Source organism: Armigeres subalbatus, chromosome 2 (assembly GCF_024139115.2).
Source record: "Armigeres subalbatus isolate Guangzhou_Male chromosome 2, GZ_Asu_2, whole genome shotgun sequence".
Classification (NCBI taxonomy): Eukaryota; Metazoa; Arthropoda; class Insecta; order Diptera; family Culicidae; genus Armigeres; species Armigeres subalbatus.
The window spans coordinates 462254249-462762952 of NC_085140.1; the positions used below are offsets into that span (position 1 = coordinate 462254249).

At 39.5% G+C, this 508704-nt stretch overlaps 7 protein-coding genes and 1 non-coding gene across 15 annotated transcripts; 5 read left to right on the plus strand and 3 right to left on the minus strand.

The window, feature by feature from the left end:
- Positions 1-15776: 15776 nt before the first annotated feature.
- On the minus strand, positions 15777-16859 carry LOC134218342 (ovomucoid-like). Its single transcript, XM_062697282.1, is given in 2 exon segments — positions 15777-16208; positions 16547-16859. Coding segments are annotated over 2 exon segments (558 nt in total). The 5' UTR covers positions 16800-16859; the 3' UTR covers positions 15777-15903.
- Positions 16860-31636: 14777 nt separating this feature from the next.
- Positions 31637-88595, plus strand: LOC134213877 (EF-hand domain-containing protein D2 homolog). The gene is made up of 4 exons (XM_062693317.1): positions 31637-32371; positions 86777-86941; positions 87322-87483; positions 87560-88595. Exons 1-4 carry the CDS (start codon positions 32202-32204, stop codon positions 87645-87647), a joined length of 585 nt encoding a protein of 194 aa, XP_062549301.1. The 5' UTR covers positions 31637-32201; the 3' UTR covers positions 87648-88595.
- A 1677-nt stretch (positions 88596-90272) lies between these two features.
- LOC134210524 (uncharacterized) lies at positions 90273-92290 on the plus strand. Its single transcript, XM_062686562.1, has 2 exons — positions 90273-91784; positions 91910-92290. The coding sequence occupies exons 1-2, from the start codon at positions 90273-90275 to the stop codon at positions 92288-92290; spliced, it is 1893 nt and encodes a 630-aa protein (XP_062542546.1).
- A 51-nt stretch (positions 92291-92341) lies between these two features.
- LOC134210525 (uncharacterized) lies at positions 92342-95455 on the plus strand. The gene has a single exon (XM_062686563.1). It carries the CDS (start codon positions 92342-92344, stop codon positions 95453-95455), a length of 3114 nt encoding a protein of 1037 aa, XP_062542547.1.
- A 21950-nt stretch (positions 95456-117405) lies between these two features.
- On the minus strand, positions 117406-119994 carry LOC134213878 (zinc finger protein 287-like). Its single transcript, XM_062693318.1, has 5 exons — positions 119860-119994; positions 119655-119792; positions 117850-119582; positions 117673-117791; positions 117406-117608 (listed from the first exon to the last, which is right to left on the minus strand). The coding sequence occupies exons 1-5, from the start codon at positions 119928-119930 to the stop codon at positions 117447-117449; spliced, it is 2223 nt and encodes a 740-aa protein (XP_062549302.1). The 5' UTR covers positions 119931-119994; the 3' UTR covers positions 117406-117446.
- A 9267-nt stretch (positions 119995-129261) lies between these two features.
- On the plus strand, positions 129262-130464 carry LOC134213880 (histidine protein methyltransferase 1 homolog). Its single transcript, XM_062693319.1, has 4 exons — positions 129262-129420; positions 129480-129877; positions 129936-130186; positions 130249-130464. Exons 1-4 carry the CDS (start codon positions 129360-129362, stop codon positions 130409-130411), a joined length of 873 nt encoding a protein of 290 aa, XP_062549303.1. The 5' UTR covers positions 129262-129359; the 3' UTR covers positions 130412-130464.
- A 6706-nt stretch (positions 130465-137170) lies between these two features.
- Positions 137171-137244, plus strand: Trnaa-agc (transfer RNA alanine (anticodon AGC)). Its single transcript has one exon. It is a non-coding gene; the product is annotated as a tRNA-Ala (tRNA).
- A 658-nt stretch (positions 137245-137902) lies between these two features.
- Positions 137903-462249, minus strand: LOC134213881 (rap1 GTPase-activating protein 1). 8 transcript variants are annotated; one of them, XM_062693321.1, is made up of 6 exons: positions 461407-462249; positions 282724-282922; positions 150772-152445; positions 150189-150489; positions 149521-149894; positions 137903-140518 (listed from the first exon to the last, which is right to left on the minus strand). In XM_062693321.1, the coding sequence occupies exons 1-6, from the start codon at positions 461598-461600 to the stop codon at positions 140378-140380; spliced, it is 2883 nt and encodes a 960-aa protein (XP_062549305.1). In that variant the 5' UTR covers positions 461601-462249; the 3' UTR covers positions 137903-140377. The 8 variants fall into 8 exon arrangements, with proteins under 8 accessions (XP_062549305.1, XP_062549304.1, XP_062549311.1 ...); XM_062693320.1 differs by having other exon boundaries at positions 149521-149909; XM_062693327.1 differs by lacking the exon at positions 461407-462249 and adding an exon at positions 338347-339067 and having other exon boundaries at positions 149521-149909.
- Positions 462250-508704: the final 46455 nt, after the last annotated feature.

Here is a 508704-nt window from a genome sequence, read left to right on the forward strand (position 1 = left end):
TTGGCCGATTTCAACCAAATTTGGAACACAAATTCGTTATCTTAAGCAGACGATTTTATGGGAATTAGGGATGCTCTTTGGAAAAGAGGGAGGATGTGGGGGGAGGGGTATTGCTTAGTTATCGATCAACTCAATGTAACTTCTGAACCCCTTGGCCGATTTCAACCAAATTTGGAACACACATCCTTTATCTTAAGGAGACGACGATAGAGGGGTTAGGGATAACCTTTGGAAAAGGGGGAGGGTGTGGGGAAAGGGGTATTGCTTAGTTATCGATCAACTCAGTGTAACTTCTGAACCCCTTGGCCGATTTCAACCAAATTTGGAACACACATTCTTTATGTTAAGGAGACGACGTCCTTTATCTTGAGGAGACAACGATAGAGGGGTTAGGGCTAACCTTTAAAAAGGGGGAGGGGTATTGCTCAGTTATCAATCAACTCAGTGTAACTTCTGAACCCCTTGGGCGATTTCAACCAAATTTGGAACGCAAATTCGTTATCTTAAGGAGACGGCTATATGAGGATGAGGATGCTCTTTGGAAAAGAGAAAGAGTGTGGGGAGAGGGGTATTGCTTAGTTATCGATCAACTTAGTGTAAGTCTTGAACCCCTTGCCCGATTTCAACCAAATTTGGAGCAAACATTCTTTATCTTAAGGAAACGACGATAGAGGTGTTAGGGATAATCTTTGGAAAAGGGGAGGGTATGGGGGGAGGGGTATTGCTTGATTATCTATCAACTCAGTGTAACTTCTGAACCTCTTGACCGATTTCAACGATTATCGATCAATTCAGTGTAAGTCTTGAACCCTATGACCGATTTGAACCAAATTTGTATCAAATATTTTCTGTCCTAAGGAAGCGATTTTAGATCATTTTAAAAGAGGGAGGGTGTGAGAGAGAGGTATTGTTCAGTTATCGTTTAATTCAGCATAACATCTGAACCCATATTCTCTGTCTAAAGAAGACTATATCAGACCGGGTAAGAGTGTCATAGCTGAATGAGAGAGAGGATATATTTCTCGGGTACTTATTCAAAAGGACGTATGTGATTTTGTAAACAAAGATTCAAACGTCGTTTTGTCCAATCTGATAGCACTCCCACGCAAACCATCACCTCAGACAAGTAGGAGAAGCCTTCGGCTACATGTTGGTGGTGTTGGTTTGCGTGGGAGTGCCATCAGATTGGACAAATCGACATTTGAATCTTTGCTTACAAAATCACATACGTCCTTTTGAATAAGTACCCGAGATTTGTTAAACTAACAGTTTAGCATACCTTTTTATCGCATGGGTCAATTCAAACCAAATTTGTAAGCACATAATCTCTACCCAAAGGAAGCTATTAAAGAGAGGCTAGGAGGAATGCAGGAGGTTATTGGGGTTTGGTATTGTTTAGAAAACGAATTATTATAAAATCCCTCTTATTTAGTTCATCCGATGGTCTTTGACATTGTACAAGGCTCCGAAAACAAATTTCCCGAACTCCTCAAAATTGGAAAATCCTAGACAATAACATTTCCCCAAAAATAATACTTCCCGATATACATATCCCAGAATATGAGATTTCGCTGAAAATGACATATCCCTGAATGAAGCAGGTCATTAATATAACACTATTCGGCCAAAGATCATTCGACATGAAGGGCATTTGGGATAATTGGGTCCTAAAATGAAGAATCGATATTTGATTTTCTTTCAGGGAACGATGAAGGTAATCATCCTGAACGCGTCAGTTTTTCTTTCGGCTCAAAAAGCGAAAAGAACATTGCTTAATTTGAAATTGAAAAATGAATGAAAAATGCTTCCTCGACATTTTCGGTCTTGTTTGACGTACGAATTCAAACGCATTAGCAAAAAGCCACAGGGAACTTGACTCAACCTTTGACTCAACCTCAACCTGATGGTTCATTCGTTCTGAATTGTTGCACAGCGCAAAATTTGCCTTAAAATGTCTTAAACACAAAAATATTATTTTGACTGATATAGAATTTTACCAGAATTTTTATAACAACGGTTCAAGTATTCTTGACCGATGCACTATCGTTTGCAATCAAAACGAGGTAGGGCTTTAGGACCCAATTATGAACAGCATCAGAAAAATCATGCATAGAAAGCAAGCATTTGCTGGGTATAAAACAATGATTATTGTTACCCTTCATTGGAATAATGGTTTGCCCAGTGAAAAGCAATGGTTAATGTGTTTTCTTCTGGATAGTAGATATGAATGCTTCTTCAAAAGTAGGAATTTGCCCGGGATAAGGCAATGGAGGATGTGGTCCCTTCTTTAAAAATATGTTTTCGCCCGGAATAAGGCATCGGTGGATGTTTTTCCTTCTTTAAAAATAAACGTTTGCCCGGAATAAGGCTGTTCAAACTCACGATTTCTTCTTCAAAATCAGTCAATGTTTCCAAAGGCCTTCAAATGATGAAGTATCAATAAGTAAACACAATTACCCTGTTGACCAATTGGTTTTATTATTTACCGATTGTAAAAAAATCTGCGAACCAAACTGGCAATTCCGAGCAAGGCCGGGTACATAAAGCTAGTAAACTATAACCACCTATAACATTGATAATTATTTTCCGAAAAGACATTACACTTACTATAACGTCATTAAGCTGTTCTGACGTCGACTGTTGGCAATTTTGTTGAGTAATGTCCAACTACCCCATCCATGCTTGTGACGATTATGATGACACCGATGACGGCTCAGGATGGACCGGTAGGTATAGAAGAGATTGTGGGACCAGAACTGAGTGTAGAATACTGCTTTGGGATATGTACCTGTTGGAATGAGGAAAATCTTTACAATATAGTGGGATGGACGATAATATGAAGCCAATAGTGACCGTATCTGAACATTGCTGTCGTTGTGGTTAAGGACTCGTTACACTCCAATTCAAGCCGCTAGGTTGCGAAGGCCGACGGAGGTCCTTCGTAGCTTAGTTGGTTAAAGCACCAGTCTAGCGTACTGTAGGGTCATGGGTTCGAGTCCCATCGAAGGGAAAGTGGTTACCTCCAATACATTTTCCAAATCAATATCTTCCACATAACGTACATATTCACATATGAGTTTTCATAACATTGTAAATTAACGTCCAAGTCGGGTGGTTTAATCCCCGGAAATAGGCAATTACCTTTGATTGAACTTCGTTTAGTTTTTTTTTCGGAAACTCTAGGAAGAAATTATTTGAGTTCTAACGAAATTTCTTTTCAGCTTCATCCAGGAATTCTTTCGTTTTTTTTACGTTCATCCGGAAGTTTAAATATAAATTTCTTGAAACCTTCGGATGAGGGTTTTCACCAGTTTTCACCAAGTTTCTAATTTGGCCACTTTCTCGCATAACTCCAAAAATAAATAAATTTTCGAGGGTTTTGTTAGCTCTAACAGGAGATGTATCCCTCATGCTTCTTCACTGTTGAAACTGATCGATATATATTTTTTTAAATATGCATTTTCCAGGGTTGGCCAAATTAGGCACTAAGGTTACGAAACCCGGTACACTTGATCTATTTCTTTGAGATTTTTTTCGGAAATCACTTCTAAAATTCGTTCAGAAATTCTTTTAATTACTTTAGAGTTCTTTTGTAAATTCCATCTGGAAATTTCTTTGAAATTTCCTTTAGAAACTCTTCTAACAAAATTTCCGGAATAGCTCCCTGCAGAAATTGTATATTGTTTTACTAAAATAATTTCCGAATAATTTCCTGTAGGAAGCTTCTAAAGTATTTCCGAAGAAATTTTTAAAGATATTTAAAACGAATTCCTAAACGAGTTTCCAAATAAATTTCCAAAAGAATTCGTGAAGAAATTTTAGAAATTTTCTTAAAATTGCTTCTTTGAATTTTCAAAAGAATGTCTTGAGTAATCTCCAAAGGAATTTCTGGAATAATCTTCGAAGTTATTTCCATCGGATTTTCTGGAAAATTCCCTCAACTAAATTCCGAAAAAGTGGATGGAGGAATGTCCAAAGAAATTCTTGAACAAATTTAATGTCGGTAATGCCTTCAGGAGCTCTGGACATGATTGATATATAAGAGATAAACGATAGACAACAATATCAATATTTTGCACTTAAATATCATGAGAAGGTCAAGTGAGTGCGTGTTTGCTCTTGTTTCGGACAGCAGAACGAACTCGCTATTTGCCAAAATATTGTGTTCTGCATTGCGCGGCCGTCAGTGCCTGTTTTGTCGTGTTTCTGCTCAAAAGCAGATAGTTCGCGAGGCCGAGTGAGTAAACAATTGGTGCATGATCGGACGTGTTTCAGGTATGATTTAGAACATTCGTAAAATCCGAGTTTTTGGTTCTGTTTTTAATGTTCGGTGAATAAGTGTGCGGTTGAATAAATAATTTGCGTGTTTTGTATATGATGCGAAACATTTTTAAGATCCAGGTTACTTTGTCCTCCTTTGGGCAGTTTGTAAGTAAATTGATGAATATATTTTAATAATTTTTCAGCTTATACTGTTATTGACAAACGCTCTATATTATCGAATAGAGCTTATTCATTCGCTTATTCACCTTACCCAATCACAATAATTTTCTTTCCTGAGACATCTATGAAGGTAGTATGGGTTCCCTGCATCTTCACTAGTAGATGTTGAACTAACATTCCTTCCCTTACCTTCCGTGATTGTAAGGACGTGGCCAGGTATACAACTGCTACTGTATAGGAAAAGGTACTAATCCCAAGTACAACTTGCGACAATATACAGTGTCGTAGCCAAGTAAATTCAAAGTTGTCTTCCTTCACAACACCAATTCGCGTTCTTACGCATCAAGCTAAGAACACTGAAAGCTTGACTAAACTCAGTTGTCTCATCATGCCGCCCCTACACAGTATATGCTTTCTCTTTCTAGCTTATACCATTATTGTGTCTATCTTTTCTCAGTCCTTCTATTTCTGAAGCTTCCTGCCAAAACGAAAAACAACAAGCTCACATCCTGCGTTCTTTCAGAACCTTGCTATGGAGAACACTGTTATTGAGAAATAGCAAATATGTACTGCTAATACAATCCAGAATGAATTTGTTATTACACGCTCACTAAATTCCCTACATACAGTAGATTGCTCTGTTTGGGCATTGTATAGCCACCCACGATTTGTACAATCACATATGCTATGCTATGCTATGCTTAAATATCATGAGAAGGTCAAGTTATACCACAGAGTTATACTATTCGTAAGAAGTGATCAATCCAGTTTTCCGCGAGCGGTAATGGCCGCCAGCTTGCCTGCGGGTTAGTCTCTGATTTGACTTTTCTGGAGGTCAACTGCACCCACCGCTCCGAGCATTCTGACCAATGTGGCATATAAGAAGGTGCTGATTAAGTGAATTCAAGCCTTCTTATATACCACATTGATCAAAATGCTCGAACGGTGGGTGCAGTTGACATCCAGAAATGTCAAATCAGAGACTAACCCGCAGGCAAGCTGGCGGCCATTACCGCTCGCGGAAAACTGGATAGCATGTGCTATTGGCTTGTTCTTATCCATATCATATACACAGGATTTTGTTTTTACACGATTTTTTTTCGCTCGTATTTTTGATCGTGTGACTTCAATTTGCCACCAAACTGTCTGCCATCAACTGTCTGTGGATAATCGCGCTTCTATCGACCAAAGCAACGAAGTGATCCTAGAGCCTTCACATTCACTTAACGTACAAGACAGGCAATAAATATGTTTGCCTTTGGCATAAAGCCTGTTATCTTATCATGTTTTCAAATAACTTTCAAGCACTGAATAAGCCTATAGTGAAGAGATTATCCAAACTGAGTCAGAAGTGGTATATTACAAATCTAGAAGACGAGTTCAACTATTAAGAAACCTTTAAGGGTCCTTTCACAAATTACGAAACGCTGTAGGGGGAGGGAGGGGTCAGGGCGAACGATACGATCCATACACAAAAATTGAAGGTTCCTTACAAACTTTGTACCAAATAACACTTTGATAGTGAAAGAGGCGAAATACCTCGATATTGTTTCCTATGTGTATAAATGTCACATAAGTCGATGGTCCGTTTATTTTTAGTATACTCGGTAACAGGTGGCGAACTTATCTTCTTCGGTTGTCTCATTTGTAGTACTATGACTTCAAAAATGAAAAGCTTTGCAAGTAACTCCATTTGACGACAGTTTTCTTCAAGAACCAGATGTTTTGCAACAACTAGAAAATTATTCGAGTCTAAATATTGTTTTTACAAAATTCAAGGCTTGTGTCTAAATAACAAGGTATTTTCATTTATATTCATTTTAATCTGAATAAATACCAGCTGTCTAAGACGCCAGCTAAGGGTTGCGTACTTAGCTGGTTGTGTAGCCTGGGCACTGTTGTCCTTCTGACATCAGCTAGAGTGAGAGGGTGCGTCCTGTGGGGTCTGCCTAGGATGTGGTGGGGTTCGACAGTGGGCTCTGTTGAACTTCTATAAAAAGCTGCATGTGTCTCCAAGCAGGCCCTATCAAAGCGTCCGTGTGCCGCACAAAGCGCATCAGCCTAGTCCTGGTGTTGGGTGGGACTTTAAATAAATTTGACCCGACTGACCGAGCGTCTGTTCACCAAGGAGGTGCGGCTCCAACAGCGTTTGTTCTGGCATCCAGCGGCTGAGTATGAAATGCTGTTCCCCGGAAGTTATACCTAAAGATGGCAGTCCCATCCCAGTGGATAGGGAACCCTGGGCCAACAACCTACTGTTCCCGAAACATCAATTTGTTCGAGAATCCGATAATGAAAGAATACGGACTGATTTTACGGCGACGACTCTTAGCGCGAAACAACGGACACGAATAGGAACATGGAACGTTTTAACCCTAGCCCAGCAGGGTAAATTGGCACAACTTGCCAATGAGGCACGCCGCATGAAGCTTGAGATCCTGGGACTGAGTGAAGTCCGTTGGCCAAACTTTGGAGAACACAGAACGCCGTCGGAACAAGTTCTTGCTATATTCTGGTTTACGAGGTGAACACGCTCCCCGGCATCGAGGAGTTGGCTTCCTATACTAAGCGCTCAGGCACACTCTGCGCTTATGAAGTAGGAACCTATAAGTGATAGGATAATCGTTGCCAGATTTAGAACACGGAATTATAGAATTCCGAAGGGTGATATCTGTAGGGATTGAGAGGGGTATGAGTAAATATATTGACTGAATAAGAGGGCATATAGTCATGAGCACTAGATGCGAGAGGTGACAGTTCAACGAAGTGAACAATTGAGCATTCAGTTTTGTGATGTATTTCGCGGGAAGCAGTTGTGCTTCGGAGCTGCTGCGGATCGAGCAGCAGCTGGAGACGGCTGATTCGGATGCAGCTGTCTCCTAAGGACACGACAATATCAAGATCTGTTTGGGCGACTTCAACGCGAAGATCGGGTCCGACAACTCGAGCCATGAGCGCATTATGGGACGCCATGGTCTCGGAGAAATGAGCGAAAACGGAGAGCTGCTCGCAGAATTTTGTGGTAATAACGACATGGTGATCGGGGGATCGCTCTTCCCTCATCGACCGGTTCACAAGGTTACGTGGGTCTCCCGTAACGGCTTTACAGAAGATAAAATCGACGACATCTACATCAGCCGAGAATGGAAACGGATCCTTCTTGATGCACGGAATAAAAGTAGTGCCGATATCGCGTCTGATCATCACCTCCTCATCGGCGAAATACGCCTGCGCATTGCGTGAATTCGTCGGCAGGAGGAGAGAGTTGGACGACGGTTCAACACACGCCGACTGGAAGATGCCACGGTGAAACGGTCCTTCGTTGAAGAACTGGAGACGCGTGCTGCAGATATTCCGGAAGGTGGCAGCGTGGAAGACCAATGGATCGCCATCAAGAATCGTCACCAGCGAGAACAATCTGGGCGAACTGCGCACCCAGAGAAAACAATGGATCACCGATGAGACCTGGAGGAAGATAGAGGAGCGAAGAGAAGCCAAACCCGCGATAGAGCGATCAAAAACCAGAGGAGCCAAAGTCTTAGCCCGTCAACGATACTCGGCTCTGGAGAAGGAAGTAAAACGCTCATGTCGACGGGACAAGCGAGCGTGGGCAGACTCTGGCCGACGAAGGAGAGAGAGCCGCAGCAACCGGGGACGTTCGCCTCCTCTACGATATCTCACGACGCTTAAGCGGGGCGAAGCTGAATGCAACGATGCTTGTGAAAGACGCGAATGATCAGTTATTGACCGACCGAACTGACCAGCTGAAACGCTGGTTCGAGCACTTCGAACAACTTTTTCAAGTGCCAGCCAGGCAACCACCACCTCGGCATGATCTGCCTAGGATCCGACGTATAACACGCGTCAATACCGAAGCTCCATCACTGCTAGAGATTCAAACAGCCATCTAAAGCATGAAATCGAATAAAGCCCCAGGGCCCAGGGGTCGATCGTATATCAGCCGAGATGTTCAAAGCTGACCCCATGACTTCCGCTCAACTACTGCATCGTTTAATTCATAATATCTGAGACACCGCAACTTTCCCGTTCGACTGGATACAAGGTATCTTAGTGAAGGTGCCCAAAAAGGGTGACCTGACTGTATGCGATAACTGGCGAGGCATTATGTTGCTGTGTACCGTTCTCAAAGTTCTATACAAAATTATCCTAGCCCGGATTCAGGAGAAGATCGATGCATCTCTCCGGCGGCAGCAGGCCGGATTCCGTGCCGGAAGATCCTGTGTGGACCATATTGTCATTATTTTGGAGCAGGCCAACGAATTTCAAGAGTCCCTTTACTTGGTATTCATTGACTACGAAAAAGCTTTCGAGAATATGTAGGGCGCCCTGAGACGCAAGGGGGTTCCTGAGAAAATCATCGGCCTCATCGAAGCACAGTACCTTTTCGTGTAGAGCGCTGCACAATGGGGTCCTGTCCGACCCTATCCGGGTCGTAGCTGGTGTGAGGCAAGAATGTATTCTATCACCGTTACTGTTCCTCATAGTAATCGATGAGATTCTAGTAGATGCGGTTGACCGTGAACCAAACCGTGGGCTGTTCTGGCAGCCTATAACCATGAAGCACCTAAACGACTTCGAATTGGCTGATGACGTTGCACTCCTCGCGCAACGGCGCTATGATATGCAGAGTAAGCACAACGACCTTGCCGAGCGCTCCCCTTCGGGGCCGTCCAGAAACCACGTGGTCATATATGGGGGGAGGGGGGGGCTTGGAAAATGACCACGATAAGCCACATGGGGGGAGGGGGGTGTTGCTCTTGAACCACGTGGTTTTTTTCCCAAGCAACACATGCAACTTCGTAGAATTGAAAAAATATTAAAATAGGTTGTAAATGCGTTGTACCTAAGTTAGTTGGTAACCATGAGTTATAAATTTGTCCTTATGCTGTTCCCCATGTTTTTCTCTTCTATGTTATGACCAATGTTTCAATATAACTTAATAAAAACATTTAGTTAGAGATCAACAATAAAGTAACAGATTAACAACTTCAGAAAACAGTGGTAGTCATTACTAAGTAAATTTGGAACCACTTAACAACTGACAAATCGAAAAAGAAAGAAATACCAATTGTTATTTTTAAAATCAAGTTACAGACTTTTACTGAGAAGAATAAATAATAAAACTGGTTGAACTTGCAATTAAAATTCTTTATGCTTGTATTAACACTGAATTGGATATTATGCCAAATAAACATTATTATGGACATTTACAGCATATGCACTTATAATACGGAATGATGTAACAAGGAAAATTGCAGTTTTTCAGGGGAATTCCAATGAATGTGCCGTACGTAATCCTTCTCATTGCCATAGAATGCCAGCATCTTTTTCGTGCATCATCTTACTCGAAGAGTTATTAAAATATGCCTCTCGTTATAATTCCGGTGACTTTGCGATGGAAAGTAGACATTACCCGTGGTCCATCAACATTATCACCTGAAAAATAATCAGTTTGTTTCACCCGCTAAGAATATTGTATTATATTACTCACCCTCGTCTTCGGAAAGATTTACAGGATAACTATTTATTTCTCTTCACTTTTCCTGATTTATTCAATCAAAGATTAAACAAGATAAGATGAAATAAACTAAAGAGAAAAATGGTTGTGGATTTATTATTGTTGCAATGCAACTCAGTTATGCCTCATTTAATACGTATCTGAGTTGAAATTAGCCAAGTGTCATTTAGCAGTTACTTTAGTAACTTATATAGAACAAATCAAATCAAGCACTATGGATAGGGTTACTAATTCAAGAAAGAAAAATTAAGAAGTAATAATATTTGGTTTATGGCACATAACTGCAAAATTCAATTTTTTAGTGTAACTAATAAAGAGCATTGATTGAATCTCAGAGATAAGTTAACTGAAAATCTATTAACCATATAAACATCACAAAAAAGCTTTGTATAAATACATTAAAAACATTTTTTTTTTCATTTAAATTTTTGTTGCATTGAAATATTTTATTTCTAGATTCCTAATGTGCTTCTATTAGGGATATAGCGTAGCTGTCAACTCCGTATATGTAGATGCATCGTAGCAAACACGAATTTGACGTTTTCGGATATTCGAATTGTTTTGGGCATTCTAACATTTTCGGTTTGTGCACACTTTATTCAGTTTATTTATTTTCATGGGTTTTAACAGGGTTAACTCCTGTTCATGACTAGTTATTTTTTGACAGTCACGTTTCAGTAAACAATTTAAGTTGAATAAGCTATTTTTCAGCTGAAGAAGCCTATTTTTGGTTGAATAAGCGCTCTATTAGCTGCCAATCTTTGTTGGGGTGGGTGCACTATACGATTCAGAGGCAAAAAATCCTTTTTAGTCATATATCTGTGCATCGAATAAAAGAGTAAACATGTTTAAGTATGTTTTTTTTATGTTTGTCACGGGGATCATTGTTAGAGATTATGTTATTGAATCTTTTTTTTAATCAGACGTTCCAAATAGATAATTATATAACACTAGTCAACCCGGCAGACGTTGTCCTGCATGGTCCTAGGCGAAATTGCGAAATACTCAATACGAATCATTATTCAAATTTTTCACGATTTACTCAACTTTACTAATAATTTTCGACTGAGGAAATATCATATAAATCAGTCGGAAACTATAACGAATGTAACTGCTGAAGAAAAAAATAAAACCCATCCAGCCGTTTTCGAGTTATGCGGATACGAACACAGACCATTTAATTTTTACCATATACAAGAAGATTGTCTTTACTATTTTTTGTTTTCTTTCTTCAGACCAAGTTTCTTCAGACCAGTCCCTTCGAGTTGTTCCTAAACTTGTATGATTGGTGAGATCAGATCGATCGTATAAACATTTGGTAACCCTAGACACAAAAGCTTCAAGGAAAGTATGGCGAAAATATCAGAAACAAATATTAAAATTTTATACGATGATTTATTATTTTCCCGTGGGCGCGTGCGAAATACAAGACTTTTATATCCATGTTCACCAAAAATTTGAATCCGCAATTGAAAATTTTGATACTGAAGCTTATTATCAGCATTTTAAAAAACCTGATACTGAATTCATTTTATGTTATAAAACTTTAATCTGATACAGAAGCAATTTTTTTTCTTTCCGATAGGTGACTATACTGAAGTGACAGGTTAGTTTATTTACATTTTGCAATATGTTGTATATAAAGCATAATTGTGTTCCACAAAAATATCAAATGCAACATGGTTATGTTGTATATTGACTCCACCTCTTGCGCTTTTCCGTTGTAAATAGGTTATACAGAAGTGGTAAAACCAAAGATCTGGCGATTGGAACTGTTGTAAATAAATCACAGGAACTTATTTATAATTTTATGTGTTGCTTGGGTTACACGAAAAACTTTTGGTGAATAACAATAGCGGTGTAAAAAATACAAATCATTAAAATTTGATGATTTAATCATTAAACGCAAAGCGCATCTTAGGGCCGATGCTCACGTAGCGTCTTTTCAACTCAGCGTTAAAAAGACGCAGGTGTACATCGAGAAAAACCGGTAACGCAGCGTTGGTCGTAATGCCGATGCATATCTGCGCTATTTGACCATCTTAGCCTTAGATCCTTTTTCCATAAAAAAAAATAAACGAAAATACAGGTTGCGATTCAGTCTCAATTTCCACAACAAAAATTTGGAAAGGAAAAATGGAAAAATATAAAAAAAATTCGCCGCGCCGTGCAACCGCCGCACATGGTTCTTGGCATCACGCCGCCGACACTTTTGCATCAACGGACTGCAGCTACAAATTTGAAAAAATATTCATGTTTTTACAATAATCCAAGAAAAAAACTGATAAAGTGCTGGCATTCAGAATGATTTTTGAACAATTCTCCCTGAAAAATTTTGCTTTAAATTGTTAATGAAAAAAAAAAACAAAACATCTCCTCTCCGAAAAAAATTCCATGTGAATTCTGTCTGAAAATTCAAAACAGTCCCGTGGGAAATACATATATTTTTCGGTGAAAAAAAAAAGTTCAAATTTTCAGAAGTTTTTCGAACATTTTAAGGAGTGCACTTCAAAATGTTCAGTCTCCAGTTAGCTTTGCGAGCAAAGGCGTAGGGTTGCCAACCCGGAGATGACGAGTTCGATTCTCGTTCCTGTCTAGGATGTTTTCGGGTGGGAAACATTCTCGACATCCTAGGTATAGTGTATCCATCGTACTAGCTACACAAGATATATAATCGTGCAATGGCTGGCATATAAAAGCTTTCAATTTATAACTAAGGAAATGCTAATAGAACATACTAAGTTGAAAAGCAGACCAACTTCCAGTTGGAATATGGAGCCATAGAAGAAGACTTCTAAATTTTTCAAGAAAAAAACTCTTCTGAATTTCCGAAAGATATTAAACAGCCAATGCCACAGGAAACACTTTGATATTTCTGATGATTTTTTGTTTTTGGATTTTTTTTCAAATTTGGAATTTTGAAATGAAAATTTTTCGGAATACTCTTTTCCGAGGCATTATTTAGAATTTCCACGGAAGAGTCTATGCATTATTTTAAAAAAAATCTTTGGATTTTCAAAAAATAAATCCAAATAAATTCTAAATCTCGAGATTCTTGTTTTTTTAATTTGTACCATAAATTCTTCCAAAATTTCATCGGGAATTCATTCTTCTTCGGAAAGTCATTTTGATTTCTTTGTAGGTTCAGCTAAACATTGCTTTTAATCTTTACCATGCAAAGATGCAAAGGAATTGATTTAGAAATTTTAAGGAATTTCCACATCAGAAAATCTTTAAATTTTGATTTAATGTTTTAAGGAATTCCTTCAAAAGTACATTTTTTTCGTTATTTTCACTTGTAAAAACATCGAAATTTCCTCGGGAAATTCATTATTGGTGTTTCAGATGAACTTTTTTCGATTTTCTACTGGAATTCTTAGGAATTTCCATCGGAAATATTTTGGCATATTCCGAATAATTTGTTTTGGAAATTTAAAAAAAACTGCTGAAAATGTCTAAAAATTTCTTTTGGAAAACGAAAAAAATTTTCATTGGAAATTTAGAAGAATTTCCTTCGAAGATTCATTAAAGTTGCCCAGGATTTTGAAAAATTGATTATTTTTTTTTTAATTTATACTGAAACCTGTTAATACCTGTGAATATTGGAATGTAAACTAATTTGATGATTCTGAAAGCAAAACTGGAATTTCTACAGGAATGCTACTCAAAAGAAACAACAGTAGGAGGTTTTATTTGCATCTCTAAGATTACATATTAACTTTGTGATTCTCTGATAAATTTTTTGTTGTAAGAGTTCAGTTCAGATGCTTCGCTGAGGTTAATATATATTAAGAATTTCCAGTACCTCCAGAGCTACGGAAGGTCCCAAATACTCTTAGGAATCTATAGGGATATTCAGTGATAAACTTTATAATTATTTTTAAAAAATTACTGATAAAGAAATTTAAAAAAAAATATAATATAGGGATTTTTTGGAAAATTTCTAAACCATTACAAATTTTTCTCGAAATTTTTATAACATATTCGCGTGTCCACATTTTTTTGTATCCTCCTGATGCATCGAAGGTGTACGAGTTCTAGATATCCTAATACCCGATACACATTACAACATGATAACATCATCAAAATGTTCGAATTCATGAAAATTTATAATTTCCATGCTGGGTTCAGTTTGATTTTGAATCAGTTGAAATTGTCCATCTTCAAAATTGATCGGTTTAACCATATGTTTTAGTTACATAAGCTTTTTTTTAATTTTTGTACTTGAGAAAAAAACCACGTGGTCATAGAGGGGGGAGGGGGGGTCTGTCAAATGACCACGATAGACCACATGGGGGGAGGGGGGGTTGAAAATCTTCAAAAATGTGACCACGTGGTTTCTGGATGGCCCCTTCGGCAGGTTTAGTCATGAACGTCAACAAAACCAAATCGTTTGATGTAAACACAGTGACTCCTTCCAGTTTCACAGTAGCCGGGCTACCAGTGGAGAATGTTGAAAGCTTCCAATATCTTGGTAGCCAAATGGCGTCAGACGTCGGTACCAAGATCGACATAGGCGCACGGATCAAGACAGCAAGGGCTGCCTTTGCGAGTTTAAGAAATATCTGGAAAAACAGGCAGTTAAGTGAACGCACCAAAATACGAATTTTTAACTCTAACGTGAAATCTTTGCTGTTATACGCTAGCGCAAAATGGTGTGTATCAGTGGAGAACACTCAACGGCTGCAGGTGTTCATTAACAGATGCCTGCGGTATATGATTCGGGCCTGGTGGCCTCACAACTGGATCTCAAACACCGAGCTCCATCGTCGTTGTCACCAGAGGCCGATAGCAACAGAAATTCGGGATCGGAAGTGGGGCTGGGTCGGCCACACTCTACGTAGGGGCGGAAACGAAATCTGTAAACAAGCATTAGACTGGAACCCAGCGGGACATCGCAGCAGAGGCAGACCCAGAGGCTCATGGCGGCAAAGCCTCAATAAAGAAATAAAAGAAGTCAACCGAAATCTAACCTGGCAACAGGTTAAAGCGATAGCCGGGCACCGCTCAGGATGGAGATCTTTCAAGTCGGCCCTTTGCACCACCGGAGGTGTACAGGATTCATAAGTAAGTAAGTAAGTCTAAGACGAGTTTAGTACGTTCCATTTAATTCCACTACGTTTTGTTATCTTTACTGATACGTATTTCGACCTCAACTGTAAGTACTTAACTCGACTTAAGTATGTTCTAATATGATAAGAAAATAATTGTCAGCTCTTAGTGGAATGTCTCCACTTGTCATAAGACAAGTTCGTACTATCCCATTTAACTCGATTTCGTTATTCGACCTCAACAGTATTAGGCCGTCTTCAGTGTCTCGTACTTGTACGAACGCGTCTTATGACAAATGTATGAATAGGTCAAGTTGCTTAAACACTCGAGCACGATTACGCTTGTATTTTGCGCAACGCTGTCGATAAAAAGTTATTTCCCATACACGATACCTGCGTGGTGGCGTTGATATGATGACTCGCGAGCTAGAAGAGTCATAGAGTTGATATTTTATTTATAATTGTAAAAAGTTTAGTGTGTCAATTATATGCATTGGAATTTGTATAACATAACATCTCAGGTAATCAGAACAGATTGTTGCCCCGATTGAGAGCCACTTGTAATCAAAATTCTAAAAGATCTACGGATACCCAAAAATTGGTGGTTTAAGACGGAAGAACTTGTGTTTCGATATGCCTTCTGCCTGTTGCGAAGTGTTTTTATATGGGACACTGTATAGTAGTCGTCAATTTCCATAACAATCACTTTCGGATATCGTTTTTCTTTCCAAAAGGTAAATAAGTTATATTGAAAATTTTATACTTGTTTTTTTTCTGTTACATAGACACCAATATATCATTCACAACATATCACATTTCACCAATTGTTTCACATATTTTGTACATCAATACTCAAGGTTCCACATTTTTTCAATATTCTACAGGAACATTTTCGTCCACGTTATCTGCCAAAATGTCGCATGGTTGATCCGCAATTTTACTTAGATTGTTCGCTCTTCCCAAATCAGAGGCAGCTTCGCATCGTAGAAGACAGTCATTGTTGTAGGTCTTGAAATCGCTTCCGCAAACCGGCATGTAAATCCTCGGACACGCACATACTCCCCTCTGGGAGTCACTCCGAGCCTCCGCCATCAGCAGAACCAGTGAAAGGGCAAAAATACCCACAAATATTCCAGAACGGCGCATTATTCGTTATCGTTCTAAACGTTCTGCGCTTTTTGCAATGACTGAGTCATTAAAATCGATCAGCAATATTTTTATATGAATTCAACAAACCTAGAAGCTATCTAGAAATCACCCAGTTATCAAATCACCCAAGATAACGCTCACCGACGCAAAATGGTCTATCGGCGACGAGAGTGCTTCAAGTGTTCGACCACATGCCGGAAGGCGAGCGATAAGCCAGAAATCGATCGAATTAGTATGCACATACTTACCTACTTGTTTCACAACGAATCGAGAAAAAGAGCAAGGAGCAGCTTTTGAAGCACGGGGAACAAGTGAACAAACAATGAGACATTTACGGCTTAGATCACATATTTATTTATCAATCATAGTTCTGTATTGTCGCAGGATCCATCTCGGAGTTTCTTCAACGATAGTCTGGTACCGGTTGGAGTAGCCATAGCGCAGGTCAGGACACAATCGTTGGAGTAGGTAACATTGTCACTGGCGCAGACGGGTTGGTAGATCAAAGGGCAAGGACAGGCCGCCATCTCTGTGTAGATGTCGGCTTGGGCTTCCATCGAGAGCAGTCCCACGATGATCATGGACACCGCAATGGCAATTACGGAAACGGAGCGCATTATAACTTGACTTGACTTGGACGGTGAATTGTGACTTTCTAACTAATGCGATTCCGGAGATTTTTATTCACTTATGTGGCCAGCTTGGATTGGTATCTCGCTGTTAACCGATTAGATAAGATACCGGGGGAGTGTGGGTTTCCCTTGTACTTGGTGACCTCGCTAGGTACACGTAAACAAAGGGAGCGAATATTTGATCAACATTAGATGTTAGTAATAGAAATAGATAGAAACGACGCATAAGTGTTTCTAGCTATCTTGTCATAATAATGAGAACAGGGAATGATCTACATTTGTTTACAATTAGCTTGAATGATGAAAATAAATTATTTACTTTCGTAATTCTCCGTCTTAATGGTTTTGGCAAATAAGATTTTGTATGTTGGGTTGAGAAAGATACTTTGCTTAGATTAGTAGTGTTACACAGAGGGTTACGGCAAGGTGATGGTCTTTCGTGTCTGCTATTCAACATCGCTTTGGGGTAATACGAAGGGCAGGGATGGACACGAGTGGTACGATTTTCACGAAGTCCTTCCAGCTATTTGGCTTCACCGACGACATGGATATCATGGCACGTAACTTTGAGAAGATTGAGGAAGCCTACATCAGACTGAAAAGCGAAGCTAAACGGACATCATCAACACGTCGAAGACAAATTACATGATAGGAAGAGGCTCAAGAGAAGACAACGTAAGCAACACGCCACGAGTTTGTATTGGTGGAGAAGAAATCGAGGTGGTTGAAGAATTCGTGTACTTGGGCTCACCGGTGACCTCCGATAATGATACCAGCAGAGAAATTCGGAGGCGCATCACGACAGGAAATCGTACGTACTTTGGTCTCCGCAAAACGCTTCGATCGAATATAGTTGGCCGCCGTATCAAACTGACTACCCTAGTAACTTTTTGGTTTTATAATGGTTTTAAGGCACACTTGTAGGCTAAATTATGGTCTTCAAGAGTGTTATAAAACTAGACATGTTGGTTGGGTATTGTAACGGCCATTCGGTCCGTTACAGTCTTGTAAATATTTATAACAAAGTAATTTGATTTCATGTAATTATATAATAGTTTAATTTTCCTGTAAATAAATTTATAAATTTATAAAATAATGCCATTCCAGTACACCGCGTCTTTTTAAAAGCTCTTTTAACTATGATATCCCTCATGCTCGCAGAACGCTCAGAACGTTCTTGATCAACGTGCCCGACCATGTGGCGAGCGCGTGTGATTACGTGACCGGGTCGGGTAATGACCATCCACCTGGGGAAAATCCCAACAATGATAGGTTGCAATCCGAATAGATCAATTGCTTCCTGAACTTCGATCGTTAGGAGGGGGAAATGCGATACTTGACTTTGACTCGATCACTTTGATCTGGATTGTGGAAGAGACAGGAGTAATCCGATTAAGTTTCGCGTCGTGAGGTGATATTACAGGTGACAAGTGACAAGGTAGCCTCTTTGAATTTACTAATTCAAGTTAAAACTCTCTCCTAGTCATCAAATGGTCTACCTAATCAACCAAGTCTTTCCTGATGTGATCAGCCGCGGTAACAACCCAATTATGTCCTCCAAGTATTTGTCTTTCACTTGCGTCTCAAGTCCAGGCATATGCGATGTTGTAAGGTCTCCAAATTGTTCTGGAGTTTGAATCAAATGGTCTACCGAATCAACTGAGGCTTCCATGATGTCCCCAGCCACGGTATCAACCCAATTATGTCCTCCGAATATTTGTCTCTCATTTGCGTCAGAAATCCAGACATATGAGATGTAGCAAGATCTCCAAATCGTCCTGAAGTTTGAATCAAATGGTCTGCCGAATCAACCATGGCTTACATGATGTCCTCAGCCGCGGTAACAACCCAATTATGTTCTCCGAGTATATGTTTTTCACTTCAGTCTTAAACCTTCTCGACTTGAGTCGAGTCAAGTACGAGACACTGAAGACGGCCTTACTGTTGAGGTCAAAATACGTATCTGTCAAGGTACAATTAAGTGGTGGAATTAAATGGGATTGTACAAACTCGTCTTATGACGAGTGAAGACATTCCACTAAAAAGCTCAAAATAATTTTTTTAACTCCTGGACGTATAAAATGTTGTAAGGTCTCCAAATTGTCCTTGAGTTTGAATCGAATGATCTACCGAATCAACAATGGCTTCCAAGGTGTCCCCAGCCGCGGTATCAATTCAATTATGTCCTCCGAGTATTTTTCTTTCACTTGCATCTCAAGTCCAGGCATACGAGATCCAGGCCGTGGCCGTGGTAACAACCCAATTATGTCCTCCGAGTATATGTCTTTTGTTTGCGTCTCAAATCCAGGCATATGAGATGTTCTAAGATTTCCAAGTTGTCCTGGAGTTTCAATCAAATAGTTTACCGAATCAACCAAGGCTTCCATGATGTCCCATGCCTTAGTATCAGCTGAATTATATCCTTCACTTGGATTTTAAATATAGGCATATGAGTTTTTTTAGGATCTCCAAATTGTCCTGGAGTAAGTATCAAATGGTCTGCCGAATCATCCAAGGCTTCCATGATGTTCTTAGCATCGGTATCGACCCAATTATGACTTGAGTATGTTTCTTTCACTTGCGTCTCAAATCTAGACATATGAGATGTAGTAAGATCTCCAAATCGTCCTAAAGTTTGAATCAAATGGTCTGCTGAACCCACCAAGGCTTTCATAATTTCCCCAGCCGCGGTATCAACCCAATTATGTCATCCGAGTATTTTTCTTTCACTTGCGTCTCAAATCCAGGCATATGAGATGTAGTAAGATCTTGAGATGAGTTTAAATCAAATGGTCTACCGAATCAACAATAACTTCCATAATATCCCCAGCCGTGGTAACAATCCACTTATGTCCTCCAAGCATTTGTCTTTCGCTTACGTCTCTAATCTGGGCATATGATATGTTGTAAGATCTCCAAATTGTGTTCTGGAGCTGCTTTCATTTAGATGATTCTGTTAAAATAATTCCGGTCATGACAAATTTCTGCAATTTATGGGGTTTTTTTTTTCCTGTGTAATAACGAACGGAAAACTGTAGCACAAGCGCCGATCACGAAGCCTTTAGTTGATTTGTTGCAGAAACGAAAACAATTTACGAACGACCGACAAAGAATGCAGCACTCAAACTTTCAACTACACAGTGGCTGAGTAAAATTGTATTGCCTTCTCTTTTTATCCCACGGAAATTTTATTCATTTTATTTAATAGCGGTGGTCCCGCTATTGGCGGAAACTGAGTAAAATATCCGTGAGAAGAATAGAGACACTGAGAAGATGAAAGTTAGCGTGAACGACCGGAATGGCGATGGCAAACAAATCATCCTTTGAAAGAAGGGATCATATCTTCCCTTGCCTCAAACCGAGCAAATGCCTTGATTGAACAAATGAATTATATACTCTCTTGCCTTCACCGAGAAAATGCATCCTTTGAAAGAAGGAATTATATCTTCCCTTACCTTGAACTGAATAATGCATACATTGAGATAGGAACCACACTTTATTCTTCCTTGTGTTATGCCGGGAAAATGCATCCTTTGGAAAAGAAAGCGTATACTTTTTAAACTTATGAACGACAACAACTTTTTAAGACAATGTTTATATCTTCTGCAGAACTTCATCTGCTTTTTCATTGCAATTCCCGTTAAAATAAATCGTTTTTGCTCTTGAACACTTACAATTTTGCTATTCGAGTTTCCGTCTTTTGTAGTTTGTCTTAGCCAACGATCTACTGCTATACTGACCCAGGAGTAAAAAAATGTTGAGTGGAAAATGCACGGTGTCAGGCGATTAGGCCGAATGGTCATTAGGCCGAAGGTCATTAGGCCGAATGGTCATTAGGCCGAATGGTCATTAGGCCGAATGGTCATTAGACCGAATTAGAGAAAAGAAACAAAAGTGAAAATGAGAAGTTCTTTTTTCACTTCACCCCTTCTTCCTTATCCCTTGTTGCATCTTCCTTCTTCTATATGTCTTCTTTTTAATTCCTCTTCCTTTTTTTTGTTTTTCGCTCTTCCCAGCCAACACAAAGTCGCATATCCTAGCATATAAGTGTACAAGGTAGAGGCGATATAGGTGCATGCCTCCATTTGACTGCATGCAAAATGTACGTATATGGCCTCCACTTTGTACACTTATTCACTATGATATACGATCTTGTACATGCTGGGTTCCTTCTTCTTTGTTACTTATTTCTTCTCCTTCCTTACTTCTTCTTTCTGCATTTTTCCTTCTTCTTTCTCCCTTCTTCTTTATTCCTTCTTCCTTTTCTTTCTTTCTTGTTGCATCTTTATTTCTGTTGCTACTTTCTTCCTCCTTCTTTCTTCTTCATTTTTCCTTCTTCGCTTTTTTCTTCCTTCTACCTTCTTCCTTCTTTTTCTTCCTTCTTCTTTCTTCCTCCTTCCCTCAGCCTTATTCCTTCCACCTTCTTCCTTTTTCCTTCTGCCTTTTTCGTTCTGCCTTATTCCTTCTTCTATATTCCTTCCTCCTTCCTTTTTCCTTCTTTTTTTTTCGCTTCTTCCTTCTTCCTCCTTTCTTCTCCCTTCTTCTTTCATCCTCCTTCCTTCTGCCTTCTCCCTTCTTGCTTCTTTTTTCTTCCTTCTTCCTTATTCCTTCTTTCTTCTTCCTTCCTCTTCTACCTTCTTTTGTCTTTCTTTTTCCTTCTTCGTTTTGCCATCTTCTTTCTTATTTCTTCCTTCTTCTTCCCTCTTCTTTCTACCTTTTTTCTTCTTTCTTCTTCTTTCTTATTTCTTTTTTCTTCCTTCTTCCTCATTCTTTCTTCCTTGTTCCTTCGCCCTTTTCCTTCTTTTTCCTTCCATCTTCTTTCTTCCTTCTTCCTTCTTCTTTCTTACTTCTTCCTCCTTTTTCCTTTTTTCTCCTTCCATTCTACTTCTTCCTCACTCCGCATTACTTACTTCCTTTCTCTTTCGATTACTACAACTTGATACTAAAGTTTACTTAGGGTTTCTTGGTAGATATTCAAAGACAATAGCTTGGACTAGCGTGTTGAAGTGAAATAAAAACAATAAATCCATAATTAGCTTATCTATGAGCGAAAGAGAGCCTCTCTTTTGCACATACGACCTATTCTTAAAGCAATCTAGACTTCTCACTTCCCAGTACACATTCGGCCTAATGGCCATTCGACCTAATGACCATTCGACCTATTGACCATTCAGCCTAATGGCCTTCGGCCTAATGACCCAGCATCATGTTCAAGCTATAATAACTACACCCAATGGGGGTACCTCAATGAATGCTCGAAGGGGTACCTCTCAAGAAAAAGATTGAGAACCGCTGGGCTAGAGGATCTATCTTCTATACCCAAGCAACTACAAGTTCAGATTAGACTTGAGGATTGAACTAAGAAGTTCACATTTAGTTCGAATATAGCTCCATTGTTCATAAACCGAACTTAACTCTCAATTAATACTATTAATGAACTTGAAAGTTCAAAAAAAAGTTGCTTATTCCTCTTCATCTGAACTTTCAAGTTCACGACATGCTGCTTAAAGTATTTCTCCGAGCTTCTAAAAAGAAGTTTGGTTCAAGTACTAACCGAACTTCTAATCAGCTTGAAAATTCAATATTATTCCGAACTATATAGTTCACACCACGCTACTTTGGAACTTGTTCCGAACTTCTGCTATCAAGTTCTACGATAGCACAAACCGAACTTGGTGGCAGCACAAAAGTTCACAAAATAATTTTTGATGTAGTTTTTTCACTTCACAACAGGGATGTCAGGGGATATTTTCAAATGTCTTCACAGTCAAGTAAAAATGTCTTCAAATGTCTTCAATATAAAAATTACGATTATCAATGAGAAATTTCAAAATCCAACAGGTTTGTAATTTCAAGCATCTCCTTGTTTTTTGTAGCATCAACACTCAAATTGTTAGAAATCAAGAGAATATTCCTTCAAATCTTCACGAATAAGGGCAGTGAATTTCCCTTGGATTTTCTAATGAATCTAACGGATTTTTCTAACTGAATTTCCATGTGGAATTCCTCTGAGTTTCTTTTTTAAGAATTCCCTGAAGGTATTCGGAAGAATTTCCACAAGATTTTCTGAAGAAATTTTTGGCTGATGGATTTTTCGGAAGAATTCTTAAAGAAACTCCTAAAAGGTACGGAGGAATGGTTGTTAGAACATCTAAAGGAACTTCCGGGTGATATCCTAGTTCCATTAGCATGGAACTTGTGGAGGAATTGCAGAAGAATTTTCAGGAGGAATTCAGGAGGGATTTTTTGGAGGAATTACTGAAGGATTTTCCCTAAGAATTCCTGAAGGATTTTCCTGAGCAATTACTGAAAGGATTTCCAGTGGAGCTCCTGAAGAAATTTCTTAAGAAACTTCCGGAGGAACTTCTGGATAACTTTTTGGAGGAACTTCCTGAGGTATTGCTGCAGGAATTTCCGAAAGAATTGCTGGAGGAAATAACAGAGAAATTTCGGAGTATATTTCAGAGGTACTATTGGAGAATCTTTCGGCAACATACTTGGAGAATCATCAAGAGGAATTCCTGGAGAAACTTCCGAAGGGATTTTTGGAAGAATTTCCGAACGAATGCCGGCAGGAGTTTCGAGAGGCATTCCAGGAAGAACCGGTGGAGGAAGTCGTGAAAGAAACAATTTGTGGAGGAACGACTGGAGAAACGACTGGAGGTATTTCCGACGGAATTCTTCGAGGATCCTACGGAGAAATTTCTGGACGAACTTATGGAGAAGCTTCTAGAAATACTTCTAAACGAATTTCTGGAGAAATTTTCTGAAAAATATCTGAAGGAATTGGCGGACGAATTCCTGGAGGAATTTAAGAAATAATTCCAGAGAGGGATTTACTGGAGAAATTCTTGGAAGGATTCCCAGATAAAAATCTGGAAAAGTGTCCAATGATATTTCTAGGAAATATACCAAAGGAATTCAAGGAAGAATTCAATGAAAAAGTGTAACGAGTGTTCCCTGAACTTTCTACTGAGTCTTTAAAAACACTCTGGCGGATTTGTTTATGAAATTTCTCTGATTTTATTCATCAAATTATTTACCGTGGCAATTGTAAAAAATAGCCATCCAACACCAGAACAATTTCAATTTCTTGTCCACGTTCGTAAGAATTTTCGATCATGGATACTAAAGAAAATTTACTGAGAAAATTTAAAACAATTTCCTGTTGAAATTTAGAACTTTCTATGAAAATGTGGTATATGGAAAATCCGAAGAGACATCCCTAAAATTTCAAATATATAAATCCGGAGTACATCCCAAGAAAATTTAGACAAATTTCTTGTGGAACTGAAAAAGAATTCGTTGTGGTAGTACAGATGATTCCCCCGCAAGAACTTAGACAAAATCTTGTGGAAATTGATACGAATCTCCCGTTTAAATTTTGGAAGAATTCCTTTATTTGCCCATACGAAAAGATCAGATGCATTATGAAGAAATAAAAAAAAGGTTCTAGTACAACAGTTAAATATAGATTTAATCAAGTCATTGTAGAATTCTGTCTTTTTTGCCGTTTAGATTAAATAAGATCGGTTGGTTCAGAACGCAATGGTTCAGATGCAATGATCGAAGTCCTTTTTAACAGACACGTCGAAAACGCCACCGCTTCCAAGGAAAATTTAAACGAATGCTGCAATCGTAAATTTTTGAACCAGCACACAAAAAGTACGCATAAAAAAAGTACGTTTGACGTCTAAAATGTGTTGCAGTTATCAACCTTATCAACCGGCCAGTGTAAATGTGTTTTGGCGTTCAAGATTTTATGCCCGGGACATTAGCTTATTATGTATAACTTTTGTAATATTTATATACTCTGCATATAGAAGTCGCAGAATTTATAAGTTAGTATTCAAATTATATTTTCTATTCACTGGCTTATTGTTTTTTTTCTCCTTTATTTAAGTGATTTTTTAATTTTAAAATTAAGTTCATCACTAGCTTATTGATTGTCTTCAAGTACCTTTAAATAAGAAGATAAGTCTTCAAATATTTTGAAAAGTCTTCAAAATGTCTTCATGAAATACATGTCTTCACAGAGATTCAAATGTCTTCAAATTGAAGACATGTCTTCAAATCTGGCATCCCTGCTTCACAAGTACAAAGTTCTGAATAATACCTTGTACGAACTTGAGCATAGGCACACTGTTACAAAACAAAGTGAAACGTCAAACTGTTCAAAGCCCATATTTGAATATGTACGTTAGGTGGAAGATATTGATTTGGAAAATGTATTGGAGGTAACCACTTTCCTTCGATGGGACTCGAACACATGGGTTCGAGTCCCATCAAAGGGAAAGTGGTTACCTCCAATACATTTTCCAGGGCTTTGAGTCTACACGCGAAAAACATTCTGGGGGTTTCTTGGATGGTCGAGAACATATACTGTGAACGCATTGTAATCTAGGTGTCACTAAGAGTATCTACCAAATTTGGTTACGCTCATAGATTCAAAGGCCTTAACTCCCTTGGATGACCAAGAACATATACCGTGAACGCATTTTATTCTTTTCACCACTAAGAGCATGTAGCATATTTAAAACAGACTGGCTGATCTTTGGTTGCGTGTGTAGAGCCAAAGGCCTTCACTCCAAGGAATTCTTGGATGGCCAAGAACATATACCGTGAACGCATTTTATACTTTTTACCACCCAAAGGCCTTAACTCTAGGGAATTCTTGGAAGGCCTACGCATTTTAATCTTGGTATCACTCAGAGCATGTGCCATATTTAAAATAGAATGGCTTACCTTTGGTTACGCGTGTAGACCTAAAGGTCTTAACTTCAGGGATTCCTTGATGGCCGAGAACATATACTGTGAACGCATTTAAATCTTGGTATCACTAAGAATATCTACAATATTTGAAACAGGCTTGCTGATCTCTGGTTACGCTTATAGACTCAAAGGCCTTAATTCCAGGGAATTCTTGGATGGCAAAGATCATATACTGTGAACGAATTTAATTCATTTTAACACTAGGAGCATGTACCATATTTCAAACGGACTAGCTGACCTTTAATTTTGAGTGTAGACCCAAAGGCCTTAACTCCAGGGAATGATTGGATGGCCGAGAACATATATTGTGAACGCATTTAAATCTTGGTATTGCTAAGAGCATGTCCCATATTTAAAACAAAATGGCTGACCTTTGGTTACCCGTGTAGACTCAAAGGCCTTAACTCCAGGGAATTCTCGGAAGGTCGAGAACATAGACTGTGTACGAATTTTATTCATTTTATCACTAAGAGCTTGAACCATATCTTAAACGGACTGGCTGACCTTTGGTTACGCGTGTAGACCCAAAGGTCTTAACTCCAGGGATTTCTTGGATGGTCGAGAACATATACAGTGAATGCTTTTAAATATCGGTATCACTAAGAGTATCTACAATATTTGAAACAGGCTTGCTGATCTCTGGTTACGCTTATAGACTCAAAGGCCTTAACTCCAAGGAATTCTTGGATGGCTAAGAACATATACTGTGAACGCATTTTATTCATTTTATCACTAAGAGCATGTACCATATTTGAAACGGACTGGCTGACCCAAAGGCCTTAACTCCAGGGAATTCTCGGATGGCCAAGAACGTAAATTGTGGACGCATTTTAATCTTGGTATCATTCACTCGGTAAAAATATTTACAATGTACAAAATCAAAGCACACGCCTTCCTTCATAACCTTTTTGAAAAGGTGCAGTTTAAAATGGGTAGGATTTTCAGATATAAGCAAAATAAGCATAAAAAATATCACTGTTTTCGTACCCTTTTTTTTTACTAAAACCCCTCATTGCGAGGTCCCCGCCCACCTGTGGTCAATCTTAGGTAAAGTTCTGAAAGACGATTAAATTATCTTTCGAAACAGCCCAAAAATCCGGAATTGACCAAACAACCAAAAAGTTATAACAATTTCAATTTGGGGTTAATATGACCCCAGAGCACAGACAACGTAAGTTTTTCAATAAAATTAGACTGTAGCGTTTATTTTCAATATTTTTTAAGCAAATTTGCACGTAGTGGAAAGATCTCGGCGAGTTTTACCAAACTACCAAAAATTACAAAAATCGGTTGAAAAATAAAAAAATGGCAGCTTTTCAAAGTAGCCTGGGGTCATATTGACCCCAGAGCACAGACAAAAGGTTAAAGAATAAATCAATTTTGGACGACGCGAAGTTCCTCGGGTCTGCTATTACTGAATAAAAAAAAAACGCTAGACAAACCTACTGTTTCTCAAACGATCATGCCACCTCACGTTCTTTTACACTTGTCATAGAAGATATTTAATAACCTATGTAAGACTATTACATATAAGTTGCTGCAACCAAATCAATGTGATTTGTTCTACTTGGGAGCCGTATGGCTATATGATATCAGTGAGTGGAAAAAGTTTGGAAATATTGATCACAAGTGACCAAAAATGACAGGAAGTTATGTAAAAGTAGAGCAACATATTTATAGCGGTAATCATAAACATACATAATATGAAAAAATATTTGAGCTCTCTTAGTGGAATGTCTTCAACTGTTTAAGACGAGTTTAGTACTGTTTTCGTCAAGTACGAGACATTGAAGACGGCCTCACAGTTGAGGTCAAAATACGTATCTGTAAAGATAACCTGGGGCCCTCCTTAGCCGTGCGGTAAGACGCGCGGCTACAAAGCAAGACCATGCTGAGGGTGGCTGGGTTCGATTCCCGGTGCCGGTCTAGGCAATTGTCGGATTGGAAACTGTCTAGACTTCCCTGGGCATAAAAGTATCATCGTGTTAGCCTCATGATATACGAAAGCAAAAATGGTAACCTGGATTAGATACCTCGCAGTTAATAACTGTGGAAGTGCTTAATGAACACTAAGCAGCGAGGCGGCTCTGTCCCAGTGCACACTGGTTCAGAAGCCCCCAAAACGTGCGTTTTTTAGTTTTCGACCTAAAAACTACATTTTAGAGTCATGATGTCTTCAGAAGAGTTGAAGGATATTTCTTGGGCTTGCTTTTGATAAGAAAATATCAATGATCTATCCACCTTGAAGGGCGGTAAGGAATAAAAAATTTACGCAGATGTTCAAAAGCAGTGGTTGTTCTCTGCAATGTTATAAAGAATGTGAATTGGAACATCTTTTCTGAAGACACAATATTTGACAAACGGTTTTGTAAGGAATTAGAGCACGTTTTGTATGACTGACCCCCAAAAATCATATTTTGAGCATAACTTTTTAGAAAATGATTTTAGCACTATGGTTTATTTTAGAAAGTTGTGCGTAATGACAAAAAACATGTTTGTCTAGAAGACTACTTTGATCTATCTTGAAACCTGTCAAAGTTATTAAGGAATCTTTAGAAAAAATAGTCAATTTTCACATCAACACACCATGAATACAGTGACTATAATAACAGTGTCGTCAAGTGTCAGAATTGGAACAGAATCGTCTGTCAGTTCCATACAAATGCGCGTTCCAAACGAGCAGGAGACCTGTCAAACGTGGCACATGACGTTACTCTTCTTATAGGACTCTAACCATGAAATGCGGCAAGAGGCGGCAAGCCAAACAGCCACCATCTGAAAGATTCGGTTTTAAGCTACCGAATGCACAATGTTTTGTTTTGTTCCGTCGTGTTCCACTATTGTTTTGAATCAACTTAAAATAGTCCTTAATGTACGTTTTTCAGTACAACTGTAAACAATTAAAAAGTGGCTAACATGATTGGTTATTTATTGCATAGTAACAATCTCCATCAAGATGAAACAGCCACATTTAAGACAAACGGCTGTCATTTGTCGAGATTGTAACCATGCAATAAATAACTAATCATGTTAGCCACTTTTTAATGAATCGCCTGCTTCGAGCGTGCTTACAGCGGCACACTAAGAGTTAACTTTCCGAAATCAATATGGCGAAAGGTATCTAAGATTGGATTTCTCAAAATTAAGCACCTTAATCGAAAAAATATTTGATAGGCGACCTTCCTACACAACTGGTACCAAATAGTTTTTCGTGAAAAGTTCCTACTTTTGAGAAATCACGTCTTAGATGCCTTTCGCCATACAAATTTCTGGTGGTTAACTCATGCTGGTTATTTGCGCATATACGATAGCGCCTGGATGTGGCAGCGACGGGTAGAAAATCAGCCACAGCCATTCATTGTTTACGTAACAATTGTACTGAAAAACGTACATTAAGGACTATTTTAATTTGATTCAAAACAATAGTGGAACACGATGGAACAAAACAAAACATTGTGCATTCGGTAGCTTAAAACCGAATCTTTCAGATGGTGGCTGTTTGGCTTGCCGCTTCTTGCCGCTTTTCACGGTGTTTTGATGTGAAAATTGACTATTTTTTCTAAAGATTCCTTAATAACTTTGACAGGTTTCAAGATAGATCAAAGTAGTCTTCTAGACAAACATGTTTTTTGTCATTATGCACAACTTTCTAGAATAAACATAGTGCTAAAATCATTTCTAAAAAAGTTATGCTCAAAATATGATTTTTGGGGGTCATTCATACAAAACGTGCTCTAATTCCTTACAAAACCGTTTGTCAAATATTGTGTCTTCAGAAAAGATGTTCCAATTCACATTCTTTACAACATTGCAGAGAACAACCACTGCTTTTGTACATCTGCGTAAATTTTTTATTTCATACCGCCCTTCAAGGTGGATAGATCATTGATATTTTCTTATCAAAAGAAAGCCCAAGAAACATCCTTCAACTCTTCTGAAGACATCATGACTCTAAAATGTAGTTTTCAGGTCGAAAACTAAAAAACGCACGTTTTGGGGGCTCCTGAACCAGTGTGCAGTGTGGGGATGTAATGCCAATTAGAAGAAGAAAAGATAGAAAAACGTAGTGGAATTAAATGGAAAGTACTAAACTCGTCTTAGACCGTTGATTCATAATACGATTTATGAGATCAAAATAGCTTTTACTGAAGCTTGGAGAATCATTAACAACCCAGAACTCAACAGTAAGGTCGTCTAAGTCGAGTCAAGTACGATACACTGAAGATGTCTTACTGTTGAGGTCGAGAGGTGAAATTAAATGGAATTGTACAACACAACTCGTCTTATGACAAGTAAAGACATTCCACTAAAAGTTCAAAATAATTTCCTTATCAAGCTAAAATAATTTTCTATGTTTTAACGATTTGCATTTATTCAACATTTCTTTGTAACAATATGTATTGTCAATTTGATATCTTCTATCTACGCATCAACATTCAACGGAAGCGTGATGGTGGCTGCCCTTCCTCAAGGTCGTACCCCAGCATGTATGCTGCCAAACACGTGATTACACACATAGCACTTATACGACCTTGAACTGGCTTTTGGAGCATAGCAATCATATGCATCGTTAACGAACATGTAGACAATTTGCTTTATTTTTCCTTCTTTGCGCTGAAATAAATAAATTTACTTCCAAGAGCATGCTTCTAGCTTCTAGTTTCTTGGGGTTCAAGTATTTTTCAAACTCCGTATACGGTATGATAACAACGTAAGCACTAATACAGCATCCAGGCAGGTGGAACAGTCAACAATATAATTATTAAGAATTCTGAGACAGATGTTTGAAGTAGAGAGAAGTTCAGCACACGCTTTAAAGATCCAACATAAACCAATAAATGCTCATTATTTTAAAATACGTGCTATCAATTCTTCTTCTTCTTCAATTCTATAGACGTAAAAGACATAACGTTATTTTTAGAGAACCAACCTTCAACATTTTGATCACGTTTTATTTTATCTATGGTTTTATGCTCGGGAAAAATAAGTGATCAAACTTCTACAACTGTTTAATCAGTTCCAATTGAACATTACAACACAGGGAGTTATTTTATTAAAACATTTTAGCGTGCTGAGCGAACTGAGAGACATTTATTTGAGAGAATAGGTAAGCAAGAGCGCATAACGCAGAACAAACATGACCTTTCGTAGTGAAAAGAACACGTTGGTAGTTGAACTGCAGTTATGCACTTGCAGCTGCTTGCTTATAGCTTATGCGCATGATGAAATTTGGACTTTATTTAATGTACATACAACAAATTTATTGGCGGATAAAAGTCAGGTAGAAAACGAAGTAATAGCACTAGGTATAACAGTGACTAATGAATTCCTATCAAAGCTTTTGATTATAAAAATTGGAGAAAATATTCATAAATGGAAACCTTGTTTAATTTCAAATAATTAAAATTATTTTTTAGGTCAATCTCGCTTTTGGTCATCCATGGCGATCCAGAATCATCGATTGTTTGATTCATTATTCAAACTATAGATAGTGGATTCTATATAGATTATAGATACTACTATCTATGATTCAAACCAATGCGTTTGTTTCCGTTGTCGCTAGCGTGCTATATTCAATGTTCTCATTCCAGCTCTCTAGGGAGCATCGATAATAATAAAAGTAACTATAACGCACGCTAAAAAAAAAACAAAGTTAATGTTTTATGTTTTCCTTTTTCAAAAAGTTGTGCCGAGAGGCTATCCACTATTCAAATAAACATTTCAACAACTTCGTACCTAAAATTCCTAACTATTTGTGGCTATGCTCTATTGCTCTATGTACAGACATAACACTCGTAAATTTTCATCGTTCACTAATTTACTGGTCTATTTAAATAATTAATAGTTGGGCAATCAATCCTTCGGGGTAAAATTTGTTAAAAAAATATTTATATGAAATCGAACAGAACCACTTCGGATTGTTTTCGAGCGTATCTGTGGGGAGAGCACTACGTTTGCAATGCAGGCATGAGGCATGTTTATTATGACCGCGAGCAGTGAACGATGAGAGACGGAGAAGCCGTTAAAGAGTCGGCTATCGTTTGAAATTTCAGTTTTACTTCTACTTTCAACGGAGACGGGTGGTTCTCTTTGCGTCGGGTCCTTCCAAACAAATCAATGCCCATATTCATAACACTTACGAACGCTCTCGGGTCCAGCAATCAATTGTAGTAGCCTTGGGTAAAATAAAAACACAGCTTCCTTTGATCCGAATGTTTTACCAGGCTGATTGTTAGAAGCATTTGCATATCTACATGAACGTGTGACCTCTATCGGTGCGTACGTACATACATGGGGAAACAGAAAAAAGTGCAACAATAGTAAGTCAGCAAAGTTCATCTCCATCGTGTATGTGTCGAATGCAATTCAATTGAACTGCATCCAACCTCGACAGTCTGAGAAAAACTGATTCGAATAATTTAAATTGGAAAACGCGCAATTGGTAAAAAGAGGGTGGTTGTGTTAAGTGATCCTGCCGTGCAGTACGCCTACAGCTAGTTCTATCCTGTCGGATTCCGTTCGAGTGTGGTAGTAGTAAGGAGCCATATAGAAGAGTGGCTGCTATTGATATCACAAATAACAAAGGGCGTAATACAGAACAGTAGTGGGAAGAAAATGTCAGCAGAATCGGAACTATTCTCGGTCCTGAACCGCCGTCAGCAGATCAACGATGCGTTGGAAAATGGCGAAGAAGTGAAGCACACTTACCGTGTCGTCAATGTCTACACCGAATTCCACGAATTTACGCGGAAGGAAATTAAGGATTACCAGGCGACGTTCTCCAAGTGAGTATAATAATTATCTGTTATCCTTCTCGGCTTCCTTCTACTGCGGCAATGGCCATTCAAGCGTCGGCACTTGGCACGTCCCATCTGTCGGTATCTTCACTGGATGGAAGAATAGGCAAAAGCAGGATATAGAGATAGATGCGGATGGAACATAGGCTGCAGGTTGGTTTGTGTAGGTAGGTCAGGAAAAAACAAGTGGGAAATTTGTGCATCTCATGAGTTGGAGCTGAATTTTGTTTTCATTTCTGCGCACCACACAACATATGGTGTCAAGAATGTGTCGTGACATAATTTGAATCAAAGAACTGAAAACTTATTGATAATGTTGAACTTTTTATTAAAATTTCTAAACAATTAGTACCAACGTAAACCGCGTGTAATTGCATATCTGTCCCACATGAATAAGACACTCAGAAAAGATGAGACGTTTATGCGAATACAGGCAATAACAATATAGACATTAATTTTACATTTTCAACAAATAATATAGATATGCAGCAGCACATAGATTCAATTTGTTCATGTTCTAGCTCACAATGAATTTAATTTGATTATGGATTTTATTTGTTCCTTGGCATGGATATTGATTTTATATGTGCTGCGTGCATTTATGAACTTCATCAGTGATAGACTATGAATGTTTCACAATATCATTTACATATAGATAATTGGTTTATAAAATAATTGGAGCTCACCAAGGATGGTTTCGATCATTTAATGATTCAGTCATTTAGTAGTTTGTCAATAACTCAATTCAAAGAAAATTATTTTGAGCTTTTAGTGGAATATCGTCACCTTTCATAAGATGATTTCTAGGGTACTTATTCAAAAGGACGTATGTGATTTTGTAAACAAAGATTGAAACGTCGTTTTGGCCGATCTGATAGCCCTCCCACGCAAACCATCACCATACACAGATAGGGGGAGGCTTCGGCTACCTGTTGGTGGTGTTGGTTTGCGTGGGAGTGTTATCAGATTGGACAAATTGACGTTTGAATCTTTGTTTACAAAATCACATACGTCCTTTTGAATAAGTACCCGAGATTTTATATTATCCCATTTAATTCTGTCACTTGATTGTAGCTTGACCAGATACGTATTTCGACCTCAACAGTAAGGTCGTCTTCAGTGTCTCGTATTTCACTCGACTTGAAGAAAATGATCGCATCGCAGCTGAAAGCTTTACTCACCTTTACTGTTGAGGTCGAAATACGCTATACGTATACGCTAAAGTTTCAATTTTGTGGTGGAATTAAATGGGATAGTACGAACTCGTTTAATAACAAGGCATTCCAGAGGCTGAATTCTGAAATGTGCTGGTGGCTATGTTTTTCTACGACTATGTCCAATAAACACTGATCTTTACCATTTTTTATGTTGATTTATGGGATTGGATTGACATTTTTTCGCAAAGCTATATCAGCCTAGGGGGAATGACGGCTTTGGCAGGTTTTGTTCTATTATTGTCAGGGGTTTTTTTATGATCGATTATGCTCAAATTTGGCCTAAACATTCTTTGCATATCAAATTTCATAAAATTCGATCGACAAAAACCCCCCTGACAATAATAGAACAAAACCTGCCAAAGCCGTCTTTTCCCCTTCTTTATTCACCTATTTTTTTTAAATACGTGAAACATGGTGTCCCACATTAATAGGTACACTTAACAAAAATGCATTTTTTTTGTTTTCAAAAATTTACATGTAAGATAAAAGAACTAAACCATTGAAAACTTAATAATCATCGGTTTTCTAATCATATAACGCGTTTAAATGTAATTTACTTGTATGCTAATACACCTTTTTATTATTATTACAAGCACACTTGCTTTCAAACGCCGGGTTTCAACTCAAATTACATCTTTGATTTCATATATTTTCAAAATAGAAATAGTTCATCCTTACGACCTTCTTCATTAGAAACCATAGAAAATATTAGAATTACACCACTTGAATGTTTAGGATTTAAACCGGAGCTGTATTGGGGAAATTTTATTGACATTTTGGAAGTTTTTTTCAAACTATCTATCTATTTCTATTCTATTCTATATATATATAAAACTTAATGTTTGAATGTTTGTATGTTTGTATATATCTAGCAACTTTTTTCAAACGGGCCTAATTGATTCTGACCTTGATTTTTGGAACGGCGATTGTGCTCTTCATTCAAACTATTTCGGTGAACTTATGTGCCCAACAGGAAAAATAGATTCCGATCTAGTAGTAACGTCAGTTGTACCAAATATGCAGAATTAAGAGAAAATAGGCCGTTTCAAATTTCAAAGGTCAAATACAGTTACGCCTATTTGAAAAAAGTTCCTAGATATGTTTGTATGTATGTTCCAGCATAACTTCTGAGCCCATTGACCGATTTCAACCAAATTTGGAACACATATTCTTTATCTTGAGGAGACCACGGAATAGGGGATTAAGGGATGCTCTTTGGAGAAGGGGGAAGGTGTGCAGGAGGTGTTATTTATCAACTCAATGTAAGCCTTGAACCCTATGACTGATTTGAACCAAATTTATATCAAATATTGCCTGTCTTAAGGAAACGATTTTAGTGGATGCGGGTAGGTCGTTTTAAAAGAGTTGATCAATTCAGTATAACTTCTGAACCCATTTACCGATGTCCATCAACTTTGGAATCCATATTCTCTGTCTAAGGAAGACCATTTCAGACTGGGTGGGAGTGTAATAGATGAATGAGAGAGTTTAGTATAAGTTTTTATCGCATGAGTTGATTCGAACCAAACTTTTTAACACGCTTTCTCTACCTGGGAGGCTGGGAGGGACTTTTCTAATGCGGGAGGTTATTGGGGCTGGAAATTGTTTAGAAAACGACTTCTGAATCCTTTAGACATAATTTAAATTTTCTATTGTTTAGTTCATCCGAGGTTCTTTAACAATGTACAATGCTCCGAAAACCGATTACCCGAATCGCTAAAAAAAGCAAATCCTCGACAATAATATTATTTGCCGAAAATGATACTTCCCGATACACATATCCTAGAATATGACATTTCCCTGAAAATCGCATAATCCTGAATGAAGCAGGCCATTAGCATAATTTGTCATTTTGCCATGGAAGGGCATTTGGGATGATTATGAAAAGCATCTGAAAAACCTTTCATAGAAAGCATGCACTTGCTGGGTATAAACCAATGCTAATTGTTACCCCAATTATCATCATAGTTTGCCTAGTGGAAAGCAATGATTAATGTGCTTCCTTCTGGATGGTGGATGTGATTGCACTTTTAAAGTGGGCATTCGCCCGGAATAAGGAAATGGTGGGTGTGATCCCTTCTTTAAAAATATGTGTTTGCCCGGAATATGGTATCGGGTTCAAAAAGCTAGTCACATATTATTTTTAAATCATTGAATAAATAAAGTAAGCTAGCCAAACTTTGCTCAACATTTTTAAATTCAACCCTCGAATCCCCACAACAAAAATTAGTGCAACCGAAAAAAAGATTATCCTTAAAAAACGGGGTGCACCTAATAATATGGGATAGAGTGTAATACGTTGCTTAAAATCTTATAATTACTCAGTCTGTCCTAGAATATTTTTTTTGTGTCTTTGTTAAGGAGACTTTCAGTCCTAGTATCTGTTAATATACTTAACGGTAACAAAATATTAAGTTAGTCTTACTAGCGCATTCCGCATCCATTGAAACTTTAACAACAACGTGTAAGGGAGGGTTGTAGAAAAAAAAACGTTGCGCTAAAAATCCAGCATGATCGAAACCAAATAACTAATGATCGAAACCATCGCTTGTGACTCACCTTTATCTGAACTCACAGAAACGTGGAAAAATAGAACTTGAGCCTATCGGCTTCTAACAGAGTCAGCTAATAATCAGCTCTTCAGAAGCCTCTAAGAATTAAAAAAATCATACTTTGGCGTCAGAGTAAGGATTTGGGCACTAAATGCGGTCCAGAATAGTGATTTTTAATTTTCTATATGACTTAAAAAATGCCTAAAAGCGTAAAAAGCGACTTTCTGGTAGATTGTTTACGTGCTACCTAACAAGTTTTAGTGAAGTCTTCAACCTTGCGAAAAATCTTCTTTTTTCAAGCATTTTTACCTAGTTTAAAAATGTATCAAAATCGGTTTTATAACAGCAGGGATTAAATCCAAAAGAGAATGAGAAAGTCTCTTATTTATCATCGTTGTATACATATACGATATGTAGCATACCGCGAGAGATTTTTTTTGGCAAGCTGTCATGATAAATAACAAACTTGGGAGGCTAAGGGTAAAATCAGCAGTGATTCAAATCGTTCGGGGCTGGCAGTTTGAATATGAATCTGAAACATTCATTTTCCCAGCAGCTGTTCTAGATTCATTTTTTATACCAGTCAAATGTCAAAAAAATAAAACTGGTATAACGCTCCGTTCTATTTTCTGCAGATTTGAACCACGATTGAATCACGAGATTCAAATATTTTCCAATTGTTTTGGTGTATGAATGCGTCATTTTATCTACGGATCAATCCAAATTGCAATTACGGCGCCTTTCTTGGCGCCAACATGATGATTTCATTTAATTGAAAATTTGAAAAACATGAATAGAACACTGCTGGGGAAACCAGCGAGTTTGTTCTATTTGGCTCCAGATTCAAACTAGAATAGTGGTCGAAAATTTGGAATGAAACTGAATCACTCCTGATTTCACCCTAAACCTAATAATAAATTTCTTCTAAAAAGCTCCAAACGCGGCATTTCAACTTGTTCTACACAGCTGTGATGTACCCAACACAAAAAGAGCGATAGCAAAGCTAGAATCGTCACTTCTCTGTGGGGGCTGCCTGGGGGGCTGATTCGGAACAGTTTTTGCCTTTCTTTTATCGTTGTTCGTTATCTATTGAGAGCGATTTCTGCAAACTCTGGAGATATATTTCTGCCCCCCAAATGTGTTAAAAACCATTCTTCCTGACACATCAACCCCACCCATAAATTCCGAAATTAAACATTGAAAAAGAGGGGAGGGAATTAAGAGATTATTGACTGATTGTTGGAACAGATAGTGTGTGAGAAAAGAGCACAAAGCAATAGTTTACTATTGAAAATTATTGCACTTCAATAGTGATTTTGAAACTAAGATAAATCTGCAATTGAAAACCTATCATTTTTTCTTGTCGGTCAGATTTTTATTAATTGGTCGGGGTTTAGCCAAACCGCACTAAGCTGCTTTTTGACTGATTTGTGATACTTTGTTCGCAAAACGAAAACGGTAATTATTTCATGTCAATTCATGCGTACATATGAGGTCAGAATTGGGCAGAGTTCTGCCAAATCGCGATCTATAAAAACTGTTACACGAAAACTTTGGCAAAAAAATGGAAATTTTTCATTGGCGCTTGGTGCGATTTGGCAGAACTCTGGCCAATTCTGTCCTCATATCCTTATCTAAAATAAAAATGCAGTCCTACGTTAATAATTAACTCTTCAAACTGGCAGGATATTTTCCAGAGCACCTGTAGTACCTGTAGAGCACCGCTTTCTACGATGTAACTTTCAGTACGATAAGCAGACACACGCCTCAGCGCGTCCACTCCATTCAAATACCCAACTATGGTGGAATGCTGAGCTGCAACACAAACGAAATGTCCTTCCGCTGTTTTCTGCGTCATCGTTCCGAAGGAAACAGAGTGTCTTTTCGCGAACTTGAAGCGGAATATAACAGCTGCGTCTCTGCTTCCTTCCGTGAGTATATTGCTCTAATCCACGAGGAAGTAACAGCAAAGTCGTCAGCATATTGGCGGATTTCTAAAGATAGGAAAGGTGCTGAATCGATACCGTTGGAAATGAGCTTTGGCGACAAAGCGAATCATGACTTCGAAGCCTCTGTCGATTCAAATTCGTCTACAACACCAACTCTCCGCCACATTCCACGGAACTTTTAAATTCACTACCATCATGCGGTACCCGTTTTCCACGTCCAACTTTCACTGTAGCAGACATCACCCGTGCACTAAACTCTATTGGAAATTGTCTGCAGAAGGTTGAAAATTATCGCCCTATTTCTATCCTTTGCTGCCTGGCCAAAACACTGGAACTTCTGGTTCATGATAAAATGTACTTTGCGGCTAGACCTTTAATCTCGGATTATCAGCACGGTTTTGTGAAGAATCGTTTTACAACCACGAATCTAATGACGTCGATTCGTTCGAAAAAAATAAATCAAGTGGACAGCAAGTACGTGGATTTTTTGCAAGCTTTCGACAAAGTTTCCCATGAACTAACACTGCAAAAGCTTGAGAGACTAGGATTCCCTGTCTGGCTTCTAAAGTGGTTGCGCTACTACCTACGAGACAGACATGCTTACGTTAAAATAAGATCTGCAATGTCCAGCTATTTCGTAACTCCATCCGGGGTGCCGCAAGGTAGCCATTATGGCCCGCTAGTATTCATACTCCTCGTCAACGATTTGTGCCTCCGACTTAGTTCACATCGGATTATGTACGCTGATGATATGAAGATATACCGCATATTAAATTCATTGGTCGGCAGCGCGGCGTTACAGCAAGATATTGCCGCCGTCACAAGTTGGTCTACATCAAACGCTCTGAAATACAAAGTGATCAGTTTCAGCAAGAGCCGGACACCTTTTAACTTTTCCTACGCGGCAAACGGTGTTTCTTTGGAACGCGTAAAAACTATTGAGGATCTAGGGTTGTCAATAGACAGTGAATTGCGCTTCAGTTGTCCATGTAACCAGGATTACAACGACAGCTTTAGCAGTACTGGGTTTTATCCATCGTAATGTACTGGAGTTCCGCGATGCATACGTTATGAAAATACTGTACTGTTCGCTTATCAGGAATCCCGAGCAGGAGCGACGACCTCGTTTACAGAAATTGGTATGAAGTAGCCTTGCATAAGAGGTAAAACATCAAAAAATAATACCAAAACTTATATGCAGAACACTTGAGGCATAATATGCTTAGGTATTTCAATACCAAACGAATAATAATTGGTTATGCATTTGGCTTAAGTATTGTACATATTAGTTTTTGGTATTATTCCTTTGGTGTTTTACATCTTATGCAGGGCTAGTTAATAACAGAGTATGGTATCAATAACAGAATCATGTATTATTAAGCCAATTTCTCCTGCCCGGGATACCATGCATCTCGAATCGAAAGAGTCTAACGTTCTTTTATACGTTTCGCGTTACGTAGATTACCTCGATGAGACGATCCGTTTCACTTGCCCCCCTACGAAAACCGATGTCAGTTAATAAAGCTTGAGACTTTACGCCAAAGTCGATCTTTCCTTCAAAGGATGTTCGCCTTCGATATAATTGACAACCGGATAGACTGCCCAGATCTTCTATGTCGAGCGAACTTCTATGTTCCAACGCACGTCGTTCCCGCCAACGTCCCCTCTTTTTTACAAATCGGCATCGCACTGTGTTTGGACAAAATCACCCGTTGGAAAAATGTTTTATTATGCTCAACGATGTACCCTCTTTTGATTTCAATATCAGTAGAGACCGTTTTAAAAATAGCATAAGGCAATTATTATAAAATAGTTATAAAAATATCAATCTGTTCAGCTCAAGCTGAAGACGGAGAAAATAAATAAATAAATAACGCGTTGAGAATGAAGGGATTACAAGATTTTTTCAGAGATCGACACTCATTAGACAGCAGAACTAATTATTCTAAATTGACAATTGAGCCTTTCTAGGAACCTCATTGTGAATGAAACAGATTTACTGAGATAAACTTAATGAAATGTCATTTTTCACGTTACATCTAAATTTAAAAAAAGACGGAGCTAGTTGATGTCTTTTTCGAAGGTCTGTATTTGTCAATTAGTTAGTTTTAAGACTAATTCTGAAATAGATCACAATAATTATATGGTATATAAATAGAACTTGAAGGTAAGACAATATTCAATAGCTCTGGAAGTATCAAAGTAAGACTGATACAGATGTGTAAATCATAACCGAGAGCCACTATACTAGATACTAGTGGAGGAACTAATCACGTTTCACTACTATTTGTTGGTTCACTCCACGTCTATTCTTCATTTCACTTACCTAGTTTGCATATGAAAGTTTGTTAATTATATTTCATTCGAAATGTTTTCTAATTGCAGCAGATTTCATAATTGATACCCAAAACGGTAGACGGGTAATAATCCTTGAAATGAGAAAATGATCCATGATTTCGTGAATCCATCGTGTTTTCATGTTATGAAAATACACTATGAATATAATTCACGATTTCATCCATCCAATGCGTTACGATTTGGTTGTTGGGATTGAAAAAAAAACAATACCGGGCTCGAATTCGAGTCCACTTGGTGAGAGTATAGCGTGCTACTTCTCAGCCGTTCATGCTTCTTGGCAACGGAGTGTTCAAAGTATGATCATGCGTTTTGTCGATATTCATGAAATCATGATTTCATGATCTGACAAATTCATGATTTCAAGAATTTATATTCCATTCCCATATTGTTTCCGTGTACCCACAATTATTGGTACAGTGTTCCAATAGTTGCGATATTTTTTTGATATGCGATATTTTGAAACCATTTCATTGAGAATATCTAGGAATTGAGAGGGTTCATCGAAGAGTTGTAGCCCATCAAGTCAAATCAAGTCATCTAGGAATGAAATCTTTAGCTTAAAAGTCTTGGCCTGTTCCTACAAAACCCTGGTCACGTATCCATAAAAATTACTCAAAAACACTTTATCAAAATTTAAGATGGATCGCCCTCTTATTTCGTTCTTTTCGATGCCCTGGACAAAATTTCAGCCGAATTGGTCAACGTTTGGGCGGTGCAAAACTAGTTGGAAGTTTATATGGGGAAACATCGAAAAACAGTGATGTATAGTTAGATGGCAGCATATACCTACGATTAAGAACCATGATACTCATACAGTTCTTGCAGCTTAATACAGAATGTTAAGCTGAAAACCGAGAGAAGATTGGTGTTTACCCGGCGAGGATATTAGCATTTCTCTGAAGTGTTGTTTGAGCAAATTTCGTTTGTAACACACAAAAAATAAGTTCTTTTTTCCATACTAATTTGAGCCACCCTACTACGTAGGTCCTGTAGACGGTTTAAACTTTCTGGTGTTAGTCGATCAATATACACTAAATGTCCAGATGTGTACAGGACCCCACCATGCCATCAAGTGATGATTCCTTAGTCTAAAACAATGACGAGAAATGCTGTTCAACTTCAAAATATTAAAAAATACGATTTTTTTTATAAAAGCCATATCGATAAAAGCAAACCTCATTAAAAGCGATCTTGATTCAATTCATTACAATGGAAAAAATCATGCGGAACTTCCTCGATTTCACTGTTATTCTCAGAAAAAACACAATCATTATTATCAATCAACATAATAGACCACCATCATGATTACACTTGCTACTACTTACCGCATACTTGAATAAGCCGATGATTCCACTTACAAGCGGTTCTGTTGGAAGCATTTTCTTCCCTTTCAAATGGTGACGACTATGGCGATAATGAATGAGTCATTCACTGGCCACATTCTCCTTACAGAAAATTCACCCGGACAGTACCGGCCATCGTGTAAATAATCACCACTTTGAACAACCAACCAGAGTCTCCCCCTTTATTCCTGCAGTCGGTCACAGTAGGCGCGCGTTGTTGTTCCTCTATCCTTCCTGGAACAAAGAGATCTGTCGCACAGGCCATGCTCCAACGGGTGCTGCAATTGATGAATGAATCGTATGTTGAACGCACCTTCACGGGGGCTGAGAACATTGCTCCCCGTGTGTAGTAAATCGTGTTCAAAGTTTGCGTTTGAAATGTAGGAAACATATTATAGACTGAATGAAGGGAAACAAATTGTTATCAACACAACAGAATAATAATAGTTCAAATAGGGAAACGAATGGCGGTTATGTTCAATTACGCATATTGCACTGAGAGCGAAGTAACGGAGTGAGACTTACGGGTGACGATGACTCACGGTGCAACGACGAGTAATAGCGACGTCTATCAAAGTGCTTTCAGCAGTTCCAGGGAATTGAGTGGTGGGTTTTATTTACTGTGATCGCGATAGAGCGGCTTGTGAGCTTTCTCAGGTAATAGCCTGGTGTCACCTCTTCTACTTGCGACATCGGGATTTATTCACTGAATTTTGTGCAAAAACCGCACGATTGTCTGCGGCGACGGTGAGTCAGTCTAGACCTTATTGCTCCGGCGGCAACGGTGAGGTATGATCAACACGACCAGATGGAAATCAATCACATAAACCTGAATCAGTGTCGTTTATGTGTAAACAACACTTGCTATGACGGGTGACACGTAATCTTGTGTTATGACGATAATTCAGTAGACCCAGTGCAACGTTGTGTTGTCTAATGATAGACTGCTGCTGGCAGGATCAATCTAAATTATTTTGAATTATGCATTTCAAACTACATTTGTATTCATTTTGAAAATACCTTCTTCTTCTTCTTATATGGCTCTACATTCCAACTGGAACTTGGCTTGCATTTTTTATTAGTATTTCATCAGTTATTAATTAAAAGCTTTTCTATGCCCAACATTGTATGAGTATGTATCTTGTAAGGCAAGTACAATGGATACACTATGCCTAGGGAGTCGAGAATGATTCCCACACGAGAACATCCTAGACTGGACCGAGAACGGAACTCGCCATCTCAGGATTGACAATCCTTCGCTTTTGCTCGCAAGACTAACTGAAGACCCCGTTGAAAATATCTACGATCCTTTTTTTAAAACCTTAAATGTGGCTTACAACTTTTTTTTTAATCAAAACACATGGATTTTGCTGTGTAGTGAGTACAAAAAACAGCGTGTTCAACGGCCAATTTATTTTCCTTTATGATTTAAATTAGATTTTCTGTCTTAGGCCGAAGTCGAGTCAAGTACGGGACACGAAAGACGGCCTTACTGTTGAAGTCTAAGTACGTATCTTTCAAAGGTACAATAAAGTAGTGGAATTAAATGGAGTTGTCGTTCATGTTTTCTATTTTGATTTTTGTGGATTTGTCATAAACGCTTTTTTACAATTTGTTCACACTAGGGGAACTGTTCCGTTTTCCATCTCATTGAACATATATTCATCTCATCGCAAAACAGAGAAATACAGCACCAATCTTGTCGCTTCTCTTTCGGGAAAAAATCACAATAATAAAAAACAAATCATATTCCTCTTCATTGCTTTGTGTTTGATGGGATGGAAATATGGGAGCTATGAGATGAAGTGCCGAACCGTTCCCCTATGAATCATGGATTCTGTACAACTTGGCTAAAAACGTACCTTAATATTTCAATTATTTGATATGCCACATCAATTAAAATGATTTGAAAAATAAATATTATCAAAATAATTACTATTACTAATTACATTTTTGTTTTAAACAGGGTAAATTATTCGTTTTGTTTTGCTATACCCATGATGTTAAAAATACAAGGTGATAAATTTCTAATAATGTGTCGGCTGGTGCTCTCATAAAAGCAATCGATTCAACTTCCTACGTTTCTTAGCTTTCGAAAAGGAGATATTTTGTTGCACTATATTTTCAATGCTTCATTCACTTGATCCATTAGCTCATGCTAATAGTTCAATGGAAACCAATGGTCGTTGCATAATAATTAGCGGTATGTGCACGGAAAGGTCCTTCCCTTTCACCGAGTCGGAAAAGAAGGCGCACATGAGAGCCGACTCAAGGCCAATCAGAAGACAATTATCATCGATCATCAGAAGCAAACCGATTTTCCGATTTTGAAAAACCCTGACCACATAATGACGCGATCGTTTATTTTCTTCTTTTCGGCAGAGTTGAGTCAAATTTTCAAGGTAAGCGTCTCACCCGCACTTCTTGGCTCAATGACGGCACAGTGGCGGACAATGCTCTTGCCGGCTCATAGAAAAGCATCCATTGTACAACTAATTGGTTGATTGGTACGATCCATTTGCGTTTCAGTGACCGAAAGCTCTTGAACATAATATATGATGCATGTTGGATGTTACGACGGTTGTCGGAAGAAGATCATCGAGACTGAGAAAAATTGCGCCTATGGCCTACCCCATGGAACGAAAGTGAAGATGAAACGAAAAGTGTGAGATGAAAATTTGCATTGCTTTATTGGTCTTTTAATTAAAGACGGCGCGCGCACGCTGGCGGAATCAATCCAATCACGGCTGTAATCATTGATGAAATTTTTGCATTTCGCCTTTGGGCTTCAATTCCGAAGTTGCTTCTGGTGAACTTTTCTCGCGAACATCGTCGCCTTCAAAAGAATTTAAAGCACCTTAGTGCGGATGCAAAGCAGTATAAACAAAAGTTACAAAACTCCACTGCAGTAGCCCTTGAAAATTTGACTGAATTAAGCGTGAAGATCGTCGAAAATTTCCAAATCAAAATCCACCCCAAATTCTTTACGATCTGTACTTGTTCGAGCAATTAATATGATCAGTAGCTCCGATTTGAGCAGCGTATCCACCCCTCCGCAAACAAAAAGTTAGCGCCTATGGGGTGTAGTGAAATCCAAGGTTAGCACCGGTAATGCTTATGGTCAACATCGTTGTTTTGATTTCAGCGCGTGCGATCTACCGGCATTATTTTGTGTTAATTGTTCGTTCGCACTCGAGTGTTCCATTACTACAACTGCAACACTTTGTTCTAGTTGGTAATTTTACCTCGACCTGAAACCATTAAGGCAGATATGTAGACAACAAGCATGTTTACTAGAATTATGCAAACAATCCGCTACTTACTGTTAAGGTGATATCGTATTAGCAATCCTTGTTTGGATGTTGCTAAGCTGGTTTCATTCTTTTTACGGAATTGGATACGAGTTCGGTCGCGTTCAGCCACCCGTATAAAATGTTACTATTTCAGGCCCAAGCTACGAGTAAATATTTGATATGACTGAGGGATAATGAGAGTGAAACTGAAAAACAATCCAGCTCATTGTGGGTTTGGCGCAGCGGGAGATAAAATTACGCCATTCAGTTTTATTTGCATTCATCTTCCACTAGGAGTGAATGAGCTATGCGAGATTATGTATGAAGATGCTTAGATATGTGGGGTACAACTGATTTAAATTAAAACATTTTGGAAAATAAACCTCATTTGTTGAATAATACTTTCAACCTTCAAAATTATAATGAATTCACGTCACGTTCGTATATGCTTTACTAATTCTTATCCGTCACTAACACTGAAATCGGCACCAACATTTCAAAAGGGCGAAACTGCTTTTGTAAACAAGAGCTTCTCACGTCGCTTGTGTACTAATTTGAGCCAAAACACGCAATTCAACACCACTGATGGAAGCAGCGATTCCTCTTCTTTCATTCAATGGCGCTGGATTGCATGGGTAGGCACGAATAAGCCCGCCAGCGACGTGAGAAGCTCTTGTTTATAAAAGCAGTTTCGCCCTTTTGAAATGTTGGTGCCGAAATCAACATGTTTGTAATGTTTTCTGGAATTTTGTAAATATTGTTAAAAAATAGTAGGCCATCGTGGAAGTGATGGAGTACTTCTGAATCTTTTTGAAGAATTCTTGAAGGTGAGGTATATATATACTTAAAGTCAGAAATTCAAAACGAAGAAGGTGAACCGCAGAGTTACAATTTATGGACCGATCATAAAACATTTCGTGTCATGACTCTAAAACTGTCGCCATTGTTCAAATGTCTTAGAGACTATCCGCACACAACGTAGAAGGAAGAAGGGTACACGGAATCGCAAAATAACTCACTTTATGGTTTCTTTCACTCAAATCTGCCCTAGTGTGAATGAAGCTAAGAGTAAGTGAAATGGAAAAAAACTACCTATAAGTGAAGTAAACATTTGAGCTTCGTACTCAAAGTTGAGTTTTTGAAACCTTGTTTATGTACCTTATTTTTTCTGTGTAGTTTTCTTTCGCATTCATTTTGAGTTTTGAAAAGGCCCTATTGAATATTGACTATCATGATTTTGACTGTGACTATCTAAGATTTTGAAATGAGAATTTTTTGACATCTTAGTCACATCCCAACGAACTATTTAAGCTGAACAAGCTTGTTTTTTAGCTGAAGAAGCTAATTTGCCACGAAACAAGCTCTTCTTCAGTTTCCAATGTTTGTTGGGATGTGGTATTCTAGATACCAAAAATAACTTTTGAATGTATCACCCAACCAGAGGATGTTAGACTTTAATACAGCTCTGCATTATTCACATGCAGGTATTGTATAAGAACTTGGCATATACAAGAATTATATAGGACTGAGCCCCGCACTACCCTGTATAATGAAAAGAGGTTCAACACGTGTTAATATATTTTTAATTGCATCCTATTCCACAGCATGTTATGTATTTAACAAAAAATGTATTAAGATCTGCCCTGGATTTGAACCTAGACTTGTTTCGAGCATCCGCAAAGCGCACCCATGCGCTAGCAACTAAGTACCATTTAGTTACTTATGGGAGTGATGGTTGAAAGCAAACGTAAGCCACGGAAGAAATTCCAATGAGTCGTCTATATATAATCCCCGTCGAACTCGAATGATTCACATGTTGTTGTTTCGGATATTCTTTCCCCGCAAAAATATCCACAATGTCACATGGAGATCACCTAAACAAGAAACGGAAAACCAAATCGATCACGTTCTAATCGACGGTAAATTCTTCTACGACATCACGAACGTCCGCACTTACCGCAGTGCGAATATTGAATCCGACCACTACCTCGTTGCAGTATGTCTGCGCTCAAAATTCTCGACGATGTTACAACACGCGTCGAAGTCGGACGCCGCGGCTTAACATTGGGCACCTACAAGACGGTAGACTAGCCCAAAAATACGCGCAGCAGCTGGAAGTGGCACTCCCAACGGAAGAGCAGCTAGGCACAGCGTCTCTTGAAGATGGCTGGAGAGATATTCGATCCGCCATTGGTAGCACCGCAATCGCTGCACTTGGCACGGTGACCCCGGATCAGTGAAACGACTGGTATGACGGCGAATATGAGCAGTTAATAGAAGAGAAGAATGCAGCGTGGGCGAGATTGCTGCAACACCGCACGAGGGCGAACGAGGCACGATATAAACAGGCGCGGAACAGACAAAACTCGATTTTCCGGAGGAAAAAGCGTCAGCAGGAAGATCGAGACCGTGAAGAGACGGAGCAACTGTACCGCGCTAATAACACACGAAAGTTCTATGAGAAGTTGAACCGTTCACGTAAGGGACACGTGCCACAGCCCGATATGTGTAAGGACATAAACGGGAACCTTCTTACGAACGAGCGTGAGGTGATCCAAAGGTGGCGGCAGCACTACGAAGAGCACCTGAATGGCGATGTGGCGATGGACCTGGGGGAACGCGCGCAGGACATAATTCTACCGGCTCCGGATCTCCAGGAAATCCAGGAGGAGTATGGCCGGCTGAAGAACAACAAAGCCCCTGGGGTTGACCAACTACCAGGAGAGCTATTTAAACACGGTGGTGAGGCACTGGCTAGAGCACTACACTGGGTCATTACCAAGATTTGGGAGGAGGAAGTTTTGCCGCAGGAGTGGATGGAAGGTGTCGTGTGTCCCATCTACAAAAAGGGCGATAAGCTGGATTGTAGCAACTACCGCGCAATCACATTGATAAACGCCGCCTACAAGGTACTCTCCCAAATTTTAGGCCGTCGACTAGCACCAATTGCAAGGGAGTTCGTGGGGCAGTACCAGGCGGGTTTTATGGGCGAACGCTCCGCCACGGACCAGGTGTTCGCCATTCGCCAAGTACTGCGAATACAACGTGCCCACACATCTTCTATTCATCGACTTCAAAGCCGCATATGATACAATCGATCGGGACCAGCTATGGCAGCTAATGCACGAACACGGATTTCCGGATAAACTGACACGGTTGATCAAAGCGACGATGGATCGGGTGATGTGCGTAGTTAGAGTTTCAGGGGCATTCTCGAGTCCCTTCGAAACACGCAGAGGGTTACGGCAAGGTGATGGTCTTTCGTGTGTGCTGTTCAACATCGCTTTGGAAGGGATAATACGAAGAGCAGGGATTAACACGAGTGGTACAATTTTCATTAAGTCCATCCAGCTATTTGGCTTCGCCGACGACATAGATATTATGGCACGTAACTTTGAGAAGATGGAGGAAGCCTACATCAGACTGAAGAAGGAAGCCAAGCGGATCGGACTAGTCATCAACACGTCGAAGACGAAGTACATGATAGGAAGAGGTTCAAGAGAAGATAATGTGAGCCACCCACCGCGAGTTTGCATCGGTGGTGACGAAATCGAGGTGGTAGAAGAATTTGTGTACTTGGGCTCACTGGTGACTGCCGAAAATGACACCAGCAGAGAAATTCGGAGACGCATAGTGGCTGGAAATCGTACATAATTTGGACTCCGCAAGACGCTCCAATCGAATAGAGTTCGTCGCCGTACCAAACTGACAATCTACAAAACGCTCATTAGACCGGTAGTCCTCTACGGACACGAGACCTAGACGATGCTCGTAGAGAACTAACGCGCACTTGGAGTTTTTGAAAGGAAAGTGCTGCGTGCCATCTATGGTGGGGTGCAGATGGCGGACGGTACGTGAAGGAGGCGAATGAACCACGAGTTGCATCAGCTGTTGGGAGAAACATCCATCGTTCACACCGCGAAAATCGGACGACTGCGGTGGGCCGGGCACGTAGTCATAATGTCGGACAGTAACCCGGTGAAAATGGTTCTCGACAACGATCCGACGGGCACAAGAAGGCGAGGTGCGCAGCGGGCAAGGTGGATCGATCAGGTAGAAGATGACTTGCGTAGTAGCCATGGACCGAGCCGAATGGAGAAGACTCTTATATACCGCACAGGCCACTTCGGCCTTAGTCTGAATAAATTAAATGAATGTTTCGGATATTCCATGATGAGAAGGCGTTTGCATGTAATGAATAAAACGAATGGACCACCCCACTGGCATTCGTTTTCTGAGATCTTGTTGCCAATTGTACAAATCTTGGCAGAGTTAGGCCTAAAGTGGGCAGCGGTACAAGGTAAAGTCTTACATTGGACGGCATAGTAAAATGCCCACTTGCCTTTTTTTATACAAAATGGTCAACTTTGGAGCTTTAGATTTCGGTTGCCCGTGAATCGATTTCGTTGAAAATTTGACCAGAGGTCATATGGTCGGGGTTCTGCCGCACCAAGCGGCTTTTTGGCTAACTTATGATATTTTGTCCTTAAAAGGAAAACGGAAATCAATTCATTTGAATTCGTAGGTATACATTTGTTGTAGGATTTATCCTCAGTTATGGGGTTGAGGAATATTCGATACGATTTGTGATCAAATCAATCTGCTGATGGGAAGCTTAGGCAGAAAAAATTGGCCATTTATAATTTGAATTTTACCTTACCTAAGTTTCGACCACATTGATTCACAGGATAAAAAAATCTTTCGGTGTAACCAAAACTGAAAAAAGGTTTTAATTTCTGGAAGGAGATTGTGACTAAACCAATATTCGCTGACACACCTTTCATAACTCAAGTCGTCTTATGACAGGTGAAGACATTCCACTGAAAGGAGCTTAGTAATTTACCTTATAGCTTTTTGGTATAACTTGAAATGCTAAAATCATCTTGATTCTTGATTTTTTTTAGATGAAAGTAAACTGATGTTTTTTTTTTGTATATATCTTTATTAAAGAGACTTTCAGCCCAAGGCTGGCTCGACTAGTCGAAGCTGATATTTTTTCCCACGCTTGTTAACGAAGATATCAGTTGAATGCTTCCGCGTGGTTTGAAAGAGTTTTCGCCAATATTTGTGGCATTTTGCAAGTGAAAATTGCTTGCTTTATTTTCTGTTCGTGTAAATGTTTTAAGCAACTTGAAGGTGCAGCCCATTCGGGTTGTATGGAAAAGTGACGTAGGACTACGCTATACGAATTGGATAGCATTTGTTATTATAGTTTGTGTTTCTTTATTAACATTGAGCAAACTGATAGGAGGTCTATCTAATCAAGAAACCGAATAGCAGCTCTCAGTTGGATGGACTTTGAGTCTCCAACCGTGAAAAAGGGATTAACACGACTCATCGGTCGCTTCACCGGTGAAGCCACTCATCTGGCTTTCAGTGGAGGTCATCGGAATCCCAGGAGACACCATCCTAAAAAAATGTCCGAAATAAAGGAAAAAAAGTTCATTTGGGTTCTGCTGCTGTTTGACCACACGATGATTTATCGCTAAACTGCAACAGACGCCATCGCTGAGTTGAAATTCGACGCGCTACCCACGCCGTCCTCAGCGAAAATAAATTTTCTGCAGCAACAACACCGCACCGCAGGCCTTCACCGATGCCGAAGCTGGGACCGCTCTTCACGGAATCTCGAATAAAACGGTTTGCGCGCTAGTTGTTGGTTTGTTTTTAAGGGGTAATAACCCAGAAGGTCATTCATCCCTACGGTTCGCGCGTGCAGGAGAACAGCTTTTCTGTATCTAATAAAGCAAACTCATTAGCTACGCCCCTTCGTTAATTGTTATGGACGCAAATATGATGTGCACTCAGTCTTAACGATTAATGAATAGGCGGGGCCAATGGGCTTACTTTATTGAGTATATAAAAGCTGCTTTCCGGCGCGTGTAAACCATTTTGTTCGACATTCCGCATAGAGCGGTCGGCATCAGGTAACTGCTGAGAACTCATTCCGAAGGATTGCAATCATTTGGCAACTGATAGTGGTTGTAAATGCGCATCGAGCGTGAATCAGTTCTTTAGAGGACGGAAAAAAACGGAAGAGAGTTGATTCGTTGCTGCAGAAAATGTGTTCGCCGCGGTAGCTTCTAAAGACAATCAACAATAGAAAGTTAAATTTTTTCGCAATATTCTGACCTTTTATTTGTTTCTAATTGTAGAAAACAATAGCGACGGGCACTGTTGTTACAGCAGGACAAATAAATCACACAGATGTTGAATTTGTCACATGCTACAAAGCTGAAATTTATTATTCTAATTAGATGTTATTTTCCTTACAATGCAAACTATACACTCACAACTTTAGTGTGTTTATCGCATTAGCACGGCTAAACCTTTTATCTAATACGCCCGTGCTGTTTCCACTCGTGAATTTACTTTCAAACCGTCAGCACGACCGACTCAACAGGGACAGTAACGAACACTACGTTCAGTAACATGGATAAAAGTTCACAAATATATTCTCACGTAACACTAATATTGATTGGAAATGCGCATTTTCGATTCATTTCAGAATCACAATTTCATACAAGATAAAGTTGATCCTAGACAAATTTTCATCAATTTACAAAACATAATCGTTTGGCAAAACATAATCGTCGGTTCGAGCGGCAGCCGTCGATAAGTGGCAAATTTATTCACTGTGGTGACGTCTTCAGCGATTTGACGGTAGATGCTGTCGTCGGCGTAAAGAGAATTTGTTTTCGCTAGTTTCTAACATTGGTTTTGTTGCTATTAGTGATTCAAAACGCGCATTATTGAAAATACATAAATCGGTTCTTTCAGGGATCACTGTTTGTACAAAGAAAGTTGATCCGAGATAAATTTATTTCAAAGCAGAAAACAAAAATAAAATTTCTTCACCAACCATTGGCAAATACCATAGGTTCCATATAATTTTCAATAATCAACAAGTGGTTGTGTTTCATTATCTTGACAACTTCAACTCTCAACTTCAACACAACTCCCCTCCAATCACTAACAGCAACTAAGCAATTCCATTTTTGCAATCAACCCAATCAACTTTTTTCAGAAAATGCTGGTCCTTGGAAGAACCGATTTTCTTTCCCCAAATGCGCCTTTCTTATAACTAACAGCAACTTGCGTTGGAATTTCACTTTGTGCTGCTATTGTCCGAAGGCCACTTGATATTTTTTCGTTAAGACGCAACCATTTAGAATTAAATCTTCAGCATCCCACTGATGGCACTGGACCACAACAGACGCCATTTTTGTTATCAAAACCCTTTCTTCACATACAATTCTGATTCTGAAAAGTAAAGATTTTCTATTTACAATTTATTACGCGACGCATAGAATACACTATTTGAACACTTACCCAAGCTAATTCAGCTAAATGTAGTTATGTAACTACTGTTCTGATGTTGCAACCCATTTAAGTTGCATAATGTTCATTAAAGTACCCATTTCGTTGGTATGGAAAAGTAGGCCGTTTTATGACTCAACGGCGAACTGTAAACCAAATATTATGATTATTTTATGTCTTTTGTCTTTTTGTCTTTTGTCGAGTGCGTGTTGGCTCTTGTTTCGGACGGCCGAACGATCGCGCGATTTGCCGAAATTTGTGTTTTGCATTGCGCGGCCGGTAGTAAAGTTAATTAGATCAGTGCGTGTTGGCTCTTGTTTCGAACGATCGCGCGATTTGCCGAAATTTTGTGTTTTGCATTGCGCGGCCGGTAATAAAGTTAATTAGTTTAGTGCGTGTTGGCTCTTGTTTAGGACGGCCGAACGATAGCGCGATTTGCCGAGATTTTGTGATTTGCATTCCGCGGCCGGTAGTAAAGTTAATTAGTTCAGTGCGTGTTGGCTCTTGTTTCGAGTCAGCGGATCGACCGGTCGTCAAAGTTTAGTTTTGCTTTGTGTGTGTGAGTAAATAAATCAGAAAGTGAAAGTTTGTTTCTTATCCGGTCGTGTTTCTCCAGTAAGCGGATCGGCCGGTCGTCGAAGTTTAGTTTTGCTTTGTGCGGAAGGCAAAACGATCGGCCGGTCGCCGTAATTTTGCTCTGATTTTCACGGGTGAGTAAATGAATCAGAAAGTGAAAGTTTGTTTCTTCTCCGGTCGCGTTTCTCCAGTCAGCGGATCGACCGGTCGTCAAAGTTTAGTTTTGCTTTGTGCGGGTGAGTAAATAAATCAGAAAGTGAAAGTTTGTTTCTTATCCGGTCGTGTTTCTCCAGTAAGCGGATCGGCCGGTCGTCGAAGTTTAGTTTTGCTTTGTGCGGAAGGCAAAACGTTCGGCCGGTCGTCGTAATTTTGTTCTGCTTTGCGCTGGTGAGTGAACAAATCAGAAAGTGAAAGTTTCAGACAGCGAGAGTTGTTCCCATCCCATAGATCGCATCACTTACCGAAGTGAATCCAGATAAATTATCCTTTGTAACTAAAACGATATCCTATCCCTAGACAATCGTGGAGATGCAGAGGTGTTCTCGGTCTCTAGTAGCAACGAGAGTCGGACTAACAATCCTTCTCTTCCTATATGACCGTAAGGACGTGGCCGGCGCCGTTATTGACTTAAAATATTTGAGCTCCCGAAACGTGTACATTAAGAATGGGTAGCTAATCCCAAGCCCCATTTATTGTGTTCTCTGTACAATTCGCAAGCTCTAGTCAATCACGGAGTAGCAACTTCGAATTGTGCGTTCATAATGCTCATGCTCATGCTAATGATCATGTTGTCTTTTTGTCTTTTGTCTTTTGTCTTTTGTCTTTTTGTCTTTTTGTCTTTTGTCTTTTGTCTTTTGTCTTTTTGTCTTTTGTCTTTTGTCTTTTTGTCTTTTTGTCTTTTGTCTTTTGTCTTTTTGTCTTTTGTCTTTTTGTCTTTTGTCTTTTGTCTTTTTGTCTTTTGTCTTTTTGTCTTTTGTCTTTTTGTCTTTTTGTCTTTTTGTCTTTTTGTCTTTTTGTCTTTTGTCTTTTTGTCTTTTTGTCTTTTTGTCTTTTTGTCTTTTGTCTTTTGTCTTTTGTCTTTTAGTCTTTTAGTCTTTTAGTCTTTTTGCCTTTTAGTCTTTTAGTCTTTTAGTCTTTTAGTCTTTTAGTCTTTTTGTCTTTTTGTCTTTTTGTCTTTTTGTCTTTTTGTCTTTTTGTCTTTTTGTCTTTTTGTCTTTTTGTCTTTTTGTCTTTTTGTCTTTTTGTCTTTTTGTCTTTTTGTCTTTCAAATTTAAAAGGATGAAAAGATAACTTTCTAAATCAATTGGCAAAACACTCGCTTAGATCCAATAATGAACAACGTGTGAGGTGACTGTCAGTAATGGAAAGAAGTTAATTTCGAACCGTACCAACAGCAAAGTAAGCTGCAGATCCCAACTTACAAAATCTTCGACACATATCCATAAATATAAACACCTACCATACAATACGCACTTGCCGTCCACGCTCGCTCGCTATGTTTTAATTTATGTCTTACGATGCTCCGAAATGCTCTCCCGCAGATGGACAAATCGCTATTTTTAAAATCATCTCGTGCGCAATGCGAAGCCAAAATCAATAAAGCACTCTCAGTATGCAGCATCGAAATGGGCGGACACGTTTCATAATGTGGATTCTGATGTTTTTTATGTTCCAGGTCAAAGCGAACGGAATTGAACTAACATTTGTACGAGATACGTTAAATGTATATTTTCTTACGTTATATCGTGACTGACAAATTGAGTACTGAATTGGCTATCATCTTCGATTACATTCAATTGAACCATTGACTTCAGAGCTTGATTTGGTTTGATGATTTTGTTATCTCATCATGAACAAACATTTCACGATCGGATTCCCTGAAATGTTTGCTTTTCGATTTGCGATGGAAATTCCAAAGTCATGCTCATCTATATATTTTTTTTAGTTTTTATACAAAATTATTGAGTTCTTCCCTGCGTCATTTTCAATCGATACGCTAATCAATGCGCCACTTTCTAATCTTATATACATAAAAATGAGTTTCTGTCTGTCTGAACCTTATAGACTCCGAAACTACTGAACCGATGGGCGTGAAAATTTGTATGCAGATGTTTTCGAGGCCGGGGAAGGTTCTTAAGATGGTTCGAGACCCCTCCTCCATTTTGAAAGGGGGGCTCCCATACAAATGAAACAGCAATTTCTTTATAACTCGAGAATTAATCAGAGAATAAATCAATTTTAGGCGAAACGAAGTTCGTCGGGTCTGCTAGTTATTAATAAATTTCCTGCAGTTTAGACTAAATTGTCAAGAAGATGCTAATTTAGATAGATATTATTATTATTTATAACTGGGATGATCTAACATTTTTGAAATTCTATCTACGCTATTGCACGTGCTCCATATAACCTAGCCAGCTTGTTTGCTTTTCTGCAATAAACCTAGTGAACCAATGACCATTCCGACGTTAAACTTCGTCGATGGATTAAAAATGCGTACAAAATAAAGGCACTTCCGTCGCCCGACTGGTTGGCGATGGTCACACGTATCCGTTCGAGTGTTTCTGGATTGAATAGTTTAACCATTCTTACTGTTTGCTGATGTTATGGTTGAATCGTCACCTCACTGTTTCCGGCCGTCCAACGTCCACGCTAAGCGTCATTGTTTTCGAGTGTTTTACTCTTGAAAACCTTGTCACTCGCTGCGCACAAAAACGGCGATCAATTTCCTGGTTCCAAGGCGGCGTAACATTCAGTTTCAGGTGGCATTCTGAGTATCACAATCGAATCGTTTTAGGTGCATAAATTACGAGAGACAGTCTGTCTGATGAATGTGGCATTAGTGCAGGAACGCGGACGCAGCTACTAGCGTGGTGAATTGATGTCAAGTGGTTGTACCAATAACAAGCGGTGTGCGTCGTTAGTAGTAATCTCTTGAATAATTTTGATTGATTGCAATTTTTACTCACCTGTGCATCAATTATTTTTTGACAGCATATGAATTAACGCAGTACAATGCGTGTTTCGGAAAACTTTCCAATTTTTTGTAGGTAAGATTTGATTGATTGGGTTTCGGGCATTTACTGAGAAGTAATTGCTGGAATGTTTGAGGTGGCCGTTTTCTACGCGCTTCCCTATGCTGGACTATCCAATGGCACATAACAGAAAATCGTTTGCTCCACGATAGTGGACTATGAAACATTCAGTTTTTAGCGTATGGTCAGAGCCACGAGATCTATATTTTCTCCACGCATCTAAGTCTGTGATCGGCGAGCTGAAGGTGGTAAGCCTCAAGTCCCTCAGAGTTGTCCATTAGAGTGATTCAAATTTTGACTTTTTCGCTCCCCTGTGCTTAAACGATTGTTTTTGCTATTTTAATAGTCCTCCCAAATTTTTAGCTGATTTGGATGTAATTTGGTTGTGCACGTGCAGTTTGAAAGTTGTATGAAAATTACTATGAGAATTGCCACTTATGTAAAGGATCGTTTCGTGAAGCAGCCCAGAATATATTTGAATATATTTAACGCATCGTCATCATAGAATAGATCCTAAGCTGAAAGTCAGTTGTTGTTGCGATGCAATCTGACTTTTGAAAGCAAAATTATAAAGAAAACAGAAATGCTCATTATTGATATTGATGTTATTCTTTTACGTGTTAAATTGAATTTCCCACAATTCAGTATTTCCATAATAACTTTTATTGCCAGCATCAAATCGTTTAGCAACAACGACGATATTTTCCCTTGTTGAATTTCCTATGTTGTTAATGTATTTGTACATTTCTAGAGCCTAATGGGCATTGATGGGGAACGGTTTTTCACAAAAGTTACTGTTTTCATAGTAATTTTCATACAAGCTTCAAACTGCTTGTGCTCAGTCAAATTACATCCAAATTAGCTAAAAATTTAGGACGATTATTAAAATGGCAAATGCCATCGTTTAAGCATAGGGGAGCAAAAAAGTCAAAATTTGAATCACTCTATTGTCCATCCAGGATGTGGAAGAAGAAAATCCTCGGGAACACCTTTGCTTGGTTCACAATGGAGAAGGGTTTTGTGAAACGAGACGTTACTAAATGCTGCAGACTCTATGTGTAACTGAAAGGTGGGGTGTCGGGTTTTTGTAAAAAAATGCCATTGGTTACCCAAATAGAAGTCCAGTCGCTTAGGATCAAGTTACCACTAGAGAAGCCAAAACATACTTAAACTCCCAGCCAGCCGACCTTATTTGTTTAATAACAATTTTACCAGTCGATGACTGTCATTCAACAATCCACATTTTCATCTGGATAGCATCCTCGCCCAGATGGTCCAAGTAGTATACCAGGAACTTAATTCGGACCACAATCCGATGGTGGCTGAAGTTGGTTCTTTGGCATATTCAAAAACGACGGGACTACCACGAAGTGAACTGAGATTTATCGAGAACGGCATCTTGGCGGAGATGAAGATCTTAGTTAACGAATTGTATTCATGTATCAAATTATCTAAGAATGTGAAAGCCGTAGATGTCATTAACATCTTAAACTTGGAACTCAAGTATCTGATCAGCGAAAGTATCCCTGTCTAGAAGACTGGTACGGATCCATCTTCTCTCAAAAGCAATCGTTAAATCAGCCTTATCTCACGGTTATTTGAACTTTTTTGAAAAATTGATCTATCGCTAGTTATTTGTTTCATTTACCCTTCAAAAACCCAGGACGAACTAATTTTTTTTTAAATGTCTCGCATTCAGTACCTGATCGTCGGAATTCCTCACGTATTCGTTTGTGCTTAATGGGAATAGCTATATTTTTGTTCTGATACATTCAGACCAAAATTCCTGTTCAGATCCGAGTTATTGCTAAAAATAAGTGGGCGCGGGGGTATTTTTTCCTGTTATACGAACATAACCTCAATGCTCTGGACGTGTTCACGCCCGGAATTTATCAAATCAACCATCAAACCATCTCCAAAATATATTTGTAAAAATTTCTGGTTGATTCCGATGGTTTTACCATTTGAGTAGGGTAGGATTGACTGCATTCAGGGCCAGATTCAGAAGCCACAATGGCTACAAAATCAATTACAATGAAATATGCATGCGGAATTGGGCAGTGACCACTCAAAGTTTACAAATCAGTAGTTTTGAAATATCATTTTCAATTGACATTGACCTTCTGAAACTCTTACCAGGGCCGGATTTAGGGATTAAATGGGGGCCATCACACCAATTCCAATGTAGCTGGGTATGCGACTGCTCAAACTTCAAGAAAACACATAAGGAGCTCAACTAATTACAATGAAACTGGGCATGCGACTGCTCAAACTTTATTAAAATGCATCAGGAGTTCAAAGAATTCTGTTTGAATTTGAAATTGACCTTCTGAAATTTCGACAAGGGCCGGACTCAGGCGTCAAAATGGGGAGAGCAGGAGCCATAACACCAAAGGTGGTCAAAGAATGCTATTTGAAATAGAAGTAGATCTCCTGAAATGTCGACCAGACTCAGACTTAAGGGTCAGAATGGGGGAGGGGACGGAACATAACGCCGATTACAATCATACTGAGCATGCGGCTGTTCAAAGTAATAACTTATAACATCAGGAATGCAAAAACAACCTTTTAAATTAAAATTGAATGAATCGTCCGGAATAATGTCCAGTATCGCCCTTATTAGATCAAAGCAAAGGCATGCGATTACCCAAACTTCACACGATAACTTCATGAAATCGAAGTACGGTTGTCGGTTCTTTTAGCAAACATGTGAGCTTAGCCCAGGCCCCAGAAACAAAATCACAAAAATAAATAACAAATCAAATTGAATTTCTTTAGTTCTGAAGCGACCTACGAGATGAAGAACCGAAAAACAGTTATGTCTAATGTTTCATGTTCAATTTTGTCTAAAGTTTCATGTTGTTTTGCTAGCCGTTGAATATTAGATTAGCAGCGAAAATTAGAATTTTACTTCTTCATTGGGACCAATAAGAGTTAGAATGGCAATTTAATGACAAGCTTAAAACGAGGATGCGTATTTGAACTAATGGTACTCATCTGGCAATTTTGCCAAATAGAAACATCAAAAAGATATTTGTTTTGCAAAATTGTAGGTTGGTATTAGATGATTGAAAAATAATGTGCCCTGCTGCTACGGATAGCAACTCCGACCATCAACCTACTCACTTGAGAGCTGAATTTCATTAACCCATCTATTTCCAGAGACCAGTAGTGCCTCCTTAATCCAAATAGGTCCGATGTTGATTTCTAACTAAAGAGTTTTTCTTGATTCGGACAATAGCAAATAAGATCACCGATCTTCTAACTTCATAGCTAGATTTCAGTAAACTAACTAACCCATTCCAGGGATTATTGTGGTTCCTTTCAATCGACTCATGTCAGAGTAGGATTATTTTGACATGACGAAATCCAGTAATATTCTTTCAAACTAACAAACGGCTTTGGATTTTCCTTGATCTGAATAGGTTCGTTGGCGACTCCGGTCACAGGGTTTTTGATCCGACTAGGTTGACTCTCACCATCGACCATCTCATTTGATAGTTGATTTTTATTGACCCAACTAGGTCCAATAGAGGTTCAAAACTTCTGATAGGCCTGAAGGTCCCGAGTTTTTTTTTCATAGCTGGAATGAGTCGAATTAATCCGTTAGCGTTTAGATCGAAGCCTTTTCTAATTGGATTTTATTGACACAAAATCTCTTTCTTTGGATGGTTTTAAATCTTTGAGAAATTTGTAAACATTTCAAGAGTTCTTTTTAGGGCTTTTAAGTTATTAGCAATTGTTACTATGGATACAAATATAAAATAATGATCTTTTTTTTGTAAATAACAACAATGGTTTCGCCAAGGGCGCTGAGAGTCCACGCTACGGCTCTGCCAGCATATGCATATTTCAATGTTCGGTATTTTCAGCACCATCGGTGAAAAATTTAAATTTACCGACTAGGGTATTTGGCTCAAGTTGTGTCGTTTTTTGTTGTTACTTACGTGCTCACTGCCCCCCTAGCTCTAGTAGACTTTCGTAGACTTTTCAAAACCTCCCCCTCCTTGAAGTCTACGTAGACTTTTCCTAAATTCAAAAAATGTCATATTTGTTGCACAACACCGCATTACGAAATAATATGGAGATCAATCACGTGTGAAGAAATTCAGTTATTTAAATCCGTTTATACTAACATATAGAAACAAAATTTAAGTTTTAAGGAGAACAAATTTAAACTAAACAAAATCCAACACAACAGAAACCAATTTAGAACAAAATCAAATTTAAACCTTCGTTTACGGGTACTGAAACCGGATCTCGAAGTCAACTAATAGAATCCCCGGTAAATTCGATTTCTCCTAGAAGAGTGCACCACGCCGTCGATATTTTTGCATCGGCGTGCCGCTGCTTAAAATCTGCAACGCTACTGACTACTACTGTTTAAATTTTAGAAATCCAAAGAGTTTTAAGATTCCGAGTAAATTTCCGTTAGAATGGAAATTGCGAAGATTGCGAAGTTTATGGAAACCGGCTGATTTTTTTATGGGAAATTCCAATAATTTCCCGTGGAAATTTTGCACAATTTTCTTTGACAGTTCCGAAGAATCCTCAATAACTTGCAAAAATTCCGAAAATATTCTCGTGGGAATTCAGGAAAATTTTCACAAAGCTCGGCGGAGGGGTTTTCGTGATGTGTCGTTCAAATGAAAATTCTATATTGCATCCTCTATTGATTCTGCTTTTGGTTTTGTTGCTGTTCGTGTTTATAGAAAGGAAGGTTGAATCAAGAAAAATTGTCATCAAAGTGCAAATAATAATCTAAGGTGACCAGACGTCCCGCGTTTCGCGGGACAGTCCCGCATTTTCGCCATTTGTCCCGCGCTGAAAAGAGTCCCGCGAAATGTCCCGCGTTTCACTTATTTCAAGATAATGTCTCGCGAAATAAAGAAATATCTAATAAATTGCAGTAATTTAATAAACGTTCTTCAAGAACTTATAAGTTTCTCATATTGTCATCAAAGTCATTTGTATCTTTCCGTCTCCCACAAAATTATAACTGTGGTAGTGCAACGCTGAGTGGCAGCACAAGCACTCACTTAAAACACGTGTTTGTTGGTTTCCAATTTTATTTCGTCCTAAACTCTAGCGAGTTTGAGGAATTTTGACAAGCCTGCTTTGATATATTCTAGTGATCCTAGTCAAATCCTCATGGACACGAGAACGAGGATAAATATTTAATTGGATACCCACTAAAAGAACTATAATAAGTGAAATGGAAGATTTGAACGTGCTATTGAGGAATATTTTACTCAATCTGCAACAATAACAATGCTTTCAAAGTGAAGAACTGAAATCATTTCAAAATTCACAGAAATAATATTTTTTTTAGATTTTTCGGCTATACAGTCTGATTTATAAGATTTTCTTTTTAAATTTTGTCCAACGTTTCGGCATCGAATTCGATGTCTTCTTCTTCTCGACTTCCCTGGGAATAAAAGTATCATCGTGTTAGCCTCATGATATACGAATGCAAAAATGGTAACCTGGCTTAGAAACCTCGCAGTTAACAACTGTGGAAGTGCTTAATGAACACTAAGCTGCGAGGCGGCTCTGTCCCAGTGTGGGGATGTAATGCCAATAAGAAGAAGAAGAAGATTCATTCACAACAGAGGTGGGATTGTGTGATTGATCCAGGGCCAAGCGAGTCCCAGAGAGGTTTATCAAATTTTAAAGTTTTGACTTAAGCACATTTTTTAATAAAAACAAGGATTTAAAAAAATTTGTCCCTCGCTGGCAAAAAATATATCTGGTCACATTATAATAATCGCTTGGCGACGCGACGGCAGAAAGTTATCGACGGTAGCAGAATCACGAACATTCGTCAGACGCTGCAAAAATTAATTCACATGGTCGTCATCGGTAGCAGTCAAGTGAGACGGAACCACTATCTGCGGAATCTCGAAATAATGACTCACGTGCGCGAGAAAGCAGTAAATTCATTAGCCCCGCCCGTTTAGTAGTAGTAGTAGTAGTAAAATTCTTCTTTATTTACACATTTTTTTGTTTTACAATTATTTTTGACATGTACAGTGATCGGCCGGCTTGGCCCTCCAACTTCAATTTTAATTATTATTATTATTATTATTATTTTTATGTTTCTACTTTATTTTTAAAATATAATGTATCATGACGGCCTTCAGGAGGCGCTAGTGTGTTTTTTAAAATTTGATAACCTAACTACTATGTACACTAATATTTACAATAAAAATTTGATAACCTAGATTGGAACTAGCGCCCTAAGCGCTTCTTGGTCCGAGTGCAAGCAACGGACCTAAACTTTCTTTACACTCATCAAAGCGTTCGTGTAAGGTTTTTATTCCGGCCAGACGGTGGACCTCGGATGTTCTTGTCCTGGGAGGTGTTGAGGATCATCCTCAGGAATTTGTTTTGGACCCGTTGAAGTTTGAGGTGGTGGGTTTTAGCGCAGCTCTCCCAGACCGGCATGCCATATTCGATCACAGGGAGGATGATTTGCTTGTAGACAGCAAGCTTATTTTTCAGGGACAATGACGACCGGCGGTTGATCAAAGGGTACAGTAGTTTCAACAAGACGTTACACTTTGTCACCGTTTTGTCAACCTGTTGCCTGAAAATAAGCTTGCTGTCGAGGGTCAAGCCAAGGTAGCCGGCCTCATTGGCCCATTCCACAGTCGTGCCATTGAGGATGATTTTACAGTTCCCAGGCGGAACAAGCTTAGGGGATTTGGAGTGTGGGAAAATGATGACCTGGGTCTTCGCCGCGTTGATACAGATCTTCCAGCTGGTGAGGTACTCTGTCAGGGCATCCAGGCCTCGTTGGAGTTTTGCCACTAGCGCTCTGATCACTCTACCGTTGTAGACGATGGATGTGTCATCTGCGAACAGAGACAGAATGCCGCCTTCTGGAGGTTCTGGCATGTCGGAGGTGAACAGATTGAAAAGCAGGGGCCCGAGGATACTGCCCTGGGGAACGCCTGCGACGATGTTGTGCGCAATGGAACTCGCTCCGCTGATTGAGACCCGGAATGTCCTTGCCGACAGGTAATTGTTGATGATTTTCACCAGGTAGCTGGGAAGATTGTAGCGTTGTAGTTTGTACACCAGGCCATCATGCCATACACTGTCAAATGCCTTCTCGACATCGAGTAAGGCCATGGCGGATGTTTTCGAGACAAACTTGTTCCGTCTGAGGACGTTGGTAACTCGAGTCAGCTGGTGTACAGTTGACCGACCGCGTCGGAAACCAAACTGTTCCTCGAGCAAGATGTTGAGATTTTCGGCAGACTAGTAACCGATGATGAATAGCTTTTTCGAATAGCTTGGATAACCCTGAGAGAAGGCTGATGGGTCGATAACTTTTGGGGGAGGAAGGATCCTTCCCAGGCTTCCGGATGGGGATGACTTTCGCTGACTTCCAGGACGATGGGAAGTAGCTAAGCCGGAGACACTGATTAAAGATCAGCGAGAGGTGCTCAAAGAACGGAGCACTCATGTGTTTGAGCTCGAGATTCAGGATGCTGTCGAAGCCTGGGGCCTTCATGTTCTTCGACGATTTGATATAGGCCGTCAATTCGTCAGCTGAGATCTCCAACTCCTCCGAGAAGTCGTTGGGAATCAAATGGATGTTGTTAGCATGCTCGTTGACGGCTGCTTCGTGTGGACTGACGATGTTCTGCCCAAGATTGTGTGAGCTGACGAAGTGACGACCTATTTCAGCGACCTTCTCTGCAGGAGTTATCAAGCGATCCTTAGAGCCATTATTGTCTAGTGGGATCAAAGGTGGAATGGGCCGAGGCTTGGATTTTAGAATTTTGGTCATTTTCCAGAACGGCTTAGCATAGTCTGGGAGAGTGCGGATCTTATTCGAGAAGTCATTATTTTGAGGTCCACCATTCTGGCCTTGATAATTTTGTGATTCGATTGCAGCGTGCCTTAAGCTCAGGCAGTCCAGTACGCTGAAACTGCCTGCGAGTGACATTCCGCAATCGAATCAAATCTTTGGTGAGTGTATCGATGTTTAAGGAGTTGCTTACCTGCCGAGCCGTCGGTACGTGTTGCTCTCGGGCCGCCGTGATCGCCTCCTCGATAGCGCACAGCTGGCGGTCGATACTTTCCGGCGTCTCCGGACGCACCTCGTAGTCGACGGTGTTATCGACGCACTGCTGGAACCGCTGCCAGTTCACTCGGTGGTAGTTCCGCCGTAACTGCTGGTGCCGATTGACCGAGGAGCCCAGTTCCGCCACCACCGGATAGTGATCCGAACTGAGCTCCTGGTATACAACCGGCTGCGAGACGTGGTCACTCAGGTTTGTTACGTAGAGGTCGAGCGTTGCGTGGGCACCGGACCGACTCAGCCGAGTGGGGGAATCCGGGCTCAGGATCGTGTAGTGGCCTTCCTCCATGTCGTTGCTCCAGATGGTGCCGTTTCGATTGCCGCGACTGTTGCCCCAGGCTTGATGTTTGGCATTCAAGTCGCCGGCAATGATATACTGGCCTTGCCTCCGCGTCAGCTTGACGATGTCTCTCCGAAGGGCAGCCGATGATCCATCGCCGGCTTTGGCTTGCGTTGGACAGTACGCCGCGATGAGCGCGATTGTGCCCACCGAAGTGGTGATTTCGACACCGATGGCCTCGATGACACTGAGCTGGAAGCTTGGAAGCAGACGACAGTTGATGTTGTAGCGAAGAGCGATGGCCACACCACCTCCCTGGTCGGCCGGTCGAGTCGCACGATGCGGAAGTCCGGGATGTTGATGTTCACCTCCGGTTTTAGGTGCGTTTCGGTGATGAACGCCACGTCTATTTCCTTCTCCTCAAGGAAATCCTTCAGCTCGATTGTTTTGCTCTTTAGCGAGCAAGCGTTCCAGTTGACCAGGCCCACCCTAGCAGCCATTTTCAATGATGAACATGCCAAGTGTGAAGACCTGGTCGAATCGGGGTTTGCAGCCGCGCAGTCGAGTGGCGAGCTGCGCGAAGATCGGCATCAGTTGCTCCGGAGTGTACAGCGGGGCAGATTCTTCCGGTGGGACGGCTTCGTTCTCCGACTGCCGACGGAACCCAGGAGGAGGAAGCGGGGGCCATTCGCTGGTGGATGGTGCCGACGATGCTGGAGCTTGGACCGATGCAGCTGCCGCTGCCAGTCGCTTGTGCGGCTGTAGCGGTGGGAGTATTGGAATCACACGACGGGGAGCCGGGATAGCTGGAAAGTTCACCTCGTTGATTACAGGAACACGGTTCTTCTTCGGAATGGTCCTGGTGGAAGCCTTCTTCCGGATTTCCAGGAACTCGGCTCGCTTTGGGCAGCCCTTTGTGGTGGCCCGATGTTTGTCGCCACAGTTGGCGCACTTGGGATCGGCCACCTCCATTTTGTCGCACTCGTCCCTCGGATGGGGTTCGCCACACTTGTTGCAGCGCGGCTTCATGCGGCAGTTCCTGGTGCCGTGCCCGAAATTGAAGCAGTTGGTGCATTGCGTGACATCGCGGTGCACTGGCCGATACCGCTCCCAGTCAACGACGGTGTAATTTATAACGCCAACCAGCTTCAGGTCCTTCCAGGTAGTGGAGCCGTGCTCCAGATGGATCAGGTAAAGCTGGTCGCGATATTTCCTCGCCTTGTCGTGACGAGCGATCTTGTGGACGGCTACTGGCTTCAGTCCGCAACTTTCAAGCTCTGCTTGGAGCTCTTCCTCCTTCATGTCGTGAAGTCCTCGCAGCAAAGCCTTGAGCGGCTTCGTTCCGGGGTGGTCATGAGTGTAGTACTCATACTTGTGGACCTCGAGGAACTCCACGACGGATTGATGATGGTCCCTGTTTGCCGGCATCACTTTCACGCCCTCACTGCATAGCCGAAAAGTACATTTCAGCCCCTTAGCGATCAGCTGGCGAATTTTTGGGCGTAAATCCGGCGGATCGCCCTTCACAAACACGGGCGGGCACTTCTCCTTCCGCTCCGGTTGCACCTGCGGCAGCTGCGATTGCTGCTTCTTCCTCTTTTTCGGCGGATTGCCGGCGTCATCAAGCGGCAACGGCGAAAACACGTTGCTCTGCAAAAGCTGCTTGGAGGGGTTACCCGCGCCTCCAAGAGCAGTGCGCTTAGGCACTTTTCCAGCGACCGAATCGGCCACCAAGTCTCCCATGACGGGTCCGGGAGAAAATAACGCCAACGCGACAGGCGAAAACGTAAACAGCGAAAGAACGAGAAAAAACACTTCGAAAAAATGCGCGAGCAAAAAACACGTCCGTACGTGTTGCTGTCTCGACCGCCCGTTTAGTTTTCGTTAAGCGTATAAACATAATCGGTACCCATAACGAATAACGAAGGGGCGGGGCTATTCAGCTTACTATATTAGTTACAAGAAAGCTGCATTCCCACGCGCGCGAGCCATTTTGTTCGAGATTCCGCGGAGAGCGGTTCCATCCCAGCATCGAAGATAGGCCCCGTTCTTAGCATCAGCATCGGTTTCGTCGCTGCTAATGATTGGGAAGGCGCATCATTGAAGATAGATTGGTTCTTTTCAGGACCACATTTTGAAATAAGAGAAGGTTGAGCCGAGAAACTTATTTTCAAAGTGCAAATCATGATCGCTTGGCGACGGCAGAAAGTTTCCTACGGTAGCAGGGTTGGCATTGTGCATCTCGACTTGAAACGAGCAAACCATGCAATCTGTCCTACGGTAGAGCTGTCGAATGGAGATGCGCAATGAGGCCCCAGTATGACGAGCACGCGTCAGAAGGAGACGCTTTAAAAATAATTCGTATGGATGTCATCAGCAGCAGTGGAGTGATTTTTTGCCTTTCTCGTATACTAAGTATACGTAAAGGCTATAGGATCACTCCAAAACCGAACTTTTGATAGAAGGCTCGGAGACCCATAGTGTTATATACCAATCGACTCAGTTCGACGAATTGAGGTGATGTCTGTATGTGTGTGTGTGTACAAAAATGTGAGACACACTTTTTGGTACTTATTATATAGAATTATTCGATTTGCTCGCAACAAATTGCAGTCGACGCGGATTGCGGTCTAGTTGTTTCCTATTGAAAATTGGCGCGATCGGTCATTGCGATCCAAAGTTATTGAAAAAACATTGTTTTTCTGCCAAGGGTCCCCCCTTGGAAAAAAATATTTCAAAAACGAATTTTTTTTCGAAGGTTGCAGCAATGCATTCAAATAACCGCAAATACATATGAATTGATGGAAAAAGTAAAATCTATCCCCCTAAAGTGCTGTTTCGACCTCTCTTATGTGTTTTTCTTTTTATTTTAATGCGCGAGAAAGGCACCACCAACGCTAGGTGGATTGATCTGGGTTTTTTCTCAAGATTCTGGTTTGGTTTTTGATGCTGTTTGCTATTTGGACGACGCATCATTGAAAATTCGCATTCGGTTATTTTCAAGACTATCTTTCAAAAGAAAGCTGATCCGAGAAAAAAATTCTCCTAAATACAAAAAACAATCGCCTAGTGTTGACAGAAAGATCAATCGCAACGATTACCTTACGTCGTCCAACGGCTTCATTGCGGTCGTGTCTTGTACACAACCCTTCTGATTTTTTTCGTCGACTCTCTCTCTCGACAATCTCTAATTAAATGATCGGACACACCCTTGAATGGACTGGACATTATTTGAAATGTTTAGTATGACGATAATTATACGAAATAATAATTCGAAGCGACAATCATAATCTACTCTTTATATCCGTTTAGCATGAAACATGCAGGTTAAGCTAACTCCAGAAGTAGGCCAAACCCAAAACATTTTGCTTTACACTAAACCAGAAAAAATATTTATTTTTAAGAAACAATGATCTGCGATAATTTACTACCTCCAGTTTGAATTAACCGTAAAAACCTTCATCGTAGAAATTGTCGAAATATGAATAATCGACTTGCGGAGAGTTGACTGTTTTACTAGTAGCCTCATTGAAATTTTAATTCACACAACATCGCGTTAAGTGGTTGTAAAATCACCAGCGTGCATTTTTTTCTCTTCTGATGGACCGACTAATTAACCGGGCGCTAGTCGTATGTATGTAATTGATAGCAGCCGCAGAGTCAAGGGCTATTAGAGCCGCGTGACTTACAAGAGCGACAGGAAAACCGGCACGGTTTCGCTAGTTGGTATATCACTCATCCGTCAACCTCATAATACACGACCGCCGGTACCTGCATATATGTAGGCAAGTATCAGGATTTACTTCCCAACTGCCACTGTAGCCCACATCTGCTAACGGGCCCTTATGCAATCTACCCAAGCCTCGAGGCCTCGAGGAGAGCACCGTGTCTGAGTTAAAATTTTAATTTTCTGCTACGTCGGTCCCGAAGCCATCTATGGCCAATGCGTGACAGATTACGTGTAGTGTGCCTAACCCTGATTTAATCAGACTTCACTTGTTTTTAGCTGCCCGAACTAGCCGAAAGTGTCGTTTGACTGCTAATTGTCGCACGTCAATTGTGCAATCACGCTTCGAAAGATTTTACTTCTCTTCATGATTGTCACGTGACACACTTCGATGCTATCGAAGTGAGAGAAATGACGATCGAACAGCACTGAAAACAAACACAATGTAGGTATCTATGATTAATATTCTTGTCATGCGGTTAGTGACAGTTCAATGACTTACTGGTTGAAATGCTGACTATATTAATGGAAATGCAGGAATTCAAATTTGAAAGCACAAACCAAAATCTACATAACTGAGTTCTGGATCTGAGTACATTTCAGTAGTTTCAATGGTGACCAGTCGCATTGTTGATTAGATATGCGTCCGTTCAACTCATGTGATCTACGCTTTTCTTCCCGTTTCGTTTGTGTCCCATTGCAATGCGCAGTAAAGACCGGCTCTTGCTTAGATAATGTGTTGCGACCGCATGGAACCGCTCACGTTGCTTTACCAAAAATGTGTCAGGCATTGTTCCATAATCAGCACCGAGATGGGGGATGTAGGTATCTAATTGAATGCGGTTCAACCGGCTGCCAAGTCATTCGAGGGTTGTCCAAAACAAGAAAGGTTACGTTTGGACGTCGATGTCGCTGACTATGGAAAACATGATTTTAATTGCGAAATACTTCAGCTCGGCAAACGCTTCGATTAGGCGTCCCACTTTGCTCAGAGCTATACAGAAATCAAGATATTACGCGCCAACAAGTCCAATTCGTACGATGCCAAATTGATGCATAATCGCTTCATTTTAGCTGCAGCTCGATGCCGGCCAATTCGGGGGAAGAATTGGCACTTCAAATGGGCAAGAGCTGGGCAGAAGCTGCTGCGTGGGTCAGCTGGTCGGCTATTCATTTGGTTGCATAAAATTCCTGCTCATCGGCGGGTATAATCGACGACGATCATCGGAGCTATAATCGTCAAAAACAACAACACTGCGCCTAGGTTTGAATACGTGGGAAAACTATTGAATGGAACGGGTCTATTTTGTTTGTGGAGCTTTTTTTGCTTTGCGTGTGAGCATTTATCGCGCTTTCGTGATTACTGAAGGGGACTGATCTGAACTACTTATATGGAAATTTATGCGCTCTACGTCAGACGGCTTGTTGTGAGCGGAGGACTGGAAGGCTCCGCGGGGTGCTATACTTTTTTAAGGTTATTTGAAAGCGATCGCTTATGGGTTGATGCATGCAAAAATTTAGCATCGATGGCACCCAAGACAATGCATTCAATATTCAACTCTGGTTTGACCTCGTGCTAAATGCGAATTTAATTATTCCGTAGCCATGAAATGCATTAATGTTTAGTATTTGATTTTTGAACTAGAGTAAGATGCATAAGAGTGTAAATTTTCAATGCACAATAGGTGTTTGTGAACTCGTATTCATCTAGCGTACTGAGTTCGATAGAAGGGTATAGAGAAGTTGTTGTTGTCGAGTGGTATCACTCGATTTATCCGACTATTCTAATTTTTCATATTTACTCAATTATTCATTTATTTTTTCAATCAATCTGACAGGTATTTGTAAAAATAGTATAATATTCTTTATTCATATACCTAATTTAGATCCAGACACTTCCCATGAGTTTTGCTTTCTTCAACAGAACCTTTTACAAATATTCCGCAAAATACTTAAAAACTAAACTTAAATTATAATGTTGCACTTTGGATTTCTATTTTGATTTGAAACGAATAATATTAGTTCACGGATGTCTGCCAAATTTTGATTCTATGTGAAATTATAAAATATATTGCATTCGGAAAACATTTTTACCGTTTTAACTTTCCTAGTGGGTTTGGGTCTATTTTGGCCCAGAGATGATTTAAATACGTTGCTGTTTTGTAACGAAATGAGATAGGGTTTTGCAATTTTCTGACTTTCCTTAACTTTTGGAAACAAAAATTTGTGGGTGGTAATCAGCTTTCAGCGACCTCTAGGAACGCCACAATAAAAAAAAGTGACATATTGTGCAATGACCCCAACTTGAATTCAGTACCAAAAGTTCAATTTCGAACCGATTTTCAATCTTTTATAACCAAATTGAAGGTATGGATTCGTAATGCGGATGTCGTTACGGACTGATTTTTTCAGTTTGACCATTCTGATTCTCAGGAATCGGTTTTGAAAGGGGGAAGGGTCGTTTGGCCGAAACCCATTCGGCCAAAAGCCATTTGGCCGAATGGCACTAGGCCAAAAGTTGTTTGGCCGAATATACCATTTGACCGAACAGACCATTAGGCCGAAAGTCATTTGGCCGAAAGGGTCATTTGGCCGAAAGGGTCGTTTGGCCGAAAGGACCGTTTGGCTGACAGAGTCATTTGGCCGAAAGGGTCGTTTGGCTGAAAATGTGGTTGTATACTATTTCGCCGAAAAACATTCCGCGGAATTTTTTTTCGCGGTACGACATTCCGCGGAATGTATCAACTCTCCGAAACACATTTCGCTGAATGCACCTTTTTTCCGAAAGACATTTCGCGGAATGTACCTTTTCACCGAAAATCATTCCGCGGAATGCCATTCGGCCGAATTCAGTTAGAATAATTATCATTCAAATATTTACCGATTTCTGCTTAATTGCATGCAATCCGGACATTTTTTTAGATTTAATGCAAACCCGACCCGTTCCCGAGAATTTTTGCATTCATAAACCCGTACTCGACCCGAACTCGACATAATTTAATTATTTAAGCCCGCACAAAAGTTTTCCCCGGAAAATTCTAACAACGAACTAGCCTCACAATTAACCAAACTGAATAAAACAATTTTCAGTATTCTATTTCTTAAGCCCGTACCCGACCCGGACCCGATTTTTTTATCTCACAAACCCGTACCCAACCCGAAACCGATATTGTACTAATTTTCAAACCCGAATCCGGTGATTTGGGTAAGGCGAAGGGAGGGGTAACGCTTTCTTCAAATGGATGCATTTGCCCGGTATCAGGCGAAAGGTGTTAATAATACCTTCTTTAAAAGAACGCGTCTGCCCGGTATAAGGCGAAGGGAGGGGTAACGCCTTCTTTAAATGGATGCATCTGCCTGATATAAGCCGAAAGGAGTTGATAATGTCCTTTTTAAAAGAATGCGTCTGCCCGGTATAAGGCGAAGGGTGGGGTAATGCCTTTTTTTAAATAGATGCATCTGTCTGGTGTAAGGCGAAAGGAGTTGATAATGTCCTCTTTAGAAGAATGCATCTGCCCGGTATATGGCGAAGGGTGGGGTAACGCCTTTTTTTAAATAGATGCATCTGTCTGGTGTAAGGCGAAAGGAGTTGATAATGCCTTCTTTAAATGGATGTATCTGCCCGGTATAAGGGGCAATTGAAATTTTGAAAACTACTTCGACATATTCTGGGAGGCCTTCCTTAGCGGGAAGATGCAAGGCTGCCAAGCAAGACTATGCTGAAGAAGGCTGGGTTCAACTTCTGAGCCGGTCTAGGAAACTCATCAAAATAAAAAAATTCGACTTTTTAGGTACAAAAGTTTCAACGTGTTAAACGAATGTAAACAAAATGGTAACATGGCTTAGAAACCTCGCAGATAATAATTCTGGAAATGCTGAATAGACAAAGGCTATTATTATTAATATTCCGCGAAATGGTGCATTCCGCGAAATGGTACATTCCGCCAAAAGTCATTCGGCGCAAAGGTACAAACCGCCAAATGTCGTACCGCGAAAAGTTACAAACCGCCAAATGTTATTCCGCGAAATGTTGAACCGCGAAAAGGAATTCCGCGAAATAGTTTTCGGTGAAATGTTATACAATCGAAAATGTCGTTAGGCCGAAAGGGTCGTTTGGCCGAAATGTTCATTTGGCCCAAAGGGTCATTTCTCCGAATAGGACATTTGACCTAAAGGGTCATTTGGCCGAATAGTTCATTTGAAAAATGAGAAATTAGGAATGAGAAAAGAGACGTCTCACTCCTCATTTATCTCTTCTCACTGTAAAAAGTAAGAAGCGCGAAAAGAGTAGTGAGATGTCTCACTACCTACTTCGCACTACTCACTTTTCACAGCGAGGAGTGAGAAATGAGGAGTGAGAAGTGAGACGAAGTGATCGACGACGATCTATTACTCGATATCGAGTCATGGAAGCAAATTATTATGAAAATATTTTCTGGGTAACTGTGATGCAGTAACTCGAACTCGGGCCGTACACTAATTACGTAAACATTTTTTCTGGGTTTTTTAAAAACCCCTCCCCCCATGTAGGATTTTTCCAATACAAATCATTTTTATTTATATGGAACGTAAGAAAATGGCAGACTGATTCAAATTATTGGTGGAAGAGTGGATTATCGAAGCAAGAAACTTTCTTCTTTCGGGCAAACAAGAAGTCGAAATTTATAGCTCACAGACCAGTTTTGGTGTTAGTGAGTGTCGTTGCGTCCACCCATAAACGAAATCGTTTCAAAACTCCACAGAAAAAAATACTTAAAAGTAATCAGCGCGTAAATAATAAAGACGTGGAAAATACACTATTCTGGGCGTACATTAATCTTTTCCAACAAGTTCGCCCTAAATGTATGCAATTTATATAGCATTATGACACTTCTTTGTATAAAAAGTGACATAATGCAATACAAATTGCATACATTCAGGTGATAATATCTATTAAATTTACGCTCTTTTTAGCATTCCCTTTATGTGCATTACTTTCGTGTAAATTGCAACAACTTTTTCTATCTATGTGGCTACTTGATTTTATGAAACGGATAAAACCATTCCAGGATGGTGGAAAAATTCTCGCATGAGATTTGAAAACTACGTCACATGAAAAAGCCTCCTTCAGATTCTACTCTCTCGAAATCTATGAAAATATTGATGCGAAAAACATGGCACAACTGTCTTTATCTTCAAATCAAAGAGGAAAACCTTTGATACCAAAGAGTGGAATGACTACTAGAAAAGACCTGAGGGAAACTGACCGGAAGGAGTCTCTGATATGAGAGTCTAATATCCATGTCCCAGGCTAATGCCCACTCTTGTCCTTGAGTTAACTTTTACTAAATGATAAACAAATTATTGTTCTTTGGTATAAGTTAGTGCAACTAACACTTGAACTTCGTTACTAGTTGAATTCAAAGTGTCAACCATACAACACTTCTTGAAATTCGGCCCCTGAAATGAATCAACACAAATTATTGAATGATCTAAACCATCCTCGCTCATACACAAAGTAAGTGTTGGCATAAATAATGCACCACCTTGTCGGATTTCGATAAACAAAAACATCATCTCGAGTGATTGATTCTGTCCAATTTAGCGATTGGTTTACCTTCACCCTGGAACCTGCACCAACCATCCATCGAACAATAATATCTAAGGATTGGCCCCAATTCATCATCACATGCCAATCGATAATTTGATCGAATTGCTTCTGCTATCTTTCTTCGGATTAGAAACATAGACTACATCATGAGAAATTTCACAGTTGGATAATTATTCAAGAAAATAACGATACCACAATTAATAATTAAATGCTGATTTTAATTTACATTTTCAATAGACCAGCGCAGAAAAACTCAAATCAAACTGCTTATAGCTTCGATGTTTCAAAACCCCCATGTTGTAGCGTTTCCAATCCACCTCGCAAACTGAAGGTCGTTCAGAACGATAAACAAACCAACTTCGAAAACGAAGCCAATGTACGAGTTTGCTCTTGCTCATCATTCAGATACACGTTATTAGAAGCAAGCATCGTGCATGAACAATGTGGGTTACAAAACTCGAAACCGATTTGTTTTGCACATCGTTCTGGGTCAATGAGTAGTAGTGGATTAGTTTTATGGCCCGATCACGCCACCTTTCGTGACCTCAGATGGTGGGAGGGCTTATGTTTGTGGGTGCAAAACAGCCGTTCTTATTAGCCTCGGACCACGCGACTGACTGGGCGAAAGGTCAGTTTTCTCTATCGATCCAATTAGGGACGGCGCTGCATTTATTACGTTAGACATGTGAAAGCACGGACTAGGGAAACCCTGGAAGACACCGTGTTTTTGTGGCAGTAGAGCAAGAACCGGATTTTGGGGTCATGTTTGTTCGATAAGTAGAGTAGGTCCTTAATTGAAAGTAATGACATTAGCTTCGAAGACCCCTTACATAGAATATTATTAAAAAGGAAATGCACTTTTGGGTTTCTTTAGTCTCCAAAATTGCTGCACATATGTTCATGCAGGCTTCGAGAAACTTCCTGTTGTTCTGCTTCCCTTTGTACTTTGTGCTATCGAATGGTCTGTTTTGTTCGGAGCAACGCATTTGTGATAAATAAATCAACGCGGGGACTGGACGAGTGACTCAAGTTTTAATCACAGCAAACAGGTTTTTCATATGTCGATACCAGCATCTGCGGTTCTTGCAGACTTGATTGTTCTTCCTACTCGCCCACCCATACTAAAGCACAACTCGATTAAGCGTAGCGACCATGTGATCCTGGCGTGTTGTGTTGTTATTATGACAAAAACCACGAAACAAACATAAAAGAGGGATTTTGAAAGTAATGGAGGCAGTGCAGATCTTTTACGACGATACTGGTGCGTTGTCGGTGGACAGGAGCTGCTGGCTGGCTCCGTAGAAACATGACCTTTTCAAAAGTCGATTGAATCCTGTACAAACGATTGTGATTTGAAGCAGAAGATCATTGCATGTAGGTAAATGAACTGATGTTATCTGCACGTCGAGACTAAGATTAATGATTCAATTACTAAGGAGAAGAAGAATAAACTTCATAATGACTACCTCAGTTTTATCAACAAACACCTAATTGGATAATCAATCATTCAATATAAATAGAATCAATGGGCTTGTTCATATCGAACAAAGTAATATGAACGAATGAGCAATCAGGGTGTCTACTCATCAGTACAAACAAAATTCCCTGATTTTTCCAGGTTTGTTCAAGGTGCTTTTCATTAATTTCCAGGTTAAAGCAAACGCGCCACATATAATGTAACAAAACAATCAATTGAAACAAGTAAATATGTATTGCGAAACACGTTTTTTAAAAACATATTGGTGACTTCACAACATTTTTTCTCGCAAATTACTTAAGAAATTGTTTTTGAAATGCATCCAGGAATTCCTTCACAAGTTCATCCAGAATTTGCTTCACCAGCCAATCGAAATTCCTTGAAAGAGGGAATTCTAAGAATTTCAGAAATTCCTTTAAAGGGACTTCTTCGATAATTTCTTGAAAAAATACCTTCGTAAAACACTTTGGAGATTTCTTCAGATATTCTTTCAATTTTATTCGAGAATTCCTTTAGGAATTTCTTCGGAATTATTAATTAGGAACTCTTTCAGAAATTTATGTAAGTGTTGGTTATGTTATGTGATGAGTGTTGCCGAGAAATTCGTGGAATTTTAGTGTTATGAGTGAATTTTTTTGTGAATGGCAGGTAAAACTCGTCTTTATGTGTAGGTTTTCCATGTACAGTAGCGACTGCAGTAGAGCAGGGCGTGATTAGCCTCCACCACCCTAGAAGACCGCAGCCAACCACTCACCATAGTCCTCCAACCCAACACCAGAGGGCCAGAAGCACCATCGTCGAGCAGCCATGAAGGCGTAATTGGGTTGATGGAATGATGCGAGGTGACTGACCTGAAAAAGGAGGTCATGACCCTAGAATGCGGGAAACAAGCCTAAAACCGGTCACTTATCCAACACAATTCGAAGTGAACGGAATAAAGTTTTAAAGCTAGCGAAAGTTACCGAATTAGAAGAAGTGAGAGAGTTTGTGGAAAAAGACCAGGTGTAGAGGACGTCAAAACCCCGCCGTTTTTGTGGTTAAAAACCCCATCGAGAACCGCCATCGTACCCAGGTTCCATTGTCGGCCTGATTCGGCATTGTTCCGCCGATAGTCGATCGGCCATCTTATTGGCAGCGTAGCAAGGAGCGAGGGAGATCCCCAAGCCACCCCGGCGTTACCACCGGTAAGCCGCAGCGAGCCAAGTCGTCGGCAACAGAAGGAAGAAAGCCGTCGTCGCCGGCGTGAATGCCCTTGCATCGAAGGTTAAAGACAAGGAAGGACAGGAGTTGAAAAAGGAAGAAATGAAGTGGTGGAGTGCTGTCAGGAAGAGGGGCCCCGAGGAAGACAGGCACCATGCTGGTACGCCGTGTCGGATAATAGACAATGCTACACCCGCTGTAAGCCTACGCACTTGACTTTGCACCGCCGATCCGTTGGACATCATCCGCGATAAAGATTGTATTGCCAATGAAGCCCTTTGGCGTGCATAATCGACGTGGCTCGTAAAATTGAGCTTTGCCACACGTCTAGGCAGTGGGCTTCCACACGTCCCAAAACTAGCTCTCTAACGGTCTTAATTCTCAGGGCCGGCTAAAGAGGGACACAACGACTAGTGAACAAAACTTCAAAATCGACACAATTGCATGCTGAGAAAAGCGAAAAAAGTAATTAAAGATCGAGATACATTTCACTTATTTATTTGACTGAATGTTTTTCTTTTTGTTTTGATTTAGTGGTTAGTTTAGTGTTAGTTCCGTTGCGGCCGTTTGTTGTTGGTCATACCTTCGTAATTATAACTCTTCGTGCGAGATGTTAGGTGGCGGTTGGTTACTTTGCCGCCTGGAGGGGGGGGGGTTGGTTTCTTCGGATTGAAATTGAACTTGTCGTCCGGAGCTGGGCAGTTGCCGGGGAACACAGCCGGGATGGGTCTTCGGATGAAACGGAGTTTACGGATATCTGAGGGATTTGTTTTTTTTGGTGCCGGACTCGGGTGAAGTTCTGAGTTGCGCTCCATGTCGGCTGGTGGGCGGCCAGAGTCGGCGTCGTTAAGGAAACACGCCCTGTTGGTCCCTCAGCCACGAGTTGGCCGGCAGTTTGATGTTTGAATGGCTTGGTTGAACCCGTCGTCAGAATACAGCTCGTCGCCGAATGTCAGCACGGGTAGAAAATCGGGTCACTTGGTGGCATTGTGCCTCTCGAAAGCTAGTAACAGGGCCAGATACGCTTCACTAGATGCCACACCACGCCATTGCTGAAGGTGGCTGCCACGCGGAGGTCGAAATACTCGCGGACGCAATCCCGTGGAGTCTTGAATGCGAAATACCTCTCTTTCTTGGTGTCATGATCTCTTTCTGGTGTCAGCCTTCGTTTCCGCACGTGGATAGTGTAGCTGTGAAGTCCGAGCTTAGAGCGGTTTTACGGTTGTTCCGAATTTCAGCTCCAGTGGCTATTCCGATGTAGCGAGCAAAGCCCTTTTTGGATCACTTTTTTTTTAATCTTTGCGTCCGCACTCCAGAACGGCTTACCAAATCTCCCCATTCTCGGCCTCCCATTCCACTCCTTATTTTCTCGTCCTCTTCCCATCTCTCTTTGGCTTTCGCCCCGGATCTCCAAATGACATCTATGATACTCGCTCCTCCGCTCACAGGAGTGTGGTTGGCGCGTCGCGTTAGTATATGCACTGCTAAGACGGAATACAAACATAGAGTATAACTTACCTGTGTATTCCGCCTTATGGGTACTTCATGCGAAGTCTCACAGCATTAGGTTAATTATATAGGCAACTGTGTCGATATTTATTGTTATCATATTCGGTAACAGCGTCGATCATCACGCCCAGATGATTTTATAATCTCACGGAGTTAACTGTGCAGGTCCCTACGTTTATTCTCGCTTGCTGCAACCCATGGTTATTATGCACCACAACAACCTCAGTCTTGTGATGTGCTAACGCTAACCTCCTTGAATTGTGCCATTCTTCGACTCTGAGTCATGCTTCGGGAACAAACCTTCAACGATCCTGGCTAACATCTCCGGGGATTTCTCAGGAGGTTTGCTGTTGGTCCTAGCGATCACTATCCTGTATAAGCTGTATGCATTCCCCCATGGAGTATTATTGGCTATCCTACACAGCACTTCAAAGCTTCTCTCTTTCTACATTCGATTTCGTAGTTCAGAGCTCTGCTCGCTGTTTGGAACACCCGGCGTCTTTCTAGCCTTTTAGCTCTTTTAGCTCTTTTAGCTCTAAGACAGGTTCTGTGAAGATCAGCTATCGTGATCGTCCACCAGTGCACCGGTTTGCGGTTGCCGGTTGGCATAGTCCTCCTGGGCATTGTCACGTCACATGCTCGTGTTAGTACATCGGATAACTCATCACCACTAAGGCCTAGAGTCCGATTTTCCCACTGTAGTGGTTCTGTTGGGGGTATAGCTGACCATAAAACGTATTTCCTGATAGTTACTAGCAGTATACCCTTCGTGAAGCCTTCATACAGGCTCCACCGTCCATCCCGCGCTGCAGAAGGCCACATCGATGCATTACTCGTCATTCAGACCTCTGAACGTTGACGCTTGACCCTCGTTCAGCAGGATTACGTTCAGTACCGCTAGAGACTCTAGCAGAATATGACCTCTAGCGTTAGTGAACCGAGAGGCCCAATTCTTTGCCCACGCATTGAAGTCACCTGCTATAACTAATGGTTTAAGACCAGTTAGTCTCGCTACAAGATTATCTAACACCCTAGTATACTGCTCTTTGCTCCATCTTGGAGGACAGTAGCAGCTGCAAAAGTAAACTCCGTTTACCTTTACTATAACAAAGCCCTCATCATCAGGAGATGACACTATCTCCTGGATGGGGCACCTACCGCAAGTCCGGATGGCCACTATTCCGGACTTATCTGCAAACCAACTGCTATGTTTAGCAGGGATGCGGTATAAGTCGGACAGCAAAGCAACATCAGTCTTATTCTCGTGTACCGACTGTTGTAGCAGCGCTTGCGATACTTCGCAGTGGTTGAGATTTAGCTGAGCTACTTGCATGACCCAGCCCGTCTGGAGGCCGGACATGCCTGGCCACCGGATGGGTGTTTGTTGTCTGTGCCAGGACCACAGATAAAACACCTCGGTGCGGCCTGGCAGGTGTGAGCCTTGTGTCCTTCAGCTCCACACCTTCGGCAAAGCCGATCAGGACCTTTGCAGTCATATGACTTATGTCTGCAATCGAAGCACTTGAAGCAGGCATGAGGTTGTTGGTTTGCGCTCACCGAGCATACCGACCAACCCACCTTCAACTTGGTCTTCTTGGTGTCAGCCACAGGTACCTGGAATGAGGCAACCTGCGTTCCAGCATAACCTTTCCGCAACCGAATCGCGGTATCCTGGATTTCAACGCCACACTGATCTCTCAGTGCAGCTACCAGCTCACCGGCTTCGGTAATTTCGTCCAGGCCTCGGCATTGGATTACCTCTACTGGGCATAGGGCTCTCACCTGAACCGCATCACCCAGCACCTCTTCTGCCAACTTTTTATACGCGGAACTCTTCCGCGCAGCATCCCGCTTCAGGACGAGGATCATCTCGTCCTTCTGCGTTCTGCGGATGCAGTTGACATCATCCCCTAGGCCAGTGAGCTTTTTATCGCCCCGCAAAGCCTTCAGAACGTCAGCATAGCTCTTACCATCAGCCTTGACGATAATTGCTTCGCCTCTGTCTTTCCTGCTATGACCATTGGAAGGTGTGCCCTTTCCTCTACTTTCCACTTCCCTTCTTGGCCAATGGCGCCTTCGCCTCCTCAACCGCTTTTCGCTCTTTCTTCGCGGGTGTATGTATGTATTAGACCTCTTCATGTTTTCAAAAAGTATCAAAAATTCAACCGGTCAGCCCAGAATCAAAATTCTTATGCTAAAATAAGCCTCCTGTCAAATTTTCAGCTTATTCGGATAAAATTTCGAGGTGGCTCAAGTCGATTTAATGTTTTTGGTCTGTTTTCAATTTTGAAAAAAATCTAGCGAGAGATATAAACGCCGAAAACCATCGCAACAACCTCTGTGAATATTGCGATTCGTTCCGTTCACGTTTTGGCCATGTTAAAGTGATTTTCAAGCTTTAAAGTGCATAAAAACACTCTTCCCTAAAAGTCGTTGTTCTACAAAATTCTTGAATTTATGACAAATCATTGCTAATTTATTATATTTATTTTATATTTATTATATTTAGGCTGACCATACGTACCGTATTTAACGGGACAGTCCCGTTTTTCAGACCTTTTTGTGCTGTCCCGCCGTAATCTAAAAAATCCTCAATTTGTCCCGTTTTTTCATTGATCCTTAGAATTTGGCTAATTTGGCAGTGGCTTGAACGGAACCGGTAACTTGGTAGGCAAGAATATCCTGAAAATCAGGTCACGTCTCAACGTCAATAAAAATAAGCGCAAGGACGACATTCTAATTCCCAGATTAAGTTTATTTTATTTATTTTTCAATCTTGAGAGGTAGGTAATTCTATTTTATTTTTTAAATCTGCTTTATCACATATTTTTTAATCCTTTGATTCTTTTCGAAAGATTAAGAATTATTCAAAGTCTAAGGCGGTTTCAAACCAAGGGAAAATTCGGTCTTCCCGCACTTTAACCTTCCGGGACTCGCTCATGCAGTCCCGCTTCAATTGTGAACGAGGAGCGTGCTTTTTCGAAGGTGTTGTACTTTTTACAACGGCGCGAGTCCCGAGGGTTAAGGCTGGTTTACAGATCAGAAGCTTGTCTGCAAATTTTGCTTCCATATGGGCGAGATTCATGGGATTCCGTTGGTAGAAAATTAGAATTTCGGCCTAATTTAAAATACAATCCGGTGGAAATCTCCAAGAGTCCGAGCTGTAAAGCAGTCTACCAAATAAGCCAGGATCTGTTTTACTTTTAGCGACGAAATTGCATGAGTCTCGCCTTTTTGGAAGCACAAGGGGACAAAATAAACATTGGCGTAAATAAGGGGGGCCGGGGGGGGCCTGCCCCCCTCCAGACCTACTTGTGGCCCCCCCCAGAAAATTTTGAATAGTAATTCCAACTTAGTCAGTTTTTATTTCATTTACATATTTCCTACATATTTCTTAATTTTGATTATGAATTCTATAAACATATTTTTGTTGCGTTATCACATCTATGACCATTTGTTCAGCAAAGCATCGAAATATTTAAGTTAGAGCTCCGGGAACATTTTCTCGATTTTTAAGCTAAAATCAATGCCGCTCAGTTGCTAGCTTAAAATAATAAATTTGTTCTGCATTTGTTTGACTAGTATCCTGGTCGCAGAAACATAAAAACATAATTGTATTAAGATATAAATATTCCTGTTCTATTAAACTACCATCCACTTCAAAAAAGACTGAAGCAACTACATCAAAATGAGCACATGTACATACACAAATCCGGTCAATGAAATTTCGAACGACCATTCTTTCGAAAATCTTCGGGTTAATCGCAAAGTATGCCGCAAAACAGTTGATCAAATTCCTATGGAGCTTTTTGCTCTCGCTATATGGCACAGAAAAATATAAAATTATAAAACTTAAGAATCTTTGTTACAATGACATAAAAATCAATAACGCATTCCATTGAAAGTACAGTAGACGTTCGATAACTGCAAGTCATATAACTGCAATGCTTTTTAACTGCAATTCGATAGTTGCAACAGTTTTGCAGTTATCGGACCGCTAAACTTCAAACTGATGTCAGACTCAATAACAGCTGCATTGCGCTGCACATTTAGATGCACTTTTATTGCATCTGACGTCGATTAACAACCGTTTGACGTCTAGAATGCATTGCAGTTATCGAACGGCATTCGTTAACTGGAAAGTAAACATTTTGCAGTTATCGAACGGCTACTGTATTAGGACAAAACTTAGGCAACCTTTGCACTCACAACAGAGATTGCATTAAAGAAATATTTTTATAATCCTCAAAAGATCTTGTTCCATTTAATTTCTTGGCGATTTCATAAGGATCATCGGAAAACTCTTTTGTGCCTGCTTTAGTTAGAATTTGTCTTTAAGGATAAAAAAATTAGATTTAGAAACCAGTTCGTATCAGAAAACATTTCGTTTGCAGCCCAACTCAGATCGATTTGATTGCTTCTCAAGTCTCTTTGATTTTTGCCGAGAAATCTCTCCACTATTCAGCCTCTGACTAACTCTGACTAATGGAATTTATGACCCATAACATTCCAAATTTGTGTTCATCGGTACTTAACTATTTCAGCACACAGCATACATTTTGGAATTGCATGAATACTTATATTGATTAAGACAAAATTTCGTGGAATTTATTCCACATCTAAAGAGTTTCAAAAATTTCAAGTTCCAAAAAAAATCGAGATCTTTATGCATTAAGTAATCATGGAAATGCTTGAAAACTTTCAGAAATATACTCATATCGAATTTCATTTATAGATAATTCGAAGAAGATTCTTGAATCTTAGATTACACACTTATCCACATTTAGTAACATGGAGAAAACAAGTTGACACAGACACAGCGTTTTGAAGCAATCACAGCATCATTGGAAATCAATTGTATTATTCGCGATTTTTTTTATGTTAGTTCTAGGACGAATGAGCGATAAACTTAGTCAAACAATTTCTATTGCAATCCATGCGCACAGTGCTTTAAATCGCCTTTGAAAATTACATCCCACCAGCTGGTGCCATGCCCCCCCCCCCTAGACCGAGACTCTAGTTACGCCTATGAAAATAAATGGACAAGATTCCCAAGATATGAGGCTACTTTTACCGTCATTTAAATCAATTTCGATCAAAAAGGACTGTGGATTGATTAGATTTGACATGAAAATAATTAAATTACAATTGTTGAGATTCTTGTTATTCTTATCCGCAGATTTTCCCTCACTTATATTCATGGGTTTTGGCACGGGAAATAAATAATCCCACCCTATTGCTCTTTTCGCATTTGTCGTTTGACATTTTGAAAATTGATATATTGAAAATATTGAAAATAAAAATAAAGCCAATAAATTTTGAAATTTCCACAGCTCTTGAATGTTATCACACAGTTTTTGACATGTCCCGTTCTGCAAGTGCGTTTGTCCCGTTTTTCTCCGAAATGATCTGGTCAGCCTAATTATATTTATATTTTATTTAGAGTGGGGCAAGAGTACGCACTTAGTTTTCAATCGATCATGTGGCCCTTATGAAGCGAGCTTCTGCATATCAAATCAGTGTCGATGATTCATATACTCTTCCTTTATGTTACCCAGTGCAAAAAATATTGCGTACTTTTACCTCACAGTCCCAAAAAATATTCAAGTAATGGTTTTGACTTCTTGGAAAACCAACCGAATTGGTGTTCTGCACCATAAAGTACTGTACCATAAAGTAAAGTACCATAAAGTACCTATATACAATAGGTTATCGAAATGGTATAATGTTCACCTGATTGAACGTATATATGGTAATGAAATACTAGTTGCGAAAAAACAAATATTTTTAGCAAAATGACCAAAAAATTATCTAACTCCATATCTCCCTTGTTGTTTATTCAAATCGTTTACAACTACACATGCTAAAAGTTGGCCAGAATACCTGTCAAACTGATGCAGTGCTGCTAGTTTATCTATTTTATTACTTCAAAAAATCGAAAACGTACTCTTACCCCACGCGCACTCTTGCCCCACTCTACTCCATACATTCTGGGGGAATTGTCAAAACAATCTACAAAGCAATCCCTAAGCCTAATTGTTTTCCCGAATTACTTCTTAGATTTCTCCAGGAATTACTTTGAAGATCGCAAAACGTTTTCTGTTCATAGATAGAAGCAAAGATCCATTTTCAATACAAGTGTAGGGTAAGGTGGGGCAAGATTGGCCACGGGGTGAGATGGGTCAGAGCCGTTTTTGAACATTTTTAGTAATATAGTGAAAGTCTTATATGTAATTTAGGTGATGCTGTACTGATTGCTTTGAAATAAATGAATTTGATCGAGAATTAGACAATCTAAAATGGCCTAGCAAATGGGGTAACATGGGTCAGCACATACTGAATGGCATAGTTAATATTTTTTTTTTCGTTGCTAATTTAATCATTTTGAGGTTTTCTTCGAACATAATAGCGTTAATTTGTTAATTGAAAATGTATAATTTTTGGCCTTAAGAAAGCAATACACGAACAGCTTGTCATAAGAAATTTCAGACATGTTTTCATCAAAAGCTTAAAAATCTTTTTTTAATCAATAAAATCATTGGCAATAAATCTATCTATTTGTGTGTAATTTAATATTGTGAATAGAAACAGTATTAATTGTTGAATTGAAAGGGGACTCTGTTGGTTTACCGGACCCTTCCCAACATAGATAGGGGTAGATTGATAGCACTGCCGCAATCGTGAATAATTCCAGGGATCACGCAATTCCAGGCTTCTCGTTACTTGGTTGCATGCACAATTTATCACACATTGTTCGATAGTTACACATTTATTTAAACACGTAATTACAGATACATCATTGCCATTGGCGTAACTACAGGGGGGCTAGGGGGGGCTATAGCCCCACCTAGGATTTGGCTAGCCCCCCCTAGAAAATTTGTTACATTGTATAAGTATTGTACATATCTAGTCCACAGATTATATACGGGGGTAGATGCAGAGAAAGGATTGTCTTCATTATCCAATCCCTCTCTTCGAAACACTACAGAGAGTTGAATTTATTCGCTCAATTTTTTGAACTTCGAGCAATTGTTATAAGGCTTGCTCACGACAAAATCTGGACCCTTCAAACACGTTATAACTTATGAAATACCAAATCAACAAGTGAATTAAAAAATATATTATTTATTAGTATTAGTATTTAATGGATAATGGACAATTCCTTGAGATTTTCAAGTTTTTCCAGGGTTTTATGAGTAATTGTTATCTAAATCGAGCATATGATCTTAACCTTCCTAACTAATACCAATCCTAAAGGCTGCAGCGCATTTTAATTATCACTGTAGGATTCTTGAGAAGGGTTCGGTAAAACTCTTAGATTTCAAGTAGAGGTTACTAAAAGTTTAATAAGAAAGAACTTTGTATTCTTTCGGATGGATTTTTAAAACTCTGCATACTATTTAATTCTCTAAACTCATATTGTCGCTGCAGCAATGAAACAAGTGAAAATGTGTGAAATGGTTAGTTTGTTGTGGTCAGATCGCCGTTTGAAAGCTCGTAGGAATTGTCAGGCCTTTGAATTGAAAGCTGGCGAAAAGAGTTTAACTAACTAATATTTAATTTATAATGTATTCTAGGTTCGAAGCAAATAAAAAAATCCTTTGAAAATCAGGATCAAGGATTTTGGGAATCCTACAAGATTTCTAGATTTTTGAAACAGAGCTGATCGTCGATGAACATCATTTGAAATATTTAAGTCGTCCATTGATATCTGGTAGACCAACAATATACATCAGTTGAATCGAACAAAAATGGTAAACTTTCTGTCTTATGAGTGTTAAATTAGAAAAGTTAAAAAAAAGTTAGCCCCCCCTAGAATTTTTCATTAGTTACGCCAATGATCATTGCTTAAAACGCCATATATTTACAGGATCATGAACATATAACATTGAACACATTAAAATTTGTAATAGTTCTACTCAACTTTCCTCCATGATAAGCCAGAGCTTACTGATTTCCTAAATAATTGTCAATCCTTAGATGTTCGTCCTAGTGACGTCATTAACAGTAAAAAAGCCGAATTGTCTTACTCTTTATTCTCTAAGAGATGCTAGAAAGGTGATGGGAGAATTTCTACACGTTATCAGTGACATACGTAGGAATGGGTGAGGCAACTCCCGAACAGACTCATTTTGCTCCAATGTTTGACCCATCTTACCCCGGCATTTTTTGATTGATAGAAAAATAGACTTTTACTAATGACGCAAAATAAAATGAAAAGTGAAATTTTCGTTATTTCTTATCCTTGGCATACATATTTTTTTAGATCCAAGTTGAAAAAGTTAAATTAAAATGTTTTAGTTTTAGGCGACCCATCTTGCTCCATCCTACCCTAATAGTATGATTATTTTTGGTAAGGGTGGTTTATGTTTAAAATTTTCTCTGATTGTGTCAGAAATTTCCTGATAATTCCAGGTTTCCCAGGTTTTTTTTTTTCAAGTAGTAAACACCCTGGCAATAAAGGCAAATTAATTATATGAGCATGGTTTGATTCTTAAATGATATTCGAACAAAATATCGCTCACGTTACAACATTTGTTCATAACCAGAGTTATCTTTGTTACGTTGAAAATTCTGTTGCATTGAATTGCAATAGTATTAATACGCACAACATATTTTGAAGCAGCTGAGCATGAACTTTCACACAAAATATTTAATTAGCGGCTAAGCCACAGAAAACAGAACAACATGTTTGCACAACTTTCTCTTTGCCAAATATCATAATTAGCAGGTGGCAAACAATGTGTCATCCAGCGCGACATGGTAAAAAAAACGCGCGGCAAATCATTTGTGAGGATTGACAGTGACTCATCGTGGCGACCTACTTTTATCGGTATACTAAACAAACTTTTTTTTTTCAATTTTCTCGTCACAGATATGATGTCGGAAACGATGGCTTCCTGGACCTGCCCGAGCTTAAGATCATGATGGAGAAGCTGGGTGCCCCACAGACGCACCTCGGTCTGAAGGGAATGATCGCTGAAGTCGACGAGGACAAGGACGGGAAAATTTCATTCCGAGAATTCCTTCTCATTTACAGGTTAGTGACTAAGTTACTCAGTGAAAAAATCAATTAACGTTTATTCACTACTTAACAATTACCTAATGAAATTAATGATTAATTAATAACATGAAGATCGGCTGCGTTACATTACATTACTTAAATGCGACTGGATTTGGTCGCACATAAGTCACAGAAGCTCGTCTATGACAAGTGTGTTGCTCGCATAGCAATTACTTACTTAATTTTAAAATAAAAAAATCACTTAAATAAAGGATGAAAAAAAGCAATTATTTTTATCTTCGGAACTTGGTCTGCTTTTTAACTTTGAGTGTTTTTATTAGCATTCTCGAAGTTCTTGGAAAATAAAAAAAAATCCGGTCCCATGATTAAAACGGCGTTTTTTTTACAATTTACAGAAAAGCTCGCGCCGGTGAACTGGAGAGCGACTCCGGCCTCGGCCAGTTGGCTCGCCTCACGGAGATCAACGTCGACGAAGTCGGTGTGAACGGTGCAAAGAACTTCTTCGAAGCCAAAATCGAACAACAGCTGAGGACGAATAAGTTTCACGACGAAATCAGGTTCGCACCTCGCCCTAATTAAATTTTCAATCACGTTCCTTCGGATATTGATTGTCTTTCTGCGTTGTGTTTGCAGGCAAGAGCAAGAGGAGAAACGGCGCATGGAGGAGGAACGAATTATTCGACGGCAGCAGTTCCAACAAAGAGCCGCCGTTTTCCAGTGAGCGAAGAACAAAGCCACAAACATGCCAAAGTGTACGCGCTCGGCCCAGTCCCCGCTAATTAGGAATTCGTTCAGCGTGGTCAGAGTAGTGGAACCAGTAGAAGCGAACCACGTGGATGCTTGTTTCCATTATTAATACTTGTAAATCTGTAAATCTTTGTCGAAGGACAGCCTAGTTTGTAGCACTCCCTTAGAAGTTTACGATGTCTTTTAGATGGAATGATGTGTCATTTTATGTTAAGCGATGTTTTAATCTGCACTTCGGTTCAAGGAAAATTAATGTGATAGAGACAGAATCAAAGGAAATTGAAATGAGAGAAGCCTTACGTAAAGCGAAAGTAGTTAGAAAAAGATGAATGTGGAGCTCAAAAGGCCATATGTTTTGTTTGTCAGCAGCGCGAAGTCATTGAGAATCTCTTTGCAATTCCACAGTTTTACTTCTTGAATAAGTTTTACCAATTGCATATGATTTCACTTTACCACTAATGCAAAACCACAAGCTTCGTCCATTTTAAGAAAACAAACAGTATCTAGCATATCGTGTTAAGGGAACTCACAGTTGCACTCAAGTATTACCTACAGATTAATGAAAAAACTTTCTCTGCCAAGAGAGCTCACAAATAGAAAATATGAGATATATTTTTGATATCGAAGGATTTGAAGTGCTAGGAACTGAACCACAGATGTAGGAGTGCAAGTGAAAAAGGTTTTGAGCGTGCTTTTGCTGCTAGTGAACCGAAGGGAACCATAAAACTTCAACATAGTTTTGAAAACGATAGATCGTGCGTCAAAAAAAAAATGTTCTAAAGTGAAATTTTAGCTTAGTGTAATAGTGCTTAAGTTGTTTTTAAAATCAGTCATTGTAGATGTTGTATCAGTGGCATCATTGTACCGCAAAGTTACAAATAAATGTTCGTTTCGTGAATTGAAAAACTTACGACTGAATCAATATTGGATTTTTCTTTTCAATCGGTTTGTCCGTTCCGTCGTTATTAAGATATTTTTTCCCTTTCTCTAGTGCTCATACACTTCTAGCTATAGCTATAACCTGCTATAATCTGCTCCACATTGCCTTGGTTGATCGACCCTCACAATAAAGTGTTAAAGCAATCATAATGCCTTGTCTGTATAAGTTGTTTTCTTTTCAGGTACGCTTCCTTTAATATCTTTTATTTATTAATTGCCCGTTGCATCACTTTTTAGACTCTGCCGCAACTTCGTTTTGCTTTGAATTTTTAGCGTACACACCAATACATTCAAAATATCTTTGTACATAATTGTTTTATCATGTTGTTATTTATCGGACACACGTGTTTTTGTTTACTCCAAAAAAACAGCAAACAGTGTTAATTCATTTTTGTTTGTGACACGGGGAAAATATTCACGCAAATAATTTGTTCTCTCAACAGCTTATGTAACTCGTGGTTTATTCGCCTCCTCCACGTACCGTCCGCCATCTGCACCCCACCATAGATGGTACGCAGCACTTTCCTTTCGAACGGACGAGCATCGTCCAGGTCTCGTGCCCGTAGAGAACTACCGGTCTAATAAGCGTTTTGTAGATAGTTAGTTTGGTACGGCGGCGAACTCTATTCGATCGGAGTGTTTTGCGGAGTCCAAAGTACGAACGATTTCCTGCCATGATGCGTCTCCGAATTTCTCTGCTGGTATCGTTATTGGCGTTCACCAGTGAGCCCAAGCACACGATTTTTTCAACCACCTCGATTCCGTCACCACCGATAGAAACTCGTAATGGGTGGGTGGCTTACATTGACCTCTCTTGAGCCTCTTCCTATCATGTACTTCGTCTTCGACGTGTTGATGACTAGTCCAATCCGTTTAGCATCGCTTTTCAGTCTGATGTAGCCTTCATCCTCTCAAAGTAACGTGATATCTGCCACTTTTTTAAAATCCTTCGGTAAGATATGTGTAGAAGGCACTCGAAAAATCGCATCCATGCATGTTGTTCCGGCCGGAGTCATCATATTGAACTGAAATAGAAACATAAACATGAATAGTAATAAGTAGAAATCAAATAACAAATTAATTACTTACCGAATCAATCTGCACCATCTGCAGCATTTTGTTTTGATCTCGTTAGACATACACGTACAGTAGTAGTAGTCAGTTATGAGTTACCACTCACTTATACACTATTACGTACCGCTGTGAACAATCAAAAGTTGCATGCAAGAAATGAAACGGAGATAGGAATGTAGAAAGAAGAGTTAATATATACACAGATCGTACGCCTAAGAAGATGACTCGTCAACCTTTATAGTTCCTTATGTACAAAAATTCAAATAATTTAGGGACAAAAAAATATTGAAAATCACCTCAAACTGAATACGACATGCAATGAAAAGAATCAATAGAGACAAAATGATGCCATATGAGTCCATGGGAAGGGAAACGGTATAAATATTGTCCCAGATGCCAATGTAAAATCAGTTATCAAATCGTGATCAAAGTGAAATATACTCCATCCAAATCGTTATTCCAGTGTTCTTATTCGAAACCGTGATTCTGCAGCCGTGAACCATTGCCGGTAGTAAACCGTTGCCAGTACCAGTGACGAAAAGTAGTGCGAAAGGTCGACGCGAAAACATTTGGCGCTGTAGACAGGATGCCTTCGACATTCACCATGGAACAGCTAGTGCTGCGACGCTCCGCAGTGGAAGGAAAGTTGAAGCGGTCCACGACACGAGTGAGCAAGCTCAAAACGGACACGGTTTCCATCGACGAACTCAACGCTGAGCTCGATAACTTGCATCTTCTTTGGCAAGACTTTCGAGACCTGCAAATTTCCATTATCGGCCTCTGTGAGGATGCCGAGGCCATCGAAAACCACCTGGATTCTGAAGCCGAGCTCGAAAAGCGGTATATCTCGCTAAAAGCCACCATCACGCAGTTTATACGAGTGACCGCTAATCGAGACAATCTGCCGGGATCATCGCCAGGAGTTTCAAATTCGGTTGCCAGCCCGGAATCGAATGCTACGCTAGTTCCCCCCGAGCTACACCTTCCGAAGGGAATCCTCCCTACCTTTTCGGGAGACTACGGAGAGTGGAATTCCTTCTACGACCTGTTCGTCAGCTCCGTGCACAACAATCCGCGACTGACGAACGCACAAAGGCTGTTCTACCTGAAAACGTACACTACGGGAAGAGCAGCCGCCCTCTTGAAGTACATCAAGGTCGAAGATAATGCCTACGCCGGAGCCTTGGACATTCTGAAAAAGCGCTTCGATCGGAAAGACCTGATCGTTAATCATCATATTCAACGGTTCTGCGAAATTCCGAGCACCGTTATTCTTTCGGTGAACGGCCTGGGCAAACTTAACGAAACGGCTGAAGACGTCAAGCGGGCGTTGCAAGCGATTGAACGTGAAGATCGAGACTGCTGGTTAATTTACCTTCTCTTGGCTAAGGTAGATTCCGAAACCCGACAGCAGTGGTCGGATAAGATCGCTTCAAAGCAGACGCCTCCTAAGCTGGAGGAATTTCTGGAGTTTCTCGAGCAACGAACCTATTCGTTGGAAACGGCTCAAACTCCGACCTCAAAGCCAACGCTGAAGCATTCCGCTAAGCCGCAACCGCGGAGCTCAAGCTTCGTCAGCACCCACGAAGAACCGAAGACTCCCACAAAGTGCTCCGTCTGCAACGAAGGCCCGCACAGGTTATACTATTGCAAACGTTTCCAAGAAATCCCGGTTGCTGAACGGATTCGTTTGGTCAACCAGCTAGGCCTGTGCAAGAATTGCCTCTGTGCGTCCCACGGCAAAAATCCCTGCACTGCTGGAGACTGCCGTAAGTGCAAGAAACGACATCACACTCTTCTCCATGAAGGACCGCCGCTAGTATCTATCCCGCCACAGGGCAGTCAGCTCTCATTCGGAGTCACCAGTCAACTCTCGTACAACGATTGTTTTACCTCAGTATTTCTCGCCACCGCCGTTGTCGTTCTTGTCGACGCAAATGGTCAACAGATCCCCGCCCGTGCTCTATTAGATTCTGCGTCGCAAGCAAACTTCGTCACGGCAAATCTCTTGAAGAAGCTGGGGTTGAAGACACACAGAATAAACTTGCCGCTTAAAGGAATTTCCGGATTAATGACCAAGATTACCGAAGCCGTCAGGGTAGACCTGAAATCACGAATTTCCGACTACAACATCCGAATCGACTGTGCAGTTTTATCCAAGATTGCGGATCCTATTCCGCACCAATTTGCCGACATTTCTGACTGGGAACTGCATCCTGGCAGACCGTTGGCGGACGAAAGGTTCAATATTCCGGCGATATCGATTTGCTGATTGGAGCCAGCGTTTTCTACGACCTGCTTCGATCGGAACGCGTGTCACTAGGACCAAGCAAGCCAATCATTCAAGAGACCGCCCTAGGTTGGGTGGTAGCCGGATTCTTCGAGTCAACCATCTCCGCTCAGAAGGGACCAATGTGCTTTGTGTCCAGCATCGACTCTGAAGAACCATCGCTAAGCAAATTAGTCGCAAAATTCTGGGAGATCGAAGATTTCAAACCAAGCAAGCACCTGACGAAAGAGGAGAAGTTTTGCGAGGAACACTACACCCAAACTACAGTCCGTGATGCAACTGGACGCTATGTGGTGAAGCTTCCTTCGTACTAAACCCAGCGGCAATCGGAAACCGGTTACGCTGTATTGGCCCAATTCACTGCGATGCAAAGGCAGCTACAAAGAGATCCGGAGAAATACGGTCTTTACCATAAGTACATGGAAGCTTTCTTGGCAGCCAACCACATCTCAAGGATTCCCCCGGATCCAGATCATCCGAAGATCATCTATGTGGCACACCACGGAGTCACCAAAGCAGACAGCAGCACAACGAAGCTTCGTGTAGTGGTCAACGCTGCACAAAAATCATCAAACGGCCTGTCACTCAACGATCTGTTGGCAACCGGTCCCATCGTGCAGGACACGCTTTACAACCTGCTCATCAACTTCCGTTTGCACGCCGTTGTGATTACGGGAGACATTGAAAAGATGTATCTGCAGATACGTGTAACCGAAGACGACAGCAAGCTCATCCGAATGCTGTGGCAGGAGCCAGGACAACCGCTGGCTGAATACGGAATCAACACCGTTACATTTGGCATGTCTTGTGCGCCGTATCTAGCCACCAGAACATTGAACCAGCTAGCAGAGGATGAAGGTCACGAGTTTCCGCTAGCAAAGGATGCGATTGAAGACTTTTACGTCGGTGCTGCCACACGCGAAGAAGCGATCGAGAAGCGCCGTCAAGTTTCCGCCATGCTGCAACGAGGAGGTTTTGTCATCCGAAAATGGGCCTCCAACGACAAGGAAGTGCTGGCAGAGATACCTCCAGAAGACCAGGCAGTGAATCCTGTCCACACAGTCGACTGTCAAGACACCATCAAGACCCTTGGCATTCAGTGGCAGTATCGGGAAGATCTCCTCACCTTTAAGGCAGCGTGCGACCCCATCAAGGAGTATTTCACAAAACGTGAGGTACTCTCCACTATTGCCAAAATTTTCGACCCACTTGGACTGATTGGTCCTGTAGTCGTCATAGCAAAAATGCTGATGCAGGAACTGTGGAAGATCCAAGTCGATTGGTCGGAGCCGTTGCCGAACCAGTTCAACCACCGGTGGCGAACGTATTTAATGCACCTACAAGACGTCTGGCGAATCAGGATACCTCGTCGCTGCATCGGCATCAGCGACCCAGTGCAGTATCAGCTTCATGGCTTCTGCGATGCTTCGCTTGAAGTCTACGGTGCAGCTGTCTATCTCATTGCCATTGACGTGAACGGCAACTACAGCTCGTGTCTGCTCGGCTCGAAGTCTCGGGTGGCACCAATAAACAAGCCGTCTCTTCCTCGATTGGAGCTTTGTGCAGCAGCGTTGTTGGCTGAATTAGTCAAGGCCATGAAAGCATCACTTCGAATTCCAATCCATCGAACAATAGGGCATAGCGACTCAACAACCACACTAGCATGGATCGCCGGGGACTCTGCTCGGTGGAAAATATTTGTAGCCAACCGGGTAGCTGCAATCAACTTAGTCATCCCAGAATCGGATTGGAGACATGTACCAACAAAGGTGAACCCAGCCGATCTTCTCACGCACGGAGTAGCACCATGCGTACTAGCAACGTCTAAACTTTGGTGGCATGGACCAGACTGGAAGGTTATCACCGACACTCTAATCTTGCCGAATATTACCGCAAAGGAACGAGAAATTGTTGACAACGAAGTTCGACGTCAGCAGCCGATCCTCGCATATATTATGACGACCAGTGACGTGATCGATGATTTGGCTAACCGATTTTCGTCATACTACAAGCTAATCCGGGTGACAGCGTGGATAATCCGATTCGGAGAAAACTGTCAACTCGAACGCAGTCAACGGATTACTGGGCCTCTATCAGTAGCAGAAGTATTATCAGCGCGAAATCTCTTAGTCCGGTATACGCAGCACCAAGCCTATGCTGCGGAAATAACGGCACTGGAAAAGGGACTACAATTACCACACCGAAGCAAGATTCTTGCTTTAAGTCCATTTATCGAAAGCTCTCTCCTCAGGGTGGGCGGCCGACTCGCCAGATCTGATTTGGAATATAATGCGAAACATCCGTTAATCATCCCGGCGGAAAGCAGACTAGCAACCTTAATATTCCAACATGAACACATCCGCAACCATCATTTGGGACCAACCTCGTTACTTGCTTCCGTCAGGTCCTTATACTGGGTTCCACAAGGCAGAAAGTTGGCGAGGAACACAGTTTGGAGGTGCATCCCATGTCACAGGAACAATCCAAATCGTGGCATGCTACAGCAGATCATGGGACAACTTCCACAACAACGGCTAACTCAAGCACCACCATTCTACCACTGTGGAGTGGACTATGCGGGACCAATCACGTTAGTTGAGAGAAGATGTAGAGGCTCACCAACAACGAAAGGCTACATTGCCATCTTTGTATGCTTTGTAACTAAGGCAGTCCACATTGAAGCGGTTTCAAAACTCTCCACCAGGGCTTTCTTAGCAGCTATGCGGCGATTTCTAGCTAGAAGAGGGCATTGCGGACACATGTACAGTGACAATGGCACCAATTTCACTGGCGCTGTCAACGAAATGCGCAACTGGTATCGGAAGATAAATTCATCCGAACACAACAATCGGGTGGCAAATTTGCTATCAACGGGTGGAACGCAATGGCACTTCAACCCACCTGGCTCGCCGCATATGGGAGGACTATGGGAAGCAGCAGTGAAATCAGCAAAACATCATCTCAACATCGTGTCACGAAATGCTCGTCTCACATTCGAAGAGTTTGCTACGTTGCTCACTGAGATTGAGGGAATTCTCAATTCACGTCCCATTTCACCAGCTTCAAACGACCCAAACGATTTGCAACCACTTACTCCGGGACATTTCTTGATTGGGAGACCCATAACAGCAATCAACGATCAAGATTACCAACCAAGCTCCGACGAACCGTACGATGTAAGATTTCGCTACATTCACGATCTGCGTCAACATTTCTGGGATCGCTGGAGCAAGGAATACATCCCAGAGCTTCAAATAAAAGGCAAATGGCATCGAATGACCAACCTGGTGCACGAAAATGATCTGGTGCTGGTGAAACATTCGAAATTACCAATAAATCAGTGGATCATCGGAAGAATTCTTCGTCTGCATCAAGCACCTGACGGAAACCCCAGATTAGCAACCATAAAAACATCAACCGGCGAGATTGTCCAGTCCATCCATAATCTGAGCAAGTTACCAGTAAGTCCTGAAAATTAAAACATAAATTTTGGTGGGCGGCATGTTCCGGCCGGAGTCATCATATTGAACTGAAATAGAAACATAAACATGAATAGTAATAAGTAGAAATCAAATAACAAATTAATTACTTACCGAATCAATCTGCACCGAATCAATTGTTTTGATCTCGTTAGACATACACGTACAGTAGTAGTAGTCAGTTATGAGTTACCACTCACTTATACACTATTACGTACCGCTGTGAACAATCAAAAGTTGCATGCAAGAAATGAAACGGAGATAGGAATGTAGAAAGAAGAGTTAATATATACACAGATCGTACGCCTAAGAAGATGACTCGTCAACCTTTATAGTTCCTTATGTACAAAAATTCAAATAATTTAGGGACAAACAATATTGAAAATCACCTCAAACTGAATACGACATGCAATGAAAAGAATCAATAGAGACAAAATGATGCCATATGAGTCCATGGGAAGGGAAACGGTATAAATATTGTCCCAGATGCCAATGTAAAATCAGTTATCAAATCGTGATCAAAGTGAAATATACTCCATCCAAATCGTTATTCCAGTGTTCTTATTCGAAACCGTGATTCTGCAGCCGTGAACCATTGCCGGTAGTAAACCGTTGCCAGTACCAGTGACGAAAAGTAGTGCGAAAGGTCGACGCGAAAACACATGTAATGGAGATATTCCATCAATAAGTGTTCCTATCTCTGGTGTACATCCTTCTTCGAACTCCTAGAATATTTAAAAAAAACAAAACAGTTATTAAAAAATGTACAAATATTTCTTGAAAAAAATAATACCTCTAGGCTTGTCATAGCATTTGGAGTGTCTTAAGCTCGTCATTAATTGAACCGTTTGTTTGAGAAACTGCATATGTAACATTTTTGGCCAAAATGAGATTTTTATATATTCTGAATGCTCGTCCAAAAATACGTATTCTGGCAAAAAACGCAAAAAAAAAATTTTGTTCGGGAATGTATTAATTTTTTTTCTTTTTGTTTGAGAAACTACATATGTCCACGTACTTTGAAGAGCAATTGTGGAGTACTGTTGTTTTCTCGAAATAGTGTAAAATGGACTTATGCAGTTTCTCAAACAAATGATTCAATTCTTCTTCGTTCAAAAAGTTTGATGACCTTCCACGAGATGTTGAAGCCACTGGTTTTGGATCAGCATGATAAAATTCTTCTAATTCAAATTCTGTGTCAAGCCATTCCTCATTATATGAGTCAAAATAAGTTTTGCCTTTTTTCAAATTTCAAATGCAGATTTTTCAATTTTGTATGGAGTTGACTCTTTTTTTATTCATCCACAGCGAAGCTTTGGCAGATATATTCTAAAGCGTTTTCAACGCGATCTACCTGACGTTTCTTGTGAGCTCTAAATACTTCAATGAGTTGCCTATAATTCATGCTTTACCAAACACTAAGTACAAACTCTTCACGCGATTTACTTTCGCAATCAGAGCTCACTATTCACTCAGATATAAATTAATAAATGCTGTTTATTTATTTCAATATTGGTATGTAATATTTTTCGTTGTTTAATTATTTCAATGTTTCAAAATTAATTACTTTTTTTAGAAAAAGTGATCGGAATAGCCGATTTGCAACTGTTTAGAAAGAAAGGGAATTAATTCATGACTTCGCGCTATCGGCGTTCGGGCTCCTCGATTGTAAATAGCACCAACAACGGCATACACAGTGCACATCGGCAACAATCAGCGATGAGAGAGCATAGAAGGCGAGATGAGTATGGACTACCATCATCATCGCCATCATCATCATCATCATCATCGTCATCATCGTCATCATCATCATCATCATGCACGCCTAGAATGTGCTACGCTGTGCCAGAACATTCCATGTGCTTCTGGAACATGAAGCGTGGAGATATAGACGAATCCTAGTAAAAATAAGAAGAAGACACACGACGGTGTTAACTTTGACAGATCCTACAGCTCAGCATAGGGAGATCATTTTAAAATGCTTATAATAAATTCTAGACAAAATGTAATTAAAATCTGATTGATGTATGATACGGAAAAAGTTCCGAACTGTATGATAGATACATTTTTGGAAAATATTCAAAAAATTGAGATAAGCTTTGAGATATGTAATTCAGAACTTTTTCCGTACCGCACATCAATCAGATTTTAATTACATTTTGTCTAGAATTTATTATAAGCATTTTAAAATGATCTCCCTATGCTGAGATGTAGGATCTGTCAAAGTTAACACCGTCGTGTGTCTTCTTCTTATTTTTACTTGGATTCGTCTATAAATATGCGCGCGTTGCGCGTATGGTTTCAGTTATATTTTTACCTCGCGTAACGTGAAGCGATGTAATAGAGGTAATAAACTATAGAGGAAGATTGTCGCTGTCGTCACTGGCGAAACATTTTTTGCTGGCGAAGATAGGGCACTAAATGTCAACGAAGGAAAAATGAGTACGTTTTGACAGATAGGTACCCAACATGTTTGGGAACGATAACAAAGGGAACCGCAGCGACAATCGTCCTCTATGGTTTATTACCTCTATTAGCGATGTTCAGTACGTTTGTAATGAGTAAAGTGTATCAAGTGATATGAAGTGTTAATAAAGTGTGCGTTTCGTTAAACAGTAACTTGCCAGTGTTTGTCTTCCCGTCCGAAAAAGACGTTTTCGTACAGCAACCATAAGCAGCTGGAATTCGTTTTAATGCCTTCTGAGAGGATACAAAGAAGATCCAAAGAAGAATACGAGCATAGGTGTCGTGTTTTGGAGAGTACAGTAAAAACAGCGTGTTTTCTCTTCGACCGACTATAACAGAATGACGTTTTATTTCGTCGTATCAAGGTACATTGATCATAACAGGTGGGACAAAGTTATAGAGACTAATATAATAATAGATTGGCGATCTAACTACTAGTAGATCATAACATCTCTTCCTCCCTAACAACTGTTCTTAAACAGATACATAGTCTTAAACATACAGTACATGTTAGTGAGTTAGTGACATCATTACAGATTGAGCCTGTTTGGTGGCTTCCTTACTCTGGTTGATTTTCTTGTTTCTTGGCCAGCAGTGTCTGTTACTAGTCTAGGCTCTTCCAAAACCGGGTTGTCGTGATTTATCTTGGTGATAGGGCTTTGAGGGATTTCACTAGATGGAACTGGACCAGCTAAGGGCATATGGGGTGTGGAAAGCGAAGTTTCACTTGAGTGCTCAATAGCATTTCGGTTTTGTACCAGCGGTACGTTTTCATACGCGGAACTACACGTAAAAAAATAACCTTATATGTTATGGCAAAAAACCATTCGAAAATACTTATACTCTTCATTATGCCACCTAATCAATAGTCCCGTATCAAAAAGCTAATAACATTCATAAGTTAATGAAAAGTATAAGTTTCCGAATGTATGTGACTAATGCGATGTATAAGTTTTTTCTTATACATGTCATTAAGCACCTGCTTTGGCAAAAAAGTATTAGAAATATTAATAATAAACAACATTAAATTTTTTTACGTGTACGCTTAGGTAAACCATCAAACAAGTTTTGACTAAGGGACCTATTCGAAGCTGATCAACATGCCGCTTCCGCAACCTTCCGTCATCAAGCTCGACCATATAGTGTAACTTACCAACGCGCTCGGTCACAACACCAAAACGCCATTTTTCCGCAGATATAAAGTCTCTTGCCGCCACCCTATCGTTTACCTCGAATGAACGAACTGCTATCTCTTCCCCACGGGTAGAAGATCCATCTCCTTTCGTCGGAATCATCAAATCAATGCGTGACCTGATCTGCCTACCGAACACTAACATAGACGGACTGCGACCGGTTGAAGGGTGAACAGTTCGCCTGTATGCCATCAAGATATTCTGTAATTCCGTTGAGATTTCTGAGCGAGAACAACGCAAGGTTTTGATCTTGTCTTTGAACGTTTGGACATATCTCTCAGCTTGTCCGTTTGTTGCTGGGTGGTATGGAGCACCCATTTTATGGAAGATTCCGTTTCTTTTCAAGAACATCTGGAACATATCGGATGTAAACTGGGATCCTCTATCCGTGACAAGAACGGACGGTAAACCGAATGTGGCAAAAAATTCTCGCAAACGGTTGATAGTAGTATCTGTTGAAATATCTATATCTGGGATTATTTTCACCTCTGGCCATTTACTGTATGCATCAACAATAATCAGAAAAAAACAACCCATAAACGGCCCGGCAAAATCCGCGTGAATCCGTTGAAATGGCCCTGATGGTCGCTCCCAACAATGTACAGGAACTCTCGCTGGGTCAGTTCTTGTTCTTGCGCAATCCGGGCAATCGCGGGCCATATCCATGATGTCCCGATCAACGGTTTCCCACCAGCAATAAGACCTAGCGAGAGACTTCATGCGAGAAACTCCGAATTGTCCGAAGTGCAGCTCTTGCAAAACCCGCGTCCGAAGTGTTTCTGGAATATACACTCGAATTCCTTTCATCAAACAGCCGCTTTGTAGTGTAAATTCGGTTTGATCGATGCCGAATCTGTCACGACCCTCCACGCATCTTCCGGATTTCAACCCTTGAAGTAGGTTCTTTACGCTTTTATCGTTGCTAGTGTGTTCTTCCAACTCCTCTATATTTATGGGTAAAGTTTCTATCTGTTCGAGTTCCAACACATCAACTTCTTCTACCATTTTATTATTGACGACTACTGAAATCGATAAACGAGACATTCCATCGGCTTAGCATGATGTTTGGACGGCCGGTATCGAATTTCAAAATCAAACGACTCTAGAAAAACTGCGTAGTGTTGCATGCGTAATGCAGACAGCGTTGGAAGACCTTTATCTGGTGAGAAAATCTGGGTAACCGGTTTGTTATCCGTAACAAGTACAAATTTCCGACCAAACAAATATTGGTGGAATTTTTTTACGCCGTATATAATCGCGTAAGCCTCTTTGTCGACCTGAGTGTAGTTCTGTTGTGTAGTGTTCAACGTTTGGGAAGCGTACTGAATTGGATGCTCATTTCCGTCAGGGTAGATGTGACTTAGGACGGCCCCAACCCCATACGGTGATGCATCGGTTGCTAGCACGAGAGGAAGCGTTGTATCATAGTGTACCAGAACACGATCTGATTGCATCTCCGCTTTGACCCAGTTGAAAGCCAATTCGCATTTGTTATCCCAAATAAACGGTGTCTTATCTTTTAACAGATTATTGATAGGATATATCCGAGTGCTAAGATTCGGCAAGAACCTCCCATAGTAGTTTACAAGTCCGAGAAAGGCACGAACTTGTTCACGATTTTCAGGATGAGGCATTTCCTGAATGGCAGCTACTTTTTGCTTCGTTTTGTGAATACCGCGACGGTCAACGGCATATCCACAATATTCAATAGTGTCCACAAAGAATTCACATTTAGAAACGTTCACCCGCATGTTATGCTCGTTGAATCTACGTAAAACCTCCCGCAGACGTTCCAGGTGGGTAGCAGCATCAGGACCAGTAACTTTGACGTCATCCAAAAAAACCGAGACTCCAGGAATACCTTGTAGTATTTGGGATATTTCGCGTTGAAATATAGCAGGCGCAGACGCCACACCATACATCAGCCTAGTAGGTTGAAACAAACCTAGATGCGTGTTGAGGGTAAGCACTTGTTGGTCCTCTTCGCGAACGCCCAATTGCAAATACGTTTGCGCTAAATCTAATTTTGAAAATTTCTCTCCTCCAGCCATATTTGAAAAAAGTTCGTCGATTGTGGGTAAAGGATGCTCGTCGACTAACAGGTTTTTATTTACCGTTAGCTTATAATCGCCGCACAGACGCACTTTATTTCCAGACTTCATAACAGGAACCACAGGTGTGCCCCAGTTGCTGTGATTGACTTTAACTAGCACTCCTGATTGCACCATATCGTTTATCTCCCGCTCAACGACGTCGTGAATAGCAAAGGGTAATGGACGAGCTTTAAGAAACACAGGCTTACAGTTTTCTTTCATAGTAATGGAAGCTTCAACTCCTGTTATCTTACCAATTGATTCACTGAAAACCGAAGAAAACTCATCCAACAACAAATTTAAAGCACTGGGGAAAGGAGAACGTTCAACATTATTGACATTGGAGACAGATGTACCCATGATATCATTCCAACTCAATTGCAACGATCGCATCCACTCGCGCCCAAGAAGAGGGTGTCGATCTGTACTAACGACGAACAACCGCATAGACTTATTTGTTCCTTTGTACGAAACATCAACTGAAACCGTTCCATACACTTCGATTACATAATTAGGAAAGCTTTGATCACCGCGTGACTTTATCGAAATTAATTTATTGGCTTTTTTCGGTGATATTATCACCGAAAAAAGCCAATAAATTAATTTCGACGAACTTCGATTACATTCCCACAGTAACTGCGAAGCTCCATAGATGTCTCCTGAAGTGGGAGATCATGAAAACATTTGATTTTATCACCAAGACTCATCAACGACACCGGCGAGCCACTGTCAACCTCAAATTCAATTGGCACATCATTGAGTTTAAGTTCAAGGAAAATCTTTGACAGCGAATTGTCATGTCCCCCCTCTAACTAATGTCGTTTTCGTTTTTGCGGTGTAGCTACACTCGTGCTACACTTTTGCACCGAAAATGTTCGTTTTTGATTTTCGTGCTACACCAGTGTAGCATTTTTCTTGCACTGAAACAAGCAGTGTAGCACCAGAAAAAATCAGAGTGTGCCGTGTAGTGTAGTTTGTTTTCAAGTTTCTCACGTTGTTATTGTTTTTTTTTTGGTATCCAACAGGTATGCATAACAAACAAACCTAACTGCACTCAAAACGTTCGTTTTGCCGTGCAAATGCTGCACTAAACGGTGTCGCTACACCTCAAAAACGAAAACGACATAACATACATCGATCATGCAGATTTCATTTACTTCAATGTTATCAGAGTACTCATCCTGTTCATGTTCTTCGACCATATTGGTATTGAACTTCGGATACTTGTTTGCAATCACATTTCGTTTCACTGCAGGGGCATTATTAGATGTAAAACTGAGACAAACACGCTTCAAGTGTCCTTTCTTTTTGCAGTAACTGCAAACTGTATTTCTATGAACACAAACATTAGCCAAATGTGTCTCACTTCCACACCTAAAACAAGATCTGTTAGTAGTATTAGTTACCTTTACGTCAGCAGTACCAGCGGTTATCTGGTTTGAAGAAGCGTGTCGTTTCGATTTCCTTACGTCCATCAGATTTCCGTCCTGCATCCGTCGGTTAATCACATCGGCTCCTTCACCTGATGCCTCCATCGACAAAGAAATTTCATTGGCTTTCTCAAATGTCAAATCTCGCTCTTCGATCAGCCGCGTTCGAATCCGCTGATTCCGCACTCCGAATACTAATTGATTCCGTAAAGCTTTCGTAAGATAGGTCCCGAACTTGCAATGTTTCGCTTCTCGTTGTAGGGCGGTGATAAATTCCGGAATAGTTTCTCCTTCACGTTGATTTGTGGACCGGAATCTCCATAGTTCAACCATCTCCAGTGGTTCTGGATCAAAATAGTTGTCCAGCGTAGCCACAATTTCGTCGTACGATTTTGTTTCCGGCTCGGTAGGAGAAAGATGATCGCAAAGCAGGTTATATGTATCCGATCCCATATAGTACAGCAACATATTCTTCTTATTGGCATCCGGCACACCGAAAATTTGCATCGCACTCTCGAGGCGCTTTACCCAGCGGCACCATTTCGATTTATGTTTTTCGTATGGTTCGAACGCGAAGGTGGGTGGCACAGCAGGGGCAGTATCGTCATCCGAATCCGAAATTTTCTGTAGTCTTCTCTCTCAGCAGCAGTACACCAGCAAAACTTTCACAAAACTTCAGCAGTCAACCTCGTTCTTCGCAAGTGCAAATAGCACGACACTCTTCCCGTCTATGGTAGCAAACAGCAGAGATGTTTTCACGTAGTATTGGTAGAAGCAGCAATGATTTCACATCAGTCCACACCTTCTTTGTATTAGTAGCAGCAAATCATAACCTCTTTCGTCTTCCGCATTTGTCGAACAGAATTGCGAACTGATCGGCTCGTAGCGCTAGCGTTCCTCCCTTCAATGGGTTGTATCCCATCCGACTCGTCGCCAACTGTCGTGTTTTTGGAGAGTACAGTAAAAACAGCGTGTTTTCTCTTCGACCGACTATAACAGAATGACGTTTTATTTCATCGTATCAAGGTACATTGATCATAACAGGTAGGACAAAGTTATAGAGACTAATATAATAATAGATTGGCGATCTAACTACTAGTAGATCATAACAATAGGGCTGAAAGTCTCCTTAATAAAGACACATAAAAAAAGAAATACGTAGGGTTAATCGCTAAGCGAAACCACAGATAACAGATATTTAAGCTAGAACAAATTTTATTGAAAATCTATGGTATACCAGCCTAAATATCTGTTATCTGTGGCGAAACATAGAAGTTTTTGCATGAAAAAAAAATCCTTGTGTCGTATTTGGATGTTTTACGCCAACGCCATTCTACACTGCTCGTTCTGTTGGTGGTTGATGGATGGAGAAACTAGTCGCCGTGGTTGCAGAAAGCTTAACACTGTCCGAATATTTCTTCCAAACATTAACTGAGATGGTGTTTTGCCCTCCAATACGCGGCTAGGGGTTGATCTGTAGGCTTGAAGAAAAATCTGGAGTGATTCGGAGAGATCTTCCCCCTCGTCGATCTTGAGCAACGCTGTTTTAAATGTACCAACGAAGCGTTCGGCTTGCCCGTTTGATTGTGGGTGGTACGGAGAAATTCGGAAATGTTGAATATCATTCTTCTTACAAAATGTTGCGAACTGTGCTGACGAAAACTGCGTACCGTTGTCGTACCTGCTGTCCCATGGATATTTTTTAATTATTTAATTTAACTTTATAGGAATGTGAAAGACACCAAGATAAGGACGAATCTATAATGATTATGATTGATGTAATTGAGGATATGATTGAAGAAAGGAAATCTGCAACCAGACACCTGAATGAAGTGATACTCATATAGTGTAAGGCGGAATGGACTACACTAGACTCACTAAAATCAACTCCCTTTGCAGTAACCAATTCCATCTGACCTGAAAAATATATTCTATGCTATTGTCCACTATCTTGGTCAACTTGGAACCACTTAGCAGAAGAATAGGTTCACATACTTAATATACCTGTTGTTATCCCGCAGTATATTCATTGTCATTGTCGCTAAGGGGCCAGTAAGTCTCATACAGTATAAGTGGTCTGCTAAAGGTGGCGACATGTTGGTAGTAAGATACCTTCAGTCCAAGTTAACCTGCCCATTATGGAACGTACACACGGTCAAGCAGTTTGACCAACATTTACTCCACCTCTCGTTTATTCAAACATCCTTCAAGTTTTACCAACAGCGACACGAGCAATCAATTCATTCGACCAACAATATCACACACGAACGACCGAAGCGCCAACTTGAGCACCAACCATCAAAAAACTTCAACTTCAATACAAATGTTCAAACATGCAACTCAATACAAATGTTCAAACGTGCAACTTCAATACAAATGTTCAAACATGTTCGGCGAACCTTGACTCCACCCCCGACAACTCAAACCAAAATCAAAACGTTTTAATTTTTTCCAACCGAGCTGCCAACTGTCAAATGGTTGTTCGAACAACTTCACACACGTTCCAACAAAGCAGCAACCGAAGCGTTTTCTTGGGGGTGGAGTCAATCCCAAGTAACAATTCCCAAGCTTGTTGGATTTATTTAATTCTTATAGCGGATTTATTATAGCAATCACCATGGCTAGTTGCTCAGTTTTATTGGCACTCTTATTACTATCAATAAACCTCTCATAAATCTACTGAAAAAGCTTCAAACGTCAAATGCCATTTGATTTTATGAGCTGCTCTACGGTTGTTATGAAGAGCGCAATAAGTCATATTTTCAAAGCTCGATAAAAGCCACAATTTTTAGTCGTAATGTGGTCAAATGAATAACCGCAATAAGGATAGGGTAAATCACTACTTGGGCCTATGGACCCGATTCCCGGCTCACTGCACAGAAAACTAAAGATTTATACTTTTTGGAAGCCGTAGGTTTATGATTGATAATTTAAAAAAAGTCTCCCGTTTGTCTCGCACAATACTCAATATTTTTTTACCATTTTTTTCACTCCTAATTGGTCCATTTATAGAAAACAAAAATGTAGATTTCGAACATTCGCTCTCCGTTGCTGCACCACTGAGCCGAAGTGAATCTTTTCACTTTTGCAAAATAGTATTTTCATATAAACACCTACCTGGAAATCGCCACAGTACTCGATACAATCATTGGTTGAAGCTGTTAATCACCACACAATAATTCTAAACTCACGCACTTTCATCTTTTCTAGTTGTTCGTTTCACAAGAACTAATATAAACATATTAGAATACATTTGAAAATGTATCCTCAAACCAAACAAAAATTCACCTCGGCATAAGAACTTCTAGCCGCACCGTGCTGCCAAAAGGCCAGGATTTTTTTTAGTATGAAAAAAATCCTTCATCGTTCATAGTAAAACTATCTAATACGTTGACGCTATCATGTTATTTATAATTCTCTCGATTACAAAAAGTGAAAAAAATATAGTTTTTAAGCGTTTGGAAGTAATTTGAATGAGCGAATATATCTTTTCAACCAAATAAAAATTATTATAAATAATAACATCTGGCATCATGTCGACGTTGAACGTGCATATTTTTGTTTACGTCGCATTTTCTACCGTCCCGAGAGAGAATGAGAGTAAGATGTTGAGAGATTGAGCGAAATTTTGCTTAGGCCGGGAACTAGTTTGGAAGTGGGCCGGATTTGAAATCGCTATGACTGAAATTAGTGCTGGACATCGTTTATTTAAATCAAATAAAAGCCTTTTCAAACGATGTTTACCAAGAAAAGCTATTTTAAGCAGAAGTGAACCCCATTGCAGTATTGCACGGCCCACGAAATTGAGGAAAAATGCTTCCTGTCATAAATATCAATTAAATAATGCAGTCGAATGCATGTTAGGCCGGGAATGGGGTAAGAAACCCTATTTGCATTGCAAAGAGTTTATAAGGGTGTAAAATAAGAGCAACATTTTTCTGATCGGATTTCATGATGGCCATATTGGAAAAAATGAGGCACTGTCAAGTCAGTGAAATTTATCGCTGAAATCCATAATTAGATAATATTTTCGTCGCGTAGAACACTTCTCCTAGTAAATTGTTTAAATTTGAAATATATCAGGATGAAAAATCTACAGATTAAGTGGATATTTGCGATGTTGGTATTATAATTGATTTTAATTTATTGCACTAAACAACATTATTTTGCCGGCGCGTGGTATAGAGTCTTATTCTTTACCTAGCTTTCACCATAAAATTGAAAGCGCAACTATTTTTAACGACAGTATATTGCAAAACAAAGTTGAATAAATATTATTGTGTTTATATGCTCATCATAATTTGCATCATCAGTCCATTTTGTTATTATTTTTCCGTAATTTTGTTTCCCTTTTTTTCAAACCAATATTTTTGACAGCTGCCGCAGCCAAATTCCCTTTTCTGCGGTTGGTTTAAAAGGGGTTTCCAAATACGCTTATAAGATATTTAAAGTGGTCATCTAGAGAGGGCCACTTGGTCATACCTTACTCTTATAGAGGTCATCAGATGGTTGTCGTGTAATAACGGGTTTTATTGTTAGTTCTTATAATTTGATCGTGAAAACCAATTCAAGAGTGGAATAAAACTTGAAATGTTACTTGGGATGTTCGCCAAACTGCTTGACTGGTGTGTACGTTGCATTAGCTGCGGACACTTCAGCCGCCCTGGTAGAGGAGTTTTGTAGCACAGTTAGTGTCGAAATGCTTTTGGCCACATGTAGTTTATAGGAAAAGTATAAGAGGCGTCGATGTGCAAAATTATATGCAAAATGTCTCGCAAAAACAGACATAACACTCGTGAAATTATCATCGTTCACTGATTTACTGGTCAATTTAAATAATCATTAATTGGCCAATCGATCACTCGTGGCGTGGGCATCGGATTTGCTCGAGCTTGACGTTTGCTTACTACCGCCTTCTGGTGCGTGATTTGCCCAACTTAGTGAAATCAACAGATGTCGTTAGTGTGTGGACGACGATGAATTTGATGAGTGAATTTTCAATGTGTTATGTCTGCTTGTCTGTGCTTTCGGTACGACTTCATACAATGCGATATTTTAAAATTTTCACAAACCACCGAGAAGATCAATTCACACGACAGATGAATCTCTTTGCTTTACGTGATGCTTTCAGCATGTTTTCATTCTCGTCCAAATTGATACAATGGCTACAAATCAATTAGACATTGTCTAAGTGTCCGAAATTTAACGTGGACTGGCTTTAGTACTTTACCTGAGCTTGCGATGTTATTCGCCAAGTAATAAAACAGCCATAAAAATAGATAGAACACAAACTACAACCTAATAATTTATAAGGTACAGTGGGGCAAGTGGGTAAAGGAAATCGTATATTTCATGTTTAACAAGTCATAAAAGTCGAATATAATATTGAAATTGATCATATTTATGACATCACAAATCATCTATCCAATCTTTATATGCCCGCGAACAAGATCTTTGAAAAATACTTTTAGGATACAATATATTTGGAAAACAAAAAAATCGGTTTCAATTTTTCACTTGCCCCACATGTGGGGTAAGTGAAATAATGATTTTAAAAGAGGATTTTTCAATATAAGAACACATTTTCTGTTCATATATTTCATGCAAATGATAATTATACTGAATAGAACATAACTGTGATCTGTTGTGATGCTTTTTGACACTTCATGAAAGTCAAAGGGCACTAGAGTGCCTCCATTAAATGATTTTTATGTTTTTATATTTTCTTTACTTGAATGAATTTTTTGAGATCTAATATCTCATCTCCATTTGTGTCTAACACTTCTTTCTATTTCAGGTTTATAGTAAGATAATGAGCCTTGGCGATAATGCAGAGAAATTATCTTTGAAATATTCATCAAACCTGGAATCATATTGTGTTTCATTTACAATCCACTTATGATTTCAGTAGAAGAGTCTACATTAACAAATAAATAAATTTTATAAATTTCAACTAAATAAATCATAATTGTTGATATATTTGCAATAGTAGTGATTCTTGTATTTAAGCTATATAAATAACTTTTTTTCACGAATTATTTATCAAACATGGATTATTGGCACTTTGGGTTCCTGATTCAGTATTACCACGTATCACTGTAATAACCAAAAGATTCAATGCGTGCAAACAAAAACACAATGTTGATAAAAAACCCTGATTAATCCACCTAGAGGTGATGGCGCCTTTCTCGCGCAAAAAGGTAATAAATGTAGCCTATATATACGCTTACACCTCGATGGTCTACAAGAAAGGCAAAACAGTTACTCCGTCTAATGTTATGATAGAAAATTTACACTAGTAGACGACAGATGGCGCTGCCAAGAGTTTCTCGGATTTCCTATGTTCGAATTTTGACTTTCGGACAATTTCATAGTACTATGAAACTGAACGAAGAACATACTTACGCCTAAATGCGTGCAACACGAGCATCTTTATAGTACAATGAAACTCGATGAAACGATGAAACTCGAAATGGGAGCAAGCCACGGATAAACTTTTAAAATATTCATAGATGCAAGGCATTTTTCATAACACATTATTGTTCTATGTGACTATGTCTCATCACTATTTTAATATTATCTATTTTTTGCAATTTGCAATTATTATGAAATTCAATAGTGATCAACAGCGTTTTAGTCTCTGTCGGATACAACTTGTTGCAAGAAAATCGGTTAAGAGTTTCTATGTGAAAATTTGGCTAATGTTTTTATGGCATTTTGTGCACACACACACGCACACACATACATACACACACACGCACACACGGACAGACAGACATTTGTTCAGCTCATCGAGCTGAGTCGAATGGTATATAACACTATGGGTCTCCGTGATTTCTATAAAAAGTTCAAATTTGGAGTGAAATGATGGCCTTTCGGTACAACTTAGTTGTACGAGAAAGGCAAAAATAAAAATATAATCCAAACTGCTTGATTTATTGAAAAAAATCAGAAGGGTTAAATACAAGATACGACCGCCCGACGTAAACTACGTAAAACAGATCATAAGATAATTTTGATTAGAGCCTAGAGTGATTGAAATTTTGACTTTTGCGCTCCCTTATTCTTGAACGATAACATTTGCTGTTTTGGTGAACCTCCTAAATTTGCAACTGAATTGGTTATATGGTTATTGGTGAGTACGAGCAGTTTAAAGTTTGTTATGGAAATTACTATAGAAATCGCGCCGTATGTGAAAGATCGTTTCGTGAGGCGGATCATTAACTATTTAGGGGGAGATCCCCCAGCGCCGGACACCTCCCAATACCGGACACTTCTTAAAACGAAAATACTTGCAGAGGTCAAAGTACAAAAGGAAGCTATTGAAAAGGCTTCTAACGGCAAGGAATATCAGATCTTCATGTGATAAACTTTGTACAAAATTTGAAGTTGAATAAAAATTCTTCACACCTGTTTTGTTACACTTACTTCACAGAGAAACAGACGTCTCACTCAACATATGTTCCATCGTACACCTTTTTAACGGTTTATTTAACTTTTTGTAGGTGGTCAATCGGCCACCGATGGCGCTTTCATCGATTTTGCTTGTGTTTGACGTTTGCACATTACCGCCATCTTGGCCACTCACCGGGATTTTAGCATTGGGGGACAATGTTTTCGTGACGATGATTTTGATTGCATTTTGTTCTAAGTGAGACGTCTGTTTCTCTGTGCTTACTTCAATTCAATTGTTTCTTCTTGCTGAGAAAGCCACAGAAGTTACCAGAAACAAAATTGAAGAGGGCATTGAAAAAGGTGGGAATTTATTTGGATATAAAAAATTTTGCTGAAGAGTCAAATAAGCTCCACTAAAATTTTTCAATATTTACAACTTACAGCACGTGAAAAATATTACTATTTTGAATGATGTCTTTACTCATGTAACAGGAACTTAGTCACATTTGAACATGATGCAATAGTATCCGGTACTAGGAGACATTTTTCTGAATCGCAAAGTTTTTCACCAAAATTCATCGTTGAGAAACGTGTTCAAATGGTCAAATATAGTTTGTATGAATCATCAATGGTCAATAGTCATGTTTTGTGTATCTTTCTTCTATCTGTTCTTCCTTTGAGGCAATATAACTCACGAAGAGGATGACCGATTTGCGAGATTTCCTCACTAATCGATTCATATTGGGATCAGCTGTGTTTCTATATGCAAAAGGTTCCTCGTTTGTCGGGTGAAGATCACTGCGTCCAGATTTTAGGACTATTGTGATATACCCTTTTGCTGTGAAATACGCAAGTTATCTCAGTAACATGTTTGTCACTGAGATACCTTGGTGTCGACTGAACTCGAGACCATCTATTATTGATGAATAGAGATCCTGAGTTACAGTATGTGACTCCCCATTCTGGCGAGACTAGCTTTATGAAGCCAACCACGTCCTTGGGGATAAGATCCATATGTCAGCAGGCCCTAAAAGGGCTTGCTGAGAACTTTGAACCTACGTTGGGTGAGTGCACTGCAATAGCAGAGGATGTGTTCTGATGTTTCTCTCTCCTCGTCACAGAAGCGGCAATTTGAGGTTTGGATTGCTCCGATCTTTTGTAGATGGTATCTGCAGGGGCAGTGTCCAGTTATTAGACCGGTGTAGATGTTGAGATCCCTTTTGTTGAGACCTAATAGTTGTTGGGTTTTCTTGGGGTTAATCGTTACGAGCCTTTTGGATTGGCTCGTATGGGGAAGTGCATTCCAGTTTGATGTGATTTGACTGACCATATATTTGTTCAGTTCCATTTTTACAGAGCAGTCTGAGATCCCACAGAAGGGCTCAGGGCCAATGAACCTTTAATTAGATCCATTCCTGGCTAGCTCATCAGCAATCTCGTTTCCCTCTAGACCCGTATGTCCTGGGATCCAATATAGGTAGACTCGATTGCGTATGGATAAGTTTTTCAAAGCCAGAATGCATTCCCACACTAGCTTTGAGTTACAAGTGTAGTTATTAAGCGACTTAAGTGCCGCTTGGCTGTCAGAGAAAATACATATTTTTGCAAATCTATACTTTCTCCTCAGGCTTAATAACACGCATTCTAATATTGCATATATTTCCGCCTGAAATACTGTGGGCCACTGTCCTAAGTGGACAGAAATTTTTGTTGTAGGGCCATAGATTCCGGATCCTGTCAGATTATTCATTTTGAACCATCTGTGAAGAAATTTATAGAGCCTGTTGGAACGCTGGGTCCATCTCCTTCCCACTCCTGGCGGGAAGGAATGAACACATCGTAAGGTAAGTCATAATTGACTACCGTTTCCATCCAGTCACTACAAATTCCTATTGCGGGATTTATGGCAAATTCATTTAATATGCTGAGGTGACCCGTAAGGTCTCCCGACAGCAGTGTTTTTGTTCTCTTTAACCTTAGAGCACTTTTTCCGCTTCCAGCTTTATGAATTGATCTAACCGGGGCAGGTGAAGCATTGCGTCTAGGGCCAAAGTGGGTGTACTACGAACTGCACCAGTGATGGCTATGCAAGCGGTGCGTTGGATTTTGTTGAGCTTAGCCCTTGCAGCAGCCTCATTAGTTTTAGGCCACCAGACAAGGGAAGCGTAAGTTGTCCTGGGACGGACAATGGTTTTATATATCCACATGATCATACTTGGTTTTAGGCCCCATCTTTTACCAAGGGTTTTTGAACAAACCCAAAGTGTATTGAGACCTTTCTGCACAACTGATTGGAGATGAGAGTTCCAATTAAGCTTTGCGTCGAGTATGACACCTAGATATTTTACTTCACTTGAATAAACTAATTGTGTTTGATTCAAGAAAAGGGGTTTCAGTTGTACCTTTCTCCGTTTGGTGAAAGGGATAATGGAAGTTTTTGTAGGATTTATGCCTAGTTGATACTTTTGACACCAGTGAAAAGTGTGATTTAGGGCAGATTGCATTCTTTCCACTATAACACTTTCGAATTTGCCTCGTACAATAATGACAACGTCATCAGCATATCCAACCACTTCGAAGCCTCTTCTCTCTAAGCTGTCTAGAAGCTCATCCACCACCAGTGACCACAACAAAGGAGAAAGCACTCCGCCTTGCGGACACCCCCTTGTTGCTTTAACAGTGATGTATGAACCGCTAAGCTCAGAGGAGATTTTCCGATTAGCTAGCATAGCATGTACCCAGGTAACAATGCATGGGTCGAATTTTCTCCTCAACATTGCTGACCCTATAGACGAATAAGAAGCGTTATCGAATGCGCCCTCAATATCAAGAAATGCTACAAGAGCAATTTCTTTTGCATTAAGTGTCTTTTCGATTTTTTGAACTACCGTATGTAGTGCCGAGATCGTAGATTTTCCACTTTGATAAGCGAATTGGTTTTTTGACAAAGGCATTGCTTTCATAAATTTGTAATTTATGTACTCGCATAGTACCTTTTCCATAATTTTGAGCATTACAGAGGATAAACTTATCGGCCTGAATGCTTTGGGGTTGGTTTTATCTCTCTTGCCTGCCTTCGGAATGAAGACAGCCCGGATTTGACGCCAATCGTTAGGTATGTGCCCCAAAATCATACCAAAATCGCCTTAAAAATCTCAACCAAGGGTGGAACCAGTGTTTTCTCCTCTTTTTGGATCAACGCTGGGAATATTCCATCCATGCCAGGAGACTTAAATGGCTGGAAAGATCTCACAGCCCTCTCAACCCTGGCCCGAGTGAAAGCTTCCTTTGCAACCTTTATTGCGTATTTTTTAGATCCAGAAACCCATGATTGGATCTCTTGTGGATCTGAGACAACAATTCCAGTGCTTTGGTCGCCGATGCTCGACTCAGAGATTGAATCAGGGAAGTGGATCTTTAACAATTCGCTCAGTGTATCGCTAGGCTCTACAGTGAGAGAACCATCCGTCTTTCGGAGGCTACCCACACCATTGGAGTGGTCTTTTGAAAGAGTTTTTTGGAGTCTGGCCACTACGGGTGTATTCTCTATGCTTTCACACATTAGAATCCACGATTTCCGTTTGGCTGACCTTATTTCTTTGTTGTAGTTCGTCAGGGCCTTTCTGTAAAGGCTCCAATCGCCGGTTCGCTTAGCACGGTTGAACTCCCTTCGCGCAGTTTTCCTAAGCTTCCCAAGAGTTTTATTCCACCATGGAACGTCTCTACTCGAACTAGTTGATTTAGTTGGACAGCTCTCTTGGTAGGCGTTAAGGATTTTGTTTTTGATGGATTTGGACGCATCTTCCAATTGTGTTATGGACTTGATGTGACTTTCTATGATGTACTCTTCGGATCGTAGGATAGCTGAGTAGGATTCCCAATCAGTTTTCTTAGGATCTTTAAACGTTTTTTCCATCGTTAGACCCCTTCCCATTCGAAGATGATGTGTTTATGGTCTGACATTGATATTTCTTCAGAAACATGCCAGTTTTTTATTTTATCAGAGATAGACCGACTACATAGAGTCAAGTCCAAAACTTCCTGACGAATGGAGTTTTCAAACGTGGGCTTGTCACCAACATTACAAATGTCAATGTTCTTGGAAGAGAGAAACTGTAACAGGTACACACCTCTGGTGTTTATATTTGTGCTTCCCCATACGGTGTGCTGTGCATTTGCGTCACACCCTATGCCGAAGGGATGTGGTGGCGGTGGCGGTAGGCTACGTGCGCAGCTATTTCTGGAGGAGGTATTGCTTCCACGTCACCGGGGAAGCATGCCGAGACCACCAAGATCTCTCTACTCCCGCTGGCGGAAGGTACCTGCATCCTGACCGCTACGATGTCCCTTTTATGAATTCTGAAATTGGAAAGTATTTACAGTTGTTATGTAATAAAATAGCCGCTCTAGGAGAAAGCTGGCTGTCATCATATACCAACTTACATGAGTGTTGTGGAATACCTTGTATTCTGGATTTATTGACCCATGGCTCTTGAATGAGGGCCACGGTTAAATTCTCTTTGGTGAACCTCCGACAGAGCACACCCGTGGCGCTCTCAGCATGGTGGAGGTTCACTTGCAGAACTTTAGTCGCCGTTTCTGGGGTTCCCGCTTTTTTCCGGACGACGACTGTCCGGCTTTGGATGTTGCGGATCATCAGGATGTCGTTTGATGTTACAGTTTGGGTTTTCTCTCTTCCCTGTAGCAACCTGGCCCGCCAGTTTCGCCTCTGTGGTCAAACTGTCGATTTTGCACCTTTGCCCTGTTTAGATACCTTTGGTTTGGTACCACTAGAGCAGGGGGTCGCATGTAAGCTTCGAGCTTTTCCTTTAGAGGCGGACAGACTAGCCTTTATGGTGCTTTTGGGGTGAGATTTACTAACCTCGCCCGAACCGGAGGCTTCCTCAGATTTCTCTTGGGTCGGCCTTCCAGTTAGCCGAACCTCGCTTGAACAGGAGGCCTCCTCAGATTGCTCTTGGGTCGGCCTTCCAGTCGGATTGGCGGTAGCGGCAGTCGGTTGATCTGTAATCTTCCTTAGTTGGATTTCACCAAATCGGTAGTTGTAAAAGGTTAGTATATTTTAAAGGAAAAGTTGGGAAAATTGCCAATATACAATATTACGCATTGCAAGAAAAATTGAGAATCCTGTAAAATTCAAAGCGCCTCCAATTAATATTTTCCGGGTTTTTGATCAAAGGCGGCTAATGTTAATTTGTGATGTTTTGTTTATATTTATATTTACGACATTGGCATGTAAGTATAATCTAAAGAAAAACAAGGACGAAAGATTATGCCCTAGAGGCTCAATAACCCTTCCTTCAGTCATTGGGAGTTGTGCACACTTAAATCTAGAATTTCACCTCGGTAATATTTTTTACTGATTTTATTCTGTAAAAACATATTTATACATATTTATATGGGAGAAACGTTTTCCTAATGTGAAGGAACATGTACATGTGCACGAAAAAATATGCCTATATAAATTTCTCTTATTGAATTTTTCCAATAGAGGTAATAAACCATAGAGGACGATTGTCGCTGCGGTTCCCTTTGTTATCGTTCCCAAACATGTTGGGTACCTATCTGTCAAAACGTACTCATTTTTCCTTCGTTGACATTTAGTGCCCTATCTTCGCCAGCAAAAAATGTTTCGCCAGTGACGACAGCGACAATCTTCCTCTATAGTTTATTACCTCTATTATTTTTCCTCATCAGTTTGTTTTGTGTTTCAAATAAAACTACGACTGGAATACAAATAAAAATAATATTACAAATCACTCGTTTTTTTACAGATGCACCGCAAAAAAGTACCGAATTACTGTTCAAAAAGTACTGAGAAATCAGTGAAACTATTTTTTTCCCACGTGCAAGTTACCGGAATGTTCGGTATTATTTTACCGAGTGCTCAGTTGATTTTACAGAACACTTCAGTAAAATTTGACATTTAATCGGATAGAATGCAGTACCGAGGGCTCGGTTGCCGATTTGGTTTACCGAGCTGACTACCGAGAGCTCAGCTGTTGAGAATTCGGTAATTTGATAACCGAGCCCGTTAATAAAAATTAAGTGTGTCATGTGCCAACATGTTTGGGAACGATAACAAAGGGAACCGCAGCGACAATCGTCCTCTATGGTTTATTACCTCTATTATTCGAATTAGTATGGTAAATGCAACGTAAATTGCCTACATTTTGGCGGTTAAAAGCTTTGATGCGATTATATCACGCTACTTAAGAATTACTCAACTATGAGAGTAATGGATTGCGTCACGGCTAAATTGATTAATGACTTAAAGTGTGCATGTAAACAGCGTATTTGTTAAAAGAAAAATAGAAATATTATTCAAACCGAATGAGTTATTAACAAACAAAAACAATAGTGTCCAACTAGGAAAGTTTCTCCGTCGAATGAAACTAGTTGCACTCGAATCGGTCAAGTCCTTCTATATGAAACGTGTTTAACATTAAAAAAAATCCCGGGGCTACACACATCCACACACACAGACGGACATTTGCTCAGTTTTTCGAGCTGAGTCGATTGGTATATAACACTATGGGTCTCCGAGCCTTCTATCAAAATTTGACTTTTGGAGTGAAATTATAGCCTTCTGGTACAACTTTGTTGTACGAGAAAGGCAAAAATATTTGTGTTTATTGACACGCAAAACAACTTGTGCAAAAGATAAACTTGAAAGGTTAATGAATTTTTACTCTCGCATGTTGAAATGGTTCATTATTTCATGTTTCACTTATTCAACGTATTGATTTGAATGGCCTTGTATGATTGTGAAGTGAAATTGAATAATTCTGTGCTTCATCAGTGAAATACTTGCGTTTTTTCACTTACCCCATTTACCCACTTACCCCACTGTACCTTAGGCCTTATAGCAAATGTTATCGTTGATTGTCGTCGAACATGACATCGATACAAGATTCAACGCATTTTTGTGTCGGTTTAGATTAAGGTTTACAGGAACAAGTTGATGATTGAATACGTAAAATGTAAAATAGGATAAGGAATAGCCAAGATCAATCAAACAATCAAAAATTATAGTGATTTCTTGCGAGAGATGGAGTTTCTTATGTTACCCAAAATCAATTAAAATCTATCCACAACCACAATTCGCACTGAAGGCTGGACTATACAAGGAGGTATTCAACTGGTAAGTCCGTCGTTTCAATACAAGGAAGTAACATTGTTCGGACATCGAGGCCCTCTTCGAGTTCTTAGAGACCGGACGATGATTTGAGGTCATAGAATATGCGTAGTAGCGTTTTCAAGGCTCACAAATTGCGGAAACTAAAAGTACATAATACTTATGCGATTCAAAGATGCTAGAGGCAAGTGATAGTTATAATTTAAAGACGCATATGTAAAAACGAATAACAACTTATATTCTATGGTCAATTTGAGCCTAAATCAAAATTCCTCCACTGTCTTTTAGTTTAGAATGGCGACATCTTGTCATATCTGCCTTCAGTGCAAAATCCCTCCGACAAACCGGACACTGGTAGGGCTTAATTTTCATGTGAAATGATTTAACGTGCTGACTTAGACCTCCGCTTCGTTTGAAAACCTACAAAAAAGATGATTCCAGCATGAAAGAACTTGAATTCGGCATCAACAACATGAAGACAAACCTTCGGACAAAGTTTGCAGGTGTATTGCCTCGTATCCACGTGAGTCAACCGATGCTGGATAAGATTCATCTGTCCTCCAAACCGTTTACCACATGTCTCGCATACAAAAACTTTTAGACCTGTTGATTCAAATACATGTGAGATAATATAATCAATAATTGTAACGACTATTCTTACCTGTGTGAATGCTCTCATGAACCTTGAGACTGTTGTACGACTTGAACTGCTTATTGCACGTGGAGCATACGTACAGCAACCGATCTGATACGTTCACCAGCTCCAGCGCGGTGTCGTCGGTTTTCGTTTCGCTAGAAGCCGAATTCTCTACCCTACACTTCGCCAACTGAAAATGTTTCTTCAAGTCGAACAGCTTATCGAAAATTTTCTGACAGATGCCACATTTGTGATTCCACTGGTCAACCGGTCGATGGCTGGCCATGTGCCGTTTCAGATTGGACGATCTTGAATAGGTCCGTTCGCATAGCGAGCATTTGTGACGCTGTTTTTGGCTTTTAGATTGCACTTCAGTAGAGGAAGAGGACGATCTTGCTATCGACTTTCGGTATTTTATTGCTTGGTTTGCCTTAATTGATAATTTATTTCGTCGATCAATGCGTTCCAAACAGAACTTTAGATGGACCTGCTGCCTTATCCGGTTTGGAAACTTTCGCAAACAGAATATACAATTGAATTGAACAGTTTGTCGTAGGTTACAGGAAAATATGCGATGCTTGATGAGCTTTAACTGGGAAACAAATTTCCGATGGCATATTTGACACGAGTGTTCCAGTACTGGAGCGAAGACTGGTTTTGGTTGCTCATTTGGAAGTTCTACGTGTATCACCTTGATTGTGGCAGAATCGCCCAGTCTTATGGGCTGCACTGGTTCTGACAGTGTCGAGAAGATTTCGTCCTTGTTGTCATCGGCTTGTATTGGAAGTTTGGAGTAGCTGTGTTCATCCAAGGTGTACAATCCACATTGGAAGTCCTGATAGTAGCATGAATAGTCCTCATAATCTTCGTATGACTCCGCTGTGTCTTCTGTTTTAAGATTGATGAGTTGCGGAGTGACTTGTTGTTGGAACCCATTGTTTGATACTGAGGGCAATGTTATCTCGTACGGTTGAACTTCCTTGATCGTAGCACTTGTGATGTCGACGATAGGTGGATATAAATTTACTATTTCTAATATTTCACAATTTTTTGATTCACGAAATTGCTTCGAGTGTTGGCCATCATGGTTTTGGTTATTGAATAGCAGAATTTTATTCTTGTCATTCGTAACATTGGGATTTTTGATTATTAACGTGTTTTCAGGTGGATCGACATGCGTTTCTTTAGCTCTCGAGATTGAGTCCACGGCTTCTTCCTTGATGTTCAACAATGGCTCTTGTTTTATCTTCAGTCGTGCAGGTTCCTCCGGGGCTTGGAAAGGTACTTGCTCAAAATTGTTTCGACCATTGTATTTGAGTTCCAAATCCCCTTGAGCCTTAACAACATTATCATAAAATAATGAAAACCCATTAATCATTCTCAAACAGTGGCCACATATTTTCGAGGGGAAATAGCTGATCTCTAAATTTATGAACGGAAGGCATTTCACAATCACTGCGAAATGCTCTCGGTAGTCCACCAATAAGCCTTGACACCATTTACTGAATACAATCCCACACAATCGGCATGTTATATCAAGCAGATTTGGGTCATCTCCTGAATAGAGATCTTCAAGATCGGTGTCTGCCTGATCTAGCGGATCTGGTTGAGGTATCTCATGCTGGACTACTGTCTGCTCAATGGAATTTTTCACAGGTTCCTCAAATTCATCAGGTTTTGGTTGATTTATGTAGGAGGTGATCGTAGCTTGGGATTTTACCCGCAGTGATGGAACAGCTGTGTGAAAAAGATTTTTTCTAGAAAACAGTTAAAAAAAATGTTACTCTAAAATACTAATCTTACTCAACATTCCAAGAGACCACACCTACCTATAAACGCAATCCTTAAAATCAGATGGCTTGAAATGACGACTGCATATAGCGCTCCATTTGGTAGGTACCCAGTCAGATTCCCGGCCAGTAAAAGTGATCCATTTGTCTAACACTTCCGGTTTCTTCAGAGGAAATCTGAGGAGCAGGAAAATATTTCATACATATTGTTCTTGAATTTCGAATTTTACTTTTCAATACTCACTTATGATAAGAGACGTCTTCGGCGTGTGCGTATTTAAGGTCACAATCAGTAACACAACAGGACGCTGGCATTTTAATCTAAAAAGTAAATTTTATTTATTATTTTAAAACTTCTGCCATGTTTTTGTTTACAGGTCGAGAACACTGAAAACCAAAACTACCCAAAAGTGGGTTGTTTGCACTCAAAACCGTGGTTTGGGCCAATAACCCAAATTTGAGTAAAATGACTTTTCTGGCACTAGGTAGTTTGCCTTTAATCCCATGTAAACAATTTACCCAAAGCTGAGTTTGATTCATCCAATACTAAAGACACACTGATGGTACAAGTACCACGGTTATATACCCTAGTACATATTGTACCATGGTTTTCCACGTTGTACCAGCATGGTACAAGGTGACACACTAGTGGTACAACTTGTACCATGGTACGAATACCACCAGTGTGTCATTAGTACAAAGCGGACCTTGAACAACCCAAAATAGAGAATATTGAATATACTCAAATTTGGGTTATTGGGCTGAAACAGCCTCGGTGAGGTGTTTGCATCTTGCTCTAGTTTTGATAGCAATCATGGGAAAGAAAGGGAAAACTACCCAAATTTGGGTAAATTTTTCTGCGATATTCTCAATAGTGCGTATATTGAACTCAAAGTTTGGGTTGATTTATCTGTCCGTGAAGTAGATAAAGTTTGGCCGATGAGGCACGCACTGATGCACTGCCGCTGTAAGAGCAAGATTACCGGTGGTGAGCAGGGATGCCAGGGGATATTTTCAAATGTCTTCACAGTCGAGTAAAAATGTCTTCAAATGTCTTCAATAAATATCAAAATTATGATTTGCAGTGAAAAAATTTCAAAATCCAATGGGTTTGTAATTTCAATCATCTCCTTGTTTAATGTATCGTTTATTTTTTACGCTCAAAATGTTAGAATTCAAGAGAATATTCTTTTAAATTTCCACTATTTCCTTGCCCTGAAAATAAGGTCTGTACCTACAGGATCACGTAAAACTGAATGAATAAAATTACAAAAATTACAAAATTAGTAAGGGAAATGACTTTCCCATGGATTTTCTAATGAGTCTTTAAATATAATTCCAACGGATTTTTCTAACTGGATTTCCTTGTGGAATTCTTCTGTAGGGATTCGTAAAAATTTACCGTGAAATCTTCAATTTTCTGAAGAAATTTCCGGAAGAATTCCTGGAGAATCTTCAGGATAAATTCCTGATGGATTTTTCGGAGACTTTCTAAAGGAATCCCTGAAGAAATTTCCGGAGGAATTGCTGTTGGAACATCGAAAGGATTTTCTGAAGGAACTTTAGGATAACATGCTAATGGAACTTCCGGAGGAATTACAGGAGAAATTCCGGAAGGATTTTCTGGAAGAATGACTGAAGGATTTTCCTGAAGAATTCCTGAAGTATTTTCCTTTGCAATTACTGAAATGTCTGAAGAAACTTCTGGATAACCTTTTGGAGGAACTTCCTGAGGTATTGATCAGGAATATTGCGCAGGAATTTTCGGAAGAATTACTGGAGGAAATAACAGAGAAATTTCAGAGTATAGTTCAAGAGGTATTATTGTAGAATCTTTCGGCAACATTCTCGGAGCATCATCCAGAGGAATTCCTGGTGAAACTTCCGAAAGGATTCTTGGAGGAATTTCCGAACGAATGCCTGCAGGAGCTTCGAGAGCAATTCCTGGAAGATCTGCTGGAGGAAGTCGTGAAAGAAACAAACTAAGGAATTTCTGAAGGAGCGACTGGAGGAATTTCCGACGGAGTTCTTGGAGGTTCTAACGGAGGAATTTCTGGACGAACTTATGGAGGAGCTGCTAGAGATACTTCCAGGTACTTCGAAGAGATATCCCTTAACTTTCAAATACAAATCTGGAGAACATCCCATGAAAATTTAGACAAATTTCTTGTGGAAATAAACATGAATTCTTTGTAGGAGTTCAGATGATTTTCTTGCAAGAACTTAGAAATAATTTTGTGGAAATTAAGATGAATTTCCCGTTTAAATTTTGGGGGAATTCCTTTATTTGCCCATACTGGAATTATTATAAACTTCCAAGTTTATTTGAAAATAATTTCCAATTTCAATTCTCTTGAATTTTTATGAGCAATTCCTCGGACTATTAATGGGAAATTCTTTTCATTTTACACGATTTTTGGGGTCCAAAAATGAAGAATCGATATTCGATTTTCTTTCAGAGAACGATGAAGTTAATCATCCTGAACGCGTTAGTTTTCCATTTGACTCAAATATCGAAAGGAACATTGTTTACTTGAGTCAACCCTTTTGACAGTTAAAATATGGACCTGACGAATATGTCTTAAATAAAAAAAAATATTTTTACTGATTTAGACTTTTACCAGAATTTTTATAACTTCAATATAACTTTTTATAACTTCTTTTTATAACTGCAAACATAAACGAGGTAGGGCTTTGGGACCCAATTCTCTTTACTTTACACGAATAATTTTTTTTAAACGAATTTTTATTGATTTTTTTCTAAAATCCACGGAAAATTCATCGAGTTTTTCAAAATGTATTTTTTTTCTCGACGGGTATTCTGGGAATAACGAAAAGATCAGATGAATTATAAAGAAATTAAAAAAATGGTTCTAGCCCAACAACTCATAGTAAAATTCTGTCTTTTTTTGCCGTTCGAAATAAATTAGATCGGGCATTGCGTTCTGTTGAAATGATCGAAATACCTTTTTAGCAGACACGTCTAAAATGCCATCGCTACCAAGGAAAATTTGAACGAATGCTGCCATCGGGAATTTTTTAACCAGCACATAACTAAAATGTGTTGCAGTTGTCAACCTTATCAACCGGCTAGTGTAAATGTGTTTTTACGTTTGAAATTTTAAGCCCGAGACATTAGTCTATTATGAATAACTTTTGAAATATTTATATGATCTGCATACAGAAATCATAAAATTTATAAGTTAGTAATCAAATTATATTTTCTTTTTGCTGGCTTATTGATTGTCTTCAAGTATCCTCAAATAAGAAGGTAAGTCTTCAAATATTTTAAAAAGTCTTCAAAATGTCTTCAAGAAATAAATGTCTTCACAAAGATTCAAATGTCTTCAAATTGAAGACATGTCTTCAAATCTGGCATCCCTGGTGGTGAGTTTAAGCCAACCCCGTGGCAAGAGGTGCTTCTCAGCGTAGCGAACATCTTCATGAATATGTCCAGCATACACACTTAAAATAAATCGCAGATTTCTGTGAAATTTCACCGAAATCTCAACAGCAGAACTGTTCGGTGAATTATTTTACAGATTTTCTGTGGTTTTGACAGTTGAACAAAGGAAAAATCGCCGAAAATTTTGTGAAATAATTACCGAACAGTTCTGCTGTTGAGATTTCGGTGAATTGAAGGAAAATTCACCGAAATCTGTGAAATGATTTAAGTGTGTACATTTTGAAAAGTACTTCTTCCGAATCGTGCGTTTACAAACCACTAACCACTATCCACTTATCCAAAATATTGTTGGCTACACATTTTCAATTTGGTCAAAAATAATACCAGCTTTTTCGGTCATGTAAATATAATCCTAAAACATCTTTCAGCACACCATTTATTTCTTTTCAATTTCACTAATGAATGTTGTTAGATTTGCATCCCCGGACCATTTCAACTGTAAAGCTCGCCACAGTATAAACAATAATAATATCTTTTGTTTGATTTGGTGCGGGGGAACAAATTACGAAATATGATTTCGTGTAGCGTTTGATTTCACCTGTCGATTCACTCCAATTCGTAGGTTTATTATATTTTATCATCAAATAACATAATTCCCATGGCCAAAGATGTAAATCTTGCAAATTATTTTAAAAACAATTTTCAGATTTAACCAAAACAAATAGTAAACAAAATAGGGTAAAATGCCCAATAGTGGACCCCCTAGTAGCGGAATTTTGCTCTTCCTATCATATGGTGGGGAAATTTTCAACATATTATTTCTGCTTGATATCTTATAACAAGTTCTGCATCTCCTCTTCACGATAGATACATAAAACACTCAAATACACGACGTTATTCGTTGAAATTAACATTTTAAAGTCTGACTGAATTCGCCCTATAGTAGACCCCCTGGGGGTCCATAATAGGAAATTGCTTCCCTATAGTCGACACTTCATTTGATTTTCATGTCCCGTTTCGGGACGTTCTTCTTCCCTATTATGGACCCCCCAAAATATTCCTATAATGGACACTCTCGTGTTCATTTTTTATAGAATTGTAAAAAATCATATAATTTTACTTTCCATAGCATTTCCAATGCATGTAATCAAATCATAGAACTGTAAGGTAGGTTCTCCCGATGGAGTTTTATAACAAAATGTTTACATTGTGCTGTAATAATGCAAAAATGCCTGAAGGGTCCACTATTGGTTGGGGGTCCACTATTGGGCACTTTACCCTACATGATGTTTATTTTCGTACAATAACAACGGAGGGTAATGAGCTACCGTCCGTGGACATGGTGGCTATTGTCAAACCCCTTGTGATAGTATAGGACGCCAAGGGGGTGGTTTAAGCCGTTTGGCAGCGCAGTATCATTACTTGACACTTTACCGGTCGCTACTAAACGCGCTGCTATAACAGTAGCGTGACTGACAGGTGACCAAATTTGGTAGCGCGATAAGAGCGCTGCTATTTGATGAACTGTCAACTGTCAAACGTCACCGGTACGGAATACAGCAACCAAATTGAGAGCCGAAAATAGTGACCGATACGGAAACGAGTGACGAAACTAAAATGAAAGCGCAGCGCGGGTGATTAAAATGCTCGCGACCGATAATGATGCTCTAATATGTCAGTGATGACACAAAACACTGAGAAATAAAACAAACCAAATGCAAGTTCAAAATTATTTATTCACTGACAAAAAATCTAATCATATAGGTAGACCTGTGCAGGAGTTCATCAAATTCACTCACCCGATGGATTTTGACATTTGAGCGCAGCATTCACTCGAACAAAAGTTCATTTTGTGTTCATTATATGACCCGCTCAAACGTCAGATTTTCTTCGTGGAGTTTATTTTGCGTTGGTCTATGGGGCAGTGCGCCGAATGAACACTTTGACGTTTGAGCGGTGCGCTGTTTACTAAAAATGAACACTCTTTCATACATCGAGTTCATTCAAAATGAATTTCGGCACCGCTCAAACGTCAAATAATGAACCTATGCACTGCCCCATTATTTTGTGTGGGACATGTACACGTAAAAAAATAACCTTATAAATATGTTATGGCAAAAAACCATTCGAAAATACTTATACTCTTCATTATGCCACCTAATGAATGATCCCATATCAAAAAGCTAATAACATTCATAAGTTAATGAAAAGTATAAGTTTCGGAATGTATGTGACTAATGCGATGTTTTTTCTTAAACATATCATTAGGCGCCTCCTTTGGCAAAAAAGTATTAGAAATCTTAATAATAAACAACATTAATTTTTTTTACGTGTATAATGCGTACATTGATGAATATATTGTGAAAACTCCACGCAATGGAATAATAATTAATATTGGAGTTGTCAAATTGTGTAGGGGCGCTTCACATCGCATATCGCGTCTACTCTGGCCGGCACCTAATATTTAATTTCAAATGTGATCAGATTTTTTATTGAAAAATTCCAAATTTTAAAAAATGCTGCATTGAATGTCTTTCGTGTACTTATTTATTTAGCGGCTTTGACTGCAGTCGGTAACCGCAAAATTCTCAATAATTGGTAGAAAATACGCATTTCGGTGACCAACTGGGACTACCCAATAAACGGCTAAACCTCTTTTATTCATAAATGCGCATCATAGGTATATGTCAAAGATTGCGTACTTTTAATCCCTCCAAGAAATACGCTCATGAGTGAAAATAACGCATTTTCAGTAAACAAAAATGTGGGTGGTTTTCTTGGTTCATCGGAAATATTGGAAGGAAAATTTCTTTCAGGCCAACAATTTTAGTCATAGAACGGAACAACACAAAAGCAAACAAGTTTACATTATAATCTTTATTGAAAACTTATTTCTCTTATCGAAAACTTGAACAATAAACAGTTTTTAAACATGTTATTTACGAGGTCATTTAATCAGAGCTGGCATTCATGAACTCCATCAGTTTCGCACACAACTCATTGACGTGACGTCGGCAGCGGTTTGGCTTAACTCGGTAACTGATTATTTCGATTAGTTCTACGAGCTTAACCAAAGAGGCCGGCGCTTTATGGTTAAAATACAAAAAAACGTAATGAATGTATCAATTGCTTGCACAGCATCTGCACCAAGCAAGAACACTTGTTCCTCTGCATATATCATGTACGATTCGTCTTGGTTAATTAGATGCGGTGGTACTTTCTGGTCGTTCTCAAAGTCGTAGGCTGCATATCTTGCTAGCTGCTCAGCCAAAGCTGAAGCCGATACCTGAGTGAAATAAAGAATGTTTGTAATTCTATATACATAAGATAAAGTAATATGATTTCTTACCGAAATGAAACGAATCAATGGAGATGCAAGTTCTTCTTCGGGTTCTACTTCAATGACAGGAAGTAACACCTTTTCTAGTCAATCGCCCCATAATACGCAAGCATCCACGAATGTGATCTGCGAATTTTCACCTCGATTTTCACTGCGTGGTTTCACGGAACAAACCAAATCAAATGCAAAATGGCGATCACACTACAATGGAAAACGGTTTGGTACTATTTTTACGCATTTTTAGGTTGATGTGAAATTTATGAAAATGCATAATTTCCTACTCCCTATTGAGGAGTAAAAAGAAGTCATTTTGTGACGTATACAGGGCAAACTATTAATTGTGTGAAATGTACTCATAAAAAGAGTATTTTGCGGTTACCGTGTGCAGTCATGACCAGAGGGAAACGGAAATCATTTCATGTCAATTTTCACTTACTATTTATTGCAGACGCAAAAAATATTGCAGTCGATAACTACCATTCCGAGGGTTATTTTAAGAAAATACACCGACAATTTCTACACGCAAAAAAATGTTGCGGTCGAAACTACCATTCCGAGGGTTAGTTTAAGAATACGCACCGACGATTTTCAGCAGACAACAAACCCGTTTGATTTTACCATGCGCGCAGTAAAAATCAACTGTGGTAATGGTGGAAAGTTGTTACATGAACTGAATCAGTGGTGAATTTGTCCGAATACATGGTTAATTTAACTGAAAATTTGTGGTTGCTTTCAAAACATTGCGTATTCTACAAAATAGTAATTGTTACCATGGAATTTTTTTCTGTGTACACTGAGAAAAACGGCATGGTGATGACTACTATATCAAAGGTAAAATTAAAAATATTTTACCATTTGATTTTGGTAGAACGCAAAACGTACTTGAAATTACTAAAAAGAGCGGTCAATTCTACTATGCCTTCTTGAGCATACATATGTAGGAGATTTAACCATGTTCTTGCCGTTGCTACTATGCGTACGTGAATATCAAACATAGTAAAATTCAACATATAGCACAGTTCCTTCTCACTATGTTATGATTGGGGCATAGTACTTTCCACTGCTTTCATTTTGATTTCATTGTAAACAAAAATAAAAACGCATGTATCTAGAAACAATCATTTTATTCGCGATAAATTTCTAACATCCCCACAATACATAAAGATATTTAAATGATTCAATTTTTAATCTGGACGGAGCAGCACTATCAGAGTCCAAGACTTTGCGAACTGCCCAAAACAACATTCTTATCGGCAAGGAAGAATCAAAATTTTCAAAGACAAGAATGTACAGCAAAAAGCGGTTGCACTAGGAAGTTCTAGTTTATATTCCGTAGGATTCTGCGCTTTTATATAGCTGTTTGATTCTTTCATACCTTCCAAATTGTGTTCTTCCCATATGCCGCATAAATCGAGGCATAAATGTTGGATTTGTAGTTCACTAATTTTTAATAGAATGCCGTCTAATGAATTCTGCAGACTTATGATAGTTCTGGTGCCATCCAAATTCTGTTGTCGCCGATGTCGTAGTGATAATAAACCTGATTACAATTAGGAATTTGAATCGGAGAGCGCGGTAATACCATTGAGGCACCGGCTTCGATTTGTTTTCTGAAATGATGAATCATTTTATCAGATTTTTCACTTTCTCAAATATGAATGTACTTACCAAAAACGATTAAATTTTCAGCATAAATATTTGAATTAAGACAATAGTAAAATTTATGTCTTTTTCGTCCCGGTAGTTGGTGATATTGGCGGCGTGAAAAACTTTGACATTTGTTGTACTCGCGGTGGTAACATTGCAGTTGAATTTACTATGGAGATATTACTATACAAGAATGTCAATCCACATAGTAACGTGGACAATATAGTGGTAACTCATAAAAATATTGAGGTTCAGTGTACCATTATCATGCATGGTAAACTTAAGCAGATCTGTGTGGTTCGTTCTACCATTTATTTTTTATCAGTGTAGCAGAAAACAAACCCGTTTGATTTTACCACAGAGAAACAGACGTCTCACTTAGAACAAATTACAATCCAAATCATCGTCACGAAAAAAATGTCGCCCAATGCTAAAATCCCGGTGAGTGGCCAAGCGGCAACCAGATGGCAGTAGTGTGCAAACGTCAAACACAAGCAAAATCGATGAAAACGCCATCGGTGACCAATTGACCACCTACAAAAAGTTAAATAAACCGTTAGAAAGGTGTACGATGGAACATATGTTGAGTGAGACGTCTGTTTCTCTGTGATTTTACCATGCGCGCAGTAAAAATCAACTGTGGCCCATGCCGAATGTTGTCACCATGAACTGAAACAGTGGTGAATTTGTCTGAACCCATGGTAAAATTTACTGAAATTTCATGGTATTGTTGATTTACGAAGGTCGATGATCGAAGGTCGATTCACTTACCTATTTCAAACGTTCCCTTTTGCAGCAAGGTTTGCAAAATTCAATAAATGTTTGATAGATTGCCTTGTTTTTTGCTCCTTGTCTGTTAAAACAGATGTCAAAACATCGGAAAAAGAAAGAGAACTCCGAGTGAAACAGCAAAAAGCATGTGGCAGACTTGTCAGTTTTGACAGGTTTCACTATGAAAACGGGTGAAAACGGTGATTTTAACGACCGTTCAAGGAGCGACTATTTCGAACGGGGGTGTAATTAGGAAATCCACGTACAATAGTTTTGAAAACAGAGCGTTGTCTATGTTGACAATGCGAAAACTAAACATTTTTCGGTTAGGTTCATTATAATTCTGTTATGTCAAAATAAATTAACAGTGCAATGCTTTTTTTTCAAATATTTTATTTACGGCGGTACTGTTTTATATACTGGTGCTCGAGATTTTTACACGTCTTATTTATATATACTATCAGCTGATTGTAAATAAATCTTTGTACATGGAAAATGACAGTTTTGCCTCAATCCTCAACTCTGTGAATCGCACGTGTGATGGCATTTAATAAAATAACGTTGAATATCGTTCGAAAAAATGTTCAAGTTTTCTTTTAATCAACCTGATGAAACCACTGAAACGAATGATTCTGCAAAAAGTGAAAAAAGGGATCATGATGCAATGCTCATGGATTTACCTAATTTGCTTTACTTTCAGAACCAGAAATACATTCGGCCGGATATGAATGTGAAGAAGTGCTACTCAGCGATGAGCTGAACGACGGTATCAGCATCAACCCCGACAACCTGCATGTATTTCCAGCCAGCGAAGATATCCTTGTGGAATACCTGAATTGTTTATCCATACCGAAGGAGGAGCTCGGTCTGGACATTCTGTCGGCAGATATGGACCATTCCGATCTGGTTCCCGGTCGCTATGAGGGTGGACTAAAAGTGTGGGAGTGCACATTCGATCTTGGCGAACTGATGGTAGGAAATGAAAAGTACACTAAGCTGTTCAAGGGCGCGACAGTGCTCGACTTGGGATGCGGCGCGGGAATACTTGGGATAGTGGCCGTGAAGTTGGGGGCGTCCAAGGTGGTCTTTCAGGATTATGTAAGTGTTCTGTTATCATAAGGTTAACGCTTTTTAACTCATTAAAATTTATTTATAGAATAGGGAAGTATTGGAGAAAGTCACAGTAAAAAACTATTCTTGCAACTGTCGTGGCAGTGCTGGGGAAGCGGAGGAAAGAATGTCTGATGATGCGGAAGTGGAATTCTTCTCCGGCGATTGGTCTAGTTTTGTTGATCACGTTGAACATCAGTACGATGTGATAGTGACTTCCGAGACCATCTACAGCTCGGATAATTATGCGAAGCTAATCAATTTGTTCAAGAAGAAACTGAAACCCACTGGTGTCATGTAAGTAGCAACGGTGACATTTGTTTGCAGATTATGAATAGTATCTGATTTACAAATTTTAGATTACTAGCAGCCAAAACCTACTACTTTGGTGTGGGTGGAAACATGAGATTGTTTGAGAATGCACTGCAGACGGACGGCCATTTTTCATCCTCCAAGATTTGGGAATGTAAAAGTGGTGTCAAACGAGAAATATTGGAAATAACAATAAAATCAAATGCGTAACATATAATAATTTTCGCTATTTCAACATTCGTACACAACACATTTATAACTAAGTCTGCATACATCTTCAGTTAAAGTTAAAATGGATTGCTGTGCTGCATTTCAATGCGTTTAATTTGCGTTCCGAGGCATTCCACGGGGGCATGTCAGTCGATCCTGAGCGACCATTTCGAAAATATTTGAAACTCTGCACAGTTTTTCAATTTCATCTAAATCGTCATTTTTCGATATCAAATCTTCATATTGAGTCACGACTAACTTTTCAAAAGGGTGTATGTGAAAATGGTTCAAAAATATTTAAAAAGCTGCACAGCAAAAACGGAATGTTTGATTGTTATGATTTTTTCAGCAAAGTTAGACAACTAAATGGTGATTCTTAAGAAAATGTGCACAGCAAAAAAAAATTTTTTTTTGCCTTTAAAAATATCATTTTTGTCACAAAAACTCAAATATCTCAAAACCCTATCTTTTTTCGAACGTAATTTTTTTAGGGAAAACGGTCCATTATATCAGCTATCTACCATAAAAATTTGGTGATGGTAAACTAATAAACAAAAAAGTTATGACATTTCAAACATTTCACAATTTTCACATTTAGTAAAAAAAAATTTTTTTCTGTATAAGTTATTTCGAGAATTGCAGTTTGATGCAGATTTTATTGTTAAGGGACGTGATTTAAACAAGTTGTTTTCATGATATTTTGATTTAATTATTCATAGCATCTATAAGAAACTTAGACACGATCCAGTGTTGTGATCAAAAGTATTGATAGTGTCATAATTTTCATTGCACGTGACTGGCGAAAAATTCTTTTAATAGTGTTGAAACCTGTTGATAATAACGTTGATAGAAACATATCAGAAATGTTATTTTTAAGACAAAAGCTGCAAAATCAAAGATTTATATACACGTGTACGTCTATAGTTTACCTGCAAAATATATACCTCTTAGAGAATAGACTTTATGATCGGGAGGAAACGGGTATCTTCAACAACAACAAATGCATGATAGGTACATACCATGACAATGCTCACGAAAAAGCAAAAAAATACTACTACTAAGGTTGTTAAAGATCTTATAGTAATTTTTTCTTCAGTCAAACAAATGACACCAAACTAGTCAGTAAAAACTTAAAAGTGATTTTGTTTATTGGAATATAACGAACAACATGGGTAGCCGCTTTCTCAACTGTTGTAGGCCGTTTGATGGAAAAAGTGTTCAAAAGAGTTACGAAATCTCACCGAAAGCGACTGGTTATGCTCCAATGTCCACATTGAATACAAATTTACGCATTTGCGTCCTGCCGTCTAAACGTTGACAAAAGAGCAATCTGTATATCATCGGTTGAGCAGAGCGCAGGAAGTTCGAAAACGACAGCAACTGAGGAATTGCCAGATGTATCGACAACAACTGAGGAATTACCAGAAGTATTAAGTGCTGAGAGCCTTGCCACCGTACCATCAGCGAAATTTGTTTCAACAAATCAATCGGAAGATGAGTGTATCCAAAAGGTCAACATCGAACGCTTTAACGAGGGCATAGCTGGGATAAAAGTGACTCTGATTAAATGGAGTAAGATGGACTACGTTTATTACCCGGAGAAAAATACCGTAAAATAAACGGAGCTGTACGAAGAAACCTCTTCCAATTAGGACCTGATGATGTGGAAAATACAGACTACGATGAGGTAATTATAAATATGAAGGAAAGGTTCTCGAATGCAGCCACGACAAGGAAAGAAAAATTATTGATTTTGTCGATGCTGCCAAGTTCGTGGTCTATTCAGGATGCGATTGATGAGTTCAAAACCAATAGAAATACAGTAAAAGAGGCAAAACAATTGAAGAATAACTGTCTTTCAACCAAAAATACTAGGTCTAGTACTGCATTAAAAGATGAGACAAAAGAAATAGTAGTTCAATATTTTGAAGATGATGAAGTAAGTCGAGCTATGCCTGGTCAAAAAGATTATGTATCAGTAAAAAAAGATGGAAAGCGTCAAGCAATCCAAAACGATTAATGATGACGACTTTGAAAGAAGCGTACACACGCTTCAAGGAAATTCACGATAATATTAAAATAGGTTTTTCCTCATTTGCAAGCCTTCAGCCAAGGCAATGTAAGCTTCTTTCCAATTCAGGAACACATAATGTGTGTGTGCACAACCCATGAGAATATTAATCTTATTTTACATAGTTTGAAAAGAATCAATTTAACAAAGGATATTAAAATGTTAACTGGTAGTCTTTTGTGTGAAAATACAACATCAAATTGCTATCTACGATCTTGTTCGGATTGTCCAGATTCTTCATCATTGGAAAATACTTTATTCGCTGAGTTTGAAGAAAAATATATTGATCAGTTATCATTTGAGCAATGGGTGACCACGGATAGGTGTGACATAGAAACTATTGTAAAACCTGTAGATGAGTTTGTGTCATATTTTTGCTTGAAATTAGAAAGTTAATCCCTCACGATTTCATTAAAACAGAATAATCCAGCTTTTTAAAATACAAAAATACATTACAAAATGGTGAATTTTTAGTCATTTGTGATTTTTCTGAAAATTACAGCTTTGTATTGCAAGATGAAGTGCAGTCCCATCACTGGAACGTACAACAAGCTACAATTCATCCATTCGTTATTTATTTTAATGGAAGTACGCAAATTGAACACTTAAGTTTTATTATAATTTCCGAAGATTTAAGACACGATTCAGTATCCGTAAACTTGTTCATTGAAAAAATGATTAACTTTTACGCGTTGATAAGCATAAAGAAGTCAAAAGATATATTTCATGTCTGATGGAGCAGCGTCGCAGTACAAAAATCGTAAGAATTTTTCGAGCCTATGTCAATTTAAATCAATGTACGGAATTGATGCAGAATGGCATTTTTGCTACATCACATGGCAAAGGTCCTTGTGATGCTATTGGAGGAACAATAAAGCGCATGGCCACAAGAGCAAGTTTAGCCAAAGAACGTGAGCATCCAATTAAAACTGCGAAAGAACTTTTTGATTGGGCAAATCGTAGAAAAGAAAAGATTTAACCAAATTATCATTTTGTTTTACTACTACTGAAGAGTACGAAATAAAGGCTTCAGAGCTCAGCGAGCAATTTAATAACGCGAAAACGATCCAAGGAACCCAAAAATTTCACTGTTTCATTCCATTGTCGGAAAATAAAATTAAAGCAAAACTATACTCAAACTGTGCTGATAATAATTCAAAAGTGTTCAATATTGTACAAATTTGAATAAAAATAAATAAAAATAAGTATTAATAAACTGTTTTCATGATATCATAACCCATACCAAAATTCAAACCCAAAACTCTTAGAGTTTCTATAACAACATTATGTAACTGCCACATTTAATTTAATACTTAGGATAATATTAATTCATTTTATTTATTTATACATATAATATTTATACATATAATATACATAATATCGATGAATACATAAATATGGAATATCATACAAACAACTTGTTTAACTCACGCAAGGCCCTTAACAATAAAATCAGCATCATTCTTGAAAAAAAATACACGGAAATTTTTTTTGTTTGAAATGTCATAACTTTTTGTTTATTAGTTTACCATCACCAAATTTTTATGGTAGATAGCTAATATAATGGACCGTTTTCCCTAAAAAAATACGTTCGAAAAAGATAGGGTTTTGAGATATTTGAGTTTTTGTGACAAAATGATATTTTTAAAGAGCAAAAAATTTTTTTTTACTGTGCACATTTTCTTAAGAATCACCATTTAGTTGTCTAACTTTGCTGAAAAAATCATAACAATCGAACATTCCGTTTTTGCTGTGCAGCTTTTTAAATATTTTTGAACCATTTTCACATACACCCTTTTCGAAAAGTTAGTCGTGACTCAATATGAAGATTTGATATCGAAAATGACGATTTAGATGAAATTGAAAACCTGTGCAAAGTTTCAACTCAATAGAAAATCATGAATTAAAAATTTTCTTAAATTTTGATGCTGTTGCTTGGAATCGCTCCCGCAGAGCTCGTAGCATTTTGTTGAATGCATTGAAGAATTTTATTCTTCGCTTAACAGTGGATATTTATTAATAAATTAATAATCATACCATCTATCAGAGCTGCGGCAACCCACACGAGCTGGGAACAGCTTTCATAGTGATGGGCGATATGCAAAGGCGCGTGATCGGGTGGTGGCCGATCAATCAAAGAATGTGCAGGTTAAGGATCAAAGGCCGGTTCTTCAACTTCAGCATAATCAACGTCCATAGCCCACACTCCGGAAGCACTGATGATGATAAGGACGCATTCTACGCGCAGCTGGAACGTGAGTACGACAGCTGCCCAAGCCACGACGTCAAAATCGTCAGAGGAGATTTGAATGCTCAGGTTGGCCAAGAGGAGGAGTTTAGACCGACTATTGGAAAGTTCAGCGCTCACCGGCTGACGAACGAAAACGGCCTACGACTTATTGATTTCGCCGCCTCCAAGAATATGGCCAATCGCAGCACTTACTTCCAACACAGCCTCCTGTATCGGTACACCTGTAGATCACCACTGCAGACAGAATCACACGACCACGTTCTGATTGATGGACGGCACTTCTCCGACATTATCGACGTCAGGACATATCGTGGCGCTAACATCGACTCTGACCACTATCTGGTGATGGTTAAACTGCGCCCAAAACTATCCGGCATCAACAATGTTCGGTACCGACGACCGCCGCTGTACGACCTAGAGCGACTGAAGCAACCTGATGTCGCCACTGCATACGCGCAGCATCTCGAGGCAGCGTTGCCGCAAGAGGGTGAGCTCGATGGGGCCCCTCTTGAGGACTGCTGGAATACAGTTAATAAGGAGAAAGACAGGAACACCGTCTTCGAACAGAGGTCGTACAGACTGAACACTTAACACATAGCATAAGTCAACGGATAGGACACATAACAGCCAGTGGACCAGTGGAGAATTTTTCAATCACGAAAAGTTTCCTCCTTACCGGGGCGGGAATCGAACCCACACTCCATAGCACATGCGTCTAGACAATTGACGTCGCTAACCGCATGGCCATGAAGCCCATGAGCCAGCCATTAACGACGCAGCGGAGAACAACGTCGGGTATGTGAGACGAAGTCGACGGAACGATTGGTTCGACGAAGAGTGCAGACAGATTCTGGAGGAGAAGGACGCAGCGCGGGCGGTCGCGCTGCAGCAAGGTACCCGGCAGAACGTGGAACGTTATATACGGAAGCGGAGACAGCAGACCCGCCTTTTTCAGGAGAAGAAACGCCGCCTGGAAGAAGCGGAGTGCGAGGAGATGGAACAGCTGTGCCGTTCTCAAGAAACACGCAAGTTCTATCAGAAGCTCAACGCATCCCGCAAAGGCTTCGTGCCGCGAGCCGAAATGTGCCGGGATAAGGATGGGTGCATCTTGGCGGACGAACGTGTGGTGATCGAAAGGTGGAAGCAGCACTACGAGGAACATTTGAATGGCGCTGAGAGTACAGGCAGTGAAAGTCAAGGCAGCGGAGGAGATGACTACGTCAGTTCAGCGGACGATGGAAGCCAACCAGCCCCACCTTGAGGAAAGTTAAGGATGCCATTCAACAGCTAAAGACCAATAAAGCAGCTGGTAAGGATGGTATCGGAGCTGAGCTCATCAAGATGGGCCCGGAAAAGCTGGCTGCTACAAATTGATAGTCAGAATCTGGGAAACTGAACAGCTACCGGAGGAGTGGAAGGAAGGGGTTATATGCCCCATCTACAAGAAAGGCGACAAGCTGCAGTGTGAGAACTTTCGAGCGATCACCATCCTTAATGCCGCCTACAAAGTGATATCCCAGATCATCTTCCGTCGTCTGTCACCATTAGTGAACGAGTTCGTGGGATGTTATCAAGCCGGCTTCGTTGACGGCCGCTCGACAACGGACCAGATTTTTACTGTACGGCAAATCCTTCAAAAATGCCGTGAATACCAGGTCCCAACGCATCATCTGTTCGTTGATTTCAAGGCGGCATACGACAGTATAGACCGCGTAGAGCTATGGAAAATTATGGACGAGAACAGCTTCCCTGGGAAGCTTATCAGACTGATCAAAGCAACGGTGGATGGGGTGCAAAACTGTGTGAAGATTTTGGGCGAACACTCCAGTTGGTTCGAATCGCGCCGGGGACTAAGACAAGGTGATGGACTTTCGTGCCTGCAAACTCTGCAAAGATGGTGTTCGCTTCCGATCCGGCAGGTACGAGACGGCGTAGAGCGCAGCGAGCGAGATGGGCAGACTAGGTGCAAAACGACTTGGCGAGCGTGGGGCGAATCCGAGGATGGAGAGATGCGGCCTCGAACCGTGTATTGTGACTAAACCGTGACTAAACTAAACCGAACCGTGTATGTAGACTAAATAAATGAAATGAATCTGACTCAATTAGCTCACTTCAAGCATTTCAGAACCTATTTTCTGAGAACGTTAAAGCTAGTGATAATTGATGGAAACCATTAAATATTTAAAAAAACACAGAACATTCGTAAAGATTCAATCAAAGTTAATTGCCTATATTCCGGGGATTAAGCCACCCGACTTGGACATTAATATACTACAATGTTGTGAAAACTCATATGTGAATATGAACATTATGTGGAAGATATTGATTTGAAAAATGTGTTGGTTTGTCAAATAAATTGCGAGTGATTTGACTATGCGTCCAATTTGGGAATCTCGAGCTCATTCAGTAGCCGCTAGGTTGTGAAGGCCGACGGAGGTCCTTCGTAGCTTAGTTGGTTAAAGCACCAGTCTAGCGTACTGAGGGTCGTGGGTTCGAGTCCCATCGAAGGAAAAGTGGTTACCTCCAATACATTTTTCAAATCAATATCTTCCACATAATGTACATATTCACATATGAGTTTTCACAACATTGTAAAATCGTAAAAATGTTGGAAGACATGCTTCTTGAAAATGGTCTACGAACTCTGGAAGTGTAATGATTAGTCATAGCGAGTTTTATAACTTATCCGAGGATGTCCGAAAAAACCTCTTGAAATCCGAGAGGACTGCCGGGAAGTCCCTGAAATTCAGGTTTGTCCTACCCACTACTCGGAACGTGACCGCACCCCTGACCCGATCCATCAATATAGTAACAGAGCAGCAGACGCGAGGATCAAGCAGACGCGAGGATAAAGTTTACCACCCTTCACGAGTTGATATCGGTGTTGACGTTTCTTTGGTTTACCGGTGATCACCGACAACGCTATAAAAAAAAGCCAACAAGAATTCTACAGAAGCGAGGTAAATCACAACTGACTGATGATCAATTGAACACTTAGTAGTAGCTAAAATTTAGATTTCGAATTTAATTTTATCGCTATTCCTGTATCGAATTTTGGTCTTACGGTATTGCCCATATACTATTTTTTTTATGAACCGAAGCAAAGTTACGAACAATAGTAGAAAACGGCTTTCTTTCTCTCTATTCCCATAGGATAAGTACCCAATCGTTTGCATATTTTTCTAATATATGTTTAAAATATATATAGAGTCTATTTCTTTCTGATAAGTTTCATATGATTTCTCATTCACGTGTAGTATCGATTTTCTCCACTAGGTATGATTCTTAGTCCGTCTCGGTTTCTCCTATTCAGTAGCAGTATTTTCGATACACTCGGCTTCAAGTTTTTTTTTAGTTCCGTAACTAATCTGTGATGATCATATCAACCTACTCATGTCCCAATTGTTGCTGTTCAGACGTTGTCTCCAATCCTCTACAATAGCAGCTGTTTTAAGAATATGCTTTAACACTGGACAAAGTTTGTTTTCTTTTTTTACGATTTATGCTGCTGATACATTTTCATATTTTATTGTTGGTAATTTGGTTGCTGAGACATCGATTCGATTATAAGAGTTTTACGAGATTTTTTTTATCTTTCTATTGTATCTGTGTTTGAATTGTTAAAGTGCAAAAACTACGCTTTTCTGTGATTTTCGTCTATGACATTCACTGACTGAATCGTTTAGTTTTTCTTATGATTGATTTGCTCTATTGATAAGTTGATATGACAAATTTGCGTTTTCCAGAAACTACGGTGGTCAGATTAGAAGCTGACAATGCTTTCGAAAAGTTTTGCTCTTGGGACAGAGGATGGTCGATTTATGTTTTCAGTGTATAGTTTGTAGCTTTTTGGGAATGTTGTTAACTTTGGTATCAATTCTTTAAATGTTGCATTTGACAGTACTCGTGTAATTTTTCATTATTTCTTATGAGCTTGCTTTGGAAACAGCTTCATGTGGTATGAATTGTAAGTAGAAGGCAGTATTTTTCGTACAAAGATACCATGTTTGTTTTTTTTTGTTTTCAGAATAAATGTTTGATCAAAAACAAGTGTTAGTCTGATTTTGAAATAAGTTTACCTAGAAATTCAATTTTATCATAAGGCTCGAGAGTTTCTGTCTGTATTTAAGGTTTATAGGATTCCGTGAGTGCTTTCCATTTGTCTGATTTAATGATCATTACAATTGTGTATTGCACATAATATTTTCACTCAGTTGTGTATTATCTCTGCGCTTAGATTTGTCTTTGTTTCTCTAAAATCTATATGTATCTAAGTTCTAAAACATCTGGTAGCTTATCGGATTGTTTTTCAACATTATATTTTTGGTTTCCTTGGTTAGCAATCTCTCAGTTGCTGAATTTATTCACTTTGAGAGAAAGAGAGAGATACATGCACTCTAATAGCCCATTCTATTCGTTGGTGTCTACAAACATATTAAAACTGTAATGCATTCTGCTTAAAAATGAACAAAGAAGTAAATAACGTGTCGTTAAAATATCTCTCAATCGAATACGCTAAGTCCATTATTTCATGACCATAGTCAATTGTCGAATTATTTTTGATATTTATCATAAATACTTTCATAATAATTGACATTTACAGCGTTAATTCCCAATTATTCATGAGAATTTTGTATCTTAGGTTTGAAATGTCAACACGAAGATGAAGCGTCAAGCTAAAACATTTATATACAAATTTCGTGGATACGTTCTTCTCATTGACATCTATTTGAGAAACAACAGAGAGCGAAGCCGCTAATCGATCACAGTGCAATGATAGCAAGCGCAGCAACCATTGGCCCATCAATATTGCCCACCCGCGCAACCACGCTGTCCATGGCACACGAGGTGGAAAGCAAGGAGAACTAGATCGACACGCCGCGCTAGCGGATAGAGTCGGCTGGCTTCATGTCGTTTTAACAAGAAAAAATAACCAAACGTGCTACAATTGAAAAGGCAACAAAACTTACAGCGCTAGTTTTGATTTCAGAAGAGCGACTTCTTCCGAAGAGATTTCAAAGTGTTTTTTAATAGGTTTAGGGTAAAATAAATTAAAAAAGGTCTTTTTACAGAAAACACTCGCAAACGATAATTGCTCTCTCTTTACTCAACATGTATTAGTTTTGAAGGAAAATATAATAGAACTAATCTGTTTTTCCTCCCGTGAGGTGGAAAAAATGTGCAGGATTTTCGAGAACCCTTCTGAGGGGAGGGATTATTACTTTGAGGAAAAATACATTTTTGCTTGCGTTCTACGAGGCAGACGATGACAACCATAACGACGATGACGACGATAATCAGCACCAGTGATGGCGACGACCACGGTAACGATTACAAAAAAAAAACGAGATGGGGATTGTGTGTGGTAAGTGGTTGTTACCTATACGATTGTGTTTAGATGGAAGTCGGTTGATAAGAGCAGACAATGCACTTCTTACGCTTTTCCATCCTCCATCTTTATCGAATATGCCCTTTCGTATTGTCACGCCCGGCATGTGTGTGTGTGTGATTCCGTTTATGTGTGTATGTACGTATGTGCGCATCCAAATACTCACTATTGTGGCGACAATAATGGCCAGAAAATGAAAAAGTAGTGGGTGGTGGGAGGATGTTTTCCATTATTAGAGCTCGGCAACGGGGCTCTTTAGAGGGGTTCAGCTGCGGCGGCCGGCATATACTCTTTTAGTAGATCACGTAGTCGAAGGATTTCTTTGCCGGCAGCGGCCAGGTCACCTTGCAGGGATAGTTCTCGCTCCCGTAGTCGTTTAATGTCACGCTGGCAGGTCTGGAAAAGGAAATGAAAATGTTAATTAATTTGGTAGAATCCTTAAAGATTTAAAAGGATTGAGATTGTGTTTGGGCTTAGTTGAACGTCGAAGATTCCACAACTTCGGTATTACCGGTTAGGGTGTAATAATCAGGAGCATAACGATTTAATGCCGACGGTTAAGTATCCCATCAAAACGAATTTAAAACCAACAATTTTTGAAGTTCTTCTTCCTTCATTAAATGAAAAATTATTAAATTTTATACTTCTAACGATAACTAGAGAACGGTCAAGACTGGATTCAAAAGTTTTTATCATTGTTTTTTTTGTTGTAGCAGTTCTTCGATTACTCACTTACAGAAAGACAACTTGGCTTGAAAAGTCGCCGCAAAACAATTGGGAAATAATTTTTAGTTAAATGGGAGATTTGAGTCATGCAGTTTGCTGGTTCTGACTAATGAGGCAGGTGAGTTTTGTCTATTTTAACTCGCCTCTAATTTGAATCCTACATGTGTTAAATTTTAATTAAATGAATGAATTAAAAAAAATCACGGGGGCGGCACAATCTCGGTCGGCTTTATTGCAGTTGCATTGCATTGCAATGAGTTGGGTGGCCAGGGGCCATTTTACCCAAAGGCAATTTGGGATAACAACTTGGTGACCGATAAGTAAAACAAATAAACAATTAAACAAATTTTGATCGTTTCATATGTATGATGATCACTTGGCATAAAAATGTATATGGTATTGGTCTTGCCAAATTCCAAACGGTTGTCTGCCCAAAAACGGTTTGGCCGAAAATGTCATTTGGGCGAAAGGGTTTTACGGCAGAAAATGTCGTTCGGCCGAACCGGCCATTTGGTTGAAAAAGTCGATGGTCGGAACGGGTTGTTTGGCCAAACGATCAGAAATGTCGTTTGCTGAAGGGGTTATATGGCCGAATATGTCGTTTGGCCGAAACATAATGCATTATAATTTTAGATGTAAATAATGTAGAAAACTGCGAAATGAAACATTTGTAGTAAGAAATAAGGAGTAATAAGTGAAGAGTTAGATGTCATAATTTTTCACTTTACACATTTCCTGTCTCATTTCTCACTTTTCACAGTGAGAAGTGAGAAATGAGGAATAGGGATTGAGAAATGGAAAGTGTCACTCTCACTTCTAATTTCTTGGTTCTCTCTATGTGACCTATTTCCGCTGAACGAGCTTTCCGTTGATTTGATCACTTGTGTGCTGGCGTGCAGCTCCAGGCGTGCCTGACGAGGAAAGAGGCAAAGTCATGGCCTGTTATTCACTAGCCAATGTTGGCAACCGAACCATTATACGGATGATATTTGGATTATCCAATTTTATTATATCTCACCCTCACATTCCCCTTCTTCTCTCATCAAAAAAAGAAAGAAAATCATTGACTACGTTTGATACGATTTTCCAATCCATACGCAAGTGCATATTTACTAAACAAATTAATCCAGGCTTTCTCTGAGCCTTGTGAACTGTAAACTTTTTTTTATGTTCATGATCCTTTATCTGTATTCTTTCTTATATTTTTTTGCAAATATATCTAGCATTGCAATCCAAAATCAAATAGAATTCGAGCCGGCAGACCATATCCAATACAATTTTGATGGCGTTCAAACGGGATAAGTCAAAACAATATCGGTCTCCAAACATACTCTGTATTGGTCCTTCAAGCTTAAGTCAATTAGTCCGGCACTCTCACACAACACCTTTGAAATTCAAATTTGCAACGTTGCGTTCTGCTGGTCCACCGTATTAACGTTTCTTTGACGCGAACAATCCGCCCCTCTTCTACACAACCATAAAAAGCTGCAACAATCCGATACTCTTCCAGAGCACCTTCGACAACACAAGCAGAAAACCGATGAGAAAACAAATAATTTATTCCGAAAACAAATCATGTTCAATCAGAACCGATAAGAACAACAAATCATTCAATCTGGTACCTTCGACATTACAAGTGGAAACCAATGAGAAAAAGAATCATTTGCTTCGACGCTACTTCAGAATTCTGTCGATATTTAAACTGTCGATAAGTCAAACCGATAAGAAAACAAATAAATTATTTCAGCGCTCTTCCAGAGCGTCTTCGACGTCACAAACTAAAACTGATGGGCAAATCATTCAATCCGGTACTCTACCACAGCAGCTTATCACATCACACATCAAAACCGATGAGAAAATAAATCATTTATGCTGGCGCTCTTCCAGAGCGCCTACGACTTTTTTTAAGTCGAAACCGTTGAGAAACAACACATTTTTCAATCCAGAGTGCCTTCGATATCACAAACCAAAACCGACAAGCAAATCATTCAATCTTGCATCTGGAAGTCTTTGACATCCCAAGTCATCCCGATGGCCAAATCATTCAATCCGACGCTCTTCCAAAGCGTCTTCGACACTACAAGTCGAAACCGATGAGCAAATCATTTAAGCCGACGCTCTTCCAGAGCGTCTTTGATATCACAAGTCGAAACCGATGAACAAATCATTCAATCCGATGCTCCTCCAGAGCGTCCTCGAGATTACAAGTCGAAACCGATGAGCAAATCATTCAATTCGACGCTTTTCCAAAGCGCCTTCGACAATATATTGTATACAAGTCGAAACCGATGAACAAATCATTTAAGCTGACGCCGTTCCAGAGCGTCTTTGAAATCACAGGTCGAAACCGATGAGACAATCTTTCAATTCGACTCTCTTCCAAAGCTTCTTTGACATCACATGTCGAAACCGATGAACAAAGCATTCGATCCGATGCTCTTCCAGAGCTTCTTCGATATCACAAGTCGAAACTGATAAACAAATCATTCAATCCGACGCTCTTCCAGAGCGCCTTCGACACTACAAGTCGAAACCGATTAGCAAATCATTCAATCTGACGCTCTTCCCGAGCTTCATAACTGAAGCACATTTTGAGGGTTTCTGTTCCGGTATTTTCTGGAAAGGTGTCCTTCTGTGGAAAATGGCTAGCCTTTGATCATCGTTTGCGACATCTCAAACTTTATAATTTTGGAAAAGAAGATCAATGGAGTTAATTTTAAGCCTTAATGGACAAGTTGTACATTTTATGGAATGGTGCCCCTCGGAGGAAAATGGTCAGTTTTGATCATTTATGAAGCCTCGCTATGACATCTCAAACTTCATGATTTTGCAAAACAAGATCAATGCACCTAATTTTGAGGATTTCTGGACAAGTTGGAAATGTTCTGAAATCTACCGCATTGATGTTGACGACATTGTTATTCGACGTATTTAACATATTTTGGAACATTCCTGATTACTCCGAAGAAAATACCTATTTCTATCATTTTCAAAACTCAGCCTGTGGTATGTCAAACTGCATGTTTTGTATTCAAAATTACGTCAATAAAATCCAACTCAATGATTATTACATCCTGAGAAGGGAAAAGTGCTTTGGAGAAAAGGGCCGTTGTTGTACCACTAAAAAATCAATTTTACAACAAATAAAACATCATGATTTTCTTATATGCAAAATTATGAAGTGCAATGAAGCTATCGAAGTCCCAGAAACTATTTAACAAAATTTTAAAAGGGTGTTAGAACATTTTGTTTTTTTTTGTCATTTTTAACAGAACTTCAACGAGTTGCTGGGCAACCGAGGTAACACCAATTTCGAAACATGACCAACTTGCCCAAAGACCACAAAATCATGAAGACTGACATGTCGCAAGCGAGGATTCGGAAATGATCGAAAATTAACATTTTGTTCAGATGTAGGCTTCCCAGAAAATTCCGGAACATGTCCAACTTGTACAACAACCACAAAAAAAGCTACATCGATCTTGCTTTGTAGAATCATGAAGTATAAGAAGTCACTAGCGAAATTTTACATCTAATAGAAATGTCAATTTTTCTTGGAGGATCAGATTTCTAGAAAACATGTCCACCTTGTTCAAAATCCCCCAAATAAGCTCAGTCAATCCAGTTTTGCAAAATCATAAAGTTTGAGATGTCGCAAGCGTGGTGCAGCTGCAGTGAAAAAGAAGCATTACGTAGCGTAGATGATTACGTCGATAGCTTTAATACCGCGATTTATTCCTTCCTTTTCGCTTCTACCTGTATCTACGCCATTCGCAACACTCGTTTAAACCTAGTCTCTTTTTCAGGTAACATAGTTTTCGATGAATTTTGATTTTCTTCTCCTAACTTCTCTAGAACGCTGACAGGAGCAAAAGAAAAAGGATGGTGTGCGTATTCCCCGATGTTATTTTCCAGAACGCGATCCGGAGAGCTTCAAATCGCTTGAGTAACATGTTTTCTCGTTTCCGTCGAACTATTGTAGAGACAGACACGCGTCGGTATCGTCAGTTCGTCGCCTTCAGTTCAGGGTTGATGAGATATTGAGCTTAACACGGATTGATGAATGGCAGTGAATTGTGGTTAATGTTGGGGTCATCATCTACGAGCTACTGTTTGCAAGCTGTAAAAACTATATCTCCTCAGATCAACATGGTTTCTTACCCAAGAGATCAGTGTCCACAAACCTCATGCATTTTTCCTCTTTTTGTATACAAAACATTGATGCAGGTTCTCAAATCCATGGTATATATACTAGGGTGGTTCAAAAAATCGATTTTGCTCCACAGTGCTCATCTGATTCTTTACCATGTTCTGAGTGTCCTCTGAGAATTTGAGCTCATTTGGATTAAAACTGATTTAGCACAAGCCGTTTCAAGTTTGCATGCAAATTAGTATGGGGAAATTTATTTTTTCATTATAACTTTAATGACGCTTCCCCATTAGGCGCAGGTTAAAAGAAAACCTACACAGCTAAAAGGAATACTCAACAGCTTTCACCTAACGAAAATCGCATGTTGATTAATCGCCCCAATAATTAGTAATCGAATTTAATCTATACCGTAGTTTTCTGGAGCTAATTGCATAACTCAGCAACAGGCAACATTGCTGCTTGTGGCGCGAAAGATAGCACACACAAATTCAGGCTACTATGTTGCACTGCACATTTCAGTGATGCCCTCAAAGAAGTTTAACGATCATGACTAAAGATTCGCAACCTGTCTTAAAATCGATTACTAATTATTGGGACGATTAATCAACATGCGGTTTTCGTTGGGTGAAAGCTGTTGAGTATCCCTTATGCTATGTAGGTTTTCTTTAACCTGCGCTTAATGAAACGTCATTAACATTATAATGAAAAAATAAATTTCCCCATACTAATTTGCATGCAAACTTGAAACGGCTTGTGCTAAATCAGTTTAAATCCAAATGAGCTCAAATTTTCAGAGGACACTCAGAACATGGTAAAGAATCAAATGAGCACTGTGGAGCAAAATCGATTTTTTGAACCACCCTAATATATACTGATCTCAAATCAGCATTTGACCGAGTAGATCACAAGATATTACTTGCAAAACTGGACAAGCTGGGAATTTCTTCTAATCTTGTTGACTGGATGGAATCCTACCTTACTAACCGTAAGCTGAGCGTTAAAATCGGTAATCATTCATCGGAATTCTGCTCGAATAAGTCCGGCGTTCCTCAAGGAAGCAACCTAGGTCCACTGCTATTTTCAATTTTCATTAACGAACTGTCCAAGCTATTGCCCCCAGGCTATCGGTTATTCTATGCAGATGACGTGAAAATCTTCATGATAGTCAACAGTATCCAAGACTGCTATCTGCTACAAGAACTGTTAAATGTTTTCGTTGAATGGTGCTCCAAAAACAAACTCTTAGTATTGCAAAATGCAACGTCATAACATTTCACCGGAAACTACGGCCAATTCTACATAACTATACCATCTTGAATCAGCATCATGAGCGCACTGATTACATTCGTGACGTGGGAGTCATCCTCGATCCAGCTTTCTCATACCGACTCCACTATGAAAGCATTATATCCAAGGCCAACAGGCAGCTGGGTTTTATTTTCAAACTGACTAGCGAATTTCGTGAATTTCTCTATGTCTCCGGTCATTATACTGTGCACTAGTGCGCTCTATATTGGAATCGTGCTCCGTTATTTGGTGTCCATATCAGGCGTCGTTGGATTTTGAGATTTGAGGCTATTCAGAGAAAGTTTGTCAGACAAGCACTTCGGAATCATCCTTGGCGTGATCCGCAGAATCTACCGCCCTACGAAGATCGTTGCAGGCTACTGGGACTGCAGACATTAGAAGAAAGGTGATATATTAGCCAAGCGGTCTTTGCTGGAAAATTGCTGCTGGGTGATATAGACTGCGCTGAAGTATTGGGACATTTGAACATCTACGCACCCGAGAGAAGTCTCCTTCAACGTGGTTTTCTGCAGCTTGAACAACGCCATGCGGAATATAGCCTTCATGATCCAATCCGCTTCATGTCCTCCAGATTCAACCAAGTATTCCACATTTTTGATTTCAACCATTCCGGTGCTGCTTTTCAACGTTGTTTACAAGCTAGGGGCATATTACCGATATGACATAGGTGAGATTCTGTCCAACGATTTTAAAGTTTCTTTAACGGTGTTATATGATGTATTTTTTATCGATTGCTGTCGTCGCTGAGCACGCAACATCCTGACGTACCCTGATGACTATAACAGTAAAACTACGAATCTTAGTTTTAAGTTTTATTGTATGTACCACAAATTGTAATGTTTAAGAAAAGAAATGAGGTTTTTACGCCGGTTTGAGCAAGACATGTGTTGATGGTCTACTCAAAATGGCTTTTCCTCATCTTAAGGGTTCATTAAGCATACGCAGATGAAGTTTAATTAGAAATAAAATGAAATGTTGCAGACGAAGCCACTAAATGGGGAAAAGGTCCTTCATGTAATATAGATAGAAGATGGTTTCGAGGACCCGAGTTTCTTTATGATAATGAAGTAAACTGGTTCATGACCCTTGAAGAAGGTACGAATGAAAGCGACAAGGGGTTACGGGAGGGTTACGTATGTAGCTATATGGTAAAGCAATCTGTGTTAGATTCTGCAAGGTTTTCTAAATTCGAAAGAATATTACGCTCGGTGGCGTACGTCCTCCATTTCATCGATCGCTTGCGTGCTTAGAAACGTAATGGATTTATGGATACTGTTGGATTAACTAGTGCGGAGATTCAGAAAGAAAATTGTGGTTGATTGTACGGTCTGAAGCGTTTCTGAAGTATGGCCATGCCAATGATGAAACTGTTGTCAACGAGGTGCGTCAGAAATTTCACGTTCCACGTTCCACGACTGCGAGTAGAAGTTCGTTTGACTAGAAAACGCTGCATGTGGTGCCGCGTGTATAAGGCAACTACGGTGGCTCCTAAAATGGGGCCGCTTCCTTCAGTACGGTTACAACCGCATGTAAATCCCTTCACCTACGTTGGGGTTGACATTTTTGGGCCATACCTGGTGAAGGTGTCCGAAGCGTTTCGAAGCGATGGGTTTGCTTTTTCACATGCCTTACAATCAGAGCCATTCATCTTAAAGTAGTTACCAGTTTATCCACCGATGCTTGTAAGAAGGCAATCAGAAGGTTTATAGCTTGAAGAGGGTCCCCTCAGAAAATATACTCTGATAACGGTACAAATTTTGTTGGAGCGAGTCGGGAGCTGCACGATGGAATCAGCAAGATCCACTTCGAACTGAGCAGAACCTTCACGAACGCACAAACCCAGTGGCGGTTCAACCCTCCCGCTGCTCCCCAGCCTGGGAGAGAATGGTGCAGTAAAAGCGGCACTCGGGTGCGTTCCAATTGCACGGAAACTGGATTACGAATCCTTCGCTACGGTACTGGCAGCAGCTGATAGCATGGTCAATTCCAGGCCACTAACGTTTATAACTTTGGAAACTGCTGAGCAAGAATCGTTAACACCTAAACACTTCCTGCTGCTCAATTTGCATGGCGTACGAGAACCGGAGAAACGTCCAATAGACGCAGGGAAGGCGCTGAGGAATAGCTGGAATTTTGTGAAACACACGCTGGACAACTTCTGGCACCGTTGGGTGGTTGCCAACTATCATTCGACGACCGAAGTGGTTCCGGGACATACAGCCTATCAAGGTTGGAGATCTGGTGCTGGTAGTTAACGAGAATGTGAGGAGCCAATGGTTACGTGAACGAGTTATCCAAACTACTGCGGGAAAAGATGGAGTAACGCGGCGAGCTGAGGACGTTATCCGCTGTTTTGAAGCGAGCTGTGACGATGAATTGAAGCTACCGCCGAAGGGAGGGGCAGCCCCTCGTATTAGTTATAACGCCAGTTGGTAGCTGGTGAGCAACACTTCTTCTTCTTCTTATTGGCATTGCATCCCCACACTGGGACAGAGCCGCCTCGCAGCTTAGTGTTCATTAAGCACTTCCACAGTTATTAACTGCGAGGTTTCTAAGCCAAATTAGTGTGCAAGAACATGATGCCTGAAAGTCTATGGAATACAGGAAGTACCTTCTTGAAAAGCAAAACAGGAGGTTCATGAAAATACTGAAAGTTCTCTATGCTGCCGCTAACCGCAAGTCGAGCACATCTGTATATGGGCGTCCATATACTGCTGTGCTCGACTTGCGGTTAGCGGCAGTATGGCGGTTTTTTAAACACATAACGTTTGAAAAACATTTAGATGTTTAAAACAAAAAGCGTGACGAGGAGCAATGCACTTGATGCTTTTTCTCATAGCGTAGTTTTAGATTTCAGCGACTTCTTAAGGCTAGCGCCCCTGGTGAGGGTAAAAATGCCAAAAAAGCCTAGAAACCATTCAGCTATTAATTGTGGAAGTGTTCAATGACAATGACAATGTAATGTCAATAAGGTTAAGCTTTTTATTAAAAAAAAAACTCCGCCTTATTCCGGACAAAAGCGTGGTTCAAAAAAGAAACTATTTATCATTTTGCCACATTGGCCAACATTATTTAATCCTACGGCTTAATCCAAGAAAAGTTTGTCTTGAAAGATGCAGACATGCAGCGTCGTTGCTTTGCATCGAAAATAAATTCCAATTTTTTTAATCCTTCAAATAATAGATTCGTCATGTTTAGTCTCAAATTCACTTACCACATTCTGCCTGAGGAGATCCAATTTATCACACTTCAGCCGGGTAATTTCCTGCTTGAATCCGTCCATCTGCTGCACAACGTCCGGCGTCATCAGCAGCGTTCCGGCACCCCCCACGGTAACACCTCCCACACCACCACCAAGGCAGCCGGCCAGATTCGTGCCGCCGCTTCCAGTGCTGCTGCGCAGGTCCCGTGTGCTATCGCCCCCGGTGCTGCCGGTTCCGACGCTAACGCTGATCACGCTGCCACCCCCGTTCGTCGACCGTTCCGCCCGGTCTCCGTCCAGACAGAGCGAGCACGCTTTGGTCGTTGCGTCCGCCGAGGACATCGATTCCAGCCCGGTGTCACTGTCGATGTACGTCGCTCCGGCATCTACATTTGGGAAAACTTCAGTTCGTAAGTGAAACAATTTTGAAATCATAAACCGCAAAGTTGAACACAATTTTTGCCAATCAGTGAATAAAAAAAACGGAAATCGGAATGCGTGAGCAGTTGTTGTTAAAAGTTACAAGCCAGTAGCAAAAGAGAGAAAAATCGAAAAAAGAGATCAAACGCCATTAGTTATTTGCCATGAAGATCAGTTATTGTCATTCAGAATGGATTGTGGAATGAGTGATGAATTGGCGCGGCTATGTGTGAGACGTGCGTTTCGAAATCGGAACTTACCCATCGGATCCAGATCGACACTGTTCAGGCTGGAGTCGTCGCTCGTTTCGGACATTGCCACTGGGCCGTTGTTGTTGTTGTTGCCATTGCTGACGCCATTCGCCAGCCCTTTGGTACCTCCGCCATGATTGCCGCCACCTACCCCGTGATGGTTGTTGTTGGCTGCGTTGCTGTTATTGTTGTTGTTTAGCTGGCTCGGATTGAGCGAACAGCGCGATGTGATGTCCGGCGAAGAGGCCACCGAATCGTTGGGAGACTTCCGAGAGCCCGTTGTGCTGCTTTTTGACAGCGATCGACCGATCTGTTCCGGTGAGAACAAGGAGGTCAGTTGTTGATACGCATGAAGAATGAATAGAATACTTACTTGTCATAAGACGAGTTAGTACAATCCCATTGAATTCCACCACTTAATTGTATCTTGACAGATACGTATTTCGACCTCAAATGTAAGGCCGTCTTCAGTGTCTCGTACTCAAGATACAATTAAGTGGTGGAATTCAATGGGATTGTACTAACTCGTCTTATGACAAGTGAAGACATTCCACTAAAAAGCTCAAAATAATTTTCTTATCAGAATACTTACGTTAACGACTTGTCCCGGTCCACAGGGCACGTCGGAGATCTCCTTGGATTTCTTGATGGAGTTGTGATGCTTTGGATTGGTTTCGACGGTTCCGTTCGTGGGGTCGGAATTCTGAGAGCGAAGGCGGGCGTTCAACGCTTTCTTCACCGTGTCGATGAATCGGGATCCGGTGAAGCCACCTTCTGACTTTGGAGTTTCTGGGGTAGGAGAAGTGGGAGCTCCCAACAAGTCAGCTCCCAGGAAGTCGCGTGTTTTCTCCTTCAGTTCGTCTACCAAGTTTTGCAAAAGCGATGTTCTTGTTCGCAGTTCTAGCTGCGCGAATTTGTCCGCTTTGTAGCAGGCGTTCTCCGCGTTGATCAGCTTGGTAAGGAGGAATTCTTTCAATTCAGGTCCCTTCTTGAATACTGATGGTTGGGGGAGCGTAGGGCCGAAGAACGGCACATCGTCCCGAGCGGTTACTGAAATCTTATACCGACAGTTGGGTGTGTTGGGCTCCAGCGGTTGAACAACGATGAATGCGTGCAGGAAATGACTGGCGATCATTGCCGGCGAGAAAGGAGTATTTTCCTCTTGAAATACGATTGCCACGATGTCGTTTCCGATGTGGCGTTTCCGCTGAAGTTGCTGAGGATCACCTTCGGTATATGGTAGGAGCGTAGACACGTGGAACATGATCTCCCGTTCTTTGAACACTTCGTAGACAGCGGTATCGCCAGTATGACCATTTTGAATATCCAATCCACCTCGGTAGCCTTTGTGATCGCGGAGTCGTATTCGTTGTCCAAGTAGATCGAGAAACTCTTCCAGAGCTGGGGTTGTATCACTGTTGCAGAAGAGTTCTTCCTCGGTGGTTTGTCCGTACCGTTGATACAGAACGCCAAATTTGAAGTTCGTGACTAGCACGTGTTCGTCGTAGCTGGCGATCAACGTGGACGCTTTGGGACAGAGTACGGGCATGAAGCTATCTACATTTATCTGATCGTTCAGAAGCCGTGCCATCTTGATTGGAGATGGGTTCGACCCCAAACATGACGCTGGAATGATTTCGTGCATGGTTCCGGTTCTTAACCGGAGCAGTAACCGGATATGATCCTGATTGGCTACGTTCTCTGATTTGATGGAGAGTAATACTGGGCCAAGCTGGTCATCGTAGCCTACCAGATTCGAGTGCTCTCGCGAGATGAAAAACCTTCGGTAACATTTAGCCGTATCATCGGATTCGATCTTGCCCACCCGCCAGGTAGTGTGAGAAGGTATATCGTACCCCGCATCGTGATCAGTGCCATCTATCCAATAGCCCCCACTGTTCGGTATCACAATCATCGCATAGGGGGCCGGTTTGCTGAGATGGTCCTCCAGTAACCGCTGCAGCGGCGGAACCGCCGAAATGATCGACGAACTTTGGGAACTTACCGACGACTGACTCTGGTACTGGGGATGATGGTGAAGCGTTCCGCCATTCGAGAGCGTATGGTGCAGGTGCCCGCTGGAGCTGTTCGACAGCAGATGCGGTGACGCCGGCGTTGAGCTCGAGTTCGAGTGCGGATTCGACGACATACTGTTCGAGTGCCGCAGCAGCGATCGCGTCTGCTGCGGGATTTGTACGGTGAGATTGTTCTGGGGGTCGTTGTTGTTGCCGCCATGTGGGTTGGAGATTCGTTCTTCGCGGGTGTTCTGGAAGTAGAGGAAAAAGGAATTGGCGTTCGTTAAAAGAATATTTTTATAATTATTGTGATTGTTAAAAGTTTGGTGTGTCAGTATACGAATGGTCACGATGTCATAAAGATTTGAGATAACAAAGCATGTTCCAAATGATACAACTGACGCGTGACTAGATTTTCCAAAATCAAGAACTTAGTTTAAAGGCATATTCAATACAATATTAAACAGGATTTCACTCCATATGCGTACATGAGAGAATGAATGCAAAGTTCGATCACGTTCGAAGTTGACGAGGCTGTAGCACTCATTCATACATGATGATTAGTAATAGCAAGCGGTGATTGATTTGCGTGGCAAAATCGATCACCTTGTAGAAGGCTTCGCGCCCACTCACTGAACTTTAAACGTGCTGTGTTTGCTAATTTATGAATGAGTCAGTATAACGCCTACTATGATCCTGAAAAATAGATCAATAGATTGGGACATGTCTTGTAGAAACAGACAGGTCAGATGTTGCAATCAAAAAGGTAAAGTTATTGGAGAAATTTGAAAAGAGATTCTATACCTAGTTTCCATCTTTCATCGGTTGTTTGTTATTGGAAACAACACGTCCGTTGTCGCTGCCTAACTTAAACGGAGCGAGACAATGTTATTCACTGTTGACGGACAGAGGCATGATTATATAATCTATCGGTTCCATTGTTTAAACTAGCGACTTTTTTTTTAAATCGTTCCGCCAGTGCCAGTTGTAAACCCGCAGACCAGACTGTCGGTATCGGGGTATCGGTGAGTAAAGTAAACAAGTCAAATTTTCTACTGCATGTCACAGAGTTTGGCAGCTGCTGTTAGAACGAAGCGTAAATGAATAATGATGAATTGCCGACCAAATCTAAGGTTGACCCAAGGACGATGCCATGTTTATCGGGGTTTCCTCCCACATTTGCTTAGCATTGAATAACGTAACACAAGAAAATAGACATTGTTAGTTGAGGTCTTCGTTCATGGTCGAGGTATAAATAATACGATTTGTTCTCCTTCGTTCAAAAAATGTTGTTACAATTCTACATATGTTAATTTTACACAAATTTGTATTTCTATATTCCGAACATTGCACAAAAAGTTTGCAACTAACACTTTGCGTCAGTAATGATCAAAATTCAACACCTCATGAACAACAAGGAAAGTGTAATTCTCGGTAATGAAGTAAGCTGAGAAGATGATTATCTCAACGAGCCATCAACCAAGGCCCAAATTAGAACACATTACTTATTGTGGCCTGCGGTAAATCCCATGCAGTGACACGCCTGGCCATCAAGTCACAGAACGAAAGAGACCAGAAATAATCAGGTCGCTCACGTTGAATAATTCAATAATTGCGGAGGTGCGATTTATGCTGATTTGACGACACGCCATCAAACGCACCTCATATCGAGCAGAGATATAAGATTTCAGTGGGCGTTGGATAGCCCTCGGAACGGAACGGAGCGCCATCTTCCGGGACAATGATTATGAAGCGGATTGGCGTCACGTGGAGGAATTTATGCGCTGTATGTAGGCGATAATAGCATGTTGTATGACAATTACCGCCCCATATGATATGAGATGAAAATGATTGGTGTTTAACAGTTATGCGTCGAATCATTCCCGGCATTTCTGCTATCGTTCATTCATTCGTTTGCTTGGGCGGTTTACATTATTTATGCAAATTTGAATCGTGCAATGCTGAGGATTGATGGGAAAAGAGAGGAACGAATACCAAGAGATAGCAACGGCCAACATGCAATAGCGCTATTATGATACTAAAGTCTGCCGTGTGAATTTCTGAACCGTTTTCAACACTTTCCAGAGCGGCAGAACTTTTGCACCACACTCCATAATCATGACATTGCATTGCGTCGAAAATTCAGAGCCGGATGACTAATCAAGAGGGCCGGAAATTTTGGGATTAATTAGTAGTCTAACTTCTATTGCATGAGATTATTCATTTAAATATTGCCAAAAAAAACATCAATTCTGTAACACGAGTTTGAGTATTGCTGATTCGGCCCTGATTTAAAACATCCCTGACCAAGGCATGGTCGGTCGTCAGGTTATCTCAACAGGGTCCACCTAAGCGTGCTATCCATCGCAGAACAACTCGGCAGACCGTAACCGCTGAAAAAAAATTATAATTACTTTTTACTTTGGCTAAATTAAGCCTAACCACATTTCATTCGCAAGAGAAGGTTATCTGCGATGCGGAAAAAAGTAATGTTTTCTATCCATGCAACTCGGAAGATAGTTTACTGACGTTAGGTTGTTGGTCGACCGACCGAAACGCGAACGCCCTTCCACATTGTCCAAGGAGCCGGCGAGCACCGGTTCATCCGCCTACCATATTTTGCTGTGTGGAAAATCCATTCTACTCAGAAAGCGTCGGGTCCACGTCCAAGGCTAGGCGGCAGACATTGCAGATGTCGGCGTGTTGCATTGAGTAAACTCTGCATAATAATAATAACGATGGAACCCGCATTGCAAGACGCCATATAAAAAAATGAAGCAGAAGTGGAGTAGAAACAAAAGAAAGAACCTCTTTTGCTATCCGCAGCAACAACCGCCGACAAGTGCTGGGAAATCTCGCAAAAAGCCTCCACGATGGCCAACGACTGTCGGAATCAGCATAATCATAATTAAATGTGAGAAAATGACCATCCCCCAATGCAACGTGCGGACAAGTTCAGATCACCGGACAAGGCCTATTCTTGCTTGCCGCGTCTCGGTCAGAGCGGAACGTCTCGGAATAAATTCTGCGGTTTTCCTTCGGTTACGGTCCGCTGAGCGGTGAGAAAAAGTCAGCTTTTGAACCCCTTTGCTGAGCTTTCTTCACACTCGACCGGTCATAGCAAGCCGAAGTGAACAACCATCAGCACGGTGTTGGTCGTCGTCGTTGCCTTTTTGATTGACAGTGATATGGGCTACTACGATGACTGCAACAACTACTGGGGGAAGCATTTCCGTTCCAATAGACATTCGTTGGGTGACTCATAATCTTTTGTTCGTGGGGGTAAGTTCAATAAATTAATAAAGGTGCAATATTGAACAGGATAAGCCAAATGAAAACCAAACGAACAAACATATTTTCCCTTCGGCGTACCACTTGACATGGAACAGATGTTTGTCCCGGCTACAATGAGGGAGGAAACCAGTCGACCGTTTAGCAGTTTGTTTATTCGTCCTATCAAGAACCAAACTTTAGTTGCCGTTGCATTTCTGCAGCCAAGCCAACTGGAACCCAAAAAATATTCAAAATGAAAAATGAGCTTGGGAAACGTTGGAAACATGGCACACATACCCCCCGGCGGCAGCCGTTGTATTTCTCCTACTTTGAGCATAGGGATCGTTCAAAAATTACGTCCATCGTTTTTCGGCATTTTCAACCCCCCTCCCCCCCTCCTGTCACAAACTGTCACAAATAATTGACCCCCCCTCCCCCTGTACGTACATGTCTCATTTATATTTTAGCGATTACTGTGGTTTATCTTTTTCGTACACTATTTTCACAATAACATAGTGAGTTATGTCCCTTACTAACAGTTTGAATGTTTTTAAAATGCAAGTTGTTTCTAAAATGCTTTCAGTATTTTTTTCTTGTGGACGGACGTCACATAAGACGAACCCCCCTCCCTCCCCCTGTCACAAACTGTCACAAAACTCTGACCCCCCTCCCCCCCTCAAACCTTGGACGTAATTTTTGAACGGCCCCATATCCATTCTTGCCGTGCCTGAATGCTGGTATGCCTTTGAAAAGGAATAAATTTCCCACTATCGAATATGACACAAAGTGTCGTGGGCTTCTTCCCTTCAGCCTGTGTCTGCGGTTTCCGCTCGAAACGAACGAAACCACTTGAGCCCGCCTGAAAGGATATGTGGCGAGCTGCATACACAACGCAGAACTTCCGGCCGTGTTTCGAGTTTGGCATTATGTTCGATCCCTCATGTACAGACACGAACCTGTGCCGTCGTAGGTCGAAGCTGGAGATTGGAGACAGGTTGCTTAGATCGTTTTTTTGCATTCTTTGAACAGCTGAATGAGAAATTAATATCGTGCTCGGTCGGGCAAGGAAGGCGAGGATCCTACGGGGAAATGCAAAGCGGGTCTGCCGATACGTGAACGCGCAGAAATTAAAAACGATTCATTGGTCTAGGGGCGCTGTGTGTGCGCGGGGTGCACGATAAGTCTCCAAATTCTGCCGGCTGTACGTGATCCGGTTATAATTTGAAAGATCTTTGTCACGTTTGCGGCTTTCCCACTTATGTTGGCCACGTCCGCTGGTACATGGGATTCAATCAAACGGAGTGCCTACCTTCGTGTAGGCGGTTTTTTTTTTTCAACGGAGGCGGTGGTTGCGGTTAACGGTGACGGGGAACGTCAAGCGAATGGATTGTGCAATGGTAAAATCGATATAATCGTTCTTATGTATGCCAGCGTGTCTCGCTCTCGATTTTTATAGTGAGACCTAGTGTGTGGCGGTGGCGATAGGATATAGGTCGTGCGGCAATTTGTTTATCGCGTTAATTTCAAGATCCCATCAACGGTATCCAGTGGAAGTGTGCATGATGGAAGTGGGAAACGGTTGGCAGGCAGTTTGGCGTCCATTGGACTGGGTCAGTAGTCGGGAATATGAAACGGGTTGGAATAATAAAACAAGGACAGAGCGTGGATGTTCATGACTGGCACCATATCGTGCTCTGCATGCGATGCACATAATAGAAGCAATTTGACCAAATTCATGGTCGACAGCAAGAAACGGGGATTTTTAAGTGCTTTTGTGACATTTGATAACGGTTTATGGAAAAAGTACATTTTTTAACATCCAAATATTTCCTGAATCATAGAGAAAATCTAAAGCAAGCTTTTGACAATATTGTTAAACAAATCTTTATAAATATGATTGTCAACAGGAAGCTTCAAATGGTGCTGGTGCTAATCGGTCAATCGCTTTGCATACTTAGTAACAAATCACTAATGATTGAAATGAAGAAAAGAATTCAAAACTCTTGAAATTACGTGCGTCATTTCGAAATTTATTTAAATATGTTAAACTCCGATAAATTCGTGAGCTTCTCATGAAAATCTTTTTTTTGAGTGGGTTTAAGGGAGAGATTTGCAGTCATCGGCTCATCTCTGTTAGGAACATCGTATAATCGGAATATTTTCGGAACTCCGGAGGAAATCCTTTCGAAATCCCGCAGCTAATCTATTTTAAATTCCGGAGGAAATCCTTTCGGAGTTCCGGAGGAAATCTTTTCAGAATTCCGGTGGAAATTCTTTCGGAATTCAAAAGGAAATACTTTCGGAATCCCGGAGGAAATTCTTTCGGAAATTTGGAGGAAACTTTTTCGGAATTCCGGGGAAAACCCTTTTGAAACTCGAGAGAAAATTCGTTCAGAATTCCGGATCAAATCTTTTCAAAATTCCGGAGAAAATCCTTTAGGAATTCCAGAGGAAATCCTTCCGGAGTTCCGGAGAGAATCCTTTCTAAATTCCGGAGGGAATGTTTTCGAAATTCTGAAGGAAATTTCTCCGGAATTCCAGAGCAAATCCTATCGGGATTGCAAAGGAAAACATTCTGGAATTCCGGAGGATTCCTATCGAAATTCCTGAAGAAATTGTTTCGGAATTCCGAATAAAAACCTTTCGGGATTTCGAGGGAAACCATTTTGGAATTCCGGAAGAAATCTTTTCAGAATCCCGGATCAAATCCTTTCGGGATGCCGGAGAAAATCCTTTCGGAATTCTGGAGGAAATCCTTCCCGAATGTCAGAGGATTTTATTTTCGGAATTCCGGAGGAAATTCTTTCCGTATTCCGAACAAAAATCTTTTCAGAATCACGGATTAAATCCTTCCGAAATTCCGACGGAAATCTCGCTTAACTTTTCAAAAGGACCTAAGTAACATTTATTTCATGAATTAAGTTCAATAGCACAATCAACAGAACAACACGAAGGCTGTTGAATGCAGTATTCAAATTAAGTCATGAAAAAAATGTTACTTAGGTCCTTTTGAAAAGTTAAGCGAGAAATCTTTTAGGAATTCCGGTGGAAATTCTTTCGGAATTTCAGAGAAAAACCTTTTGAAATTCTGAAAGAAAATCTTCGGAATTTCGGAGGAAATCCTATCGTGATTTTAGTGGCAATCCTTTCGGAAATTCGGAGGAAATCAATTTGGAATTCTATTAGGAAATCCTTTCGAAATTCCAGAGGAAATCCTTCCCGAATGTCGGGAATTCTGCTTTCGGAATTCCGGAGGTAATTCTTTCCGAATTCCGGAAAATATCCTTTCAGAATCACGGTTCAAATCCTTTCGAAATTCCGACGGAAATCCTTTAGGAATTCCGGAGAAAATTCTTTCGTAATTTCGGAGAAAACCCTTTCGGGATTCTGGAGCTAATCCTTTTGGTATTCGGGAGAAAATCCGTTCAAAATTCCGGAGGAAATCTTTCCACAACTTCGGTGGAAATCCTTCCGGAATTCCAGAGAAAATCCTATCGGAATTCCGGGAGAAAGTTTTTGAAATTCCTCACGAATTCCTTTCGGAATTCCGGATAAAATCCTTCCGAAATTCCGGCGGAAATCCTTTCAGAATTCAGGTAGAAATCCTTTCGGAACTTCGGAGGAAACCATTTCTTAAGTTGGGAGGAATTTCTTTCGCAATATTGGATCAAATCCTTCCGCATTTCCGGATTAATTTCTTTTGAATTTCCGGCGGAAAACTTTGCGGAATTCCGGTAGAAATCCTTTTAGAATTCCGGAAAAAATCCTGTCGGAGTTCCGAAGGAAATCTTTCGGAATTTCGGAGGAAATCCTTTCGGAATTACGGAGGAAACTTTTTTGAAATTCCGGAAGACACCGTTTTCGAATTTTGGAGAAAATCTTCCGAAATGCCGAAATCCTTTCGGAATTACGAACGAAATCTTTCGGAACTCCAGAGGAAATCCTCTCGGCATTCCGGAGGAAATCTTTTCTGAATTTCGGTGGAAATCCTTTCAGAATTCCGGTTGAATTCTCTTCGGAAATGCGTTCCGGAAAAAATCCTTTCGGAAATCCAGAGGAATTCTTTTTGAAATTCCGAAGGAAATTCTTTTAGAATTTCGGAGAAAATTTTTCGAAATTCTGGAAATATTATGTCGGATGTCCAAAAGAAATCTTCCCAGAACTCTTTCGAAATTCCGGAGGAAATCCTTTCGGGATTCCAGAAGAAATCGTTTTGGAATTCCAGAGGAAATCCTTTCGGAATATTATAGGAAACTCTTTCGGAATTCCGGAGGAAAGCCTTCCGGAATTCTAGAAAAATTCTATTAATTAGAAACTTTTTTTTAGGTAGACTTAATTTTACAGTAAGGATGACTAAAATTTTAAGCGCGCCGGAACAAACAGAGCTACGCATGAATGCAAAATTCTTTACACAAAGTGAGCTCTGTTCTCATTTTTCATCTTTTTCACTTTTTAAATCAGTCGCAAGCGAACTATGTTGAGCCTTGATCTCCCTTATGCCAAGAAGCAGAAATAACATACTGGCATCGAACTAAACTCCCACTCATGAGATCTGGTGTTAAATTCACATGCTGGAACATTTTTTTGCTACATTCACTAGTTTTTTTGTCGTGTAAAATCCCAGATCCACATTCTCAAAGCCTTGTAAAAATAAATTTGAACGCAGTAATGTTTTGATTCGCTTGCTTATGTCGGTCTTTCGTGACACATTATTATAGGACTTTTTCATGGTGTGAATCCTTTCAAAATTCCGGATCAAATTCTTTCGAACTTCCTGAAGAAATCCTTTCGGGATACTGGAGGAAACTCTTTCGGAATTCCGGAGGAAATCCTTTCGTAATTCCGGAGGAAATCCTTTCGTAATTCCGGAGGAAATTCTTTCGGAATTTCGGAGGAAATCCTTTCGGGATTCCGGAGGAAATCCTTTCGGAATTCCGGAGTAAACTCTTTCGGAATTACGGAGGAAATCCTTTCGGAATTCCGGAGGAAATACTTTCGGAATTCCGGAGGAAATACTTTCGGAATTCCGGAGGAAATCCTTTCGGAATTCCGGTGGAAATCTCTTTAGAATTGCGGTGGAAATCCTTTCAGGATTCCGGAGGAAATCCTTTCGGAATTCCGGAGGAAATACTTTCGGAATTCCGGAGGAAATACTTTCGGAATTCCGGAGGAAATCCTTTCGGAATTCCGGTGGAAATCCTTTCGGAATTACGGAGAAAATCCTTTCGGAATTCATGAGGAAATCCTTTCGGAATTCAGGAGGAAATCCTTTCGGAATTCAGGAGGAAATCCTTTCGGAATTCCGGAGGAAATACTTTCGGAATTCCGGAGGAAATACTTTCGGAATTCCGGAGGAAATCCTTTCGGAATTCCGGTGGAAATCTCTTTAGAATTGCGGTGGAAATCCTTTCGGAATTCCGGAGGAAATCCTTTCGGAATTCAGGAGGAAATCCTTTCGGAATTCCGGAGGAAATCCTTTCGGAATTCCGGAGGAAATCCTTTCGGAATTCCGGAGGAAATCCTTTCGGAATTCCGGAGGAAATCCTTTCGGAATTCCGGAGGAAATCCTTTCGGAATTCCGGAGGAAATCCTTTCGGAATTCTGAAAGGAAATCCTTTCGGAATTTCGAAGGAAATCCTTTCCGAATTTCGAAGGAAATTCTTTCGGAATTTCGAAGGAAATCCTTTCGGAATTTCGAAGGAAATCCTTTCGGAATTCCGGAGAAAACACTTTCGGAATTTCAGAGGAAATCCTTTCAGAATTCCGGAGGAAATTCTTTTGGAATTCTGGAGGAAATTCTTTCGGAATCCCGGAGAAAATTGTTTTGGAATTCCGGAGGCAATAATTCTGGAATTCCAGAGGAAATCTTTTTGAAATTCGGGAGGGATTCCTTCCACAATTTCGGATAGAAGTTTTGCGAGCGTGGTGCTCATTGAAACTTCCGACGAGTTAACATCACTCAGATATTAGTTTAAGATAATGTTTAACATATTTAATTTTTTACTCATACATCATCGATCGTAACCAGCCCAAGTGAGCAAAATCCAAATGAAATCAACGTAAATAATTCGCTCTATTCGAAAGCACACTCATCGCCGCCGTGGCAATCGATGTAATTGGAACGGAAGGAAGTGACACTTTTCTAGCTTGCCGGTTACGATACGATGATAAAAATCAATTTGCGGAAAAGCATGTTGCACATCTTCGATGCAAGCCGCCCGCCGTAAACGGCAACAAGTACATACACGGGCGCATCCGAGGGAAAAGAACCAGCCAAGCAAAGGTCAATCGATGCGCCTGACTAGCTCCAAGCTCCAAGCATAGCTGAACAGATAAGCATAGATGTTGGGCGATGTTGCTGTCGTCGTTGATGTATATGATTTTTTTTTTTACTCTTTGCACCGCTTGGATGGATAGAACCGTGACTTGCAGTGGCAGTGCCACCCATTTGAGCACGTACCGTAGAGGCTAAGGTCAAAGAAATGACGCAATCTTAGTTTTCAAGTGGCTTGAAGCGGCTGGAAGGATGATCCACAGCCAGTCGTCGGGGAGTTGTTCGCTTCGGGAAAGCGTTTGACTTGTAATTAAGTTATGAGTATGGCTGTTCGTCCATGTAGGTAATTCCCAGGCCATCGAAGCTCAAGAATTATAAATGGGTGGCGTGAGGGAGTTTCTATGATGGAGATTGGCAAAAACGCATGACGACGTGGTCATCGGAGCGTGCTTCCTTCAGCTTGTCGTTAATCATCGGGTTTTGTGTACGCTAAGCATATTCTTTCCTCCGGACTCTTTGGTGCCTTTTAACTCGTTCGTTTGTTGCCTTTCATTTATTCATTATTTCCAGCAGGTTTTTTTTACGTTTGACGTGTACCATAGTGAACTACTTCGTTCTCGTGTGTCCAGGCACCAACGAACCGAAGCTGTGTTCTTCTGATGTATTCTACTCATTTTCCAGCTCGGTTTTCGAATAATGACTATTTAGCTACAATTTCAAGCTGTACAATTAAGTCTTAAGGCCTGGCTGTGGAAAATATGGTTCCTGTGTATTACACTCCTCCCATAGCTATGAAACAGCTTATGTGGTTCTCAACTATTGATGTTCTGAATAAAACGTAAAAAAAATCCAATTCAGATATTTCAATGTGAATAATTTCGTAGGATACTAACTATCGGCCTCATATAAATCTAAAATGACCTAAATTATTTGTATGAGATCATCCCGGCAAACATTTTTACCAGAATTGTGGGTGTTCCACAATTGGGCGCGAAGTGTATTTCTTAACCAGCACAATACACTTGAACCTGTTCAGCTTGTTATCCGTCGAAATATCGCGTGCAAACAATGTACTGAACATGCGGGATGACGCACCTAATCGGGAATCAAACTCATGTAGGTAATGCCCGTGCTGTTTACGTAAACACTGATCTGAAGCCTTGTGTAGCGAAGTGTGACAAATTGCGAACAGACACACTGCTGATCGTAAATTTGAGTACTTTTAGGAAAAAAATACTGATAAGGTGACTGTACCGAATTGAATCAGGCATATATTCGTTGTTTTTTCTAAATTTATTAGAAAAGATCAAAATATCACTCATCCATGTTCATTCACATCAACATATTCATTCATATTTATTACAGGTCAGACTTGTTCACCCGGAAATTCGAAATAAATTGTAAGCGAATTCTCAGAACAATTAATTTGTTTTATTTGGTTTGATACAGCATCTTATGTAATCCACCAGATCTTTAATTCTATATCTAAAATGCTGTTTCAAAGAGTATAATCAAATTCATGATTTGCCTAGGGCCGAAAATCTCGTAAATAAAGATAATTCAATTCAAATTAATGATCCCTAATATTTATCTCAAGTTAGACTGTCCAATTTTGCTCTTAATTTTTTTTATCTTATTCGTTTGTTCGTAAACTAGATGGATTGCAATTCGTGGCTTTCTTCAGAACTTATAATGACGCTGTACTTTGACAATTTCCCAACTTTCCCCAAACAAACTTTGGGAATTGCTCCGGAAGTTTCAACAAAACGCAATACAATTTTCTTCATAGTTTTTTGTTAATTATGGCCCATAATTTATGGGAATTGAATAATGGGAAAATAATCGAAAATTAAAATGTTAGAAATTTGAAAATCATTTCTAACGCCCTGACATCAACCGCACTTGCGGTACTCATCCGCAAGTAGTGGTAATGGATAGAACAGCCTGCTGCGGATGTAAGTTTCATATTTCACACTCCGTTCCCAGCCTGCTGCTACGACTCTTGTCGCTGACAGGGGGCATGTCGCCTTTTTGGTGCGGATAACGACGAAGATGAGATGCTGATGGATATGTGCGCTTTCGCGCCTGAGCACACTTAAAAACGCATACAAACAACTCATGATTGCGATTCTGCTAATGTCGTGTGCCCAACCCGGCCGGAAGTAAATTATCTTTTAAATATTTTAGCCATAATTTCATTTTAACGTTTGTACATGCTTTCTCGCGGAAAACTGGTCATCAACCTACATTTGGGACATGCACAACTGCTGTCACCGGGCAGCTATAAAATGTGGACCATAATTTTTAGTATTACACATTCACACATGATCGCAGTTAATTAAGTCGCTCCAAAAGTGTTCCATCAATAAAATTAGTATAATGTGATCACGCAGCATGATTTTCTTTCCTCGAAATTGGGAGCGCAAGTTAATGGTCTCTTGTGTCATATATGTAACATGCCCTACTGAAGCAACACGTGCAAGTTGACTAAAATGACACGCCGAATGTCGCGTCGGAGTAAAAATAGCTCTCCTCCTATTCCTGGTGGTGATGACGGTTCTTTTTTTCATGGCTCTTTCCCGCAACCAAACCGAAACCACACACATTTTTATTCACATATGTTATGTTTATTTGACTTATCGGTTGGCATGGGTAAACACAGCTGGTTTGGTTACATGTAGGTTCTTCTAGTTCCACCATGTCTGTCGGTGCGCGGCTTGGAATCTAGCACGCAAATCATCAAACGGTATTTATAGTCACTGTTCTAGAAAAAAAATGCGTTGAGCACCAGAGTAAATCAAACATATGATGCGTGCTGTTTATCGTTTTGCCCATAAAAATCAACGATCAAGGAAGGCGACGCGCGCAGACGTCGCCGAGGAGACGCTCTCAAGCGTGAAAACTATCAAAACACGCCTCCGCAAACACCAACAAATAAAACAATCAACCACCAGCGATTGGTTTTTCAAAAAGGGGGTGTTAAGCGTGCATAAGATTAACAAACTGCGGACAAAATCTTCCGCGTTGGAAGAAAAACACAGGCATTGTTTATTTGTGGAATGTCACATAAAAGCTGGAATCAAGTTAGCATTGATGTCTTGATGTATACTGAGAGGGTAGTAACTAAGACAGTGTCAATGTCAGTCAAATTAGATCTTTAAGTAGGGTACCATCACCGTCGAATTTTCAGTGACTTCAACCGACCGACCTTGCGAAAGATCAAGTGTTATGACTGTTTAATTTGATCACCGAGGAGAATGTAGTCATTCATAAGCCAAACAAATGCTAGTTATTCTAACTTAAGTATTTTTTTCACTAATGGACTTTAATGCAAAGGAAGCAGTTTAGTACATTTAGCCAAGGTCTAATATCAATTGAACGGTGTATTGTCTGCCAAATGCAGTCTCACGTCATTCATTTTTTTATTCGTTTGCACTGTTTTGGCATACTGCGATCATTTCGTCCAAAAAGAGGAAGTGAATTAAAAATGCACTGTCGCGTAACAACGTAGGAACACTCGGATGCAAATTTATGCTACAAATGGTTAATTTACCACAAATGACGTTCAACATCCAACGCTTTAGTGGCAGCGATTTAATTCCAGTCACAACAGGTAAAGCACAATGAAGAGAAACCCTCACAGCAAAACGCAACAAGTGAAACAGACAAAAAAACAACAGTAATTTTAATTGTTTGTTATGGTGCTGTTTTTTTCACTCCCTGCATGTGGTATTACCAACAAGGCTGCCACTACACAGTCGACCATAGATGATGGGTGCTAGGGAAGTTGGTTAGGGCACGATGAGCATAGAAAGTTTTGCGTCTGGTTGGCACTCTCTTTCGACACCGCCAGGCCAGGCCCAGCAGACACTATTTCAGCTCATCGATCCATTATTGTTTATTAGGACTGGGCGTGCGAGCCGTTTGTTGTTGTTGATACACACCATCCAATTGTGCATTTTACTACTATCATCAGCAGCATCCACTCGGAGCGCCATTATTCTGCGGCAGCCGAGTACGCACTCATTTTCATTCATTAGCCAGTAATTAAGCCACCGTTTATATTTTTCAACCTATATGATGCCCGGGTTATGTAAAACGAAACAACAAGCCACTACTCGGCACAGCTAAAACGTGGACTTGCTCTCGATCGGGATGGGAACACAAGGTTGTTAATGGTTGTAATAATAACAGTTGCTGTACTGATGAAGTGTATCATCTTTGAAAGGGCCCTCTATTGTTGTGCTGAATGCGATCTACGCTGACAGCAACATAGTAACCCGATTTATGACAATCTAAGCGGTTGCATTAGGGTGCTAATTAGTAGAACCTTGTATTTGTGAGCACAGCCACAGAAAGGTATTTTTTTTTCATTTTAAGCATAGCAAAATATGAAACTGTAGGTTCTTCGGAAATAGTTCATAGGAATTAAGGAGGACTCATCTTGATTTCTGAAGATTTAAAATGATTCCTGGTGATTTCAGAAATCCATGTACCTATTTGAATAAGGGGCTCTGCAAGTTCATCAGTAATCCACAGTATGCACCATTCCTGAGAATTATGCAAGATTATTACAATTATGCAGGAATTCTGTGAGATCTTGGGAAAAATATATTCTTTGCTGAAATTAAGGTCAATTTGATCAAGTTCAGTTTCTGACATACTTTTACGACGATCGATTTGTTGACACCATAATTAATAATCTTCAATAGACATCCTTCAGTTCGTGAAAAAATAGTCGAGGTGAGCATTCGACATTCAAGCGAAAATCGTCCCCGAACGAGACAAAAGCAATCCCCTCGAAGGTCTGCGTGGACGATCAACATACAGAACGTAGACGATCGACAACGACAGCCTAACAAATGTTACTTCTTGTCTTGATGTATTTGTTATTGTCCAAAACTGGTCTATTAGCATAGAAATTTGAAAAAAAAAAACATGATTACATCAATTTCACATTGTGATTTTTAATAATAAAATAGTTTCGTAAATCTATTCATCTTTTTTGATTTTTCAACATATTTAGAGTTTAAAAATTCTCATTCAATGCTGACTTATTGTAATTTTTTAATTTTCGGGGATATTTTTATATGTTCCGTATAAGAAGATGGATAAATCTTTTAGAGTGTACCATTTATCAATATAGCTTTCTATTGAATTAGGTTTGTTGTGGAAACATACTAAATTACAAATATTACAATCTTAAAAGGCTACGAGCAAAATCACGAAGGAAAAAAAATTACTTAAATGTCAATATTTTTTTTATAAATTTGTAGAATTTTGAAAATTAACTTTCAACCACACTGAAGTTCATATTATTGATCCACATCTCACCTGAGATGAGATAAGACATCTCACTGTCCCTTTTTGAAACCATTTGCCTGAAAAGAGCCTCGCTTTATTTTGTTATTGATTTCGTGGTGTAGCTAGTATTCGGAAATTTTTAAACTTCAGATTTGCAAGTAATAAGTCAACATGAACAAACTTTTCCATTTCAAATTGGAATGCGAAATTGAATTGAAAAAATGTTTTCACATTTCTGACTATGCAGAACATAAGGAATACAGTTTGAATGCTCAGCATTAGGTAATTATATATATAAACTAATTTGTCACAATAATTTTTAGTCAAGTGAAAAAAAAGGATGATCGCACTGGAACTGCCGTCGCGAGAAGCAAGCATAAATTATGAAAAGGCATTCAGTTCCGAGTTGTCTTATCTTATCTCAGATCCACATTAAAAACATATCAAAATCGGAACAAATGAAATCTACAAAAAAAAAATTATAGTTCCTCGTCTAAAGGCGGTCCTGGGCGTTACAGGGTTAACTTTGAATGAAATGATCGAGATAGGGAGGTTATCAAGATGTATAGAAAGCAAAAATTTACGTGGATTGAAGGCACCCATAAAACCATTGATATTGGGAGAGATCTCCATGTCCTTGTATTTGTCGAGTTTAAGCCTGAAAACAAGAGCGTTACAACATAATAATTAAAAAGAAAAACACAATGAAAAATAATGTTGAGACTCTTTTTCGTTTCGTTATTGTCAAAGCAGAACCGAGGACTATGTAAATTCTCTAACTTTTTACCTAATCGAGAGTTAAGCTGTTGAGAGGACGGTAATTCATTTAACGAGCTTGTTAAAGAAAATTAAGTGTGATTATTATAATTCTAAAAAATAGCGCCCTAAATCCTTCACAATATAGTCCGAAAATATCTTAATTTCATGCGTTTCTACTAAAATCCCTAATATTACTTTTATTTCTGATACCCCATTTTTTTTCCATAGGATCATGAATGGGCAAAACCTTTATCTAGTTCTAGAACGCTGAAACGTCAGTGTTCGGGGTATAAGTTATGTTCAGAATTTTCGTCAAAACGGTACAATTTTCTAATCATGGTGAAAGTAGATAAACGTGACCCTGTACTGTCCATTCAGAATCAATTGTCAGATTCCCGGTTTTTTCACGGTTGGAGGAACTGACACAAACAAATATTTTTTATATTTTATTCATATTTTTTATATTTTTCCAATCTATTCAATCTATATTTGTTGAGAGAGGACGAGTTGTTTTTATTTTCAACGAAATAGTGTTCAAATCCCATATAAAGAAAATGGAAACCGTTCTTCAGATTTCAAAAATATGAAAAGGAGGACCGCTAGTAATACGTGTAAATATCATCGCATTTGAACATCTCTGACTGAAAAAATGGCTTGTGGCGTAAACTGTGCATGGTGTATGGAACCGTATCCAACAGCTAAAGACCAATAAAGCAGCTGGTAAGGATGGTATCGGAGCTGAGCTCATCAAGATGGGCCCGGAAAAGCTGGCCACTTGCCTGCACAAACTGATAGTCAGAATCTGGGAAACCGAACAGCTACCGGAGGAGTGGAAGGAAGGGGTTATATGCCCCATCTACAAGAAAGGCGACAAACTGGAGTGTGAGAACTTTCGAGCGATCACCATCCTTAATGCCGCCTACAAAGTGATATCCCAGATCATCTTCCGTCGTCTGTCACCATTAGTGAACGAGTTCGTGGGAAATTATCAAGCCGGCTTCGTTGACGACCGCTCGACAACGGACCAGAACTTTACTGTACGGCAAATCCTTCAAAAATGCCGTGAATACCAGGTCCCAACGCACCATCTGTTCGTTGATTTCAAGGCGGCATACGACAGTATAGACCGCGTAGAGCTATGGAAAATTATGGACGAGAACAGCTTCCCTGCGAAGCTTACCAGACTGATCAAAGCAACGGTGGATGGTGTGCAAAACTGTGTGAAGATTTCAGGCGAACACTCCAGTTCGTTCGAATCGCGCCGGGGACTAAGACAAGGTGATGGACTTTCGTGCCTGTTGTTCAACATTGCGCTAGAAGGTGTCATGCGGAGAGCCGGGTGTAACAGCCGGGGTACGATTTTCAACAGATCCAGTCAATTTATTTGCTTCGCGGATGACATGGACATTGTCGGCCGAACATTTGCAAAGGTGGCAGAACTGTACACCCGCCTGAAACGTGAAGCAACAAAAGTTGGACTGGTGGTGAATGCGTCAAAGACAAAGTACATGCTTGTGGGCGGAACCGAGCGCGACAGGGCCCGCCTGGGAAGCAGTGTTACGATAGACGGGGATACCTTCGAGGTGGTCGAGGAATTCGTCTACCTCGGATCCTTGCTAACGGCTGACAACAACGTTAGTCGTGAAATACGAAGGCGCATCATCTGTGGAAGTCGGGCCTATTACGGGCTCCAGAAGAAACTGCGGTCGAAAAGATTCGCCACCGCACTAAATGTGTCATGTACAAGACGCTTATAAGACCGGTTGTCCTCTACGGACATGAAACATGGACAATGCTCGAGGAGGACTTGCAAGCACTCGGAGTATTCGAGAGACGGGTGCTTAGGACCATCTTTGGCGGTGTGCAAGAAGACGGTGTGTGGCGGCGAAGAATGAACCATGAGCTCGCCCAACTCTACGGCGAACCCAGTATCCAGAAGGTAGCTAAAGCCGGAAGGGTACGATGGGCAGGACTTGTTGCAAGAATGCCGGACAGCAACCCTGCAAAGATGGTGTTCGCTTTCGATCCGGCAGGTACGAGACGGCATGGAGCGCAGCGAGCGAGATGGGCAGACCAGGTGCAGAACGACTTGGCGAGCGTGGGGCGTATCCGAGGATGGAGAGATGCGGCCTCGAACCGTGTATTGTGGCGTCAAATTGTTGATTCAGTGTTATCTGTTTAGATGTTAACTAAATAAATGAAATGAAATGTGTATGGAACCGAATCCCAATTTGTTAGTAGAGTCATAGTTTTGGTAGAAGAAATTACAGCTGATTCAAATTGCAATCGTTTTACGTTGAGAGACTCCGACGATGACTCGGAAATAGCGGAATAAAGCGTAGTCGTCTGCTGTATGAAGATTGGCTTCCAGGAATGTTCTCATGTGTGTAATGTTCCGGTTGATTGATGCCAGCAAGGAGAACAAGATCAACATCTTTCATTCGGAGACTTTTACGAGGCAATTGCGATGACCAGGCATCTGATGCGGATCTGAATGGAGAATGGGCATCAAAACCACATATGAACCCGGTGAGCACGTTCCAGCACTTATTTTTATGCTTATATTATTGGATACTAAATACGTACAGGGCATCGTTTGCTGCTATTGCCGCGGATATTGTGGGAGTCCCAGGTATCCGGTTTAAGCTTTAGTTAGCAACGGTGGCTCTTCTTGACCTTCTATTCCCTGAGTAGTCAGTACGAATAAGGGCGTCCTTGTGAAGTTTTGCTGCACCTGTTGTGGATAGCTAGTACATCCCCATCCCCGAAAATCCTTTTTAAAGTACTATTATTCATAACAAAAAGGGCAACATTACGGAGCATGAGATCTGATCAAATTATTCGTAGTGCTACTTGTTCAACGCCCCCGGTTGGGTGAAGGGTAGAGGATGACATACACACATACACATCTATATTTGTTGAGAGAGGATTATGACTAGGAGAAAAAAAATGCCAAATTTATTACGATTGAAATCGAAAAAATAACGACGCAAAAATAATAAAAATAAAAAAATTCAGATTGTTTTCGACAAATTACTATAAAGTAGAAATGACTTTGACGATGGGATGGGAATTCTTTAAATTTATACGATACGAATTTATACGATGGGATTTTTCTCAAATGTTCTTCTCAATTATTTCAAATTTCCTTCCTCTCTTTCTTACATGTGTGTGTGTAGGAATCGCTTCAGAATCCATCAATATTAATTAAGAATGTATCTAGAATTTATCCCACGAGTACCGTTCATTCGAATATCTTCCTTTTCTTAGCTTTTTTAAGAATTTTCTTACAATTCTTATATAAGTTTTCTAAATGAAACCTTCACAAGAAATGAAAAGAATTCAAAGCATGCACTAGGAATTCTTCCAGAGTTCCAGTATTTTGAACATAAATAATTTTTAGAAACTATTCAATTAAACCAATCAAGAAAAAGTCTGCTCATAAATTCTTCTAATTCATAATGGAAAATGTATCATATGTATGATATGTAAAAAATGTATCATATGTATCATATGTAAGTATAATTCGTAATGATATTTATTAATAAGTTTAATCATCAGTCCGGCAATGTGTTGTTTTCGGAATTCCACGATATTTTTTGTACAAAAATTGTGCAAAAGAATTTCTTTAAAAGTGGGCTTCTAAGAGTTATTTCATAAACAAAATCTACCCTTGGTAATCGCCGCGGGTGAAGACCTTCATGTCAGTCCTTTACACCATTAAGGGGATCGGTAAAAGAAAAAAAAAACAACCGGGGTGCTCCTGCGCCAGGACCTCCTGACTGAGATGTGCAGAGCCGTTTCGTCAGCTCCCAGCGCCCTTGGCGAAACCTTTATTGGGTGCCCCTCTTTTACTTAAAAGAAATAAAATGCGATAATTTTATATTCGGAGAACAATTTGAATCTTACCAAAAAGAAGTAAAAAGAGATGGTTTATTGGTTTAAAGATACTTTAAATTACTTTCAATATTCAGAGGCGTACAGGTACCATAGATACATGAAAGGCTCACAGATAAAAATTTGTTGTGATTTTTAAATGTTTTTTTATGCACGTATTTGAAGTATGCAAATAAACATAACATTCAGTTGATCTTATTGTTCTTTTAAATCAAAATTATTTTAACTGTGCTTGCTTATAAAAAACCAATCAAATTTAAATGAATATTGAACGTCGTTGAATTTTCAAAATTGTTTGCTGTGTTTGATTGCGGAAAATACTATTAAAATTTTTTGAACTTTTGTGCAAGGTTTTGACGCACATCATGAACTTTGCAGAGCCGAGTTGATCAGATCATTAAAATTACTGAAAGTTCTTTACGCCACGATCATCTCTAAAGTAAATCACGAGGAAGGGAGGCGCGGCAACGCTAACGGACCAATTCGGATTAAGAAAAATCTACATTTTACATCTAAAGTGGGTCTGGCGATGTTTTGGAACCACTGCTGTACCTGATTGTATCAAAATCCCACTCTCCCAATCCCACATCGGACCTAGTTTAATCATAAAATACCTTACTTTGAAGTGGATTGTTTTGAAAGCTGGAATCGCCATAGGACCAAGGAAATTCAACTCTGGAGTAAGTCTTTGGATGGTTTGGAGACACTACTGGATCTAGTTGGGTCAATGAAATTCAGATCTGAATTAGGATATCGATGTTCGGAATCGCAATCGGACCTAGTCGGATAAAAAAAATCAAAATCTGACGTTGCTTGTTCAGTGGTTTGAAGGAAATAACGGACTTAGTTGGGTCAATTAAAACCAAATCTGGAATTGGGATGGCCTTATTGGATCAAGTTGATTTGTTGATTCGTAGATAAAATGACCATGGGATCTATTCGGATCAAGGAAATCCAATTCTGGATTGGGTCTGTTGATGGTTTGGAAGCACTTATGCACATAGTTCGGTCAACAAAATGCAACTCTGATGTGGTTTCTTAATTAATTAAACGAGCAAATTTATCTCATTTCTTCACAAACCCCCAACCCAAATTTTTAATAATTTCTTCACTGTTCAATCTTTACTGTTTTAAACCTAACGATTCCCGGAACTACTTATAAAGGCGTTGCAGTCTTGGATAATCAAACCGAATGTTTCAGATTTTTCCCGACGTTTATACTCTATTTCGAGTCTTCTTCAAGGGGCGAATTCTACAAGATCGTTTGTAGAATTCTCCCCTTGAAGAAAACTCCAAGTAGAGTCGAAACGTCGGGAAAAATCTAAAACATTCGTTTTGATTATCCAAGACTGCATTGTCGTTAGAAGTAGCTGCGATAGACCAACATCAGTCGAACTCTCTTTACCATCATAACGATTCCGAAAGTCCCTTAAAGGCTGTAATGTTGACCAAAAGATCGTTTGCAGAATTCTCCTCTTGAAAAAAAATTCCAAGTGGAGTCGAAACGTCGGGAAAAATCTAAAACATTCGTTTTGATTATCCAAGACAGCATTGTCGTTAGAAGTAGCTGCGATAGACCTACCAACATCAGTCGAACTCTCTTTACCATCATAACGATTCCGAAAGTCCCTCAAAGGTCGTAATGTTGACCAAAAATTCACCAAATACAATGTGGGTATCAAACTTTTTTTTAATAGCATACTCTCAGTTTTTTTTTGGCCTATCCTGAAGGTCCCTGAAAATCGGGAATAGCAAACAAAACTAAAACCACTCCATATAAAATGTTGATGTGGAAATAAAGAAATATTATTTGTTTGCTCTCTACCATCTTCCCACAAATCTTTGGACCAATTCATAGTCAGTTTGGTTATTACTTGGCCCGTAACTAATAAATTTGTTCTATAGAGCAAGCACTGATTTTGGCGTCCCCTGAAGGCTGGTGCCCTTGGCGGGGGTCAACATGGTCAACTGTGCGCTATGGTGCTGGAGATGTGTAATTCACTTTTATATAGGGGAACTGATTGTTGGAAGGGATAACAACAAAACACGGCACAAATTGAGCCGAAATTGCCTGTTTTGCGAATGTTATTGATATAGGAGCATGTTATTAATAATGGAACAGATACCCTAAGTGGTGAAGAACTTTAGAAAAACATCAACGAAAAAATATATGAAATAATTATAGGCCGCAGGGCCTAGTCGAAGCATAAAACATCTACATGGTATGGAAATGCATAAATTTCCTTCAAATAAAAAATATGAAATTTTAAAGAAAAAGTATTGTTCTTGCCTCCATGTAAAAAAAAATCTTTATTTAAATACGCGGGACTCTTCATGCATTTTTAGCTGTCTGTTTAAGTTCAATTTCAATTCGTAAAATAGGACAGAGCTTTATAAATAAAATCCGGAAATCGAATGCACTTTTACCGACTTTCTTTTCCGAATTGCGATTACTTGCCGAAAACTTTCATCAGTATGGTGCATACTTAGTTCCTAAGATTGAGTGAGCGTTGCCAACCCTGACTATGATTCAATAACTATCTGTGGGAAAAGCTTTTTAGTTCACCCCAGTAGTATGTTAAAAAATTTCTAGGTGAAATTCAGCGAAGTTCAGTTTTTTTGTTTGGCAGAACTTCCCAAGTAACATTTCAAGTTCTATAACACTCTTGAAGACCATAATTTATTCTTCAAGAGTTACAAAATCATCATAAAACCAAAATGTTACTAGGGTTGAATTCTTCTTCTAGCACAGAAGACAATAAAGATACCGATCCAGCTTACATAACATCTCTTCCTTCTGGAAGCTTAGTGTCGACCGCCGGACGATGCTGCATGATCGTAAAATGTAGCAAAAGCTGAGCATGAAAACTTAAAGCATGGTGGCCTCATAGTTATACGCTACAAGCCTGGAGATCTAACATCCGGCCAACTGGTGTAGTAGTACCTGTACAAGATGGACATCGTTATGTGGAAGTGTCAGTGGAAGCCAGTCTTATCTGAGCAGCAGGCAGTCGCCCATAGGAAGTTTGCTGAAGAGCTGAAAACAAACGCTATTCCACCATCCCCAACAGCAACAGAGAGAACATTATTGGATTAACCTCTAACGGAGGATCTAATTCAATAATTTTGTGGCAAAAGGAGCGGATGCGTTATTCAGAATAACTCTGGATAATCTTTTTTTTTATATTTTTGGGAATTTCCGAGGGTTTTTTTTTGATTTTCTAGAAGAAATTCATTTGTGTTTTAAGAGAAATTTTTGAAAAGAAATTTCACGGGTTTTCTTAAGCAAATTATTCTGAATTTCCAATGGAAATTCTCCGAGATTTCTAATGAACATCATGGCCTTATTGTTAGTGGTTCAAGAGGGGTTGTGTGAATGTCCTAATGCAAGTTGGTAAGTATTCAGTCTGTCTTTTTTTCAATTTGAGGAGCTTTCGTGAAAAAAATCTTTGGTATTAATGCTGTAAAAAAAAAATCCGGAATTTCGGTTAGATACTTTTTTAAATTTCAATGGACCTTTAGCGTAATTAAAAAAAAACAAGTTATCAATTTAAAGTTGAATTCGACAAGGAGTTCAAAACTGCTGTTTATTCACGTTTTTAGCCAGTAAGTAAATGTGGATAAGATCATAGTGCATAACCCGCATCTGTTGCACGCCACCAGGAATCGATTTCCTCAAGCGCATCTCCGTTTTGCATATCAATCATCATAATCAGCTGCCTCTGGTGGTGGTGAGTTAGAATCCATCAATAGAAAACTGCAGTGCTGGCTGCATCACCGCCGCTCAAGTTACCATCATTTTTCTTCACATTCTGCACACTATCGATTGCAACGGACTTGTGCAGCAGAAATCGGGCAAATGTCTATGAACTCCCGATGACTGACCCAGCGACCAAAGCGGATCCAGCCCATCCAACCAACGAACATATGCTGAGCGCACTCGAACGCGCGGAATTCATTATTCATCGGTCGGCAGAGTGGATAAAGCAGCCGATTGCCATTTCCAGCGTCATCATCAGCCAACTGTCAGTTATGGCGCATATCAATCGGTAGGCGAAACAACTGCGCTGCTGTTCGTCGCTCATTCCGTTCGGCAGCGGTGATTCTGACATTCCAGTAATCAATAATACCTCCATTAGGCTAATTTTCTAGATATCCAACACGTTGCTAACTACACATCCCGAAGAAGCGTATGATTGATCGGTTTGGGTGAAGGTGAAACTTCATGGACGAGGGTAACTGACCACGTACAGTGTTTGGGGGAAAGTTTGTACGCCTATTGTCGAAATCAATACTCCTCGAGGTTCAGTGGACGGAAGCTTTCCGAAATTTAGAACAATACTGCGAAAGGCAAATTACCATTTTGAAAGTTTGCTGCTCATTTCGTACCTTATTTGTGCGTTTTTTCGCATTTCCCCGCGGATTACCTCGACCGGTCAGTCGGTTGAGCGAGAAATCATGAATCATTTCGAAGCTCATCAGCCGCTCGCAGACCCTTTACCGTTGGAGCCATGCCAATCGCAGCCGACAACCACTTCAGCGGCCTGAGCTGGACTTTTGTGTCTGACCGAATGATGATTATGATTCGCATGGTAGGTAGCGGTAGTGATGATGATATAATTTAGCGCCGATTAAATTGATTTTCCGCGCCTAGTTCGCACATCTGCGGCTTGCTGGCTATGGCAGTGATCGAAGATGTATGAATACCAATAATTCGACTGTTTTGGAACGAATAATGACGGCTGATTTCGGAATAATATTCATCCGCTAATTTGAGTTGCGGCAGTTTCTCTAAATGCAGGAGAAACGTCAAATTCAATTATTTTCAACCAAAGCAAGCCGCGGATTTTTACAACCTTAATCAAATCCTTCAAGGAGATCAATCAACGAGCATCTCTAAGTACCGATTATAAGCAAATGATGAGACTAATTTTTACGTGTTTTCCTATTGGTCATGGCAGAGCGTGAAAATTTATGGCCCATGCTCGACATCGGCTCGGAAGAGAACACATATTTCACTGAAGAGCAATTTCGTTTGATGCATCCCCTGCAAGCATCCTCATTAGAAGGAGTGGTGGATCTCGACATTCGATGACGAGGACAGGCAGCTTCAACGAGTTGGGACGGGGCATAGATATTTGACGATGGACATAAACCGGTTGACTTGAAGTTTCGCCAACAAATTGGTTTTCGCTGAAGCGTGCCACCACCCAACGAAATGGGTGGCGCGCGAACGGTTTTATGAACCGAGCACAATGGTTTAATTTGACGTAATTGGTCAAAACACAACATACAGGATTTCGATCGATTATTATGGTTTCGTAAAAAAGTGAGAGATTTATCTGATCCACAGGACGGCGTAGGATAATTCGGACACCCGGGGTAAAATAGAAAAATCTTCAATCTCGGAAAATAACAGAATAAGCTTCATGTTACATTATGATGATCACTAAAAAGTGGATGAAATTTAATTTGTTTTAGATGTCAGATAGTTTGCAAACAAATGCAATCAATCAACAACATCTTGAAGGGAAAAATATATTATGCTCTTTTAGTGGAATATATTCAACCGTCTAAGACGAATTAAGTACTCTCCATTTAATTCCACCAATTATTTTCGATATTTTTGCAGATACGTATTTCGACCACAACTGTGTGGTCGTCTTCAGTGTCTAAGTGTCTAAGTACCAGGTCAAATATATTTTCCACTAATTAATAAAAACAATACGTTGAATTTGATTATTATTAATGCAAATATCAAATTTATTTACGCTGTCAAGGGTGCTAGAAAATGCTTTCTCTTTGATAACGTTTAATCAGTAGAACTCGATTCACCCTTTATCGTGTTACGAAAACCGGTTTACTATCGTTAGCTGTGAAACGTTAAAAAAGCTAAAACGTGTTTGGCAGCCGCTACAGATAAACAGTGATAAAACCAACCATTCGCCTTTGGCAATGTTGTTATATGGTCATAAATCGCGATAATGCCCGGCGCAGAAAAACTGCATTGCAATTCTGTCCACATGTTGCTGTTGTAATTTATTATTATTTATATGTCCTTCAATTAAAAAATCATTAAAAAATTGGGAACATTCAAAATGGATAAATCATCAAATTATTCAAAATAAAATCAATAAAATATGAATGATTTTGTGTGAAACTGGGAGGATTAGAGATTTTTTTTAAATTTTAACTTTTTAGATAAAATATTAGGATCTTTATTTTTTTGTTAAATATCTTGGCTGTGCATATGCACAGCATATGTTTCGAAATGGACAAATTGATATGAAATTTGCGAAAAAGAATCCACGTGTCTTGGAGGGACTCGAACCCTCAACCTCCTACTCTCTAGATAGGCGTGATAACCCCAACGCAGCAAGACCGCTTAAAGGTCACGTTTGCGGAAAAGTCGTCAGAATCCGAGTACCAATCTCCACCGCGGTTAGCTCTTTTTTTGCACATTGAACATCTTTCTGATGCTTGATTTGTCCAATCGTCACTGGTGCTTCACTGTTGTATATCCACAGTCAAGCGAGTGCACATTGTTTATTAAACGAGAGGATCGCACTCCATGCCCCCAGGAACTGTCTGGGCGGGACGGTATAGAATGCGAATTCAATCGCACTCTGCTGTGCCAAAGGCTTGCTTGGCTAAAGCATTTGATGAGTTTGATTGCCTTAACGTAAGCGGTCGCGTGTACTCAGACGACTAATGACGGTGAAAGACCGACACTTGATTACAATTAATTGCATATTATTCGGCAACTCGGCCGTACGAAAACCATTTTTTTGTTAAATATCTTGGCTGTGCATATGCACAGCATATGTTTCGAATCTTTATGTTTTTTAATTCAAACTATGATGGATGGAAGTATTGAGAATTTGTGGGAAAATAAAAAAAATCATCGATGGAATCAAATATTGTAGAATTCAATTAAATAAAAGTTTTTGACAAAATTCTTAGAATTCCGATAAAACTATTTTGGCTAATTCAAATCGCTTGATCAAAAACACGATTTAAAAAAAGTCGCGTAAAAACAGAATTTTATGTGTAATATTTGTTGATGACTAAAACATCTTATTAGTCGTTTGTAGATCGAGTTGTATGCCATACAGATTTTCCTTAATCCTACCAAAGCAAAAGGCTTGCTTTTTAGACTTTTGAATTCATGATTTTGCAGGAATCTTTTACGAGACGTATTTTTAGCAACAACCACGTTTCGCAGTATTAGAGGAGATCAGATGGACCTGCATTCTGGCACAACATTTGCAAGCGCCGTACCCCAAGGTTGTTAAGAACATTCGCAGATTTCTAAAATGCGGCTAATTTTATTTGCAGACTCAGGGGTCGGGAAGCACAGATTTTTTTTTCAAATTTGTATCTTGCCTCTCAAACCGCCAGAGATTGAAATTCGTTTCCTGGAAGGCAAGACTAGGGAAACCAAAAAGTGTGTACATCTTTCCCTTTTAGCTTTCGTATCTTCACGACAAGGAATCTTATTTTTGACACGAAGGTATGACTCCAACTATTAATAATCTGGCATTCGAAGGCTTACCAACGTAAATGGAGGAATTTCACAAAATCTTCGAAGTGCATGCAGTTTATGTAGAAGCAGATGGTGTTAGATGACTTGGATTCAAACCGGTGTCAACTGAACATCGATCCATCACTTGTAATGAATTCGAGAAAGCGACTTCAGCTCCCATTTTTTTTAGAGAATGTTGCTGAAATTCTGAAATATTGTCAAAATTCCAATCCCATGAAAATTGTGTCTGAAAAGGAGATAATTTTCAAAAAAAAAAATATGCGTACTCTTCTTAATTAATTCTTGGAACTGAAACAATGTGGGACCAAAGCATTTAAAGTGGAGACATTTTTTGAAGCGGCTTAAATGTATTTAGGAGATGACCTTAATTTTCTGGAGTCGGCGAAAAAGACTGGCGAGAGTTCCAGATTCCAGACTCAAAGACTGAACAAGTTCTTCTTCAAATCTTTTGTTGATTTTTGACAGAGCTGGAGAGCGAAATATTCAACACAGCAATTAAAAAACCCAACGATTACGACTGCGAAGAACTCTCTAAGTTCCCCATATTGTGATAATAATAAGGTTTTTGTTGGTGACTTTTATATCGAAAGAATATATACTTCGACTTGAAAAAGAAAGTCATTTAGATTAGGTTCCATTTCCGACTGTCTCCTCACTATGTGAAATGAACTCATTGAAAATCTTGTTAAGAAAATTATTTTGAGCTTTTTAGTGGAATGCCATAAGACGAGTTTGCACAATCCCATTTAATTCCACTACTTAATTGTACCTTGACAGATACGTATTTCGACCTCAACAGTAAGGCCGTCTTCAGTGTCTTGTACTTAACTCGACTCAATCTCGTTTTGTCAATCTCTCAATACAAGGGATTAATTAGAGGTTTATTGCCATGCACAACCTTTACTTGGATACCTCGGCACTGTGGAGTGACCGAAAACGTCAAAACTTATCTAAATGAGGAACGTTTTTCCAATACCATTCCACTAGCGGATGCAAAAAAGTGGACACGCAAAGTTTTTGAACACAGTTGAAAAACGCAGTGGGAGGAGATCGCAGCAAGTCATGTGCGCGGATGGTTACTTTTGAATTCGCTGTCACGTTTTTGTTCGTTTTCGTAAATTCAAAAATTAGATTCGAATGCTCAAGTTCTCGTATTTGTTAATTTCAATAATGTGTTAAGGGTTACAAAGTTCGCATTTGCATTTGGTACCGGTAATTGTAAAAATATCGGGAGGAGTGAATGATTGTATTTTGGACACTGAAATGTTTTTCCCTACTTTAGTTCAATCATCCGGAAATCATTATTTTGGGTAAATTGTTTCAATTTGTTTGTAGTGAAATGAAAAAAAAAATCGCGCTGGATTGCAAAAGCCTGATAGTTATGAATCTATTATTCGATTGATAATGGTAGCATGAACAACCCGACACACACATTCCTATAATTATTGGATGGGGTTTGAATTGCCGAATTAGGTTTTTACGATTCATACGATTCGAACGATGACAACAAAGCCTGGCGTAGTAGCTTGGACACTTAGCCCCAACTAAAAAATAAGAACAAAAAGAAGTACAGAATTATCATAATTTGTAAGCAAAATAACTCCCAACGATTGAAATACATTTAATTACTTGTCTTACAAGTGGTGGAACTAAATAGAATTGCACGAACTCGTCATATGACAAGCAAAGACATTCCACTGAAAGCTCAACATAATTTTCTTACATTCTATTATCATTTGGTTATGGTGATGATTTCTAAACAACATCTTTCCCAACTTTTCAAATCCGCAGGATCCATGAGGGCGTCGGTGAGTCGCTGGTTTCTTGTTGAGTGGATGCCATATCATCATTCCCTTCCCTTGTAACGGAGAAGATAGGCGATTTATTAAATCTTGTAACCCGCATTGCATTTGAAACATGAAAACGTTATGTCCATCAACAAACTTTTTCAATTAATTGCATATTATTGAGCAACTCGTCCGAAAGAAAACCATTTTTTTTGTTAAACATCTTCAAAATTTGTATTCATGTAAAGGTCCTGGATATGATCAACGGTATTTTTGGGAAATTTTTCAAAGTAGCTGACGGATCCATTATCCTGGCTTTTTAAATTATCTATGGAATCCGAGAGCTTTCAAAAAGTACGGAAAAGCCATGGAATTACCACGCTGTTACTTGTTATCACTTGCACTTTGAATTTTTTTTTAATCTATCATTTATTATGTATATAGATTGATTATACAACTTGGATTCCGACACTGTTCTTCAAATCGCAGAAAAATGAAATAGAGCCCAGATTACTTAGGTGGCTTGAATTTTATATCACGGATCGCCAATAAATTATAAAATTCAGGAGCTCCTCAAGGCTCTCATCTTGGCCCTCTTTTATTTATGTTGTGCATAAACGACATTTTCTTTATTTTCATGTAGTTGATGTCTAATTTATTCCAACAACATCAGGAATCTTTTTGAAAAGTGAAAGCCATGTTAACAAACATTGGAAGAGCATTGAGAATTTGCAACGTTTTGTAAATGACATGTAGGTTTACACCGCACCGACTCATCTGAAATCCCATCTAAACTAAACTCATGATATAACATTACTTCCATTTAGTACAGTCGAATTATATTACTTACGGAAGGTTACGTTATCATTCGCTAGAAGTTTCCCGCAGAGTTTGGCCACCGAAGGTGGTATTTCTCCTAAACTCATTATTAGAAAAATAACAACACTCACCACCTTGACGAACAGTGACCGTGAGCATTAATCAATCGCTACTAAAAGCAATGCCCCAGCGTGGCATGGCGTCGCTTTGTCGTAGTCATTATGGGACCTTGAACCAATTTTCCCTCCAGTAACTGGCCAGGCCAATCCCATGGAAAGGAAAAAAAACTGAACACGCTTCCTGCATTCCCTGCCGTGAGCCCGTGCTGGGTCACGTTAATTTGAGTAGACAGCTGACGACGCAGTATCTCCGTGACATGGGCGGCACTCCCGAACCGGCTGGAAACATTCAAGGTTGTATTGTCCCCGTCAGGATAGCAGGAGGACACCAATTGATGGGTGTTGAACTTTGAACGTAATAATGATTGCTAGTCGTTTAGAATTAATTACTAAGATAGAAAATTAATTAATGAAAACTTAAATCTAGAAATAAATAGGCTAAAATAAACTGTTATACAAATCATGCAAAAACATTGAACACTCAACAACCCTGTAACAGACACTAAACTAGTAAGGATGATACAGATAGATAATTAGATAACACACAACACATAGAAACAACACAAGCCGATAGAAGTACATAGCTTAAAGGTACACAGCCGGACCCTCAGTAGCCAATCGATCGTCATCGAATAAAAACGGTTGTATGAAGTAGCGTTTTTAATAATATAATCGGTTTCATCTCTGAATAAAGAACAATGTATATTTTCTACCAAATACGTAGTTTTTTCGCTTTTACGGGAGGAAAGTGATCCACGGAGTGTATATCGCGTCATCTAGACTTACGAACCGCAGTGTGATAAACATTTGGTGCCGTGACCAGGATTGGCGGTTCTAGAAGGCCATTTCTGTGGAAGTTTATTGTTCGGAGTGATAGGGAGTGATAATAGAAACTGCGCGGACATCTTTGAGGCATTATTTCTGCTGTAGTGCAAGGCGGAGATCTCACTCTCTCGATATCGAAAGCGCGCAATTTCCATGGTACATTCTACCGTGCGGTGAAAACACAGCCGTGCGACTGATGGGATTGTTTCAGTAGCAGTCATTGATAAAATACAAGGCCTATATTGCACATGCCACAGGTGAGTGGCTTTCCAAGAATCCATTGCTAGCTTGCTGGTGCTTGTTAGATTTGTTTTGATTCCATGTGCTGACTGTGAAATCGCGCTGCTCGGGATTTTGGAACTACGCTACACGATTGAATTGGAGCAATAAACCAGACATCTATCGGATCGAAGATCGCATATTGTCAACAGAGGTGAACCTCACTAGTCGCAGTTGGAATTTATATTACAAGGCCTATTGTTGACAGGCCTCAGGTGAGTGCCTGTCCAATTATTTTACTTGTTTTGGGTGGTGCTATATGGTACCGTTTTGTATCATTTCTCGGTACGTGTGATCATTGGCTACGGTTGGAGCAACTTTGTGGGTGGCTTGCGGAATAAGGAGTATAATCGCGACGGTACCTGGATTACGGGTCTTGAAAGCAGCAACGATTGCTGGGAATCAGTTCGTCCTGCCGCATGCAGAACCTTCATCACGTCTGAGAGCTTAGGTGGTCGACGCTAGAGGTTTGGTCCGCACATACGAGGTTAGTGCTATCGAACCAATAGGAATTGCTGGGTTGCTGTAATTTTTGTTGGCAAATTGCTATTTGAAGAATTTCATAAAAATACAAGGCGTGTTTAAGACAGGTGCAAGGTTAGTACCTGTCCAACCTTATCAATCCATTAGCCAGTGCTACTTTGGATATTCTTTACCTTTCTCGGATATTTGCTGGGCCGTTGGAGTTTCCTGCAGTACGGAACAGTTTGCTGCAATACAGTCTGCATTACTGGTTGCACATTTTCGCATCTTTGGGATAGGCCACAAATCGAAGTACGACGACGATCATTTCACGGTGGATTGCTGCTTGGGGGTTGGCGGAAGCTGATTTTAATTTTATACAAGGCCTTGTTGAGACAGGCCTCAGGTGAGTACCTGTCCAACACCCCCACTTGGTGAATTGCAGTGCTACTTGGTTGGCTTTCTTTCTTTTTCTCGATCGTCATCGTTCGTACTTCGAGTTGCTGTGCTGGTAGTGGTTGTGGGAATGTCTGAGAAGAAAATTAAGGAAAAGGTAAAGAGGCAGGGAGCGCATTATCGCATCATTAAAGCGACATGACCCAAAAATGGTGGTTTCAACCCCGAAATACATACGGGAGAAGTTCAATCGAGGCTGGATAAAATTGAGGCAAAGTTTGAAGAGTTTGAGGAAGTGCAGGAAGAAATTGCTGAGCTGGACGCTGAGGGTAACTACGAGGAGGAATGCAACGAGTCATATAAGGAGTTCGAGAAACTTTACTATCGTCTACGGGCTGCACTGTTGTCAAAACTCACACCAGAGCCTGCAGTTGCAGAGTTAAACAACACGCGGAATGGTCAAGCTTTAGGAGCACATACTGGAGTTCGTCTACCTCAGATTTCACTGCCGGAATTCGATGGCGACTATAAAGGATGGCTGTCGTTCAAATCAACATACGTGTCGCTGATCCATGAGTCGGTGGAGCTGAGTGATGTACAGAAGTTCCACTATCTTAAGTCAGCACTTAGAGGGGAAGCAGCCAAACTCATCGAATCGCTCACGTTAACCAACGAAATACATTATCGCCTGGGATAAGATCACAAAGCGATATTCGAATAAGTATCTTCTGAAGAAAAGGCATCTGCAAGCTATGATGGAGTACCCGAAGGTGGACAAGGAGTCGTCGTCGGCTATTCACGCGCTGGTGGACGAATTTGAGCAACGACTGAAGATTTTGAAGCAGTTAGGAGAGAAGACCGATCACTGGGGTGCCATGATAGTTCACTGGATGTGCTCCAAACTGGACATGCAGACGCTTCAACTCTGGGAAGACCACGCAGCATCAACTAAAGATCCAACATTTACAACTCTAGTGAATTTCCTGGAAAAAACGGACGAGGGTGTTGGAAGCAGTTTCGCCGAACATCGAAAAGCAGCACACAGAAGGTGGAGGTTAGACGTCAAAACGTGGTAGTGCATTCTGCTACTGAGAGCGATAAGACCGTTTCGATCTGTTGTTGTTGTGGGATTCGCATTTTTTGGGTCGGTGTAGCAAGTTTTTGAGCTTCACTCTGAAGGAAAAGTTGCAGTTCGTCAACAATAAAAGGTTGTGCAGTAATTGTTTGAAGTCGGGCCACTGGGTGCGTGATTGCAATTCAAAATTCAGCTGTCGTGATTGCGGTAAAAAACACAATTCGCTGATCCATCCAGGATTCCCTCCTAGTGGAAGCAGTTCCGGGAACATTGGCCAGCGAGTGGGGAAGGTGGAGGCTAAAGGGAACTCGAAAACAGTAGCAACAAACTTAGCTACAAAGGAGGTGGAAGCGGAGGACGAAGATACGGGAAGCGAATATCAAGGAGCGGTTGGATCATACAACGTAGGATTTAAGGACGGAAGAATAGCAAGTGTGCTGTTATCTACAGTCGTATTGGTGATACGAGATCAGCACGGAGGAAAGCAGTTGGCTCGAGCATTACTCGACAACGGTTCACAGGCGAACATTATTAGCGAGCGGTTATGTCAGATACTCAGTCTGAAGCGGCGTTCGATCAACGTTCCTATCAGCGGAGTCGGACAATCTGAAGCACGAGCGAGATTCATGGTGAATGCTACAGTCAGTTCGCGTGTTCAGGATTTCTCGGTTGGGATGGATTTTCTTGTTCTCCAGAAGGTTACCTCAGAGTTGCCATCTACCAGCTTACCGGTGGCGCATTGGAAAATTCCGGAGAATATTCGGCTGGCTGATCCAACATTCAACACCAGCAATCGAATCGATTTACTAATTGGAGCGGAACATTTCTATCGATTCCTGTTCGAGAGACAATCCAAACAGATTACGTTGGGACCAGGTCTACCGGTACTGATTAACTCAGTGTTCGGCTGGATTGTTACTGGGAAGGTTTCGGGGGCGCATACGGAAGCGGTTAGCTGTTGTTATGCAGCAACTCCGGAAAATTTGGAAGCACAGTTGCAGAAGTTTTGGGAGATCGAAAGTAATGAGGATCGTCCGGCCTGGTCGAAAGAGGAGCAAGACAGTGAAGAACATTTCTTGAAAACATTCAGCCGTACATGTGATGGACGGTACGTCGTAAGACTACCGAAGCACGTAAACTTCGAGCAGATGCTTGGAGAGTCACATGACATGGCATTAGCACGGTTCAGGAAACTGAACGATCACAAAGCGGTATTCGAATGAGTATCTTCTGAAGAAAAGGCATCTGCAAGCTCTGATGGAGTACCCGAAGGTGGACAAGGAGTCGTCGTCGGCTATTCACGCGCTGGTGGACGAATTTGAGCAACGACTGAAGATTTTGAAGCAGTTAGGAGAGAAGACCGATCACTGGGGTGCCATGATAGTTCACTGGATGTGCTCCAAACTGGACATGCAGACGCTTCAACTCTGGGAAGACCACGCAGCATCAACTAAAGATCCAACATTTACAACTCTAGTGAATTTCCTGGAAAAACGGACGAGGGTGTTGGAAGCAGTTTCGTCGAACATCGAGCTGAAAAGCAGCACACAGAAGGTGGAGGTTAGACGTCAAAAGGTGGTAGTGCATTCTGCTACTGAGAGCGATAAGACCGTTTCGATCTGTTGTTGTTGTGGGGATTCGCATTTTTTGGGTCGGTGTAGCAAGTTTTTGAGCTTCACTCTGAAGGAAAAGTTGCAGTTCGTCAACAATAAACGGTTGTGCAGTAATTGTTTGAAGTCGGGTCACTGGGTGCGTGATTGCAATTCAAAATTCAGCTGTCGTGATTGCGGTAAAAACACAATTCGCTGATCCATCCAGGATTCCTCCTAGTGGAAGCAGTTCCGGGAACATTGGCCAGCGAGTGGGGAAGGTGGAGGCTAAAGGGAACTCGAAAACAGTAGCAACAAACTTAGCTACAAAGGAGGTGGAAGCGGAGGACGAAGATACGGGAAGCGAATATCAAGGAGCGGTTGGATCATACAACGTAGGATTTAAGGACGGAAGAATAGCAAGTGTGCTGTTATCTACAGTCGTATTGGTGATACGAGATCAGCACGGAGGAAAGCAGTTGGCTCGAGCATTACTCGACAACGGTTCACAGGCGAACATTATTAGCGAGCGGTTATGTCAGATACTCAGTCTGAAGCGGCGTTCGATCAACGTTCCTATCAGCGGAGTCGGACAATCTGAAGCACGAGCGAGATTCATGGTGAATGCTACAGTCAGTTCGCGTGTTCAGGATTTCTCGGTTGGGATGGATTTTCTTGTTCTCCAGAAGGTTACCTCAGAGTTGCCATCTACCAGCTTACCGGTGGCGCATTGGAAAATTCCGGAGAATATTCGGCTGGCTGATCCAACATTCAACACCAGCAATCGAATCGATTTACTAATTGGAGCGGAACATTTCTATCGATTCCTGTTCGAGAGACAATCCAAACAGATTACGTTGGGACCAGGTCTACCGGTACTGATTAACTCAGTGTTCGGCTGGATTGTTACTGGGAAGGTTTCGGGGGCGCATACGGAAGCGGTTAGCTGTTGTTATGCAGCAACTCCGGAAAATTTGGAAGCACAGTTGCAGAAGTTTTGGGAGATCGAAAGTAATGAGGATCGTCCGGCCTGGTCGAAAGAGGAGCAAGACAGTGAAGAACATTTCTTGAAAACATTCAGCCGTACATGTGATGGACGGTACGTCGTAAGACTACCGAAGCACGTAAACTTCGAGCAGATGCTTGGAGAGTCACATGACATGGCATTAGCACGGTTCAGGAAACTGGAAAAACAACTAGAGCGTAACCCGGAGATGCGTTTGCAGTACAATGCTTTCATGCAGGAATTTCTCGATCTCGGACACATGAGGAAGGTTAGCGCAGAAGAACTACGGAAGGAAACGTCAAGGGTAACTATGAGAAAGAATTATTACCTGCCACATCACGCTGTGCTGAAGGAATCTAGCACTACGACTAAGGTCCGAGTGGTTTTTGATGGTTCAGCTTGCACGGATACTGGTTACTCGTTAAACGATGCTCTACTGAAAGGTCCTGTCATTCAAGACGAACTTCTAAGTCTTCTTCTGCGATTTCGGAAACATGAGGTGGCGCTAGTTGGAGATGTGGAGAAAATGTACAGACAAGTTCGGGTACATGAGGAGGATACCAGATTACAACGCATCTTCTTCCGGTTTTCTTCAGAAGAACCTATACAGGTTTTCGAATTATTGACAGTAACGTACGGATTAACACCTTCGTCATTTCTTGCAATCCGAGCGCTGCATCAACTTGCTATGGACGAAGGTACTCAATACAAGGTAGCTGCCGATGCTATAGTGAAGGACTTTTATGTGGACGATTATATCGGTGGAGCATCCAGCGTGGAAGAGGCCATCGCACTGCAAACTGAACTCGACACCTTAATGAAAAAGGGAGGATTTGCGCTACGCAAATGGTGTTCCAATCGTCCTGAAGTTTTGGCCGATATTCCGGCTGACCAACTGGGAACGAGTTTGTCAATTACTTTCCAAATAAGCCCCGATGAGAAGGTGAAAACTTTGGGAATCACCTGGGAGCCAGGAACAGACCAATTACGATTCTATTACGATGTCACCCTAAGCGAACAATCGTGGACAAGGAGAAGTATTCTGTCGGCCATCGCTAAACTTTTTGATCCACTTGGGTTGATATCTCCCGTGATTGTGGTGGCCAAAATGCTGATGCAAGAGCTCGCCCTACTGAAAACTGATTGGGATACGTCTGTTCCAGTTCACATTGAGCGCAAATGGAAGGAATTCCACTCTCAGATGAATAATATCTCCGAACTAGGAATAAGTCGGTTCGTTTTCGCTTCAAAATGGGTGGATATTCAATTTCACTGCTTTTCTGATGCGTCTACCTTGGCATACGGGGCTTGCATGTATGTGCGGACGCTGGATGAAGCTGGAAATGTAAGGATTGAGCTGCTTGCATCAAAGTCGCGCGTCGCCCCGCTCAAACGCTTGACGTTACCGCGACTTGAGCTATCCGCCGCCAAAGAAGCCGCTGCCTTGCACTCAAAAGTAACAAAGGCTTTGTCGATGGGAAATGTTCCTACAGTTTTCTGGTCCGACAGTACGATTGTGCTACACTGGCTACGAGCACCTCCAAACTCGTGGCAAACTTTTGTAGCTAATAGAGTATCGATGATACAAACTGCTACCTTCGCACACTCCTGGCGTCACATATCAGGAAAGGAAAACCCGGCTGACTTGGTGTCCCGTGGGATGACAATAAACGATTTTCTGTGCAGCAATTTGTGGAAACAAGGACCACTATGGCTGAGCAACACTGAAGATGAATGGCCGAAACGGACTGAGCACGAAGGCCCTCCTGACGAACAGCTGGAAGTTCGAAAAGTTGTTCATACCGTTGTAGTAGAAGATCCTCCCAACGAAATGTTCAGCTTACACTCATCGTTGTCTACTCTGCTGCGGATTGTTGCATATTGTCGTCGCTTTGCGTACAACTGTCGCAATCGGGACGATAGGAAGGATACACTCGCCCTTTCCCAAGAAGAAATATATTCAGCTAAAATAACACTAACCCGAATTGCGCAAACTGAGCGATTTTCTGTCGAACTGAAGGCGTTGCAGCAGCGGAAATGTGTCGATCGCAAATCCAACCTGAAGAGACTGTCTCCGTTTCTTGATAATCAGGGAATCATCCGAGTAGGAGGACGGCTACATTTCTCGAACGAAGGGTACTCTGTCAAGCATCCAGCCGTTTTGCCGAGTCAACATCCATTCACACAATTGGTTGTACAGTACTTTCATCATCGCAGTTTTCATGGCGGACCCCAATTAACCCTATCCGAGATACGGCAAGAGTTTTGGCCGATAAATGGGAAGCGTGTCGTCAACACCCTGCTTCGTAAATGTGTTCGCTGTTTCCGCACTAACCCGACACCTATTGATCAGCCTACAGGACAGCTACCAGCCGGACGCGTACGCCCTGGGCGGCCATTTCTGATAACCGGTGTGGATTATTGTGGGCCGTTTTATTTGAAACCACCTAGACGTAATGCGGCGCCCCTGAAAGTTTATATAGCGGTTTTTGTTTGCTTCTCTACAAAAGCGATGCATCTTGAGATGGCTAACGATTTATCTACGGCTGGCTTTCTCTCTGTTCTACGAAGATTTATCGGCTACCGAGGAATACCGGCCGAAATACATTCGGACAATGCTACGAACTTTTCCGGTGCGCACAATGAACTTAAAGCGCTCCACGAACTGTTGAAAAATCAACTCAGCCTCTCAGTTATTCGCAATGAACTTGCTCAACAAGGCATCGCTTGGATGTTTATCCCACCACGAGCTCCTAACTTTGGAGGTTTATGGGAGGCAGCCGTGAAATCCGTGAAAACTGCTTTGAAAAAAGAGATAGGCCTTCAGCAACTAAGTCACGATGAGTTCATCACACTTCTAGTGCAGATCTCCGCCATCCTGAATTCTCGTCCTCTGTCTCCACTATCAGACGATCCTACGGAATTCGAAGCTCTAACCCCAGCGCACTTCTTAATAGGCTCAGCAATGAAAGCCCTCCCAGAGCCCAATTTATTAGAAATTTCCACAAACTTCCCTTGACCACTACCAGCGAATCCAGCAAATGTTCCAACGCTATTGGCAACGCTGGAGCAAGCAGTATCTCACGCAGCTGCAGGTGACATCGAAGAATTTGCCGATAGACCTCCTTCGTATTGGAAGCATCGTCGTGTTACGAGAGGACAACGTGCCACCTCTTAGCTGGCCTCTAGCTCGAATTATCTGCCTGCATCCTGGTTCCGATGGAGTCGTGCGAGTTGTAACGGTGAAGACGGCGACTGGTGTGTACAAGCGGGCAGTCAACCGCATCTGTCCCTTGCCAATCGATGGTGATGATCAACAGGCCTCCAGGACACTGCACTCACATCAATCAAGAATATGTAATTTCACTTAAAATTTAATTGTTTAATGTTTTATAATGTATTTGAAGCTAGTTCAAGGGGGCCGGCAATGTTGAACTTTGAACGTAATAATGATTGCTAGTCGTTTAGAATTAATTACTAAGATAGAAAATTAATTAATGAAAACTTAAATCTAGAAATAAATAGGCTAAAATAAACTGTTATACAAATCATGCAAAAACATTGAACACTCAACAACCCTGTAACAGACACTAAACTAGTAAGGATGATACAGATAGATAATTAGATAACACACAACACATAGAAACAACACAAGCCGATAGAAGTACATAGCTTAAAGGTACACAGCCGGACCCTCAGTAGCCAATCGATCGTCATCGAATAAAAACGGTTGTATGAAGTAGCGTTTTTAATAATATAATCGGTTTCATCTCTGAATAAACAACAATGTGTATTTTCTACCAAATACGTAGTTTTTTCGCTTTTACGGGAGGAAAGTGATCCACGGAGTGTATATCGCGTCATCTAGACTTACGAACCGCAGTGTGATAAACAATGGGGACCGATTCATTTCATGGGATAACAAACGATGGATGTCCAATTTTTGAGCTAGATTTGATGAATTTGTGTCTTGATGATCACGAATATGTATTTCCAATTTGAGCAGAATAAAACAGTAAAAAGGTATCATGCTGTGATCCCATTTTCATACTGTATTATCTTCGCAATGACATCATATAAGTAGTATTCGAATTTTGCTGTCCCGACCGTTTTGTCTGAATCGGTGGGTTGCTCGAATCCTCCATGCTGTCACGTTTGCACAACATCAGTCGAAGCACACCTGTCGCGCACGATACGCTAACTACGGGCTGTCTGTCATCACGTTCGAGTCGTGGCCCGCTCATCGCCGTGCAGAAGTGGTCACGTTAAGTCAAATGCGTACTCAGCACAGTCACTTTGGCGAAGATTAATGGGATTTGGAGTAAATTTACTCGCTTGGTTGTTTCGTATGAAGACGATTATTCAGCGCATTGCACTTTAGCCAAATGCAATAATCCTGTTGCTCATCCAGTTATATTTATGAGTCAGTACCGACTCATCAGGAATATTTTGATGATGCAAAATTACAATTAAAACATCAATATTCACAGCTTATAAAGTTTACAACGCCACAAGTAATTAATCAAAACAACAACAGACGATCACTCCCGGATTTGACTCACTCTTCTTCGCTGACAACAGCTGAACCTCCTGACGGTGACGCTCAACCGTTTCAAGCACTTCACTTTCGGACAGACCCGGCTGTGAGCCATTCCGTGGAACTGATGTCACACTACCTGATGCACACGAATCAACTGGTGGTGGTGGTTGATCACTGGCAACTAATGGCACACACCACACAAACACAAGTGGCCACTGGCCAGAACTTGACAGAACCAAGCGTATCCAGAATTGCAATGTTGTCACGTACCAGACTTCTAATCGGGTGGGACATGACTCGCGTTGTTTTGCGTCGCTCTGGCATTTGGGACCGTTTATCGAATTGTGCGGGTCGGTTGACTTGCGTTCGAATAACAACAGTGATAATGACGCGCGGTGTTCGTCACGTTTTGGGGCTGGTTATTTAAGTTAGGCTGTGAGAAACGATACCTAATTGCTGTTGTAATGCTACTATCTAACGACAATGGAATCATTAACGGTGGCACGAAATTCGAATCGAATGGGGGTCATTATACTCACGATCGTAGTTAATCAAATAGTTTACCTGGAATAGAAGAAATGGAAAACAAATGATTAGATTTATCGAAAGCAAGCAGCTACATTATTATAGGAGGATATAATGAAGTATGGCGTTTTCCTCGGGCTTCCGTACCATTTAACGCAGTGATTTATTGAATGCATTGTAAAATTTTACGACCCCGTTCGGAAACAATGCCCTGACGACGACATAAGGTGGTGCACCTCAGACGAGCATTCCCAAAGCCCATGCTGGCTGATATTACGACAGCTTTCGTCGTGTCGTGTACTTCAGAAACGGAACGTGCAAGGAATGCACAATGGGCGTTGACGCGTAGTCACAGCTAAGTTTAATAAATTCGACTGTTCATAATTTTAGGAAAATATTTTTGTGAGGTCTGCAATGCTTCTTTAAGATAAAATATTGTATCAGAAGATGGGTATCAACTTTGCCCATTAAACTTCTTCGAGTGATCATGTTTATTAAAATACAAGAAATAAAGACCTCTCTTTCGTATTCGCATAGTAATGACGTTATGTTCCATGAAACTAAAAACATAAAAACCTGAAGAATGGGTTTATTTTGGTCAACTGAACCGACCCCACAGTTAAAGCATTGCCATTCACTTTAGTCGCTAAGCTAAGGATCATATAATAACACGGTCAAAGCATACTCTCGCAGAAATTGAACGTTGCTCTTCTTGTCTAACTAAGGTGACGAAAAACTGCATAAATCACTTAATTCGGTGGCTGGGAAACAAAAAAACGGCTATATGTACCTACATTCACGTGTCTGCTGGTAAGTGGCAAAATAATTTTATCACGCACAGCAAACTTTGGTTCACTTAATTCGGAACCAGAACCAGATTGTTTGCGTGCGAGTTGTCGGTTATTTTTCGCATTTAGAGTTCAAAAAAACCTTCGACAACAAAGGCAAGTGGGAGCGTCGCCGTTCGTTGGGGCGCTAAGCGGTTATAGAAAACTGAAGTGGAATTAATTAAAGAATATAATCATACACAAATAAAGCGTGAATGGAAGAGGAAAACGAAATGAGGTAATAACACTCCAACTCAGTGAATTAAAGTCAAAACAAGTCTGGTTCGTGATATACATTCATTTTTTTTCTTCGCTGAGGTTATTGCTCAACGTTTTTCGCCATTTATCAGCCTCTTTTTTTTTGAGACGTTGAGATGGTCTTTATCTGAACGATGTTTTTCGCATTTTCTGAAGGTGACGATTATTTAGACGGTTGTGTCCGCCGCCCAATAAATTTAACCGAATTGTTACTATTAATCAGGGTATTTCTTATGAAGTAACCGGCCGTGATTAATGTTTTGTTTATTCAACCACTGAATCATTGTGAGGGTGTGACAACTAGTTCGTGTAATTTTTTTTTCGAATGCGCGGTCGTGGAGTCATTACAGGAGAATTACGACATCGCTCCATTAAAAGTGAAAACAAACGCAGTCACGGCGCATTGCAAATGTGCTTTGGTGACGTCACCGTGAAAGTGACAGGCGGCAACCGCTGCGCGGTGAAATGAAGTAGCTTGGGAAACGTTGCGCAGTAGGCGAGTGCAGACTGATCGTCATCTCTGCGGGGTTGCTAAATACGCTAAATATCCACTGTTGGAACTGTATTTCCTTTTGGAGATCAAGAAACTCGCCACTGACTGTGCCTAACGACCGACAATGACCGAGATGATTGACAAAAAATGATATTAAATTTGAAACTCGTGGCGTATGCTCACAAACAAGTGAGCTAATATGCATGACTTTTGCCAGATAATTACCGTCCATTAACGCAGTTGTGTACGCGCCGATGGAAGTGATTGTCGGACAGAGGTTCGCTGGATGTAAGTGATGATGCGTTTGTGTTGATGGCGCGTCCATTATATAATTATTGTCTACGGTTGGCGCGCGTCGTTTTGAAGAACGCGTGGGCACCGACCACTTTGGATAGCTACTAGGATCGACAATTCGGACAAAGTAGGAGGTAAATTGAAGCACTTATTGCCTCTTAAAAAGTGCACAAATCAGAGTACTTAGTTTAACAAAAAGTAACAAAATCGAAGCTTGTTTGGATCGATCGAAAGACATAGACTAACAATAAGAACAGTAAACAGTGAAAACTTATTAGCTGCTGTGCGCCACAGGTACAATGCGCAAGATATTTCATGATGACGAATTACGAAAACCACTTTTAAACACCAGTCTTTGAGAGCTCAACATGAAAATATGACCTTTTGCCAGCTGTGCCGAACAATCCATTAGCAAACGATTTACAAAATTTCTCAGTTAATTTTACAAATATTGCTCATAAGGCATTTTCCAAGCATTTTATCGCCTCCATTAACCTATGGATTTTATGGCCAGGTCACTCATCTCTGTGGAGAGCAAAAGTGTAGCAACATCCATTGCCGAGTGTGTAGTGAGATCACCCCCAGGTGTTTGAGTTTTCCACACCTCGTGAAAAAGTGCAATCAAATTTTGAATTGCGGAGATACATTAGCCGGGAACGCTGCAGCTCAACAAAATGAAACTTCAATTCTCGCCGAAAGCCATTTTCATCCGACCGAAAGTAGATTGAAATCTCGCATGCACTCGGCGGAATCGATTGGAGGTTGGAGATTTTTCCTCCGTCGTCGTCGATCAAGATCAGTTTTCGTCTTCTTTCTGCCATTCGCTTCCTTTATTTACCCACCAAGGCATCACTTGATCGTGCTGCGCACGTTGCGCTGCCTTCACGGATTTTCTCCGACTCGTGCATTTCAAGTACGTAGCTTTTACACAAGCAAGGTGCTTATGTAGGTAGGTTTGTATGCAGACGGCAAGACGACCGATGGATCGGTATGTATATGATCGTAACGAAAAGAAAAGCCAGCGTGTGTGAGGAAAAAAGGGAAACAGTATGATTAATTCGTGCACAGTTATCGTAATTTATTATCACATCACATAGGTGCTGAATACTACCCGGGGGTTCGCGCCAAAATAAGCCGTAACTGGATAGGGTTTCATGCCGAGGGCGCGAGGCAGGGGGAATTTAAGCGAACCGACTTAGGTAGATTATGAGAAGTGAGTGAGTGGTATGCAGTGCGAATTTCGTTGTTGTTTGTAACGATTGACGAACAACAATCAGTGATAAATACGAGATTGAGTTTAAAATGTTTGAATTGTTCATAAGTCTGGGAGTCATATTATACAATTAAATTGAAATACTGAACGAACGTACATGAGCTGCAAAGTTTGCATTGTATGCATCACAGATGACATATTGTAGTCTAGTCTAGGGATGATGAGACTAAAATATGGAAGATCTTACAAATTCCTTGCCATTCAACTACAGTCGAAACTCGCTGGAAGAATTTCCCTTGAAGTTCGAAGAAATTTCAAATGTAAATTCGAGGGAATTTCCAGTGGAATTTTGGAGGTTTTTCCCGTGGAGTTTTGGAGGATCTTCAGTGAAAATTCAAAGGAATTTCTCAAGGAAATTCGAGGGGAATTTCCCGTGAAAAGTCGAGAGATTTTCCCGAGGAAATTTGAAGGAATTTTCCGAGGAATTTTTTTTCCAGAAGAAATTCGAATGAATTTCCCGAGGAAAGTCGAAGGAATTTCTCGAGGAAATTCGAAGGAATTTCCCGAGGAAATTCGAAGGAATTTCCCGAGGAAATTCGAAGGAATTTCCCGAGGAAATTCGAAGGAATTTCCCGAGGAAATTCGAAGGAATTTCCCGAGGAAATTCGAAGGAAGTTCGAGAAAAATCGAAGGAATTTCCCGAGGAAATTCGAAGGAATTCGAGGAAATTAGAAGGAATTTCGAGGAAATTCGAAGGAATTTCGAGGAATTCGAAGGAATTTCGAGGAATTCGAAGAATTTCGAGGAATTCGAAGAATTTCGAGGAAATTCGAAGGAATTTCCCGAGGAATTCGAAGGAATTTCGAGAAATTCGAAGAATTTCGAGGAAATTCGAAGGAATTTCGAGGAAATTCGAAGGAATTTGAGGAAATTCGAAGGAATTTCGAGGAAATTCGAAGGAATTTCCGAGGAAATTCGAAGGAATTTCGAGGAATTCGAAGGAATTTCGAGGAAATTCGAAGGAGTTTCCCGAGGAAATTCGAAGGAATTTTCGAGGAAATTCGAAGGAATTTCCCGAGGAAATTCGAAGGAATTTCCCTAGGAAATTCGAAGGAATTTTCCTAGGAAATTCGAAGGAATTTCCCGAAGAAATTCGATGGAATTTCCCGAGGAAATTCGAAGGAATTTTCCGAGGAAATTCGAAGGAATTTCCCGAGGAAATTCGAAGGAATTTCCCGAGGAAATTCGAAGGAATTTCCCGAAGAAATTCGATGGAATTTCCCGAGGAAATTCTAAGGAATTTTCCGAGGAAATTGGAAGGAATTTCCCGAGGAAATTGGAAGGAATTTCCCGAGGAAATTGGAAGGAATTTCCCGAGGAAATTGGAAGGAATTTCCCGAGGAAATTCGAATGAATTTCCCGAGGAAATTCGAAGGAATTTCCCGAGAAAAATCGAAGAATTTCCCAAGGAAATTCGAAGGATTTTCCCGAGGAAATTTGAAGGAATTTCCCAAGGAAATTCGAAGGAATTTCCCGAGGAAATTTGAAGGAATTTCCCGTGGAAATTCGAAGGAATTTCCCGTGGAAATTCGAAGGAATTTCGAGGAAATTCGAAGGAATTTCGAGGAAATTCAAAGGAGTTTTCCAAGGAAGTTCGAAGATATTGCTCGAAGAAATTCGAAGGAATTTCGAGGAAATTCGAAGAATTTCGAGGAAATTCGAAGGAATTTCCCGAGGAAATTCGAAGGAATTTCCCAAGGAAATTCGAAGGAATTTCCCAAGGAAATTCGAAGGAATTTCCCAAGGAAATTCGAAGGAATTTCCCGATGAAATTCAAAGGAATTTCCCGATGAAATTCAAAGGAATTTCCCGATGAAATTCAAAGGAATTTCCCGATGAAATTCAAAGGAATTTCCCGAGGAAATTCGAAGGAATTTCCCATGGAAATTCGAAGGAATATCCCGTGGAAATTCGAAGGAATATCCCGTGGAAATTAGAAGGAATTTCCCATGCAAATTCGAATGAATTTCTCATGGAAATTCGAAGGAGTTTCCCATGGAAATTCGAAGGAATTTCCCATGGAAATTCGAAGGAATTTCCCATGGAAATTCGAAGGAATTTCCCATGGAAATTCGAAAGAATATCCCGTGGAAACTAGAAGGAATATCTCGAGGAAATTCGAAGGAATTTCCCAAGGAAATTCGAAGGAATTTCCCGAGGAAATTTGAAGGAATTTCCCGAGGAAATTGGAAGGAATTTCCCGAGGAAATTGGAAGGAATTTCCCGAGGAAATTCGAAGGAATTTCCCAAGGAAACTCGAAGGAATTTCCCAAGGAAACTCGAAGGAATTTCCCAAGGAAATTCGTAAGAATTTCTAAAGGAAATTCGAAGGAATTTCCCAAGGAAATTCGAAGGAATTTCCCAAGGAAATTCAAAGGAATTTCTCAAGGAAATTCGAAGGAATTTCCCAAGGAAATTCGAAGGAATTTCCCAAGGAAATTCGAAGGAATTTCCCAAGGAAATTCGAAGGAATTTCCCAAGGAAATTCGAAGGAATTTCCCAAGGAAATTTGAAGGAATTTCCCAAGGAAACTCGAAGGAATTTCCCAAGGAAACTCGAAGGAATTTCCCAAGGAAACTCGAAGGAATTTCCCAAGGAAATTCGAAGGAATTTCCCAAGGAAATTCGAAGGAATTTCCCAAGGAAATTCGAAGGAATTTCCCAAGAAAATTCGAAGAAATTTCCCAAGGAAATTTGAAGGAATTTTCCATGGAAATTCGAAGGAATTTCCCAAGGAAATCCGATAAAATTTCCCAAGGAAATCCGAAGAAATTTCCCAAGGAAATTCGAAGGAATTTCCCAAGGAAATTCGAAGGAATTTCCCAAGGAAATTCGAAGGAATTTCCCAAGGAAATTCGAAGGAATTTCCCAAGGAAATTCGAAGGAATTTCCCAAGGAAATTCGAAGGAATTTCCCAAGGAAATTCGAAGGAATTTCCCAAGGAAATTCGAAGGAATTTCCCAAAAAAATTCGAAGGAATTTCCCAAGGAAATTCGAAAAAATTTCCCAAGGAAATTCGAAGAAATTTCCCAAGGAAATTCGAAGGAATTTCCCAAGGAAATTCGAAGGAATTTCCCAAGGAAATTCGAAGGAATTTCCCAAGGAAATTCGAAGGAATTTCCCAAGGAAATTCGAAGGAATTTCCCAAGGAAATTCGAAGGAATTTCCCAAGGAAATTCGAAGTAATTTCCCAAGGAAATTCGAAGGAATTTCCCAAGGAAATTCGAAGGAATTTCCCAAGGAAATTCGAAGGAATTTCCCAAGGAAATTCGAAGGAATTTCCCAAGGAAATTCGAAGGAATTTCCCAAGGAAATTCGAAGGAATTTCCCAAGGAAATTCGAAGGAATTTTCCAAGGAAATTCAAAAGAATTTTCCACGGAAATTCGAAGGAATTTCCCAAGGAAATTCGGAGAAATTTCCCCAGGAAACTCGAAGGAAGGAAATTCGAAGGAATTTCTCAAGGAAATTCGAAGGAATTTCCCAAAAAAAATCGAAGGAATTTCCCAAGGAAATTCGAAAAAATTTCCCAAGGAAATTTGAAGGAATTTCCCAAGGAAATTCGAAGGAATTTCACAAGGAAATTCGAAGGAATTTCCCAAGGAAATTCGAAGGAATTTCACAAGGAAATTCGAAGGAATTTCCCGTGGTAATTCGAATGAATTTTCCGTAGAAATTCGAAGGAATTTCCCGTGGAAATTCGAAGGAATTATCCGTGGAAATTCGAATGAATTTCTCGTGGAAATTCGAATGAATTTCTCGTGGAAATTCGAAGGAATTTCGCATACGCATGAATTACGAGCTGTTTAAACTGTACAAAGAAAAGAATATTGTGATTCGTATAAAATACGACAGACTTCAGTGGGTCACTTAGTGCGAATGTTGGAAGAAAGGAAAACGAAAACAATATTCAACAGGGAATTGGATAGAGGCCGACGGTCGTGGAAGGCCATGAATCGGATCGGACCTTTGGACCCTAAACCTTCCTGGAAACTGGAGGAACATCACACGAGACCGACTACTAGAAAAGTATCAAACACATTTAATCACGACCGTTTCTACTATAATCTAATTGCTCAAATAATTGAAAAAAAACTTAGAGATGACAATTGCAGTCAAATAGGTTGAAAATAGTTGACGTTCTAATCGAAAACAAACACTGCATTCAACAACCGTTCCATGCCATTCAACTTCGTTGTTCTGCAAATAAATTGAATTCTAAATACAATTTATTCAATGCATAAATAAACAAAGGTGACAGATTCCTCGATCTGTTTAAAAATATTCCTCCTGTGTCTTGTCTCCTTATAACGGGGTCGACTGTGAGTGACTGGATTTTTTACCCAAGTTATTGTCAATGGTTTGAAATAAGTTAAAATAAAATTAATCGCATCGAGATCAATTTTAGAACACCTTAAGTTTAAAACTATGAATCTACCTAATTATCAATAATTAGCGAACAAAGAAAGAAGGAAATAATTGTTACGTCAATTTGAACACAAGACAACCTTATAGTTCAGTGTGCTTAAAATGCGCGTATCTGCCAATAGCGTTTGTTCCACTTGGGGGATGCAACACTAAGAAGGAGATGACTAAGAACGATGGCGTAAATGCGCATTCATTTATTTCATTGGAACTGTGGATGACTTTAAAAGTGTGAAATTTACATTATCAAAAAAATTCACTATTTAGCGTCTTCAAAATAGCGAGCTGTTAATTGATGCATATTTTCGGCTAGCATGGAAATATCACATTTTGTACTGCTCGATTATAAATGCGTTAAATAGAATGAAATTTACATAAAAGTTAATTGATGTTTGAAGAATCTCAGTAACAAATATACTCAGGCAAAACAGTTGCTTACTAAATAATAATTCGTATGCAATACTTCGTAAGTTATTCTATAAACAAAAAATGCATTGAGTAACTTTTCCGGTAGTGTTTGCTTTGTACATGTTTCCATGATTTTTGGGGATTTTGGTCATATGACTTAAACAATGCAACAAATCTTCCACCAGCTAACCCAATTATACACACCAATTAAGGAAAATAGATCTTTCCAAAAATCTGCTACGCACCTGTCCAACAGATTACGATCAACGACATAACCACCACCAGCCGGGCCGGCAGCCCTTTTTCTTTTGCCTCAAAGTGTGGTTCGTTGGCCTCGTCGACTCAATTGTGGCTTATGGGGATTATATCCGTCGTGTTGCCCTCTTCGCGTTTCGCCCCCTTTCGCCAAAACAATCGAACAAGTTAATTTATTTGCCACAGGCCTAGATTCCAAACAAGAAACCGAATCGGTATTACGCGATAGTCCAACAACGATCGCTACCCCTTATTTTTTCCTCAAACTTGATGAAAAAGAAAGCGGAAATCGAAGCCAGTAGACAGGTAAATAAGTTCCCCCCCAACTGTAACAACGATCGTCTTATTATTGTTTGCGGTGAATTGGAAACGCGCTGTTGTTGTGGTCAGTGAGCAACGGTACATTCCGGTAGCCACGAGGCCGGTTCGTTCGTTGCCCGCTGGCTGGATCGAGGGTTTTTGCTGTACGAGGCGCTGACTGATCCATATATTGCCCCCCAAAACCAGCCGCCAGCCTAACGCGTTCATATGAATAGCCCATTCATTCAGAACAAAAGCGGGAATTTTTCGAAAGAGAGGCGTCGAAATTGGCACTGAGCTCAAACGAAACCTAATTGGGGTGGAATTTATTATTCGCCTCGCACTTTGCTGGTATTTATCTTGGGCACTGAAGGCCTGCCTTTTCTATCACATTGTGAGAGATGATCTCTCCGATCATATGACCTCGATATGTTGGATCTAGCGGCTCACAGTGAGACAGATGGATAAATTATGTAGACAAAATGATCTACATGGTCTTTTTTTCACATAATTACTTAGACGAGATATGAATTTACGAACTGATTATTTGTAAGTTGTAATTTTAAATGGAACTCGTTTTGGATCATATGAGGATTTTATCACATTGTACAGTCCAAAATGTCAAAACCACAGTTGAACTTTACTATTTTTCAAATCATTGCTAATTCAATCACCATGTTCCGGGTGGGCATCACCCGGAGCCATACAGCTGTCTAGTTTTCCAGCACTCTGCTGGGAGAGGTACGAGTACGAGCAACTTTTAGAAAATTGCATCAGAACGAGGATGTTGTCACCAACCAGCAGCACCCTCAACAAACCCAAGACCGTGGGCGTTATTCGCGCCCTTTTTTCTCCCTCGTTTCCCCACAAAGTGCCAGAAACGTGATTTCCAGATCTCTATGGGTCGGTGGTACGTGCGGTTGCCCTCCACTACTCAACGCTATCTCTGAAATCAGTCGGAGGTGAGATTGTGCCATCATCCGCGCGCAACGATGATGACGACGACGACAACGACGATGACGAGTGCTTTGTTTGCCGATGGCGTATTGGTCGTGGGAGCAAATTCTCCATCTGAATGGCTTTTGTTTAACAAAAGATCTCCATCATTCTTCTTCTGGGCGACGACACAGCAAAGTATGAACGGGAAAAATCCCATCTATAAACATAAACTCGTACGTACCCAAGTCTTAAGCGACACGGCACACTTTGGCCATGTTGTGATGCGAGCTTTTGATGTTTGGGGTTTAAGGTGAGATACAATCAGGATACAAGATGGCTTATTTGTGATTTGACTTGTGACGTCATAAGCGTCGTAAACTTTGTCTCGTATTCAGTACTGAATCTGGCGCCACAATGCTCAAGCGCGGGCGTGAGCTAAACAAAACCTAAAACCAAGTTAAGCTACGAATACTTCTTGTTGGCACCAACTGAAATCGTGCTGTCAGAATGACCTTCATCCATTTTCCGGCGGATTAAGCCCCAAATCGTAAATCAGTTCGCAGATCGTGCCGCGATATTCATACTACCACCCACATCGCAGTGTCGTACACCTTTTTTGAGTGGCCATTATAATTGTTAGCTGATATATTTGCGAAGGAAAAAGTCTAATTCTAAGTTTATGTCATCATCACATTTACGAAGTGTTGGGTTTCATGATGAAGAACGACGAATCATTGCATTAATTCCGAAGTAGTTTATAACTACGTGTTTATAACTTTTGCTAAAAGCATCGACAACACTAAAGCGTCTCGTCTCTCGTTGCAATTGTTTTACGACAAACAATCGGTGACGAATATGGGTATCAGAGTGGGTTGCAAAATGAGAAACAAATGCGCTGCTTTTGACCTAAGAGGGGTTATTGAACTGCTTGATATTCTGAAGGAGATTAACTTTAAACCGAAAAAATGTCAATTTTTATTTTTGTTTTGTTAGGTACGGTGAACAGTACCAACCTGGCAGAGCAAATGGCATTTGACTTGAACCACACAAGTGTTGAAACTTGTGATTCTCTAAATACAAAATACTTAAACTTATTGCTTATTTGCTAGCATTGAACACTTAAAAATGGAGTTTTGCACGACGGGCTTTAATGTTTTTTCAATCAATTAACAAAAGTCCACTATTCTACCCGAACTTCAAATTCAAATTGATAATGATAAAAAAAGTACGTGACATTGAAGTCGGACTTACTGTTGAGGTCGAAATACGTATCTGTCAATGGTACAATAAAGTGGTGGAATTAAATGGGATAGTACAAACTCGTTGGGAGCACATCCCGAAGATCTTATCACGTTGTATCGAACAACAATTCTGTCGGTTCTCGAATACGGTAGCTTCTGCTTCCAGTCCGCGGCGAAAACTCACATGCTGAAGCTTCAACGGATTCAGTACCGCTGTCTCCGTATCGCTGTATCGTTGTATGAATTCGACTCATACGATGAGTCTGGAAGTACTTGCGGGAGTACTGCCTCTGACAGATCGTTTCGCGGAATTATCGCTCCGGTTCCTCATCCGTTGTGAGGTTCTCAATCCATTGGTTATTGACAACTTCGAGAAGCTGCTCGAACAAAACCCTCAATCTCGATTCATGAGTATTTACCACTGGTATATGACGCTTGAGGTAAGCCCATCTTCGGTTGACACCAATCGTGCTAACTTCTTAGACTCCTACAGTTCCTCTGTATCATTTGATCTGTCCATGAAGCAGGAGGTTCATGGAATACCAGACTTCCTTCGTGCGGAGGTAATACCTCTATTATTTGCAAGCAAATACGGGCACGCCAGCCAGGAGAGAAGCTTTTTCACAGACGGGTCAAAAATGGATGACTCCACTGGTTTCGGTGTTTTCAACGTTTTCCACAGCGCCTACTTTAAGCTCAAAGAGCCTTGTTCCGTGTATACTGCTGAGCTAACAGCTATACACTATTCACTCGAGCAAATCGCATCTTTACCTCCTGATCACTTTTTCATCTTCACCGACAGCCTAGGTTCACTGGAGGCTCGAACAGCCCAGAACAATGAAACCGGTGAAGCACTCAGCGTATCTCCTAAATGGGATAAGAAAAGCATTGAGTGCTCTATCGAAACGGTCATTTACAATCACCATGGCTTGGGTCCCTTCTCATTGCTCGATTCCGGGCAATGAGAAAGCGGACTCTTTGGCTAAGGTGGGCGCTGTGGAAGGTGATATTTACGATAGGCAAATCACCTTCGATGAATTTTTCACATTAGTTCGTCAGAAAACCTTGACAAGCTGGCAACAGAAATGGACAAATGGGGAATTGGGTAGATGGCTGTATTCAATTCGCCCGCAGGTGTCGAAGCGTCCATGGTTCAAAAAATTGAATATGGGACGAGACTTCATTCGAACCATGTGTCGTCTAATGTCCAATCACTGCACTTTAAATGCACATCTTTTCAGAGTGGGGCTCTCAGAGGGTAATCTCTGTGTTTGCGGCGAAAACTATCAGGATATCGATCATGTCGTGTGGGCGTGCGAAGAGCATCGTGGCTCCAGATCTGCTTTAATTGAACATCTCCGGGTCCGAGGAAAACAACCAAAGCCTATTAGGAAAGTGTTGGCGGGTCTTGACCTCGAATACATGTCCCTTGTCTACCAATTCTTGAAAGTTGCTGATGTTAGACTGTAACCATTGTCCACCCATCCCTTTTGCTATCGTAATCCCTCAAGAATGTCTTCATCTTGTCGTCACTCCCCATGCCCGCCGTTTGACCCCATCTGTATGTCTTCCTCTCGTTGTTGTCTCCCCAAGGAAATGCGTCTTTGTCCCGTTACAGATGTAAAACATCACCAAGAATGCCAACCTACTGTATTATTGTATTCCCTAACCTCGACCAAACCGCGAGTCTTTCGGTTCCCCAAAACTAACCCTATATATAAGAATCATAAAATGTATAGAAAAATATGATTTCGGCTCCGTAACGCTTCATGGCAAATGAGCCTACCAAATAAATGAAAGATTAAAAAAAAAAGTACAAACTCGTTTTATGACAAGATCAAATCCATAATCAAAATTGATTCCATCATATCTCGGAACCAGACATCATTTTTTTTTCAGGAAATAATTCAAACTTTAAACCCATTATGGGAATTAAATCTTCAAATATAGTCTTCAAATTTAATTTTCAATATCATTTCTCGATTTAAATTTACCATATGAAACCAATTCCGTATGCATCTTTCAAATTTGACTTCATACTCATAGTTTGAGTATCTAAATTAATAATAGTTCCATTATTCAAACATGTTGGCCAAAGATATCTTCAAATTCTTTTTCAAATCTTATCCATGGAATACTTGAATTCTATCCTGATTTATATTTAAAATTCATCTCAAAATCCAGATCTAAATAACAAATCTTAACTGAAATCTAACATCTAACTGCATCTAACATTTAAATCTAAACCAAATGTAATGTGTAATGTAAATGCAATTTTCAAAACAAGACATTTTTTTAGTCCACAAATCCAATCTCTAGACTCGAATTCAAAATTCATTTTTCAATTTTATTCAAAATCCTATCTTTTGAGCTTTTAAGGCACTTTGAGTTCTATTTAAGCTGTTTATAATACCAAATTTAAATTCATCCGAGCCCCAATGAACACAACTATCCTTGATTTACCCATTTCAATAGAAATAAAATTCATATTCAGTCCGAAATTGCTCTCTATTCAGATATGCAAATCTAAACTTTGAAAATCATTCTCTAAATTATAATGCAAATGTATGTTTTAATACATTTCAATAATGAGATTTAATATCTTTTACATCCGGGGGGTCCCGTAGCGTAGTTGGCTACACGTTCGCCTTATAAGCGAATGGTCATGGGTTCGATTCCCAGCCCCTCTACCAAACCCTTGTCAGTTGCCAGAAGCGCAGTCCGAACGGTGGCGTTTTGGTGAACGCGCCTCACCGAAACGGCTGCCTGATGCCGACTGACAAAACTGTTCTTCTCGGAGACATTCCTCCAACGTTCTTCGATTAATGGCAACCGAACAAAGCAACGATCACTGGATTCACCACATGGACAAATGAACACAATGGACTCACGATGATATGGACTGGCAACGACAACAATAACGAATTAAGGACATCTAAAAATAGATTCTGTGTGGACTCTGTATAGCAGAGTACCACAGTAGATCACGGCACAGTAGCGGTTAAGAACACAGAGTGCCTACCAAATAAATATACGAATTAAAAAAAAAATCTTTTACATCAAACTATTCAATTCTAAATCCATCACCAAATACAATTTTTTAATCTTTCTATAATTTAATAATCAATTCCAGTTTCTATATCCAATTTCCTTAGTTCACTTCAAATCCATCATTCATTTACATTGTCCAAATCAAATTTAGAAAAATTCAACTCAAGTGGAACTAACATTCAGTTCTAAGTTTCAGTTTTTCAATGTCATCCAAAATCAATCCTCTAATCAAAATTCATAGCTTAGGATCTAATTTCCTACTGATATGTCCAATCTCCAAATCCATCCTTCAAATCGAATAACTGAATCACCAGGGATAACTGAAAATCAGAACTCCCAATCAAACATGTAAAAAAAAATTTTTTTTGAAATCTTATCATATTGTCCAGATCATGAGTTCTCAAACTATGAATCGCATATCCGAAAAATTTGGGAACCTGTGTTTTATGTCAATATTTTTCTCGGTGCATCATATGTGCCTAGGAGACCTGCTCTCTTCGGAATAAGCAAAAAAAATGTCTCGGAGACCTCCTCGTTCTGCAAGAAATCAAAAATGCCATGGAGTCCGACACGCTTCGGAAAAAAATGTTTCGAAGACCCGCTCGCTCCGGAATATACAAAAAAAGACCAGCTCTCTTCGGAATAAACAAAAAAAAAATGCCGCGGAGGCTTGCTCAATCCGGAATAAAAATAAAATGAATCGGAGATCTGTTCTTTTCGGAATAAACAAAAAAAAATCCTCGGGGTACTACTCGCTCCGGAATACATAAAAAATACCTCAGAGATTCGCTCACTTCGGAAAAAAAAAAATCTTCGGAGACCTGCTCGCTCTGGAATAAACAAAAAAGGCTTCGGAGATAAACACTCTTCGGAATAAACAAAAAAAAACTCGGAGGCCTGCTCGCTCCCCGGGATAAACGAAAAATAAATCGGAGACCTGCTCGCTCCGGAACAAGCAAAAAAAAAATCTCGGGGTCCTACTCGCTCCGGAATACATAAAAATACCTCGGAGACCCGCTCACTCCGGAATGAACAAAAAATGCCTCGGAGTCCTACTCGCTCCGGAATAAACAAAAAAAAATGCCTCAGAGACCTTCACTCTTCGGAATAAACAAAAAAATGCCTCGGAAGGCCTGCTCGCTCCGGAATAAACGACAAATGAATCAGAGACCTGCTCGCTCCGGAACAAGCAAAAAAAAAATCTAGCAGTCCTACTCGCTCCGGAATACATAAAAAATACCTCGGAGACCCGCTAAATCCGGAATAAACATAAAATAAAGCCAAGATCTGCTCTGTTCGGAATGAAAAGAAAACCTCGGGGTCTTACTCGCTCCGGAACACATAAAAAATATCTTGGGGATCCGCTCACTCCGGAATAAACAAAAAATGCCTCGGAGTCCTACTCGTTCCGGAATAAACAAAAAAATGCCTCGGAGACCTGCTTGCTCTAGAATAAACAAAAAATGCTTTGGAGACCTTCACTCTTCGGAATAAACAAAAAATGCCTCGGAGGCCTGCTCGCTCCGGAATATACAAAAAAAAATCTCGAAGTCCTACTCTTGCCGGAATACATAAAAATACCTCGGAGACTCGAATCGAAGATCTGCTCTCTTCGGAATAAACAAAAAGAAAAATCCTCGGGGTCCTACTCGCTCCGGAATACATAAAAAATTCTTCGGAGATCCGCTCACTCCGGAATAAACAAAAAATGCCTCGGAGTCCTACTCGCTCCGGAATACACAAAAAAATTCTCGGAGTCCCGCTCGCTCTGGAATAAACAAAAAATGGCTCGGAGTCCTACTCGTTCCGGAATAAACAATGTGTTTGAGCTCATTCATCTTTGTTAATCTTTATACATTGAAGCTTACTTTTGGTTATTACGTAAAGTAGTCAAAAAATGGAGTCTCGTTTTGACCGTCTTCCAGTGCGGTTGGTTTTTGCGCTCTACTTTTGTGCGGTGATTCGCCTAAAAGTAGAACAATAGAACCAGTGCAGTGACCGCGGTCGAAACAAATGTGTAGTGTACAAAAAAGTGCTGCAGATCCGGAAGACGTGCGCATGTTTGTGCTTGCAAGGGCTGATCGATTGTTATCAAGGGCAATGCCCTTGCTAATATTGCGATCAAGGCTATGTAAATGCTCAAACATGTTCAGCGTCAGATTTATTGGGGAGAGGTAAGGTTTTGATGATCCGTAAATTTAACACGCACGCAGTCACACAAACGCTCACACACATTCACATTATACACACATACATATACACAAATACATACATATGCTGATAGACATGAGTGTTCATCATGTTTTCATAGTAGCTCTATTAAAACATGACGAATACTTTTGTCTATCAGTGTAGACATATAAACACACATACACACTCATATACACACATACACGCTCATATACATCATACAAAAAACATGTACACGATTTTTATCATATATTAGGTATCTATATTATTGGAAGCGTTTGGTACGGGAGGTCCACGCTTTCTTCCTTTCCCCTCGATTCCAAGCTATTGAGTGACTTTAGGTATTCCTGAAGTCGCTCAATATCTAGGAGTCATCTCTGCGGTACATACTGCGTAGTTGGCCTGGCCATATGAAAAGAAAAATGACGGAATTCAGAAACCGTCATTTTCCAGGATGCTTTCAAGTATTGGCTACGCATGTATGAGATTAGATTAGATTAGATTACGTAAAGTAGTCAAAAACAACAATAATTGTGCAAAATCTCTTATTTGAACTATCAAAAGTTTCGAGCGAAAAGGAATTATTGTTCGGCAAATTTCCCTAGTCCTAGCTGTGGTGGTGGATGCTTCTTCAGTCCATGAAAGGTTGGTGCATTATTCACTATACTGCCGCTTACTGCAAGTCAGTCCCATCTGTCCTACTGTTGCGTGAGGTAAAAATGCCCATGAACATCGTTACGGTCAAGGAATTAAAGCAGATTTTGCTTAGCTAGAGCATATTGCCCACCCATCCCCTATTCTGGCAACGAGTGCTTTCCATATTGTTCAAAAAAGTTCATTCAGGAAACTACTTTATTGGACAAAGGAAAAAAATACTCTTGCACAGCCTGCCTGCTTAAATGGCTGCGAAAAACCATTTCAAAGTGATTTTTTACGCAAATGTATTGCGTTTGTCAGCTAGAAAAGCTCATGAATTTCGCGTAATGTAACTAAAATATTTTTCAAACATTTTTTTTTAAAGCTCTAAATCACGAGACCGATCCGGAGGAATATAAAATGCGCAGATAAACAGTTGACGGTAGACGAGTAGGATAGAATCTCATATTTGTTTCACGGCTGTCCAGGAATTGGTTTTCAATTGGCATCACTTTCAGTCTGGAGCTAACCAGCGATAGGAACGCCTCCTTATTTAGCTTTTTTTTTAGAATTGTTCAAATTTCGGTTGCATCGAAATATTTCGTAACCATGCCCGTACAATATTTCCGTAGCCAGAAAACTTGTTGAGATAGTTCTACAAGCCAGGTATGCGTGCGTGCGTGTGTACGTACAAAATACTGTCTGGCAGTCATGTTAAAAAGCTGTCTGTTTTACAAACTTTTACTAGATTTAGTACGGGAGTTAGAAGGTACTTGCTATATTGCAGGTCCAGTGTCCCATTTCAGTCTGCCTGGTATTTTTTGACCAACCCGAAGTTACTTTAGCTTGCAATAAGCCCCACCTGTTTATGCTACAATTATCCATTGGATAAGTTTTACTCAATAGACACATATTAAAAAACCCAGTTTAATCCACCTAGCGGCGATGATGCCTTTCTCGTGCATCGTAAAATGTACTGAAAAAATCACATAGGAAAGGTCAAAAAAGCACTTTAGGGGGATAGATCGCATATTTTCTATCATTTTGAATGTTTTTGCATTAATTACTATGCATTCCCACCATTCTTGAAAAAAAAATTTTTTTTCGGTTTTGAAATTTTTTTTTCCAAGGGGGGACCCTTGGGAAAAAACAATGATTTTTCAATAATTCCGAAACGCAATGTCCGATCAGGCTAATTTTCAATAGCAAACAATGGGACCGCATTCCCCGTCGAATGCAACTTGTTGCGAGTAAATCGGGTAATGCTAAGTTCCAAAAAGTGTGTCTACAAAATTTGTACACATACACACATACACACACACACACATACATACATACACACAAACAGACATCACCTCAATTCGTCGAGCTGAGTCGATTGGTATATAACACTATGGGTCTCCGAGCCTTCTATCAAAAGTTTGGTTTTGGAGTGAAATTATAGCCTTTACGTATACTTAGTATACGAGAAAGGCAAAAAACATTTTGAAACAATCTCACCATATAAGTTCATATTCGGAGACCTGACACTTCACGCTTGATGTAGAATACGTAAGGCCAGCAATCCACTAACATGTGGAAAAAATACTTTGAACACAGAACATTCTTGATGCATCGCGGTCACTTGCCACTCGTGTCATAGTTTGAATCACCAATAACATCTGAAAATCTTAAAACGCGGACCGTCCGAAGCTCGGATGATTGTTAGGCAACAAAAATTTGACGCGCAAAAGAAAAAACACAACCGAACTGAAGCACGGTTTATAATCGATAGCAACGGCTACGTAATAGTCGTCCAGAAGCCGTTCATCACGCCAACGTACTGATAGTAGATTGTGATGTCAGATGTTGCCGGGTGGTCATACTTTCCGAAAGATGGAGTTTGGAAGCTCCCATATCCCTTCTAATACAGGATTGGGATGGCAGTTGGTCGCTGGCAACAATGACTCAACTGTGCAAATAGCAGATGTATATCTTGTGGCGGTTTTTGAAGTGAATTCGATCCCCAGTCAACACAATACGAAGTTGAAAAGGCGTTTTTGTTTTGTCACAGTTGTGAATAGGCAGTCGAGTTGATAACCGAAATACTTTCAGGCGAGCCAATGTTACTTCGTCGATCATACTTGTTTATTATAGGAGTGCGGAAGACCGCGTCTCCTAACTTCTAACAAAGGCAGGTATTTTGCAGGTGAATGCTGGAAACGATGCGATGGTGAAATCAGAGTACGTAGTGTTGAAGTGTACTTGTTTACAGAAGGTGTTAGGAAGACCCCAAACTCAAACGTAGGACCGAGACGATTGCTGGCCGCTGGCAGCAAAGGCACGACTTCGAAGAGAGGGATGGGGACTTCCTTGAGGTTAAGCGTGCCAGAGCAGAGCTGAAGTTATTTTTGCAAATTATTCATTCCATCAATATCACTTGTGTTCAGTGGATCTTCAGATACTTTTTGGATCTTTCGGATCTAATCGAAATTTGTAGTATACAAGCGTATAAGCGAACCAGGTTCTCAGGAAAACTTCCAGAAGTTCTTTGGAATCTCCACAAAAAAAAAACTTTAACATTTTGTAGAAAAATTCTATCGAATTTTTATGATTTTCTAATTTTTATTAAATATTTTATGATTTTCTTCGAGTTTTTTTTTATTTTATTTTGGAACTTTTATCGGAATTTCCTTGGGAAATTCTTTGGATTTTTTTTCGTGAAATTCTTCGTTATTTCCTAGGAAAAATCTATGCAACTTCCTCGGGTAATTCTTTGAATTCTTCAGAATTGTAGTAGCGCTCCGTTTTGTTCCACACACTTAAAGGACAACACGCGACAGATTGCCGCCATTTGTTTTGTTTTGTAAGTTTAGGTTGTCGACTTACTTTTTACTAGTTGAAAAACGATACTGTAGTCCGAAAACATGTGTTTTGAGTAGAGAAATATTTATGTAAATATGCGTAAGAAAATCACTGTCTCCGGTGCGAATCGGAAACCAAACCTCCCAGTTTGACCGTATCTATCACAACCGGGGTTTCAATTCAATATTAATTTATGATACACGTTTCATTGAAATGAGCAATTCAACCAATTTTAATAGCTCAGGTTGTTATCCTCGAGACTTATAGGTTGAGAGGATTTACTTTTCCTTCTTTCTCACAGGCGTTCATGAGGGCTCATGGAACGCTCTACATCGCACATAAAACGTGTCTCGTGCAAGCTCACATGTTAAGAGAATTAGCCGACACATGTGACTGAATGTTTGTCTCAGCACCTTATGCGTTTATAAATCAATAAAAACACCGTCACTAAAGTCACCTGGAGTAGAATGTGTCATAGATATTATTCTCCATTGGAATTGGACTATGTTTCTATATTTGATAAAACTTTCAAAACATTTATTTCTATACGCATTTAAATCGAATTACGTTTGGAGAAATTCGATTTCTACAAACGTAATTCGATTTAGATAGGCAAATGCGAAACCAAAACCCGCAACATGTTTGTCTTTGATACGCTGCATGAACTTCACACAACAAATCAAACATTTTCACGTTGGGTGTGAATTTCTCGGTCTTAATGAGATGACCAAACCCAAAGTTTGATTGCATTACCAATATTAAAAGCAAACCCCAGTGCGGAACGCGATGACATCGTTCGTTTAATGGCCTTTTAAGTGGAGGCCAATTTTAATTCTTCCTTCCTGCCCCATGCATGCTCTCGGGGGATAATCGGTCCGATGGATATTCGCATGGCGGCGCACGCTGACCCCACCCCCCTCTCCATTATGTATGTGGTATGCCCGCCATGGTGGGAGAGACAATGGAAGCACAAATCGTCTCGGTACCCAATTATTTTCTTCCGCCCAATGTCCTCGCCGGCCAACAACACACAGCCACACAAACAGCGACAACAGCTCCGTCCTCAGTGGGAAAGACAACCGGTCGAAGCCAGTAGTGTCGACAGCCCAACGCACGACGATGGTCTGGAATCGTTGGAAACGACTCGATGTCGCCAATATTTCACCACGCACCACATTGGAAGTGTGCGAAAACCAAGCGGACGACGAACGGGAAAACTGCACTTCCTTCGGGATGTTTCCTCTCGCCGGTTGTCGAGAGTAACACAATCCGATCCGATCCTCATGATAATAACATAAAATTTATATTCATATTATTGTATTATGACGCCTTGTTCCTTTCGACTGGGAGTACCCGACTCATGCACATTAAAAGTATCAGTTTTACGATGGGTCGTGAAAGACCATGTGCCCGTCTTATGTTCTGTGGGCGTTGATGCTGATGTTGGCATATTCCATTTCAATTGCTGATGAAAGTAGTTCCTAACCAACCATGCAATCATAATCCCATTTTTTAACCATATCCCCACAGAGTGACACGTGGAGGTCAGAATGCGATTACCCCTCAGAAGGATGTGTGTGGTAGGAAGTGGCACGTCAAACCGTCAAAGCGGCGCATATCATTTGAATATGCTGATTGAAATTTTATGCTACTGTGGCACATATCCTATGTGCACTACTGATGTGTCCAACAAAGAGAAATCCAAGCTGATGCAAGTTGGCGGGTGCCAATCAAAGCCCAACCTCATTGCCGGCCGACATCGACCGCAAATTGATGCGGCAATATCATTGGGATGGCAGGAGAGACCTTTCCGGGCTTTATGGTGAGATCGTAGAATCGAAGCAGGCCTTTGATGGTCAGGGCTGGTCGAGGGTAATGTTAACGGGAAGTAATTTTTTAAATTTAGGTTAAATAACGGAAGAATGCCTATTTCAACAACGGTGCGCCTTAGACTATTTTTGTTTTAAAACTCAGAAATAAAGTTTTGAAAAGAAATTCAAAACTCTATTAGTCGAGTCAAACTTAATACAAGTTGAATCAAGTCAACTATCAATATTCAGAAGAAACATTGCAAAAGATTACAAAAAATCCGAATTCAGTAGTTTTAAATTAACTGAAATTTGTAAAAAAATGACAAAATTTTATAATAAGAAGAATCATTTTATCTCAAGACAATTTAGTACTATTTCATTTAATTTCTATACGTCAACAGATTTATTTCCATGACTGATTTACCGAACCGTTACCACCCCTGTAATGATCTAAGCATGGAAGGTGCGGAAACTAGTGCACGACTTTGTAGTGAAGCATAATTCTAGACGTCTCCCTCCAACGTTCCACCAACCGTATCTGCACCGAGACCAGAGCAAGAATTGACATTTAAAACTGGGTGTGTGTGATTTGCTCCACGGAAAATGGATTGAACATCGCCATACGCCTTGGGAGCATTTGTTTAGCCAATGGAGCCAACCTGGTAAACTGAGACACACAATGATGTCATGCTTTAGATCACGTTCCCCACAGTGTCTAAACGGCGCTTGACGCAAGAGGAAAGCCAGCTTCGAAGCGTAAAAAGTCAAATGAATTAACCTTCTGGCATTGTGAGGCGAAGCTTGCAAATTCTTGACTTCGGAACTCCTGTTATGTATACCAGCATTCGTAAAATGAAACCCCGTACACCTTGAATCATACCCAATTTCACACTGTTTATTCGAAATGTGTATAATTTGCTAATTTGGTTACGCGAACCGCAATTTGAAGTTTGTGCTCCACTGAACGGAATCAGATACCTTTCCATTCAATTAGCAAGTAGCGGGTGTATCAATGAACATTTTATTGCGGAATTTGCACTGTTGTCGACCGTTGCAGGCGAACGTTGTCGGAAGTGAATTTTTGATAACGCCATTTTACACCTTGAAAACATGTGTACCGGAGAAGCCAAGTACCCTCCCATTGCCGTTACCGAGAATGTGCTGTCGATGGAAATCAGTTGTTCGCGTTACATTGGCAGGAATAATTAACATGATGATACAAGGAAATTGGAATGCTTTTTTTTTGTGTATCGCCTCTGGTGGAATCGAAAACACATCAGGCGACCGGCGCGTTACAGACATTGCGTTATAAGCGTTGAGCTTGCGATTATACAACAACGGTGACTTTTTCCTGATGGAAAATGTGGCGTGATTTATTTGCTTTTGAAGCTATTCTGAACCTCGCCAGACAAAATAAACAAAGCAGGACCTTGAAGACGGAATATACATTTTTCGCCGCATAGCATTATTTAGATTATGACTTATGAGTTGTAAATAAAATGTCGATTTGTTGACACAATAAAAATAACTAAAACTGATTTGTTTTCTTGGCGGAACGTTTCATGAATCTATGTAGGTAATCGCGCTCTGGTTGGCATTTAGCGAGCACCGATCCAGTAAGTCACAGTCACAGCGTTCTTTGTTGAGTTGAGTCACTAAAATCGCAACTTTGCTCGTCCCAAGCCAGAAAGCAAAGCACTATGAGGCCAGCATCCCAGCAAGCGCCCGTCACCAGGGGCAGCGCAAACACGGCTACTACGATTGGTAGAAATCGAATCTAAATAGCGGAATAAATAAACTACACATCCAATTGCAAGTCGTTTACGGCGGTAGAATGCAGTCACGACACACACAGAGTCCGCCGCACCAGGGTTGACGTGGTTCCTAGAAACCGGTTTCCGCAAACACATCGAATCGAGATGCGAACTGCGCGACTAGTTCGCAATGCTCGACCGACCGAATTCGTCAGAAAAGCAGTTTTACGGCTGGATTGGAGGAGGACTTGGTCCTCTCCACAGTTGGACTGGAAGGTACGTACAGCGACTGGCATGACTGGTTTTGTCGTCGGATGGAACAATAACATTGAATGCCGGGCCGGTCCCATGTCGCGCACGATTGCCATTGGCGGTGGTCAGTCAGTTTGTGGCAGAAATAAAAAAAATCGAATGAAGGAAAGAGAAAATCATCAGATGATGGCCCTCAGTCTCAGATTGCGACGACGGACGGGTTGCAGTTGAGCGTGAGGTGATGAGCTTTTGCTTTCAATTTGCAGAAATCATCAGGAAAATAGGTTTTCAAATGATACAAAGTTGAACGGCTTGTATCAACATGAGAAGTGTTCGGTGGAGGATTGTTGTCATGTTTTGTGCTATAAGATTCTAATGTTCCAAATCAATCTGTGTTTATTCATACGAACCATGTATGTGGGATTGATGATATTTGAGTCAACACTTATCGCCAGGCATTACGCAATCGGAATAAATACGTTCCTTTTATTACAGCAGCCAGCGGCTAATGCTGAGCAAGGAGAGACCAAATAAGACTAGTTACAATCAATTTAAAAATGTATAAAACAGGGTACTGATAAAATGATCAAGCGAAGTTCATTCAAATCTTCACAGACTTAAACTCTAACCACAATCAACTTTCTAATTCATACCCCTCACTTGAAAATAGTTCAGATAGTAAGCCAGAACCAGAAACCAGAATGGCAAATTTCACAAATTACTAATATAAAATATTAGCATGCCAAGTTTTGACAATAATTTGTTTGGATTTATTTGATTTTTTTTTTTAAATTTAGCATTTAAGACTTTTCATTAGTTTGTAACTTTTTAGCAAGTGGATGAATAATACAATTTTGACTAAAACTGGAAAAGTGTAGTGTCGTTGGCAGAGATTCATCACTTTCCGTCAAGAGGTGATCGCGATAGGAAGAGCAAAAACAAATTCCTCTGTGTTGAACTTAGTTTACAATTAAAAAAACACACTAATAAAGTTAAAAAAAAAAACAAAAACACATTCGCCATTAAGTCAGATGAAACATTTTTAGATAGGTTGACAAATTACAAACGACTTCGGACTTCACTAAACCAGTTACTTATTGGAGGGATCCTGCGGTGGTATCACATTGGATTCGTGTATCACCGACAGATTGGAAGGTGTTTGTATCCAGCCGAATCTCCAAAGTACAACGTCTCACTAAAGAATTTCAAGGAGAGATGCTCTGTCTGATCATAATCCTGAAGACGGAGTTTCTCGCGGGGTTTGCCCCAGTTAAATTATAAATGAAGATAACTGGTGGCATGGGCCACAGTGTCTCCCGAAATCAGCTTTATACTGGTTCAATCCATTCTCTAACACTGGAGAGTGAAAGAAAACAAGTTATTTCTTTAAGCTACGTGGAAAAGGTAGACGATTCGATAATTTTTCAAAATTTTCCGATTTGGGAAAATTGTTGAAGGCCTGGTACAAGCCGAAGACGGGTAGAGGGGGATTTGAAATCAATTATCTAGCAGGTACAGGCTACATCTTTTACTAACGGAATTCGTCATTAAATGCTGCAACCAGCTGCAACCGGATATGAATATCGCCTTTTGATGATGATGATGATGATGATGATGATACTACCATCTATTATAGCAAGGCACCTGCCGATAGCACTGACCATATCTGACAAACGATTTGATCATGATTATACTATTGTTTGTATTTCATCAGACTCCTGTATGAAGGGCGAACAATGGGTGGGATGGTTCCATAAGCAGAGACACTTATGCGAATTCACGGGATGAATAGAGAATCTCCTTCCAGAAGAAACTTCGTACAAACAATATTATAATATTATATGAATGTCGCCTTTTAGTTCAATTTAACGTTTTTCTCGACAACAACAGCTTGGTCCGCCTTAACAGTCAAACGGCAAACAATAAAAAAGCTCATTGACACAAGGGTCCAACAAATACTAGAACAAATACTATCTTGAATCGGGGATTCATCCCAGCACGATCCCCGATTAAGGGATCGGAATCCGGAATTCATTATACATGATCAACCAGTTAACAACTGCTGCTGCGCATATAAAAAGCATCCTAAACTCCCGGCCTCTCACACGCCATTTTATTATCGAGGAACCAATGTTTTCGATATTGGATCCCGCTGTATCGAATGTATCCAGACTTCGTCGTTGAAAATGCAGGTCCAGATACTTCTTGAACCTTCTAACTACACCAGCGTTCGAAGTGGAAGAAAGTTACCAAAAACATCGAACTTGGAAGATCGTACTAAGCAGGGTAACTATACTCCGTTTACTTGCCCACTGTGACGAGTGTCTGGGACATTAATTGCGCCTGTAGTACGTGTGGACTTGGTACGAACTAGTCGTGGCGAGCTGTAACGGAGATCTATCCGTTGCTAAAAGAGAGGGAGCAAGGTGTTATTCGAAACGGTCAGGCCATCGAGGACAACGAATCGCATCAACAAGGTTAGTTGAAAACCTACTGATTCTACGCGGCCCGGGATGTTCTTAATTAAATTTAAATCACTTGAACTGTAACTCCCAATTTGAATTCACAAAAACCAGCTATTTGCTATTTCCTTTTTTGCCATATTTGGACATATGGACAACTGATATCTTCAATTTTGTGAACAAATAGAATATAGAATGGTACCCGAAGCGCAATAAGTTCCGTCGCACGTCAAATCGATGAAACTGGGTGTGAATATTGCTCTGGTAGAATTTATTATCTGAACATCAAGACGTTTTGAACAACCTGCTTGAAAAGGCAGCGGATGAAATCATGTCGACTTTTCGGATTAGTTGGTTGATCGGATCGATAGAATGATTAAAACCCAAGAATGAAGTTGCTGAAATATACAAAATTGACCATACGTTTAACAAAGTCAAGAAAATGGCAGGGCCCAAAGCACGTACTTAGTTTTTGAATCGAAATCCAAAACTTATCCCAGAAGGCAGATCCTACGTCGGTTGCTACAGCCAGGGCCTTTGATAAAGGTTCTGTTTATGCTTCTTTTGAACTGCTGCTGCCTTTGAACTGAAGAAGTTTCGTCCAGAGCGTATCTACATACAATGGTGATGGAATAGAAATTTCTTTGTTAAGTTTCTGAATCTATAATAAAACAATCACCACCTATCCTTACTAATAGTTATTTAACATTCAGCTGCCTTATAATAAATGGAAAAGCGATGCTTTGGGCCTTCAATGCAGATGGGCTCTCAATGCTGATTTAAACACGGAGCACCGACAGGAATAAAATTTGCAAGTAATTTGTCGGGATGCTTGAACACCGAGACCTTTGATATTATTTCCGACCACCACATACCGAAAAATCTCGTAAGGGGCCGTACACATATTACGAAAGCACTTATGGGGGATGGGGGGTCCGTCATTTTCTTATGCACCATATAAATAAAAAATCATTTCACCTGTCATAAGACGAGTTTGAACAATCCCATTGAATTCCACCACTTAATTGTATCCTGACAGATACGTATTTCGACCTCAACAGTAAGGCCGTCTTCAGTGTCTTGTACTTGACTCGACTTGTCGCAAGTCGAGTCAAGTACAAGACACTGAAGACGGCCTTACTGTTGAGGTCGAAATACGTATCTGTCAGGATACAATTAAGTGGTGGAATTCAATGGGATTGTTCAAACTCGTCTTATGACAGGTGAAAACATTCCACTAAAAAGCTCAAAATAATTTTCTTATCAAAAAATCATTTGTATGAAAAAAATCTTACATGGGAGTAGGGGGAAGTTCGAAAAACCCAGAAAAAATGCTTACGAAATATGTGTACGACCCCTTAAGAATTATGTTAATATTCTTAATCTACCACTCTCATTGCAGCAATCTACCACCCTAATTGTTCTATTCAAAGCCGTTCATAGTTCTACACCGCTTATGTAAAAGCTGGTACCATGTCGAATGCAGTTACTAGCTTGTCAATAGTGGCCAAATGCACAAACGTAACCAGTTCCAGATACACAGAACGCTGAAACGAAATCAGTTCTAGATACGGAAATCATTAAGGATTCGTCAACGACGTCTGGACCAGTTAACGGAAGCGTGGATCAACCTGTTTCCAAAATGATTACTACACGGAAACAAATGCATAACCACAATCATGAATAAAAAATCATGATTATAATTCATGATTTCAGGAACATTAATCATGGTACTACGCAATCTTCAACAGTCGACAATGCATAACCGGTTATACTTCGAACGCTCCCTTCCCAAGAAGTGAGAACGGCTGAAAGGTAGCACGCCGGACTCTCACTCGGTGTACTCGAGTTCAAAACCCCTGTTGAACTTTTTTTTTATTTTTCGATCTCAACAACCAAATCGTAACGCATTGGTTGCGTTACGCGAAAATAAATCATGAAATCATGATTTATATTCATGGTGTATTTTCATAAAATGAAAACACGTTGGATTCACGAAATCATGAATTATTTTCTCATTTCCGGGAACGGATTTTTACCCGTGTACACGTCTCATAAAAGCAGAGCGCAGACAGCTTAGGATATAACTTCTGTGCGTTATCACCAAAACCTTATTGAGGCCAAAGTATCGAAAGATATTTCATCGATCAAGGAAGGTAGAAGAGTAATTAGAATCAATCAGAAGCTCATCAGTGAATTGGATGATTTGTTGTGTGACCGGTGTGGATATTGTTCTCGAGTGGATCCATAAGCAATGCTACGATATTTTTTGATTTGCATTTACAATTCTCAATGCAAGTATTGCATATATTCATTATAAACCCCACTGGTTGGCAGTGGTATTATGGAACAAAGCTGTCTGTGTTACAGTGAGATTTAGTCCGGGAGTTAGAAGGTGTTAGCTCTACTGCGGCTCCGGTGACCCATTTCAGACTGCCTGGTTCCTCACGACCAGTCCGAAATCACTTTTACTTACAAAAAGCCTCGCTTGTTCATGCTACCATTATCAATCGGATAATGCATCCACGAACAAACTTCCGGATGTTACAATCCTGTGTGTATATAATTTTTGAAATTGAATTGTAGCAACCAAATTGGAACAAATTTCCTTAAGCCATTTTGCATGGACCAAGGCATGGACACATATTTTCCTAGTACATAAGAGCACATTTTTTTACAGGAACACATCTTCGTATTACATACAAACTGCATAAGCGATTACACATTTTCAAGAATACAATTTGAGTAAAAGTTAATAAACACGTAGAAAAAGCCGAGTCTAATTCTTTACTTTGCGGATACGAACAAAAACATGACAGCAAATTCAAAAGCAACCATCCTCGCACATGGCTTGCTACGATAGCGATTTATATCAACGGTAAGACGCGGCGGCTACAAAGACCGGTCTAGACAATTTTCGGATTGGAAATTGACTCGACTTCCCTGGGCATAAAAGTATCATCATGAGGCTATGATATACGAATGCAAAAATGGTAACTTGGCTTAGAAACCTCGCAGTTAATAACTGTGGAAGTGCTTAATGAATACTAAGCTGCGAGGCGGCTCTGTCCCAGTGTGGGGATGTAATGCCAATAAGAAGAAGAAGATTCTCAATAAGTGTTTATTTTTCTTCATTCCTACCTCGGTAATGTTACAGTTCTTTCCGGGCAGGCAAAAATAGCTTATTAATAACAAATTGAAAATTGATAGCAAAATGAGATATGGACTTCATTGATATAAGAGATAGAATATCAGACGACAATATTAATATTTTGCATATCATCCATATCGTCCATTGTTATTACTTTTTCTTATTATACTTTTTCTTTAAATTACAGATTTTACAACTGTCAAAGATTTAGAACGGGAAGTGCTTCTTCTGCAGCGGTTTTAAACTGCACATGTTTTATATAAGAAAACGAAAACATAATCTTCCGAGGCCAATTAAAATGTCAAACTACTGTGATGTCGGTTAAACTGTTTTTTTTTCCAAAAGGCTGATAAAGTGAACTTAACTTTTGTTTTACACCGAATGAAACTCGAGTAAATTCTGTTACGAATTCGTGGAAAAATTCAACTGAGTAGTGTCCCAGTTATAAATTTCCTAACAAAAGTGTTCCAATATTTAAAACTACAGCTTCTGTTGAAGAGAGTATTTTTAATATTTCAGGAGACTTTCAGCCGTGGTGGAACTTCAAGTCTTCTTACGGAATTTCTGCTTTTATGTCTAAGTCTCCCATGTTAAAAAAAAAACAAACAGACGCGACGAATTGAAAAAAATGCAAGCGACGAACCCTCCAGGCTCCAAAATTTTCAAATCAAATAACAATCATCAGTAGATTTAAGTGGTCGACCTATAATATTTGAAAATTTCCAATGACAGGTCTTAGTTTGTACACTGCAATAGTAGAATGACCCAATTGACTGGGCTTACTCGGTGATCAATTTATCATGAGTGCTGCCCTCTCAAACGGTGAACATGTATGGGCTATTAAAAGAAGACACCAGGATCCATAGCACCTGATAAATGCACCAAAAACTCATAAAATTGAGAATGTATCGTATAGAATGTGATAAAATGTTTTCCTTAATATATGTGTTTCCGTTGATCATGTGTTACAATTTACTTAACAATAAAAAAAACTAGAAAATATTTTCAGTACAGGCATGGAAAAAACACAATGGAGTAATAAATTTCGAGAGACAACCTTCATTTGAAAGAATTACTGTTAGGATATTATTAATTTTGGAAATCCGGTTGAGTTCAATACCAAATTTTCAAAACGACTTATCTGCTTTTGTAAACACAGATTCAAACGTCGATTTGTCGAATCTGAGAGCACTCCCACGCAAAGAATTTGGCTACCTGTTGATGGTGTTGGATTGCTCTCATATTCGACAAATCAACGTTTGAACATTTGTTTACAAAAGCAGATAAGTCGTTTTGAAAATTTGGTATTGAGCGAGTGAAAAGTGAAAACATTCCACTAAAAAGCTCAAATTAATGACATTGCAATGCGTAAGTTTGATCGAGGCAAATACCACCAACAGAAAATGCAAACACAGAATCAGATCAGGGTAGCTTTGTGGAGGATTCTTAAATGTTTTTGATTTTATTTTCCGAAAAATCGGGTATCTTATGAAAACAATATTGTCCCACAGTTAAGAATAAGTGATCAATAAACGAAAATCATACTCCGAATGCATTTTCTTCTAAACGACACTTATCTTCATGATTCTTGGTACAACCAGCAGACTTTGAAGCGATCGATGAGCTTCACATTCATTCATCTAGAAAGAATTTAGTCATAACCGTAATTTCTAAAAGCTTTACCAATGATGAAGCCCCGCTAATATTTGTCAAAACTAAATAAAACAAATGTGTTCCTTACTTTCAAAACCTGTTGTATGCTGTCCATACATACCAGTGGATTTAACCTTTGCTAAGCGATGATGTTTGCTTGCCAAATGTTGAATCTAATAATTTTGGCTCCGTTATGCTTCTCCACATCTGAGCTTTTGAAATTAGGTTTAAAATAAAAGAATAAGGAGAATATTCATTTATTGCATTTGGTTTATGAAGAATGGTTAAAAAATGAATGAAGGAAGCAACTTTGGAGTGACTCGTGACTAACGGCTGATATTAGATTAGGTTCCATTTGGAAAAGAAAAAAAAAATGGTGCTCGGGACCCCTCGGTGATATTTTTTTAAATACCCTAGCGATGAAAGATAAGATGCTATATTTTCACGTAGTTGAAAACTTAGCGATGCTCATTTTTTGTGAAAATATTGGTCTATCAAACACGCCGTGAATACCTGTAAAAAATGAAAGGCATTTTGTTAATTCAAACTTGAGGAAATCCTCAAACAATCCTCAAGACTTCTGAACCCATGAAATTTGGGTCAGGCTGTATTACAAATATTTTACTTGAATAATGGCATTTTATTTGCACGCTATTTGAAAATATGGACTTATCGTTCTATCCCTAGTAACATTTTGGTTTTATGCTGGTTTTATAACACTATTGTAGAGTAATTTATGGTCTTCAAGAGCGTTTTAAAACATTGTAATGTTACTTGGGATGAATTCAAATATTGTATCAGTAGTATCAGTAAATCTTTTTGATCTTGAAATATTTTGTATGTTCAGCACTACTTTCTACAAAATTTATAAATCATCAAAATCACTTCATCACGCACCTCTCCCCTACACAAAAAAAAAAACAAAAAGTCAGGTTTAACTAAGAATTAAAAGAGTATTATCAGAAGCTCTTCTATCGATAGTATTGTAAAGTAGCATTAAAAAAAATAATTATAGAAAAATAAGAAATTGTTTAAAAAGAAATCAGGATAGAAGTAAAAAAAACATAATTAAATTTTCCTAAATAATGCACGATTCCAAATTCAAAATTTTTCACAAACTAAAAAAAATCATTTTTGAATGATTATTTAAAAAAAATTTCATCAAGAAACTTTTTAGCGAAATCTACAAAATTATCATAAATCGATTGCTAAATTTTTGAATACCTGATGAAAACTATTCGTGAAATTTTATCTAATTTAAATTTTTTTAATTTAAATTTCACCCAAAAGTCTTCTTTGGGTGCACTGGCAGGATTTTATCTAGAAAGCAAAATTATTGTTTATCCTTCATGCGCCATGCAAACAAAAGAGTGCTTATTGAAATAAAACATGTCATAGATTGTGTTCAAAAAGTTTGACAAAATCACCTACCTCAATAACAACATCCGATCTTTTTTTAAAATTTCTTATGCTTTTCTCAAACAAAATATTAAATTGACTAAAGAATATTATAAATTTATAAAATTCATTTTAATATATGTTTTCTATTATTTTCTCTTCTTGGTTACTCGAAGAGCACTAGGACTTTATTAATTATGATACTTTTAACGGTCAAAACGTGTATACTATACAGCTTATTAAAATAGTTGATATTAATTCTAGGTATATCAATATGTCTCCTGTCCCCTAAAGTTCTTCATTCACTGAATCATGAAGTGATTGATTTACAAAAGGTATCATTTAACACCGTATGCTTACTGTGTGTGTAGTGTACTCAGTCAGCACGCGCAGACTGTGAAAAACCATTCAATCGATCAATCCCCATCCCGTCCGCCGAAGGGTAAGGTTTCCTCTGCTGGCATTGTGGGGCCTCGACATTGCTATTGATACCGGTGTTGCATTTTGCAAACTTCGAGTACACACTGCTGTCACAATTCCAAGCAGGGCTATAGTCCGAGTGCGAGAATCTCACACACTTTGCTGTTGTGTTTACTTTTCAATAATATAAGCCGCTTATCGGCTCCGACTCGATCGATCGCTCCAAGTGTGATAACGAGCATTTGCCCTTTCCGACTATCACAATGCATGTATATTTAATAGATGACCCTGCCGTCTGTAAGGAACGCTTCCAAAATGACGAAGGTTCGCACTTCCAATGATGACAGCTGGCTAGCGATAAGTTTAGTTTATCTCCTCCTCATTTCTGCTCTTTCTCCTGATCCTATCAATGGAGGATCGCTTTTTGGGCATTTATACTGGATTCAAATTTCACCTCGAAAAACGGTTACAGGTGAGCACCTGCCTTTTTTTTAAGGTGATTGATAGATGAAGAATTCTTTAATTCTTTCCCGATCAGCAATGCCCAACCGATTTTAGGCCACCCCATCTTCCAAGAAGGAAGCGGACGTTCATAATCGTTTCTCATTACCGCGATACAATGCCAGGGCAAGCGTACACAGCCAAGTCCTTCAAGAAAATCAACAACCCTCTGTCCCTCGTAACAGAGCGCCACAAGACAGACCTCATTCGGATCAACAGAAACAAACCATGAAGCGAACAATAACTGCGAAGTTGCAGGGGCAAGGCGACACCGCGGCGACCAAAGTAACGAGTGCGCGTTTTGCGTAATAACAAATTTACATTATTCAATCAAAAAAAGCTCACCTTGTTGGTAACTCAATTCAGCAAACCGAGTTTGCGGGGAGGGGCGTAGCAAGCCTTACGAGGACATTTCCGCGATCCATCGTAGTTATAGTAGGCTATGTGTTATGATTTTTTTATGAGAACGCATTGGTTTGTATAATAGCTTAAATTCATGCTGAATAGTTATTATGCATGGCAATTCTGAAAATTTGACATTGAAATAGCAGCATTTGACTACATACGTTAAGAGAAAATCAGCGTATTTCCAAAAACACTTGGGCAACGGTGAAGCAGAGATGTGTATCAAGTTGTTTTTTTGCCAGCCAATTATTCATCTCTGAAAGCCTGTTCAAAGTATAGACCCAAGGCACCACAGTCCAATTGCTTGAGTAAATTCCCATCAACCGGCAGACACTCGACTGACTGCTTGAATCAGTTCGCGTGTCAGGAGTTGTGAAAGTTACGCAGCCACCGACTGGGCTGACCAAATTTTTAGCTGAACTGTCAGAAACACGCTTACGTGATAAGCGTGCGAAACAAAGAAGAATCTTACCTCTATTCGATTGTTGTTGTTGTTATTGTTGTTGGTGCTGTTGGAACTGCTCATGGAGCTGCGGCTCCCCGGCAGATCCCTCCATCGAAGGACCCCCATTACTGCTTGACGCACCCAGCGGCGCTCACCTCCTTCGTTGTGGAAGGCCACCGTTCTAGCTTTAACGTAGCCAATGGTGCCCGACGAGCAATCGGCGATTGCTAATGATCAGTTGCCGACAAGTAGTCTACGCTACCCGTTAATTATTCACACAGCTTCGATCAATGAGTCTGCCCCGCACTTCTTCACAACAGCTCATCTACCCAAGGTGCAAATCCATTTTTATAATTGGATCTACTCTGTTCTTACACGTCATACTACACCAGATTGCGTTTGCCATCGGCGAGGATCAGAAATAATCCAACTAATACAAATACAAACTCCACCACTCTCAAGTCCGTTCTGAAGACTGATTTTTTCCTCCTTCAGTACACGCGATGACTCATCGCCGACCGACTCCGTTCTGGCTTTATGCTTCCCCCTGTCCCTGTTTGCGTATTCCACCGGGATCCAGTGGGCGGTGGGAGGTGGTTCTTATCCCCCGTCAGTGAGCGGGAGCTGATGCGTGTTTACAAACTCTCTGCCGGTACGCTTTATCGCACGCATGAATGTCTCGTCGAGATTGCGTTGGCTGTTTTCTTTACCCCGAACTGTTTTGTTTTTGCTTCTTCGCCAAATACAGCAATTAACTACTAAAGCAGAAGTAGACAAACTTTCATTCATTCACATAACGAGTTTTCGATGAGTTTGCCTCGCACTTATGAGAACAGGAAACGAAACTTTCATCCGCCAAAAAGCACCTCAGCAAAGAAATCTCGCACTTTTCCTCTTCGAGATGAGCTATTGACACATGCACGCAAACCGCCACCAGACGAGAGGAAAACTACACTCGAAGTGAATAAACGCTTAATTAATTGATGGTCCACTTGCGACTCATCGAAACCGCCGCCCGTACTGTTGTCGATCTTGAGACTCTCGCTTTCGACGGCGAGTGGCGCAAAAATCACTTTCATTAGCTCTCGCCTCGGTTATGGCGCAAGTTTCAAGGCTTTTTTCAATCGACGACAATTGACGCTCGCTGATTATGAATAACTGCACACAATTCAAATTTACACTTTCTAAAACCACTCCGAATGACGATCAAAGCAGGCGCATTGCTTTGAACGCAGCTGTGCCGGTGCACAACCAAGATCCGGATCCGTTTCAAAGTAGTTGCTCAGAGGGATCAGGTTATGGCTTCAGAACCCGACACCCGATTTATCGTCGGGTTGTGCTTGAAAGAATCATAACTGCGAATCGTCACACATCAGACACCACATGGAACACAACACTTCCCGCGTCCGACCAGTGTCAGGCGGATACATACATCCAGCACACAGAGCCGAAGGTGGCGAATGTTCAACCGTACGTTGTTGTAGGCCTTGCCAAATAGATAGACGACCGCCAGCGACGACAACACTGTCAAATATGTAGGACCGTGCACGACGACCACTTTCTGTCGAATGTGAGCCGGAGCCGGAGTTATGAAGCAGCTTGCGAGGATTGCGAACCGCACGCACGCGGTGGGTGAGCATACGAGAAAATGCAAGAGAGCTAGCGAAAAGAGAGGAAAAAGCGAGCCGCGGAAAAACGGTTAGCATAGGAGAGTCTGCTGAGATGGTTCGCAGTTGGGAGTTTGAAGCACACAGGGAAAAAGTCTAACCAGATTGGTGGACATGTGAAATTACATAAAAATATCATCTAATTGGTGATTACTATATACAAAATAAGTTGTTCAATTTTTTAAGCATATTTATAAAGTAAGAAATCCCAGAGGAGGAGCTCTTCTGGAACTTATTTCCTGGACTATTCAAACAAACTTGTTTAAAAAGAAACTAAGTAAATTTCTAAAAACGTTTATTGAGAAAGTACAGGAAATAAGAAACTAGTCGAGATTTAGAACTTTGCGAACTGTTCGTATATTCTTTTGTGAATCTTTCTTGAAGCTATTTTGAGGGAACTGAAGAAATTTCGAAAATTTTAAGATGGAGATGGAGGTTGAATTCTGCTAGGATTAAGTCGCTCCTGGATTACTCTGCAATGAAATTTTTTCATAGCTTTCTAGTGGAACGCATGTCGATGGTTCTGCAGAAAGTTTTGGAGTACCTTTAGAAAAAAATCATAAAGATTGTGTAAAATCAATTAAGGATTCACATCAATTTCAGCTTCAGTTGTAATTTTCGGAAAAATTAAGAAGAAATCGATGTAAACCGTAAGACTTCTGCATACCAACAAACTGATGACTGAAAACATTCAATGAAGTTCTGCATTTATTGCCAATGGTATGTTCGGTAAAAATTTCTGATGGAAAACTCTGTTCTAATTCATGGAAGAGTTTTCAATGACTGTGTGATAAACTCTTAAAACAACGTCAACAACTTTTGGATGAATTAAGCTTGGAAACCTTTCCATCAAAATGAAAAATTAGTTGTATGAAGAATCCGTGGACGACTCTTCGGTACAATTCCTGGAGAAATTCAGTGGAAGCTTGACATATAATAATGCATTTTGAAGGATTTCATAGATGCTATGAATAACGTTTTAGATGAATTCGCATAGTAACTTAAAAAAAAAACTAATAAAAAATAGTTGTGCTGAATATTTTGAAAGTGAAACACTGATACCTGTATCAAAATTCACAGAAATAAAGAATGAATACCTTTTTTGGAATTCCGAAAAAAGCCTTTTCTGGGGAAGAAATACCAACAGAACCTGTTGATAATCTTCGAAAGATAATAGAAACTCTTTATTACAAGAATTAACTAAAGGATAATTCTTGAAGCAATATCTGTAAATCTTTCCGTGTAAAACTGAGAAGAATTCCTGTTGCAACTTTTCCATAAAAATGAATAAAAATCGTATGGAGTTGTAGAAATATATTCCGGTGATTATTTTCCAAAATTCTTAACTTCAAATAAGTAATAATAATTTTTAACCGACGGAATTTATGGGAAGATTGCTCTTGTAGAAATTCATTTTTTATAAAAGAAATCTTGGAACTCTGGAAGAGTTTCTAGTGCGCTCTTAAATAAAGGTTTGCACTGGCTCAGAAATCATCGGCAATGTTTGTCGTTGTTTTGTTCGATAGCAGCGCTTGCGTTTTTAGCGTCACGCCGATATTAAGCGGGGTTCGGCGTACCGAATTAATTTTCGCGTTTGTTTTGCTTAAATTCCCTTGAAAATTATACTAAATTTGAAGGTCGATGTGAATCGGCGTTTTTTACTGTAGTAAGTCAGATGAAGAAATTGAAAATCTTTTGCAAGTAATGAACAGTGTTACGGTGAACCCAATTACTTCGAAGCCTTGAGCTATCAGAAATTTGAGAAGATCATCCACTATTGAAGACTACAGTAAGGGCGATAATAAGCATCCTTGTGGGCACTCTTTGATTGCTCTCACACTGATGTAAGAGCTGCAAAGGTTTCAAGTTCGTTTATTTGGAGCTACGAATCTTAGTAATATGAACAATGTAAGACTGTACAAACAGCATCATCTTATTTTTGCATTTCTCGTACAACAAAGTTAAGGTACACCGGGGCAAGTTGAAACGGTTTTTTCAAAGTTGAAATTCGAAGTGCTGTAAAAAAATCACCCTTTGATATATTTTGATTCCGTTTGCGGTGTTTGCTAGTTCGGGCCGAATATTATACATAAAAAAATAAACTACCTTAACAAACTTTTTTAATTACTATGTCTGAACCTTGATTATGCATATGTACAACATGTGATAGATTTAGTTCGGAAAAGGTATTGGAGGGTAACCGCCCCTTCGGTGGGGTTTGATCCCACGACCCCAGTTCGCATGACAGGTGCTTTCTTTACTAAGCTACGAAGGACCTCCGTCGTCCACCGCAGCTTAGCGGGTACTGATGAAACCAAATTCCCAGCACCAGGTACCAGCCGAGCTCTCGCAATACATTTTCAGAACTAACTCTCTCAAATGTATTTTTGTACACATGTGAACCAAGTAGGATGAGTATTTAGTATTGTCCGGTCCGGTCCGGGGAGAAACTTTTTTATAAATATTTTGTATATTTGAACTATTTTTTTATATGCGTAGCACAGACAAACAGACATAACACTCGTCGAATTTCCATCGTTCACTGATTTACTGGTCGATTCAAATAATCATTAGTTGGCCAATCAGACACTCGTGGCGCGCGCATCGGATTTGCTGGAGTTTGACATTTGCTCACTAGTGCCATCTGATTCGTGATTTGCCCAACTAACTGAAATCAACAGATGTCGTTAGTGTTTGAATGACGATGAATTTAATGAGTGAATGTTCAATGTGTTATGTCTGTTTGTCTGTGTGCGTAGTTTCAACTTGCCCGCCCAAATGTATGTTATGTACTCAGTGCGACTCAAGAAGCACGAGGTTGTAACGGTGACTATAATACTGCCAGGATTCACATAAGAGTCCCATGTAAGTTTTTGACGATTTTGATTTTCTTTCAGAAATTAGCTTAAGATTGTCTCCTGTTTAAGAAAAACTGATAAAATAGTAGGCTTTGTTCTAGAAATTGGAAAACAAATCCCACATTTTTTGTCTCATCTTGATATTTACTCGCATAAAAATCACATTCCAGATTTTGATACTCTTTTACACAAAAAAACTTAAGTATGATCCATTTTATTGTCTCACAGCAATATATACAGATAAAGAACATTATGTAAAATTCTTGGAAAGATAGAATTTTTTTCAATTTATTAGATTTTTTTTGTATTTCTCTATGTAAAACAAGGTTGAAACGGCAAATTACTCAAGGTGCAGAAAATGACATGGGACTCTTATGCGAATAATGGCAGTGTATAATAAAGCCACAAGCGTATTTTCAGAGACCTAAATCTAGAGAACGCACTACGCAGAAAATTTATCAAATTGAATTCCTCCTACTGGTGACCACTCGGATTACTATTCAGGATGGTTCATTATTTGGTTCTGTATATTGTGCACTTGATTATTTCGGTTGTGGCTTCTTCATAAATGCACATTAATGAATCGCCTGCTTTGAGCGTGCTTACAGCGGCACACTAGGAGTTAACTTTCTGAAATCAGTATGGCGAAAGGCATCTAAGGCTCGATTTCTCAAAATTAAGCTCCTTAATCGAAAAAATATTTGGGAGGCGTAATAGAGGACACCTTCCTACATAACCGGTACCAAATATTTTTTCATGAAAAGTTCCTTATTTTGAGAAAACCCGCATTAGATGTCTTTCGCCATACAATTTTATGGCGGTTAACTCATGCTGGCTATTTTACGCATATACGATAGCACCTGGATTTGGCAGCGGCGGATAGAAAATCAGCCACTGCCAATAATTCATTAACCAGCTAACATATCTCTCATTAAATCTTCGATTGGAGAAATAGGCAGCTGGGGAAGTGAAGCGAATATTTTTTGATAAATCAATACTTGTTCCAATTTAGTATGAGAGGGACATGTGTCAACGTACTCATGGTAACTCGAGGTTAGGTTTACATTTTGACGTAGGACTACGTCTGTGTTTTCTATATTGGGGTACACTTTACGATTACGAAAATAGGAGACCGTCACGAAAATATGATAGACTTTAAACTTCAATATCTAAGCCGTTTCTCGATAGATTTTCAATTTTTTTGGACCATTCGGTCAAGGATGAGTCAACGCTTCTTCGTATTTATTTGAAAATACTGATTTTCAACTATTTAGTATCGATAATTGATAAAAAGTTTGGAAATAGGTCAACCAACCAATCACGTACATGCATCATTAGCACAGACATCAAAAATCAATCACTTGCTGGTTTGGATCTAATCGCAGAGCAGACGCATCAAAGCGATCGCAGCGAAGCGGACAGAGCATCACGGAGGCGCTAATAACATTTTCAAAGGAAATCCATCGAATTGGTGGTGGTGCTCGATGTGTTGCTACAGATCATTCAACCTCAACGAACCAGCATTTCATATGAAGATAGGGTTGACCGTGCCGATGTTGAAAATTTATTACAAATTGTGGTGTAGGGTTGACCGTGCCGATGCTGAAAATTTATTACAAATTGTGGTGTCAACTAGTTGAAAAGTAGCATTGGGAAAAGAAAAAAGAAAAATTGATTCTTCTCAGGACCAACATTTTATGAGAAGAAAGAGTTAATTGCGAAAATGGACTGTTTCGGTGGCATTCGGTTTGGCGTGGTAGGTTGGTTGCTGTTAGTGATTCCATCCATTAAAATTTACTGCATCATCTCCCTCTAACGCGCTATCAAATTCGCTATTTACGATTGAGTTTTGCACTTTGAAGAAAGTTTATTTCGGATAGTCGGATCAACCTTCTTTTGTATAAAATGGTGGCCTTTGTATAAAATTAATGAAGACGCATATGCACAGCCAAGATATTTAACAAAAGAATGGTTTTCGTACGGCCGAGTTGCCGAATAATATGCAATTAATTAACAACTCATAACCAAATTCAGAATCTTGCGAGAAAATTTCATAGGATTCTTAGAATTTGTCATCCACCGAACGGTCCGTTGTCTGCGGAATCCCGATCGAAATGGCTCGCGCGCGCCGAAAAGCAGCTTTCTTATATCTAATGAAGTAATTCCATTAGCCCCGCCCCGCCCCTTCATTAATCGTTATGAGTGCACATTATATTTACACCCATATCAGATCACAAACTGGCGGGGCTACCGGGCTTAATTTATTAAATACAAGAAAGCTGCTGTTCGGCGCGCGCGAGCCATTTTGATCTGGATTCCACAGATAGCGGTATCTCCCATCTTAGTTTTTCAAATGGCGCATTATTAAAAACAATAAATCTTTCCAAAATCGTCATTGCCTTTTAAACAGCCGAACAGTATGTTTGTCTGGGTAAACAATTTTCCCAACGGTCAAAACCTCTTCTTGGATAAATAGTTTAAGTCCTCCGAGCAGTTTGCACAATGCTAATAATTTTACACAAATTATGATGAAAAATACCCTCCATTTCTTATAGCTACGTAGTCCTACGTCACCTTTGCGTACAACCTGATTGGGCTGCACCTTTAAGTTTTTTAAGGATGGAAACAGGAATCTTCAGCTGCACATCTGGGTATTTGGCAGCTGACGGATTCCACGCAGAATGAATCACATACAATGGTTGGTTTCCTACCCGCCGCTGACGTATCCAGGCGCTGACGTATATGTAAAAATAGCCAGCATGATTAATCACCTGAAGTATGTATGGCGAAAGATATCTAACGCAGGTTTTCTCAGCAGCAGGAATATTTCACGGAAATCTATTATGTAGGAAGGTGTCCGGTACTACGCCTATCGAATATTTTTTCGTTAATGTTGCTTATTTTCGAGATATTGAATTTTAGATAAGAAAATTATTTTGAGCTTTTTAGTGGAATGTTTTCACCTGTCATAAGACGAGTTTATACAATCCCATTGAATTCCACCACTTAATTGTATCTTGACAGATACGTATTTCGACCTCGTAAGTAAGGCCGTCTTCAGTGTCTCGTACTTGACTCGACTTCAAGTACGAGACACTGAAGACGGCCTTACTTTTGAGGTCGAAATACGTATCTGTCAAGATACAATTAAGTGGTGGAATTCAATGGGATTGTATAAACTCGTCTTATGACAGGTGAATTTTAGATGCTTTTCGCCATAATGGTTCCCGAATATTCACTGCTAGTGTGACGCTGTAAGCACGCTCAAAGCAGGCGATTCATTACACATCGACAAATTTTGATGATATTTGAATCGATTGAAACTATACTATTTTCGGTATAGGAGATAGACCATTTTCCACTAATTAAAAACAAAATCGACCCTCGAGTCATTCATAAAAAGGTTATATAAGTTTTCGAGCAAATAAATTTAAAAAAATACAACTCGGAAACCGTTAATTATACGAAAAAACTGTCTGAGAATGAATAGTAGGTGACTAAAAGGGATATATGGCGAAAATATTAAGCGATAATTAATGTTAAAATTTAAATACCTCAAATTCTCAAATATATTTTTTCACCAAATTTTTACCACAAAAACTTCAAACTTACCACAAAGACTTCAAAACACACATTTTAACGACATCAGATCGATGGAGAAGTTAAAAATAAAAAGTTTTAGAAGAAGCCCTTTTTTGGTTTATTTTTGAAACAAAGACAACACTTGTATTTGACGCCGAATTATGATTCCTGTACAAAAAAAGCTGGTAAGTATTATCGTATCATTAAGTAAGTACTAACACGATGATACTTTTATGCCCAGGGAAGTCCCACTACATGATGCTCAAAAAATCTTAATATAATATTGTTCGTTTATATGTGATTCCTGTAGACTGCTAAAACAAGTGAATGTAAATGTTTAAGGTGATGTGCAATCGGTGGAGGAACCACAACCTTCAGTATCTGAACAACAACCACCATTACCCAAATCACACCCACCAGTAGCTGAACCAATCGCACCAGTAGCTGAGCCACAGCCATCTGGATCAAAGAACAAATTTTTTTTTGTGATATTTTCCCCATAGAGCCTTTTTAGTCTCCCACACGTAAAAAAAATGTTATTCATTATTAAGATTTTAAATACTTTTTTGTCAAAACAGGGGCTTAATGATATGTGTAAGAATAGGTGGCATAATGAAGTGTATTAGTATGCAATTAATTGGCTCGAAAACCCATACCGTGAAGAACCGAAGTCCGTCCACCTTATGATTTATGATTGGATTTGAAGATTTTAGAAATGATCAACTTGGAACTTTGTTACCTTATCATGCGTTTTTGTTTGGTTAAATGCAGAGGAGCGACATCCAATTTTTTTACTATGGATTTTGACAGGTTTGCCTGTTCGTTCTTTTTTGGGTGATAAATTTATCCCCCAGTGTCAAATTACCCCAATACTGATTTATTTTGCAATAGTATGTGCGTGAATTTTGAATGTTTACGTTTTTACAGGAGAATATAATGCAAAACGCCCATACCACTTAATAATGCAACATGATACAATCATGAGAAAATAGAGAAAAATTTAACGAATTATCAATTAAAACAATTTTACACTTGATTCCATGCTTCAAACTTGAGAATGTTCAACTTATTTGCTCAATTACTTAGAATGCTAGTTGTCCAAGGTACTGTCTATGCCTTTGTTCGTTTTATATCATTTTCACCCTCGCAATTATTTATGTTGCATTCGCAGTGCACTCGTATTGGTGATTCAGAAAAGATGTGACAAAGATGGCGTAGCTTGTCATCCCCGTGGTTAAATGACAAAAATCAAAAACTTTACGTAACCATAATTCAGGTTCATTGCAGTACATCATTTCATTTTGCTGTTCTAAAAATGTGTGTAGCAAACTGAGCCGCTAAAGTGAATAATATGTGAACAAATATCAAGGATGGCCTCTAAAGGTACGTGTTGAACAATTTACAGTGCTAAATCAAATTTAGAATTGTGGCACAATTAAGATATCAAGTTATTAAATAGGTGTACGAATTTAAATTTCATGAACCGAAATCCGTACATTGTGGACGGATTTCGATTCAACAGGAGTTTATTTTATTCAAATTTTAAGAAAGCTTTGCATAATAAATAGTTGATGAATATGTCATATAAGAAAAAATAGAGACTCGTATCAAGACGAACATATAACGAACATGTTGGTTGGATGAGAATTGTATATTATACTAGCTTTTTTCACGAATGATGTGCTTAGGTGTACGGATTTCGGTGCCCCTAACACGCAGAAGAATCTTGAACGATTGAAACAACTATTTCGATTGTTGCATCAAACATCGTGGATTATGTTGTTATTATGTGGTTATGTTCTTCTTGCTGATATTACTCTTTTTGTTAACATATTTTCAATCCATTAAATAATCCATTTATCGAAGCTACGATTAAACATTGCCTTCGTTATGGAGTTATGAGAAGTATTATCAACAGCTTTCTCTATATCTAAGAAAGCAGCAAGTGATTTTTTTTGCTTCAAAAGATTTTTCCAATTTTGTAACAACTGCATGTTAGGCGGTTACTGAATCCGACCTTTTCAAGCAAACATTAGGAATTATAAAAATAAGAATTAAAAATAATATTCAGAACTTGTTAAAACATTCAGAAAGATGAAATTCCAGGTTTTAGTTTCTAATAAGGTAACCTTCTTTTTAAGAAGCTTTTTGGAAACTGTAGACCACATAAAAATAAATTAATTAATTTGAAAATTAACATAAAATCTTAAGCTTTTTAAGCCTTAAAATCCTAAATTGCACAAGAAGTTCAAATCGTTCCAAGTGGCAGACCTTCAATAACTGTAAAATTAGATACTTTTTTAAGACCAACCATTTTTGCCCAGGCTATTTGTCACAAATATAATTCAAAGTGATCTCTCGGGAGAGCTGAGTGAGAGCGAGAGAGCTGCGGGAGAGAACACACACAAAACGCTCCTCCACTCCAACTCGGAACAAAAACAAAACATGGCAAAACATATGTGCTCGTAGCCGGACTTGACGAGGCACCGCCGCCACGGCTCTGATGACTGTCAGCGAGGGCGCATAGCCTAACACCCATAATGGCATGGCAGCATAGGCCTACACACTGACTGCTACGTTGCATGAGTCGGCCGACAGGAAGGACTCGTTGGTATCTATATGCTTGCGGATGTTTGAGGCTGTATGTGTCTACATCCACCAGTACGTGACGAGCATTTGCAAATATTCAGTTTTTATTCATGTACTTTTTTTGCAATCGTATGCAAAAACATGCACCGGCTTTCTTCTTGCAACGACGGGACGGTCGCAGCGGACCACCCTCCGCCTCTGGTTGGGGCGACTGGCGATGATGTGGGGTGGCATGCCGTCATCATCGCCGCTGCGAAGGTATTTTTCTCCGGCCTATACCGCTGTCGTGCGGGCAGGAGCAAGTTTTGGACGTTTAGCAACCAAATGAAGGGATAAACTTTGCATTTCAGGAAAAGTTTTTCCCTGTTTGACGGTTATATGGAGTGGCATGTGTTCTCTGGTATGAATAGGTTATTGTACCCTCATGTGAAATGCAAAAGTTATGGAAACTTACGGGCGGTCGTTAGCTACAATTTGATGGGATTTACGGTTGGACATGCATTACCTGAAACGAGACACAAATAAAAGAAACTCGAATGAGTTCAAATTGGTATATTTATCACGTTGTACAAGCTGTGAAGCGAATAGTAAAATAATGTCCTTTTATAAATATGTAATTCATTCCAACAGTTGCTGCGATCGTAGCAGACTGGAATTTTGCAAACTGGTCTGGGCAAAGACATGGCCTGCTGGGTGTTCGACTTCGTTTTCTGCAAATATGACTTACTCGCCCGGATGCTTTGAAACGTGTCAGCCAACTCTCATTGCAACAAGTTCAGTCTGGTTAATGCCATGGCCCATGGGTATTGGATTGGCAAGAAATCGAGAGATCGGGACTCAAATGTTTGCGCTTGCTACACGTACGAATGTCCCGGGACCGTTTTAACTGCAATCTGCGGTTGTGTGACAAAGGCACGGAGAAAAATGTTCGTTACTGCATTCCACTGCCAAAGCAAAATGTTTACTCAGTCAGTTTCGCGGTGCATCTGGCAGGCAGTTCCGAAAGTGGCGCCGTTCACACCAATTTGGAGAAAGAGAACCAGACGGCACATTTCGAATGCACGCCCGGCCAGACTACAAATTCTTCGTACGTCAAGCGTCGAAACTGGATTTACGGCGAGTTGTCTTCTGCTTCTGAAACGTTTTTACTACTGTACCGGGCATTACCATCATGAGCGGTTTTTCGTTTTTATGCATGTGAAATGTGAAACAAATATGGAGTGCTGCTTATTTTGGATAAGATTTGTGTGCCACAGCGCAAAAGCACTTGAAAAGCGAAGCGACAAATATTCGCCGAGAGTCGGTTTCATGTTCGATATTCTCATCGCATACTAAGGCACCGGTCGCGGCCAACTAGATGTAGGTGGATTAAACGCGTTGACTGACTCTGTTATTAGTCTTGTTTGAGCAGCAACTCAAACTATTAAACTAATGTGTGTATTCTATATCTACTTGGCAGGAGAGCAGCCCTAGCTTAGGTTATTTGTTTACGCGTTAGTTAGAGTGTTTGGGAGACTGTGTTTTTATAGTTTACACTCCTCAGTGTGCTCTAATTTTAATATTTATGCAGCGAATGGTTTGAAGGTGAAACAGCAGACGCAGTTCAGAACAACGACAACACATAGCCAAAAACGATGAAGGTTTTGTTTGATTTGGAGCTAATATATGGAGGTTTGTTGCCTGTTGGGTGTGGAAAACTAGACAGGTATGACTAAAGTTCAAGTAGGTGTTAAAATTAATAGATAAGATAGAAAGCACAACGTTTTTGCCTTTTTTGGCTGTATGACTTCTATGATGGAAATGACATAAGAACTTTATAACAAACGCTGATTTGAATACACGATATCAACGATGATGACGTGTCGTTGGAAAACCTCGAGCAACCTCTTCAAAAATCTAAAATCTTGGGTATCTAGAATTAGAACAAAAATTCAAAATTCTACAGATACAAGAAGTTATACCCAAAGTTTTAAATATAATTTTAAATTATAGGTAGATCAAAAAATTTAAAACGGCATGGATTGTAAGATATTTGCAGGGTGTCGGTTCAGATCGGTTCTGATGGCATGATTGCATTGTTACCGGTGGGTGATTAATCACGTTATCTGATTACTTTATCTCAAGTCTAAAAAAATGTTTCTGAACCCTTTTTAAATGCAGCTGATCACCATTTAAATACCAGCCAGTCACACTCCTAGTGGTAGGTATTTTTAAATTGCGAAACATGTGACGCAAGCTGCCCCTCACTTGGACAACCGGTTGGTGGAGCGACGTGAGTTCCCCACATCTGTCGCGAGGACCATATGCGCCACTTTACACAGACACAGTTCACACCCATACGATCATCCAGAGCTCTAGTCTTCGCTCAACTTTGGCCTCTCCCAAATATTTTTCATATTCTCCGACACGATCGTCTTCCAAGCGCTCGCTTAGCATAGCTGAAATTTTTGCTGCATTCAGCCGCATAAATCTTTTGCGCGCCACTCAAATCTATCCTCATAAAAAGTGTAGATAATTGCTCGAAGGAAAAGCAGAAACGGCGAAGACAATTACAGCGATGTTGATGGGCGACGATTTCCTTTTTGCCGCGGAGGTATCTTAATGGCTTTGACAGATAGATGGACGGACTATGCCGATGATGATGACTTTCGGCTGACGGCTTCTGATGCCATATGCAAGTTATTAATACGCATATTCCTCAGAAAGATACGTGTCGTACGTGTGCGCCGGGAGTGCAAATCAAAAAACGAAAAACAAAAGAAAATATCCGTGAACTCGTGAAGAAAGCCGCCACCACCATCGGTGCCGATGCGGGAGTGATTGCTATTTATAAAATTTGGAATGAATGAGCAGCGGAACGCCACACAATGATGTCATCGGGGCAGCAATAGGCAGAGCAACAACGAACGGTGCTCTACGGATGACGGTGGCAACGACGACGTTGCATAGTGGGTCACAAACCAGAATTATCAACACAATCCGATGCGTTCAGAAACAATATTTTACGAGTTCAGTTACGAGCTCTATACTTAAAATCTCTCAATTAATTTCCAAAATATCTTTTGAATATCACCGGAAAATTTTCAGAATTTCCACAAAGAATTCTTCAAAATTTGCATGGGAGATTCTTTCCACTTTCCATGAGAAATTTTACCAAAAATTCGAATGAATTTCCTATAGAAATTTTAATGCATTTTCCTTGGAAATTCGAATGGATTTCCCATGGTAGTTCGAATGATTTTCCCGACAAAAATCGAATGGTTTTTCCATGGAAATTCGAATGAACTTCCCGTGGAAATTCGAATGAACTTCCCGTGGAAATTCGAATGAATATCCCGTGGAAATTCGAAGGAATTTCCCGTGGAAATTCGAAGGAATTTCCCGTGGAAATTCGAAGGAATTTCCCGTGGAAATTCGAAGGAATTTCCCGTGGAAATTCGAAGGAATTTCCCGAGGAAATTCGAAGGAATTTCCCGAGGAAATTCGAAGGAATTTCCCGAGATAATTCGAAGGAATTTCCCGAGGAAATTCGAAGGACTTTCCGAGGAAATTCGAAGGAATTTCCCGTGGAAATTCGAAGGAATTTCCCGTGGAAATTCGAAGGAATTTCCGTGGAAATTCGAAGGAATTTCCGTGGAAATTCGAAGGAATTTCGAGGAAATTCGAAGGAATTTCGAGGAAATTCGAAGGAATTTCGAGGAAATTCGAAGGAATTTCGAGGAAATTCGAAGGAATTTCCCGATGAAATTCGAAGGAATTTCCCGTGGAAATTCGAAGGAATTTCCGTAAATTCGAAGGAATTTCCGTGGAAATTCGAAGGAATTTCCGTGGAAATTCGAAGAATTTCCGTGGAAATTCGAAGGAATTTCCGTGGAAATTCGAAGGAATTTCCCGTGGAAATTCGAAGGAATTTCCCGTGGAAATTCGAAGGAATTTCCCGTGGAAATTCGAAGGAATTTCCCGTGGAAATTCGAAGGAATTTCCCGTGGAAATTCGAAGGAATTTCCCAAGGAAATTCGAAGGAATTTCCCGTGGAAATTCAAACGAATTTCCTGTGGAAATTCAAACGAATTTCCTGTGGAAATTCAAACGAATTTCCTGTGGAAATTCAAATGAATTTCCTGAGAAAATTCAAATGACCTTCCTGTGGAAATTCGAATAAACTTCGTGTAGAAATTCGAATGAGTTTCCTGTAGAAATTCGAATGAATTTCCTGTGGAAATTTGAATGAATTTCCTGTGGAAATTTGAATGAATTTCCTGTGGAAATTCGAATGAATTTCGTGTGGAAATTCGAATGAATTTGCTGTGGAAATTGGAATGAATTTCCTGTAGAAATTCGAATGAATTTCCTGTAGAAATTCGAATGAATTTCCTGTGGAAATTCGAATGAATTACCTGTGGAAATTCGAATGAATTACCTGTGGAAATTCGAATGAATTACCTGTGGAAATTCGAATAAATTTCCTGTGGAAGATCGAATGAATTTTCTGTGGAAATTCACATGAATTTCCCGTGGAAATTCGAATGAATGTCTTATGGAAATTTGAATGATTTTTTACGGAAATCCGAATGTATTTCCCGATAAATTATAATCCGGATTTTCGGCTTACAGCAACATGAAAGTGACTGAAAGTATTCTACGGGGCCTTTCAATACCGTGTTATTCCGAAAAACTGCTCGTTCCTGTATTCCAGCGAAATTTTCGAAGGTTCGGGTAAATCACAGCCAAAGCAAGCTAAGCTTTTTTGATTCCTTCAGAAAACGACCATTTATCCGGAGCTGCAAGTTATTTCCCCATCATCTTCCAACTTTTTTTACGGCAATATCTCAACACGCGGCCCACGATGCAGTGTGACAGAGGGCATACAAACAACGCGCGAAATAAATTAAATGAACATTCCTCGCCTTGCATATGTGAGCGCGAGGTGCGGCTCATAACGGGCCAACTACGATCTGCGATGATGTGCGAGAAGATCAACACAAATTTATTGAACAGCGCCGTCATCGTAGTTTGCCGTGGAAAAGTGTGTATGGCTCGTGCACAAAACAGATAGAAATCATAGAGCAAACTTCAAATTTCAAAGTAGGCTCTTTGTGTATCAACAATCGACGAATGGCACTCCCGTATATCCAAGGCGAAAGAAAGAGAAAGCAAAGCATGCGATGCTGCTAAGTCTAATGCGCGTTGTTCAGTAAAGCTTGACTTCCACCGCTAGGTTCGCTAGCGTTCCAAAATCATAGAAGGACCACATTCCACGGCAAAGATGCCTATATGTTATGTGGCTCGTGCCTAATAGCAGTAATTAAATCGTATCGAATTAACCTTTTTTGAGGATTTTTTTTTTGAAGCACTTGTACGTGTGCATGAATGATGGAAGGTCTCATCATATGTCTGTGTCTTAATGGATGATGACGAGAGAGACCCCTGGCCTCCGACGAGTAGTGTCAGGTGATTTGCCTATGCAAGCAACAAGGGCGATTGAGTGGCCTAGCCGAGCATGCACGGTGGAGAATATCGAGTTGATCAAACAACAAGGCGAATGGAAAGCCGACACCGACCACAGCACAAGTTGACCGGGCAGAAGGAGAAAATTGATTCCGGGCAGAAGTGTTTTATTTGAATATACAACACCTAGCCTAATGGCGTTGAAGAACCAGGCGCTTGGTAGCAGTTGCAGTAACATGCCGATGATGTGGATTGACCATTGTTCGAATTGCTTCCCTTATTCCACCCCAGACCGGGAAAACGAAAACAGTTCAGGCACATTCCTAACCGACATTTGTGTACACACAATTAGGCTACGATCAGACGGAAGCATTGTTACCGTACTCGATGATTACGTTTTGGCTCTACCGCAACAACAACGGATCTTTTTTGCTGATCATGTATTCAAATTATTCGGGTGCAAAAATAAAGAAGACGCTAAACTGGTCGTAATTTATACAACATACATTTTCTATTTCTTTTGCACCGCTAAGATGTTTACAAATGTGCTTTTTTTGCCGAAATAATTATATTTTCATTAGAAACGTTGGCAAGCGATGCAACAACCAATCTATCGGTCTTAGACGGTGATGCAAGAGTTTAAAATCAACACCAGTTAGGTAGTCTATGATATATTTTCATACAGATTGAGGAAGTTGTAAAATAACATGGATGGATGGTCGGACGTTAAATCCATGTTAGACGATGTGGAAAAATGGAATACATTCGACATGCAAATGGGTTTATTTCGAGCTACATTTGCTTCCCCCGAGTGGCCGTTTTAGATTTCAGAGGGGAAACGCCAACCTAAATAGCGAAATAATAATAATTGCATTATTGATAGTGTAGGATGAAAATTAAAGAATGAAAGTAATAGATAGGAGCGAGCGGAAAGTTGAATCAGGGCAGGTATTGAAACAGGTATTCAACAAATGTTTTTAACCCATTTTCGCAGAGTTATATGTTCATTTGTGGTGTGTACATCATAAATCCAATTTTTTGGCCTAGTAATAGTAGTTTCCTCTCAATCAGCCATTTCAGTTGCAAAAAGCTGCATTGGCACATAAGTGAGTAGAAATTAAGTTTAACGGTAAAGTTTTGTTAAGGGTTTTTTGAGCCTGTGTCAGAATAAAGACTCTATTTCGATAAAAATACTACTATCTGATTCTTAAATTCAGAGAAAAGATTAAAAAAGCTAAATTTTTTGAAAGTTTTAAAACAATCTACATTTTTACATAATTTGAGTTACGTGTAAAAGTGCAAAATAAGGTTATGTTTTCCAAGAAGATTGATTACCTTCGGGCCATATGCTTCCTACAACGTCCCACGAACCCGAGATATATGTCTTTGATCGTAAAACGAAACGCCCACTACGTCATTCATTATGACCCTCTGGGTCTCGCTTTCTTCTTGTGGGTTTAAATCTTTTCTAAGCACATCGTCTGCATCTGAGGAATCTTGGTTCCAGATTATGCCAATGGCATCATTATTGATCTAGACTGGCAGATAGCGTCACAGAGTTTATCCTAGAGGGCGGCCCTCCCTGAATGCAGCATGCATAATGTTTGTGGGCTCATTCATTATACCTTACGTTAACGTATGAATGTTTGTAATGGTATGAACTGACTCTGAGTACCATAAGTGTGGGAACAATTGTGATCATTAAATCTACTGGGTTGTTGCATTGCTGCGTTCCACTGAAAGGAGTAGAGAAGGTGTCATCTTATGATGAACTTATGGTTTTCTCGCTGCATACGATTTTGTGTAATAATTGCGTCTATTAAAATGCAACATGAACCAACCTCGCTGTGACTGCCTACCACGAACAACTATTGAAAACCGCTATTCTTCTGTCGAACTTTCGTTTTCCATTCAATCTTATTCGATTTACATCAAAATAAACACCTCGAAGATCGTTGTTGTTATTTGAATGTTCCGGATAATATCTGGGTCAGCCCGTTTCACTACTTATGATTATGACGGGCAACGGTGTGCTTTGTTCCACATCTCATTGAGCAGAATAGCACCACGCCTCACCGAAGCCCTTCATCCGAACGTTATGAGATCATATTGAAAGAGAAAACTGAAATCTAGTTTTACAAGCACTCCAACAAACCGTCGATTTTAATTTCCCCATCTAGTGGAAACGGCTTCAAGCGAACGCAACTAAAGAAGACCGCGCAAAAACCCAATCTCCCGGAGTGAACAAAACAAATAATTGTAAAAGTTTAATTATAAATATCTCACCCAACAATACAGGGGGCGCGCGCCGACTGAACGCAGCAGGGAAAAACTTAAAAGCTCCAGTTGGAAGTTACAAATCAACTCGAAACAAAAGAGTATTATAGAATCACTTTACTGGCCCCGTATGAATATAAACGAAACGAGGTGAAACACAGAAGCGGCCTTTGGCAAACTGCGGGGCGGTACGGGTTTCTCGAGGAATTCGCGGGTAACAAAACCCCGATGCTCGTCGTTTTCCACAATGGGTTTGTTAATTCAATTATCACAATTTTTATTCAAAACGTTTACGAAGCTCGTGATGGCGACGCGCACGTCTCCGTGTCGCCCCCTAAATCCGTTTGTTAGTTAATGGGCGCTGGGTTGGGTTTCAGGTTTATGGATAAATATGCATGCGGTTGCAAGGTGATACCGAATCCGAACTACCTTGCAGCGAATCTTTGCTGTGGTTTCTTCTTCTTCTTCATTGGCATTACATCCCCCACTGGGACATTGCCGCCTCTCGGTGTCCACAGTTATTAACTGCGAGGTTTCTGAGCTAGGTTACCATTTTGCATTCGTATGTCATGTGGCTAACACGATGATACTTTTATGCCCAGGGAAGTCGAGTCTGAAAATTTCCGGCATCGGGAATCGAACCCAGCCACCCTCAGCATGGTCTTGCTTTGTAGCCGCGCATCTTACCGCACGGCTAAAGAGGGCCCCTTGCTGTGGTTTACGGTAGCGAATATTATTCCACGAGCGTTTGATTTGTGTGGCACCCTGATTTTGGTGTGTAATATGTTAAGTAATAAGAAGCAATGGCAACACTAAGTTTATCAATATTGCCCTTCTTTAATGAAACAACAAAAATATGTGTGCAAATGATGCCGGAAGAGATTGGAGGTTGAACAAAAGGATGAACGCGTAACTGATTCGATTTTAATTCGATTTAGTTTGTATTTCTTACTGATTGATTTCGATTCAATTACGATTTCAACTCGATTTAGTTTAGATATCGATACGATTTTGATTCGATTTCGATTCTATTTTGTTTTGATTCGATTTTGATTTTATTTTATTTCGATTTAGATTCTTGTTCATTTCGATTCACTTTCATTTCGATTCACTTTCATTCGATTCTATTTTGTTTTGATTTCGATTTCGATTAGATTACGATTCGATTTCGATTCGACTTCGATTCGATTTCGATTCGATTTCTATTCGATTTTGATTCGATTTCGTTTCAATTTCGATTCGATTTCGATTCGAATTCGATTCAATTTCGATTCGATTTCGATTTGATTTCGATTTCAATTCGATTTAGATTCGATTTCGATTCGATTTCGATTCGATTTCGATTTGATTTCGATTGGATTTCGATTCGATTTGAATTCGATTTCGATTCGATTTCGATTCAATTTCGATTTCGATTTCGATTCGATTTCGATTCGATTTCGATTCGATTTCGATTCGATTTCGATTCGATTCGATTTCGATTCGATTCGATTTCGATTCGATTTCGATTCGATTTCGATTTCGATTTCGAATCGATTTCGATTCGATTTCGATTCGATTTTGATTCGTTTTTGATTTGATTTCGATTCGATTTCGATTCGATTTTGATTCGATTTCGATTTGATTTCGATTCGATTTCGATTCGATTTCGATTCGATTTCGATTCGATTTCGATTCGATTTTGATTCGATTTTGATTCGATTTTGATTCGATTTCGATTCGATTTCGATTCGATTTCGATTCGATTTCGATTCGATTTCGATTCGATTTCGATTCGATTTCGATTCGATTTCGATTCGATTTCGATTCGATTTCGATTCGATTTCGATTCGATTTCGATTCGATTTCGATTCGATTTCGATTCGATTTCGATTCGATTTCGATTCGATTTCGATTCGATTTCGATTCGATTTCGATTCGATTTCGATTCGATTTCGATTCGATTTCGATTCGATTTCGATTCGATTTCGATTCGATTTCGATTCGATTTCGATTCGATTTCGATTCGATTTCGATTCGATTTCGATTCGATTTCGATTCGATTTCGATTCGATTTCGATTCGATTTCGATTCGATTTCGATTCGATTTCGATTCGATTTCGATTCGATTTCGATTCGATTTCGATTCTTCGATTCGATTTCGATTCGATTTCGATTCGATTTCGATTCGATTTCGATTCGATTTCGATTCGATTTCGATTCGATTTCGATTCGATTTCGATTCGATTTCGATTCGATTTCGATTCGATTTCGATTCGATTTCGATTCGATTTCGATTCGATTTCGATTCGATTTCGATTCGATTTCGATTCGATTTTGATTCGATTTCGATTCAATTTCGATTCGATTTCGATTAAATTTCGATTCGATTTACATTAAATTTCGATTAAATTTCGATTCTTTTTCGATTCGATTTCGATTCAATTTTGAATCGATCTCGATTCGATGTCGATTTGATTTCGATTCAATTTCCATTCGATTCGGATTTGATTTTGATTCGATGTCGATTTGATTTCGATTCGATTTCGATTCAATTTCGATTCGATTTCGATTCTATTTCGATTCTATCTCGATTTGATTTCGATTCGATTTCGATTCGATTTTGATTCGATTTCGATTTGATTTCGATTCGATTTCGATTCGATTTCGATTCGATTTCGATTCGATTTCGATTCGATTTCGGTTCGATTTCGATTCGATTTTGATTCGATTTTGATTCGATTTTGATTCGATTTCGATTCGATTTCGATTCGATTTCGATTCGATTTCGATTCGATTTCGATTCGATTTCGATTCGATTTCGATTCGATTTCGATTCGATTTCGATTCGATTTCGATTCGATTTCGATTCGATTTCGATTCGATTTCGATTCGATTTCGATTCGATTTCGATTCGATTTCGATTCGATTTCGATTCGATTTCGATTCGATTTCGATTCGATTTCGATTCGATTTCGATTCGATTTCGATTCGATTTCGATTCGATTTCGATTCGATTTCGATTCGATTTCGATTCGATTTCGATTCGATTTCGATTCGATTTCGATTCGATTTCGATTCGATTTCGATTCGATTTCGATTCGATTTCGATTCGATTTCGATTCGATTTCGATTCGATTTCGATTCGATTTCGATTCGATTTCGATTCGATTTCGATTCGATTTCGATTCGATTTCGATTCGATTTCGATTCGATTTCGATTCGATTTCGATTCGATTTCGATTCGATTTCGATTCGATTTCGATTCGATTTTGATTCGATTTCGATTCAATTTCGATTCGATTTCGATTAAATTTCGATTCGATTAACATTAAATTTCGATTAAATTTCGATTCTTTTTCGATTCGATTTCGATTCAATTTTGAATCGATCTCGATTCGATGTCGATTTGATTTCGATTCAATTTCCATTCGATTCGGATTTGATTTTGATTCGATGTCGATTTGATTTCGATTCGATTTCGATTCAATTTCGATTCGATTTCGATTCTATTTCGATTCTATCTCGATTCGATTTCGATTCGATTTTAATTCGATTTCGATTCGATTTTGATTTCGATTCGATTTTGATTCGATTTCGATTCGATTCGATTTCGATTCGATTTCGATTCGGTTTTAATTCCATTTCGATTCGATTTCAATTCGATTTCGATTCAATTTCGATTCGATTTTGATTCGATTTCGAATTCAAATTCGATTTTCATTTGATTTCGTTATGATTTCAATTTCGATTCGATTTCGATTTGATTTAGATTCGATTTCGATTTGATTTAGATTCGATTTCGATTCGATTTCGATTCGATTTCGATTCTATTTCGATTCGATTTCGGTTCGATTTCGATTCGATTTTGATTCGATTTCGATTCAATTTTGATTCGATGTCGATTTGATTTTGATTCGATTTCGATTCGATTTCGTTCCGATTTCTATTCGATTTCGAATCGTTTCTAATCCGATTGAATTCGGTTTTGATTAGATTTCGATACTATTTCATTTCGATTTCGATTCCAATTTGGCTTTGTTTAGATTTCTATTCGTTTTGGAATGAATTTGATTTGATTTAAATTCTATTCGGTTCCGGTTCGAATCAATTTGATTTCTATTCGATTTCTATTAGATTTCGATTCAATCGCGATTCAATTTCAATTCAGTTCGACCTTGATTTCGATTCGTTGTCGATTGAATTTCAATTCAAGGGCGATTCAATTTCGATTCTATTTCGTTTCCCTTTTCTATTCCATTTCAATTCGATTGTGCTTCGATTCTTGTTTGATTTCGATAAGATTGCGAATCGAATTTGATTTGATTTCGATTCGATATAAGTTCCGTTTCCTTTCGTTTTTTATTTGACTTCGATTCAATTTCGATTTGATTTTGTATCCATTTCGATTAGATTTCCTTCTGTTCTTGAATCTGTTAACTAAATATCGGAATCAGGGTTTGCAAAACTGCAAAATGGTCAACAAGTGCAATTCCTGTAAAATTGAGTTTTCTGCTGAAGATATCGTAGTGGGCTGCTCTGGACTTTGTGAAACTGAATGTTACTTTCATGTATGCGTTGAATTGTGGATGAAGAATACGCCTGTCTACATCAGAATATATCTTGGATATGTGATTCTTTGCAGAAATTGGATTGAAAGCGGTCGCTTGCGGAATGTTGTGAAAGAAACAGTGTCGAACATACTGAAAATTGATGGTTTGACAAATGAAGTAGACCGCATCAGTCAAATAGTAACTAAATTTGTCCCTGATGTCGCTGATCTAAGATCTTTAGTGCAACAAGTTGATAATCAGTATTTTCGTAACAATTTATCTCCTCTTTTTTTTAACAAAATTTGAATCCATTCATAAATTTCAATGTAATTCAAAAGAAACGAATAAGGAACATTATGTATCAAATAATGCAATCGATGTAACTGAAGATGAAGTTAGGGAAATGGTTTGCGAGTCCATAGGATCACAGAAAGTTTTGGACATTAGACGGTTTGCTGGTGCTGTAACGGATTTGTCCACATTGGTCGACGCCGAGATTTCGATTGGAGACTGACGAATCGATCATTCTGAGCAGAACATTAAATTCATTCAATAAAGTTAATAAGCGCAAGGTTAGATTATTATGAAATCATTGTCAGTGTACTCATAATCTTTATATTAGTATTCTTTTTTTTCGTTTCAAGTATGTAATAGTATTGTCAAACTATTTCATTTAAAAACAATCTGTACGACATAGTTGAAGACCAAGGTAATAAAAAAAACGAAACGATTTCACGCCGTACATCTCTAAAGGCGAACAAGGCAATGTATGAAGAGGCATTTCCACAGTTCATCGGGAGAATCAGACTCAATAGAATGAACGCAAGAAGGAGGGTAATGGTGCCTAGCAACAGGCTCTCTTAATCGATGAGATTCGACAAGAGGTGTCGATGTTGAACTTAATCTAGTATAATAAAAAAACACGATAATAAAGATTAAACAAAAAAAGACAAGGGGTGGAAACGGAACTACGGAGGGATATGGGAGCAAGCGATGTGTCGAGACGACTTTGGATTAGGAGTCAGATTTTGTAGCATCAGTGGAGGCATCTGTACATGTGCCCAAAACTCCAAAAGACCCACAGCTTTATCAGCAGATATTACACGATCTTGTCTGGCATTTGTATGAAGCATGTGGCCAAAGAGTCTTTTAAATCTGTAGTCTGTGGTTTGCTATCAAAAAACCTGATCTTTATGGAATATATTTGTGTGTTACAAGTTGTCATGGACACCTCTTAATACGGTATTGAATAAAGTAAATTCCTACAAATTTGAAACAACGTGAGATTAGTTTCGAACAGCGGCGTGCCTATGAAAAAATTTAGGCGACTCCTAACTGAGATGGTTTCGAACTGTTCTGCTGGTATGCGTCAAAAACTCCACAAGGCAACAGCTGCGACTTGGTAAACTATCGGTTCAATATACTTAAATTGCTTTGACTACTCAATTACTTAATTGCATCACCGGTTTCCAAATCTACATAACCTCCAACAGCACCACATTTGAGCAACAATAGGGCACAACAGCCTACTTTGAAAATCATCTTGTTTGTGCGTTGTAATTTGTGTTGTTGTTATTTTTTGACGGAGCAGATGATTGTGATTGATTGGCCAACGGCCGCTCACTGGGTTACTGCGATCTTCAATTATATTCCTAATGGGGCTGACCATGTGCTTCACATCGGCTTTGGGGCCACTGGCTTTTGAGATCAGGGAATGTCCAATTATCTGTCCGACGGCTTAATTAAGCCGCCTTTGGATGCAATGAATTTGTCTTGAACCAAACGGTCAAACGAACAGGTATACTATCAACCTTGCGCGCGCTGATATAACGCACATGTTGTCGTCGCCGCCGCCGCCACCATCGGCGTGGAACAAGTTCAAACACCTCCCTGAAAAAAGGCACCATCTAACACTGCAAAGACACGATATGGCGCATTGTTTTTCCGAGACCGTGGGATAGATTTGAAGTCAGGCCGCCACCATCGCACTGCTCGTTCGGATATGGTAGAGTAAAGAAAAACCGTTTTTTGACGTTCGCCCGATCCAGTTCAACGCCAAATGGGGGGAAAATGTGTTGCATCGAAGGGCGAACGAAGGGAAAAAATATGATAATTTCAACCTGCCTGATGATAGCGTAAAGTTATCCGAGTGTGAAGTGCAACGGCGTAGAGACGTGAAAATATTAAGCGCTACTTGAGCTTGATTCCTGATTCGGCTGGCTGGCTTTGACTATTCTGGATAGAAGTAGAAAGGGATTTGCTTTTATTATTCAGAATGCTTTGTCTAGTACGAGTTTGAAGTCCGACGGAGATAAAAAAAATTATGTCAAAATTGTAGCTTAAAATAAATTGTGTTCAGTAGTGGAACTGACAACTTTGACAGTTAGCTTCTCTAATTGCATTCATTTATATGCATTAACATACATTGCAAAGAATTTGATCAGAAAATTATTTAGAGCTTTTTAGTGGAATGTCTTTACTTGTCATAAGACGAGTTAGATCTATCTCAATTCCATCACTTGATTTTGATTTCACAGATATGTATTTCGACCTCAACAGGTAGTTTTTAGCAGTAATAAAAGTACGGTTGTAACCTGTAAACCTAATGAGATAAAAAGCAATTACACAATTATTCAATTATCCTAATCTAAGTTCTAATAAAAATTAGTGGTAATGAAAACCTGATGATTCTAATTATTTATCAGGTGGAGCAAGAAAAACGGTTTCAGTATTACAATCCATAATTTAATGATATTTGCTTTTATTTCAAGGTTTGCTAATTAAAGCGCAAAATGGACTCTACTAATGGCGCAGGCGAATATAGTAAAGTAATTTATCATCTAAAGCATTCAATGCTCCGATCCTACGTGCAAATAACAAAAGTATTGTCAGCAGATCAGCGAACCGTGCCGGCTTTTTATATCGTCCATTACGGTCAGAAGCGTAAAAGTATATTATTGGATTGAAACATTTCCCAACTGCAAATTCTTGGAACGAGTGAAAAAAAAACCTTCGGGAAAGTGTAAACTGCTCATAGACAGTGTGGAAACCATCGCAGTAGTCCGTGTGCTGAGTTTGGGAGTTATCCACAGGTAGGCAGGGAAGGTACATAATGAATGAGAATAAGACCGGTACGTGAGTGGGAGCCGTATCTTGTCGTAAAGTGGTTTCCATTCATGGCTTGCTGCGAAGACGACGCCTCGATGTCCATTGTGAATTGCACGTTCACGGGTCGCCGCTTGCTGAGAGAAAAGAACCTTTTTTATTTATTTCCGTTTGCAGTCGTTTTCATACCTGCAGTTTTAGCTTTTTTTCGTATTGCATGCAAATTACTTAGCATCTAACGCCTTCCCGTCCCATTCCCGAAGCGTCCAGGAAAGAACCGTAATTATGGCAGTTTCACATTGAGGTCACATGTTCGGACCACTTAATACCGAAAACAATGAAGATTCCGATTTGTGTCTCCCCCATCGCGCAGTGACGCCCCTTCGTTGAATTTTCCCTTCAGCTAAGTAACCCGTGAAATGCTATCCAATCCCATTTTGGCGTTATTTTCTGGCGCAGCAGCAGCAGCAGCAGCGCTGCGGCAAGCGGATGCCGATGCTTATCACACAGAAGCCGTCGGTTTGCTACCATTCGAGAGGAACCAACAAAAACAAAGCCAAACTGAAACTATCGCTCGCAAAACAAGATTACCTCCGATAGATAAGCGAGCCAGCAAGTGCAAGCGAGCACAGCGGGGAGAAAATTAAACCGAAGCGCTGTGCCTAATATAATAAGAACAAAGAGTGGCTGTCAGCACTATGAAATTAAATTTAAATATAGAGAAATTCTATTTATAGATTTTTTAATAATATAGCTGCAAAATGTTTGTCATAATTTAAATTAATAAGAATTCACAGATTAGTCTGTGATCTTTTTTTAAAATTGAAAGAAATCCCACAATTTTGAAAGTGAGTGAGTTGCTTTAGCAGGAATTTGCCTTCCAATGTTGTTTACAAAATTAGTTAGTTAATTAAGTGACCAGATTTTTCTTGGGTCAATCCGGGACACCTTCTGCATATTTTGAAAAGTTATAAAATCGTCAATGACATTTTCCTCCAATCAACCTAAAACATTCAATATGATGCTAATAGCTCGATTTCATAGAAACAAACTCCCTTAAATCTTTGGTAGTTATATGATGTGTATTATGAGTTCGATTGCCGCTTCAGTCGTGGAAAGTCTTCGATAAACAAAACATTCTTCATTGGTCTACTGAATTTTTTCAGTTGTCCATTGTCTTATGTAAGTGTCCAACTGAACGATTGTCGTTGGTTGAAGACGGTTAAATTGTCTGTTTTCAATTTTCACTTGTTTCAAGCATTTTTTTTATTTTGTGGATTTTTAGATCTTTGCAGATTCCTGGAATCTATGACAGTTAAGATACTTCCTTGCGGCGTACAGACGCATTAATTATCAAAGTTCGCGAGTGATACAAAATGGCCGACCAGCCGAAAGAAAAAAATTACCACAAATCTTGCGGCGTACAGACGCATTAATTATCAAAGTTCGCGAGTGATACAAAATGGCCGACCAGCCGAAAGAAAAAAATTACCACAATGACGCAGCGAAAGCTCCCACAAAGTAGGTATAAAAAGAAAATGAGAGTATGCAAAAGAAAAATGAACAAATCAAGAGAAAAGTATTTTCATGAGCGACAGGTTTCATGAAAATTATTAGCGCTGAAAGCTTGCGACAGGTCAAGCTGGCTTATCCGCCATTTTCTTGACGTGCGACAGGTCACGTAAGAAAGCGCATAATAGCTTACGACAGATCAAGCATTGAAAAAGTATTTATACGGCTTGCGACAGGTCAAGCTGGTTCACAAGTGCGACAGGTCACTTGAGAACAAAAGCCTTTAACCTTCTACGGCACAACAAAAAAAAATGTATAAAAAATAAAGTGATAAAATAACAATGTAAGAAGTCTGTTGAACTGTAGAAAAAAAAAACTGTCGGAATGAAAATCCGCTCAAGATAATACAAAATTTAAAAAATAATACAGTGTTGACCCGATTTTGTCACTCCCCGATTTTGTCTACCCCCGATTTTATCACGTTTTCGACCCGATTTTATCACGTCCCGATTTTGTCACGTTTTCGACCCGATTTTGTCACCCCAAAAAAAATTGTCATTCTTTTTATTTTCGTAAATAATACCAAAAACAACATTGATTTTCATGAAATAACTTTCACCGCCTGTAGTTTATTACGAACGACTTCTGAGTACCTGGGAAATATTCTGTAAGCAATTTCGACAAGAAATAACGGGTACCGTTCACGCATTTGGCCTTTCCAAGGCATAAAATGATTCATATTTGTGGAATGAATTAAAATTAAAAAAAATGCAAATATTTTTTTTCCAATTTTGTCACATACCCTGTTTTATCACCCCAAAATTCACCAGGGGGGTGATAAAATCGGGATATTACTGTATTGAAAGGAGGCTTCCGAGCCTCTTGAAAGGAGGCTTTTGAGCCTCTAGAAAAGGAGGCTTTTGAGCCTCTAGAAAAGGAGGCTTTTAAGCCCCTAGAAAAGAAGTCTTTTGAGCTTCTTGAAAGGGAGGCTTCCGAGCCTCTTGGAAGGAGGCTTTTGGGCCTCTTAAAAGGGTATTTTGAGCCTGTTGAAAGGAGGCTTCTTGAAAGGAGGCTTCCGAGCCTCTTGAAAGGAGGCTTTTGAGCCTCTAGAAAAGGAGGCTTTTGAGCCTCTAGAAAAGGAGAATTTTAAGCCCCTTGAAAAGAAGTCTTTTGAGCTTCTTGAAAGGGAGGCTTCCGAGCCTCTTGGAAGGAGGCTTTTGGGCCTCTTAAAAGGGTATTTTGAGCCTCTTGAAAGGAGGCTTCCGATCCTCTTGAAAATAGGCTTCCGAACTTCTTGGAAAGAGGCTTTTCAGCCACTTGAAAGGAGGCTTCTGAGCCTCTTGGAAAAGGCTTCCGAGCTTCCTGAAAGGAGGCTACCGCATCTCTTGAAAGGAGGTTTCCATGCCTCTTAAAAAGAAGGCTTCCGAGCCTCTTACAAGAAGGCTTACGAGCCTCTTGAAAGGAGGCAACCTAATTACTTGAAAGGAGGCTTCTGAAGTGCCCAGGAGGCTTCCGGGCATCTTGTAAGAAGGCCTTCAAGCTGCTTGGAAGAAGGCTTCCGAGATGCGTAGAAGGATGCTTCTCATCCTCTTGCAACGAAGCAACCGAGCATTAGTGAAAAAAAAATCGTTTTGTTCATTCGACGTTTTGCTCGTTCGATCTTTTGTTCCGCAGCCCTTTATACATTGTGCTGGTTGTGGAAGGCAGAATTCAATTGGGATTTATTGATCGCATCCCAAGTAACATTTTTAGTTTTATGATTTACTACAAGAGTATTTTAATTCCACAAAAATAAAACTCTAGTCGAGGCATTTTCTTCTTCAGCGCTTACATCAAAACCTCTTGAAGAGTAGTATCTGCCTAGTTGGCCCACCCTTGCAATGGTTTTGAAGGGTAAATAAAAGACGGACTTCAAGATCGAAATATCAATAAAACATGAACAGGAACTCGGCATTAAAAACCTTTCGAAATCCATTTTCAAACTATTATAAAATAAAATAAGCATAATTTAAAACCTTTTCTAAGCCACTTTATCTCGATGCCAGCGAAATTATCTTGAAAAGGCTTTATTGAAACAATCACATGGAGTAATAAAATACGTTCAGTCTCTAAAAAATAAATTAAAGATTGTATATGAAACCGTAAAATGCCATAATTAAATATTCTGATGACATATTCTTTTTAATCGATAAAAAATAATTAGATCAGAGTTGGTGTATGGTACATACATTTTTAGTGCCGAATAAGATTTATTGTGTAATATGGTGGGAAACCCTGATATAACTAATGCGCTCTCAGTAAACCCCGTTTTAACAATTATTTTTCGAAAAAAGAATATGTTTATTTTTCACTTTTTTGCTAAAAATGTATTATTTATTTATTTTATTGTTCGTTGCTGATTCGTCTATAACATATTGTATATAACTATGGCTGTAGTGTTGTGTAAGTACATATTTCGATTTAAAATCCCTACTGATGGTAGTGAAAAAAATATGGCGATGTAACCGGAGACGATTTTTCGAGATCCATTTGCTTAAATTATGTTGCTTCGATGAAATCAACTATAAAATCAAAATGTTCAGATGTTACATTTATGAAGCTGATTTACGTGCTGAATTGTTTATGTACTAGATCGACTGACTGTTATAAATGCTGGTTGGTCATTTTTCAACATATATGATGGCCATCATAAGACAAATTTTGACAGTTCAAACATTTAAAGAAAAAAGACATAAACAAACGGCATGGATGCTAGTCACAAATCGGAATTGCGATTGATCATTTGAAATCGTAAGTAGAAAATAAATTACTCGTCTGGTTATCGCTTGTGACGGCATTTTATCGATCGGAGACAATAATGCACATTTCTGTGCCACCATTAATGAAAAGTGTACGGTATCAAGTGACTGTCGGCGGGTCTATGCACCGTCTTATTTCATCCATAAGCCTCATTCCAATTTGTCAACTCGCGATTTCGGAAAAGCATATTTCGCTTTCCAGATGATTGATGCAGCTATAAATGTGTAAGAATGCATGTTGTTAGTAAGCAAGCAGTATGAGATGATGATAAGGCTATATCTTTGGTAAAAATGATGTTTTCAGCTCTTATTTACCACTTCACCTCCAACATTTTTTCATTCAATCAGAAATGCTTTGCTTGTATTTTACCTGTTTTATAAGATTCTTTATGTAGCAATCACAAATGCCAATTGATCTCATGTGATACCATTTTTTGTTCGAAAGTAACATTCATAGTTACAAAATGATTTTGAAAAGTATTTCATCATGGCAAAAAATACAAACATCAAATAACTTTATTGTTATTACCCTGAATGGTTTAATCAAAGCATTGAGTGCCCTAATAAATTCATATTTAAAATAATGTAGTATTCGGATTTTATAAGCTGATTCAAAATGCTTTGAAAACTGCTAGAATCTGGATCATACTACATGGGTGTTAAATGCTTTTCCTAAACTGAAGAGCATGACTGTTGCAGTAATAAAACCTCAATAAATAACATCGAATGCCAAAGAGCTGTGTGAATGTTACTTGGGATTGCATATTATGTACAATATAAATTTTTGAAATAAAAAACACTATCAAAACTATATCAATGAGTTTTGATTGGAGTTGTTATACGTCCACCATTACGCATATTTGTCCGAGGTACCCCCTAGGGCCAGCGAAGGTACCCCCAGGGGTACATGTACCCCAGGTTGAGAACCGCTGCTCTATATAATAGTTTCCTTTGGATAGAGAATACGTGTTTACAAATTTTGTTTGAATTGACCCATGCGATAAAAAGGTATACTAAACTGTTCGTTAAATGAATATACCCTCTCTTTCATTCATATATGACACTTTTACCCATTCTGATATGGTCTTCCTTAGACAGAGAATATGGGTTGAAATTTGGTGGACATCGGTAAATGGGTTATACTGAGTTGATCAATAACTAAACAATACCCCTCTCTCACACCATCCCCCTTTTAAAATGACCTACCCACATCCACTAAAATCGGTTCCTTAGGACAGACAATATTTGATACAAATTTGGTTCAAGTCGGTCACAAGGTCCAAGACTTGCATTGAGTTGATCGATTACTAAACAAAACGCCTCCCTCTTTTATAAAGAGCATCTTTAGCCCCCTATCGTCGGCTACTTAAGATAAAGAATGTGTGTTCCAAATTTGGTTGAAATCGGCCAAGGGGTTCAGGAGGCACACTGAGTTGATCGATAACTAAGCAATACCCCTCCCCACATCCTCCCCTTTTCCAAAGAGCATCCCTTATCGCCCTATCGTTGTCTCCTTAAGATAAAGAATGTGTGTTCCAATTTTGGCTGAAATCGGCCAAAGGGTTCAGGAGGTACACTGAGTTGATCGATAACTAAACAATACCCCTCCCCCTTTTGCTAAAATCATCGCATCCCCTATCGTCGTCTCCTTAAGATAAAGAATGTGTGTTCCAAATTTGGTTGAAATCGGTCAATGAGTTCAGAAGTTATGCTGGAACATGCATACAAACATTGAGTTTTATACATATATACAGTATTGACCCGATTTTGTCACTTCCCGATTTTGTCAACCCCCGATTTTGTCTACCCCCGATTTTATCACGTCCCGATTTTGTCACGTTTTCGACCCGATTTTGTCACCCCAAAAAATTTTGAAAATTTTAATCATTTTTTTATTTTCGTAAATAATACTGCAAACAACGTTGATTCCCATGCAATATCTTTCACCGCCTGTAGTTTATTATAAATGACTTTTCTGCACCTGTGAAGGATTCTGTAAGCATTTTCGACAAGAAATAACGGGTACCGTTAACGTATTTTGCCTTTCTAATGCATAAACTAGTTCATATTTGTGAAATGAATTAAAAAATGTAAAATAATTTTTTTCCCGATTTTGTCACATACCCTGTTTTATCACCCCAAAATTCACCAGGGGGTGATAAAATCGGGATATTACTGTAGTAAGCAAATATCTGATACTTTGTTACAGGAGTGGATCTGGATCGAAGATGTCCAAGAAAGATCGCAAGATGACCAAACTGGAGAAGTTAACTTGCAAGTTAGAAGCAGAAAAAGCAGAGATGGCGGAGCAGCTCAAGAAAATGCAAGCGGAAATGGAAGCGATGAAGTCTGGAAGAGGTATCAGCTCCACACCCGATAAAGACGTTGTTGAACAAGATAGCGTGGATTTTGCAGTTGTACCGTGCGCATCGAGTACTCGCCATGGGAGAACAATTGGAACTGCAGAAGAATCTCGCTTCTTATGTTCTGTTAATCAACTCTCGGTATCATCTATTACCATTCCGGAGTGCAAGCCGGCAGAAGGAGACGACGAAATACACCGGCGTACATATGAAATGTGGAAGGACCTTCTTACCGATAGTTTGACTCTAGCCGGAATCGAGGATGAGATGACAAAATTCATTGTATTCAAAGTGAAGGCTGGTTCCCGCTTACTTTCTATCTTCAAGAACACCAAATCCGACGATGAAGCTCCTGATGCAACAACATGTCCTTTCTCTAATGCGCTTCACAGACTCAAACTTTATTTTGGGTCTGGGTCTGATGTAATGTTCCAAAGGCGTAAGCTCTCTCTGATGGAACAAAGACCAGAAGAATCAGATTTAGCCTTCATCACCAGAGTGGGTGATACGGCACAGCTGTGTGATTACGACAAAACCAAAGAGTTTGAGGAAATCGTCAAAACTGTCGCAGAGCATGCCAAGTGCAAAGAAGTAAGAGTTACGGCACTCAAGATGGTTAGTCGAAACGGAACCTTTACGGATTTAGTGGACAAGGTCCGGGAAATTCAAGCGATCCGCATGAATGAAGAATTCTTCGAAGCAAAATATGGACGACGCCAAACAATAACAAAAGAGGCAATGCTGGCTCCGGTGAGAATGGATTTTCCAAAGCAATGGGTGCCACGACGAAATTTTACACCTCGTGGTGGTGCAAGATATCATCCATACTCTCGAAATATTCAACGTCCCGGACAAGTAGGATGGCGGCCGAATAAAGCTTACGAGCCGTTCAGAGGAAACTCGGAGAACCGGAACGTCCCTTCTCGATCTGATAGGTGTTGGAGATGCCTCAGCTATTTTCACTTGCCATCGGAGTGCGGAGCAGCAAGCCTTGTTTGCAGAAAATGTGGCCAGTTGGGACACATTCAGAGAGCGTGTGAATCACTAGGTTCAAAGAATCAAAAACGTGTTGCAACCAAGGAATTGTCAGAAATCGAAGCAAAGCAGTCCAAAATGGAATCGGTCGAAGAGAAGACAGGTGATACGAAAGCGGATGAACAAGTGAGTGACTAACTGAAACCAATTTCTTTCCAAATTGACAACTAAGGTTGACGAAAAATATAGTTTGAAAAATATAGTTTTAGTTGTTTAACAAAACCATTCGTATAGTTAGCGACAAAAGGGGTATAACCGATTTTCTCGTTTCCTTATTTTCCTTCATTAAGATGGGATTGTTTTTTTGTTTGTTTTAATTACTAAAATTGGAATATAAACTTAATCGAGAATAATTTTATCAATAATATTGGTACCTAAACTTGTCATTTATTTGGAAGTATGATTTTAAAGAATAATAAAGTTAATATCAATAAAGTTTGAATTTTGTTCTGATTTGGTTTTACGTTTTATTAGGTGACTACAACCGAAAAGCAAATCTCCAACGAACGATATGTCATAGCCACCATTGGAGTCGATATGGAAGAAGGTTCTATAACTGCATCGGTTGCGGGAATGCAATGCGTATTTCTTGTTGACTCAGGTGCACAAGTGAATACTCTTATCGAAAGACTGTTTCTAAAGTTGAAGAACGACGACAGGTACAGTAAAAACATGTATAACATTCGCGAAGGGTCCGATGTCTCTTTAAAAGCATACGCTTCAAAGGGAGAGATAAAGGTGGTGGCTACATTCGAAGCCTTCTTGACTATCTCCGAAGACCGACCGATGTACCTTGAAAAATTTTATGTCATAAGAGAAGCAAATCGCTCATTACTAAGTCGATCCACTGCCATAAGATATAGTGTGTTAATGGTAGGCATCGACGTACCTGTTCAAATCCGAGACCTGGATAATCAAGTGGAGGATTTTTTCGTATCATCCATCGAGGTCAATGACCCATTTCCCAAGTTCAACATTCCTCCGGTAAAAATCAGCTATGATACATCCCGGCCACCGTGCCGTAACATATTTTCGAACATACCAGTAGCTATCAAGCCTTTGGTACAAAGAAGACTAAACGATCTGGTTAAAACTGACATAATTGAACCTGTGCGCAACGGAATGGATATGTCGTTCTGCTCTTCGATGTTGGCCATTCCCAAAGGCAAGTTCGACATTCGTTTAGTCATTGATCTTCGAGGGCCAAACCAATACATCAATCGGACTCCTTTTCCTATGCCGACCCTTGAGTCTATGCTGGCGAGACTAAATGGTGCAACGTGGTTCTCGACCCTTGACTTATCCAACGCTTTTTTTCACATAGAGTTAGATAAAGATTCTAGACATCTAACAAATTTTTATACAGAATTTGGAGTGTTTAGATGTGTCCGCCTTCCATTTGGTTTGTGTAACGCGCCAGACTTATTTCAAGAGGTGATGCAGAGAGTAATCTTGGAAGGCTGCGAAGGTGTGAAAAACTATTTGGACGATGTCCTAGTATTTGGTTCCACCAAAGAAGAGCACGATGCGAACCTATCAGCAGTGCTCAATCGCCTCAAGCAACATAATGTAAAACTAAATACTGAGAAGTGTGTTTTCGGCAGCCAAGTGGTTAAATTTGTTGGATTTACTCTCAAGCCACAAGGATGGAGCGTAACGGACGAGAAGATAACCGCAATCAAGAGCTTCAGAACGCCAACATCATGTGCAGAGGTCAAGAGTTTTCTTGGGTTGGTGACTTTTGCGGACAGATTTATTCGGCGACGAGCAGATTTGACCGAACACCTTCGTGCTCTTGCAAACGCAGACAGGTTTTACTGGACTGAGGAGGAAGATAAAGAGTTTGTATACCTGCAAGACCATGCTTTGAAGAACATACAAGTGCTTGGATATTATAGCACAACCGATACAACCGAGTTATACGTGGATGCCAGCCCAATAGGTCTAGGAGCTGTACTGGTGCAGTACAATTCAGACAATGTACCTCGCATCATATCATGTGCCTCGAAATCGCTCACGCCTACGGAGCAAAGGTATCCTCAGACCCAGAGAGAAGCCTTAGCCGTAGTATGGGGTGTTGAGCGTTTCACAATGTATCTACTGGGCAGATCGTTCACTATTCTAACAGACGCTGAGGCAAACGAGTTCATTTTTAGCACAACCCATAGGATCGGAAAAGGGCTGTATCACGTGCCGAATCATGGGCGCTACGACTTCAACCATACGATTTCGTCGTAAAGGGAGTGAAAGGAAAAGACAACCTAGCGGATACTCTGTCCCGCTTAATACATAAGTCGCAAAAAGCGGAACCATTTGAGGAGGACGATGACGGTCATTTCCTATACTCATTAGATGCAGGATCGATGAATATTACCTGGGACGAGATCGAAAAATCTTCAGAAGAGGACGAAGAACTGCAAATGCTACAGGAAGCTTTGATATCGGATATTTGGCCAAAAGCGCTACGAAAATACGAAGCTCAGAAGAAGAATATATACGCACTAGGGTTCTTGTTGTTCAGGGGGGACCGCGCAATATTGCCGCCAGCACTACGTACGAAAGCACTAAAAGCTGCACACGATGGCCATATCGGAGAATCATCGATGAAGCGGATCATGCGAGAATTCTTCTGGTGGCCTGGCATGTCGAATGATACTGTTAAATACGTCAAGAACTGCGAGACCTGCAACATGTTAGCCAGAAAGAATCCTCCGCTACCACTTTCGCCAAGGGAAATTCCAGACGGACCGTGGCAAATATTACAAGTCGACTTCCTGTCTATTCCGGGGTGCGGCACAGGAGAATTTCTGGTCTTGGTGGATACCCACCACGATTCTTGTCTGTAATCGAAATGAAGAATAAAGACGCTGAAAGCACAAACAATGCTTTGTGTGAAATATTCAAAATGTGGGGGTGCCCTCTCATTCTCCAAAGTGATAACGGGCCCCCATTCCAAAGCAACACCTTCATTCAATATTGGGAGAACAAGGGTGTGCGTATCCGGAAATCATTACCATTATGGCCGCAGTCAAATGGCGCCATAGAGCGACAAAACCAGGGAATAATTAAAGCAGTAGCTGCCTCAAAACTGGACGGAACGAACTGGAGAAATTCATTGCAGAAATATGTGCATAACCACAATACATTGATCCCACATTCTCGGCTAGGAGTAACCCCTTTTGAGCTCATGGTGGGTTGGAAGTTCAGGGGAACTTTCGTCAGTATGTGGAAACCAACAACACTTGATAAAGAGGATATAAAGGAAAAAGATTCTGAGGCTAAGCTCAACAGTAAAAAATATATGGATTATGCTCACGGTGCAAAGGAAGCTGCTATACAAGTAGGCGATACGGTTCTCCTAGCACAACAACGCAAATCAAAAACGGATCCGACATTCTCTAGAGAACACTACAAAGTACTGGCCAGGGAAGGAGCAAAAATTGTAGTTCTCAGTCGCAGTGGTGTGCAGTACACCCGAAATGTACATGATGTGAAGTTAGCACCATTAGATCCACATTTTGAGCAGTTAAGCAGCACATCGGATCCAGAAGTAATCATCACTGGAAAGGTCGATATGAATGTTGAGTTAGATTCGACGAGCGGCATTCCATCATCTGCTTCAAATGCTGTTCCTGAGAGGCTTCTGCGAGACCATTCAAAAATTAAAAAACCAGCGCGATTCGATTCCAAATTTGTTTACGTCGTCTACGATTAGAGTGGAGGTGAGAGCGAATGTGGTAGAATAAGTTGGCCTACAACGAATAAACGATAAATAAATAAATTATATTTCATTCCATACTTACTTGAGTTTGCTTTAACTGTGAAGACCGCAAGAATAGTTGAAAATAACGGGTAACTTCGATTGCAATCAGAATGCAGTTCGAAGTTGCCCGAATATTTCAAGTGAATAACGGTTTATAAACATAAACATTGAAGAGCTGTCACTTGAAGCAAATCATCATTGAAAACGAACGAGTGTGTTAGTGTAATGCACTAAAGTAGGTAAAAATGACAAACAAGGTATGCTCACTGGCTAGTTATGTGGTGAGTTACTGGACCGAGTGGAAAGTGAACTTCATCCGACAATGCGTGAGATATGAACCCGAATAAAAAAAATGAGAGCCTGAGAGTAGAAAATATTCTCGGAGAGAAGAAAAACATTTATGTATGGGTATTATAGTCGGAGGTTGACTAGCTGGTACTCGAGCCTATACAAAGTATTTGTTTAGCGCGTTCAAACGTTTATTTGTATGAGTGAATATTTCCGTTCGCACGTTGAGCGCGCGTGTGGATTGAGGGTTTGCGAAGAGAAAATCGTGAGAGCATCGGCATTCAATCGACGAATCTTGCGGCGTACAGACGCATTAATTATCAAAGTTCGCGAGTGATACAAAATGGCCGACCAGCCGAAAGAAAAAAATTACCACAGCCTGGTCTGCACATTTATGAATTCAAATTACCAGAGTAAATTTAACTGCTGATCAAGTATGGAAGAACTGTCCCTTTTCCTTACGCAATAATGGGACGGAATATTTTTCCGTTAGAAAAAGTGACAGTTCCATTCATTTTTCATAGCAGACACAGCAAATAATTTTTAAAATTCAGCGACGTGTTAAATTGCAGCTTATCCCATCAAACGAATTAACATTAAATATTCAATTAAATTTGACTGAACTTTACAAGCAAGCACAGTTTAAATTTATTTCGATTTAAAAGAATAGTGAGATCGATTGAATGTTACGTTTATTTGCATGCTCCAAATATGTGCATGAAAATAAATTTAAAATCACAACATATTTTTATCTGTGGATATTTTAGCGTTACGAAATTTTCTTTATTTGCCAGCTTCGTACTCCGTACAATGAATTTCAGTAGCGGAATCATTCATTAACTATTTGCACAGCTCTTATCATCAGCATACTAGCCTTTAACTTTAAAGTTAACGTTGATCAACAGATATCTGCATTTATACACGTCAAAACTATTGATTATGTTCATTAACGTTGACAACCCTGTTCCCAAGGAAATTCAGATGAAATTTCAGACGAAATTTAGAAGAATATTTCATGAAAATTCCGAAGAAGTTTCCATTGGTAATCCAATTATGCATATTCCAACGAATTTCCTAAGCAAATAGCAAAGTAATTTCGAAGAATTTTGTTTTTTGAACCGGATCAAAGTTCTTATTACAAAATATGTGATTAAGAGCGAAATTTTTAAAAAATGTCACGAAACGACATGACATAAATGTCATTTGACATAAAAGGGGCTCTCACGTTACTGATTCAAGATTTAGAGCAATGTCCTGTAAGACAAACTTATAGAAACACTCAAGCGCTCCAGGTTAAAAAATCTCGAATTGTAAATAACTTTTGAAAAAGTTATTATCAAATCAGAACCATGACCTCAAAATTACATTTCTTAACATTGTTGAGTGCTTTAGACGCTATGATAAAAAGTAAGAATTTTCTATTAATAGCCATCAATAAGTCAAGGCAAGGTTGTCAGCCTTGTGAAACAACGTTTAACATATTCAAAAAGTAGAGCCATGTAAGATGTTGAATAAGACGAATCTATTTTTTTTGTCTTTATTAGCGAGACTTTCAGCTCTAGGCTGGCTCGTCTCGTAGGAATCTATTTAGTGAACTTCGACATCAAATGTTTTGGTCCTCTACACCGATTTGACACCGGTAGGGTAAGGTAGGTATTTTGGACCACCAGTTCGACGGCTCATATTTTGGACCACTGAGTGCAAATTCCTCCTGGTGGTCAAAAATAAGAGCCTCCGTAAGGGTGGTCCAAAATACATCCTTTATCCTACTGTGGCTGTAAGGCCGGAGCAAATTGTCAATCGAACAGCAGCAACAATAGCGATCTCATACTTTTGCTCAAATACCCACCCAAATACCCTGCCCAAAATACGACAGTAATTGCTTTGCAACCGGCAAAGTTCGGGATATGTTGAAAATGATATGCTACGAAAAGCTTAGATGAAGACGAATGTTGTATGCTTATATATTGCATGCAAAATCTTGAACGCAATATTGCAGCATAAAGCTTCTTTTATGCCAACCTTGTGCTTTCGAATTAAAAGCATTTGGTAGCTTTTATGAGAGTTGGTAAGTCGCAAGTTTAGCGGAATGAAAGCTCGAAAAGATTAACACTCTGGTGGTGGTTCACTAAACTAGAAAAAAAAAACTGGTGGAGAGAGTTGGAAGCTTTTGTGAGCTTTCGAAGTTCCACTGTGTCAGAGATAGAGGCGCTAGGGTGAGGAGGTTTTGTACGATGAAATGCACTTTTTCCATTAGTGTAAGGGTACTTGCATTACTCAATCAAGATGATTGCCCCTTGATTATAAACGCAATGAGGGGTTGGTACTTGGGATAGTTTGTCACGCTCGTTGACGGAATGTCTGAAAATGCCAAATCACGACATTTTGTCAAAGAAAATCCTTTTAACTTATCAAAATTTGCCAATCACTAATGATTATGCGGTACGTTCTATGACCACAGTCGTCAACGGTTGCTTTTATTAGCTTTGGCTGTTTTTTTTTCGGAAGGGGAAGTAGGATTCTCACCCTCACCGGAATGCCGCTGCTGGTCTTTGTAATAATTAAACATATTAAAATCTGTTTGTCAGCGGCTTTAACAGGACATGATGAAATTCGATATCCTCGTTTTGTGTAACCCTTCAGTTTAGGATCAAAGTAGCCATACGTGAACTCAGAGCTATTCTCGGCGCATGGTTGCTATGATAAAGATGAATGAAGAATCGAAAAAAAAAATCATATCATTGACCCACTATTCAGAGTCGTGGTGAATTCCAACAAAAAAAAGGATCAACCGAATCTGATAGCCAGAACGGACGAAGCCAAAGCCTCAAGTGAGAACATGTCAAAGAAAATCCCATTAACCATGTATCATCGTTTTCATTAGCTTTGGTTCATTGTTGTTTGATCCTGCTGCAGGCATCATCGGTGTTAACCAGGCGAAGCCGCTGCAGACGGGAGATGAGGTTAAAATCAAAAATTTAATACCTCAGCTTCATCATTCTCTTTCAACCCGTTCTTTTCCCCTATGGAATGCGATGTTTGAAAGGCCCGAAAAGGACACTGCTTTGAAGGTAATTATACCCTCACGTCCAAATATTTCATGTGTTTTTGCGTGGCAATACGATACCGACGCAACGCAAAGGCGATTTTGGGTTAAATTCGAACGGTAGAAAAAAAATCGACTGTAAATTTATGATTTATGATTTACTCTCAATATTGGACGCTTATTGTTTCGGGCATAAATCATATTTCGCTCGATCCGGCTAAACAGATGGACCATCTGTTCGCAGACGGTTTCACTTCAAACTGTCGAGTCGAGAGCATCTCGCAGGCCGGTTCGCAACTTCGATCAATCTTCAACAAGCTCAATGACATTCGTTAGAGGGGCAGATGGTGCTATGCGCGATTCAAAACAATTCTCATTGTTTTATTTAATAATTTACTGAATTTTGAAACAATTCGAGGTGTAGAACGAAATGTTATAACTTTGTAAATGTTTTTAAATTTATTTTATGTTTACACAAGTCGTTTTTACAATATAAAAATGACATTTGCGCCATAATCTTCAATCACTATGGAACCAATATTATACCATTAATATAATTATTTATTATTATATCCAATTTTCTTCACACTTTTATTAAATCGGCTACTACGTCTCACACCACAGTCCCCAAACGGCACAAAACTTGCGTTTTGGTCGCCACAAGTCCGCTCGGAAGCAATATATTTCATCGTCTTATACGGCCACGCGTAGGTGGAGATTAGTTCCAACAAACTGAAAGCCGGCAACACAATCATGCCGCGCTTCTGTTGTCGTTTTGGGATTCCTCATAAGAAAGCCACAAGCAGTTTAAACACGTCGTCAGCGGAAGGTGAGAAGGAATTAAGTGATTTCCAAGCTGCTTATATACCCTTTGGCTCCTTCTTGGCATGGATCTCCTCACAAGTGGTTGTTGGCTGTCTGACATGGCTTACAGCTTTGCGGTGAATATTCTCAGCCAGACCAATCAGGCAACGACCCTGCTTTCCTTCTTGAATGTGCTGTTATGAAAAAAAAAAGCTTACACAATAACTGATTGCTCTTGGTGCTGCTGTGGCGAACGAGCGTTATTGGATTGCACCGTTTCGCTACATCCGACATCAGGGCAGAACCCTCGCTCGGAGCTCTTGTTCAACCTTAACCTTTCTCAACTGAAACGCAAAACATAGAGTTGCAAAGAAGGTGAGAAGACAAAACACCTTGCGACTGTGGCCAGTTCATGTGCGAGGTAGAACGATGTTTGCATTTGCATAATTTTATTAGGAAATTTGTTTCAATCACACATCGTGAAATACAGACAATATGGGTCTCCGGGCCTTCTATTAAAAGTATGCTTCTAAGAGGTGAGCCAGCCTAGGGCTGAAAGCCTCTACAATAAGGACAATAATAATAATAATAAGTATGCTTCTAAAGTGATCCTGTACCCCCTTTTCTATTTTTTCGAAAGATAAGTGAAGAGTGAAAAATGAAAAGTGGTAAATGAGAAGTGAGATGGCAGACGTCTGAAATGCAGCTGTTAATTTAGCCGAAAAAGCTGTTATATAATAGCAGATAGGTTATTTGGGCCAAAAAATTCCATTTGATCGTTTAGTCGAAAATGTCGTTTGTCTGAAAAAAATTGTTAAGCAAAATAGGTCATTCGACAAAATTTTTTTTTCGCTGAAATGCGCTTTCTGCCAACGACCATTTCAGCCAAACGGCATTTTCGCTCAAACGACTTATTCGACGTTACAACTTTTTTGACAAAATTACCAGTTCGGTCAAAAGAAATTAACACCGAAAATTATTCAGATGTTCTTCGAAATTTCCATAGAGAATTCTTGAGAGTTTCCACAAGTTCTTGTACGAAATTTGCAATGATTTTTTTTTTAATTTTTATGAAAAATTCTTTAGAATTTTATCGAGGAACTATTCGGAATTTTCACGAAAAATTCTTCGAACTCCCACAAATTTGAATCGTGGAAAATTATAGATCAGATAAATTTTAAAATTTTCAACTGTTTTCCAACGAGAAATTTTGAAGAAAGGTCTGTGGATTGCTGCTGGAAATTATTTGTACAGTCCGTACGTTCGGAAATTCCACGGGAAAAAAAGAAAAGGGTCGAAAGTTATTTGGCGGAAAGCCATTTGACCGAATGCCACTTTGTTGAAAGACATATAACTGAATTACATTTGGTCGAATTGAACGTTCGGCCGAAAGGAATAGTTCGAAAAAATTTTAACGGTAATTGTCATTTGGCCGAAAGTGATATACAGCCGGACGATTTAATAGGCTTTTTGGCAGAAATGGACATACGGCCGAAAGCAACATTCAGCCGAACTAGCAATTTTGCCGAAAAATCATTTAGCCGAATAAGTTATTTGAGCGAAAATTCCGTTTCCGAAGAAGTAGTTTGGCCAAACAGGTTATTTGACCGAAATAGAGTTTGGAAGAATGGGCCATTTCGCCGACCATTGTGGCCAAACGGTCTTTTTGCTTTGCCGATGAAATTACTAACTCAGTCAAATGACGATTTCAGCCACAATGACAAGATTTCTAAGGACTAAAATAAAAACTCCCCCTAAAAAATTAGAATTTTCCATTAAAAATTAGGAAATTGCCAATAAAGAAATCAATTATTATTATCAATCATTATTGATTTATTGGCATTTATCGGTGAGTACAACATCTAAAGCTCAAAGTAAGAGGGAGCGCAACAATGAAGAACAGTATGGATAGGTGTCACAAGCGAGCGACGAGTATGAAGCGAACAGAAATTGAAATTTTTAGTAGAGGGCCAGTTGTGAGAACAGCATTGTTGAAATCGCTGTTATTCTGCCTAACGTCCACCCAGGAACGGCTTGGGTAGTAGCATGGTGACTACTCTTACCAAGACAGGCCTGTCTGTCTGCCTGTCGAGTCAAGTACAAGACACTGAAGACGGCCTTACTGTTGAGGTCGAAATACGTATCTGTCAGGATACAATTAAGTGGTGGAATTCAATGGGATTGTTTAAACTCGTCTTATGACAGGTGAAATTAGCATTTTTAAATGCAAAAATTGCAATTATAAAAGAAGTATTTTCCATGAAATGTTCCACGGGAAAAATATAAAATTTCCATAAATAAATCAATGTTAGTAATAAACAGTTACAAAATTTTCAAAAAAATATTTTTTTCCACAAAAAAATCAATAAAGAGCAATTTGTTATTGCTTTGTTATTGCTTTTTTTGTATTTTTTAATGTAAATTTTCCAATTTTTTAATGCTCTCTATAGATTATTTTTTTGAATTTTTCTTTATTTTTCAAGAAAAAAAAAATGAAAATATTGTAATTGTTTATTGTTAATATTGATTTATTTACTGAAATTTTGTATTTTTTCCGTGGAGCATTTTGATTTTTTTGCAATTCTTGGTTTTGAAAGTGCTAATTTATTTTTGTTTTGTGGAAAAATCTTTATCTTGCTTTATTTATGGAAATTATCTTTATAGCTCATACCCTGATTTTTTTATTGGCAATTTCTTATTTTTTATGGAAAACTTGTAATTCTTCATGGAAGTTTTATTTTGCTTCCGATGTCGGATCGGGTCGGGTAATGTCGGCTAAACGGAATTTTCGACCAAATGACTTATTCGGCGAAGCGACTTTTTCGGCCAAATGATCTTTTCGTTTGGAGCCGTGCGCCGTGCGGTTAGATGCGTGGCTGTAAAGCAAGGCCATGCTGAAGGTGGTGGGTTTGATTTCCGGCAATATCCCAGGAGTAGGATGTAATAAAGAAGAAAAGAAATAAGAAGAGAAAGACTAGTTCGAATTAATGGTTTGTTCGGTCAAATGGCGTATTCGGTTAAATAAGGAGTTTGCAAGAACTTGTTCGAACCATTTTTTTTTAAATTTTCATGGAAAACTTCTTGGAATTTCCTCGGAAAATGTATAAAAATTTTCACGGAAATCTACTCGTGTTTAAACAAGAATATTTTTGGAATTTCGGTGGATTTTTACGAATTTGAATCGGCATGGATAATCACAGATCAGCGACGGTTCTAACTTATTTCCAACGTTTCACTCCCCATTTCTCAATTTTTCCTTAATTCTCATAAAATACTTTTTTTACATTCATTATTATTCACAAACGATCATTTCGGCCAAATCGACCACTTTGTGGGAACGACACTTTCAGTCTTGTGTCCATTTCGGCCAAATGACATTCGCCATCTGGTTTGTTCGAAAAAATGAGATATTTAGCTAAACAATCTTTGGCAAAGTGGCTTTTGGTATACTAAGTCCAATGATCAGAAAGCTATTATTTCATTCTCATTCGATTCGATTTGGCATCACGTAACTAGTTGGATTACTAAAAATTCTAACTATGCCCTATTTCGCATTTGAAATTGATTCGTTAAAACTTTTGCGTTCAAAATTCTGCGAAAACAGAAAGGTCAAATTATTTTTCCAACGAAATTATAACTCAATCGAAGATAAACACCATCGAGTTCCACAGCTTCAAACAATCCCATCTGTCACAGCCCGCAGACCACGGAGCGGTTAACCTCCTTCTCGGCACCGCGGGTAACGCGTGTCATCAAATCGCACTACTTCGGAAGCAGTTCAGTCCCCATGACATCTGGTTGGCATTAAATTTAATAGTCGTCTTCGTCTAAGCCCCGGATCGGGTGTTCAACCCGACATGACAAAAATTTTACGAGCTGTTAATTTACTCGTCTGGTGGGTATGTGTGCGTTTGCCATCCTTTTTCGAATTTCTTGCCAAAGTGTCAAATCGTTAAACATCGCCAGTTGTCTTGAAATGTGGCTCAACTGTTTTAACTGCTGATACCTTGTTATGGGCATTTGTCAAGGAGGCGTTTCATCGTGTGGCGCTGTTGACATTTGGACCTGGTGTTCTATGGCTATTGGGACCGGAATATGAGATTAAATCGGACGACGCGAGAAAATAATTATCGGTTTGTTTTTCCTTTTCCGCTCGCGCTGTTGCATCAATCGTTAATGACGACGTTCGCCGTCATCAGAGTCCGTCTTGTTGCCTTGCTGTCATAGTCATCTGTGCATCGAAGCAGCCATCCTGATGAGTCTTTAATTGAGCAGAAACGGTAACGAGCAAGCTCCTTGGATTCCAACTGTTGGGCGCCATGTCTCGCTTAGGAAATAGTGGAAGGTCGAAGTAGGCTATAATTGGACTAACGGACGACGGTCATCACATTAACCTTGAAGTGATAATCGTTTGAATTCGCCTTCTTGTGATTGTGAGCAATTTAGATAAAAGCGCTTGGTCCTTTTTCCCCTCAACAGCAAATCTACCAGCGGAATTAGACAAATAGCAACAATGGAATTTATAGCCGTACTACAGGACATGATCCTTTCTCGCTTATGCCTTTTGTATTTGTTTTCCGAACAATTAAAACCCGGTGAATAGGGATTCACATCTGTTGTTTTCTCCGACGCTTCGGGGTACTGCTAAACCGGGTTGCAACAGTGGAGTGGAAAGGGATTTATTTAATTGTTTTTCCGATGTTCATTTCAATAAAAATCAATGTGTACCATTGGGTGGGTTTCCGCAATCGGAATCCGGACTGGAATGTGGGGTGATTTTACATTTCCGCAATCAGTCGTCCTTTGTGTACGGGACGATACATGAAGTCGTCACCACAAACCACGTGATTATTGACTTTTCAAGCTCAACACTGGCAATGTCAACCGTCGATTCGTTGTCGTCGATGGCTTTTATAAATTGTCCATCAATCACTGTTGCTCGGCATCGATGGGTTCAACCATCAGTCACTTGACTGTCTGCGGTAGAGAAGGAAAAATTTCGCTATTGAGCATAGTAGGCTAATAGAAAATGAATGACGATAAAATCCGGATTATCACGTTCCATCGAATAGAGACGATGATAATGGTGATGGAAAATCACCATCGATTTTCTTCAATCTATTTAGTAACTTCCCTATCGTTATCATACTGCGTTTATCAGATGTCTGGAGATGAAAACGTGGCCCTAATCCAGATAGGAAGAATTTTCCAAAGCATCTGCAACTATGGTTACCGTACGCTTTGCAGCAAATGTCTACTATGTTGTGCGGATCAATCAAATCTTGAAAATATTCGATTGAAAATTAGTTTCCTCCGACCACTGGTAGTTGCGATTTATTCGCCTTCCTTCTGGAGTAAAACCAATTTCCTGCCATATTTACTGACTTCCTCGGTTAACCATGAAGATGAGGACGGTTCTTCCAGTGCGCCACCTCCATTGTTTCGGTCGTTAATTACCGCTTCTGTTGCTACACCCGTATTCTCCTTTTGGCTTCCAGCGCTGTAATAGCGTTCCGAAGAAAGGATCCGAATGACTGAATAAATATTATTTATGGCCGAGATGAATCGAAATTTATGACCCAACTAAGGTCATCCTTGTTATCGAAGATTTATTGCGAGACAGTCCAATTTCACCTGTTTGCACGCCTGCCACGGGCAAAGTGTTCCAAATTGAATCACTGAAATGAAGTAGAAATTTCGACTGAATCCATCGGAAATCGTTTCTGATACTTTGTCGGATAGAATTGATTTCCGAGAAAGAATGTCAGCCGCCTTTTTCGAATTGATAAAACAGAGCAGATCCCCCACCTCCCCAGGAGATGAGTGTCGAAAGGGGAGTTTTAAACCGGGCGTACTGTTTGCTTCCCGAAGATGTTTTCAATTTGGAGCTGAAAAGAAGCTTTGTTTCCTTCAATTTTTATATCTTCTGCAAAGCTGGTTCCCGATGGCAACATTGTTGTCCGTTGTAAGAGTTTCATTTACTATTATGGTGGTTCGCTCTGCTGGTATCTATTATGGAATGCTAGAGGCCACAAGTACAGAGGAAACTATGCGACAAGGTTACGATCTTGATAGGTTTCATTTGTTATGACTGCGACATTGCAGCAGAAGTATCGAACAGTCCATTCGTTTTGTCTTAGTAGCTAATTTTATATGTACTGGTATGAATTGCACTCATTAATAAGACCGACGACATAATGAATTTCAAAAATATAACATTTTGATTTTTTTGTTGAAACCATTGGGAATTACGACATCATCATGATAAGAAAAAGAAAGATTTCTCAACATGTGAGCAACTGTGCATGGTCTCATAAAATATTAAGAGATTGAGCGATTGAACTTTTCCAAACAAGTTATTTTAAACCATAACTCGTGGCAACATTTTACTTGACTGTCTCGAAAATTCACAACCCTAACTCGTACATGACGTGACGTCTGTGTTGGGTAATTGGGATTTGGATCTCACCAAGAATGGGTTGCGCTTGGTAATCCACCCAGCGAAAACGCCAAAGTCGTAAACTGTTTTATGGTTTTATGATTCCATTTCATCTCTTATATGACGCTACGATTCTATTGGATCATGGCCTGTCTGAGTACTTCCAGGTGCTATTCTGAGCTTCCTGTGCACATTAATGCATGGATTTACAGACGCAATGAACGCATTTTCGACATGTCATCAAAAGAATCGAAATGTTGACCTTTTGTTCACTAGGATGAATAGCGTCCTCTTTGAACATTTTATGATGTTTTTATCTATATTTATTTATAGATGCTATTATGGCTTCATTTCGGCGGATATGGGTCGTGTTTCCTTCTCTTCCAGCTGTTTGCACATTCAAACGCATGGAAACTCTTCCGTTGATTTTGGTTTATTTGTAGTACTCCTCGAAAAACAAATGGAATGTGTAATTCTTGATTTACTAAAGGATTTCGGAATTCAAACAACGCATTCAAAATAGAGTAATTAGTGATAAAACATAAGTTATTCAACGAAGATATTACAAGTTATCCGGAATCCATAGCATAAAGGCTTATTATCGTAATAAAATTCAAACAACCAATATCAAAGCGATTAACAAAACTCCCAAGTTATAGACCACCACGCCAAGTCGTTGCTACACGAAATTTTGTTGCCAGAGTTGCTAAATTCCCATTCATCACGCGAAAAGAAAACAACACGAGTCAAATCAGCAACGATGCCTGTATGCTTGCATCAGTTAAGATGTTGCACATGACGCTCCTCAACCCAAAACATAAGACCTCTAATGTACGCCGTGCGATTGCTATCGGGCGCACACAGTTATTAAATTTATAACTCTGGCGCAGTAAAGTGCCATGACTCTTCTTTCAAAATCGTTTGGCCCGGCATCTCGACGTATTCGTCACCGGCGGAAAAGTTCTTCAATTATCCGTTGGGCCAGACAGCTGGCGGTTCGCACTCAAGGTAGTATCGAAAATAGCCAGAATTGGATAACCGTTGAAACTGCCCCATAAACAAGTGCAGCATAATAATCGTGCCTATACACAAGCTAAAGTGTTTATTTTCATGGCAAGATAACCGGAAAAGAAGATCGCAAAGATGATACCCTCGCAGAACGGAGTGCGGTGTCGCGTGCTGCCGTTGGGTCCTCATCAGTTGTAAATTTATAATACGAAACTCTAAAAATAATGCTCACAAGACCGATGGATGATTGGTCCCAAGCGCAATTTGAGCGAGCTAAAGCCCCGACCGACTGCTAAGTGGTGGCACGTGAACGAATAAATTATGACTTACTAAGCCGATGGTTGTCAACTATGCCAGTGCGGTGGCACGCAGTGCCCGGAAAGGGATTGATATTTCGAAACATTTTGAACAACATTCTGTCCAGTGGCTAGATTCATTGCAGCTTATACGAGGAAAAGTGCTTAGAAAATAATTGATTGACTGATAGTGCTCATAACTGGCGATACCTTGATTAGATGTCTCTTTCTTACTCAACGAAATAAATAAAACCATGGAAGTGGTTAACTAAAAATGATTTTTTTGTGGACATTATGAGCCTTTTTAAGATTAGTTTTTATTTAACGTCTAGCTGATATTAAATTTCCTCGGAATATCGGAATTCTTGGGAATATCCTTGTGAAATTCTTGGGAATTTCCTTGGGAAATTCTTGGGAATTTCCTTGGGAAATTTTTAGGGAATTTCCTTGGGAAATTTCTTGGGAATTTCCTTGGGAAATTCTTGGGAATTTCCTTGGGAAATTCTTGGGAATTTCCAAGGGAAATTCTTGGGAATTTCCAAGGGAAATTCTTGGGAATTTCCAAGGGAAATTCTTGGGAATTTCCAAGGGAAATTCTTGGGAATTTCCAAGGGAAATTCTTGGGAATTTCCAAGGGAAATTCTTGGGAATTTCCAAGGGAAATTCTTGGGAATTTCCTTGGGAAATTCTTGGGAATTTCCTTGGGAAATTCTTGGGAATTTCCTTGGGAAATTCTTGGGAATTTCCTTGGGAAATTCTTGGGAATTTTCTTGGGAAATTCTTGGGAATTTCCTTGGGAAATTCTTGGGAATTTCCTTGGGAAATTCTTGGGAATTTCCTTGGGAAATTCTTGGGAATTTCCTTGGGAAATTCTTGGGAATTTCCTTGGGAAATTCTTGGGAATTTCCTTGGGAAATTCTTGGGAATTTCCTTGGGAAATTCTTGGGAATTTCCTTGGGAAATTCTTGGGAATTTCCTTGGGAAATTCTAGGGAATTTCCTTGGGAAATTCTTGGGAATTTCCTTGGGAAATTCTTATGAATTTCCTAGGGAAATTCTTGGGAATTTCCTTGGGAAATTCTTGGGAATTTCCTTGGGAAATTCTTGGGAATTTCCTTGGGAAATTCTTGGGAATTTCCTTGGGAAATTCTTGGGAATTTCCTTGGGAAATTCTTGGGAATTTCCTTGGGAAATTCTTGGGAATTTCCTTGGGAAATTCTTGGCAATTTCCTTGGGAAATTCTTGGCAATTTCCTTGGGAAATTCTTGGCAATTTCCTTGGGAAATTCTTGAGAATTTCCTTGGGAAATTCTTGGGAATTTCCTTGGGAAATTCTTGGGAATTTCCTTGGGAAATTCTTGGGAATTTCCTTGGGAAATTCTTGGGAATTTCCTTGGGAAATTCTTGGGAATTTCCTTGGGAAATTCTTGGGAATTTCCTTGGGAAATTCTTGGGAATTTCCTTGGGAAATTCTTGGGAATTTCCTTGGGAAATTCTTGGGAATTTCCTTGGGAAATTCTTGGGAATTTCCTTGGGAAATTCTTAGGAATTTCCTTGGGAAATTCTTGGGAATTTCCTTGGGAAATTCTTGGGAATTTCCTTGGGAAATTCTTGGGAATTTCCTTGGGAAATTCTTGGGAATTTCCTTGGGAAATTCTTGAGAATTTCTTTGGGAAATTCTTGGGAATTTCTTTGGGAAATTCTTGGGAATTTCTTTGGGAAATTCTTGGGAATTTCTTTGGGAAATTCTTGGGAATTTCCTTGGGAAATTCTTGGGAATTTCCTTGGGAAATTCTTGGGAATTTCCTTGGGAAATTCTTGGGAATTTCCTTGGGAAATTTTTGGGAATTTCCTAGGGAAATTCTTGGGAAATTCTTGGGAATTTCCTTGGGAAATTCTTGGGAAATTCTTGGGAAATTCTTGGGAAATTCTTGGGAATTTCCTGGGGAAATTCTTGGGAATTTCCTGGGGAAATTCTTGGGAATTTCCTGGGGAAATTCTTGGGAATTTCCTGGGGAAATTCTTAGGAATTTCCTTGGGAAATTCTTAGGAATTTCCTTGGGAAATTCTTAGGAATTTCCTTGGGAAATTCTTAGGAATTTCCTTGGGAAATTCTTAGGAATTTCCTTGGGAAATTCTTAGGAATTTCCTTGGGAAATTCTTAGGAATTTCCTTGGGAAGTCTTGGGAATTTCCTTGGGAAATTCTTGGAATTTCCTTGGGAAATTCTAAGGAATTTCCACGGGAAATTATTCAGAATTTCCTTGGAGAATTCTTAGGAATTTCCTCAGGAAATTCTTAAGAATTTCCTTGGGAATTCTTGGGAATTTCCTTGGGAAATTCTTGGAATTTCATGAGGAATTCTTGGAATTTCCTTGGGAAATTCTTAGAATTTTCTTGGGAAATTCTTGGGAATTTTCTTGGGAAATTCTTGGGAATTTTCTTGGGAAATTCTTAGAATTTTCTTGGGAAATTCTTGGGAATTTCCTTGGGAATTCTTGGAATTTCCTTGGGAAATTCTTGGGAATTTCCTTGGAAATTCTTAGAATTTCCTTGGGAAATTCTTAGAATTTCCTTGGGAAATTCTTGGGAATTTCCTTGGGAAATTCTTGGGAATTTCCTTGGGAAATTCTTGGAATTTCCTTGGGAAATTCTTGAAATTTCCTTGGGAAATTCTTAGAATTTCCTTGGGAAATTCTTGGGAATTTCCTTGGGAATTCTTGAAATTTCCTTGGGAATTCTTGGGAATTTCCTTGGGAAGTCTTGAATTTCCTTGGGAAATTCTTGAGAATTTCCTTGGAAATTCTTGGGAATTGTGGGAATTCTTGGGAATTTCCTTGGAAATTCTTGAGAATTTCCTTGGAAATTCTTAGAATTTCATGGGAAATTCTTGGGAATTTCCTTGGGAAATTCTTAGAATTTCCTTGGGAAGTCTTAGAATTTCCTTGGGAAATTCTTGGGAATTTCCTTGGGAAATTCTTGGGAATTTCCTTGAGGATTCTTGGAATTTCCTTGGGAAATTCTTGGAATTTCCTTGGGAATTCTTGGGAATTTCCTTGGGAAATTCTTGGGAATTTCCTTGGGAAGTCTTAGGAATTTCCTTGGGAAATTCTTAGAATTTCCTGGGAAATTCTTAGGAATTTCCTTGGGAAATTCTTGGGAATTTCATGGGAATTCTTAGAATTTCCTTGGGAATTCTTGGGAATTTCCTTGGGAAATTCTTAGAATTTCCTTGGGAAATTCTTAGAATTTCCTTGGGAAATTCTTAGAATTTCATGGGAAATTCTTAGGAATTTCCTTGGGAAATTCTTGGGAATTTCCTTGGGAAATTCTTGGGAATTTCCTTGGGAAATTCTTAGAATTTCCTTGGGAAATTCTTGGGAATTTCCTTGAAATTCTTGAATTTCATGGGAAATTCTTGGGAATTTCCTTGGGAAATTCTTGGAATTTCCTTGGGAAATTCTTGGGAATTTCCTTGGGAAATTCTTGAAATTTCCTTGGGAAATTCTTAGAATTTCCTTGAAATTCTTGGGAATTTCCTTGGGAAATTCTTAGAATTTCCTTGGGAAATTCTTGGGAATTTCCTTGGGAAATTCTTAGAATTTCATGGGAAATTCTTGAATTTCCTTGGGAAATTCTTGGGAATTTCCTTGGGAAATTCTTGGGAATTTCCTTGGGAAATTCTTGGGAATTTCCTTGGGAAATTCTTGGGAATTTCCTTGGGAAATTCTTGGGAATTTCCTTGGGAAATTCTTTTGGATTTCCTTGGGAAATTCTTGGGAATTTCCTTGGGAAATTCCTAGGAATTTTTTCGGGAATTTCTTCGGGAAATTCTTTGGAATTTCCTTGAGAAATTCTTTGGAATTTCCTTGGGAAATTCTTTGGAATTTCCTTGGGAAATTCTTTGAAATTTCCTTGGGAAATTCTTTGGAATTTCCTTGGGAAATTCTTTGGAATTTCCTTGGGAAATTCTTTGGAATTTCCTTGGGAAATTCTTTGGAATTTCCTTGGGAAATTCTTTGGAATTTCCTTGTGAAATTCTTTGGAATTTCCTGGAAAAATTCTTAGGAAATTCCTCGGAAAATTCTTTTGAATTTCTTCGTTAAATTCTTTGGAATTTCCTCGGGAAATTCTTTGGAATTCTCTTGGGGATTTTTTTGGGATTTCCTTGAGAAATTTTGTGGGATTTCCTTGGGAGATTTTTTGCAATTTTCACTTGAAACTCTTCGGAATTTCTTCGGAAAACTTTTTGGAATTTCCTCGGGAAACTCTTTGGAATTTCTTCGGAAAATGTTTTTGAATTCCCTCGGGAATTTCTTTGGAATTTCTTTGAGATTTTTGTTTTTGGAATTTTCTTGGGAAATTCTTTGGAATTTCCACGGGAATTATTTTGGAATTTCCACGGGAAATTCTTTGGAATTTATTCGGGAAATATTTGAGGTTATGGCTTTCAGTCTTCTTATGCTCAAAAACGGGTTTTACGTTTTTATCCGACGTTTCGGTTACATATATTGGAAGTGGCGCTAAAAACGTACTACACGATAGTTCCTGGTGCCCGGATAAATTCAATTTCGCAGCCCCTACCGAAAAATAGAGGGGGCGATTTAACATAAAGTTGTGACAAAACGTTCTATGCTAAGACAATGTAACAATAAAACGGGACTTAGTTAACTCCTTGATAAAGGTACAATATATGTAACCGAAACGTCGGATAAAAACGTAAAACCCGTTTTTGAGCATAAGAAGACTGAAAGCCATAACCTCAAATATCACCATCATAGTCGATCTCTCCTAGATTTATTCGGGAAATTCTTTGGAATTTCAACGGAAAATTCTTTGGAATTGCCTCGGGAAATTGTTTGGAATTTCATCGGAAGACTTTTTGGAATTTCTTCGGGAAACTCTTTGGAATTTCTTCGGAAATTTTTTTGAAATTCCCTCAGGAAATTCTTTGGAATTTCTTTGGGATTTTTTTTGGGATTTTCTTGGGAAATTCTTTGAAATTTTTTCGGGAAATTCTTTGGAATTCCCTCAGGAAATTCTTTGGAATTTCTTTGGGATTTTTTTTTTGGAATTTTCAGTGGAAATTCTTTGGAATTTATTCGGGAAATTCTTAGGAATTTCAACGGCAAATTCTTTGGAATTTCATCGGGAAGTTGTTTTTTTATTTCCTGGGAAAATTCTTTGGAATTTATTCGGGAAATTCTTTGGAATTTTCTCGGGAAATTCTTTGGAATTTCCTAGGGAAATTCGTTGGAATTTCCTCGGGAAATTTTTCGGAATTTCCTCGTGAAATTCTTTGGAATTTCCTCGTGAAATTCTTTGGAATTTCCTCGGGAAATTCTTTGGATTTTCCTCGGGAAATTCTTTGGAATTTCCTCGGGAAATTTTTTGGAATTTCCTCAGGAAATTTTTCGTAATTTGCTCGGGAAATTCTTTGGAATTTCCTGGGAAAATTCTTTGGAATTTCATAGGAATTTTTTTTTGAATTTCCTTGTGAAATTGTCTGGAATTTCTTTGGGAAAATTTTTTTGAATAACTGTCTGAGTAGTTCAAATTGTTTCTAACCCTAGTTCGCAACTAACAATATTAATAGTCAGCCAAAAAAAGTCCAAAGATAGTAGCCAGTCATAACAGTCCGAAATGGATAATCAGATAGTCAGAATAGTCGGTAGTTGTAGTATCGCGTCGCAATAATTTTCTTTAAATGGTTAGTCCAAAGTTCACGAAATACAAATTAAGAGTGTTTAATCAGACTATCTCAGCCTATCGCAATCTGTTCTGTAAAAAAATATGTAGATTGGACCCGTTGACCGATGCGATTGTTCAATATTTGGATGAGCTGCAGTCAGTCAATTCATTATGTGTGTAAACATTGTCCACTGAAAGTATTCCCGAGTGACGAAAACTCTTCGGAGTTACCATTGAAAAGGTTCTTCAAAATTTCTACAAAAAAAACTCCTGAGATTCTAGCAATTTCTTCAAGAACTTGTTTGGGATTCGTACGAAGAATTATTTGAAATCTTTTGAAAGGTCGAATAAACTACGAAAATGTTTTTCTGAGATGAAATGAATTGTGTAGAAAGTTAATCTCAAAAAAAATTAAAAATAACACAAAAACATATTCTGATTATTAAAATACACGCAGAGAAAATCTACCTTTTTGAACTAAAAAATAAAATTATTGAAATATTTTTTAAACTCAAATATTTTATCTTTAAAATCAAAACTGAAATATATTTAATTCAAAAAATTTAATTGTTGTTTCTACTACAATCCAGTATAAATAATACAGTATATTATAAACTAGTTTGTGAAGTAAATATACGAAAAAATTACAAATATAATTATTGTAGTTTTATTTTCCACACGACGCCTAATCAAAAATTAAAATAATTGATAATCACAAGAAATTTAATATAGCATTCAAAATAAATTTTTGATTACAATATTTTAGTTTTTTTGAATTTAAGAAAAATATTATTGAAAGCAAAAAATTTTCTTTTTGGTTCAAAAATATTTTTTGTACAAACAAAAAAATATATTGTAAATTCAACAATTTTTATTTTGAGTGCTGTTTTGGAACATTGTAGAAACAACAATATTTTTCGTCTAATCAAATCTGTTTTTTTGTTGAATTCAACAAATAAAATTATTAGCCGGGGAACAATAATTATTTTTGTTGTTTTTATACATAATATCATTGAGTTTAAAAAACATTTCTCTGCGTGTTGTTTGGAATGATAATTTTACTTTTAAAAAGAAAAGAATTATTTTTTTCCCGAATGATCTGTTGAAACTTCCAACATTTCGATCAGTTTACATTGAAAGGCTCGCCACCGCGAACGTCGTCCTTCAAGGATGACGCTAATTAATACGCACACAGAATACATGCCTGTTCGTGGCACGCTTTTTTTTCCACTGTTCGGAAGAAAAACAAGGATCGGAATCGGTTACCACGCACCTGTGTGAAGTACGACGGGAGAACGCATCGCTGGTCATCCAACCGCGAACATTGCACTCGTTCCAGCAGCTCGAAGAGATCGTGCGTTGCCCCCCGGAGCCGGTCCGGGCTGGTGGTGGCACTCTTGCTCGGCGTCGTCGGCAGTCCATTCTGTTTGGAGTTCACAGCGGCCGTGGTCCACCCGCCCATATGCTGCCGTCTGTTGCGTTAGAAAAAAAGGAACAGAAAAACATTGGAAATTAAAATTAAACATGTGTTTAATGCGTTATTAATTGTTATTAGTCTTGTTTACTTTGAAGGACTGGTTCTACTTTATAAAAGCCACTCTACCACGCTACTTGCTACTGCTACTCACTGGTCGGTGTGATTCATATGATTGATCGCTTGGCTAAGTCTACTGGATAAATTAGCTGGAGTGAAATCTAAAACGATCTTTAATGAACCACTGAACAACCATTGGTTAGGTTGTCAGCTTTCAGAGCACGGAACCTCCACCAGCATCAAAATCACCATGGCAACAAGGATTATACAAGCCTCACAAAGATCAACTCTCAATTGAATTCCAATCGCAAAACAAAACACGCGTACAAACGATACACAGAAACAGCGATGACCACTGCTTCGATTGGCCATAGACTCCGTCCGAATAACGACCGTATTGTCTCTCTAACGAGCAACCGGAGAGTAGGAAGCTTGCGTTCATTTATCAATTTTGATAAATTGATTCGTTTGCGTGATCACGACTCGCACCGCACTCTCATCCAAACAAAGTAGGCATTCAGTGGACGAGCCCAGGTCGGGTTTTTCGGGGGGATGGTAAGCGTTGACAGCCCGTACGTCGAGCTGTGAACCGAACCTGACTGAACACACACCGCCATGGATGCCAGTTTTGAGGGAGAAAATGAGACCAACGCATCTCGGAATCGAACGTTACTGATAGTTAGGGCGAGATTGTAACTGGCAACACTGCCGTCCATGCTAGTGCTCAGTCAGAGTAAGCGAAGTGTGGGATGTCAATTAGTCAGCTGTCAGTCCACACCAAGTGGTCGAGAGTACCCACCACACACATCTAGGGGAGCGTGGTCTTATATGCAGCTTTTATGCGTTTCAAGCATTTTTAGAGAAATTCCTTCATATTACTCCCCTACGTTTGATCAATCAAATTTACGAGTAAACGCATTCTAGACCATTCTTCCCTACCACAAAACTCTCGTCGTCCGGTGGTTATTTGTATCAAACATTGCCATCATCGTAATAGCTATATAAGTAGCAACCTCGTGGCTAATGTGTGGTAAAAAATATTCATATTTACACGATTAGATCAAAACAGATTGGATACGCCGCGAAAGCGAGAATGATTGGTGGCTGGATTTTTACTTATATGGCTAGGAAGCCCGAAATCCAATGAACTGAGGATGCTGCTGCCCGGAGAAGTCGAGCCACTGAAAGAGAGTGTGGAACTGTGGACTCGGTTCGGGATGATGATGACGACGATGCGATGATGAGCTAATCGGGGAAGGTGAATTGTGGCTCTGGGTAACTTTTTTAGTTTGCTTCCCTTCTCGCCAGTCGGAAAGCAATTCCGCGTAATGGGAGAAAGAAAAAGTGTGTGTACTTTAGGTCTGCCAAAGAGATAATCGCATAATGATGATTAATTATCCAATTTCGTTTTCGATGGTTTATGGTGGGGTCCATTAGTGATGAATTTATCGGTTTCGAATGACATGGCGATTTGTGGGTCCACTTTTGGAAGGGTTATTAACATGCGTGAGATAATTGGATATTGAATTTGATACTTATATGTACCCTAATAGAACCAAAATTGAGTGGCATTTGTATATGGTTTGCTTGGTGTGACTGAATGAAAAAAATCTCATTCAGAAGTCTACAACTAGTTCCTGATGATAAATTTAGAAGTTGTCCAACAATTTCGTTTGCATAGAAAAGAAAATCCCAATGACCGTGACACAAAAAGTAAAAAAATGGGAATGAAAGAGAAACTTCTAGCCATTGGTTTGACAGAAGAATAATGACCTGTTAGACAAAGTTAGGCGTTATATGTAAAAAAGCTCCAGAATTATAAATATCTTTTAAAATAAGTAATTAGCAAATAAATGCAGAAAAACAAATAGAAGGGTTTTCGAATCAATACAAAGAGAGGATCCATTCACTTGCAATTGATGTCGCAAATTTTAAATCACCAGACCCATCCGGTTACAACGGAAATTCATGTCAAACATTCTCTTTCAATTTGCTTTTTATTTTCCCATCAATCGCAAAAACCGAACCGTGACACATTCTCCGCGCATGAATTGATCACCAAATTATGCATCTCTCCTCGAGATTTTAATAAAACGATTGCACATACCCACATTGCCCTGTCTGTCTTGACTGTTCTCATGTTACAGAGCCCTGTTTCAAAACCCTCGCCCCCTGTTCCCGAATCAATCGCGATCGGTTTGGTTTGTAGGCAACTTCTTTTCCTTTGCACGCGCATAATTTGCATTATTTCCATTCCCACCTGCACGAGGAAAAACACAAACACGGGATGAACCCGATCTGTCGGATTGATGCCGTGAGCACAGTTGACGTACCCCGTCGAGATTGACACACGGCATCGAGAAACGATGCCACGAGTATGATGTGAGAAGAAGTATCTATAAGCGGTTTTGGACAATTTTATAACAACGGCGAAACACTATTCATTTCGATGATTGGAAGGGATCGATTGGAATCTGAAAGCGCCGGTTATAGTTTCGAATTAGGGTCGATTATAATCACGTATAGAATTACAAACATTCCAGTGGCAAACATATGCCTACGAGTGTCAAATGTCATATGATTTGAATATTAAATACATTATCGGTAATTACATCCAACCTTAGAAATCATTCGAAGTCATAATTTACCACCGGACAGATTAGTCTGCAAACAGGCATTGCATCTGTTCTGAAAATGTAATTACGTGGTCTAGGGATAATTGGATGTAAGCCACAGTAGTTTCGCCTCTAAGGCATATTTATGAACATGAAGGATCAAAACTGCCTCTAATTCTGTCGGATGCAAAAGAGCAGACCAACGGAATTTCTGTAATAGGCTTATTAATTAGAGAAAAAACTTAGTTCCCAATCGACCGCGGTCAGAGTTGAGCTTGTTTTGGTTTGTGGTTGGGATACTAATTGTCTTAAGGTTTGTTCTTTCGTAAATGCCTCTCGACCAGGTGTTTCGATTAAAGAACGACGGCACTCTGCGAACCATTGCCACCGGTAGCCAATAAAGGTAGAAGCAGAGCGAAGGGAAAGTCAATTAACACGTACGTCCCCAACCCCCATTTTACGACAAAACTCAAAATTCAAAACCACGCAGCTCAGCCAATTTCTAACGGATTTTCAAGCAATCTTCTGGAATCGATCACGAAATTCCTATAGTTTTAGGAACCGAGGTCAATTTTTGTGCAATGGCCATGGTTCCGGATATATTCCAGGGACTACTGGGGTTACCTCCCTCCCGGGAAAAATGGTCACTGGCAGATCGACTTCGAAATCCATCGTGCGACATGTCAAACTTCATGATTTTGCAAGACAAGTACACTGGAGTACATTTCAACGACTTTCGATCGAATTGGCCACCCTCCGGGTGCTTCCAGGGCCTGGTTCCCTTGGGGAAGTGGCCAATATCCGTCCAATCTTGGAACCCATCTTGCGGCATGTCAAACTTCATGATTTTGCAAAACAAGTACACTGGAGTACATTTCGGCGACTTTCGATCGAATTGGCCACCCTCCGGGTACTTCCAGGGCCTGGTTCCCTTGGGGAAGTGGCCAATTTTCGTTCAATCTTGGAACCCATCTTGCGACATGTCAAACTTCATGATTTTGCAAAACAAGTACACTGGAGTACATTTCGGCGACTTTCGATCGAATTGGCCACCCTCCGGGTACTTCCAGGGCCTGGTTCCCTTGGGGAAGTGGCCAATTTTCGTTCAATCTTGGAACCCATCTTGCGACATGTCAAACTTCATGATTTTGCAAGACAAGTACACTGGAGTACATTTCGGTGACTTTCGATCGAATTGGCCACCCTCCGGGTGCTTCCAGGGCCTGGTTCCCTTGGGGAAGTGGCCAATATCCGTCCAATCTTGGAACCCATCTTGCGGCATGTCAAACTTCATGATTTTGCAAGACAAGTACACTGGAGTACATTTCGGCGACTTTCGATCGAATTGGCCACCCTCCGGGTGCTTCCAGGGCCTGGTTCCCTTGGGGAAGTGGCCAATATCCGTCCAATCTTGGAACCCATCTTGCGGCATGTCAAACTTCATGATTTTGCAAAACAAGTACACTGGAGTACATTTCGGCGACTTTCGATCGAATTGGCCACCCTCCGGGTACTTCCAGGGCCTGGTTCCCTTGGGGAAGTGGCCAATTTTCGTTCAATCTTGGAACCCATCTTGCGACATGTCAAACTTCATGATTTTGCAAAACAAGTACACTGGAGTCCATTTCGGTGATTTTCGATCGAATTGGCTACCTTCCGGGTACTTCCAGGTAGGCCTGTGCGCTAATTGAAATTTGACCGGCAGTGGCGCGATAGATCATTTTCAGGCGGCGGTGTCACGCCGTTGCTGATCAGCGGTGGCGTGAATCGGCGTGAACCAGTTTCAAGCGCCAAAACTTCTTCAGAAGTTCGTCAAGGAATTCTTCCAGAAGTTCCTCCACTAGTTTTTCTAAAAGATCGTCAAGAAATTCCTTTGAAAATTCCTCCGTAAGTGCCTCTGGGAAGCTCCTCCAGAAACTCCTCCCGGATTTCGTCTGGAAAATCCTTAAGGAATTTCTCTGGAAGCTCCTCCAGGAATTCATCTGTAAGTTCCTCCGGAGGTTCTTCAGTGAATTCCTCCGCATGCTTCTCCAGGATTTCCTCCGGAAGTTCCTCCATGAATTATTCCGGAAGTTCGTCCAGCAATTCCTCCGGAAACTGGAATTAGCCACCTGGAATTTCTGGAGGATTTTCCGGATGAATTCCAGGAGGAACTTCCGGAGGAATTCCTGGAGGAACTTCCGGAGGAATTCCTGGAGGAACTTCCGGAGGAATTCCTGGAGGAACTTCCGGAGGAATTCCTGGAGAATCTTCCGGAAGAATTCCTGGAGGAACTTCCGGAGGAATTTCTGGAGGAACTTCCGGAGGAATTCCTGGAGGAACTTCCGGAGGAATTCCTGGAGGAACTTCCGGAGGAATTCCTGGAGGAACTTCCGGAGGAATTCCTGGAGGAACTTCCGGAGGAATTCCTGGAGGAACTTCCGGAGGAATTCCTGGAGGAACTTCCGGAGGAATTCCTGGAGGAACTTCGGAGGAATTCCTGGAGGAACTTCGGAGGAATTCCTGGAGGAACTTCCGGAGGAATTCCTGGAGGAACTTCCGGAGGAATTCCTGGAGGAACTTCCGGAGGAATTCCTGGAGGAACTTCCGGAGGAATTCCTGGAGGAACTTCCGGAGGAATTCCTGGAGGAACTTCCGGAGGAATTCCTGGAGGAACTTCCGGAGGAATTCCTGGAGGAACTTCCGGAGGAATTCCTGGAGGAACTTCGGAGGAATTCCTGGAGGAACTTCCGGAGGAATTCCTGGAGGAACTTCGGAGGAATTCCTGGAGGAACTTCCGGAGGAATTCCTGGAGGAACTTCCGGAGGAATTCCTGGAGGAACTTCGGAGGAATTCCTGGAGGAACTTCCGGAGGAATTCCTGGAGGAACTTCCGGAGGAATTCCTGGAGGAACTTCGGAGGAATTCCTGGAGGAACTTCCGGAGGAATTCCTGGAGGAACTTCCGGAGGAATTCCTGGAGGAACTTCCGGAGGAATTCCTGGAGGAACTTCCGGAGGAATTCCTGGAGGAACTTCCGGAGGAATTCCTGGAGGAACTTCCGGAGGAATTCCTGGAGGAACTTCCGGAGGAATTCCTGGAGGAACTTCCGGAGGAATTCCTGGAGGAACTTCGGAGGAATTCCTGGAGGAACTTCCGGAGGAATTCCTGGAGGAACTTCCGGAGGAATTCCTGGAGAAACTTCCGGAGGAATTCCTGGAGGAACTTCCGGAGGAATTCCTGGAGGAACTTCCGGAAGAATTCCTGGAGGAACTTCCGGAGGAATTCCTGGAGAAACTTCCGGAGGAATTCCTGGAGAAACTTCCGGAGGAATTCCTGGAGGAACTTCCGGAGGAATTCCTGGAGGAACTTCGGGGGAATTCCTGGAGGAACTTCCGGAGGAATTCCTGGAGGAACTTCCGGCGAAATTCCAGGAGGAACTTCCGGAGGAATTCCTGGAGGAACTTCCGGAGGAATTCCTGGAGGAACTTCCGGAGGAATTCCTGGAGGAACTTCCGGAGGAATTCCTGGAGGAACTTCCGGAGGGATTCCTGGAGGAACTTCCGGAGGAATTCCTGGAGGAACTTCCGGAGGAATTCCTGGAGAAACTTCCGGAGGAATTCCTGGAGGAACTTCCGGAGGAATTCCTGGAGGAACTTCCGGAGGAATTCCTGGAGGAACTTGAGGAGGAATTCCTGGAGGAACTTCCGGAGGAATTCCTGGAGGAACTTCCGGAGGAATTCCTGGAGGAACTTCCGGAGGAATTCCTGGAGGAACTTCCGGAGGAATTCCTGGAGGAACTTCCGGAGGAATTCCTGGAGGAACTTCCGGAGGAATTCCTGGAGGAACTTCCGGAGGAATTCCTGGAGGAACTTCCGGAGGAATTCCTGGAGGAACTTCCGGAGGGATTCCTGGAGGAATTTCCGTAGGAATTCCTGGGGGAACTTCCGGAGGAATTCCTGGAGGAACTTCTGAAGAAGTTTTGGCGCTTGAAACTGGTTCACGCCGATCCACGCCACCGCTGATCAGCAATGGCGTGACGCCGCTGCCTGAAAATGATCTATTGCGCCACTGCCGGTCAAATTTCAATTAGCGCACAGGCCTACCTGGCTGGAAGTACCCGGAAGGTAGCCAATTCGATCGTAAATCACCGAAATGGACTCCAGTGTACTTGTTTTGCAAAATTATGAAGTTTGACATGTCGCAAGATGGGTTCCAAGATTGAACGAAAATTGGCCACTTCCCCAAGGGAACCAGGCCCTGGAAGTACCCGGAGGGTGGCCAATTCGATCGAAAGTCGCCGAAATGTACTCCAGTGTACTTGTTTTGCAAAATCATGAAGTTTGATATGTCGCAAGATGGGTTCCAGGATTGAGCGAAAATTGGCCCTTCCCCAAGGGAACCAGGCCCTGGAAGTACCCGGAGGGTGGCCAATTCGATCGGAAATCGCCGAAATGTACTCCAGTGTACTTGTTTTGCAAAATCATGAAGTTTGACATGTCGCAAGATGGGTTCCAAGATTGAACGAAAATTGGCCACTTCCCCAAGGGAACCAGGCCCTGGAAGTACCCGGAGGGTGGCCAATTCGATCGAAAGTCGCCGAAATGTACTCCAGTGTACTTGTTTTGCAAAATCATGAAGTTTGACATGTCGCAAGATGGGTTCCAAGATTGAACGAAAATTGGCCACTTCCCCAAGGGAACCAGGCCCTGGAAGTACCCGGAGGGTGGCCAATTCGATCGCAAATCGCCGAAAGGTACTCCACTGTACTTGTTTTGCAAAATCATGAAGTTTGACATGTCGCAAGATGGGTTTCAAGATTGAACGAAAATTGGCCACTTCCCCAAGGGAACCAGGTCCTGGAAGTACCCGGAGGGTGGCCAATTCGATCGAAAATCACCGAAATATACTCCAGTATACTTGTTTTGCAAAATCATGAAGTTTGACATGTCGCAAGATGGGTTCCAAGATTGAACGAAAATTGGCCACTTCTCCAAGGGAACCAGGCCCTGGAAGTACCCGGAGAGTGGCCAATTCGATCGAAAATCGCCGAAATGTACTCCAGTATACTTGTTTTGCAAAATCATGAAGTTTGACATGTCGCAAGATGGGTTCCAAGATTGAACGAAAATTGCCCACTTCCCCAAGGGAACCAGGCCCTGGAAGTACCCGGAGGGTGGCCAATTCGATCGAAAGTCGCCGAAATGTACTCCAGTGTACTTGTTTTGCAAAATCATGAAGTTTGACATGTCGCAAGATGGGTTTCAAGATTGAACGAAAATTGGCCACTTCCCCAAGGGAACCAGGCCCTGGAAGTACCCGGAGGGTGGCCAATTCGATCGAAAGTCGCCGAAATGTACTCCAGTATACTTGTTTTGCAAAATCATGAAGTTTGACATGTCGCAAGATGGGTTCCAAGATTGAACGAAAATTGGCCACTTCCCCAAGGGAACCAGGCCCTGGAAGTACCCGGAGAGTGGCCAATTCGATCGAAAATCGCCGAAATGTACTCCAGTATACTTGTTTTGCAAAATCATGAAGTTTGACATGTCGCAAGATGGGTTCCAAGATTGAACGAAAATTGGCCACTTCCCCAAGGGAACCAGGCCCTGGAAGTACCCGGAGGGTGGCCAATTCGATCGAAAGTCGCCGAAATGTACTCCAGTGTACTTGTTTTGCAAAATCATGAAGTTTGACATGCCGCAAGATGGGTTCCAAGATTGGACGGATATTGGCCACTTCCCCAAGGGAACCAGGCCCTGGAAGCACCCGGAGGGTGGCCAATTCGATCGAAAGTCGTTGAAATGTACTCCAGTGTACTTGTCTTGCAAAATCATGAAGTTTGACATGTCGCACGATGGATTTCGAAGTCGATCTGCCAGTGACCATTTTTCCCGGGAGGGAGGTAACCCCAGTACTCCCCGGAAAATATCCGGAACCATGGCCATTGCAGAAAAATTGACCTCGGTTCCTGAAACTATAGGAATTTTGTGATCGATTCCTGAAGATTGCTTGAAAATCCGTCAGAAATTGGCTGAGCTGTGTGGTTTTGAATTTTGACTTTTGTCGTAAAATGGGGGTTGGGGACGTACGTGTTAATTTGTTCTATACGGTGAATGTTTGTTGTTTCGACGATCATGTCCTGCGATCAAGCGTGTGATCTAGCCGCAAATCGATGTTATGATAGAAATTTTCTAAACTATTAACTCTAGGAATCGTGTGACCAAAGCATGTGATGCTTTCGTGATGCCTTAAACCACAATATTATCAGACGATTCATTGTCTAGAAAATTATTTACAAAATTATTAGAACTGCATTTTCAATTTATACGCAGAAAAAACAGATGCCTCTAACTATTTTGGTATTAGCAAACACATAGCAGTTGTCAGAATGATAGCATCAACTTACTGTCGATAGTTACGTAGGAGTACCATAATCGAACCAGTCCCTTCTACAGCATTGGATCATATCGAAATCAAGAATTTGGCTTTCGATTTCTCAACTCAATATCACTGGGTCAATCTCCATGAAAATTGAGAATCACCGCAGCAATATCTGATTGGAATCTCGTTAAGCTTGAGCTCAAACTTCAGCTACCAATAGTTGGTGAAGTTTTGCAACAGTCATGTACCCAAACAAACCATGAAACGAGGCCGCCCGAAAAGTTTACGACAGCAGCACCCCTGCCCGGGAAGACCCAAATATGGGGCAGCAATTTCGGAGCGTTAATAATAGGTTCACCCTCACATACGACTGCCGGGCCAACATATGAAATAGCTGCTGCTGGTTAGTGAACCGACATTTAAGGCGGGTACGCAGCACCCGCAAAAAGCGTGCCAAAGCCAAAAAAGCATAGCTCCGTCCGCTTTTGCCTTCACCGCCCCGATCACGAAATTGGAAAAATATGATTTAATACCGATCCCTTTTGGTATGGACTCGTGCTACTGGCAGGGCCAGAGGTAATTCGGAACGAATTTACTGATGAATGATTGGATTACTCCGCCAAGCAGCAAACCCACTTTTCGCATTGTTTATGGCCGTGACGGGGACCTCTCATTCATTGGGAATCTTTTAATCAATGGTAATAAGTAGATTGATTTGGTTTTCCCTATAATTTGTTTCGATCCCGAAACCTACCACAATTGGCCCACTTCGGTCGCTGATTGAGAGAATGCTTGTTGATCCGGTCGGTCTGTTCACAATTGCCTCTGTATGATTAAATGGAAATTTTTATATTCAATAATTGCCGCTTGATTTCACCTCGAGCACCAAACACACTGCTATTTCCGATTCGGGGGCTTCCAACGGATTACCGAGAACGGGCACGTGCCATTGCAGCTTGCGTTTTTGACACCTTTATTAAATTAGTTGCATTTCAATTAAGAACCAATCGAGTGCATTCGCTTCGAGTGGCATTATTCAACATCACAGCAAACATTGGCTCCGAACTTAATTCCGTCTGCCACAACAGTCGGCCATGGTTTTTGTTTTCTGCGCCAGTGTTTGGGTTGCTGTGTTTTCAACCACCGAGCAAAATCCATTTAGAGCTGAATTTGCATATTTTTATGCGTTGATAAAATTTAGTCAAGCTTGAAAAAGGATTAGGATCGATATCGCACTTTGGTTGAGGAAAAAACAAATCTTGTCTCAATTTCACAACCGGTTTGCAATCAAGTCCAACGATCCTGCGGGTACGAGCAGTCTATTTACTAAAATAATATACAATAATTGAACACAAACAATCCGAATTCGACAAAAGAAAAAAAGGTTATGCAATCCCACAGCTTTTCTCTATTTTAAATTAAACAGCGTATAATCTTGTACCAAAGCGATCCCTTTCTGGGTACTCGCTTTCCAAAACGGAACCGGCGGCCGTTCGTACAGACAGGAAGATCATTTACACTGTCTGAACGAGACGAATCCCAAACAAATAACTCCTTGATTAGCACTGTGGTGCGCCCTCATAGCGAGTAGGGGGAACGCAAAAAAAAGAGGTGTAAATTACCAACGCGAACTGCACTGGTTGCATCCCATTTAGCTGAGCGGCTTGGCCGTGTTAAACTTGAATACAACCGACCCTCAACCCTAATCGGATTTATGTGGCGAAAAAGTACCACACTGTCCCTCCCAGCTGGTCAACTGGCGGTCAAGCGCAAATTGTAATCCGGGACTTACGGGAGTTTTGGTCGAAACCAGCTTGCATCCGATCCAGTCTGATTAGAGTCTTCCGCGATGATGTGTCAAATTGGTTGGACATACAAATTCGCTTGCTGGGTTTGAGGAAAAAAACGATTGCTTTGATTCAATCTCGTCATATCAGTTGGTCGAGCGAGAAAACAAAAACAGGTAATCTAGTACCGCAATCCAATCCACACTGAAAGATCATTCGTCTCTTTCCGTCCATTCGTCACCGTCGCACTCTAATAGTGCGATGGTTTAGCAGTGTGGGTATTTTGTGTTGATTTTCTGTCGTACGTCGATCAGCTGCGATAAGCACTTTATGTACATAGGTGTAGATTCTTAGCAGTAAGATAGGATTTGTCAGTCAGAAAAAGTTAGAGGCAATAAAAGGTAATCGATAGCAGACATTAGTCTATCAGTTGCAATAAACGGTTTTTATGTTCGCGAGAAATGCAATTGATCCTCTAAACTTTTAAATCGAAGAGAAAGTGTCCAATCGAATATCTCGCGCGTGAACATTTTGGTCCTTCGAACCGGATGTTGGCCAGATTCGAGGACACTTAGTGTACAATCGTGGTGTAAAAAAAACACAACTGAACAATTGTTGCAGTGAAAAGTGCGCCATCGTTTGAAATATCGCCATCGCGGAAGTTTCACCGGATTTCTACGAGGATTTACGGCGCCAGAAGAACTGTGGAAAACAACGATCTTGGATGAGCAGAACCGGGCGGAATTATCTGAAATTTGAGTATAGTGCACGTACAATATTGGCCTGCTGCATGTGGCTGAAATTTAATTGCTGTCGGTGATACCTGTAATAAAGATTAAAGTGCATGCGAGTTTTTCTTTTGTTGTATCGTGTCCCTGTTGGTAATACAAAGTCGGAATTCTGCTAAATAAGTTGGCTGTCGATCTTCGTTAAGTCTCCATTCATCATCTGTATCACCGGGTCGTTCGGTCTGTCAATTCATCGCATGAGGTCGCGGTTTAGTGGAACTCAAACAGTCGAGAGATTTTGCTGAATGTTCCAGAGCATCTGCGAGACGATCGTACAGTTCTTCAGCTAGAATCATCAAGTTCAACCGTCAAAACGCTAGGTCTGCTTTGGGAACCCGATTCAGACAATTTCCGCTTCAATTCTCCGACTTGGGACAATTCTTCGGCAATTACAAAACGATCTGTTCTCTCTGACGCTTCGCGACTCTTCGACCCATTAGGCCTGGTGGGGCCAGTCATAATTCAAGCAAAGATATACATCCAGGATTTATGGAAGCTCGAATGTGGATGGGATGACCCACTCAGCACGGAGTTACAAGAGCAATGGAAAGAGTACCGCCGGAATCTCACCGGTCTAGATAGTTTGTCAGTTTCTCGCTGGGTTGGAATTACCAAGACTTCCGTGACAGAACTACACGGTTTCTGCGATGCCTCCGAAAAGGCCTACGGCGCTTGTATTTTTGTGCGTTCTATTTCCGCTGAAGGTATTATAACGATACACTTATTAACTTCAAAATCGCGTGTCGCTCCTCTCGATAACCTGAAGCGGAAAAAGAAACGGCAGACAATTCCCCGTTTGGAACTATCAGCAGCTTTATTGCTTGCCCATTTGTACGAAAAAGGTCGCATGTAGCACACGTTTTGATACGCGACCTTACTTTTGGACGGATTCCACAATCGTCGAATGCTGGCTTGCATCTCCTCCATCCAGGTGGAAAGAATTCGTAGCCAATCGCGTCTCCGAAATACAACACATTACCAAAGACGGAGTATGGAATCACGTCTCCAGCCTCGAAAATCCAGCAGATATTATCTCACGTGGAATGAATGCAGCTCAATTGCAATATCAATCGCTGTGGTTCCGAGGACCACCGTGGTTGTTGTCTGACAAGGAAAATTGGCCGCAACCACAACACTATGTCGAGGAAGAGTTCGATCCAGCAACTCTAGAGGAGAAAAATGCTGTCACTGCTGTACTGCAAGCCATACATCCAAGTGACTATTTTAGCCTTCGATCCTCATTACCGGAATTGGTTAGACTGACAGCATATATTCGTCGTTTTGCTTCAACGCTAAATCATGCAACCAAAACAATCGCAAGCTAGGATTCATTACCAGTACAGAGTACGAAGAAGCACTTCTAGCTCTTGTTCGCCTCTCCCAGAAAGAATGTTTCGGTCAAGAGTATGTAGACTTGACTAATGGCCGCCAGGTACAAAATTCATCAAGAATTGCATCACTGAATCCGCAACTCATCAATGGTGTACTCTGTGTTGGTGGCCGCTTGAAAAACGCTGAAGTTTCATCAGCCGTAAGCACCCGTTCATTATCGACCACCACCATCCTTTGGCTACTTCCATCGTGTGTTACCAACATCGCAAGCTGTTTCATGCCGGACAACAAGTTCTCATTTCTGCCGTGCAGGAACAATTTTGGCCTACGAACGTCCGGAACCTCGCAAGGAAGGTGATTCATGATTGCGTAGCTTGTTTCCGTTCTAAACCAAGGATTCAAGATCAGTTGATGGCAGACCTTCCACCAGAACGAGTTACTCCATGCACACCATTCCAACGAGTTGGAGTCGACTACTGCGGGCCATTTATGGTCGTGTATCCTTACCGTAGATGTCGTCCCGTGAAAACCTTCGTCGCTGTTTTCGTTTGTTTGGTGACCAAGGCTGTCCACCTAGAGCTAGCGGCGGACTTAACAACAAATGCTTTCTTAGCAGCTCTGAAGCGATTCTCCTCTAGACGTGGCAACCCTCAATTAATCATGTGTGATAACGCCACGAACTTTGTGGGAGCAAGGCGTGCACTGGATGACCTACGTCAACTATTTGGTGCTCAACAGTTCCAGGAGGAAGTTGTCAGACATGCATCCATTGAACAAATCGAGTTTCAGTTCATTCCAGCTCGTTCACCGAATTTTGGTGGCCTCTGGGAATCAGCGGTCAAGTCCTTCAAGACACTGCTCAAGCGAACGATTGGCCTGCGCAGTATGGTATACGATGAAATGCAAACCATGCTTGTACAGATAGAAGCAGTTCTAAACTCGCGGCCCTTGACGCCAATTAGCAATGATCCAGCTGATTATGAGGCGCTGACTCCGGGGCATTTTCTCATCCATCGGCCTTTAACAGCAATTCCGGAGCCTGATTTGAATAATGTACCCGAGAATCGATTATCGGCATGGCAACGTGTACAGCACTTCGTGCAAATATTGTGGAAAAAATGGACCGCTCAATATCTTTCCGACTTGCACAATCGGACTAAATGGACGCGACAGAAGGACAACGTTGCTGTTGGGACAATGGTTATACTTAAAAACGAGAACTTTCCTCCACTAAAGTGGCCACTTGCCCGCGTGACCGAGGTTCATGCTGGTTCTGATGGCAACATTCGTGTGGTCACTGTACGTACGAAGGATGGAAGCTTCAAACGGGCAATTTCTAAAATTTGCGTACTGCCCATCCGTGACAATTTTTCTGCCACCACCGAATAAGGGGAGAACTAGGCCTCCTCCAACGGCGGGGTCGAAAGGCCCCCGCACGCCAGTTAAGTTACGTTTTATTTTGAATTTCAAAAAGCTAATTACAACCTTTTGATCTCATAGTCCCACTGCCGTCATGCTACCCGAATAAATCGGAGGACTAGCTGTAGAGTTGATTGGAACCGTCATAGCTTGAGGTAACCTGTTTTGTTTCGGTGGTGGTTGTTTTGTCTTGGTGCATGGAGGTGCTTATATTCCGGCTGATTTGAATTTACGCAAAGTCATACGTTTGCGTCAACCATAGTGGCAACGTCATCTACACAGTTTGTTGAGCACATCATAAGAGTTTTTCTTGAACCACTTCGTACGTTTGGTCCATTCGAGGTACATTTCTGGAAAAGGCAACTGAGGAAACATGCGTTCTTCTTCACTCCGATATTTGCGCAGCAATCATCAGGCTGCTAAGCTTAGTTGAACCATCGTCGTGCTTAAGAGGGTCCATCAATAACGCCACCTGGCGTTCCCGGAGGCCCTCGGCGTCAGGGCCTCCCTTCAGGCAAGTCTTATCGTCGTACTTATTTTCTATTTAAAAAGCACCCTCTCATTTTATCCAGCGAAGCGTTGCATTATCGAGAAGTTGCTATATCAGCCAGCAAGTCTATCGAGCATGGATGGTCAATCGCATCAATCGTCACCTACAAAGAGGGGAATGTTTAATTGATGTCAACACAACGATGAAGGGAAAAGGAATTGAACTGTCGTATTCTGGAACATTAACATCAGAACGAGAACAGGCGAAGTTAATCTAACTCATCGCAATCGTCACGGTCATCACAGAGGAATGCTTAGTCGCAGGATCATGCCTGGCAGGTTACCTTACCAATTGCAACATCGTCGGGTACATATGCGTTACCTGCCAGGTAAGTTGTTCCGGTTTTACACAACACTATACGAAGATACTCAAGAAGATACTCCATAAATTTCTTCACTTTCTGGATCAACGAAAACGAGCAACTAGTCAGCTGTAAATCATCAATGAATTCATCGTAGCAGAGGAAACATCGATAGGTCGAAAGAAACATCATGTCCAACATTCTACCCGGCTTCTGTGATATTAGCTACAGAAAACCATGGTTCAATATCGGCCACAACAACTTCGGGACAATTACAGATTTCCACAGCGGCTGCAGCCTTACCACATCGTATCAAGCACAACAAATCACTGCCAAGTTCACGCCTACATTATAATCAACTCTTTTTGTGATATCCAAGCATTTTTCCACAGTTTTACTACATTTAAGTTATTTTATCACAGCAACATTTGTTAGTTGCGATCATTTTGTTTACACTTCAAACACCACTCGTATTTTTGTATAGTAATAAGTACCTAGGTAGTAAGAAAAGGAGAACAAAATGATGTTGAAACTAATTTTCAAGGCGGCCGGCGTATGGTCGAGCGAGAAAACAAAAACAGGTAATCTAGTACCGCAATCCAATCCACACTGAAAGATCATTCGTCTCTTTCCGTCCATTCGTCACCGTCGCACTCTAATAGTGCGATGGTTTAGCAATAATGGGTATTTTGTGTTGATTTTCTGTCGTACGTCGATCAGCTGCGATAAGCACTTTATGTACATAGGTGTAGATTCTTAGCAGTAAGATAGGATTTGTCAGTCAGAAAAAGTTAGAGGCAATAAAAGGTAATCGATAGCAGACATTAGTCTATCAGTTGCAATAAACGGTTTTTATGTTCGCGAGAAATGCAATTGATCCTCTAAACTTTTAAATCGAAGAGAAAGTGTCCAATCGAATATCTCGCGCGTGAACATCAGTCTTCTGAAAAAAATCGATCAGAGCTTTTTATTTCTAACAAGTCCACTACTACAGCAAGGACTGAAAAATGCCCCAGATTTTGTACTCAAAAGACGCGACCCCTATAAAGCTTTTAACAGCCGCATATAGGTATGTCGTTGCAGCGAGGAGCACGTTTCGATTTCGTTGCAGTACCGCCTTCCATAACAACGGAACAATAGTGAGCAAACAATGATTTGATGTGTATGTCAAACAGCCTTGTTCTACATAAGGGTGTACGATATGTGGCTTTTGGATGACGAAATTAAACAAAATATGGGACTGCGCATGGATAGGGTAATATTTTCTTATTTGTGAGTAACAAGTGAGTAGCAGCGAAATTCTTCGAAATATGAATTAAACTAAAAATTTTACTTCAAAACATATCATTGGATTTTCCACAATAAAAAAAAAGAACAATTTTCGTGGGGAAATCTAAGGATTTTTCACAGGAGACTCTCAGAGACTCCACGAAAATTTCTTCATAATTTTCACGGGAAATTCTTCAGAGTCCTTTGAATTTTCCAGGAAAATTCTTTGGAAATTTTCGAAGGAGATCCCTCGGAATTTCCACGGGAAATTCTTCGGAATTTCCTCAAGAAACAATTCCACGGGAAATTTTTCGGAATTTCCACGGAAGATTCTTCCGAGTTTCCACGGGAAATTTTTCGGAATGTTCACGGGAAATTTTTCCGAATTTCCAGGGGAAATTCTTCGTAATTTCCACGGGAAACTCATCGAAATCTTTCCTCGGGAAATTCTTTGGAATTTCCACGGGAAATTCTTTGGAATTTTTTGAAATTTCTAAAGGAGATTCCTCGCAATTTCCACGGGAAAATCTTCGGAATTTACACGGGTAAATCTCTGAAATTTCCACGGGAAAATCTTCGGAATTACCACGGAAAATTCTTCGGAATTTCCAAGGGAAATTCTTCGGAATTTCCACGGGAAATTCTTAGGAATTTCCACGGGAAATTCTTCGGAATTTCCACGGGAAATTCTTCGGAATTTCCATGGGAAATTCTTCGGAATTTCCACGGGAAATTCTTCGGAATTTCCAGGGGAAACTCTTCGGAATTTCCAGGGGAAACTCTTCGGAATTTCCACGGGAAATTCTTCGGAGTTTCCACGGGAAATTCTTCGGGATTTCCACGGGAAATTCTTCGGAATTTCCATGGAAAATTCTTCGGAATTTCCATGGGAAATTTTCCGGAATTTCCACTGGAAATTCTTCGAAATTTCCAATGGAAATTCTTCGGAATTTCCACAGGAAATTCTTCGGAATTTCCACGGGAAAATCTTCGGAATTTCCACAGGAAAATCTTCGGAATTTCCACAGGAAAATCTTCGGAATTTCCACAGGAAAATCTTCGGAATTTCCACGGAAAATTCTTCGGAATTTCCACGGGAAATTCTTCGGAATTTCCACGGAAAATTCTTCGTAATTTCCACGGGAAATTCTTCGTAATTTCCACGGGAAATTCTTCGTAATTTCCACGGGAAATTCTTCGGAATTTCCACGGGAAATTCTTCGGAATTTCCACGGGAAATTCTTTGGAATTTCCACGGGAAGTTCTTCCACGGGAAATTGTTCGAAATTTCAACGGGAAATTGTTCGGAATTTCCTCGGGAAATTCTTCAGAATTTCCACGGGAAATTGTTCGGAATTTCCACGGGAAATTGTACGGAATTTCTTCGGGAAATTGTTCGGAATTTCCTGGGGAAATTCTTCGGAATTTCCTCGGGAAATTCTTTGCAATTTCCTCGGAAAAATCTTCGCAATTTCCTCGGGAAAATCTTCGGAATTTCCACGGGAAATTCTTCGGAATTTCCACGGAAAATTCTTCGGAATTTCCACGGAAAATTCTTCGGAATTACCACGGAAAATTCTTCGAAATTTCCAAGGGAAATTGTTCGGAATTTCCTCGGGAAATTCTTCGGAATTTCCACGGGAAATTCTTCGGAATTTCCACGGGAAATTCTTCGGAATTCACAGGGGAAAATCTTCGGAATTTCCACGGGAAATTCTTCGGAATTTCCACGGGAAATTCTTCGGAATTTCCACGGGAAATTCTTCGGAATTGCCACGGGAAATTCTTCTGAATTTCCACGGAAATTCTTCGAATTTCCACGGAAATTCTTCGGAATTTCCACGGAAATTCTTCGGAATTTCACAGGAAATTCTTCGGAATTTCCACGGAAATTCTTCGAATTGCCACGGAAATTCTTCGGAAATTCCAAGGGAAATTCTTTGGATTTTCCACGCAAAATTCTTCGAGATTTCCACGGGAAATTCTTCGGAATTTCCAGGAGAATTCTTCGGAATTTCCACGGGAAATCCTTCGGAATTTCCACGGGAAATCCTTCGCAATTTCCACGGGAAATCCTTCGGAATTTCCACGAAAAAAATCTTCGGAATTTCCAAGGGAAATTCTTCGGAATTTCCACGGAAATTCTTCGAATTTCCACGGAAATTCTTCGAATTTCCACGGCAAATTCTTCGGAAGTTCCACGGTAAATTCTTCGGAATTTCCACGGGAAATTCTTCGGAATTTCCACGGGAAATTCTTCGGAATTTCCACGGAAAATTCTTCGGAATTTCACGGACATTCTTCAGAATTTCCACGGAAATTCTTCGGAATTCCACGGAAATTTTCTGAATTTCCAAGTTAAATTCTTCGGAATTTCCACGGGAAATTCTTCGAATTTCACGGAAATCCTTCGGAATTTCCACGAGAAATTCTTCGGAATTTCACGGGAAATTCTTCGGAATTTCCACGGAAATTCTTCGGAATTTCACGGAAATTCTTCGAATTTCCACGGAAATTCTTCGAATTTCCACGGAAATTCTTCGGAATTTCCACGGAAATTCTTCGAATTTCCACAGGAAATTCTTCGGAATTTCCACGGAAATTCTTCGGAATTTCCACGGAAATTCTTCGGAATTTCCACGGAAATTCTTCGAATTTCCACGGAAATTCTTCGGAATTTCCACAGGAAATTCTTCGGAATTTCCACAGGAAATTCTTCGAATTTCCACGGAAATTCTTCGAATTTCCACGGAAATTCTTCGGAATTTCCACGGAAATTCTTCTGTTTTTCCACGGGAAATTCTTCGGAATTTCCTCGGAAAATTCTTCGGAAATTCTTCAGAAATTCTTCGGAAATTCTTCGGAATTTCCACGGGAAATTCTTCGGAATTTCGGAATTTCCACGGGAAGTTCTTCGGAATTTCCACGGAAAATTCTTCGGAATTTCCACGGAAAATTCTTCGGAATTTCCACGGGAAATTCTTCGCAATTTCCACGGGAAATTCCCTTCGGAATTTCCACGGGAAATTTTTCGGAATTTCCACGGGAAATTTTTCGGAATTTCCACGGGAAATTCTTCGGAATTTCCACGGGAAATTCTTCGGAATTTCCACGGGAAATTCTTCGGAATTTCCACGGGAAATTCTTCGGAATTTCCACGGGAAATTCTTCGGAATTTCCACGGGAAGTTCTTCGGAGTTTCCAGTGGTAATTCTTCGGAATTTCCACGGGAAATTCTTCGGAATTTCCACGGGAAATTCTTTGGAATTTCTACGGGAAATTCTTCGGAATTTTCACGGGTAATTCTTAGGAATTTCCACGGGAAACTCTTCGGAACTTCCACGGGAAACTCCTCGGAATTTCCACGGGAAATTCTTCGGAATTTCCACGGGAAATCCTTCGGAATTTCCACGGAAATTTCTTTGGAATTTCCACAGGAAATTCTTCGGAATTTCCACGGGAAATTCTTCGGAATTTTCACGAGAAATTCTTCGGAATTTCCACGGGAAATTCTTCGGAATTGCCACGGGAAATTCTTCGGGATTTCCACGGAAATTTCTTTGGAATTTCCACGGGAAATTCTTCGGAATTTCCACGGCAAATTCTTCGGAATTTCCACGGGAAACTTTTCGGAATTTCCACGGGAAATTCTTCGGAATTACTACGGGAAATTCTTCGGAATTTTCACGGCAAATTCTTAGGAATTTCCACGGGAAACTCTTCGGAACTTCCACGGGAAACTCCTCGGAATTTCCAAGGGAAACTCCTCGGAATTTCCACGGGAAATTCTTCGGAATTTCCACGGGAAATTCTTCGGAATTTCCACGGGAAATTCTTCGGAATTTCCACGGGAAATTCTTCGGAATTTCCACGGGAAATTCTTCGGAATTTCCACGGGAAATTCTTCGGAATTTCCACGGGAAATTCTTCGGAATTTCCACGGGAAATTTTTCGGAATTTCCACGGGAAATTCTTCGGAATTTCCACGGGAAACTCTTCGGAATTTCCACGGGAAACTCTTCGGAATTTCCACGGGAAATTCTTCGGAATTTCCACGGGAAATTCTTCGGAATTTCCACGGGAAATTCTTCGGAATTTCAAAGGGAAATTCTTCGAAATTTCCACGGAAAATTCTTCGGAATTTCCACGGGAAATTCTTCTGAATTCTTAGGAATTTCCACGGGAAATTCTTCGGAATTTCCACGGGAAATTCTTCGGAATTTCCACGGGAAATTCTTCGGAATTTTCACTGGAAATTCTTCGGAATTTTCACTGGAAATTCTTCGGAATTTCCACGGAAATTCTTCGGAATTTCCTAGGGAAATTCTTCGGAATTTCCTAGGGAAATTCTTCGGAATTTCCTCTGGAAATTGTTCAGAATTTCCTCGGGAAAATGTTCAGAATTTCCTCGGGAAATTCTTCGGAATTTCCAAGGGGAAATTCTTCGCAATTTCCACGGGAAATTTTTTGGATTTTCCACGGGAAATTCTTCGGAATTTCCACGGGAAATTCTTCGGAATTTCCACGGGAAATTCTTCGGAATTTCCACGGGAAACTTTTCGGAATTTCCTAGGGAATTTCGCTATTTATGATATTTCGAGGTGGCTGCTTTCAAAACCTTAAATAATGAAAGCCAGATCATCTTTCATGGATGGAGAAAATTCCTTGCAAATGCAGAGGATTCCGTGGTCTCTTGTAGCAGAGTGTGCCAAATTATTTTTTGTTTCTTTATTATATTTTAAGGATATTTGAACACTTCAGAAAGCTGAGAAAAATATTGCAACACATTGTGAAAATCTGCTGCCTAAAATACTGCATACCCTCACTTCTCCAGCCTCCAATGACCGTTGGCATGTAGTCACAAAATAAGGCACACCATTGGGGGAGGAACGAAAACACACTGTGCTCAAACGGCCTAAGCCGAACGTACAAAGGCAAGACATTAATTGAAATATGAAACAAGACTAACCGCAATATCTGCACACCATTCGCTGCAGAATATGGGCCACAGACAGGCCGACCCAACAAACGGACCGGACAGTCGAATTGACACCACCCCAACACGTATTGTAGAGTCCGAGCCTGCTGGGCGCTGGCATACGGCTCCGACGACGACGGGCTGGAACGGACGAGATCCAAGCGTGAGCATAATGCCGGCCTTTGTCTGGTTGCAACAGCAGCTCGGCACACAACAATTCGCTAAATTGAGACATTTTCACCCCCAGGAGTATATGCACGTCACTAGCGCAAACAGCGAGGGGCAGAGAATGGCATTTTTGCGTAAAATTAAATCTGGGTCTCCTCGGTGTGCAGCCGCAGCAATTGCAGGATTGTATGCATAATGCCCCGGAATAACAATCACCGAAATTGCAGCGGCAAACAAGGGCTGGAGGGAGAGAAACAATGATGATAATAATAATTTTCGCTGCAGTTTGGCACAAGACGACCGACCGCTTTGTTCTGTGGGCCAGCGCAGAATAGACGCTCTTAATTAGAAATAAATCATCGTAGCAGGACTCGGAGCGAACGACGACCTCGTATTATGGATGGCCCTCCAGGGGGATGGATTTGTAGCTCTTAGCAAGTTGGGATTCGTGGGGTGTTTGCACTTTTTTTCATCCGGTTATTTTTGAAAATTTCCTGATCTTAAATCAATAATTTTAGTTGATAATAGTTTATAAACATAGGATTAAAATAGTATAGGTCATATAATATATCAAATCTTGAAATTAGAATAGAACTTGCCATACAATAATAATCACGCTATCCAACGTTAGGATCGGTGCCTTTCAAACGAAACTCCATATAACGAATGTCGTCTTGTGGTTGCTTCGTTCAACTTTGGATTAATATCGTCATGATTTGTGGGGAGGAGAAAAGAAAATCGCGGCCCACAGGAAAAAGAAAAAAAAAGATTTGCCAAGGATTTCTGTCGTGCACGAGTGACCCTTGTGTTTGCTGATTCCCTTCTCGCCCTGGAGGGACACTACGCACGTATTCCTGGTATAGTAAGACACACACACGTGTTTCTCATTGTTCAACAGGTTGGCACACGTGTCCTGACTATTCCCGCATACTTTCTAGAGTGAATTCTTAGGTTGATTGTGTCTCTTGTTGATAAATAATTTTTATATCCTTCGAGAAATGGATCCAATTTAAGTTGGTTACCTTCGTTTCTCACCATTCAGAATAGAATGAAACATATCGGAACGACCAATATTCAATAAATCCACTCCTCTGCTGCTCGGTTCAAATCTTCGAAATTCAATTTCCGCACAATAGCACAGTTTGTGGTCGTATACCTGCCAACAAGGAGATGTGTTGTTGCATTCAAAAGGATTATCCCTACCTGGTCCGGTTTGACCCTTGCTCTTCGCACAGCGATCGCTTCCTTTTCCGTAACTATTTTATGCAATGTAATATAAAACCACTATGCTTGGACCGGTTTCCCGAAAACCCTTTCCCACACTGGAAACCTACTTCTGTACCATCAGCACAGAATACCGCAGCGAAGAAAGTTAATTCAATTAGGTGGCCATCCCCGAAAACCGACCATTTTTCTCCATTTCACTAATGCTACTTTACGGACCCTCGCCCTCTGGCCACAGGCAATCAGCAGTGAGTGAAAACGGGCAGTCTGCGTGGCACCGTCTACTGCGATCCGAACATCAATCCGCGAGTTTCTACACCCAGTCGCTAATATCGCAGATGCCACAAAGCGGCCATCTCGTTAGCCGGGTGGTCAACTCTTGAACGCCTCGTATGATTTATGTCGCGATTAGTCTCCGGTCTTTGTTCTGCCTGTCAAAGCATGTCGCGTTCTCCTTTGCGCGCGCTCGGACCTCAGATCTTGCTCTAAATCGCCTTTTCCCGGTTTTCTTCTCTCCTCCGCCCAGCAGGCGTGCTCTAATCGTAGAAAGGCGCGTTTTGCTTATTTTGCTGTACCAGGAAAAAAAAGCACCATCGCCCATTTGAATAACGACGCGTACTTATACTTAGTTTTGCTGTAGTGCCACTGCCGCTGTGTGCCTCAACGCCTTGCTTTTGTTTCGCTAATTACCTCCAATTAGTATGGTAAGTAGCTTTAGATTGAGAGTTCTTTTTCGGATTGTCTTTCGAGGACGTCTCAATTTTAGCAAGAACACATTAAGCAAAATCGTTTATAATGTACAAGCAAAAAGCGTTCATGAACACGTGAACTAACAAGATCACGGTGTATTTTAAGTCACGATTTCTGGAACGTTCCGAAAAATGTGAATACGTAGACTTGATTTTTTACGAGCGTGCGACATCACCAACATAATAAGAATTTGACAAAATGAGAATAAGAGTATTTATCATCTTAAATGAAGTCATCAAGCCACCCGCTTAGTTAATTCCATTAAAGCATTTGTTATGTCTTACCAAATTAATGAAGACCGAAAACTATGATATTTGCCTTTCGAATACCTTCGGTAATGAATGAAATCCCTTTCACCCATTATTAAGCAAAGATGAGGAATGGAAAGAATGAGTCATTTTAAATTACTCTCATTTTTCCAATGCTTTTTCAATTTTTCAAAATAAAACTTCACCAACCAACAATGTCGAAGCCAGCCACAATCCGTAGGAATAGCGCCGAAGAAGGAGCTGTCTAGGAAAATAAAAAAAATCAAAATTCCAGACAGAAAGATTGAATGGCAGATGGGAATTGACCAGCGGGTTCCGACCGATCGAAGGTGCAGCGGTCTATCAGCCATGCAGGGGGGAATTCGAGAGCAAAAGAGGCGTTAATAACTGACACCTTTTTTTGTGCGGAACTCCGCGCGAGTTGAATAACGCAGAAGCCGGGGATGAAATCCGTTGCTACTGGATACCGTGTTCCGGAAATTATTATCTTCAGTAGACTGACTCAAGGTGCTATGAATGAGAAATATTTTTTTGACTATGACATATTTTATTAGATTTATAAATTGTTAAAATATGTGGTTGCATTTGGCATTGCATTTGACCTCAAAATTATTTTAAGAAATTCAGAACAAATCTATTCTGTGTCAGTCTAACGCAGCTATAGATTCAACTTCGAAGTCCCGTATATATATTTGGATATAGAGTAGTAAAGCACCGAATTACGGTACGCAACATACAGGTTCATATATGAAGCAAAAAACTTATTCTATTAGAGTAAATGGGTGATTTTTCCAAGCGAATCTGGAAAATGTTCGCGAAGCGAGGCAGTAAAAAAACGCGTTCCGAAGTAGATCATGAATTAATTATCTTACCGATATTGATTCGAGTTAATGAACGGTTCAGTCAATTTTTCTACTCGTTGTTTGTAAATATGGATCATCGAGCCTCATTTGGAGTATTTTTCTTTCTAGCGTAGTGTGTTACGTTATTTTGTGTTCTTTTTCTTTCGGCTGGATAGGTCAGTAGTACAGTTTGGATAGCGGCTGCTGAAAATTCAACCCCATGCCAGGGCCAGGGGAAGCAATCGGCTGGCGCTGGGCGGTGAGTTGAGCGTGTTTACAATGTCTGCACTGCGTGTGCTGCAACGTAGTAGGCGTAATTAACACCGCCTACTAGGCGAGGGCTCGGTCATGTCATCAAGGTAAAACAATTAATAACCGCAACACGTGTAGTTGGCATGGCTTGCTGAGATGTGTGAGAACCAGCTTGATGACATTTTTAAGCGAGCAGATTGGTTTTAATAGCGTTGAGAATGTCGAAGAAAATATGTTACGATTATTTTTAATGTAGTATTTATTGCATATCAATAAATTATTTGATTTGTTCGGCTGGGTGAAGTCATTGATTAAAAGCGATATATGGCTAATTTGCATACTACAAATATTGATCATATTAACAAAGTATTTCATATCGTTTTTATCAGATTTTTATCATTTCATTACAGAAATAGTTCATGCTAACAAATATGAAATGAATTGATAAATTTCGGGACTGATTTGCGATTTGGGCGTAACTTATTTTGTAAACAAACATTGGAAGGCAAATTCCTGCTAAAACAAGCATTTCCCGGGAAAACCACGATATGTATCCGACAGAATGAGCTTTCCTCTATCAGGTAAGGGAATTAGTTTTGTAGAAAAGCACTTGCATTCTCCGGAATATTTGAAACAATGTTTGTTTACAAAATAAGTTACGCCCAAATCGCAAATCGGTCCGGATTTGTTTAGCCGACAATTCTATATGATTCGAGCTTAACACTGTAAGGGAAAAATGAAATATTTTGCTACTTTGCAATGAATGAGAATAACAACACAAAATACAAAATGAAAATTTGATGAAATCACATTTTCTGAATTCCGATACATCACAGCCAAAAACAAATAAAATTAAACGGTTTTCGCACGGACTCTCTAAGAAATATATAATTTATCTTCAATGATGTGTGACAGACTGTTGTTGTTACTGATAAACAATCGATTTTTTGGAGTGCTGTGAAAATCGACTGTAAAAATATTCGGGGGAATTGCTTCCTCTCCAAGAACTTGCTTTGATTAATTTAGAAAGATGCTTTCTGATTCTTTAAAAATATTTCTCCCCCGTACATGGACGATTTTTGTTATAGAATTCGACAGCGCATGACCTTTGAATTTGGGGAGACTTGATCCCCTTTCTATGATATCTACGCAATACATATTTTAATAATTTAAAAAAAATCGCCAAATTTTTGTATGGGTGACTATTATGGGATCAAGTGTCCCTATATTGAGACCACAACTTCAAATCCAAATATCATAAATTTGTGATGGAGTGTTGCCATTTTTATCAGAACAGATCACTTAGCGCATTGGTCCCCAGCCTGCTCACTATCAAGGGCCACACAGCAATTTTGAAATGGTCAAACGGGCCGCAGTATGTTTGCAATATTTGTTTATCATTTCGGATTGAAAGAAAGTAATCAAAGAATCTGTTTAAAAAACATACTTGTAAGGACATTAAATTCTACAGATTATATTGCCATAGCTGACTTTTAGCTCATATTATTACTCACTTTTGCGATAGCGGACTTGGCGTGAAATTTTGTTCGTAATAATTTTTCTTCGGTTTAGTTGGCAAAACTATTTTACCAAATCAACCGATTCTAAAAGTTTGAACTGTTTTTATTCTTATATCCTGTTTTTATCCTCCTTAACGACAGCATGTTTGAAGGTGAAGCAAGGTGAACTTACCAGCAGGTCTTATTTTCTGTCTTTTCGAATCTGAGATATTCAAACGGGATTATATCTTTTTTGCCCGACGTGACTGGTTTATTTGGTCCTTTTCAAGTGAAATGCTCAATAACGGGCCGAAATGTCGAAAACTCTGCTAATATAAACCCGGTTGAATATCTAAAACTAACAAATTCAGAAAATAAGAACAGTTATCCCAGTCGAACTATAACCACTGACCAGCAGTGTTGGATAGAAAATTGAGTAAATCTGAATTCTGGGACTGTTTACCATGTTTCCATTATTTCCGAGTAATTGAATTTTCCGGAAACCTTTTCTTCATCATCCCACCTAATCGCAAAATGACAAAAGCTTGATTTCCTTGAACATTTTTCTTAGCGTGAAGTACGTTAACATGACGCATTTTCTGGAATTATAATCAAACAATTTCCAATCGAATTTTGCCACATCTTAACTTATTTTGAATAATGAAAAAATTCATATTAAGATACAGTGTATGACAACATTATTTTTTTCTGATAGTCTATATTTAGCTCGGTTAAAGCGCCAAAAATACCATCAAAGTTGTTTCCGTTAGCCTACATAACTAAATGAAGTAAATTGTAAATTGTAAATTGTAAATGACCTAAATTGTCTTTAATCATTAATCATGGTAAAACGATTCTTGGTTTATATGTTTATATGTACAACGAAAAACTGGACACGATGAAAGCTTTTCCTGGATGTGATGTTTTTAGGGCTTTCGCGGGCCGCTGGAAAGGACTTCGAGGGTAGCATGCAGCCTGCGGGCCTCACTTTGGGGATCACTGATTTAGCGTATTTATGGCATTGTACTGTAAAAAAATGAAAGCTTTTGGTATTTTTTGTTGTTTAAGTTATTTAAATTTTACGCGGTCACTAAAAAAATTTAGGAGGGTCAAAACACACAAACCGTTCTGTAGAATAAATTCGATTGTCAATCCGTAAAATAACTCACCACATAACGGTCATTTGTCAGGAGGATTTATAATTAGAAAAATACGCTAGAACAAAACTACTTTGGTTATCGCTAAAACAGGGAGGATCAAGTTTCTCAAGTCTCCCCACCTATCCCCTACTTATATGAAGTTTGGAATTAAAAATAGTATAATTTTGTGCGATTATTCGATCATCAGAAGGTTGAGAATAAGTGTTGTCCACATTCTTCCTATATTTTTCTATATTCTTAACAATTTTTTTGTAGAAATTCTTTTGTATCTTCTTTGAAAGGTGTTTAGAATCGACTTGGGAAATTATTTTAGGGTACACGAAATTTTTTTTCGAGATTTCCCAAGATTTTTTTTGATAATATTCCGGTAATTTTTTATTAATTTCTCTTTTACTTTCAAATAACAAATTTCCAAGAGAAATTCTTCTGAATATCGAAGATAGTTTGAACATGGCTCCTGGTTTTGTTATTTACCCAAAAAAATAGTGGTTTACTCTCTTCGGGAAATTATTTAGAATCGGTTTTAGAAATTAAGACGCGATAATCTCCCAAGTTTCTTCTTCCCCATTTTTCCGGGAATTTGGTTTAAAATTTCTTATATTCATTTATATATTCAGAAAAAAAAACTTCTGAACTCTGAAAAAATGCTCTCACCCTTAACCGCGAATCCCATTTCTCTACAAAATAAATTTAAATTTCCAGAAGAAATTTTTTTGAAGAAATTCGTATGAGAAAGAACAATTCGGAATTGTAAAACAGATGTTTTGTACCTGTCCCCACAAATTCTTTTTGATAAAACTACGTACCCAACCTACTACCTACTATTTTATATTTAAACCCCTATATTTTCGGTAGTTCACTCTTAACTGGTTTTTACGCAGAGGCGTCAGTGCCATATTGGTTGCAGCGCGGTGAATAGGAAATCAGTCACGGTGGCATTCGACTCATTATTTAGGAAATTGCAACCACTCGGAATGGCCAATCAATCATTGAAGCAGCGATGTCGCAAAGCTCCTACTCCTCAAATGAATTAAGTTGTTTTTCTTTGTTCGAGCAACCAAGTTCAGCGATTACGCTTTATCTTCTTTTGACGTTACATCAGTAGCGCCGTAGGGCAGTCGTTTTCGGTTGACTATTTTCCTGCTATTATCTCAAATTATGTTCACTTCACACTGCGCATTGTGTAATGTTAACAAGTATATGATGAAAACTTTTTGCTTAAACAAATTGAGGTTTTTGATTTGAAGTCACATGATTGCTTTAGCTAATAATAAAATTAAATTTTCTAATTGCATTGCGAAAGAATATATAAATTATTTCTTTTGAAATTTGGCTATTAAATGTGTTCATTTTCAAATTGTTCTCTTTGAATATTAATCAATAAGTCTTGTGGTACCAATCTTGATAATTAGACAATACGACGACAAGAATCAAGCTGGGATTCATGAAGCAAAATATTAGACTTCTGTTCTGAGCAATTTTGAGTATCCCATATAAAATATTCGAAACTTTGTTGATACATCTGAGGGCCATGTTGATACGATACAGAAATGCTTTCTGAAACATTTTTACTGAAGGATTCACAAGAAAAAATAGATCATTTTAAATTAAAAAATCGGAAAAAGCATGAATGCGTAAGTCAATCAAGTTCATCATTGATATGCCATTCGAGATTTCCTCCAAATATTCCATTTCATGTCGACAAAAGAGCCATAAAGACAAAAGATCAGTCAGCATGCATATTTACGGAATAATGTTTCCAACCATATCAAGGACAAAGGCACATTTTTGTGCACAGCATCCCGTGTTCTGCGAACGCAACCAAACTTTTCGTTCATTATTCATACGAAACTCCAGGAACCAGTAATTAAACCGTGCTTCCGGTGAACGTTGCTCCGCAAAAGGTGACGTATTTAATAAACAGCTCTCGGAAGTAATTCCGCTGACGCTTCTCGGGATTCCGACAGTCAGTCAGCCAGAGCGCGGGGAAGTTCGTCAAACGCTGCACTCACCAAGCCATCAAGATTATCTCGGATTTCGAATCGCATTTCTGTGCGCTCGGTGCATAGCAGAATACAAAATACTGCACCGTTTTTGGGGATGCAAAACATTCAAATTTGATACCCTCTCTTCAAGTTCTATATTTATCGCAGCCGGGGTGACAACTTGCATTTTAATGCATTTTTTCCAACGTCCCGAATCTACGGTTGAGATTGATTAAATCTTCTACCGACGCGTCCCGCGTTATTTGTGCGAGACCACTCTGAATGGAAGTTTTTATTTGGTTTTCAATGAGCTCAAATTAACTTTCCGAAGCGTCGAACCCTCCGCGTCCGTTGTTCGCGTGAACGAACCAACCGAACCGGGTTCGCCAGTCCTAGAGAAGTGAATTGCGTGAATTGAGTTGGATCTGTACGTACGCTCGAGATGGTGTTTAGATTGGATTGAAATTATAAAGATTCGCTTGGGTGGGATCATCTCCTGTTGACAGACGCGGTTCGGCTTCGGGACGGGATGGATGCGAAGCAAAGTCAAGAGGGACCGGGGCGGCGGCGGTAGAGTCACCCAAACAGAGCGAGCGACATCAGGCCAGGTTCAAGAGCGTCGCAGATGCTTCTGACTCGACAAACGGGGTGTATTAATTTATATCTCTTAAATTACTAATGTATGCCGTTGGCTGTGAATTTGCATATGAAATGAATAAATGGATGGTCCATTATGAAGAATGGTTATTATTCATTCCTACACCCTACAAACACCCATCAAAGACAACAACTGTTTTGATTTGGCTGAAAATGTTGCATTTACCGGTGTCTGATGGGTTAATAAACACAAACAGCGAAAGGAAAGTGAACTGGGAGTTGGAAAATGATTTACGGTGGACCGAGCGTCCAACCCTTTCGATTTTTCAAATTTATGTTTATTCAGGTCAGTGTGAGTAGCGGTGTTTTATAGTATTGGAGTGCTTGGCTCATTACGAGAAGAAGGACATACCGTGAACGGTAGTTTCTCATTTTTACCAACACTTTTAATCAATGATAAATAACAACGGACCTCGAAGAAACAGTAATCACTGAGAATTAAAATTTGGCTCAGAATAAATAATACAATTCACTCGAAAATGGTAGGCTTTTCGTAGTTCCTATTCCTTATATTCAATTGCCAAGTACATTTATCAGATTGAGCTGCAAATTTTGTCAGATCAGAACAACTTGTCCAGTGGAACACCACTATTTATTAAATTTTCCATGAGACCTCATAATATTTAAAAACTACTTTTTCCCGAGATGGCCACGCATGTCGGCAGAATGTCTGCAACATACTTTTTTTCAAAATTTTATTAGAAGTGACGTTTGTAGGTTTGTTGTTTGTTGTTAATTGACAGCCGTCGAATTGATGCTGTCTGTTCAACCTTCTAGCTGGGATAAAGCTGCTGTCCAAGCTAGTTCAATGATAGAATACTGCAGAGTGCAGATGTCCATTTACCAGATAGGATTGTTATCGATAAAAAGAACTATTAGTGATGAATTCTAAACTGTGCTGAAAAACCACTTATAAACAAAGTATAAAGTGCAAGATCAATAGAGCTTCAACATGAATCGCACCAGGAAGCACACTGAGGATGGAGTAGCTTCTGGAGCCGACGAGAGGAAGTTGAGGACGATAACGTTCATTTTCAACTGAAATCTCTTTTCCAGCTCAAGTTGCAAAAGTGTAGAGCACATTACTTTTATCGCAAGATTTAAAATTCATTCATCACTTTTATGGCAAGATTCAAAACATCCTGTTCTGATTTAAATGGATCAGTCCTTACTTTTCTGAGACATTTTGAAACAAATCTGCGCAACTCTTTCGCCCTTCAACCCGCGCTAAATCTGTGCAATACAGAACTAAATTCGCATGTGCGTGACAGGGGAATGTACAGATTTGAGTAATGATATCAAACTACTAACCGAGTTAGCGAAGCTTTGATCGCTTTTGGACAAAATGCATGATTTTTGAAGAGCGACCACATGCCATGTGCTAAGATTGCCCGACTTTAACAGGCTTCTTCGGGAATGCTCGGTGGAAATTTTCCCATATGAACAATTAATTTATGTTTCGATTGGCAAACAATAAAACAGTCCGCGGAGTGTCAGAGTCGACCATATTCATAGGATGAAAAAAAAACACAGTTAAGCCAAGATGAATATTTTGGAGGGAGTTAAAGTTTTGACTTTCTTGAAAACTACTGCTTTTAAAGTGAGGATATATACAGCAGAGTTTGTTGTATTGTCGAAATACGTAACATCGCTGAATATGTTTTGTTCTACAAACCTTAAAATTGAAGATATTTGAAATTTGTTTTTCTGGGATTTATTTTGATTTCACCGTGGTATTTTTTGCTCTGTGAAATAGTATTCTCGAGGCTTCGATATGGATTCGGATTTAGGATGTGACTGAGTTCCGGTCGAATTTTCGACCGTTACAACCATGATTGATGGTTCTAGTGCAAGATACAACAATCCTTTATCACCCCAAACCATAAAATCCTAAGTGCGAGATTTATATAACTTGAAAACGGCTGAATGAATTGTCTTCATTCCATTTGCAAATCTGATCATTGTAATGTCCGACGGGTTTAAAGGATATTTTTTGACTCAGAGTATTGTTTATCGGCTATGCCATCTGATGGCCAGCTTAAAAGCTATCCAGTATTTTACGCTCTGTAATAGCGACGTTACAGTTTTTTGATTTGACATTCAAGAGGTAGAAAACATTGGATCTCATCTAGTTAGCCAGAACTCAATAGAAAATTGATCAAATAAACAAATGTCAAATGCCCAAAGTTTTTTCATCCTGCAAAAACCAAAAACATTTTGTTTTTGACATAGGTATTGTTTTATTGATAATCATATTTTCCATATTTCTAGGTAATGGAGCTTTAAAGAAGACTATTTAGAATTAATCATTTTCGAAGATTGTTGAACAGCTATCTTGTTGACGGACTTATTGCTTATGCCCTAGAAGACCCGATTATTGGTTTCTATTGGGACAGATGTTTTTGATTATTTTTCTTTGGAATACGGCCCACCTACCAGAATCCCAGATTTGTTGCGACCCACCAGTTACTAGATACATAGATTTTTAGAAATTGAATTAATTTTTTTGTTGGATTGAGTAAATCATAGTTAAATGTTTTACACTTCATAATTATGTTCGGCCATTAATTCTGTTTCTCAGGTGGACACCTTAATCGGACAAAAAATGTAGTAGAACGCCAAAAAATCGCTTTTTTCGTCCGTTTTTAAGAAAATTATTGAATGTTTTAGGATCGGATGAAACATCTTTTTGTGCCAAGGGTATGGCTAATCACCTTTACGTGAAGTGTTACGGGGTACGATCTACCATGGGTATTGGCCACATTGCCAGAGCTACAGACAAATCCTAACCCAACGAAAACCCTTCCCCAATACCAAATTTGGTAGTGCTTATGAGAATGTCGGTTAGTCATTAAGGGGCCGTACACTTATTACGTAAGCAACTTTTCTGGGTTTTAAAACCCCCCTTCCCCCAAGTAAGATATTTTTGATACAAATTATTTTTTTATATGGAACGTAAGAAAATGACATAAGCCCCTCACCCATAGATGTAATATTAATATTCATGCTTTTGTCAATACTGCAAAAGGTCGTGATCGTCATAAGACAGAGAGCACATTCTTCTATCTCAGGCGACCAAATGAAAGTATCGTGGCAGTGTTGCCACAAGTACAGATTTATCTGGAAAGGTACAGATTTTTAACAAATTTTGGTACAGATTCTGTACGGTACAGATTACAGATTTTTACCAAAAAGTACAGATTGGTACAGATTTTTAACACAGCATTAGAAAAGTAAATTTACTTCTGTTAATCATTCTCTGACGAGAGGAATGATTGCGATTTTCATTTGAGATTTTTCCAGATGAGAACAGTAGGCATGTTCAGTGTTGGGAAAAACTCAAAATCTCAAAACTCATAAACGATTCAAATCACTCGTGAGTTGAAACGCACCCAACTCAGCACCTAAAAAATCATGGCTGAGTTGATTCATCCATTTGAATCATCGTACACGGTAGAAAAAAAGTACCCAAAATTGAGTATTTTTAAACTTACTTTTGATTTATTTTTTCTCTTCTCTTTCATCCACTCTTTCTTTTGTTGTCAAAAACAAAAGAGCCAAACAATCCAACGACGCCCGTTCTATACGGGAAGCCAATTTTGAGTTTTATTACCTGAGGTCGAAATTGAGTGAATTAAACTTACATTTGGGTGAATAAATTTTCCGTTAGGTACTTTTTTTAACATGGGAGTAAAGGCAAACTACTTCGACCCTACTTACTCAATTTTGGCTTTCCGTACGGATGTTCGAGGTTGGGTGAATTAAACTCACTATTGGGTAGTTTATTTCTTCCGTGTAGGTTTTCTTTTGTTCTCCTTCGTAAAATAACAGTCAACTAGCGCATAGAACACATAGAGCAATGGATACTCTTGCGTTTGTAAACAATAAATTGCCCCCAAATTAATTATAAACACTTTTTAGAGCGAAATGATTTTTTGGGAAATGAGTGAAATGATTCGTTTTAGCATGAAAAACTCAGACGTGATGCATTATTTTAAAATCGCAAATGAGTTAATTCGCGCGGGAGCGCTCAATGATTGAGTTTTATGAATGATTTTACCAACACTGGGCAAGTTATCACCGACTATAACTTCTCATCAAACTATAATACAACACAAAAATATCATTCGAATATAAACCTGATTAATACCAACTAAATGTCAACACTATCAACAGTACCGTTAAATATTGTTTCGTGTTATGGCTCTGCGATAGGATTTCTTCCTATTAGTTCAAAACGTAATACTAACGATAAATGCTTGAAACTAAGATACGATTTTTGAACGATTCTTATTCGCTGGTGAGTTTTTATCAATTGATAATTCAAACTTACATCGCGTGTGAGTGTTCATCAGCTTTGATTTATATAAAACATAATCTTTCCAATCTCTGCTCTGTTATAAAACAAATGTTTAAAAATGCAAGTCAAAACGAGGAGTTTGTATTCTATTTAGTTTTAATGCCATATAAAACTATCGTTAGTCAAAAAGTGACAAAATAATATCAACTCATCCCTTGTAACACTGACGGTTCTATCATGGTTTTATAGCATACTTGAAGAGTAAATTGTTGTCTCCAATTGCATTATGAATCATTATTATTACTTAGGATGCAGGAAAAAATATTGAATATTAAACGATATGTAAAATAGTATCTAATGTTGAAAATATGAAGTAAAATTACAAGAAGTTACTATTTTACAGGCAACCAAAGAATAAGTTAACAATACGTTCTCATAAGAAATCACTGAAATTCATAAAAATGATTTTCCACGAATGAATTGCATCGCTTAATTGACTTATAATTGTATATTTATGGGTAATTTTCCATATTGTCTGGTACAGGTTTTGGTACAGATTTTTGAAGATTTTGGTACAGATAAAAAAGATTTTTGAGGTCATGGTACAGATAAAAATGTGGCAACACTTTGTGGGCTCTTTGATCAATTTCGTATGAAAAGCAGTCATGAAAGGGTGGATCCACCGAGTGAAAAATGGTAATAAACACAATAATACAGCAGATATTGCACACTTTCACGCCCTTTAGAAAATAAAATTCGAAAAAATTTCTTTTGTAATGTTTGCCTAAAGGTGGTTATAAATCAAAGCCACAAATCGGCCGTCTTGGCAACCACGTGCTTTTTCTAGTGATTTTTCAACGAATAGAGAGAACCACAACACCCATGGGGATGAAACATCCGTAGATCGTTTGCTTACTTATGTTATACAATCGACTTTAATTTCAGCATTGTACGAAAATCATTACGCTAGATTTGAACTTTTAATATTAGGAGTAGAAAACCGTGTGGTGAATTTGAAATTCACCACTTGGCTTGATTGTAAAATCACCTTAAATTTGAATCAAGGAATAACATCCCACTTGATTTCTAATAGCAACCTAGAAAAGCATTTAAAAAAGAAACTGATTTATACATAAGTAACCAGGGTTTGCAGAAATCGCTCTCATTAGATAACGAACACCGATAAAAGACAGACAAAAACTGTTTCGAATTATTACAAGCCATGATAATAAGTTTATCAAACTGCGAAAAAACAAAATCGGATAGGCAGCCCCCACCGAGAAGTGATGATATCTCGCTCATTTTGCGTTAGACACTATATTTTTTTGGTCAGCTGTGTAAAGCAAGTTGAACTGCATCATCAGGACCAGTTCCCCCTGCGTTTGGAACTTTTTCAAATAAATTTATCATGGAGTATAGCTTCCCAAATCAGTTCTTTATCATGACAACTTGCGAACAAAGTCTCTCACGGTATGCTACATATCGTAAATGTATACAGAGATGATAAGTGAGAGATTTTCCCATTCTTATTTGGATTCAATCCCTGTTAGTAATCAATTTAGTAATAATGTGCTGCTTTTCTATTCATTTTTAGAATTGTCATTGTAAATGTCATCGAGTGATGGGCTGACGTTACTAATGATGTATCTTTTAACTTTATTTTTTACAGTGAACGTAGTTATTCGAAACACGACATCAATTAGAACCTGCCGAATCGAGCTCCCAACGAAAATTACAATATATTACATCTTTTAATTAATTATATGAGGAGGAAGCATTCTATGCGGAAGATCCACTCTTCCTTTCCTTCCCCTCAATTCCGACTTGAGGCGACATGAATTGTTTACTATTAATCGATCCACTATGACCAGTAACAATATTCCGGAAAATACATTCGCAAAGATTTCAAATAGGAAGACTCTTCAGTGACTTATCAGTACTGTAAGAATTCTTCCAAGTAAAAATTTACTCACAATGTATTTCTTGTTTTAAAGTTCGCAGGAATTTTTCGTAAGAATCTTCCAGGATTACCTTTGGAAATAATCTTCAATAAATGTATACATAAATAACTTTGGAATTTTCGTCAGTAATTCTACCAAAAAAGTTCAAATTCCATTTTTTTTAATATTTCTATGATTCAGATACAAATATTATTACATAATTTGCCGAGGAATTACATTCCTCTGTTCTTGCTTAAAATAAATATACCCTTCAGAAATGTTTGGAAAAACCTTATTTGTCGTTGTTTTAATAATTTCATCCAACATTCGGGTTTTCGAGGACTATATTTCCTTTGAAATTTTTTCGCATTTTACCAAAGTTTGCAGATTTAAAATTTTCAATCTCTTTTTAATGCCACACTTACAAAAACATCAGGCAAAAATCAGCTTGATAATAACGTATGTAGGGTAAGACGATATAATATGTCCCCCCCTAAGACAATACCTATGATAATTTTTCACTTTTCAACGCAATTTATGCAAACTTTGTATTATTTGGTAGTCCAAAAAGTCACAAATGCATTGCCAGTGAGTAGTCATATAAAAATATTACAGAGAACACGTAATAAGGCCTTTTTGAAAAGTCGTGTAAAAATGGACCTTAACCAAAGACGTTTCATAGCCCTTTTTTAGTATTTTATCAATCCCATAACATAATGAAAAGGTTACAAATTCTTATGTGCTTGACATTAAAAAAAACAACATTTAAGCAGGTTTTGATTACCTTTCAATAGTTTCCATATCATTTGGAAGCAACTGCTGCAGACTTGTGTTATTTTGTTGCCCAACTGAGTGTTCCAGTGCAAGTTTTGCGGACAGTATGCTAGCGTCGCTCCAAAATGTTAAGCAAACAAACATGAAAAATTACATTAAAACTGTAACTTTTTGTATTTTGCTATTATTTTCATTATATAATACAAAAATACTTCCACATTCACATAGTACGATGGCTTGACAAATATTTAAAGGTACCAAACGAGTTTTATCCTTAGTTCTAGAAATCGTTTTGGCCTGGTGGGGCGCATTATACCGCCTTACTCTAACAGATGGAACTATCCTTGTTTGGTAATCAAAACTTTAACCAGAAATTCTTCAAAAAATCTCAAATACAAATCTGATATCTGAGAAATGATATGACTTTTTGAAGAAATTTCTGTTAGAACATCGTAAAAAAAATCTTAAAATATTTACGATGACAAATACTCAGTACTGTCAACCATAACGGCTTGTAGCAAAAATCGGGATTCCACTGTATTCAAAGCAGCTGATATCGGTACTAGCTTCTGTTAATGGAGATCGAAAATAAACAAAACAACAACTCCCGCCGGCTCCTGCTCGGACACGGCAGGACACATCCCGGAAAAATAGGGTCGTGCCATACGCTTTATGAATGAACTCCAATTCGTTTCAACCGTTTTTTTTTTGGTCTGCGATGCTCACTTCCATTCGAGTGCGCATCTTCACACTAACTGCCAGCCAGCGCTTGTTGAGGTGGTTGTGATTATGAAAAATATGATACAAAGCAACAATGAACGAACGTCGCACCCCACATTTAGCGGCCGTATGCAGTCACTCGCTCGTAAGCAGATGGATTAACAACAGGTTAGCACCGGCAGCAGCACTTCACCTTAATGTGTCTCCGGAAAATGTTATTTCTGTTATTATACATGCATTCATAAATGATGCATAAGTGCTCTGACTGAGTGTCCATCAACAAAGCAAAAGAAGAGCGTCAGGGCTTGACCAAAATAGAAGAGGGAAGCTGTGTGGGCCATTGGTCACTCTCATCATATGGCATCATGAATACTTAATCCTGCTCTTGACCGCCCCACGGCAATGGCACACTGTCTCACGATTATTAATACCAGAAACAGAAGAACTGGTGCGGTCGATCGAGGGATTAATTGAATTGTGTTCGCTTGCGGCATATGGAGCCGAATAAGCCCCAACTCGCACTAGGAGCGAACTCCGTTACAACATCTCACTCGGATCAGTTATGGATGTACGCGCAACAATCGTGCGATCCGCAAGTTCAAGATGTACCGCGATAATCTCGGGTCGATGCTTTCGAAAACAGAAAATTGTCAAGGTTTAACGCAATGTTGTTGCTCTTTCGGCTAGCCGGTGGTCGCTCTGCACTAAGCTTTTTGTTTCGATTTTCGGGGGCGCTTAAGGTTAAATCGCAAGCCGGTTTCAAATTCCCTTTCACTCTCCAATAAAGTGGAGATTATTGATCTTGACATAGGATTGAAGGTTATTTTATAGGGTGTGTTTAATTACGTTGAACAAAATTTGTTGATAGGATTTGAAAGCATGCAATAAATTGTATTATTTGGATCTGGAAAAGGTGATTCGAAGTTCCGTTACTGAACAGTTTTAGATGCATATTATAAGATAATCGTTATACAAATATGTATTTAATTGGATTTAGAACATACGTAACAGAGCAATCTTGATAAAAAATATAAAATAAACCCAATGAAATATAATCATTGCTTTGAATATTTGCATTATCAATCGTGGGGAAATAAAGACGGAAGTCGTGACCGTACTGCTCAAATTTTCTACGTCAACTTCTATCGTGTTATCGGTAGACTTGAATGGTGATTCGCCATTCAAAACGATGCCAATAATGCCATAGAGAATCTACAGTTTGTCTGAGATAAGGCCATTTATAAATTTAGCAAAATCAGTAGGTAATCAGTGGCTCTTCGATTGAGTCCACTACAAAGGAATGAGAATGACATTAATCGTGACATGATTTCAGCATCGTGTATGTACATGATTTTCGACTTATAGGTCAATGGAAAGCGACCAAAAATGAACAAATAGTGTTTAACTGGTCAACAAGGTTAATTCTTTTTGAATATTGGTCCTCGAAGGGGCAACATTTTTGTTCGGATTTTATGTGGACAATTGAAGCTACCAACTGGCCTCTTACAAACAGATGAATGAGAATGGCGCAGAAAATCAATTTTATTACAAACTGATGACTAATACTGGCGTATTTAATCAGTAAAATCAGGCAATAAATCGTAACCTTATCCTCCACCTAAAAGTAATTTTATTAGACAGTATGGGATCGCTCCCAACAGTCTACTTCAAGATAACTAAAATCGACTGGTCCCATTTTATGCGAGTGGCATTTTGATCCCAGTTTTATGACCCAACGGACCGATCTCGCAGCTACTTGGGGCACTTTTGCTCTTACCAAAGGCACATTTGATGAAATAAAAATGGAACAGTGCGAGTGGCCAGATGAAACCTCTACAAATAGTCCACCGGGGTACGGTCGATAGCTCGCGCCAAGTGTCGCTGTGATGTGGTCCTCAACGCTCGCAAGGTGGGCGCAACGCTTTGGAATTGTGGCACCCTACCGTTCTTAACAATACCAGTAAGATAAATTATTCTTTATTGCACTACCGAATGCGAAATAAGCCAACCAACGCTACTTAGTGTGCTGATCGACCTTACGATTGCGAACGATTCGAGCGGGGAAGAATAATAAGAAAACGACGCAAAAAAGCCCAGCCGCTTTATTGTAGATTCATATCATACTGAACAAGTGTCGGCCTCAGTGAGGATTAGTGCTGACTAAATGCACTTTTTTTCTGCAAAAATGGAAAACAAAAAAAGTTGCTTTGAAATGCAATTTCGCGATCGCTGTTTGCACGGATGGAGAAATGATCGCGGAATGTAAGCAATTTGGAAGACATCCAAATGGGTGCGACGAAGTATCGATCGGTCAATCAGTCACTGGGACACCTGCTTCGATGTTCATACCAAGGAAACCAGCCAACCATATCGAGGACAACCCATGCTCGCGCTTGGCTCGCCGGGCTCTTCGCCACCATCATCGGTATCGTCGATCGACGCTGATCGTTCGATTACACGCTAAACCGAGTATGGCACAAATGGGCGATCGAGCCATATCGATGATAGTGTCCGACTAGCGTTGGGTGTGTGTGCAAATACCCCCAGCTTGAGCAGTGCTGCAATAAAAATTAACCGTTACGTTGTAAAACAGCAGTGCAAAGAGGTTTATCAAACAGTGTGAAATTATGGTGGAACCTTTTGAATACTAAATCATGCTGCGACGTTTACGATAAAAATTTGGTATGTTGTCTCAAACTCTTTTCCGTTTGAGTCATATTCCGTGCGCAGAATCTCTACGTGCGAGCATAATGCTTTCTCACACATCTCGTCTTTCTTCGACACAAATCGCATGGCTGATTATGATGACGCACCTAACTCAATCCGCATTTCATGATGATGGAAAGCATGTTCTTTATCAGAATTGTACTCTACATGCTGCCAACCAAACAGAATCAGAATTAAAAACAACTCTGATTTTGCTTCATTCACCATTCACTTGCGACCGCATGCTGTCATCAATGAATCGCAGTAGGCGTGTGAAATGACGCGACTTGGAGCAGCTCGCGTAGTGAGGATTGTGCTTGTGAGAAACCATCGAGTAAGCCACCCTCACACTTGTGTCTCGATCCCGATGCAGCCTGTGCGTGCGCAGCGTTGCAGAAAGTTTTCTTTTCTAATTTATGTTGTCCGTCGAGGTGGTGCGGGCACCCAACCCGTTGATTATGACCCACACAGACGGCACTGAATGGTCGTGCCGAGAATGATAATGAGAGCGCGACTGTAGCTATGGGGAGAAGTCCAGCGAGATCTGGGCGCGTACGGTCAACGCTTGTGTTGATTTATGGTTCGTTGGCGAGATTTTGTGCGCTGGTTTTAAGAAATGGATTAAGAGACCTCCATATGGTTCTTTAACGAAGCATATGCGTCTGTCTAAAATGGGCAATAACGGTCACTGGGCTCGCTCCACGGAACACCGAAACTACATACGCCGTTCACGGTGAGCTAATTTTGAATGGACGGAAAAGGGTTACACCGAATAAGATGTAATCTCATGAAAGCGAATCCGAAGGCGCAGCGGAAAAACAACCCGACAAAAGAAAGACGAATGCACTTCGAGATGATAATCTTGAGCAAATAAATAAAGTTGTGTATCCTTTCAAAAGCCGCTCGTTTCGTTCTTACACGATCCGTAGAGGATGTGATGCAGCGCTATTGTTAAATAGCTAGTCGAAGGTGAGAATGAAACTCCCCTCCTCCTGGGTCTAAAAATATACAAGATAGTTTTGTTTAAACCTTCTAAACCTTGAAACACGTTCTCCCAGTCATATAAAGATAGTTCCATACAGGAGAGATGCCCCAGATTAGAGACAATTGATAACGCCTTGCTCCGGTTGCTCTGGTGACATTTATTAACCAAACCGACCGGATTTACTTGAATTTCCAAACACCCGAAAACTGAGAATGAACGGTCTTTCGTTTGAAACAATTCGTGCGTTACCGGCGCACACAGCAGACCTTGACTGGTTTGGTTGTAATTGCTATCTTTGAATTCAACCGCAACGCAAGACTGACCAACCAAGTAGGCACAGACTGACACACACGTTCACATATGACCAATCTAGTATGTGGCGAAGGTAATTTAAGAACCAGCTCTCTGCGCCTACTGCGATGCGATGACACCGGGCCGTTGCGTTGTTGGTTTGGACTGGAGTCGGAATCACTGGTAAAAAGTCAATAACCACACATTGTTCTAGCTTTGTCACGTTTCTCAGTTTTTGGACCGGTAGCGCAGTGATGGGACAGTTCGAAAGGGGACGACCGGGGTTATAATTAGAGCGGATACCTTTGTCCTCTGGACATTCAGCCCGAAACCGACTTTTGTTTGCATTAATTTCAAGGGTCGTCCGCTTTTGTGTTGACGGGAGAGACCATCGCACGACGTCCACAAACCGTCCGATTGTGTAATAAATAAATGCTAAAGTGTTGTTTTATTCTTGTACACACGTTCCCTATGAAAATTTATAGCCGCTTCGTTTCGATTGCAACGCCGACTCGCGAAGATAGGGCTCTGATTCTTGACTTTTATGTTTTCTCGCACTCGTTTCCAACTCAGTCAGAAATCAGACTGCGTGAACACAGAGTGTGGTGCACTTAACACACAAAACGCCCTATAGGCGATGGTGGAAAGTACAACTCGTCTTGGGTTCTTCAAAGCATTCCGATGGGAACCGAGATTGGTGTCGAGTGCTTGGGAAAAAAAAGTACACTCTCTCCTCCCAAACAGGCCCGATGAGGTTTCATGTTTTACGATCGAATTCTGTGGTTGATTATTTCGCGTAAATGTAAATTTGAAGCGCATCGGACATTACAAATTGCTGACACTAGGTCGGTTTTTTTTATGGCTTAGCATCCCTGCTGTGGTGAACTGTGGGTGTTAATAGGTCGTATTTGTTTACAGTTTTTATGGCTTTTGTTATTTTTATGTAACGCCAAACACGTACCTACGTTGCGCCAATTCATTTCGTCGACAGCTTATTGGGGCGTGCCTGACCTTCCATATCTTACGACGCTGTTGAAAGCACGTAAATCAGTGAGATTTTTTACGACGTTTGAATATCGGTTGTTGATGGTGCCCTGGGATCGAAAAGTGGAATAAACAAACAAACCTATTTTGGTATTGCAGTTTGACCAGAATTTTACTATCGAAAGACATGTCAACGTCCGTTACTTCATAGTTCATCGACTGCTCCGGCTGACCAAATACGATATACGTTTAGTAATCGATCAGATATGTCTATGCTAATTAATCAACGGAGGTGCTTATTAGCAGGGAATAACTAATTAGCACCCAACACCATGAATGGAGACCCGATCCATGCGTGCGGACGTTTTCAACTCTGACTCTGGCATGATGTTTAGACAGCAGACCAAGCGAAAACCATAGACCGGAAGTTCGTGCAAGCAGCATTTCCAATAGAAAACACTTCGGCTCGTTGAAACAGTGCCAAATTTGGCACAGCGGTGACCGAAAGGGTAACTGGGACAGACAAATGCCCAATTGATGTTATGACATTCAGAAGTCCAAGTTGACTTGGCTATGTCCATAGTCGTAGATGGACAACGTCTTATCAGAAGCTACTGGGGGTCAAATCAATATTTAAAATTTGCTGCAGAAAATTCATCCGATGGCCTGTTTTACGGTTTATCCGTAAATTGGTTAATGCCCGTCGTTGACAGCAGCAGCTCTCAGGTGAAATTTTCTCACAACATTTGGACTTTTTTTTATTCCTTTCTTTTATTTGGTAGGCAATCTGTGTTTCTTAACCGCTACTGTGCCGAGATCTACTGTATTTTACTATTGCATTCTGCTGTACAGAATCTACACATAATCTATTTTTAGATTTCCATTACCATTATTGTTGTCGTTGCCAGTCCATCTCATCGTGAGTCCATTGTGTCCGTTTGTCCATGTCGCCAATGATCATTGCATTGTTCGGTTGCCATTTATCCGGGTAACGTTGGAGGAATGCCTCCGAGAAGAACAAGTTGTCAGTCCTCATCAGGCAGCCGTGACGGTAAGGCGCGTACCCCAAACGCCACCGTATGGGCTGCGGATCCGGCGACTGACGAGGGTTTGGTGGAGGGGCTGGAAATCGAACCCATGACCATCCGCTTGTAAGGCGAACGTGTAGCCAACTACGCTACGGGACCCCCAACAATCAACATTTGGACTATTGTTCGGTTCGGCAAAGACGCATCATAAACCTATTCAGGACTAGCACTTCATACAAAAGAGAGATATTTGAGTGAAATTCTTCAAAGTACAATAGTTTGGTGACTGCGGCATATTCCATCGAAACGATGACCTGCAGAAAACTGACAGCGGTGTGCGAAAGGGCCGTCTGCCTAAATGCCACTTAGCCAAAAGTTTTTTTTTTGGCCAAAATGTAATTTGGGCGAACAAAGCATTAGGCAGTAACCCATTTGGCCTAAATGGGTATACGGTCGAAAATGTCGGTTGTCCTAACTATCGTTGTCATTTGGCAGAAACACCGTTTGGCGTATAGGTCATTTAGCTGAAAATGCCGTTTGTGAATGTGATTGATGATAAAGGAAAAGCCAGAAATGATAAGTCAGAAAGGACAAGTGAATAGTGAGACGTCTCACTTCTTACCTCCTACCACTCACATTCCAATCCATATTTATCACTTCTAACTTTTCACAGTTAAAGAAGTGAGAGATGAGGAGTGCGAAGTTAAAAATTTTATCGTGAGTAATGAGAAGTAAGAAATGAGACGTAAAAGTAGTTACTTCTCAATTCTTACATCTCAGATAAAGTGAAAAATGAGAATTGCGATGTCTCACTTCCCCTTTCGCTTATTTTTTTGCACTTTGTACTTCTAAAATGTTATATCTTACTTCTATCTTCTCAATGTGAGAAGTGAAAATTGAGAAATGAGAAATGAGAAGAGAGAAGTGAGAAGTGAAAAGTAAGACGTGTTTCACTTCTTATTTCTCACTTCTCAATCGAATTTTACACTTTTCACAGTGAGAAGGGAGAAGTGAGGAATGAAGAAATGAGAATTTTTTCCGCTGATGAAATTTCGTTACAAGTAGAAATAGCTCCGGGAACACCTTTGGGAATCTTAATTAGAAGTCGAAGTCGAAAATACAAGACGCTTAAGACGACCTTACTGTTGAGGTCGAAATACGTACCTGTTAAAGGTACAATAAAGTAGTGGAAATAAATGGAATAGTACAAACTCGTCTTATGGCAAGTAAATACATTATTTTCATATCCAGAAGAAGTCCAGATATTATTTCGGGAGGTATTCCTGTAAAAAATCCCGAAAGAATTCCTGAAAGGTATTCTTGGGAGAGTTACTGGAGGATCTCCTGAGAAAATTTCGTGATGAATCTCTGGGGTAATTTTCAAGGAAATACCGAGGGGTATTCCTGGAGGAATTTCCGGAAGATCTCCTGTAGGATTTTTCGAAGGAATCCTGGGGGAACTTCCGGAGAGATTACTGCAAAAATCTCTGGGAGAATTTCTGAAGGAATTCCTGGAAGATTGGAAAAATCATCGTAAAATTTAAGGAGGAATTTTCGAGTGAACTTCTGGAGAAATTTCAGGGGATTTTTTTATGGATTCCTGGGGCAATTTTCGGACGAATTCTTGGGATAATTTCACCAGGGGAATTTCTGGAGAAATTTTCGGTAGATTTACTGGGTGAATTTTAGAGGGGAAGGGTCATTTGGCCCAAACCCATTCGTCCGAAGGCCATTTGACCGAATGCCACTAGGCCGAACAAACCATTAGGTCGAAACCCATCTGGCCGAAAGTCATTCGGCCAAAAGGGTCGTTTGGCCGAATGGATAATTTGGTTGAAAAGGTCGTTTGGTCGAAAGGGGCATTATGCCAAAAGAGTCATTTGTCCTAATGGGTAATTTGGTCGTAAAGGTTGTTTGGCCGAAAGGGTCGTTTCGCCGAATGGGTCGCTTGGCTAAAAGAGTCATTAGGCCGAAAGAGTCATTAGGCCGAAAGGGTCATTTGGCGAAAAGGGTCATTTAACCGAATGGGTCATTTGGCTGAAAGGGTCATTAGGCCGAAAGGGTCGTTTGGCCGAAAGGGTGAGAAGTGAGAAATGAGGTCATTTGGACGAAAGGATTATTTTTTTAACAGTCAGAAGTGAGAAATGAGGAGTGAGAAGTGAGACGTCTATTCGGCTTAATGACCTATTCGGCCAAACGACCCTTTCGGCCAAATGACCCTTTCGGCCAAACGACCCTTTCGGCCGAATGACCCATTCGGCCAAACGACCTTTTCGGCCAAACGACCCTTTCGGCCAAATGACCCTTTCGGCCAAATGACTTTTGGCCCAATTGTTCGGCCAAACAACTCAATACACGTCACGTCCTCTTACATATATTATAGCATTACAAAGCTATTGTCCTTTTTTTTATTAAATAACAATCCTTAAATATAGTTGTCATCACGTTTATAAATACTTCAATCACCATGATAAAAAAAAATAGTATCAGAAAAAAAAGTAAACAGATAAAAAAAAAAGTAAACAGAAAAAAAAAATGATTGTGAAAAAAAATAAGAATACATATTCATTTTAATCAAGACGCTCACGTAATTACCTATGATACTGCCATCTGTCCTGTTATTTCATCTTTTCAGAAATCAAGAAGTCTGTTTTGCAATTTATCCAAGAATATTCCGAACTATTGGTTTTCCATCTCTGAAGACAGCACAAATCTAAAACTAGCTGATGTTGAAGAAAGGTCCTCCCTCATCCAGGATATACGAATTAAAACTTGGTGAGAGAATTCCATTATACATGATATATATATATAAATATTTCCCAAATTATATGACCACTGACAAAAAAAAAAAAAAAAAACCATCAGGGCACCTGGTTGAAGCGATTTGGATAGGAAGAGTGGAATCGCCAACTTCCTATTGTTAACATCTCGTGGATAAAGGGCGGGCTCTTCTCCCCATCTATTGGGTCAATCTGGGAAACGAGGGCTAGATTATAATTTTGTGTGTACGAACTTTCTTCTGGAAGGAGATTCTCCATTCATCCCGTGGATTCGCATAAGTGTCTTTGCTTATGGAACCACCCCACCCATTTTTGGCCCTTCATACAGGAGTTTGATGAAATACATACAATAGTATAATCATGATCAAATCGTTTGTCAGATATGGCCAGTGCTATCGGCAGGTGCCTTGCTACAATAGATGGTAGTATCATCATCATCATCATCATCAATTGTTCGGCCAAACAACTTTCGGCCAAATGGCTTTCGGCCGAATGGGTTTCGGCCAAATGATTCTTCCCCAATTTTAGGAGCAGTTCTTGAGTAAACTTGCGGAGTGATTACTGAGGATATTCCCGGAGGGATTACTGGAGGTATTTCCAGTGGATTTCTTCGAATTAAAAAAGAATTTATAGAAAAATTTCTGAGGGATCTTCCGGAGGAATTCCCAGAGCAATTTTCGAAAGTTCTTGAGGGAACTTTCTGATGAATTTTTAATATTTTTGGAGATTTCTATCGAAGTTTCCGGAGAGATTTTTGTTTTTGGGAATTTTTGAAGGAATTCTTGGGTGAGTTTCTGGAGCCACACGTGGGGGAACTTCAGGGGAAATTCATGTAGGAATTTCTGGAAGTACTCCTGGGAGAATTTCTCAAGAGATCTCTGCTGGAACTTTTGGAGAAATCTCTGGAAAAAATTTCTAAGTAATTTCTGGATTTTTGCGGCGAAATTCCGGCGGAAGAATTTTGGAATGAATTTTTGAGTGAAATTCTGTAAGAACTACTGGAGAAATCCACAGGAGTTTGCGTTCCTGAAAAAAAAAAATGTCTTAGAAATTCTTGGAACAATCCTCGGGGAAATTTCTGGAAGAATTTCCGAAGCAACTTCCGGAGGAGTTCCTGTGGGAATTTCTTGAGGATTTCCTGTGGCATTTTTCTGAAGATTTTCTGGAGTAATCTCATAAGTTCAAAAAGGAGTTTGAAGGAAAGTTTCTTCAAAAAAAAATCAATGGACTAGATAAATTCTTGAAGGAATCCTTGATAAAATTTTTATAATTTTATTTCGTGAATTTTTGGGATGCCACCACCGACAATTTTTTAATCAGCGCACGAGTCCAATTCTTTCCGCTTCAAGTTTTGTTTTTGCTCACAAATCTCAAAACAATCCAATACATTCTGTAATAAATCTAATTGTTTATTTTAATTATTTAATAATTTATTTTTTCTATGACCTTCAGATGGATTTTTTCCCACGATCCTTCGTCCAACTTTCATGTAAATTAGAGTGCAAGCATCCTTTACATGAAACTACGTAATCAAAAACGCATTTCTTATTTTTTACACTGACAAAAAAAAACTACATATGTCTTAACAACTGAACAACTTAAAGTTCGGAAGGAGTCGGAATTCGATTAAAGAAATAAGAAACCTAAAATCGATTATTATTTCTTCATCATCAGCCCACACTCACCCTCTCTAATTTACCCAAGATGACGAATTCAAGCTGCTCAGAACTCCGGAAGCAATTGATAGAAACATCCCAAGGACGACCCCTTTCTTGGCACAACTTAACCAAGGGAAAGACATTTTTTATTGTCTTCGGTTTTCCTTCATCGTCACCGCTTCAGAACAAGGCAGGAAGCAAACTCCATTACGCTAAACAGTCGTTCCGGAACGAAAGGATCTTCCCACCGCCTTCGTCGGGTTCCTTTTTGTCGTTCGATCGGTGTCAAAAGTTAGTGCCGACGGCAAGACGATTTGCATCCCTTTCACTTTCCAGTGGAGTGGACAGAAAAGTTCAAGAACATTTTAATTAGCTTTGGGTGTTCGCCCCCAAAATAATCCGTCATCTAGCGCCACAAAAGCTTTAATAGACAATCGTTTAAAACAAACATGAACGCCGGTGACGGTCCAAAATTTTGCCGAGGACTGTCCACGGCGTCGTTCGACTCGCCGAAAATAGTTTCGGTCCTTGTTCGGACCGCGCTCAGTCGCCTAGACAAGGCAAGGCGGATCGAAACAAATTGAAAATCACGCCAAATTGTGCAACGGATAATTCATGAAACATACTCAAATTTACGAACAACAAGCGATGTAAGCTGCGCAGCCGCGTTAATTTGTAATTCCGAAAATTGCATAACGACCACAATACCGAAAATCAATCAAAGCAAGGGGACGTAAAAAAAATCCAAGCAAGCCAAGATGCTGGCGCACGGCTGTGACACTTGACTTCTTGAAGCGCAACTGAAATTTATCGATTTTACCTTCAACGTTAACGCACGGGCATAGCGCACCCTTATTTAATTTTTTTTTCGCCGCTAGTATTGTCACCTTTGTCCGAAACAGAATCTTTTGGATTTTTTTTTTGCTACTCAACAACCATCTGCTTGAGATTGTTCAAAATTAAGCACATTAATCGTTGCTTTAAATGATTTCTCCCTTCATTCGATCTCGTCGCCTGCTTCGAGGACGGCCTTCAATTCAAACTGATGCAAAACAAGTTGGCTACTGCGATTCGATGACGAGCAGTCAGAAAGATGGCTCTTGAAGCGTGGGAAAGAAAGTTTGGCGAGTAGCAGCGGAAACGCGAAAGATCGGCGTCTATTTGTTCTGTTCTCCCTAATTTTTCCGGTGGCATGCTCAATGTCCACGGCTTTCTTTTTTATAACTCACGGAACAATGCAAATTAATGGCATAGGGGAAAAAAAGATATTCAAATATTTCAACTGCCTACAGGTCGGTCGCTATGTTCGCGAAGAAAGTAGTTTGAAGAAATGTACAGAAGGGTGTTGATAGGGAAGGTTTTTTAACGATGGTGCGCAATGAATTGATCCTGCAAAGCGTGAAATCCGGTTCTTGTTAACGGATTCCATAATTTCTTCGTCTTGCGTGTAATGCGGATCCGCAAGTTGGTTAATTTTGTACGTAATCTTTATTGCTGTGGTGATGATTAGGTTACTGATTTATGGATCTCTTGTTTATGAGTTCTATTATGCGTAGAACAATTGGAATCATTGTTCGCACAGGTAACTGATTTTAGATTTTTTTGAAATATTGTCCAAAAGGAACAATGTAATGCTGAAAGAAGGTTAGTTATACTTTAACCTTAAAAAACATTTGTTATTGCAATACCCATTTTGTTCAGCATCAATGAAAGTGTTGACATTAAATGAGATAGTGCAAACAAATTTTCATGATAATCAAATTTATTCAAATTGAAAAAAATAAATTTTAAAAAACATGAATTTAGCTTTTAAAGAGAACATTAGTAAAAACACAAGGAGAACTCAAAAAGTACAATTTTTTTATACTCGATATGCATAAGTCACAACAAGTACAACCATTTCAGGTATTTCTAGTCAATTATTATTTGATACGCATCGTTTTCCTGATATGGACTAAACTATTTCACACGCATCACGTCAAATTTTTGGCATCCATACACGCAACGTCCAAAAAAAATCAAACTACTTAAGGCAACCATTCAAGCCAGCACGTAACAAAAACCCGTCCTTGGCAAGAAGGGGCCCTATTCCATTCGTCGAGGCCGAAAAGTTGGGAAGAAAGTTGTCCCTGAAACCTGCCAACACGCGCACCGTCTCCGAAGGTCCAAAAGGCATTGTCGATTGCCAGCAAAGTTGACGACACGCACGATAAACGAAGGTGCTGTTTTAATGGATGAAAATGGAATTCTTTCACTTTCGCGCATATCTTTAAGCAATCCGGACTGCACCCGTACTGCAGAAGGAAATCAGAAGGGGAGATCGTTCCGTTGCCTGCCAGTTTTACACGATCTTGATTGCGTGGCCTACTGCGATGCGCGGCAGAGGACTTGAACGATTCTTCGCTTTTCCCTCGGAACATAGAATCAACCATTGTGTAGCGTTTTATTGTTATTGCCTTATCCCGACGTGTTTCTTATGCAGATCTATACGGTTAGCAATCTTCCGCGAAGGGGAAGGGACGGAAGTTCCCTTCTTCATCAATCAAGTACCCCATTAGCTTCGCAATAACGATGCAACGACGACAACTGCTTGACTTAACTGCTTACGTACGATGGCGTCCCGCGGAGTAGCGTTGAGAAAAATGCATCAGTCCATTGCAGCTAAACGGTTCCTTTCTGCGGTTGGGATGGTTCCGTATCCCGAAGATTTATGATTATTAAGAACAAATATTTGAATACAGGAAGGGATTGGTTTATTGATCGTCGTTCGATCCCGCCGAGATCCGAATTACTGGAGGTCTATCAAAAGGTGAGGTTATGTTTGCGGTCGTAAATCTTATTTTTCCCATCGGTTAAGATTTTCTTCTTTTATGGGAAATTGTTTGCAAACTTTGTAAATTGAGCAAGGGGTGTTCATTCATTTGAATTTCAGTGGTCGCCGTTGTTTACATGATTGCGATGGCAAATTTCGCGTTCCAGCGCCTACTATTTGTTTATTGCAGTTTTATTCAAATTTTCGCCATTACCGACTTTTATGGCTTAGCAAATATACCCTCGTTAAATTTATTGAATTTTTCACTCGAATCAGTTGATCGAGTTGAACCGTTCCCGAATTATTTTTCTCGAAAAACAAGTCATTGGGTGAAAACAGCATCGTATGGAATTCTCTTCTGATGAACCAGATCGGATAATTAGCGTGTTTTCATCAGATTGTTTTATTTCTTGCTGTATAATTCACAAAATCGGAGCATTAACGGATCGAATATGCTTACATGTTTGGAGCAGACATGTGATTGGTAGCGGTAGGCGGCAACGGATTGAAATAGGTAAGAATTATTAATGGGAAATTATTGGAAGCATTGATTGGGGGAAACTATTGAGCGATTTTATTGATGTTACTAATATGAGTAACGTTTCGCAGATCAATGGCAAAATGCACTGTTGGAAATCAGACCTGTTATGATTGCTGCAATGTACGAGTAGAAAATTTACTCGACTTGAAGTGAAAAATAATTTGCTTAATCGTTTTGCTAATGCTTGTGAAAATTTTGGAAATCAAAATGTAAGGAAACAAAACACTGCAAATTTATCAGAACTGAAACATTAGACTAAATATGTTTTAGATCTGATAAGTTGCCGTTGTTATGTATTCTACTGTTAATAATATCGAATAAACATCACACCAAACAAGTTATTTCAAATTTGCCATCCGAAAGTTGAAACTGACCAAGTATCGTAGTTTCTTTACAATTGAGCTTTGCCTGATGAGGACACCAAATTAACAAAGTAATTACAACTTAATTTTAATTGCTTGACTATTCCGTCCTTCACAACATGCAGCTCATCCCCGCAGAAATATGTACCGATCAGAGGACACCCGCAGTGGGGGTGAAATGGAAAAGAGCACCACTACCAGGATGAAGTCAAGCCAAACAAACTCCCAACAAACCGGATGTATGTTCCCGTGGTAGCCAGAAATTTAATATAGTTCCCAGCGTGAGATTCCAACACCGACACGACAGAACCGTGTCCTCGGTTACCTCATTGTGTTTATATTTCAGCGATGATGCTGTTGTTTTTGTTCCTGCAGCGAAGAGTGAAATTGTTGGAAATTTGCTTCAGGAAACATTCTTTCTTTCTGTTTGTTTCGCTGCCATCGGTCAAAAATGTCATTATTCGGCACGGTTTGACTTGCACTCACTGGATCCATCGATACTATTCTAACTACCAACAACTGTAGCCTTTAGAAATCATTGTCTGAAGAACAGTGTTGGAAGAACTCCCAAAAATAAATAATGAAATTATCTCATAAAAAATTAAAATTTAGATGTCAGGAGTAAAACAGCTCGTATCTTTTTAACACATATCATGAAATGATGATACAACATTTACCATACATGATGATTATATGCTCTATATACAAAATCTTGCAACCATTCTCCATTTTCAGAAATCATCAATTTGTCATGTTTCCACATCCGAACTGTCGAATCGACAAAGAGAAAAGACAAATACGCTACCAATCAAACAATTTTCACTCTTGACTGCGCGTAAAATGTCCTGCGGCGATAAAAATCTATTCACATCGCAGACCGAAGTGAGAGAAAGAGGTTCGGCACGACCGCCCGCAGGATACGTTTCCGAGTTTGTTTAGCATCCATCGCAAGGCCTTCCACCACGGTGGGTTGCAGCATGTTTAACAATCGCTCAAATAGGCACTATCATCCACCGACACCAAATAAAGCGACACAGAGAGAGTCCCCGCTGCAAATGTGTATAGGAAATGTGAAGTAATAATTTGTTACAGGACTCCTGCGGACTTCCGAAAGTGTCGCACAGTTGTCTCTACCGTTCCAGAAAGCGAACGGAGAAATGGCGGGAGGGGAATGATTACAAGCAATTAGTCATTTACTTACTTCCTAAATGCGCTTTCTCGATTGTGGCACCGAAAAGGACGACAGAGGGTGAGCCGAACGGTATGGAAATTATCGTCCCCAGGAGAGCACAGCGCGCACATTGCGCCTAGGATATTGGCGACCGGTGCGAGAATAAGATCTTCTATGCACGATAAGAAAGAGGAAGTGTTTGGAGGACCTTTCCTGATGTAGATAGATTTATGAAGTGTTGATTACGACATAATTAATGATCCCGTTCCAGGCCAATGTGCGCGCCAATGAACGTTATGGGAAATCTGTAGACCTGGCGACCTGTTGGTGTATTATTAGAGGATCAAAGCATCTGTTCGTGGGGATTGCTTGAGTTATGAAACAGTTGACTTAATGACAGTTTTGTTGATTTGATAAAATCAGAATATGATTAATGCATTCTCCACTGTTTCCGAAACGAAACTTGATAATGGTGTTTCATACTTGTATGGACATAACACTAGGTTTGTGATGCCTGAAATCTGCAATGTTAATTTTTAATAATGATTATTATAACAATTTGCAAACATTGGTTGTTTTACATAACAATCAAAAGTTATATTGATTAGAAGCATTTTCAATCAGAATAAACATCAAACTTAATTATCCAAGCAACGAAAATAGCTGAGAAAGCGAACATCACTTACAACACTTCCGAAGCGTGCGCAACTGAACTTCAGGAACGAGGCACGTGCTTCCTCACCTGTGCAATTATGATCCACTATGAATGATACGTTATCCTAAAGGCAGGGAAACTGACGATAAAAAACGGTTGACTGGCGCATCGCGTGAGTAAAACATTCTCATTTAATTCAACACACCGGAACGGACCGGACTAGCGCCCGTAAGCGACAAAAAACGTCTTCACTGCAGAATGAAAGGAGCTGCGCATTCAGGTGGATAGAACACTGCTTCAAGAAACGTCAACAAGTTGGGGCAATACCGCGCACGCGATATAAATCGTGTAGAATTGTTTTTTACAGTGCAATAAATAAGGTGTAAAACAAAAAATCATCAATTTTAACAAGTTTGTATTCCTCAAAAATTGTCTGTTAATTGGATGGAAAATTAAAGCAAATCGTTCAACCTTAAAAGCATCCACCAGTAATGATCACACTTTTTCAAGACTGAGGCATAAGTAGAAACAAAAAAAATACAATGCATAAGAGAATAAAACAAAACGAACAAAACAAAAGAGATTAGTATAAACGACATTCAGAACGAACATTTATCGCCCCCCGAGAAATCATACAAACAGTTGATAAACAGAGTCACTGCTCTCGTATGCGATGCACGCATAAATTCCTGCGGTTGCTTTGTTTCTCTATCGTTCCCTTAAGGACTGCTTAGATCTCGGCTCTAAATCTACCATGCATCAACGCTACTCAACTGTGTGTGCTGCGGTGGTTTGCAGTCGAAGGAAACTACGAGGACGCCGGGAGCTAATTTTAGGCTAATCGGGGGTGGTGGTGACAAACAGAAAACAGAGCAGAAAAAAAATCAAAACGTATGTACATACAGCATTCGTTTCATGTACCTCTTGCGGACGACCAGGGTGTAGGATTCCCGGTGCCCAGAGCTGAGGTATTTCATGTTTCCCAATTGACTTGTCTCTCTCTCTTCTGGGATAACCTTCCCTTTCGGTTCACACTTCGTCCCAACTCGTCTTGTAGTGGGGAAGGTTAACCAGCAGACGTTCTTCGTTGGTTCGTTCAATGGATTTAGTTCGTTTCGTTTCGTTGATGGGTAGCACGTGACTAGGTAATCGGTTCGTTGATCCTGGGATAAGGCAGGACCAACGAAAAGCAAAGCACTTCTGCTCGGAAGCTAAACTGCAAGCACATATGTTCGTTCACACTCGCTCACACATGAAGTCCTGATGAGTCGTTTATGATGAATGGGTACGCTCGATCTGGTCGATCGGATTAATGAACGATGCGTTTGTGGAAGCGTGCACACTATTGGTTGTCAGTAGAAGCCACAGATGGGAGATGATAGATGATTTGTGTTAATCCGACACAGCATGATTGCGGTAAAGTATCACGCTTATTATTCAATCACTCACTTTCATATATAATCCACACACTTAGAGGGTTGTGTCGGTGATCACCAGTTATGGTCGTCTCGAGAACTAGAATCCAATTGTGCGTTCTTGACATACACCACTTGCCGTTGCACGTATATGTTCACTTCCACGCTTGGCGTAATTTAACTGAAAAATACGTTCCGACAGCAATCCGTGTTGAATCAAGCGGAATAAATCACAGCACACTATGACCGTCGATCGACGAATGATCAATCGACCATGAATGGCGCTTCTCTATCACTCCCAATAACAGTGTTATCTCATTTCGCTTCTCGTTTCACTCTCCCGAAGGAACAAACAGATTCACCAAAAAACGGCCACAAAACAGTAAAAATTATTATTTTTTCCAGATTTTCTTTTCACCCTGCTTCTTGCAACAAACTTTATCATTTACTATTCTTCCTGTACTCCCACACTAGCGATGAGCTTGGATCAGGTTCCAATAGGCACTTATTTCACCCTGGACACCTCCCATGAAGGACCCATCAAATCTGCGTTCCGTGACACTAATCAGTACCTCACTCAAATCGCACAATTTGTCACGTTTCGTCCTGAATCGGATCACACAGAAAATAAATTAGCTATCGCGACTGTCGATGCACTCCCGAATAGATCCTTCGATTTCGACGTGCCGTCGTCGCACTACATCCCGATAAAGCAAGCGGCGACGAATCTCCCTTGACAACGGTGTTAAACGTGCGATTGCTTGAGGCACACTGTCGTCGCCGCACCACCGAGCTGGGCAAAACGCTACGCAACGCAGAATAGCGACGTAGAGCAAGGCAAACCGAGTGAACGTGTATGAAAACATTGAGTTGGGCCGCACTACTACATAAAAGAACGAAACAACACAGCATAGCAGCATAAGCCATGCTTATGCACGGCAAGTATTCGAGGCAAAGGAAACAGCAACCACCGCAGCTGTATGCAGAGCCGAACAAATCGAAATGCTCGCATTCGAGCAGTGAACGAACGATTTCGAGTAGCGCAAACGACCTGCGCGGCGTGCGCGCACACGTTTATGCATTTTTGTTTTGCATTTTGAATTCCTGTTTGCATGCCGAACTGTCGGATTGGAACGTGGGTTAGTGAACAGTCAGAGTAGTCGGCGCGGCGGCACTACAGTTTGCGACAGGGAGATCAGCATTTGGTTTGGGTTGTGCTCTGCGTGATTCCGATTTTATGACCCTCGTGGACCGCTTGCTTGGACTGAGCCGCATCGCATCGGACAACAACGCATCAGCAGAGGAACAGAGCGCATGGTCGCCTTGGGTGACGACGCAACATGCGCCAACTGCGATTAGTGTGATTGGCGGGACACAGTGGTTCAACAATTATGATATTTTCATTTCTTGTTACTCATAGTTAGTTATTTGTGATTTTCAGTTATTTATCAGTTGACGAAGTGAAATAAAAAAGTTTATCCAATTCAGTAAAAACCACTATGGATTTACTATGGATTTTGACAGGTTTGCCTGTTCGTTCTTTTTTGGGGGATAAATTTATTCCTTCGAATTTGCTCGGGGAATTCCTTCGAATTTCCTCGGGAAAATCCTTCGAATTTCCTCGAAAATTCCTTCGAATTTCCTTCGAAGGAATTTCCTTGGGAAATTCCTTCGAATTTCCTTGGGAAATTCCTTCGAATTTCCTTGGCAATTTCCTATGAACTTCCTTGGGAAATTCCTTCGAATTTCCTTGAAAAATTTCTTCGAATTTCCTCGGAAAATTCCTTCGATTTTCCTTGGGAAATTCCTTCGAATTTCCTTGGGAAATTCCTACGAATTTCCTCGGGAAATTACTTCGAATTTCCTCGGAAAATTCCTTTGAATTTCCTCGGGAAATTCCTTCGAATTTCCTCGGGAAAAAAATCCTTCGAATTTCCTCGGGAAATCCCTTCGAATTTCCTCGGAAACTACCTTTGAATTTGCTCGGGGAACTCCTTCGAATTTCCTCGGGAATTTCCATCGAATTTCCTCGGGAAATTCCTTCGAATTTCCTCGGGAAATTCCTTCGAATTTCCTCGGGAAATTCCTTCGAATTTCCTCGGGAAATTCCTTCGAATTTCATCGGAAAATTCCTTCGAATTTCCTCGGGAAATTCCTTCGAATTTCCTCGGGAAATTCCTTCGAATTTCTCGAAATTTCTTTTCGAATTTCCTCGGAAATTCCTTCGAATTTCCTCGGGAAATTCTTCGAATTTCCTTGGAAAATTCTGAATTTCTTGGAAATTCCTTCAATTTCCTGAAATTCCTTCGAATTTCCCCGGGAAATTCCTTCGAATTTCCTCGGGAAATTCCTTCGAATTTCCTCGGGAAATTCCTTCGAATTTCCTCGGGAAATTCCTTCGAATTTCCTCGGGAAAATTCTTCTTCGAATTTCCTCGGGAAATTCCTTCGAATTTCCTCGAGAAATTCCTTCGAAATTTCTTCGAAATTGCTCGGGAAATTCTTTCGAATTTGCTCGGGAAATTCCTTTAAACTTCCTCGAAATTCCTTCGAATTTCCTCGGGAAATTCCTCCGAACTTTCTCGGGAAATTCCTTAGAATTTGTTCGAAAAATTTCTACGAATTTCCGGGGGAAATTCCTTCAAATTTCCTTTGGAAATTTCTTCAAATTTCCTTTGGAAATTTCTTCGAATTACCTGGAGAAATTCCTCGGGAGATTCCTTCGAATTTTCTCGTGAAATTCCTTCGAATTTCCTCGGGAAATTCCTTCAAATTTCCTCGGGAAATTCCTGCGAATTTCCTCAGGAAGTGCCTTTGAAATTCCTCGGAAAATTCCTTCGAAATTTCCTCGGGAAATTCCTTCAAATTTCCTAGAGAAATTCCTTCGAATTTCCTCGGGAAATTTTTTCGAATTTCCTCGGGAAATTCCTTCGAATTTCCTCGGGAAATTCCTTCGAATTTCCTCGGGAAATTCCTTCGAATTTCCTCGGGAAATTCCTTCGAGTTTCCTCCGGAAATTCCTTTGAATTTCCTCCGGAAATTCCTTTGAATTTCCTCCGGAAAATCCTTCGAATTCCCTCGTGAAAATCCTTCGAATTTCCTCGGAAAATTACTTTGAATTTCCTCGAAATTTCTTCGAATTTCCTCGTGAAATTCCTTCGAATTTCCTCGAAAATTCCTTCAAATTTCCTCGAAATTCCTTCGAATTTCCTCAGGAAATTCCTTCGAATCTCCTCGAAATTCCTTCGAATTTCCTCGAAATTCCTTCGAATCTCCTCGAAATTCCTTCGAATTTCCTCGGGAAATTCCTTCGAATTTCCTCGGGAAATTCCTTCAATTTCCTCAGGAAATTCCTTCGAATTTCCTCGAAATTCCTTCGAATTTCCTCAGGAAATTCCTTCGAATTTCCTCGAAATTCCTTCGAATTTCTCAGAAATTCTTCGAATTTTCTCGGGAAATTCCTTCGAATTCCTCGGGAAATTCCTTCGAATTTCCTCGGGAAATTCTTCGAATTTCCTCGGGAAATTCCTTCGAATTTCCTCGAAATTCCTTCGAATTCCTCGAAATTCCTTCGAATTTCCTTGGAAATTCCTTCGAATTTCCTTGGAAAATCCTTCGAATTTCCTCGGGAAATTCCTTCGAATTTTCTCGGGAAATTTCTTCGAATTTCCTCGGGAAATTTCTTCGAATTTCCTCGGGAAATTTCTTCGAATTTCCTCGGAAAATTCCTTTAAATGTTCTCGGGAAATTCCTTCCAATTTCCTCGGGAAATTGCTTCGAATTTCCTCGGGAAATCCCCTCGAATTTCTTCGAGAAATCTCTTCGAATTTCCTCGGAATATTCCTTCGAATTTCTTCGGGAAATTTGTTCGAATATTCTTGGAAAAATCCTTCGAATTTCCTCGGGAAATTCCTTCGAATTTCCTCGGGAAATTGCTTCGAATTTCCTCGGGAAATCCCCTCGAATTTCTTCGAGAAATCTCTTCGAATTTCCTAAGGAAATTCCTTCAAATTTCCTCGCGAAATTCCTTCGAATTTCCTCGGGAAATTCCTTCGAATTTCCTCGGGAAATTCCTTCGAATTTCCTCGGGAAATTCCTTCGAATTTCCTCGGGAAATTCCTTCGAATTTCCTCGGGAAACTCTTCAAATTACCTACCTCAAATTTCTAATTTGTCTCTATTTTTATGGTGTTTCACTTTTACGTATTAAAAACTAGAGAGAACATTTTTGTCGAGCTCGGTGGTCTCGTGGCTACCGCTTCTGCCTTATGAGCATGATGGATGGTTGAACATGATGGATGCTTGACTTAACAAGGGGTGGAGTCAATGTTGGTCAAACTGCTTGACCGTGTGTACGCTGCATAAGACATACTTATTAGTCCCAAATCAATATCTGTGGTAACGGATGAAAGTGGATCTACTCTCAGAATTGTACAACTTCCGAATTTGTGCGAATTGCTCAATTCTAATGGTAAAACCTACAAAGAGCATTTTATAATAAATAATATTTAAATTTTTCAGTGGAATGTCATAAGACGAGTTAGTATTATCCCATTTAATTCCAACACTTGAGTATAACTTTAAAGATATGTGTTTGATACGTAATTGATGAGATCATAAAGCCGTCTTCAGTGTCTCGTACTAGACTCAACTTCAAGTACAGAGTCGAGTCGAGTCACGAACGAGACACTGAAGTAAAGAAAAATCAATAGATTCTGCATCTGACTGTACACTTGTACAGTAATAGATCAGTAATAAAGTAGGAGAGCCATTTATTTGGAATTCGTCGAGAAGTTTGATAAATAATCCGAATAATTCACTACAAAATTATTAACTATGAAATTGACTAACAATATTTTTAGTTTCAAACAATGGTTGAACGAATCACCTTTTTGCCAAGAGCCAGAGGACCGAAGCAATAAATGTGTTGTGGTTGACATCTAGCCACGTGCGCTTGATATCTGTCGCGAGACCAATTATCGCGAACCGGGAAAAGCCGATAAATCAAAATTAACGCACGTATTCAACCGACATCAACATATCAACCCCCTTTCAAGTAACAAAGCAATACAAAGAACTTGTCGAAACATCAATTCACGAGTCGTTACGCAACGTTCGATTTTTTTGGAAACATACGTCGGCTTTTTCGAAAAAAAAAAAGAAAGAAGAGTAAACTGACGTCAGATGCAATTTTATCCGATCCGAAATGAACAGCATTTTACCTAACGCAGTGCATCCCCTACAGCTCGGTTCGATACATCCGCATTCGGTCCATTTAAACGGTAGCGCGCGGAATGCGAACTACATAAAGGGGTGGATCATAATCGTTTAAAAGTGAGGCAACGATCATTATTCGAGACCGAAATGCACCAATTTTTCCTTCTCGAAGCAATCGGAAAAACGAAAAACATTTGCACTTGGTATGATGGCATACGTGTTGTACAACGTAATTACGTTGACCGATGGTGGAAAATCCATGCAAGCGTCACGCACATTGGGGATGAGGATGCAGACAGAGTCCGCCGACCAACACTTTCTATTTCCCCGCAAGAAAATTGTCCACCCATTTGGGCGGAAAGATATGTAAATATGCAACACCCCCCAGCACTACAAGAGCCGATCAGTCAGCGTACCTCGAGCGGACGACGACGAACCACGCGATCGTGAACCCATCACAACAGCCTGTTTGACGACTAAACGACGCATTTAACGAGCGATTTTTTTCTGTTAGGCAACAACCTGTATATGAGCTGGTCTGGTCCGCTCAAACATATTATGATGGACTATGAGCATGAAATTAAAATGAGAAATTTATCTAATACGCTAAATGGTTCAATCGCTTGCGCCCAAGCCATCCATCGTCCGCGAAGCGATAGACAGGATTCGATGATGAAAGTTGAGTAATTATCATAAAATTATGATCGAACGTGGCCAATAATGTTGAAGACGCCTCTGCTGCTATCGGTTCCGAGTGAGTTCCCTTCCTGCAATCTGGCTGGATCAGATGGTGTTGTAAATTAATACTACAGTCGGGATTCCTACTACACATGAGCAATAATCTTCATTTCACTGATTTTACTTAGATTATCAAAACCTTCCGAACTGCAAATCATTTTATAAAATAAGAATCATATTTCAAGAGATGAGATTCAAAATTAAAATTAATAAAATTCCTAATTCAATGACCAACGCTATGTAATAACATCACTTATCGGTCTATATGCAGAAAGAACCGGTGCCAATATTTCATTGGAATTTGTATGGTAAAAATAAAAATCATTACTAAGTAATCAATTTGCTCCTTTACTTTAACGCTTTCAGTTTGAGTTTCTTGATTTCTACAAGTCACCCTTGTTAAGCAAATTATGGAACTCGACTGTAGAAACAACTGGTCGATAGATAACGGTCAGTGTCGAGTTCCAGTGAAAGGCGATATTAATAGTAAGGAAATAATGTTTATCAAGGCCAATGACGACAGATTGCGCAGGACTGCAAAAATTTCAGCATCAAAATGTGCCACCATATTAAAACTAAATTTGATAATGATAATGATTTTATGACCATTAGCTAAAAAAACGTCAATTTTATTTTTTTTTAAAGTTTATAAAAACTTTTCAACAATAAATTCAACAAGTAGGAAAAAATTTGACCTAAATGTTCTTCCATAAACTTCTGGTAATAAATATTCCTAGATATTTTTCCTCCCACTCGTAACGACTTTTAGAAATCCAGAACACTGCATTATTTTACAATTGATTTTAATTTTTGGGGTTTTTCAGAATTTTCAGGTCATTAAAGATGAAAACGGTATTCATACCCATTTCCAGTTCTAGCGATTGCTAGATACAAAGTAGGAGGAATGGAATGGGCCTGGGATGGAACCTACGACCTCCTGCGTATAAGGCAGAACTGGTAGTCATATGGCCGCCAAGCCCTTCATTGGATTTGATACCCGTAAAATGATTTAATACCAAAACGGGATTTCTTGAAAAAATATTCAGTTTTTATTCTTGAATAGAAGTTAAAGAATGCCAGCAATAATTACCAAGCTACTTTTATAAATGTTTAACAATTTACTTGTAGTGAGTTGCATTTAAAAGTCTTGTCCAATTATTTTCGATACATCGTGTTCAAATTTTTGTCACAAAGGCCAACTTATTTCTTGAAAAAAAAAATTTTTTTTCGCTCTGTATCTTTATTTTATTTTAAACGAGAAAACTGCTTTTGTATGCTTGATCTGAAAAAGATGTTAATACAGTACAGTACCGATCAGTAGTATTGACCGAAAACGTAGCGCGATATTATTATTCCTGAGCTTTTGAAACAATTTATATATTTTTTTGCACTACAAGGTAGCTGTAATGAAGTAAACAAATATGTAAGTGTACGACACAGAATAAAAATACATTACGTTCCGTTTTTCTTTGAATAAGTAAACACAGCTCATTAGAGTTAACGTAAACAAACAAGTCGCAGACATCACTTCGATGCCGCGCCAACATGACCGCCAGCAAGAAGTCAACATCACCCCACCGCGAGCTGGCAAAGGCGCAGCAGCATTTTCGACGGTGATCCATCAACATACAACCAGATCACCATTATTAGCCGAGGCGATCGCGGACTTCCTCATCATCCTAGCGTGCCGACGCGATGAGATGCCACTCGGTTGGGGTTGATCTATTGGCCATATGTATGTAAATTTGTCGGTGGGGTCCGACATCATCATCTTTTTCCAACAACACGCTTCAAGAGATGCGCCAAAGTTTTTGCGAGGTCTAATAGAAAGATTATCGATCTCATTTTCACCAGACATGCTTATTTTGTCTTATGCAAAAAAAAAAGATTTTCATGTCGATGCAATCTTTGTGCAGTCAACATCTCGTTCGAAATGGTATATCGATTTAGTTATAGACAGAGCTGGTTTGCTTACTCAGCTACCGAAGACGATGAGTAGCAGCAGGCAGCGTGTTGTATCGATATCACGTAAATGGCATTAGTGGCAAGGCATCAATCTGTAACAAGAAAATTCACCGCAGTCGCCAGCCACAAAAGCTTTGAGATTGCAGTCTTCGCCGAAGCGAATAAGCGAAACAGCACCTCCAGCGACCTAACTAATAGGTCAGAGTTTCTTAAATGCCTTTGTGTGGAGCACCCAAGTGTGCTTCATTTAATTATGTGAATAAAATTTTGTATAAATAATACATTTTGTATAATTAATACAAATTGGGATTGTTAACTGAGATTTGCTTATTCCTTCATCACGTTCTCGATGCATGAAAGTGTCAAACCTGCTCCTGTACTCTCAGCAGGAAACCACTAAATTCATCGCAACTTATTCAAAATGAAGAATCACTGGAAATCAGCCGTTCGGGTGGGCGGTTGACTGTGTTCGATGCAGATCGAGGTATAATTTCTCAATTTATGCTTCCTTGTGCCAAAGAGCGAACCCCGCACCGTCGTCGATTACAACAAGTAGCTATGGCTAAGTCGTTGTCATCAAGAGCCAGTCCCACCGGATTAAAGTGAGTACGGTTCGAATCATTTTGACTGGGCTGCACCCGCAGGTGCCACGGTGATGAACATGTCAAATCGTTAGCAATTGTTGACGATGATGATGATGGTTGCAATGGCTGGGTGGGAGGCGTTCTGCTTTGTTAGCACGCGAACCATGCAGTGTACGGCGTGAATTGCATCAAGGCAGATTATTGATATATAATGCTTTGATGATGGGGGACAAAATTGGATTTTGACTGCGGGTTGAGTGTTGACACGTGTGTGTGTTTAGTCAAATCTGATAAAACCAGAGCTTTGTTGCGTTTAAAATTGAATCAGGTGTGAGGCATACGATTCTGAATTTAATTAACTCAAAGGTCTTCAATTGTATGATTTACTAGCATCAATTACCAACATGGTTTTGATGCAAGTCTAATAAGACATCCGTAAAACTATTAAAACCAACCAGCGAGTGGCAGATTTTATTACAGTTCTGCAGAAACTATAAAATTTTGGCATAAAAAATATCGGAATATTTCAATACAATCGTAGTATTGGAATCTAACAATTTTGTATTTTTTTAATACAGTGTCTGTATAAAAACTTTACATTTCTTGTATTAAAACATAGTAGAATTGTGTATGCCAAGATTTTATACAATTTTTTCTGTGTTTTTTGGGTGTAAGAAGAACACTGAAGAATAGATAAATCTACATGAATAACAAAAACTTATTGCATCCCATAACCGGGACAAAGGCGCCCCATTAATCAACACACAATTTCTTCATTGAACACGGTTATATTTTTTTCGAAAAAGTTATGGTCGGCAAGATAAACAGATTCGAGAAATCATTTGAATGATTAAAAAGTAAAAAAAAGAATCAAATTCCAAAAATTCGAAATGTGAAATTGATCAAATTGCGAGTTCAAAGTTTTACTGCCCAAAATGTGCTAAGATTGATTTTAAAAAGCAATGGGTTTTAAAGGGTTTAAATGAAAATATTGTTATGGTCTAACAGTTTTTGTATTATAATAGAGCGGATCTACCCGATTGTACTTCAAAATTTTACATGCACATTTTTTTTTATTTTCTCAAAAACGTATTATAAACCAAACCAGACCAGAGCATTAAATATTTGAATGTTTTAGTGAATCCCACGGTCCTTCTTTGTCAACCTTACTGCGTAACATATTCATATTCGACCGAACACTGTCAATCTCCGATTGAATACAATTGGTGAGTATTTATTTAGATTTCGTAAACTTATAAATTGGCGCAATCGAGAATGGGGAGATGTGGCCTCGAACCATGTATTATGGTGTCAAATCGATGATTTAGTGTAATCTGTTTAGATGTAAGCTAAATAAACGAAATGAATGAAACTAAAACACCGATTTTTTCTTACACGGTTCATATTCTTTATTTGGCCGGTTATCCTGATTTTTCACAGCTTTTCAAATACCACCTGAATTTTCTTGGATTTTTTGTGATTTTTTTATGGGATTGACTCAAAGTTTCATTAAGTCTAAAATATTTTATGCTCTCAAGCAGACCTAAAACATGATCTTCATTATTGTTCGACTCCAAACTGAAACCTCTGAAAAAAGTTTGTACAAAAATTGTCATTTTGTCATTTTTTGACGTAGGACTACGTCTGTGTTTTCCAAACTGGGGTACACTTTGCGACTACGAAAATCAAAGATCGTATGTGTATGTATGTGTATACTATCCTAAACCGGGGGCGTTGAAAAAGTACTTCTTCGAATAATTTGATCGTATTTCATGCTCCGCAATGGTCCCCGTTTTGTTAGGAAGACTAGTACTAAAAAAAGTAAACACTCCTGAAGCAGGGAAAATGTCTTCTGGACATTTGCAGGACTGGACGTGCAGGATAATATGATGTACTAAATGTTCCCAACAGGTGCAGCAAAACACGTGAACGAAATTTACTCGCGGGTTTCGTGCCAATGGTTAGCTGTGGTTGATTGAATTGGAAGGGTGCATGATTAAAATTAAATCGGTCCTTTTCAGGGCCAAACATTTTACATGAAAAAAAGAAAAAGAGTAAATCGGACCCTTTCGATATTTTGCGGCAATTATCAAATGGTGTTTTTTTCACAGCAGCACTCAAATGAAATTTCCTCGCCTACTGGTAGTGATTGCGAAGATGCTGGGTCATTGGGCCGAAGGCCATTAGGGCGAATGCCATAAGGCCGAACGGTCACTAGGCCGAATGGTTATTCGGCCGAATGAGAAGTGGGGAGTGAGAAGTGAGCAGTTGCCAAGTGAGGAAGAAGCAAAAAGGAAGCCATTTAAATATGTCCTAATGCTCCTCAAGTCAGCAAGATGACAAAAAGAAAAAAAAAATATTAAAATACTTGAAAAAACTCGTGTGTCAGTGGACCTGGAGTGCAAACCTCAAAATAAACAATAATAAAGAAAAAGAAAAACTCATTTGATTCGTCAAGTTTACGTGACCCATATACAACCGTAGGAAAAAGGAAGAAGATGGAGAAAGAAATAAGAAGGAAGGAAGAAGGATAAAGAAAGAAGAAAGAAGGAAGAAGGAAAAAACGAAGAAGTAAAAAAGAAGGAAAACCGAAGAAGAAAGAAGGAGAAAGAAATAAGAAGGTGGTAGGAAGAAGGATAAAGAAAGAAGAAAGAAGGAAGAAGGAAAAAACGAAGAAGTAAAAAAGGAGAACCGAAGAAGAAAGAAATAAGAAGGTAGGAAGAAGGTGGTTGAAAGAAGGATAAAGAAAGAAGAAAGAATTGAGAAGGGAGATAAAAAGAAATAAGAAAGAAGCAAGAAGAAAAAAAAAGAAAGATAAAGGAAGAAGGACGAAGAAAGTAGAAAGAAGAAGGAGAAGGAAGAAAGAAGAATAAAAGAGAAAGGAGAATGAAGGGAAAAAAGAAGGAAAAAAGAAGAAAGGTGGAAAAAGAAGGAAGAAGGAAAAAAGAAGAAAGAGGGAAAAAATCGAGAAACAAGAAGATAAAAACAGAAGAAAGATAGCAGAAAGAGCAAGCAAGGGAGAGAGAAGAAGGAGTAAGGTGAAAAAAGAACTTCTTTTTTTCACTTTTTGTTTTTTTCAGCTCATTCGGCCTAATGACCTTCGGCCTAACGGTCTTCGGCGTAATGGCACCAATTGCGAATACGCATTATTAAAAGAAATATGTCCTTTTTGAGACACAGAAGAGAAATTTTCTCGCAAAATTCACTGGTTTTGCTGCTGTTGATGACTGGAAAGGAGCATTATTCAAAATAATTGATCCTTTATATACAAAATTAAGGTAAATTGAGAGGAATTTTCTCCACACGACAAAGCACAATCTTATGGTAACTGCAAGTAACACGATGGCATCGGAATCGGTCCCGATTCGTCGTTCGTCAACGGATGGTTGCTTCATAAAATTTATTTGCAGGAATATTTCGCGTCTGCAGCAATTCAGTCGTAATTCAGTTGAGTAGCTGTCGGCGTCGGCAGTGGCATTTTATCACAAGATCACAAGACAATTGATTTTAACAACATCAGAACAACTGGAATTCTGATATTTTATTCTGATTTTAAAAGTGTTCTTAATTAAAAATAATTCAAAATATTATAAGAAAAGGAAGACACAATCCTTACGTCGAAACGTTCGGTAAATAACATACTCGTTTTACTAAATTAAGACTTAGTATCCGTTTTTTACTAAAATACAAAAGAAACAGTCGTCACACAAACAGTATTTGCATGGTGGATTTGAAAAACAAAAAAAAAACTATTCATGCTTCTTGATGAGCCTTTACATCCATTAACAGCCAACAAACGATTATCCAAATCTCTACCAGAATCTTTCGCTTGACCACCAGATTGATTTTTTTTTAATAAAAAAAGGAGGAAATAAAATTTTCGAATCTATGACAAAAGGCCGAAAAGATAAAAGGACAAAACGTCGAAAGGACAAAACGTCGAAAGGACAAATAGTCGAAAGGACAAAACGTCGAAAGGAACACAAGGTCGAAATGACAAAAGGTCGAAAGGCACAGATGGTTAAACGGCACAAAAGGCCGAAAAGGACAAAATGTCGAAAACGGCAAAAGGTCGAAAGGGACAAAAGGCCGATCAAGAACAAGTTGATAACAAGTTTGGTGTATTCCGAAAGAATTTATGAAATGCATTTAACTTTAATCAGAAATAACACACTCATCTCATCAATCAAAGTCGAAGAATGAGCAATTGTCAAAGAAGGAGTAATTACTATGAAACAATATTATAAAGATCTGTATGTGTGTCAAAAGGTCGAAGGTCAAAACGTCGAAGGACAAAAGGTGGAAAGGACAAAAGGACGAAGGGACAAAAGGTCGATAGGACAAAAGGCCGATGGGACAAAAGGGCGAAAGGGCAAAAGGTCGAAAGGATAAGAGGTAGAAAAGAAGGTAGAAGAAAAAGAAAGTTGGATGAAATAACTGGGTCGAAAAGTCGAAAGAACGAAAGATCGAAGAGACGAAAGGTCGACAAAACAAATACTCGAATAGACATTGTGTACATTGTGTAGAGATTGAAGGTTTCATTTTATCAAACATTGACTGTTCTTACAAGTTATACCTTATATTTCAAACAGACGCTATTCTTTAGAGTATACCTCACCCTCTAATACCAAAATGTCTGTTTTCGCTCAAAATCACTATTTTGAGCGCATTGCATTTCAGGTAAAACAATAAAATCACGATTTCATCAATTTTACCTTTTTAGATTTTTTTTCCTAGTTTAGAATTATTTTTTGACCAAATTAGAACAAATATTGAACAATATTGATCCACATCAAAAACTTTTTGATATCTGAACAATTAAAAACAATTAAAAATAACTTTATCAAAGTCTAAAGGTGGTCTTGGGCATTAGAGTTACTCGTTGACTTCATTAAATGATACAATAATAAGAGTCTGTTCACAAACTTCGTAACGCAAATTTTAGAAATTCCATACCCCTCCTTACTTCACAGCGTAACGTAAAGATTTCTAATAATAAAAATCAATTTATTATATTTATTTATATTTTAAATTTTACTCCCATTGGAAAATATGGTCTGTTGAGCACATAAAAATAAAATTATTATCAATCCAAGATGCCTAAAATGATATATTTCGAATGATTATTTTGATGAAATTAGTGAAGAACTAGTGTCCGGAATTAATATTTAAATAAATTAAGCCTAGTAACACTTTGATGAAAATGTTGGGTTGGCAATAATTTGAGTTAAAGAAGGAAAAAATCAACGATAAAATATTATCAGGTGAAACACTAATTAATTAAATATGCGAAACTCGAAAGAACAATCTATGACTGAAAAATCTTTTGTTCCTTCTACGTTTTGACTCTTCAAACTTTTGTCCTTTGACCTTTTGACTCAGATTTTTTGTTTAGACCTTTTGTACCTTCAACCTTTTGACCCTTCGACCTTTCGTCCTTCGACCTTTTGACTCAGGTGTATTGTTTCGACCTTTTGTCCTTTCGACGTTTTGACCCTTCGACCTTTTTTCCTTTCGACCTTTTGATTTTCGACGTTTTGTCCTTCGACCTTTTGTCCTACAACCAGACAGAGTTGACATATACAGTTGGCAAAGCAATTGCTCTTTAGTTTTTCCCTATATTTAACAATTCGACCTTTTGTTCCTTTCGAATTTTTTAACGTATTGATCTTTTGTTTGTTTCGACATTTTGTCCCGTTCGACGTTTTGCCCTTTCGACCTTTTGTCCCGTTCGACGTTTTGTCCTTTCGACCTTTTATCCCTTTCGACCTTTTGTCTTTCGACGTTTTGTCCTTTCGACCTTTATTCCTAAACCGATTTTTTTTTCAAAATATTTGGACAATCTTTTGGTTGCTACTGTTTGGTTATTATTGTTTTTTTTTTAAGAATAAATATGTATAAAATGCGATGCAATTTTGGTGTTAACGTCTACAATGCTTTTTCTTTAGAAACAAAAACTTTTTCTCTTTATTATGATTAGTCCAAAACATTGACTATCTTAATGTATAAGACTAGCACTAATCTGTCTTATATTGTGGAGAGTGTGGCAAAAGATTGTGGCTATTTCTGTGAAAAATATTGGAATATTCTGATTATCATTTATGAGTGGCGCATATTTTCCCAGCATCTTTCATGTCAAATTCACTATTACACTATTTTGGAATAAAATCGTTTTCTTGTAATATTGACTGTCACGTTTTTGTTTGTTTCCACAAAAAATAGATCCGGCTGATGTATATGTTTTGCATATGTACTAGAAAAAAAAAGTTTACAGTATGGTCCATAAAAAATGCGAAAACATCAAAATTATAGTTACGTAGTTACATAGTTGAGAGACTATGTTATATAGTAACAATTTATTTCATTAATACATTCACTAGATACAATTGTTTTTTTCATGATACGTTTGCTTACACACATATATATGAATAGTAGGAATAACCCTTTAATGTACAAAAACATAAGTTAAAAAATATTTTCGCATTTTTTTATGGACCATACTGTAAGTTATCTGAAGTTTGAGATTTACGAGTTTGGTGACATTTACTCAAGTGTATTCTTATTAGAGCGCGCGAAATCGTTTGTGTAGTTTGTATACGCGGATGTATTTAGTGAAAATATATCTGAATGTGTGATAATACCAGGAAAATATGGATCAATAACGAATTGCTCGGAAAAGCGCTGGAAGAGTAGTGATTTTTTCGTGGACACTAGTTGTGGTCTTCTTTTCCTCAATTCATTTATCCGGAATTTGATCAATTTGGTGAGATTGTTTCAATATGTTTTTATATGATTCCAAAACTAAATACGCGCTGGATTCGAAAATCCGGAAGTTTGTTTATGGGTACATTATCCAATTGATAATGGTAGCATAATCAGGCGGCGCTTATCGTTAACACACACACACACACACACACACACACAATCGTTTTCTTGTAATACTGTTGATTTTTCTTGAAAATTCTTTTACCACATAATAGCTGATATGTTAGATTATTGATAAACACTTCGAAAATACAATGTTTCGGATGAAATCACCACTAAAATAAAAGATTTACGGCGGAAAGGAAGAGCATATTGACCATACTTCCACTACCTCTACCTTGTAGCAGCAACTAATGTAGTTTTTCGCACTTTTGATCTACATGGAGAAATGATGTTGAATAGACATTTAATTTTATTCTAACTTACAGTCATTATTTTCAATTACTCTTCATTTAATACAAAATATTTATATTCATTCGTATTCAGGAAATCTTAAAATTAAGAGCGTTGAAAATCAAATCCCAAGCTAAAAATTGCATAATTATTATGATAACCTTTAAACCCTATGCCAAAACTTCTCTTGAAAGACGTGGAAAATTAACAAAATTATTCTTACATAATATCAATCTCAACATCCCTCTGTAGGCTACTAAAACACAGTGATAAAATTGCCGGTGTTGATCACGCCAAGACCCTCGCAGTTGTATGCTCAGGGCCCAGAGGAACCATGAATAATTTAACCGTGAAAGACTTGGCCTTAGCGTTCGGCAGCATAATCCATGACCGTGTTCCCTTCCTCTCAAACAATGGACCGAAAGTTAATCAGCTGGCACAAGTGAAGTGACCGTAAAGTTTTTTTTCGCAAACCCGAACCCCGGACAATAAATTTCAATGCCATCATCGGCGCCACATTCGCCAACGGCATTGTTTCGGCATGGAGCGAAAAGAATTATGCTAGCTAACTAACATACACCGTAGCTACCTTGCTGCGATTTGTGTGGGTTCTGGAGGACCGTGACCCTCCCGGTTTGTAAGTTATTGGCAAGCACAGTAACCATAAAACAACTAGACAATAGCAAACATTAATTGATAAAGACCGGCGGCGGTGCCAGCTCATTGCTCAAAGTTTATGTTTGCAGTACGGCAAAAAAAAACACTTCCGAAAATTGGATTAGGACGAATGGGACTGCGTGCACCCAGTGTTTGTACGGATCAAAGACGTGACCTCGGTAAATCACATACAGTTGACGATTTCAATGAAGAAAAAAACAGCCCGTAAAATACCAGGGGAAGTAAATTCTAAATCTGTTGCGTCAAAAACATGTTCCCGTAGCACGCTTCATGCGATTGGTTAATAGTAATTTGAATTTATAGATTCGTGCAGTTTCTCAATTTTTTCTAGCTCGTGAACAATCAAATTTTCGAAGGGGCGCTTCATCCGTTTTGTCCCTATTGACCATCACCTAAAGCTGGAGTAAGCAGCGAAATATAGTTCTTCTTTCCTCGGAGAAATTTTAGATGCATCGTTAGAAAAAAAAAACTTTCATGTCACATAAAAATAAATGTGAAATAAATTAAATTTTCGTTGCTAAACCCTAAACCGTACAATTTTATTAGGATTATATTCCCCATATACGTAGAATATTTTGTTTGTTCGACACTTTATTCATGTGATTTTTCAATATGTAGTAATATTAGGTTCATCACGAAAATACGTAGAATAATATTTGTCAAAAAAAAAAGCCTGCATAAAACTAATATACAAACAGCCCAAACAACAAAACAACGCGTAGCATATGTGAAGGGTAATTCTATTAAACAAGGACACAGCAAATCATTCATCTCAATTGTAGAACCCCACAATCCCATTCACCGACATGGGTAAATTGGTTTGATGAAGTTTACCGCGCTAAAAACGGGAGGAGTGCTTTCATTTCTCATGCCGGGAAATCTTCTGAAAATTCGATACCGTTTGTGCACAATAAGGACATCGAAGTCGGCGACGACGACAATCACGTCATCAAGCCTTTTCTGGGCCCCCGCAGGGTAAAACAAATCCATGCTCTGTTTGTGAAGCAAACTTCATGAGTCAATAAAATAATAGACTAAGAAGGCCAGGGATCTAACTTTTCTCACGAAACTGAATCTGATGGGTTACTTTTCTTTTGTGTTCGGGTTTTATTCTTAAACTTTCTCCGGAGCTATCGATGATGGTTGCAAACGTGGAAGTTTCCAACTGTTTTTGCTTCCATGGCTTCCTCGGATGCAATGCGGCATCCAAGACAACCATGAAAGGCGAAGTGGTTTCCTATAGCTCTGGTGCTGCGGTCCCTTCAATTTATGCAGTCGGATAGAATAAAAGATCCTGACATTACCTGTATACAGTGAGGGAAGGCGTCATAACCAGACCATTGTAAGCAAGAGCAAAGTTTACGTTGCCACAAGATCTACTATACTAACTATGCTGCATGTTTTGATAGTTGCCCGACTGCTCGGGTGAAGGTAAATGTTTTCCTTTCTCCTGATACTTGTTGTTCAAAGTTGAAAAACAAACTACAACAACAATTGCAGCCAGAAGCAACTTCAGGAGCCTCAACCTCGAAACCTGCACTCTTTGGCGTCGCCACACGGCTCCTGCAACTGTCATGAAGATTCCAAAGAATCGCATGCTCCTCCGAGGTACATATCTACATTTTTCTTCACACCGCACCGGCGCGGTCGGAAAAATACAATGAAAATATGCCCGAAGCAGATGTACTGAGCCGAACGGTAACATTTACTTTTCATGTTGTTTGATTTCTGTCTGCTGAGTCTCCTCGAGATCAAGCAAGTGCGGCTTGGTTTTCATGTATAGGAATGCACGTAAATATTTACCAACGACGACAAATTGAACTAAAAAAGCTCGCTTTTTGATCTCGCTGGGACGATTGTCTCCAGGGACATCTAAGTGGGTGGGTATAATTAATTTCATATATGGTGTGCTTTAATATGCAAAGCGATCATCACAACTTTAAATTCAATTACCGTGTAAATTCATACTTCGGACACTTAAGGACTTTCCGAGATAAATGGAGGATTTAAATACCTCCACTGATTCATATTTCGGACACGTTGCACTCGAATTTCGGACAAAGAAATTTCATTGAAACAAAATGTGTAAATATTGATTTTTCTTGCTTAACTATTATGTTTCTCGTTCAAGTAAACAACATGGCTAAGTATGCTCTAAATATTATAAATATGCATTCAATTATAAGTCTTTGGACGTACTAGTTTGAACATTTCCTGTGAAATATTTCAAGAAACCTCTCATATAAATTCGGATGTCCGAAGTTAATTCTTTGAGATTTTTTGTATTTGTTATTTATTTAGAAGACGGTTCATAAATCGATGCTCGAGTTATATTTCTTGTCTTCAAAAACTTCATTCACCAAATTTGGTTCCGTTTGCTTGATTGGTTCTCGAGTTAAGCAGAAATTTCTGTTATATTTGTATAAGAGCCCCCATTTCCAGAAGAGGGAGGGGTATTGAACCACCACAGAAACATGTTTTGGCTTTTAAAACCTCCACATGCCAGATTTGGTTCCAATTGCTTAATTAATTCGAGTTATGAAGAAATGTGTGTTCCATTTGTATGGAAGTCCCTCTTTCAGAAGGGAAGGGGTCTCTAACCATCTTAAGAACCTTCCACGGCCTTATAAACCTCTGCATACAAATTACGTTGATCGGATCAGCATTTTCCGAGTCTATAAGGGTTAAACAGACAGAAATTCATTTTTATGAATATAGATATGATATAGATTAGCTTCTTTCCTTCCATCAACTCCCACTAGAATGAATATTGTATAAACAGATATGTATATCGTTTTCTATATACTTGAAAACTTCTTCAGTGTTATGTTAGAAGTTTCCAAGTAGAACACCAAATACGCATCTGTTGATATAAAATTCATTATAGTGGAAGTAAATGGAAGAATCGTATAAGTGTGTAAAATTTCCTCTAAGACGCTCAAAAATAATTTAATCATTTGTTTTATAGTCTATTCAATTATTTGCCTTATTTTTTGGTCAACTTTTTGAATAAATCCTTACTCGCTACCTGTGATTGTTCGATTTTCTAACAATTCTATATAAGAACCTACCAAAACCTGTATAAGAACATATGCGAAAATGCAAATATTGTACGAGACCTTAAAATTTAGCAAACTTTTCTAACAATATTTGATTGTGTGCTTACATTTTTTGTATAAGAATCTAATCAAAAATCGATAACAAAAAAGTGCTGCGGTAGTGCGGTGTAACCTGGCCTGAAGAATTGGTCTAATGTTGGTTTAAAATCGGACAAATATTAAGTTAAAATTAAACTGCACATTTTTGATTTTTGGTTTCAAATTATAGTTCAGACTTTTAACGGATAACAATATTATATGTGTTTTCCATATAGGATAGGTAACCAAATTCACCCACAACCAAACAGTAATATCTACTTGTTCTAAGACGAGTTTATACCATCCCATTGAATTCCACCACTTAATTGTATCTTGACAGATACGTATTTCGACCTCAACAGTAAGGCCGTCTTCAGTGTCTCGTACTTGACTCGACTTAGTAATATCTAGATAGTTCTGTTGGAGATAGAAAAGGTTGTTGATTTATGAAATGAATAAAACTTATATTGTGCGAAATTGATTCTCTCCGTTTCAGTTTCTTGTCTATTCGACCTTTTGTCCCTTTCTACCTTAAGTTTTCTTCAACCTTTCATCTCTTTCGACCTTTTATCCTGTTCGGCGTTATGTTCTTTCGACCTTTTCGCCTCGCAGCCTAGTGTTCATTAAGCACTTCCACAGTTATTAACTGCGAGGTTTCTAAGCCAAGTTACCATTTTTGCATTTGAATATCATGAGGCTAACACGAAGATACTTTTATGCCCAGGGAAGTCGAGACAATTCCCAATCCGAAAATTGCCTAGACCGGCACCGGGAATCGAACCCAGACACCCTCAGCATGGTCTTGTTTTGTAGCCGCGCGTCTAACCGCTCTGCTAAGGAGGGCCCCACACCGAGTCATAGATTCAGATTTTTGTCCGGGAAGAATGGGATCGGAGCTGGAAAACTTCATGCTGCAGCTAAGCAAAATAAAAGTTTACGAAGAATTTCCCGAGGAAATTCCGAAGAATCTAATGTTGGTTAAAATTCTTCTAAATTTCCTTGGGAAATTCATCGGAATTTCCTTGGGAAATTTTTCGGAATTTCCTCCGGAAAATCTTCGGAATTTCCTCGGGAAATTCTTCGGAATTACCTCGGGAAATTCTTTGGGAAATTCTTCGAAATTTCCTTGGAAATTCTTGGGAATTTCCTTGGGAAATTCTTGGGAATTTTCTTGGGAAATTCTTGGGAATTTCCTTGGGAAATTCTTTGGAATTTCCTTGGAAAATTCTTGGGAATTTTCTTTGGGAAATTCTTGGGAATTTCCTCGGAAAATTCTTCGGGAAATTCTTCGGAATTTCCTCGGGAAATTCTTCGGAATTCCCTCGGGAAATTCTTCGGAATTTCCTCGGGAAATTCTTCGGAATTTCCTCGGAAAATTCTTCGGAATTTCCTTGGAAATTCTTCGAATTTCCACGGAAATTCTTCGAATTTCCACGGAAATTCTTCGGAATTTCCACGGAAATTCTTCGGAATTTCCACGGGAAATTCTTCGGAATTTCCACGGGAAATTCTTCGGAATTTCCACGGGAAATTCTTCGGAATTTCCACGGGAAATTCTTCAGAATTTCCACGGGAAATTCTTCAGAATTTCCACGGGAAATTCTTCAGAATTTCCACGCGAAATGTTTCGGAATATCCACGGGAAATTCATCGGATTTTTTTTGGAATTTCCTCGGAAAATTCTTCGGAATTTTCTTCGGATTTTCCTCGGAAAATTCTTCGGAATTTTCTTGGGAAGTTCTTCGGAATTTCCTTGGGAAATTCTTCGGAATTTCCTCGAGAAACTTTTAGAATTTCCTCGGAAAATTCTTCGGAATTTCCTCGGGAAATTCTTCGGAATTTCCTCGGGAAATTCATCGGAATTTCCTTGGGAAATTCTTCAGAATTTTCTTGGTAAATTCTTTGGAATTTCCTCGGGAAATTCTTCGGAATTTCCTCGGGGAATTCTTCGGAATTTCCTCGGGAAATTCTTCGGATATTCCTCAGGAAATTCATCGGAATTTCCTCGGTATATTCTTCGGATTTTCTTCGGGAAATTCTTCGGAATTTTCTTGGGAAATTCTACGGAATTTTCTCGGAAAATTCTTCGAATTTTCTCGGAAATTCATCGGAATTTCCTCAGGAAATTCATCGGAATTTCCTCAGGAAATTCATCGGAATTTCCTCGGGAAATTCTTCAAAATTTTCACGGAAAATTCTTCGGAATTTCCAAGGAAAATTCTTCGGAATTTCCAAGGAAAATTCTTCGGAATTTCCAAGAAAAATTCTTCGGAATTTCCAAGGAAAATTCTTCGGAATTTCCAAGGAAAATTCTTCGGAATTTCCAAGAAAAATTCTTCGGAATTTCTTTGGGAAATTCTTCGGAATTTCCTTGGGAAATTCTTCGGAACTTCATTGGGAATTTCTTCGGAATTTCCTTGGGAAATTCTTCGGAATTTCCTTGGGAAATTCTTCGGAATTTCATTGGGAAATTCTTCGGAATTTCCTTGGGAAATTCTTCGGAATTTCCTTGGGAAATTCTTCGGAATTTCCTTGGGAAATTCTTCGGAATTTCCTTGGGAAATTCTTCGGAATTTCCTTGAAATTCTTCGAATTTCCTTGAAATTCTTCGGAATTTCCACGGAAATTCTTCGAATTTCCACGGAAATTCTTCGAATTTACACGGAAATTCTTCGAATTTCCACGGAAATTCTTCGAATTTCCACGGAAATTCTTCGGAATTTCCACGGAAATTCTTCGAATTTCCTCGAAATTCTTCGGAATTTCCTCGAAATTCTTCGAATTTCCTCAGGAAATTCTTCGGAATTTCCTTGAAATTCTTCGAATTTCCTTGAAATTCTTCGGAATTTCCTTGGGAAATTCTTCGGAATTTCCTTGGGAAATTCTTCGGAATTTTCTCGGGAATTTCCTCAGAATTTTTTCGGGAAATTCTTCGGAATTACCACGGGAAGTTTTCTGAATTTTTTTTGGGAAATTCTTTGGAATTTTCTCCGGAAATTCTTCTGAATTCCTCGGAATGTTCGTATTCAGTCTGGGCGACCTTTGGCCGAAGACAGTGATCCTGTCTTTTTTTAATAATGTTCTATATGTTATGCCTGTTCATCTTTTCAGTCTCACTTCCTCTTCATCACTCGTAAAACTTATATCGCTACTAAAGAAGCATATAAATTACAAATGATAACATATCAAAAACAGTCGTGAATGTTATATATTTTCCCAACCTATAAACAAACTTTTCTTCACGCCATCAATTGCATTAAGAACCGCACTTCTTCGCGCTCATCGCCAAATCGTTTGCGACAAAGTACACCCGTTCCGTTCAAAAGCACCACCGCCATAGCACTCGGAATCCCCATGAACGGATACACTTTTTTTATTCGTTTTTCTCATTCATCATCGGCAACGTGTACATTACTTTTACACGCTCCGTAAACACCACATCTCCTTCACGGATATACGCAAGAACATAAAAGACCATTTGTTCTACCCTCCAGCAGTGCGGGCATGGAATAAACTGCCTACTTAGATAACGAGCTGGAGAGCTGCAAGGAAGAAAAAATCTCAAGGCACCCCTGATGATCGCGATTCCCTCTGTGTACTTGCCGTCGCTCGATCAGAAACCTTTTATGTCTACTCCGCTTTTCTTGCAATTCCCATAGAAGAATAAGTTTTTTTTCGATACTTTACTTTTGTGCTTTACTTCTAGCCCTGCTGTGACTGAGTGGAGAAAAAACAATCACACGCAAACTGGTGGTTTGTTCTGACAGCTAAATGTGATCCAGAGACGAACCATCTCATCTGAGATGATTCGTAAAGAAATAAAGTTGTCAACGATTATTAAACGGTCATGTTTTTTTTGTTAGTGAAACACATATTAATCAAATTAAACGTGTTTTAGTACCGTTCGTGAAGTGCTTAATTTTCAGTGCTCGGACGGCCTTGAAAGCACTCTTTTGTCGGGCAATCAGACCTCGGGGAGCTTGGGACATGATGCCTCAGGTTGCGCAACATTTTTCGTTACAACAATGAAGATACAGTTGAAGTCGATATCATGTATCAGTCAAAAAAGGATGGATTTTGATGGAATAATGTTTCACTAAATTGTAAAATTTTCGAATTTTTCGTGCTTTATTCGGATTTTATTATTTTTATCTAATCGTAATATTTAATGGTTTAACCACATTTAGCTCAAACACGATAAACGTGCAAGAAAACCGAGAAGCCGTTTTGCCCTTCTCGTGATTTTCTTTATGGGGCATCTCCTCCTGAATCTTCTCGCGGCCCAAAACAAACTCGCCGCTCGAAATAAATATTAATAAAGCATTCAAATGCTTACAGAGAGATAGACATTTCATTGGCGGTGCTATCTTCAGATTTGATGTTAATGAATGCACCACATTTAACCCTAATCTCGACAAGTACACGAAAGAAGACCTATTGAATGCAGAACATCTAAAGCGGTGTTTATATTATTTCGCGCAGGAAGCACGATGACAAAACATCAGTGAATGGAGCATTTCAAATTGTAACAGATATTTTATGTGTTGAATCGGAACGGAAGCAAAGCGATCCTCCCAAAACGTATGTTCAGTCTATGGCAAAATATTTGATGCTATAAAAATATGATAATTAACTGTCTATCAAGCCTTTGTAGAAAGAAGAAAGGGTTAGTACGTACTATCACAATTTACGTGCTTATAAACATTTTTTCATCAGACGCTGAACCTTCGACTCAAACCTATTTCTAGAAAGATATGGGTACGAAAACAAATATTTACTACACACTCGTGGTCTCCTCGGGCTTAAATCACTGTCATAGCAAACATTTGGTCCAGATGCCAACAAACTTAGTCCTTCATATTGCCCGGAAGTGCCGGATAAAAAACCCGTCGGCGTACCCAACCGAAAATGAAATGTAACAAATTTTATCGACAATGCATAATTTCTCCAACCGTCCCGGAATCATACCAACATGCCCTGAAGGAACAACCACGCATCACTTGAACCCCTTTTCAACGAACGGGTTAGGATAGAGCACACGCCAACGATCGAAGAAAAAAAATGAATGGTTCAATGTTATTTTTTGCCCGAGGAGCAATCAAAATTCAGGACGAAACCAACCTACAAAAAAAGGAACGATTCACCTCGCATCATAATCGTCATCATTATCATTCGTTACCGAACGATCCTTCCGTTCAATATTTACCTTGTGGGTAGGTAAGGGATGCACGCCTCTCGCTTGAAAACAATCTGTTCATATTTTCTATCATCCGTTGCGTTGTTAAAGTAGATTCCGGCGTGGCACAAAAGAATCACACGTCACGTGACAAAAAAAACTACAATAGCAAAATCTAAGCAGGCTGATTGAAAAAAAATATCGTTTTGCTCTGCTTCTAAAGAAATCGCGCCTACATATCGCTAGGCGAAGTATTGTGTCTTGACCCTCGTATTCAATCGCTAAACCCCACGCTCCAAGAAATAAAATCACTGCCCGATCGACGGGTGGAAAAAGCGAAGGTGATAATGATGATGTGCGTGTTGCAGCTCGTACGGAGTAGCGCACCTGAGCCTCATAGCGCTGCCGATGGTTGGCGATGGAGTGAAATCCATTCATTCACCGGCACAAAACCATGAATTGGACGGACGTTTCTATCGTTTTTAGCTGTTGAGCTTTTAATAGCATTTCGATTGAATCGCATCACAGTAGGCGTGTGCGAGTGGGCAGCCAGTGGACGTTTCGCTGGAAACTAAAAAAAAGCAAACAGTTGGACTGATTGATTAGGAAGAATATTAACGAAGTAGTTGAAATAAAAAGTAATTTTAATAAAAATATATGAAAAAATGTCATATTTTTTTTAATATTTAAAAAGAAAATAGTCAATAATACAACATTTGGGTAAGATCGCATTTTCTAATAGAGGAACTGTTCCTATCTCCATCTCACTGTAACAAATTCTTCTCATCTAAAAAAAGCACCATTTTCGTCGTTTCCTTTTGCTTACATGCACACGATGCTCCCCTGACCGTTATTAACAAAAAAAAACAAATCAAAACTAATACCTGGAGCTTAATTCGGGGGCTATGCTGCATCTATGGGTGGAATCTGACAAAAAAAATCGTAGGGCCCGTGTTGGAGTTACGCCCTTTTTAAGCCGTAACTGAATCGAAGAAATGCACAGGATTCTGTTTCAACACAATTTACATTTACTCAGTTCTGCCCCCATCTAAAATGTTTATCGTATATGAATAACCATGATTTTTCTCTGGATTTTTTAGGGGATTTATGAACATGTTGCACAGATTTTGGTCGTAAATTGAAGCCACTCGATCAAAAATACGACCGAAACAAATTCGTGTAAATAGAATTCGGTGTATAACATCTCGTCAAATACATATTTCTCGAGTTCCAAGGTGTCGCCAGCGATTATTTTTTATTTTTACTACCAATAGAATTCTATAATGATAGGTAAAATGAGATTTATATTTTATTAAAAATTAAGATTGGCGTCATCTTATTCTATATTCAATTCCAGCCAGTTAAGTGCACGCACGTCCTTTTTTCGTAAAAAAAAATAGCTTGCAAGAGTTGGGTTTTATACAACTTCGACGTATTTGATGATCTATATTATGGTTCTACTTGTGGCGTTGAAGTTGCAGTGGATGGAAACCGATATATGCTCATTGTGCCATTCCTGCCCATGGCCGAATGTATTAAAAATCCATTTATATGAAACTTTGTGATATGATATTTGGAGGTCTTCGGAATCTCCAAACTTTCCCAGGAGACACCGAACTTATCAATTACGGCATAGAATCTATGTGGAAGTTTCTATGAAAAGCAAGAATTGCAAACACTTTGAAAATGTTGCAAAACCACAAAAACCACAGATGTCATGATATGAAAATTATTTTAAGCTTTTAGTGGAATGTATTTACTTGTCATAAAACGAGTTTTTACTTTTCCATTTAATTCCACTACTTTATTGTACTTTGACAGATACGTATTTTGACCAAAACAGTAAAGGCGTCTTCAGTGTCTCGTACAAGTCGAGTAAAGTACGAAACACAGAAGACGGCCTTACTGTTGAGGTCAAAATACGTATCTGTCAAAGGTACAATAAAATAGTGGAATTAAATGGAATATTACAAACTCGTGACAAGCACTTGACAAACTTATGACCAGAGCTTTAAATAATCGAATATTTTTGGTGAAGCCCATCGGCCTTCTTTGTCACCCTCAATTCGTACATATTCATATTCGGCTGAACATTGACAATTCCCGATCAAATATCAGTCAGTGAGTATTTATTTAGATTTCGGAAACTAATAAATTACTGTAAAACTAAACACTTGAATGATGATTTCAACAATTACTCACATAGATCTGACCCCGACGTTAAACTGAGGGACAATTTTAATGCCAAAAGTCAACATAATCAAGGTCAATTTTGGTTGCTTTAAACGCAGTGACGATTCTCAGTACCAATCAAATGAATGAATATGTGAAGAAAAAAACTGAGTAAGTCATTCTATGTTTTGAATAGTCATGCGACGTTTGTCGATATTCGGTCCGAAGTTGCTTCGTGAAGGTGATTATTTTATGCTCTGCTTATGACAAGCACAGATGTTATTCACATTGGGTATTCGTTTCATTATTAATCACATGCTCCAATAACGCCGCTGATTCAAGATTTAGATAAATGACCTATTAGAAAAAGTTTAAATGTCCATTAAGAGCTACATGTTTATATCTGGGTGTTGCGAATAGAATCGATGTGGTTGTCAAACTGAAGCCAAAATTTTCTGTTGTGCCGGAGCCAAACATTGAAGATTGTAGTTTCGTTCGTTATAGATCTTATATTAAGAAGTATTGTTATTATTTGAGGAAAAAATAAAAATAAACTTAGTTTGTGTTTTGTATTCTTTGTAACAAATATTTTCACATTATATTTCGACTGGAAAATTAGTAGGAATGCAACTAAAAAGCTCTCGAAAGGAAAGGAAAAAATGTAATAATGTTAATTTAATTCATATTTTCCAATGATATAATGAAAATAACAAATAATCATATAATTCATTGAAAATATTGAATTATAGGGGATTTAGGGGTCATACAGCTTATTTAATGTAATTTTTTATTCAAAATATTATAACATTTTTCACGGATGACGCACATAGAAGATTAAGGGCTTATTCGAAAGGGAGTTTTCCAAGAAATTCAGTGAGAGATGTTTTATAGACGTGAGACACTTCTGTATGTAGTTATTAAGCTAGTTATGCCCCAATGTCCCATACATCACAGTTTATCATATTTTTCGTGCTTTATCTTCCAAGTATTGTACTAAAGATGTGTTCCCTCTTCATTATAGATCCATAGAAAAGCACTATACATGCTTTGTTGGTAAAAGTTGGATATTTAAGGGATTTTGGGGTTAAATAAGTATTAAATTGCACTTTATGTGAATTTTTCAAGTATTTTGTAAAAAATTATAAAAATATTATTATTCTACCAAAATGTTCTACAGACTTTGATAAATGTTTGTGGAACAATTACTAATGAAATAAATCATTTCGCAAGTGTTTTGTTTTGTGATTTATTGGGCGAAACCCGATTTTTTAAATGCTTCTGAAAAGTGCCGTTGCCAATCATTCCCAAACCATACCCGTTTGCACAATTAGATAAGAGTAAATATATTAGTCGATGTGATAATATATAGGAATAAATAGGAAATATCCTTTTCTCATGACGTTGCACCCAAATCCCCCTTATAAAATAATATAGCTCAATGATTCTGGGTTAAGAAATGATGGAGGAATATTGATTCAATTATAATTTGTCAATGATACTATAAAAATAACAAAAATTCGTAGATTGCATTGAAAAAAAAAATCCAAGGGTTCAGAGCTCAGAGCTTTTTTTTAAATACATAATTAATGATTTTTTTCACTTATTTGTCCCAAAATGCCTTAAAAATCCATTTTTAATGTAATATATGGATATTTGTTTTTTTTATGGTATCAATTTTTGTTAAAAAAAAATTATGACAATAATATCAACTATTATCTGTAAATATCTGAATAATCAATAGGCTGTAGATTTCGCAAAATTGACCATATTTAGAGCTACATCAATGCTTACAAGTTTTTAAATCATAGTATATTAACCCTAAATGATCATTCGACGTAATATAGTGCAAATGATTTCTTGGGTATTATTATTCTGTACAGAATACATACATGAAAAATTCACATAGATGCAGTTTGATGATTATTTGACCCGAAAATCCCTTAAATTTCCAACTTTTTCCAACAAAATATGTATAGTGCTATGTATGAATCTACATTGAAAAGGAAAACAGAATTTCAGTGTAATTTTTGTAAGATAAAAAATTTTAATGTATGAGACATTGGGGCAAAACCAGCTCAACAGAAGTGTCTCATGTCTATAAAACATCACTCACTGAATTTCTTGGAAAATTCGCTTTCGAATAAGCCTTTAACCTTATCTGTGAGTCGCTCATGAGAAAAGTTATCCTATTTTGTATAAAAAGTTACATTAAATGAGCTGTATGACCCCTAAATCCCCTATAATTCAATATTTTTAATGAATTATATGATTATTTGTTATTTTCATTATATCATTGGAAAATATCGATTAAATTAACATGACTACATCATTTCCTTGCTCAGAATCATTGAGCTATATTATTTCATAGGGGAATTTGGGCAAAAAGGTAAGAAAAAAGAGTATCTCCCATCACCTCCTATCTATGATCACATCAAGACTCATAACAAATGACTATTCTTGTCTAGTTGTGCTATCGGGTATGGTTTGGAAATGTTTGGCGCCATTGCCATTCAAAAGTTCTAAAAATCGTATTTTACTCAATAAATAACCAAATAAAACATTTGTGAAACGATTTATTTCATTAATTTTTGTCCGGTAAACATTTGTCAATATCTGTACACTTTGAGACAATAATATCAACACTTATCTGTAAATATTACTATTTTTTACACAATACATTAAAATTTCACACAAAATGCACTTTGATGCGTATTTGACCCCAAAATCCCTTAAATTTCCAACTTTTACCAACAAAATATATTTAGTGCCCTTCTGTGGATCCACAGTGAAGAGATAAACACAATTTTAGAACAATGTCTTAAAGATAAAATGACAAATAGTTTGGAAAACAATGTCTTAAAGATAAAATGACAAATAGTTTGGAAACTCGCTATATATGGGGCATTAGGGCAAAACGAGCTCAATAACTACATACAGAAGCGTTCCACGTCCATGAAACAGCAGTCACTGAATTCTGTGTGAAATTCCCTTTCGAATAAGCTCTTGATCTCTTCTGTAAGTTGTTCGTGAAGAAAGTTATCAATTTTTTCCACCTTTGAAATCGAATTTGCCCATTGTGGAATGTATGTAAATCATCGTAAAGCCATTTGGCGTCTCGCGCATTTGTGCGCCCGTAGTGATGAACTTAATTTTAAAATTGAAAAATCACTTAAATAAAGGAGAAAAAAAAATTTGTGCGCCCTCATGAAGCATGGAAAGAGAAATTTGCAAAATAATTTCGCTTATGGGAGTGATTTCAAAATATCTCTCTACTTATATAAACCAAAGTTTATACAAAACACAATTGCGCATAACATCTCGAGCAGCACAAGTCAAGTAAATTTGGTTGCAGCAACTTAATTGTGACTGAATCTTGTCATGTATAAGTTGCTATGATCTATGTGGAACATGTGTACTGCTTGGGATGTGAAAAAAGCTATTAACAAATTAGTGTCCCAATGACATTTCCGCCACTGCTCATATACCAATACCTTTCCGAAATGGATGATTTCGACTTAATCTGTGTCATTTTTTAATGCTGAAAAAATACAAAAATGAGAAACAACGCAATTTTCACTTCAATTCTTTGTTTTTGATTGATAATGATATCGGTACATATAATAAATTTAAGGAACAGTAACCCAAATTACCTTAACTAAAGCTCCATTCATACTTACGTCAACAAACTTTCTCAAATCTGCATTATTTTACAAAAATGTGCACACATCGAGAAGATCGTGCTAGGCCCAGTGAAGCCGCTTCAGGCACCTTTAAGGTGTCAGACATCACCCTACTCCATAAATCTGTCCAGTTAGTTCTACACTGCTTTTTATATAATGTTAACGAATGAAGAGTTCACGTGAAGGGAGTGAGGAGAACACTTCATCAATATTGAATCACTGTCCTTGCCGGGAATAAGATGATTTTTTGCGCAGCATGCCCGACATTTTCAATTGTTATTAGAACCAATGTGCACATGGATTGCATAGATTCGTATGCATTCGTATTGCATTCGTATTCGTATGCATAATTTTTCAGGCAAGTGTGAATCCAAAGACAGCACTTGTAGCCGATTGCCGCTACTAGCCTAAAATGTGCAAGTTTCAAATGTTGAAATACTACTCTATCTAGATTTTTTTTAGAGAGTGTTATTTTGATAATCGGACCCAATTTTATTAAACATTTTTTCGTCGAGGATATGACTACTATTTTTAATACATTCAATAAAATCTGGTACATCATTGTAGTATACAACTGGTATATCAGCACAAATCAAATTACTACCTTTATTGCTGACGAGACGACTCATAGGAAGATGAGAAATATTCATTTGAAGAGATATTATATTGATTTTATTCGATATCAATCAGATACGTCTTAAAAAGGGTGTAACTCCAAAACGGGCCTTACGTTTTTTTTTCGAATTTTGTCCAGAAATGCAATTTAGCCGCAGAATATTAGTTTTGATGAAGATTTTTTGTTTGTTAATAACGGTCAGGGGAGCACCATAATGCATGTTTGCTGCTGATAAAAATATTAAACAAATCAAATTCCATTTCTCTCTAATAGCCTATTCAGATTACGCCACTTATGATAATAAATATAATGATAAAGAGTAAATTTATGCCAATCCCCATGCATTCGATTTTATATAATATAATAAATGGCGTAATCTGAATAGGCTATAAGGATTTCCATTGGATTTGTTGTAGATAATCAGTTTTACGGCTTTCAATCCATTAGACCTGATGAATAATTTCGAGCCCTGATTAAAATCCAAACCTTGAGTCGAAACGTTGGCAATTGTTTAAAATTATCAGCATTATCTTATTACTGGAAGCCGAGAAATTGATTTTTATCGAAATGCTTTTAACTAATTGCTTTCGATAATATAAACATGGGAGCTTTATTTTAATATTCTTGCATGATGAAATGAACACATTTTCTCCTCTTTTTCTTCTTCTTCATCTTTTGCCTTTCTCGTACAACTAAGTTGAACCAAAAGGCTATCATTTCACTCCGAAAACGAACTTTTTATAGAAGCCTTTGAGACCCATAGTATTATATATCAATCGACTCAGCTCAACGAGCTGAGCACATGTCTGTCTGTCCGTGTGTATGTATGTGTGTATGTGTGTGTGTATGTGTGTGCACAAAAGCTATAAAAATATTAGACAACTTTTCGTATAGTAATCCTTAACCGATTTTCTCGCAACAAGTTTCATTCGACAGGTGACAAAGCCTCGTTGATCACTATTGAATTTTATAACGATCCTTCATTGCGTTTAAAAGTTATGAAGAAAATGGTACATCGAACTATAGAAGCGCCATATAAGGTTGGTGTCTTAACTAAATGCGAGAAAGGCACCACCAACGCTAGGTGGATTAATCTGGGTTTTTTTTTCTATAGCTCTACATTCCAATTGGAAATTGGCCTGCATTTCAACATAGTGTTCTATTAGCATTTCCACAGTTAACAAAAAGCTTTTCTATGCCTGCCCATAGCATGCATGGAAATGTGCATATATTATGTGGCAAGCAAGTACAACGGAGAGGGAATCCGAGATTGTTGTCCCTCCCGAAAACATCGTCGGCCAGAACGAGAATCGTACTCGCCATCTCCGGATTAGTAATCCTACGCATTTGCACGCAAGTGTTTGAGTCTGGAGACAAATGAACACTAGCAAAGATAAAATTCATCAACAATTGAATGGTTGAATTATCGATGAGGTAGGATCACTGCTCCTGGACTTTACCTCATGTTGATCCCTACAAAAAATTATAGAAGTTCCTGCATGAGTATTTTTTTTCCAAAATCTCCTACAGGAATTTCTCCTGGAGTTCCCCGAGGAATCCCTTGTGAAGTTTATCCAAGAACTCATGCTGGACTTCTCAAAAAGAAAAAAAATGTTTAAGCTCTTTTAGTGGGATGTCTTTCACTGTCTAAGACGAGTTTAATACTTTCGGTTTAATTCCACCACGTTTTGTAATATTTGCAGATACGTATTTCGCCCTCAACTGTAGGGTCTTCTCCAGTGTCTCGTATTTTACTAGTCTTAAAGAAAACGATTGCAGCTAGCACGTGTAAGCTTCGATTGTTTTCTTCAAGTCGAGTCAAGTACAAGGTACTAAAGACGGGAAGTTGAGGTCGAAATAATAAATTTTCTTGGAGATTCTCCAGTAATTCCTCCTGAGGTTCTTTATGAAATTCCTCCAGAAATTATACCAAGAGCTCTCCTAATACCTAATCGAAATTCTTCAGAAAGTTGCGTCCGGAATGCCTCCAGAAATTCAAGTAAACTCTCAAAAAAATATTTAAGATTTTGTCTGAAAATTCTCAGGAGCTTATATGGAAATGTTTTCGTGTATTCTTCTGGAAATTTGCTCTGGTAATGGTTTTTCCAGAAGCTCCTCTTGAAGTTCTTGCGAAAGGTTTTCTCGGAGTTCTTACATAAGTTTTATTCTGAGCTTTTGTTTCAGCTTTTAGAAGTTTCTCCAGAGAATTTGCAGATCTAAAACGAGAATTCCTAACACAATTCCAAAAGCAATTCCTGGGGAACTTTTTCCTGGAAAACTGTAGGAGAAACTCTTTTTGGGAAAATCACAAAAGATTTCCTGCATTTAACGCTGAGTACAAACTTTTAGGGAAAACTGCTAAAATAACTACACTGGATACTGTTATTACACGATTTACATTTTTTCAGTTTTTCACTCTACTCAAATGTTTAACGCATACTAATTACCATGTGATTTTCCTTAGAATTATCTGGGATTTTTTGAAACTTGTTGCAAAGGTTTTGGTGGCAAATTGAAGTCACACGATCAAGAATACGAGCAAAAAAAAACGTGTAAAAACAGAATCCTGTGTATTTTTCTTTATGAACTCCTTTATGAACAGGGGGGTCTCCTGAAAGAAGCAATTTTTAGATGGGCACGTGCAAGAACTCCAGGAATATACCCATTACGAACTTTATAAGTAACTTGTGGATGAATTCGTCCAGTAACTCCTGGAAAAGCTTCAACAAGATCTTTTGTAAATTATCCAAGTAGAGCTCCTGAACTCAAAGAATATCTCCTTTAAAAATACAAGACGGACTCCTGGAAGAACTCTCAGAGGAAATTCTGGATGAACTCCAGGAGAAGCTACTGTAAGACTTCATGCAAGAGTTCCAGGAATATATTCATTAGAAACTTCAGGAGAAACTCGTAGATGAACTCGCCCCGAAATTCCAGGAAGAACTTCAATAAAAAATTCTGTAAAAATTTCAGAAGAAACTCAAGGAAGAATCCTGTACCAAGCATCCAAGAATCCAAGTAACTGTGGGAGAACTTAAACTGGAACTCCTGGAAGATCTTCAACAAGAGCAGCTCCAGAATCTCGAACAGGAAGCTATTGAATGAATTTAAGAGTTTCTTTTCCGTGTTTCCGCGTTAGCAAATTTATTGAATGAGTTAGGGTAGAAAGATTTGGAATGTAGCGATGAACAAAATTGATTAACCTAAGAAAAATTACCAACTCTTCGGCAGTCTTCGGTGGTTGAAATTTGGAAATAGCATCTAGTTTTTAGTGTGAAACAGAAACTCCTTTTCCAGAGATATGATACCCCAAAAAATCAAGTTCTTAAACATCTTCTTCAACTTTTTCGAAGTCAAAAGGAAATTGTATTGCTCAAGTCGATCGTACACCATCTTCGGTCTTCTAATTCATTCTTCCAAATCTTCAGCGGTAATCAAAATATCGTCGATAAACATAAACGTAAATCGGCAAATATCCATTACTTTATAAAACTGCCGATGGACCACACAATAAACTATTGTAGCGCATCAACCCCACTGATGAGATGAATGTGGTTATACACTCCCGGCCAAAAGTTTCGGTTCACCCTTGAAAAATATAGGGAAAAGTTTTAGGCCGTATTTCCGCCATCTTACATCCGATTTCGGGTATTGTTAGCTCAATACAAAGAATATGAGTAGATCTTGCATCGTAGGTAATTTAAAGCAACAATTTTCATTTTTTATGTGCTAAAATATTACATTAAGATACACTTCTTCTTCTTATTGGCATTACATCCCCACACTGGGATAGAGCCGCCTCGCAGCTTAGTGTTCATTAAGCACTTCCACAGTTATTAACGAGGTTTCTAAGCCAGGTTACCATTTTTGCATTCGTATATCATGAGGCTAGCACGATGATACTTTTATGCCCAGGTAAGTTGAGACAATTTCCAAACCAAAAATTGCCTAGACCGGCACCGGGAATCGAACCCAGCCACCCTCAGCATGGTCTTGCTTTGTAGCCGCGCGTCTTACCGCACGGCTAAGGAGGGCCCTTAATATACACATTTTTCTTATATTTTTGTTGTAAAAATATGTGGATTTTTCTCAAAATTGAGCCCACAAAATTTCGAAATAAAAAGTGGAACGGAGCCCAATTTCAATCATCTTTGAGATGCATTGATGAAATTTCGGCGAAAAAATCTTGTTTTAATTTTAAAAATCAAAATGTTTATTGGTGTGCATAGTATGCATCGGCCAAAAGTTTGGGTCTTGTTAGGGGTAATGTTAGTTCTTCAAGGGGAAAGGGGATGTGTCGTGTCGTGTTATTATTTTTTTTTAATGTAAGCCTCGATTCCCAATGAACGTTACACAATGTTTATGTTAAGATTTCGTATAACTCTAGTAATAGTCTATTTATTGAATTAATATAAAACTAGTTATTCATACCTTCAATGCATGGGAAACTGTTTTACTGAGATACTTAATTAAACCTAACTTGACTGCAGTATTTCTGGATAATGGTGAGCATTTGCTACCTACTTTAACAATGACTGGTCGCCATTTTTCCCACTGGAGGAAAATACAATTTTCAGCCTCCTTCACAAACGGCGGCACGATTTAATTAACCTATATAAAATAAATTTTGGTGTTAGGTTTTGGCTTTTATTTTCCCAACGGGCCCTAGCAGGAACACCTTAACAGGAACAGGAAGCTTTCATCTTCCAGATAGTAATATTAGTTCGCTTGTGCGGATGAGAGTAAGCTTAAAGCGACATTAGGCTACAAAAAAATTAAACATATTTGAAAAATCAAGAAAATTCGGAGTTTCAAATAAATTATTATTCATGTTCATTGAAACGATCAAGAGTGTTAGGAGCATTGGTCAAATCAAACATAAAAAAATTGAACGTTATATTGGATAATTTTAACCATGTATGTTTTATTACAAACGTTAGACGGAAGGGAGTGTTTCGATAAAATGTTGACAAGTATGAAATGAATAAACTAACTATTTGAATGGGTCAGTTGAACGAATAAATTGGTTGACTGAATATGCCATCTTACTTGCCATATATTTATTAGTTTTGATTTCCTTTTCTCTCATTATAGCTTTAATCACTCCATGTAACTAATAGCGGGGCCCTCCTTAGCCGTGCGGTAAGACGCGCGGCTACAAAGCAAGACCATGCTGAGGGTGGCTGGGTTCGATTCCCGGTGCCGGTCTAGGCAATTTTCGGATTGGAAATTGTCTCGACTTCCCTGGGCATAAAAGTATCATCGTGCTGGCCTCATGATATACGAATGCAAAAATGGTAACCTGGCTTAGAAACCTCGCAGTTAATAACTGTGGAAGTGCTTAATGAACACTAAGCTGCGAGGCGGCTCTGTCCCAGTGTGGGGATGTAATGCCAATAAGAAGAAGAAGAAGATGTAACTAATAGCGACTCTAAACTCTGTTGTAAATTATGAAACTAAACACGTTATGCGATCAAAACTAACAATCTAAAACCAGTGAGTATTTCTGCTTTATACAACTCCCACGTAACATCTAATACTTACATTAATTGTGACCATTAAGACAACTTATCCCGTTAAGACTTACCTGCAAATAAAAAAGAAATAAATATGTAAGCAATAGTTAACACTGTTTAATCTCTGGCCAACAAATCGGCCAAAGTACAAAAGAAGCCCGCTATAGCAAGTTGTATTACACCACCCATAATAATAATAATAATGAGAATAGTAAAAACCAGTGGAGAAATACCCAGCCCACCCGAAGTAGTTCAAGTCGGCGTCGGCGTTACCCAGAAGCTACTCCGAAGAGTATCATCGGTTTTCTTGTGCTCGATATCGCACATTAATCATTTCAATTATGCATAACATGACTCCTAACCAGCCAAGGCGGTAAACAGTAACGGCAAACAGACAACAGACAGGCTGGGAGCAGGCAATCGGCATACGCACAGCCAGCCAGCACCCGACTACCTTCAATGTTTGATGTTGTTTGTTTTACTTTTTCTTTCTTTCGCTGTGTGAAAATTCGATTCACAATTCGCCGCACTGACTTAGATCGATCGCGCTCGACCAATCGACCGACTTCATTGCATCGCCAACACAAATCGACGTGTTTCTTCCTCGCGGAATTTAATGGGTCGAAAGTAGTTATAACATGGATGGTTTGTGCCCTACTTCAGTAATTCGTCATTCAATTTTCAGTTAGTAAAAATATTGAAAATATAAAGTTTTCACTTACTAAAATATAATAATAAATAAATGAAGTTGGAAGTTGTCATAGGTTTTTTGTATAGGTAAAAATTACTATAACTATAAAGGAATAGATTATAAAGACCATCAAATGAAATCAGCAAATACGAAGTCATTCGCTTGAGCCCGAACAAATTTGAAAGAATAGGTTAATGCGTGAGGCAGAAATACTTTTTCTTAAACTTTATTGATTGATAACTTGATATTGGTCAGTTTTAACCAAATGAAATCAAATTGTCTTAGCATATATGTTCACAACCACTCGAAGCAATTGTCGAATACTAGAAATTATAAATGTTACAAGTTTTCAAAGATTAATTTTACTTCACTGATCTATTTGTCCCAGATTACTTTGGCCAGTTATTATATCGCAAAGCAAACCACAGCAATAAATTCACTGAATTATAATTCGGCCATAAACATGCAGCTTACATCACTGCTCTTCAAGTTTTTCAACCAAGAAGGAATCTTACGATTGGCCACAATCGAAAACACAAACCAATAATGTACACTTGTCGCGGATGCGCACAATCGAATTTCAAATGCGCCGTACCTCACCTTAATTGTTTTTCATTAGAGACGGTAAAAGGTCAAGCAATCGGAAAACCATCATCGATGCGCCTTGATCGAAGTGGGCGGCGTCGGTTGCGCTGTTGCACCAGTTCGGTGCTCACGGTTTCGCTCAATCGCGGGTAAGAGGTCGTGTTAAAATGCTCAAAAAAAATGTTAGCTTGAAATTCGGGGAATGATTTGAACGTCAAATACAATCTAAAACAATTTTTTTTTTCATGATTTATTGTGAGTCTATAGTACTGTGCATTCCTTAAACATACTGAAGGTGGCCATGTGCAAAGGACCCACATGAAACATCTCTATCCTGGGCGATAGCCCGCTATCGCCTTAACCTGTTGCAATGTTGGATTTTTGTCGACTTCTTTTATCTTTGTCGTGGAGTCTTCGCCGCCATGGCCCATGAGCTTTCAGCGGAAGAAAAAGGAAAATCAAACAGCCTTCGCCTGTTTGTGCTCAAACATCCCTCACACCTGTTTCGCTAATCTGCTTTGCATCTTTTCTATGGGAGAATGTCAGAAGCATTAGCCTGTTGGCCGTCATCATCACCATGTACGCATCATCGGCTGATGAGATTATAATGGCGCAAACGTTATTGTGTCTTGTGGCGCGTGTTTATACTAATCGTTCCTATTACGTCAACTTTTGTCATTATCACCTAGACAGAGCGGTAACAAAGTTCAGTCTTTCTTACTCGATGTTCCGAAAAGTAGGGGAACTGTCCCGATCTTCATCTCACTGAACATAAATTCATCTCATCGCGAAACAAAGAAATACAGCACCAGTTTTGTCAACATGCCACTGCTGAAAAAAATCACAAAAATTAGAAAAAAAAATCAAATTGCTTTCCACTGCTTTGTTTTTAATGGGATCAATATTGGAGCCATGTGATGAATTCCAGGAGCAGTTCCCCTAGAGGCTCGTAGTCGAGGAAAAATTTAGTTCTTTATTCTCAAACCTCTCAAACCTATTGTAAAGTAGAGTGGTTGTAGTGGATAGACGACTTTCTCAGTATTTTGAACAATTTGCTCAAAAGCAATTGATACTTAGCATAGCACTTGCTCTGAAAGGTGTATATGTGCACTGGTGGAGCTAAGCTGGGGCACGATGGGGAACGTGACCCACCAAATCGAATATTTTTCTAGAAATTTATTTATATACGCCAAAATTGCTTTAAAAAAACTAAACTTCCTAGAATTTTTCCGATTTTTTTTTATGAACATTTCTCCGCAAATTCTATTAGAAATTTCTCTGTAAATAAATTTAGCAATTCGTATAGAAATTCCTTCCATTCTGAAATTTCTCTAGGAATTTCTTCGATAATTTCTTCTGAAAATCCTTCTAAATTTTTTTCCAGTCCAAGAAAAATTTAGAAAATTACGCCATCAACTCATTTTGTCATTCCTCCGGGGATTGCTTCGGAAAATCCTCTGAAAATGCCTTTGTTAATTCATCCGAAAATTCCTTCGAAACTTCCTTTTGCATTTAGTAAAACTATACAATATTCCTTCTGAAATTACTGCAGGAGTTATTCCGCAAATTTTGTTGGAAGTTTTTTTTTCCAGAAATATATGAAAGAATGAAATAGAAAATCCTTGAAGAATTTTCGGGAGCTTTCTCATGGAAATGTCAAAGGAATTTTCAGATGAAATTTCTCACGAACTTTTGAAGTATTTTCTGAATGTATCCTAGATTTTTGATTTCCAAAAGAACTTCTTAATGAATATCCGAAAGTCTTAAAAAAATAACTAAATTTCCAAGAATTTCTTTCTAGATTTTCGAATGGGATTTCTTAAGGAATTACTGGAAAAAATTGTTTGAGGAAATCCTGAAATTATCTGGGAGTTGACGACTGAAGTTTTGCTATTAAGATTTATTTTTTTTCAGCGATAGCAGTCTTAATAAGTAGCAAGTACTTTGTTGCTCCTACATCCGACGTTTTGGTTAATTTATTTAACCTTCTTCAAGGGGTTAGGAGTATGTATTTTTGTTGGCACTACACACACTAACAAAAATACACACTCCTAACCCTTTGAAGAAGGTTAAATAAATTAACCGAAACGTCGGTAGCTTCCAACTTCTTCCTCGGAGTGGACAAATACTGCAATGGTACCACCTTCGCCTTCGCTTCAACGAATGTGCAGTGAATGACTTCGCCGGTAGTTGAACCTAAAGTAGGCGACGTACCCGTACGCTGCATCTCCAGTATCGGTGAAAACGTGAAGTTGCACCCCTCCGTATGATTTCGAATCCAATCCTCCGAGATTACATCGAGGAACACGTATTTCGTCGACTAGATAGACACAGATAGAAAAATCCACTGAAATTTACGCTGAGAATCATGCACATAAATGGAACATCATTATTAGTGTACTTCCACACGAGAAGTAGCCTAAATGTATACAATATTTGACGTGAATCGTCGATATTGCATACAAGTGTAAGCAATATATGGCTGCAGATCTTCCCGAATCTCCGTGGAAAAGGCGAAAGCATCTTCTTCAGGATCCTAGATTCACTTCAAGAATTATCTCCATTTGACTATCCTTGTTAACTTCTAGTACCGTGCTATTCACCTCTCCGAGCTGCCGCAAAACTTCTTGTGTTCTTGGGCGTTCAGATTCTTCACAAATTGTGCCGAACAGGGTGAGCAGTTCGATCCGAAAATCACAACGTCCATAACGAAGATTTCCACTTCCCCATTTGGACCTGGGAAAAGGAATTGCTGTGCCTGCTGATCCTCCGGACGAACTAGGGCATGGTGAAACATTTCTCTTACGTCACCTCCGAACGCGATTCGTCTCTCATGGAAACTGTTAAACACGGCCGATAGTGCTGCAATCATGTCCGGTCCTTTCAGCAACTTATCATATAATGATTCTCCTTGCACCCTCGCAGCTGCGTCCCAGACTAAGCGCACCTTGTCAGGTTTCTTAGGATTGACCACATAGTTCAGTGGCAAATACCACTCTTGATTCCTCGGAGTCTCCCTCAATTCACGTTCAGTGATGCGCATAGCGTAACCCTTGACTACCCCCGGATTTCGATTCATTCGACCTTCCAGACTTCGCATCCGCTTCATGGCCATGTTGAAACTTTCCGAAAATTGGATCTCGTCCTCTTTCCATAACAGTCCAGTCCCGAATCTCTGGCTCACCCTCCGGGTTGTCTTCTCCAATATTTCACGGGCTCGCCGATCATCTTTAGATTCAAGGCGTATTGGCGACACTCCGACTTCTTCGATCTGATAATGCTCTTTTATCGCGTATTATCCGACTGACTACATTCCTCACAAGCGCATCGATGGTGTCCTAGGAAATGTACGTTGCCTACGATGTTTGTACGTGGACCATACACCGTCCATCCAAGCTTGTAGGGAACAGCGACTGGCTGGAGGTGGAGATTATCGATGCCCAACAAGATCTGCGGAGCAGCATTCTCGTAAGGTTCGATATCGATGTGCTAGAGGTGTGCAAACTCCTAAACTAGCTTCCTAGCATCCAACTTCAGAGCAGGGAGATTCAACCTATACACGGTGTGAGCCTCCAATAACTCGTACCGATTCAACGAATTTCGAGCGGATATTTCCAGTAACACCTTCTTTGACTGATGCTCCGTACGTTGTACATCGTTCGTCCAGCTCATCTGCAACGGTTCTACTGGATCATCTGCGCCCAGCGCTTCCGTTAGCTTGTTGTCCACCATGGTAATTGACGACCCTTCGTCAATGAATGCAATAGCACTGACCCTTCTCTTGCCGTTATACAACGTTACTGGAACTATTCTAAACAGCACCGCTCGTTCGGACCGGAGATGACTGTTGCACTGCGCTTGTACTCGCGATAATCCTCCAGAACGTCTATGGAGAAGAGCGTTATGCTTTTCTAGGCATCCATCTACCTTGCACTGCATTCTTGATGTCAACATTCGATCTTCGTTTCGGGATGAGGTGTTTTTGGTGCTTAGCGAGATTCCGGATCGCATCAGACGGAGACGGGTCCAAGGCGACAGCCACGGTCCATCACCTTAAGAAGTAAAAATTCTCGAGAATTCCTTGAGAATTTGCTTCAAGAGGTGCTTCGGAAATTTCGCGTAATCATTCAGGTGATATTTCATGAATTTATTCAAAGTTCGTTCGGAAAATCGTCCCCCAAGAATTAATTCGGTTAGCCAAACCAGAAATCCTTTCAGATATACCTTTAAAAATTCTTTCAGGAATCCCACCATGAGTTTCTTCTCTCTTCTCAAGGAATTTATTCAAAAATCTTCCACAAATAAATCTAGAAATACCTTTAAAAAATCCAAAAAGATTTTTTTTCGAAAGTTTCTTAAAAAAAATTGTCTAAAAATTCTTTTAGAAACCCGAATTTCCTTCAGGAATGCTAAAACTTTCAGGAATTCTTCTAGGTGTTCTATCGGAAATTCCATACCATCGGCTCCCGTAACTCCTGAAGGAATTTCCGAAATTGTTGAATTTCCTCCAGGGGTTTTTTCGACCAATTCTTACGAAATTACTTTGGAGATGGATCCAAAAATTCTTGCTCTTGCAAGAGATTGCATTTTAATACGTTAATAAGCTACGAAGGGCTAATTGTTTCAATGTGATACGTAGCCAGTGTTATGAATTTGAGCTTGAGTTCATCCTAGAAGTGACGGGTTTTACTTGAATCTACGTAACCATACGTTTACAGTTCGTCGAACCGGTGTCACGAGTTATACCAGGCGTATGAAAGGATGAATATTGTTTAGCTTATACAACACGGCAGACTACGATGGGCTGGACATGTTGTTCTTTTGACGGAAGGTCGTCAAGCGGAAGTAATATTCAGTAGAGAACCTGGACGAGGCCGTAGGTTTCATGGAAGGCCGCGTACACGATAACTTTTTGCAGTAGAAAAGAACCTAACGGCGCTAGACTTCAGGGTGACTGGAAGCGATTAGCCCAGGATCGAGTCCAGTGGAGGAGGATACTCAATTTGGAGTAGGTTCATCGAGGAGCTGTAGCTCATAAAGTATCAAGTAAGTACGAACTCATCTTATGACAAGTGAAAGCAGTTAACTAAAAACATTTTCTTATCGATATTCTACTGATTATTTTCGTGGGAATTTCATAATTTAATACATTTATTGCTATTGGCGAGACTCAAGGTTGGCCCGCGAAGGGAATCCTTCTGAATCCCTCCCATCCTAAACTAAATGAACTAAATATTAAAAATAAAAAAAACACTTAATGAAGAAATAAATTCTGATTAATCCACCTAGCGGCCTTTCTCGTGCATATAAAAATAATGTTTAGGCCATAAATTTTGAGCCCATAGTGCGATCTGGCCAATTTTCAATAAGAAAGAATGGTACAGGATTCGCGAGTCGAGTCAAGTACGAGACACTGAAGACGACCTTACTGTTTAGGTCGAAATACGTATCTGTCAAGGCACAATTAAGTGGTGAAATTAAATGGGATTGTACAAACTCGTCTTATGACAAGTGAAGACATTCCACTAAAAAGCTCAAAATAATTTTCTTAACAGGATTCACCATCGAACGCAACTTGTTACGAGCAAAGCGGTTAAGGAAAATACCAAAAAAATGAGCGCAATAATTTTTCGCGCGCGTACATTACACACATACACACTCACAGACAGATGTCGTCGAGCTTAGCCGATTGATATATAACACTATGGGTCTCCGGGCGTCCCATAAAAAGTTTGTTTCTAGAGCGAAATCCTTCTGAAGGTCGAAAGAAAATTCTCCAGAATTTTCACATGGAACTATCTTGAATTCCTTTCAATCTTGAATTCTTAAATTGATCTTTTCTGGAATTACGGACAATTGTCGAAGTGACAAATGGTCGAAAAGCATAAAACGTGGGAAAGAACAAAGGGTTGAAAGGGGAAAAAAAGGTCGGAAAGTACCGCTTCCTTTCATTTTCTTTCTTCCTTCTTCCTTTGCCTTTCTTCCTTCTACCTTCTTTCATCTTCTTTTTTCCTTCTTCCATATTACTTCTTCCATCTTCCACGTGGGGCCCTCCTTAGCCGTGCGGTAAGACGCGCGGCTACAAAGCAAGACCATGCTGAGGGTGGCTGGGTTCGATTCCCGGTGCCGGTCTAGGCAATTTTCGGATTGGAAATTGTCTCGACTTCCCTGGGCATAAAAGTATCATCGTGTTAGCCTCATGATATACGAATGCTAAAATGGTAACTTGGCTTAGAAACCTCGCAGTTAATAACTGTGGAAGTGCTTAATGAACACTAAGCTGCGAGGCGGTAATGTCCCAGTGGGGGATGTAATGCCAATGAAGAAGAAGAAGATCTTCCACTTTTCCTCCTGCTACTTCCGTCGTTGAGTTGCGTGCTCTTGCCTACGCAATGCGGTCGGGTCTGAGCTTGACGACCGACTGGCAAATAACTTACACAACCTCACTTGATCAGTACAATTGCTGATGAAGAATGTGTATAGCTGCCAGACATTCTAAATACTCACGCTCCTCTAACGTGGACGTGTACTATACACATGTGGAAGTATTGGCTTGAGAAATGGATTGCGAGTGATTTGACTATGCGTCCAATTTGGGAATCTCGAGCTCGTTCAGTAGCCGCTAGGTTGCGAAGGCCGACGGAGGTCCTTCGTAGCTTAGTTGGTTAAATCACCAGTCTAGCGTACTGTAGGGTCATGGGTTCGAGTCCCATCGAAGGGAAAGTGGTTACCTCCAATACATTTTCCAAATCAATATCTTCCACCTAACGTACATATTCACATATGAGTTTTCATAACATTGTAAATTACTTCCGTTATCCTTTCTTCTTCTTCCCTCTTCTGTGCTGCACATAAAAGTCTTCTCCATTCAGCTCGGTCCATGGCTGCACTTCACCTATCACGCAGTCTGCGGAGGGTCCGCAAATTGTCCTCCACCTGATCGATCCACCTTGCCCGCTGTGCACCTCGCCTCGTCCGACATTCTGGCTACGTGCCCGGCCCACCGCAGTCTTCCGATTTTCGCAGTGTGAACGATGGATGGTTCTCCCAACAGCTGATACAACTCGTGGTTCATTCGCCTCCTCCACGTACCGTCCGCCATCTGCACCCCACCATAGATGGTACGCAACACTTTCCTTTCGAAAACTCCAAGTGCGCGTTGGTCCTCCACGAGCATCGTCCAGGTCTCGTGTCCGTAGAGAACTACCGGTCTTATAAGCGTTCCCTCTTCCTTTCTGCTTCTCTATTCTTCCGTCATCATTATTCCTTCTTCCTTCTTTTTTCTATCTTCTCCCTTCGCCCTTTCCTTTCGTAGTTATTCTTTCTTCCGGAGACTTAAATGGAAACAAATGTGTATGTCGGTTTCTATTGGTTAACGTGTTCATTAAATTTGATCTCACTAACTCAACATACAGAATTCTGTGTTTTACACCAGCGGTTCTCAACCTGGGGTACATGTACCCCTGGGGGTACCTTCGCTGGCCCTAGGGGGTACCTCGGACAAAAATGCGTAATGGCGGACATATTACAATTTCAATCAAAATTCATTGATAAAGTTTTGATAATTGTGTATTTTCTATTTCAAAAATTTATATTCTACATAATATGTAATGCGATCAATAAATCCCAATTGACACAACCAGCACAATGTATGAAGGGCTGCGGAACAAGAGATCAAACGAACAAAACGTCGAATGAACAAAATGATTTTTTTTTTCACTGAAGCTCGGTTCGGAAGCCTCCTCTCAAGAGGCTCGAAAGCCTCCTCTCAAGAGGCTCGGGAGCCTCCTCTCAAGAGGCTCGGAAGCCTCCTCTCAAGAGGCTCGGAAGCCTCCTCTCAAGAGGCTCGGAAGCCTCCTCTCAAGAGGCTCGGAAGCCTCCTCTCAAGAGGCTCGGAAGCCTCCTCTCAAGAGGCTTGGAAGCCTCCTCTCAAGAGGCTCGGAAGCCTCCTCTCAAGAGGCCTGGAAGCCTCCTCTCAAGAGGCCTGGAAGCCTCCTCTCAAGAGGCTCGGAAGCCTCCTCTGAAGAGGCTCAGAAGCCTCCTCTGAAGAGGCTCAGGAAGCCTCCTCTCAAGAGGCTCAGAAGCCTCCTCTCAAGAGGCTCGGAAGCCTCCTCTCAAGAGGCTCAGAAGCCTCCTCTCAAGAGGCTCAGAGCCTCCTCTCAAGAGGCTCGGAAGCCTCCTCTCAAGAGGCTCGGAAGCCTCCTCTCAAGAGGCTCGGAAGCCTCCTCTCAAGAGGCTCGGAAGCCTCCTTTTAAGAGGTTCGGAAGCCTCCTTTCAAGAGGTTTGGAAGCCTCCTTTCAAGAGGCTTGGAAGCCTCCTCTCAAGAGGCTCGGAAGCCCCCTTTTAAGAAGCTCGGAAGCCTCCTCTCAAGAGGCTCGGAAGCCTCCTTTTAAGAGGCTCGGAAGCCTCCTCTCAAGAGGCTCGGAAGCCTCCTCTCAAGAGGCTCGGAAGCCTCCTCTCAAGAGGCTCGGAAGCCTCCTCTCAAGAGGCTCGGAAGCCTCCTTTCAAGAAGCAGAAAAGCCTTCTTTTCTAGAGGCTCAAAGGCCTCCTTTTCTAGAGACTCAAAAACCTCCTTTCAAGGTGCTCGGAAGCCTTCTTTCAAGAGGCACGGAAGCCTTCTTTCAAGAGACTCAAAAGCCTCCTTTCAAGAGGATCTGAAGCCTTTTTCCAAGAGGATCGGAAGGCTCCTTTCGAGAGGCTCGGAAGTCTCTTTTCAAGAGGTACGGAAGCCTCCTTTCAAGTGGTTAGGTTGCCTTCTTTCAAGAGGCTCGTAAGCCTGCCGGAAGTCAACTTTCAAGTGGTTCCGAAGCGTTCTTTCAAGAGGCTCGGCAGCCTCCTTTCAAGATGCTCGGAAGCCTCGCTTCAAGAAGCTCAGAATTCTTCTTTCAATAGGCTTGGAAGCATACTATCAAGAGGCTCAGAAGCGTTATTTCAAGATGCAACGGAAGCTTCCTTTTAAGTGACTCGAAAACCGCCTTCAAGAGGCTCGGAAGCCTCTCTACAAGAGGCTCAGAAGCCTCTCTACAAGAGGCTCAGAAGCCTCTAATAAAGAGGCGCGGAAGCCTACTCTAAAGGGACTCAAAAGCTTAAAGGAGCTTCCCTTCAAAAGTACTCGGAATTATGTTTTCAAGAGGATTGGAAGCCTACTTTCGAGAGGGGGTACCTCAAATCATGCAAAACTTCGAAGGGGTACCTCTCAAGAAAAAAGTTGAGAACCGCTGTTTTACATCGAACTATCAAAAACTCAGCCATGCAATAATTATTTCACAGATTTCACGTGATTGTTTAGATGTCAAAACGACCAACATGTACTTAACTAACAGTTCTCCTATTGAAAAATCTATAATATTTCACAGAAGTCTGCAATTGCAAAGTGCAAATTAATATTTTAAAGACATTCAATAGATTGATCGTGCCGATTCAGAAAACGGTATATGAACCGAGGTGGAAACAGCCTTGCTTTCTACCTACTTATGCTCTGGCTAATAAATATAAACAATAGCGAAAGGTGGCTCACCTTATCGCACACGCTGCTTCCAATTGACTTTGATTGACTTTCTCGTAGTGCCTACTAATCGATGGATGACGACAAGAAATAATTATTAGAGAGCCGTGCATTGAATACTCAATCTCACCTCATTTATGACAATGCACAACGAACGCAGTTACTGTTTTCCAATGCATTGCTGTGGTAACAACTAACCATAAAAATGACAGCGATTGAGCCTGTCGACTGTAAATAGTTCGAGACATATCGAACACGGTGAGTGAGCAGCAGCAGCGGCAGCAAAATAGCGATTTGATACTTACCGTTTTGACTTAAATTGCGAACATGCTTTATTTTATATAAAAAAAACTTTTCCTGTATACTTGACTAAAATATGTTGTTGATTCTTTCTAATAATATAATACCTAGATTCACAATGATAAAATAATAAAGTTCTGTTTCGTTACACTGTTTCGTATAAAAAGTCGATTTTTGATTATAACTTTTGAGTCCATAATCCGATCCGGCCCATTTCCAGGATTCAACGTCGAATGCAATTTGTAACGCGTAAATCAGCTAAAGGTAGTAAATCTGCGGCAAAGAAAGTGATCAAGAAAACTATGCTTGCAAAACATGACGGAAGAAGTCAAACGGAAGGCCCAGAATTTCGTATTTGCACACATTCCATTGACCATTTTTTGCTCGTAACAGCCTTTAGTAGTGAAATTAATCAAAATTTCGTTTCAATTTTTTTAGACCAAAATACGCTCGTGCTCGGAAAACGAATCGCAACCGTACTATCAGCGTGCTTGCGTTTGCGTTGGTGCAAACGATCGTTTCTGTGCTACCGGTTAAGGTCAAATGCTTCGATAGAAAATATGCGAACAAGCTATTTCCTTCGGAAAAATATGGTCCACCACGTAACCGACCAATAGACTCGCGCGTGATCATTCGCTAGTGTCACGGATACGGATCGCAGACAAAAGGAAGAGTGAGCGGAGAATCGAATCGAGCGGCTAAAGCTGAGCTGATGGGAAACAATGCATCAGTCATGGTAGAGGAGACACTTACCTGCCGAAGCGAAGGTATGGCGTGGTTTATTTTATAGGCAAAGAATTTTAATTAGGATTGATTATTGTCTAGCTGTCTGTGTGAAGAGCGTCGATTTAGGTGCGCTGTTTACGTATTGTCTGAAGCTTGAGAATGCACAAGGCAACAGTTTCCAGTCTTAAAGTCAAGAAGGTAAGCCAATAATGTTATTAGTCATGGTTTTAAATTATATCAAGTTGTTATTGCTACCAATTGTAGTTTTCAATTAATTTTGTTCAGTTTTGACATGTATCTCTATTTAATAAATATTGCCATGTGTTTTTATTGTTGTACGAAAACAAACAAATTCTTTTCAATATTCTAAATTGTAAATTTGAAAGAATCACGTCTTTTCTCCATTCTTTCTCACAAACTTGCAGAGTTACGACACACAATTCCTTCAAAAAACTCCACCTAATTGTCTGTTCCCTAACTCATTGGAAATCATGGCTACTCTGATCGTTTCATCCATTCTAATTTCAAAATTTTCCTCTCTTACTCGATATCATCATCAAATACCATCCTTAATTCCATGATCTCTTCAATAAATAACACAGTTCACATAAATAACGTTTAATATTATCATAAATGTGATTTAAAATAAGTACTCTATATGCAAAAAAAAAACATGGACATATCCAGAAAATAATACATGACTAGCGCATAAAAGAAAGCCATACATCATACGCTAAAAAGAGGCTTACACCAGGTAATATCCTGCACAAGTTGTTCCATCATTGTCCTAAACCCGCTCGAAAAAAATGTGCAATTTTTTTCCACGAGCTAACTAGGGGGACCCAATTTATACAAACAACATAATGCAAAAACTCGTAACAGCACTGTTGAGGACCCCTATCGACTGCCATAAAATTGAATACGACGGAAACGTATCTCACTAAATATTCTGTTAATTGCAATATGATGGAACGTTTTTTAACACACCGCTGCGGACTAGGCCATTAGAATATCGCAGAGCTAGCGTCTGACAAATATAGCACGAAAAAACTTAATCAAAATTGATTACATCCAGATGATAAAGCACCTTTTTGTGCAGTAAATGTTTAACCACTGACGAAAAAATAGCAATCTACTTCGATCTACGGACTTTCAGGAGGGAGAAAATTAGAAGCGCGACACCCCAACACCGCACTGAAAGTGCAGAAATTACGCCAATAGTTCTCGCTGGAATCGATCCCATCAGGATGAATCAATTATCGCACTCGTTTGATCTGTTAATAGACGTGGAAGCACCAGCCGGCTCATCGAAACGAGAGTGACGGTTCCGTTCGCACACGCACAGTCAGTCGGTCGGCCGCTGGGAATCGATAAATAATTCCTTTTTTTGCATCAGAAACGACTTTGGCATATGCGCCCGTGTCTATCACACTAAAAGCTTCGCTATAAATATCCCCTCGGTTAGGATCAAAGCAACCAGCCACTCACATCGAGAGTTGTTGGAACGTATTCAGCATTCCTCTGTTATCGGTGCGCCGCCGGTTTGAAATCCGAAGTGACGCGCCATCGATTGTCGAGCTCAACTGTTTTTTTTTCTCTCTCTAAACTAGATTTCATGTTCTCGGTAACTGTGGCCAATTTATGAAACATCACCACCATCGATACCGGTGGCATTCAATATGGGATATCGTTCTTCCAAAGAACTGGAGCGAGCAAAACACAGCCTCATAGCATGCCATGCTCGCGGTTATGGCGGTAATGATGATGATGGGTGGAGGTGGAGAACAATCAATCATGCGTCCTACCTATGCTACGTCGGCGGAACATCGACACGCGTCGTCGAGAGCTGGAAGTAAAAATCAGCAATCAATGGTCCCGCGCGCGGTTCAATCATCATGGGGCATTGAGTTGTTGATTGGTGGGAGATGGGATTGAATCGGGAACGCGTAGTGGAGGTTTTCCATCCTTGTACATTCGAAGCGAACGTCCTTTTGTTGTAAACCACTCGCAAACAAATAATTAATCAATGCAGTTGTTGGAATGCAATGTGCCGAATGATTGACATGAGCGCGGTTTTCCTATATCGGAACAAAGCGGGCGTGCCACAGGCGGATCGTTTTGGTGAGTTCATCAACAATGTTGCCGTTGATATTCACGTGAAGGTGATGTTAGATTATTTTGGCTAATATTTTTGGCGATATCTAGGATAATTTATTATCTATGTCGTATAACAAAGTTGTATCGGAAGGCTTTTATTCAACTCCGTTGACGAACTTCTTATGAGAGGTCGGAGATCCATGGTACTAATTTTTTAGTTCTGTTCGACGAACTCTATAACTCTATATTCGACGTTTAAATCACACTTTTCAGGCTTGATGTTTGATTTAAGGCCAGGAAGGCTCCTTAGCCGTGCGGTAAGATGCGCGGCTACAAAGCAATACCATGCTAAGGGTGGCTGGGTTCGATTCCCGGTGCCGGTCTAGACAATTTTTGGATTGGAAATTGTTTCGACTTCCTTGGGTAAAGTATAAATCTAGACCAACATTTGAAAAGGGCGTAACAGCCAAAATGTATTCCATCTGATTCTTCGTCTACATATAAAGCTATATATGTGGACAAAGAATCAGAAGGAATAATTTTTGGCTGTTACGCCCTTTTCAAATGTTGGTCTAGAAATATCATCGTGTTAGCCTCATGATATACGAATGCAGAAATGGTAACTTGGCTTAGAAACCTCGCATACTAATAACTGGGGAAATGTTAAATAAACACAAAGCTGCGAGGCGGCAAAGTCCCAGATTGATTAAATCGGGTGATTGTTACGGTTTATTTTATCTTTTGTACATTATGGACATAAGTTCTAAATTTTTGAAAAAGGACAACTCTATTTTTTTCGTTACGTTATATCTAGTTACGTTATATCGAAGCAGAAAAAAATTGTTTTGATTGGTAAAAAGTTCACGAAAACCAAAAAGAAAAACCCTAGGTATCTATTTTATTATCGTGTCGTCAATCAATTTTGTAGACATAGTTATTTCATTAAAAATTTTAAATGATAATAGTTAACAATAGTTCTTTGTAATTCTTGGTTAGAAATATTGGAATAGAGTGCCATTAACGTGTAAAGAAATGTTTTAGCTGCATTTTTGACATCGTTAGGTCAATATTGTCACAATATTTATTAAAAGTAAGCATTATCTGATTCAAAGGTCCATATTTAGCATACTTTGTTCGATGATAGTTCACGGAGAATATTTGTCGATGACGCAGTTGCGTGATGTACATAAAATTCAGTTTTGATAATAGCTTCAATTCTATGGAAAACAATATTGTTCATAAAAGCCACGACGCACTTTCAGTGTTTGAATATTAATAAACTTGCAACGAGCTGCATATGGTGGCAATGAAAATACAACCCAACCTAACTTGCGAAGTGCAAATAATAAAAATTGTTTTTGAACTGTCACCCAAAACATTCTTCAGCCATACCTTCATTTTGATTTTGGAATTCCTTCAAAAGTCCTCTAGATATTCCATCAAAAATTAATCCAGGAATTCATTTCAAAATTCCAACAGGACTTCCTTTGGAAAATCCTTCACAAATGAATTCAGAAACTTCTTCGGAACCTCCTAAAGGAGTTGCTTTCCTTTCAAGGACAACCTTCGTAAGTTCCGTAAAGAATTCTTCCGGAAATTTGCTCAGAATTTCTTTTAAGAATTATAAATTCCTTTAGTATTATTTTCAGAAATTTCAACAGGAATTAATTCAGAATTTTTTTTTTTTTCGGGAAAATCGCTACACGATAAATTCCATTTATTCAGAAATTTATTCCGTAGTTCATTTGAAATTTCCTCTAGAAAATTCAAGGACGAAGCTCTAGAAGTATCCGAACAAATTAAAAAAAGGAATTTCCAAAGTATTGTAAAAGAATGTTTGACATTCAAAAGTTTTAAGAAGAATTTTCAGAGGATTTCCTGTAGAAACTTTCGAAGACACTTCTGGAGATATTACGAAGGTATTCCTGGAAGAATCTGCAATTGAATTGCTGATGGATTTTTTGAAAATTATTTGGAACTCCTGGAGGAGCCCCCGAAAGTATTTTTGGAGGAATTTACAAATGAATTATTGAAGAATTTTCAGGAAAACATGAGTGGATTTTCGAAAAATATTCCTAAAGGAATTTCTGAGAGAATTGCTAAAGGAATTTCCGAAGGAGTTTCTAAAAGAATTCTTTAAGGAACTTCCGGATAAATCCCTGGAGGGGTTTTCGAAGGAACTTACGTTGAAATGTCAAATGGAATTTCCTAAAAAAATGCTTAGATTTCTCAAGGATTTTTTTCGGGATTTCCTCCAGGATTTATACAAATTGGCAAAAAATCATTTTAAAGAACAATTTTTGCGTGAACAACCAAATTGCAGGGAAAATATTCAGTTTAGTGGGTTGCGTGCACCATTGTGTCCCACTTGAACTTTGCCAGTATAATTTTTTTAAGCGATTATGTATACGTAAAAAATGTTTAATAAATGTTTGAGCTGTGTTATGAATTGTGCAGTCAAGAATCCAGACAACTGGGTTTGCTTGAACCTTGAAATTAATTACGTTTATGACAGCGTACTATAATTATCTCTCTATGTTGAAGAGGGTCCAGTTTAATATAATGGTCCTTCGAGCCGGATTATTGGGAAACTATACGGTTCGATGGACCAAATGTTGGGTAGCCGGCTTACCTCCTTCGTTTTCAATCAGTGGCACCTTCCTTTACTGACTTCCAACTGGTTGAGGATGAAGCCTAAATTCAACAAAGATTGCACACACGGCTCCAAGTTTTGCGTCGAGTTATATCAATTTTCTTGAAAAAACATGATTTTAGTAAAATTGGTAAAACTTGAGATTAAAAAAATAACATATCTCTACTTTTTTAACATAATCTTATATATAAAAATGAAATGGTCTGTGTTCGTATCCGCATAACTCGAAAACGGCTGGATGGATTTTTTTCATTTCTTCAGCAGAAACATTCGTTATAGTTTCCGACGGGTTTATATGATATTTTCTAATGCGCAAATTACGAATAAAGTTGAGCAAATCGTGAAAAACTAAAATTGGGATTCCTATGCGAACTTTGCATGGGCAGTTCGGAACGCACATTCTCGCCTACTATGCAGGACAACGTCTGCCGAGTCGACTAGTAAAGAATATGAATTGCTCTTTCAAATGTCGTGTAAACATATTTTTTTGGTCTGCCCTAACCGGAGATATCAACTTTAAAAAAATGATAAGAAAATTATTTTGAGCTTTTTAGTGGAATGTTTTCACCTGTCATAAGACGAGTTTATACAATCGTCGAGTCAAGTACGAGACACTGAAGACGGCCTTACTGTTGAGGTCGAAATACGTATCTGTCAAGATACAATTAAGTGGTGGAATTCAATGGGATTGTATAAACTCGTCTTATGACAGGTTTGAAAAAAATGAAATTTTGACAGAAAAACGATTATAACTTTTGATCGGAAAAAGATATTGAGCATATTTACCCATCAAAAGTTGCATTTTTTGAGCTCTAAAAGTCACCCGAAGATGCCTTTTTCGAGAAATCTTAAACAAAAAAGTAGATCAAAAATACTGCGCACAACTTTCATCGAAAGAAAGTGTTCAAATATTTGAGGTTATGGCTTTCAGTCTTCTTATCATTGGCGTAACTACAGGGAGCTAGGTGGGGCTATAGCCCCACCTAGAACTAAATTAGCCCCCCTAGAATTGTTGCCACTTTGCATGAATATTGTACTTATCTAGCTCTCTGATCATATTTATTTATTTAAATATTTTGCTTATTTCATCTGACTGTGTCGTCTACATGAAAACTTAAAACTAAAGGCGTAACTGCCAGGAATGAGTTCTCTTCATTCACGTCTCTCTCTTTCTCTACGAAACATTTAATCTATTTTAACAAATTTTCGAACTTCGAACAATTGTTATATCTTACGATGGGAATGTTCAACACGAAAAATAGTACTCTCCCTTGATTCTCCAGCGCCAGATATCATTACTTTAGGAAATTGGAGTAGGAACAGTGGTTCCATGCTGATGCAATGCTGATTGAATAAATAATAGAGGCAACAGACTAAGAAAACTGATTTAAAATTGGTTTTCTTAGCAAGTATTTAATTTTTATTTATTTTTTGTGTGTCTTTATTAAGGAGACTTTCAGCCCGAGGCTGGCTCGTCTCCGATTTAATTTTTAAATATTTTCAAGTTTTTACAGAGTTTTGCGAGTATATTTAATTAAACTTTCGCGTGTTCATAGATGCATGGCCTTTCTGAAAGAATTATCAAAAGAATTCTTCCGAAAAAGTGAGAGCCAAATACTACGTATCATAAGTCTGTATCGATCCAGATATTTGTATTTTTTGTAAGTATTTCTTTCTGTAGCTTTGAATGGCAATTTGGGGGGTTTTTCTGCTATTTCCAGAAAATCAATGAGGAGATTTCAGAATCTTGAGTTTTCAAGAAAAGGTAACAAAAATTTAAATGAGAAAGAAATTGAAACTCTTTCGGATGAATAAAATTCTTACTACCCAACAAACAGTTTAAGTTGAATAAGCTAGTTTTTTAGCTGAACAAGCCAAATTGTGGCGAAATAAGCTCTTTATCAGCCTCCAATGCTTGTTGGGAAAGCTCATATGTCTTTCTAATCGCATAAAGTTTTTCTGGAATCTGACGACAGAAAATTCGTCACTCACACTAAACCTCCTGTGAAATAATGGTTCTAAGACGAATTGACAATGCACCTTTCCAATCACAGGCAAAATCAGAACTTTGAAAGAAAATTTCTTTTGTCTACTCTGACATCAACGTAAGATGATTTGCCTTCCATGGAGAAAAAAACTTCTGCAGTGTCTCCAAGCGATTATGATTAGCACTTTGAAGTATGTTCGTCTCGGCTCAACCTCCTCTAGTGTATCTGAGAAAACCGATTTGTTTTCAATAATGTACCTTTCCAATTACAAACAGAACCGTCTAAGAATTAAGTACTGTCCATTTAATTCCACTAGTTCATTTTCGTTATCATTGCAGATACGTATTTCGACCACGATTGTGTGGTCGTCTTCGGTGTCTTGTACGCGTCTCGACTTATTCGTCGAGTCGAGTACAGTCGAGTCGAGTCGAGTACAAGACACTGAAGACGACCACACAGTTGTGGTCGAAATACGTATCTGCAAAGATAACGAAAATTAACTAGTGGAATTAAATGGACAGTACTTAATTCGTCTTAGACGGTTTAATACATTCCACTAAAAGAGCTTAATATATTTTTCTACAAACAGAAATAAAATCTGAATTGTGAAAGAAAATATCACTTGACTGCTACTAACGCAGCGTTGCTCTCAGACGAGCGTTTGTGATTCTGATACTGACGGAAACTTCCTTCAGTACCGCGGGAATCCAACCGACGCCATTGTTCGCTATCAACCCTTTCTTTTCATAAAATGCTGGTCCTGAAAAGAGTCGATTTTCAATCCACAATGCGTCTTTCGAATCACTCACAGCAATCAAACATTAATCCGAACCTTGCGTTAAAAATTCAATGCTGCTGCTATCCGACGTCCACTCGATGATTTTCCGCTAAGACGCTAAGAATAAAAGTTCAGCACCGCCACTGATATCCCGAGACCGCAATCGACGCCTAAGAAGAACAGATTTTCTTTTCACAAAGCGCTTTTCTAATCACTGATAGAAGCGAAACGATAGTCTGAGCATTGCGTGGATATTTCTCTTGAGTACTGCTACTTTCGGCGACGGCCAGCGCATTCTAATCCATTGTTTTTAACAGTTGGGGAAAATCTTAAAGAGTTCGTCGATCGATTGATACCAAAATCTCTAAAATCGGTACTTTTCGTGAAGGTCTCAAATTTGAATATGCAGAATTACCTCCCTATCTTCGCAAAGGACGTAATCCTACGTCAAAAATTAGCCCCCCCCTAGAATTTTTTGTTAGTTACGCAGGCTCAAAAACGGGTTTTACGTTTTTACCCGACGTTTCGGTTACATATATTGTACCTTTATCAAGGAGTTAACTAAATCACAAACAGAATAGAAGTGGCGCCAAAAAAGTACTACACGATAGTTCCTGGTGCCCGGATAAATTCAAATTTCGCCCTACCGAAAAATAGAGGGGGCGATTATACATAAAGTTGTGACAAAACGTTCTATGCTAAAACAATGTAAAAATAAACGGGACTTAGTTAACTCCTTGATAAAGGTACAATATATGTAACCGAAACGTCCGATAAAAACGTAAAACCCGTTTTTGAGCATAAGAAGACTGAAAGCCATCAAAGTCGATCTCTCCTAGAAAGTGTTCAAAGGTGAAAGATCTCCATTAGCGAATTCCAGAATTGGTCACATAGGGTGGAAGGACTAATAGTGGACTTTTCATGCGGAACTACATGTTTAAAGAATAAAAAAGCATTTTCCTATTACATTCCTCGGCTAAAACTGATATACATCCGACGTAATGTTTCCACTCATTGCTAATGCCTTGAAATGTAAAAATACCCCAATTCACACGAAAGTTAAATGCTGAACTTCGGAGATTTTTTTTTAAATAAGCCTAATATTGCCATTAAGAACAATTCCCTAAAAAAATAAGACTTTGTTCAATAATTTTGATAAACAAAACCAACTTGTGTTGATAAACCTTCATATTTATTCACATAGCAGCCCCAGTTCCGATTTCGATGCTCTAAACTGAGCGGACAATTAATTACTACAACAATTCATAAAAAATCTATTGACATGTCAACCTTCAATTTTGCTTTACCAAGATCATTTAAATTTTAGTTTGTATTTAATTCAGAAACCACCTTATTGATATTAAGAACGCAGTCAATTTTCACTCTGTATTGTGACGAGGAAAATTTAATTGAGTTTCAATATTTCTTTTAAGAAAACTCAGATCAGAAAGAGGCAACGTGACACGTTCTACATTTCGTTTCTATCGCCTCGTAAATTTCGGTTCAAAGTTGATTGTTCCAGAAAACTCTCTAGGAGATCATTACCAATTGTCCAGAAATTCTAAAATAAGTTTGGAATATTACTTCACTTATGAAAAAGTTCAAAGTTGATTGTTCCAGAAAACTTTCTAGGAGATCATTACCAAATTCTAAAATAAATTTGGAATATTACTTCACTTATGAAAAAGTTCAAAGTTGATTGTTCCAGAAAACTCTCTAGGAGATCATTACCAATTGTCCAGAAATTCTAAAATAAATTTGGAATATTACTTCACTTATGAAAAATTACTCTGGAAACTCCGAGACCTTTAAAATTCGGTTAGTTTTCCAGAAGTTCTAAATCATTACTTCGAAAATCGTACCATGAATTCCTCCAATAGTTCGTCCAATAAGTTCTGTGTCTGTCCATTGCACGATGTAGGGAGTTTTTAGACGCATGCATCTGAGCCTCATCGAATTAGTCTTATGACAAAGGAATTCAAAACTGCTGGATAGGCTTACCAGCCCCACAACTAATAATAGTTGAATTTTGAATTCTACGGAACTCATCATCAAAAAATTATAGGAAATGTCTCATTCATTCCTCCTGCATGAGAAAATCTAAAGAAAAAGCTTTCTAAAATTCTTAAATAAGAATTTCAGTTAAATTATCGGTTAAATTATCCCCAAAAGTTTAGTAGAAGGATTTCCCTAGAAGCATGGAGAATATATTGCCCAAAATTCCTGGGCGAAGAGTTCCTCCTAATTCAGCAGGGAGAATTTCTCAAGAGTTCCCGAAAGAGGATTTGTCCAAAATATCTGAGCTGAGGCAATTCTCCAGCATTCTCGAAAAACGAATTCCTCAAAATTCATGAATTTCCTGGATAGGGATTCCCCAAAAGGCGTGAAAGCAAAACAATTCTGAAAATTTGAGGTTCGGATTAGTTTTTCCCAGCAGATTCAGATTATGTGTAATTCCATGAAATCCTTTAAGAAAGAAATTTATTCGTGAATGGGTTAGAACTTTTGGATAGGAATTTTCCAGAATTTCTAGAGAAGGAATAACCTTGCATCCTTGGAGTCGTCTTTTACGTGGATGGTTTTTGGTTATTTGGATATACGAAAACACTCACTTGCCCCAAGAAAAACATCACAAAAAATAGAAGCCGGGGGTCCCGTAGCGTAGTACACGTTCACCTTGTAAGCGGACAATCCTGGGTTCGATTCCCAGCCCCTCCACCAAGCCCCTGCCAGTAGCTGGAGGTGCATCCCAAACGATGGCGTGTTGGGGTGCGCATCTTAACGACACGGCTGCCCGATGACGACTCACAATTTTTTCTTCTCGGAGGCATTCCTCCAGCGTACCCGGATATGGACAAACGATATGGACAAATGGACACAATGGACCCACGATAAGATTGAAGCCCGGCAATGATAACAATAACGAATGTCTTAAAATAGATTCTGTGTGGATTCTGTTTAGCAGGATGCCACTGTAGATCACGGCAAAGTAGCGATTAAGAAACACAGAGTGCCTACCAAATAAAGAAAGGAAATTGATGTGGATCGAGAAATTGATAAAACCTATTAGCGTAAAAAGGTACTCCAATTTTATGAGTTTCCCAGAAATCCTTGAGAAGTAATTTTATCGGTTTTTGGGAAGAAAGGATTTCTTCTTAATTCTCGAAAGATTAGTTCCTCAAAACTCTTTCAGAAGAAATTGCTGGTGGTGGAGTTTCCCACAATTTGCATGAATGAAATAAACCAGATTTCTTGGAGAAAGAATTTCCCAGAATTACTGGGGGAATGATTTCCCCAATTTCCCTTTCCGGGGAAAGAAATACATGGATTGAACTTATAACTTTTCCCAAGTAATGCAAGGATTGTAACAAACGAATAACTGCCGAGGCACCTGATTGGAACGCCTCTCACACATTTAGCCTGTTTTCCACTTTTGTTCACGCTTGTTCAGCGCCCACTTCTGCTTGTACAAAAAAAGAGAAGAAATGCCAAACTGATACGGTGCTCTGCATCTGACATTACATCAACACGCCTGATATCAGTAATAAAATAAGAAAGGAAAATAAAAATAAAGGATGCATATACGGATATATAAAATTCGCGGATCTAAAATTGATCGACGGCGCTGTCCAAACATTGCAGTGGCGGCGGCAACGTTTTAAAATCGTCGGTGCCGCACAACTCTTGATAATATTGGTGTTAATGCTAATGCTAATGTTTATGTTTATGTTTATGTTTATGTTTATGTTTATGTTTATGTTTATGTTTATGTTTATGTTCATGTTTATGTTTATGTTTATGTTTATGTTTATGTTTATGTTTATGTTTATGTTTATGTTTATGTTTATGTTTATGTTTATGTTTATGTTTATGTTTATGTTTATGTTTATGTTTATGTTTATGTTTATGTTTATGTTTATGTTTATGTTTATGTTTATGTTTATGTTTATGTTTATGTTTATGTTTATGTTTATGTTTATGTTTATGTTTATGTTTATGTTTATGTTTATGTTTATGTTTATGTTTATGTTTATGTTTATGTTTATGTTTATGTTTATGTTTATGTTTATGTTAATGTTAATGTTAATGTTAATGTTTATGTTTATGTTTATGTTTATGTTTATGTTTATGTTTATGTTTATGTTTATGTTTATGTTTATGTTTATGTTTATGTTTATGTTTATGTTTATGTTTATGTTTATGTTTATGTTTATGTTTATTAGATCACAATTGATTTACAACTACGTACTTTTGTAAACGTTAAAGGAAAAAATTTGGTCGTCACATCGATCGAAACAAATATGACAGACTAAAATCTTCGGAAGCAATCAGCAAGGGGTCCCGCGTGGGTCGGTAATGTGCTGCTGCTGCAGCTTCATAAATCGTAAAAAAAAGCATTGCTCTTTATAGCAGATTGTTTTGTCTACTTCACACCTCTCTCTTTTCGCGAAATTTATGTCACCGTCCAATCATCGACGGAACTGTTGCAGTCAACAAACAGTCAAACAACGGTGGTCTCGCAAGGTCGTTTTCACCCCAATGCAAGCCAAGTGGATGTCAACTTGGGCGTCAAAAAACAAAATCGTGAACGCTGGCTGGCTCGACGGATTGCTTCTCTCCAACCGAGCTCGTGACAACTCGCATCAATCAAGCACATTGTAAGAGCAGCATTTTTCTATTTGTGCTTTTGTGCGAATCATATCGCACAGACGTGCGGAAATTGTAACGGATGTTTTCGATTGCATGAGGAAACAGTTTTCATTTTTATTGGGAGGGCGAAATATTGCGGAGTGCACCAGTCAACGCACGTGGGTAGAGTTTTTTTACATACCTAATTGGGTCTTCTGTTTCTCATTTTCTGCAAAATGATATAAAAATTACGAACTTCTGAAACATATTTCTAAAGGTGAAACTTCCATCTCAAGCGCACTGTTTGTATATCAATTATGAAACTTTATCTTGTGTGATTCGATGCCGCATTTATGCGAGGCTTTCTGTATCGTACCTTTTTCCAACACACTCTGCAGAAATTGTTGCTCTTTTGTCGTACGGTTTGCCGTGACGGAGTTTTTTTTTTATTTTAGGAACGAACACATCCTGTTGCGAATTACAATGAACAAGGATGAGCAACGTGATCCACGAGCTCAGCAGGGAAGCGGAAATCTCACCGCGACGGTCATTTTTCAAAAAGAGCAACTTCGTGAACGGTACTAAAATACTGTCGGTGCGTAAAAGTTTTTCCCTGTTGCTCGTCATTTGGACGGCGGTTTACAAGGACACAATAGAAGAAATCTGGAGGAGGTCCCACTCGCTTCCGGTGTCGGGGCTATGTTTTCAATATGCGAAATCGGCGACCGGTTTTCGCAAAAGAAAACATTCTTTATAGAGCGATTTGAAATTTGCATATCAACTGTACCCAATCTCGAAGTTGCAACCCACGAACCGCTTCACCAACTTCCCAGACCGATAAAACTCCTGAGACTGTGGAACAAAATTATGGAGAAAAATGAAGGCAGGCAGGATCATCGGAGATGTTTCATGAATAATTTAAATCCCAGACTCACGTGCTTTTCCTTTGCTCCTGTGATGGGGCTTATTCCGGTCCAGAACGAATCCTATTCAGGAGTGAGTAAAAGATTTTATCGAAACACTTGGGCTGGGTCGTCCCAGAAAGCACACTCATTCATCCATTCCTGGCAACGGCGACGGAGAAGGTAATAGAGAATACTTACGTATGTTCAACCGTTTCAATCATCGTGTATGGGCGAGCTGCATAGATCATAGGCAGGTACGTACGACAACTTACTATAAATGCAGTATGTCGTCTCCAAAGGGACAGGATTTTGAAAGCATCACATTGGATTTGGAATGATGCAGGCATGTTATTGACAAAGCGTTCTCGTTCGCTCCGTTTATTGAGTGGCCACATGATAAAATGGATACTAAATTTGAAGTTATAGAAACTCTGTTTCTGCCACTGATTATTCTTCCCACAATAGTTATTGAAGCTTAATGGAAGTTTTTCTCACCACTTAAACAATGTAATCCTTCTTCGTCAGTGAACATAAAATCAGTATCTAAGGGGCCCCATACAGGCTCCGACTTGTTGTACAACTGTGATTCCGCCCCCAGAAAAATGAGGTGGGAGTAAAGTTGGACCGTCTGTGGGCAAGTTGTACTGTCCAACGTCGTACAGCATGTCCAAAGACTACTCCCACCGAACCAACCATGTATGGGGCCCCTAAGAAACGTCAAAAGAAGCAACCTAATCGCGTTCATTAACCAAATTGTTTCTCATTTACTGTTCAACAGTTAGGGGAATAACATATCCCAATTTTAGGACGCTCAGCTTTCATGCAACTAAGTGAAGTCGCTGGTAGGCAGTCGAAAAACGTCTGAATGTGATGACAGAGCCCAATCCCCCAAGTCTCGCACGTAAGGGTTACGACATGAATGGCGAGTCGGAAGAATAACAGGCAGCCCCCCCTAACGAATAACGGGCGTAGAGTGAGATGCACTTGAGAATCAAGTGCCCCATCCTCATACCAGCAAATTTGTGCGCTCGTCGTCGAGAGCTCGTATGAGATCTAAAAACACAACACTTGACAGAAACAATTAGCAGTGTAGACGATTCCGACAACGGCACTCTTTATGGTGGTGGCATTGATGAGAGGCTGATGCACGATGCCACATGCTTTGAGCGTGAAAGTAGCCGAAACATACAAAATACATCCTCGAATGACCATGACTGATGCTGTTATGATCTACCACCCAAAAACGTTTTTTTTCTACAAAATGAAACTTTGCATCACAGAGCCAATCTACGAGTAGTTGCTTTTATTCCGAACACGTTTTGCCGATCGTTATACCCCACTTCCACCGAATCCATCTGTCGTTGGTGAAAACTGAGGAAAAAGTGTTTTGCAATTTAAACTTTGTCCTACTCTGTAGGCAACGGACATCTCCACTCAACAAGTGTTCCTTGGCAATCTCGGCACTGCTGCATATTGGAACGGTTACAAGTCGTCCGACAAAACGGACGGAAGAAGATGCCATCATACCGATTACCTACACCTAACCTATAAAAGTGAGAGAGGGAGAGCCATCAACGTCGCGTCGTTAGCATGGAGTGCGTGTTCCGATTCAATAAAGTTTACAAACAATTTACTTAATCTGATGCTTTGCCCAAGCGGTGACGATGCGTAAGTAGTGCTCTATGAATGGTGGAGGAACTCCACCCCTGCAGCCATGCCCGCATATACTGCAACGGACTATAAGGCAGAGTACCTATAGATAGATGTGTATGCGGAACTTATGGAAATTTTCCGTGTTTGCTTTTTGCATCATTAACTATGGTTTCTGGCAAAAAAATATATAAACATATTTTTTAATGAGGTTATAGGTGCTAATGGCATAACCTGCCGATGTTTAACGGGTTTAATTAGTTTGAAAACGAACAATGCCGGCTGGCTGAGCACATGAAACCGCGGAACAAACCAGGGTGTGTTTTTTCCGTTCATTAGTTGAAGTGATATTGATTTTCGTTTAACTAAGAATAATTGTATTGTTTTAGAAGTATGTGGAAAAAGAAGTGGGTGGTAACAAACAAATTTTATTAATTCGTTTATGAATTCTGTAAATAGCGTTATTGAATAAGTACAATTCTATTTCAGATGGATTATTTGCCTAGAGTGGAATAGAAACATCTAAAATTAATCTGTACATTGTTCAGCGAACAGTTTCAAGTTTCTTTAGCCTAAATCTTAAAAGTTTAGAATATTTTCAGGTCATACAGTTAACGGTATTATTCTCATCCACATGGCTTAAATTGTGATTCGCTGGCGTTCAAGAAAAACAATTCTTCTGGTAAATTAAGCATCTTGTATTCGATCCTGATATAACCTAATGTTCGTTAAGTAATCTATTGCTAAATGTTCAGAAGTGTAAAAAAATGAACTTTTCTTAAAATTCTGTGGATTATTTCTGAAAATGCCAGCATAAGAATATTCAACATTTGTTCATTGCAGATTTAATAGTTAGTTGAATCTAAAGTCTTCCCATTATAAAGATAGAGTTGCTAGTTTATAACTAACTCTGTTGATACAGTAGAAGTTATCATATTTGTCTCGACTCACACTCGACTTTCCAATTGACTTTAGTGCTTAAAATTCAAACAAATATAATATTTTTAATCATATTATAAACTAAAAATCCATCGAATTTTGTGTGTCCTCCTTTTCAACCAAATATTCTTCTTTTTTGCTCCGATTAAGGTGAATTGCCCTCCTTTGAAAAAAATTAGTATGGTCACCCTACTTGCAAGTGAAAAAAAGAGAAAACCGTTCCATGGTCATTGAAAATACTTTAAAAAAAACAGACTAGCTGCAAATGAGAACTACTTAATTCAGTGAATAGAACGAAATGATAGAATGTTCTTGCTCTGCATAAATTATATAATACTATTTATACAATAACTGTACACAAAACAAAAAAACTGAGTTTATATCTGCAGCTCGGCAAAATCCGCACAGCCGTATGCCCAGCAAAATAAAAACTGATATCCCGTCAGAAATGTGGCTTGTTAGCTGGGTTTCGGAAAATTATTGCTGATTTTCAGCAACTTTGACAGATATCTCGGTAAAAAACATGTTTACTGGGGCTCGGCTGTGCGAATTTCGGTAAAAGTTGAACAAATTGCTGAGAACCCGGTAAAAAAAAATAAGTGTGTAACATCATCTACTAAAAAATAATCCGCCAGTCAAATGAATTCCCAGTATGAAACAAAAAAAGTAATTAACTTTTATTTTAAACTTATGTTTTTTTCCAAAAGTTTCATACAAGCATCATCGATGCAACAAAACAACAATAAGTTCCCCGTAGGTGTGATTTTTGATTGTATGAGCTTCCAACGATCTGTTGGAAGGAAAAGATTTTGAAATTTCAATCATTTCAAAACACTTCTCTCGCGTCCCACGGAAAGTATATGCAGATTTTATTTTTATAAGCAGCGTATGGCTCAATAACGAATCTGCAATCTCCAGATTTTTTCTTTAATCGCGGAAAGTTTTTCCACAATGCAATTATAGCTCTCCTCGTTATCCGGGGAAAACCAGACGACCTCGAACCCCAAACCAGATCCCTCAAAGCTTACAAACTTAATTTTTTTCGCCGAGATCTCAGCATTTTTTGTTTATCTTCTTTTCAGCAAACATGATTTTTGCCGAGATCTCAGTAAAAGTGACGTTTCAGTTCCTAAGATACGGTAAATATTTTGCCGAAAATCAGTAATAAACCAATTTTTCTGCCGAATTTCAGTTCTGAAATTTACTGAGGTACAGCGGTGCCAGATTTTGCCGAGCTCGAGAAAGAAAAACTTAGTGTGTAGGATGAATAATAGTACGTTCAGATTATGAGCTATATATATTGAAATGTGTTTGGTGCCATACTAGAATGAATTCCCTGATCCAGGGGTGTTTGGGATGTTAGCTCGCTGGCAGAATCTGTGCAGGTAGCGATGGGTTTGCTTACCACTTACCAGGTTTAATTGTTCATGTAAATTTTATTTTGATGCTGCACATATATCAAGATGACTGTTCTTAGGGATTTCATAAAATTTCTAAAATTTAGGGAAACAAATTAAAGGATGCATATTTGGTTCAAATTTAATCGATGCGCCTTAAATTGATCAGCGGCGTGGTCTAAAAATTGCACCAACGCGTCGGTTGAAAATGGTGGTGGTCGCGGTGCGGTGTGGCGACACACAGCTCTATTGTGGACAAGCCTCTTATTTCGGACATTGATAGGCTTTGAATCACGATCCTCACGTGAAAGAAAAACACTATAAAACGGCTAAAAATTATTCGACAGTGTGGAATTCGTTGAAAACACGCTTCGGATGTGCGGTCACTCTTCGAGGAGTAGTCCGGCCAAAACAGAAGAAGGCAATTTGGGTAAGCAGTAGCTACGTAGTGCCGTCATCATGTTTGTTATGCAGGGACTGCAGAGTAGGGTGCCAAAAATTTGAAAATCGAATTTTAAAAACGGGTGGTGCTCAAAAGTTTGATCTCCTCGAAAAAAGTCCCTAGGTAAAATTTCAGCTCAATCGAACTTCGTTGAGTGTTTGACCAAAGCGGTCAAAGTTTGACTATTTTGAATCACGAAAATTTCCCAAGGTGGGAAAGGACAGGAAAAATCACAAACCGAAATTTTTTTATGCTAAACGTCTTATAAATACATGAAATGTCGAGATCTGTTTTTTTTTGACGTAGAACTACGTCTGTCTTTTCTATATTGAGGTACACTTTACGATTGCAATAAATTGAAAAACGTCACGAAAATATGATAGACTTTGATCGTTAATATGTCAGCCGTTTCTCCATGGATTTTCAATTTTCTTCGACCATTCGATCAAGGATGAGTCAACGCTTCATACCCGATGTACACTGAAGTCGTTTTTTACGCGGTTATTTTTACAGGCATCGCTTTTTATGCGATTTTTTTCATTCGAATTTCTGGATTTCCGCGGTTCATTCAGACATATTTTGGGATTTACGCGATCTTTTACGTTGTTTTTATTTACGCGGCCCATTTCCTCCGCGTTAAAACTGACTCTAGTGTGTTATAATATCTATGTATGATAATATTTACTATTAAAAACTTGCTAACAGTTTAGCACTAGGTTTCGGTCAATCAGACAATCTCGTAAGTGCATCGCAAACTTCTTCTTCCATAGCACTACATTCCAACTGGAACTTGGCCTGCTTTTCAACTTTTCTATTAGCAATCTATTAGCATTTCTTTAATTATTAACTGAAAGCTTCTTATGTCCGCCATTGCAGGGCTTTTAGCTAGTGCAGTTCGTTTCTGCTAACTTAAACGTGCGTTCTCTCTCGAAAGCTTGGGGCGTTTGACGCCAGCTTCTTGCTTACGTCTATTGATGCCAATAGAGGAGCTCGGAATCTTCGGATATACCCCGTTAGGCATAAGTACGTTAGGAATAAATACGTTAGGCATAAGTATGTTAGGCATGATGAACGTTAGGCATAACATACATTATGCCTAACGTCCGTTATGCCTAACGTCGCGGACCCGAATCTTCTTCGCTGCTGCAGTGAATGCATTCTGGTAAACTTTCTTTGGCTCGTTTTTGCTGATTCGTAGGTGTCTGCCGGAGTAAACGCTAAGTCCGACGCAACTCACGCGATGGAATAATAATTATTATCAATAAACTGTCAAACTTCTTTGTCGCGTCTACTCCGACTTCCTGCATAGAATGACCACCAAACGCCGTTGACAGCCCAGCTTTCGCGATGGGCTTTTTTGTAATGAGCCACCAGGGGCTTAGACAGACTTAGTGACGGGTGCTTAGTCTCTGTTCCAGTTTGCGTCGGCGAAGGTTGCAGCTGTACACTATCAGCCAGTGTTGTGCTTTTCAAATTTTAAACCAAATGTAAAAAAATGTAATACCAATTTAATGTCAACAATGAAGTTCAATCGGATGTTTGGCATTGTGTTTTGGTGTTATGTAGGAAAATAAGTTCAAAAGTAGCATTTACCAATGCTTCAAATCGAGATACAATTATCGAACGATTCTTACTCTCTAACGAGTTCTTATCAATTGATAATTTGAATATGTGAACGCTTTCATCGTGAACGTGTTGTTCATCCTCGATTATTTGAAAATTTTATTTTTATCTTCCTTTTCAAATGTTGGTCCAAAAATTATATACTCAGGAGCATAGGATAAACAACAAAAGCAGATTGAAAAACGCTAGGTTTTTTTTTTTATTCCTTTATTTGGTAGGCACTCTGTGTTACTTAACCGCTACTGTGCCGAGATCTACTGTGGCATTCTGCTGCCAGAATCCACACAGAATCTATTTTTAGATTTTCCATTATCATTGTTGTTGCCGTTGCCTGTCCATCTCATCGTGAGTCCATTGTGTCCGTTTGTCCATGTCGTCTATCCAATGATCGTTGCATTGTTCGGTTGCCATTTATCCGGGTAACGTTGGAGGAATGCCTCCGAGAAGAACAAGTTGTCAGTCGTCATCAGGCAGCCGTGACGGTAAGGCGCGTACCCCAGAACGCTACCGTATGGGCTGCGGATCCGGCGACTGACGAGGGTTTGGTGGAGGGGCTGGGAATCGAACCCATGACCATTCGCTTGTAAGGCGAACGTGTAGCAAACAACGCTACGGGACCCCCCTGTCGAGATCTGTTGTTATCCAAAAAAAAAATTGGAAAAAATAAATTTATTTGGGACTTACGCGACGCAGAGAAAACACTATTTGTACACTTACCCAAGATAATTCAGCAATATGTAGTCATGAAACTACTGTTCTGATGTTGGTTTTTCATTATAGCACCGGAATGAGTGCTATAATGGATTGTATGCAACCCATTTGGGTAACATAGTGGTCATCAAAGCACCCATTTCATTGGTATGGAAAAGTAGGCCGTTTTATCACTCAAACACGAACTGAGAACCAGGTATTATGATCAGGAATTGCAAAAAAGAATTTTTTGATGCCAAATGTCTCAAAAATGCATGAAACGGCAAGATCTAACGTCACCTCGAAAAAAAATATTTTTTTTTGAAAAAAAAAAGACTTTAGGGATGATTTTTGAGCCTTAGAATTTTTTTTTTTCGAGGTAACACCAGATCTCGACGTTTCATGCATTTTTGAGACATTTGGCATCAATTTTATTTTAATATCGAAAAAAAAAATTAAGTTCCAAAAACTGTTTAAGTCACAAGCCTATTTTATTTAGATAACACCAGATCTCGACGTTTCTAAGACATCTGGCATCAAAAAAAATCGATTTAGAATTTTTCCTGTACCCCTGTAGAATAGCCTGCTATGCAACGAGAAAATCATGCAGGATGTAAATCAATCCTCGACCTGTCTCACAGGTTTCAAAATCCCATAAGCAATTTACAAAAGTATGCCGATGTCAAGCATGAGTCATGCTTTCAAATATATTTTCGACTAAACGTCCTTCTGAGGAGATTTGTACGCCGAATGAAATTTTGGTGATGTGATACTAACTTCACGCATTGAAGATTTTCTGGAATTTCTTCGGAAAGTCCTCCGGAAGAACTTCCAGGAATACCTGTGGAAGTTCCTTTTCAAGCATTCTTACGGAAGTTCCTCTTCAGGAAATCCTTCGGAAGTTCCTTCCCACGAATTTATGTGGAAGTTCCTATCCGAGAATTCCTCCGGAAGTTCCTCTCCAAGAATTTCTCCGGATGTTCCATTTGATGTTTCCTCCGGAAGTCCCTTTCTAGAAGTAACTTCGGAAACTCTTTCTCAAGAATTCCTCCGGAAGTTTCTCTCCAAGAATTTCTACGGAAGATTTTCCAGTAATTCCTCCGGAAGGCCCTCTCCAGGCATTACTGCGGAAGTTCCTTTTCATAAATTCCTTCGGAAGTTCCTTTCCAGGAATTCTTTATTCCAAGCATTACTCTGGAAGTCCTTTTTTCCGGAAGTTCCTCCAGAAGTACTTTTCCAGGAAGTCCTCCGGAAGTTCCTCTCTAGAAATTTCTACAAAAGTTCCATTCCAAGAATTCCTCTGAAAGTATCTCCCCGAGAATTCCTCCGGAAGTTCCACCCTTGGATTCCTCCAGAAGTCCCTTTCCAGGAATAACTTCGGAAGTTTCTCTCCAGGAATTCCTCTAAAAGTGTCTCTCCAGGAATGCCTCCGGAGGTTGTAGCAATAATGTAAATCTTCCAAGAATTCTCCCGGAATTCTTCCGGATATTTCTCTAGGAATTCCTCCGGAAGTTCCTCCAGGAATTTCTTCAGAAGTTCTTTCAGGAATTCTTCGAGAAGCTCCACTAGGAATGCCTCCGTAACTTCCTTAACGAATTCCTCCGGAAGTCATAAATTAATTCGAGAACTCTACAAAAATTTCACCTGAATGCCTTCCAAACATTACACGGAATTCCTTTAAACTCACCTCCCACATTCCTCCTTCTACAATAAATTAATTCTCCCACGCGACTACTCATAGTTTTTAATAGTCCCGCTTTTTACGGAAATTGAGTAAATTTTTCTAGGAAAACAAGAGATGGCAATACAATTTTACTCCGTCATTGAGTAGATGAAAGTTAGCGTACACAGACAAGTTGTAAAACACCATCAAACAATTTGACGGAAGTGTAAGTTGGATGTGTCAATAGCTAATGGAGCAAATTTTCGAAAAAAAAATGATGGGAAAAGCATTTTCATAGAATGCATCTAACACTCGGACGACTGCTTTAAATTGTCAACATCCTGTTTAAAAAAAATACGTTGATTTTTTATAATCTTGAGCCAGAAGCATTCAAAAATGATTCATACAATTTTGCCTGCAGCGCCCCATCCCCATTTATTATCAGATTGTCATCGGTTGGCATTCAGCTAACACCTTCCGCAAGCACTATGAAAATTAACATCTTTCTTTGCTGATGTTGTGACGTTTACGAGTGCTAAAATGCAATAACTCATTTAGCACTGAAGAGGAGCTATACGAAGCAACAAACATCGAGCAAAACAAGTTACAGCTGAGGACACTTCACCATCTGGGTGGGGTGTGTGTTTTTTAGCTTCCCGAAGCGCAAAATATCAAAATGCAAATCCGCTTGTCCAACCGTGAACAAAACAGCAAACTGACTATCTAGGAGGGTGTGCTGTTTTCCAAATTGAAAAGAAAAAATGATTAATTTGCATACAATTCGATCGTTGAACCGACTGCAAGCGGGGGAAGGGGTTCTCGAGTTTGGGCTTGAAAATCCGGTCGAAATGTATCACGTTGCGTTCGAGGCCAAAGATAAGCTAAACGGATTCGAAAGGGTAAGGCAATGCGTACCTATGTGTGCTAAATTAACAGTTTTTTGCGTGCGAAGGGATGGGTGCTCAAAAGAAGGAAAAAAAAACATTGGCCAGTAGGGGAAATGAATATCAATCATAGTCGAGGTAAACAAATGTAGCCTTGTTGCAACACATGTATCGAATGGGATTGATGTGGAGAATCGGAAACGCATGATTTGACTATTGATGAATGCATAATTTCAACCCTTTTTATTGAGAAAAAGTGAAACGATCTATGTCACTTTTCCCTTCCGCGAGCCGATTAAAATGCTGTCCCTACCTCAGTAGTAATCGCGATAATCAATCCAGCAATCATCAGTCTGCAACTGCACATTCGGTTCCCTTCCATCCCTTGGGCTACAAGCAAACGGTGGCAGAACAGAAAAAAAACAATCACCAGATTGTGCACATTCCTCACTTCTGACTTCATTCATCACTCTGATCATTTCCAGTCTCTTTCGATCTAGTCGACTGGGAAATCTGTGCCAGAGTCCGGAGACGAGGAAATAAAAAAAAATAAAACGTCGATGTACCGTGCTAAGGAACTACATTTTACACACTGATGAAAATTTCTTTGAGCTAAATTTTATATAGCATCAGGATCAATATGCAGTTCATATTCAGTATCATTCCTTTTATTGTATTGTACTTGCTTTGATTTTCACATAACAACATTCACCCAGCGCATAGAAAAAGATGTTTTTACTGTGTATTAAGTTATACCATATAGAACTTTTCATCCATCCATCTTCATTTGTTCCGCTGAAGTTTGCGCAATTTAATCTTCCAGCACCCCTTTCTAATTTCCGTCGATCGTTTGCGATTAATTCCTATGCCTGTTCAAGCTGATTTCGTTATCATGAGCCGTGCTCTTATGCACCACTCCCAGCCAAAACGCCCTTTTTCCTCCCTTCCTGGCGAGTACCCGTTTATACGCATTACGCATACACTTCTTTCGCTGACTGTGCTTCACTACTAACCCACTAAGACGCTCGACTGACCACTTTAAGCATCCAAAAGACCACAAACGCACTCAGTCAGAGCCGGTATAAAATCTCAATGTCGTTTGATCACTTAAAATTATCCACTATAGGGCGTGCCGTACGGTCCACAGTCTTCGTGGACTTCGCTCGTGAGACTGGATGATGAATAATGCACGGCTTTAATTTTTCGTTCGCTATATGCCGCCCATCGAATATGGTTTCCAGAAATAAAGATTTGCGTTTGATTTAATTCGAGCTCATTATAAACGTTGAACGCGTTTCATTCGCTGGAAACAGATTTTCCGCTGAGTAGGTTTATGAGTATGTAAATGTTATATATGGAAAAATCTCTGATTCTGGCAAGGAAGGATTCTTTTCTGTTTTGTTATGGAATCTGGCGTATTTTGCAAACGCTAAAAGTTTCATAGAACTGTGCATAATATCTTAAACACAAAGTATTGAAATTGCCAATAAAACATCAGTAAAACCAATGCATTGGATTTCACCATGTTTTAAATGAATCTATAAAATCACATATGGTGAAAAGAGTATTAAACGTTAATAACCGAAACGAATGCACTGCACTATTAGTTATCCAAAGCTCTAAATTCAAACCAAACGCAATTCACTTGCGCGTGCTTATTTTGAAAATATCCTGACTTGGTGAGTTTATAAAATAGTTTTGTTTTCCTGCCGTGGAAAGCTTTGCATCCCATCCTACTCCCAACTTCCATGTTCATGTTGAGCGATTTTGCGCAATCAAATATTGCACTGCTTCTGCTTTTCCGCAATTTATCAAATTCCGTTCAAACAACAAGCTTTCCTGTTGTTACAATAATAATAAAAATAAAAACCTTCCCTACCTCCCATAACCACTGCTTGGAGGTGTTGCGCGACTTACTGTCCGTACAGACGATTTACAACAGATTTACAACTAATTCATTCCTTTCCGTCGGCTACTGCCCCCATCGCGGTAATTACTCATTGTGTTTTCCATGTTCGACTTAAAATTGTCCATTGCGCATCCACTCATGCTTACTAGTTATAATATTTCCTGCCGCCCACCGTGTGCATCACCATCGATCCTCCTGACTTGGTGCGCATAATTTGATAAATAGGTTTCATGCTGTCTTGTGCGATTAGCAATCGGCAGCGACGACGACGACGACGTTCCGTGCCACAAGTGGAAGCGAGCAAATTATCAGCTAGTTTTGCTTGAATTTTGCCCCCATCAGTTGGCAGTTGGTAGCGTTCCTAATTAAACTGCAAACAAACCATTACTTCATGTCCGTTCAATGACTTTTCAGCGAGGCATCAAAACATTAGCAACCAAGCCCATCCCGCGAAGCACGGAACTCACCGATGCAGCACAGTGTAGCACGACAGGTGGTGAAAAATTGAAAATGAATCTGTTCGTGGCGAATGGCGTTTTCTTGTGCAAATCGCGAAAACTTTGCACCTAATAGTTCTACTGTATTTTAGAAATATTTGGAATTTTTAAATCTGTAGCGCATTGTTAGTACCGCACACACTCCCATTTCAACTCTGTACATACTCGCGATAGTAAATAGGGTTACTGTTCCTGGACTATGCTCCTATGTTCATTCCATCAAAAACAAAGTACCTAATACAATAGATTTTGGCTTGTTTTTCTTGTGACGGCGCTCCTCAAGTGGGAACCAATTAATGAGAGACATAGAATAATAATTGTCAGGTTAAGAAAACGGGTAAGGAACCTAACGACAATTAACATGACCGATGTTGCCAAGTTACGGAAGTGCTACAATGAACTAAATGCCATCGTGGATGGATTTTTATTTATTAACCCTTTGTCTGTGCTCTGGAGTCGATATGACCCCAGGCCACTTTGAAAGGCTGCCATTCTTTTAATTTTTAACCGATTTTCCTAATTTTTGGTAGTTTGGTAAAACTGGTAGATCTTAAAAAATCTTTAAAATAAGCGCTACAGTATACTTTTATCAAAAAACGTTGTCTGTGCTCTGGGGTCATATTAACCCCAAATTGAAATCATTATAATTTTTTTTATTGTTTGGTCAATTTGGCCTTTTTGGATTTTTCGAAAGATAATTTAATCTTCCTTCACGTTACCTAAGATTGAACATATATGGGCGGATACCTCGCGGGAAGGGGTTTTCAGAGATTTGTTTGCTTATTTTACGTATATCTGAATATCCTACCCATTTTGAACTACAATTTTTCAAAAAGGTTATGCAGGAAGGCGTATACCTTGACCACGGTTGTTAATCGTTAATTTATCGTTATCGCCGATAAAGTTGAGTGTGATCGAATCATACTCTGCCGTAATCTGAAAAAGTGACGTATATGCCATTTTCCAAAAATCGTGTTAACGAGTACTACTCATCGAGCTCTTTAACAGAAAAATGGAAAATATGCATGTTGTAAAATGGCTGTTACGTCACTTTTCCAGATTACGGCAGTACTAGATTAAACAAAAGTGTAGACTTTAAAAATGATATCAGATTCTTTACTATGGAGGAATGGTAATGTAGGGATAGTACCCGTAAGTGAAATCTAAATTTGGTAAGTTTTTGAACGTTATTCATGTTATTCTGAAATTCGGTACGTCTTTTCATCTACGTTGTGAAAAGAAAAATGAATTATTTATACAGGTATGACTCGATAGTCGGAAAATTCGTGAAATGATTTTTTTCCGAAAACCGGGTTTTTAGGTCAATCGCACCAAGTTGTTTCGCCTATTTCAGATTGCCTTTACTTCATGTTGTATGTCTAAAATGGTTGTCCTGATAAGACGATGAATTGGTTGACGTTTAGCATGATTTTTCTGTAAACTGTTTTCTAGGACAATCGACAGGAAAGTATTGTTAGTAAAATAGAAAATTTATTTTGAAGTCTTCTGGAATAACTTCCCTCAAAATTTACAGATGTGCGTTTATACTTCTAAGGTAGAGTTGATACTGAATACGATCTTATTTTCTAGATCGAAATACATATATGCTACCATTTCAAGTTACAATATTCTGAATGCATTTTTGTGTTATTTTTTGTACAGATAATCGAGCATATTTAATCATATTATTTTATCTTCACACATATTTGTTGTTTCCAAATTTCATATCTATAATGCGATATTCCCCCTTTTAATTGAATAATAAGATTTTGACAATGAACTGTATCAGAAGAGGAAGAGTGTCTTGATGTGAAACTAAATATGCATTGTTCCCAGTGTAAATTAGAGGTGTGATGAACATTATTTTCATGGTATCATTAGTATTTTTTTCCTTTAGCCATGGGCTGAAAGTCTTAATAAAGACACGACGGCATCCAAACTGACTTTTCTTAAAGATGAAAGATCTTGTGACAAATATGTGTCATTTTAAGTAATATATCGAATAGTGATAGGTTAACAACATCTTTTCTAAGAACTGGTTCTCTTGTCAACACAAGTTCTCAACCAAAGGACACTATATTATTTTGCCAATACTTCTCCATAGCACTAAGTGTTTCATTGGGATTTAAATTTGTAAGTATACGTGATCGAGGTATGTAAATTTTGTTTTATGATTATATTTACATTTATTATATTTTTATGTTTTATTATTTTATCTCATTTCAGTGAGCGAGTAGGGGCGCTTTCGCCTAGGCATAAGGGCCAGGGCATATGGGGTAAAAACCTGTGTCCCATCCCTAGATTGATCAGCAAGGAGTGACTCTAATTTCTTAGCAATGTCACTTTTAACGTCAGCTTTTCATACATCCCCTGAATGTGGAACGGTTGGTACGGCTGTCCCCGTTTCATTCTTTCGTGAATTCTGAACTATTCGTTGACCATGTTCTTCATTACTGAATAATCTGATTGCCGATGAGTTATTAATTACATATCTCCCAATTTTAAGCCCGCATGGTGGGCCTTGAACCCCATTTCAGTATTACACGGTCCACAATATTCAGGAAAAGTTGCTTCCTGTCATAAATATCAATTAAATAATGCCGTCGTACGCATGTAAGGATGTTGCCTGTTATTTATATTCAAAATAAGGTTCTTATCGGATTAAGAATGACTCTTTCTGTCAGTCTGTGCCAGAAATATTAATTCATCCTTTTTCGTGAGTGCAAATCAGCAAGAGCAATCAGAAGTAACGATTTCATCACAGATTCCAACATATAATAACATCGATTCTATTTTACGACTTTCAATCCGATAAACTGACTATGGCATGGGTTCCCAAGCTGTGGGTCGCGAAAGACAAATCTTGATTCACACCTTAGCTACTATTTTGTCCCACAAATCTATACGAGCTTTTAGATAACAATCTAAGTATTGATTCGATGATTAGAGAACATCAAACTTGACGAGGTCAATGGCCTTCTTTTATTGTGCAAATGTCAAATAGAATGAAGTTCAAAACAATCCACATCAGATCAAAACCCAATCCAGACCAAATTCAAATCAAATCCAAACCCTATTTATATCCAAATCATATCCAACCCAAGTTCAATTCATATCCAAATCCATTCCAAATCTAATTCAAATCCAATCCATATCAAATTCAAATCCAATTCAATTTCAAATCTAATTGAAATCCAATCCAATCTAAGTCCAATCCAAATACAATCCAAATCTACTTCAAATCCATAACAAATTGAAATCCAATTTAATTTCGAATCCAAATCTAATTTGAATCCGATCTAAATCCAATACAAATTCGATCCAATTCCAATCTAAATACAATCAAAATCATATCCAAATCTAATTCTAATCCAATTTAAATTTAATTAATTTTTAAATCCAATTGAAATACAATCTAAATCAAATCTACATCCAATTCAAATCCAATGCAAATCCAATCCAATGCAAATCAAATTCCACATCCAATTCAAAAAGAAAAAAAAAACAATGATGGGATTTGAAGCAATTTATTATGATTTGTTCAATCTAACTCATTTTTATCTAATTTATAAAAATCAATGCATTTGTATCTGGTGGGTCACAACCAATTTGGGATTTTGCTAAGTGGGTCGTATATCCCAAAAGTTTGGGAACCTCTGGACTATGGTATTCAAAAAATTGCAGTCGTGATATTATACCTAATTTTATAAAAGGTGAATCAGTCAAGGGCTGAAAACTTCAATAAGGCCGATACAAATATTTAAAAACTATTTTGTTTCCCCCCTCGGATTTTTTGGTCAAAAACTAATATTTAAAGGGGGCAAAAAAATAATATTCGGATAATTTTGAGGATTTTCAAAACGTTCTTAAACAAAATCGAGGAGCTTTTTTATTTTTTTTCATTTAAATATTTATTTTTTTATTATCCTCCCTCCCCCCTTGACCTTTCGGAGATCAGTAGGACTAAATGTTAATTAAATATTTGTAATGGCTTAATAAAGAAAAAAAAACTTATTATAACGACTGCATATTTGCATGAATATTGGCTGTATTCGTTACAGTTAAGACTCTATGCGTCGATATTGAATGGACCATCAACTCATGGAAATATCGAGATGAAGAATATAAAATCCCTGGGAAACTATTTGAAGGGACCATCATAGTAACCTTTCTTTATGTGAAATAATTTGCTTCCAATAGTCGATATCGAGTCATGGAGCATCCACTCATGAAGGTTTGATTGTATTTAAAATATTTACATATGCATTCATAATATGTTCTTAATTCACATTCAAAAAGTAAAATAATAAACAAATACAGAACGATCACGCAATCTTCGAAATATTTTGTTTTGCTTTGTATGGGTGAAAAAATTAATTACCAAATCAAATATTAGTGCGCGTCCGATCGTGTTTCATCATTTCATTGAGATATTTGAATCTGCTTTATGCGGATAATAAAATTGATTAACAAATAAAAATTTAGTGCCTGTTCTATCGTGTTTGTATAAGTACGCAGAGCGATCGTGCGATTTTGTTCTGATGTGCGGTTGATAAGTTGATTAATTAGTGCGCGTTCGATTACGTTTTTGATTAAACTTCATAAAACTACACGATTCACACGGCAAACCGTTTACCAAAACGAATCCTGCTACTAAGGGTATGCGATAACACACTTTTTCCTAACGAAACGAAACGAAACGAAATTTAAAATGTCTTTGTTGATTCGAAACGAATCGAAACGAAATATAGATTTACTTTCGAGATTTCGAAACGATACGAAATCAAGATCCATTGAATTCGAAATTTTGCGAAACGAAACGAAATTTTAATTTTTTTCCGCGGAATTTTTTTTATTTGGTTTTACATTATATACGCAATTCTAATTTAATTTTTTGTAGTAAAATATCTGTTTTGCAACCAATAGAGCTATAACTACAGAAGAAGCAGTCTATGATAAATTACCGCGTCCCCGTTTATATACTATTGGCGATAAGGCGATATCCCAGCATTTGTGTCGCTTTCCAATGCATTCATCGTGGAGCAATTTTTTTTATCAATCAGTTTTATATCAGTAAGTATGTAAAAATATAGAAATTGTTGTATGTTTGTCCTTGTATATGTGTGTGCATATGAGGCATTCAAAAAGCTCACGACTCCGCAATGTTCCTTACATATTGTACAAATAGTAAAAAATAGCGTAGCTTAGCTTGATTAATTGTACACATCGTAGTTGCTAATCATGATTGGCCGAGAAACAGCGAATTTGCATAGCTTACCAATTGAATAATCTGCTTGGGATAAAAAAAATGTACTTGCTTCGGAGTTTCCAATTCATGACCAATAACGATGCTGGTCACGTCCTTACAGTCATTTTAGGATTAGGAGAGGAAGTTTAGTTTCCCGAGCACATGAGGCACAACAACTTATGTGTCTTATACTCGGACTTATATACAACCGAATTTGATCACATTTGCTGCATTACCAAATCGGGAATCGTTGGCTAGTTGAAAAGATAATTCATGTGAAGCCACCTTGATAAGCGACTAAACGAAGTTATTTTGAAAACCCGAAGACGAAAACCGTGTTTCAAATCAATCCGACGCATAATCAATGTGCTTCGTTTAATAAGCCTCTACAACACGATCGATTCTGCACTACATAATTTTGTGCTCTTCGATGCAGACATTATTTTTTTAATCTCGTATTCTCCCGCACTAGCTAGCATGACCAACATCAACACGATCGATAGCACACTGATTAAAAAAAAAAATCTGCTCGCGAGGCAGATTTTGTTCATTTTGCGTTTCCTAGACTAGCTGCCGTCCCGTGACCAGCAGCAACACGATCGATTCTGCACTCATACTGTGCAAATAGTCAAATAATATCACAGAGTTCAAATTTAAATCTTGGAGGCTATGTACATTTCGAAGATTCGCCAAATATTGACTGTTGTGTGAAGTACCTTCAATCCTCTGAAGTTTTTATTCTTACTTTTAGGTAAGATTCTAATTGTTGCTTGAACGTAAAAGGTTGCATTATGTTTTCACCAGGGCCATCCTAACTCTTAAGCGGTGCTTACTCATTAAACCTGGGTTGAGGCCTAATTGGAATTGAAGAAATTGGCCTTTAATAAGGACCACAAGGACCCTAGGAATCCACGCCACGACTTTGACGCTTCAACAAAGTTATACTGATCTGATTTATATCCAATTAAATTTACACTCTAAGCCTGACGTTTTAAATATTGAGTCGGATTACTTTTGTAAAACATAGGTTAGAATAGTTGAAGATACTTTTCGTTTTCTTTTAGACATTTCTAACAAAACACTGAAGACGTTTCATAGAAGAAAACTAAACACGTATTTGTCGACTCATAATGGGATTACTACATAAGCGTTAATAGAAAAAGCTGTATAATATAAAAATGTAAAATCAAAAAGCAGTTTTTATGATTTTGTTCAGCGGCGCAGCCAAATTTTTTGATAATATAAAACATGGTTCAAGTTCAAATTTGTTTCGAAATTCCGCGAAATTCCGTTAAATTTCGTTAGAAGCTAATTTTTTCTAGCGAAATTTTTGAAATTTTACGAAACGAAACGAAATCAAGAAATCAGATTTCGCCATGCTCAAATTCCGCGAAATTCCGCGGAATTTCGTTTCGAACCACCTGAAACGAAATTTTTCGAAATACCGCATATGCTTACCTGCTACAATACCTACCCCATGTATCCAACATCCCAGTGATTTCTCGTGGAAGTGCAGATGACTCGTCGGCTTCCATCAAAGCGAGTATCACGTCAACATTCTCCTACCCATTCCTTAATTGACCTGCATTCGGACACGGCCGGCGCTGGTATTGCACCAGTTCTTACACATTGAGGATGATGTTAGTTCCAAACATTATCTGTTGGTTCTCTGTGTAATTACAGCTGACCTGACAATAACGGAGTAGCAACCGTGGGTGGTCAATCATGCTCTCTACTATGGACTTGTGCGACTCTGTAAGAAATTCAATGATTGACCGAAATAATATTTTGGTCAATTCGGTGACCTCCTTGAATCCCTAATTAAATTCCAGCATTTGAAGAGGTTTTTGAATATTGTAAGGCGATACAATGCCTAAAATAGATACTGCAAACCCAACTTTTTTTTTCAATTTCGTTTATTTGGTAGGCTCAGGCGTGTATTACACTTTACGGAGCCATTGTTCTTGTGATATATACAATCAATATCATTTTGTTATACGGTTATTAAGAGGGGGTAGAAGCCAGCGTACTCGTGGTGACTCGAGGGCAAACCCAACTTGTGAATATTTGTACTTTTAACTGTAGTAAACGCAACTCGATAATTATCGATAAATCAACGAATACTCGGTAACGATAACATTAATTCAACGCTCACTTTAGCGTCAACGAAGCATCATCGTACAACCGTTATCGTTATCGAAGTTGGCGTTAAATTAACGACGACAATTTATCGATTAACAACCCTGCTTGACATAAAGCATTGATTAGTTTAGAACTTGGCCACTAGGTGGTGAAATGATTATTTTACACTACTCAAGACATACCCAAGATGTATTCGGCAAAATTATTCAGGACTGCGAAACGGTACTGAGTATAATGAACACATTTTCCAAGGGGTTGCGCTAGTGAACAATTATACTTGAGTATATTGTTCCATGTGAGATCTGATGTATTTTAGTGCGTAGTATTTTGGTAAAAGGGAATGTTGTTGTAGAGTCTACCAAAAGTTGTCTATATATTCTATATATTCCTAGTATTCAACCTGCTCCAGCGATACATACAATAAAATGCTTTTACAGAATATGTTTTAGTTTATCCAAGAAAACCCTGGAGTTAAGGTCTTTATGTCTACACGCGTAATCAAAGATCAGCCAATTTGTTTCAAATATGTATTGCAAAATAATAGTGTAAAATAATAATTTCAACACCTAGCAGCCAAGTTCTAAACTAATCAGTGCGTCATGCCAAAGCACAGGCCTTCCTGCATAATCTTTTTGGAAAGGAGCAGTTCAAAATGAGTAGGATATTCTTAGGATAGTTGCAGGTCAGTTACTTACCGACTCAACTGATCAGCTGAAACGTTGGTTCGAGTACTTCGAACAACTTCATCAAGTTTCGCCAACGATCCATCAACATCTCGGCAAGAGACGCTAAGGACGTGACGCATTTCCCGCGTCCATTCCAAAGCTCCACCTTTGAAGGATATTGAAATAACCATCTGAATCATAAAATCCAACAAGGTTCCCGGGGTCGATCGCATTTCAGCATAGATTCTCAAAGCTTACCCTTTTCTATCTGCATATGTGTTTAACCATGCCTTTGCCGGCCAACTGGATGCAGGGCGTCTTATTTAAGGTCCCAGAAAAGGAAAACCGGCAGTGTGTGACAATTGGCGGGGCATCATGTTACTATTGTTCTCAAAGTTCTGTGCAAAGTTATCCTAAATCAGATACAGTGGAAAATGGACACATCTCTCCGACGGCAGCAGGCAGAATTCCGCTCCGGAATATCATGTGTGAACCATGTTGTTACGCTCCGCATCATCCTGGAGCAAGTCAAAGAATTTCAAAAGTCCCTCTATTTGATATATTTGATATTTGATATATAATATAGATGATAATCGACGAGATTATGCTAGATGCGATAACCCGTGTACCCTCTGGCAGACTAGCGCAACGGCGTCTTTAAATGCAGAGTAAGCCGAACCACCTGGGCGAACGCTCCTCTACGACGGGTCTCACCATCAACGCCAACAAGACTAGATCGTTGGATGTCAACACGAACAACCTCTCCAACTTTACGGTAGCCGAGCCAGCAGTGAAGAAGGTCGAAAACAGACAATTAACGTCGGACGATGGAGGGCTAGCGATGATTTTGCGAGTTTACGAAATATATGGAGATCCAATCAGATTTATGAACGCACTAAAATTCGAATATCCAACCCTAACGTGAAATCTATGTTGTTATACGCCAGTGAGACTTGGTGTGTATCAGCAGAGATCACGCAGAAACTGCAAGTATTCATCAACCGATGTCTACGTTTTATAATTCGGGCCTGGTGGCCTCACAACTGGATCTCGAATGCTGAGCTCCATCGACGTTGCCATCAAAAATCGATATCAACGGAAATTCGAGAGCGTAAACACATTACGAAAGAGCGAAAACGAAATCTGCAAGCAAGTGCTGGACATGAATCCGGCAAAACATCGCAGCAGAGGTAGACCCAGGAACTCGTGACGACGTAGCCTAAAGAAAGAAATAAAGGAAGTCTACAGGAATCTGACCTGCAGCCACCTTCAGCATGGCCAGGCTTTGTAGCTGCGCATTTTACCGCTCGGCCAACCATTCTGAAATTCGGCGAATTTATGTCGAAGCTCGTAAATGCGGCTATCGAAGCCATTTTCAAGCTTTCGGTAATATTCTTCTTCTTCTTCTTATTGGTATTATATCCCCACACTGGGACAGAGCCGCCTCACAGCTTAGTGGTTCATTAAGAACTTCCACAGTTATTAACCGCGAGGTTTCTAAGCCCAGTAACCATTTTTGCATTCGTATATCATGAGGCTAACACGATGATACTTTTATGCCCAGGGAGGTCGAGACAATTTCCAATCCGAAAATTGTCTAGACCGGCACCGGGAATCGAACCCAGCCACCCTCAGCATGGTCATGCTTTGTAGCCGCGCGTCTTACCGCACGGCTAAGGAGGGTCCTTTCGGTAATATTAAAAAGCCTAAATGACAAAAACAAAGAGCGTTTAGCGAAAACACTGAATAAACAAGTTCGACGAGGTTTTCACGTGTCCATCACGGAAATGGCCGTGCAAGTCGTTGCGCGATTACAGAATAAAAGGATGCCAGCTGAAGCATCATACACTACTCCACTCGCCGTTTGTTTCTGCGTCGTCGTCCCATTCAGAGAACGTGTCATCATTTCTGCTTTCTTTTGGTCGCTACGAAACATTATTTCTAGTCCTTCCAGTTGTCCTTTAGGGAGAAAAAAAAGAAAAGTGTAACCACATTTGCCTTCGATGTCAAGTATATTAACTCCAAATGTTGATATGAATTTCGACACTTCTTGTCGAACAAAGACAAAGTAATGCGTCGAACTAGAATCGTCGAAAGGCTTCGCTCTTGAACGTACAAAATCATAGAATCGATACTAAAGATGAAATGGCTTCCAGATGAGGATATCTTCAACTACACGTTTGCAATGCGAAAGGTCTGCATACTCGACGAACAATACGTCGCTACGAAACATAAATTTCTTAGGATAGTTATGAGGTTGTTTGGTGTCTTAGGCTTCGTAGCATATTTTTTGGTGCACGGCAAGGTGCTAATGCAGGACATTTGGGCTGTTGCCGTGTGAGTTTACGAGATCCTGGCAATAACCCATGTTCATGAAAGGCGATGGGTTCCCTCTGGGGAAAAACTCTGCTGATCAGGCTACTAAGTGGAAAGCAGATCCTGATTTCTCTACGAATAGTTCGTGGTTCAGTGAACCTTCATTTCTTCAACAATCGGGAGAGAATTGTCTCAAACAAACTAAATTGCATGTCACCATAGAAGAACTCCGACCAAACCACGGTCACAACACGACTTCCAGTTGATCAACGTTTCTTGGTTCACCGGACAATGACCTACGTCAGGGATTGAATCCTAAAGAGAATGTACAAGTCTCTCACTTATTATCTCTGTATACAAATACGATATGTAGCATACCGCGAGAGACTTTTTTCACACACGCTTAAAATGACTTACATATTTTTGTGTTCCGTTCACACAAAACGGGCCTCTCCTGGAACAACTCATATTATGAGTAACTACGATGTTACTCATTTTTGTGTAACCGATGGCCGATGATTTTCGGTGAGTTCAATTTACACAGCGAGAGAGCAGTCGGAAATCGAACCTAACCTCAATTGTATGTTTCCAAATTAATGTTTAAGTAAGCCAACTTTTCCATACTTATTCGAGGCTTCTCCAATCGTTTTGATCAACAAAACAAAGTGCGATGATTGTATTCGCACTTTTTTTGTTTCGCCATCAAAACAAAGGAAAAACCTCCGAAAAAGTAGGATTTCTTGCAGCACATTCTGCACACGTTCGCCATCATAGCGACCCGAAGGGACTTTGACAGTTCGAGGCAAACTCACTTACACATATCATGCACATGTGAGACAGTACACAGCGACTGCTTATGTTTCACACAAAATTTTCACTCATAGTGAGAGTTGGCCAAGGCGTCGTCGGGATGTGTGAAAGCTATTCATGCGATGTGTACTTGACTTTAAGCGTGCAAGCTGTCACGATAGAGAACTGATTCGGGAGGCTATATCCCATGATAAATTTCTTTTAGAAAGCTCCAAATGCGGGGAGCACTAGCTCTGATGATGCATTTCAACTTGTTCTACACATCTGTGCAGAAACCAACACGAAATGAGCGAAAACAAAGCGAAAATCACCATTTTTCTGTGGGGGCTTCCTATCCGATTCTGTTTTTTCGAAATTGTATACAAGTTTGATAAATTTGTTATCATGGCTTGTTATGATTCGGAACAGTTTTTGCCTCTCTTTTATCGTTGTTCGTTATCTATTGAGAGCGATTTCTGCAAACCCTGACCTACGTCATTCGATTACTGAACAATCTACAACGTAAGCGCAGAGCTGACAAGCTACAGCTTCAAGTATTTCAACAAGAGTTGCAACAGGCGAAATATGGAAGATGGCGCAATCGCAGGCATTTCCCGAAGAAATAAAACAATGGGAAAGCAGAAAAATGGGTGCAGTAACATTAGTCCGACCGAATATAAGTAATCGCCCATCGTGAAATCACCAAGCTCATAACTATCATTACTAACGGAATGCGCCAACGATTTTAAAATCGCTAAATTCCGACCGCTGGTTCAAATAGTTTCCAAGAACTGCACGACTTGTAAAGTGATGAATGCAGCCCCTTACGCCTCCTCGTTTATCGCCTCTTCCTGAAACTCGGCTTCAACCGCATGTTCGACCGTTCACCTAGACTATTTCTGGCCACTACTAGTACAAGTTGGTAGGAGTCAGAGCAAAAGATGTGTAGCTCTGTTTAACTATCTCCTTACCTGAGCGGTTCATTTGGAGGTCTTTCATAATTTTTCAACCAAGTCGTGTACCATAAGCTGTGCCACAGACCGCCCGCTGTGTTTCATACGGACAACGGTAAGTGTTTCCAGGGTGCGAGTAAATAACTGGTAGAAGAGCGGAAAACTGACAGCTCGCAACAACATGCTGGTTACCACGTTCACGACCGCAAATACTCAATTTGTGACAATGATATCAGTTGGAGAAACATCTCGTACACCGAAAGATGAAGTTCTAGAGACGGTGCTTCTAAAAGCCAAGGATTTGATCAATACTCGGTCACTCTCACACAGCCCTTTTGGTTCTTCTGTTCAAAAAGCACTCACCCGAACCATTTCTTCCAGGGATCATCCTATGGCGCTAAGACACAATCCTTCGGGCCAATTGAAAAGCCCGCTGTGCTACGCAGTAGTGGTTGGACGCTTCCGCAATCCATAACGGAGACATTCTGGACTAGGTGACTGAAGGAGTTTCTTCCAGTGATCACTGGCGAGGGAAATGGTTTGACGAAGCGAGGAATTCAATGGTAGGAGATTTGAAACTGGTTGTGAGCGGAACGGCGAGGGATCACTGGGTTCCTGGGTGCAACGGAAGAGTTTAGCAAGCGCTCGTTCCCAAGTAACACTTTTCCAGGCTTCTTGGGTTTATTCAGTTTTTCACCATAGCTAGTTACTCAGTTTTATTGTCGCTCTTATTGCTATCAATAAACCTCTCATAAATATGCTGAAAAAGCTTCAAACGTCAAGCGCCTATTGACCTTATGAAAAGCTCTACGGTTGGGATCAAGAGTGTTATAAATCCTATTTTCATAGCTCGAACAAAGAACATAATTTTTGGTCGTAATGTGGTCAAATGAATAACCCCAATAAGAATATTTGCATTGCAAAGAATTTAAAACGATGTGTAATAAGAACAGTCAACAGTCATTAGTAGGGGCCCTCCTTAGCCGTGCGGTAAGACGCGCGGCTATAAAGCAAGACCATGCTGAGGGTGGCTGGGTTCGATTCCCGGTGCCGGTCTAGACAATTTTCGGATTGGAAATTGCCTCGACTTCCCTGGGCATAAAAGTATCATCGTGCTAGCCTCATGATATACGAATGCAAAAATGGTAACTTGGCTTAGAAACCTCGCAGTTAATAACTGTGGAAGTGCTTAATGAACACTAAGCTGCGAGGCGGCAATGTCCCAGTGTGGGGATGTAATGCCAATAAGAAGAAGAAGAAGCAGTCATTAGTGGTCATCAAAAGGTTGTCGTGTAATAGTGGGTTTTATTGGTTGATTTTAAAATTGTATCTTCAAAACCACACCTAGAGCGGAATTAAACTTGAAATGTTACTTGGGTTAGGTTAGGACTTCTTCCGTGGTTCTATGGCGTCCTTCCGTAAAGCTAGTGTTTCTCGAAAACGAAACAAGTTTCGAGGGAGAACCCCTGTCGCAGACAAATTGAAGGAAATCAGCGATTTGGTCTCAATTGCGTTCGATAGACGTCTTCATAGAGAAGCAAAATAAATCATGGAAAGAACATATTTAACTAGATAAAGATTTCCAAAGAGGGGTCCCACTAATTATATTGCACTGTGTAATGAGTTGAAGTAAGATGTCCAGTTTTCCGCGAGCGGTAATGGCCGTTAGGTTGCCTGCGGGTTAGGCTCTGATTTGACGTTTGTGGAGATCAACTGCACCCACCGTTCCGAGCATTTTGATCAATGCTGGAATTCACTTCATAAGCACCTTATTATATGCCACAGAATATTCGGTGCGGTGGGTGCAGTTGACCTCCACAAACGTGAAACAGAGACGAGCTGGCGGCCATTACCGCTAGCGGAAAACTGGATAGTGTCAAATACTCTTACAGTGGGGCCTTCCTTCAGCCGTACGGTAAGATCCGCGGATACAAAGCAATGATACAAGACCATGCTGAAGAGGTTAATAACTGTGGAAGTACTGAATGAACACTAAGCTGCCAATGTGAAGAACGAGGCAACGAGGAGCTGTCCATAAACCACGTAGATTCTTAAGGGGGAAGAGGTTCTCGAAAAGTCTACGTTTGTCTACGAAGGGGAGCGGGGGGAGGGTTATCAAAATTTTACGTAGACTTCTAATTTTTGGATTTTTGTAGAGAACAATCAATACGTCACCTATGTGCAAAGATCATCTCTTTTTTTTTCAGATTTTTTTTGTAAGACTTTAGCCGAAAAATCTAATAAATTTCACTGAAATAAAAGTCTGAATTTCTGAGTAAAAGTATTCTGGATTTCCCTCAGAATTTCCTGTATTGAGCAGAAAAAATCTTTTAAATTTTATTTAAAAAAAAACTTTTGGAAATTTTTATTGTATTTCAACTTGAAATTCTTAGAAGAGTCCATGAGAAAATTTTAAGAATTTGTACAATAACTTGTTTACCAAGTTTTCCTTCATTTTTTACGGGAAGAATTTTAACGAAAACTTTTTTGGAGCTTCCAAGGAAAAATCTTCGATTTGAGAGGGTTTGGAAAAGGCCTACTAAGAGGAAAGGGGGTTTGAAAATGTGAAAATTCGGCCTAAGTGGTTAATACTCGAAGGCCACAAAATGTTGTAAGCATAAACCGTTTTGGCTCAAATTCCGATCATTACTCATATTCCGAACACTCGCTTTTAAATGGCTTTTTTAGCTTTATTCGTGTATTTTTTTCCATACGATCTTGTATTCGTTTGAAATCTTGTTGCTCAGAACTGAAAACTGATGAAATTTTCAGTTTTAAGGCGCTAAAACTCCAGTGTTTGGGATTTGAGCTAAAACGGTAATTGATAAAAGAAAAGACTTAATAAATTCATTTTAACTAAAAGCAAAACCATACAAAACGCGGTTTGCTATACAGAAATTGTATGGAAACCGATGCTGGTATTGATTCCATGGACATGTTTTTTTGAAATTTTCGGGAAAACTGCCTTGAAATGATCTTAATTAGACATGTTGCCGTCATTTTATTTGGATAACATAAAGGACCACAACAATCTAATACGTAGTCAGGAGAGGCCTGAGCAATATTCTCTTTGTGAGCTGAGGCCCCGTCTTGCTGAAATACACCAGCAATGATCTTCCGCAAAGATTTGTCGCAGCTTTAAAATGTTTTTCCAAATATTGATTCCCAAAACTATTTCTTAATGATAATCTATGATAGATGTTCTCGCTTGAACATTGCACCAAACATAACACTGAAGCTGCACGGTCACGAAAACATGAATCCGAATATATTGATCACGGTGTATATGGTCACACTAATTAGGAAAATCAAATATGTTTCCAAATATTTCTATATCCAGACGACACGATGACATGCCTACAATTTGGTTCAAATCATGAGAATCTGACAATTTAGAATCCACAAATCCCATTTGAAAACAAATTGATTGCTCAATATAATGGAATTTTAGGCCAAGACACGGATTAATGAAAGCCTGGCAGGTTGTTCAGACTGTATCATAGTACAGCAGGTTATGTCGAAACTCCACAGTGAGCTGACAGCACTAGTTGATGAACAGCACTACACCCACTCGTTTAGTTTAGTCGACGTGTATTCGCTTCTGGCATCGTACTTTTTTTTTTAAATATATATTTTTTGTGTTTTCTTACCATCATCCAGTGTGGACATGCAAAAATTTAATTAACACTTTCGTGCCTGTTCCTCGATTCGTTCGTGTTATATGGCACCTTGACTGGCTGGTTCGCTCTCGTCTTGTGTGGCTGCTGAATGATGTGATATGTGACTGATGGATATGACGGGACGAGTGGCCGATCGACTCCGTCAAACCGTACGGGACCGTCGGATGAGTAATATACGAGGAAAAGGAGATGCAAATTTAATCAAATCGTCGAACCAAAGAGCAGTGAACTGGCTTCGGTTGACCTAGATGTTGACTTCTGGGGGAGAAGGCCGATATGGATGAGGAAAACCGAAAGGAAAGTGTGTCATTTAGCATGTTGCATACAATGTCCCCTGTTTGTCATTCATGTTTCTTGTTATTGCAAGTATTTTTACTTTCTGGAAAATTGGGTAAGCGGGTATTGGAATTCGGAATATAATGATAATGTATGGTTTGATAGAACCACAACTCACAAGTCATGAAATCTCAACTGAAATAGGATAAACATTGACGCAAAACTAATAGAGTTTTGAGCAATAAATTTGAATTTCACTTTCCAGCTCGGAATAAGATAAATGACAAGCTGTCCTCAGTACTGTAAAATGAACAATTCTCATAAAGTGCAATTTGTCTTGTTCCTGTGTAACCAACGGAAAAAAAGATTAATGACCAATTTCTGCACACTTTTTTTTACTCACTATTATCTTTTGTTTGGCAAAACGTGATTCGTGGTACCGCACGTGAACCAGCCGAATGAAAGGTGAGCAACGTAATCTCATTCAAGTTTGTTACCCAGCCACGGCATGCTGTGATAATGATGAGCACGGCTCATCAGCTGTGACAGATCGACGCGGCTCGGGTGGCTTGGACCTTTTGTGGACGGACACGGAGCGGGCATTTCTTCGACGAATTTATGCAAAATAAAAATGACACCCAGTCGATGCCGGATTGTGTAGCGGTAATAGGCGCGCGGCGTTCGTCAACCGTTACTGATGTTTTCTATGTTTTGTTGACGATGACAGCGGCTTGTATGCTATTGAATTACACGCGTAGGCTTTTAATGAAATAATAAGCCACGGTCGAGGGTTAGTTCGAGCCTGGAGTGTGCAGTCACAATAGCATAATTTACATACTAAATTTTAAACCCGTCAAGTTTTTTTTTCTATCTGCTCTTATGCAGGTACCTACGAAAAAAGGATGCTCGTCTGTATACGAATCAGGATGCCTGGTGCACCACATATTCACGCTTGGCAATTATCTGCGACATTTGTGTAACCCTGTTTGAAACGCGGAACGGGTTGAGCGCAGGATATATTAAAATCAAATTCGTCATATCACTCAAAAACTTCCGGTGTCGTCATCAACGTGAATAAATGGGGTCCTGGCGAAAGTGTTTGAAACAATCGAGATAATTCAGCTGCGCGCACTGGATTTTGTAATCAATCAAAGCAGGCGCGCGACAAGGGCACGAGCCAGATGGCGTTATTGTTCGAGGGGTGCTTGACAAGGCAGGGCAGGACAGCGGCGGTCTCAAATAACATGGCCTACTAGTTGCAACACATCGAACAAGGACAAAAGTAGGTAACCGACAAAATATTGAATTTAACCGAGGCAGACGAGCAAAACAAGTTGTGCAGTGAAACAATCGTTTTTTGATTTCCTGCTTTTCGCTTTTTTTGTTACTGATGCGTTGTCTGTAATTTCAACAAATTCGAAACGGAGCAAACGAAGAATGCTTTCAACTTGAAAATTATGTAGTATGCAGCAAACTGCAATGGCAAGTAGCAAGCAGCATCGAGGGCACGTGTCAATTTTATGCTTTCCCTTTTTATCATGTTCATCTTTTTCCCTAGCACTTATGACAGTTGAGAGTGGAACATATACGGTCTTGCACGGTTAAAGTGGAAAAATGGCCGGTCTGCTGGGCTGGAATTTTCTTGTTGAACTAATTTTAAATTGTTACGTGACACATCCGCTCGAAATGACGTCTTTTACGTTTGCTCGTGTCGGAAGATATGTTTCTTTTCCAATTGTGAGATGGCAATTCTATTGTTGAAAGAATCCTACCTTCTATTCGTTTCTATCGTACATCATAGTGGACGGTAGAAATAAATTCGAATGCCCTTTGTGCATGCACTAATCGACTAACTCGAATTGAATACATGTATGTGTGAAAATGGGCCAGGTTGGTTATTGTGTCAAAGTACATATGCTCATAAGATAAGTTTGTCAAATTATACCAACAACACTGAATGAATTTCTGATTTCCAAAATAATTTCTAAAGGAATATTCGAAATTTTTTAGGAATTCTTAGTTGAAATTCCGGAGGAATTTTTAATTAATTCTCTCAAGAATACTTGGGAGAAATTATGAATATATTCCAAAGAGTAATTTTGAAGGAGTTCCAAGAATTTCTTCCTTGAGTTTCAGCAGAGATTTCTTAAGGAATTACATGAAGAATTTGTTTAAGAAAGTCCTGGAATAATTGTTTAAAAAAAATTGACGGGGTTCCTTATTCAATTTCGGCAGGAATTCCTGAATCAAATTCCAAAAAAAATCATAAATAAAGTCAAAAAAAGAATTCTTCTAAAGAAATTTTGGAAGGTTTTCCTGAAACAATTTCCGTATGAATTCTTAAAGAAATTTCTGAAGAGGTTTCTAAACAAATTTCCAATGGAGTTTACAAGTTTCTAATGAACTAGGAATATCTAAAAGAATTTCGGACAAAAATGTTAAAATAATTTGCAAAAGGAATTATAGAAGAAATTCCTAGAAGCGTTTCCGAAGGAATTCCTAGAAAAACTTTCGTAGAAATTTCGCAAGGTATTTCCGAAAATTATTTGAACTTTCCGAAGATTTCCTGATCAAATTTCTGAAGGATTTCTTCTTAAACAATTTCCGAAGGTTTTCCTGAGGCATCTACCGTGAGAATGGGGGTCCCGTAGCGTCGTTGGCTACACGTTCGCCTGACAAGCGGATCATCATCGGTTTGATTTCCAGCCCCTCCACCAAACCCTCGTCAGTCGCTGGATCCGCATCCCATACGGTGGTGTTTTTGGGTACGCGCCTTGCCGTCACGGCTGCCTGATGACAACTTGTTATTCTCGGAGGCCATCATCTATCATTACTCGGATAAAAATGGCAACCGAACAATACAACGATCATTGGATACATAACATGGACAAACGGACAAAATCGTGAGGATGAGATATCTAAAAATAGATTCGGTGTGGATTCTGTATAGCAGAATATCACAATAGAATCGGCACAGCAGTGGTTAAGTAACACAGAGTGCCAGAAATTTCTTTGGATATTTCGCATAATATACTTTCAAAAATTCAAAGAAGAATTTGTTTCAGTACCTACAACACCTACGGAAATTGTTTTAGGATAACCTTTGGAAATTCCTTTAGGAATTTCTTCGGAATAAATTTTAAGAACTCTGCCAGTACTTTCTCATGGAATTCAATTGAAAACTCTAGAAAGATATTCTTGAAATTCCTTCGAATTTTCCCACAGGATTTTCTTCAGAACTTCTTCCAGGATTTCGTTCGAGAATTCTTTTAGGTATTCCTTCAGTTATTCCTTCGGATTAATTAAACAATTCTTACAAAAGTTTCTTTAGACCTTCGGAGTTTCCATTTAAAATTCCTTTTTTAATCTCTTTTGTGTATTATTTCGGTAATATCTCAAGAAAATCCTTTAGAATTTCTTTTAAGAATCCTTCGTAAATTTCATTTGGACATTAGTTTGAGAATGGATTCGAGAATTCTTTGGAAATTCCTTACGAAGAAGAAACCCATTGAAATTTCCGTTGGAAACTCCTCCAGAAATTCCTTTAGGATTTACTAGGGGGAATGACGGCTTTGGCAGGTTTTTATTATTGGCAGGGTTTTTTTTATGACTGATTTTGCTCAAATTTGGCCTAAACATTCTTTGCATATCAAAGAATATTGTGGCCAAATTTCATAAAATTCGGTCGACAAAAACCCCCCTGCCAATAATAGAACAAAACCTGCCAAAGCCGTCTGTTCCCCTATTTCATTCTTCCATAATTTTCCGAATAAAATTTTTAAACAAAATTTACGGAATAATTCCTGCATAATTTGTTTTAAGGAATCTTACAAAGGAATTTCTGAATAATTTACCAAAGCCTTTCGGTAGTTCTATGAAACATTTTTTTCTGAACTTTATTAATATGAACAGAATATTTACGAAATATTCCCTGGAGCAATATCCAAATCTACTACAGGGGGAATTTTATAAATTATTTCAGGAGGAGTTCCCGGAAGAATTTTGGAAGGTTTTACTGGAGAAATTTTAGAAGAAATTCCAGGAGGCATTTCCGAAGAATAACCTGAAGAGATTTGGGACAAGAATTTCTAAAGGAATTATTGTAGGAATTTTTCTATGGAATTAAATATTAAAAGAAACTTCAGAAGAATTTTCAATGGAATTTCGAAACAAATGCCTCATGGAATTTTCATACGAACTTTTTACAAAAATTCCTTCTGGAACATCTGAAATAATTCTTTCGGGAATTCTGCCAGGAATTTCTCAAGGAAGTCCTTCGAAAATTCGGACAACCAGTAAAATAAAACCCCGTTGTTTTGACTTGCCAAAAAAACCCAGAAATATCTGGATTTCAGTCGATTCATCATCATACTTCACTTCTTCGGATATTCTCCAGAATTCCTTAGGATTTTGCTTCAGGAGTTATTTCGAAAATTTCTTCAGTGATCATTCAGGTGATATTTCATGAATATAATCAAAAGTTCGTTCGGAAAATCCTCCCCCTCCTCTAGTCACCCAGAAATTCTTTCAGGTATAGCTTCGAAAATTCCTTCGGGAATTCCATCGTGAATTTTTTTTCTCACCTGAAGAATTTTCTTCAAAAATTCTTCGCAAATAAATCTATCGTTCGAAAATTCCTTTCAAAATTTGTCTAAGAATTATTTTAGAAACCCCTCCGAAATTTCCTTCAGAAATACTTTTAGAAATTCTTTCAGGTATTCCATCGGAAATTTCATAGCATGGGCTCCCGTAATTCCGCTGGAATTTCTTTCAGGAATTTTCGAATGAATCCCAAAATAAATTTCCGAAGGAACTCCTGAAGCTATTTCCGAAATTTTTTAATTTCTCTGTAAAGATTTTTTCTGGAAACACATTAAAATATTCTTTTAGAAAAATCCTTTAGGAATACTTGCATCTCGAGATTTTTTTTAGAAATTCCTTCGAGAGTTCCGTAACGAATAATATAATATTAGGGAGTGAGTGCTAGTAATCAATCGCTTTGCTAGAGTAAGACTCATGATAAATTGCCTTTCTGCAGTACTAGATGATCAGTATCAGCATCGCGTTTCGTACATAACCTGATAAGTGAAGCAAATTTATCCTATGGAAGTTTGTAAGAAATTGTAGATTCGAGCGTAAACTCTCGGTTTTTTTACAGGGGGTCCATTATAGCACTCACTCCCTATATTAGATAATATTTTAATAATATAGAATTGATAAGAATTTAATAATAAGAATTTCTTCGGAAATTATTTTGGAAATTCCATCGGAAATTGCTTTGAAAATTTGGTCGAAATTCCTACGAAGAATTCCTCGGAAATACCAACGGAAATAACTTCAGGAAAGGAGAATTCCTTAAAAAATTTCTTTATGACTTCTTTTGAAATAGCTTTAGTAATATCTGCTGAAATTTGTTTAGGAATTCCTTCGAACTTTTTTTTAGAATTTGCTTCAGCAATTATTTCAGGAATTCCTAAATAAATTAGTATTTTTGGAGTTCTTACGAAATTTTTTCAGAACTTCTTTAAGGAATTATTTCGATTGTTTTTTAATTTCTTTCGGACATTCCTACGGAAATTTAAATAAAAATTCTTTGAGACCTTCGGATTTTTTTTTCGTGAGTCACTTGTGAAATTCATTCAAAAATTCTTTTAGGATCTTTCGGAAATTACTTTTTTAAGAGTTAGACGAGCTCGGTGACTATACCACCGCTTCTGCCTTATTAGCAGGAGACCATGGATTCAATTCAAGGCTCGTTCCTTTTCTTTGAAATTTTCTTCAGAAACTCTTCCGAACATTCCTTTAGTATTTCCTATTTTATACTTTAATAAATGGTTAGAAAGATTCTTCCAACAAAATTTTTGGAAGTAGTTCTTGCAGGAATTTCGGAAGAAATTTCATATGGTTTTACTAAAAGAAAAGGAAGTTTCTAACGTATTTCCGAAGAAATTTTATAAGAAATTCAAAAGAAATTCCTAAAGGAGTTTCCAAAGAAATTTCTAAAAGAATATCTGAACAATTTTCTAAAATAATTCGCATAGGAATTCCCGAAAAAAAAATCGAAATTTTTTTAGAATTGTTTCTTTGAATTTTCAAAAGAGAAATACTGGATTTATTTCCGAAGTAATTTCCAGAGAATTTTCTAGAAAAATCCCTTGACTAAATTCTGAAAAAATACTTGGAGAAATGTCCAAAGACATTCTTGGACAAATTCAATGTCGGAAATGCCTTCAGGAGTTCCGTTAGAAATTCGGTCGTAAACTCCGAAGGGAATCCCTGAAATTTTGTTCTAGATATGTGAAAAGGATTTTTGCTAGAAGCTCGATAAGAATTACCGGAGAAATTTCCTAGAGAATGGAATTTCCGATGGTATCCGAAGGAATACCTGAAATAGTTTTTCTAGAGACCTTTTAGACGATTGGATTGCATTTTATAGACGATAAAATGCAATAAAAATTTCGTTTTATTTCAAATTGCCTGACATTTTGTAGTTCTTACTACTGGCGACAACCAATTATGCCAAAAATGCTAGTGCCCCACCATTGCCCTGAGCGCTGGCAGCGCCAGTGATAAGGATAGATGACACATCACACTATGAATTATGTCGGAATTCTAGTGTGACCAAAAGTGGTTCACGTCTGGCGTGAATAGATACAAAATAGCCGTTTGGCCTTCAGAAACAGAAAATGATATACAAAAAAACAAGCTTCGTTTGAGGGTTGAAGCTGCAGCTAAAGGTGATGATTTAGATTAATCTATTCTTCGTCACCCATGACATCTAAATTTATCCTCTCATTTGATTTTTACAAATGTGTAATCCGTGACATAATACCATCCCTTAGCCGACGGATTTCATTGCATCGAAAAATAGATTCCTCTGCCGAAAGACTGCACTGGTCGGTCACCGCAGGTGGTCTTCAAATTATCCAATTTCCATCAGTTTTGCACATTAGCTCACGCGTTTTGCGTTACATGATTTCCATTCAACTCGCTCTGATGACTGACAATACCTCCATTGCATCCATCCGCTCGAAACCACATCTGGATTAAGCGAGAAGAGTCAGCGGGATTGAAAAATGACGCTTTTTCTCCCTGCGGTGCATCGCCTATTAACGCACTGCGCACCAATGTGTACAAAGAAGAGATGGTCTATCGTACCGAGGAAAACTCATCAAAAGAAGACCGCATCATCACTGACTACTCCGCTACGCCGCGTGCACTTCATTAGAAGCATGTGTATGTGGAATGTGGATGGGTGGAAGCGGAACAAAGTCCGTTGCTCAAATATAGCGTATGTGGAGGTATAGACCATAGGATATGGGCAATTCTTCCGGTCTTCATGCGCTCCAGTTACAGCTAGGAATTCTGAAAACTTCCTGATGTGGCTTCCAGGTATTTTCGTCCAACGGTCATATGATCTTGCTAATGTGGTTAAGAAACTATGTAGTAGGCCGCGTATGGTTCTAAGATGTTTGAGGACAGCATGCCATGGCTTTTTCATCAATCGTTCTTATACTCATTATTTTCGATGAGCAAAGATTAACCAAAAATCGCCTTCATTGCCACTCACTCGTCTTCCTCATGCGTGTTCTGACATTTATGAGCGTAATTATCACTGAAGACGAATAGAACGAGCCAGAAGGAGGAAAAGAATGACTCAATTCGATAAACTTTACGCTTCATTTTACTTCCTCCGGCGCGTGTACGGTAATGCACTTCTCATCTATCAACCCATTTGGGGTCCTTCGCTTTTATGTTTTCTTACGCATCAACTGTTTTTCTTCAGAAACTTCCTTCGTGTGATTATTGAATATGAATTTTTGACCAAAGGGTTAATTTTAATTTAACGCCATTCGCATTAAGAAACTACCGAGCGATGATAATCGTTCCAGCAGTTCAATTTACTGCGGTGAAAGATGGTTTTCTTCGCTGGGTACCTTATGGCTGGCGAGCGCAGTTAAAGACATGCGTCAAACGGGCAATCGATGGCTCGTTGAACTGGAACAATATGGAACATGTGTGATTTCTGCCGCTATCTTGAACCACCCAAGCCGATACGGAAGGGGGGAAGGTGTGTATCGGAACGTTGATTGGTTTCCATCCACAAATTACGAAACGCTTTCAAGGTAGCGGAATGCCCGAAGTAATAACACTTAAAAGCACGAATCAAGCCGAAGTTAGAAAAGAATTTTATTATACCTAAGTAGTACGTGGATGTCAACTTGAATCAGGTGACGAATGCCGGTACCGACCTATTGGAGCACGAACAAAAACCAATTAATAAAATCGACAGGAACTCGCACACTGTGTAGGAGTGATGTTAGTTTATATTTCCTAATTAGTAACCGTGGTGATCGACTTGCTTGGCTGCAAGAAAGAAACTGTTGGAAGCCATATTTCGTTGTTTTCTGACGAAATGTGTAGTTGAACGCTTGGTTTCCTAATAAGGTTGCCCGATTGAGCTATTGACTGAGTTCGTTGGTTATGCAGGGTGTAAGTCCAAGAAAATTGGATGTGGTTCAACCAAACAAGGAAACTTTTTGATTAGTTCGTGAAACTGGGCTCGGAGATTGCGTATGGAAACTTATTTTTTCTGCTGGATTCCAACGCAAATTGAATCTTGATCTATTAACCATTAACCATTAAGTCAAAGTCTCACAATCGTCAGGATATGCGACCCTTCTGTAGCAGTATACACATGCAGAAGAATTTAGTACGATTGAAGCAAATGTTTCGATTTTTGCGCCAAACAAAGGGGATATTGTGGATTCAATCTGCAAAGTTTTTGTCTCAACGGTGATTCATTGCTTCATTCAATTGAAAATTATTGTTGTTTCAATCCTGCCTTGCATGATTGAAACAATAATAATAATGTCGATCTTTTGACAACCATTTCAAAACATAGAAAGACTGTATAAACTGATCAACATGAAGTGAGAATGAATCAACGGTAATGTGGAAGACTCGCAATCCCCATGTAACTAAATCTGTCACTTTTCCTCTTTTGTTGATGTCATCGTATAGCTTAGCTTAGTTTTGACAGATTGTACATATCTATGGAGCTCTATGATTGCTACCCCGTGATTGACCAGAATTAGTGAAATTGCACAATCAATGACCTGAAGGGCTGACTGGGATTAGTTAATTCTCGCGCTTATTTTCATAGGGGCGTAACTGTATTGATCGATTTCTCTTAATCGATTTAATATTTTGTTAATAACTCAAATGTTTCAAAAGCTACAACCGTGATTATTAATTGGGGTGCAAGATATAATTATCCTTTATCACACCAAATCATTAAATTATCGAAAAACTAGCGAACTTCGGTATAATAATAAAAAGAAAACATCGACGAAGAGAAATCGATCAATACAGTTACGCCCCTTTGAAACTAAGCGCGAGAATTATTCTCACTGTGCAAGTTTCAGTAACTCAATAAATACAAAGATCAATAACCGCGCCGGTCACGTATTTACAGTCAGCAAGGAAATAGGAAGGAACATTAGTAGGTAATTTTTGTTATTTAGAGATCGTGCCCGAGTAGCACATATGTGGTATAGAGGTTTCTGTTACATATGTGCAACTGAATTCAGCTACATTTAAACAAATCTGCAACAATTAAATCTATCCAAACTGTGCTGTTAAGGTTGTTTACCTCTGCAAATCTACAAAATTCACAGGAAGAAACATTTGTTTTTGAGTAGGTATATCGTTGGGTCTGGATTCATACAAAAATTGCAATTATATAAAAAAAGAATTTTCCTTAAAGAAATCAAAATGTTCCACGGAAAAAAAATACAAAATTTCCATCAACAATTCAAAATTAGCAATGAACAATTACAAAATTTTACACAAAATAAATATTTTTTTCCACAAAAAATTAAAAATTTTCTACGATAAAATCAATAGAGAGCAATAATATATATAGAAGTTCCATAAAGAAATACAAAAAAGCAATAAAACTGAGCATGACCTTTTAAATGCTCTTTATTGATTATTTAGTGGACAATTTTTTATTTTTAATGAAAAAAATATTTATTTTGTGGAGAATTTTGTAATTCAGAGAAATGTCTTAGACGAGTTTAGTACTTTCCATTTAATTCCAATGGGGTATAATGAGGTCCAAATACGTATCCGTAAAGATAATCAGATGGTATGTTATCGGCGGATATGCACTCCTCTTTCATACTATGTCCTCCCATCCTCTTTTAAGCCAAAAAAGTCCTCCTTTTAACAAAGTTAACTTTTTCACAGAAACAGCGTACACAAAAAAAATATCCATAAATAAATAAATAAAATAAACAAACAAATAATAAATAAATTAGTTTTCGAGTAAACCTTAAAAGGCGTTCTTATTTCCTTAGCCTTATCAGGACAGCAAAACAACTAAAAATTCTGAATATAAGCTTAGCTTAGCTTGATTGACTGTACCCATCAATTAGGATAAGGGAAGAAAAATTAGTTCGACACTCATTGCTACAAGAGACCGAGAAATCCTCTGCATCTCCATGAGCGCACTGGAAAGGAATAGTATGTTAATTGAAAAGGAAATATATTGGAAATCGCCTTGGTAAGTGATTAATTATTTCTTTTGAATGACGCCATATTCATGATTTAACAAAAATGGAAAAGCAACGCGTGCCTTACATATTTTCTCAAAGACTGATTCGATATCTTAACTACTTCGCGACGATTAAAACACGCACTGCACAACGCTTGCTCGATGGCTACTCAGAAACACATATTTTTGATTAATTTACTCACCCGCACAATGCAGAACAAAATTGCGGTGACCGGTTGATTGTTTTGCTTTCCGCACAAAGCCACTAAAAATTCTAAATATTGAATAAAATCATGCGATATTCCGAACAAAAAAATCAGAAGGGTTATATACAAGATACGACCGCCCGACGTAAACTACGGAATGAAGTTTGTTTGGAAATTACTATAGGAATCGCCAAGTATGTGAAAGATCGTTTCGTGAGGCGGCTCATTAACTATTGAGGGGGAGATCTTCCCCTAAATATAATCAACCCGAAGACTTCGTAGAATATTTCCTAATCTGTAAGACGATTGTTGTTGCTAACCGATCGGATTTTCGTAAGCAAAGTTATAAAGAAAACAAAAATGCTCATTATTGAATAAACGAGAGGTGGAGTCAATGTTGGTCAAACTGCTCGACCGTGTGTTGTACGTAGTTTACGTCAAAAACCTTTCAGATGATTGGAATAGAAATTTCACGAGATTTCACGGAGTTTAACACTACCGAATTCTGATTTTGATATTTTACTTCGTTTCCCAATGACTAAAATAAAAACCTCCCAAAAATAAGAAGCGAGAAATAAATATGTTATTACCCTAAATAAGACAAAACTTCCACAAACTGTGTGACATTGGAAAGGCCTATTACCATGAACAAGCTGAACAAGCCTCAATAACATGACAGCTCATAGCAGCCATCGTACGAAATACACATTCGTAGTCAGTCAATCCAAGCTTCCTCACGAGGTGAATCGCGAGTGCAAGCAATACAAACATGATGGGTGATTGATATGCGCGATGTTGAATTGTACATTTGGCAATCCTGCCAGGATCCGAAGATTGCACTGATTACAATTTTGCGTGGTGAGAACTCGCTTTCAAGAGTTTCTTTCTCTGCGTTAGTGGGACGCCCGCAAGAAGAATAGTGTTATTGTGGATTGGAATGATCACAATTCTGCGTGATGGGACGCTCGCATTCAAGAGTTTCTTCCTCTGCGTTGGTGGGACACCCATATGAAGAATAGTGTTATTGTGAATCGGAATGATCACAATTCTGCGTGGTGGGACGATCGCATTCAAGAGCATCTTCATCTGCAGTGGTGGGACACCAGCAAGAAGAATAGTGTTATTGTGGATCAGAATGATCACAATTCTGCGTGGTGGGACACTCGCATTTTAAAATTTCTTCCTCTGGGTTAATGGGACGCCCGCAAGAAGAATAGTGTTATTGTGGAACGGAATGAATGTTTCTTCCTCTGTGTTGGTAGAACGGTTTTAGGTTTGGCACTTTTTTCAAGTTTGTTTATTTTAGTATCAGGCGAGTATAACACTTTATATTATATTTATATTTATATCGATATCGAGTTCAGTGCGAGATTTCTCTTGTTTCGGACAGCAGAACGATCGCACGATCGGCTGAAATATTGTGTTCTGCATTGCGCGGCCGGTAATAAAAATCAGTTCAGTGCGAGATTTCTCTTGTTTCGGACAGCAGAACGATCGCGCGATCGGCCGAAATATTGTGTTCTGCATTGCGCGGACGGTAATAAAGTTAATCAGTTCAGTGCGTGATTTCTCGTGTTTCAGGTATTGCGCTTTGATCCTGTCGAGACAAGTGCGATCTTCTATAGCTTGCAGTAGCTATCGGGAAATTAAGTACAGTGCGCGTGTTATTCGTCGCGAGCCGGAGAAAAAAAATATCTTTTTGATATTCGGCGGAAAATGCGCTTGTATTGCGCTTTGCTCCGGTCAAGTAAGGGCAAGTAAGTACAGAATACTGCACGTCGGTTCGGTCGTCAAAAACTCGATCCTGGTCACTGGCAGATCGACTTCGAAATCCATCGTGCGACATGTCAAACTTCATGATTTTGCAGAACAAGTATACTGGAGTACATTTCGGAGACTTTCGATCGAATTGGCCACTCTCCGGGTACTTCCAGGGCCTGGTTCCCTGGGGGAAGTGGCCAATTTTCATTCAATCTTGGAACCCATCTTGCGATATGTCAAACTTCATGATTTTGCAAAACAAGTACACTGGAGTACATTTCGGCGATTTTCGACCGAATTGGCCACCCTCCAGGTGCTTCCAGGGCCTGGTTCCGTTGGGGAAGTGGCCAATTTTCATTCAATCTTGGAACCCATCTTGTGACATGTCAAACTTCATAATTTTGCAAAACAAGTACACTGGAGTACATTTCGGCGATTTTCGACCGAATTGGCCACTCTTCAGGTGCTTCCAGGGCCTGGTTCCCTTGGGGAAGTGGCCAATTTTCATTCAATCTTGGAACCCATCTTGCGACATGTCAAACTTCATGATTTTGCAAAACAAGTACACTAGAGTATATTTCGGCGATTTTCGACCGAATTGGCCACCCTCCAGGTGCTTCCAGGGCCTGGTTCTCTTGGGGAAGTGGCCAATTTTCATTCAATCTTGGAACCCATCTTGCGACATGTCAAACTTCATGATTTTGCAAAAAAAAAGTACACTGGAGTACATTTCGGCGATTTTCGATCGAATTGGCCACCCTCCGGGATGTACCCGGAGGAAGCAGGGCCTGGTTCCCTTGGAGAAGTAACCAATTTTCGTTAACTCCTGGAATCCACTTTGCGGCATGTCAAACTTCATGATTCTGCAAAACAAATACACTGGAGTACATTTCGGCGATTTTCGACCGAACTGGTCACCCTCCAGGTGCTTCCAGCGCCTGGTTCCCTTGGGGAAGTGGCCAATTTTCATTCAATCTTGGAACCCATCTTGTGACATATCAAACTTCATGATTTTGCAAAACAAGTACACTGGAGTACATTTCGGCAATTTTCGACCGAATTGGCCACCCTCCAGGTGCTTCCAGGGCCTGGTTCCCTTGGGGAAGTGGCCAATTTTCGTTTACTCCTGGAATCCACCTTGCGGCATGTCAAACTTCATGATTTTGCAAAACAAGTACACTGGTGTACATTTCGGGGATTTTCGATCGTATTGGCCACCCTCCGGGTACTTCCAGGGCCTGGTTCCCTTGGGGATGTGGCCAATTTTCATTCAATACTGGAACCCATCTTGCGACATGTCAAACTTCATGATTTTGCAAAACAAGTACACTGGTGTACATTTCGGCGATTTTCGATGGAATTGACCACCCTCTGGGATGTACCCGAAGGAAGCAGGACCTGGTTCCCTTGGGGAAGTGGCCAATTTTTGTTTAGTCCTGGAATCCACCTTGCGACATGTCAAACTTCATGATTTCGCAAAACAAGTACACTGGAGAACGTTTCGGCGATTTTGCAAAACAAGTACACTGGAGTCCATTTCGGTGATTTCCGATCGAATTGGCCACCTTCCGGGAACTTCCAGGTAGACCTGTGCGCTGATTGAAATTTTACCGGCGGTGGCGTGGCGGCGTCACGCCGTTGGTGATTGGCGGCGGCGTGGATCGGCGTGAACCAGTTTCAAGCGTCAAAATTTCTTCAGAAGTTGCTCCACGAGTTTTTTCAAAAGATCGTCAAGAAATTCCTTTGGACATTCCTCCAGATATTCCTCCATAAGTGCCTCTGGGAAATTCCTCCAGAAATGGGAAATGGGAAGTTCCTCCAGGAATTCCTCTGGAAGTTCCTCCAGGGATTCTTCCGAAAGTTCCTCCAGGAATTCCTCCGGAAGTTCCTCCAGAAATTCCTCTGGAAGTTCCTCCAGGAATTCCTCCGGAAGTTCCTCCAGGAATTCCTCCAGAAGTTCCTCCAGGAATTCCTCCGGAAATCCCTCCAGGGATTCCTCAGGAAGTTCCTCTAGGAGTTCATCCAGAAAATCCTCCAGAAATTCCAGGAATTCCAGGTGGCCAATTCCTGTTTCCGGAGGAATTCCTGAAGGAACTTCCGGAGGAATTCCTGGTGGAACTTCTGGAGGAATTCCTGGAGGAACTTCCGGAGGAATTCCTGGAGAAACTTCCGGAGGAATTTCCGGAAGAACCTCCGGAGAAACTCCTGGAGGAACTGGATGAATTCCTGAAGGAGCTTCCAGAGAAATTCCTTAAGGAACTTCCAGACGAAATCCGGGAGGAGTTTCTGGAGGAGAGGCACTTACGGAGGAATGTCCAAAGGAATTTCTTGACGATCTTTTTAGTGGAGGAACTTCTGGAAGAATTCTTTGACGAACTTCTGAAGAAGTTTGGCGCTTGAAACTGGTTCACGCCGATCCACGCCACCGCTGATCACCAACGGCGTGACGCCGCCGCCTGAAAATGATCTATCACGCCACCGCCAGTAAAATTTCAATCGTACCCGGAAGGTGGTTAATTCGATCGAAAATCACCGAAAAGGACTCCAGTGTACTTGTTTTGCAAAATTATGAAGTTCGACATGCCGCAAGATGGGTTCCAAGATTGAACGAAAATTGGCCACTTCACCAAGGGAACCAGGCCCTGGAAGTACCCGGAGGGTGGCCAATTTGATCGGAAATCGCCGAAATGTACTCCAGTGTACTTGTTTTGCAAAATCATGAAGTTTGACATGTCGCAAGATGGGTTCCAAGATTGAACGAAAATTGGCCACTTCCCCAAGGGAACCAGGCCCTGGAAGTACCCGGAGAGTGGCCAATTCGATCGAAAGTCGCCGAAATGTACTCCAGTATACTTGTTTTGCAAAATCATGAAGTTTGACATGTCGCAAGATGGGTTCCAAGATTGAATGAAAATTGGCCACTTCCCCAAGGGAACCAGGCCCTGGAAGCACCTGGAGGGTGGCCAATTCGGTCGAAAATCGCCGAAATGTACTCCAGTGTACTTGTTTTGCAAAATCATGAAGTTTGACATGTCGCAAGATGAATTCCAAGATTGAACGGATATTGGCCACTTCCCCAAGGGAACCAGTCCCTGGAAGTACCCGAAGAGTGGCCAATTCGATCGAAAGTCGCCGAAATGTACTCCAGTATACTTGTTTTGCAAAATCATGAAGTTTGACATGTCGCAAGATGGGTTCCAATATTGGACGGATATTGGCCACTTCCCCAAGGGAACCAGGCCCTGGAAGCACCTGGGTGGCCAATTCGATCGAAAGTCGTTGAAATGTACTCCAGTGTACTTGTTTTGCAAAATCAAGAAGTTTGACATGTCGCACGATGGATTTCGAAGTCGATCTGCCAGTGACCATTTTTTCCGGGAGGGAGATAACCCCAGTACTCTCCGGAATATATCCGGAACTATGGCCATTGCACAAAAATTGACCTTGGTTCCTAAAACTATAGGAATTTTGTGATCGATTCCAGAAGATTGCTTGAAAATCCGTTAGAAATTGGCTGAGCTGCGTGGTTTTGAATTTTGAGTTTTGTCGTAAAATGGGGGTTGGGGACGTACGTGTTAAGGATGAAGGTTTGGCACTTACAATGATATATCCAAAGTGTTTTTGACTACGAAATGAACCGCTCATAGTGCAATAGTGTGCCGCAAGTAACCTTTTGCTGCAAGATGAGCTTGTATCACAGTGAGATAGTAATTATATCTAATACGAATTATTTTTTTTCAGAAGTTCATTTTTCTAGTCATTTTTTAGAGAAGATGGGTGGTTGTGTGGCATTGGAAAGGCCTATTACCATGAACAAGCCTAACATAACAAGCCTCAATAACAAAACAGATCATAGCAGCCATCGTACGAAATACACATTCGCAGTCAGATAATCCAAGCTTTCTCACGAGTGCAAGCAATGCAAACATGATTGGTGATTGTTATGCGCGATGTTGAATTGCACACAAACAATAAAGAATTTTCCAAGACACATATGTTAGCACCTAGAATTTAAAAAATGCAATTTTAAAAAAATCCATAAAAAATCATAATTTTCCATTAAAAAAAACCCAAAATTGAATTAAGCAATAAACAATTACAAAAATTTTCACAACATATTTTTTTTTTACTTCTCATAAGACGAGTTTGTACCATCCCATGTAATGCCACCACTTGATTGTACCTTGACAGATACGTATTTCGACATCAATAGTAAGGTCGTCTTCAGCGTCTCGTACTTGACTCGACTTTTATTTTATTAAAACTTTCCACACAAAAAATCAAAAGGGCAATGAAAAATTAGATAAAATTAGAAATTTTCCTTGGAAAAAGCAATAAAACGTAGCTTTTTTAATTGATGAGTTTTTTAAAAGGCATTTATTGCTCATGGAAAATGCAATCAATTTTATTGATCTTTTCGTTTTCTTTTTAAGGTAATTTAATTCTAATTAAAAGCTATTTTTTCTGACGAATTAAAAGAAGAAAAAAAAAAGAAATGGAAGGTAATCCGGTTTAATTCCGAAATAAATAAAAAATTATACCTCTATTGTTGTTCTTGTTATACTGAACGCATTTCCGGACCATGACCAAACTACGTTGTACATATAACACTAGGTAATACGTTTACACTGCTGGCCTAAATTTTTAACGTGATTGGTACTACACTCATAAACGCAATGTGAACTCAACTCGCGGAAAACTCATCCCAGCCTTGTGGTATTCCCTTTAGTATAACAACGAACCTTTCAATCCACTGACCAGTAGGCTCGCATAGGCTTCCCATCCTCTGCTCCTGACCCATAAGAGGTTGAAACAGTTTCCGGGGATAAAACTTGAAAGATAATAGAAGATAGATGAAAAGAGTGTGGCGTGGCGTGTTGTCCGCTTTTGGTTCTAGCGACTATTTATTAGAGGAGAGTTGTTTATAGAAAGAGAAACGATTTTGTCTATAGACATGCTGTAAGACGAATTCAAAGTAATCGTCAATTTTCTTAACGTTTCAGAGATTCCGGAGGATCATTAACTGACAACTCTAAGTCAACAAAAATTGTCTTTGCGTTTATTTCACACTCAGAATACCATAAAGGACATAAAGTGGAATTTTAGACATTTAATAAAAAAAGATTCAGAAAAAATATTTTAAGCTCTTTTTAGTGGAATGTGGAATGATAATCTCAACCGTCTAAGATGAGTTTAGGACTTTCCGTTTAATTCCACTAAGTTTTGTTATCTTTGCAGATACGTATTTCGACCTCAACTGTGAGGTCGTCTTCAGTGTCTTGTACTTGACGTCGTAACGTAATTCATCCACGTGATTCCATAACAATGTTTTATTAGCTTTTTCTGTTTCAAGACAATGATTCAGAATATGCAAAATTTTCTTAAAACCGTTATAGCATAGATAAACTTGATTTGTCATGATTGCAAATCCTTAGGGGTCATCAATACACCACATGCACTGAAAACATTTTGAATTTGCTGTAAAACACATTTCACAGTTCATGCGAACAAGATCTAAGAGAGCAGAATATGAAACTGAAAATAAATATATTATTACCTATTCACCTATTGGCCATTTTGAACAAAACCCAAAGGGAAACAATTTTATTACTTTAAAATTGACCTGTTTCAGAAAATTGACTCGAAATAACTTCCGGGAGCAAGTCCACGTGGGTATTTTTAATACTCCTGCATCCTTCTCCATCGACAAACGTGGACATCACAGTACCGCCTCCATCTTCCCTAGTTGTCCACTGAATCATATGAACGGTTTTTTTTATTGATAGATCAGAACTAACAGATGCATGTACGACTATTTGTATATATCTGCTTTGGAATGCTATAGAAATAAAGATGCATGCGTTGCCTACTGAAACTCGATGTAACGCCTGCTCTTCCAAAAATCTCCGGTTTCCGGTTTGATACAATTTCGTGTTAGAAAGGACTATGTATTTACTATGTCCCATTCAATGTCGCAGCCATTTTTTTGACGTAGGACTTACGTCTTTCTTTACTATACTGGGTGTCATTTAGATTATTGGAAATCGAGAGCGTTACGCTGGAAGGAAAGATTTTGAACGTTACTAACGCCTTTATCTTTCGTTGGTTTTTTAGATTTATATATCAATCGACTCGGACACTCTCCAGCAGTTTGCGTATTTCATTGAAAGTTAATATTATTAACGATAAGATATTGAAAATTTCAATTCTTTTTAAATCCAGTAAAAATTTCATATGCAACCAATCCCGTGCGTTCCTAACACGGACATCAGAATGCGGTACGTCATGGGCCTTCGGGTCTATCGGAAGATTTTCTTTGTGTATAAAAAAAGCAGTGTCTGCCGTGTGCGAGTCATTACAATTTGTGACAGCAGCGCGTACTGACGTGTTTTTGCTCGCGCATTTTTTCGTTTTGTTCGTTCGTTCGCTGTGTTTACCTACACAGCGACATCATGCAGTCACCAGCGGTAGAACTGCCGGTGGGTCTGCAAATATGCATGAAAGAAGTGGGCGCATTTCTTTTGTCATTCTGTGCTTGATGATGGTCGGATGCAGTGGGGTCGATTGCGATGGATGCAATCGCCCATCGTATCGCTCGGAGTTCACGGCTAGAGGCCGATGATGGCTGAGGCAGCGAGGGCAGCGGTGGGGGATGAAGAAGAATAAAATTAGAGAGATTTGGTCTGCTCATCCAGCTGAATGGTTTCTTAATCCACATGATCCCGGGATGGGTACGAGTCATGTCATATGACTGACCATTTGTTAAGTTGTGCTTGGTACTAAACGACACGTACTTTAAAACATGGTTAAACTATAACTGTTTTGATTCCCCAGCAAACAAAATCAACTACACTGATGAAAATAAAAATTTGATTAAAATAATTACTTTCATTTGTTTGCAGAAGGCATTAGCAATTAAAGATGCACAATCAGCAATAGTGTTAATATCCATTTTAGATTAGTAAATTTCGCTGTATTACTTGTAAATGTTTTAAAAAAGTTCACAAAAAATAATTTCAAATAGAATTTTTAAATAAACTTTATCTTATTCTTTGTTTTGCATTTTCTGAGAAATTGTAATAATAAACTTGACGCAGACTTATTAAACTTGACGTTGAGTTGAGAACAAAAAAACATTGAATAATTTTTCGTTCACGTATTAGCAGTACCTCCTCTATTTTAGTAGGGTTACTGCTTCTTGACTTGTTTCTTATTGTAGTGAATTTTTACACCATTAAGCACGCATGTTAGCAAAAAAAAATAATAAAAAATAAATAAATAAAAAAATTCACTAAACGCACATTTCTATAGAATTAACCTGGTCGATAGCAATCTATGTAGGTGTGGAGCCGGTTACGATGACATCGATCACGTAGTTTGGTATTGCACGGAAAATGGCGCCTCAAGAGAGCAACTATTGGATACCTTTGTGGCCCGAGGTAAACAACCCTTCCGGGAACTAAGAGGAGTTTTGGGAGATCGCGATGTGGTTTATATGCAGGCCATCTATGCCTTTATTTGCTCGTCTGACATTAAAGTCTAATACTTCAATTTTTTCTTTCTCAGTTTTTTTTTCTTGTCTCTGTCTTATTGTTCCATGTACCATGAAGCTCTGGCCATCCGGAAGATGCTCCCTGAAGAACCAAAACCCGAGCACGAAGCTACGCCAAACCAGACATGACGTCAAATACCCGGATGAGCAGCTGAAATACCTCAAACCTAAATCCCAACCCCGTCCATCACCAAATTACGCAATCTAACCTTGAGTCGCCACGAGTATCTTGGTCTTTGTCCCTTTCCCTTACTAACTGTTGATGATAAGATGATATCGATTGTAAATATCATTAAGAGTCTCGGCTCCGTTAAGTGTTATACACGCCTGAGCCTGTCAAATAAATACAATAGATAAAAAATAAAAAAATGTTAGCAAAAAAGAAGCAACGAAATTGGTGCTGTATTTCTTTGTTTGGAAAACGGGACAGTCCCCCTGAAATAGCACATTTTGCCCAGGTCTGAAAATTTTATAAATAGAATTTTTGAACTTCAAATACTATCATTAATAAAAAAAAATATATAAATGACCTACATTTGCTTGAGTAAATAAGCACACCAAAAAGTTATGAATATTACAGGTGATGTATTTCAATAAAATGACACAAAACCACATGACATAAACAGAATCGTATATTTTTCAATGTCAAATGTTTTAAAACTACATGTCACGGAACCTAAATACAGCACCTGCTGCAACGCACCTAATGCACAAGCGGTTAATTACTTGATGCAGTGAAATACTTGTTCAGTGCAAATCGTGGAACCAGTTTTACTGCGATCATCCCTCTTTCAAGAAACTCACTCAGCGGATTTATGTTCGATCCTCGTTCTGATCAATCAATTTTTTTGTCAATAAAGTTGTGATGTAAAATTAAAGTACCACCTAACTTTACGTCAAAAATGACGCTCGTATATGTCGGTGTCACAGCACCTAAAATTACATTACATTATTTTTAGGTGTGAGGGCTTAGAAAAATGAAACAAAGCAATTCTAATTATATATGTATTTAATTATTAGTTTTATTTCCAGAGGTTTTGAATAAACAAATTGCTAATAATTCTACACAGCATGGAAGTTGTCGTTTCCAATATCAATACCTATAATCAAACTCCATAGATGCAAAAGTAAGAAGTTAAATGTAAATACGTTACGTTTATACAAGTCCTACGTCTACTCGCGGTTATGTTGAAAACATTACCCATTGCTCGTTTTTTCTAACATTAGATTTTTTTCAACAACTGTCTAACCCAAAAAAAACCTTGGTTACGCCACTGCACAGCAGGGATTGAACTTATCATTTCATTATCATTTAGTATTCAGCCAATAACTCATTCCAGAGGCGGAATTCCGAAAAGTGTTGTATGGCGGACTTCTAGCGCTGATTCCCCTCTACAACTTTGTCTAAGGGTGCTCTATATCTAATGCGTGAAACGCTAGGAAACACTCAATATACTAAATGATAATAAGTATGTTATTATCATTTAGTATATAAAATGATACTAGCGTTTCCCGCGGTGAATATTAGACATAGAGCAATGTACCCTTAGACAAAGTTGTAGAGGGGAATCAGTGCTAGAAGTCCGCCATACAACAATTTTCAGAATTCCGCCTCTGGAATGAGTTATTGGCTGAATACTAAATGATAATGAAATGATAAGTTCAATCCCTGCTGCACAGTGGCTAAAATCGTGTTTTGAGCGCGTTTATTTAATAGTACATTTATTATGTGATTTAGCGTAATGCTGTTTTCGAGACATTTTATCAGTAAGTCGACGCGCTTCTTTGGGGGTATTCAGCCTTATGATCAATCCCCCTGAAAGTGAGATGAAAAATGTATTTTTCCCACTTTAAAACATGGAAGGTATACGTCTTTGCTAAAGCTGTAGCAAAAGTTCTCCTTAAAAACATCGTTCAAAAAGGTCCCTTATAATTTAGTTTTCTTGCTCTCAGATGCATTGTATCTGTTCTACAAACATTCTATGTGGTTGAAACAGTGACCCATTCTCACCCCCATTTGACCCATTGTCACCCCCGACGGCGGTACTATCAAATAAACGCGCTCAAAACACGATTTTAGTGCACTGCCTTCATCTAATTTAGCTATTTTACAATATATTGAAATGCTCGAAACAAATATTTTAAGCAGTTAGTCAGTCCAACAATAGTTTTATGAGATTTGTCTTGTATATTAATATAAGCATTTCGGGCATGCAGGGCCTGAACAGTAAGTATTCCCGAAAAGGTCGGTGAACCGCCTGACCTATGTTGAAAAACATCAACCAGCTGGCAGGAAACAGACTAATAGGGATTTCTGATTACCTAAGGCGACAGTGGATTTAGTGTTATACTGTGCCTTTCTGTATGGAATGATGGTTTACAGTTTGTTTGTGAAACAGAGATCAGATGTGGACAAAAGTTACATCGAAGGCAGAAAAAACGACAATACGTAATAACGAATAAAAAACTAAACAAAATTCTGACACTTGTGCACATTACTAGATTGTCTTGTCTTGTCTTGTCTTAGCACATGCACAGCCAGTATTGAAAAGCATCCTGGAAATGTCGGTTGTATTCCCGAGCATTTTCTTGTCTGCATTAATATTTGCAGCATATTGTAAATATGACACAAGTATTAAAACGGCCAGGCCCACCGTGCAGGCTTGAATTTGGGAGATAATCCATAACTCCCCGGCAATCAGATTATTTAGTAATAAATAACATGATCAATGAAGAGTTCTGAATCTACGAAAGGAAGAAACGGGGACAGCCGTACCAACCGTTTCACATTCAAGGGGAAATATTATTGATGAATCGTTGGGAGTGACTTTGCTAAGAAGATTAATGTACACTCCTTAGGTCCTCGACGTCTTGGGATGGGACACAGTTTTTAGTCTAGTGCCCTGACTTATTCACTGATGGGCAAAAGTATTCGCATAAATTCAGATAGATTACTCTGAACACATGGCGAATACTCTTATACATCAGTGTACAAATAGGTCTAGGTTTAAGCGCCATTACTCGCTCTCTGGAACGAAAAAAAGAAAGAAGAAACAAAAGCGATGAAAAACAAGCGAAAACAAGCGAATATCATATTTTTACTTACAGCATCTCCATATTTAGCGTGCTTTAATTTTTTTTTTTTTTAATTATTCCGGTCAAAACACAATTTATTAAAATTGCTTACCACAAATTTTCGCGAAAAGTGAGTGAGGAGTAAAAATGGAAAAACGAAAATAAAATCATCAAGAAAGCAGACTTTCGTTTATCTCCCAGATTCATTCTAAAGAAATCACAAATTATCAAATATTGTCCATCGACCAGAAAATTGCATTTCGTCTCATCAAGCGAAAAGTACGAACTATGCATAGAAATATACATATATATACATTGATATTCTAGATACAAAGTGTTTCATATAAGAATATTTTCCATCGTTCGATGATTCAGAACATCAATGTAATTAAACAGATTTTTAATTGTATAAGTTTTTAATCGATTTTTAATCGTATCACACATACGATCAGAAGTTTTTACTTCTTACGATGGTATTCGAGCGAAAACATCTACAATTGGTTGATTATTTTTCATTTTAGAGGTTACACCCAGGTTTTTTTTTACACGGTTTGGTTTTAGTCGTTTAAGACCTTCGGCGTCGAAGAAACAATGAGTTAACCCCACGAAAAAATTCACAAAAAATCAAAGAAAATTCAGGCGGTATTTAGAAATCTGAGAAAGTTCGGATTAACCCAGAAATTAATGAATTCCAACCGTGTAAAAAAAACCTGGGTGTATTTGAAATTTAGATCATCGCTGTGTTGTATAACTGTGGGAGACTCTACAATTATAATGGTTATTCACTAGAACTGCTGATGACTTTTGACTGATATTAAAATTTTGACACTTGTGCACATTACTAGATTACAAACAAATATATTTAACGTCTATTGCAATGATGTCTCTCCACATGCTACCTAAGCTTACCCAACTGGCTTTAAACGGGAATTGACGGGAAGTTCTAATTTTCCCCTGGGAAATCGTTTACATTTTCCACGATATTTTTTAATGCAAAATAAATCGTCGATGTTTCCAAATTACTTTGCACTTTCGTGGAAAGTTCATCAAATTTCAATTACAAAACATCCATTCTTTCAACTCATCAATCATCACGCGCAGCGTTGAATGTATGGCCATTTATTTGGTAGTATCTGCTTCAAATATATATATACAATTGTTTTTGAAGCAAATGAAAAAAATATAATAAATAAAAATAAAACATCCATCTTACGTAAAAGCACCTGTTAGCCGGAATACATTTTAATTCAATTTCTATCAGCGTTGCATCGCGGTTGCCGCCCGCTTCATGAAATGCGTTGTTTGTCAAATTCGATTAACGAATTTCACATTGTTTTTATTTTTCGGATTTTTTCCTCTTTCACAGTCGTCACTTACGCGAGCCCGCTTACGTTTGTGAGCTTCGCCGACGTTTCGCGCTTTCATTTCAACAGTTTTGATCCGGATTTTAGCTCTGATTGATCAAATAGTATTTTTTTTTGGTGCTCCATCAACCGGACGCTTTAAAAGCGAAGGCTATACAAAACAATGCGACGTTGACGGAAGCTCCCGGAAAAGAGTAATTAAACAAGTGCTGCGAATTTTGAGCCGTTTGTGGAGTTATTAGCCTGTCAAACTTCTACCACTTCCCATAACCGAAGGCTATTATACAATTAATTTTTACTACACTTACATAATTCGTAATTGGAAGTGGAATTGAAGAAAAATCATAGGACCGTACCTCAAACATTGGAATCTTGTTAAAATAACAAAAAAAAACTACGCAATCATGGCCTACTTGTCCATTGGGACTAGCTCCGCATGCCAGAAGCAAAGCGTGAAAAAATTTACACGCGCAGTAGGCTCCGCTTTCCATAGGTGAGCAAAAATTAGCAGCAAGACAAATTTGGCGCAGTAGGCACGTACCTCCACCATGTTCTGTGATTTCAGAACCATTTGAAGCAATCCGACCAGCTTGAAGCCCAAATTGACGATGATTTGATGCGACGACATACCGGCAAAGGGGAGGAAGGAATGGATTGTGCAATAGATTTTCCGAAGCGAGAGACATTGCCATCATGGAACGACGCTTCATTCCGTTTCCAAATCAGAGTTGGGACAAATGGAGTTGCATTCCAAAGTGTACCTAATGGAGTGCAGTACGTTGAACGGGGTTAATCAATTAGCGATAATGATCTCAAGCGGTCCGGTTCACTGCACAGATATCGAATCAACATGTTGATCTAAGCGAAGTCTCCATCGTTGGGAGTGAGAAGTCGTTTTGTTAATTTGGAGCGACATCGACACCGATGGGAACTGACTGATTCCCATGTCAATGTAGGATGCCTTATAAATGAAATTAATTAAAATTGAACTGCCCAAAGGGATGATACTTTCTTAGTTAATAATTGATTTGATATAATCAAATAAAAAAATTCTTACGATAGAAGAAAAACTAAATGAACTTTTAACCCATTTCATAAACTGGATTCTGAACACGATAAATGAGATATGAGATTTTAGTTCCTGAGTCAACTTACAACATTTGCAAAATTTCAACTGCAATATGCATAATAAATTCCAATTAGTTTTGATATCGACAGACTGACAACCTTTTCCTTCGTATTCTAGGTTTTTGAAAGCTTATGGCAATCAGCTTCACTAATAAATGTGAAAATGATTTTAGAACACTAAGAATCATTTTCACATTTATTAGTTGAGATCTTTCGATGTATTTATGTAAATAGAATTTGGTATATAGACTATATATAGGCTAGACCTGGGTCGACCGATAAGCGATCGAACACGCCACCTCAAGCCTGCTCCTCCTCAAGGTTGAAATGAAAAGTTGAAATTAAATTCAAATATAAAAATATCTTGGGAAAAATGCTCTAAAAAACTAACTAATGTCGAAAACACAGAAAGGGAAAAATAAACGAATTTAACAAAACAAAAAACCTTAGGCTTAATAACGCCTTTTCTTTACCAATTTGGGTTGTCTCCTCTTTAGTTGTTCCAAATTCTGTAAAATGATGCCTCTCAATCGTCATTAATTTCTGGTTACAATCAGAAAGCGATCACAATTACAGATGGGCCCAATTTTTGTATCATGGCTTCGCACTTTTTCTGCTCTGTTCACAGAAACTTTAAACAGATCCATTAGTATCAACCATCAACGGTGTCGTAATTCCAGAGAAAACGTCGCACAAGTACGGAAGGCACAATACACCCGGCTGCCAATGATGATTGCACGTTTCTCCACCAATTCACAAACTTAATACGAACCTCCTCCTCATTATTGCCACCACTGCAGAGATGAGCTGCGCTTGCCTTCGAGGGGCGTAAATAGTCGGATTTGGCTCCATGACTTTGAGGCCACCTCTTTCTCTATCTCTCTCATCTCTGAACTTCACGCGGGAGGCGCTGAACCAAACATCGGAGGAAAGCGACCGCTTCTGGACTAACTTTACGAAAATAATAAGTCTTAATCGCTAGAGAGAAATTAAAAAAAAAACGCTGGCTGTTGAATTTTGCACGGTTAAGCGTTGTTTTTCACTTTCGGTCGTATGCTTTGGCGTAATTGAGTAATTTAAGAAAGAAAGAAAGAAAGTAAAAGTAATCTTCTTTTCAATTTCGCTAGGGCACTGTCGGTCATTTGAAGAAACTTGTATTTGGGAGCACCGTTGGACTCACATCATCTTACAGTTTTTGACAATTTTATTAAGCTCAGCAAAAATAAGGGCAGTTTGAACATTTTTCATAACGACACATATGTCCGATAAAGGTATTCTTGACGTAAATACCAATATCAATACAAACTTCAATTCTTTCGACATCAACAGTAACCCTAATGCTGACGTTACAACGGCCAAACTATTGACGTTCACATTGGCTATCTGCTGGCGTTCAGAAAGCGAAAAAAGGCGATGAAATTTAAAGCATTTAAGCAACGAATAAAGTTGACTACAAACCTGTCAACGTCTTGAGGTAATTGCTGTGAACGAAGGGAAAGGTCATTTGGCCGAAAGTCATTCAGCCGAAAACCATTCAGCCAAATGACACTTGGTCGAATAACACGTTAAACCGAATTTGAAATCTAGCCGAAACAATTATAAAGCCGAAAATACCGTTTAGCCGAATTGGTCGTTTGGCAATTTGCCCGAAAACATGAAAAGTATGAAGTTAGAAATGAGAGAAATGAAAATTAAGATGTCTCAGTTCTAATCCCTCACTTCTCACAAAATGTGGAAAGCGAGAAGTGCAAAGTGGAAAATGAGAATGTGGAGTGAAAAGCGCGACATCTTGCTTCTCACATCTCATTTAGCATTAGTGAGAAGTAAAAAGTATCCAGTGAGAAAAGTAGTTCGAAGTGAGAAGTAACATATGAAAATTGGAAAGTGAGAAATAAGATATGAGAGGCAAGATATCTCACTCACCATTTCTAACTTTTCACTTCGCATTTCTCACTTCTCACAGTGAGAAGTGAGAAATGAGAAGCAAGACGTCTCACTTCTCACTCCTCACTCTTTATTTCCAACCTCTCATTTCGCACTTCGTACTTTTCACATCCCATTTCTTACTTCTGATTTATCTTTATCACTTTACACTTTACACATTCACTATTTCTCAGCCAAACGACATTTTCAGCTATATTCTGTTCAGGAAATGACATTTGCAATAAAAACATTATAACTAAGTTTAAAAGAATGACATTTACGGTCGTTGATGTTTGTTTGTATGGTTTGTACAAACAGGTCATATGTCCGAAAATGCCATTAAGTCAAACTGATCATACAAGCGTTAATGTTAATCGTACAATAGTGAACATGTAAAGTGTGAAGTTAGAAATGAGAGAAGTGAAAAATAAGATGTCTCAGTTTTAATCCCTCACTCGCCACCCTCACTTCTCACATACTCTGAAAAGCGAAAAGTGCAAAGTGGAAAATGAGTATGTGGAGTGAAATATGCGACATCTTGCTTCTTACATCTCGTTTAGCATTTATTATTTCTCACTTCTTATTTCTGAGAAGTGTGAGAAGTGAGAAGAAAAAGTAATAAGTGAGAAATAAGTAGTACGAAGTGAGAAGTAACAAATTAAAATTAGAAAGTGAGAAATAAGATATGAGAAGCAAAATATGTCATTTCTCACTCACCATTTCTCGCTTTTCACACTTTACACATTCACTATTGCTCAACCAAACGACATTTTCAACTATATTCTGTTCAGGAAATGACATTTACAAAAAAAAAACATTATAAAACCTGTCATAAGACGAGTTTATACAATCCCATTGAATTCCACCCCTTAATTGTATCTTGACAGATACGTATTTCGACCTCAAAAGTAAGGCCGTCTTCAGTGCCTCGTACTTGACTCGACTCGAAGTCGAGTCAAGTACGAGACACTGAAGACGGCCTTACTTTTGAGGTCGAAATACGTATCTGTCAAGATACAATTAAGTGGTGGAATTCAATGGGATTGTATAAACTCGTCTTATGACAGGTGAAAACATTCCACTAAAACGCTCAAAATAATTTTCTTATTATAATAAAGTTAAAAAGAAATGATATTTACGGTCGTATATGACCTGTTCAGCCAAACGGCATTCACGAACAAATGGTCTAATATCTCAAATGGCTGTTTTGAGTCTATTAACCTATTCAGCCAAACGATATTTTCGGCTTAGCGATATGTTTGGCCAAACAATATTTTCGACAAAATGACCAGTTCAGTTCGGTCGAACGACATTTTCGACCGTTTGTTCGTTTCGGCCAAATGGTCTGATCGGCCATATCACATATATGGCCAAACAACTTTTGGCATAGTAGTCTTTAGCCAAATTGCTTTGGGATAAACGGCCTGCCCCAGTAACATTTTGGTTTTATAATGGATTTAAGGCACTCTTGTAGAGCAAATAATGGCCTTCAAGAGCGTTATAAAACTAAAAATGTTTCTTTGGCATGTACGATCACGTTGTAAGGAAAATTATATGCTGTTGCTGTTTTGATGACAACGCAGTTGGAAAAGTGGATTCCAATTATGCGTAAATCAGTGGCGTAGCCAGAAAATTGGTCTAGGTCTAGGGAGATGGGGTTTCTCTATTGCGTTGATTGAAGCAATTTTGATGTTTCTTCGCTGGTACTGGTGATAGATTGTATGCAACTTTGATTCTGCCCGGCATTGCGTCCCGTCTCACTTTAAAACAATCATCCAATTATTTCGATATCTTTGCAGATACGTATTTCGACTACAACTGTGTTGTCGTCTTCAGTGTAGACGACCACACAATTGTGGTCGAAATACGTATCTGCAAAGATATCGAAATAATTGGTGGAATTAAATGGAGGTTTCTTAACTCGTATTACAATAAAGTTAAAAAAAGTCTTTCTATAAAGTAAAATAATGAGCGCAATAGATCGTACAGACACACTTGTTCCAACCGGTATATTGCAATATCATCGTTGTTTTATTGGAATGCTATAATATATTGTGTTCTCCTTCCATTTTGATTTTTTTTAAATTTTAATACATATTGAATTCAATTCGAGAAACCGTGATCATCCATCACTCAGTAAAAATATTTGAAACATGAAAGTAAAGTCAAAACCAGGCAAATTCAAACTAACTGAACCATTCGTAAAAAGCGCAACATCATCTGAAAAAGCACGTTCGCTGGGACAGAACATAGGCCAGCATACGATACTCAACATATTCCGGGTTCCGGAAGGTCAAATTCACACGATCAAATCAAACATTTAAAATTTGTTCACTTAATTCCACAATTTGATTGTAAATTTATGATGATGCTGGGTCATTAGGCCGAATGGTCATTAAGCCGAACGGTCATTAGGCCGAATGAGAACTGGGAAGTGAGAAGTGAATAGTGCGAAGTGAGGAAGAAGTAGAACGGAAGAAGAAAAAATGAAAAAGTAGGAAGAAGGAAGAAAGAAGAAGAAAGAAGGAAGACAGAAGGAATAAGGAAGTAAACGGAAGAAAGAAGAAGAAAGAAGGTAGAAGTAAGAGGGAAGAAGAAAGGGGGAAGAAAGAAAGAGGAAGGAAAAAGGAAGAAGGAAGAAAGAAGAAGGAAGAAGGAAAAAGGAAAAAAGGAGGAAAACGGAAGAAAGAAGGTAGGAGGAAGAGAGAAAAGAGAAGAAGGAAGAAGGAAGAAAGGAAGAAATAAGAAGGAGACGAAAGAAGGAAGAAGAAAGAAGGTAGAAGGAAGAGAGAAGAAGAAAGAAGAAAGAAGGAAGAAAGGAAAAGGAAGAAGGAAGAAGGAAAAAAGAAGAAGGAAGAAGAAAAAGGAAGAAAGGAGAAAGAAAAAGGAAGAAGGAAAAAAGAAAGAAGAAGGAAAAACGAAGAAGAAATAAAAAGGAAGAAGACAGATAGAAGGAGGAAGATGAAAGAAGGGAAAAGGAAGAAGGGGTAAGGTGAAGAAAGAACTTTTCATTTTTCACTTTTTGCTTCTTTTTGCTAATTCGGCCTAATGGCCATTCGGCCTAATGACCATTCAGCCTAATGACCTTCGGCCAAATGGCCTAACACTCTTTATGATAACCATTTTCAGATTACAGGTATGCGCGTTTTCAGTGTCTCGTTGTTGACCCAACACATTGAACTCCAGCACAGCACTAACTTGACTTATAAGCAGATGACTGCACTCCACTGGACAAAATGCTGAAGAAATGAAGATGAATGCATTTGCTCACTGAAAATCACATAAATCACATGAAAAATACCTTCCAAAAACGCTCAGAGGGTTTCCGGATAGTAATTGGTAGGCCTTATCCAAAAAACGTTGGGAGGCGATTGAAGCGTTTATTAAGCTATAAATAGTGTTCTACAGCTAAAATTAATTGTTGAATACTCATTAGTTCTGTTTAGTTTTTTTTTTATATGTGGGGGCTTGAACGAAATTTTTCTTCTAAAATATTTGGCTTTGTGGGGATTAACCCCAAAACACCCCCGTGGCTACGCCACTAACGTTAATGTATTCCAACCAAGACCCGTTTTCGCCGTTGCGGAAACTCAACCAGACAGGAATAATTAGCATCCTTTGTGGTAGATGAATGAATCTCCCACACATTCAGCGAATCGTCGTTTAGTCTTACTCGACAGTTACTCGACAAAGTCTTACTACAAAGTAGTTACTCGACATTGGGGCTCCACGAATCGGTTTTCAAGCCATCAGAGTATATTCACAATGTTTACTGACCAACCAAATCACTGAACTTCGAAAAGACGCTTCGTTAAGAAATACTAGTTAGAATACCTACTTTTCCGGAGAGAAGATTTCTGAACCTTCTTTATTGAATGAAGAACAAATATAAGATTACTGGCGAATGAAATCTACGGAGTCATATCAGCTCCAAAACTACAGCTCATGACATAGGAATACCTCCGAGCGTAAAGTGTGACTGGCCTAAGGGTCCTAAATACCAGCCAATCAAAAGCGGAATAATATATTAAAACATGAAGTTTGCAAATTTAATTTTATTCATCGTATTTTTATTTGTTTAATTCATTATCGTTAAACAGTGTTGTCACAACCTTGTCCAACGTCGAACATTTCAAAGCAAACAAACCCATCAACGACCCACAGAAGGTAAACACTAGTCGAGCTCTAGACATTTTGGAAAGATTGTTGACCTGTATTCATCATGACTAAAATGTGAAACAGGGAGCTCCCCAATAGGGCATTGGAATTTCTCGTAGAGATTAGATCTGCCCATCCGGCAAGAGGCTACTTGACCGTCATCCAGCGTTCAGCGATAAGTTTTCTTTTCCTTTTTTTTCAAAATTTGGTCAAGTGTTTACTGGAGATCTACCACCGAGTGACTGCTCCATTCAACGGTGAAACGACTGCCATTTGTTCGTACGGCAGGTGCCCGTTAGCCAACATGAGTGAATATCTTTTCCATTCGACCCGTCATCTGGTTGAAACACATATGCGGTGGCGCAGAGTTGGAATTTCGCATATTTTGCTCCATTCAACCTGTCGATTGATGCGGCGGATGCCAAACAAGCATGTTATATGCATAAGAAATGAATCACAAAACAAACGAAAACATGTTTAGCTATCAATCGATTAATTTCTATTAAAAACCGGTCCACAGCTTACAGCTGAAAACAAAATAATAAATCGATTATTGCCGCAGCGAAGGAAAGCTTGCAGTTCCCATCTGGTCTAAACAGAAAAAGTTCATTTTATTTCTTAAAACGGTTCCAGTGAAAGTTCGATTATTTAGAGGTTTATTTGGATGAAAGTAAGCCAAAGAAGTATTGTAAGATCTAAGCCTCCTACAATCCCAATAGCGATGGGTTTTCATAATCCAAACGATTGGATTCGCATCACCACAAAACAAACAAAACAAATTGTTCTGATCCATTTCAATAAGCATCACTTGTGGCAAATAGAAAACGATTCGTCAAAACGGGCCATCCAGCAAAACTCTGACGTCATTCAGATTGTTCCCAAAAAAAAGGTAGTTTGTTTTTCATCCCCTCTGCCAGTACCCGAGATGTCCCGAAGCGAAGGTAGTGCGGCAATTTATTTCCATCCCATTCCATGTGATCCATAAATCCATTATATTTCGAGCATTGCGGAAATATTTACTTGCGCACACATCAGTCTTCTATGACGGCGACGGCCTAGAGAAAAGCAATTTGAAGAAGTATAAATAATGCCTGTGCACATGTGTAAAATATCCAACTATGATTTATTTTTAGCTCTCGTCTAAAAGGCCTAATTTAAATATTTATCAGCAAATCCAAAATTCAAAATATACAAACTGGAACCCACAACCGGCAGGGACAGGCAAGAGCAAGTATCACGGAAAATGAAAAATTCTATCAACCACAAACTGTTTTCCCATGCACGGGCCCACTGGGATCATCAAAGGCGGCCATGCGTGGGTAGGTCGTTCCGGCGTCGGACAGCCAAAAACAGGCGAAGCGCACAGCACGCGGATAGATATTGGAAAATCACAGAACACCAGAAGAGCAGGTCGTTCCAGTTCAGTCCTCCCGAAAGGAACTGTGTTGAAACGAAAGGTTGGATGAAAGAGACATTGTATATTTGGAGCGAAGCATTGAACGATCTTTAGCTAATCGTTTGGAAATATTGAAATCAAGAGTCAAATGTTTGTGGTTTGAGATAGATTGAGGGAGGATAAAATTTTCTTTGCGGTCTTCAAGCGATAAAGCACAACACACATCCAGTTTTCTCCGGTCGAGTGGAAAAGAGCCATCGGATATGTTTACTAGTTGAAGTTATTTATTTTCGTTTCATAATTCAAGAAATCTGAGCGAGCAATCTGGTCGGATAATGCATTTGGGTGAGCTCTGCGGTTGCTTCAGTTACCATGGTGCTTTGTGCGTCTCTATTGACCAGAGCTGACTTCGTTGACATTACATTTTTTTGGTGCAACGATTCTTGATACACATAAACAAATCTGAATGTTAATTGTTTATTTCGCTTAAAGTAATCATATCAGAGTCAGATTTGCTCAGGAACCAGTATCAAGAGTATTTGAACTGCTGCACTTGACATGAATTTATGACTCCAACTAAATGAAAAATGTTAGAAAACTGCTAACCCTTATGAACATTAGTGGAAATCTAGAACAGTATGTACTACATGAGCTCTGCAATACTTTATCGAACCTAACTTATCAGCATGCAACATTCAGAAAGAAACATACATACCCTTGAGGCGATAGACGGTTGCTGCGGTTCAAGCTTCTTGTTTCACCATTCTCATCCTTTGAGCTGCCGGAGAGGCCGTAGCCAGCACTACTCGATCCACTTGCCGTGGCTCCACCGCTCCCCGTCGCTAGCTGCTCATCTTCGATTACGTTCTCATTGGCCACGATTTGTTCGAGCATTTGGATTTTCAACATTGTAGAGGCCTTGCAATCTGTTTTTCTTTCTCTATCCACAATTTGTTGGCACAGATTTTTCTTCGATTTATCTAATTTTCTTCTCTGTCGCCTACTACACCACTGATACTATGAAATCACTGTAAGCCAAACTCCCACTTATTGTGCTGACAAAACCATTGAAGGCCATCTCATGGCTCTTCTCAACTGTATTTCCAAAGCAATATAGTTTCTAAATTGCCAATACTTTTCCAAATTCTTCACACCATCCTCTTTCCGACACGGCATAAACAACGTACAACTTGCTACACTACTTTGCGTACGCCGGTGCCCGATTTAAAACGCAATGTGATTACACTTTCATTTCGCTATTCAACAGGCGAAACCGCGCGCACAATGAACACACCTCTTTTTCTATTGTTCATGTGCACATTTTCGGCAAACCGCTGCTACTGCCATGCACACCAACTAAGCCGCAGCCATCTCGATTTTTCTGTCACCACCGCCGGAGGCGATGTCGCTTATTCTATCACCGTATGACTGCACCGCAGCGACCATCAACCGCATTACCGCTCGGTGCTCCATCATCATAGTCTTACTGCTGAACGGCGGCAGTATCATTGCTCCGAAGATTGCAATTTCTGGTGCAGCCCGGCACTGGGAGTATCATCTGTAAGCAAAGCAAAAAGAGAAGAGGTTGGCGAGGTAAGGTAATTTAAATCAATTTCGCGAAACTCATCATGGCATGCCATGAACGTGCTACTACAACAGGTTGTTATTGGTTTTTGGGCGCCAGCTAGTAGCGAGGTAGCAATAATGGTCGACGATCGCCGATGATGCTGGTGATGGCATGGTTTGCTTCGATGGATGGACCGATCGATCGATGGATTGATTTACCTATGTACTATGATGAACGGGTGTTTAACTTTCTCGTAAAAACGGAGCTCGAGAGCGGTCGATGGATGGATGCTGGGTTTAATTTAAAGAGCACACACGCACGTTATTTTGTTATTGATTTCAGCCAACGAGATACGGTAGCCAAACAAAAAAATAAACAGTTGCTCAAAAGCCGCAAAAAAATTGCTCTATAGAGAGTGAAAACTAACCACTGAAGCGAAAAACTAATGAATTTAAAACAACAATTTATTTTTAAAGATATTCAGAGGATTTCGAGTTTCGAACTGACTAGAATTTTGAATAATACGGCAAAACGAAATAAAGAACCACCAGTCCATGGAAATAAAAAACCAAAATGAATTTCCAGAGGAAATTCGAATAAATATCCGAAGAAAGGAAGGAATGAATTTCCCGAGCAAATTTGAATGAATTCCCCGAGCAAATTCGAATGAATTTCCCGTGGAAATTCGAATGAATTTCCCGTGAAATCTCGAATGAATTTACCGTGGAAATTCGAATGAATTTCCCGTGAAATCTCGAATGAATTTCCCGTGGAAATTCAAATGAATTTTCCGTGGAAGTTCGAATGAATTTCCCGTGAAAATTCGAATGAATTTCCCGTAAAAATTCGAATGAATTTCCCGTGGAAATTCGAATGAATTTCCCGTGGAAATTCGAATGAATTTTCCGTGGAAATTCGAATGAATTTCCCGAGGAAACTCGAATGAATTTCCCGTGGAAATTCGAATGAATTTCCCGTGGAAATTCGAATGAAATTCCCGTGGAAATTTCGAAAAATTTCTCGTGGAAATTTCGAAAAAATTTCTCGTGGAAATTCGAATGAATTTCCCGTGGCAATTCAAATGAATTTCCCGTGGAAATTCAAATGAATTTGCCGTGGAAATTCAAATGAATTTCCCGTGGAAAGTCAAATGAATTTCCCGTGGAAATTCAAATGAATTTCCCGTGGAAATTCGAATAAATTTTAATTTCTCGTGGAAATTCGAATGAATTTCCCGTGGAAATTCGAATGAATTTCCTGGAAATTCGAATGAATTTCCCTGGAAATTCGAATGAATTTCCCTGAAATTCAAATGAATTTCCTGGAAATTCAAATGAATTTCCCCTGAAATTCGAATGAATTTCCTGGAAATTCGAATGAATTTCCCTGGAAATCGAATGAATTTCCTGGAAATGCAAATGAATTTCCCTGGAAATTCAAATGAATTTCCTGGAAATTCGAATGAATTTCCCTGAAATTCGAATGAATTTCCCTGAAATTCGAATGAATTTTCCCTGAATTCGAATGAATTTCCTGGAAATTCGAATGAATTTCCCTGGAAATCGAATGAATTTCCCTGGAAATTGAATGAATTTCCCTGGAAATCGAATGAATTTCCTGGAAATCGAATGAATTTCCCTGGAAATTGAATGAATTTCCCTGGAAATCGAATGAAATTCCGTGGAAATTTGAATGAATTTCCCTGGAAATTCGAATGAATTTCCCTGGAAATCAAATGAATTCCCTGGAAATTCGAATGAATTTCCTGAAATTCGAATGAATTTCCCTGGAAATCGAATGAATTTCCTGGAAATCGAATGAATTTCCCTGAAATCGAATGAATTTCCCTGGAAATGGAATGAATTTCCTGAATTGAATGAATTTCCCTGGAAATCGAATGAATTTCCTGAAATTCAAATGAATTCCCCTGGAAATTGAAATGAATTTCCCTGGAAATTCGAATGAATTTCCCCTGGAAAATTGAATGAATTTCCCCTGAAATCGAATGAATTTCCCTGGAAATCGAATGAATTTCCCTGAAATCGAATGAATTTCCCTGGAATTCGAATGAATTTCCCTGAAATCGAATGAATTTCCTGAAATTCGAATGAATTTCCTGGAAATCGAATGAATTTCCTGGAAGTCGAATGAATTTCCCTGGAAATCGAATGAATTTCCCTGAAATCGAATGAATTTCCCTGAAATCGAATGAATTTCCCTGGAAATCAGAATGAATTTCCTGGAAGTAGAATGAATTTCCTGGAAATAGAATGAATTTCCTGGAAATTCGAATGAATTTCCCTGGAAATTCGAATGAATTTCCCTGGAAATTCGAATGAATTTCCTGGAAATTCGAATGAATTTCCCCTGGAATTCGAATGAATTTCCCTGGAAATTCGAATGAATTTCCCTGGAAATTCGAATGAATTTCCCTGAAATTCGAATGAATTTCCCTGAAATTCGAATGAATTTCCTGGAAATCGAATGAATTTCCCTGAAGTCGAATGAATTTCCCTGGAAATTCGAATGAATTTCCTGGAAATCGAATGAATTTCCCTGAAATTCGAATGAATTTCCCTGGAAATCGAATGAATTTCCCTGGAAATCAGATGAATTTCCCTGAAGTCGAATGAATTTCCCTGGAAATCGAATGAATTTCCCTGGAAATTCGAATGAATTTCCCTGAAATTCGAATGAATTTCCCTGGAAATCGAATGAATTTCCTGGAAATCGAATGAATTTCCTGGAAGTCGAATGAATTTCCTGGAAATTCGAATGAATTTCCTGGAAATCGAATGAATTTCCCTGGAAATCGAATGAATTTCCCTGGAAATCGAATGAATTTCCCTGAAATTCGAATGAATTTCCGTGGAAATCGAATGAATGTCCGTAGAAATTCGAATGAATTTCCGTAGAAATTCGAATGAATTTTCCGTCGAAATTCGAATGAATTTCCGTGGAAATTCGAATGAATTTCCGTGGAAATTCGAATGAATTTTGAGGAAATTCGAATGAATTTCCCGTGGAAATTCGAATGAATTTCCCGTGGAAACTCGAATGAATTTCCCGTGGAAATTCGAATGAATTTCCCGTGGAAATTCGAATGAATTTCCCGTGGAAATTCGAATGAATTTCCCGTGGAAATTCGAATGAATTTACCTTGGAAATTCGAATGAATTCACCGTGGAAATTGGAATGAATTTACCGTGGAAATTCGAATGAATATCCTGTTGAAATTCGAATGAGTATCCCGTGGGAATTCGAATGCATATCCCGTGGAAATTCGAAGGAATTTCCCGTGGAAATTCGAAGGAATTTCCCGTGGAAATTCGAAGGAATTTCCCGTGGAAATTCGAAAGAATTTCCCGTGGAAATTCGAAGGAATTTCCCGTGGAAATTCGAAGGAATTTCCCGTGGAAATTCGAAGGAATTTCCCGTGGAAATTCGAAGGAATTTCCCGTGGAAATTCGAAGGAATTTCCCGTGGAAATTCGAATGAATTTCCCGTTCTTCGATCTTGAGCAAATCATTTTGCTCGCTTGAAGCGGATTCCTTCAAGGATATTTTCGACATTCTGGAAGCGTGCCCAGCCCACCAAAGTCTTACAATTTGGTTCACCCGGCAGAAGGGAACAAGCGCCAACAAAAGATTACCAATTTTTCTGTCCAAGCTTTCGTTTAGCAAAGTTAATTGACCACAAATCGTCTCTAATATCTCTAAACCCCATAACTGAGGGTATTCTACAACTAATGTATGCATTATTGATCATTCATGATCATGAGTACACAATTGATTCATGAGAACACAACTGATACTTACTTGGTATCGGATATTAAAGTATCGATTCCAAAAGTACTTGAATTAAAAGTATTGAGTATTTACTTGTATTTACTGGTATGGATTCATCCCTAGGAACATGCCAAGGTTGCAACTAAATAAGATCATAAGGTTTCAAATAATTTTTAACATAAGAAGTTAAGTTAGGTTAAGAAGTGAAAAAAGGTCTTCGCGCTATAGTTTTATATTTGTTTCTAAAGGAAAATATTTTGCATTTCTACAGAAACATTTTACAAAATTTAATTTTTTTCCAGAATTTTGAGCGAAATTCTTTTGCAACTCTGAAGTTGTATTATCTACTTTTTCATGATATACTCATTTACCGTTTAATGATAAATTCTTCCTCGTCATAAATTCTTTAGAAAATCCTTTAGATAAATCTTTAGAAAATCCACGACTACAGGTCGAACTCGAATATCCGGAGACTGGATTCCCCGTAATTTAAGACTCGATTAACATGAGTACTTTTTGTGCAATTTTCACCTCACCTTTCCTCATCTTCGACTATCGATCGTCTCAAATTGGCGAACTGAGTGTCTGTGTGTTTAGTTCTATTTTGGCACTTATGCTTAGCAGATTTGTTTAGAATTCTGATTCATTTTTCCCTAATGAAAAATTGGCCGGTTCGAATTTCCAAAGGAAATTCATTCGAGTTTCCAGTTAAAATTCATTAGAATTTCCAAAGGAAATTTCCAGGAAAAATTCATTCGAATTTCCAGGGGAAATCCAATCCAATTTCCACGGGAAATTCATTCGAATTTCCACAGGAAATTCATTCGAATTTTCACAGGAAATTCATTCGAATTTCCATGGGAAATTCATTCACATTTCCACGGGAAATTCATTCAATTTCCACTGGAAATTCATTCAAATTTTCAAAGGAAATTCATTCGAACTTCAGGAAATTCATTCAAATTTCACAGGAAATTCATTCAATTTCCACGGGAAATTCATTCGAATTTCCACGGGAAATTCATTCAAATTTCCACGGGAAATTCATTCGAATTTCCACGGGAAATTCATTCGAATTTCCACAGGAAATTCATTCGAATTTCCACAGGAAATTCATTCGAATTTCAACGGGAAATTCATTCGAATTTCCACGGGATATGCATTCGAATTCCCACGGGATACCACGGGATACTTTCCCCTGGAAATTCGTATGAATTTCCACTGGAAATTCGAATGAATTTCCCGTGGAAATTCAAATGAATTTCCTGAAATTGGAATGAATTTCCTGAAATTGAATGAATTTCCCGTAGAATTAAATGAATTTCCGTGGAAATTCAAATGAATTTCCGTGGAAATTCGAATGAATTTCCCGTGGAATTGGAAATGAATTTCCGTGGAAATTGAATGAATTTCCGTGGAAATTCGAATGAATTTCCCGTGAAATTCGAATGAATTTCCCGTGAATTGAATGAATTTCCGTGGAATTGAATGAATTTCCGTGAAATTGGAATGAATTTCCGTGGAATTGAATGAATTTCCGTGGAAATTCGAATGAATTTCCGTGGAAATTCGAATGAATTACCTGTGGAAATTCGAATGAATTACCTGTGGAAATTCGAATAAATTTCCGTGGAAATTCGAAAAAAATTTCCCGTGTAAATTCGAATGAATTTCCGTGGAAATTCGAATGAATTTCCCGTGGAAATTTGAATGAATTTTCCGTGGAAATTCGAATGAATTTCCCGTGGAAATTCGAATGAATTTCCCGTGGAAATTTGAATGAATTTCCCGTGGAAATTCGAATTAATATCCCGTGGAAATTCGAATTAATATCCCGTGGAAATTCGAATTAATATCCCGTGGAAATTCGAATGAGTATCCCGTGGGAATTCGAATGCATATCCCGTGGAAATTCGAATGAATTTCCCGTGGAAATTCGAATGAATTTTCCGTGGAAATTCGAATGAATTTCCCGTGGAAATTCGAATAAATTTCCCACGGAAATTCGAATGAATTTCCCTTGGAAATTCGAATGAATTTCCCCTGGAAATTCGAATGAATTTCCCCTGGAAATTCGAATGAATTTCCCCTGGAAATTCGAATGAATTTCCCCTGGAAATTCGAATAAATTTCCCCTGGAAATTCGAATGAATTTCCCCTGGAAATTCGAATGAATTTCCCCTGGAAATTCGAATGAATTTCCCCTGGAAATTCGAATGAATTTCCCCAGGAAATTCGAATGAATTTCCCCAGGAAATTCGAATGAATTTCCCCAGGAAATTCGAATGAATTTCCCCAGGAAATTCGAATGAATTTCCCCAGGAAATTCGAATGAATTTCCCCAGGAAATTCGAATGAATTTCCCCAGGAAATTCGAATGAATTCAAATGAATTGCCCCAGGAAATTCGAATAAATTTCTCCTGGAAATTTCCTTTGGAAATTCAAATGAATTTTAACTGGAAACTCGAATGAATTTCCTTTGGAAATTCGAACCGGCCAATTTTTCATTAGGGAAAAATGAATCAGAATTCCGAGCAAATCTGCTAAGCATAAGTGCCAAAATAGAACTAAACACACAGACACCTCAGTTCGCCAATTTGAGACGATCGATAGTCGAAGGTGAGGAAAGGTGAGGTGAAAATTGCACGAAAAGTACTCATGTTAATCGAGTCTTAAATTACGGGGAACCAGTCTCCGGTTATTCGAGTTCGACCTGTAGTCGTGGATTTTCTAAAGATTTTATGACAAGTAAGAATTTACCATTAAACGGTAAATGATTATATCATGAAAAAGTAGATAATACAACTTCAGAGTTGCAAAAGAATTTCGCTCAAAATTCTGGAAAAAAAATTAAATTTTGTAAAATGTTTCTGTAGAAATGCAAAATATTTTCCTTTAGAAACGAATATAAAACTATAGCGCGAAGACCTTTTTTCACTTCTTAACCTAACTTAACTTTTTATGTTAAAAATTATTTGAAACCTTATGATCTTATTTAGTTGCAACCTTGGCATGTTCCTAGGGATGAATCCATACCAGTAAATACGAGTAAATACTCAATACTTTTAATTCAAGTACTTTTGGAATCGATACTTTAATATCCGATACCAAGTAAGTATCAGTTGTGTTCTCATGAATCAATTGTGTTGTCATGATCATGAATGATCAATAATGCATACATTAGTTGTAGAATATCCTTAGTTATGGGGTTTAGAGATATCAGAGACGATTTGTGGTCAATTAACTTTGCTAAACGAAAGCTTGGACAGAAAAATTGGTAATCTTTTGTTGGCGCTTGTTCCCTTCTGCCGGGTGAACCAAATTGTAAGACTTTGGTGGGCTGGGCACGCTTCCAGAATGTCGAAAATATCCTTAAAGGAATCCGCTTCAAGCGAGCAAAATGATTTGCTCAAGATCGAGGAAAATTTTGCGGACTCACCGTTGCACACTGTTTCCTTTTAGGGAAAACGTGATCGAAATTATTTTGGCGCGTAAAAAAGCATTTTAGACCTATACGTTCTTCAGCAAAGTGATTCCATTCAATATTCTTGATTTTTTTGGATGTATCTGTTTTGTGATTTGTGATTTCTCACCATAGATTCTAAAAATCTAGTTTGTTAGACAAAGTTGTAGAGAAAGTCATAGGATTTTTTTTTGCTGAAGACACTATAGGTTTATCTCCAAATTTCAATGGTCAAAATTGTTTTTTCAATAAAAATACACTGAAAATCAATTTTCTTTGAATAACTTTTTGTATAGATTTTCTACAATTTTCAAATGTTCTATAATTTGAAGAGCCATAAAAAAAAAAATTTCTAAAAAAAATATTATTTTTATCTCTTATATATAAAGAGATATTTGAGATTTCCTAACAAAAAAAATAAATTGTTCAGTAAAAAAAATCTAAAAAACCCAGATTAATCCACCTAGCAGTGATGATGCCTTTCTCGTGCATTATAAAATATATTGAAAGAATCACATTAGAAAGGTCAAAAAAGCTTTTTAGGAGAATAGATCACATTTTTTCGATCAGTTTGAATATTTTTGCATTAGTTAAAATGCATCGCCATCATTTTCGGAAAAAAATTTTTTTTTTGGTTTTAATTTTTTATTCCAAGGGGGGACCCTTGGGAAAAAACAATGATTTTTCAATAATTCCGAAATGCAATGTCCGATCGAGCCAATTTTCAATAGCAAACAATTGGACCGCATTCTCCGTCGAATGCAACTTGTTGCGAGTAAATCGGATATTGCTAAGTTCCAAAAAGTGTGTCTACAAAATTTGAACACATACACACATACACACACACCATACATACATACACACAAACAGACATCACCTCTGTTTGTCCAGCTAAGTCAATCAGTATATAATACTCCGGACCTTCTATCAAAAGTTCTTTTTTTAGCAATCATATAGTATTTCGGTACAACTTTGTTGTACGAGAAAAGCAAAACGAGCAAAATCGTGCAAATCAAATTACCCCTATTCAAAACTATAAAGTTGACGCTATTGAATCATGGGAAAATCATTTGTCGCTCGTTGTCCCTTCCATGCGAAAACCTATGAGAAAAAATTAGTAATAAAACTAATTTAATATGAAAAATGCTTTCAACGGTGTATAATAGTCCGGTGGTTAATATAAACGGCGGTTAATATAAAATCATGTTTGGTAGTAAAATGCTATAATTGAAAAAAAACCTAATTTTTTGCAAGCAAATCTGTTGATGATACGTGCAAGAAATATGTGTGAGTTTTTTGTGCACAGACATACATACAAACATACACAGTTAGAATCTTTGGGTAAATTTACGTTTATTTTGATGCACATATTTGGGTCATCAAAATAAATCTAAAATTAAGTTAGATGTCAAATTTACATCCCTTTAAAATTCAATTAAGATCGTTGAATTTTACACGTTTGGTATAACTGATGCATGTAAAATTAAACGAATGTAAAGTCCAACGGACGACAACGTTTCATCACCCAATTCCTAAATCAAACTTCAAAACAAATATTTATTTTTATTTTTTCAATGTTTTGTTTTTTATTTAATTTAAAATATAAATATTCACAATCACAATAAAAATATCAATAGCTGTAGAGTGATTCGTTTAAATCAGACATCCGCATGAATTTATAATTGGCCATCACATCCGCGGAATTTGAGAGCTGCATCAGGTCAAATAATTCAACTGCAAAATAAGCAATCGATGATTTTTAGGCAATTAAATAATATTCATCAATATATATTCTTACCGTTAACGTAGTTGCTCCGTCAGGTTAAACTTCTTCACTAATGCCCGGTTTTAACAACATTCAAATCTGATCTTACAATATTTATTATAACGAGTTATGTATGTCTCCATGTTGTTTTCACATAAAAAGTTTGCGGGTTGAAATTTACACGATCGTGTAAAATTAAAGTTTTATTGGTGGGAAATTAAATACAAAATCGTTTTTTACATAAAATTATGGGTCTCAAATTTCCTTATAGATAGCCTTACGCTGCAGCTTAGTGTTCAGAGGACAAAAAACACAATTGAAACGATTCCAAAACAAACTTACTGATATAAATAAGTAAGTCTTTCGATAGAAAAAGCAAGTCTGTTTCTTCGGAATATGCAAAAAAAAAGTTTTCGATGCTAGTACAAGAGAATACGGCAGCAGCAATTGTAGAGGTAATTATCTGTTTTTTGATAACATATAAATGAAATATAAAATGTAAAATAAATAATAATAAATAATAAAATTCTAAAATATACACAATGTAAAATATGTATCTTTTTCATGAAATTGGAAAGAGTTTCTTCATGTTTTGAACGACACCATAATACACAGCTTTACAGAACTGGTTGAAAATTGAATTGGCATCCATTATGTTCACGGTTGCATCATGGAAAAGACAACAAGCGACAAATGGTTTTCCCATGCTTTATTAGCGTTAACTGTAAAGTTTTGAATGGCGGCAATTTTATTTGCAGTAATATGCATGTTTAGTAGTTTTTTTTACTTAAAAATGACATTTTTTGCCAAAAAATCTCAACTCTTTATATATATAAGTTTTTGCCTTCCTCATACAACGAAGTTGCACCGAAAGGCTATCATTTCACTCCGCGTGGCAACATTCGAGTATGAACCGAGTGGAAAGAAAACAACTTATGCGAACAACACAAGGCACTTTGGGCTTGGCATAAATTGATAAATAAATTTGAAAGATGAATTCGACGTTGAAAATCGTATAACTTTTTAAAGATACCAAGATTAAATGTTTGATGGTTAAATATGATTGTGTTTTGTATTAATACTTTTTCCCTTGCCCATCTTCTTTTCACATTTTTTTTAGTTTTCCATAGACACCAATTAACCACTTAAGTCATATCGGCACTAGCTACCAACGCCAAAACTTCACCCATTTAACATAGGACCTATGATAACAACAAGTACAATGAAGCGCCCATTAGCCAGCGCCCAACACTATGCTGTGATTTAATTTATGGTGTAGCAAATATGGTTGCATTTATTTTTTCGAAATCGAAATTGCTTTGAGACGAAGGCAAAAAATGAGTAACAAGTAAATCCACCTAACAATAGTTTGTTGTCTGGTTTCTACCCTGTGGCTGGGTGCTTGTGGTAGGAACAACACCCTAGTGGCACCGCTCTAACGTACGGTTGCTTGGGCTGTCGACGCCGCGACGGTTTGCATCGAACCATCGCAGACGGCGTTGCGGCAGTTAGTGGCCCGTAGCCTGCTGCGCTAAGGTGAAACTTTGTTTACAATTATTTTCAAGCTACACAACGCTATGGCGAATTCAACCCGAATGACCAATAAGCGATATTGGCGGAGGGACGTGGGGATGTGGGGCACATCGAACAAGGTGCTGACCAAAACACCCCACCGTGCATGCAGGAAGCGATGTGTGATTATAAAAAAAATATATAATAAAACGACTGAGCCTTTGGTACAGTAGTGCGAGTAGTTGGATTTTTTTTTCGATTTTCAGTGAAATAATTCATCTTCCAATCTAAGAGGCCGAACGATTTAATCATTTCTCGTTTCAGATGCGTTACGGAATTACAGAAAGGAAGGTTTGTCTATTCCATACCTTCGATGGATCGAAAGTACATAATTTGATGTGCACCGAACGTTCATTGGAAATTATTAATTGGAAAAGTTTCGACCAAACGGTGTGGCACTGGAAGCAGATGATGATCAATTCAGTTACACGATTTTTAATGCACATGTTTATTTTGTACGTTATGTAATTAAGTCGAAAAACATCACGGGGTCCGGCAGAGACGAGTGATGGTACGACACATGCGCAATCCATGCGTTATTGCTTTGATTCTCAGAAATGATGTTAATGGCTGATTTGTGAGGCAATCGAAACCTCACACAAATTGATAATTAGGAATTAAATGAGCTTTCAGTGGCAAAGATCTCACCATCATCGATCATTGGATGCGAACATGGCCAGACCTACCATTTTTCCGATGGTCGGCAAATAACAGATGGATTCAATAGCCACTTGGTATTTTGGAAGATGATTGTTTTCAGAACATTGAAACAATCTTCGTCAAAAGACATGTTCATAGCCGTAGCATAAGCATGATCTTGGTCTAGCGTCCTTGAAGAAATCTTTCTATTGGCGCACAGAAACACATTTTGTTTATATCGCCCCTTTTTTAAACGATTTTCTACAGCACCACTTGTTTTAGAAGAAATCAAAATATTAGTGAACATTCACTTGTAACTTCATGTATGCCAAGTTATATGGAAATAACGCGAATCTTGAATGTTCTGTTGAAATGACAATGGTATAACTGTTGATCTAGCAACTACTACAGAAATTTAGGAAACAAGTTTAATGTCATCAAAGTTGTCACTTGTCAATTTCCTCGATCATCAATGCGCATCTAAGTTTCTTCAAACATTCACGCCTTGATGGTTGCGGAATCGAGGACCAATGCATAGGTTTTTGAAATTGCTTCTGAGTTGGTATTATTTTTTTTCGCGCTAAGTATATAGACAAGCTTAATTCAGTTTTGACCAGTAAGCGGTCCGAAAGGTTCAACGCATCATGCACATAAACCATTCATGTCTATGAAAAACTCACCACATGCATTCGTAGGTACAAAAGGTATGAAAACAATAATAAAAAGTAAGTATGTCTAAACAGTAGCATTTCATGAATTAGTTATATTGTACACTTGTTCAGCCTTTCCTTGTATCACCATGCAACAAAATGCCGAATGCACCCAGCGACTCATCATAATCCACTGTTCATTCAAACGCTTTGCAAATCCAAAGTGCATCACATTTTTCCAGCTAGCTATCAGTTGCATCTCTAACAGGCTGGTTTCGGGATTCGATTAATTATAATGAGCACTTACCTGAGCGCCAAGACACAAAGCATGCCCACTACAAAAGGCTAATTATTTGCATCATGTAGGCTGGCGCGGGCTACGAGACGAGAGACGCCGTCAGTCATTTAGATATTTTTGCATCATAAGTGTGAGTACGGACTTTGTTCATTGAATGTTTCTGCAACATAATGATGGAGCCTTAATTGCTTTGGTTTGCTGGCTATGCAGCCACTTTGCTTCATGCCACAACAGATGCATCCAATATGAGTGTTAAGTAATAGATGGGGTGCGGTCGCTTTATGAATTTTGTTGCAACGTTTTCTGTGTGGTCGTCTAGATTGTGGATGCCACACATATGATAATTGCAACCGTTTTCATCTTATCTAATGTCGATTGATCAGAATTGTTTGGAAAGACATCAACACTAGAGACATTACACTATAAAAACGATAATTGAGCTTTTTTTACAAAAACATATATTCATCGCTCTACATTGCATAACATGTAGAATCCGAAAAATATATAGGATGGCCTAGTCTGATTGGTATATCATAACTCAAGAACGAAGCATCGTATTAACAAAGCGTCTCTGTTAAAACGAAAGCAATATAAACAAATATGTTTAGTTAGAAAAAATATATAAAGATAAACCAGAAAAACTATACCCGAAAACGTGAAAAAAATTATAGAAAATATTTTTGAAAATGCAATTTTATAAGAAGCTTAAATCTCTGAAATGGCAATTTGGCGTCTTCTCTGACCTTACTGTTGAATTCGAAATATGTATCCGTAAAATTACAATAAAGTGGCGAAATTAAATGAGATAATATTAATTCATCTTATAACAAGGGAAGACATTCCGCTAAAAAGCTCTGAATAATTTTCTAATTTCTCAGTATGTAATTTTTCTTTAATAAATATTTTGTCAAATTTGAAATATGTCAGAGGAATTGATCGTTTTGGTAATTCCGTGTTATTTCTTTCGTTTTGGATTGAAATCAAGAATCAACACACCCCGCTTTTATTTCTAATAGCAATATTGATAAGGAATTTCTGACATTCACATGGACAATAATGAGTAAAAGGCAATACTGTTAATTTTAATAATTCAAAGTTACATTTAAATCTTAAATTAAATATTGATATTGAATAAATTTTGGCTCCAACAGATGCCATATTTCAGTTCCTAATTTGAATGCAAATCAACCAATTCCTAAGAAGCGTGAATGTCGTCCATACATCACAACTCTCGTCGATGACATGAATGTTGTTTACCATTTTTGTGGACGATCAGACACCGAAGCAACAAAGTTACGAATTTATAATCCTCATACAATTTATCGCATCAATCTGTCTCCCCGGATGATAACTGAGTTGATGATTGCCGGTCTTCCCTATCAGAGCGCATCTACGCAGCATTGTTCTCCTCTTCCATGCATTTCAGAGCCGCACTTCTCCAGTCTTTGTCATTTTCCCTTCGCACTTGTCCCTGCTGATGCTGGAACGGAAAGAAACACGACGGAAGATACCCTTCCTAGATTTGAATATTCATATGTTGTTGATACTCTGCGCTGCATGCCTTTGGTATGCATTTCAATTTGCGTCGACTCTCAGATGGATGGCTGAAGAAGAGTTTCCTAATAGCAAGTGTGTTAAATTGTTCGTAAACATGCATATTTTACCGCGAAAGCAAGGTTTCTTCCGGACCAGTCACAATCCGGTGATGATGGCGCGCGGATGCAAAGATGCGTGACAACGTAGGTATGTGGTGGGTACCAACTCGCTCGTTATGACATTGACTGATGTAAAGCGCGATGAGCCGAACGAACGCCACGTTTGTTCAGCAACAACCTGCCCCAATGCGTCGAAACAGTGGAACACACAGATTTGAAGTGTTAACAAAAACGACCTTGATGCGGGCGACAGAACCACCCTTTATATGTGTACAAAGGGGAGCGCGATTTGAGCTTTCGACGAACGATACGGCCGGTCCGAAAGTATTTTTTAAAAACCTTCAAGTTGTGACATCAACGCATGTGACAGATTTTAGACAACGCACTTTCATCTGATCCACATCAGATTCAGATTGCTCAGAGGGATAGTGACCATTGTACAATATGCTCGTCACTGTTCTATCGGTTCGTCCTTTGGCTGAATAGTTGGTTTTTTTAAGGAGGAAAAATAACATGGAGAAATAAGGAGTTACAACTACAAGTGAGAACTTTAAACTTTTGATTACGGGAAATGAAAAGTAAGAAGGGAGACATTGATTTTTACTTTACACTTCTCAGAAGGAATGAGAAACCAACCAAAAACTGAAAAGAAAAAAAATAACTTATTGATGGAGTAGTGGATTTCTCACATTTAGCCAAAACAGCAACCTAATATGATTCGATGCACTATTTTCCTCATAACTTTTAAGCGTAATGGTCAATCGTAATCAAATTCAATATTGAATATGCACAGATTTGCTCGCTATAGGACTTTCTCCTCTCTGCCGAAATTGTTGCAAGATATTCGGCTATCACTTTTTAGAATCACGCCGTCGCTGACATTTTTGCATCGCTTAAAATCTTAAAATCAATTTTGAAGCAGCTCGCAGAATTACGAGGAAATTCTGAAGAACCTGTGGAATTTTTCAAAAAATTTCAAATGCTTCCCGTAAAAACTAAGAAGAACTTCCAGTGGAAATTCTAAAAAATAGCCGTTGAAATCCAATGAATTTTTTTTTTATAAATTCCGTAAATATTTCCGTTGAAATCCCGAGTTGAAAATTAAGAAGAATTTGCGATGACCAAAAAACGGAAAGTTATTTGGCCTAACACAGCGGTTCTTAACCTGGGGTACATGTACCCCTGGGGGTACCTTTGCTGACCCCAGGGGGTACCTCGGACAAAAATGCGTAATGGCGGATGTAATAGAATTCAAGAAAAAGTTTATTCGCAAAAATTTGATAATTGTATATTTTTTTATTTCTAAATTTTGTATTGTACATAATATGCACGGTGATCAGTAAATCAAAGCCTATTAAATCCTGCCCACCACAACCAGCACAGTGTATGAAGGGCTGTTGGACAAAATATCAGAAAAAACTTCAAATGCTCTACCTGATTGAAACAAAATATTGAATAATATATTAAAAAAATTATTCTGAATAAAAATTTTAAGAGGCCCGGAAGCCTCCTTTCGAGGGTTCGGAAGCTTTCATTTGAGAGGCATCAAAGCTTTTTACCATGCGTGACGCGTCCCGAAAGCCTCCTTCCATGCAGGTCGTACGCCTTTTTTCAAAAGGCTCAGAAGTCTCATTTCAATAGGCTCGTCGTCAACCTATAATATTAAATTGTTTTACACTTTATCTTAAATTCTAGTTCTTTGTTAAATTTCATAAGTCATATTGTAATATTGCCTTTCAAAAGTCTCGGAAGCCTTTATTCAAGTGGCCCAGAAGCCTCCTTTCAAGAGGCCCGGAAGACTTCTCTTAAGATGCCCGGAAACCTCCTTTTAAGAAGCCCGGAAGCATTCTTTCAATAGGCGTGGAAGCCTCCTTTCAAGAGTTTTCCGGGCCTCTTGAAAGGAAGCTTCCTGGCCTCTTGAAATAAGGTTTTCGGTTATTTCAAGAGGCCAGGAAGCTTCCTTTCAAGAGGCCCGGAAAACTCCTCTTAAGAGGCCCGGAAGCATCCTTTCAAGAGGCACGGAAACATCTTTTCAATAGGCCCGGAAGCCTCCTTTCAAGAAGCCCGAAAACCTTCTTTCAAGAGACCCGGAAGTCTTCTTTTAAGAGGCCCGGAAGTTATCTTTCAAGAGACCCGGAAGCCTCCTTTCAAGAGGCCCGTAAGTCTTCTTTCAAAAGGCCCGGAACCCTCCTTTCAAGAGACCCGGAAGCCTCCTTTCAAGTGGCCCGAAAGCCTCTTTCAAGACGCCCGAAAGCTTCCTTTCAAGAGGCCCGGAAGCCTCCTTTCAAGAGGCCCGGAAGCCTCCTTTCAAGAGGCCCGGAAGCCCCTTTCAAGAGGCCCAGAAGCCCCTTTCAAGAGGCCCGGAAGTATCCTTTCAAGAGGCCCGGGAGCTTCCTTTCAAGAGGCCCGGAAGCCTCCTTTCAAGAGGCCCGGAAGCCTCCTTTCAAGAGGCCGAAGGGGTACCACATATAATTTAACCGAACAAATCGTTAGCCCATCTGGCAGAATGTTTTTTGTCTGAAAATGTCATTTTTCAAAAACGGTTCAAGGCCGAATATGTTGTTCGGCCGAAAAGGTTATTTATTTAGGTAATTGCATTTATTTATTCATTTGTTCCAATTCTTGTAGAGTAAGGTTTAAACCTTTTTGTCTTTCTCGTACAACAAAGTTTTTAATTCTACAATCGAAGAGCTGGTTTGCGAATTCAAATAATTATAATGAGTACATACATTTAAACTAATTAATTAATTCTACCTAGATACTTTTTAAACCATTAGTTACCTGTGTTTAACCAAGAGATGCACCCCCTGTAACGAACGCGAATCAATCAATTTGCATTTCAAACTCAAGTTGTCATTTTCGTTAAGCTATACAGCGCACCGCATGGCATATTGTTAGTTGCAATATGCGCATAGTTGATAATTCTCTGCTACCTGAGACAATTATGTCATAAACTAATCTTCTACGAAGGACCAAGAAAGAGACCCATAAATTGTAACAAAAATAGTGACGCACCGATAGTGGCGGCGATAACAAAGTAGAGATAATAAGAAAGGAACCCAAAAAGATAATGAGTCAAAATCAGGTAGAATATATTGTACATTCATTTATATATACGGCTTAGCATTAGTAATAAAGTTAGTTCTAGACCACAGTTCTACAGTGTATGTTTTCTACATCCGAAAAATCCGTAAGTCACCGGCGTCACATTTTGGTGAACTACCAGAGAGGAAAGTACTCGCGACGTTGTGTTGAAATTGTGCAGTGATACCGGCGCGCGGAGATCAACTAGAATAAGTGGAAAGGACTCCGACAAAATAAAAAAAAATTGTCGTAATAAATAGCTAGAGTGATTGATTTTGTAACGTGGTATACTGTCGCCAGGAGTGCAGTCTGAGTGTTGTGCATTGTCACAAAATTTAACTGTTACAAATCTTGAGCCAATAGTGGCAAACATTCGAAAGTTGTGAATAGATATTCACGAATCGTGTCTAAAATACCTTGTGTGTTGAATATTAAAACCCAGAGTGGTAATTCAAGTGAAACTAGGACATTGGACATTTTGAAAATAGTGAAACTGCAGTGTGTGAATTAACAAAAAGGTTGGAAATACCTTTGTAAGCTGTCATCAGAAGTGAACGCGCAGATCCGGCAAAAGGAAACAGAGAAGCAAAGTAGCAGCAAACAACCAGGTGATAGTAAAGTGAACATTTGCGATGGCAAAATCAAAAGCTATGTTCCAATTCGTGGAAAATAAGAACGGAAACTGCCGTTTATGCAAGGAAGCTGACACCAAGGATAATATGGTGTCTTGTGACGATTGTGATAGGTGGTTCCACCTTAGTTGTGTGCAACTTAAGCATACGCCGACAAAAGAAGAGCGATTCCTTTGCGCAAAATGCGAATATCTGGAAAACGAACGAGCGAAATTATTGGACGTAAAATGAAATTTGATTTAGCGAACCAGCTAAATGAATCGCTGAAAATTCAACAAGATGTGGCAAACAGACGTCAGTCTGAAGGTCCTTTAAATGTGACGAGGCAAGCCTTAATCAAGCTTCCAAAATTTAGTGGAGAGGCTCGTGAATGGCCGAAATTCAAAAGCATTTTTAATGACACATCTGCCGAAGGTAGATTTACCAATCTCGAAAATTTATCAAGATTGGAAGAAGCTCTGTATGGCCAAGCTGCCAAGAGCGTGTCAAATTTGATGATAGGGGCAGCTAATGTTCCTAAAATAATGCAACGGCTTGAAGAAATTTATGGGAGACCGGAGGCTATTTATCAGCAATTATTGAACGAGCTGACAAAACATTGAATCAACCCAAACTCCATACAATCGATATTGCTAACGCATTGGACGATTTGGTTGTGACAATGGAAACATTGGCCAAGCCAGAATTCCTTCATGATTATCGGTTAATTACTGACATAGTATCAAAGCTACCATTTAGTATGCAGATAACATGGACAGAAGCGCTTCAAAGAAATGTCAGTCAGCCAACTCTCCATGATTTGAATAAGTGGCTGCAAACTCACGCAACGACATTACGGAGATTAGCACCACCTACAAGAAAGGAACAAAAGCCCAGAATCAATATTCATAACGATCCTTCAAAATGCAGTGCAACGTTTGTAAGCATGAGCATCAAACGTTCAAGTGCAACATATTGAAAAACCTCAATATTGAGCAAAGGCAACAACGAATTCAACAATTGAAACTGTGTTTTTCTTGCCTGAACAAAGGACACGGTAGTAAGTTTTGCAGAAGCAAGCGAGAATGCAAAATAGACGGTTGCAAGGGAATGCACAATCGTTTATTGCATAAATCAGCCGTCGAGAAACCCAAGGAAAATCAAAATCTGGAGAAGGACAAAACTAACAATAATCATCATGGAAATCGGAAATCAACGGTATATTATCAAATAGTACCAGTAACGTTGCAGAATGGAAAACTCTCTTTGGAAACATTCGCTTTCCTTGATCCCGGCTCGTCATTAAGCCTTTTGGATCAATCGGTAGCGGATAAACTTGGGCTCCATGGACGGTCAGACCCACTGGAATTAACCTGGACGCAGAACGTTTCAAAGGAATCACCTAGCCGAAGAGTACAGCTGTGGATACGCGGACATGGAGAAAAACTTATTCAATGAAGGATGTCAGGACCATCGAGAACATTGAACTTCCAACGCAAACATTGGATATTAAACACATGAAGAAGGAGTTCACTTATTTAGCTGATGTTCCAGTTCAGGGATACGTCAACGCCAAGCCCATGATTTTAATTGGCATGGAGCACGCTCATTTGTTGTTGACGACCGACAGAAGGGTAAGTGACGAGAACTAGCCGATGGCAGCGCGTACCAAACTAGGATGGTTGATTTTCGGTAAGGTATATAGAGGTGAGCCTTCATATTCTTTTTGCATTAGAGAGCATGAAAGTACAGATTTGAGAGCAATTTTTGAAAATTATTGTTCTACTGAAAACTTTGGAGTCAACGTCGTTAATAAATTACCAAAATCAGCAGAAGTAGAAATAGCTGAATCAATTATTAAAATACACCTAAATATGAAAACGGACATTACTCAATAGGATTATTGTGGAAAACTGAAAGTATGAGTTTCCTCCAAGTTTTAATAATGCTTTCAAACGTTTGGAAATGTTGGAGAAGACATTAGCTAGGAAACCAGAGCTAAGAAAATGGGCAATTGAGTCATTTGAAGGATTTGTTAAAAAGGGTTATGCCCGTAAGCTTAGCCCACGTGAGCTACTACAGGAACATCCAAACACCTATTATTTACCTCATTTTATTGTGACAAATAAAACAAAGTCCCACCTAAATCAAGAATTGTTTTTGATGCAGCTGCAGCAGTAGAAGGAGTATCTTTTAACTCAGCACTGCTTTCAGGTCCTGACACAGTAAAATCTTTGTTCGGTGTTTTGCTAAGATTCAGAGAGTTCAAAATCGCTGTTACAGGGGATATACAAGAAATGTTTCAGCAAATAAAAATTGTTATGGAAGATCAGCCTGCACAAAGATACCTTTGGAGACAATGTGAGGCCGATAGGGATCCGAGCGTATATGTGATGGAATCAATGATTTTTGGATCAACGTGTTCTCCTGCTTGTGCTCAAGCAGTGAAAATTATAATGCACAGCTTTTTAAGGATGATTTTCCAAAGGCTTCTGAGGCTTCTGAAAATAACTTTTATGTTGATGATTATTTGGATAGCTTTGATGAAATTAAAGAAGCATCTGAAGTTGTTCAGGGTGTTATAAATATTCAACAGTATGCTGGATTTCATCTAAGAAGTTTTATTACAAATTCGCAACAGCTTGCCAACGTTATTCCTTCAGAAAGACTTCATGTTTCAGAAATAAAATGGTTCGAGAATAAAGAAATACCAACTGATAAAGTATTGGGTATCTATTGGAATACATCAACTGATTTGATCGAATTTCAATTAAAACTTGATCGATTGAATTCACAAGGTTGATTACAAAGAGAAACTCTCTCGTTTGTAATGAGTATTAACGATCCATTAGGGTTAATTTCGAACTTCACAATTCATGGTAGAATTCTTTTACAAAAATGGCATAAAGAATCTTCTGATTGGGATAGCCAGTTACCAGATAGTTTATCAAATTTTGGAACTCTTGGATAGATATGCTTAAACTTGTCACCCATTTTAAGATTCCAAGATGTATGACCTTGAAAAATGCATTATTTTATGAATTGCATATGTTCGGAGATGCTTCGGAAAATGCTTTTGCTGCCGTTGTGTATCTGAAAAGTGTTACTGAAAATGGCACTGATGTGAATATAGTGTCAGCAAAGGCAAGAGTTTCACCGAATAAAATGTTATCTATACCACGTTTAGAGTTGCAAGCAGCAATATTAGGGACAAGATTGTTGAATACCGTAAGGAAAGAATTAAGAATTTCGATTTCAAAATGCGTCATGTGGTCAGATAGCCAAACTGTCCTAGCATGGATTAATAGTCAGCATAGGCGGTATAAGCAATTCGTAGCTCATCGAGTTGCTGAAATCTTAGAAACAACTTCAATGGATCAATGGAGATATATAAAATCATCATTAAACCCTGCTGATGAAGGTACAAAATTAAAAAGGGAGCATCATTATGGCTCAATGGACCATCATTTTAAGAAAATCAGAAAGTTATTGGCCAAACTGGACAGTAAGTATGGAAACTGATGAAGAGCTGAGAAACTATGTAAACATTCATCAAAGAATACATCCTTACTCTTTTATTCAGGACGATTATTTTTCGGACTGGTGGCGTTTGGTTAAGCGAACTCTAATAATAAAAAAGTTTACCGATTGGGTTAAAAATAAAACAGATTTTGATCGTAGCACTAATTATGATGATGTAAAATTGGTTGAAAACGCGATATTCAAAAAAGCTCAATGGGATTGTTTCATGGAGGAAGTAACATTACTGAAAGAAGGTAAAGAAATAGAAAAATCCAGCAACTTACGAAAATTGAGTCCAATGCTTGATAATCATGGAGTACTCAGAGCAAGAGGAAGATTGGAACACGCAAGAAGCATACCCGAATCAGCAAGAAAGCCTATTATATTACCATATGAACATAATATTTCTTTTTAATTGTAAAGACATATCATGAACGGTATTTGCATCAGAATGACAATGTCGTAATTGCAGCTATTCTTCAAAAGTTTTGGATTATTAAACAAAGGTCACTTTTGAAAAAGGTCAAGAAATATTGCCAAGAATGCATTATTGCTAACGCAAAACCAGTACCACCCATGATGGCACCCTTACCAGATTATCGGACCGAATCTTTCTTGTATCCATTTACGCATACTGGAGTGGATTACTTTGGTCCATTTGAAGTTGCAGTAAAACGATCAAGAGAAAAACGTTGGGGTGTGATTTTTACATGTATGTCTAGTAGAGCAGTTCACATCGAAATGGCTGAGAAGTTAGATACAGATTCTTTTATTGTCTGTTTGCGTAATTTTCAAAACAGAAGAGGAAAAGTTAAGCACCTTTACAGCGATAATGGCACGAACTTTGTTGGAGCTGACAATGAATTAAAAGAACTAATTGTGAATATTGATAAAAGAATGAGAAACGGTGATGCGGCAGCATTAGCCTTAAAATGGACATTCAATCCTCCCGCGGCATCGCATTTTGGCGGAGTATGGGAGAGGCTTATTAGAATCATAAAGTTATCACTATACAAAATGCTGAAGCAGTATGGTAGTCGTTTACCACGACCAGCAATTTTAAGATCTGCTCTGATCCAAGTAGAATTTATTTTAAACTCTCGTCCTTTAACACACATACCAGTAGAAGATATCGACGACGAAATAATGACACCATTTCATATTCTAATTGGTCGTGCTGGAGAATATGTACCACCTTATGATCCAACAGCAATTCACTTAGAAAAACATCATTGGAAAAAGGTTCAAAACTATGGGAAATATTTTTGGGATCGGTGGACGAAAGAGTACCTTCCATTGTTGTTGAAACGAAATAAATGGACTAATCAAATTGAAGTTGACGATATTGTTGTAATAACTGATGATAAGGCACCTCCTGGAACATGGTTGAAAGGTCGAGTAATCAGTGTTAGAATGGCTAAAGATGGACAAGTAAGATCTGCTGAAATTAAAACATCTAAAGGTATTTATAAAGGCCAGCCGTCAAAGTGGCAGTTTTAGATGTTCGGAAAATTCAAAAGCCAAAGCCATCTTTAGAAACAAATGATGATTTATTTCAACAAACTCAAAACTTTCAAGGAAGGCATGACACAATTCCACTTTCAGAACCGAAGAAACTAGATTCACCAGATTTAAACCCGAATCAAAATGAGGAACATGATATATGAACAAGGCGAAAGACGTGTAGCATCTTCTGTAGTTTATAAAATTTTAGCTGGACAAAATCCTAATACTCAAGGCTTTAGATTTGATGCTTTATTATCTGAGAAAATAATTGATGGTGCAATACATAAGTACTGGAACAAAGTGTTGTCTTGGAGCACATGGTTGGGAAACACTACGTCAACATTCATCGGTATTTACCTATTCGCTCGAGGTTTAAAATTTATTGTTGATACAATCATACATAGTCAGATATTATATGACATCTATGGTTTCAGTTGGAAACTAATAGCATCATTCTGGGACTCATTAACTAATTTTTTGTCGCATAAAAACATTAGAAGGGAGACGGTAAACAAAATGGAAAATAATAGATGTTCAGAAGAGAATCAACAACCAAACAATGAAACAGAAGAAACAGAAATGAACCTGTATAGAGGAAATGTGTATCCAAAAATCAACACAAATGTCTAGTCCTAAGTAAAAAGACAATATCAATATCATTTCATAATAAGTAATAAATCGCTTATCGACAGTTATTATTGTAAATCTAGTAGATTTACGGGGTCCGGAATGTAACGAACGCGAATCAATCAATTTGCATTTCAAACTCACCCTGTCATTTTCGTTACGCGACACAGCGCCCCGCCTGGCATATTGTTAGTTGCAATATGCGCATAGTTGATAATTCTCTGCTACCTGAGACAATTATGTCATAAACTAATCTTCTACGAAGGACCAAGAAAGAGACCCATAAATTGTAACAAAAATAGTGACGCACCGATAGTGGCGGCGATAACAAAGTAGAGATAATAAGAAAGGGACCCAAAAGATAATGAGTCAAAATCAGGTAGAATATATTGTACATTCATTTATATATACGGCTTAGCATTAGTAATAAAGTTAGTTCTAGACCACAGTTCTACAGTGTATGTTTTCTACATCCGAAAAATCCGTAAGTCACCGGCGTCACACCCCCTGCGAAACTCATTCATTGAGCTGGAAGTACAATATGTGCTGGAAGCTGGTTCCAACAAACAATACCACGTACGAACAAAGTATTTCCATAATGGGATGTTCTAAAACGTGATAAGACAAAATTTCTTATAACCGTTTCGGTCAAATGTTCATTTTGGTTAACTTGAATTCGGTTAGATGACTTGCAGATTAACGTGTTATTCGGTAAAGTAGCATTCGAACGAATGTCTTCCGCCGAATGACTTTCGGCAAATACGAAGAGAAGGACCGTATTACCGTACAATCCATTAAGCCGATACTCATCTGACGGAATATTTCCTGTGCCCGAAAATGTCGTTCGACCAAAAAGTCGTTCGGTAGAACAGGTCAGTTTTTTCTGAAATGGTTGTTTGGAAGAAAGGGCCATTTGGCGACAATTTTGGCCATAAAACCCGTTCAGCAAACTATGACAGCCGATGATTTTCGGACCGACGCACACCTCTAGTCACATGCAACTTCGGGAACACCACGAAGTTTCTCGAAAGAACCTGTAGAAGGCCAAATTTACATTTTTAGAACAAAACGTGTCATGCTACTAGTCATCTATAATGATATCCCACAAATGAACTTTTCAGATGAGTCTGTTAAATGCGAAAAGTTACTTGTCATAAGACGAGTTTGTACAATCCCATTTAATTCCACTACTTAATTGTATCTTGACAGATACGTGTTTCGACTTCAACAGTAAGGTCGTCTTCAGTGTCTCGTACTTGACTCGACTTAGTCGATGGGATTGTACAAACTCGTCTTATGACAAGTGAAAACATTCCTCTAAAAAGTTCAAAATAATTTTCTTAGCGAAAAGATAAATAATTCAAAAGTGATGCTATTTATTGTTCTCAATTTAAGCCGGAACAAATTATCATTTTTTCTTTTATCTCAATGATCTTTTCTATATTAGCAGGGTGGGACAAAAAAAAACAAATTAGAAAATATATAAAATCGAAAAAGTTATCAGTTTTTTTTAAGTTTTTTTTTAACAAAGTTCAAATTTTTATTGATCTGTTGTTGAAAACTTGGGATCCTCCTCTCAAATAATTAAATTTAATCACAAAATTCTGAGGGGGGTGGAGAAAGATAAGGATAATAAAAATCATTTCGGCCTCTCGAAAAAAAATCCAGATTAATCCACCTAGCAGTGATGGTGACTTTCTCGTGCGAATAAAAAATAGTATTTTGGCCATAACTTTCGAGCCCTTTCATAGTCCTATCTGGCCAAGGAAACAATGGGACAGGATGTTATCGATCATTTAGTAATCTGCCTTCGATCATTTAGTAGTTTGTCAATAACTCATTCCAGAAGCTAAATTTCAAAATGTGTTGTATGGTGGACTTCTAGTGCAAAGATTTATCTACAACTCTGCCTAACAGTTCGTTGTTTGAATTTTACTAATAACGGAGCTATAGCGCTTATAGCAGTAACTTAGACTAAATGATTGCATATTTTGTTATCATTTAGTATAAGTATAGCAACTAGCACCGTAACTCCTTTAATAGTGGAATTCGAACAACGACCTGTTAAGGAAAGTTGTAGATAAACCTTTGCACTAGAAGTCCACTATACAACACACTTTGAGATTTAGCTTCTGGAATGAGTTATTGACAAACTACAAAATGATCGAAGGCAGATTACTAAATGATCGATAACATCCTTGCGACAGGATTCTGCGTCGAATGCAACTTGTTGCAAGCAAATCGGTTGAGGATAAGTGCTCGAAAACGAGTGACACTTTTTTACGCAATTATTCCGTAAAAAAAAAGTATTTTAGCCATAACTTCCGATCCCATAGACCAATCTGGCCAATTTTCAATAGGAAACAATGGGATAGAAGTCTGCGTCGAATGTAACTTATAACGGTTAAGTGCAGGAAAAATGAGTGATACTTTTGCTACATTTTGGTACGTGGGTGCGCACAGACACACACACAAACAGAAATCATCTCAATTCGTCGAACTGAGTCGATCGGTATATAACACTATGGCTCTAGTAGATTTGGAGTGACTTTGAACTTAATTTATGAAAAAAGAAAGAAATATAAAAATTGAAAAAAATACAGAAAGAGGTTTCTTTCCTTACCCGTGAGATTTGGAGAGCTGTCAAAAAGATTTATTGTTATTTACAGTCTATAATAAGCATGAAAAAGTGTCCTCTCTAATAAGTTCTTGCACTTTTTGGGATGTTCTGAGAGTGATTAATGAAATCTTTCAATTTTCGCAAATAAGGTATTTCGTACTTTACTGACTTTTTAGAAGTTCATTCGTGAGTAATAATGAAGAATGAGCTGTCGCCTGATACGCTTTGGTAGGCAAACAGAAATGTTACCTCCTACAGGTTCCCTCTGGGAATTCCTTACTTTGGCTCCTTACAAAGACATCACAGGTTTTTTCGCCAGAAACCGTGAAGAATGCGCTATCGCATGACCTGTTGACGGAAATTTTGCTTCCTCGGAGTACTATGTAAAGTTCCGGGAGTGGTCAATGGGGCCTTTTGCGCTTTACAGACTTTTCAGACGTTTATTTGAGAGAAATCTTAAAAAATAAGTTATCGCATGACATGGTTTTGGCTAAAAAAGGAGAACTCCTCTCCTACTACTTCCCCGGAAAAATCTGGAAACTTCCTAGAGGCGCACTCAAACACTTCTGAAATTTTGAAAAATCACTAAAATAACGGTGTTAAGTGTGGCTTTGTTATAAAGTAAAGTTTGAGAAGAGTTCCACATAAAAACAAAGTTTCCGTTGGAATACCCCAAACGTAAAATCGTAAGTACCCCAACGGAATCTGACATAACTGGACACCACTCGTAATAAAATCTAAACTACGATTTAAAAACTGAACCTTGTCTCAAAATTTCGCAAAGAGAGTTAAGTTCAATTTCAAAATTGATCGTCCAGAAGACCTTGGCTTTTTGGGTGTTAGTAAGCAAAAATAGGGCAACCGTTCCGTTTTTTTTTAATAGTGACAAACAGATGCAAACAAGCATATATGTAGTTATCAAGTTCCTCATGTAAATCTCTTTTTAAAATTTAGCTATCTCAGAGAAATCATGAGATAGTTGATTTTCTACACTGTTACTGCATAATTACCACCCCATTGTAGCCTCATAGCAGTAGATTCAAATGAAAACTAATACATCTGTATAATGAAGGAACATAATAGCTGTCGTTTGAAACCTGTTGATCGCAAATTGATAAAGATTAACTATGTCAAATCAGTAATAAAAAATACATAATGCGTAAAAATAGGGTAAAAATACCGTTTCTTGGCCAAAACTGCCAGAAATAGATGCGTGCCGTGAACTAAAGTCAGGGCATCGAATTCCATATTGAAAAATCTATCTTTTGGTATGAAAACATGGAATGTAGTTTAGTGGTATTCTGAGATATTGAATTTAATCCCTTTTTAAGGAAAAATCTTCAAGAGAATCTGCGCCTTGCTGCCCTTCCGTTGTAAGATCCACTTCCGGTGGTAGGTCGTTTGGCATAACGCCGTTTGACATAAATATCGTTTGGCATAATGGTCATGTGGCATAATAGTTGTGTAATCAACAATTTCGCAAAAGATGTTCAATTGTTCATCAAAAATAAGTTCAAGATATGTCCAATACTTTATAATTATAATCACTGATTTTTATGTCTGGTTTTACTACTTATCATCTTTTTGCTTCAGGGTCACAAACATGATCGTCTTTGACATATTACAAAAAACGGAAACATTTTCTTACCTGGAAAAGACAATAAAAATCAATGATTCAATTAAAAAATGCAATGTAGTCCTTTGGTTAAATTACTTACCCGTATTCGAAGGATGTGTAAGCTTATATATGTGGTATCATTTGAAAGATAATATTGACAGCATAGTGGGTTTCCAAGCTTTCTATCAACAGTTTGGTTATGGAGTGATCGTATAGCAAAAAATATAATCAATCAAATTCACAAGTTTTGTAGTGAAATCAAGCGATTTGTGCCTTCGGTGGAAAAACATCGGAATTGTATTTAATTTTACCGCAAAATGGTAATTTCTACCCCCAATTTTTTTTCAATATGCTTTTCAAAGACATCGAATTCTTGAGTGATGTCTCAATGGAAATTAAAAATGGAACAAGACCTTCAGTGTACGAAATAAGTCAAACATATTTGGAAATTTAGAAGATCTAGTTGGTAAATTTTGTCATTATCTGATTTATTCTGAATATTAAAATACCCCACTTTGAATTGAATGTAAACAACAAACAACGCTTGAAATATTATGGTAATAATTTACAAAAATGCCCATTCTGTGTAAATTTAGAAAGGGTCAAGCAGGCAATTATCACGAACTTTCAATGCCACTGTTGGCTTCGAGATCGGATGCTGTTCGTGTTCACTCATCAACGTCATCAACGCACATTTCCCAGAACAGGGCCGTAACATGAAGATATGAAAAGCATACCAAAACAAATTAAGGTTGATTTATTTTTCAATTGTTTCGAGCTTTTGCTTCTGTGCCGTACAGCATATCGGCAGCCACGGAGACAAAACGTTGTCAAACAATCCAACAATGTATAACAAACGAGGGGTGGGTGGGAAGAACAACCGCATAAATCGTTTCTGTTGCAGCTGCTGTAGCCAGCACATACCAGCAGTTGACGGTCAGTCGTCTGCGATGTGGCTTATGCTGAAATTGTTTTCAAAATTGGTCGCTACCCTCGGATTCCTCCCCCCATGGGCAATTGGGGCCAGTCAGTCGGTCGGTATGCTATCACCAGGCCGTTACCCCACCATTATTCGCTGCATCGTCCGATATTCGGACCGCCGCCGATTATGGTCTTACGGACGGACGTTCGTTATTAGACGGCGCAATTATTATTGTTACTGTAACATTGTTTTGTATCATTTTGCATTTTATTGTCATCATCGTATGACGACCGATGATGAAAGAAACCATGCCACAATGCCAAGTAATAGGGTGACTGTAACAGTGATAATGGATATGCAAATTTTAATTATACGTTAGGAAAAGATATTCTAAACCTAGCCACCCAACATGCCACATCGACCGACCCAGCGGACGATGTACAGGAGAAGGAGGACAACGGAGGAGACAGGTAGCCACCCATCCGGCTAGCAACGAGGAAACAGCTGACGCGGACAACAACGGATCGAACGATATCGACGGGGACTTCGTACCGAGACCGATTGTGCTGACTAAGTAGATTTAATTAATAAAAGGTTCTTCGTTAGGGAAATTCAGGCAGTCTTAAGTGTGAATTTAAAGTGAAATCATTGTAATTAATTATCCAAAGTAAATAAATGTATTTTTTTTCAACACTCTGGCCTAACAGAGCATTATTGGCGCAGTCGACGGCAGTGTGTGGAAGTAGTGCAAATAAAACTTCTGAAGTGCAATAAAAATACTTAGTGCAAAAATCTGTGCTAATCAACAAAAAAAAATCCTAAGTATCTAGGAAAATCCAGACTTAGTTAAACCAGTGAACATCCAGTGATAGCACAAACCGGAGTGAGCTTAGTGAATATAAGCTCATCTACCTAAAGTGACAATCCAGTGATACAAAGAAAAACCAGAAGAAAAACCTAGTGAATATAAGCGCAGCTTCGAGAAATAATTTGCGCTTGAAGCATAGCAACGCACGAAACACCAACCGAGCAGCATTCATTGTGAATAACCGGATCATCGGCGAAGCCACTAGGGGAGCGCATATCATCCAGTTTGTGTGATTCGGAGCGAAGGAAGGACCCACCATCAACTCTCCAACTAACCACACTATACACAGCAGACTCTGATGAAACAACAAATCATCTTGTAAGTAACCAATTTAAAATTACTACATTACTTTATTAAAGTGCCAAACAGTGAGATTACCTGTGAGAGTGAGAGTGCATATCGATCTCGAACAAATTGCTCGCTAAATTAGTCACTTTTCGCTCGTCTAAACATATTAAGTGCACGTTCACGTTCAGAAATATATCAAATTTAAACGTGATGACGGACTCAAACACCGACTCAGCAGCGGTATCAAACGCTGACGCTCCGGCGGGACCACAGGTCGTCACACCCGAACAGCTGTTAGCACAAGTCGCTCAGCTTACAAATAACCAGAACAGCTTGATCGCAACGATGAATTCGATGCAACGGAAGATAAGATGCATAATCCTTTTAAGAATTTTAAAATACCCGACCAAATCAATATAATATCTAATTTCAATGGAAACAAAAAAGAGACGCTAGCATGGGTCAAAGACACCCAAGAAGCTCTTGATTTGTTTGAAGACTTTGAACTTGAGCCCTCGTATAAACAGATTATGAGGGTGGTCAAGTCAAAAGTTGTTGGCGAGGCTAGGGAAGTCCTTATAGCCGCGGGGAACCCAACAGAATGGACAGATATCAAAGAAGTCCTCTTGAATGCCTTTGGGGACAGAAGAGACATAACGTCTCACATCCAATCTTTATTTTTTATTAAGCAGGGAAAATACACCCTCAATGAATATTTCCACAGAGTAAAATCTATCGACACCGCTATAAAATCAACAGCAGCACAGATGGAAGATTATAGATCTTCAACTGAAGCAGTCAATAAACTGATTAGCTTGATGTCTCTAACACGATACATCGACGGACTGAACGGCGAGAATTTGGCCATGTACGTCCGAAGTTATCGGCCAAAAACATTAGAGGAAGCTCATGAGATCACTACCCAACATTCAAATGCATCTTTTAGGCAAAAACTGGAGAATAGGCAAGGGACGGGTAACCCGAAAATTCAGAATTTCAACCAAAAAGCATTCAATCAAAATAGAACGGACAATCCAAATTTTCAACAAACAGGGCACCAAAATAAACCACAATTTAGTCCAAATAGAAGCGATAACCAGAAAAATAACCAATATTCAGACCATAACAAATCAAACTCAGGAAAATTTAGATACCAAAACCTATTCGGGACGACGATGTCTCTATGAAAACAGCAGAAATCCAGGATGGAAGTGAATAACCACGATGACGAAGAGGAATGTGAACACAGAAATTCGAACGCAAAAGAATCTGAAACCCAAACCCTCTGTAAACAACCAGACGACTCGGTTTTGGAGTCAGATGATGATGAGTACTTTGTCGACGAGTTAAATTTTCACGTGGGCGAAGCACATCAAATAAAAAGATAAATAGCAACAACTTTATCCCTTACGTCGTCATACAAACATCGAAAGGCGAAATGAAATTTTGATCGACACAGGTGCGAACAAAATTACCTTTCACCTGATCATGTGAACATAGAAAACTGTAAGGATGAACATGGAATAAAAAGTAACGAACATAAGTGGAATGCACAATATCACGAAATCAGCTACCTTCGATCCATTCCAAATTAATAAAAAAATTAAATTTTACATATTTAAATTTCATAAATTCTTCGACAGGATAATTGGATATGAGTCTCTCAGGAGACTTGAACGCTCAAATTGATATTCGGAAAAACTTACTGAAAGTGGGAGGAAGACTATTCAGATGCAGAAAAGGTTTCCAGAAACGATAAAATAAATTTCACTGAGCAGGAATTTCAATTTGTTAAAGTAAAAACAGCAAAGAATGGGAATTTCTAATCGAAGAGAACAAACTCACGATAAGTTTACCATTTACCAGGACTCTATAAAGTTTGAATAATTCAGCTTACAAGCAGTACAAAATCACCAAAGCTCCAATCGAAATCAATTCCAATGAGCTTGATCTCGAAAAGGATAGTAAAACCAACCAATAGCTACAAATGATCCGTTCGATTTGACCGAATCACTGGAACAAATCGACCTCACAAATTACGAGATTAGAGACGATCACATGAGTACATTAGAAAAAAATGCTTTGGAAAATGTAATCAAACGAAACAAAGATGTCTTGTATATGGAAACGGACAAACTGTCCTTTACACACAAAATTAAACACCACATTCGTACAGTAGACAACATTCCAGTGCACTCAAAATCGTATAAATACCCGTATGTGTACGAAAAGGAGGTACAGGAGCAGGTTAAGAAAATGCTGAGGGACGGCATCGTAAAGGAATCAATTTCACCATCCCCCGTATGGGTTGTTCTAGAAACCCGACGCATCTGGACGGAAAAAGTTTCGTTTAGTTATCGACTACCGAAAACTAAACGAAAAACTATTAACGACTACCCCATCCCGGAAATCACAGATATCCTTGATAAACTGGGAAGGGCAAAATATTTCTCAACCATTGACTTGTGGCTTCCACCAAATTCAATTGGAGGAAGGCGACATGGAAAAGACGGCCTTTTCGTAAACGGCGCGCAAATACGAATTCACCCGCATGCCGTTTGGTTTGAAAAACGCCGGCTACTTTTCAAAGAGTCATGGATTCATTGGGAGATTTGATAGGAGTATGTTGCTTCGTCTACATGGACGATATTATCATATTCCAGTTCTCTCAGAGCATGAGAAACATTTAGCGATAGTTTTTCAGAAACTAAAAGACGCGAGATTGAAAATTCAGCTAAGCAAATCGAGTTTTCCGAAAGGAAACTCAATTTTGGGACACACAGTATCGGAAGAAGGAGTGAGCCCAATAGTGATAAAATCAAAGTTATCAAAGAATGGCCAATCCAACAACCGAGAAAGAAATCCGCCAGTTCTGGAATATTAGGATATTATAGGCGATTCATCAAAGATTTTGCTAAGATTGTAAAACCATTGACAAACTCCTCAGAAAGGATACGGAATTTGTAATAACTCCAGAAGTAGAAGCATGCTTCATAAAATGCAAAGAACTCTTAACGCTAGATCCAGGTATTGATTTATCCTGATTTAGTAAAGAATTCATACTAACAACTGACCAAGCAATTATCAATAGCGCAGTGCTGTCACAAGGCCCAGCGGAAAAGACAGACCCATCGCATATGCTTCACGGACATTAAATAAACTGAAGAACGGTATTCTACCACCGAAAAAATTTTTAGCAATTGTGTGGGCGATCAACCATTTCAGACCATATCTTCATGGTAAAGTTCGTTTTACGGACCACAAACCACTAACATTTTCATTTACCAACGCATGACCGAATAATAAGAGGTAAACTTGCATTAGAAAATTTAACTACGACCTGATTTATAAACCAGGAAGTCAAAACGTCGTGGCAGACGCTCTTTCTAGAATAGAGAAAAGCAAGAACTGAATGCGAATTCGCACGCATCTCTGGATGAGAGCCCTCAGAGCAAGGGAATGATCCATCAGACGATGAAAGCGATGGTATGACAGTACATTCGGGATACAAGTGATGATTACTTTATTCCGTGTCTGAAGAAAATAAACGTCTTTAGGAACCAAATAATCTTCAAATACGGAACCATAGAACTCACGCCCACGAACAAGTGTTTCCAAAATACAATAGGCTATAGATTCAAACAAAATTATACAGAAGAATCAATCTTGGATATTTTCAAACCACCCTCAACCCTAAAGAGTTAACTCTCAAAATCATAACCCTTCAAATGGTACAAGAAACCTACAAAAACACATTTCACCTAATAGATCATTTAAGATTTTCATTTCAGAAATCCTCCTAGAAGACATACGACTTGACGAGCAGCAAGACGAAATCGTCAGGAAACCCATAATCGAGGACATAGAATCAAAAATAAAAATCAGATTTTACTATTTTTCTTACAGCTCGAACGAAAGTTAAAATTTTGATAAGCTCCTGTGACATCTGCAAAGCCAAATATGACAGGAAGCCTCAAAACTTATAAAAAAAGTATTTTGGCAACCATCTTTTCGATCGAGTTCACATAGATATCTTCTTTCTAAAAGGCCAAGTGGCTCACCATAGTTGACTCTTTTCCAAATTCGCAAACGCCATACCTTTGGAATCGAGAACAATAGTAGATATTAAAAAGCTATTACGGAACATATTGGCAGTTTGGCAGACCAAACACAATCGTGAGTGACCAAGAACCATCTTTCAGGTCTTTGGATTTTATCGGATTTCTTGATGATTTAGGAATCGAATCCCATTTCACGAGTAGTTCCAATTCAACGGTATTGTGGAACGGTTTCACTCACACTTATCGAAATATTCCGCACGAACAAATATAATTCAATAGTCTGGCCACGAGAACAAGTAAATATCGCGTAGATATTTATAATAATAGCTTCCATTCGCAATCAAAAATCTTCCGCACAAACTAGTTTTCAACCCCTCCGGGTCCACAGATATGGAAGAAATTACCGAAAAATTTAAAACTTGCAATCTGCAGCTAAATTGAACTCAGTAAACGAAAAGCTAAATATGAAGAACTAAATAAAATGAACAGCCTAAACAACTACAACCGGGAGATTGTAAATACATTAAAATCACCCAAAAAGATAACCAAAGACATAAACCCATACAAATATAACCATCAAAGAGGATAACGATTTAACATTTAAAGACGTCAACGCGTCAAAATACATAAAAATCGCATTAAAATTAAAACTTATTTATAAATCAACAACGACGTTTAAAAATAACGAAATTAAATCACATTCTTTACAGATTAACCATCATCAACATGATAAACGCTACTACTATAAAAAATACCTAACAACAATGGACTTCTTGCCAAAACTAAAAACTACAAGGATAAAACCGGATACGATCGTACCATACACAAAATTGACCTAATATCGATTGAAGATAACATAAAATATGTAGACAAAATCATTCATTTAATTCCATAGAACATTTAGAACAAACACTTAAGGAGATAGGAATAGCTAAAGAGCTAGCAGGCAATACCAAAAGGACAAAACGAGCACTTGTTAACATTTTGGGATCAGCCATTAAATACATTGCGGTAACCCGACGAAAGACCTAGAAATCATACATGAGCTTGGAATTCTAAGAAATCAGGAGAACAAAATTATAAACCAAAACAAACAAATCCAAATTAACGAACTTTTAAAAGCAAAATTAACAATATTACAGAATCCCTTAGGAAAATTAACCCAAATTTCAAGAGAAGCAAATACTGTACAAAATATGAAATCAAGCTTAGAGTTCATCAACCTTATTTGGAACGTAGATAGAATCATCCACATATTAGAATCCATAGAAGAACAAATAGAATTCTCAAGAATGGGCTCATAAACAAAAATATTCTTTCATATTGAAGAAAAACAGGCAATTTTAGGAAAACTAAGAGATCAGAAAATTAGCTAACTACCTTGATGAAATTTTTCAGTACTGCTCAGCAAGTATCAGTATCAACGGAGGACAAGCAAGCATACTCATAATCCCAATCCTAGACGAAACTTCATACGACCTGCTGGAACTACACTAGGAATCAACAATACAAGAATAGACACGAACATCAAATTTTTGGCTAAACATGCGATCTTATCACCCCAAACATCAAACTGTGACATATGCAGAAGGCAACAAATTACTCGAAGACGAATGTATCTACAAAATTCTAACACAACAAAACCGAATGTACATTGAAAAACGAAACATCAAGCAATAGAAACTATCAACGAGTCATCTTAGTAGACACTACAGAAACTACGGAGGTATTTGACTCTAATGGAAGCTCCAGAATTATCAACCCACAGTAATAGAGATGAGGAACTGTACTATCAGAGTACGCAATCTCACATTCTCCGGCAAAATAGATGTAATCCACATGGAGGAATATTTGATCCCGATCTCAACAAACCCATTCAAAACACAAACTACAACCAAAGCAGAAGAAGATAACTTATCAGCAGTTCAAAACCTCGAAGTACTCAGCGAGACTCAGCTTTCTCTGAATAAGACACATCAAGAGGTAACATTCGAGGCGCAATCCTCCTTGTTTAACATTTCTTTGTTTCTTCATTGTTTTCGTTACAAGAAAATATTTAGAAAGGACACTAATGGAAACCACGAAAAGCTCCAGAACTTATTAGAGTAAATAACCTGAAAAATACAACAGCCAACGCATTCCCAATACCCAAGCATTACCGGAAAGGATCAAACAAAGAAGCAGACGATATCATTTCAACGCAAGGTTCGAGCTCCTAAAATCAATCGAGGACGCTTGATCTTAAGGGGAGGCGTTGGAAAGATATTCTAAACCTAGCACCCAACATGCACATCGACCGACCCAGCGGACGATGTACAGGAAAGAGGAGGACAACGGAGGAGACAGGTAGCCACCCATCCGGCTAGCAACGAGGAAACAGCAGACGCGGACAACAACGGATCGAACGATATCGACGGGACTTCTACCGAGACCGATTGTGCTGCTAAGTAGATTTAATTAATAAAGGTTCTTCGTTAGGAAATTCAGGCAGTCTTAAGTGTGAATTTAAATTGAAATCTATTGATTAATTATCCAGTAAATAAATGTATTTTTTTCAACACTCTGGCCTAACAGAGCATTTTATACATCATTTGCACTTTATGCTTTGTTGCTATAGGATTGTCTCAGGTAATGAAAGAAACTCTTCCAAATTTGAAACAAGGTAAAAGCGAAGACATCTAGGATAGTTTAACACATTAAAATAGGTTCATTGCCTAGCTTAGTAGTAAGATGCATGAATACAAATCAGACCAAATGAAGATTTTCCTAACTTCTCTGATATAAAAGAATTTCTCAATGGTAACTTATCCCGGCTAGTAAAAGTACTTTATCTATCTATTGCAGATCAAAGGAAGCCCTATCATACTGCACTGCATCCAAATCACAGAATGGACAACGAATTATACAAAGAAATCTTTCGGAATTACGATAAATATCTAATGGCATATTAGCGAGAACTCTATCACAATCACTTTTAATGGAACAACCACCTATCTCAGTGAATTGAAAAAATTAAGAAGTGATGGGAGGTACCGGACGTCGAATAACTTCACGTTCCATGCACGGCTTCGATTAGCTTAGGACGGGGGCTATGCGCCCTAAATTGAACGAAAATGACGGACCATTCGTTTGTCTGCAGAAGCGATTGGTTGGGCGATTTGATTGAACTAAATCTATCGCCGTGGACTCAATAATTTGACGTTCGTTTATGATATTTGAGATTGTTCTAATGTATGACTCAGTATCCAAAAAATATGTTTCAGGGATGTTGGAATGCGATTTTAGGTGAACAATAGAATACTTTCAATGCAGAATCAAGACCCATATGGCGCCGGCAATGCGAAGCCGTACTCGAGGATGCACAACATGTTGGCTTTGGGGAGTTGATAGTAACTAGCGCTCAACTGCGACTCATGGGGGCGCCGGCAGTGCGAACCGTACTCGCGGATGCACAACAGTGGCTTTGGGGAGTTGATGGTAACTATCGGCGCTCAACTGCGACTCATGGGGGCGCCGGCAGTCGCAAGCCGTACTCGAGGATGCACAACATGTTGGCTTTGGGGGGTTGATAGTAACTATTGGCGCTCAACTGCGACTCATGGCCGGCGGTGCGAAGCCGTACTCGCGGATGCAAACATGTTAGCTTTGGGGAGTTGATAGTAACTATCGGCGCTCTAACTGTCATGGGGCGCCGACGGTGAAAACCGTACTCGCGGATGCATGTACTGGGGAGTTGATAGTACATCGGCTGCGACTCATGGGGCGCCGACGGTGCGAAGCCATGCTCGCGGATGCACAACATATGTTAGCTTTGAGTTGACAGCTATCGGCGCTCACTGCGACTCATGGGGCGCCGGCGGTGAACCGTACTCGCGGATGCACAACATGTGGGAGTTGATAGTAACTATCGGCGCTCAACTGCGACTCATGAGGCGCCGGCGGTGCAAAGCCGTACTCGAGGATGCACAACATGTTGGCTTTGGGGAGTTGATGGTAACTATCGGCGCTCAACTGCGACTCATGGGGGCGCGGCGGTGCGAAGCCGTACTCGAGGATGCACAACATGTTAGCTTTGGGGGAGTTGATAGTAACAGCGATCAACTGCGACTCGAGGGGCGCCGGCAGTGCGAAGCCGTACTCACGGATGCACAACATCGCGGATTTAAAACCGATTGGTTTACTATTTTTGTACACACAGTTGATAGTAACTATCATACTGAGACCTATAGGCGACTCTAGTTTTAATGAGCTAAATAGCCAAAACAAATTTTGCTTTGGGGAAAGCTTCTTAGTTGTCGACTAAGCGTGACTAAACAGGACGGCAGGGCTGTATGACTCAAGTATCCCAAAATAAAATATGTTTTCAGGGGATGTTGGAATGCGATTTTAGGTGAACAATAGAATACTTTCAATGCAGAATCAAGACCCATATGGGCGCCGGCAATGCGAAGCCGTACTCGAGGATGCACAACATGTTAGCTTTGGGGAGTTGATGTAACTATGCGCTCGCTCTGCGACTCATGGGGGCGCCGGCAGTGGAAGCCGTACTCGCGGATGCAACATGTTAGCTTTGGGAGTTGATAGTAACTATCGGCGCTCAACTGCGACTCGTGGGGGCGCCGACAGTGAAGCCGTACCGCGGATGCACAACATGTTAGCTGGGGAGTTGACAGCAACTATCCAGCGCTCAACTGCGACTCATGGGGGCGCCGGCAGTGCGAAGCGTACTCGCGGTGCAACATGTTAGCTTTGAGTTGATAAACTATCGGCGCTCAACCTGCGACTCGTAGACCGACAGTGCGAAGCCGTGCTACTCGCGGATGCACAACATGTTAGCTATGGGGAGTTGATAGGTAACTATCGGCGCTCAACTGCGACTCATGGGGCGGACGGTGCAACCGTACTGCGGATGCACAACAATTAGCTTTGGGGGAGTTGACAGCAACTTCAGCGTCAACTGCGACTCATGGGGGCGCCGGCAGTGCGAAGCCGTACTCGCGGATGCACAACATGTTAGCTTTGGGGGAGTTGATAGTAACCTTGGCGCTCAACTGCGACTCATGGGGGCGCCGGCAGTGCGACCGTACTCGAAGGATGCACAACATGTTAGCTGGGGAGTTGATAGTAACTATCGGCGCTCACAGACTCATGGGCGCCGGCAGTGAAAGCCGTACTCGAGGATGCACAACATGTTAGCTTTGGGGGAGTTGATAGTAACTATAGCGATCAACTGCCGACTCATGAGGGGCGCCGGAGTGCGACGCCATCTCACGGATGCACAACATCATGATTCAAAACATTGGTTTATATTTTTTGTACACAGTTGATGGTAACTATCATACTGAGACCTATATAAGAGCGACTCTGAGTTTTAATGAGCTAAAATAGACCAGAAACAATTTTTGCTTTAGGAAACTTCTGTTGTCGACTAAGCGTGACTAAACGAGACGGCAGGGCTGTGACTCAAAGTATCCCAAAATAAATATATTTCAGGGATGTTGGAATGCGATTTTAGGTGAACAATGAATACTTTCAATGCAGAATCAAGACCCATATGGGCGCCGGCAATGCGAAGCCGTACTCGGGATGCACAACATGTAGCTTTGGGGAGTTGATAGTAACTATAGGCTCAAGCGCGACTCATGGGGCGCCGGCAGTGCGAAGCCGTACTCGCGGATCACAACATATTACTGGGGAGTTGATAGTAACTATCGGCGCTCAACTGCGACTCATGGGGGCGCCGGCAGTGCGAACCGTAACTCGAGGATGCCAACATTTGGCTTTGGGGGAGTTGATAGTAACTATTGCGCTCAACTGCCGCACTCATGGGGGCGCCGAGCGTGCGAAGCCGCTCGCGGATAGCACACATGTTAGCTTTGGGAGTTGATGTAACTATCGGCGCTCAACTTTGCGACTCATGGGGCGCCGAGGTGCGAAGCCTACTCGCGGATGCACATGTTAGCTTTGGGGAGTTGATAGTAGCTATATCGGCGCTCAACTGCGACTCATGGGGCGCCGACGTGCGAAGCCGTACTCGCGGATGCAACATGTTAGCTTTGGGGAGTTGACGGCAACTATCAGCGCTCAACTGCGACTCATGGGGCGCCGGCAGTCCGAACCGTACTCAGATGCACAACATGTTAGCTTTGGGGGTGATGATAAACTATCGGCGCTCAACCTGCGACTCATGGGGCGCCGGTAGAAGCCGTACTCGAGGATGCACAACATTTGGCTTTGGGGAGTTGATGGTAACTATCGGCAGCTCGCTGCGACTCATGGGGCGCCGGCAAGGTGCGAAGCCGTACTCGGGAACTGTATGTTGAGCTTTGGGGGGAGTTGATAGTAACTATTACTCCTGCGACTCGCATGGGGCGCCGGCTGAGAGGCATACTCACGGATCACAACATCGCGGATTTAAACCGATTGGTTTCTATTTTTTGTACACATCAGTTGATAGTAACTATCCATCTGAGACCTATATAGGCGACTCTGAGTTTTAATGAGCTAAAATGACCAAACAAATTTTTGCTTTAGAGAAAGCTTCTTAGTTGTCGACTAAGCGTGACTAAAACAGGACGCGGCAGGCTGTATGACTCAAGTATCCCAAAATAAATATGTTTTCAGGGATGTTGGATGCGATTTTAGTGAACAATAGAATACTTTCAATGCAGAATCAAGACCCATATGGGCGCCAGCAATGCGAAGCGACTCGAGGATGCACAACATGTTAGCTTTGGGGAGTTGATGGTAACTATTCAACTGCGACTCATGGGGGCGCCGGCAGTGCAAGCCGTACTCGGGATGCAACATGTTAGCTTTGGGGGAGTTGATAGTAACTATCGGCGCTCAACTGCGACTCATGGGGGCGCCGACAGTGAAGCCGTACTCGCTGGATGCCATGTTAGCTTTGGGGGAGTTGCCGCAGCAACTATCAGCGCTCAGCATCGACTGCGGGGCGCCGGCAGTGCGAAGCCGTACTCGCGGATGCACAACATGTTAGCTTTGGGGGTTGATTAACTATCGGCTCCTGCGACTCATGGGGCGCCGACGGTGCGCACCGTACTCGCGGATGCACAACATGTTAGCTTTGGGGAGTTGATAGTACTATCGGCTCAACGCTGCGACTCATGGGGGCGCCGACGTTGCGAAGCCGTACTCGCGGATGCACAACATGTTAGCTTTGGGGAGTTGACAGCACTATCAGCGCTCACTGCGACTCATGGGGAGCGCCGGCAGTGCAAGCCGTACTCGCGGATGCACAACATGTGGCTTTGGGGAGTTGATAGTACTATCGGCGCTCAGCTGCGACTCATGGGGCGCCGGCAGTGCGAAGCCATACTCGAGGATGCACGATGTTAGCTTTGGGGGAGTTGATGTAACTATCGCTCAACTGCGACTCATGGGGGCGCCATGGAAGTGCAACGTCTCGGGATGCACAACATGTTAGCTTTGGGGGAGTTGATAGTAACTATTGGCGATCCTGCGACTCATGGGGGCCGGCAGTGCGAAGCCGCTCACGGATGCACAACATCGCGGATTTAAAACCGATTGGTTTACTATTTTTGTACACACGTTGATAGTAACTATCATACTGAGACCTATATAGCATCTGAGTTTTAATGAGCTAAAATAGACAAAACAAATTTTTGCTTTAGGGAAGCTTCTGATTTGTCGACTAAGCGTGACTAAACAGGACGGCGGGCTGTATGACTCAAGTATCCCAAATAAAATATTTCGGGGATGTTGGAATGCGATTTTAGTGAACAATAGAATACTTTCAATGCAGAATCAAGACCCATATGGGCGCCGGCAATGCGAAGCCGTACTCGAGGATGCAACATATGTTGGCTTCTGGGGAGTTGATGTAACTATTAGCGCTCAACTGCGACTCATGGGGGCGCCGGCGATGCGAACCGTACTCGCGGATGCACAACGTTTAGCTTTGGGGGAGTTGATAGTAACTATCGGCGCTCAACTGCGACTCATGGGGGCGCCGGCAGTGCAAAGCCGTACTCGAGGATGCAACGGACTTTGAGGTTGATGGTAACTATGGCGCTCCTGCGACTCATGGGGGCGCCGGCAGTGCAAGCCAGTACTCGCGGATGCACAACATGTTAGCTTTGGGGAGTTGATGTAACTATCGGCGCTCAACTGCGACTCATGGGGCGCCGACGGTGCGAAGCAATCTCGCGGATGCACACATGTTAGCTTTGGGGAGTTGATAGTAACTATCGGCGCTCAACTCGACTTGGGGCGCCGACGGTGCGAAGACCGTACTCGCGGATGCACAACATGTTGCTTTGGGAGTTGACAGCACTATCGGCGCTCAACTGCGACTCATGGGGGCGCCGGCAGTGCGAAGCCGCTCGCGGATGCACAACATGTTAGCTTTGGGGAGTTGATGGTAACTCGGCGCTCACTGCGACTCATGGGGCGCCGCAGTGCGAAGCCATGTACTCGGATGCACAACATATTGGCTGGGGAGTTGATAGTAACTATCGGCGCTCACGCCGACTCATGGGGCGCGGCAGTGCGAACCTACTCGAGGATGCACAACATTTAGCTTTGGGGAGTTGATGTAACATATGGCGATCAACTGCGACTCATGGGGAGCCGGCAGTGCAAAACCGTACTCGGATGCACAACATCGCGGATTTAAAACCGATTGGTTTACTTTTTTGTACACACAGTTGATGGTAACTATCATCTGAGACCTATATAGAACGACTCTGAGTTTTAATGAGCTAAAATAGGCCAAACAAATTTTTGCTTTGGGGAAGCTTCTTGTTTCGACTAAGCGTGACTAAACAGGACAGAGACTGTATGACTCAAATATCCCAAAATAAAAATATGTTTTCAGGGATGTTGAATGCGATTTAGGTGAACAATAGAATACTTTCAATGGCAGAATCAGACCCATATGGGCGCCGGCAATGCGAAGCGCTGTACTCGAGGATGCACAACATGTTAGCTTTGGGGAGTTGTAGTAACTTGGCGCTCAACTGCGACTCATGGGGGCGCCGGCAGTGCGAAGCCATGCTCGCGGATGCACACATGTTAGCTTTGGGAGTTCAAAAGTAACTATCGGCGCTCAACTGCGACTCTGGGGCGCCGAACGGTGCAAGCGTACTCGCGGATGCATGTTAGCTTTGGGGGTTGACGGCACTATCAGCGCTCAACTGCGACTCGTGAGCCGGCGGTGAATGCCGTACTCGCGGATGCACACTGGCTTGGGGGAGTTAGAACTATCGGCGCTCAACTGCGACTCATGGGGAGCGCCGACGTGCGAAGCGTACTCGCGCGATGCACAACATGTTAGCTTTGGGGGAGTTGATGGTACTATCGGCGCTCCTGCGCTCATGGGGCGCCGACATTGCAAGCCGTACTCGCGGATGCACAACATGTGTGCTTTGGGGGGTGACAGCAACTATCGAGCGCTCAACTGCGACTCTGGGGGCCCGGCAGTGCGAAGCCAGCTCGCGGTCATGTATGTGTAGCTTTGGGGGGAGTTGTAAGTAACTATCGGCTCAACTGCGACTCATGGGGGCGCCGGAGTCGAAGCCGTACTCGAGGATGCACACATGTTGGCTTGGAGTTGATAGTAACTATCGGCGCTCAACTGCGACTCATGGGGGCACTCCGGGAACCGTACTGAGTACGATGTTAGCTTGGGAGTTGAAGTACTATTGGCATCCTGAGCTATGGGGCCCGGCGTGCGAAGCCGTACTCCGGATGCACAACATCGGATTTAAAACCGATTGGTTTACTATTTTTGTACACACAGTTGATAGTAACTATCATACTGAGACCTATAGGCGACTCTGAGTTTTAATGAGCTAAAATGAGCCAAAACAAATTTTTTGCTTTAGGAAAGCTTCTTGTTGTCGACTAAGCGTGACTAAACAGGACGGCAGGGTTGTGTCTCAAGTATCCAAAATAAAATATGTTTTCAGGGATGTTGGAATGCGATTTTAGGTGAACAATAGAATACTTTCAATGCAGAATCAAGACCCATATGGGCGCCGGCAATGCGAAGCCGTACTCGAGGATGCACAACATGTAGCTTTGGGGAGTTGATAGTAAGCTATTGGCGCTCAACTGCGACTCATGGGGGCGCCGGCAGTGCGAAGCGTACTCGCGGATGCAAACATGTTAGCTTTGGGGGAGTTGATAGTAACTATCGGCGCTCAACTGCGACTCATGGGCGCCGGCAGTGCGAAGCCGCTACTCGAGATGCACAACTATGTGGAAGAGTTGATAGGTAACTATTGGCGCTCAACTGCGACTCATGGGGGCGCCGGCAGGTGCAAGCCGTACTCGCGGATGCTGTATGTTAGCTTTGGGGGAGTTGTTAGTAACTATCGGCGCTCAACTGCGACTCATGGGGGCGCGACGGTGCGAAGCCAGCTCGCGGATGCACAACATGTTAGCTTTGGGGAGTTGATAGTAACTATCGGCTCGCTGCGACTCATGGGGGCGCCGACAGTGCGAAGCCGTACTCGCAGGATGCGCAACATGTTAGCTTGGGGAGTTGACAGCAGCTATCAGCGCTCCTGCGACTCATGGGGGCGCCGGCAGTGTACGAAGCCGTACTCGCGGATGCACACATGTTAGCTTTGGAGAGTTGATAGTACATCGGCGCTCGCTACGACTCATGGGGGACGCCGGCAGTGCAACCGCTCGAGGATGCACAACATGTTAGCTTTGGGGAGTTGATGGTAACTATCGGCGCTCAACTGCGACTCATGGGGGCGCCGGCAGTGCAGCCGTACTCGAGGATGCACAACATTTAAGCTTTGGGGGAGTTGATAGACTATTAGCGATCAACTGCGACTCATGGGGGCGCCGGCAGTACTGACCGACTCACGGATGCACAACATCGCGGATTTAAAACCGATTGTTTATTTTTTGTACACAGTTGATAGTAACTATCATAGAGACCTATATACGACTCTGAGTTTTAATGAGCTAAAATAGACCAAAACAAATTTTTTGCTTTAGGGGAAAGCTTCTTGGTTGTCAACTAAGCGTGACTAAACAGGACGCAGGGCTGTATGACTCAATATCCCAAAATAAAATATGTTTCAGGGGATGTTGGAATGCGATTTTAGGTGAACAATAGAATACTTTCAATGCAGCATCAAGACCCATATGGGCGCCAGCAATGCAAGCGTACTCGGTGCACAACATGTTAGCTGGGGAGTTGATAGTAACGTAGCGCTCGCTGCGACTCATGGGGGCGCCGGCAGTGCAAAGCCGTACTCGCGGATGCACAACATGTTAGCTTTGGGGGAGTTGATGTAACATCGGCGCTCAACTGCGACTCGTGGGGCGCCGACGGTGCGAACCGTACTCGCGGATGCACAACATGTTGGCTTTGGGGAGTTGACGGCAACTATCAGCGCTCGCTGCGCTCTAGGGGGCGCCGGCAGTGCGAATCTGCTCGCGGATGCAACATGTAGCTTTGGGGAGTTGATAGTAACTATCGGCGCTCAACTGCGACTCTAGGGGGCGCCAGAGGTGCGAAGCACCGACTCGCGGATGCACAACATGTTAGGCTTTGGGGAGTTGATAGTAACTTCGGCGCTCAACGCGACTCATGGGGGCGCCGCGAGTGCAACCGTACTCGCGATGCACAACATGTTAGCTGGGAGAGTTGACAGCAACTATGCGTCAACTGCGACTCATGGGCGCCGGCAGTGTACGAAGCCTACTCGCGGATGCACAACATGTTGAGCTGGGGGAGTTGATAGTAACTATCGGCGCTCAACTGCGACTCATGGGGCGCCGGCAGTGCGAACATCGGATGCACAACATGTAGCTTTGGGGGAGTTGATAGTAACATCGGCGCTCAACTGCGACTCATGGGGGGCGCCGGCAGTGCGAAGCCGTACTCGAGGATGCGCTTAGTTAGCTTTGGGGAGTTGATAGTAACTATTAGCGATCCTCGACTCATGGGGGCGCCGGACAGTCGAAGCCGTACTCACGGATGCACAACATCGCGGTTTAAAACCGATTGGTTTACTATTTTTGTACACACGTTGATAGTAACTATCATACTGAGACCTATATACGACTCTGAGTTTAATGAGCTAAAATAGAAAAAACAAATTTTTTGCTGAGGAAAGCTTCTTGTTGTCGACTAAGCGTGACTAAACAGGACGCAGGGCTGTATGACTCAAGTATCCAAAATAAAATATGTTTTCAGGGGATGTTGGAATGCGATTTTAGGTGAACAATAGAGATACTTTCAATGCAGAATCAAGACCCATATAGGCGCCAGATAGAAGCCGTACTCGCGGATGCAACATGTTAGCTTTGGGGGAGTTGATGGTAACTATCGGCGCTCAACTGCGACTCGTGCGCTGACAGGTGCGAAAGCCGTACTCGCGGATGCACAACATTTAGCTTTGGGGAGTTGACAGCAACTATCAGCGCTCAACTGCGACTCGTGGGCTCGGCAGTGCGAAGCCGTACTCGCGGATGCACAACATGTTAGCTTTGGGGGAGTTGATGGTAACTATCGGCGCTCAACTGCGACTCATGGGGCGCCGGCAGTGCAGAAGCCGTCTCGCGGATGCCATTGTTAGCTGGGGAGTTGACGGCAACTATCAGCTCAACTGCGACTCATGGGGCGCCGGCGTTGCGAAGCCGTCTCGCGGATGCACAACATGTTACTTTGGGGAGTTGATAGTAACTATCGCTCAACTGTCGACTCATGGGGCCCAGGTGCGAAGTCCGTACTCGAGGATGCACAACATGTTAGCTTTGGGGGAGTTGATGGTAACTATCGGCGCTCAACTGCGACTCATGGGGCGCCGGCGAGTGCAAACCGTACTCGAGGATGCACAACATGTTGAGCTTTGAGCAATGCGTAACTTGCTTCTC

Coding starts and splice junctions, on each gene's coding strand:
- LOC134213880 (XM_062693319.1), top strand. CDS start 129,360: ATGTTCAAGTTTTCTTTTAATCAACCTGATGAAACCACTGAAACGAAT. Junction 129,421..129,479: donor AACGAATGATTCTGCAAAAA/GTGAAAAAAGGG, acceptor CTTTACTTTCAG/AACCAGAAATACATTCGGCC. Junction 129,878..129,935: donor AGGTGGTCTTTCAGGATTAT/GTAAGTGTTCTG, acceptor ATTTATTTATAG/AATAGGGAAGTATTGGAGAA.
- LOC134210525 (XM_062686563.1), top strand. CDS start 92,342: ATGCAAAGGCAGCTACAAAGAGATCCGGAGAAATACGGTCTTTACCAT.
- LOC134210524 (XM_062686562.1), top strand. CDS start 90,273: ATGCCTTCGACATTCACCATGGAACAGCTAGTGCTGCGACGCTCCGCA. Junction 91,785..91,909: donor AGATTACCGAAGCCGTCAGG/GTAGACCTGAAA, acceptor GCATCCTGGCAG/ACCGTTGGCGGACGAAAGGT.
- LOC134213877 (XM_062693317.1), top strand. CDS start 32,202: ATGTCAGCAGAATCGGAACTATTCTCGGTCCTGAACCGCCGTCAGCAG. Junction 32,372..86,776: donor TACCAGGCGACGTTCTCCAA/GTGAGTATAATA, acceptor TTCTCGTCACAG/ATATGATGTCGGAAACGATG. Junction 87,484..87,559: donor AAGTTTCACGACGAAATCAG/GTTCGCACCTCG, acceptor TTGTGTTTGCAG/GCAAGAGCAAGAGGAGAAAC.
- LOC134213878 (XM_062693318.1), bottom strand. CDS start 119,930: ATGCCAGCGTCCTGTTGTGTTACTGATTGTGACCTTAAATACGCACAC. Junction 119,793..119,859: donor GAAGACGTCTCTTATCATAA/GTGAGTATTGAA, acceptor CCTGCTCCTCAG/ATTTCCTCTGAAGAAACCGG. Junction 117,609..117,672: donor CCTGCAAACTTTGTCCGAAG/GTTTGTCTTCAT, acceptor TCTTTTTTGTAG/GTTTTCAAACGAAGCGGAGG.
- LOC134213881 (XM_062693320.1), bottom strand. CDS start 461,600: ATGTTGAAAATCCAAATGCTCGAACAAATCGTGGCCAATGAGAACGTA. Junction 152,446..282,723: donor TCCCGTCGTACTTCACACAG/GTGCGTGGTAAC, acceptor CTCTACTTCCAG/AACACCCGCGAAGAACGAAT. Junction 140,519..149,520: donor ATCTCCTCAGGCAGAATGTG/GTAAGTGAATTT, acceptor TTCCTTTTCCAG/ACCTGCCAGCGTGACATTAA.